Here is a 540,260-nt window from a genome sequence, read left to right as displayed (position 1 = left end):
ACCACAGAAAATAATCTGAAAGATTATGACTCAAACCATTAACAGTGTACGTGACTGCCAATATTTGAGTGTTTTATACAATGGGTATGTGCTATATGTGTAATTAGAAAAAAATTCCTTCCTAAAGGATAATCGTATTGGCATGCAACTGCAGAATCATTTCCCAATTTATCTCCTCAACTTTACCTCCCACTGATCTCTGCTCAGGCTACATCCCTATATTTCCCGAATACACCAGATTCTTTTATACCTCTGTACCTTTGCTCTTGTTTTTTAAATTTTTATTGGAGTATAATTGATTTACATGTTATATTAGTTTTTGCTGCACAGCAAAGTGAATCGGTTGTATATACACATTCATCCACTCTTTTTTAGATTCTTCAATGTTCCCTTTGCCTAGAATGGAAATGAATGGACAACCTTTGTTTACTCATTTTCCTGGCCTAAATGAATGACCTCTTCAGTGAAACCTTGCATGATGCCCTCGGGAAGTTAAGTATCCCTGCTTCAGGATTCCAGCTGCATTTATGTCATAATTACCATAGTCTCATTTCCTCTTCTGTACTGCATTCTGACCCTTTTTGATGGCAGCCACTACCTTTTTGACCCTTTTTGATGGCAGCTGTTGGGACAGTGCTTGTCACATCATAGACATTCAATAACTGTTTACTGAAGACATTCATAAGTGAAAAGTCAAATAGCATAGAAGGATTTAAAGAACACTTTCCAAATAGTCTAAGAGGCATCACAAAGGCAGTACATGATTAATTGCTGAATGAATCATACACCAGTAATTGCAATAGAAGTCAGAGGAGGTGTCTTATCCATCTTTGCATATCCTTCAGAGCACCTAGCACTGCGACTTGCTCATAGTGTAAGCTCAGTGAATGCTCCGTGAATGAATAATCACAGCTCTTGAATCAAGTGATGATGGGCAATTGAAGAATAAGCAGTGTAAGTGCTGAATTAAGATGGATGAGTAGTTTCTTGCTTAACATCCATCACCAGCCTCCACAGATTTGAGGCATTAAGCATTTGCTCCATATTGTCAGGAGCACTAGGTTGGCAATTGCTTGCGGGTGGGGAGAACACAGGGCTTCCCTGGTTGCTCAGACTGTAAAAAATCTGCCCAATAATGCGGGAGACTCAGGTTCAATCTCTGGGTCAGGAAGATCCCCTGGAGAAGGAAATGGCAGCCCACTCCAATATTCTTGCCTGGAGAATTCCATGGACAGAGGACCCTGGGGGGCTACAGTCCATGGGGGTCACAAAGAGTCGGACACAGCTCAGTAAGGGAGGACACAAGAAAAAGTATTCATTTGGGGAGTGTAGACTTAGAACTAGGAAACTTCACACACATAACAGACAACAGGCATAGCAGTGTACAAAAAAGGAATCGCACAAAATGTGACCAACAGTGCAAATGTGCAAAAGGCAATATGAACAATGAGCAAGAAGAGAAAAGCAGACCCGGTTTTGGTGGCATATTTGGGAAAGTTGAATGAGGGAAAGAGCATGAAGGGCCATTAATGCAAGAACATTTATTGAACAACTGTTATGTGCCAGGAACTCTGGTACGTGCAAGGAAATGATAAATAGCTTTAGGTGATAAAAGTCTGATAACGAGTCAGCTTGGGAAGAAAGAATAGGAGATAAAGTAACTAGAGGAAAAGGAATATGGCTTCAAAGATTCTTGGAGCCTGATGACCTCAAGGCTCAAAAATCATTAGTACTGGGCTTCCCCGGTGGTCCAGTGGTTAAGAGTGCAATGCAATGGACACCAGTTCGATCCCTGGTCTAGGAAGATCCCACATGCCACGGGGCAACTAAGCCCACGCACCACGTAATTATCAAGCCTGCGCTCTGGAGCCTGCAGCTACTGAAGCCATGTGCCTGGAGCCTGTGCTCTCCAACAAGAGAAGCCGCCGCAATGAGTGAGTCCACACACAATAACTAGAGAGTATCCCCTACTCTCCACAGCTAGAAGAGGCCCATGCAGAGCAACAGAGACCCAAACAAAGCACAGCAAAATATATAAGTAAATATATTTAAAAAAAAATCATTAGTACTCAAGGGCACCATCAAAATCAGGGTTGTTCTGCCAAACTGGGAAGTGAAAAACATTGATGTCTTATTTCATTAATTTCTTCATCTAGATTAATGACCTCCTTCCCTGACACCAAAAAGATTGAGGGGGGAAAATGCCAGTGAAAGGCAATCGCTCCAAAATGGTTGTAAAACCTCTTTTTTTGTGTTAGTTCTAATAAGACTCAATCAGTTAAGGAGTTTATGACTACCGAATGATCCAGAAAACCACAGTTTCAATCTTTTATTTTTGGTAAACACAACCATCAAAAGTTTGGTCTATAGATGACAAAATATCTTCTGATTTCCATCCTCAGCTACCTTTTCTTTGAAATTCTATTTCTTCTTTCTACTTTGTTATGTTTGCCTTGCTAGTAACCTACTTTTCTATTGCCATTTATCACCTTCTGCCTCTACCTTTTCTGTTCTAGCTGAAATGTTCTAGATACTGAGGAGCTTTAAAATTGTTTTGAATTCTTTCTTTAGGAAGCAATCGCTTAAAACTTTTGGTTCTTAGACCAAAGAACAACTAAGGCTATTATAAGTTATTGTATTATGATACAACGAAGCTCCCATTTTACTGTTTCTCACACATTTCTTTTAGCTGATCTGTCATACCCAACGATAGAGGGCATGGAACAGGAGCTGCCACATAATAAGACCCCTTGCTAACTAGGTGGTCACTCCAGTATGGTTGTCCCCTTCCTTCTTCAGAATGAGTGATTCCTCACCCCTAGCCTTACTCCTAAACTTACAGAGTTGAAGGGACTTAGGTTATTACTAAACACAAAACATTTTATTTTACAGATGATGGGTAGTCAAGATAGGTGAATTCATCAAGTCAGCAGCAGTCCAAAATAAAATCATTTTCCTGACTTCCAAGCCAATGTTCTTTCCCTGCATCATGCTAACTCTTACTGCATGGCTAGCTAAGACACTTTAAATGGGCTTTGGCAGGCTAGCCAGGGAACCCACAATTTATTACAGTTTCTATGAGAAAACTAATTCTGAGTTGTGCTCAGAATTCAGAATACATCTTTCAACCTCCTACTCATCCTCTCACCACTCTGGTGAACATAGTGTCTGGCCACGGGAATGAATGGAGAACACTGTTTTTTATTCTTAATAACTTATTATACTTGGAAATTAATAGAACACAATTTGTTTATCAAACCAAAGCAAATATTTATACAGTCAGAGTCCTCAAAATTGAGGATCGATTTCTAGGATGAATCTTCTAGAGATATCCAAATTAGCTACTTGTCTTTCTTAGAAATAAATCTGTTACTAATGCTTCCTCAGCCAACCAGTTGCAAATCCACACAGTATTCTTTGAAAGACAAGCATAGAAAACCAACTTACTTCCTAGAGCAAATGGGAGAGGGATCTAGAAATCCCAGTAAAGTAGACTAGGATCCCTGTTTTTTAATAACAAAGAAAGACAAAAGGAGGGGGAAGGAGCAGGTAACTTAGCTTGCTGTGAAAAATATTCATTTAAGTCATTTACATACTATTACTTTATCTAATTATGGCAAAGCCTTAGGGATTATTCACATTATTAAATATGTCAAGTTAAATTATTTGACTGTAATACAAACCTCCTGTTTAGAGTCTCTCAGTATTCATACTTTGTTGCTCATATAGTTGGGTTATCTGCTCACAGGTTTTAACATTAGATGAAGGAACAGTGCTGGACTGGGAACTGGAGGACAGTGTACCCTGCACAGTTAGAGGCAAAGGCAATGGCAGTGAATATGACTAACAGCTTCACTGTCTATTGAGCCAGTTTGTAAAATTTTGGGGAAGGAGAGGCATCAGGTAGGGAACTTTTTAATCGTCTCTTTGGATACCTAGTTACAATTTAGTTTCTGATTCTCATTGTACTTAAATTCGTGGTTTTGCTACATACTGTATTCCTAAAAATGTATACTAAGGTTGAGTATGTGGAAATTGAGTAAATTTAAATTAAGTAAATTTAATTTGAGTAAATTTAAATCAAGTAAATTTAAATTGAGTAAATTTAAATGAGTGATTCTGTTTCTGGAGAATGAAAGATTTCACCCCATCATTTAGAAATATTCTTTGATAACATGGTCCCCATGCTTCATACAAATTTTTCATTTTCTTCTTTTACATACAATCATTTTGGATGTTCAATGAGCATTCAATGAGGATTTAAGACTTGCCATTTTTGACTTGGCACTCCTGATCATTTCAGCCCACATCTCGAGTGTACCATATTTATGAAACCCAGATTTCTCATAAGTACTTTCAATTTTATGTTTTCCACTTATTTTCCTGCAAGAATAAAATGCCATAAAATATTCCAATATTACACAGTGATGTGCATACAAAGATGGTAACACCATTGGCTAGCAGTAGGTTTTGCCATGTTACTGATCTAAATGTTTATTTATCAAAGAATCTTAAAAAAATTAAATTTGGCATCCAAAAGGAGGCTTAGAGGCATTAAATATTTTTAAAAGTATAGCTTTATCAAGATCAAGCATGCTTAAAATAGAGACTGTCTATAAATAAGAGGAATACCAGTCTTATACTTCTTGTTCTCCTTTTATCTCATATTTCCTTATTTCTCCCAGATAAGTGACAAGGAGAGTAAAGGGACCATTCCAAAACAGCTACTGTGTGCCAGGAATTGTGGTAGGTAATTTGCACAAATGCTCTCTTCAAGGCCAGTGCCAATAGTGTATTTTATGTCAGAAAAAAAAAAAAAAAGCAGAAAAACAAAAACCCAAGATCCCAGAAGCTATTAACTTCACTCAATCATTGTTTGCTGAACTGAGGAATTTGACTGAAAAAGAACCATTCATCATTAGAAAAGGACTCAATAAAACTGTACTTAAATGGATCTTTAATAGTATAGTTTTTATATCTTTGTGTGGGATGGAGAATAATTTCATGGAGAACCATCAGATTTCTGATAATTTTTAAAGAAATGGGTCTGATACTAATTTTACTGTATATTTAAGCATCAAATTAAAGACCTGTGTTTTCAAGGTAGATTTCTGTGCTAAGAGCTCAAAATTAATGATATACCTAAGGGTCTACATTCTCTGCACAGATTTCCCAAACCTGGTGTTAATAACAAGTGTATAGTAAAACAGAAGACTATTTCTATTTTAAGGTCTTCCTTCTTCTTTTGACCCCTCAGCAGAGTGAAATTCAAGGACCCCCCTATCTCTGATGGTCAGAACTAAGGTCTGTAAAGGATGCAGAGCAATGAGTGGGGCCCCTGGCATGCCAAGCTTCCGGTTCCCAACCATTTTTAGATGTTCCTTGGCAAGCATACTGAATTATAAATGCCCGAAATGCTTGATAGTTCCATACCTGGGAGATATGGAAAAAGGAAACTTCTAGAAGGTCAATAGTCACTGAATACATTTCTGCATCTGGGCATCTTTTGAGGGAGAGAGCTTAGCCATTTGGATATGGGAAGTATGATGACCTGGAATCAGCAGGTCCAGATTCTAGACCCACCTCTTCCTCTAACCAACTGAGTACTCTTGGCTCCAGGCTTCAGTGAAATTAGATTTTCCTTCTATCTAAAAGGAGTTAGGACTAATCCTTCTCTAAAGTCCTTTTGAGTTTGCTGTGTGTGACCAGCCCTGGCATTTAAACACACTCCTGAAGCTATAGAAAAGCTGAAGGAAGAATCATTTAAAGATTAGGATATACTTTCTTGCTTGAATACTGTAAGTTTTAAATCATAACCACAGAAGTTAGATTGGACTAGCAAATAAGTAAGACCTAATATAAGTGCATTTCTGTAAAATCACTTGTACATTTCTGATCAATCTTTCAGGCTCCTGACATCCCAAATTAGTCTAGCTCCAATTAAGTCATCATCCTTTTGGCAAACGAGGATATGGATCAATAGATGATGGTGAATGAAGTTCTTAGTTTTCGATTCTTTGTGCCTTAATAATATCTTCTTCAGGGTAAGCCCAAACCAGCAGGGCTGCAGCAATATCAGTGATGAGAGTGGGTCTTAAGGTCAGTGGTCAGGCCATAAAACTCAGCATGAAGACATCATTAACAGGCTGAAAACTGCAAGTCTCAAAGTCCAGAAGGAGGTAGCCTTAAGGAGGTGGAATCAGCGACCTCTGGGTGGAACAGGTGGAGGAGGATGGAAGGTCTCCCTGGTCGGAGGCCTGAAATGAAAGACAAAGCAATTATGATCAAACAGATTTGATGAACTACTTCTTAGGAATCCATGATTTGTTGCAAACTTGGTATACTATGTAAAGGACACATCCTTCAATCAATAAAACTGGAGACACATACGGACCTTTCAGCGGCATAAATGCTGATCTGTGGATTGCAATCCTAGCCAACATTAGAATCACTTGGGGTGGGGGGCTTTGAAAAATACCAGTTCCCAGGCTCAATCCCAGACCTATTCCATCATAATCTCTGGAGGATAAGGCTCAGGCATGACAACATGCAAATCGTGTTCCTCCTTCAGCCAGTTGCATTAGCCATGTGGTTTGGAAATGGCACCCCACTCCAGGATTCTTGCCTGGAGAATCCCAGGGACGGAGAAGCTTGGTGGGCTACAGTCCACGGGGTTGCAAAGAGTCGGACACGACTGAGCGACTTCACTTTCACTTTCACTTATTTTGTGAAGCTTTGACATCCGAGTCCTGGCTGATCCTGGAAGGCCTGCCCCTCTGAGGGTAAGCTAATTCCTCTAAACAGCCTGCAGTTAGCACACATTTCACATGCAGACTAACCAATCTAGAGTCCATATCCCAATCCCCTCCAGTACTGGGACTCTCAAAGTCCAGGCCTCTATCCAACTGCCCTAATCACCCCAGGGCCAGGTGTCGGACAACTGGAGACAGCCCCTGAGCCCCAAAGCCTGCAGAAATTTCTCAAACTAGCCAATCCTAAATCTGCCTAGCCTGCCTCATTGGTTCCTTCCTGCAGAACCCACAAGAAAAGTTCCTGCCCTTCTTTCTCCCCTACCTGCCCTCTCTCCTGCCTAAACCTGGGGCTTTCCTGTGTGTCCCGCCCCAGCATAATATGCCTGCCTCCTCTTGAGATCTAGAAGTATAACAGACCACCTATTCAATGGTAGTTGTCTCCTGATATGCTCACCTTGCCACACCTAAATAATAATAAAATCTATATTTTAAAACTCCAGTGATTCAAATATGCAGCCAGGCAGCAGACACACTGCAGTAGGGAGATCCCTTGAGAGAGGACTTAAGAATTTCTGAAGTCAGCTTCTCACAACTACTTCTACTTGGGATCACTCAGTGTTGTCTCAACTCCACATCCACTTACCTAGAAGCCTCCCTCCACATTAGCCTAGTTGGTTTTTGAACAGTGCTAAATGACACTCCAGATAGACCTGGGGGAATGTATTTACAAGAGGTTCAACAATCGAGACGGTATTTCCATATGTGTGCTGTAAAACCAATATTTAATTCTCTTGGAAGCAAGTCAATAAGTCAAGAAAGAGCACTTTGTCAAGTGCTGTAATTGAACTGTGCTACCCTGGAACTGCATACTTGATTGAATGAATCGATGAGTAAATATTTATTAAATGTCTCTTGAATGCAAGTTTTGTGTAGGTCAAGGAAACGATAAAGGAGCTGGGAAAAGACCGGCCATCTCAGAAGGCAGAGAGGGAGGCAGAAATAGAAAAGAATAAAACAGATATCCTCAAGAGGTCCTACAGTGGCACCTGGGAGTAGAAGGTTTTGTGTGGTTGTCTCTTTATCCAGAGAAAACAGTCTCCTTCCATTGCCCCAACTTGCCCTATGAACCATGAGCTTAGAGGAGAAAGCTGAACAACCCTCGGTGTTAGCAGTCATCACCTAAATGAGCTGAGGCTGGCTTGATGGTTTCCTTCCTTCCTCTCAACAAACATATATCTACTATGCATTAACCTCTGATGTGGGATATAACAGTAAGTAAAGTGGGCATTGATCCCACCCTCAAAGTGCTGAGACTATAATGGATGAGGCAGACATTAGGGAAAGTCAGTGCGCTGTACCGAATGTTTTGTAAGGGGACGTTCGTAACCTACGAATGCATGGCAGAGGCATTCATGCACACATCTGAAGGACAAGTTCAACAAGTTCAAACCTCTCTGTTTCTCATCTGCCAGACAGAGGTAAAGATGCCCACACTGGAGTAATGTGTGCTGCCTGGAGATGACAGGTGGAAGATGGAGAGCACTTTCTGGCTTAGGGTAGGCACTCAAGAGGTAAAGCTAATAATTTTATTATTTGTGGTGAAAGACCTGTTCTTAGACCTTCTCCCCATGTATGCCCCACAAGCCTTACATTTTACCTTCCATCACAAACAGAGGCACGATTCCCTCCTGGTCACTCTTCCTCTGTTGACCCACTCTGCAACTGAGCAGGTCTGCAAGCAAACCTGGAGAAGGAAATGGCACCCCGCTCCAGCACTCTTGCCTGGAGAGTTCTGTGGACAGAGGAGCCTGGTGGGCTGCTGTCCATGGGGTCGCACAGAGTCAGACACGACTGAAGCGACTTAGCATGCTTGCATACATTGGACAAGGGAATGGCAACCCACTCCAGTATTCTTGCCTGGAGAATCCCTGGGACAGAGGAGCCTGGTGGGCTGCCATCTATGGGGTCTCACAGAGTCAGACACGACTGAAGCGACTTAGCAGCAGCAGCAGCAGCAAACAAACCATCTCCATGTTTCTTTCTGGTGAACAGCCCAGCTGAAGGTTGGAAGCCCTGTCTTTGGGAATGGATTTGTGATTATAGACATATCAGAACCACAGAAGTAAAATGTATCAAATCAGAATTGAGGGGTGGTCGGTGGGGAAACGGCCTCCAAGGACGCTGGGAAGCTGGAGCTGGACACAGGATTGTCCAGTCCAGAGACCTGGGCACTGGCTGCTTTCTCCTCGGTGTTGAGGAGATAACTTTGGTTCAAGAACCCAGCAGTTCTAATGTTGGTTAACATTCTTTTAAAGCAGGTCTGTTATTTAAATAGTATCCTTTTGTATGATCACAACATTGTTAAAAAATATTTTTAAGCTTCCCTATTAGTAAATAGCCTCAGGTCCAAGTCCCCTTACTTTCTGACCACTCCCCCTGCTCCTGCCTAGGGATTTAACAGATATCTTTACAAGTGAAAGTTGCTCAGTCGTGCTTGACTCTTTGCAACCCCATGGACTATACAGTCCATGGAATTCTCCAGGCCAGAATACTGGAGTGGGTAGCCTTTCCCTTCTCCAGGGGATCTTCCCAACCCGGAGATCGAACCCAGGTCTCCCACATTGCAGGCTGACTCTTTACCAGCTGAGCCACCAGGGAAGTCCATGCAGCTAAAAGGTTAACTCTTGGTACTCCAGGAGGCCTTCAGAAATATGCTCTGATTTGTCAGTACCTAGGCTGTGCCTTAAAGGGGAGTGCACAGATTGTTGTGCTGAGCTCATTGTGCTCAATCATGTCTGACTCTTTGCAACTCCATGGACTATAGCCTACCAGGCTCCTCTGTCCATGGAATTTTCTAGGCAAGAATACTGGAGTGGGTTGCCATTTCCTTCTCCAGGGGATCTTCCTCACCCAGGGATCGAACCTGCGTCTCTTGCTTCTCCTGCATTGGCAGGAGGATTTTTTTACCACTGCACCACCTGGGAAGCCCATCGTGATTGGCAAAATCACTAGTAAACAGCAAAACATATTCAAAAACAAAGGGGCAATGTCTCAGCAAGACATTGGCTTTTTTTCTCTACTGGCAGGACTTTATACCTATGAAGAATGTGACACTGTCAGCTGCCCACTCTGTGGGAACTGCAAGGGAAACACCATACAAGGATATAATGCATCTGCTCCTGTTCATGTCACCATCTGCCTTCCCTAACTTTGAAGTCTTTGGGAACTTATAGCCTGTGGGAATGTGAAACTTCTTTCTTCTAATGTGTAACCCACCTGCACTGCGGTACATGACTTGATGGCTAGCTGTCAACCCAATCAGTACCAATCTATCATCTGCCCATTCACTTACTTGCATGATAAATATTTGCTAAGTTCCTAGCATGTGCCAACTACTGAGTTAACTCCATATTGCACTGGGGAGAGTAGAAAAAACTTTTAAAATCAAAACAGCCTTTATCATTTTGAGGTTTACCATCTACTTGGGGAGATAGATATGCAAACAAGGGCCACGATGTGGAGTGAGTTCAGTTCAGTTCAGTTCAGTTGCGCAGTCGTGTCCAACTCTGCGACCCCATGAATCGCAGCACGCCAGGCCTCCCTGTGGTATTTGGGGAACACAGAAGGTTCACGCTGCAGAGGAACATCAGGGGAGGCTTCAAAGAAGAGGTGAAGTTTCGACAGAGTCCTAAAGGATGTGTAGGAATCTTCTAAGCAGAGATTGGAAAGGAGTAGGAAGACAGCATTCTAGGCAAAAGGAACAGATTGGGCAAAGACCATACAAAATGGCACAGCTCACTAGCAATGCTTAAGGAGTGAAACATCAGTGAATACAGGAGAGAGACGGGACTTAGGGCTACAGTATGCTAAAAAAAATACAGAAGTAAATGCAAGGCTTTTATGCCAGGAAGTGACATCATCAGCTATTTCTGTTCTAGAATGTGCACTCTTGTGCAATGTGGAGGAGGGACTGACTCGAGGCAGGGAAGTAAATGCAGGGATGAACTTAGGCATGGGCAGATGGAGAGGAGGAGGTGGATCTGAGAGTTGCAAGGGCAGCAGAGTGAACAGAGCCTGGGGAGCTGCAAAGGAGCAAGAATGGAGGCTGTCTTCGGGATTAGGGACTTGGGGAAGAAAGAAAATAGTGTCATGTCCCTGGCTGGGAAGTCATGAGAAGAAGGTAGTTCGGGGCAGAAGAAGGCAGGTGGGATGATGAGTTCCATTTTTGCACTCACGAGATATCAAAACATGAGTGCAAAACCTGAACTCATCATCCCACCTGCCTTCCTCTGCCCCGAACTGCCTTCTTCTCATGACTTCCCAGCCAGAAAAGCTCAACATTCAGAAAACTAAGATATGGCATCCGGTCCCATCACTTCATGGCAAAGAGATGGGGAAACAGTGGAAACAGTGGCTGACTTTATTTTTCTGGGCTCCAAAATCACTGCGGATGGTGACTGCAGCCATGAAATTAAAAGACGCTTACTCCTTGGAAGGAAAGTTATGACCAACCTAGACAGCATATTAAAAAGCAGAGACATTACTTTGTCAACAAAGGTCCGTCTAGTCGAGACTGTGGTTTTTCCAGTGGTCATGTATGGATGTGAGAGTCGGACTTTGAAGAAAGCTGAGCACCGAAGAATTGATGCTTTTGAACTGTGATGTTGGAGAAGACTCTTGAGAGTCCCTTGGACTGCAAGGAGATCCAACCAGTTCATCCTAAAGGAGATCAGTCCTGGCTGTTCATTGGAGGGACTGATGTTGAAGTTGTAACTCCAACACTTTGGCCACCTGATGCGGAGAGCTGACTCATTTGAAAAGACCCTGATGCCGGGAAAGATTGAGGGCAGAAGGAGAAGGGGACGACAGAGGATGAGATGGTTGGATGGCATCACCAACACAATGGACATGGGTTTGGGTGGACTCCAGGAGTTGGTGATGAACAGGGAGGCCTGGCATGCTGTGGTTCATGGGATCGCAAAGAGTCAGACACGACTGAGTGACTGAACTGAACTGAACTTGAGATCTCTGGGACCCCTAGTGAGGTCCCCAGTGAAGAGCAGGAAATAGAAAGCCAAGGTAGAGATGGATTTGGACTTGGAGCTGACAGTTCAAGCTCTGGGGACAGCATGCAGAGTGAGGAGAGGAAGGGACCAGGACTGGAGAGAGTGATGAGTGGGATGTGTTGTTTGGGGAGGGAAGTTCAGGAGAACATAAAGGAGAAAGAGTTGCCAGTTCCCAGATCTGGAAGTGAAGTGGAGAATATCCAGTCAGCCTCCCCTCTTATCCATCAGTGGGTCAAGCATTCAGGACAAAGGCCCATGTTATTCGTCGCTCAAACATCTCCTCATTTCATTATGAACATTATATACAGTTTCAGAAAAACTGCATCTTTTCCAATCTTCACACCAAAAATGGGCCCAAACCCTTTTTCTATCAATTACAGATTTCTTTGTAAACACCATTTCTTTAGTCAAATGTGTTTTCCTCCTTTTCCTCTCCCCATGTTTATCACAACATGCTTCCAGAATCTCCCAAACAATTCAACTGCCATCTCTCTTTACACATTAAATGCATCCCCATTTCCAGTCTTTAATTTCTGGAATCCACTTCCCTAGTTGTTCTCTCTCCTGCAGACAAGGTTCCACAGAGTCTTTGAAGCTCTACATTCAAGACTGACATTCTTTTTAATCTTGGAACAATTAGATTACTCCCTCCTTCACCTTCAAGAATAAAAGGTCTTAGATCTTCTCCCAGGACACCTGGACCTCCTTGGACAGGTATAACACAGCGACTAAATGACTGGACCCTGGAGTCAGGCACACCTAGGTTTATCACACAGATTAAGTCTCCATCCAGTCTCAATCCCAGTTTCTGTCTCTGCAAAGTGGGATAACTCTAAACATCTAACACTTGAAGTTGTGGAGATAATTAAATGAGTTAATGCATTTAGCGAGTTTACCAGAATACCCAGCACATAGTAAGTGCCAATAAATACAAGCATTTATTACCATAACTGCTCTCCATAAACATCCCTCCCTAATCACCTAATCACTATATATAATTTTCAAGTAACAGAACATAATGCAAATTCAGCAGACAGGACTAGATTATCACTGAAGTTCCTTCTAGGGCTAATGCTCTAGTATGTGACCTCTAGTCTACAACAGGGAAACATGTTTGGTGAGTGTGAAGCATTTTGGGACTGTGGGAGGTTTTGGTAGCAAGTGTCAGTACGTGAATGTTGCCAGGAACACACAGAAAAGTGGTAACAGCAAAGACAGAAATGGAGAGATCCTCAGTGCAGAGTCAGCTGCTCTTTCCAGAGAAACAGAAGAAAAACCTCCCTGTGGCACTTTCTCAACAAATTTCATGATGAGGTTCATTTGAGTTAAAAGATTCAAAATGTAAAAAAAAACAAAAACAAAAACCTAGTTAATCACCCCTTACCCACACACTATATTTTAGACATCAAAGAATTAAACTCCTAAGACAAGCCTGGGCTTTTATTCCCAAAGGTTCCTTTCTGCCTTAGCAGACAGTTACACAAGCTAGCTTTGACCACCTTTTCAGTAGGTCCATAAGACCTCAAAAAGGTTCCTGCCAGAAGCCAGAACGCAAACATACATCAGAGCCCCGTAAGTCAGTCACACTCTTTTGTCTAATGCCCAGCCTCCAATCTCCACAGGCTCATCCTTCTGTATAAAGAACCACACAGACAGTTGTGCTCTTATTTGGGGCCAGAAACTCAATCCTTACAACTCTGTGAGGAAGTCCATTTATTATCTCCATTTGTTGGACACCGAAATAAAGTCTCATGAAAGTTAAACAATTCATCCATGTACACAAAAGGCTGCCGGGGTCTTCCCAGGAGGTGTTTTCCCACTACCACACCACACTGCCTCTCACCTGCATTTTCATCCCCAATTCATTCTTGTCTCCTGGTCCTCCAGAAGCACTGTCCCCACAATACAACCAAGGGGATTAATTATTCAGGTGTTGAATTCTAGCCAAACAGATTTTAAAAATATGCAAAATGTTGACCTTTCCCAGTGTATTTCACTGACAAAATATTGAATTTGTTACTTAGAGTCTGCAACTGAATAAAGCATCACTTAAGTGAATGAAGAGTCCACGTTGAAATGTGTCCAAAGTACGCATTCAGCGAGTTTAGCTCTGTACTCACTCCTAGGTCACCTTAGATGTCCCCAGACCCTACTCTGCCCTGAGACTCAATGAGCAAGGAAAAAAACGTTCTGTCAGCTTCCTTGTTACCTCTGTGAGGCGGCGCGGGGTGGCACCCTGGGGGGCCTCTCAAGGGGCACGGTGGGCATGCTGTCCACTTGTGGAGGGCCCGGACTACGACTCCTGGTAACCTCGGGAGCTTCATTATCCTACAGCAAAGAAAAAAAAAGATGAGAGAGAAGGCTGAAGATGACATTAAGCAGCAACACAGCGGGACAGTGCCATCCCACAAGCTCCTCAGCTCTCCCCAGGCTTTGGTGGAAGGTTACTCACTGACTGAGAATCAACAACCCAGCAACCCTGGGGACAGTTTCCCACTGACTCTGACAACCGGAGTCACTGAAGAGATGCTGGGACCTGAGTTATTGATACTGTTAGTGACCTAAGCTCTGATTCCTTGCTGCTCAGCGTGATTTGTGGGCCACCAACAGCAAGCGTCACCTGGCAGCTTATGAGAACCTCACACCTGCATCTTCACAAGATCCTAAGTAATCCTTATGCATAGTAAAGTTCGAGGAGCATTGCTCTAGGGTAACCAGGTAGGGCTGGAGAAATTTTCTTTTTAAGCAGAAGTCCCTTTTGGGGACTGTGATTGGTCCTCTGTCGCAGGATAATATAAGCTGTGTGCTGGTGGGTGGCCCACCCTAGCACCCTACTTCAGGGAGTCTCCCGGGTTGGCAGTGACTCATGTGACCCCCACCCGTGGAGAAGCAGAAAAGCGTGGTGAGAGAAAAAGCAGACACCCACAGGAAAAAGGAGACCAAAGAGTGTGTGGCCTGGGGGTGGTGGTGGGGGGACACAAACCGCCAGCCCCGCCTCTGCATGCCTGCCGCTCCTGAGCCAGGCCCAGAAAGGTGACCGCCACCCCTGGATTCCCGGACACTCACCCAGCTCCCCCTCAGACACCCCTTTTGGTTTAACCCGAGACCTCCCTTCTTCCCTCCCTTTCTTCTCCTCTTTTTATCAATGGGAAATTAATATAACATAAAGCGATCATTTTAAAGTGAACAATCAGTGCCATTCAGCACGTTCACAATATCGTGCAACCACCATTTCTGTCTAGTCCCCGGACATTTTCCTGACACCCCCTGAAGGAAACACTGCATCCCTCAGGCAGTTTCTCCCCGTTTCCCCTATCCCCAGCCCTGGTAACAACCAACTTTCTATCTCAATGGATCGACCTATTCTGGACGTCTCATATAAATGGAGTCCCACAGTGGATGACCTTTTGTGTCTGGCTTCTTTCTCTTGGATTTCTCTTTCCTGCAGTGAAATGACCCCTGAGACAAAGACCTATGAGGGTGGGGGTGCCCCAGTTCTCACCTCGTTGTCCCCCTCCATCCCGCTGCTCACACTGAGGAGGCTCCGGGTGCTGGACCGGTTACTTGCGCTGCCTAAAGGGTGCAAACAGAGTCAGCTGGACTGTGCAGGCTCTCGAGATGAAGCAAAAGGCAAAAATCTAGCACTTACTGATAGAAATAGTACATAAGCTGCGACTACGGGATTCTTCAAAATGCTTCTGTCTAATAACATACCATGTTATTAGAGTTCAGTTTTTCTTTCAGCATAAAGACGGGTCATCTTTTTATGACCGCTTTTTGCTTTATAGCTACCATTTCCCGAGAGCTCACCCCACGTTCTATGCTTTAAAAGCACGACCGCATTTAATCCCTAGGAAAACCTTATCTGATACTAGTGCTTCGATTTGACAGACTAGGAAGCAGAGATGCTCTATTTCTCACCTGTTCAGTGGTGTTTCTTAAATCTGCAAACAAACTTTGTTACTAATGTTTTTTACCTATTTAGGAATTACAGCAAGCACGTGCAAGTATCACACATGTATACATACCTTCTAAAAGGGGGCCAGTGTGACACAAAACACAGAGCACAAATTCAAAAGTATAATTTACACTCCAGATAGGAACTATGACTGTGTGAGGTCAGCTGCTTAGAGATGTAAGTAGAGGATTTATCACCTAAATCACTGAAACAGCATTATCTAATTGAGTTTTCCGGAAATGTTCTGTTGTGTGCTCTTCGGTTTGGTAGCTAATGTGACACAGTGCAACTGAGGAACTGAATTTTAAATTTTATTTAGTTTTAATGAACAGATTTACATAATCACATGCAGTCATGAGCCACTGTACTGGACAAGACAGCATTAGAACGAGCTCAAGGACATGCTGGTTTGGCAGTGAAGAAGGAAGATTAACAGTTAATCAACTAAAACTTGACTTTAATTTTCCCAATATATGCTGTTAACAGTACTGCCAGCACTTAGGTTTAGCTGAATTTTCACTCAAAGTAGCTACTTATACTAGTTTATAGGTAAATCGTCTTAGTTTTGACTTCATTATGTCATCAACTTTGACCTAATTAATTTAGATACCAGCTGGACAAAAGCAGGTTGAGATTACAACTTTGGATTATTTTTTGGAGGCAGATTTTTAAATTTAAGATAATGTGTCAAAATATTTCCATAAACCAGGGGATTCAGAGTTTGTTTCAGAGTTAAGGACCACACGACCCTGTCTTTTTATCCAGTTGCCCACATATAACACTGTTCACTCAGCTAGAACGTCCTATCCTTCCCACTCCCCCAGCCCATTCCATCCACAAATTTGAAACCTCCTCAGGCTCTAATGCTCAGGACAAATGCTATCAAAACCTTTCCTGATTCCCCCAAATGGAAGTAACCCCTCCTGTGCACGGGCTTCCATCCCTGTGAGGCCAAGCCTCCCATGTCATTCATCATTGTTTATCTTATTCCTTTACAATGAACCAGACTCCTTCCAGAGATTATCTGCTGGGAGGGAGCAAAAAGGTGTCCAGGAGTTGATTCTAGGATCCTGGAAATTCATACCCACCAGCTCTCACTATTCTTTCTCTTGGTGTTGTTGAATTTTTAACCCCCAGTGCTTGACTTTGAACCCTTACTCCTGGTTTATCTGCCCTGGCCCTCTCCCTTCTCCAAAGCCGATGACCTGGTTGGTCCACCTGGATGGCACCATTGGTAGGAGGTTCTGGCCCTGTCCCCCCATCACATTCACTCTTGTTGGGGGAAAGGGGCAGCACCCACACCTTGCCAGGCTTCTGTCACCAGGGAAGAAGGATCAAACAAGCCTATAACTTACACTCTTTTTATACTTTTTCTCCTCCATTATAAGCTCCCAGAGGACAGACCCTGTTTCTTTTTCAGCTTTATGTCTCCAGTGCACAGTCTAGCTCCACATGCACAGAGCAGTCCTCAATATTGATAGAGAATGAATGAGAGAAAAAAATGATCATGTATATGACTGTTAAGGAACTTAAATCACGCAAACTAGAAGCAGCTCGATGGTCTTTCTTTAATGAAACTTTTGTTCTCTTAAACATAACACTAATACCTTGTGCTTAAAATTTTAGATATAACTAGATTTAACCTGAAACTGTTTTCCTACAGTTTCCAAGAGATGGCAGCTGCAGCACAATAAAATGGTGCTGTTTTTAGGGCATGATTTTTAGGGCATGATGCTGGGGGTTGAAGGGCTGTTGGTGGCTCAGAGCTGGACTATCCTCATTTCTCTCCTTGCCCTGTGAACTCTCTCTCTTTGGAAGGAAATATGTCCCCAGGGTTGAGTACACAGAAAGATCTGTATGTGAGTCCCAGATCCTCTGCTTAATTGTCAAGTGACCCAGGATTAGATGCTTAACCTCTGTCTCTGTTTCCTGATCTCAGAACACTGCTGTATAGAATGAGATCGTATGGTAACATGCTTGGCACAGAGTCTGTAAGAGCAAGCATTTAATTAATTACAGCAGCTATCATCATCACCATCATCAATTTCAAGATGGCAGATTATCCATTAGTGACTCAAGGACGCCACCTCCAGTATCCACACCTGTGTATGGCCTCCTCCTCACACCCCTCTTGGCTTAGCCACAGGACTCACTTTGGCCAATACGACATTATCAAGTGTGGTGTAAGGCAAAGCTTGATAAGCACGCGCGCACCGGGGCTTGTTTTTCTGGAATGCTCCCTTCATGGATCTTGTTATCACACAAGAAGTTCAGGCTATTGAATTAGAGGCCATATACGAGAGGCCCTGAAGAATGAGAGGCCATCATGGATGCGCCAGTTCATGCCAAGCTTACAGCTGAGTACAGTTGCACAAGTGACCCCAGCTGACTGCACGGGCAGAGGTGGACCATCCCCACTGGCTCCTGGCCAAGTTTAGAATCAGGCATAAATAAATGATTATGTTTAAAGCCTTTGCATTTTTGGATAGTTTGCTACACAGCAATAGATGACTGAGTAACAGGGACCGGATGCAATCTACAGCCACAGAGTAAAATAAAACCCTCTGGTCTGTCATTTAACAACATTTTCTTGCCCAGTAAGCTAGCGATCCCCGGACAGTGAACCACCACACAAGGTAAAAAGCAGAGTTTATGCTTTCCATTCTATTCTCACTCCAAGGTAACTCAAAGTAAAACATACAGATAAAATAGTTTAAATGAATCCAAACCTGAAATGAGTATTCTACGTTTATCTTGTTAAATTTCCCCTTCCCTTACCCCAGAAAGTCCTGCCTTCACCCCTAGAGTATCTACACCACTTCCCCTCCTCCACAATACATCTGAGATGGGTTGCCTGACCCTTGATTCCTCTGCCATCTGTGATCACTGGGAAAATCTCTCCCATTTCTGAACTTGTCAGAATTCTCTAATTTGCCTCAAAGGGGGGGTAGTATATATTATCACCCTCATTATGTAAGGGGAGATTTTCGTCTCTATCAAGGCTAGACTTAACATGGCTGTGTGATACACTTTGGGTATGTTTCAACAGGTAACAGTGGCAGAGGGAAGGGCTGGGTTCTACCTCTATTGCCATTGACTGGTTGTGGGACCTTGGGCAAAATTCCTTCCCTTTCTGGGTTACAAATACTCTGCTAACAAAGTAAGGAGGAGGAACAGTTCAGAGGCTCTTGACCTCAGTCCATGGATGGGCATAATTGTGTGTGTGTTAAAACACGTGCAAGTGTATTTTTATAAGAAGGACATTCAGAGCATATGTCAGATTTTCAAAGGGGTTTGTGATTCAGAAAAGATAAAGAAGCCCTGGGTTAGATGAGCTTCCAGTTCCTACCTCCACATGGCAGTCTTCCACCTGATATTTAAGGAGACTTGGAGTCCTGAAATTCAGCTTGACTCTTGCTCTTTTATTTTTTCCCCTAGCCACTTTTGTTAACACTGAAATGTATGAAAGCAGGGAAACTCAGTCTATTTGGCTTGTGAAGCTGGTGTGTCTGAAGTCAGTTAACATTGCCCTGGATCCGGAAACAAAGCCCCAGCTCCTGCCTGCACATCAGCGGGTATTGTCTATTGCAATCAGACTCCTATTCAAGCTTTCAAGCCAAAAGGAAGACATTTCCTAATCAGATCCTCAATTGCCTATACAGTTGGAATTCTCAAATCTGAATCCACTGTTACCTAATGTTTTTGACTTTGTGCCTTTTCCTTTCCCTGACCACAGTGGAAGCAAAAAGAACAGTAAGCAAGAGTCTTGACCCTGATCTAGTCTGCCTGAGCTCAAATCCAAGCGCTACCCCTTGTTGGCTATTTAACCTAGAGGAAGGCCCTAAGCTGCCTGTTTCCTCCTCAGTAAATAGAGGTGATAGTACCTATCCTGCAGAGTGATTATGGGAATTAAATCAGAGAATCTGTGGGAGAGGCTTAGCAGATAGTAAATGCTCCATAAATATTAACCAGTACTATTACTAGCATTTTTCATTTATAAAAGTGATAGAGTAATAATTATCACACAATCTGCCTTCCGGGGATATTTGTGTAAAGAGTCTTCTGTGCCCTGAAAAAGAGGCAAACCTCACAGGCTAAATGTCCCTCATTTCTTACACCTCCTAGGCCCAAACCAGGCTCCAGTTAAGATCTTCTGGGCTCATCACAGAGCGTGTTTCGCCTGCTGGAGTCCAGCTGTGAAGGCACCTGGGGCCACCTGCTTACTTGCTGTGCTGGAGGTACTGTCTGTTTTCCAGTCTCCTCGTCTTAGCTCTGTCCTTGCGGGGAAGACGCTTTTCCTGGGGCCACTCTCATAGACTCCATACTCCACTTTCCCAGGCAGGTGCTGTGAGTGCCGAATTGGGACCGTGATCTCCAAGTCTGGAATTAGAGAGAAAGGGATCAGCTTTAAGGAACCAGGATGCCAGTTACCAAACTGCAAAACTGCTTCCTCTCTACCCGCCTCCTTCCCCTGAACCTGGAGGGGAGGGGAAGGAGAGCAGAGGAGGAGGGGAAGAGAAGGGGGGGAAGGAGAAGGAAAGGAGTAGAGGGGAAGGAGGGGGAGGAGGGTGGGGACCCTGCCCAATCAGCACTGAAGCTCCACAGAACCATGCATGGCAATCACTGACAGAAGGTTGGGTGGAGGGATGTTGGAAAGGGCAGAGAAGTGCTTTTGCATGAGGTGACAGAAAGAATGTTCAATTAGGGAAAGGTTGGTGGCTCAGACTGTAAAGAATTCACCTGCAATGCACCAGACTGGGGTTCAATCCCTGGGTCAGGAAGGTGCCCTGGAGAAGGGAATGGCTACCCACTCCAGTATTCTTGCCTGGAGAATTTAATGGACAGAGGAGCCTGGCGGGCTATAGTCCATGGGGTTGCAAGGAGTTGGACATGATTGAGCGACTAACATGTTCATGGGTGCCCCAGCTCTGCCACTCACCAACTGTGGAACTTGAGTTAGTCAGCCAACCCCTCTGATTTCTTCCTTTTCTAAGGAGGGGTTACGAATGCCATTGCTTGTAACACTGGGTTACCCTGTACATCATGAATAGTTCCAGGAGCCTCCATATTCTTAGCTTCTTCAATCCTCCAACACCCATGAAATAAATACTATTGTCAGCATGCTCAATAGAAACTAAAGTATAGAGATGTGAAGTAGCATGTCCCAAGTCCCCGTCAAGCAGCTGGTAAGTGGGATAGCTGGGATGTGAACCCAGGCTCCAAAGTCCAGGCCCTTAAGGACTCAGTTGCCTCCCATAGGGAGGGTGGGTGGTCCAAAATGATAGTAATGATCTAGAGAATTCATGGAAAGAGGTTCATAAGGTCCATGAAAGATTTTGTGACTTGCAAGGCTGATCAGTGATTTGAGACCCCACAGATTCAGCAAGACAATTCCTTTGTCCTGCAAAGCATTAACCTGGCCTCTTCACTGGCTTAGCCGGATCAGAGACTGCTCTTTCCTCCGCGTGCCCCGGGGATTTCCACCCCTGGTTGCTATGACCAGAAAACAGCCCCAGCTGACAAGTGGAACAGAATCTCTGCGGGTGCCCAGCCCAGCTTCCTCCCCAGGGAAGTGTGAAAGCCAGGTGAGCTCCTGTCACAGGGCTCCCCTTGAGGCCCCAGACCTTCCCAAGTCTTGGGACAGAGACTCTAGGAAGAGGTGTAAGCGTGGGTGGGCTTTCGGGGATGTGTGCCCATAATCTCAAGGAACTACTTCCTCCTCTGCCTCTCCTCTGCCTCCCCTCTGCTAGGGAGCAGGTGTGGCAGGAAGTCTAGGGAGTGTGGCACCTGCCAAAGCCAGAGGTCTGCCAAGAAGGGTGAATGTGTAAACTAGCACAGCAGGGACGAGCAGGGGTGAGGATGGGGTGGATGGAGTGTGTGCTCAACGTTCTGCGTGGAGAGTATTAAAACAGCGGATTGCTGGCTCGCACGGGCTCGAGCTTGCCTCATTCCAGAGACCCTGATCCCAAGGGCAGTGTGTGGTCCTAGCTTTCCAGACCTCTGTGTAACACAGATCTTTTTCACATCCTCAGCCTCTTTTGGCTATAACTGAGCAGTGGAAGCACCCACCCACTTGGGTGCCCAAGCTTGGAAGTGCGTGGGCAGAAACTAGTCAGTGAACCCACACATGGGTGTGAACCCACAGGGTCTCAGAGCCCAAACAGGTAACACATTTCTCCCCCTCAGCTTTGACTGAGGTTTTTAATGACAATCTTTTCAAGGTAAATTCATGACTGCTTCATTCACTTCAATGAAGCAGTTTTCAGCTCACAAACAGTTCAAGGAAAGGTAAGTAGAATACACAGGAAAAAAAATTGGGAGTCAAAGTTCAAAAAAATCAAGTAGAACTAGGCTAAATGTCCACAAAAGCCTGATATTCTTTGAACAGAGGAACAGTGCCAGGACAAATAATTATCATCACTATACTGGGAAGCACTTTTCCCAAAGTGCATTCACATTTGCTAATATTCCTCCTCTGAACTTTGCTACTCTGGTAAGTGGGCTTTTCTGGTGGTTCAGTGGTAAAGAACTCTCCTGCCAATGTAGGAGATGCGGGTTTGACCCCTGGGTCAGGAAGATCCCTTGGAGAAGGAAACGGCAAACCCACCCCAATATTCTTGCCTGGGAAATCCCATGGACAGAGGAGCCTGGCAAGCTATTGTCCATGGGGTCACAAAAAGTTGGACACAATTTAGTGACTAAACAACAACTCTATTAAGCAGATAAACCGGGTGTGACCACAGATGGAGAAACTGAGGCATGAAGTGGTTAATGGAAAAGTCTTGGATCATGAAATGATTTGGAGACAGAGCTGGGATCAGAATGCAGGCTTCCTGGGACCCCAGCTTGCTCCTCCAGGTCCCGCCCTGCACTGACCACAGACACACCCAGAACACAAATATTGGTATTCTTCTCTGTGGGGCCAGGGCATCCAGTAAGTCCTGAGCCAGCCAGCCCTCTTCTGACTTCCTACACTATCAGTGCTCTGCACTGTCTCAGTGAGAGTAAGCCAGCTCCCAGGGCTGAGAACAGACTGGCAAGTTATTATGAACAGACTGTTACTTCTTAATCGTTCTTGGTCTTTTAACCCAAATTAAAGAAAAATCATCATTGTTTTTCTTTTCTAAGGCAAATGAGGTTTCCAAATGAATAGAGTCAGTCCTTGAGTGGGATGGCCTTCATTCCTGGAAAAGATTGTTCAAGCAGAAATGTCATTCATCTGCCCTACTTCTCCTATAGGAGAAGTTATCCTGTATGGATGATTTTCAAATTTTGTTTTGTTTTGTTTTTTGTAAAGCAGAATTCTTTCCTCTGAAGAAAACAGAAGCTCAAAATAGAAACAGATTCTTTTGTAAAGGAGTTGCAATGGTTGAAGCAGAGTAAGGGGCCCCAAGTCCTGTCCCATTCTTAATCTACCCCCTACCGCATCCCTAACTGCCACCCTGCTCCTACCTGCTATCCCTACAAGCATGGATGCACCAGTGCTGGGGCACCTGAATGTGAAAACCCTGGCAATTTTAAGTTAGTATGTCACTAAATATACAATTGAGCTTTATGCAATTAACCAATACATCACATTCACTCAGCCGCAAATGACGCCTTTGCTTTGGCAGATGCTCTGATGCCCAGGGGCCTGGACAGGTAGCGCAGGGTCCAGCTTCCACCTGCATGAGCTTTCTCTGGGAGCCAGATTCCAAGCGCCCATCTCCCAGCAGGCCTCACCCAAACACACAGGAGCTGGTGTCTAAATGCCCCATGGGAGCGATAACCTTTCCGGAGTGTTCTCCATTGACTCCTAGCGTCTTTGTGGAGAGGAAGCTGCAGTCATGGTGCTAACTGCAGGCTGCTGGCCACCTTTTCTTCCTCTCTCACTGCCCCACCCCCTATCGTGCTCCCCAGGATCACCTCCCAAATCAGCTGTGGGTGTGTGTACTTAGTCACTCAGTTGTGTCCCACTCTTTGCAACCCCATGGACTGCGGCCCACCAGGCTCCTCTGTCCTTGGGGATTCTCCAGGCAAGAATACTGGAGTGGGTTGCCATGCCCTCCTCCAGGGGATCTTCCCAATGGAGGGACAGAATCCAGGTCTCCCACATTGCAGGTGGTCTCTTTACTCACTGAGCCACCAAGGATGCCCCCCATGCCCCGCCAAATCACAGCTTTCTTCACGCTACGCATATTTAAAAGCTTGGAATGTTTAATTCAATCAAGTCTTCTTCTTCTTTTTTAGCCATATTGTGCAGATTGTGGGATCTTAGTCCCCCAACCAGGGTTCAAACCCATGACCTTCAGTGGAAGCATGGAGTCCTAACCCCTGGACCACCAGGGATGTCCCATGGGTCACATGCTGTAGTTTTAGAAAGCAGCGCCGCCCTCTACCACTGGGTGCCCTGCTGTCTGACCCCAGGATGAGCACAGCTCTTGAGCTAGATTTTCTTCCTCCTCTCCTTTGTCCTCTTCCCAACCAGAAGGTGGACAAGTGTGCGTGTGGCTAGAGGCAGCACACATTTAAAACCTCGTCACCCAAGCAGCAGTCTGAGGATAACCGCTCTGACCTTCTGCCCACTCCTTGCCCAGGGATGATGGTGCCACATGGGTAGCACCTGGAGGAGGGAGGGTCAAGGGGAGCAGAGGGTTCTCAGTGTGCATAACTGGAATCCACGGCCCTGCTATTGGACCTCCACTACACATGGCGGGAGCTCTGCTACAGATGAGATCCGGGCTTCCAAAGCAGCTTGTGGTGTGGACACCGATGACACAGTAGGCCTGCTGGGACCAGACACTGACACTATGCAATGGGACTTTCTCCTTTCTCTGCTCAGAGAGACTTGTCTTCCTACATGCCAAGGGCAGAGTCAGGTGCCTAGGAGAAAGCCTTATCGTCCTCTCTCATGGGAGGAGAGCGGGGTACAGAGTTCAAGCCTTCCTTTCTTTCATTTGCTGACATGCCTTATGTGCCAGCCAGGTACTAGATTTACAGAATTAACAAGACAAAGTCGTTGTTCCAAAGGACCTTCCAGCCTACTGGGGGACCCAGATCTGTAAAGAGGGTGACAGGTGCTGGGCAAGTGGTCTGCCCATTCAGGCCCCAGCAGAAAAGAGAGTCAAGGAAAACAGACCAGAGCAAAGTCCCCCAGCGTGCAGGAGCCCCAGGAAGCCACATACCTGTCTGCTTTCCTGATTTTTGCTTCTCTCTCTGTCTTCGGGTGATGCTGTCTCTTAGTCGTTTAAGATTTTCCTGGAAAATTTTAGTTTGTTTTTTAAAATATACACCAGAATTATACCCTCAAGGCATTAGAGGTTTTTTTCTGATTTTATGACATTTGCAAGATATATCACATTGCAATAACATTCCCAACATGCAAATGAGGCTGAGTGCATTTGCAATCAGCTCCCAGAGAAATTCAAGTCCTCTTAAAAGCTATGCCTGAAGAGAAGAAGTCTTGTCCGCAACAAAGGGTCTCCCCTCCTCTCTGGTTCCCAGTTCCTTCCCAGCCTTATGACCCACCCCGACCTTGCACGCCCCTTAGACAGGCCAGTCTCCTACCTGCTTACAAGCTCTCCACCCTCATTCCCACCTCTGAGACTGTGTTCTCGCACATTCCCCTGACCTCGAGGGACACTGATTCCATGACTCTGTTCCAAGGCGGGGTCAAGGCCCACCTGCTAAACCACCTCCCCCCACACCAGACTGTCCCAGTCTTTAGTGATTCCCATGCCATGTGGCACTGGGTTATGCTGGCTTGTGTGTGTGCCCTGTGCGTGTGCGCGCACGTGCGTGTGTGTGCATGTGTGTGTGTAGGCTCTTCAGAGGCACTGTGAGCTCTTAAAGGGCAAGAGACCAGGTCTTGCACCTTCCTGTAATCCTGCTGTTTGGGCTATCACAGTCATTCAATAAATGTTAAACAGACATGTGAGGAGCAATATTTGTTGCTATTTTAGTTCATAAAAAACAATCACCTTGAAGTGAAGTGTCTGAGCATTCTAGGGAAATGTCCCAGGGACTAACACTCAGACCCTCTGGCTGGAGCAAAACGTTCCTGTGAGGGAGCCACAGAGGCAGGACAGAAGGACTGGTTGGGTTGTGACTGCAGCTGAGTGACTGAGCTTGGGCCAGGAAGCAGCTGGGAGACACTGGAAGTTGGGGGCTGGCCATAGCTGTAAGGTCGGGCAGAGAGGAGGGGGAAGGAGTTGGAGGCAAGCAGACCCCCCTGAAAATGATGTGATAGGGCAGATGCAGGTGATATGGGTCAGCACGAGGACGTGGCAGAGGGAGCGCAAAGATAGGAGCAGAGGCAAGAGGAAGAACGCACGGAGCAAGACCAACCAGACACACAGCTGGCTGGACGTGGGCGAGTGTGGAAAAGAGCCCAGGAGAGTCTGAAGTCCGGACATCAGCCTCTGGAAGATCACAGGAAGTGAAGAGACACAGGGAGTCAGGACAGGGAAGAGGCCTCACAGGCCTGTGTGTTGTTGGATGCGCTGCAGGTCTAGGATACCTCGGGGGACATGCCCAGCTGGTGGCTGAAAAGATGTTATTAGAGCCTCAAATGCAAGAGTCACCTGAAGAGAGAAGGAGCTGAAGCGAAGGCGCCTGCTCACGAGAGGGGAAGTAGGGAGAGAGACAGAGGAAAATGGGGCACCATGGGGCAGCCCCTGGTATGGTCTTCACACTGTCAAGTCCTTGGACTCCTTGGCTTTGCAAGAGCCAGGAGGCAGTCAGAGCATGGAGTACTCTCAGCATTTACTATGTGCCAGGCATGCCAAGGGCACAAGGTTGACATCGTCTAGCCCTCTCCCTTCACACTTCAGGGATGGAAAAGCAGAAGTACAGAGAGGCTGTGGTCGTCCAGTCCAAAGAGGCAGAGTAAGGCTGGACTCAGGCTGCCTGGCACTGGAGCCCTGGCTACTCCTGGCGACCATGCTGCGTGGCACCAACTTGGCAAGGACTCAGAAGATCAGTGTTTGGCCAAGACCAGCCTGTTCCCAGCAGTACTGCAGCCTCCCTGGGTCTCCTGGATGAGGAGGGCCCTGGGTTCCTACATCCAGACCCCTAGGGGGAGGGAGACAGGCTGGGAGAGAGGGTGACCCTGCTTTAGGAGCACTCAGAGGGCGGACACAGCATTGCGAAGGGAGCGCAGGCTCTGAAATGAGAAAGGTTTCCTTTGAATCCCGACTCTGCCTCCCTACCTCTCTGAGCCTCAGTTTTCTGTAAAGTGAAGTGAAAGTGTTAGTCGCTCAGCTGTGTCTGACTCTTTGCAGCCTTACAGACAGTAGCCGACCAGGTTCCTCAGTCCATGGAATTCTCCAGGCAAGAATGGGTAGCCATTCTTTTTTCCAGGGGATCTTCCCTACCCAGGAACTGAACCCAGGTCTCCTCCATTGCAGGCAGATTATTGTCTGAGCCACCAGGGAAGCCCAGTGACACTTATGTCCATGCCTGCTGTGAGGGGTGGAAGAGATTGGGTCCACTTAGCACTTAGCACAGTGCCACAGACTGTTGTCAGAGCTGGACAAATGCAGCTTTAGGACTCACATCCCCATGTGTCACTGTGTGGAGTTACATGTCCTCATGTAACAGCAGGAGTCTCCTGACAGCCCAGCCCTCTGATCCCAGTTTCCTCTTGAGTGGTAACCACTGGGGTGGTGTAGGGTCATCCTTTCCAGATCTTTGCATTTGCAAACATGCCTACAGTTTGTGTGTGTGCATCTGTGTGTGTGTCGGGGGGTGGAGGGTGGGGGCGGGAGGTGGGTGTGTATATACGAGAGTGTGTTTTAACTTGAGTGGTTTTATGTCAGTGACTTGCTTTGTTCACTTAAGCATAATTCTTGGGAGCCATCCAAGTTCTCTTTGAGTTCTACAGCGATAGTTCTGTGGGAGTGTCGGCACCTAGGAGTAGAGAGAAGGCCTCTGAAAAGCGAAAAGCTAGAAAGCAAAAGTATAGGGCCACGTGCAGAGGGAAGGGGCAGGTGCAGAACTGGGGGTTATAACTGAGTCTCGGTTCCTGATCTGGAGCCTTATGACAAGAAAGGCCAACCAGCTCTCGGCCAGGGAGCCATATGGTTACAGACAACAGGTCACGAATGAAAGTATGCAGTGACTCACCGCGGCGCTCAAGCAAGCGTTCTCAGGCCCAGCCCCCGGCGTGCAGCCACAGCAGCGCACAGCACAGCCGTGGACTTGGCCCTTCTCTACCGCCTAGGGGAGAGACCGACACGAAGCAAAGTCCACGCAGAGCCAGTTACCTGCTGGAAGCGGAAGGACTCTGACCGCCTCTTCTGGTTGAGCTGCCACTCTTTGAAGTGCAGCACGGCCTCATCCACATTGACGATGCCCAGCTTCACCTGCTCCTGGAGGGTAATGAGTTGCCGCTGGCCTGGTGTTTTCATCCCAGCAAAGGGATCATATATGCTCGACTGAGGCCTGTCCCTCCACGGTCTGACAGGTGGCTCTGGAAAGGAAAGAGAAACTCAGTTTCCAGGCTCCTCCACCGGAGAGAGCTGACCGGGTGAGTGGGGTTCATGATGCTGGCCGTGGGCTCAAGAGGACATGCCTCAGAACAATCACATGTGGAATCAAGACAAGGGAGATGCTAGGTGAAATCAGAGAGAGGGAAGCAGCTAATAATTTCAAAGCCTATGACACTGAAGTAGAAAAGGTCACAACATTTTAGAAAGGTATAGCAACCAGGGGGGGCTTCCCAGCTGGCGCTGGTGGCGAAGAACCCGCCTGCCAATCCAGAGGCATAAGAGATGCAGGTCCAATGCCTGGGTGGGGAAGAGCCTCTGGAGGAGGGCATGGAGATCCACTCCAGTATTCTTGCCTGGAGAATCCCATGGACAGAGGAGCCTGGTGGGCTACCGTCCATGGGGTCGTAAAAAGCTGGCCACAATGAATGACTTAGCACACATGCATCCGCACAGCACCCAGTAGCCAAGTCAACATGAGTTACTGAGAAGCCTTTAGACCAGCGTTTCTCAGCCTTGGCACTATTGACATTTTGGACGAGGTAATTCTTGGTTGGGGTTGGCTGGCTGTCTTGTACACTGTAGGATGTTTAACCTTATCCCGGGCCTCTACCCACTTGATGATAATAGCATCTCCTTCCTCAGCTGCCACAACAAAAAAATGTCCCAGGGCTTCCCTGGTGATCCAGTGGTTAAGAATCTGCCTGCCAATGCAGGGGACACAGGTTCTATCCCTGATCTGGGAAGATTCCACATGCCATGGGACAATTAAGTCTATGCATCATGACTACTGAGCCTGCGCTCTAGAACCCAACAGATGCAGCTACTGAGCCCACATGCCTGAGAGCCCATGATTTGCAACAAGAGGAACCACCACCAACGAGAAACCCACACACAAGTAGAGAGTAGCCCTGCTCACCACAACTGGAGAAAGCCTGGCCACAGCAAGAAGACCCAGTGCAGCCAAAATAAATAATATATTTTTTAAATGTCCCAGATGTTGCCAAATGGCAGGGTGGGGCAGTGCTGGAGAGTGGAGGAGAAATCACCCCCAGTTGAGAACCACTGATTCAGACTCTTCTCCACTCCCAGAAGAGAATATACAGGAAAGGCTAACCGGGATGCTTCTTCCAGCACTTCCAGCCCTCCCCATCCTGCCTGCCTCCAAGCAGCATAGGGCACAGTGATTGTGAACCTACAGGCGTGAAATGCCTGAGGAGACTGGAAGGCTAATGGAATCATGACCCAGGTCCAAAGTCACCAGGTAAAAATTAGGTGCTGGGTCCCAAGTGACTCTCCTTGGGTTGTTCATGCTTTAAATGTTCTAGGGAAGGAAGTATGACACCAACTCCTCTCTCTCCAGGCTGCGTGGCTCCTCTAAGTTCTGTGGGGAGCAAGCTAGACTTGCAGAAGTGATGGAGCCACTGAGCACATGGGAACAGCGTAACATTTCACTGCTCATTTCCCGTAGGGCTATCTTTGATTCTAAATTTCTCCAGGAGGGCCTCATTTGGACATTGTGATTCAAGGAGGTGGCATAAAGAAAAAAGAGAGATGACTTTACCCAGTGGGTACTGAAAAAGCTTCAGAGAAAACTTATCCATCATTCTTACCACCGTTCTCTCTGTCCACACACACTCACATGCCTTTCTCCCAGGTTTGCCCTACAATCTTTAATTATATTGGGAGATGGAGTGTGGGGACAAAATAAAAATGCACAAGTCAGTCAGTTCCAGTCTCCTACTACCAAAGTCTTTAGGGATGCTTTCCAGTGTTTAGATGGTGTCATGGCTCCTTTTCAAAAGAATCATCTTTGGGATACTACTGAAGGCCTCTGTTTAGCACAAGGAAATGTATCGAGAACAAAAGAGCACTTATCTCTTCAAACTTCCTTTAAAAAGCTTTCCAAAAAAATGTCACCCGGTGACAAACAAAATGTCTCAAGTAAAAGTTGAATTAAAGTATACTTTAGCTAATACAGATAGCCTAGGTAAATAGCATGGTAGGGCTGGATCAGTAGGTAAAGACTGGGTGCGGGGCTGCCCACTTTCATCCTGTTGGTATCGTTTCAATGTCTAAATAGTATTTTAGTGTGCTGTTACAGACACTTTCTCAGGTATTAAAGTCAGTGGCATGATCAATTGGTACAATGTTCTAAGGCACCCCAATCTCTTCTCCTCTCCTTTCACCTTTGGTACAGTTCCACTTCAGGTATTTCTTGAACCTCTGTTTTTCAAGGTTAAGGAGGGATTACACCTGGAAATCTCTGAAACATGATCACTGCCACCACCAAGAAGTCCAGGTCCTGCAAAAGAAAGCTGAGGACATCTGCTTACCTTTCCTCATGCTCTCTGAGGTAACATAGAAATTCCCAGGCTTCTCTTGACTTTTTTCTGCAAAAACTGTGAGATAAAGAGCACTCTAAGTAAAGCCAAATAGTACCTCTTTCTAAGAAGCTTTATAATATTTTATACACTTAGCAGAAAAATTACCAAAATCTTGTCCAAAATAAATAATAATGAATCACAGCTTGGACCACTGTATGTAGTTATATAAATCAAGATTCTAGAAAGTGAAGAGTTAGTTGCTCAGTTGGGTCTGACTCTTTGCAACCCCATGGACTGTAGCCCACCAGGCTCCTCAAATACTGGAATGAGTTGCCATTCCCTTCTCCAGGAGATCTTCCCGACCCAGGGATTGAACCTGGGTCTCCTGCACTGCAGGCAGATTCTTTACCACTGAGCCACCAGACAAGCCCCTTTAAAGGAGGCAACCAATGAATGGAAGCTCTAGGGATTACAACATGGAGACAGGTCAAACAGACAAGGTCTCAAACCAGAAAGACAAAGCCGGGCAGAGGACATAATCGGCATTTATGAGATCATTAAGGAAAAGCGTAATGTGAACCAAGACGTGTGCTGGATCCTTGAATATTTGAAGCAAGGCATGGAACATGCCGAAGTTTGAGAATAAAAGGAAGTGCCACTTAACATGTCAACAAGTGCTGTAAGACAGAACTGAGAGCAGCGGGACATGAGAAATGTGTGCAAGGCTCCAAAGTGACTTCGATGATGTCACTCATGCACTAGGAATCGATAAAGGCTCATAGGGAACCCTGAGAAGTGACAGACATTCACTCAGTCATAGGACTAACAAGTGGTTAAGGCTCCTTGGGCTCTGCACATGACTCCCTGCATTTAAACCCTGTTGCTACCATTTACGAGCCACGTGATCTAAGACAAGAGGCTTGAACTCTTCTTGCCTCAGTTTTCTGATCTGTAGAATGAGGATGATATTGTACCCTTGGCTATGGGTTGTTGTGAGGATTATATGAGTTAATATATGGAAAGTGCTCAGAACAGTGCCTGGCATGTGCAAGCACTTCATGTTAGCCTTTATTATCATTGCATGAGTGCTCAGTCACATCAGTTGTGTCTGACTCTTTGCAGCCCCATGGACTATAGCCCGCCGGGCTCCTCTGTCCATGGAATTCTCTAGGCAAGAATACTGGAGTGGGCTGGCATTTCCTTCTCTAGGAAATCTTTCCAACCCAGGGATCAAGGCTGCATCTGCTGTGTCTCCTGCACTGCAGGCAGAATCTTTACCCTCTGAGCTACCTGGGAAGCCCTTTATATCATTATTCATTTCTAAACCTTGAGATTGATGCCAATAGGACAGAAATCCCAATAGAAAGGATGTCTATATAGTGCTTTATTTGAAAAGACCCTGATGCTGGGAAAGATTGAGGGCAGGAGGAGAAGGGGACGACAGAGGATGAGATGGTTGGATGGCATCACCGACTCAATGGACATGGGTTTGGGTGAACTCTGGCAGTTGGTGATGGATAGGGAGGCCTGGCATGCTGTGGTTCATGAAGCCACAAAGAGTCGGACATGACTGAGCAACTGAACTGAATTCCCACGTATTATCTCATCTGACCTTCATAATAAGGTTCTGACAGAGTATTACTAGGCATCAATTTATACATATATTATTATGATACATATTTCATAGGGGAGGAAACGAAAACTAAAGAGGGTGAAATGACTTACCCAATGTCTCATTCTGTAGAGTTGAAAATGCAAGAGCTGAGACTTGAACCCAGATGTTCTGGCCTCCTAACCATTGCCCTTTTGTCATCTCCTGCCTCTCTCCTGTCCTTTGCTCTCCACAGTTTCACAGCAAGTCCTTCAGGGCTCTTTAGGAATTGCCTGTGCCCCTTCTAACTGAACTCCCCACAATGAGCCAGAAGATCACGGCAAACCACGAGGACTGAGGGCACTAGACAATATGTAAATATCCTTCCACTGCATCTCCACCCAATCAGGATCGCTAGACTTAACAAACCAAAATATAAACTGAAAACAAGGGTGCCATATTTGGGACACACTTACACTAAGGAATTATTTGTTGTTTTTCTGGAATTCATACTTAATGAGATACAGTTGTATTTTTATTTGTCAACCGCAGCCCAGTTACCTGGGGCTCTGGTTGAGGGCTATCTTCCTAGTTTATAATCTTTTGCCATACCTTCCACAACCTGTCATACTATTAAACATGAAATGGAGGTCAAGTGCACAGATCTAGCAATTCTTACACCCATATAGTACTTGTAATCATATTAATAAAATCAAGTCTTGAAAGATAGTGAAACTTACAATGCTATGAGCATCTAATGTCCCAGGGGTCATTGTGAAGAACTCAAAACTCAATTATCATCAGCTTTTATCAATGTAGGTAGGTAGGTAGATGGAGAAGGCAATGGCACCCCTCTCCAGTACTCTTGCCTGGAAAATCCCATGGACGGAGGAGCCTGGTGGGCCGCAGTCCATGAGGTCGCTAAGAGTCTGACACAACTCAGCGACTTCACTTTCACTTTTCACTTTTCACTTTCATGCATTGGAGAAGGAAATGGCAACCCACTCCAGTGTTCTTGCCTGGAGAATCCCAGGGACAGGGGAGCCTGGTGGGCTGCCGTCTATGGGGTCGCACAGAGTTGGACACGACTAAAGCAACTTAGCAGCAGCAGCAGCAGCAGCAGATAGGTAGATAGCCTAGCATTGTGGTTGCAAACCAAGGTTGTATAAAGAGAGACTCCCTGAATTCAAATCCTAGCTCTGCTACATGGTTATCAACCAACCTCTGTAAGCCTCCATTTTTCTCATCTGTAAAATGGAAATGATAACGGCCCATACCTAATAGATTATTATGACATATTTCAAATAAAGCACTCAGTAGGTTTTAATAAATGTTAAATATTTAAAATTAATAATAATAGTAACAGTTTCAGGAGATAACAATTACCAGGGATCTTGCTATTTGGAGTAGAGAGACATCTTATTTATCTCTACCTTCCCATTATGCACCAATTCCTGCAGGAAGGCCAGAACTGAATCTGACCACTGCCCCTAGTCTAGTTTCAGAATCTGCCCCAAACACTGACCCTGTCTCCGGGGACTGGTTGGAGACCATTCAGGAGGGAATACTTGCTAAGCAATAATTCAGGAGGTAGAGGATCCAGGGAATTCCTGCTAAGAGGCCCTGAAGACCCCACTGGGCATCATTCCCTGCCACACTTGCCTTTAGAAATGTATGATTCATTGTCAGATAGCTGGTGAGTGGCAGATGCGCTGGCCTCTGGTCTGGGCACTGGGACAGGGGGCCTGTTGGTCAAGTCCACTGACAAGGCCTCGTCATCATCCACTGTGTGATATACATCTTCTTCCTGACCAAGATGGTCTCTCTCCAAACTGGACATTCCCGTGCTGTTGCCTAGAAGCAGAGAGAAAGGTGACTAAAACAGTTGACTAAAGGAGTTGGGACGCCCAGCTCCTGCAACCAGCTGCCCTGGATCCCAGCCCTGCCCATCAGTAAGCTGATAGCCTCTGCATTAGGTAGGGCCTGGCAGCCAACCAGGCCAGGGACCAGCCTCACCTACCAGCACCTCCACAGCAGTTGGCCCTGCCACAATAGAAAGGTTCATATAGCCCAAGTAGAAGGCACAACTAGAATATATAGCTCTGGTGACCAGAAGGGCGTATGCTACTGGGCCCCATAAATATCTGCTATATAAGGCCACTTCTCTAAGATTGGGAAACATTTCCAAGTTGCCAAATGCACAAAAATTAAAAGAGACAATTATTCAAAATGAAGGGCAGAGAAATACATGCCAAACAAAGGAACAAGAAAACCCCCAGAAAAAGATTAGACAAAGTAGATTTTAAAACAAAGACTGTAACAATAGACAAATACAGACAGTACCTAATGATAAAGAGAACAATCCAATAAGAAGATATAACAATTAAAAGTATATATGCATCTAACATAGGAGCACTAAATACATACAGAAAATATTACCAGCATAAATGGAAAGATTGACAGTAATACAATAATATAATACAATAATAGGAGGCTTTAACATATCACTTACATTAACAGATACATCATCTAGTCAAAAATTCAGTAAGGAAACACTGGCTGTAAATGACATATTAGACCAGATAGACTTAATATATATATAAAGGTCCATATAGTTAAATCTATGGTTTTTCCAGTAGTCATGTATTGACGTGAGAGTTGGACTATAAAGAAAGCTGAGCACCAAAAACAGAAATATAGATCAATGGAACAAAATAGAAAGCCCAGAGATAAATCCATGTACCTATGGACACCTTATCTTTGACAAAGGAGGCAAGAATATACAATGGAGAAAAGACGATCTCTTTAATAAGTGGTGCTGGGAAAACTGGTCAATCACCTGTAAAAGAATGAAACTAGAGCACTTTCTAACACCATGCACAAAAATAACCTCAAAATGGATTACAGTAAGACCAGAAACTATGAAACTCCTAGTGGAAAACATAGGCAAAATACTCTCTGACATAAATCAAAGCAGGATCCTCTATGAGCCACCTTCTAGTATATTGGAAATAAAAGCAAACATAAACAAATGAGACCTAATTAAACTTAAAAGCTTCTGTACAACAAAGAAAACTATAAGCAAGGTGAAAAGACAGCCTTCAGAATGGGAGAAAATAATAGCAAATTAAACAACTGACAAAGAATTAATCTCAAAAATATACAAGCAACTCCTGAAGCTCAATTCCAGAAAAACAAATGACACAATCAAAAAATGGGCCAAAGAACTAAACAGACATTTCTCCAAAGAAAACACACAGAGAGCTAACAAACACATGAAAAGATGCTCAACACCGCTCATTATCAGAGAAATGCAAATCAAAACCACAATGAGGTACCATTTCACATCAGTCAGAATGGCTGCTATCCAAAAGTATACAAGCAATAAATGCTGGAGAGGTTTGCATTCCCACTATTGGTGGGAATGCAAACTAGTACAGCCACTATGGAGAACAGTGTGGAGATTCCTTAAAAAGCTGGAAATAGAACTGCCATATGACCCAGCAATCCTACTGCTGGGCATACGCACCGAGGACACCAGAATTGAAAGAGACATGTGTACCCCAATGTTCATCACAGCACTGTTTATAATAGCCAGGACATGGAAGAAACCTAGATGTCTATCAGCAGATGAATGGATAAGAAAGCTGTGGTACATATACACAATGGAGTATTACTTAGCCATTAAAAAGAATACATTTGAATCAGTTCTGATGAGGTGGATGAAACTGGAGCCTATTATACAAAGTGAAGTAAGTCAGGAAGAAAAACACCAATACAATATAGTAACACATATATATGAAATTTAGAAAGATGGTAACGATAACCCTATATGCGAGACAGCAAAAGAGACACAGATATATAGAACTGTCTTTTGGACTCTGTGGGAGAAGGCGAGGGTGGGAAGATCTGAGAGAATAGCATTGAAACATGTATATTATATCATGTATATCTGTTTATCATGTATATCTGTATATCTGTATATTATATCATGTATATTATACATGTAAACATGTATATCTGTTTCATATATGAAACAGATCGCCAGTTCAGGTTCAATGCATGAGACAGAGTGCTCAGGGCTGGTGCACTGGGATGATCCAGAGGGATGGGGTGGGGAGGGAGGTGGGAGGGGGGTTCAGGATGGGGAACACATGTAAACCCATGGCTGATTCATATCAATGTATGGCAAAAACCACTACAATATTGTAAAGTAATTAACCACCAACTAAAATAAATAAATTAAAACAAAAAAAGAAAGCTGAGTGCTGAAGAAATGATGCTTTTGAACTGTGGTGTTGGAGAAGACTCTTGAGAGTCCCTTGGACTCTCAAGGAGATCCAACCAGTCCATCCTAAAGGAGATTAGTCCTGAATATTCATTGGAAGGACTGATGCTGAAGCTGAAGCTCTGATACTTGGGCCACCTGATGCAAAGAACTGACTTATTAGAAAAGAACTTGATGCTAGGAAAGATCGAAAAGCAGGAGAAAGGGACGGCAGAGAATGAGATGGTTAGATAGCAGCACTGACTCAATGGACATGAGTTCGAGCAAGCTCCGGAAGTTGGTGATGGACAGGGAAGCCTAGCGTGCTGCAGTCCGTGGGGTCACAAAGAGTCGGACGTGACTGAGCAACTGAACTAACTGACTGACTGACTGATAGAACATTGAATCCAAAAGGAGAAGAAGACACACTTTGAAGTACACACGGACTATTCCCCAGGGTAGATCACATGATAGGCTACAAAACTCGCCTCAATAAATTCATAAAGATTTAAATTGTATCAAGTATCTTCCAAAGTACAACAGGATGAAAGCAGAAATCAACTACAAGAAACACTGCAAAAAAAAAAAAAAAGGAAGCTAAACAATATTCTACTAAACAACCAATGGATCACCGAAGAAATCAGAGAGGAAATAAAAAATACCTAGAGACAAATGAAAATGGAAACACAATAATCCAAAATCTAGGCAACATACCAAAAGCAGTTCTAAGAGGGAGCTTCAGGCCTACCTCAGGAAGCAAGAAAAGTCTCCAATAAACAACTTAACCTTACACCTAAAGGAATTAGAACAAGAACGACAAAACCTAAAGTTAGTAGAGGGAGAGAAACAATAAAGATAAGAGCAAAAATAAATAAAATAGAGACTGGTAAGTATTTAGCCAGACTCATCAAGAAACAAAGAAAGAAGTCCCAAATAAATAATATCAGAAATGAAACCAGAGAAGTTACAACTGATATCACAGAAATACAAAGGATCACAAGAGATTACTACAAACAATTATACATCAATAAAATGGACAATCTAGAAGAAATTGATAAATTCCTAGAAACATACAATCTTCCCAGACTTAATCAGGAAAAATTGAAAATATGAACAGACCAATTATCAAGAATGAAACTGACTATAATATCATATATGAAATGAATCGCCAGTCCAGGTTCGATGCATGATACTGGATGCTTGGGGCTAGTGCACTGAGATGACCCAGAGGGATGGTATGGGGAGGGAGGAGGGTGGGGGGTTCAGGATGGGGAACACGTGTATACCTGTGGCAGATTCATGTTGATGTATGGCAAAACCAATACAATATTGTAAAGTAATTAATCTCCAATTAAAATAAATAAATTTATTTTTTAAAAAAAGAATGAAACTGAAGCAGTAACTTTACAAATTTGTAACAAACAAAAGTCCAGGACCAGACAGATTATAAGTAAATTCTAGAAAACATTTAAAGAAGAGTTCACATCAAAAATTTGCAGAGGAACGAATGCTTCTGAATTCATCTATGAGGCCAGCATCACACTGACACCTAAAGCAGACAAAGACACCACGAAAAAGAAAATTATGGTCAATATCCTTGATGAACATAGATGCAAAATTGTCCTCAGCAAAAATTAGCAAATGGAATTCAACAATGCACTAAAAGGATCATGCATCATGATGAAGAGGGGTTTAATCCAAGGGAGGCAAAAAGATTCAGTATCTGCAAATCAATGAATGTGATAAGTCATATTAACAACTTAAAGAATAAAACTGTGTAATCATTTCAATGGATGCATAGAAAGCTTTTGACAGAATCTGACATCCATTTATAATTTTTAAAAACTCTTAACAGAATGGGTATGGAAGAAACATAATTCAGCATAATAAAGGCCATATCATATGGCTAACATCATACAAATGGTGAAAAGCTGAAATAATTTCTACTAAGATCAGGAACAAGACAATTTCATACAACATAGTATTGGAAGTCCCAGTCATAGTAATCACATAAGAAAAAGAAATAAAAGGAATCCAAATCAGAAAAGAAAAAGAAAAACTGTCACTGATTGCAGATAACATGAGACTGTATATAGGAAATCCTAAAGATGCCATAAAAAAGCTATTAGAACTAGTAAATGAGTTCAGTAAGGTTACAAAATTCAAAATTAATATACAGAAATCTGTTGCATTCACTAATAATGAACTGTGAGAAAGGGAAATTAAAACAATCCCATTAAAAGCTGCATCAAAAAGAATAAAATACCTAGGAATAAATCTAACCAAGGAGGTAAAAGATCTGTACTCTGAACATTATGATGTTTATGAAACTAATTGAAGACAACACAAACAAATGGAAAGATATACCACATTCATGGATTATAAGAATCAATATAGCTAAAATGACCATATTCCCCAAGGCAATCTATAGACTCAATGCAACCTCTATCAAAATACCAATGGCATTTTTCACAGAATTTGGACAAATAATTCTAAAATGTGTACAGAAACATAAAAGACCCCAAATAACCAAAGTAATCTCGAAAAAGAAGAAGAAAGCTGAAAGTATCATACTCCCTGATTTCAAACTATACTACAAAGCTACAGTAATCAAAACAGTATGAAATGAAGTGAAGTCGCTCAGTCGTGTCTGACTCTTAGCGACCCCATGGACTGTAGCCTACCAGGCTCCTCAGTCCATGGGATTTTCCAGGCAAGAGTCCTGGAGTGGGTTGCCATTTCCTTCTCCAGGGGATCTTCCCGACCCAGGGATCGAACCTGGGTCTCCCGCATTGTAGGCAGATGCTTAACAGACCACTGTAGACCAATGGAAAAGAATCAAAAGTCAAAAATAAACTCATGCTTATATGATCAATTATTTATGACAAAGGAGCCAAGAATACAAAGGGAGGCAAAGACAATTTCTTCATAAATAGTGGGAAAACTGGCATATATATATATATATATATATATAATCACTATACAATACAGCCTTGATTTAATGCAACCTTTAACCTATGTATGTCCCCCATGCTCTCCTCCTTCACCAGAAAGCAAAGTCTCTTGAGGGTATTGATCATATCTTATTTTCCTTTGTGACCCTAGCCCAGTATCTAAAATAGTTCTTTGCTTATAGTAGGTACTCATGAAATTTTGGTCAAATAAAAATGAACCTGTGTATTTCAAAAGAGGTCTTGCTAAAGGCAACTTGTTTACCTAAAGCAATGGTTCCACTGGTGGGAACTTCTGGCTTACTTGTAACAGGCTGATGGGGGAGCTCATGGATCTCCTATCACACCACGTGCCATGTACATTTGTTGAGTGGAGCAACCCTCATAGGTACCCAGGCAATGTCTACATTTGTTTCTTTTTCCTTCTTTTTGCTTTCCTGTTCACTGATGCAACTTACCTTCTAAAAACTTGCGAATCATAGAGTCTTTAGTAGTCCGAGAGAAACCATCCCTGGGGATTGGATTAGATGTACTGGCCTGAAGCATCTCAACATCTAGAAGGAAAAGGAGACTAAGAATTTATATGTTGTTCTTCCACACATGCAAAGACATTTTATAAATGGATACATTGTTTGGCCAAAAAAGTTTGTTCCAGTTTTTTGTGTAACATCTTATGGAAAATGAACAAACTTTTTAGCCAGCCCAATACAAGTTTTGACAAATTAAGAGATTCAAGAATTGATTAAACCATCCATCTATTCATCCATCCATCTAATCATCCATGCATCCATGGATCCATGCAATCATGCATCCATTTAATTTACCTACTCTGTAAGGCTACCTGGTAAGTATTGGGTATAAACGAAAACAATATTTACAATCTTCAGGGCCTTTCCTGGACTACAGGACTCAAAAGGTATAGATACGCTCATTTGCATTGGAAAGAATAGGCTTAATTTTTAAATATATAATTGTAGTCTTTTGCATGACAGAAAAAAAAATTAGAAGCAAAAACAACAAAGAATAGATAAATTGTAATTTATTTAAACTATGAACCATTTTGTTACAGTTAAAAGCATGTATTGGAGCTACTCTAGTACCATCTCATAAACAAACTCTTTTTAGGTCATCCATGTAATTGGTCATTTTTAAGGAGGAAGTTCACAGACCTTTGATTTTTCACTATTAAGCATAAACCCATGGAGACCAAAACTATGTGAAAACTATTCAATTACTGTAGCAGATTCTACTTAAACCTGAGTAACCAGCTGTAGCTGTTACTTTATGACTCTGAAGTATGCATTTTGGGAGCAAAATTACAGCCTTGTGTTTGAAAGTAGAGCTTTGATATTATCAAGAGTTTGCATTCAGTAAGTCATATCATACAATTACTGGGGATTTGTTTCCTTAGGCAAAATATGTAATTTGAATACTATGCTTTGAGAAAAAACATCATTTGAATTTAATCACTATACATAGATATACTGTTTCCTACTACTTTAATCTTTGGGGACCTGTTAAATACAATCTGGTGAATCTGTATGAAAAATTTATATTTATATCACATTTCCCAAGAATGTTCACTGAAAAGAGGCCTCATGTTCATAAAATCATGTTAAGGATAATGAACTTCAGATGACATAATTCTAGTTTTGAAACAAAATATTTGTATGTACACAGAAGAAAGCCTGGAAAAAAAAATACATCAAAATGCATATAGTGACTATTTCTGAATTAGTATATGGAGATCATGGACAATTCAGACTGTGGACATTTGATTTTCTATTTTACTCTTTTCTTTGTCTTCCAGATTATCCACAGAGGCTTGTGTTGCATTCATATATGAGAAGAACCCTATCAACACTTTAAGGTCTAGGCAACTATGATCAAGTCTGTACAATTAGATTCCCAAAGCAAAAATAATTTTAGGTTATTAAAAAATAAATTATGGCTCATCTGTCAATTACCAGGTTATTGATATAATTATAAAAATACTGATTTTTAAACTTTCCAGTGAGCAGATATGGCATTATTACATAGCATAGCTTTTTACTCGACCTTATTTCAAACTTTGACGATCTTTTGATAATCAAAATATAAACTTTGTGACCATAAAACAAGACACAATATTGAGTGAAAAAGTTGCAAACTGGTGTTCGTAGTATATAAATGCATTTTATATAAAGTATTTTATGTAAGGCACTTTGCTGTATATATAGTAGTTTATATAAATTTTAAGACCTGTAAAATGATACTACATGTGGTTTATGAATTCACAAATATCTAATAAACATATGAAAACTTGCTGACATGCTGGAAAGGATAAATGCTAAATTCATGGTAGTGGTTACCTCTGGGAGGGAGGACAATTAGGTTCTAGAAGAGGCTCATAGGGGGATATAATATGTAGTTTAAAAAAAAAAAGATCTGAGACAAAAAAAAAAAAAGAAATATATACTCTTGATGAATCTTTTTTCCAATTCCTTTCCTTTTTTTTACTTTTTCAGTTTAATATTTCTTGAAATAAATGTAGTAAAGACATTACATTGAATATAATCTACCTTGATACCCTTTAATCCAAAGCCCTGTGATTCCAAATGTGAAAACTATTAACTCAGTGAACATTTCTGGTGAACACTGCATTCTATAAAATAAACTGTAGAGACTGAGATAACTGTACTGATCCTGAAACATACCTTAAAGTATTTTAAAAATAAATTTCAGATAAGAACTCAGAATCCATTTCATAAAAACTGAAGACAAGAGAAATTCCGCTTATTTGAGATTTCTATTTAAATTGCTTAACTGTGGTTTTATGGAACACTTTCCCCATGAAGCGGAGAAGGCAATGGCACCCCACTCCAGTACTCTTGCCTGGAGAATCCCACGGATGGAGGAGCCTGTGGCTGCAGTCAATGGGGTCACAAAGAGTCGGACACGACTGAGCGACTTCACTTTCACTTTTCACTTTCATGCATTGGAGAAGGAAATGGCAACCCACTCCAGTGTTCTTGCCTGGAAAATCCCAGGGACGGGGGAGCCTGGTGGGCTGCCATCTATGCAGTCGCACAGAGTCGGACACGACTGAAGTGACTTAGCAGCAGTAGTTCCCCATGAAGTTAGAAAGACATACCATACAGATGTGCCCTGCTGGTCACCCGGCCCTCCTGTACCCTCCCCACTCCTATCCCTACACCCCTTCACCCCTCAGCTGCCTGACCCTGACCCAGCCAACTTTTGAAACTCCTAATTCACAAAGCAATAAAATATAGAGGAAAAGACCCTGTAGGAAAGACTTGCTTGCATCAGACACTCCTAGAGATGAGGATGGGCTTATCACTGGGCTCTGTTACACCCAGTGCTGCATCCTCCAGGAACCACAGCCCCCTCAGGCTCCAGCATCTCTAAGAATCTGGTGAGGGTAGAGCAGCATCAGGACAGTTTCGATCACCAATAATCAAACCTCCCAGGCTGGCAACACCAGAGTGCAAACCTCACACGTATAATCGGTCGCCCCCACTGACAGTAGTAAAAGAGTCACGCGTGGCCTGGCTATTTCACTAACAAAGTTCAGTTTGACAGAACTGATTTCCATATTCAAGACACAGCTGAAAAACTGAAGGAGCTACAAAGAGTTAGAAACACAAAATGTAGAAGAAAAATGAAGGCATCCAGAGCATCCCTGGCTGGATCTCTCACACTTCTAGAATAAGGATGAGGGCTTCTGTCCTGGCACTATGACCCCATCTTAATGTGCTGAGTTTTTGTGAGTTAAAGAAAGAAGCTAAGAAAGGAAAGAGAGAAGAAAAGAATGAGCCCAGTAATAAGACATATCAACATCATGATCCCTTAATACAATGCATGGAGGAGGACGCTATGGTATTCGTGCTCAAAACTTATAACCTCACCCAGTCCACTCATAGAAAGCATCTGACAAACCCAACTAAAGGGCATTCTACAAAATAACTGATTGGTGTTCTTCCAAAGTATCCAAGAGGAGGAGACTGAGGAACTGTCGTTATGAACAACAGCAGACACTGCGGCTTCCTTTCTAGGATCAGCATCTAGTCCCACCTACGAACAGAAAAAGAGCCTTGGGGAAAAACTGGTGAAATTTGAACAAGGTCTAGAGTTTAGTTGGTGGTATTGCACCAATGTTCATTGCACAGCTTTAGTAACTGTGGTTATGTAAGATGTTACTATCTGAGAAATCTGGATGAAAGGCATACAGGAAGGGTAACATTTTTGTAACTTTTCTCAAAATCTAAAAGTAGTTCAAAAGTTCGTTTTGTTTTGTTTTTTAAAAGGAGAAGAACAGAGAGGAGGGAAATAGATGAGAAAAGGAGAGGAAGAAATGCAAGCTCACGCTCTGGGAATGACCTACACTGACCCCTTCTTGTCCGCCTACACTATCAAGTCACCTTCCGGGAAGTCTCGTGAGCCATGCCTCCATGGGTTCGATGAACGAGGCAGGGTTACCTGTGACAAACACATCTTTTTATTCTATAATCACGCCTTCATTGGTGGTTAAGAGCATAGTTTTGCAAGTAGACAAACTAGGATCAGATAAACATCAGTCTTGAGACATTTGTAGAATTATTTCTCCTCCTTGAGGCACCGTAGTTGGATGGTGACAGATATGGGCATTTGGGTCAGAATGCATAGGTTCCAATTTTGATTGTTCCTCTTCTGACTGCAGGACTGCAACACCCTGGGCCAATTCACTTCTAGATCCAACTTTGAGATCCAGCTGATCACTGGGACTTAGAAATGACCATGAGCTATGCTGGCGCCAACCTACTCAGAAGGTTGGAGGATACAGATCAGCAGGACAGTACCAAGTAGCCTTCCTCATTCAGGGAGTCTCTGGCCTAGTCTTGCAACTCTCATGCAAGGAAACCAGAGCCATATCAGGCAGGTGGAGGAGATGTCCTGGTGTCTCAGAGGAGCAGCATCTCGCAACTCCTGAGTTACATCAGCACCTCCTGAGGCACAGCTTCCAAGGTCCCCTTAAGAGGCATCCAGAGACACTGCCTTCAGGGAAGCCCACAGTATGGTGCCCTTTTCAAGCATTTATAGTTTACATACAACTCCTCCTAGTTCCAGAGGCAATTTGCCAACCAATTAGGGGTCATTTTTAATCATAGGCAATGTTGCCTAGAGACATAATTGACATATGGCTCTTATCAGGTTACCAGGGTAACAGAGTGGAAGTCCATGAAGGTCAAATTCTCCTGGAGAAGGGAAATGAAAGCTGTTACATTAACTCTTTGCCCAGATTATCTTGGGCCAAGTTGTTTACTTCCTCTCAGGTTCGTTTTCCTGTCTCTAAAATGGTGATAATAATAATACCTTGCAGGGCCCTGTGGGGCTCCTGGCACAGAGCCTTTCTGTGCCCCAGTTTCATTGATTACAGGAAACAGCCTTCATTCAGCCTCCATGACCTTCCTGGAGTTCCAAATGGCAGATTCAAGCAGTTGTTAATCAGGGAAGGGCGGAGATGTGAGACCAGGGAGAAACAGTCAAGAGAGCCTTGGGACAAGGTCCTGTTTCCCCATCAATGGATACATACAACATTATCTTTGAGCTCTTCTGCAGATACTGAAACTCCTTCCAGGTGGGAGAAGTGCTGCCCATAAGCATGTAGACCCCAGGCCAGTTGACTCTGAAGGTTGACAATGCTGACTTTTACTTAGCTCATCACCAACCTATCAGAAGAGTGTTCACAAGCTGGTCACTCCCACTTTTACTATAAAACTTCTATCTTTCCCAAGTTGGGAAACTTGGTTTTGAGGGCATCAACCCACTAGGTCCTCTTTCGCCTGGCAAAGCAATAAAGCTATCCTTTTCTACTTCACCCAAAACTCTGTCTCTGAGATCTGATTTAGTACTGGTGTACAGAGAAACTAAGCTTTCTGCATCAATAATAGTACATATCACATAGGTTTGTCATGAGTACTTTTTTCTTTTGCCACACGGTGGGGCACACAGGATCTCATTTCCCTGACCTGGGATCATATCCACGCCACTTGCAGTGAAAACATGAAGTGTTAACTGCTGAACTGCATCAGTATCTTTGAATTGGCTATTCTGGTGGCTCAACGGTAAAGAATCCGCCTGCCAATTCAAGAGATGCGGGTTTGATCCCTGAGTCGGGAAGATCCCCTGGAGAAGGAAATGGCAACCCACTCCAGTATTCTTGCTTGGAAAATTCCATGGACAGAATAGCCTGGTGGGCTATAGTCCATGGGGTCACAAAAGAGTCAGACATGATTTAGAGAATAAACAACAACAGAACAAAACAATTTTAAATTAGACAAGGAACAGCAGATACACACTGGCCTCCACACCACTACTCTATATTCAAGGTAAATATCTTTATTCAATCACTACCTTCTTTGTGGCCTCAGGATCCTTCTCAACACAGCTTCCCAGGACCTCAACACCAGCTACCTGATGTGTAAATTATTTTTAAAACACTATTTGCCATAGCTGTATTAGGCAGTAAGTCCCCGTAGTAGCAGATACTACCTTCGTAAGAACAAAGAAAAGAAAAAGCTCCTGGTTGTTTCAAGTTAATGACAGTTCAAACCCTCAGACTCTAAATTTGACAACCCATGTGTGCACACAACCCAAGCATACAGTAACACATGAGTAACTGAAATACATAGGAAATTCTAGAGGTGAATGGAGTCAGTTTCCAAAGGACAGTTTGAAAAGGACAGCAACAGCAACAGATCCTGCATCCCTGGATGCTCAGGGCTTGTACTTCAGATTCTAAGCATTTAACCTTCACCACTGGTCAGTTAAACTGAAATGTGCTGAAACCTGCTGATCTAAGGAAAAAATGCAGAGTTCTTTCATTTCATTAGGGGAAAAAAAAATCAACCCAAAACAATAACAAGGAGATTCTGGGGCCACAGTCTCCTTCTGGGAAAGCCAGCTGCAGAGTTACACTATAGTTTTTTACAGGAGTCGATCCCAGAGAAACCATTCCTGGGAAGAAAGATGCTGAACAGATGAGTGAAGGCAGGCAGGCACTTAATTAAGGAACGAGTCAAGAGCAATAATGAATTTTCAAAGACGCTCATGTGATACTCTTCCTGGGACATAAATCTAGATTGTTTAGCCGTGGTGGAAACTCCATCCAGATTACGTGTTACTAATTTAATAGAAAACCTAATCTGAGTATATAATACAGTAAAATATCAGATACTGAGTGACTGTTCTTCTGGAAAGCCTCTCAAACCCTGAAAGCTGGCCAAAGGCTCCCCCCACCACCGCCCCCCCCCCCCGCAAGTGCTATTATGAATAGAAAAGAGGCTTAGAGCAAGGAGCTGCATGGTGAAACAGTTGAAAACTAACAAATAAATTTGAAACCTGATTGGTTCTATTTGCACACAGGTAGAAGGATGGCTATGATTGACCACGTCAACAGGAAAGTCCAACCTTCCTATACCCTCACGGAGAAGTGAGGGGAAGGTGAGAGAGAGACAGTGACAGAGAGGCAGAAATAGGGACAGAGAGAAAGAGAGTCACACACAGGCAGATGTGGGAGTCAGAGGAGGGGAGAAGGAGAGAGACAATGAGAGAGGAAGGGGGAGTTGTAGAGGGGAGACACAGAGATGGAGACACACGGACAGAGAGAGGCGAACTGTAGCTGAAATTAGAGAGACTGAGAGGTGATTTGCAATGACAAAGAAGAGGCTAACATGAAAGGGTTAGGAGAAGCAGTGTGTCAAGTTCTGTGAATTCCTTAGCAGACAAGCAGGGCCTCAATGCGGTGCTCCTGGTGAGCACACATACCCTCTGCCTTGCAGGAAGGAGTTCACAGGTCAGTTTGCTGGTGGGGTGCAGTGGGTACTATGACTTGCTAAGATCCATTCTCTACTAGCTACCCTCTAGAGGGCATCATGTCGTTTTCCTCTGCGGCACTGTCACAGTTTGTAGTTATATGTTCAGTTAGGCAGTGTTCTCGCCTGGAGAATCCCAGGGACGGGGGAGCCTGGTAGGCTGCCGTCTATGGGGTCGCACAGAGTCAGACATGACTGAAGCGACTTAGCAGCAGCAGCAGCAGCAGGCAGTCTCTTTGTTTAATAACCAGCTCTCCCACAAGAAGGGAAGTGTTAGAAGGCAGGGACCATACCGGCTTATTTGCTGACTCCTTGTCACCTGGTGTGGTGACTTAAACACTTGAGTGGATTGATAAATGTTGTTGAATGAATGTGAAAGTGAACAGACTAACGAGGAAGAAGCAAATGAATACATGGCTGTGGAGGGATCTGGGCATTTTCCAAGCTGAGAAAAGAGAAGGGCAATGCAGGCAGCCGGACCAGCACGGGCGGATGGATGGAGACAAAGCAAAAAAAAATGGGCAGCCAGGAGCGGCCACGGATGTCCCACCTTGGGGGCATCTCACAGATATCTCACTACCACCTGTTGGAGAAGTGAAGTCCTTGTGTTGTAATGTTGACAAATAATTTCACACCACAATATCTACGATGACTTCTTATTTTCTGGCAACCCTCAATGTCAAGAAATAATCAAATGTCTGTGGTGTAGGGCCTGCGGATGATACTTGCTAATGTTAGTAGGAGCAGGTAGCCAGAGAAGCAAGTACATGTCCAGTTATAAACTGACTTGTGGGCAGTGCCCGGAGGAAGGCCTGCCCACAGCTGTGCAGCTGCAGAGGCGGGCAAGGTCGCTGCTGGTGGTGAGGAGTTTAACTTAATTAACCTGAAATCATTCAATCCAGTGCTCTTTCACTAAGTGCCTATATTTGCAACAGTTCTTGTACATCTAAAGGAGGGAAAAGCTACAGAGGTCAGAAGTGTCTTGAGGCTCCCTTGGCTTCACTAGGTCAGTTTCAGCCGCAGACAAGACAAGAAGGGCCAGCCCTGCCTCAGAGTGAGTTCCCTGCGGGTAAGAACTCATGCCGCTGCAGGAAGGAAGATCCTGAGAGAAAAGTGCGCAGGTGGGCAAGGCAGCATGTTTCAGTAACTTAATGATCTGCTTACAAATGGTCCTTCAGGGGGGCTCAGATCTTACACGGCAGGGCTGTGAGGACCTTCACTGGGCCCAGCTATGCCCCACCTCAGAGGGGACCCAGCTGGCAGAGAGAGACTGTAACCAGAGAGCTCAGGTCAAGAAAACACTACTGGAGATGATCTGTTACAAAGACGCCAGTTACCAAGGAGGCTGCTAAGAGAAGTCAGCGTGTTAGTTAGCTTGGGCCATTAGCTTGGGCTGAGTTGGCTCTCCCAACTGAAGGCAAACTTGATCCACAGAACCAGGTGGAGCGAGCAGGGGCGCAAGAGGAAGGTTCAAAGCAGGAGTCCCAGAAGCGGAGCAGCCTTCTAGGATGGATTAGAGTGACATGTGTGAGTTTAGTTTCCAGTAGCAAGACACCGCATCTTTCTCCTTTCCTTCCTTTCTCCTGATGGAGGAGGACAATCCTCTGAGATATTCAAGCAGCGCTAACTCCGCAAGTGGATTACCTGGGAAACAGCTGGACCCAGAAGAGGCTCCTGAGGCCTTAGCACTCAGAACCTCAACAAAGTGACCTAAATGTATTACCTAAGTCAAAGGACAGACAGGACCACTGTACCATTCTCTGAAGGCAAAGACAGAAGCAAAAGAAGTAAATGAGAAAAAGATCAACACATAGTGAAGTCACCCAGAGAGAGCTGTGCCATAACTTTCGTTTAGTGTTTCCATAAGCTTACCCTAAAAACACTAATTTATTATATAGTATGGTGTGGAACATGATGGTGTAAATCTGTGGGGCTCTTGAACACAAACTTTTCAAGAGAATTGGGAGCAAAGCTGAAAAGTCTGATAACAAACACATGTAGCTACCACTTGGTGGCAGCATATCTAAACTAAAGACAGCGATGGTGAGAAGTGTGTGCGTGTGTGTGTGTGTGTGTGTGTGTGTACACATGCACGCACATGCACAAGTCCAGGGGAAGGGCCCCCAAATCTCAGGATCAGAACTCAACACCCCACCTCCTTTCATTCAACACTGGGAGCCTCTCTGACAACCTTCCTACTTAGTAGTTATTTGGCTTCCCTTTGGGGACCTTATTACTATCCCCTTTCCAAAACTTAAGTCAGAAAGGGGAAGATTTAAAATAGATAACCAACAAAAACCTATTGTATAGCACATGGAACTCTGCTCAACGTTCTGTGCCAGCCTGGATGGGAGAAGGGGTTGGGGGAGAATAGACATATGTATGGCTGAGTCCCTTCACTGTTCACTTGAAATTATCACAGCATTGTTAACTGGCTATACCCCAATACAAAATGTTTTTGCTGTTAAAAAATAAAAATAAAAAAAGAGAAAGGGGCAGATTTGTCCCAACACAGTTAGGTGAACTCTGGAGCAATGGTATGAGCTGGCCTAGCTGCACCCATCATGTTGTCCTGTGAGCGGATGAGTGAATGAGCCAGTGAGTCAGTTAGTGAATAAACACAGCCTAGTTTCCTTAATATATTTATTTTCAGTTTCTAGGGTTGAATTGTAACAAGGCAAGACGCTGATAACTTCTGCTATTCCATTTAGAAATAACTCTCCTGTAAGAATCTGTCCCAGGGCGGGCAAGTGTAGATGTGAGAGGAAGGGCAGGCCAGGAGGGTCCTCCAACCCAGTGGGCAGCTGAGAGCCTGGATCCCTGGGAGTCTGCAGACCCAGCTTCCTGACCCAGTTCTCTCTCGACGGGACTTAAAGTTACTTAGTTTTGGCACCTTAGCGCCCATTTCTCTTTAAAATGAAGATGATTATCCGCCAAGCCCCAGGATGATCACAGATTTTATCGCAGAGATAAAAGCAGTGCACTGACATGAAAGGCAGATGTTCCCAGTGATAACTGTGCTGGTTGCTGTTATAAACATACGTCTTAGATTGATCGGCTTACCTTGCTTGTTTATAACCTAACCTGCCTTCTCTCCTAGAGTTGCTGGCCACCAGTAGTAAAATGAGTGGTTCCTCCCCAGGTACCAGTGACTGCTGCTTCCGGGCCAGTAGTCATTCTCAAGGTTAAACCACAGACAGAAACACAAATCATATCTAGATTCAGAAAATTCAGAGTTTATATGATCTGGAAAGTGAAAAATGCACTGGCTTTCCTTTGCCCATTCCCCAAACAGCCAAATCTTATAGCCTGCCTGTCTGTGGCCTCCTGCTAGCTCCAAGGCAACCAGAATCTCCCCTCACCCTATCCTGGCCCCATGTAACTTTACAAGTTGCCAACTGGCCGCAGACCAGACAAGCTCCCTAGCACTCTGCTGCCTTGGAAAGTGCTGCAGAGGCTCAGGGCTCCCGCTGTGAGAGGCCTGGTAGATCAGGAGGAGTGGGATGGCTGCCCTTAGTGTCCCCGCCAGCTCAGCACCGATGTGGTAGGCGGATTAGTGTGCTGGAGCATCTAGAGGCATAACGGGGTTTAAGGCTCTCTGTCAACACTAAATCAACTGCCAGTCAAGCGGGGGCTTCTCTCATTGTCCAACTGCTCCACCATAGGGACCCAGGGCAGAAATGTTGATGCGTGGTCTCTGGCTTCCCACAGGGGTACTTCTTGTTCTCCAAATGTTCTTTCGTGAATGGGCCTGTGTTCCAGATTGCAAAGGACCGTGTCTCCCCTGCACCCCGTTTTCTCACAAACAATGGCGAGTGGTAAGTGGCTGAAACACCAACGCTCCAGAATTGCTTGCTGGGTCCATGGAGAGAGGGATGGGTGTGCCAGGGCCAGAGGGCACCAGAGGCTGTTTCATGAGCCAACATCTGGGCCACAGAAACAGGAAGCCTGGCTGGAGCTGCTGGATGGTTTTTCTGAAAAGAAACCAGGACTACAAATTTGTGATTTTAGATGAAAATTTCTGGCACGGAGTAAGGAATGTAGTCCTAGAGACAGAGAGACCTGGGTTCAAACCTGAGCTGTATCACTTATTAGCTGTGAGACCTTGGGAGAGCTGCTTAACTTCTCTGTGCCTCAGCTTCCCCATTTGTAAAGTGCAGGTAATTAAGAGTACCCCTGTCTGGCTGCTTAGAGGTTTCAGGGAGGGAGAGGATGCGGGTGGTGGGGATGATGCCTTCTCTCCTCACCTCCCTGCTGGGTCACGGCTCATTTGGGAAGCGCTTCCATCAGCACCTCAGTCCTCCCAGTCAGGTGCTGGGAGAGAGTTTCTACCACTCTTTCCCTCTTTCTTCCCCTCCCCCAGAGCAGCAGCCAGTCTGACGGGCAGGCACTTAACAACCACAGGACCACACCTTCCAGGTGTTGGGGTTGCAGCGTCAAAGGCCCTGCAGTATCGGGTTCACTTCTGGCCACCCAACCTGCCCACATTTGTGGCTCCAAAACACCCTCTCTATGTCTGTTTCTCTGCCCATAGGTGGGAAAATCAGGCTCCACTCCCTATGGGCCAGATCCCTTCTCAGGCTGAAAGTTGGCAATACTCAATCCAGCTCATTCTAGAAAGTCCTCCATCAAAAGAGCTGATAGATGTGTTGATGAGTATTTGTCTTGTCTTTCTTGAATCCACTAATTAGACCAGAGGGAAGGACAGCAAAGATGTAGGCAGTGTTTCAGAGTTCTTAGCATCTCATAGCAAATAATGGTAACATGAAAAGAAGGCTCTTAGAGGGCCGGGTGTGTCATCCTCCTGCTTCAACGCTGATATGTGCTTTGAAATCCAATGTTATTTAGACCCGTGGTTCTCCAGGGGAGTGGCACTGCCCTCTACAGGGTATTTGGAAAACCTGTGAGGGTATTTTGGGTTGTCACTATGATACAGGGACACGACTGGCACTGAGCAGAAGGCAGAAAGAGGCGACAACACCTTCAGTGCAGGGGGACAGTGCTATTTTGGGCCCTTCATGACTTTAGAATATTTCGCTAGACCCACACATGAGTTTAAAAAATAACTGCTTATGATACGTATTTATACACATGTGTACAGATCTGTTTATACGTATACACATGTGTATATATTTTTTAAATCAATGTCAGCAGGTATAAGGAAAAATATGGGCAAAAAATTCTACCAAACTAAAGTGCTATAGTGGTTGGTGGAGTGGAGTCATAGACTTTTAATAACTTGGTTCTACATTTCTGTTTCCAATTTTTGGAAGAATGTGCTATTTTTGCTATTGAATAAAACAAGATAAACAAAAAAGGGCAAAATGTGTTAAGCAATTTACAAAAAAAATCATGTCCTGGAGATATGATATTTTGGAAATAAGTTTATTATACATTAATCCAGTAAAATTAGGTTAATGGAAAAAAAAAAGGTTTTCATAATTTTCTGAGCCTAGAAGCTAAACTACTTCATTTATAAAATACAACTTTTATTTTTGCATGGTTTTCATATATATTAAACTTTCCAGGAATTCCGTTACTATAAAAATAGGGAGGAGAATGCGAGAAATCACTCACCATTTAGGAAAATCCAGGCATTGATGCCAGCGCTGCTGGCAGGAGCCAAGTCATCAAAACAATGAACATATCAGCCAGCATTTGAGACTGTGACAGTGCCAGTGATTCAGAGAGTAGGTGACTGCATCTGTCTAATACACCATGTCCTCAGGGGCAGGTACCCTGAGCATTCCTCTTCTAGTTCTCGTCTATATTTCAATCAGGGCAATATTTGATTTCGAAAAATTTCATGTGTATTAATAGATAGGTCATATTATACCAGTCTCACGTCAGCGTAGTGGATGGGGAGCACTACAGAATCTGTGCTATAAAAAAGGGGCTGGTGGGACTGATAAGAGTCAAAAGCCACTGATTTCACTTCTGGGATCTGAACGCAACACTTTTCATCAAGTCTGCCTTCCAGGCCCCTGCTTAAACTTTCCCGTAACAAAGCAGGAAGTTTGGAGAACAATTCTGCTTGTTATAGTACATGATGACCTGTCTAACTTTGTGTAAAATGGGATCTTCATCTCTCCAGAGTTGGGGTAAGGGTAAGCAAGGGACTTCCCCCACACATAGCAGAAGGAAGAAATGCTTTTGTCAGCAGAAAGACAGAAGCAGAACTGAGCCAGGCGACTTACAGAGGTCTTCGGTGGCAGCTGGGACGAAGGCCGCCATGGACTCGTACAGGTCCTCATCACAGCCGGGGTTGAGGGAGCATTTCATGAGCAGGTCTGTGGACAGGTGGGCCATGGACTCATACACAGAGTCAGCCTCCTCGCCTTGCATCAGCTCCTCTTTAATGTGAGTCTTCAGCATGTCCACAGTTTCCTGAAAGAGAGGGGGGCCCCACAGGCACGCTGACACAGCTGGGCTCTCTGGGCAGCGTCAGGTGCGCAAGTGGCCTTGTGGCAGTCGGGTAAAGACTCACAAGAATCAGGCTTGCAACTGGGTGTGCAGGGCTGTATTTCCCACCAGACTGAACGCTTCTTGAGGAGCCAGGCTCAAGTCTTTGTTCTGTGTCCTTTGTTTTCACCTTTGTATCTTCCTCCAACACCAAGGAGCAGTTAGGCATTCAGAGGGGACATCTGTTAAATGTCCAATGCCTGAAGGATACAAATCTACCACCTTCTCATGAGTGCCTTTGATGTGTCAGGGAAGGGCTAGGGATGTGCTTATGCAGTGTATCCTGACATCCTTTCCACTGCTGCTTCTGGATCATAGATGAGAAAACCAAAGCTCAGAAAAATCTAATGCCTTACTCAAGGATCCACAATCCTGGCTTCTGACTTTTCTACCATACCTTAGTGGTTCCTCAAATGGGAACAAACGGCACACAAAGGGGGAACCTTTGCTGATTAGCCAGATGGAAATTCAAATGGGCTAAACAGGGCGGCAGCTAAGCTGCATAGTCAGAAGTCCCTTGGGAACTTGGTTCACCTGTCCTTATTCCTTATATTAGGCTGCTCCAAAGTGCCTGACAGCACACTTCTCCAAAGTGCCCACCTCAGTTTTAAATCCTGTGTCCAGAAAGAGAGGCGGTCTTGGGTGAAATGCACTGAAGTCAGAGAGACCCGCCCCCTTTTGTCATTTCGCCTCCAGGTGGTGGTGAAGCCAGAGAGGTGACTTCTCTGAAACCCCTGCACAACTTTTCCTGGTAAGAAACTCTGGTGTTTCACAATCCTTATTTCAGCATCGACCCACAAAAATCCTCACTTTCATCATCACTACCCCAAGGGCACTAATCTGCTCTTGACACCCTGCATTGGTTCCCTGATGAACCCCAAGGAACGGACCAGGTGACAGCTGTGAAGTGTTGGAGACTCAGAGTCTGACTTTTGGTTTTGGTATGGTGGAAAGAGGAAATGGGACGGCTCTTTGGAATCGTGAACAACATGCAGGGGTGACCTTTGCGGGGCAAAGCTGGAGATGCATTGGTTGAAGGGATTATAGTCTGAGAACAAAGATGATACTACAAATGTGAGCCAGATTAACTTCAGTGCAAACTGGACAAGCATCTTTCCACGACCCTATGACACAAAGTAGGATAACAGGCCCCAGCTTTAGCATCAACGAGGTTCACGTCCTATCTCCACCCAGACAAGTGTGGGGCCCTTGGCACAACTACTCTGCCTTTTGAGGTCCTTTTCCCCCTTTGTTGAAGAAAGATAACAATACTGTCAACTTCAAAGAATAGTGGGGAGGACTCAAGGAGACAACACATTTGCCAATCAAATAAATGCAATAAATAGTGATCACTAATATGAACACAGTATGCTGTTAACAAAAACTATTGGCAGGGAAGCCTAACACTGCCTGTTATACATTTTTGACTCCAAAGTGAAGCCAAGTAAATGCTTCTAGACTGTAAGTACCTTTTAGCTTCATTTGTGCCAATGATACACCAAATAAGCACGCATGCTATTCTACTCATTCAATATATTTAATCACTCCCCAAATTTTGGAGGCCTCTCTATGTATCTCAGTGAGTCATTGCCTTGTAGATTGTCAAGTCCAGAGCAGAGAAGTAAGTTTCTGGGGAGGTGTCAGGCTCACTCCTTTCTGGAGGTAGAAAACAAGACTAAATTGTGTTCATTGTTCCTTTTGAGGTCATAGCCTCATATGAGAGTCTGAGCTATTTCCGCATTGCTGCTGTGAATCGTGAAAATGGAAGAAAACCAGAAAAGGGTGGAGTCACAAAGGGCATCTGCCTCCAAAACAATGGAAGGAATTTGGGGGCGTGTATCAAGGCCAAGATACAGGATGAGATTACACTCCAAGAAGGACCCCCAAGTCAATGATCGAGGAGGATCTGTGGATCCTAAACTAGAGGAGCAGTGAAACCTGAAGACAGGCAGAGGCTCAGAAAGTGAGAGAGGTTGTCAGGAGGTGGGGCCTCACGGCTGGCCGTCCTGTAGCCTCAGATGCAGAGTTTTACTGTGGTCAGTGCTAAGAAAGGAACCAAGCTTAACAGTTAACCTGGGCTTGATGGTGGGCGAAGCAGCTGGGAACATCCTGCCAAGTGCCTCGAAGGTGGGTGGAGAGGCAGCTGGAAAGAGGAGTTGGCATCTGCCCTCAGCAGATTCACTCGGCAGATGTCTCTGTAAATTCTTCGAGGGTGGATCTTGGTGCTTTACCTACATTATCTCTTTTTATCCTCAAAACAATCCTAAGAGTAGAACTATTATCATCTTTCTCCTGCATGTTAAGAAACTGAGAGAGAAAGAGTATAGATACATGATTTGCCCAAAGTCATGTGGCTGACAAGCATTAATAAGGAAACTGGACCCGGGTCCATGTGACTCCAGGCTTCCCAGGTGACACTGGTGGTAAAGAACCTGCCTGCCGATGCAGGAGATGCGGGTTTGATCCCACGTTCAGTCCTGCATGAGGAAGATCCCCCGGAGGAGGGCATGGCAACCCACTCCAGTGTTTCCTGGAGAATCCCATGGACAGAGGAACCTGGTGGGCTACGGTCCATGGGTCGCAAAAAGTTGGACATGACTGAAGTGACTTAGAACGCACACGTGCACGACATATGACTCCAGGGCTCATCTCTTCAGCCTGCGTATACTGGCCCTGCCAGCAGAGGCACATGAGGACATGCTAGAGATGAAGTCCACCCAGATGTTTGGTGCAAAGGCAGCCCTGGGGACCACAAGGTGCATTTCCAATTCCTGGGGCCTCTCCTGCCTTGACCTTACCACATACTCGTCGATGAACTGCCGCAGGTCCCGGAAGCCGTGCTTCTCGGCGATGGTGTTAGGATAGTGGCCATGCTTGTTGGCAACACTGTAGGCCTGTAGGGCTCCCGGGCAGGTGAGCAACAAGGCAGTGAGGTTCTTTAGTCCGTACTTGGCAGCAAAGTGCAACAAAGTGGGCAGCTCTTCATCCCTTTGATCTGAAACATTGTCAAGCAAAATGAAATGATCAGAGAAAGCCCAGGGCACCATGCTCATGGAGATGACACTGGAGACCTCGCACCCAGCAGATGCTCCTTGGCTGATGGACCTAACACCTACTGGCTTCCTCTGGGGCACTGCTGAAGACGACAGAAGAAATGGTATGTCAATTAATTAGCAAATCTATCATTAATATCCTGCCTTCTTTCTCTAAAAGGATTGGAGGATCCTGAGAAATAACACCAGTTCAAAATATGTGGATATTCTAATTTTTTTTTAAAAAAGCAGCCATGAAGAGCAACAGGGATCGTGTTTTGAACATCTCTTCAAATTTCAGAACACTTTAAAATAACCGCTTTATGTATGCTGATTAAACGAAAGAAATCCTGGGACTTCCCTGGTGGTCCAGGGGTTAGGACTCGGTGCTTTCACTACTGTGGGCACATGTTCAATTTCTAGTCAGGGAACTAAGATCCTGCAAACTGTGTGGCGTGGTGGGCCGGGGGGGCAAGGGGTGGGAAATCCATCTTCTTAGCTCTTATGCCCAGTTTCATAACATGCGCCAAGTAATACTGAGGCTGTTACTTAGACATTCCATGACCTTTAGTTTTGAACTAGAAAATATTTCCATACTATCGCAAAGGGACCTGGGAGGATTAACAAGGTGGTTTTCAGTGAGCTCTTTGTTGAGGACAGGCTTTGAGTGATGTTATTAACATATACGAACCCCAGGATGTCCATTAACCTTCTGATTTTTGAGAAACAAAGTGCTCCGGAGAGTCACTGGTCCCCATGAGCCCCTCCACCTACTAATATGTGATACAGCAAGTCAAACTCAACCAAGGAAACAGACATGTTTGTGTTGGGAAGTTGGGGACAAATCTCTTTTTTAAATTTTTATAAAAGTTGATTTCTAAGCCCAAAGTAAAAGTGAAAATGAGGGGCACTCAGTCATATCCAACTCTTTGTGACCCCATGGATTATACAGTCCATGGAATTCTCCAGGCCAGAATACTAGAGTGGGTAGCCGTTCCCTTCTCCAGGGGATCTTCCCGACCCAGGAATCGAATCGGGGTCTCCTGCATTGCAGGCAGATTCTTTACCAATGGAGCTATGAGGGAAGCCCCAAAGTGGTAGATAAATAGACAGATAAATATATGTATATATGCATATGTCTTATATATATATATGTGTGTATGTATACATAAATATGTATATGTATTTTTTAAATAAGACAAACCCAGGGACATCCTGGTGGTCCAGGGGTTAAGACTTTGCCTTACAATGCCGGGGGTTTGGGCTCTCTGGTCAGGGAGCTAACATCCCACATGCCTTGCAACAAAAAAAACAGAACATAAACAACAAAAACAATACTGCAATAAATTCAATAAAAACTTTAAAAATGGTCCATGTTTAAAAAAAATCTAAAAAAAAAAAAAAAATGAAAAGACAAGCCCAGCATCCTATTCACCAGGATATAATCTTTGGAATGAAGGTCTGAAAACGTCCCCAGGATCGCCCATGATTGTCAAGCTATGAAATATTCTCTCCTGAGCCTGAATAGGGAATATTAACACCTGCTCAAAGTGATGCAAGAACATTCCACAGTAGGAAAATGGGGAGAGGCAACAAGAAAATGCCCCCAGGAGATGGACTTGAAGGTAATATAACCTCATCCTTATGGTTCTCAGAGGCTGTGAAAGGATAAAATGCAGGCAGTGAGTAACCAGAGACTTGGGTTCCTCCTGGGCAGTGCAGCTGTGGCGTGAAGGAAAAACAGCATCCACAAAAGTGCCATAACAAGCATCCAGTCCACCGTGCAGGGCACCATCCCCATGCAAGTGGTTCTCCCAGCTCCCAGCAAGGCACACATGCCCACAAGACTGCTCGTCCCTCGTCAAACAAATGATTGTTTTGTGCCTACTGTGAGCCACGAGGCACGGTCCCTGTGTTCATCCAACTGACAGACCAGCAAAAAAGACAAAGCTGAAGAGTACAAGAACCCCACATGCTAGGGGAGCCTACCGCATGTCGGTGGGACCTACCTGAGGAAGTGCTTCCTAAGCTGCTGCAGGAGGAGGGGAGAAAGAAGCTGTACTCTCATAGGTTGAGGTAGCAAGAGGCAGGGTGGAACTTTCATTGGGTAAAAGAAGTTTATACCTTCTGTAGAGCAGAGCGTAGAAGCCAAGGGAGAGAACAGAGAGGGGTGAGAGCAGAAAGACTGCAGGAGCCCCTGGGGAAGGGCTTGTGAAAGGTTAAGCAGTTTGGACCTTAGAAGACAAGTGGGAGCCACAGAGGGTATTTAGTAAGGGAGTGAGATATCTGGGCTTATAATTTAGAATCCCAGGCTGCAGAGAAGCATGACTGTTTCTCAGAGGATGAATGGAGGAGCAGGACCCAGTAGAAAGCATGAGCACGGGCTGACTGCATACTGAAACCGACCAACTGAAATTGACCTGTGGCCTTTTCCTTGAGTTTTGACTGTCAACTTACTCGTCATCATGTCTTCTTCCTCCAGCTGGTTGATTCCAAAGAGGTGCAGCCCACTTGCAGGAATGTTGTTCTTCAGGGACTCCGTTAGCAGTTTATCAAGGGTCTCTGTGTTGTAGGGCACAATTTTAAAGGCCTAAATACAAAAGTGAAGACGGTCAGATTTTAAATCCAGCTATCTCCCACCCTTTCCATACTGTTACATCTTTTTGCCTTAATTGATGCTTTCGAACTGTGGTGTTGGAGAAGACTCTTGAGGGTCCCTTGGACAACAAGGAGATCAAATCAGTGCAATCCTAAAGGGAATCAACCCTGAATATTCATTGAAAGGGCTGATGCTGAAGCTGGAACTCCAACACTTTGGGCACCTGATGCAAAGAGCCAACTCATTGGAAAAGACCCTGATGCTGGGAAAGATTGAGGTCAGGAGGAGAAGGGGATGACAGAGGATGAGATGGTTGGATGGCATCACCAACTCAATGGACATGAGTTTGAGCAACTTCTGGGAGATGGTGAAGGACAGGGAAGTCTGGCATGCCACAGTCCAACTGAGCAACTGAACAACAACAACGATCTCCCACCCAACAGATTTCAGATTGTGAACCATGAGCAGAAACCACAGGTACAGAAAATTCTGGGGTCCTTTCATCGTCCTTACCTGACACATGAACTCCACAGGATTTGCAGCATTGGACAATAAATTCCCAATCTCCTCCATGTCAGTATAATAGCTGATAAAGGTGTCACACACCACTAAGTCCCCGGAATATATCTTCAGAGAAACATTCCCAGATGAAAGGTCTGGATGGAAGAAAAGATACTATAAAACTGTGTTTTTTTGTTTTTTTTTTTGAAGAGTACAGGGGAAAGTGTTCCTGGATTACTTGAACAGTGAAGAAATGAATTGGGGATTGGAAGAAAGGGTTTGGAGGTGAATTGCAGGGTTGGGAAGTGAGGGACAGAGCAGAAGAAGCAGTGAGCAGACTGACACACAGGAGAGCTCCTTGTCAGAGGGATTATCCGCACTGGGTCAGCAATTTAACTTTTGGAAGATTTTCATCTGCTTTACTCACTACTGCAGGCCCCGAGTCACAACAGACAGGAAGAAGAGCTGAATTGACAGCACTTTATATAAAGGCCAGTGGTCACCAGAGGCGGGGGAGATGCTGGCCAGTGGTCACCAGAGGCAGGGGCGATGCTGGCGGTGGGACCCCGCGCTTCCGCCCATCGCACCAGCAGAACTGATTCCCCTGCGGTGCTGCAGTCATTGCTGTGTGCGCTCCCTGAGTGTTCTCTCTTCTACACCACAGGAAGGGGTTTTGAGGGGGAAAGAAAAAATTAAAAATACACCAACCACAAAGATTCGATTCACAAAAGAGGAAATGTGACAAGTAGAGAACGTGGAAAAATATTTAACCTCGCTAGTAATCAAAAAAAGGCAAATTAAAATAATGGACTACTTTTTAGAAAGATATTAAACTAGCAAAAATATTCAAAGTGACAAGGCCTAGTGTTGGTGATGAGATAGCAGATAAACTTGACTGTAGTAATATTCTGTAAGGCAACTAAGCATCATCTTTCAGGACCCTTAAAAACGCCCAGTGTTTGAGGAATTCCATCCCTAGGACACTATGCTAAACACAATAGAAACAAAACCTGCATAAAGATGCTCAATACGTCATCATTTAAAATCATAAGAAGATAGTAAGAAATCAAAAATGACATAAATAGGCAATAATGAGGAAATGAAAATTTAAACGATATTTCTATTCAGCTGAGTATTACATAGCTTTAAAAATTATGGTTTTAAGATATAGGTCCAATTCAAGGAACTAGTTTTATAAATTATGGTACATCTACACATTGGATTACCTTGCAACCATTAAGCATCATTTTGTCAAAATAATATTTATTAACATGGGAAAATATTCACAGTGTATTTCCAGGTAACGAAAGTTGGTTGCAAGACAAAATTTTGTACACAGATGTGGGAAAATACAGAAACCAGTGATTTCCTTTGGGGGCATATGGGTAATTTTCCACCTACTTCCTTTCATGGTTACTGTATTCTCCAGGTTTTCTATATTGAGCACACATTACTTTTGTAATAGAAAAAAATATATGTAAAATTGAGAGTTTCAAAGTCCATGTAATAGTACAGTGGTAAAAGGATGGAGACAGGATAAATTAAGGTTACATATAGAAAACCAGAATATAAGATAATAGATTCTATTGGAACAACTATGTTTTTAAAAATTAGGAACAAAGGCAAAGAAGACTTAGTGGTAGGGTGTCAGATGACTTTATCCCTACTTTTCCTATTTTTCTCTAATTTTAAAAAATGTTAAAACATTAACTTTGTAAACGTTGTGCTATGTCCATTTCCTCCCCATCACACATGTATGCTTCTACAGCTTCTTTTTCCTTTCAAGAGAATACGACCACCAATCCAAATCTTGCTTGTCACTTTTCCCAATGACTGATAAAGACAGCTGTCAACAAGGCAAAGAAAAAAGGGGCCTCTTCACATGAGGCCTAATTTCTGGAGGTCCATGGGGCTACTTACTGGGAGCTTTCACGGAAACAGTGTACTCATTCTCCAGCTTGGCTTCCACCCTTATCGAGGGAGAATCCTCACGAGAAAATTCGGCTTCTGTTGTCACCTTCTCATCCAACTTACATCTCACGATGACGTAGACAGTGGTTTCTGCCTGGAATGGGAGACCAGTCATTGTTCCTTCTCCCTGGTTTTTGGAGCCCCAGCTCTCCCGAGTGAAATTGCTCCAGGCAGGGTGGGGTCTGCAGTCCAGTGCCAGGCAGTGACTGCTTGCCACAGGCCCCAAAAGACCAGTTACAAAGCCCAAGATTGAACATTTATAACCCTTAGTAGCAATTTGATCATCTTATGTCTGTCAAACCTAATAATAATTTTAAAACCTGGGGCTGGTATTTTATATGTCTGTTTATTTACTTTTTCGTGGCATTTCTTTTTTGTTGTACATTATGAAAGTATTGGTCCATGGCAGAATTGGAAACTTGAAAGAACATTTTTAAAAAGTTCTTCACCACAGATAGTTTGAGAAGCAGTATTCTAGATCAGGGCCTTTTCCATGAGTCGGTTCTTTGCATCAGGTGGCCAAAATATTGGAGTTTCAGCTTCAGCATCAGTCCTTCCAAAGAATATTCAGGACTGATTTCCTTTAGGATGGACTGGTTGGATCTCCCTGCAGTCCAAGGGACTCTCAAGAATCTTCTCCAACACAACAGTTCAAAAGCATCAATTTTTGGCACTCAGCTTTCTTTATAGTCCAACTCTCACATCCATACACAACTACTAGAAAAGACCCTGATGCTGGGAAAGACTGAAGGTGGGAGGAGAAGGGGACGACAGAGGATGAGATGGTTTGATGGCATCGCCGACGTGATAGACACGCGTTTGAACAAGCTCTGGGAGTTGGTGATGGACAGGGAAGCCTGGCGTGCTCCAGTCCATGGGATGGCAAAGACTCAGACACGACTGAGCAACTGAACTGAACTGATTCTAGATCAACCTTGGTATCCAAAGTGAGGCCAAGGGATCAGCAGCATTGGTATCTATGGAAGCTTGTTAGATACGCAGAATCTCAAGCCCTGCCTGGACCCACCAGACACCACACCAGAGTCTGCATTTTACCAAGACCCTTGGATGACTCAGCCTTACAGAGCAAGAGGCACTGATTCACAGAAGACTTCTTGAATTTTGGAATTTATGCTCTTCTCAGATGGACAAAGATGGGGAAGCTCTATACAGTCACCAAAAACAAGACTGGGAGCTGACTGTGGCTCAGATCATGAACTCCTTATTGCCAAATTCAGACTCAAATTGAAGAAAGCAGGGAAAACCACTTGACCATTCAGGTATGACTTAAATCAAATCCCTTATGATTATACAGTGGAAGTGAGAAATAGATTTAAGGGACTAGATCTGACAGATAGAGTGCCTGATGAACTATGGACGGAGGTTCGTGACATTGTACAGGAGATAGGGATCAAGACCATCCCCATGAAAAAGAAATGCAAAAAAGCAAAATGGCTGTCTGGGGAGGCCTTACAAATAGCTGTGAAAGAAGAGAAGCAAAAAGCAAAGGAGAAAAGGAAAGATATAAGCATCTGAATGCAGAGTTCCAAAGAAAAACAAGGAGAGATAAAAAGCCTTCCTCAGCGATCAACGCAAAGAATAGAGGAAAACAACAGAATGGGAAAGACTAGAGATCTCTTCAAGAAAATTAGAGACACCAAGGAAACATTTCATGCAAAGATGGGCTCGATAAAGGACAGAAATGGTATGGACCTAAAAGAAGCAGAAGATATTAAGAAGAGGTGGCAAGAATACACAGAAGAACTGTACAAAAAAGATCTTCACAACCAAGATAATCATAATGGTGTGATCACTCACATACAGCCAGACATCCTAGAATGTGAAGTCAAGTGGGCCTTAGAAAGCATCACTACGAACAAAGCTAGTGGAGGTGATGGAATTCGAGTGGAGCTATTTCAAATCCTGGAAGATGATGCTGTGAAAGTGCTGCACTCAATATGCCAACAAATTTGGAAAACTCAGCAGTGGCCACAGGACTGGAAAAGGTCAGTTTTCATTCCAATCCCAAAGAAAGGTAATGCCAAAGAACGCCTAAACTACCACACAATTGCACTCATCTCACATGCTAGTAAAGTGATGCTCAAAATTCTCCAAGCCAGGCTTCAGCAATACATGAACCATGAACTTCCAGATGTTCAAGCTGGTTTTAGAAAAGGCAGAGGAACCAGAGATCAAGTTGCCAACATCCGCTGGATCGTAGAAAAAGCAACAGAGTTCCAGAAAAACATCTATTTCTGCTTTATTGACCATGCCAAAGTCTTTGATTGTGTGGATCACAATAAACTGTGGAAAATTCTTCAAGGGATGGGAATACCAGACCACCTGACCTGCCTCTGAGAAACCTCTTTGCAGGTCAGGAAGCAACAGTTAGAACTGGACATGGAACAACAGACTGGTTCCAAACAGGAAAAGGAGTACGTCAAGGCTGTATATTGTGACCCTGTTTATTTAACTTATATGCAGAGTACATCATGAGAAACGCTGGGCTCAAAGAAGCACAAGCTAGAATCAAGATTGCTGGGAAAGTGAAAGAGGAGAGTGAAAAAGGTGGCTTACAGCTCAACATTCAGAAAACGAAGATCATGGCATCTGGTCCCATCACTTCATGGGAAATAGATGGGGAAACAGTGTCGACTTTTTTTTTTTTTTTTTTTTTTTGGCTCCAAAATCACTGCAGATGGTGATTGCAGCCATGAAATTTAAAGACACTTACTCCTTGGAAGGAAAGTTATGACCAACCTAGATCCATACTGGAAAGCAGAGACATTACTTTGCCAACAAAGGTCCATCTGGTCAAGGCTATGGTTTTTCCTGTGGTTATGTATGGATGTGAGAGTTGGACTGTGAAGAAAGCTGAGCACCGAAGAATTGGTGCTTTTGAACTATGGTGTTGGAGAAGACTTTTGAGAGTCCCTTGGACTGCAAGGAGATCCAACCAGTCCATTCTAAAGGAGATCAGTCCTGGGTGTTCACTGGAGGGACTGATGCTAAAGCTGAAACTCCAGTACTGTGGCCACCTCATGTGAAGAGTTGACTCATTGGAAAAGACTCTGATGCTGGGAGAGATTGGGGGCAGGAGAAGGGGACGACAGAGGATGAGATGGCTGGATGGCATCGCCGACTCAATAGACATGAGTTTGGGTAAACTCCGGGAGTTGGTGATCGTCAAGGAGGCCTGGTGTGCTGTGATTCATGGTGTTGCAAAGAGTTGGACATGACTGAGCGACTGAAATGAACAGATGAACAAAAACAACTGATTGGAGGATTAATTTTCCCAAGGCATTGAGCACCCTGAGTGCAGTTTTATATTGTTTTGAGATCTCTTGTCAAACCTGCCAAATGGAATTATCTATTTTACTGTGATGGTTATGCTGGTTAAGTTCTTAAGACATTGAACCAGAAAGGACAGGCTGTTCAAAAAACAAGCGAAAAGGAGAAATTTCTGGCCATAGCTATTCCCCAGATGTTCATTGTAAAATTCTGCTCTCAAGCCTTTAGTGGAGGCCTTTGTGACGACAGCCACTCTTGATTCCAGAGCAGGTTGGGGGCAGGGGGGGGGGGAGGGGGCGGGGGGCGGCTGTGGCCCTGGCTCACAGAGGCTGCTGAGGGTGAATGTGAGTGTGTTTGTGGTGGACCTGTCTCCCACTGTGGGTCCAGCCCTGTCCAACCTGCTCCTTCTCCCAAGGAGCCGGGGGGGAGCCACTGAAAATGAATGTGTCTCCCCCTTGACAGTCATGACCCAACCAACGCCAGCACAGCTGCCCCAGGATCCAGAGACCTGGAGCAGGCAGCAGAGAGAATCCTGGGTCAGTGGGAGCCAGCACAAGATAAGGAGCCAAAGCCCGGAAAATCAGGGAGGTGTGGGTGGGGCATAATCCTTCAGTTCCAAACCCTCCTCACAGTCTCCCGTCTGATGTCAGGATGAGAGGGGCATGGGGAAGGCAGGAAAGAGTATAGGAAGACTAGAAACTGCATGCCCACCACAATGCCTGGCTGGTCAGGAAAAGGAGTGAAGTGGGTGCAAAGAAAAGGGGCTGATGAGAACCAGGGATGCATTTAATGGCCCAGCTGCTCATCTCAGACCTGGTTATTACCAGATTCTGGTCCAAAGGAAGCTGGAAACTGATTTTCATGCCTAATTTTTAAAACACTGAGCAGCTCAAACCAAACACATCTGTGAGTTCAATCCAGTCCGAAGAAGCAGCTTGCAACCCCCATGGAGGACGTCCTTGCCCAATGCCTTGTGGTCTCAGACTGCACAGAAAGCCACTCACAAGTGTAGAGAAGCTAAGACTTCCCATTTCCATGGCCCTTCCGCCCTCTTGCCTCCAGGAGCCCACAGTGGCAAACCTGACACAGGCTCCTACCCACAAGAAAGTGTTTCACTGCTCTGAACGAATATTACACATTTTTTTTAATCAGAAAAGGAAAGATAATGAAAAACTATCAATACTGTGGTAGTATTCAAATAACAGTGGCTCATCACTTGGTTATCACATTCAAATCATCTCTTAACGTGGGTCCTACCCCTGAAAATGTTAGTCATGTTATGCTCAGGCATTACGGAGAAGGCAATGGCACCCCACTCCAGTACTCTTGCCTGGAAAATCCCATGGACGGAGGAGCCTGGTAGGCTGCAGTCCATGGGGTCGCAAAGAGTCAGACACGACTGAGCGACTTCACTTTCACTTTTCACTTTCATGCATTGGAGAAGGAAATGGCAACCCACTCCAGTGTTCTTGCCTGGAGAATCCCAGGGACAGGGGAGCCTGGTGAGCTGCTGTCTATGGGGTCGCACAGAGTCAGACATGACTGAAGTGACTTAGCAGCAGCAGCAGCTCAGGCATTAAGCTGAGCTTATCACTTATCATTTTCTTTTGCAAGTGATACTGGCCAGCAAGTTTCAGCCATCAAGCTTTGAGGCACTTTTGGGCCATACAAGGAGCCAGGTGACAGAGAAGCAAGCTGTCAAAATGCCCAGCACTGGGCTGGAAGGACCAGACCCAGGCCTCTAACTCCAAGGCTGGCATACAGTGTATTGTAATGTTCATATCTGCTGGTCTTCAACACATTCTAAGTTTTTGTCTCATGAACTTAATGTCTTGGGTTGATGACACATACATTCCTGGGCTCTTCTCCCTTGACTTAAAGGAGTGAGGAATGTCCAGGGCCCAGGCACTGGGGACCCCAGGGGGGCTAATGTATATGGAAGCCCTACAAGAAAGCTGGGATTACACAAAGGTGTGACAGGGGAACACAGCCCCCTTTACTACATCCACTAAGAAGCCCTGAAGCCCGTGCTCCACCATCCATCCACCAGCCCCAGAGGTGCTTACCCCACAGCGGATGCGCCCCGGCTGCACCACCATCAGGGTCCCAGGCGGAGTCTCCAGCGGCGGCAGGCTCTGCTGCTTTGAGTAGGGAAGGACCTTCTCGTCCTCAGTCTCGGGGTCAGTGACGGAGTCGCAGCCAGAATCTACGGCACAGAGAACACAGCTGAATGGAAAGGAAAGGAGGTGGAGCCAGGCATGTCCCAGCCTCATTAAAACCCCAAACGTTACCAAATAGGAAATGGCTCCGAATGTCAAACAAATACAAGCTGAAGGGAGTGACTCAGGAAATCACGAAAGAGGACCTCCTGGGGAAAAGTCAACCCCCACGGAAGCCACGAGGATCGGGTGACAGCAAGAAGATGATGGTGGAGAGAAAGGCAAAGACGTCTGGGGTGGGCTGCTGTCTGAGGCTAGCAGGTCTGGTCACAAACAACAGACCTCTGCAGGCTTTACCTCTGGACTTCTTGCAGGGCCAGCTCTGGTGACTGTGAGGAAAGAGGCCCCTTCTCCTCAAGGGGAGGGGTGTCAAGAATAGGCTGTCCACTTAAAGGCCATCTTTTGAACATCAGGTAAAACCTGTGCTTTCCAGGAAGTCATTGTTCCTCAAGGTCATGGCCACCCAGCCTACTCCCTCCAGGGCAGTGGTAAAAGGCAATCACTTTCAACAAACCTTAGAGTGTCACTGGGTCCCAAATCAGTATCACAGCCAACACCTCTGCCATGGGAAGACTGGAGCGTGCTTGGGTTTGGAGCAGGTGAGCAGGGGTATGCAGATAGAGCATGGCATGGAATGAGGTGATGCTGAGATGGGGGTAGATGCAACCTACCAGAGCTCTAAAGCAGGGACTCTTAACCAGGGCTCAACAACTGATAGGGTGCCTGTGTGGAAGATTCTGTGTGTCTGTGTGTGTGCATGTGTGTGTGTGTTTGCCTAAACTTCCCTGGAGATAGTCCAGGGCTTCATCAGATCCTCAAAGAGGAACAAAATGGTTAAGAACGGCTGCGAGGAACTGGAGGGTCCATCTAGTCCCTTCCTCAGGCTTGTTCTTCTCCATTTCTAAACCACCGACAGAGCCAGACAACTGTGCTAGGAGCTGTGAGAACACAAGCGTGAACCAAACACCCATCCTGCCTTCAGAGAGCCCATCTTCCAGAAGGGCTGGAGAGGGGTTAATTTGGCTGATTCTGGCAAGCTGGCCTTCCATGGAAGGAGTGACATCCATCCTGGGAGAAAGCTGGGATGGCAGATCAGGCCACCAATATATCCCTAAAGAAAGCTGTAATACAGGCTTGCTCTCTAGATCCCAGGTCATGCCAGGGGAGGGCTGTGCTCCCAACACCATGAAGGCTGAGGTGCCAGAGCAGGTGTGGGGAACCCATCACCACCTTGTCCTAGGGCTATAACTGTGAGGCAAGGGTCTCCGGAACCCACCCAGGCAAGAGGAGGGCCCAAGACCTCCCAGATATGCAACTTAAAAGCTCCATAGCCTTGGGCAGGGGTCTGGTCCTGGACCCTGACATGGGTTCTGACAGATGTCTACACACAGGTCCAGAGTGTGACAGACAGTAAGGCAGGTCCTCCCGCCGCTTGGTCCCTCTCTGTGATTTCACCCAAGACGCACTAGTCCAGAAGGCGGGGCTGAGTGCAGCCTGGTCTCTGACCTTGTTAGCACAATGGGAATCCAGGCAGAAGTTAGTGCTGAGTCCTAAGGAGACAGGTACTGTTTCTCACCCTGTGCCAGAGCCATAATCTCCTCTATCTCTCCTTTCCTTTCAGGCCTACTGACTCCCCTCTCACTCAGTGCTAATGACCAATGCCCCTCGACCCCTTCACAAAGGCTAAGTGCAGTAGTCTTTCCACCTCCGTGCCATCCGAGCCAAATTAATGGAAGGCTGACATTTTCTCTGCCAGATCTGCCCTTCTCCACAACATTTTCTCCTTGAAAGTGAAAAGTGAAAGTCGCTCAGTTGTGTCTGACTCTTTGCAACCCCATGAACTATATGATCCATGGAATTCTCGAGGCCAGAGTACTGGAGTGGGTAGCCTTTCCCTTCTCCACGGGATCTTCCCAACCCAGAGATCGAACCCAGGTCTCCTGCACTGCAGGCAGATTCTTTACCAGCTGAGCCACAAGGGAAGTGCAAGAATACTGGCGTGGGTGGCCTGTCCCAGCTCCAGCGGATCTTCCTGACCCAGAAATTGAACTGGGGTCTCCTGCATTGCAGGCAGATTCTTTACCAACTGAACTATGAGGGAAGCCCTTCTTGACTGGTCACTATTAAAATGGCCAGGGCCCATCTCCATGAACAGAGCTACACAAGCTACTCAGACACACTCCCACCCACCACGGAACTTGTGAAAGAGAGCCAAAAAGTCAGGGACAATTAATATTCTTCCTGCTAAGAACTATATAACACCACACCAAGCTGTAGTTTTGTATCATTCGATGACTAAACGTCAGGTTTCCATTTCTACGGTTCTTCCTGGATGAGAAAATAACCTCATTGACTTACAACATTCATCAGTCACTTAAAACTGCAAGAAACTCCCTGGATCTACTTATAGATCTAGAATTGTTTAGATACTACCCTGAGTGGGTACAAACTTTTGCCAACCACCTATTCTAATTTTTTGTACAGATATAATTGACTTAGGATAGACTCACAGTACGGTCTATTGCTTCAAAAAAGAAAATCTCTTCATTTCTCCCAAATTACTGACCCAGTTAGTTGGCTAGCCAAGGAATTAAGGCTCTGATAAATACAATCAAGAAAAGAATAGAGAAATAGAAATAAGCCAAACAAGAAAGAGATGATAACAAATACGGAGAAAATTTTAGAAACATATTAATGTGAAAACTTGTTGCTAATAGTTTTTTTTTTAATTTTAATACAATTTTTACAGAAAATATATAAACTATTAAAAATGTTTCAAAATAAGTAGAAAATTTGACTAAAACAATAATCACAAATTTTTCTGACATTCAAATAAAATGTAAAGTACAGGCCACAAGCCCTTCCTGCACTGAATTTTAAATTGTAGTTGCCACAGTATTTCCTATCTAGAAAAATTCCATTTATATAAGTTTTCTGTCTCCTACTATAGTTTACAAAAACAATAAAGGATAGTCTTATTTTATATTAAATGTATAAAAAAATTTAGCAGAGCAATTAAATACAATAGACAACACCCAAACCAAGTTTCATTCTCACAAAAACTTAATAAGTGACAATCCCTTGCACTTTCTTTCCAACCCCACCCCTGCAGGATGGCTCCCACAAAGAAGGGTGGCGAGAAGAAAAAGGGCCAACCTGCCATCAACGGAGTGACAAAAGAATACACTATCAACATTCACAAGCTCATCCTTGGAGTGGGTTTCAAGAAGTGTGCCCCTCGGGCACTCAAAGAAATCTAGAAATTTGCCACGAAGGAGATGGGAACCCTAGGTGTGCACATTGACACAAGGCTCAACAACCCTGTCTGGGCCAACGGAATAAGGAATGCCCCATACCCTATTTGTGCGCACTTGTCAGAAAACATTCACCAGATAGACCATACTTCGGTTACCTATGTGCCTGTCACAGCTTTCAAAAATCTACAGTTAATGTGGATGAAAATTAACTGCTAATTGTCCAAAAGTTATTGAACTGCCAAAAAAAAATAAAAAACAAAAACACCGAAATATGTGATAAAGAAAGCACTAAAAATCAGTACAGAATAAAGAAAATGGTTGGTGAAAAGGATGACTCAGCAGGTGGTACTGAAAAAATTCAGCTATATGGGATGGACATAGAGGGACAGAGAGACTGTTTCGAATCTTAATTCTTATATACTCCTTTATAGATGGAAATGAACAGTAAAACAAATTTTAAAAAGATAAAAGTATATCAAAACACGGGCAAAAATTTTATCGTTGTTTTGAGAAAACATTTGTCTATCTTAAAAACAACTGTAAAATACAATGGAAACAAGGAATAGCATTGATGACATTAATTTAAAACTTAGGTAAAAAAATTTAATAAAAAATAAAATTGTAATGCTTTAGCAGCATTAGTCATAATAGTCAAAGGTGGAAACAACCCAAATTACCCATTCTTTGATGAATGGGTGGACAAATTATTCACCACAAGAAGGAATAATAAAATACTAATACATGTTACAACATAGATGAATGTTGAAAACATTATTCTGAGTGAAAGAAGCCAGCCACAAAAGATCACATATTACATGATTTCAAACATACGATATGTCCAGAATCATCACATCCATAAAAACAGAAAATAGACTAGTAATTGCCTAGGGCTGGGGATTCTTGGGAAGGGGTGGGGAGGTTGGGAGATAACAGCTAAAGGGTGTGAAGTTTCTTTTTGATGTGATGAAAATATTTTAGAATTGATCATAGTGACAGCTGAACTGGTCTGTGAAGATACAAAGAAGATCACAGAATTGTATACTATAAATGGGTAAATTGTTTGCTATGTGAATTATATATCAATAAAGCTGTTACCAAAAATTCAATGGCAAACCACAAGCTGGTTGAAAATTTGAAATAAATAGACCAAGGGGACAATCTCCTTAATATATGAAGAGATCATAGAAATCTCTTTAAAAATATCCAAAGCCAAATAAGTAGATAATTCACAAAGGAAGAAGCAAAACTTACCTCCCCATTCAGAAAAATTAAATCATTCATTATCACTAATCATCATGGAAATGCAAATAAAAATAATATACTGTTATTTCACCTTTTTCCAATTAGGAAATATTCAAAGGACAGGTAGGACAGGTACTCTTACTGGTTGCCAAAGAAAGTATAAACTGGCACACTCTTTCTGAAAAGCCATGTGACCATATACAGAGAGAGAGAGCAAGTCTTCACAATGTTCATGTCTTTGGCCACACAATTCTACTTCTAGAAATCTCTCTTAAGGTAGGAAAATAAATGTTCAAAATGTAGACAAAGATAATGAACCAAGATGTTTGCTAAATCATTCTTTGCATCTCTGAGAAACAAAGAACAACCTATCTGATAAAAGAATATTAAAAGTATATTTCACTTTAAATATTATTTTAAGTAAAAGTTTATGACATGTTAAGCAAAAAAAGCAGAATGTATAATCATACATCTCAGAGTATAAGATACTAGTTATATAAAGGAAAATGCATTTTAAAAGGTCAGAAGAGGACTTCCCCCGTGGCACAGTGCGTGGGAATCTGCCTGCCATTGCAGGGGACGCAGATTCAATCCCTGGTCCAGGAAGATTGATCCTCTGTCCATGGGATTTTCCAGGCAAGAGTTCTGGTGTAGGTTGCCATTTCCTTCCCCAGGGGATCTTCCCGACCCAGGGAAGGAACCCGGGTTTCCGGCATTGTAGGCAGACGCTTTTTACCGTCTGAGATACCAGGGAAACCCCCAACTGAGACGCTGTGCCCCAGCCACTGAGTCTGGCTGCAGCGACTGGAGCCTGCATGCTGCAGAGCCGATGCGCGGCAGCAGGAGAGGCCACCGCAAGGATAAGCCCGCACGCTGCGACCAGAGAGGCAAGGATAAGCCCGCACGCTGCGACCAGAGAGTAGCCTCTGCTCTCCGCGACTAGAGAAAGCTCTCGCACAGCAACAAAGGCCCGGCGCAACCAAATATTGAAAAAGAAAAAAAAAGGTGTGGATACCGTGGCTGATTCATGCCGATGTATGGCAAAAACCACCACAATATTGTAATCACCCTCCACTTAAAATAAATTAATTTTTTTAAAAAAGAAAATGTGTGGATAAACTGTGCATGACCCTTCCCTCCATCTTTTCTACCTTCCAGCCCTTCATACATTTTCACATTCTCCACAGTGAGAAAGCACTTTCATAATGGGGAGAGGTGAAGATGGGCAAAGAGAAAAATAGCAGCTAAGTCTTTTGACTAATCACTTCATCAGCTTGGCGTCATTTATGATGAGATTGGTCCTAATAGTACAGCATGTGGCAGACATTCTCCAGTGTTCAGGTCGGCCCTAGAAACAACTCCTTCTAGTAGGTCTATTCATTTAGTCACCTGAAATGAACAAGCTACTGGAGGCTAATTCATTTCAAGAAGTCAGGCAGGATGCCATTCACTCTGCAGGGCAGTTCTGGTGGCGCCAACTTTCATTTCTTCAGCCACATTGGCCTCTTCCCAGCCCACTGTGGACTGGGTCAGGGTCCAACCACTTCAGCAGATTCAGTTTCCTTTGAAGGAAATACCAACCCAGACAAAAGCACCATCGAAACCCACCTGAAAGAGTGAGATGGCACCAAAGTTTCCCACTTACACATGTAAATTCCTCTTACTCCCTCCCCACATTGACGATAATACTATCCTTACTGTCCTGAGACTCAAATAAATGTTTGAGTGAAAACAAAACACTGAAAACCCCAGGGATCCTCCCCAGTTAAAATATTATCAAGACACCAGTAGTATCCTTGTTCAATCGCTAAGTCATATCTGACTCTTTGCGACCGCATGGACTGCAGCCTGCCAGGCTTCCCTGTCCTTCACTGTCTCCTGGAGTTTATGAACATCAACATTTTGGGAATCAGTGAAGTAAAATGGGTGAGACTAGGCGAATTTAATTCAGATGACCTTTGTATCTACTACTGTGGGCAAGAATCCCTTAGAAGAAAATAGACTACCCTTTATAGTCAACAAAAGAGTCTGAAATGCAGTACTTTGATGCAGTCTCAAAAATGACAGAATTGATCTTGGTTCATTTCCAAGGCAAATCATTCAACACACAGTAATCCAAGTCTATGCCCCAACCATTAATGCCAAAGAAGCTGAAGTTGAACAGTTCTATGAAGACCACAAGACCTTCCAGAACTAACACCAACAATAGTGTCCTTATTGCTTTAAAATTTAACAATATTCCTCTCAGCTTTTATGAGGCCTGGAGAAACCACGGAAAAAGTATAGAAAAAGACTTTGTGTATCTAGCTCATCCATAAAGGACCCATGTGGCAAAACACTTCCCAAATTCAGTGGCAGAAAGTCTGTCTCTCCAAAGAACTTGCCTGCTTTCTCTCATCAGCACAAGCTAACATGGTGTGTTTCATTTTCCGCCCTTGCTGCCAGGTAGCTCAGTTTCCATTCTGGTTCTTAACCACTGTTGACACTTTCATCCAGGTCTTGCTCTTGCCATTTTTCTTTTTTATATTGTGTTTAATTTTGGAGGTTGCTTCAAACATTTTGGGGATCTAGGTAGGGTGTGAATCAATGCTTCACAAAACTGGTACCTGCCAAAAGTCCTCAGATACAGTCCTTACGAGAATTAGTGCTTGGACTTTTCATCTAGATGACAGTGCCTTTAAACTGTGATGCAGACATTCCAGATTATCCAGGTGACCATATTATAAATGGTTCCCTGGTAGTCCAGTGGCTAAGATTCTGCTCCCTCGTCAGGGAACTAGGTACCTCAAGCCACAGCTAAAGATCCTGCATGCCACAATGAAGGTCAAAGATCCCACATGCTGTAACTAGGATCTGGTACAAGCAATAAACAAACATTAAAATACTACTAATAATAATTGGGCCCAGCCACAGGACTGTGGTGCCCATGTGTGCATGCACGCGTGTGTGTGTAATCATTTTGCAGCTAGGTCATGCTAAGGTGACTGTCAGGGGCTAATGAGGAAAGAAGACAGGGGGCAGGGTGACATGTACATGAGGCATTTGTGCCAAGTGAACACAAGAAGGTTTCCCCACACACCACTTCACATGGAGTAATGCGGAGGGAGATAAATCCCCCAGTAACACAGGGGAGCTGTGCAAGGCCCTTTGACAGAATCAGCAAGCACCAGAGCCCCGTGTCACGTTCATGATGCTCTTTCAGAAAATGATCATGATCTATGACAAGACAAATGTAATCAGTTTGCCCTGTATTTATTTCACACATGTACTGTGTAAATCTGGTTCATTTGTTTTGCTTTTGGAGTTGGGAAAGAATAATAAGCATTAGGAGTTGAATATGTTTATACATATTTGAACAACATCAAAATAACTTATCACACTAAAGGTTCATAATTGTTTTTGTCCTTTATAAGGGAGTCTAAACAGTTATTTAACATTATTTTAGTCTAAAAAAACTATTATTTTGAAATGAATTGAGTATGTGTATGTATTTGGATCTGGGGCTTTCCTGGTGGCTCAGATGGTAAAGAATCTGCCTGCAATGCAGGAGACGTGGTTTCAAACCCTGGGTCGGGAAGATCCCCTAGAGAAGGGAATAGCTCCCCACTCCAGCATTCTTGCCTGGAGAATTCCATAGACAGAGGAGCCTGGCAGGCTGCAGTTCAAAGGATTGCGAAGAGTTGGACATGACTGAGCGACTAACACTTTCACTTTCACTTTATGTACTTGGAGTCACACCAAGCCACCTGGACAAGCTCATACTAGGTAAGAAGGCTGGTGACTATTACTAATATTGATAACAATAAAAGTTACCATTTATTCAATATTTTAATAAGAGGGCTGGGTGGCAGACTCAATATTACTAACAATGATAACAATGAAAGTTATCATTCATTGAATATTGTGGTGACTGCCTTCCTAGACAATCTCATTTAATTCTTACATCCACCCTGTGAGATAGAAATCAACAACCTATTCCTATTTTATAGATGGAAACACTGTGCCTGAAGGATTGAAGTAACCCAGCCCAGGCTGTGCCACAGGCAAGCAAGGGGCAGTGTGGGAATTTGCCCCGAGGCGACTGTGCCCTGCCTTCTCTGTGGATGTGGACGAGGGCAGGAAGGAGCATTACTCATTATTCCCGGTCTGAGGTTCTGACTGTAGCTCAAGAGACATGACATGGGCTTTTGTTCACCAACAGCTGGTGGTCTGGCCTTGTTCTGAATGATGCTGCCTTGGTTAGGTGTGTCATGACCCACCACCAGGGCCAACAGGCACATCCCAAGGATAGAGTGTAAGTCAGAAGACACTGAATTCCAGCTGGACCAGTCAGAGTTCCGTGTGCTCCAGGGGCCTCTGCCCGAAGCTGCACGGTCTCAGTTTCCAAACAAGTTTTCAGACCACAGGGCTGAATGCCTCTTTCTTGTACATTGTCTAGCACCCCATCGGGATAATTTTTTAATAGTCTGAGGGACAGGAAGGGTAAAGATGGCCAGAGAATGATGTTTGCTGATCTTGAAACATTTTCTCCCTACCCCCCTCCCAGAATATACAAACTCACTTCTCTTGTACGGTAAAGCTAGGCTTTGGGGAAAGTACCATAGACAGGTGGTGGTTGTTTGGTCAATAAGTGTGTATGACTCTTTGCAACCCCATGGCCTGTTGCTGCCAGACTCCTCTGTCCATGGGATTTCCGAGGCAAGAATATTGGAGTAGGTTGCCATTTCCTTCTCCAGGGGGTCTTCCTGACCCAGGGATCAAACCTATGTCTCCTGCATTGGCAGGCAGGTTTATTTACCACTGAGCCACCAGAGAAACCCCACCATAAACAAGTATCATTCTTCAAAACGACCACAAATGCCATTGTTGAGCATTTGCTATAGGCCAGGAACCAGGCAAAACCCTTGACACAGATGATTCTATTTGATCAAAACTAATAGATTAGAATAATACTGCCCATTTCACAGATGAAAAAACTAGGGCACCAAAATTGAAATAAACTGTCCAAGTCACACAGTGCATGCTGTATAGAAAGTTAACCCCCAGATCCATGCTCTCACACACTCTGATCATGCTTCCCACACTGGGGACCATGTCACCAGTACACAGGAGATGATTTCAAAGTGTACAGCAAACATGCGCTGACAGTGAGCCACGTGTAAGAAAGCAGTCCCCTTTCAACCCTTTCAGTCTCACTTATATCAGGAAGAAAGGCTCAGTTTGGTAAGAGGGTGCCTTTAACTTCTCTTTAACATGCTTACCTCCCTCTGAACCACGGACAGAACAAGGCACTAAGCCCTCAGGCTTCTGCAGACATTAGTATCTAGTAGAATCTAATATCACTGTTCTGTTTTTATTGCCTTTATTTTTATAGTTACCTTGTTTCTATCCAGAGCTATTGGTTTTTAATTTACAGCAGCAAACTTTCCTTTTAAAATAAATTTATTTACATGAAAAAATAGGAATTGACTTAAAGAAAGTATTGTTGAAAGTACCATGGAAAAATCTGGAAATGTATACTAGTAGTGGTTGCACATTGAGAATGTAATTAATGCTGCCAAATTGCAATTTAAAATTGGTTAAAATGGCAAATATTATGTTACATATATTGTCACAATTAAAAAAAATTGATAATGCAATATACCCCCAAATCACTGAATTGCATACTCTATATGGATAAATTTGGAGAAGACAATGGCACCCCACTCCAGTACTCTTGCCTGGAAAATCCCATGGATGGGGGAGCCTGGTAGGCTACAGTCCATGGGGTTGAGAAGAATCGGACACAACTGAGCGACTTCACTTTCACTTTTCACTTTTATGCATTGGAGAAGGAAATGGCAACCCACTCCAGGGTTCTTGCCTGGAGAATCCCAGGGATGGTGGAGCCTGGTGGGCTGCCGTCTATGGGGTCGCACAGAGTCGGACACAACTAAAGCGACCTAGCAGCAGCAGCAGCATATGGATAAATTATATGGCATATAAATTATATCTCAAAAAAGTGTTAAAAAAAAAAACCAAAACCAAGCTGAGGATTCTCAAATGACCAAAGTTTGGGAAAAGCTGAATTATGCTATACTGCTTTCATTTTGTCAAATTAAATTTAGTGATTTTTAGAACAAGGTAAAGCAAAGCTGGGAAAGCAGGGGAAAGGCCTGTAGTATTAACATGCCAAATTATTTTCTCCAAGTTTTAGATGACAAGAAAATAGAAAGTGAACAAAGAAGGAAACTAAGGAGAAAAATTTCAACTGAGAATTAAGAGCTTTCTACCAATCAAGCTGAAAATGGGATGAAATAGAAGTAGTCATCGGGGCCAGTCAGAGGGTCATGGGTGTCTCTAGGCTGATTTGAAGTAGGACACCATCACTTTGCGCTCAGGATTCCACTGTGTCTGATGAAAGAAAGAGTGAAGAAGATTCAAAGTTTCTTCAGTTCAGCTCAGTTCAGTAGCTCAGTTGTGTCCGATTCTTTGCGACCCCATGAACTGCAGCACGCCAGGCCACCCTGTCCATCACCAACTCCTGGAGTCCACCGAAACCCATGTCCACTGAGTCAGTGATGCCATCCAACCATCTCATCCTCTGTCGTCCCCTTCTCCTCCTGCCCTCAATCTTTCCCAGCATCACGGTCTTTTCAAATGAGTCAGCTCTTTGCATCATGTGGCCAAAGTATTGGAGCTTCCGCTTCAAAATCAGTCCTACCAATGAACACCCAGGACTGACCTCCTTTAGGATGGACTGGATGGATCTCCTTGCTGTCCAAGGGACTCTTAAGAGTCTTCTCCAACACCACAGTTCAAAAGCATCACATCTTCGGCGCTCAGCTTTCCTTATAGCCAACTCTCACATCCGTATATGACCACTGGAAAAACCATAGCCTTGACTAGGCAAGACAAAGGTTCTTGGAAAAAAGCAAAAATGAATAGTCAAACAACCTAGGCAGCGTGGCTCACAAAGGAAAAGGAGCCATGTTCCCTTTGCATTTGTATCCCGGGTCAGGGCCCAAATTTAACCACCACACAGATGGGACAGAGGTCTAGAGAGTTATCTGAGGTCTGGACAAACTTCCAGAGACTTCTCCACTCAGGATGAAATTTCTCAGCTGTTCTGAAAGGCATCCATCCTATCTAAACCACGATGATGAAATCACAAAACAACTATTTCTCAAAGTCCAACATACAATGTTCTGAAGCCTGAACTTCCTAATCACCAAGCAAGTATCCACTGAATATGCATGACAAGGATGCCACAGGGGTTCCCAAGAGCACACCTGGAGAGCATCAGCCTTAAGGAGATGGCAGCTGAACTGGGAAGATAAGGCTCCACACGAAAGAAGTGAGATGACTATGGGACACCAGGAAGCATTACGTATTATTACTATAAATACAACTAAATAAAGTGAGCTGTGTTTCCAGCTGTTTATAAAAGTGCTGGCACATGCAAAAACATAACAGAAAGTTTAGAGAAGTTGCGAAAAACCTCCTGAAGAATGAAGAAGTTAATTTACTTTAACCAAAGCAAATAGCATTTGGGTGTGGGTGCTGGGATTACCCTTTTGATGAAAAAAGCCTATTTTCCATTTAAATTAATAAAATAACTAGTAATTCATTCCTTTATTCCTTCAACAAACATCCAGTGCCTTTCAATGAATCCAAATATTCAAACCCTAGCCTAGGCCTCCCAGGAAATGTCACAGTGAGAACATTTCAGCTTCACTGAAAGTGGAGAGACCACAGAGGAGAGAAACAGGTTCTCTCCACCTTCCAGAGACAGAAGAGAACAGGAGTCACTTCAAATGGACAAGCAGGGATTCATGAAACAGTTTATGGCCACTAGAGGATCAAAGAAGGGTCTCCCCAAAGATGTGACAAGTAGGGCCTTGAAGGGCACAGGGAATGCGGACATGGGGCTGGAAAGACTATCCTGGCAGAGGCAAAGGCAAGCGTAAGGACACAAAGGCATGCGAGCTAATGATGTGCGTGGACCACAGGAAGCAAGGGGGAGAGGCACCTTCTGTGTGACGCGGGGAGGGAGGGTGATGGCAGAGAGGAGGACAGGAAAGGAATCCCAAATGCCGTGCTAGGAGTTTGGTCTGCACAATGAAGACCTGTCAGCACACAGTATTCATGAGAGAAGGAAATTCTGTAAAATATAGATTAACACCATAGGTTTTTTTGTGTTTTTTGTTTGTTGGTTTGTTTTAGGATTTTAGGTCCCCAACCAGGAATGAACCCAGGCCCACTGCAGCGGAAGTGCAGAGCTCTAACCATTGCACGGTTAGGGAATTCCCAAACCCAAAGTTTTAAGAATTTTCTTTGCTTGTTTTTGAAAAAATTCCAGACACACAAGAAGAGCATGTCAGCTCTTTTCTAAATCTTATTCAGAATGGAGAAGTCGAGCAGCTGACCACCCATCACACCTTGAGCAAGCAGTGCCTTTAAATCTGTGAACTAACATGAACCAGTGGCTAACAAAGTGTTACCAAGCCAACATCCTGCTCTACCTGCTTTTGTGAGCAAATAAGATGCTATAATTAACCCAGTGTCTGAAAGCATACCACAAGCACGGTTCACAAAATGCTTAGAAAAATGGTTCTTAAGTAGAGAAAACACTTCTCCTACTGTTTATCTTGTTTACACTAGCTATAAGCTTAAAAAACCAGTGTCCTTGCTAGTGCTATGTCCTTAGTACAAAGGGGGACCTCAATCCTGGCCTTGTCCCCAGATTCCAAATGTGTGAATCCCAATGAAGGAGCTTCTGTTCCACTGCAGAAGCATGTGGGTTCTCGGGGGGAGGTGAGACGGACTCAGATCTTGAGTTTCAATAACCCCACCTCTTCGCAGCTTCCTGACAAACATCAAGACCGCTTTTTCATTTTAGTCATCACCCATGGGTCTTTCTTCCCCACTTTTCACCCACCTCGGTTAATAGGTATCAAATTTCCCGTCCAACTAACCGTTTTCACTTAAAAAGCCCCAAACATAGTAAGTATACCCAGCCAGCAAGTCACCAGCTACCCCCTTAAGTCATATACAGTTCATGAATCAGAACGATGTTAAGAGGACTTAGTGGAATGCCAGGCTCCCACCCACCACAGGTCTTACTGGCTCTGGTCGGGGTGTGGGGAGGAGGTGATGATTATTTAGTGGTGCTAGTGTGAATTCATCACAGTGACATCCGTCGTTGTCCTCGTCACCTTCATCATCATCATCCTCATGATGCCAAAAAAGTAAGGCAGAGAGAGCCCTACGGACAGAGCCCTGACCCAGACTTTAAACGAACTCATGGCGGCCTCTCTACCTCCCTGGAGATAAGGAGAAAGAAGTAGAAAGGAGAAGGAAGGATGGATCTGTTCCTCCTGTAAGTCCACACTGACTTCCGGAGGCAGTCGATGCTGCTGATCTTCCCCGCACAGGCTGGCTCACCTGTCACATCCGACCTGCTCCGCCATCCAGTGGTCCGTGCTAGCTGCAGAGTCCCTAGGCTGCCGGGTTTCACCACACATCGACGGCTTCCCAGCACTTGGCAGAGGGTTCTGGATCAGCAATCTACTGTACATCAACCCCAGTCTTTTCCAGCTCACACAGACAAGCAACCATTTTTCTTTCATTCACCAGGCAATTCCCCGGGCCCTCCTCAAGGTCCTCGAAGTTCAGGATAAGAGGACGGGGCTAAGACCTTTATGCAGCCCCACCTAGCTGCTCTAAATGAGCTATTCAAAGTGTCAGTTTAGTTGAGCTTTAAAGCAAAGGATGATGGTTCTTCCCGTCCCCTCCCCAACTCACCCCACTTGCTCTTCAGCTTGAACAAAAATAGCCCCACAGCTGAGGCTGCCATGACAACCGATGAAAGTGTGGGCTCACCCTTGTCCACTGATGATAAAAACCTGCCTGCAGCCTTCCCACCCACCCAGCTGGGGTTGGGGCCCTCCAGCCCTCTCCCGAGTTCAACCTTCAGGAAAAACTTCTGTGAGTACCGGAGCCAAGCCGCTTCATACTCAACTGAGAAGCCGAGGGATATTTGGAGCTCTTGCACCACCCAGTGCCTCAGAACTTTTTAATGTGTTTTCATTTGTTTCTTTCAGTATCCCCAGGCACATATGACAGATATGACCACCTCCCTTTTGCAGATGGATAACTGGGGGCACAAGGACATGAACTGGTCAATGCCCTCGGTCATTAGCTTCTGGATTAACGGCAGAACCCCATTAAGAACTCAAGGCTCCCATCTCCTCTCCAGTTCCGAGATCAAAGAACAGCTGCTCTTGGGAAACACAGTGCCAGTGGGGAAATCATTTCCTTGTATGAGCTGCTTCTTGGCCACAGGTTGAAGTGCCCTCAACCAGTCTCTGGGATAAATCTGGAAAGGGTTGGGGGAAAAAAATCTGCTGCCTCATCGTCGGAACCAGGTTCCATAGAAACCCATTCTATCCTGAATCCATGATCTTTGGGGCTGCTTCAGTCAGTGGGGGCTGCTCACTGGCCAAGTTTATCAAGAGCCTTAAGATGCACTGTCCGTAACTACATTTCAAAGGCCACCACTGGGGAGAAAGTTCTCCACCAGGGCTCTCAGGGCTGGAGGCCAGCAGGCCCCTGTTTCATCGTTCAGGAAACCCCAGTGTTGCTAACAAAGCAGGGGCTACCACAGCCCCCCACGAAAGCTTCCTCTTTCTTCATCTCTTTTCAACACTTATAAATGTGCTTCCTTTCTCTATGTAAATTTCGTTCAAATGGCATGACACAGGTTTGGAATGAGGCCATTAATAACCAGCTTTTAAACAGCTTCTTCTTGGTTTCCTGGTTCAGGAATCAATTCTAATCTAAGCAGACACTGATATCTGGATTTGCTGGTATGAGGACAGACAAATGGGCTTTGTTTGGGGCAGACTACGACAATGCAATTCATTTTCCCCCAGCCAAGAACTGAGGCTGAAGGCAGCTCTTGATAGCAGAACCAAGCTTAAGAAATTGTAGAGAAAATTCCTCTTTCGTCTGTCTGCCACTCAGTCATCACAGTTCCAGGAAAGGCCAAGTGGGCATTTACCTTCCCCCACTCTTGCAGATCTTTAGCATTCTGACCAGCTGAAACTATGAAACTGGACTGGTCAGTTTCACTTTCCATTTCTGGAATGGGTAACTTTCTGTCACTCTTCACCCTGAGACGTTATATCTGGGTTTCGAGTATGGTCAAGCTGGGATGGGAGCATTCTCTCTTTGGTGATTGGCTTAAAAAATACAGAACAAGATGGCAGCCAAATCAGCTTAAATAACTGTGGGCCAAAACAAAAATTTCTTTAATGCAGGAGCTGCTGACTGCTCCCAATAATTAAAATCTGGGCTGTGAGGGGCAAAGTTCTAAAGATATGGTGTAATATCTTCTAGCAACATAAAATGCAATTACTAAGGAGCTCTGGAAGAGATAAGAGTCAAAGAGCGGGGCCTGGATTCAAGTTCCCTCTCCCAAGTCACAGGGTATCATAACTTTTCAAAGCTTAAATATCATTTCCTTTAAAATGGGAATATTCACACCTGCCTGGTCTGCTGAACAGGCTTACTGGGATGAAGTGATAAACGAAGCCCTTTGAAAACTGAAAAGTACTAGACAAAGTTAAGTACCTGTTATTTTTGTTATTAGTCATTTAACAAGTGGCAGTTCCTATGAAATGATTCTCTGTGTGGAAGTGAGCATACAGTAGTGCAGGGCTAGCCAGTCATATGTGACCCAGGAAGTGACTGTCAGGCAACCCAAGGATGCTCTGGGTAACCATGGCGACAGACACCAGCAGAGATCCTCCTACCTCCAGGCAGGCAGGAACAGCAAGGCTTGATTATCCACAATGAGCAGGCGTCTGCACCCACCAGACTGCTCAACAGATCACTGTGGCAGCTGATATGGATTTTTAAAGGGGAAACTGAGCTGCCATGGGCTTAGAGTTCTGTCACAATAGAAGCCTGCCTTCCCCGGGCACAATCACACTCTCTAAGAGGTGGCATGGCGAGGGGTAGCGTGGCACAGCAGTGAGTGAGAGGACTCTATGCATTCAAACTCTAACTCTGTCACTTAATTCCCTGTGCCTCAGGTTCCCCCATGTGCAAATGGCGACGATAATATCACCAGCCTCACTCAATAGTGTGCAGTGAGCTGATTCATATGCAACACTTAAAGGAATACCTGAGGAAGGTAAGTACTGAAGAGTGATCAGCAATCAGAGCCGTTTGTTTGTCAACCAAATTGTTCTTCCACTAGACTGTGATTTCTTTGAGGGCAAATTCCTTGACATTTATCTCTGGATGCCCAGGGTCTAGAAATCACAGTGAGAGATCAATAAATGTTTCTTGTGTGAATGGATGAATTCATGAAAGACATGAGACCAACCACCTCAGTTGCCAGAGCGGGGAAAATACAAACAGGGAGGACCACTGCAAGGCCTCAAGCCTTTTAGTGTGGAATTTAAAGACAAACAGGAAACTGTCTAATCCCCAGTTTACGCTGGCAGGCTGAACCAAGCTGTCCTCGACGTTTGGTGTGGTACACTGTCTCAGTACCGGTCTTCTGAGAAACAAACACTTAAATGGGATTAAATATGCAAGGATTTTACTAGAGAAAGTGCCTGCAGCAGAAAATGAGGAGAGAGGCTGGGAGAAACACCAGATGGCCTGAGCCTGAATGAAGAACAGCGGGAAAGAAGGATGGGTGGAAGCATTCTAGAACGTTCCACAAGCTGAGGCTGGCTATTGGAGGAATCCTGTGCTGTCTGGGAGCCTGTCTGCTGCGGCATCCCCATCATGTGGTCATTGGCTGGGAACAGCCAGTGGGAAGCAGGGCCTTGGTCAAACGCCGTGATGGATTCAGAGCGCAGGCCTGAGGCCCCTGGTCAGCTGCACTCCTAGAGTTGGAGGTCTGCCAGGTGGATTCTCATGGCCATGACGTGGTAGTCCTTAAGAGCATGGGGATTTGGTGATCTTACCAATCTAAGGTGAATCCTTGCTCTCCACTGGCCGGCTACCTTAAACGAGTAACTCAACCCCTCCATGCCTCATTTTCCTTATTTGTAAAATGAAAATTACAATTTCAACTTCTTAGGATTGTTATTATTGAGCACTGTGCCTACACATATTAAGTGCTCAATAAAAAGGCAGCTGTCCTATCCTTGACCATTATTGTTACTAATCATGAAATACTTCTATTAGCAATTAGAATATGAGAACAGCATGCTTGAATTTGAGTTTCATGAGTCTACGTAAGCCTCAAAACTATGGTTTGGCGTGATCACAATTCAAACAAGCAAACCAGTTTGTCTACAAATGAAAGGTCATAGGGACTTTTCTAGTTTGGCTATTTCCTAAAGGGGAAGGGTAGGTCTTGTGCCGGAATCCACCTACAGCCACAAATCCCTCCGCTTTCTTCCACTGGCTGCACTTCGCCTGCAGTGTCCTTGGCCCATCCCCTGCCAGCCATCCACCTTTGAAGGAAACCGTCATTCACACACCTTCCCCCCAAGACCAGGCTCTGAGAGGCATGATCCTGCTATGCCGTATGTTCTGAGCACCTGTGCGGGACTCCTTGCTTGCCTTTGTAACCTTAATTCTTTCTTTAAAACCTTGGCTGACTCTCTGGCAGTGGTCACTGCTGGCCGCTGCTGGCTTTTGGCCACTCCATCTGACTGGAGTCCACAGTGTCCCCTTGCTGCACTGGCTCTGACCCGAAGCAGTCACAGTGTTCATGGCCTCAGTTCAGCGGGCTTGGGCCTCTCCCCGGCCTGGCAGACTCTGTGACATGTGGCAGTAACAACTAAGAACCCACAAAAAGGAGCCCCCAAACTGGAAACCACACTCTGATACCTTCCACTACCACCTCACAGGCTTTTTCTCTAACCTCCACTTCCCAGAGGGTCACCAAAAACATGCTGGGCTTTCTGGGTTTTGCTTGTTTTTCTTTTTTTAATCTTTGAAGGAATGACCTTCAGTTGTTTTTTTTAACTGAAAAGAGTCAAAATCAAACTAAAGATTATTGATTTTGTTTAATAATTAACCTCTTAACAGAGCTGATCAAACTGTTTCTTCCAGAATGATATTCTCCATTTTACAGGGACTTTTTCAGGGAATTTTAAGCTTCCGTGTTGGAGCTGGAATCCAATGCTTGAGCTGCTATGTGTCAGCCTGAGGTCAGAGTTGAGGGCAGGAAGTTAAGAAATTGGTTGAGTGCCCCCAACCAGGCTGAGCAGGCTTTCCCATCTGAGAGAATATGAGGTTTCTCAGAAGTGGAGGTAAAGCCTCAGAGCAGTAACCATGCTGCCCACTTGTACATACAACCAACAAAAGCACCAAGCCCATCCCTGAACTTGGCTTCTTTTTCTCCTCTGGTTATACAATCAGAGCTAGGAAAGCACTGGCCACCCGACACCAGACATGCCCAGTGCCCAAGACAGAGAACTGCCACCACCAGGGAGGCAACACTGGTTGGACAGTCTTCTGGCCCCATTACACATGAAAATATCCACAAGCTTAGTAATTAGCCTCTTCATACCACCTTGGCCTCTTGTTCGCATTGATCCCGCTCACTAACTGGAAAATCAATCAGATTTGGTTTCCCTGCAAATCCAAATTCTTACAAATGATCCCCTGAAGTAAAACCTGGACATTCTCACACTCCCACCTTCAGATTAGCGATTCATTAACCACCGGGCCCCCAGGGAGTCACATCCCTGCTCACAGAGTGCCTCCTCTGTGCTAAGGTAGAGTGGACAACACAGTGGTATTTCAGGTTTCCTGTCCAGCCCTGACCTCTGTGAGTGACACCACACCAGCCTCACCAACTACGTTCTCAGCTTCTGTAAAACTTCTCCCCAACAAGCCCAGTCTGATTATGTGTCATACAAGATACACAGCGTGCGATCACACTTTCTGTCAGAGTCATGAGCGTGAGGGCAAATATAGTTTTCACTACTATTTTATGTTTAATTACAGAAACCACTAGAAACCTAATCAACATTGGGACCACTATTAAGAAAAATCTATTTCAGTGATTCACATCTTCTCAGAGGGGAGAGAGGAGCGTTTGCAAATGTGATGGATTAGGGTGGAGAAGCTGTGTAGCTTGTAAAGCACAGTCAATATTCTATCATGTTCAAAATTTTTTAACTATAATTTTATAATATGAACTATGGAAGGGGGATGTTTATCGAAAGAGACCATGAGTTATTATAAAATGGGAGGAAAACTGCATCCCTGTAAACCTGGCAATGTTTTGTCTACTTCTTCCCCTCCCCCAGCCTCTGGGCCCCTCCCACTAAGAGCCCACAGTTTACAGAACCTTGTCTTGCTCACTTTTCCTCTCCATATTGCAGCCCTTTGCATGCTGTGTTTTGCAAACCCAGCAGTCACAATATGGTTTATTTCCCTTTTGGTTAGGGTTCAGCAACCTTCCAAAAGTGGAGAGCCCAGACACAGACTCCTATAGGCAAAGAGGACCATGACTCACTCACATGACGCAGCCAAGGAGCACCTGGAAGGCTCTCATGCACAAAACCTCCCCCACCTCCACATTCGACTAATAAAAGTTTCATCTGAGCTACCCTGGAGATAATGCAAATGCCCTGGGGAAAAGTTCAGCTTCGTGGCCACTCACACCTTGGTAAGAATTATTTTTGAATCTTAGACCATCAGAGTTTGAACGACACTTGAGAATCATTTAGAGCAAAATTCCACTCAATAAAGGCTTTTTTAAGAAAATCATAGTCAATCTCTATTTGAGTAGTTAACAGTAACAAAAGTTCCCTTCTTGAAAGGGTCTAACTCCACTGATGGGCATTTGGAATTTTGTGTGAAAACTCATCCTTATCTTCAGCCCAACTCTGTAGAATCTATTAAGATGGTTCTGCTGCAAGTAAAGGGAATTCCAACTCAAGATGCCTTAAACAATAAGGACATTTATCTCTCAGAATAGCAAGTCCAACAGTTGGGGAGTTTGGGGGTGACAGACATAGGGATTCAGTAACATCCTCAAAATTTCATGCAAAGATGGGCACAATAAAGGACAGAAATGGTATGGACCTAACAGAAGCAGAAGATTTTAAGAAGAGGTATAGTCATGTATGGGTGTGAGAGTTGGACCATAAAGAAGGCTGAGCGCTGAAGAAGTGATGCTTTTGAACTGTGGTATTGGAAAAGACTCCTGAGAGTCCCTTGGATTGCAAGGAGATCAACTCAGCCAATCCTAAAGGAAATTAGTCCTGAATAATCATTGGAAGGACGGACGCTAAAGCTGAAGCTCTAATACTTTGGCCACCTGATGCAAAGAACGGACTCATTGGAAAAGACCCTGATGCTGGGAAAGATTGAAGGCAGGAGGAGAAGGGGACGACAAAGAATGAGATGGTTGGATGGCATCACCGACTCAATGGACATGAGTTTGAGCAAGCTCCAGGAGATGGTGATGGACAGGGAAGCCTGGCGTGCTGCAGTCCAAGGGTTGTAAAGAGTCAGACACAACTGAGCAACTGAACAACAGCAACATCCTCAAGGCCCCAGGTCCTTCCATTTCTCTAGTCTATCATCTTCAGCTTGAGCTTCATTCTCAGGTTGGTAGCAAGAGGGCTGTGGCAGCTGCAGATCCACTTGCACCAGAAGAAAAAGAGACAAGTATTCCCCCAAGCATGGAATATGGAGATGGCGCCCTACTCCAGTCCTCTTGCCTGGAAAACCCATGAGCGGAGGAGCCTGGTAGGCTGCAGTCCATGGGGTTGCAAAGAGTCGGACATGACTGAGCGACTTCACTTTCACTTTTCACTTTCATGCATTGGAGGAGGAAATGGCAACCCACTCCAGTGTTCTTGCCTGGAGAATCCCAGGGACCAGGGAGCCTGGTGGGCTGCCGTCTGTGGGGTCGCCCAGAGTTGGACATGACTGAAGCGACTTAGCAGCAGTAGCAGCAGCAAGCATGGAATATAAACTCTTCTTGTCACTCTGTTTTAGCTTCTATTATATGCACAATAACTGTCGCCAAGGGGATGCCATGTACTCACTGGCTCCACTCACCATCCAGCATGGAAAGAATGTTAGAACTTCCACTGTAACTCCACCATCCCTACCTCCTAGGAACCTCCACCTCAAATAGAGTGTTCCTTTCCCCTACAATTCAGAACACAGCCTCAGCCCTTTCCACAAAACCGTGGTTCATACATATTTCTAAACTCCCTGGTTGTCCTTCTCTGGACATAATCTAGTTGGTCAGTTTCCTCCTAAACAGGTGTCATCCAGAATGAAACACCATTCTAGGTAGAATAGAGTGAAATTACCATATTTCACAACTGGGAGCTATCTTTTTATTAATGTAGCTTAGTTTCCTTATCAATCAAGTAGTCAACCTTAACCTACACTTCATCTTTACAAGTTGAATGCCACACTGGATTTCTAATTTGTTGCACAAACTGAGTTGCTTTTACGACATCAGAATAGAACATAGGATCATCCCCACTGAACTAGATCAAGATAATTTTGAATGATGCTTCTGCCACTCAAGTGGCACTAGTGGTAAAGAACCCACCTGCCAGTGTAGACATAGATATGTGGGTCTGATCCTTGGGTCAGGAAGACTCCCTGGAGGAGGACATGGCAACCCACTCCAGTATTGTTGCCTAGAAAATCTCATGGACAGAGGAGCCTGGAGAGCTACAGTCCCTAGGGTTGCAAAGAGTTGGACACGACTGAAGTAACTTAGCATGTATGTGCTCAATGTAATAACTATCCAGCCACCTATAAATGTTATCCATCTATTAATAGAAATCCGTATTAGTTTGCTAGCATTGCCATAACAAAATAATACAGACTAGGTGGCTTAAACAAGAGAAATCTATTTCCTCACAGTTCTGGAGGCTAAGTCCAAAATCAATATATCAGCAGGTCTGCTTTCTGGAAAGGAAATCTAAGACCAGAGTCTGGTTCTCCACTAGATAATCCTTTAAAGAGGGCCATTAATGGACAGCCTAATCTAATTACCTTCTCTGGTTCAGCTGACATCAGTCACTTTGGAGAGGACATCTGGACTATATCGAGGAGAGTTTTAGAGAGAAAGATTGTTCTGGAACCTGGGGCATTTCTACTAGAGTGTTTCCATAGTCGAGTGCATGACTTTGGACATGAAGGTGCTGAATCAAGGGCCTGCTGAGCAGTGAGTTGTATGGAGATTGGAGGAAAAAAGCTACAAGGTTATCAAAAGGCAAGTTCAGTTACTTCCCAGTTTTACTTAGGACATGAGTGGTGGCAAATGAAACTGAGACACCGACAATTACCCTGAGTGTGCATAGCATGGGCTTCCCTGGCGGCTCAGTGGTAAAGAATCTGCCTGGGCAGGAGGTGAGGATTCAGTAACTGGTCCAGGAAGTTCCCCTGGAGAAGGAAATGACAACCCACTCCAGTATTCTTGCTGGGACAATCCCGTGGACAGAGGAGTCTGCCGGGCTATAGTCCATGGGGTCACAAAGAGTTGGACACGACTTAGCAACTGAATTTGAGCTTTTTTTGAGCTTTTTGTCCATAGCATAGATTGGCCATGCCCGTCTTCACTACTCTGGTCTGTAATTAGTCAGGTGGGGGTATTCTGCCCAGGGACTTGAAGACCCCTGTCTCTATAGACATGATGAATAGAAAGCAATTGCTAGGCTTTCTCACTGTAACCTTCTTTAAAAAAACATACACACAAATAGGAATAATAAATAAGTATATATTTATTATATATTTAGTATATTTATTCTACTTAATAAGTATACTTATTATTGTGTGTACTATTAGAGCAAGTACACATAAATACAAAAGAATCAAGTAGATAGCAATAAAGAATAAGAGTAAACAATTACCTGTTTGTATAATAATTAGCTCAGTTACTCACTGATCCTTAACTATTCCTTCTTAGATTAAATCCATTAATTTAAGAGGCAAAAGCCTACTCTCCAGGTAGATTTACAGCTCTAGTGCCTGAAGCTGTAGGGTAACATAATGTTATTAACCCCTCTGGCCAGGTGTTTGCTTGTTTTTCCTTCCTGTTGATTTGAGCAAGCACTCAAAAGATGGGGAGTAGAGACTAGAGGGTCTGCAGAGGACATTCAGCCCAGCTCCTACATCCAATGCTTGAATTGCTTTCCTACAACCAAACGCCTATTTCAAACTAATGAACCTGGCACATGGGAGCTCATCTCTGCAAGAGCTGCCTCTTCTCTGAGGAAGCACTCTTGTCTTCAGTCTCCTCCAGGAAGAAATTGTCAAGGTAGAAAAGCACCATTTTTCATTCCCTGCTCTAACTTGTACTGCCTTAGTCACCATACATGGTTAGTATGTGCTGACATGATACCTGGGTGGGGAGAGAGCTGTGTGACCCCATTTTTCTTTTTTCCCTTTTGCCTCATTACTAAATGCTTTTTAGCCACTTCACCAACTGACACCAAGTCTTGCCTCTGGTCTCTAATCAAAACCTTAGCAGGGTTTTATATAAACTGAAATTTACATTCAACCATCACCATAGCAACCACCACAGAGAATTAAATACAACTTTCCCCACTCTGATATCATCTACTTTTTTTAAGAGCTGTTTTTCTTTTCAGTTGCAAATCCAAGCTATTCAGAAGATAACCATTAAAAATCTATTTTGAAAACTGCATTTAAAAAGATTGTAACAAGGTTCTAAAAACAGGCATTTGAAGTGGATTTTAAACACTTAGCACCATACACTTTCTCCCTCAACTGGTGGCTGTACATTGCTGAAGTCTCAAGGGTTTGCCTCTGCACTGAGAACTGCTAAAATCAACACAAGGCTTCATTTATAACTGTGACAACCATCTCATAAAAAGTGCCCAAATATGATGACCCTGAGCTAAGGCAGAAGATTTTGCTAATTTCAAAATGGATTTGCATCATGTTAAAAAAAAATTTTTTTTAATAAAACAAGGTTTTGGTTTGAATATTCAATGTGCAGTCAGCAAATCTGAAATTTTCAGGATTCACCTGTTGACCGAAGAGGAGATGTTTAATTGTGGGTGTGGCTCACGGCCATGTGGAAATATGCAAAGGTAATGGAGAGTAAACTAGAAATAAAAAAAGGATAAAAAAAATATCCCCACCGAAGAGATCTACTTTTTTCTTAGTTTAGAGTACAATGCCGCAAGAGACCTGAGTATTTGCAGCTGTTGGAAATATATTTCAGATTTAGACAAAGGTAAGAAGAGATATCTTTCTAAATTTTACTGAGACAAAAAAAATCTCCTTATGACACTAACCTCAATAACAAATGAATACACACCCATCTCATCACTTCCTCTCATTCCCTTGCTACTTAAAGTCCCAGAAATTGGCAATTCAGATGTACTGAAAATTTAGACAACAAAATTGTCATTTTTCATAAGCCAAATAATTTGATCTTGCTTATTTCCTGAAAACCAAACTATAATGCGGTACTCCAATTGTTCATTTATTCATTCATCAAATATTTATCGAGCACTAGATGCTACCATATGCTGAGACCTACATCTCACAAAGATGAGTGAGACTTCATCCAAGACCTTGAGAGCTTTACTTTTATAATTCTATCAGATGGCAGATGTTTTACACCAAAATGTCAGTAAAATCTTAACACCTTTTCTCTAAATGAATTCTCTCAAGGTTCTATCTGTACACAGGATGTGATGCCCATTGCTTGGCTGTACCCATGACCTCAGTATGGACACCAGAGACTAGACCAATGGCTCAGTTTTACTACTAAGACCTAGTCAAGCTCACCAGAGGACTTTGATTTTGAAGTTTCTGAAAATGTCCTGACTTGTTCCCAGTGAAACTCTGCTACTCAGGAAATATGGATGAATTCTACCCTAAATGATAAATGATAAAGGAGCCTCCCCAAACACTTCTAACAGTCAGGTGCTGTGGGAATCAAGGCAGCTCTTAAAGGAATTCAGTCATCCTTTTCCACTTAAGTGTTGACATAGCTAGTTAGGCAACATAAGCAAACGGTAGGGGTATTTACAGATAATGGCCAAAATACCTTACATGCCCAGAAGTAAGAAATCTTACATAGTAAGAGAGTGTTATCTCACTTAATAAATGTGGAAAGTGCAAGACCAGGAATGGGATGCCGGTTTCACATCAAGTGCCAACTCCAGTGGATGGGGTTGGATGTCCAGACCCCTGAGTGAGACCAATGCTGAAGCCCATCCCAGATCACTGAGAAAAGATGGCTTGATGTATGATCTGAGAGCAGGCAGGCAGTACTGTACAATATACGCTGCTCTATAAGACCATGGTGGGGGAGCCTGGGTAGTGCTGGAGGAGGAGTGAGGAGATACATGCCTCTGAGTTACCTAGGGCAGTGTAGAGGAATACTCAAAAAGAAGACCCCCCAATGCACTCAAAGACCAATGAACTGGTGTCAATGATCTTAAGAAAAAAGGCTGAGGCAGAATCAGCAGAATTTAAGACAGAATGGGTACCTTCCAACTGACCAGAAAAGATGGACCAACTGAACACATTCCATATTAGAAAAAAAATGGACCAAGAAGGGTATGAAATGTAAAACATAAATATGATCACAGAATTCAGAGGTCAGAACATTTGAGATGACACCCTTTGATGAATATGCCAGTTGCCAATTAATAAGATAGGGTGAGGATAAAGTTCAATCCTTTTCTAACAGTTGAAGAGCCCATCCAATACATGCATTGCAACCAACAGAGGGGTTCTTGGCTTTTCATTTGCTTTTGCTTTTTTAAAGATAAGTATGAAGATTTCAATCTCCCCCAACATAGCCTCCTAGTAATAAAACAGATGTGTGGCTTTTGAGGTCAAAAGAAGCAAAGAATGTCATTTTGAGTATCTTAAGGCTGTAGGTTTACTGCTTTTGAAAAATATAAATAAATAGATCCACAAAAGCCACAAAATTCAGCTTGAGTTATTTATGTCTGGATTTTTTTTTCAGACTTTCTTATGACTGGTGTTGAATCTAAAATAATCCCAGCATGGTTTTTGGGTGGTCATTCAGTGGTCATCAAACTCAAGGTGCACAAGCCAGCCTATCACTGGTGTGAATTAAGCAAAGAGAGAGCACCTCAAGTTTCTCCTTTCTGTTACGGTCCATGCAGCTGGGAGATGCAGAGGAAGCCTGGCTGTGGTTTGGCAAGAAGAGATGCTGACCAGCCTCACCTGCTACAGTCCTGGGGGCCATTTCCAAAGCTATATCAACAGCAAACTATGGGCCTCACACACCTGGCGATAGGAACGACTGTATCTCTTCCTCCGTGTTGCCAAGGGAACTGTCATACCCAACGTACTTTCTGGGGTTGAAAAGATTATTGAACATTTATTATGTGCCAGGCACTGAGTCAGATACTGGGACTACTCAGCTGGATTCATTTTGTTTTGCAGCTCTCTTTCTTAGTTCATGGACAGCTGTTCTCTAATAGATCTTCTTGTTTCAATCCTAAAGGATCTCACAGTCTTCGGATCATAAAGATCAAAACATAATACAATAGCTACTGCAGAACAAAGAGAAAGGTCAATAATAGGAGAATGCCTAATGCGACAAGAATGAGTCCCCAAAAATGGCTTTCTAAATCTCCATGTCTAAGTTTGGACATCTTAGAATCTTCAAGGAATCATTCAGGACATGTCACAAAAAGTTAACACATATGCAATTCATTTTTTCCCAGTAACAAGGTTAACAAAAAGCTTCCAAATTTATTGCGGGTTTTTTGGCCATGAATTGCGTGACTTGCCGAATCTTAGTTCCCTGACCAGGGATTGAACCCAGGGCCATGGCAGTGAAAGCAATGAATCCTAACCTCCAAACCACCAGGGAACTCCCCTAAATTTTCTTCTTTATTGAGCTGCAGTCCTGTAATGAATAAAGAGAAACTGGGAAAGTTTGTATACGTCTCTAATCTTTTTAGACTGATTTCAGAAGGACCAACAAGCCATAAGAGAATATAAAGCAAGATAGAGAATTGTGCTTAGGGTACAGGGAAGGGTCCCTGAGCAGCTGGGGTCTGTAGGCCCCACCAATGGACACATTAACCCCAAGAGCTCCGTGTTTACCTGTTTTAAGCACTGTGGGTATACACAGGTTTTGTACAGAGAACTAAAAGTTTCTGCTGCTAACAACAACAAATCTAATACTGCAATAAAATTACAGAAGTCAGCAGGGGGACAGATGGTACGGAGCTTTGAACTCTTCATATTAAGACGTCTAGACTTTATCCTGTAGTCAGTGGTTCCCCATCTGGATTTAGGAAAGTCTTCTGGCAGCTTAGTGGAGGATGGGCTGGAGAGGTATGAAATGGAAACATGAAGACCAATTAAAAGACAGTTGTCCATGCTGCTGCTGCTAAGTCACTTCAGTCATGTCCGACTCTGTGTGACCCCAGAGATGGCAGCCTACCAGGCTCCCCCGTCCCTGGGATTCTCCAGGCAAGAACACTGGAGTGGGTTGCCATTTCCTTCTCCAGTGCATGAAAGTGAAAAGTGAAAGTGAAGTCGCTCAGTCATGTCCGACTCTTTGTGACCCCATGGACTGCAGCCTACCAGGCTCCTCCGTCCATGGGATTTTCCAGGCAGGAGTACTGGAGTGGGGTGCCATTGCCTTCTCCATGAGGTCAGATAAAAAGCAAACTGCAAAACAATGTATATAATAATCTACTTTGTTAAAAAAAAGAGTTTATGTGTATATATGTTATAAATTCACAAGAGAAGATCAATTAATTGAAAGAAAATCAAGAATAATATGTATACAATGATTCTATTTATAGAGAAAAAAGTCTGTGTGGATTTTATAAATTTATAAGGATGATCTGGAAAGGCACACCAAACTGTTTATGGTTGTTACCTCTGAGAGAATGAGGATTTAGGGATGCAGACAAATATTTTCACTTTTTCCTCTACAGATTTCTAATGGTTAAATATTTTTTTATGACAAGCATGTATTACCTTTATAATTTTTGAGATTTCTAAAACTTAAAAAAAAAATTAAAAATTACCATAAAATAAAAGAAACAGTTTCTGTGACAAGAAATGATCAGGGCTTAAAACCAAACCAGTCGTCATGAAGACAGAAAGAGGGGAACAAACTCATCAGACAAATGCTGATCAAAGAGCAGATATGAACCCGGGGGAAGGAGGAGGCTGTGGGGGAGTGGGGGGCCGTGTGTTTCCATCATCTGCCCTTGTGAGGTGGGCATTTTCACCGCATTTTACAGATAATGAAATGGAGTCTCGGAGAATCTTGCCCCCAACCCCAGAACTGGATACCAAAGCCAGGACTAGAACCCTGGCCCTCCTGCCTCCAGGTCTTAGACTTAACCTTGGCCAACTGATTTCTTCCTCCCCAGGGTCCTCTTCTGTGCTCAAGCTCTGAGCTAGTTCTGACAACACAGGTGGGACAAGCGGAGAACGGCAAGGCCGAAACCTATTCCCACCCCCACGTTGGGGAGTGAGTCGTAGACACTGAAACTGTTCTTTGACAGAGAAATGCCCACATACCAGCTTCGTTCATGAGGATTCTTGGGAGCACAGCCTGTGTTTCCTACAGAATCTGTAATGCCTCCAGAGCATCTAATAGAGCACCAAGTCCTCACTGCATTCGCTGAGTGGGTGTGTAATAAATACATATTAATGGAAGGGCAGCAAGATCGCCTGAAGCCAATGTGAAACTGCATTTGATTCCTTATTTAGATCATGAGTGTCTGAAAGCATTTTTTTTCCTGAACAATTCAGGATATAGGCAGTCAACGCACATTTGTGGTGGATAATGACTGTGCCCCTCCTGAGTGACTTAATCACTCTGTCCAAGCGGCTTCAGCTGCAAAGTAACTATACTATCTGTCCTCCAAGACTTCAACCAAGCAGCCAACCAACTCAGTAGCATTTACTAAGATCTCCGTGTTCCCACACTGTGCTAGGCACAGTGGAGAATCCCATGGAATAATACACAGGCCCCACTCCTACAGAATTTAAACTCTTACCTGGAGAACCCATTCGAAATTTGGGAAACGACTAGATAAATGAGTATTACCTGTGGATGTCCTGCAAATGAGTCCTCAAGTCCAGAGAGAGGAGAAACATGGATATCAGAGCCTAAAGAAGATGGACAGCGGTGCTCAGTTGCTCAGTTGTGTCCGCCTCTACGATCCCATGGACTGTAGCCCACCAGGCTCCTCTGTCCATGAGACTTTCCAGGCAAGAATACTGGAGTGGGTTGCCATGTTCTCCTCCAGGGGATCTACCCGACTCGGATAGAACCCGGTCTCCTGCCTTGCAGGTGGATTCCTTACTGTCTGAGCCACCAGGAAAGCCACTGAAGTACAGGATAGAGAGAAAAACCAGGGCTTTCCTTAGCCTCTTAGAAGCATAATGGCATTTCACAGTATCCATTAAAACGCCCACAGCTCTCAGGTAATTCACCCTCTGTATGGTATGGCTGCTTGGTCACAACTATTTAATGCTCTCACCACCCTTGGTTTCCCTGATAGCTCAGATGGTAAAGAATCTGCCTGCCATGTGGGAGCCCTGGGTTCAACCCCTGGGTCAGGAAGATCCCTGGGGAAGAGAATGGCAACCCAATCCAGTATTCTTGCCTGGAGAATTCCATGGACAGAGGAGTCTGGCAGGGTGCTGTCTATGGGGCTGCAAAGAGTCGGCCACGATTGAGTGACTAACACTACTAACCCTTGGTTATGTACAGATTTAGGGACAAACAACCCTACCCCACCCCAACACACCATGGTGTTTCCCTTGTTTATTCAATAGGCTATACTAGGTCTCTGCTCCTTCGAGCCAACCATCACTCCCCACCCACCGGAGATGAGGCCTTGCACAAACACACCGCCTGCGCTCTCGAGGGTATTACCACTGATAGTAAAGGGGGGGGGCTGGTGATAAGAATCAAAGGGCAAGAATATGATGTCAGAGGAACTTGGCATTTGATGCTATCTCAAGAAAATATTCACACGAGCCTTTGGAAATTGACTGCAATATTTCATCGGAAAATCTGCATGTAACCTGGGTTCCATTTCTCATTTCAGCAGGATCTGTTTACAATTAGCTCTACACCGAACCTCTGCCGTGAAGGATACAGGAGCCTCCGGAAGTCTCTGGCCTCCAGCCATGCCCACACAGCCACCAGACTGAACTTACTGAAAATCAGTCTAGAGCATGTCAGATTCGACTTTTAGCTCTTCAAGGTCTCCCCATGGCCTTCAGAAGATAGTCTAAGCTGTTTAGAGAATTATGGGGCTTTTCAGGATCTGGTCTACCCTCTAGCTTTCCCTAGAAAGATCTAGACCAGTGGTTCTCAAATTTTACTGTCCATCGGAATCATACTGAGTACTTGGATGTATTGGAAATACATATGTATTTCCAAATTGAAATACATATTTCCAATCCATTCCACACAAATATTCTGGTTCCTTGGGTAACAGGTAGGGCTCAGGAACATAAACATTTACCAAAAATGCAGGGTTCAAATACATGGGGAATGTGGATATTTACAAAAATATGAGTTTCAAAAATATTTGGTTCTCCAACAAACCCCAAAATATACGGTTCTCAGGTGGGTGTTTTCAGGATCACACTTTGAGGACACCTGATAGAGACACTGTAAAAATGGAACTGGAAGCAAGTAGTTTTGAGACGTCATTGAATGCAGTGGTTAAGTCTAGGGGCACTGGAGCAAGAACAAAGTTTTTACGTGCCATTGGGAAAGCGACTTTATGTTTCTGTGCCTCAGATGTGAAATAGAGATGATACGGTGAAGATTCAGTGAGATAATCATTAAAACGGTCAGCTCAGCATCTCACACTGTAAACACGATGCAACTGGAGGAAGCTGTAGGAAAAAAGTAAAAAGCAACACCACCCAGGTTTGTAATTGACAGTGTCTCTGGGTTGGAAGGGGTTTGAGGGACTCCTTCTTTAGCACCGCTGGCAGACGTTTGGATAAACGTCTTTGTCTGGGGGCTTGAGGTGACCATGTGCTCACTATGGCTCAGCAAGGTAGCATGACTGCTCTAAGATGTAGTCTTTAGCCTGAAGGCTTCTGACAACAGGACTTCTGGCCACCACCTTCTGAGGAAGCGGGCTCCACTGCTTAGCCACTTCAGGTGTTGACATTCTTCCTTAAATCTAGCAGAATTCTGCTTTTCGGTTACCACTGCCCATGAATTCTCACCTGACCTTTGAAGCATCATCAGACAACACCATTCTTATTTCCACACATCAGTCCTTCAAATGTTTGAAGGTAATTTTCTTGTCTTCCCTTGATTTCTTCTTAGGAAGACAATCAAGTATACTGGATGAAACTCCAAGTTCAGAGTTAGAGGCCTGGGCTTTTGTCTCCACCCAGCTAAGCATCCTTGGGCAAGTCCTTTGACAAAAGTGAGCCTCCCTTTTACTATAGCCCCAAATTCTATAATTCTATAACACCTCAGTTAGTTCCTCTGTTTCCTTAGGCACAGGCAAGTTTCCAGATCCCTCATTGAGACAACTGTCTTTAAAGAAAAAACAAAAAACAAACTTTTCATTTTGTACTGGAGTATAGCCAATTAGCGGCTTCCCTGGCAGCTCAGTGGTAAAGAATCTGCCTGTCAGTTCGAAGACACAGGTCTGCTCCCTGGGTTGGGAAGAACCCGTGGAGGAGGCCATGGCAACCCACTCCAGTATTTCGCCTGGGAAATCCCATAGACAGAGAAGCCTGGAGGGTTACAGTCCATGGGGTCACAAAGAGTCAGACACAACTTAGCAACTAAACAACAATAGCCAATTAACAATGTTGTGATAGTCAGGCAGACAGCAAAAAGACTCAGCCATACATATACATGTATCCATTCTCCCCCAAACTCCACTTCCATCCAGGCTATGTGGCAATTGTCTTTTGCATCCATTGATAAGGACAGAATATCAGATCCTTTCTGGGAAAATTCCCTATCCCTCCACTCTCACCAAGTGGTTTGAGTGGAAGCTGCCAAGTTTTTTAGAAATTCCACTCCCTGGGCTATCAAATGGGCCATTCATAGTCCTCCAATCTCCCTGGCCTAGAGTTAGGCACCTGACCCAATCAACTAGCTTGATCCTACCCTGGAATTTTTAAATTGTGGACCTGAGAGAATAAGTGTCAATCCCTCTCTGGAGCTGGAATTGGGAGGACTGAGGAGTGGCAGCTCCTGGGAGCTTTAATTCTCCTTCTTGGAGATGCCTCATCAGAGAATGATTCTAGTTTGCAAAGAGACACAGGAAGAGAGGTGGAGAGGTAACTCTGGAGTTCAAGTCTTTAGTTTCACGTTATCTCTGAGGACTAACACTCCTACGCTTCCCACAGCTTAACTAATTCCTCTTGGGCCCAGGTCAGGGCTCTCTCTTTACAAGCAAAAAAGTCCAGAGTAATACACTCAGCTTTCTAAGTAGGCCCCCCAAAGAGACAGCTTTGGCTTATAGGTCTCCTCATCCCCCTAACCTAACTTTCCACTCCCTCACCTTCTGCCAACAGCTACTGCAGATGGGTAGCTACAGTCTGGATGTAATACAAGAAGGGCCATCATTTCTTCCAGTCTGGCTGTTGTTCAGAAGGGAAGCTCAAGACTGCATCTTAGAGCAGGTGTGCCACCTTGCTGATTCATAATGAGCATGTGGTTACCTCAAATCCCCACCTCTCCTTCATGTAAACCATGGAAGCCAGGATTTTTCCTCCACCATGCTTTAATTCTATAGTTTAGTTTTGTTTGGGGGTGGGGGACGAGGTTTGAGATCTAATTGTAAATAAACACCTAGCCTTGTAAAATGTTGTATTTTGGATTGGAGCCAGGTTCAGCCTGTCAAGATTGTTTTGACTCAAGGTTCCATCATCAGTGGCAAAGCTTCCCAACTGGTCACTCCCAGTTGGAGGCAACAGTGCTCTGTTGAACATGCTCAGCTTGCCTTCAACTAAAACCACCAGACTTAATGCACAACTCTTACATATATATTCCTTCATCCTGCTCTTGTACAACTGCTTAATTATTTTCTTGAATGCTGAATAGGTTTTTATATTGATTCTTATTCATTTTCAACTTATCTTTAGCCTGTCCTTCCAACCAACTCACATTTAGGTAAATAAGAACGTAAAAGTTCCAAACTGTGGGAACATAGTAATAAATACCTCTCAACGTCACTGCTGTCTATAAACTTAAAGAAATGATAAAAATGCTCATTTTAAAATTAAGTAAAACTATGTAAAATTTTAGACAGTCCTAATCCAACCAGTCCATTCTAAAGGAGATCAGCCCTGGGATTTCTTTGGAAGGAATGATGCTAAAGCTGAAGCTCCAGTACTTTGGCCACCTCATGTGAAGAGTTGACTCATTGGAAAAGACTCTGATGCTGGGAGGGATTGGGGGCAGGAGGAGAAGGGGACGACCGAGGATGAGATGGCTGGATGGCATCACTGACTCGATGGATATAAGTCTGAGTGAACTCCAGAAGTTGGTGATGGACAGGGAGGCCTGGCGTGCTGCGATTCATGGGGTCGCAAAGAGTCGGACACGACTGAGCGACTGAACTAACTAACTAATCACTACTTGCAGAACATGAAAGCCCTGCCTGAAAGCCATGGTTAACTTGGGCAATTCATTACCATTAGATAAGCAGGTGTATAATATTTGCCACATCTACAGCCATGCCTTTTCTTCTTCTTTCCAAGATGGATGCTCAGGAAACTCATTCTTTCCTTAATGGATGAGAGTAAGGAACTATCAACAGGGCTCTTAGAAAACCACAGATCCCCTTTATTATTCATAGGGAGCTCCCTGACTTCTGCTTCATAATGCTGTACCCTCTTGGCATTAAGTAGTTAAAAGAACAACTGGCTGTTTAGTCACCCTCTACCTCCAGGACACATAATCTCTTGAAGAGCAGGACTTGAGTATGACTTTTCCATCAGGTCTTCCCAGTACCTTGCAGAGTGCCACCACTATGGCAGGCACTCCATTAGCTCAATAAATGTTTGTTGACTAGAAACATAAATTAACATGCTCATCTCTGCCATTAACTGTGTAACACTGGGCAATTCTTCTACCTCTCTGAGTCCTACTTTGTTCCTTTCAAACTAGAGAGACTGAGCCAGATGATCCCAAAGTTGCCTTTTCTCATGTTAATATTCTATTTTTCCATCTTGTTGACTGCATGGCTCCCTGTCCCTCTTTTGCCAGTAGAGACTCTAAAGCTAGACTGGTTCCAGAGCATGGGCAAGTTTTAATCAAATGAACACCCTGTACCATGGAAGAGATTGGAGTGAAACAATATCAAAGGATTTCTATAGTCTATAGGGCTTTGAATTCAAAATAAAAATAAACATTTAGGCTGCCCAACTACTGTACGATTATTTCAACATTACATTTTGCCCGAAAACTTCTCCTATAAAAATGCTTTATAATCAGAGCTGGAGACCTTCTCTAGCAACAAACCAAGGCTTTAAGAGATGATATTCAGACAGTTTTAGAAAATGAAAAGGGGAGCTCTGTTTTAGAAAAAGTAACAGGCTGACTCTGTAAGCAAATGGGTCAGAGGGTCCCTGGAAAGAAAACCAGGAATGACTTTCTTGACTTTAGAGAAGCCCTTTCGGCCTAAGTCATTTTGTGATCTCAGCCTGGCCACAATGCTTGCCCTTGAACAGTAATCCATGATCTTTTTGTTTCCCTTTTTCTTTTTTGGCTGCGCCATGTGGAGTATGGGATCTTCGTTTCCCAACCGGAGATTGAACTCCAGGCCCCAGCAATGAAAGCAGGACCACTGGAACGGCAGGTAATTTCCAGTAATCTATGATCTTAGAGAAACAAAGAGAAGGCAGTCAAACAATAGTGCGTGATAAAGCAGAGTCCTAGTTCCTCCTCAAGCGCTATGCATGATAATATATCTCTGAGTTCTCCAGGAACTAAGGCCCCAACCCAGGTGGAGGATGGAATGATGAAGCTGACCCTCTTGAATTCAATCAACTAAAGCCTGGACTCCACCTTTGCCCCAATTCTATGCTGAATTGTCCTCTGCTCCAGCCCCTTCATGAATATGCATGTATTCTAAGCTTCCCTAGTTTTGCTGTTCAGGGAGACACTGCTTCCGGAAAGTTTTCCCCAGAGTTCTCCTTACTTGCTACAAGTAATAATAAATCGTTCTCTTGCGCTTTGGCTGCTGCTGCTGCTAAATCGCTTCAGTCGTGTCCAACTCTGTGTGACTCCATAGACGGCAGCCCACCAGGCTTCCCCGTCCCTGGGATTCTCCAGGCAAGAACCCTGGAGTGGGTTGCCATTTCCTTCTCCAATGCATGAAAGTGAAAGTGAAGTCGCTCAGTCATGTCCGACTCGTATCGACCCCATGAACTGTATCCTGCCAGGCTCCTCCATCCATGGGATTTTCCAGGCAAGAGTACTGGAGTGGGTTGCCATTGCCTAGGTTGTGTCTTTTGGCTCAGCACCAACAAAAGAATCCAGTTTTCTTTTCCGGTTACAACTCCACTTGTGATGCTGAATGCCATATCCTGCAGCAAAAAATGTTTCCCCGCATTTTATACACTCAGAAAAAAACACTGATATTCTATCTGCTAGTTCTGATGAATGTCAATTCCACCGCAAGCTTTAAATTTAGCTACAGCCTCAAACATTAGCCGATATATATAAAAGGAAACTTGTTTTAGTCCAGTTTAAAAGTAGAGCATTTTCATTTCTTCATCAGCTTCCCCTCTATTTCCTGTGTTATCAGATGTTAGAGAGCAAGCCAGCAATCTGTTTATGATACTGGCAACATGGCAGACAAAATACACACGTTCAACCAGCATTCTTTTAAATGAAAGGTGAGTATGGGTCTAATCTTGAAAGAGTGATAAGGAAGATACACAAATGTAGAAGGTACAAACCCAGGGGAAAAAAGAAATCAAGGAATTCCCAAAACCACTAAGCCAGTTCTAGAGGTTTCTGCTGAACACTTCAGATTTCTTCACTTCGATGCTCTCCTTCAAAAGGACTCACTCAATTTAATTTCTGCTACTAATGACCCATGCACACCCCCATGGAGTTAACAATTCAACTTACTAGCTGGCCTCGATAATAGCATACCTGGTTCTTTTCTGGGATAGGCTGTCATATCTGATATACGTTTAAGTATGGACACAGCAAAAAAAAAGATGCATTCAGTAGATGCTGTCTTGCTATGAATCAGTTTGACGAGTTTCTGTTCAGACACACCCTATGTGACCACAAGACCAATCTGCTCCATGGAAACAGCTGATGATCCGCACGGCACCAGCAGCACAGGCTCCTTAAGAAGGAAGCTCACAGGAAGGACATCTTTTTCTCCAACTAGGGCCTTCAATATGGGCTCAAGAATAACGAAAATGGCAACAATCCGTGGATGCACCCACAAGGCCACTCATCCATCCGCTACCATTTACTGAGCACACAACATCTGTCAGTGGAGACAAGTATTTTCTTTAAAAACATAAATACAGCGAAAGTAAAACAGTCTCCAAACGGCTTTTTCCCCTACAGAAAAGGCAACTTTATCGATTATTAATTTTGTTCATTTTTCTGTGTCTTAGAGAATCAACTGATCACTGTCCACGTCTAAATTTTACCAAACTGGCTAAATTAGCAAGTTTTCTGCCCAGAAGTCTATATGACAAGGCTGCCATGGTTTCAATAATTTCTCCAATGGGCAGATAAAAAGAGTCATTTACAGCATGAATCATCCTATTTCCTCAGCCATCTCAGACACACTCTCAGTCATGTGAATGGCAATGGAAATTAAATTGAAAAACTGAGAAAACATCCTGCAAAAATAGGGAAGTTAACAGAGCCATTCTGTCATGCCCATCTGCCCCCATTTCCCTTGCCCCCATTATCTTCCTGTGAGCCACAGCCATGTAGCTACACATCCACAATAAACAATATATACAAAGTGGGAAATACATGCATTTTTCCATCCCCACACAGATAATGGCAGACTGCTGTGTTCTTCTAAGGCTGAATTTAGGCTAATGTCCATAAACAGGAAGCTATTTTCAGGTCATTTAAAGTTCGATTTAAATTCTGTTGGAAAGGATAACTTGTTAGCTGAAATAATATATAATACCTTGATGGGATTTTGAAAAATATTAGGTTGAGAACAATGAAGATTACAGTGAAATGTAAGATATCGGAAACATGGGATTTCATGACTTTAAAGGTCTGAGATGTCAATCTGTGCACCTCCTGGCATTTTAACGAGGACAAAAACAGGTCCAGGGCGGTCAGGTGACTTGCCCAAGGTGGCACAGCCAGTTGGTGTCAAAGTCTGTGAAATATACACCCACATTCTCTTACTTCTTGTCACAAAGACTGAAGTAACCTAAGGAGACATCAATCTGAATTCCACAAGAGTTAAATTCCATTTGAGAAGAGTAAAACTATGACTCAGTGGTAAGTGGCTGTTCCCTCTTTTCAAGCAGAGCCCACACGGAGTGACTGATGGGACAGTCATCACAGCAATAAGCAAGCCAGTGTCACTTCCCCTTACCCAGAAGATCAACCTAACGAAGCTGAGAAACAGGCCCAGGAGTCTGCACAAAGGAATTGAACCTGAAACTCTACCTGCTTGGAGTAGTTGGGTATTAGTCCAACTCGTTCCTCTAGGTTCATACAATCCCCATGACCCCATCAGTTTTCTCTTTTAAAATCTCAAAGGGTAAAAATTAGCATTGCAGAAAAATTAAAACACTGGAGAAATGTCTAGACTAAAAAGTTCAAAATGTCCTCCATCCACCAAAAGGCAACCACTATCAACAATTCCTTGTGTATCCTTGCAACGAAAAAGGTAATAAACCAGTATAAAATACATAGATACATATACACTGGCATAAATATATATAAATGCTGCTCTATACATACTTGCAAAATTTAGATAGATGAATAGGTAAATAGGTAGGTAAACAGATAGAAGCCCCCTGTTTAGTTTCTGCCTTCACATAGGTTGCCAGAAGTCCAGTCTCACTAGCATATATGATAAACTGGTCATTCCAAGGACAGAAACGCTGTTGTTAATCAAAGTTAATTTTGTCTTACCCAATGTATATTTGCAGAGCCTGGGAACATAGCCAAATAGCTGACAAAATATAGAAAGAGACAAAGAAAGGGGAGGAATGAGGAAGAAAAGCCAGAAAGAGGAGATGAGAAAGGAAAGAAAGCAATGAATAGATGTTCCTTACAGACTAGCACATGACAGATACTCATTCAATACTTGCTGAATGACTGATTTAATAAATTAATAAAAAAACCAGGACAAACATTTCTAAAAACATATATGACATTTCATGTATTAAAATATTAGCAGATATGGCCCCCGGTTCTCTAAGAAGCATCATTTTTGACCTACACTGTCCGATATGATAGCTACTGGCCACATGTGGCTATTGAACAGTTAAAATGTGTGCTCTATGTGTAAAACACACACCAGATTTCAAAGATTTAGTATGAGGAAAAGAATAGATAGAAAACATTTCATTAATAATTTTACATTGGTTCTAGGTTGAAATTTTAGATATATTGGGCTAAGTAAACCACATTATTGAAATTTACTCACTTGTTTCTTTTTATTCTAGTATTTACTTTTTTTTTTTACTATGACAACTAGAAAACTTGAAATTTCACATGTAGCTTGTGTTATACATTTTTTGAATAATGCTGGTCTAGAACACAGAGACTATTAAAGCAATGACTATATCTGGCTTCCCTGCTCTATTTCAGCACCTAGCACAGGGCCTTGAGAATGGAAGGCTCCCTGTAATGTCTGGATAAGAAAATACTTAGGCCTGGGACTACAAGGCAGGAGGGCTTAACCTGATCCTGTTCTAATGGAACAATAGCTGTGTGAACCTTCCAGGCCTTGTTTTCCTCATCTTTAAAATGGTGATGATAATAATGTGTGACTTATAAGAAAATGCAACGCAGGAGACCCAGGTTCAATCCCTGGGTTGGGAATGGAGAAGGAAATAACAACCCCTTCCAGTATTCTTGTCTGGAGAATCCCATGGACAGAGGAGCCTGGCAGGCTACAGTCCATGCGGTCGAAATGAGTTGGACACGACTGAGCTACTAACACTACAAGAAAATAGCATGGACCAAATGAGATAATGTTTACAAAAGGGCTCTGAAGGGGTAAAACAGATGTCAGATCGCTCCTCCATTCTAGTATTCTCCTTTAGCAATAATCGCAGGAGAAGTGAGTTGCAAAAACTACAGAAAGAACAGGGTAAGAAACCAACCGAAAAAATTCCTACATCTGATATTTCCATTCTGGCCTGCATTAGACAATTTACGCAAAAACAGGTGCAAGCTTGAGATTCTCACACTAGTGGAAACTTCAGCATTCATCACTCCCTTTTCACTGCACCTCACCAACCACAGTCGACAAAGTGACTTGCAGATATTTTCCTTGAGGGACCACAGAAAGTCTAACTGGGAGCAGAAGGCGGTCTCTGGGTGGCTTTCGAAGCAACAGGGTGGCCAATCCCACAACGCCACCTGGGCCCACAGCTCTGTGGGAAATTCGTACAGATCCATGGGTACAAAAATCTGTCCTGGGCATTAGTCCTCACTGATTGTTTTTAGGTGTAGCTAGGAGGAAGCATCTCATTCTATGGGGTGGTCAGGGCACCTGGCAAGGGAAATCCAAAGGACCTTTGGACATGTTGCAGCTTTTTCGTGACACTGGGACAGATTTTACCATCCCAGCTGGGCATCTTCTCTCCAAATCAAAGATTATTTCAAAAGGGAAGACTGTGCGAAGGAAACATATTTCTGCAAGGGTCATTTAAGGAGGAAGCTTAAGTGTGGACTAAACCACAGCAGAGAGAGAGCAAACTGAACAACCCAAGGCCACGAGGTGGGAGGACAGCAGAACAAAAATTGACTATTTCAAGAGGCCCCAGATTAGATTCTCCCCTCAGTCTCTGCAAGGCAGCACAGGAGCCCCAGAAGCCAGCACGGACTTACCATCAGTGAGGCTGCCACACCAAGGAGAGCAAGGAGGGTGCAGTCACTTCCCCTTTGCTGGGAGGGTCTGTCTCTCTTCCCCTGTCTAAAAGCTGCCGCCTGTGACGTGGAAGTGAGCTGTGACCTGGCCAGGCTCTAAGCCCCTGGGAACACTGCCCCGTGACCTGCCCTGTGACAGCCCACAAGGCCTGAGTTGCTGCCAGCTCCTCCAACCAGAAAACCAATGGACAGGGCTGCAGGCATGGAGCAGAGTCTCCAGAGCATGGCTGCAGAGCATAACCCGCTGCAGAGTCTTTTCGAAATTCATTTTGTCTGAACCAACCTCTGAGATTCTTGTTCAGTCGGTCTAGGGTAAGGCAGGGATACCAGCATGTTAAACAAAGTTGGGGGCAATGCCAATATCAAGTCTGACTTGGGATCCTGTGGTCTACAGAACTCAGGGAAGCCTCACTGTCCTTAATCGTTTCTCTTTCCCAGGCTTTTTTCCTGCTTCTTGTCTCCATGACGAAGAGGAGGGTCCGGGGGAGAGGCTTAGAAGTAAGCAAGACAAAGCAGAGTATGAGTCTGAAGACCCTGTGTTTCCATGTGAGCTGCTCCAAGTCCTCACGCAAGTTATTGAACCTTGCTGAACCTCAGTTTTCTCATCTGTGAACTGGTGGTAAAACCATCTACCCACTCAGGGTTGTGGGGGGCGGGGAATAAACACCCATGAAGTGACCAGCGTATTACACACAGCAACTGTCACAGCATCACCTTAGTGTTAGCTCTTTCCATGAGGAGGAGGGGTGGTTCAGGGCAGTTCTCCATATGAGTATCTTTGCAAGAGAAACTGCAAGCATAAATCACTGATTTAGGCATAAAGGGAAAGAAAAATAAGTAGGTAAATTGCAACAACAAAAAACCACAGTAAGGGGCCATGAATTCAGGTCACATGGGAGAGTGGGGAGATGCGCAGAGCAGGTGAGCACCATCTCTAGGAGCTCTATGGAGACTGGCTAGGAGGAAATCCACAGAGATTGACAAAGATTTAGGCATAAAGCTGTGTGGAGATTTATTGCAACATTATCATTTTTTTAACTGGAAATAGCCTACAGATGTATTTTTCATTTTCTTTTTTTCAACATTATGATAAACATACATTACAGTTGACCTCTGAACAACATGGGTTTAACTGCACTGACAAGTTATGCGCATATTTCATTTTCAATAAAAATGATCAACTACATGATTCCCTGTTGGTTCAATCCATAAATGCAGAACCACGGATACCAAGGGCCTGTGTGGGACTTGAGCATCCGTGGATTTTGGCGTCCTACATGGGTCCTGGCAACAATCCCCCACCAATACCAAAGGATGACTCAAAGATTTTTGCCTACATGGGTGGGGACCGGGGAGTCAGTGCCCCTAAGCCACATGTTGTTCCAGGGTCAATTGTATCTTATCTCAGAAAAGAAAATGTTCCTTTTTAAATCTGGGAGAAGACTTTGGAATCCATCTGATTAGCTAAAAGTATTTGTATCTCAATTGTTTTCCTTTTAAACTCCAGTTTAACAATCAGATTAGAATACTAATATCAAAAAAGGAAGGCCAGATGTGGACACATCCCTCTAAATTTTCCCTATGTGAAAAAGGCAAAATTCATTTTGATTCTGGGCATGAGAAGCACAAAGGGCATGAGAAAAGATAGGGGAGGTAAAGAGAAAATACATACCAGAAAGCAGACAAGATCTCCAATGTAATACTGAATAATACTGGAAGAATTGGTTCGGCGCTTCCCTTCCCCCACAACACACACACACACAAATATGGACACACTAAATTATGAGAACTTTTGAAATAAAACTCAGTGTTACCCATCAAGACCTCTCCCACACAGACTAACAGAATCTATTTTTACATTCCAATGAGATTTGCAGTAAAGAATAGAGCGCCTGAAAAAAAAAAAAGAGCGCCTATAAAAAGAGGAAATAATTTCTGCACTGTACCTGGGTTTTTCTCACTTCCTTATTTTAAAATAATCACCTAACAAATCCAAACAATTCAGAACAATAGTACAGTCGTTTATGCCCTGGGTATATAACCCTGCAAACATTTTGGAACTGGACTGAACTGGTTAAAAGGTTCTGGGTAATTTGCCATCTATTTAGAAAACTTACGATGATATCTTACAGTGCTGGGGTACTGGAAGAAACCTTCCAAATCACCTGGTCCAACCCCATCATTTTACAGATGAAGGCCTTGGGAAATAAACTGGCTGTTACAACACGCTGAAGACTCTATAATTTAAACATCTGCTCAGTTTTAAGGTGACTGACAAATTTGGAGAGAGGGGGTAGGGAATAAAACCTCCCAAACATTTTTAGTGGCACAGTAATTATGATCAACACGCCTGTTAAATGAAGAAGCAGTTAAGGACTGTGATGGAGGTATACCCCCACTCCGATGTCAGGACCATTTACATCTGGAAAACTGAGAGGTTGAAAGCTGTCAGAGCTAACATATTGAATCTGTGAGTCAAGGACCAGGAAGAGAACTCAAGAGCTCTATCTGAAGTCTACGGGCCTAAGCACCAAACACTGGGCTTATTTTATACATAAACACTGCTCCAGGAGTCAACCTTATGAGACAGTGCCTTCATTTCCAGAAAAGTAGAGAGCTGAGAAAATGATCCAGGCATAACAGAAGTACAAGACAACTGACTTGACAGAGGAAGGGTGACTTAGACCTTAGCTCAGTTTTCAGCAGACCCCTAACCAGCAGCATCAGCATCATCTGGTTGCTTGTAAGAAATGCAGAATCTTGGGTCCCATCCAGACTCAAGAATCTGTATATTGACAAGAATCCCAGGTCCTCCCACCCTCATTAAAGTTTGAGAAGTACTTATTTAGATAACACAGCAGCAAGAGAAAGTATAATTAACTACTTGTAACCTCACTCAGGGCTTCCCTGGCAGCTCAGTGGTAAAGAACCGGCCTGCTAATGCAGAAGATGCGGGTTCATTCCCTGGGCTGGGAAGATCCCCTGGAGGAGGGCATGGAAACCCATTCCAGTGTTCTTGCCTGGGAAATCCCATGGACAGAATCTAGTGGGTTACAGTAAATGGGGTGGCAAAAGAATTAGACACGAACTACAACCACCACAATCGATCCAAGTTTCTGGAATTATTACCTCTATTACCAGCTCTATTCTCTAAAGCTTTTGATCTTTAAGCCTTATTTTAAATTTTAAGTGGTCTAAAATTTAGCCTAAATTTTAAATGGTCTCAATGAATATCTTACTAAATAGTAACATTTGTTGACAAAAATTCAACTAATTATCAAGTTAAGACAAAAAGAATTTTATTTGAGCTATACTGAGGATTATAACCTAGCAAGTAGATTCTCAGAAAGCTCTAAGAACTCTCCTACCTGCTAGAAGTCAAAGGCACAGTCACAAACATTTTTGAGACAAAGGACTGTACATCAAAATGACATACTGATGTTTTACATAAAGTTCATCAAGGATACATGGTCCAGGTAGGCACAGACAAAGCGAGCAACTAGTCATCATGACCCTGTACAAAGCTGGGAAACAACACTATTATTTTAAGTTACATTGTTAGTGTCAGAAGAGAGAAAAAATTGATCTTTACGGTTGAGCAGGCACTCCCATTCCTGAGAAGCTCAGGCTAACGTGGGTCAATGTGCAATGTGGATGCGTACTGCACATGGGGGAGGGGAGGAGAGGTCCAAACACACAGAGAGATTTTGATGGTTAATTTTTTCTTGCCCTGCCTTAAAATAAAAATTTTATTTCATCACCTTTTCTCACAAAAGACCTTAAAATTCTTTTTAAAAAATGTATATAAATATTCTTGGAGCTTTACTGTTTCCCAAGGTTATATAGACTATGAACTGAAATCTTTTTCCCTGCTATTTTCTGCTAGGGTTACAGTAGGAATATGACCAATATTTCTTAAGTTGGGAATTAGAAACCCCAGGGAGATCTGGTGAAGGAGGAAGACTGGATTCAGTATAGACATGTTTCCCTACCAAAAAAAAAAAAAAAAATCCAGAAACTTGAGGTAAGAGAATTTTATGATCAAAACATTGTGAAGGTCACATGGTCTAACCATGGTTCCAAAGATGAATTCCTTTTACACCATACATGCAGTCTCTGCTTGGACACTCCTGGTGCTGTGGAACTCACCACCTCCAAAAGCCACCCATCCCATCTTTGCACACTTCAGTTGTTAGAAAGATGCCTGAAATGTGTTTCCCTGTGGCTTTCAATAGCTCTACAATCAGTAACCCCACAATTACCATTAGTGCATCCCCATTATCAATTTTCCATTATGTTTCCCACTGGAATTGTTTTAACAGAGAAAGTCAAAGAAACAGGTTTCATGTATTTATTTCTCATAGGACTGGGGCAGCTTGTACTAGTGGGGTGAATGAAAATTTTATTTTTGACTTTTATTTTGAAGTACCTTAGGATAACCTCATGTGTACAAGAGGGATATTAAAATAAATTATCACAAGTTATAGAGATTATAACTAAGGACATACTCATACCAGAAACATAGTATAGGGATAATATGATCCTTAAACACTGTTTTAGCTCTAAGCTTCTGGGGAATCAAAGCAGGTATGAAATAGGACAAGACGGTGTTGCTTCAGAAGTATTTGAGACTCTCTGGCCTAAGGAACTCATAGCTTTCAGCCCTGGAAAGTGTCTTAGATCAAGTGTAAGCCCGCCTCTTAAAGAGAAGGAAGTGTTAGTGTTAGACGCTCGGTCGTGTCTGACTCTTTGTGACCCCATGGACTATAGCCTGCCAGGCTCCTCTGTCCATGAAATTCTCCAGGCAAGAATACTGGAGTGGATAGCTAATTCCCTTCTCCAGAGGATCTTCCTAACCCAGGGATCAAACTCAGGCCTCCTGCATTGCAGAGATTCTTTACTGTCTCAGCCACCAGGGAAGTCCCACAAAAAAGGAAACTGAAACCCAAAGAGGCTACATAAATTGCCCAATATTGGGCATCCAGTTAGCATCAGAGCCAGGCAATAGAGTGTCGTCACTCATTTTTGCTACAACGTTAGACTTTAAGTCTTCCATTTGTTAAGGAAGCTTATTCAGCACAAAAATCAGAGATATAGCACCCCCCCCTCCATCACTGGGCCAACTGAGGGTGATGGCTATGGACATTCCCAAAGCAAACCTAAGCCATTCTAGCCTCCCCACACAGAGACCTCAAATCCCTACATTCACAAATCTAATATCAGATAAGAAAGTGACATTGGAGGCACAAGCCATCCTCCTTCATACCGTTTTCTATGATTCCATTTGTCCCTACATTTCCATTGATTCTGAACCACCCAGATTTTCCACTAAGCAGCTGGTTTTAATCTCGCATTTAAAATACCTCTTTCTGATGAGAGGTTATTTGCTTTCAGAACAGAAGTACCACTGTGAAACATGTCATTCCTCCTGAAACACTTGAAGCTAAGGGCTCATAGTACACTGAGTGAGAGTCATTAGTGAAAAGTAAAATATTATAAGCGATCAATTTATCTAGGCATCTGAACATCAGACACAGCCAAGCAGTAGTCAGAGAATCCCTTTTACCATCTATTTTCAAAAACAATAGTATTTGAAAGAACAGTCTGTTAGTGCACACGCCATGAGGCCAGTACAGTGACATCACAGCCATGGTGTGCAGAATGATGGACAGGTGGGTCACAGCAGCCTGCCCCCCAGATCATAAGCTCACGCTAAGCAGTGACAGAAGCTCATCCTCTGCAACAACCAGTTGCATCTCACTCCTCTGTAAGTTTCAGCAGACCCCTCAAACCAATGAAGTACACTCGTGCAAGTATGAATTATGCATTTTTTCCTATCCTTGTGTCCTTCTGAGGTAAAGATAAGCAAACTCTGGAAAACTCCTGGTCCCAGGAGTTTCAAGTGAGACATCTTCCACACTCACATTTGTCATTTATATTACAGAATGGCCTGGGATCCTACTGTGTTAGGTCACCTGGTCATATTTATTGGTTTGGAGCAGGCCATTCCTGGGACAAAAGCATCTAGGAACTCTACTAGCTTTTTAAGGTCACTAAGAATTTGTGAATTCTTGATTCATAAATCAAACGACATGGGGTGGATGAGTAAAATTTTGATGCCCAAGGCACACCAGGGATAATTGAGCATAGTTACATCGCTCCATTATTTTCCAGGTTTCTTTGCTGGCATCAGGTGTATAAGAGCTCAAATGGCAAGAGAATAGTAGATAAACACATAGCTTGCTCATAGCCCACAGTGAAGCAAAAACAGAAATCAAAAGAGGAAGAAAAGCTGTGACATGCATCCATCCCAGAGCACATCTTCCGGTACTGCTAATCGGAGCATTTGTCACCCTTCCTGGGGCCACTGAAGTCATTAGTCCCGGCAGAGAGGCTCGGAATTCTCCCATTTTAAAAGGAGAAACAGGCAAAGGACAGAAACTAGACTGGTGGAAAGTAGAGAAGGGAGGTGTTTCTCTATAATCATGTTACCCAAAAGTGTCACCTTTTCAACCAAAATCTTAAGGTCACCTGATGATAAAAAATGGAAGTGGCTTGCAACAGGAAGGTTGGAAGTCATAGTCTTCATATCCCCACCAAACTAAGTCACAAACTCCCACCCCCATTGCCCTCTAGGCTGGAGTCTCTGTCCAATGTCTTCTGAGGTGTAGACAATTCTAAAAAGAGGGCTTGTCATAGCACAGAACCCAAGGAAAAGTGCCATCTTTCTTTCCTGTGGTCCAAGAGACCTACCCTATCCTACCCTATCCAGGAGACCTAACCTACCCTATTCTGGGATGGGACAATCCCATCCCAGATATAGGCTGCTCTAAACCAGTAAATACGACTGGGGCTCTTTGCATAGTGAGGTCTAGATTCAGTCTGTAATAGGAATGATGACCATTAACACCACAATGTCTCGCCTGAAATGCCTGAGGCCTGGATGGGTCGCTTTATCCAGGGGGTGCATATCTGTACTCCAGAAGAGACCCTTACCTTCAGAAATGGCCTTCTTCACAGCTGCTACGTAAGTCTCAGGCTCATCGTCACAGGTGAGCTCCTGCCAGTGGGCCCAGTCTGGAAAGAAGTCCAGGAACTCCTCGCTGTCCTGTACCCCGCAGAGCAGCCGCACTACGCGGTGTGGAGGATGAAAGGCTCTCTGCAGCAGGGGCAGCAAGCTCGGCTGGCAGAAGCACTGCACCAGCTCGGCAGAGAGCAGCACCACAATGCAGCGCACGTGGAGAAAGAAGCTCAGGTCCTCGGCGGAGAAGGACGTCTTGGGGTTCAGCCTGTAAGTCAGTGTCTTCTGGCTGCGGACCTGCCGACTGGAAAGGAAAAGGTCCTGGAGGTACTGGCACCACTCCTCAGCATCTCGGCTGTAAACGATAAGGATATCGCATCCTCCCAGCATCCCTGAGCAAGAAGGAGACACAGAAGCACGTTAACATGCCTGCTCCCACTAGGGCTTCCCATGACCTGCGAGAGTCACCATCCAGACGAGGGGCCTGGCACCCATAATCTCTCATGCTCCACCCCTAGCATACCTGCCCAACTTCTTTCCCACACACAGCCTGTGTTCCTACCATTCCAGACTCCCTGCCATTGTCCAAACACCCCATGCTGTTTCAGATCTTGCTATTGCTTCTGCTGGTATCCTCTCCTGCCAATGGCTGATGTAGTATAGGATGACAATGATGAAAGAAACTGCAAGCACTTACTTAGAGCTTACTACATTCCAGCTTGTCCAAGCTTGTTGCCTAGAAAATTCATTAGATCATCACAGCAACCTTCCAAGGTACCACTACTAGCCAGGTTCTAAAGCTGAGAAAATTGAGGTATGGCAGAATGAGTAATTTACCCAAGAGCCCCAGTGGCAGAGTTAGAATTTGAACTGAGGCAGTTTGATCCCTGGTGGCTCAGATGGTAAAGGTTTGATTCCTGGGTTGGGAAGATCCCCTGGAGAAAGGAATGGCTATCCATTCCAGTATTCTTGCCTGGAGAATTCCATAGACAGAGGAGCCTGGTGGGCTACAGTCCATGGGGTCACAAAGAGTCAGATACGACTGAGCGCCTAACACTTTCACTTTCAGTTTGATCCCAGAACACAGTGGTTACAAGCACAGATCTGGAATCAGGCAGCCAGACTTAGTATCTTGGCTCTCTGAAGTAGTAGCCGTGAAACCCTGGGCAAGTTGCTTACATTTTCTAAACCTCATTTACTTATCTGTAAATGGAAATATAAAGGCAATATTTATCAGTGTTTTGTGAGAATTAAATTACATATGTTATGTAAATTGCTGAGCATAGTGGTTGGCATGGAGTAAACCCTCAGTGATTGGTAGCCAGTGTCATTATCCTCACAGTAATATAAACAATGCATTAATGTAAAGGTAACCACGGTTGCACTAACACATTGACCTATACAGTGCCTTTTATAAGGTGCCCCTCACCATACATGGTTGGTCACACAGGCTTTCTTCTTCTGGTAATAAAGCACAAATGCCAGAAACAGAGTCCAAAGCCTCAGAGAAGTGTTGAATCTTTGGGGGATCACAAAGTGATCCCAAACTCCTTATTTACAGATAAAAGATATACTTCATCTGAGAAGATAAAGGAATATATTTAAATTTACATTCAGCAAATTCATTCAGAGTCTGGACTGAAAATCTCAGGTTGCCCCCTGGTTTCCTATCCCGTCCTCTTGCCAACTTCACCTGCCACCTCCCATCAGGAATTCTGTCAAGAATCTGATGAGCAATAACTCTTGTTTTCCCTTATGGAAGTTCAAAGAAGCTTGGCTCTTAACATAACACTTGTGAGTCCTCATCTCCCATTAATTTGATGAACTAGTCTAAGGGATTTGGAAGGGGTGAGCAGAGAAGTATCTATGAATCTACAAGGCAATAGGGAGCCTTCCTTCCACTCAGAGATGGAAGCTGGGAATTTTGTAAAACAGGATTCATCTAAGTTGTGGATTAGCACAATTAAATGCCATCCTTGGGCCACATTTATCTGAATGTCAGAGGCAGGACTGGGGCAAGACCTAAGCTCCTCAGTTCTGAAAACATCATGGAAGGAAGTCCCGTTCCTGGTCCCATCCATACCCATATTCAAAATAAAAATAATGACATATAAAATGTAAACCCAACACAGTTCTGATATCCCCCCAGGATGATAGTACCAAATCTCTTAAAACAGTAAATAAAACAAAAATGTGATGTTTCTTTTTGGAGCCCATCATTCAGTACTAATATAAAAACCAATAGGCTTCCAGTAGGAACAAATGCCTCAGCCTGTGAGTCCTTTTGAAGGGAAGGTGCGCAAATTTTAAAAGAAGGCAATTTGAGACTAGAATAAAAGTCAGCAATTCTGAAGACACCATGAACATCTGTAGCTCTGTAGCGAACTCAATTCTGAACATGGTCTGTTTCCTCAGTTTTGAATAAAACAGTCCCTTTTAGGAATCCTTACTCTGGTCCCAGAGTTAAGTAGATCAAGGACAAAATTTAAATGTATCAATGGTGCAGCCGTCCATAAAATGAAATCTTTGCCAATTGAATCTTTTTTCTTCTGTATATAATATTTCTTTGGAACCTCGATGGAAAAATAACTTCTGCACTACAAAAAGAATAAAATTGGCAAAGCTACATAACTATGGAGCTCATACTGAGAAAAAGCAGAGTTAACACCCAAATATATCTGTCTTCTTTATGCTCCTCCTCCCTACGTGGCTGTTTTATACTAAGAAGCAAATGTTCTTCTAAATGTAAAGGATAATTGCATATGAATGGGCATGAATATGGCCCATCCAGTAGGCAGCATGCAAGACTACATTTCATTACAATATTAAGGATGCAAAGTTAGTGATGCTGGGCTCAAGATTTATTTAAAAGTATAAAAGTAAGAAGCTGTAATCACATACCCTGCCTCCACATACACACAGAGACAAATACACTAGCAAATATCATGTCAATAGTTGATACAAAATAACTAAAAGGAGAGTAAGGTCTCAGAAGAGGCTGGCTGTGGTCCCATACATTAGTGATGGAGAAACCATGGGTAATGTTTTCAACAGGGTTGACAAGTGATGGCTAAAGAGTGAGGAAGAAGGAAGAAAGTGATTTCTGAGAGCACCCTTAAAGGGTACGAAGGAAATACCCTTAAGAAGGAAACTTGGGTCTCAGATCATTGATTGTCTTAGCAGGAAAGCAGCAATGGTACATTGCCTGACTATGTAGATATAAGTGATTTATACCACTTTTCTAAGGAGTCTGCTCAGTTGCAGACTCTTTGTGACCATGTGGATTACAGCATGCCAGGCTTCCCTGCCTTCACTATCTCCTGGAGCTTGCTCAAACTCATGTCCATTGAGTCGGTGATGACATCCAACCATCTCATCCTCTGTTGTCCCCGTCTTTTCCTGGCCTCAATCTTTGCCAGCATCTGGGTCTTTTCCAATGAGTCAGCTCTTTGCATCAGGTGGCCAAAGCATTGGAGCTTCAGCTTCAGCATCAGTCCTTCCAAAGAGTATTCAGGGTTGATTTCCTTTAGGGTTGACTGGTTTGATTTCCTTGCTGTCCAAGGGACTCTCAAGAGTCTTTTCCAGCACCACAGTTCAGAAGCATCAATTCAGTGACTCAAAAGCAAAACAACATTTTTAAGACAAGTTCTGGGGCCATGGAGGAGGGAGTACTCGGTTCACCCTGGATCCTGCCTCACCACTTCCTGCTCCTCTGTTAACAGCACATCACAATACCTCCTACTTATTAAAGACTTCTAGCCATCAAGAAAACTTTAAATGTTAATAATAGGGGAAACCAGGTGTGCAACATATGAGAATTCTCTGTACTATCATCCCAATTTTTCTTTAAATCTAAAACTTCAAAAATAAAAGTTTTAAAATAGAATTTAAATAAAAAGCACTTAAGGAGTTCAGTTCAGTTCAGTTGCTCAGTCATGTCTGACTCTTGGCAACCCCATGAATCCCAGCATGGCCAGGCCTCCCTGTCCATCACCAACTCTCAGAGTTCACCCAAACTCATGTCCATCAAGTCGGTGATGCCATCCAGCCATCTCATCCTTGGTTGTCCCCTTCTCCTGTCCCTAATCCCTCTCAGCATCAGTCTTTCCAATGAGTCAACTCTTCACATGATGTGGCCAAAGTACTGGAGTTTCAGCTTTAGCATCAGTCCTTCCAAAGAAATCCCAGGACTGATCTCCTTTAGAATGGACTGGTTGGATCTCCTTGCAGTCCAAGGGACTCTCAAGAGTCTTCTCCAACACCACAGTTCAAAAGCATCAATTCTTCGGCACTCAGCCTTCTTCACAGTCCAACTCTCACATCCATACATGACCACTGGAAAAACCATAGCCTTGACTAGATGGACCTTTGTTGGCAAAGTAATGTCTCTGCTTTTCAATGTGCTATCTAGGTTGGTCATAACTTTCCTTCCAAGGAGTAAGCGTCTTTTAATTTCATGGCTGCAATCACCATCTGCAGTGATTTTGGAGCCCCAAAAAATAAAGTCTGACACTGTTTCCACTGTTTCCCCATCTATTTCCCATGATGTGATGGGACCAGATGCCATGATCTTCATTTTCTGAATGCTGAGCTGTAAGCCAACTTTTTCACTCTCCTCTTTCACTTTCATCAAGAGGCTTTTTAGTTCCTCTTCACTTTCTGCCATAAGGGTGGTGTCATCTGCATATCTGAGGTTATTGATATCTCTTCTGGCAATCTTGATTCCAGCTTGTGTTTCTTCCAGCCCAGCGTTTCTCATGATGTACTCTGCATAGAAGTTAAATAAGCAGGGTCACAAAATACAGCCTTGACGGACTCCTTTTCCTATTTGGAACCAGTCTGTTGTTCCATGTCCAGTTCTAACTGTTGCTTCCTGACCTGCATATAGGTTTCTTAAGAGGCAGGTCAGGTGGTCTGGTATTCCCATCTCTTGAAGAATTTTCCACGGTTTCTTGTGATCCACACAGTCAAAGGCTTTGGCATAGTCAATAAAGCAGAAATAGATGTTTTTCTGGAACTCTCTTGCTTTTTTCATGATCCAGCAGATGTTGGCAATTTGATCTCTGGCTCCTCTGCCTTTTCTAAAACCAGCTTGAACATCTGGAAGTTCATGGTTCACGTATTGCTGAAGCCTGGCTTGGAGAATTTTGAGCATCACTTTTCTAGTGTGTGAGATGAGTGCAATTGTGTGGTAGTCTGAGCATTCTTTGGCATTGCCTTTCTTTGGGATTGGAATGAAAACTGACCTTTTCCAGTCCTGTGGCCACTGCTGAGTTTTCCAAATGTGCTGGCATATTGAGTACAGCACTTTCACAGCATCATCTTTCAGGATTTGAAATAGCTCAACTGGAATTCCATCACCTCCACCAGCTTTGTTCGTAGTGATGCTTCCTAAGGCCCACTTGACTTCACATTCCAGGATGTCTGGCTCTATGTGAGTGATCACACCATCGTGATTATCTGGGTCGTGAAGATCTTTTTTGTACAGTTCTTCTGTGTATTCTTGCCACCTCTTCTTAATATCTTCTGCTTCTGTTAGGTCCAGACCATTTCTGTCCTTTATCGAGCCCATCTTTGCATGAAATGTTCCTTTGGTATCTCTAATTTTCTTGAAGAAAATTAGTCTTGCCCAGAGTTAGACTCTTCTAAACAGAAACCTACTTAAAATGTCTCATTCCCGAGGTTTGGTGCTAAATTTCACTCACCCCCTTTGAGTGAAAGTATAGGCATCCTTCAGAGTTATTGCAGGTTTGGTTCTTTGGCTGCTGCTCCTAACTCGCTTCAGTCGTGTCCGTTTCTGTGCGACCCCATAGACGGCAGCCCACCAGGCTCCCCAGTCCCTGGGATTCTCCAGGCAAGAACACTGGAGTGGGTTGCCATTTCCTTCTCCAGTGCATGAAAGTGAAAAGTGAAAGTGAAGTCACTCAGTCGTGTCCGACTCTTCGCGACCCCATGGAAGGTTTGGTTCTAGACCACCATAATAAGGTGAATACTGCAAAATCAAGTCTCCCAAATTTGAGGGTTTCCCAGTGCATATAAAACTTATAGTATAATGTGTATTCTGTTAACTGTGTGAAAGCATTAAGTCTAAAAAAAAAAAATGTACATACCTTAATTTAAAAATGCTTTATTGCTAAAAAATGCTACCATCTGAGCCTTAACCATGTTTTGCAATAGTAAAATCAAAGGTCACTGATCACAAATCATCATAACAAATATATTAATAATGGAAAAGCTTGAAATATTGTAAGAATTACCAAAATGTGACAGAAAGACAAGAAGTGAGCAAATGCTGTTGGAAAAAAAATAACGCCAATACTATTGGTTGATGCAGGGTTGCCACAAACCTTCAATTTGTAAAAAATAAAACTCAATATCTGCAAAGTGCAATAAAGCCACGTGCAATAAAATGAGGTATGCCAGTACTTGAGAAGGAAGTGGTTAGTACCTCAGGCTAGTTAATATCACAGCCTACTTGGTCACCAACTCCTGGTGTGACTTCAGACCAATATACTCTGTCTAAGCAATTTTGCCTCAATGTAAATGAAGACAACGAGATCTATCACCTTCCTGAACTTTACTCTGCTGCTGAAACTGAAACTTGAGGAAATTCTAGAAAAGTCCAAAGTGGAAGTCAAAGTCCTTCCACAACCTGCTGGGACTAAACGTTTTGTCGGGGACTCTCTCTCATACGTAGGGACACCCTTTTCTTCAATGAGTCCCTTCCTTTAATCATAAGTCACTTCTTCACACGTGCCAAATCCTTCCTCCATTTTTGTTTGTTTGCTTATTTAGAAAAATGAAATACATGAGCCAATAAGGAGTCCAAAAATTCCAGACAGAAATAAGGAAAGGTCTTTATCCTTGAGGAGCTTAGAGACCAGGACTGGCTATCAAAGGAGAAAGGAGTGGATAACAGCAGAGGCAGGGCTGGCTGGTGGCGACAGGGAGTGACAGTTTGAAAGACCCAGAATCCACCCCAGAAAAGACCCGAGAAGAGCTTGGCAGCTTCGCAAACTACCCAGCCCAGACCACTCCATTCATCCAACCTGGAGTCCAAGTCTGACTCTGGGCACCATATTGAAGTGGGGTGTGACACAGGAAGGAGACTGGAATAGGGAGAGATCTGGAAACAACACGAGGAGCTTCCAGACTCTGAAAGTGTCAAGTTTAGAGACTTCGCAGGAGTACTGAGGGCCTTCAAGGATCAGACAGAGGGTAATGTGACAAAAAAAGCTTAGGTCCCTTCAAGCTCGTTTGTCCTATAAGTCCAGGAATGGAAGAAGGATCTAGAGGTAAGAGAAGCCTACTGGGGGTAGAAAAAGGTATGAGAGCTTTCTTCAAATACCTGGAGGCTGATACACAGAGGAACGGATTCTAGTTTTCACTCAACCAGGCTTGGCCACTTGGGAAAATCACTTATGGCTTCTGCCTCCTCTCTCTCAAGAGTAAATACAACAGACATCATCAGGAGCCTACAGAATATGCCAGGGTAGGCTGACTCCATTTCATTTCACCTCATTTTCCAAGTTTTTTTCAGATAGAGAGTCAAGATTCTCCTCAATTTCAATAAGCAAATATGCATTTTCAAAAAAAAAAAGAAACTAATGCTCACCCTTCAGTGGAAGGGAATTGAAGACCGCATGATTGGATCATAAGAAGAAACAAAGTACTGATGCATGCTACAACTTGGATGAACCTTGAAAACGTTATACAACGTGAAAGAAGTTAGTCACAAAAGGCCACATAATATATGATCCCATTTATATGAAAGTCCAGAGTAGGGAAATCTAATCTACACAGATAGTAGAACTTAGGGCTAGAGAGGAAGAGGGAACAATGGAGTGATGGCCAAAGCGTATGGAATTTCTTTTTGAGGTGATGAAAATGTTCTAAAATTGACTGTGATGACGTTTGTACAATTGTGTCTGATTCCTTGCAGTCCCATGGAGTGTAGCCCACCAGGCTCCTCTGTCCATGGATTTTTTTCAGGCAAGAATCCTGGAGTGGGTTGCCATTTCCTACTCCAGAGTATCCTCCCAACCCAGGGATCGAACCCACGATTCTTTAACCCTGCGAAGAGGCAAAGGAAGAGGAGAAAATGAGGAAGACATGTAAAAGAGTGGCCTGGATGGCTCCAGAGACTACAGCATTCTGGCAAAGAGACAGTCTCACCACTCTCACCAGTGTGCCATCCACATGGGACCTGGTACTTCCAGACCTCAGAAAGTCTTCCACTTGCAGAAACTGGAGTGGTGACTCACCACAGAGGATGCTTATGGCAAGCAGATTTGACAGCTTTAACCATTACAGACATACAGAGATTACAGACACTACAGAGCCCATAAATGGGTCCAGGTTTGGCCACTGGGTTTGAGTCCCAGTATGAATAGAAGCACACAATTCTAGCCCCTTTGGCCACGCCTACTGGACAGTGGTCGGGGGTGGTTTTCTCCACCCAAAGTATGCTGTTTCCTGGACTAAGCAGCCCAGGACCTGTTTCCAGCAATAGACGGAGGTGGGGGCATCACTGATCTTATCTCCTACTTCTCCCCAATCACCCACCTACTGTGGCCACTCTGGCCTGCTCCCTGTTCCAGAAATATATCATATCCACCCATTTATTGTTCCCCTGCCTACAGCCCTCTTCCCCCACATGCCTCCTCTCCTGTGCTCCTTCAGGTCTTTGCTCAGATGCCCCTTTCTCCATGAGACCTAACCTGGCAGCCTCCTTTAAAAACGTATCTCCACCCCCCTTTACCCCTCTACTGTTTTTCCGCCACACTTATCACATAATGTACTTTCCTTGGGCTTCCCAGGGGGTTCAGTGGTAAAGAAGCTGCCTGCCAGCGCAGGAGACCCCGGAGGTACAGGTGGGATCCCTGGGTTGGGAGGATCCCCTGGAGGAGGAAATGGCAACCCACTCCAGTATTCTTGCCTGGAAAATCCCACGGACAGAGGAGCCTGGAGGGCTATGGTCCCTGGGGTCACAAAGAGTCGGACACGACTAAGCACGCAGGCACATCGCACTTTCCTTACTCAGTGTTTTGCCTGCCTTCCCTCGCTGTTCCATAAGCTTCAAGGAGTCACGGCTTATGTCTGTTTTATTAAATATACACCTGACACCTAGAACTGTGCCTGCAATAAATATACGTTGAATAAATTGATTCCCTCTAGTTAACTCTGCATGGGCTTTCAAATGGAATGTATGGACTATGAACCTACTATTACCTTATTCATAGCACAAGTTCTTCTAACCTCTATCTAGTGCCCAGCTGGAGAGCCAGGAGGCTAAGTTTAGCTACCTTCCCAATTCCCTTAAATACAAAGTCTGCATTACCAAATCTAAGGGAACTGTCACCGTTGATTGGCCTTTTCTTTCAAGTCACAATTAGAAGACTGTATCTCAGGGGACATGGGGAGAGCTGGTTTTTCATTCTAGCATCTGCCCACAATTTCTCCAAAAACAGCATGTCCTCCCAGCCAACTAGATAGTATTCTTCAAGAAGATTTTACATCCTGTTTTCACATGTTATCTCTACTAAAACATCATAAGATGGGATGGAAAAATACTAGTAAACGCACTTGCAAACATGGTAACTCTAATCTTCTCATTTAATAATTCCCTGTTTTACTTATGGCTTGCCTTCACAGACTATAAACTCCTTGAGAGCAGAGATTAGGGTGTCCGGGTCACCAGTGAGGACATATTTAGGCGCACAATAGCCACTACATTGCATAGTTAGTGCTCATTGGTTGTCTCTGTTCTCATCATTACTGCGCTTGTTCTGGATCTCAGTGAGTGAGAGGCTTGCCAAGTGTACACGCCACGGACCAGAAGGGAGCCCAGGGCTAATTAGAAGAGACTCCTGGCACCTTTTGATGGGTAGATTACCCAGTTACCCTCACCTCTCCCCAGTCCCCAAAGTTCTGACAAAGACATAAGAAAAGTAAAGCTAAAGGAGTGGTGTTCCTAGAGTCCTACTGAAATTCTAGACACACACACAAAAAAAAACCCCAGGAGGGAAGAGGAAGCGGGTTAAGGAAGGCGGCCCAAAGCCCATCTCCAAACTCGGACTGTCTGAGCGCCCCCTATTGGCCCGATGGGATCCGAAGAGAAGCATTTCGCAGGCGGAGAGACCAGTGGGCTCTCTACATTCTTTAAACTTGACTCTCGGCTCACAGAGTTAGTTCCACAGAGAGATCGACCCTCAGAAGCTCAAGGGCCAGTGCTGGGGGGAGAAAAGGAGACTCAGAAGATGAGGGACAGGGGAAGGCCGGGAATCGCGCAACAGCCTGGGAAGCGGAACGTGAGAAAGTTGGGGAGGGCAGTCTGCGACAAGAGAGGAAAGAAGAGAAAGAACACAGATCCCGCGCCGAGCCGAGGGAGCAGCCGGGGACAGCGAGAGGGGACAGCGGGCGGCGGGCGGCGGCGGCGAGAGGGTGCGCGGAAGGGAGGCGGGGGGGGGGGGGACCGGGGTCCGGCCTACGCACCTGAGGCTGCCATGCCGCCGGCCGCGGTCCTCCGTGCCCGGCTCGCTGCGCGCGGGGCCCGGGGCCGGAGCGGGCTCGGCGGCGGCCCTGGCGCAGGACGGGAGCGGCGCCCGGCTCCGCGCAGCACCAGCCGCGGCTCTGGCGCTTCCTCCTCGCGGGCAGCGAGGACTCGCCGCGAGGGCGTGTCCACAAGGCCCGCCTCGCCGGCGGGGCTCGGCCCCCGGCACCTGCTCCCCAGGCGGTTGGGGAGGGGAAGTGAGAACTGCCCCCCACCGGCCCGCAGCCGGCCAGCTCCCCTCGTTCCCCTCATCGCTCACTCAGCGTAGGGGGGAGGCAGAGGGGCTTCGTGCGCCCCGCTCCCCGTGAAATCAGTCAAGTCGGCCACCAAAAGGGCAGCCCGAGTTGGGGGAGCGTTGAGAGAAGAGGGAGGCAGAAGTGTTAGCTTCACGGCCTTTGCCATCTGGGGCGGGGGCTGTCAATGTGCACAGGTGGCCCAGCCATCTCCCCATTCCCTGGGGCTTTCTCCCTGAGCGCTGCCCGGGCAGGAAGGGGAGGGGGCAAGAAGGGGAAGAGGCATCTTCTCTGGCACCTGGCCCTGGTGCTTGGTGTTGCCCTTGATTACCCTCCAGTGACCTTCTTGTAATTCCTGATCTCCAGACGGCACAAGAGCGTTAATGATAACCTCATACGTCAGATGCACGGTATCGTCGTCATTGCCTTTTGTGCCTTTGAGGTAGCACCTACCGTGGCCTTCAGGTTAGCGCTGAAGAAAGAAGCCAGATCTCTTGCTCAGACTCCCACAGAGAGCAGATGCTCCCCGAGGTTCTATACCACGCCTGTTTGAGACCAGAGCTAGCGCTCTCCCTTAACCCTCGCACTCGCCTGCCACATCTTATCCTCCCCTTTGCCGCTCCTGTAGTGGATTTGAACGGAGCTGTGCCCCTTGCAGTCCTCAGCGATGTCCAGAGAGCAGAGATGACAGAGAGAGAGGTTTTCTGTGCAAGTGGAAAGATATGAAAGACATTTTAAAATGGAAATATCAGGGTTCAGTCCAAGAACTAGTTTCCTACTGTTGCCATAACAGATTACTACAAATTCAATGGCCTAAAATAAAATGTTTTATCTCACACGAATAAGATATGAAATTAAAAGATGCAGTCGTGAAATCAGAAGATGCTTGCTCCTTGGAAGAAAAGCTATGACAAACCTAGACAGTGTATTAAAAAGCAGAGACATTACTTTGCCAACAAATGTCGGTCTAGTCAAAGCTATGGTTTTTCCAGTAGCCATGTACAGATGTGAGAGTTGGGCTATAAAGAAAGCTGAGCGCCGAAGAATTGATGCTTTTGAACTGTGGTGTTGGAGAAGACTCTTGAGAGTCCCTTGGATTGCTAGGAGATCCAACTAAAGGAAATCAATCCTGAATATTCATTGGAAGGACTGATGCTGAAGCTGAAACTCCAATACTTTGGCCACCTGATTTGAAGAACTGAATCACTGGAGAAAACCCTGATGCTGGGAAAGATTGAAGGCAGGAGAAAGGAACAACAGAGGATGAGATGGTTGGATGGCATGACCAACTCATGCCATCCAACTCATGGACATGAGTTTGAGCAAGCTTCAGGAGTTGGTGATGGACAGAGAAGCCTGGCATCCTGCTGTCCATGGGATCACAGAGTTAGACATGACTGAGTGACTGAGCTGACTGATTATCTTGCTCTTCTATATTTCAGAAGTCCAACATGAGCCACACCAGGCTAAAATCAAGGTGTTGGCAGGTTTTGGTTCCTTTCTGGAGTCTCTAGAAGAGAATGCATTTCTTTGCCTTTTTCAGCTTCTAGAGGAAATTACACACATTTCTTGATTCATGCCCCCTTCAATCTTCAAATCCAGTAACATAACATCTTTCTGACCCTGCTTCCCTCATCACATATTTCTGTGTTTCCTCTGCCCTTCACGTTTAAGGGCCTAGCAGTTACATTGGTCCCACACAGATAATCCAGGAAAATCTCCCTCTTTTAAGGTCAGCAGACTAGCAACCTCATTATCATCTACATCTATCATCTACCTTAATTCTTCTTTGCCGTGTAACAGTATATTCACAGGTTCTAGGGGTTAGGATGTGGACATCTTTGGGGAACAGGGGCATTATTCTGCCTACCACAGACCTGGAATTCTGAAAGAGGAGATAAGCTTACTACCTGCTATACGTGATAGCTATTCCTCATGTTCAGGATTTCTCTGGCCTCCACAGCCTGTCAGCCATACCTCCTACCCACCCCAGCCTCCTATCAATGCACTGTCACAACTCTACAGTTCATTTGGAGAACTTACATAGATTGTTTTCTGCAATTACAAGCAGCTTTTCAGACAAAGCCTAAGAACCTAGCCCTCTTTTGAGCTTCCTTCCTTACCTACCAAAATGGCCACTCCCCATGCAGTTTCTGCCACTTGTCTCCTTGGGGCATTTTGAGCAATGGCAGAGGCCATTTCCAGGTTGGACCTCCAGTTCAGAGAAACAAATTGTTGGTCATCCGCTATGTGGCCAGCTCTGCTCAGAGTGCTTGTATGAATCTTTACCTGAAACCTGTGAGGTAGGCATGTTATTATCATCCTATTTCACAGGGGAAGAAACTAAGGCTCCAAAAAGGTAATCTGCCTGATCCATGGTCATGTATTTAGAAGGATCAAAACTAGATTTTGAATTCAAATCCATGTGCTATGCAAGAGCTGACTCTCTTGTCATGAATTGTGACTCAGAAGCCACACCAGCTATTCCATGTCAGTTCCACGATCTCCAAACCCAAAGTGACTGTAATAACAGGAAAAAGGAGTGCTGTGGAGATCGCTGACTGCATACCCAATATCTATTGTCCTTAGTAACACAATCACCCCTTTATTTGGAGACAGTAATGTGCCCCACTAAAAGACTTCATTCCCCAACTTGGAGGAGGCTAAGAAGTAAGTGGAAATCATTAGCTGGGGGATCCAAAAAGTTCTCTATTGTGTGCTTAACCCTGCTGCCAGATACTCCTTTTGCCTTTTTCTCTCCTTTAGTGCCTACTTGGAATGTGAATGGATGGCTGGAGAGCTGACAGCCCTGTTAGATTTCACGGTGACCATGTGAATGGAAGTCACACACTAAGGAGAGCAGAGAACAAAGGTGGACAGAATCTGGTTCCTTACTGATCGTGGAGCTCTCATACAAACTCCAGCCTTCCCACCTTCGAATTCTTTTACATGAAAGAGAAATAAACACATCTCTGTCTTGCTAGAGCCATGATATTTTGTATTCTGCTATACGTAACCAAACAATTCTTTATTGAAATGGGAATGGAAGCTAACATTTATTGAGCATCAACTATAATTCATGAATTTTCTTATACTATCTTATAATTATCCCTCAAAATAATTCTGAATCACAAGTTTTATCTCCACTTCAGAGATAAAGAAACCAAGATTCAGAGATGCTGGTTTTTCCAGGGTCACTCAGTAGTTAACATAACTGTGATTCAAATCCAACTGATTCTAAACCCAAAGTCCATGGTCTTTTCCATGGCATAAAGACATACCGGATGACTTTAGAGAGTAAATTAAAACTACTTCCTGAGGACACACGAGTGCTCTCAAGTGAGGGGTCCCCCTTGAGTCTTCGGCACTTCAAGTCTCACACAGATGGCGTCTTCATTTGTGCATGAAAGCAAGTCTTGCACGTTTTCTACTTCTTCCTTCTGAGGTGCTGAAGCAGGAAGTTTAAGCAGCTGTGAGAAAAAGTTTAGGACTTGGCCTCATGTGCTCTTAGAATATTAAAGTGGGACAGGCCCTAAGAGGTCATTATTGGACACGTGTGGAAACTAAGACCAAGAGAGGCAAAGTGACCTTTCTAACATACTCTGAGTTGGAAGCACAACCAGGATTAAAATCCTACTCTTGATTCTTAGTCTGGTGTTTTTAGCTATATCTGACCACTTTCCCGCCTTATTAGTAAAAGAGAGCAATTATAGAAAAATGTTTTCCTTAATCTGATGTTTCATCTTTGTCTGCCACAAGTTCCTAGAGGGTTAAACCAATCTTGAATGTTTGGAATAAACCCCACTTGGTCATGATGTATCATCCTTTTTACATGTTGTCAACTTACTAATATTTTGTTAAGGATTTTTCTATCTATGTTCATAGGGGATGTTGGTCTATAATTTTCTTTTTGGTAACACCTTTTGTTAGTTTTTGTATCCAGGTTAATCTGGCCTCATAAAAAAATTTTTGAAGTATTCTTTTCTCCTCTATTTTCTAACAGAGAACACTTGACATTATAAATGTTTAATAGACTTAACCGCTAAAACTAGCCATGTCTAAAATGTCTCTTGCGAGGTTTCGCTAGCCAGTTCTATAGCCCCCTCAAAAGACAGGGTTCTTGGGGTGTGCCGATATTGATAAATTGTATTCTTCAAGGAATTTGTCTATTTAATCAGTTTCAAAAATTTGTTGCTATGAAATCAATCTTAATATTTCATTATCCTTTTAATGTTGGCAGGATTCATAATGATAGCCCCTGTATTTTTTCTGTTATTGGTCATTTGTGCCTTCTGTCTTTCTCTCTCAATCTTACTCTATCAATCTCTATCATTCTAAATAGCTGTTTATCAATTTTATTAATCTTTCCAAAGAATCAATTTTGGTTTTGCTAAGTTTTCTATTTTTGTTTCCTACTTCTTTGATTTGGGCTCTTTATTATTTCCTTCTGCCTATTTACTTTGAGTTCACTTTTCACTTATCTAGCTTCCTAAGGTTTAATATGTGGCTACTGCTTTTATTCCATTAGTTTTTTATAATATAAACATTTAAAGCTATAAGTCATACCTGAATGGTCTAGTGGTTTTCCCTACTTTCTTCAATTTCAGTCTGAATTTGGCAATAAGGAGTTCATGATCTGAGTCACAGTCAGCTCCTGGTCTTGTTTTTATTGACTGTATAGAGCTTCTCCATCTTTGGCTGCAAAGAATGTAATCAATCTGATTTCGGTTTTGACCATCTGGTGATGTCCATGTGTAGAGTCTTCTCTTGTGTTGTTGGAAGAGGGTGTTTGCTATGAACAGTGCATTTTCTTGGCAAAACTCTATTAGTCTTTGCCCTGCTTCATTCCGTATTCCAAGGCCAAATTGGCCTGTTACTCCAGGTGTTTCTTGACTTCCTATTTTTGCATTCCAGTCCTCTATAATGAAAAGGACATCTTTTCTGGGTGTTAGTTTAAAAGGTCTTCATAGAACCGTTCAGCTTCAGTTTCCTCAGCCAGGCTTCAGCAATGCGTGAACTGTGAAATTCCAGATGTTCAAGCTGGTTTTAGAAAAGGCAGAGGAACCAGAGATCAAATTGCCAACATCCGCTGGATCATCGAAAAACCAAGAGAGTTCCAGAAAAACATCTATTTCTGCTTTGTTGACTATGCCAAAGCCTTTGACTGTGTGGATCACAAGAAACTGTGGAAAATTCTGAAAGAGATGGGAATACCAGACCACCTGACCTGCCTCTTGAGAAATCTGTATGCAGGTCAGGAAGCAACAGTTAGAGCTGGACATGGAACAACATACCAGTTCCAAATAGGAAAAGGAGTACGTCAAGGCTGTAGATTGTCACCCTGCTTATTTAACTTCTATGCAGAGTACATCATGAGAAATGCTGGGCTGGAAGAAGCACAAGCTGGAATCAAGATTGCTGGGAGAAATATCAATAACCTCAGATATGCAGATGACACCACCCTTATGGCAAAAGTGAAGAGGAACTAAAAAGCCTCTTGATGAAAGTGAAAGTGGAGAGTGAAAAAGTTGGCTTAAAGCTCAACATTCAGAAAACAAAGATCATGGCATCTGGTCCTATCACTTCATGGGAAATAGATGTGAAACAGTGGAAAGTGTCAGACTTTATTTTTGGGGGCTCCAAAATCACTGCAGATGGTGATTGCAGCCATGAAATTAAAAGACACTTACTCCTTGGAAGAAAAGTTATGACCAACCTAGATAGCATATTCAAAAGCAGAGACATTACTTTGCCAAAAAAGGTCCGTCTAGTTGAGGCTATGGTTTTTCCAGTGGTTATGTATGGATGTGAGAGTTGGACTGTGAAGAAAGCTGAGCACTGAAGAATTGATGCTTTTGAACTGTGGTGTTGGAGGAGACTCTTGAGAGTGCCTTGGACTGCAAGGAGATCCAACCAGTCTATTCTGAAGGAGATCAGCCCTGGGATTTCTTTGGAGGGAATGATGCTGAAGCTGAAACTCCAATACTTTGGCCACCTCATGTGAAGAGTTGACTCATTGGAAAAGACTTTGATGATGGGAGGGATTGGGGGCGGGAGGAAGAGGGGACAACAGAGGATGAGATGGCTGGATGGCATCACTGACTCGATGGATGTGAGTCTGTGTGAACTCCGGGAGTTGGTGATGGACAGGGAGGCCTGGCGTGCTGCGGTTCATGGGGTCGCAAAGAGTCGGACACGACTGAGCGACTGAACTGAACTGAACTGAAAGCTATACGTCTACCCCCATTCAATGCTTTGGCTGCATCCCCCGGATTTTATATGTTCTATTTTTATTATGATTTAGTAAAAAATTTTTTCTAACGTCCCCTGTAATTCCTTTGAGTGATGAGTAATTTAAAAGTGAGATCTCCAAATACTTGTGGTTTTTTTTTTTAAGATAGCTTAATGTTGATTTCTTGTTTAGATTCATTATGGTCTGAATGCAGATTCTGCTTGCAGATATGCATATTATAAACATAGAGATGTTATCTATATGACATCTGTAGCATAAAGTAGGGCTTCCCTGGTGGCTCCGTGGTAAAGAATCTACCTGCCAATGCAGGAGACATGGGTTCAATCCCTGGGTCTGAGAGACTCCCCTGGAGAAGGAAATGGGAACCCACTCCAGTACTCTTGCCTGGAAAATCCCATGGACAGAGGAGCCTGGCAGGCTACAGTCCATGGGGTTGCAGAAGAGTCGGACATGACTTAGTAACTGAGCAACACCAGCATAAAGTAAGGGGCTGAGGAGAGACTAAACCGTTTTCAGTTCAGTTCAGTTGCTCAGTCGTGTCCAACTTTTTGCGACCCCATGAACCGCAGCACACCAGGCCTCCCGGTCCATCACCAACTCCTGAAGTTCACACAAACCCATGTCCATTGAGTCGGTGATGCCATCCAACCATCTCATCCTCTGTCATCCCCTTCTCCTGCCCTCAATCTTTCCTAGCATCAGGGTCTTTTCAAATGAGTCAGCTCTTTGCATCAGGTGGCCAAAGTATTGGAATTTCAGCTTCAACATCAGTCCTACCAATGAACACCCAGGACTGATCTCCTTTAGGATGGACTGGTTGGATCTCCTTGCAGTCCAAGGGACTCTCAAGAGTCTTCTCCAATGTCACAGTTCAAAAGCATCAATTCTTCGGTGCTCAGCTTTCTTTATAGTCCAACTCTCACATCCATACATGACCACTGGAAATACCATAGCCTTGACTAGAGTGTCTAATTTCTTAAATTTTATGAGAAGCATTAAAATATTAATTCTAAGTGGACTGTAAAAAATTAAGAATGTGCAGTAGATTTTCATCCCTAGGACAGCCACTGAAAGTTAATTTTAAAATGTATGGCTAAATAGTCAATAAATAAATTAAAATGGAATTCTTACATATAGCCAATAAATGTAAGTAGTCAGGAAAAGAGGATCAGAAGAGCAAAATTCAGAAGGGACCAATAGTAAATAAATAGTAAAGTGGTAGAATGACATATTAATCACTATGTTAATATTAATTATTTTAAATGTATATTAATATTATGTATAATAATTACATTAAATAATTACATTAAATTACATATTGGATTGGCCAAAAAGTTTGTTCAAGTTCTTCCATAAGATGGTATGGAAAAATATAGAATGAACTTTTTGGCCAGTCTGATTTTTTTTTGTCTTTGATTTTCAGCAGTTTGAGTATAATAAGCTCAGATGTGATTTTTCTCTGTATTATTCTGTATGAGGTCAACTAAGTTTCCTGAGTCTGTAATTTTATGTCTCTTACCATATATGGGGAAGCTTCAGACATTTTTTCTTTAAATATTTTTTCTGCATAATTCTTTTTATTCATCTCTTCTCAGATTTCATTAACACATGTGTTAGACTGGTTATATTATGTTTCTGTTCATTTTTTTTCAGTCTTTTTTTTCTTCTCTGTTCTTCAGATTGAACAATTCCTATATATCTGTAGTCAGTTCACTGATTCTTTCTGCTGTTGTCTCTAAAATGCTTTTAAGCCTGACCAATGGATTTTTCAGTTCTACAATTTCTATTTGGTTCTTTATTAAAATTTCTATTTCTCTGCTGATAGTTTCTCTTTGTTCAATCACTCTGAATACATCTTTCTTTACATCCTTGAATATAGTTATAATAGATCTTTGAAAACTCTTATCTGCTCATTGCAACATGTAGTACATCTTAGGGTCAACCTTCACTGATTGCCTTTTCCCTTGAGGTGAATCCCATTTTCTTATTTCTTCATGTACCTAGTAATACTGGATGGTGGCCTGGATATTGTAAGTGATATTTGGTGAGACTGATTTCTACTTTGCCTTTGAAAAGTGTTCTTCTAGAGGAGGTAGTGATTCTGGCTGCACTCAAACTTCCAACTCTGTCTTCTCCACTGCGTGAGCAACAGCAGATCTGTCCAGTTCTTTCACCCTTAACTGGGGTGCACAGAGTCTACCATATATAGCATAGTATAGTTCAAGGGTTAGCAGACCATATCATCCTTCCTGAAATACTCAAGGCTGCTAGGTGACTGAGAAAACTCATACCATGGATAGAAAGTGACTGAGCAATGCATCCAAATTTTGTGTTTTCTGGATAAGTACAATTTCTTAATTTCTAACTTTTTAATTTTGCTAAGCAAAGACATTAAAAAACAAAATCTATCCATATTATCACTATCATTTCACAAGAAAGGAAAGGGATTTTAACACCAAAAAAAGTAGAAACAGTATGATTTCAGAAAAAAGGAAATATTTTAAACTGAATGTATTCTGTGTTAGTAAAAATTCACCACATTGCATTGCTTTTCTCCCTTGATGACTTGATGAAAATTCTATCCCAGCTGAGTTCCCAACCTAGGAAGGGAAGCTGAGAATTTTTGTGATGAAAGTACTAAAGATCTCAATGTTTGCCAAAACCGTTGCTTTAAAGGAAGTTTTAAAACAGAAAAATCAGTACAGTGTTTCCCAAACTTCAATCATGTGAAAATCCCATCACAAATATTGTCATGGCTGCATTTCACCTGCTTTATTTACTTTCAATGTTTTATTTCAGTCATTTGTTTACTTAAGTATATTTTATTTTATTTTATTTTTACATACTTAAGTTTATTTTAAAATGAAAGTCTTACATGAATACCATAAATGGAAAGCCATATCCCTTGCCATAAAATCAAGAAAACACACAATGCTGGAAGGCCCTCAGCCTGCAGCCACCTCTGTTGAAAAGGGAGATTAGCAGAGATTAGGGGTTCAAGTCATACCTGCACCAGAATGAAACTTTCTGTTTGATTTAAATATAAGGACAAAAGAATTAAAAAGAACAATTTTCTCATTGTGTAATTAAATGTCATTCAATGCCATGTTCATGTACCATCTAAAATCACCTCCTAGGGAACTTATGGATAGGGGAAGGGATAGTTAGGGAGTTGGGGATCAGCATGTACACACTGCTATATTTTAAATGGATAACCAATCAATATAGTGAAAATGAGTATACTACCCAAAGCAATCTACAGATTCAATGCAATCCCTATCAAGCTACCAGTGGTATTTTTTACAGAACTAGAACAAATAACTTCAAGATTTGTATGGAAATACAAAAAACCTCAAATAGCCAAAGCAATCTTGAGAAAGAAGAATGGAACTGGAGGAATCAACTTGCCTGACTTCAGGCTCTACTACAAAGCCACAGTCATCAAGACAGTGTGGTACTGGCACAAAGACAGAAATATAGATCAATGAAACAAAACAGAAAGCCCAGAGATAAATCCACACACCTATGGACACCTTATCTTTGACAAAGGAGGCAAGAATATACAATGGAGTAAAGACAATTTCTTTAACAAGTGGTGCTGGGAAAACTGGTCAACCACTTGTAAAAGAATGAAACTAGATCACTTTCTAACACCACACACAAAAATAAACTCAAAATGGATTAAAGATCTAAACATAAGACCAGAAACTATAAAACTCCTAGAAGAGAACATAGGCAAAACACTCTCCGACATAAATTACAGCAGGATCCTCTATGATCCACCTCCCAGAATACTGGAAATAAAAGCAAAAATAAACAAATGGGATCTAATTAAAATTAAAAGCTTCTGCACAACAAAGGAAACTATAAGCAAGGTGAAAAGACAGCCTTCTGAACGGGAGAAAATAATAGCAAATGAAGCAACTGACAAACAACTAATCTCAAAAGTATACAAGCAACTTATGCAGCTCAATTCCAGAAAAATAAATGACCTAATCAAAAAATGGGCCAAAGAACTAAACAGACAGTTCTCCAAAGAAGACATACAGATGGCTAACAAACACATGAAAAGATGCTCAACATCACTCATTATCAGAGAAATGCAAATCAAAACCACAATGAGGTACCATTTCACACCAGTCAGAATGGCCACGATCCAAAAGTCTGCAAGCAATAAATGCTGGAGATAGTGTGGAGAAAAGGGAACCCTCTTACACTGTTAGTGGGAATGCAAACTAGTACAGTCACTATGGAGAACAGTGTGGAGATTCCTTTAAAAATTGCAAATAGAACTGCCTTATGACCCAGCAATCCCACTGCTGGGCATACGCACCGAGGAAACCAGGATAGAAAGAGACACATGTACCCCAATGTACTTTGCAGCACTGTTTATAATAGCCAGGACATGGAAACAACCTAGATGTCCATCAGCAGATGAATGGATAAGAAAGCTGTGGTACATATACCCAATGGAGTATTACTCAGCCATTAAAAAGAATACATTTGAATCAATACTAATGAGATGGATGAAACTGGAGCCGATTATACAGAGTGAAGTAAGCCAGAAAGAAAAACATCAATACAGTATCAGTTCAGTTCAGTTCAGTTCAGTCGCTCAATCATGTCCAACTCTTTGCGACCCCATGAATTGCAGCACGCCAGGCCTCCCTGTTCATCACCATCTCCCAGAGTTCACTCAGACTCATGTCCATCGAGTCAGTGATGCCATCCAGCCATCTCATCCTCGGTCGTCCCCTTCTCCTCCTGCCCCCAATCCCTCCTAGCATCAAAATCTTTTCCAATGAGTCAACTCTTTGCATGAGGTGGCCAAAGTACTGGAGTTTCAGCTTCAGCATCATTCCTTCCAAAGAAATCCCAGGGTTGATCTCCTTCAGAATGGACTGGTTGAGTCTCCTTGCAGTCCAAGGGACTCTCAAGAGTCTTCTCCAACACCACAGTTCAAAACCATCAATTCTTCGGCGCTCAGCCTTTTTCACAGTCCAACTCTCACATCCATACATGACCACAGAAAAGACCATAGCCTTGACTAGATGGACCTTAGTCGGCAAAGTAATGTCTCTGCTTTTGAATATGCTATCTAGGTTGGTCATAACTTTTCTTCCAAGGAGTAAGCGTCTTTTAATTTCATGGCTGAAATCACCATCTGCAGTGATTTTGGAGCCCAAAAAAATAGTCTGCCACTGTTTCCACTGTTTCCCCATCTATTTCCCATGAAGTGATGGGACCAGATGCCATGATCTTCGTTTTCTGAATGTTGAGCTTTAAGCCAACTTTTTCACAGCCTCTTTCACTTCCATCAACTTTTTCACTCTCCTCTTTCACTTTCATCAAGAGGTTTTTTAGCTCCTCTCCACTTTCTGCCATAAGGGTGGTATCATCTGCATATCTGAGGTTGTTGATATTTCTCCTGGCAATCTTGATTCCAGCTTGTGTTTCTTCCAGTCCAGCGTTTCTCATGATGTACTCTGCATATAAGTTAAATAAGCAGGGTGAGAATCTACAGCCTTGACGTACTCCTTTTCCTATTGGGAACCAGTCTGTTGTTCCATGTCCAGTTCTAACTGTTGCTTCCTGACCTGCATACAGATTTCTCAAGAGGCAGGTTAGGTGGTCTGGTATCCCCATCTCTTTCAGTATACTAACACATATATATGAAATTTAGAAAGATGATAATGATAACCCTGTATGTGAGACAGGAAAAGAGACACAGATGTATAGAACTGTGACTTTGAGGGAGAGGGAGAGGGTGGGATGATTTGGGAGAATGGCACTGAAACATGTATACTATCATGTAAGAAATGAATCACCAGTCTATGTTTGATGCAGGGTACAGGATGCTTGGGGCTGGTGCACAGGGATGATCCAGAGAGATGATATGGGGTGGGAGGTGGGAGGGGGGTTCAGGATTGGGAACTCATGTACACCTGTGGCGGATTCATGTCAATGTATGGCAAAACCAATACAGTATTGTAAAGTAAAATAAAGTAAAAATAAAACTTTAAAAAAATAATAAAATGGATAACCAACAAGATTCTTCTATATAGCACAGGAAACCCTGTTCAATGTTATATGGCAGCCTGGATGGGAGAGGGGTTTGCCAGAGAATGGATACATGTATATGCATGGCTAAGCCCCTTTGCTGTCCACCTGAAACTATCACAACATTGTTAATTGGCTATATTCCAATATAAAAATAAAAAGTTAAAAAACAAGGAAGTATATAAAGGGGAATGGAACTTCAACTATTTATTATATTAAATATTATAATTGTATTACATATATTGGGCTTCCCTCATAGCTCAATTGGTAAAGAATCCACCTGCAATGCCAGGAGACCCTGGTTCGATTCCTCGGTCAAGAATCTGCTGGAGAAGGGATAGGCTATCCACTCCAGTATTCTTGCCTTTTCCCTGTGGCTCAGCTGGTAAAGAATCTGCCTGCAATGCTGGAGACCTGGGTTCAATCTCTGGGTTGGGGAGATCCCCTGGAGAAGGGAAAGGCTACCCATTCCAGTATTCTGGCCTGGAGAATTCCATGGACTACAGTCCATAGGGTCACAAAGAATCGGACATGACTGAGTGACTTTCACTTTTCACTTTCACATTATATATATTATAATTATATATTATATATAAAAATATATTAAAAATTATATATCATATCAAAGCCTTCTTTGAAAGAGATATTATAATGAGATGGGAGTTATTTCATAAAAAATTTAAAATACATATAGAAAGTTGCAATAGTACAAGAAACTCCTTCCCCCAGTATTGAAAAATAAAATAAAAGAATCTCTTATGACAAATAATAGTATCTTGGTAGATAGTCTATTGAATCAGAGGCACTATCACACTGTAATTAAAAGCATTGGCTAAATTTTAAAAAAAATTCATCAGAGGTTTGGGCAGTTTAGAGCTCCCTTCTCCTGCTCTCTCCTTTTGAGATAACCCCTCTTCTCGGCTTTCCTGGTGGCTCAGAGGATAAAGCATCTGCCTGCAATGCAGGAGACCCAGGTTCAACCCCTGGGTCAGGAAGATCCCCTGGAGAAGGAAGTGGCAACCCACTCCAGTATTCTTGCCTGGAGAATCCCACGGATGGAAGAGCCTTATAGGCTACAGTCCACGGGGTCGCAGAGTCAGACACGAATGAGCAACTTCCCTTTCGCTTTGTTTTCTCTCCCTTACAGCTGCTGTATCCTCTGAGTCTTCAAAACAGTTAGATTGTACTTCTACTACCAAATATCAATGAGCCCTATTACATGGATGTTGTTTATTAATAAGTAATTGAAATTGTTGGTATATATTGTAGCTACTTATAGAAAAATTTGGGCTTTTATTTAACAGCAATCTGCCTGCAGTTTAATCCATTTCACATACATGCATAATTTGTGACTCTATCCTTAAATATGAAAGCTCTATTTTAATACACTTTTCTAAATATTTAATATTCTATATAAAATTATATCATGACATTTCTGTTTCCTGATATTTTTTATTCTTGATCAGTGGCAGATAGCAAAATATTTGCTATCTCTTTGATTCTTCTAATAACAAAGTCCAGAACTATTCATGACTCCTTTATAAACAGTTGCTTCTCATAAACAAACAACTGCTGCATAACAGGTAAATCAATGTATGCTTGCATCCACCAGAAAGAAGCTGACAGATGAAATAAAACTGTGGGTACAGAGCAAGAGTGAAAAGCTGCAAATTTAGTAGCTGAGCTTGTTGATTTGGGAGAAAATTAAAGTCACTTATGCCTATTAAATTAAGCTTCCTTGTAATCCTATTTATTATAATTTTTCCAACTTTATTTCACTTTATAAGAAAACCAGCTTGACGGTGTATAGAAAGAAAAAAGAAGTGAAAGTCGCTCAGTTGTGTCCAACTCTTTGTGACCTGGAGTGGGTAACTTTTCCCTCTCCAGGGGATCTTCCCAATCCAGGGATCAAACCCAGGTCTCCCACATTACAGGTGGATTCTTTACCAGCTGAGCCACAAGGGAAGCCCAAGAATACTGGAGTGGGTAGCCTCTTCCTTCTCCAGGAGATCTTCCTGACCCAGGAATCGAACCGGGGTCTCCTGCATTGGAGGCGGATCCTGCATTGCAGACGGATTCTTTACCAACTGAGCTATCAGGGAAGCACTTCAGGGAAACTTCCCAGTCAGGGAAGCACCTGTTATGCAGCAGTTGTTTGTTTATGATGGTGTATGATCCACCTGAAGTTAACTTCCTCACAGGATACGGATTGAAGCCAGACCTGCGGCAAAAAGCCGTCGCACTGCGAAACCCCGTGCTATTCCCTTCTAAATATTGACTCGACTCAGTGTCTGCCTGCTTCTTATTACTCTCTATAGCACTTAGGTACTGGTTGTTTCTGGGTTTTTCTCCAGTTTATCATGGGATAATTGGTCTAATCGAGTTATCCCCCTATTGTCAGATCTAAAATCACTAGCATTTGGGGCCCAATAAAGAGACAGATCAGCGGGACAGTCTCCTGAGGTGCTGCTCTCTAAGGAATGCTGAAGCATCACAGGAATAAATCAGAAATATGGTAGAAGAATGAAATAACACCATATGCAGCAATATGAATGGGCCTGGAGATTATCATATTAAGTGAAGTAAGCCAGGCAGAGAAAGACCAATATCACATATCACTTATGTGTGGAATCTTAAAAAATGATACAGATGAACTTATTCACTAAACAGAAATAGGCTCACAGACATAGAAAACCAACTACGGTTACCAAAGAGAACAGTGGGGGTCGGAGGGGGAGAGATAAATTAGGAGTTTGGGATTAACATACGTATACAACTATATATAAAATAGGGCTTCCCAGGTGGTTCAGTGGTAAAGAATCTGCCTGCCAATACAGAAAATGTGATTTGATCCCTGGGTCAGGAAGATCCCTTAGAGAAAGTACTGGCAACCCACTCCAGTATTCTAGCCTAGGAAATCCCACGGACAGAGGAGCCTAGTGGGCTGTAGACCAAGGGGTCATGAAAGAGCTGGATAGACTTAGCAACTAAACAGCAATATGTAAAATAGGTCAACATGGGCCTACTGTATAGCACAGGGAGCTATACTCAATATTTTGTAATAACCAATAATGGAAAAGAATCTAAAATATATATATACATATAACTAAATCATTTTTCTGTACACTTGAAATTAGCACAATGTTATAAATTAACTATACTTCAATTTGGATGTGGGTATCTCTTCACCGAAATCAGATTGATTGTATTCTTTGCAGCCAAAGATGGAGAAGCTCTATACAGTCAACAAAAACAAGACCGGGAGCTGACTGTGGCTCAGATCATGATCTCCTTATTGCCAAATTCAGACTGAAATTAAAGAAAGTAGGGAAAACCACTAGACCATTCAGGTATGGCCTAAATCATATCCCTTATGATTATACAGTGGAAGTGAGGAATAGATTTAAGGGCCTAGATCTGATAGATAGAGTGCCGGATGAACTATGGAATGAGGTTCGTGACATTGTACAGGAGACAGGGATCAAGACCATCCCCATGGAAAAGAAATGCAAAAAAGCAAAATGGCTGTCTGGGGAGGCCTTACAAATAGCTGTGAAAAGAAGAGAGGTGAAAGCAAAGGAGAAAAGGAAAGATAAAAGCATCAGAATTCAGAGTTCCAAAGAATAGCAAGAAGAGATAAGAAAGCCTTCCTCAGTGATCAGTGCAAAGAAATAGAGGAAAACAACAGAATGGGAAAGACTAGAGATCTCTTCAAGAAAATTAGAGATACCAAGGGAACATTTCATGCAAAGATGGGCTCCATAAAGGACAGAAATGGTATGGACCTAACAGAAGCAGAAGATATTAAGAAGAGGTGGCAAGAATACACAGAAGAACTGTACAAAAAAGATCTTCACAACCCAGATAATCACGATGGTGTGATCACTCACCTAGAGCCAGACATCCTGGAATGTGAAGTCAAGTGGGCCTTAGGAAGCATCACTACAAACAAAGCTGGTGGAGGTGATGGAATTCCAGTTGAGCTATTCCAAACCCTGAAAGATGATGCTGTGAAAGTGCTGTACTCAATATGCCAGCAAATTTGGAAAACTCAGCAGTGGCCACAGGACTGGAAAAGGTCAGTTTTCATTCCAATCCCAAAGAAAGGCAATGCCAAAGAATGCTCAAGCTACCGCACAATTGCACTCATCTCACAGGCTAGTAAAGCAATGCTCAAAATTCTCCAAGCCAGGCTTCAGCCATACGTGAACCATGAACTTCCAGATGTTTAAGCTGGTTTTAGAAAAGGCAGAGGAACCAGAGATCAAATTGCCAACATCCGCTGGATCATTGAAAAACCAAGAGAGTTCCAGAAAAACATCTGTTTTATTGACTATGCCAAAGCCTTTGACTGTGTGGATCACAAGAAACTGTGGAAAATTCTGAAACAGATGGAAATACCAGACCACCTGACCTGCCTCTTGAGAAATCTGTATGCAGGTCAGGAAGCAACAGTTAGAACTGGACATGCAACAACAGACTGGTTCCAAATAGGAAAAGGAGTACATCAAGGCTGTATATTGTCACCCCGCTTATTTAACTTCTATGCAGAGTACATCATGAGAAACGCTGGACTGGAAGAAGCCCAAGCTGGAATCAAGAGTGCCGGGAGAAATATCAATAACCTCAGAGATGCAGATGACACCACCCTTATGGCAGAAAGTGAAGAGGAACTAAAAAGCCTCTTGATGAAAGTGAAAGAGGAGAGTGAAAATGTTGGCTTAAAGCTCAACATTCAGAAAACGAAGATCATGGCATCTGGTCCCATCACTTCATGGGAAATAGATGGGGAAACAGTGGAAACAGTGTCAGACTTTATATTTTGGGGGCTCCAAAGTCACTGCAGATGGTGATTGCAGCCATGAAATTAAAAGACGCTTACTCCTTGGAAGGAAAGTTATGACCAACCTAGATAGCATATTCAAAAGCAGAGACATTACTTTGCCAACAAAGGTCCATCTAGTCAAGGCTATGGTTTTTCCAGTGGTCATGTATGGATGTGAGAGTTTTACTGTGAAGAAAGCTGAGCACTGAAGAATTGATGCTTTTGAACTGTGGTGTTAGTGAAGATCTTGAGAGTCCTTTGGACTGCAAGGAGATCAACCAGTTCATTCTGAAGGAGATCAACCCTGGGATTTCTTTGGAAGGAATGATGCTAAAGCTGAAACTCCAGTACTTTGGCCACCTCACGCGAAGAGTTGACTCATTGGAAAAGACCCTGATGCTAGGAGGGATTGGGGGCAGGAGGAGAAGGGGACGACCGAGGATGAGATGGCTGGATGGCATCACTGACTCAATGGACATGAGTCTGAGTGAACTCCGGGAGTTGGTGATGGACAGGGAGGCCTGGCTCGCTGCAGTTCATGGGGTCACAAAGAGTCAGTTCAATGTAAAAAAAAACTGAAAAAAAAGAAATATGGTGACATTTTGCTCAATTTTCTTCAGGTTACTCCTTCCATAATAGATGAAATACAAGTTGTTTCTTCTGTGCTTAAGTAAACACAGTTCTCAGATAGACATTGGAGAACTTTAAAAGTTCATTGATACAGACATGACTGTAGGTCAATACATATCTAAGTCATTCTTTTAAAGGTTGTATACTACTCCATGGTCACCATAATATATCAGTTCTTTTCTACTGGTGAAATTCAAAGTAAGTTATTTTTCTTCAACTTTTATCTTTTGATTTTGTTTATAGTTTCTTTTGTTATGTAAAAATGCATTTACTTTTAAGAGATAATGTGTGACTATTATTTTCAGGTACTCAATCACTCAGTCGTGTCTGAATCTTTGTGACCACATGGGCTGAAGTCCTCCAGGCTCCTTCGTCCACGGGATTTCCCAGGCAAGAATACTGGAGTGAGTTGCCATTTCCTCCTCCAGGGATCTTTTGGACCCAGAGATTGAACCCACATCCCCTGTACTGGCAAGCAGGTTCTTTACCACCAAGCCACCTGGGAAGCCCATTATTTTCAGGTGGCAACTCTTAGTTTCCGCATTTTATCTTTTCCTTCAGAAGCTCTTCTTTACTTTAAGATCTTATAAATAATTCCTCACATTTGTATCTAATATTTTTATATTTCACATTTAGGTTTTTAATCCATCTGGAGTTTATTTTTGCATGTGATGTGGGGTAGAAGTGTAACCACATTTTCTTCCAGATGGATCGTCAGTTCTGCCAGCACCATATATTAAGTAAACCATCTTTCCCCTCTAAACAAAATGTCATCTTTATTTATATTAAGTCCCCACTTGAATTTGTTTCTGGACTCTTTATTATGTTCCACTTGTCTTATTTATTCTTAAGCTTTGCCTGGTTTTATTATAATAGTATTACAATAAATTTTATTATCTTGGATGTAACGTAGGAATTGTGTTTAGCTAGATACATAGTTAGTAGCATAGATACAAATAACAGAAGCTTAACCAAGAAATAAGTTTATTTCTTTCATGTAAAAGAAGTCTGGTACAGTAGGCTAGAGTTGGCATGGTGGCACCCTGTCCATCAAGAATCCAATCTCCTTCTATTGCTCTGCTCAGCCATCCTTTAGCAGTGGCTTTCACTCTCAGGATTGCCTCATGCTCCAAGATGGCTATTGAAACTCCAACCATGTATCCCTTATCCCAGCTATGAAGCAAGCAGAGCAGGGAAGGGCAAGAAAAAGTACACGCGGCTGTCCGACATCCCTATCTGAAAGTGAAGCATTTTAGTCTTTTAGTAGCTGGATATTGACTGTGAACCTAGCTAGTCTCAGCCTTCTCCCCTCCCATATCCTTTTTAATTTTTAAAAAATTGTTCTCAGACATTTATGTTGCTTAGTTAATACTTTATTTTTTAGAACAGTTTTAGATTTACAGAAAAACTAGGGATATGGTGCAGAGACTTTGCATCTACCCTTTTCCCATATACTCTCCCACCCTCCCACCACACACACTCACACACACACACAGAATTTGTTATTAACATCTTGCATTAATATGGTACATTTTTTAACAATTGATGAACCATTATTGATAGTGTTACTATTAACTGAAGTACATAGCTTGCATTAAGGTTCTCTGTGTTGTACGTCTGTGAGTTTTGGTAAATGCATAGTGCCCTGTGTCCACCATTACAATGTCACATAGAATTGTTTTACCATACTAAAAATTTACTGTGCTCCATTTAGTCATCCTGCTCCCAATGCCTTTGAACTCACGCTAATCACTTGCCTTTTTACAGTCTCTATAGTTGCCTTTTTCTAAATGTCATGCCGTATATAGCCCTTTCAGCTTCTTTAACAGAAATATACATTTAACTTTCCATCATGTCATTTTGTGGTTGAGAACTCATTTCTTTCTATCACTAAGTAATATTATATTTTATTATATGGATATATCACAGTTTATCCATTCACATATTAAAGGATGTCTTGGTTGCTTCCAGTCTTTAGCAATTATGACTTAAACTACTATAAATGCTTGTGTGTAGGTTTTTATCTGGACATACGCTCAATTCATTTGGGGCAATATTAATTCCTAGGAGCACAACTGTATGGCAAGATTATGTTCAGCTTTGTGAGAAACTGCCCAACTGTCTCCTAAAGGGCTGTACCAGTTTGCATTCCTATCAGCAGTGAATGAGAGTTCCTGTTGCCCAGCATCCTCTCCGACATTTAGTGTTGTCAGTGTTTTGAATTCTAGCTATTCTCACAGTTTTGTAATGTATTTCATTGTTGTTTTAATTTACAGTTCCCTAATGATATAGGTATGATGTTCAGTATCACTTCATATGTTTGTCATCTGTGTGAAGTGTCTGCTCAGATCTTTTGCCCATTTTGTCACTCAGGTTGTTTTCTTATTGTTGAGTTTTAAGAGTTGTTTTTGTATTTTATATTTTGTATACAAGCCTTATCAGATACGTGTTTTAAAACATTTCCTCTCAAACTGTGCCTTGTCTCTCTATTCTCTGAAATGTCTTTTGTAAATTTTTTTGTTTTAATAAAGACTGTTTAATCAATTTTTTCTTTTATGTATTATGCTTTTAGTGTTGTATCAAAAAAGTAATAGCTAATCCTGTGGGGACCTAGATTCTCCCCTATATTATTGTCTAGAAATTTTAGGTTTTTTGGTTTACAGTTATATCTGTGATTCATTTTGAGTTAATTTCTGTGAAATGTGTAAGATCTGTGTCTAAATTCATTTTCTTGCATATGAATGTCCAATTTTCCATTACAATTTGTTGAAAAGACTGTTCTTTCTCTGTTGAATTGCCTGTTCCCCTTTGTGAAAGATCAATTAACTGTATTTGTGCTAGTCTATGTTTGGACTATCTATTCTGTTCTATTGATCTATTTGTCTATTCTTTTGTCAATACCACCTCATCTTGATTCTTGTAACATTAAAGTAAGTCTTGTCAGTTCTCCAACTCTGGTCTTTTTTCGGCACTGAACTGCCTATTCTCAGGCTTTTACCGTTCTATATAAACTTTAAAATAAATCTGTTGATACACACACACACACACACACACAACTTGCTGGGATTTTTACTGGGATTAAATTGAATCAGTTTAGGAAGAACTGATATCTTAACAGTATTGAGTCTTCCTATTAATGAACATGAAATATTTCTCCATTTTTTAAGCTCTTCTTTGATTTCTTTCCTGGTAGCTCAACTGGTAAAGAATCTGCCTGCAATGTAGGATACCCCAGTTCTATCCCTGGGTCAGGAAGATCCCCTGGAGAAGGGATAGGCTACCCACTCCAGTATTCTTGGGCTTCCCAGGTGGCTCAGACAGTAAAGAATCCACCTGCAATGTGGGAGACCTAGGTTCAATCTCTGGGTTGGGAAGATCTCCTGGAGGAGGGCATGGCAACCCACTCCAATATTCTTGCCTGAAGAATTCTATGGACAGAGGCATCTGGTGGGCTACAGTCCATGGAGTCACAAAGAGTCGGACACGACTGAGAGACACATTCACTTGATTTCTTTCATTGAGTTTTGTAGTTTTCCTCATATAGATTATGTATATTTTTGTTAGGTTTACATCTAAAAATTTCTCTTTCTTTCAGTGGTAAGGTAAATGATACTGTGTTTTTAATTTCAAATTCCAATTGTTCATTGCTGATATATAGTAAAGCAATGGACTTTTTATCTTGGAATTTTGCTATTATTATAGCTTATTAGTTCTAGGGGTTTTTGTGTCAGTTCTTTGGGACTTTCTACATAGTCAAGCATGTCATCTGTGAGCAAAAACAGTTTTATTTCTTCCTTAGCAATCTGTATACCTTTTACTTCCTTTTGTTATCTTTTTGTATTATCTAGGAGTTTCAGTAAAATATTTAATAAGAGTGGTAAGAGGGAACATCTTTGCTTTGTTCCTAGTCATAGGGGGAAAACATCTATTTTCTCATCATTAGAGTGAGGCTAGCTTGAGAATTCCCTGGCAATTCAGTGGTTAGAACTCTACACTCTAACTGCTGTGGTCCCAGGTTCAATCCCTGGTCTGGGTACTAAGATCCTGCAAGCCACATAGCAGGGCAAAAAAAAAAAAAGAAAATGCTGTAAATTTTTGTAGATGTTCTTTATTAACTTGAGAAAGTTCTCTTCTGGTCTTAGTCTTCTGAGGATTTTTACAATGAATGAGAATTAGATTTTGTCAAATGCTGTTCCTTCACCTACTGACATACTCATACATTTTTTTCTTTTTAGCCTGTTGATGTGATGTGTTACATTAATTGATTTGTTTAATGTTGAGCCAACCTGGTACACTTGGAATAAATCCCACTGTGTTGTGATGTATACTTTTGTATACATTGTTGAGTTTGATTTGCTAATATCTTGTTGAAGACTTTTACATCTACATTCATAAGAGATACTGGTTCATAGTTTTCCTTTCTTATATTTATCTGGCTTTGGCATTAGGGTTATGCTGGAATCTTACAATGAGTTAAGGTGTGTCCCCTCTACTTCTATTTTCTGGAGGAGATTATATAGAATGGGTATCATTTATTTATTAAATGTTTGGTAGAGTTCACCAGTGAACCCACATGGGTCTGGAGCTTTCTGTTTTAGAAGGTTACTAGTTATTGATCCAATTTCTTTAATAGCTATAGGTCTATTTATATTATCTATTTCTCCTTGTATGAGTTTTAGTAGTTTCTGTCTTTCAGTGAATTTGTCTGTTTCATCTAAGATAGCAAATTTGTGGGTACCAAGTTTGTTCTTTTTTAATAATATTCTTTTATTCTTTCAATGTCTAGTAGAGATGACTCCTTTTCCATTTCTGATATTCATTTTTTGTGTCCTCTCTAGATTTTTTTTTTTAAACTTTACCTGGTGAGCGGTTTATCATTTTTATTGATTTTTTTCAAAAGACAGGGTTTTTTTTTCATTAATTTTTCACTATTGCTTTTCTGTCTTCAAGAGCATTAATGTTTGCTTTTACATTTTTTCTTTTTTTCTGGTTGCTTTAGGCTAATATTTCTTTACTTCCTCTAATTTTATAAGGTGGAATATCTTGCTTCTTTTCTAATATATACACATAATGCTATAATTTGCCTTTAAGTCCTCTTTTTGCTACAACACACAAATTTTGGTAAGACGTATTTTTGTTTTCATTTAGTTCAGCATGTTTTTTAAATTTCTCTTGACATTTCTTTTTTAACCCAGGCATCATTTAGAAGTACATTATTTAATCTCCAAATATATTGGAATTATCCAACTATCTTTCTGTATTGATTTCTAGCTTAAATCCACTGTGGTCTGAGGGCATACTTCTATATGATTTCTATTTTTTTTAATTTGTTAAAATGTATTTTATGGCCCAGAAATATATTTTTGTATAAACTTTCCAATCCTTTGGTCCTGTTTATTTATTTATTAGAGGAAACAAGATTGGCAAAATGTTAACATTTGTTAGGCCTGTGATTGTGAAAATCTCCATCATGGAAAGATTTCTAAAATTACTTACAAACATAACAAATTTTCTGACACATAGTCAGGGATAGAACATTGGGATAAGCCATCATCATCATCATCAAACAAGATGGTTGTGGGTCTTTGTGTCTCCTCCATCTTCAAATTCTTCCTCTCAGACACGCTGTCCTTCTTTTTCTTTGACCATGCTGCGTGACTTTCAGGATCTTAGTGTTCTGACCAGGGATTGAACCCTAACCCTTGGTAGTGAAAGTGTACTGAATTGCCAGGGAATTTCAGCTCTTTCCCATTATTATTTAAACATGTTTGTCTCCCTCCCTCTCTCTTCCACTTCACAGTTTAGTCATATTTGACTTTCTTGATTGATAACTTTCAATGTCTTTGAAGTTTGTGCCGCGACTTGCCTAATCAAAAGCTCCATTTCTATTAGACTTTCTGCAGGTGTTTTGCATCCCTCTTCTGTGATTTCCATTGGCATAGGGTCACTTCCTTTTTCAAGGCTGCCCATCCTTCTGGCAAAAGTCCCTCTACAATCAGCAATCCAATCTTATCATATATATTATATAGAAACACAACATATTATTTAAAATCTTATACATATATTTTCACATTCCTGGTTTTTCACTCTAAGAAATTCTCAGCCACTAGAAAATTCTACATACGCTCATTGAAATTTCCTCTTGATTTTGTAATTTCCGTCCTCAAATTGTTCAAGCGCCCAAGTAGCTGGGCAGGAAAGGGCCCCAGTTCCACTGCCTGTAGGACCCAGCAGGGCCTCCGCAGACCTTCTAACATGAACACTTCCCCTTGGGGCCCTGCCGTCTCCTCAGCTGCAAAGTCAGCCTCCAGCAGCAACCTCACCCCGCTTCGCTGGACCACAGCTTTGCTCAACTACCTACACCTCCTTCCTGGCTCTTGACACAGTTCACTCTCTTCTGCTTCTCACTCACTGTCCCTCTACCTGCTTCCTTGCTCCACTGAAACCCCTCCTATCCCTTCCTCAGAAGTCAGGGAAGAGAACTCTGCCTCACCTGCTCCTTTTTCCTTTATTCCTTTGACACTGTCCACACAGACTTCCCTCTTCCCTCCCACATTCTCATGATTCTCTTCCAGTCTGTTGTTGCTTTTACCTTTTAATATAAAACAAGTACATACTTAACAGCAGACATTTGGTAAGCCTTGGTTAAATTAAGATTCCTGGGGGCTTGATCTTCTAGGATATTGACTGTTGGCTGGGATTGGCTTAAAGGCCCAAGAAAAGGATTTGAAAACTCCACTCCATCTACTTAAGTGTTCCACTTTCACCAGAAAAATATTTTCTTAAGGGCAAAAATGAGAATAGTGAGCCTGGTATTGACTAAGATCCTTTTGAGGTCCATGCATGATTCCTCCTGTGTTATGTTTATCAAAATAGATTAAAAATCAGGAAACTATATCAATGTAATAATAATAAATTCTAATTGCAGAAAAATTTAAAACATGACTAAGTGAAAAGTGAAAATAAAAACAGTCTGTAATTCCATCAACCAGCAACAGCATTTGGTTTCTTGATGCCCATGTGGAACACAGGCTTACAACCCCTCAGCTATGATTCAGAAAGTAAAACCTTTTTGCTTTTGTGTTTTAAGTTTGCAGCAAATCTGTTTGGCTGTGCAGCCTAATCCAAACTAAAGTAGTGCTGTTTACAGTCTTTAGTTATCCCAATTAGTATGAATAGTTATGCTTCACTGCAGAAAGATTAATGGGTTTGGTTGCTGCCTCAAATAGACTGAATGTGTTCCATAATTGGGCACCTTTGTAAAATCTGAAAAACTCTAAATTCCAAAACACCCCCAGAGGTCAGAATTATGGACCTGAATACTAGAAAGAAGTGATGTAGTAATCATAACTGTCATGATGTATGACATCTACAAGTTCCAGGTACTACTCAGCCCATTACATATAGTAATTAAATTCTTATAGCACCCCCACAAGGCAGGTACTGTTATCTTCACATGAGAAGAGGATATATTGTACCTATTGTTTTATCGCTTGCTTTCTGCACTTAATATGTCTTGAACATCTTTCATTTGAATGACTATTAGTCAGAAGCCTTATCTTTAGTGACTGCATTGTGTCCCATTGTGTGGCCATGCTGTCACTTAGCTAGCCCTCTGGCGTTGGACATTTAGATTGTTTTCACACCCTTTCTCTCTGATGCATTTCTCCACAAGATCTTTCTCTAGAGGTCAGTCGGTTGCTCCTCTCACACCTTTGACTTTGAGGAAAGCACGTGAGCCAAGCGTTGGCTCCTTGAAAGGAAACCCTTCCTGCTTCTTGAACATCTCCTATTATACATATATATTGTTTATCCTAACAGGAACATGGTCACATCTCTATACGCCCTTATCGGATTTCCCAGTGTTTGGAGAATCCATTCTGCTGTTATTGGGTCAGGATCTGAAATGATGTGACTCTCACTTCATGAAACACGGCCTCTTCTGTTTCCTGCCCTTAACTCCTGGCGGTTCCGCCAGTCTACTTCCTTCTTCATCTGACTTAGTTTCAGAGGGTCAACATGTCATCTAGATGATATCTGATTCTTACTCCTTAACCCTAAATATTTAGTCAAATAGGTCCTGTTGGGGATGTCTTTTAACCTTGATTCTTTTCCCAGATTTGGCACTAAAAGCTTCTTTTGCATTTGGATTTGTTTCCTGTGGCTGCTGTGATAAATTACCCCAATCTGAGGAGCTTAAAACAACAGAAATTCATCCTTACAGTTCAGGAGTCCAAAAGTCCAAAATCAAGGTTTGAGCAGGGTCTGGAGTCTAGGTGTTCTCAGAGTCAAGACCCCTTGAAGGGCTGGGGGGCAATCCTGCCTCTTCCATCTCCTGATGGTTCAAGGAGTTGCATGTAGGCTGCATAACCCAAATCTCATCTCCATCTTCACATGGACTTTTTGTCCCTTTGTCTCTCTTCCACATCTCTCATGAGGACAGTTGAGATTGGATTTAGGGTCCACTGGGTAATTCAGGATGATCTCACCTTGACATCACATCTGCATACACCTTTTTGCCAAAGTAGGTCACATTCACAGGCTTCAGGGGTCATGACATGGGCATACCTTTCAGGGGCACCATTGAATCCACAACAGCACCACTCTCCCCAAATCTAGGGATAGAGTTTCCTCCCTTCACACTTTCCAAGTGGAATCTCTTGCCCTCCTGGTTCCCATCCAAGGTAGCCCATCACCCTCAGAGATGTTTCACTCCTGTGGAGCTTATGAGGTTAAACAATGGTCATAAGAAAAATGATTCCTTTGTTTGGCTAATCTACAAAAGAATCCCAAACCAGTTCTCTCACATACATTAAATATATTTTCTTTACCAAACCAAGTGTTGGTACTTATGCTAAATCTACGGACGATTTTTTTTCTTTTCTGTAAGGACTAAAGGTTACATTCCAAGGAGGAGGAAATTCTTTCTTGAGTATCTGCAATGTATTAAGTGCTGTTACATTACCTTGTTTAACTCTCATAACAACCCTGAGACTTACAGACCATTTTCTCTGCTTTAGAGAATCAAAAACTGAGGCTCAGAAAGGTTAAATAACTTGTTAAAAATCACACAGTAACTAGCAGGACTCAGCTCTGTCAAACCCCATGGCCCTTAGATTTCTTCTCTACACCAAACTGCCTTTCGAGTTTTTATAAATAAGTGCAGCATAGAGACAGTAAATGACTCAGAGGTCACTAATGATAGTGACAGGACCGAAGCTTGACTCAACTGCCAGTTCGTTGTTCCTTCCATCACACCACACTGTCCACATAGAAGAGAGGTTATCATTTGAACTGACAGAAGGACACGCACCCTGACTGAGCTCAGAAAGTACCTGAAATTTGATAGGTGAGCCTGAGTCTATTCTGTCTCCACTACTGGGTGAGAGATGCTCCTGGACCACTCATTTGGCACCTTTGAAGTCCAGCTTCCTCCTCTGTAAAATGGCATGATAATGAAACTCACCTCCTCACATCACTGAGAGGATTAAAGAATGCATGCTAATGTATAGGGAGTGAAGGTGTTCCCCAAATGGTAGCTGTGACAACTCTGTATATTGCAATCCAATGTCTCCTTAAAATTAAAGATTTTTTAAATTATATAAGAAAAAGAAATTCATGCTTATAGTAAAGAGTAAAAGTAAAACCTTTCCGCTCCCCAAAGATCTTAGCCCTTGTCTGTGGAGGTAGGTACTGTTAACAGTATTTTCAATATGATTCCACAAATTTTTTGCACATTTGTAAGTATGTATTCACTGATTCAATGGACATGGGTTTGGGTAGACTCTGGCGGTTGGTGATGGACAGGGAGGCCTGGCGTGCTGCGGTTCAGGGGTAGCAAAGAGTCGGACACGACTGAGCGATTGAACTGAAATGAACTGAACTGAAGTATATATTCATTCATTGCACACATAGGTTCATACAAATTCACAGCTTACTTTTTACTAAATCATTGCTCCAGGTGTGTTTTCAGGAAGCAGACTCTGAGACAGACTTTAGGGTGCCAAATGCTTACTAGGAAGTGCTCTTGGAAGTAACATCTGTGGAAAGGAAGGAAGGCAGGAGCAAGAGTGGACAGAAGAAGTCAAGATCTTGGACAGCCTTGGACTTCCCTCATGGTCCAGTGGTTAAGAATCTACCTCCCAGTGCAGGGGACAGAGACTTGATCCCTTCTCTGAGAAGATTCCACCTGCCGCAGGGTAACTAAGCCAATGTCCCACAGCTACTGAGCCCAAGATCTGCAGCTACTGAGCCCACGTGCTGCAACTACTGAAGCCCAAGCACCTTGAAGCCCCTGCTCTGCAACAAGAGAAGCCATCACAATAAGAAGCCCATGCACCACCACTAGAGAAAGCCCACATGTAGCAACGAAGACCCAGGCCAGTCAATGAATAAATAAAGTATTAAAGAAAAGAAAAAGATTTTGGATAGCCTCAGCCAACCCCACTGGAGATCCAGAGTTAACCAGACCATCAGAATTGCCCCATGCCTTGTTGGTCCCAAAGACCTGGGCTTCAGCAACCTCCGCACCCCCACTATCAGTGGGCCAGCCTGGGAAGGCATACCCTGAGACAAGGCAACTCTCTGCAGCTGAGGCCATCTGTGCCGGAGTGACAGCTAAGCTGCCGCTGCAGTTGGACAAGTCCTTCTGATTGGGTATCCATCAGTGCATTCTGTGCCCACTTAACATCTCAGTAACATTGGGATGACTTAGCAAGACACAGCCTGCAGCTGCCCACAATGCCACCAGAAAACTCGGATGAAATAATGGTACACAACCACCATGGCCTATTTGTCTAATGACTGGAAGACCTATGTCCTGCAGACCTAGCGACTGAAGCTGCTTGGGGCTGTGTAAACTTAAAATTAGTTTTATGTGAGTTTTTACTGTCTGGGGACAGTCACTATATCTTGTCTTCCCCTTTCGACAGCAGAACTTTTGGTTCCTCTTTGGCTGGGAATATGGTGAAGGGCTGGGGGAGGGGATGCAATTAAGCAAGCACATTTCTCTGAAGGCAAAAAAGAAAAAGGCTGAGGATTCCCATTCTGTAAAAAACAAGCACAAAGGGTCATTCACGTACATGACAGTGGGCCCTTTCTATCGACTTCCTCTTCCCTTGTAGTATTTATCTTTGTCCAGCACTTGATGAATCAAGCCCCAGGGTGAGAATCTGGAGTCATTGCCACATTGTCTGAGAAGATAGATGCCCAGGCAATGCCCACCAAGGGGGCTACTGTGCAACTCAGCATGCCCATGCTGTGACCCCACACCTTCCCCACCCTTCCTTCTTCTTTCCTCCCTCAAATTTAGGCATCCACTTATCCACAGAATGACAAAGATTGGGAGAGGGTAGACCTGCTTGAAAGCAAGAATTAGGCTCTAATCAGTACTGTGCGTGCGTGTGCTGTGTGCTTAGTAGCGGCCAACTCTTTGCTACTCCATGGACTATAACCCACCAGGCTCCTCTGTCCATGAAAATTTTCAGGCAAGAATACTGGAGTGGATTTCCATTTCCTTCTCCATTGATCAATATTACTGATGGGAATATAGCATTTCAAACCATTTCGAAAAGCAGTTTGGCAGATTCTTATAGAGTTAAACACCATAGGAGCCAGTCATTCCAGCCATAGATAAAGGAAAACCCACGTTCACATGGTGATTTGTACACGAATGTTTGTGTGTGTACTCAGTTGTGTCTGCCTCTTTGTGACCTCATGGACTGTAGCCATCCAGGCTCCTCTGTCCATGGGATTTCCCAGACAAGAATATTAGAGTGGATTGCCATTTCCTAGTCCAGGGGATCTTCCTGACCCAGGGATCAAACCTAAGTCTCCTGCATTGCAGGCAGATTTTTTACTGCTGAGCCACTGGGGAAACCTTCACATGAATGTTTATAGCAGCTTTATTTATAATAGCTCAAGCTGGAGACAATCCAAATGTTAATCAGATAAAATGATAGAATATTAATCAGTAAAAAGGAATAAACTATTCCTGTTTGAAAGGAGATACACAAAACTATAAAAGGATATACACAAAGTATGAATGAACCTCAGAAACCTGATGAATGAAAGAAGTCAGACATAGGGGTACATGCTGTATGATTCCATTTATGTGAAACTCTAAGAAATCAATTTAATCTATATTGACAGAAAGCAATCCGTAGATGCCTGGGGTTAAAGGTAGAAGGGAACTGACTATAGAAGGACATAAGAAAAATGATGAAAATATTTTATATCTAAACTATGGTGGTGATTTCATAGGTATATAAATTTGTCAAAATCCATTAAACTGTATACTTTAAATAAATGGATTTCATTGTATGCAAATTATTTCTCCAAAAGTTGATTGAAAAACAAAGTGTGTAGGCAAGTATTTTAAAGAACAATATAAAAGCAAATGAAACCCAGGAGTTTTAACTTTCTAGCTATTGTAATTTATATTAAAACTATGAGACAGATAATAGAAAAGCTGTTAATATAAATCATTCTATTCATAAGGGAGTATGACCCCAAGACCACCTCTGCTGCTGCTGCTGCTAAGTCGCTTCAGTCGTGTCTGACTCTGTGCAACCCTATAGATGGTAGCCCACCAGGCTCCCCCGTCCCTGGGATTCTCCAGGCAAGAACACTGGAGTGGGGTGACATTGCCCACGCCAATGCATGAAAGTGAAAAGTGAAAGTGAAGTCGCTCAGTCGTGTACAACTCCTAGTGACCCCATGGACTGCAGCCTACCAGGTTCCTCCGTCCATGGGATTTTCCAGGCAAGAGTACTGGAGTGGGGTGCCATTGCCTTCTCCACAAGACCACCTCAATAAGCACTAAATAAGTATTTAATACAAGTTAAAACTCACATTCCAGAAACAAAAAGCAAGTAGAAACTAGTAATAGAAAACTTCCTTGACGGGATAAAGATTATTCATCTGACGAAGAAAGTATTTTAATTACAAGTGCCATTGCATTGGAGGATCTTTCTAAAGTCATCACTGGGACTCATCCTAGGAGAGCCATATACATCCTAGGAAATGTGAGGGAAGAGTGAGGAAGCATATTTGGTTAACATAATGATGGGGGTGGGGGGATATGATAACGGTAAACATTGGGTAGGAACCCAAGATACTAGATATTTGCAATACAAGAACAGTTCTACAGATCAAAAAACTGCCCCACATCCAGACAACTTTCTCATGGCCTACTACTTTGTTTCATACATATGTATATATAAACACAAGGCATTTTTTTTTCAAGGACTGAACATATAATGAGGAGCTTCTCTGGTGGCTCATTGGTAAAGAATCCGCCTGCCAATGCAGGAGATGCAGGTTCTATCCTTGAGTTGGGAAGATCCCTTGGAGAAGGAAATGGCAACCTACTACAGTATTCTTGCCTGGGAAATCCCACAGACAGAGGAGCCTGGTAGGCTACAGTCCACGGCGTTGCCAAGAGTAGGACATGACTTAGTGATTAAACAACAACAACATGTAATGAAAATTTCCCAGGAATAAAGCTACAACATAATTTGATGGAGTATTATACTTTGGTTTTTTTTCAAGTTTTTCTGAGTTGTTGACTATTTAGAAAAACCTTGTCACCACTATAGGCATCTGAATACGCCACGTCTGTGTTTCTATAAATGTGTAGTTGTTACATTCCCAGTAATAATGGTCATAGATAGAGGCATCTGCAACTTTGTTAGGACTGTTGGTGTATTTGTGTGCCAAACTTTTACATATTGAAATACTACTATCTTATTATAAACTAATTATGCTTTCTTTCTCCTTTACATTATGACATATATTGATGCTTAGAAATCATGAGATTAAGTAGTTTATAACCCATGAATTCAGATGTTTACTAATTTCAGATTAGTAAAGATGTTGGTGTATAATTTTTGTTACAAGTATGATGGAATAGAGAACCATCGTTCTGGTGTAACAGCAAAGTGAGGGAAAATGTAGGAAAAGAAGAATAGAAGCTGTTTGTCAGAGATATAATTGTATTCTTAGAAAATCCAAGAGTCAACTAAAATCTATTAGGATTGGTGAGAGAGATGACAGATAACTGTAAAGGGTCTTATTACTGCAATATAATAAATATGCAATGGTTTTGTTTTTCTTGATAAATATCAACTGTGCTTTGCAAGCCCCCACTCCCCACCTTAACCTGACACTAGCAGGGACAGGGCGGATGGTGATGAAGATTAAGAACTGCCCATGAGTACGTCTTCTGCTATATGCAATGATTTCACTCTGAGCAATGGTTATTTCCTATGGAGGTACAGAGAGGGGCTGTTGAGTAGGGGGAGAGTGAGGCTCACGTTCTCAATAATGGACAGCCTGCATGGAGGGCTTTGCACTGGTTATTCCTCTATTAAGTCCTTTCCCATTCTTGTTAAAGAGAGGGAGCGGGGAGGAAGAGGAAAGGAGAAAGAAAATTTTAAAAAAGAAAAGAAAGTAAACGAAGTATATTAAAACAAGGAAGAAAAGGGGGTACATACACTTAGAAAAAGATATATGATACCAAATGTTAAAGCACTTGGTTCATTTGGAGGGTGGAGGAGGTTGGGAGGATATCAGATGACTTTCACCTCATACAATTTTATATTATAAAAACTACAATATGAACCAGCAACTCTACTCTTAGGTATCTTCTCAAGACAAATGAAGGCAAATGTCCACACACAAAAAATCCACACATGTTCAGGCAGCATTGTTTATAATACCCCAGAAGGAAGTCAGATGGAGAAACACAAATACCATGTGATACTGTTAATATGTGGAAACTAAAAAAAAAAAAAAGAAAAGGTGCAAATGGACCTATTTACAAAACAGATTGCAATTAACCTATTTACAAAACAATGAACCTTATTTCATTTCAATGACAATGAAAACAATTGTCACGGATATAGGAAACAAGTTTATAGTGACCAATGAGGGAAGTAGGAAAGGGATAAATTGGGAGATTGGGACTGACATACACACACTCCTAATATAAAATAAATAACTAATAAGAACCTACTGTATAACACAGGGAACTGTGCTACTCAATACTCCCTGGTGACCTATATGGGAATAGAATCTAAAAAAGAGTGGATATATAGAGGGCTTCCCAGACGGCATAGTGGTGAAAACCCACCTGTCAATGCACGAGATGTAAGGATGTAAGAGGTTCAACTTCGATTCCTGGCTGGGGAAGATACCCTGGAGAAGCGCATGGCACACCGCTCCAGTATTCTTGCCTGGAGAATCCCATGGATTGAGTAGCGTGGTGGGCTGTAGTCCATAGTGTCACACAGAGTCAGACACGCCTGAAGCAGCTTAACACAGCACACACATACGTATATATACAACCGATTCACTTTGCTGCACAGCAGAATTTAGCACAAGTTTATAAATCAACAGGACTTCAATAATAATTAATTTTAAAAATATAATAGCCAAAAGGTAGAAATAAACCAAATGTTCACCAACTGATGAGTAAATGAATAAAATGTATTATACCCCGTATAGTAGATTACTATTAGTCAATAAAAATAAATGAAATATTGACATGTGTTTCAATACAAATGATCTCTGAAATCCAGTCACATATTATATGATTCCATTTGTATGGAAAGTTCAGATGACAGAAAATAGATTGGTAATGCCCAGGTTGGGGGAAATGGAGGGCAGGATGGGAAGCAACAGCTAATGGATATGAGGTTTCTTTGGGGGATAATAAAAATGTTCTAGAACTGATTGCGGAGGTGGATGCACATATCTGTGAATATACTAAAAGTCATTAAACAGGTCGACTGTATGACATCCGAATTATATCTCAATAAAATTTTAATAAAAACTTTACAAAGGATATGTACTATTTTATACTAATAAAAATCAGTGATTTGATCTGCTAAATGTACATATTATTAATATTATATAGATATGTTATATATTAAATATTCACCCCCCAAATATCCAAACTTTTATAACAGGATTCAGTCTTGAGTCCCCTGGATAATTACTTTTATAAGTAGGTAGGTTATCTAACAAAAGCAAGAAGGAATATAATATATTACTGGCAAAAAGAAAAGAAAAAGAAAATCAACATACAGCAGTGAACAAAAATGAGAGTCTGGAAATCGACTCAGCTAAACATAAAGACATTATATGATACTGTAAGCTTTTTAAAACTCCAGGGTGAGGACTCTTCTTTAATGAATCAGTTCAGTTCAGTACAGTCGTTCAGTCATGTTCGACTCTTTATGACCCCATGGACTGCAGCACACCAGGCCTCCCTGTCCATCACCAGCTCTCAGAGTTTACTCAGACTCATGTCCATTGAGTCAGTGATGCCATCCAACCACCTCATCTTCTGTCGTCCCCTTCTCCTCCCACCTTCAATCTTTCCCAGCATCAGGGTTTTTTCAAATGAGTCAGCTCTTCGTATCAGGTGGCCAAAATATTGGAGGTTCAGCTTCAACATCAGTCCTTCCAGTGAATATTCAGGACTGATTTCCTTTAAGACTGACTGGTTGGATCTCCTTGCAGTCCAAGGGACTCTCAAGAGTCTTTTCCAACACCATAGTTAAAAAGAATCAGTTCTTTGGTGCTCAGTTTCTTTATAGTCCAACTCTCACATCCATACATGACTAGTGGAAAAACCATAGCCTTGACTAGACAGACCTTTTCTGGCAAAGTAACGTCTCTGCTTTTTAATATGCTGTCAAGGTTGGTCATAACTTTCCTGCCAAGGTGTAAGCTTCTTTTAATTTCATGGCTGCAATCACCATCTGCAGTGATTTTGGAGCCCTCAAAATATAAAGTCTTCCACTGTTTCCCCATCTATCTCCCATGAAGTGATGGGACCAGATGCCATGATCTTCGTTTTCTGAATGTTGAGCTTTAGGCCAACTTTTTCACTCTCCTCTTTCACTTTCATCAAGAGGCTTTTTAGTTCCTCTTCACTTTCTGCCATAAGAGTGGTGTCATCTGCATATCTGAAGTGATTGATATTTCTCCTGGCAATCTTGATTCCAGACTGTGCTTCTTCCAGCCCAGCGTTTCTCATGATGTACTCTGTATAGAAGTTAAATGAGCAGGGTGACAATATACAGCCTTGACGTACTCCTTTTCCTATTTGGAACCAGTGTGTTGTTCCATATCCAGTTCTAACTGTTGCTTCCTGACCTGCATACAGATCTCTCAAGAGGCAGGTCAGGTGGTCTGGTATTCCCATCTCTTGAAGAATTTTCCACAATTTCTTGTGATCCACACAGTCAAAGGCTTTGGCATAGTCAGTAAAGCAGAAGTAGATGTTTTTCGGGAACTCTCTTGCTTTTTCTATGATCCAGCAGATGTTGGCAATTTGATCTCTGGTTCCTCTGCCTTTTCTAAAACCCGCTTAAACATCTGGAAGTTCATGGTTCACGTATGGCTGAAGCCTGGCTTGGAGAATTTTGAGCATTACTTTACTAGCATGTGAGATGAGTGCAATTGTGCAGTAGTTTGAGCATTCTTTGGTGTTGCCGTTCTTTGGGATTGGAATGAAAACTGACCTTTTCCAGTTCTGTGGCCACTGATGAGTTTTCCAAATTTGCTGGCATATTGAGTGCAGCACTTTCACAGCATCATCTTTCAGGATTTGAAATAGCTCAACTGGGATTCTATCACCTCCACTAGCTTTGTTTGTAGTGATGCTTTCTAAGGCCCACTTGACTTCACATTCTAGTATGTCTGGCTCTAGGTGAGTGATCACACCATCGTGATTATCTGGGTCGTGAAGATCTCTTTTGTACAGTTCTTCTGTGTATTCTTGCCACCTCTTCTTAATATCTTCTGCTTCTGTTAGGTCCACACCATGTCTGTCCTTTATCGAGCCCATCTTTGCATGAAATGTTCCCTTGGTATCTCTAATTTTCTTGAAGAGATCTCTAGTCTTTCTCATTCTTTTCTTTTCCTCTATTTCTTTGCATTGATCACTGAGGAAGGCTTTCTTATCTCTTCTTGCTATTCTTTGGAACTCTGCATTCAGATGCTTATATCTTTCCTTTTGTCCTTTACTTTTCGCTTCTCTTCTTTTCACATCTATTCGTAAGACCTCCTCAGACAGCCATTTTGCTTTTTGGCACTTCTTTTCCATGGGGATGGTCTTGATCCCTGTCTCCTGTACAATGTCACAAACCTCCATCCATAGTTCATCAGGCACTCTATCAGATCTAGTCCCTTAAATCTATTTCTCACTTCCAGTGTATAATCATAAGGGATTTGATTTAGGTCATACCTGAATGGTCAAGTGGTTTTCCCTGCTTTCTTCAGTTTCAGTCTGAATTTGGTAATAAGGAGTTCATGATCTGAGCCACAGTCAGCTCCTGGTCTTGTTTTTATTGACTGTATAGAGCTTCTCCATCTTTGGCTGCAAAGAGTATAATCAATCTGATTTCAGTGTCGACCATCTGGTCATGTCCATGTGTAGAGTCTTCTCTTGTGTTGTTGGAAGAGGGTGTTTGCTATGACCAGTGCATTTTCTTGGCAAAACTCTATTAGTCTTTGCCCTGCTTCATTCTGTATTCCAAGGCCAAATTTGCCTGTTACTCCAGGTGTTTCTTGACTTCCTACTTTTGCATTCCAGTCCCCTATAATAAAAAGGACATCTTTTTTGGGTGTTAGTTCTACAAGGTCTTGTAGGTCTTCATAGAACCGTTCAACTTCAGCTTCTTCAGCATTACTGGTTGGGGCATAGGCTTGGATTACTGTGATATTGAATGGTTTGCCTTGGAAACGAACAGAGATCATTCTGTCATTTTTGAGATTGCATCCAAGTACTGCATTTTGGACTCTTTTGTTGACCGTGATGGCTACTCCATTTCTTCTGAGGGATTCTTGCCCGCAATAGTAGATATAATGGTCATCTGAGTTAAATTCACCCATTCCAGTCCATTTTAGTTTGCTGATTCCTAGAATGTCAATGTTCACTCTTGCCATCTGTTTGACCACTTCCAATTTGCCTGGATTCATGGACCTGACATTCCAGGTTCCTATGAAATATTGCTCTTTACAGCATCAGACCTTGTTTCTATCACCAGTCCCATCCACAACTGGGTATTGTTTTGCTTTGGCTCCATCCCTGCATTCCTTCTGGAGTTATTTCTCCACGGATCTCCAGTAGCATATTGGGCACCTACTGACCTGGGGAGTTCCTCTTTCAGTATCCTATCATTTTACCTTTTCATACTGTTCATGGGGTTCTCAAGGCAAGAATACTGAAGTGGTTTGCCATTCCCTTCTCCAGTGGACCACATTCTGTCAGACCTCTCCAGCATGACCCACCCATCTTGGGTGGCCCCATGGGCATGACTTAGTTTCATTGAGTTAGACAAGACTGTGGTCCTAGTGTGATTAGATTGACTAGTTTTCTGTGATTATGGTTTCAAAATCACTGCTGATGGTGACTGCAGCCATGAAATTAAAAGATGCTTACTCCTTGGAAGAAAAGTTATGACCAACCTAGATAGCATATTCAAAAGCAGAGACATCACTTTGCCAACAAAGGTCCATCTAGTCAAGGCTATGGTTTTTCCAGTGGTCATGTATGGATGTGAGAGTTGGACTGTGAAGAAAGCTGAGTGCTGAAGAATTGATGCTTTTGAACTATGGTATCGGAGAAGACTCTTGAGAGTCCCTTGGGCTGCAGGGAGATCCAACCAGTCCATTCTAAAGGAGATCAGCCCTGGGACTTCTTTGGAAGGAATGATGCTAAAGCTGAAACTCCAGTACTTTGGCCACCTCATGCAAAGAGTTGACTCATTGGAAAAACTCGACTCATTGGAAAAGACTCTGATGCTGGGAGGGGTTGGCGGCAGGAGGAGAAGGGGACGACCGAGGATAAGATGGCTGGATGGCATCACTGACTCGATGGATGTGAGTCTGAGTGAACTCTGGGAGTTGGTGATGGACAGGGAGGCCTGGCATGCTGCGATTCATGGGGTTGCAAAGAGTCAGACACAACTGAGCGACAGAACTGAACTGAAAGCCAGATATTCAAATACATAATTTTTTTCATTTTAAAATCTTGACAATAAACAAAATTAAGATTAAAAAGCCATTAGATTTATTTATATGCTTTTTTGTTGTTCAGTTGCTCAGTTGTGTCGGACTGTTTGTGACCTCATGTACTGTAGCACACCAGGCTTCCCTGTCCTTCACCATCTTCCAGAGATTGCTCAAACTTATGTCCATTGAGACAATAATGCCATCCACCCATCTTATCTCCTGTCTTGCATTCTTTCCAAGATCCCTGCTCAACATCACTCCATGAACCCTTTCTCCTTCCTTCAACTATGTGCTTTTCACAAATTTGCTTCTCACAACACAGGCAGTGCCTCTCTGAAATGAACTTCTCATCTGACTCACTGTGAGTCCCCCCCCTTTTATTAATAAAACAACATATTCTTGTTTCATTTTTTAAATGACACAGTTAACTAGGAAGCAAAAATAATTTAATTATAATATTTGATGCTAGCTCTCTGGTATAATGTCATATTTCTAATGGGAGTAGAAAATGATACACAGCCATAAAATTATGCATTATTTTTTGTCCTTTGAACCTGCATGTCTGTGTGAAGATACGCATGTGTGTATGTCTGAAGATATTCATTATTAGTAACATCTATAATGGCAAAAAAATTGTACTTTTCAAATGTACAGTAACAGAGTAAGCATTACACTGTAAGCCTGACCCCTCTCAAAGATTGATTGGAGTAAGGACAGATGCCTGACACAATCCATCAACCAGACAGTGACCTATCATTTGTGTGACATGGTTTAAAAAAAAAAAAGAAAGATAAACTGAGCCTATTAAGAGTCTCTCTTTTTTACATTAAGCAACATCTATTGCCCATTGAGTTTAGGGCTTAGAGGTGAAACATCAGCTAGACCAGTGGTTCTCTAATTTTAATGTGCCTGACAATCACCCAAAGGGCTTGTTAAAATACAGACTGCAGAGCTTGCCATTGGCTAGGTCTGGATTGGGGCACAAGAATTGGTATTTCTAACAAGCTTCAAGAAATTCTGATGCTGGTGGACCAAGGACCACACTATTGAGGACCACTGATGAAGACATTGCCAAAGTGCAACTATTTTTGGACAATGGACAAGCATGTGTGCGAAGGGAGGAGGATGGAGAAGACCACAGAGAGAAGCAGAGACCAGACGTGGTTCCTGACTACTTTCCAATTCCCATGAGCCCGGCTGTACTTGAGTTCCTGATTTTAGATTCTATCGGACCTTTCTGTAATCCTTACATTAAAGTTCCTTTCATTTCACTGGAGTCTCCTTGCAACCTGAAACCTTCTCTAGAACACAGTAGAAAGAATTTTGTGTCCTCCCATAGAGACGAAGTGCATTATCCCCAACTCTATTCCAAACCATTTTCTCTGTTAACAAGGTAAAAGGTTGCTATGCATCTTTTCATATCTTTCTCTAAGCTCCACATTTACATATATGCAAGGGTTTTACTATTTTTTTTTACAGAAGTTAAATTATTTGGGGCTAGGATTCCAATTCTGCTCCTATAATATAGATCAACTTATCTGCAGCTTAAACAAGATGGGAATTTGCTTCTCTTTTGAGTATCAGGCCCAAGGTGGGTGGTCCAAAACTGGTGAGGCGGTTCTGTTCTGGGAAGTCATCTTGGAATCCAAGCTTCTTCCATCTTGCAGCTCCACCATCCTTGGGGGTTGTTTCAACCACATTTTCCAGGGTGGTTCACACCATGTCTGTATTCCAGGCAACAGGAAGGGGAAAGGGTGGTGGCAGGGAAGGTCTTCCTTTCCTGTTAAGAGCAGGTTCTCAAAGAAGGAAAGATCACTTCTAATCATTCTCCCTTGGCCATAATTTAAAATCAACTAACTGCAAAGGAGGCTTAGAAAGACAGTATTTAGCTGATTAAGCATGCCTGGTTAAAATTTAGAGATTCTGTTACCAAAGGAAAAGAATGGGGAAGAACGGATCTTGGGTGTTGGTGGGGAGGAGACATTTAATAATCTCTACCACACAGACTGGTGGCTCAGATGGTAAAGAATCCACCTGCAACTCAGGAGACCCAAGTTCTATCCCTGGGTCAGGAAGATTCCCCTGGAGAAGGGAATGGCTATCTACTCAATATTCTTTCCTAGAGAAATCTGTGGACAGAAGAGCCTGGCGGGCTATAGTTCATGGGGTCACAAAGAGTCAGATATCACTGACAGAATAACACTTTCACTTCCCCACCCAGACTATAGACAGTGTTCAACTGAAGCAACTTAGCATGCAGGCACTGCAACTTGTTTATTTCATGATGTCCTTTCAAGTCAATAAATTTATATCCAGTTTGCTTTAATAGCAGCCAATTTAATATCTGATTGTACAGTTATAATGTACTATGTTCAATACTCCTATATTGGTGAGTCAAGTCCACCTTTTTATACTCAGAAAGTTTCTTCAGTAAACATGCTTGTTGATAGATTCCTGGCTTCCTACAGCTTTTGTTTCTGAGGATGAATTGCCCAAAATGAATCAAAGGATATGTGAGATTTTATGGGTAGCCATTCCCTTCTCCAGGGATTTTCCTGACCCAGGGATCAAACCCAGGTCTCTTGCATTGCAGGCGGATTCTTTACTGTCTTGAGCCACTAGGGAAGCCCTTTAATCTTAATGTATATTGCCAAATTATGCCCCCCCAAATAATGTAATGCTAAGTTGTACATTCATCAGCAATAAATGAGAGTCCTCATTCTGTCATGTTATCATTAATGATCTTATTTTTTGCCCATGTCACTTAAATTTGAATTTCTCTGAGTATAAGTGAGGTTGAGGCTATTATCATATCTTTATTGATGATTTTAATTTCCTATTCTGTGTATTCCTGATACACCTATGTATCTGTCAGGATCCCAGCAGAAAATCGAATTCATCCAGGATGGTTCAAATACAGGAATTGTAATGAAGGCCCTACTAACAGAGCTGAGGGCAGAACTAAGAGGGTAAATGAAAGATGAAGAGCTGGTGAGACACCCAGAAATGAAACAGAGGGACTCTGTTGCTTCCTCCCGAAGCTGTAAGGACAAGACAAGGAGCTAGTGTTACCCACTAAGCCCGGTGAGTAGTTACCATGAAGGAAAAGATGTCCTGTAGGAGCTCCTGGGGTGGAAGCATTTCACTCATGCCAGAAACATATCACCAGAAAGGAGGAACATCCTGACTTTTTCCTCTTTCAGCCCTGAAGTCTCTTACTGGTTTTGCCCATTGGTCAAACCTAATGAACAAGACAGCCAGCAAGGATCCCCAGTGATCCAGATCCACAGAGCATCCTCTCAGGGTGGAGAACAGATCTGAGGACCAGACCAAAAGGCTAGCATAGCATCCTGTAACCCTTCTACTGGGTGTGTATTCACTCTCTATCGGTTGATGTTGTTATTGCTTAGTTGCTAAGCTGTGTTTGACTCTTTGCGACCCCAGGGACTGTAGCTTGCCAGGCTCCTCTGTCCATGGGATTTCCCAGGCAAGAATACTGGAGGGGGTTGCCATTTCCTTTTTCAGGGGATCTTCCCAACCCAGGGATCGAACTCACATCTCAGTTCTTTACCAAGAATGGTAAAGTGGCAGGCAGATTCTTTACCATTGAGCCACCCAAGAACTTGTCAAACATTAGGGATATTAATCCTTTGCTTCTGATACGTGTGCAAATGATTTCCCCCATGCATCACCATCTGTTGACTCTTGTCTATAGTTTATTTTTTCATAGAAACCATTTTTATAGGTTTGGATTCTATTTTGCTTAACACAATCTCTACCATCATCCACAAGGTTTGATAAATTGTCTTCTACGCTATTTTCAAAAGTTTTCTTTTTTTTTGACTTTTGCGTCTTTACTTGCTTTGAATTTACTTTAGTATAGAGCATGATGTAGAAAGTCTCTTTGTTTTCTCCAGATGAAGGGTCAATTATGCTAGCCACAATTATACTTTCTCCACTGATATAAAATGACAACTTCGCTATATTAGCTTGGAATATATACTTTAAATTCATTTCTGAGCTTCCTGTACCATTCCATTACTGGTTTGAGTCAGTGGTGTGCTGGGGTAGTGAGGAATAAAAGCAAATAAGAACATGTAAGAAAGAATCAAGGTCTGCAAAGTGGAGAATGGCTAAGAGATTCATGAAAAAAAATATTTTTAGTAGACTTGACATATTGAAAGTTAAAATTTTCTGTAATGCTGTTCTTTTCATCAGAGTATGTTATATTCTCAAAAGAGTGCATAAAAACAGTTGAAAGTGTAGGTCTATTCTAGTACTTTATCTTATCAGAAGTACTAGACCATTTCATCAGTGTAACCCAAAGGTCAACCTCTTGATTAACTCAAATTTATCTGCTTTCTGCAGACACTTTTCTTGTTCTGTTTGTTCGCCTCTCCCTAGCTGCCTCTTGCACTCCTGTGTCATGATTGTTCCTAGAACAGTTTCATGGGCCATTTTTCCTCCTGAAGTCTGCACGCTCCCATGCTTTTGTCTGTTTTCTTTCTCTGATCTTAGTCTTCATCTCTACCAGCGTCTACCCACTCCTCCCGTTCCCCCTTCACTCGTCCCAGAAAATGAAAAATTCATATTTATTTATTGCTAAACACAACACTATATTACTCATCTCACTATAATCCAGGCCGCCTTGAAGTCCTAGATGACTACAACCATGAGGGTCTACTAAAGCATCTGGCAAAGCAAGATATCTCACATTCTGAAGATTTCTGTCTCCAGCTTAAAAAATTTTTTTTATTCTGATTTGTTTTTCTTAATTTTTGGCTGTGCTGGGTCTTCATTGTAGCAAGCAGTTTCTTCATTTCAGTGCTTCGGCTTTCTCTAGTTGCGGCACTCTGGCTTACTTGCCCTTCATCACCTGGGATCCTAGTTCCCTGACTAGGATGGAACCCATGTCCCCTAGATTCTTAACCACTGGACCATCAAGGAAGCCCCAGTCTCCAGCTCTTTAGACGGACAACTTTTCTTCCTGCTCCATATGCATGGTTCTCCCAGAGCTGTAATCACAATTTTTGTGCATAAGAGTTTGTGTTCTACTTCATTTGATGAAATAACATCATTTGTATATGCATACAAATTTGTGTTTACTTTTTCATCTGATTTTTCAAAAGTAGTCTTCTCATCATGAGTCTTATCTTTGAAATCTGTATAATTCCATCATGTAGAAATGACATAATCGACACCCATTTCTCAGTGTTGACATCGAAGACATTTCCTCTCTTTTGCTTGGTAAAATTTGTCATAAAACATTTTTAAACAATTGAACTCTTCTTCCTATCAAATTATTTTCTCAAAGCAAACCCCTGGGAATATGTGAAATGTGGAATGGGAAGTTGACACGTTTATTACCCTCAGTGTATACTGTTAAATTTTACACCATACACGCCTACCAATTTACAATGCATGAGTTATGAAAATTCCTCCATAGCTTCATTTATGTCAGATTTTGTTTTTAAAAAAAGTCAAGTTTACTGATGCAAATTACACTTAGCGATCATTTCTATTTTCATGTTCATGATTACCAGCACTGTTGAAAAGTGTACCACTTATTTAAAACTTTTGCTTTCTCATCTGTATATTGTCTATGTCCTTGTCCAGTTGTAACTGACTTCCTGATACTCTCATTCACATGCAGTTGTTAATACTTCATATCTGCTGGAACTGTTTCTTCCAATTTTTTCTATTTTGTACGTAGGTATTCTTCACTCTTACTATGTCCTAATAGTTCGACTTTTTCCTTATTATTTGTTCATTTATCTATGTTAGAAGGTAGAAAAGGATAGCTAAAAGTGTATGAATTCAAATTCCACCATTCCTATTCTTGCTCTGCCACTCTGAGTGACTGGACAGATTACTTAGTCTCTCAAATACCTCTTCCCGTCTGCAGGGACCAGATACCACTGGCAACGGCACTGAGCTCACAGAGTCTTATGAGCATTAGAGAAGATAATGCAAAAAAAAAAAAGTTTACTGCATAGCAATTAATTAAAGTAGTTCATCACTGTTACTATCATAATCTTTTTATTCCTTCAATAGTTCAAAAACCGGTTGTTTTCCCCTAGTTGTGATAAAAGACCAACACTTTTTTATTGGTTTTCTTGTTAATCTCAACAGTTTATATATAGCCTATGTTGATGTGTATATGACGGGTGAATAAGAAGCAGGAGAAGGAAGTAAAATCCAAGCACTTGGCCACATCCATCAGGGATTCTAACGGGGCAGTCACGAGGGTAATGGGGGCATTCCCGTGGGAAAGGGGGGCTAACACATAAAGTCAAAGAGGTTAGTTAGTAAATAGGTTGTCCAGAGTGACACCTGCCAGTGAACAGGAGCCAGAATGGCAGGCAAGGAGCCGCAGACGGCAATGTACTTACAAACCCAAATGGATGACGGCTCAGCATCTGACAAAATGAAGAAGTGTAGCACCAACACAGAGCGAGCTGACGCCCGCAGGCGCAGTGAAATAGGCCAATATTTAGCCAGTATGCATCGCAGTGGTGTACAGTGACACGCTGATATACGTTCGTTCTGCTAGAATGCATACTTCTGGAAGGGCACCAGCTCACTAACAGAGGAAAATTACAACCATCATCAGGCAAGCAGGAAGCCCCTGGCTCAATCGCTACAATGAACTCCATGAGCCTCTCAGCTGTACTTTAGGAAAATTAAAACTGAGCCCCTTTCCCCAGCTCTGGGCCAGGTTGTGCTGCCTCCTGGATCCAGGTGAACAGCACTCAGAGCCCACTGCCATCTGCACTGTTTCTGCAGCTACTGGGCCAGCTCTAAGTACAGTATTGCCAGCATTTTTCCACTCTAACATATTGTGCATTAGAAATTATCCATTGTGACAGCCTCCAGCCACACCAAGATGCATGTCTTGGTATCCAGGTTATCTCCTTATATGCAAACTAGTATTTTTATTAGCATTCCATTTAAACATTTGAAGTGATCTGCCTCTAACCTCGTTTTGCCCATAAGCCCTATTATTCGTACAGTTCAGTTTAGCAGAAAATAAGATTTTTCAGAGGAATGAATAAGCGTTGGGCCCCTGTGTACATGAGTGTCCTCATATCCTCTTGGTCTTGCCTTCAACCCCAGCTATTGTTCACGGACACGATTCCACATTGGCTTCAGCCTGCCTCCTTGGCCGTGCCTCGGCCCAAGTATGCACTGCCCATCTCCCCTGACTCCTGAAGTGCTTCTCCGATGTGGTGGTATGGGATGCCTACATGAGCATACTTGATACTTGCTGTGTACAACCCAGAGGTACAAAGGGCATTATGACCCTTTGTGGCAACCAACCCTCTGCCAATGCTGAATGAGAGTCAATGGAGGAAGACTTAAAAACACTTCTCCATTGGCTGGTCAGTTGCAGGCACATTCAGAAGTTCCTGCTGAAATCAGGACACAGTTGCCCACAGCAGTGACCAATGCAAGTGGCTTGGCTTTCCCTCCTCACCCAGCCAGTCTCCCTGGTCCCTCACTCCTGCTCTCTGGAATCACCTTCTACAGTAACCACCTGCACACATGTCCTTAGTCTCAGAATTTTCTTTCTAGGGGAACTAAGGCAGTACATGGAAGTGAAAACACCTTTACTTAACAGTTCATCAATAATCACCACCCAGTCCTTCCAAGGGCCTTTGCCATCCCTTCTTCAGGAACCCCTGGACCTTTCTGTGATGTTCCACCTACAGGACTGATGTCTGGCGGGGCGAGGGGCTGCCAGCATCCCACTCCAACACTGAAACAGCACCTATTCTGATGGTTGTACTGATCTATCAAATCAGTGTTAAATATTTTAGAATCACCCTGCCAGTGAGATATTGGTATAGATGAATGGCAATCAAGTCCCTATGTTCAGCGAAGTGGGGACTGTTCATAAAAACTAGGTTAGAACACTAGGTAATTTGGACTACATGTCCACTAAGGACGAACAGAAAAACCTGGGTACAATGTTAAAAGTAACAAGAAGCTTAGTAAGAAAGTAAAAAATTATGAAGCCACTTAATTGGCCCACAAAAAAGATCTTCACAAACCAGATAATCACAAGGATGTGATCACTCACACTCACCAAGAGCCAGACATCTTGGAAAGTGAAATCAAGTGGGCCTTAGGAAGCATCACTACGAACAAAGCTGGTGGAGGTGATGGAATTCCAGTTGAGCTATTTCAAATCCTAAAAGATGATGCTGTGAAAGTGCTGCACTCAATATGCCAGCAAATTTGGAAAGCTCAGCAGTGGCCACAGGACTGGAAAAGGTCAGTTTTCATTCCAATCCCAAAGAAAGGTAATGCCAAAGAATGCTCTAACTACCACATAATTGCACTCATCTCACAAGCTAGAAAAGTGATGCTCAAAATTCTGCAAGCCAGGCTTCAGCAATATGTGAACTGTGAACTTCCAGATGTTCAAGCTGGTTTTAGAAAAGGCAGAGGAACCAGAGATCAAATTGCCAACATCCGCTGGATCATGGAAAAAGCAATAGAGTTCCAGAAAAACATCTATTTCTGCTTTATTGACTATGCCAAAGCCTTTGACTGTGTGGATCACAAGAAATCGTGGAAAATTCTGAAAGAGATGGGAATACCAGACCACCTGACCTGCTTCTCGAGAAACCTGTATGCAAGTCAGGAAGCAACAGTTAGAACTGGATATGGAACAACACACTGGTTCCCAATAGGAAAAGGAGTATGTCAAGGCTGTATATTGTCACCCTGCTCATTTAACTTCTATGCAGAGTACATCATGAGAAACACTGGGCTGGAAGAAGCACAAGCTGGAATCAAGATTGCCAGGAGAAATATCAATAACCTCAGATATGCAGATGACACCACCCTTATGGCAGAAAGTGAAGAGGAACTAAAGAGCCTCTTGATGAAAGTGAAAGAGGAGAGTGAAAAGTTGGCTTAAAGCTCAACATTCAGAAAATGAAGATCATGGCATCTGGTCCCATCACTTCATGGCAAATAGACGGGGAAACAGTAGAAACAGTGTCAGACTTTATTTTTGGGGGCTCCAAAATCACTGCAGATGGTGACTGCAGCCACAAAATTAAAAGACGCTTACTCCTTGGAAGGAAAGTTATGACCAACCTAGACAGCATATTCAAAAGCGGAGACATTACTTTGTCAACAAAGATCCGTCTAGTCAAGGCTATGGTTTCTCCAGTAGTCAGGTATGTATGTGAGAGTTGGACTGTGAAGAAAGCTGAGCACCGAAGAATTGATTGTTTTGAACTATGGTGTTGGAAAAGACTCTTGAGAGTCCCTTGGACTGCAAGGAGATCCAACCAGTCCATCCTAAAGGAGATCAGTCCTGGGTGTTCACTGGAAGGACTGATGTTGAGGCTGAAACTCCAATACTTTGGCCACCTGATGCAGGGAGCTGACTCATTGGAAAAGACCCTGATGCTGGGAAAGATTGAGGGCAGGAGAAGGGGACGTCAGAAGATGAGATGGTTGGATGGCATCACGGACTAAATGGACATGGGTTTGGGTAGACTCTGGGAGCTGATGATGGACAGGGAGGCCTGGTGTGCTGTGGTTCATGGGGTCGCAAAGAGTCGGACAAGATTGAGCGACTGAACTGGAACTGGAACTAGCTCACTCTCCAGGCCTCTGTGTTCAGAGTTCAGAAGCACAACGAATAGGGGCAGAGAAAGGAAAACAACACAATTCCCTCCAATGCCTCTTCTTCTTCTCTGACTTGTTTTGTTGTTAACAAGTTTAAAATTCAATATAATTTAAAATTCAGTAACCTCATTGGATGTAAAATAAATAAATAAACACCCTTTTATTTATCAAAGAAAGAGATGAAGAAACTGTGACATTTCTGCCACAAAAGCGAAGACTGAATAGGCTTCTTTGCCTTGTGAGTTAGTGCTACTTAAAATTGTACTGTATACCAAGTTTTGAAGCAAAAAGAAGAAATTAAAGAGACTGTCTAATATAATAAATATTGCATATATAAACAGGTTTATGTAATCCTGTTTGCATTTTCTCTGTAACACTTGGGTGCAAGAAATATCACATTTCTTTATTTTTTACAATCATATTAAAACTAATTTAATCCCTCAAACCCACCCATGATTGGTCAAAATTCACCCTTCCCAAGTTGGAAGACCTCTCCCAATGGGCTTATCAGTTCCACCAAAGACATTTCCCTGTCTGTATCACAGATCACAGCCCAGACAACTGTGGTCTAATCAAGAATGATCCACTTCCACAGGTAATATCCATTATCTGCCAAATAAACTTAACTGTAGTCCCGAAAGTTGCCCAAGCAGCTCCATTTATCTGTTTAACTGTGTTATTTATCTACTGCTGTACCTATCACAGAACACCCCCAAAAGTAATGGCTTAGAACAACCATTGTACTGTTCACATTTCCTATCCTTTCATGGCTGAGTATGATGTTAGCTGTGAATTTTCCATATTTTGATTTTATTATGTTGAAGTACTTTCCTTCCATTCCCACACTCCTAGTTTGTTGAAAGTTTTTTTTTTAACTATGAAACAGTATTGAATTTTATCAAATGCCTTTTCTGTATCTATTGTGATGACCATGTGATTTTTATCTTTTATTATATTTAACGTGGTATATCATATATTAATTTATTTTCATATGTTGAACCATTCTTGCATCTCATCCTTGCTTCCCACTTGGTCATGGTGTATGAGTTGTTAGATTCAGTGTGCTAATATTTTGTTGAGGACTTTTACATCTGTATTTATCAGAGCTATTGGCCTATAGTTTTCTAGTGGTATCTTTGTGTGGCTTTGGTATCAAAGTAAAACTGACTTCATAAAATGAGTTTAGAAGTGTTCCGTCCTCTTCTAGCCTGTGGAAGGGATTGAGAACAACTGGTGTTAATTCTTCTTTAAGCACTTGGTAGGATTCATCAGTGAAATCATCTGATATTGGACTTTTCTCTGTTGGGAGGGTTTTAGCTACTAATGCAATCTCTATGCTTATTACAGACCTACTCAGATTTCCTGTTTCTTCATGATTCAGTTTTGTATGTTTCTAGGAGTGTATCCATTGCTTCTAGGTTATCCACTTTGTTGCAATTGGTCGTAGTCCTCTCTTACGATCTTTTCATTTCTATGGCATCATTTGTAACTTCTCCCCTTTCATTTCTTATTTTATTTATTTGAGTCTTCCACCTCTCCTAGTTAGCCTAGCTAAGGGTTTGACAATTTTGACTTCCTTTTTTAAAAAACCAACTCTTGGTTTCACTGATTTTTTTTTTTTCTAAAGTGGTATGTTTATTTTAAACTTAAGTAGTTTTTGGTGAGCTTGTTTTCCAAGAGGACTGGGGCAATTTGTACTCTGTCTGAAAAAGGTGGGGCGGTGGTGATATGGTTCTCTATCTGGAAGAAATTTAAGTTAGAAACTTGCTTTGCACTATAACAATAAATTCCATAGAAATTAAAGATGCAAATTAAAAAAGAACAATTAATATAGGAGAAAATAAAAGATAATATTCATTTAACCTTAGAATGGAGTTGGTCCTTTTAAGAAAGACTGAAAGCTTACACACCATGAAAAGAAAATTTATGGATTCAACCACATGAACATTTAAAACACCATAAACAAAGCCCAAAGATAAATGAAGAGACTGGGAAAGAAATTGGTAACATACAAAAAAGTGTAAACATTACTATGAATAATTCTTTCCAATTAATAAGAACCAAATATGTAAATAAGCTAATTGAAAAATGGACAAAGATAGGAACAAACATTTTTAAAAAGAGGACTATAGTCAATTTACAAAATGTTCGTCCTCAGAGGTAGTACAAGAGAAGACACACTCAGCCACCACACTTGCCCTCTGAGATGGAGCACACTGTCTGTGGAGTGTGCTTCTCTCTGAATAAATGCACTTCTTACCTAAAAAAAAAAAAAAGAAAGACACACTGATATACCTAGTCATCACTATAGCCCGTAAGATGGGCAAAATGGAAAATATTGCTAATGTCTAATGCTGTTGAGTAATAGACACTTTTGGTCACTCTGACAAAGAAATCATTTTAAGTAATCAATTAGGCAATTGTACTTTCACACCTTACTTTTTTTTTGTTCATTGACTGTATTTCCAAGCAAATGGTATTAATCATATCACCAGCTGCTGAATGAAGGTGTGAAACAACATGAATCAGACGCCGAGCACTGAAGCCTGCTCATAGTACTAAGTGACAGAAGTGAAGCTCCTTCTTCCACTTTGCAAAATTTTAATGCGGTTTTCACAATTCAAGGAAAAAAAAATTAGCAAGAAAAAAATCAATGTTCTCATATTCTTTGCTGATTCTGCTGCTTGTTTTGGAACCTAATTATGCAATCTGTATTGCAGTTCACTCCTGCCGAATGAATCTTATAACTAAGCACTCCACAATAGCATGAACTCTCGTTTCAAAATAAAGCCTTTCATTTTATTTCCTTCTTTATTTGCAAGTAAGAGAAGAGGAAGTCTCACAGGAAATTTAGGAGGAGATTTTGATCCACATAAAGAAAGAAGGCAACACAGTCCAGAAAGGGAATACAGATCCACCGCGTTGTCCTACGGTGCAGACCAGTACAGTGTCAGCTAAGGGAGGCAAGACCTCAAAAACCAGAAAGGATGTACATGTGTGCCAGTCGCCACTGGACTTTGTTACAGATCATTCCTAAGAGGTTTTGTCCTTTTGTCCAGCCCCTTTTCCGAGGTCACAGATCTCGCAGAAGAAAGATCGGTCTGGTGGAGGCTGACCACTAGGTGGCACTGTGCGCTGTTGGATGAACCATCCCCTTCCCATCTGAGACAGGGCTCCCATTTCTACAGATAAGATCTTCTCAGGCTTACCAAATCACAACTCTCCTTCAAAACCCATAAACTCAGTTAACTTTAAGAACCATATCATTTTTATCAGAAAAGAAAGAATTTTGGTTTGTGGCATGGAAGGGACTTCCACTCTAAATACTTTTTGGAGTAAGTTCTTCCCTATTTAGTTAATGTAACTAATGAGCCCGCACTCTGGATCCCAAGAGCGTCAACTGCTGAGCCCACGTGCCATGACTACTGAGGCCTGTGCACCCTGGAGCCCGTACTCTGCAGCAAGAGAGGCCGCTGCAGCGGAAAAGCCCGCACACTGCAGCGAGAGGAGCCCCCATCTTTGCAACTAGAGAAAGTCCATGCACAGCAGTGAAGACCCAGCACAGCCAAAAATAAATAAACATTAAAAAAAATCTGAAAAAGAAATACAGTGGGGACCTAAACCATAAAGCCACTATAATTAAAGCAATTGGTACAAATAGATTGACAGCAGAATTGAACAGAAATTCCAGAAAGAAATTCTAGTAGATATGAAAACTTTTTTGTATACAACAGAAGTGGTATCTGAAATCACGGATAAATAAATGGTATGAGGAAATCCAGGAACCTTTTGGAAAAATAAAATTCCATACCTCACTGATGGATAAGAAAAAACTTCAACCTGATCAAATATCTAAATGAGAAAAAGAAACACTTTACCTACTAGAAAAAAATATGGTTAAATTTCTTTTTAACCTGAGTATGGGAGAAAGCTATCAAACTGATTCACGATCCAAGAACAATAAAAGAAAAGATTAATAAATTCAACTACATAAACTTTTGAATGGAAAAAATAAAAGAATACCATAAACAAAATAAAAAGATAATTGATTAACTGGGAGAAAATATTTGCAACATGCGTTACAGATAAAGGACTAAACTCTTAAATTGAGGAATAAAGGACCAAAAACTTGATTAAAAAAAAAAAAAAGAGGGAAAGTGATATGAACTGATAGTTCACAAAATGATCTACAAATGGTCTTTAAAGTATGCAAAGATATTCAAGCTCACTTATAATTAGGGAAGTGCAAATTGAAGCTACAATGATACATCATTTGTCACCTATTAGATTGGGAAAATTGGGGGAAAAAGTGGAAAATGACACCACATTCTGTTGATAAGGCTGTGGGGAAACTGGTACTCTCATACATCACTGATAGAAATCAAAATTGGTACAATCCTTTTATAGGGGAATTTGCCAATATCTGACAAAATATATATGTATTTACCTTTTGTCCTAGCAATGCCACTCTAGGAATCTACCCTGAATTTATGCCTCCGTCAATATGAAAAGGTTGTTCACTGCAGAATTGTTTGCAATTGCAAGAGATTGGAAACAACCTAAACTCCCCTACATAAGCGAGTGTTTGAATAAATTATGGCATATTCACACAGTGAAGTACTTTGCTACTGTAAAAAGAATGAGGAAGAACTGATATAAAATGATTTCCAGGATATTTCACTAAATGAAATAAGCAAAATGTAAAGGAACATTTCCTGAGAAACACTTTTATCATGGTGACATGAAGACCTCTGAGGAACTTCCTATAAAACAATCTTAACTCGTAAAAATTATCAAAAACATACGAACACATTTAAACTCTCTGAAAGTCACCCTAAGGTCACCCTTATATATCCTACCTTCCTTGGGATGGATTTGCCAAGCAAAAGAGTAATGGAAAGTCTCACCACTGAAGCAGTGAATAGATCTGATTACATAAAAAAATTTAAATCATATATGTTAAAAGGATCTTAAAACCATAACATTATTTTAAAAATAAAGATAAACAACCAAATGTGAAAAGAATTTGCTATGTAGAAATAAATGTAATGTGGAAATAAAAACCTATTCAGATGAGGACTCAGAGCTTTACTGAGCAAAGAAGTCATCACCACCACATGCTTTTGGCACAGATTCTGTCTCAGGAGTGGGGAAAGCCTTATGGTGAAAAAATAAAAAGCTTAAGGTGTGCTTTGAAGAGCCTTTCGGACAGAGAAGCTGGAGGCGGACTAACTAGAAGCAGGGTGTCTTACGAGACTAGCATGGGGAGTATATTTGGCTTTCTCTGGTTGGTCCTGAGTTGGAAATTGGGGAGAAGAAACAAAAAGGAAAACTAATAGTCCTTATTCAACTCTTGATGGTCCTGGGTCAATTTCTACAGAGGTTCTGGTTTGGTGGCCTGGACTGGCCACCACAGAGGATGTGAAACAGAATTCTATTGTCATCCCCGGTCTGGCTATTGTCTGTTTTTTGTTTGTTTGTTTGTTTTATAGTCCGTTTGTATACTCAGTCTCTCAGGAGTTATGGTGTGTAATAGGAGAAGCTTATAAAATAGGAACAAGAAAAATTTAGAAGTCCTCAAAGATTAAACGGTCAAAATACATAAAAATACAATTTAATCTAAATTTGGAATTAGAATTAACAAATTCCGTAGGTTCAAATCATGGTTAAGTTTGAAATCTGATTGATTGTCAATGCTCAAGAAAAAAGGAGGAAGATGATTCGATTCTATTATTCCCTGTTATGAGTGTATGTCATAGGCAATGCAGACCTTTATTCAGATGGTCTTATAAAGTGGGTTAGGATGACTTTGTCTTCAAGGAACAAACAGCGGAATAAATTATGACCCACAGAGAAACACTGATAAAGAGTTAGAGAAACTGATAGTATCAGCTACAGAAGATACTATTAATATTTTATGGATGAGTTAAGACGGTGTTTTCAAACTATGGGTTATGATCCATTAGTAGGTTGTAAGATCAATTTACAGGGTAATCAGTATTTTTTTTTTTAATTAATGGTAGAGAAAGAAATATTGTTTTTTTTTTTTTGCATTAGCAGTTAACTTTAGAACCCAAATTTTGGGTAAAATGTGACTTCAGTGTAAGCATTAAAATAATTCAACCTCACAGTGGAAGTAAATAGAGATAATTCAAGATACTGTTTGTCTAAATGCTACTACATCAAATTGAAAACTTCAGTGCATCAAAGTGCTAGGTAGGTAGAGTAGGGAAAAGGAGTCCAAAATGGCGGTGGCTAAAAGACAAGGAAGGGAAAAGCCCGCGAAAATAGGACAAAAGAAGGTCCGAGGACCAGAGTGAAGACCTCAGGTAGAACAAAGAGCACTCCTGACTAAGCCCAATTTGCACAGGGCAGGCCCAGGGGGAAGAAAACATAGAAAAGGAGGAGCCGAAACGCTTTCTCTCTTCTCCCCCTCTCCCTCCCCCATGCACTTCTCCACTCTCTTCTCTTCAAGTCTTTGGGTTGGCATGCCCTCACCCTTCGAGGATGGATTCTCCTGCTATCTTCTAAATAAAATAGAGCTGTAACACTGATTTACTGAGAGCTATAACACGGTTTGTCCAAGACCCGAGAGCTGTGACGCACCGAGGGCTTTAATGTCCGTCGCTCCAAATCTTTGTTGTGATGAGACAAAGAACCAAGGAACATACACTTGCGTGACATCTATGGTGCTGTGACTCACATATAACCTGGCTGAAACAACCTCCACGCGGGAGAGGCCAGGCACAGCAGGAGCCCAACTCAGCGAAGCTCCCTCAGTAGAGGCGGAACGTGAAGAAAATCCAGCGCAGGGGAAGGCCCATCGTGCTGGAAACCGGAACAGCGGAAAACAAACTCAGCGGAAAGCTCACGTGGCCCAGTCTCAGATCCCAGAAGACCTCTGGTTAAGGTAAGAGGTCCTCACTGGAGGGACACGCCTACTGAAATCTTAATTCCTTTACAGTCTCTCCTTTCTTGTTCCCTCAAACCTCCTGCGAACAGGCGGGCGGCAGGGGGCACAACTGAGGGACTCTGGAGAGGCTGCTCCTCAGCATGTCTCAAAGGCACTATCTGCTGAGCCCCAGTAGCTGTTACACAAGCCAGTGGGGGTTCTTCTGTCCTTTCTCTTCTCTGTGCCAAGGATCAGACCAATGAAACTGTGAGCACCGGTCAGATATTTAGCAAATTTTCCGGCGGGCTATGAAGGGGATTCCTTGGCACGTTTTCCCACTGCTTTTTCCTCCTGTCCTTCAGCTCTCTCCCGGGACTCAAGCTCGGCCAAAACTAGTGAAACTCAGGCCCTGATGTCTCATTGCAAAAATTCATTGAGAGACAAAGAGATAAGAGGTGGATTTGTTAGGATCCAGAGAGAAGCCACTCTTCAGGGTGTGAACCATTGCCAAGGGCAAGGGCTGGGGCCATGGAATTAGGCCTGGCTAGGTTTTGTGACGGGGTGGAATTCATATGCTAATGAGTGGGAGGACCATCCCTACCATTGGGGAACCACCCACTCCCTCTTTTGCCTTGGAGCTGTCCTGCAACCTCTGGGTGTGTCTGTTGGCTTATAGATTGGGGATTAAGTACTTGAATTTCACTTTTCATCTTGGACCCAGTTGGTTTTAATTGGTTTACATTATCCCCTTGTGCTGTGTCATTCTTTCAAAGGTTGTGCTCTGCCCCCTTCCCTCCTGTTTCATGCTCTTTGCCTAAGCCCCATCCAGACCCACAAGGTTGCCTCTACAATCTTCTGGAGAGACAACCAGAAAATAGCTGGCCTTGGGAGCAAAATACTGTATAATATCCAACCCCCTAATCCTACCCAGTACTGGTCACACTGGAGATCTTGGGGACGCCCAACTCCAGTCCGGGGGTCCCAGGAGGTCATCACGCCTTGACCTGCCTAGGATCTGGTCCTTGAAATGTTGTCACACCTCAACCTGCTCGGGGATCCGCCAGTCCCAGGGGTCCCAGGAGGTCGTCACACCTCAACCTGCCCAGGGACCCAATTCTCGGGAGGCTGTCATGCCTTGACCTGCCCGGGGATTCGATCTCTAGGAGGCTGTCACGCCTCAGCCTGCCTGGGGATCTGCACCCCTGACCCGGGGACGCCTGGCTCTCAGGTTGCAACAGTTCTGGGTAGGATAAGCTTCAGAAAAACTCACCCCTAAGGAAGTCCACCCATGGAAACAGAAAGAAGCCTATTACTTGTGGGACTGTGCCCAGTCTCAGCAATAACTCAGGAGCCCAATGAGAACCCCACTGCCTTTTTGGAAAGGCTAAAAGAGGCCCTCCAAAAGTTTACCAATCTGGACTTAGACTCTTACGAGGGACAGGTGATTTTAAAGGACAAATTCCCGTCCCAATGTGCATCAGATATCAGAATTAAGTTACAACAACTACAACAGCAGGACCCTGCTGCCTCTTTAGATGAGATGGTCCAGACAGCCACCAATACCTTTTATAACAGAGAACAGGATAAGGAGCCAAGGCCCAGGAGAAGGAGGGAAAGAAAGAGACAAGGCATGCCCAGATGCTGGCTGCCCTCCAGAGAAGCCCTATGGCAAACCCCGAGTCCTTGAAGGACAAGGCACGAGACAAATGCCTGATCTGTAGACAGGCGGGACATTGGGCCAGAGTGTCCAAACCATGACAAGTCTCCTAGAACGGCTTGCCACAAATGGCATCAACTGGGACATTGGGCGGCACTCCGCCCTCAGGACCCAAGAGCCTCAAGGTCAAGTGCCAAGCCTACCCTCATGATGGTTCAACAGGGCTGAAGCGGCCCGCTCCAGCCAGCCCGCCTGTCACAGATAACCATCACGGGGCTGGAGCAAAGGGTGCAACTGGATGTGGCAGGTAGGTCTGAGAATTTCTTGGTTGACACAGGGGCTACCTGTTCTGTCTTGATCTCCTACTCCGGAGACTTCTCCTCCCAAACCTGTACCATTTTGGGTGCTACAAGGAAAGCAACTACTAAAAGATTCACCTGAGCACTTCTTTGTTGCTGGGATGGACAAATATTTCCCCACCAGTTTCTGGTGGTCCCTGAGTATCCTACTCCCTTACTGGGAAGATATATACTCACTAAACTGGGGACCACCCTTGTGATGGGAAGTTTTTCAGCCCCTAGGCCTCTATAGCTCCTGGTTACTACTGAGGAACCCATTACACTTTCAATAGAGAGGGACCAAAAACCATGGGAAGACAAAATTAACCCCCAGGTGTGGGACCAGGGGATTCCCGGACGAGCTTACCAAGCCGAACCGGTCATCATTGTCCTCCGAGATCCCACTTGGTTTCCTAACTGGAAACAATACCCTCTCAAAAGAGAGGCTCGGAAGGGACAACAGCCTTTAATAAATAAATTCCTTGCTTATGGGCTATTGGTCCCCACCAGCTCGCCATGTAACACTCCAATCCTCTCAGTAAAGAAAAAAGACGGAATCTGGCGAATAGTTCAAGATCTCTGGATCATAAATGAAGCTGTAGTCCCCCTCCATCCCACAGCACCCAATCCCTATGTAATCTTGGGAGAAATCCCACCCAGTGCCAAGTGGCTTACAGTCTTGGATCTCAAAGATGGATGTTTTTGCATACCACTGGCTAAAGAATCCCAATATCTTTTTGCCTTTGAGTGGGAGGCCCCAGGAGAAAAACGCCAACAGATGACTTGGACAGTATTACCTCAGGGGTTCAGAGATAGCGCCCACCTGTTTGGACAGGCCCTTAGCCGGGATCTCCTAGATCTGGACCTGGGACCTAATGGAAAAATATTACAATATGTAGATGACCTACTAATCTGCTCTCCAGATGAGAAAAGTGCCCAACAACATGCAATTCAGGTTCTAAACTTCTTGGCAGAAAGGGGATATAAAGTCTCCCGTGCTAAGGCACAGATGGTCGAGACAAAGGTCACTTACCTGGGAGTTCAGATTACACATGGGTCCAGGAGGCTGTCCTCTGATCGGATACAAGGAATTGTTGCTCTCCCCCACAACTCGAAAACAATTGCGAGCTTTCCTGGGACTAACTGGGTATTATAGAATCTGGATACCCAACTATGGTCTAATTGCCCAGCCCTTATATGAAAGCTTAAAGGGACAAGATGATTCAATCCCACTGATGTGGGGAACTCCTCCAAAGAAGGCAGAGGCTACACTAAAACAGGCCTTAACTTGAGCACCTGCCTTGAGGTTGCCAGACCCAGAAAAAGCATTCCAACCTTATGTCCATGAAAGAGAGGGAATAGCTTTGGGAGTGTTAACTCAAAGGTTGGGATCTGAGCCCCAGCCTGTAGCTTACTTATCCAAAAAGCTTGATCCAACTACCCGAGGCTGGCCCCCCTGCCTTCAAAATCTTGCAGCTATTGCAATCATGATAGAAGATGCTTTAAAACTCTCCTTTGGGGGCAAACTAACTATTTTTACCAGCCACCAAATAAAACAACTCCTAAATGGAAGAGGCCATTTATGGATGTCTGGGTCACTAAGAGCTGGGCATGACTGAGTGACTTTACTTTCACTTTTCACTTTCACGCATTGGAGGAGGAAATGGCAACCCACTCCAGTATTCTTGCCTGGAGAATCCCAGGGACAAAGGAGCCTAGTGGGCTGCCGTCTATGGGGTAGCACAGAGTCGGACACGACTGAAGCGAATTAGCAGCAACAGCAGCAGATCAAAGAATCCTCAGATATCAAGTAATGCTGATGGAAAATCCAGGCCTCACTATATCCCCTTGTGAGGGTCTTAACCCAGCCACCCTCATGCCTACCCCCGAGGGCTCTCTCCCCTTTCACTCTTGTCTAGAAACCTTGGACCACTGGACAAAACCCCGAGAGGGATTGTCAGAAGATCCTCTGACCAATCCTGAGGAAATCTGGTACACTGATGGAAGCAGCTTTGTCTTGGATGGAAAAAGAAGAGCCGGGTATGCAGTGGTCTCCAATTTTGAGACTATAGAGGCTAAGCCTCTGCCACCAGGTACTTCAGCCCAGTTAGCTAATCTCATAGCCCTGACTCAAGCTCTAGAGCTGGGAAAAGGAAAAAGAATAGCCATTTACACCAATCCCAAGTATGCTTTCCTGGTGCTACACGCACATGCGGCTATTTGGAAAGAAAGGGGCCACTTGACCACCCGAGGGTCCCCAATCAAATATGGTGATCAGATTCTTCGACTCTTGGAGGCAGTCCATCTGCCCACTGAGGTTTCAGTCTCCCACTGTAAAGGACACCAAAAAGGGAGCACAGAAGTGGCACGAGGGAACCAAGCAGCTGATCAGGCAGCTAGGAGAGCAGCATTACAGAACCATGACCTAATAGGGGTTGCCACCTTAGTTCCACAGACTAATTTGCCAGAAACTCCTTCCTATACTGAAGGTGAGACCCTTAAAGCTAAGAGCAAGGGCTTTCAAGAAGATCATATGAAGTGGCTCCAAAAGGAGGGACTCCTTTTTCTGCCTGGGAACCTCCAATGGAAGTTGGTTAACTCCTTACATGCCACTACTCATTTAGGAGAAAAGGCCCTCTAAAGAGTACTAGAAAGGTCCTTCAGAGGAACAGGCTTCCAAACAACTATAAGACAGGTGGTCTCCTGTTGTCCCACTTGCCAATTAAACAACCCCCAAGGAGCTCAAAGACCCCAGCTGGCCCAGCCCGTCCAACGACGTGGGGCCTAACCAGGAGAGGACTGGCAGATGGACTTCACCCAGATGCCAGTTTCTCAAGGGTATAAATACCTATTAGTCATGATAGATACGTTTGCAGGATGGATTGAAGCTTTCCCACCCGGACTGAGAAGGCTGAGGAGGTGATATAAAAACTGCTCCATGAAATCATTCCAAGATTTGGTCTGCCCAGGTCATTACAAAGTGACAATGGGACATTATTTACTTCCAAGGTCACCCAAGGGGTCTCAAAAGCATTGGGCATTACTTATCATCTCCATTGTGCCTAGCCAATCAATTCTTAAAATCAGCTATAAAAAAGATAACCCAGGAGACCTCCCTGGGGTGGAAGGAGGCTTTACTGATAGCGCTCCTCTGCACCCGCATTGCCCCTAAGGAACAGGCTGGTCTTGGTCCTTATGAGATGCTATATGGGAGACCTTTTGTTTATGTCAATGACCTCTTCCTAGATCCAGAGGCTCAGACCCTCCAGTCTTATACCATGGCCATTGGGCAATTCCAACAGGATATACACTTGTGGGGTATGAACCAGCACCCAAAAGATTGTAAGGAGTCACCACTATATGCCCCAGGGACTCAAGTCCTAATTGAAGTCTGGAAAGATGGGTCCCCAAAAGCTCAACTCCAGCCCACATGGAAGGGCCCCTACCCTGTAATACTTTCTACCCCCACAGAAGTCAGGGTACCAGGACATGACTCCTGGATTCACTACCATGAGTCAAGCCATGGAAGAAGACAGAAGAGGACAGTCAATACACCTGTGAGCCCCTCGGAGATCTCAGATACCTATTCAGGACTACCAATGAGTGCTATTCTAATGCACACCCCCCAAGTCTGGTTTCTGGGGATAAGATTTCTCAGGATAACTCTAAACAGCCAACATAGCTTGACAGAGATTGTACTCCAAAACAGACAAGAGATAGATCTTCTGATCCCTGAACAAGGAGGGACTTGAGTCATCCTGGCGATGTGAATTTAAAACTGACTTTCATGTTTGGGAACGCACGTAAGAATTAAAGATTTAAAAATTTAAAATAAATAAATAAATATATCAACAAAGATATAAAACTACAGCCGACCATGAAAAATATCACAGCCTTAGATGGACACCACTATAAGGACTCTGAGGCTTGAGACTAACAAGAGGGGGAAGCCCAATACCCCTCACCACCCCAGTTCAGCAGGAAGTAGCCAGAAAGACCTCGACGCCCCTATTCCCAAAGAATTGGGCCTCCCATCTCTTGAGGGGGGAATGTTAGGTAGGTAGAATAGGGAAAAGGAGTCCAAAATGGCGGTGGCTAAAAGACAAGGAAGGGAAAAGCCCGCGAAAATAGAACAAAAGAAGGTCCGAGGACCAGAGTGAAGACTTCAGGTAGAACAAAGAGCACTCCTGGCTAAGCCCAGTTTGCACAGGGCAGGCCCAGGTGGAGGAAAACATAAAAGGAGGAGCCAAAGCGCTTTCTCTCTCTTTCTCTCCTGCATGCATGTGCTCTTTCTTTCTCTCTCCCTCCCTCTCTCCCTCCCCCATGCACTTCTCCACTCTCTTCTCTTCAAGTCTTTGGGTTGGCATGCCCTCACCCTTCAAGGATGGATTCTCCTGCTATCTTCTAAATAAAATACAGCTGTAACACTGATGTACCAGAGCTATAACACGGTTTGTCCAAGACCCGAGAGCTGTGATGCACCAAGGGCTTTAATGTCCGTTGCTCCAAATCTTTGTTGCAACGAGACAAAGAACCGAGGAACATACACTCGGGTGACAAAAGGATACATTCAACAGAGTTATCTACAGATGGGGAGAAAATATTTGTAAATCATACTTCTGACAAACCCTTAGTATCCAGAATATAAACAGAACTCCTATAACTCGACCTCAGCAACACCAAAAACTAAAAACTCAATATTAAAAATGGGAAAAGGACTTGAATAGACATTTCTCCAAAGATGATATACATATTGTCAACAAGCATATAAAAAACACTCAACATCACTAATCATTAGAGAAATGCAACTCAAAATCACTCCACCCGCCAAAAAAAAAAACAAACAAATTAACAAGCATTGGCAGGGATGTGAAGAAACTGTTGTACTTTGTGTAACTTGTGTTATTAACTTCTCAAAAGTTTTAAATGATAATGAAAGAAGAGGAAAGTGGGCAAGGCACAACCTTTAAAAGAATGACATAGCCCAAGGACATGATGTAAACTGATTAGAACAGAGTAGGTCCAAGATGGCAGACAAATCAACTTCCACTAGACCTTGAGCCTTAGTAAGCTGCTCATTGTAACACATCAGCAAGCTAAATGACATACTCACAGGCACCATGGCAGTTTCAAGGCTGACCATAAATTCAAAAAGTGGGCAGTACCACAATTACTAGAAATCCCCACCCCTTCCCTGAAATAGTGGGAAGCTCTTCCCACTCATTCAGTTCAGTTCAGTTCAGTCGCTCAATCATGTCCAACTCTTTGCGACCCCATGAATCACAACACGCCAGGCCTCCCTGTCCATCACCAACTCCCGGAGCTCACTCAGACTCACATCCATCGAGTCTGTGATGCCATCCAGCCATCTCATCCTCTGTCGTCCCCTTCTCCTCCTGCCCCTAATCCCTCCCAGCATCAGAGTCTTCTCCAATGAGTCAACTCTTCGCATGACATGGCCAAAGTACTGGAGTTTCAGCTTTAGCATCATTCCTTCCAAAGAAATCCCAGGACTGATCTCCTTCAGAATGGACTGGTTGGATCTCCTTGCAGTTCAAGGGACTCTCAAGAGTCTTCTCCAACACCACAGTTGAAAAGCATCAATTTGGCACTCAGCTTTCTTCACAGTCCAACTCTCACATCCATACATGACCATAGGAAAAACCATAGCTTGACTAGACAGACCTTTGTTGGCAAAGTAATGTCTCTGCTTTTGAATATGCTATCTAGGTTGGTCATAACTTTTCTTCCAAGGAGTAAGCATCTTTTAATTTCATGGCTGCAGTCACCATCTGCAGTGATTTTGGAGCCCCCCAAAATAAAGTCTGACACTGTTTCTACTGTTTCCCCATCTATTTCCTATGAAATGATGGAACCGGATGCCATGATCTTTGTTTTCTGAATGTTGAGCTTTAAGCCAACTTTTTCACTCTCCTCTTTTACTTTCATCAAGAGGCTTTTTAGCTCCTCTTCACTTTCTGCGATAAGGGTGGTGTCATCTACATATCTGAAGTGATTGATATTTCTCCAGGCAATCTTGATTCCAGCTTGTGCTTCTTCCAGTCCAGCGTTTCTCATGATGTACTCTGCATATGAGTTAAATAAGCAGGGTGACAATATACAGCCTTGACGCACTCCTTTTCCTATTTGGAACCAGTCTGTTGTTCCATGTCCAGTTCTAACTGTTGCTTCCTGACCTGCATACAGATTTCTCAAGAGGCAGGTCAGGTGGTCTGGTATTCCCATCTCTTGAAGAATTTTCCACAGTTTATTGTGATCCACACAGTCAAAGGCTTTGGCATAGTCAATAAAGTAGAAATAGATGTTTTTCTGGAACTCTCTTGCTTTTTCCACAATCCAGCAGATGTTGGCAATTTGATCTCTGGTTCCTCTGCCTTTTCTAAAATCAGCTTGAACATCTGATTCAAGCCCACTCATTAGCCTATAAGATTTTTTGTTGTTGTTCAGTCACTGTCAAGTCCAATTCTTTGCGACCCCAAGGACTGCAGAACGCCAGGCCTCCCTGGTCTTCACTATCTCTCAGGGTCTTTTCCAGTGAATAGGCTCTTCACATCAATTGGCCAAAATATTGGACTTTCAGCTTCAGCATCAATCCTTCCAATGAATAGTCAGGATTGATTTCCTTTAGGATTGACTGATTTGATCCCTTTGCTGTCCAACGGACTCTCAAGAGTCTTCTCCCACACCCCAAAAACTCACAATCCCTGTCTTGGGGCCACTCTCACTTTTTGAGATGGCCCACGTCAAGGCTGTATATTGTCACCCTGCTTATTTAACTTAAATGCAGAGTACATCATGAGAAACGCTGGGCTGGAAGAAACACAAGCTGGAATCAAGATTACCGGGAGAAATATCAATAACCTCAGATATGCAGATGACACCACCCTTAGGGCAGAAAGTGAAGAGGAACTAAAAAGCCTCTTGAAGAAAGTGAAAGTGGAGAGTGAAAAAATTGGCTTAAAGCTCAACATTCAGAAAACGAAGATCATGGCATCTGGTCCCATCACTTCCTGGGAAATAGATGGGGAAACAGTGGAAACAGTGGCAGACTTTATTTTTTTGGGCTCCAAAATCACTGCAGATGGTGATTGCAGCCATGAAATTAAAAGACGCCTACTTCTTAGAAGAAAAGTTATGAGCAACCTAGATCGCATATTGAAAAGCAGAGACAATACTTTGCTGACAAACATCCATCTAGTCAAGCTATGGTTTTTCCTGTGGTCATGTATGGATGTGAGAGTTGGACTGTGAAGAAGAATGAGTGCCGAAGAATTGATGCTTTTGAACTGTGGTGTTGGAGAAGACTCTTGAGAGTCCCTTGGACTGCAAGGAGATCCAACCAGTCCATTCTGAAGGAGATCAGCCCAGGGTGTTCTTTGGAAGGAATTATGCCAAAGCTGAAGTACTTTGGCCATGTCATGCGAAGAGTTGACTCATTGGAGAAGACTCTGATGCTGGGAGGGATTAGGGGCAGGAGGCGAAGGGGACGACAGAGGATGAGATGGCTGGATGGCATCATGGACTCAATGGACGTGAGTCTGAGTGAGCTCCGGGAGTTGGTGATGGACAAGGAGGCCTGGCGTGCTGCGATTCATGGGGTTGCAAAGAGTCGGACATGACTGAGCGACTGAACTGAACTGAACAGTCCTTGTCTGTGGAGTGTGTTTCTCTCTTAATAAATCCACTCCTTACCTATCTCTTTGTCTCTCAGTGAATTTTTTCTGTGATGAGATATTAAGAACCTGAACTTCATTAAGTCCTGAAGCCACGTGCGTCCTTCTCAGTTAAAAGACCAAGTATTCAAGTCTCAGTCTTGGTTTTGGCTGGGTTTGAGTCATGGCACATGAGTTTAAATCCCAATCTGAATTATACAGTTTCACTAATGGTAAGTGTTGGTGAGAGTTTAATGAAGAGTAATCTTACCACCATTGCTGATAGAAGCATCTCTCACCAGAAAGCAGTTTGGCAGCATCTTTCAAGAGACTTTAACACCCATCAAGAGTTTAATTCAACTTATTAATTAATGAGAAAACAGTAAGTTATAATCAGTTCCAAAGAGAATTCAAAGAATCCCACAGGAATAGGTCAATCAGGAATACTGTAAAGAATTTACAAATAGATAACAAAGCTGACTGTATCTACTTGGGAATTTTGGAGTCCTTTGTCCCTCCACCCAACAGAAATTATTTGCATATCTATGGACCAGAATCCTTTGTCTTGTTACTGGTTAGCAGAGACTTGGGATAAACAGGACATTAAGTCATCATTTTTTTCTTTTCTCTTTCTCCCCCCATTTCAAAGTCTTACAACTTTTCCTGACAGTTGAACCAATCAGAATATAAAATTAAACATTTAGCATTGTTTCAAGGAGAAAAAAAAAAGAGAAATATACCCCAAAATATATATTAAATGTTCCTTTGTTCTTAATGGTAGATTTAGTGGTTTACTTGGCTCCTCTGGTGGCTCAGCTGGTAAAGAATCCACCTGTAATGCAGGAGCTGCTGCTGCTGCTGCTAAGTCACTTCAGTCGTGTCCGACTCTGTGCGACCCCATAGACGGCAGCCCACCAGGCTCCTCCGTCCCTGGGATTCTCCAGGCAAGAACACTGGAGTGGGTTGCCATTTCCTCCTCCAATGCATGAAAGTGAAAAGTGAAAGTGAAGTCGCTCAGTCGTGCCTGACTCTTAGCGACCCCATGGACTGCAGCCTACCAGGCTCCTCCGTCCATGGGATTTCCCAGGCAAGAGTACTGGAGTGGGGTGCCATTGCCTTCTCCATAATGCAGGAGAGTTGGGTTTAATCCCTGGGTTGGGAAGATCCCCTGGAGAAGGGAACAGCTACCCACTCCAGTATTCTGGCCTGGAGAATTCCATGGACTGTATAGTCCATTGGGTCTCAGAAAGTCGGACAAGACTGAGCAACTTTCACTTTTTTTCACTTTTCTTTCTTCAACTTTTCTATCTTTTTCTAAACTGTCTACGATCAAAACATAGTCCTTTTAGAATAAAAACTAATTTTTTAAAAAATATTTTAATTAATAATTAGCATTTACATAATTATTTTATTATAATTAATTTAATGATTTCAATATAATTAAAAATTAATAATATTTTTATTTATTTATTTTTAATTTTTATTTTTACTTTATTTTACTTTACAATACTGTATTGGTTTTGCCATACATTGACATGAATCCACCACGGGTGTACATGAGTTCCCAAACATGAAACCACCCTCCCACCTCCCACCCCATATCATCTCTCTGGATCATCCCCGTGCACCAGCCCCAAGCATCCTGTATCCTGCATCAAACATAGACTGGCAATTCGTTTCTTACATGATAGTATACATGTTTCAATGCCATTCTCCCAAATCATCCCACCCTCTCCCTCTCCCTCAGAGTCCAAAAGTCCGCTCTACACATTTGCGTCTCTTTTGCTGTCTCGCATACAGGGTCATCATTACCATCTTTCTAAATTCCATATATATGTGTTAGTGTACTGTATTGGTGTTTTTCTTTCTGGCTTACTTCACTCTGTATAATCGGCTCCAGTTTCATCCATCTCATTAGAACTGATTCAAATGTATTCTTTTTAATGGCTGAGTAATACTCCATTGTGTATATGTACCACAGTTTCTTATCCATTCATCTGCTGATGGACATCTAGGTTGTTTCCATGTCCTGGCTATTATAAACAGTGCTGCGATAAACATTGGGGTACACGTGTCTCTTTCAGTTCTGGTTTCCTTGGTGTGTATGCCCAGCAGTGGGATTGCTGGGTCATAAGGCAGTTCTATTTGCAATTTTTTAACTGTAATTTTAGGTAAACACAGTTTACAGGAGGCAAAAAAACACAAATAAATGTACCCCTAAAATTCAATTATAAGCAGGAAATTTTATATCTAGAAATCTAAAGTTAAGAGAACCAATATAAAACGTCTGGAATTAGCTACCTATGGAAATAGTCCTAAAAGCGATCCTCCTCTTGTGAATGTTTTTGAGGAATTAAAATGTTTTCAAATTCCCTAGGGAAATCACAGTCTAGATTTAAAATTAAAATAATCAAGGTAAGTATTTTTTATTAATTGTAACATGAATTAATACTAAGGATGAGATTTAGTAAAGTTAGATTTTGGTCTGCACAAATAATGAAGAAAAGATCTAGACATAAATGATTTGCCATTGTTTCCTCAGTAGTCCTTAGAGGAAAGAATATACTGACTTGAAATGGCTGGTCCTAAATACTTCAATTAAAAATTTTTTTAGTCAAGAGGGACAATTTATTGTTACGTTTAAGAGAAATACTTCTAAAAGAACATACTAGAAATACTTCTAAATACTAGAAATACTTACAAAAGAACATTTCTTTTCTTCTGTTAAAGTACAATACAACATGGAAGCCAAACTTGAAAATTTCCTGAGCCATGTAAGAAAATCTAAATCATGAACATAAGTGAAATGTGGGTTATTTCTTGTAAATGTCTTTGATAATCATAATAGAAACTTAAGTCATCTTCCTCAAAGTGGTATGAAGTAATTACTTTTAACCAATCCCCTACCACCTGGAAACTCCCTGATTGCAGTAACCAATCAGGGCAAAGCTTAAGGTACTTCCTCATTTTCACTTTATAAAGCATCCTATAAGGTCATGCTTCTGAGCTTCTTCTTTTTTTTTTTTTTTGTATCAGCTTTCATTTATTTTATTATTTTATTTTAATTGGAAGTTAATTATTTTACAGCTTCTGAGCTTCATATCAGTTTTGTATTTGAAAGATCCTGGTTTGCAAACTGTTGTTATATGCACACTAAACTTATCAAATACTATCTTACTGATCTGGTGGTTTTAATTTTACTATTTCTGGGTTTTCGACAGTTCTTAATCTATCTTTACCTCTACGATTTGATCTCATGTAATCATATCCACTAGAATGATAAGACTTATACACATGTAATCTCCTATTATAAATAGCAACGATGGACCCCAGGTATGTTGGTTGGTGGAGTCCACCTTAGAAATTCATCCTGAACTTGCAGTGTCTTTACAAAGAAGTTCAATATCCTTGGCAGCACCTACAACAGTGAGATTCTGAAAAGTCAGTGCTCAATTGTGCTAATTTCACATGTTAGCAAGGTAATACTCAAAATCCTTCAGGCTAGGCTTCAACAGTACGTGAACTGAGAACTTCTAAATGTACAAGCTGGATTTAGAAAAGGCAGAGGAATCCGAAATCAAATTGCCAACATCCGTTGGATCATAGAAAAAGCAAGAGAGTTCCAGAAAAACATCTACTTCTGTTTCATTGACTACACTAAAGCCTTTGACTGTGTGGATCACAACAAACTGTGGAAAATCCTTAAAGAGATTGGAATACCAGACCACCTTACCTGCCTCCTGAGAAACCTGTATGTAAGTCAAGAAACAATAGTTAGAACTGGACACGGAACAGTGGACTGGTTCAAAATTGGGAAAGGAGTACGTCAAGGCTGTGTGTTGTCACCCTGCTTATTTAACTTATATTATATGCAGAATACATCATGTGAAATGCCAGGCTGAAGGAATCAAAAGCTAGAATCAAGATTGCCAGGAGAAATATCAACAGCCTCAGATATGCAGATGATACTACCTTGATGGCAGAAAAGGAAAAAGAACTAAAGAGCCTCTTGATGAAAGTGAAAGAGGAGAATGAAAAAGCTGGCTTCAAACTCAACATTCAAAAAACTAAGATCATGGCATCTGGTCCCATGACTTAATAGTAAATAGATGGGGGAAAATGAAAACAGTGGAAGATTTTATTATCTTGGCTCCAAAATCCCTGCAGATGGTGACTGCAGCCATGAAATTAAAAGATGCTTGCTCTTTGGAAGAAAAGATATGACCAACCTAGACAGTGTGTTAAAAAACAGACATCACTTTGCTCACAAAGGTCTGAATAGTCAAAGCTGTGGTTTTTTCCAGCAGTCATGTGTGGATGTGAGAGTTGGACTATAAAGAAGGCTGAGCACTGAAGAACTAATGTTTTTGAACTGTGGTGCTGGAGAAGACTCTTGGGAGTCCCTTGGACAGCAAGGAGATCAAACTTATAAATCCTGGAGGAAATCAACCCTCAATATTCACTGGAAGGACTGATGCTGAAGCAGAAGCTCCAATACTTTGGCCACCTGATGCGAAGAGTGGACTCACTGGAAAAGACCCTGATGCTGGGAAAGGTTGAGGGCAGGAGGAGAAGTGGGGCAACAGAGGATGAGATGGTTGGATGGCATCATCGACTCAATGAACATGAGTTTGAGAAAGCTCTGGGAGTCGGTGATGGACAGGGAAGCCTGGCGTGCTGCAGTCCATGGAAGTTGCAAAGAGTTGGACACAACTTAGCAACTGAACAAAAACAGTGTTCAGAAAACACCTGGAGATAAAGGTGGTCCCGTCTGAGAGAATCGCTTTCTCATTTATTGGCCTCAGGGTTCCTATCAGATAGCCAAGTCTTCAAGAGGCAGCAATTCCTATTAGAACCCAAAGATACGTCTTGGGCAAATTAACCAGGAAAGAAAAACAAAGTAGCAGTAAAAGATGAGAATCAGAGAATCATAGGCAGACATAAAGTTCTTAAGTCTTGGTGATCATTTTCATCTATGACTAGGAAAATCCCATGGATGGAGGAGCCTGGTGGGCTGCAGTCCATGCTAAGGGTCGGACACGACTGAGCGACTTCCCTTTCCCTTTTCACTTTCATGCATTGGAGAAGGAAATGGCAACCCACTCCAGGGTTCTTGCCTGGAGAATCCCAGGGACAGGGGAGCCTGGTGGGCTGCCGTCTATGGGGTCGCACAGAGTCAGACATGACTGAAGTGACTTAGCAGCAGCAGACTTTAATTGATCTACCATCAGACAAACAGCACTGTAAAATAGTTTCTTTTCTTGGATGTGTGAGATTATGCTGTTATTTGCATTATTTACATAGTGAAGATTCTTCTTCAAAACACTCTCGCTTTGTCTCAGGGACAATCAAAGGAAACAGGTATCTCTGACTGGCCCACCCTTCAACATTTTTGAATGAAAAGAAGGACATTGTGTTCCTCTGGCACAATATGGTTCTCCACTTCTATGACTTTAAGGATCTACTGTGTTTATAAACCTTGTCCCCCCAAATACATATATGCTCAGAATAATTACATATACTCTTGGCAAGCATACCCCTGAAGTCCATTCATGAATCTCCTAGGGGTTCATAGACCCCAGGGTTAAGAACTCCTGTTCTAATGACAGCTTTGGAAGTTGATCCAAGGGGACTTCCCAGTGAGAAGCAGGAGTGACCCAACTTCTGGATTATCCCCTTTCCTTCCCATTACCCAGTCCCACTACGTACCCTCTCCTCACCCTTGGTCCATTGTTTCCCGGTCTAGAGAGCACCGGGCCTCATTTACCTTTCTATTCCCCTCCCCTAAAACCTCTGAAGCTTTCTGCCTTCCTCCTTCGGACTTCCATTCTAGTCTGCACTTATGACCAAGATTGGGAGGTATGGAATAAAAAGAGTTTATTTATTTAAAAAATATACAACATGGATGAACCTTGAAGACATCAAGTGAAATAAGCCAGAAGCAAAAGGACAAATGTTGTATGGTTTCACTTGTATGGGGTACCTAGAATAGTCAAGTTCATAGAGGCAGAAAATAGAATGGTAGTTATTCGGGACTGGGGAAGGGAAGAATAGGAAGTTATATTATAATGTGTTTAGAGTTTCATCTTGGGATCATGCAAAATTTGTGGAGATGAATAGAGGTGATGATGTTCAAGCTGGTTTTAGAAAAGACAGAGGAACCAGAGATCAAATTGCCAACATCCGCTGGATCATGGAAAAAGCAAGAGAGTTCCAGAAAAACATCTATTTCTACTTTATTGACTATGCCAAAGCCTTTGACTGTGCCGATCACAATAAATTGTGGAAAATTCTGAGAGAGATGGGACTACCAGACCACCCGACCTGCCTCTTGAGAAACCTGTATGCAGGCCAGGAAGCAACAGTTAGAACTGGATGTGGAACAATAGACTGGTTCCAAATAGGAAAAGGAGTGCGTCAAGGCTGTATATTGTGACCCTGCTTATTTAACTTCTATGCATAGTACATCATGAGAAATGCTGGACTGGAAGAAACACAAGCTGGAATCAAGATTGCCAGGAGAAATATCAATCACCTCAGAGATGCAGATGACATCACCCTTATCACAGAAAGTGAAGAGGAACTAAAAAGCCTCTTGATGAAAGTAAAAGAGGAGAATGAAAAAGTTGGCTTAAAGTTCAACATTCAGAAAACGAAGATCATGGCATCCGGTTCCATCACTTTATGGGAAATAGATGGGGAAACAGTGGAAACAGTGTCAGACTTTATTTTTTGGGGCTTCAAAATCACTGCAGATGGTGACTGCAGCCATGAAATTAAAGACGCTTACTCCTTGGAAGAAAAGTTATGACCAACCTAGATAGCATATTCAAAAGCAGAGACATTACTTTGCCGACTAAGGTCTGTCTACTCAAGGCTATGGTTTTTCCAGTGGTCATGTATGGATGTGAGAGTTGGACTGTGAAGAAGGCTGAGTGCCGAAGAATTGATGCTTTTGAACTGTGGTGTTGAAGAAGACTCTTGAGAGTGCCTTCGACTGCAAGATCCAACCAGTCCATTCTGAAGGAGATAAACCCTGGGATTTCTTTGGAAGGAATGATGTTAAAGCTGAAACTCCAGTACTTTGGCCACCTCATGCAAAGAGTTGACTCATTGGAAAAGACTTTGATGCTGGGAGAGATTAGGGGCAGGAGGAGAAGGGGACGACCGAGGATGAGATGGCTGGATGGCATCACTGACTCGATGGACGTGAGTCTGAGTGAACTCCGGGAGATGGTGATGAACAGGGAGGCCTGGCGTGCTGCGATTCATGGGGTCGCAAAGAGTCGGACACAACTGAGCGACTGAACTGAACTGAACCGATGAGCACTCAATAATGTGAATACACTTAATGCTATTGAACAGTATGCTTAAAAGCGGTTCAAATGGTAAATTTTATGTTATGTATATTTTACCATAATAAATAAAAATGGTGTACATTTACTAAAACAGTCTTCTGTTAGTGTGATAGGTGGTTGATTAAAGAGGTAAATAGGGGAACAAGATAAGACATGCAAGCTCAAAGAGCTCATAGTCTAACTGGAAGATAATCCATATATCAGAAGATTGAAATAATGCTTTGCTGCTCACTCCAGATTGGAAGAACTGTCCCTGACACTTTCTTATTTCAGGTCTCTGAGATTGGCAAGGGCAGGACTATCCCCAGCCCTCCCTCACCGCATCTTTACCCTTCTTCTAGTCCAAGATCGATAACTGATAGGATAGCCAACTAAGTTCAACTTTATAAATGACTGGTGAAAATTTTTTTTTCAGATATTTACATTTCTGAGCAAAAGTGAATAGATGAGCAGCAATAACCTGAGATTTCCTACTGCTACCCCAAATTTCCTTATTGAAAAGACCCTGATGCTGGGAAAGATTGAAGGCAGGAGGAGAAGGGGACAGCAGAGGATGAGATGGCTGGATGGCATCACTGACTCAATTGTGCAAGTTCCGGGAGATGCTGAAGGACAGGGAAGCCTGGCATGCTGTAGTCCACGTGGTTGCAAAGAGTGGGACAGGACTGAGTGGCTGAACAACAACAGAACTTTGAGCCAAGCCTGTTGACTTTTACTGAGTCTGAAAGATGCTTTTCAATAACTTGTTTAACAAGTTGTGATTGTTTGGACTGCATCAGCTCTTGAAATTCCTTGGGATGTAAAATATATAAATATATATCTTTTCCAACTCAGTCTTTATTGACCCTTTCACCTTGGTATCACCAGTGCTTCAGATGGAAGGGGAGTGTCCCTTCTGCATGTCATGAACCCTAGAGCGTCCCTCTCAGAAAGAGAATAAATCCAGTTACAGAACCTATATGGCAGCTGGGAGGGGTGGAAAAGGAGCACAGTAGTAAGCACAGAGACCGAGGTGGATGCTGGAGAAAGTTCTTCAGCAGCAGGGCAAGGTGATCCTGAAGAGAGAAAACACAAAATTGTAGTCAGCTAATGTCCTAGAGCCAGTTGCTCAGCCACTCACAGATTGAACTTTTTTATATCTAAAATGAAAGTCTTAACAACACCTACTCAATGGTCTGTCAAGAGCGTCAAATAAAAATCTGTATATGAAAGTTCTTTGTAAAGTGCAAAAAACTACTTTAAGATTAGCTGGGTGTTTACTTATATGTGCTTTTGTATGTACATATTTCATGAGAGTAATGGGATTTCAGATGATCTTTGTACAATGGGTAGGAGTTAAATTGCCAGAGAAGAGATGAGTCAGTATGTGGGGGAAAATGGTAATGCAATGAAAAAGACCAATTAACCCAAAGGAAATACAATTAAAAGAGTAACATGAGAGGCTCTCTTTCCAAAACAATGATACCTAATATTAATATTATCATTACCTACTGCTTCAAAAATCCTTCCTAATGCAGTAAGATATGAAATAGAAATGAGAGGAATGAACAACAAAAGGAGGAAACAAAAATTATTATTTGTAGGAACTTCCCTAGTTGTCCAGTGGCTAAGACTCCATGCTCCCAATGCAAGGGGGGCCCAGGATCAGTCCCTGGTCAGAGAACTAGATCCCATGGGCCACAGTTAAGAGTTCTCATGCCAAAACAAAGAACTGGTACAGCAAAATAAATAAGTTAAAATAAATATATATTAGAAAAGAATGTAGTATTTTTTAAAAAAATCATTCTTTGTAAATGAAGAAGTTTCAGTGCTAGAAAACTAAAAAGAATTGATCAAGAGTTTTGAAATCAATAAATGTGTTAGCTAAAATAACTAGAAAGAAATTAATATGTAAAGAAGCAATAGGGAATCCCCTGGCAGTGCAGTCCACTCTGCACTTTCACTTCCAAGGGTGCCGGTAGGGCACAGTTTCAGTGCCTAATCCAGGAACTAAGATCCTGTATCCTGTGGCAAAAAAAAAAAAAAAAAGGCAGTAGCATTTCTCTAACCAGCTGGAAAAGATTAGTGAAATTATTTTGCAAGCCAGGTCTTTTCATTGTCCTGTCCTTTCTTCCCACCCCATTGCCACTACCCTGAGGACAATCTCATGCATTACATATATTCACGTTAATTAGGATCAATGAAATTAAAAATTTATCCCGAAGATTCTGTGTTAACGATGTGGGTGGATCAGGATTCTCTAATAAGACAAGTGTTTAAGAGAGGCCCTTCATGTAATGCTTTTGTTGTTTTTATTAAGGTTTATCTCCCTTTCAGTTTCTCTTAGGTCTTGCTTTCCTTTCGTCCCTCCAATAACTGTTTGCTGTGAAATATAATAACTTGTAGACTTTTGTGATAAGCTGGCAATAAATGCCAGTGTCTGTCTGAACATGGAAGAGAGTGGTTATTCCTCTCTTGTCTCCACCCACTTATTATCTAGACAAAGGCTGTGGGGAGGGTTAGCAGAGTTATATACTCACAGCTTCCCTCAGCCAGAACATTCCTCTCCCAATCTATCTGCCTTGTCCACCAACACCTGCTGAGGATTTTATGGCCACAATCTGACTGCCTGCAGCACTCTGCAGTATTGAGCACGCTCAAGTCCTTGGTCTGAAGAAATTTACCCTCTCTGGCCCCAAGGGGACTTTGGCCCTGATTTTAGTTCAAAGTTGAAGAATGTTGAAGGGGCTAGGCTGTGACTGGGAGGGCTGAGTAGCTAGAACAGAATGTAGAAGAGGGTGAAAAATGCCCATTTCTTCACTGCTACCTGGGTCTTCTTCCTGGGCTGAGTTTGGTACCAGGAAAGGTACATGGATCTCATTGAGGGTTTAGTGAGGAACATGAGTCCTCTTTCTTAGCTTAGCCTTTGTACTCTGATGCTGAGCTCTGTGAGACCAGGCAACGGAGTGAGTAGGGAATGTTACCAGACTTGCTGGTAAAACTAAGTCACTAGTATTAACTAAAATCCCAATTAGACTTCACTAGTCTTTTCCAACTAATGCCCTTTTTCTGTTCAGCATCCAATCCAGGATAGCACATTGCATTTAGGGCTAACGTGCTTTTGACTACTGTATAAACATTCTTAAATGACCGTTTCTAGCTCCATTCCTGTACTTTCTCCTAAGACTTTCTATCAAACAAAGAGGACCCAAAATGCTAAAATGGTCAAGTTTAATAGAACTGTCTCAGAATTTCTCATAAACATTTCTTGAAGTGAAATTTCCAGAACCTAAGTGTAACAAGAGGTTAGTTTAAAGAAAAGAAGGTTTCTATAGTCAAATGAGTTAAAGAAATGCTAAATGCCAGTTCCCTTCTTGAAGAGGCAAAATTTCTATCAACATGCTAAAATCTCTGCAAAGTCCCGAAACAAGTAAACCAATTTTATCTGATTTGACAGAACTTTTCTCAAATTTCAGTCATTTGTGTACCACCTTCACAGTCTTTGCCATACCTACAATTTATACTATTATTACTTTAATCTTTTTCTTTAAATCCACTCACATTTTAAAAGGAACATTCTAAAGCACTTCTATATCATTATTACAAGTGGAAAATTAGGATCATTTGCCAAAATTAATTAGAAAAAAGAATGTTAATTTCAACCAAGTGAAAGTGAAAGTGAAATTAGCTCCGTTGTGTCCAACTCTTTGTGACCTCATGGAGTTCCAGAGGAGCCCTTCTGTCCATGGAGTTCTCCAGGCAAGAATACTGGAGTAGGTTGCCATTCCCTTCTCCAGGGAATCTTTCTGACCCAGGGATGGAACCCAGGTCTATTGCATTGCAGGCAGGTTCTTTACCATCTGAGCCACCAGGGAAGCCTCCTGAAGTCAACTCATCTAACTCCAGTGGTTCACAGGACAGTTTGGAAAGTACTGGTTAACAGAACTGCTTTTTCCCTATCCCCTGTTAACATCCTAGGAGATACTTTGGGAAATTATGATCTAGTTGTTCTATCTCCAAGACCCAGAAGATCAGAAAACACGCACAGGAAGCTAGTGGTAAAGCCCAAATTAAAACTGAAGGCCCCTACATCCCTCGAGTGGTCCCCTCACAACCCTACTCAACCTCTGAGTTTCAGGTATTTCCTGGGCATGGCCAAAAGAGGTTCCTTGGGGGTCAATGTAACACAAGAAATTCTGATTCTATGTGATCAGGTTGTGATCACACATTTGGGGTTTTAAACAGATTCCCAAACCCAGGTCTAAAGGCTCCCTGTTTTTCTCCAAATTTCCTACAGGGAGAGAACTTGGATCTGATTCTTTGTCAAAGTAAGCAGGTACAAAGTGTTTTCTGATTCCCGACTACACCCAACCAATTCTCATTCATAGACCAGGTAACTGCACTTTGAACAGTTCTTCCTAAAGTCATGTTATTTTAAAATTTAATTGTGTTTGAGCAAAAGGGTGTGGCAAGAGGGGAAGCTACTGTTAATCAGTAACAGAGAGTGGCAGATAAACAAGGTGCTTTCGGCTGGGCCAGGCACTGTTTGGTCCTCAGTTCTTCCTAAAGTGGCCCCTGAAATGTGAGTTCAAGTCAGAGTGTTCTCGGCTGTCTTCTCATCCCAAGGGGCTAGACCACAGGTGCTCCTCTCTCCTTCTCCACTTGGCCAGTTGCTCAATGCTATGAGTGGATTTGACAGTTAATGCTCACTAATCCTACCCCAGCTGGTTTGCAACATTCAGACCAGACATGAGTGCCATTGGACTTGATAGCCCTTTCTCATTCATACTATTAGACACCTAAACTAATCCAGTCTGTGCTGCACAGTGAGTAATGATAGGTAAGTGTTGCTCTTAGCCCTTACCCTTACAGAGCTCTTGTTTCTGTGTTAGCTTCTCCTGGTACATTATCCCACTTTCCCAGCCGGTGCTAGTGGTGAAGAACCCTTGCCAATGTAGGAAACAGAAGTGACGTGGGTTTAATCCCTGGGTTGGGAAGATCCCCTGGAAAAGGATATGGCAACCCATTCCAGTATTCTGGACTGGAGAATCCCATGGTCAGAGGAGCCTGGTGGGCTACAGTCCAAAGAGTGAGACATGACTGAAGCAACTTAACACGAAAGTACATTATTTCACTTAATCGTAGGATAATTCTGTAAGGAAGATGTTCTTTTTCCCATTTTAAGATTAAATAAACTAGGGCTTAGACAACTTAAATACCTTTCCAAATTTTCTGTAGTTAACACATGTCAGATATGAGGTTTGAACCCAGGCATATACTTAACAGAAGAGCATATACTCTTAGCCCTTACCCTCTCATGCCTTGAGAGAAGGGATGGTTTTTATCCTCAAGGAATTCACTTATTTATGATAGCTATTTTGAAGTCTTTTAAAAATCTCTGCCATCTCTGGATATGTTTCTATTTTTTGTCTGTCTCTCTTAAAGGTTTATCATATTCTCCTCTTTCTCATAACATGCAGAGTTTATTGAATGTTGCACATTAGGGATGTTACATTGTAGAGCAGCTGAATATTGTTGTCTCCCTTTAGAAAAATGTACTTTTTTTTTTTTTTTTTCCTGAAAGTAAGTTAATTTACTTGGGGTTAGCTTGATTTGATCACAACTTTGTTTTTGACCCTTTTAGAGACAGTCTAGAATTCCTTTATCCTACAGGTGAAAAAGCCCTGTGCATAAGGCATGTGTTTAGAAATCCAATCTTAAGGCCAGAGTTTACATTCAAGTCTCTCTACTTTCTCTGATCAGAACTCTAATTACTCTCCCAGCATGCTGCAACTCCAGGGATCTTTGTTCTTACCACCCACTGGTAGCTGTTTTCTTGCAGGCCTTGAGGATGCTTTCCTGGGTACATGCATTCAAACGAAGACTCGATTTCCAATAAGGGAATCCTTTTGCATATTTTTGAACTACCTTTTAAATGCAGATCTCTCCTGCCTTCCACTTGCCTCACAAATTATAGCCGCTACAATGGCCTGGAATTCTGATCCCTGCCTCCTCAGCTCTGCAAAATCTCTGTGCTCTGTTTGGCTCCGCTTTGGCTCTGCTTCCCCGCACCACAGTTTGGAAAGTGTGCCCAGACTGAAAGTTGGGTTGAATATGGCTCCCACCTCCTGTATTTCTATTTTCTTGAAAGTCACACATAAGCACTGCTTGTTGTTCAGTACCTAAAAACAGTTGTTTCCGGTATTTTGACAATTTGATAGTTGTATATGGTGGGAGAGTAAGTCTAATATCTGTTGCTCCATTATAATCCGACCTGGAAAACTTGAACATTTCTTTTTTTTTTTCAATCTGACTATCTCTGAATTTTAACTGGAATTTTAGTCTGATTACATTTATTGCACTTATTGATAGATCTATTTTTTTTTCTATTGTCTACCTTTTGGTTGAATATGTTTTATGTTTTCAATTATTTTCTTTCCTCAGTTTTTTCCTTTAAAAATCATGAAAGTAGTTTTGTTTGTATTTTTAAAATTTCAAGTTTTTAAGGTCCACATTTTATTTCCATTCTTTTACTAGTTATTCTCGAAAAGTCTAACATTTCTACCTTCTTACATAATAATTCTATAGTTCATATCTGCTCCTCTGCTGACAGTACAAAGTCTTTAGAAGACCTCTAAATCTCCACTCTTATTTCATAATTGTTTTCCACTATTTTCACCGAGTCCTTTAAAAAACACATAAATTGTGTAACAGCTTAACTTCATATAAATGATGTTTATTTAGGTTTCCCTGGTGGCTCAGACGGTAAGGAATCTGCCTGCAATGCCGGAGACCTGGGCTTGATCCTTGAGTTGGGAAGATCCCCTGGAAAACGGAATGGCAGCCCACTCAGGTATTCTTGCCCGGAAATCCCACAGCCTGGTGGGCTACAGTCCATGGGGTCGAAAGGAGTCAGACACGGCTGAGCAACTAACACTTTCACTTTTCACTTGCTCACTGTTACCCTTTCGATCTCAGGTCTTTGTTCTGAGACAATCTTTCTTCTTCCTGAAGTCATTTTTTAGAAGTTCTTTTGGTGAAGGTCCACTGGGGCAGATTCCCTCAGATAACAATCTCAAGATAGTGTACTCTGCCCTCATACTGTTAAAGAAATTTGACTGAGTCAGTTTGAAGGCATAATCGGTTTCATTAGATGATTCATGAATTAAGCAGCATCTCATTCAGCATGTAGAAAAGCATTGTTAGGAGATATACAAAATGGAAGGTTTTCAGAGACAGAAAGAGGTGGGACAAGGATTTAAAAGAGTGGATTATTTCAGACAAGGTTATGGGGAGGCAGGAGGTCTTAGGCAGATTACCTCCTTAGTGCTGACCAGGAAATTCCATACTTCTTGGTTTAAAAGGCTGCTCTGGGAGAGGGTGAAACTACAATTAGAATAGGTCATAAGTCTTAATCTATACACTGAGCACATCATGAGAAATTCGAGGCTGAATTGAGTTACAAGCTGGAATCAAGATAGGCAGGAGAAACATCAACAACCTTAGATATTCTAATGATACCACCCTCATGGCAGAAAGCAAAGAGGAACTAAAGAGCCTCTTGATGAGGGTGAAGGAGAGTGAAAAGAGCCAGCTTAAAACTAAATATTAAAAAAAAAAACCCGAAAACTAAGATCATGGCATCCAGCCCCATTACTTCATGGCAATAGAGGGGAAAATGTAGAAGTAGTGATAGGTTTCCTCTTCTTGGGCTCTAAAATCACTGCAGATGGTGACTGCAGCCATGAAATCAGAAGACGTTGGCTTCTTGGCAGGAAAGCTATGATAAACCTAGACAGTGTTTTTAAAAGCAGAGACATTACTCTGCCAACAAAGGTCCGTAAGTCAAGGCAATGGTCTTCCTAGTGGTCACATAGAGTTGTGAGAGCTGTACTGTAAAGAAGGCAGAGTGCAGAAAAATTGATGCCTTTGAACTGTGGTGCTGCACACGACTCCTGAGAGGCCCTTGGACAGCAAGGAGATCAAACCAGTCAATCTTAAGGGAAATCAATCCTGAACACTCATTAGAAGGACTGATGCTGAAGCTGAAACTCCAGTATTTTGATTATCTGATGTGAACAGCTGACTTATTGGAAAAGCCCCTGATGCTGGGAAGGATTGAGGGCAGAAGGAGAAGAGGGTGTCAGAGGATGAGATGGCTGGATGGCATCATTGAGGCAATGGACATGACATTGGGCAAACTTCAAGAGATGGTGAGAGACAGAGAGGCCTGGCATGCTGCAGTTCACAGGGTCACAAAGAGTCAGATATGACTGGGAAACTGAACAACATTAAGTCTTGAGGTTTAGCACAAGTGACTCTATTTTGGGCTTGTAGTTTCTTTTGTTGAGCATAATTTTGAATGGACAGTTAATTCTAGGTTGACAATTATGTTCTTTCAGCACACTGAAGATATTATCAAAAAATGTTTTCTAACTGGAGTTGTGAAATCTGCAGCCAGTCAAATTATCATTTATAGATAATTTTTTTCTCTTAAGCTATTTATAAATATTTTAACCTTTGTGTTCCAGAGTTTTACATAAAGTGTCTAGGTCCAGATTTCTTTATATCAAGCCTGCTATAAATCATGTTTTGGATATTTATGGATTTACAGCCTTCATCAGAATTGAAAAATTATCCATAAACTCATCAAATATTTATTTCTATTCTCATTAATTTATCTCTTAAAAATCCATAAATTATTATTTTATTTTCTTTGTCTCCCAATCACACTTTAATAATTTCCATCTCCTTGTTTTCCTGTATTACCTTCTGGGTAATTTATTTAGATCCAACTTTCACTATATTTTTTTCATCCATGTCTAAGCTGCTATTTAATCCATGGCTTTCTGAAGTTTTAAAATGTCAACAATTATATTTTTTATTTTCAAATATATTATTTATTTTTATTTCATAAATTCCCAGTCTCTTGTTTCTTGATCAGTTTTATGATTTCATTTTAAACTTCCTTCCAAAATACAAAGTTATTTTATACTTTGCTTTTATAATTCCAATATTTGAAGACCATGGAGGTCCAAATCTTTTGTGTGTTTTTTTTTTCTGGGTCATGATCATAGTAGCTTTTTTTCTCTTATGTTTATTAATCTCTGATTGTCTGATCATATGTATTGATCTTTGGGGATCCTACAGGCCTAAACTGGGAATTTTTTGATGCTTCTACTACAAGCAAACAGGACCTACTGAAACAATTTACCTCAGATTGAGACTTGAACCCATACACTGAATTGAACCCAGCCAAAACCCTTGCTACCTGGTTTCAGGACCTAATGAAATTTGGGTTCTTAATGTCTCATTGTATAAATAATTCAATGAGAGACAAAGTGATAGGTAAGAAATGGGTTTATTCAAATTCAGAGTGTGGGCCATTGCAGAGGGTGAATCTGGTGACCCTGAAATGTGGCATGGTTATAAACTAATGAGCAAGAGGATTATTTCAACTATTTTGAGAAAGGGATGGAGATTTCCAGGAATTGGGCCACCACCCACCCCTTGGTCTTTTGACAGTGCCTTGGAATTGTCATGGTGCCTCTGGTGTGTCATTCAGCTTGCTGATTGAGGATCAAGGTCTAGTTGAAGCTGACTTGTCTGCCACCTTGGACCCAGTTGATTCTAACTGGCTTATGTTGTGTCCTTGGGCTATGTCATTCTTTCAAAAGTCGTGCCCTTCCCCTTTCCCTCCTGTTACACTACCATCCTAGGATAGTACTTAAGCTTTTTTTTTCTTATTTAAGAATCTCAGTTTCAAGAAGCGTATTTGGAACTAGTCCAGGTTTGGTCTCTGATCAGTTGACATAGTGATACATCATATATATGTGTGTGTGTGAAGCGTTGTTCGCTCAGTCGTGTTTGACTCCTTGCAACCACATAGAGTATAGCCTGCTGCTGCTGCTAAGTCACTTCAGTCGTGTCCAATTCTGCCAGGCTCCTATGTCCACGGAATTCTCCAGGCAAGAATACTGGATTGGGTTGCCATTCCCTTCTCCAGGGGACCTTCCAGACTCAGGGATCATACCCGGGTCTCCTGCATTACAGGCAGATTCTTTATCATCTGAGGCTCCAGGGAAGTCATATATGTATGTATGGCAACCCACTCCAGTATTCTTGCTTGGGGAATCCCATGAGCAGAGGAGTCTGGCAGGCTACAGTCCATACAGTTGCAAAAAGTTGGACATGACTGAAGCAACTTAGCACAGAACAGAACACACACACACATATATATACACTTTACCAAGGATAAATGTACATATATATCAACACCAATCTCCTGGCAACTTGCTACTCACATTCCCGTTCTGGTTTTGAAACCCTGGAACAGATTGGGACTTGAACCCATGGTCTTTTAACTGAGATCACACACCTGGTCTCAGGACTGAATGAAGTTCAGGTTCTTGATGTCTCATTGCAAAAGAATTTAGTGAGAGACAAAGTGATAATCACCTTTATTGTCAGCCTTGAAACTGTCATGGTGCAGTGGGTGTGCCATTTAGCTTGCTGATGTGTTACCATGAGCATATACTGAGACTCAAGGTCTAGAGGAAGTCCATGAAAAGCTTAATTTTTAGAACCACATTATTAAAAAAAAGTTTTATTCTAATGTTTATATCCACTAGAACTTTTGTTATAGAAAATTTGAAGTTAGTGTTTATAGCTATGTTGACAATTGCTTGATTTATTTTCCAGATAAAGTTATGAGGTTGGGAAAGACTTTTGATTAAAAAAAAAAATCAAGTGATTAAAAAAAAATTAAGAAGTCTACTGGAAGTCAACTAGTCTGCCATTTTAGACCTGTTTGGTAATAATCAATTTATGTCATGTCCTTGGGGTTCATCATTCTTTTGAAGGTTGTGCTCTGCCCCCTTCCCTCCTGTTAATGTTTCAGGTTACATTTTACTAGGGGTTGCTTGAAGACTTTCTTTATTTATTGAAAGTCCTGTAATACATTTAAAAAAATTAACCTCTTCCAGAATCTCTTTGCTTTGCAGTAACAGGTTTTTTATAGTATCTACCTCCCATATTCACAGGGCTTCCCCGGTGGCTTGGTGAATAACAAATCCGCCTGCAATGCAGGAGACCTGGGTTTGATCCCTGGATTGGGAAGATCCCCTGGAGATGGAATTGGCAGCCCACTCCAGTATTCTTGCCTGGAAAACTCTATGGACAGAGGAGCCCGGTGGGCTACATTTCATGAGGTTGCAGAGAGTCGGATACAATTGAGTGACAAACACTTTTCCATAATGACAGAAGTCAAAGTCCTGAAAACTGCTTCTTTTTTTTTTTTTTTTTGGAAAAATTATGTGCCTTTGGGGATAGTAACAGTAAATAATGTAAAATATGCATCTGAACACTGATGGTATATAATCAACAGTAAAATCACAATAAACAAGGTAAAGTATGCATCTGAGTAATTTTTTTGTATATAAATTTGAAAAGAAAGCACAACACAGTATCCACCAGTAACAGGGGAGTGAAACTACAATGGGTAGGAGTTGAGGGCCTTGGAGGGAGTGCTGAATGACCCTGAGGACCTATAGATATTTTTACCGTGGAGATATTTACTGATTATAGCTGTAAGCTAAGCATCCAGGAATTGATGCTTTTGAACTGTGGTGTTGGAGAAGACTCTTGAGAGTCCCTTGGACAGCAAGGAGATCAAACCAGTCAATCCTAAAGAAAATCAGTCCTGAATATTCATTGGAAGGACTGATGCTGTAGCTGAAGCTCCGATACTTTGGCCACCTGATGTGAAGACCTGACTCATTGGAAAAGACCCTGATTCTGGGAAAGACTGAAGGCAGGAGGAGAAGGGGATGACAGACGATGAGATAATTGGATGGCATCACCGATTCAATGGACATGAGTTTGAGCAAGCTCTGGGAGTTGGTGATGGACAGGGAAATCTGAGGTGCTGCAGTCCACGGGGTTGTAGAGAGCTGGACAGGACTGAACAACTGAACTGAACAGAAGCATCTAGGGTTGGCCCTGGGGCAGAAGGTCCTAGGGCAGGGAACAAGTAAACCAGCAGAGACATAGGTATATATGTGGGGCCTAAGGAGACAACCCTTCACAGATCACTGCCTTCTCATGGCAAAGGGCCTGCATAAGTCAATGAAGCTATGAGCAATGCCATGCAGGGTCACTCAAGACAGATGGGTCATAGCAGAGAGTTCTGACAAAACATGATCCGCTGGAGGAAGGAATGGCAAACCACCCCGGTACACTTGCTGTGAGAACGTCATGAACTGTATGAAAGGCCAAACAGATATGACACCAAAAGATGAGGCTCCCAGGTCTGAAGGTCTTCCCAGCGGCCACAGATGGCTGTGAGAGTTGGACCATAAAGAAGGCAGAACACCAAAGAATTGATGCCCTCAACTGTGGTGCTGGAGAAGACTCCTGAAAGTCCCTTGGACAGCAAGGAGATCAAACCAGTCAATCTTAAGGGATATCTACCCTGAATATTTGAGGGAAGGACTAATGCTAAAGCTGAAACTCCACTATTTTGGTCATTTGATGCCAACAGATAACTGATTGGAGAAGTCCCTGATGTTGAGAAGGATTGACGGCAGAAGGAGAAGAGGGCATCAGAGGATGAGATGGCTGGATGGCATTACTGATGCAATGAGCATGAACTTGGGCAAACTCCAGGAGATGGTGAGGGACAGGGAGGACTGGTGTGCTGCAGTTCGTAGGATCATAAAGAGTTGGACATGACTGGGCGAGTGAACAAGAACAAAGGAGACAAACTGGATATTTCAGGAGTCAAATGGAGATATCTAGTCTCCACATCCCCTTAAGATATGTGCCAAATTTTAAAGTTGCTTGGTGTAGGACACTGAATACCAGAAGCTGAAAATCTTCTAGTGCTTAATAGCTCAGTCATGTCTGACTCTTTGAAACCCCATGGACTGTAGTCTGCCAGGCTCCTCTGTCCATGGGGATTTTCCAGGCAAGAGTACTGGAGTGGGCTGCCAAGCCTTCCTCAAAACCTTTTAGGTCAGAACTTAATCTGTAGAAAACCTCAGAGAAAACAAACTCTTGTTTCTCATTAAAGCTCTGGAAGGTCTTCCCTAGGAAAGAATAAACCAAGATAGGCTGAGTCTAAGTAAAACTGTAATCTATTTTCACTGTACCCTCCCTACTTTCAACACTCAGTCCCAGACTGAAATGAGAGGATCAGCCACCTCGTCTATGAGACCAACAAATGAAAGGATGAATTCCCTATAATGCAAGATAACGTCATTAGAGCACAATAGGGTCATGGTCCTTTATAAACAATATCTAGCAACGATTTCTGGTCATGTGCAAACCAAAACCATAAGACACGTGGATAAATCATAATTATAACTAAAGACTTCAATACTCTTTCAAGGTATCTCCTTCTTAATTCAATAACTGCTGCTGTTCAGTGGCTAAGTCTTGTTCAACTCTTTGAGACCCCATGGTGTCACTTTGCTACTATATGAAAGGAAAGTGAAAGTCACTCAGTCATGTCTGACTCTTTGTGACCCCATGGACTGTAGCCCGCCAGGCTCCTCTGTCCATAGAGTTTTCCTGGCAAGACTACTGAAGTGGCTTGCTATTCCCTTCTTGGGATCTTTCCAGCCCAGGGATCAAACCCAGGTCTCTTGCATTGCAGGCAGACTCTTTACTGTCTTAGCCACAAGGGAAGCTTGCTACTATCTAATTTCATTAAGTAGATTCAATAATTAAGTAAACAGAAAATAAGCAAAAATAGAGCAGACTTCAGCAACACTATGAAACTATTTGACTGCATCCATCCCAGCTTCAGAATATACCTTCTTCTCAGGAGCACACTGAACATTTACTGAGACTAAACATATTCTGGGCCATAAAACAAGTCTCAATAAATTTAAAGGGATGAAATCACACAACATGTTCTCGGGATACTATAGAATTAAGTTGGAAATCAACAACAGAAAGGTACAGACAAACTAATTTTTGGAAACCAAATAACACATTTGTAAATAACCCATTGGAGAAGGCAATGGCAACCCACTCCAGTACTCTTGCCTGGAAAATCCCATGGATGGAGGAGCCTGGTGGGCTGCAGTCCATGGGGTCGCGAAGAGTCGGACACGACTGAGCAACTTCCCTTTGACTTTTCACTTTCACGTATTGGAGAAGGAAATGGCAACCCACTCCAGGGTTCTTGCCTGGAGAATCCCAGGGACGGGGGAGCCTGGTGGGCTGCCGTCTATGGGGTCACACAGAGTCGGACACGACTGAAGCGACTCAGCAGCAGCAGCAGCAGCAGCAGCAGCAGCATGAGAATGAAGAAACAATGCACAGAATGGGGTAAAATATTCAAAATACATATATTTTACAAAAGACTCATAGTCAGAATATATAAAGAACTATATGTAAAAAACAACTTTATAAGTAAAGGGTATATAAAGAAATACAGACAACCTAACAGAAAAATAGCAAAAAATGAATAGATATATTACCCCAAAGGGGGCAGAAATGGCCACTAAATACTATGTGAAAAACTGCTCAATGTTGTTAGTTATCTCCAGAATGGTTACAGTGAAAAAGGGAAAAATGCCAGATGTTGGACCATCCAAAACACTTCTATACTAATGGTGAGAATGTGAATTAATGCAATTATCTTGGGGACACTAGTTGGCAATACCTACTAAAACTAAACATACTCTATAAACCAGCAATTCCATTCATATAGGTATATACCCAATAGAATTGCAGACAGATGTACACCAAAAGATATGTACCAGAATATTCACTGGAATGTGATTTGCAATAGTAAAATACTGGAAACTATCCAAATGCCCCAAACAGTATACACATAAAATTTAATACATTCACACAGTGAACAGTACTTACCAATGAGAATGAAAATCAACACGCTATGCACTTCTACTGATGGAAGAAACAATCCCAGAATTTCAGTATTTTGAGAACAACGTTGGTTCACAGTATGTATTCATTGAAAGTTAGGAGAGTGGTTCAGCTCATTAGAATTACTCAGGGACCCAAGCTGACAAAGAGCTACTACCTAGAATGTTTCCGGTTGTCATCCCACAGAGAAGAAAAGTGCCGGGAGGGTGTTGCATCAACACTCAAATGACCCAGCCTACAATCATATGTAACACTTCTGCTCACAATTAGTTCATTGACTAGGAGGAGTCACACGGTCCCACTCAACCACAAGGGGACAGGACATGCGGTGCTACCGTGTCCAGAAGAGAGGAGAACCTGAAAAGTGTGGTACACATACTGCGCCATGTTGTCAGCCAATATTCTTCTGGAACATAACTTCTAGTAGCTATATGGTACTAGCTACAGGCAGTCTCATTACATACACGACCAGTTCCTTTTGTTGAATATTAACTTGGTTCTATTTTTTTCTGCTAAAATTGAATATATCAATTTTGCTCTTTTTGTCCACTGTCTTGCTTACGAGTCTTCAGATGGGCTCAGATTTCTGCGCTTTTGAGCACCTTGTGAGGATACGGTGTTTTGGTGGTACAGTTCAGTTCAGTCGCTCAGGTGTGTCTGACTCTTTGCGACCCCATGGATTTGGTGGTACAACACCTGCTAACTGGATATAGAAGATTTGTTTCACAATTTGTTTGTTTTGAAATTTATTTTGTTAAGTTTTGTTGCTGTTAATTATTTGGGGTTTCCCTATTGGTGTTACTGATTTAGATGGTTTTTAGCCAAGAGGTAGTCATACATTTCTTATATATATACCTAGAAAACTTCTAGTGCCTTAAACTTTGAATATGTTATACTGTGGAATGAAAACCAAATATTAATTACTAAATATTACATCAAATTGAAATGAATAGGTTCAAACAAAGCTGAGTTTATTTTACTTAATATATCATAGTACATATTACTTCAATTTTGCAATTGTTTTATATGCCTTGGTATTTTGTTAAAATCAACAAATACAAAATTACTTGTTTGAAACTTTCAGGTATTTGACAGTGGTGAATCCTAATAAGTTAGACAATTTAAGCTCTGAAAAAAACTTTAGAATACCTAATCCAACTTTCTTTTATAAATGCAGAAAACAAGGGCCAGAGAATTCAGTGACTGTTGAAGGTCATAAAGCAAATCAATTGCCAAAAGAGATATTCAACAAATTTTAAAGATATACTCATGTCTTTGATCCTCAAATTTCTGAACGGATTATAGATCAAAGAACTGACCAGTAGAGTTTCCCAGAATTAATAGTGTCAGACAATATGAAAGAGCATTTGTGCAGCAACATCTTTTTCTGTTTGGAACACCTAGAGTGTATTGGCATCGTTAATGCTACTTCTAGGAGAATATCTGTCAAGAAGAATTTGACTGAGAGAATAAAAGCTTCAGAGAGATGTACAGAGTAATTTCTGAGAAGAGTTGTAAGGGGGAAATTTTTTGTGCTAAGGTGACATCAACTGCAAGCAACTTGTGGAAATTGTTTTCTTTTTTAAAAAATAAATGTGAGAAAAGGTTGAGATGTCATTCATCAATTTAGTGTACTTATTCTCTTTCTTCTGAATAGGAAATGTCATCCATCCCAAGAATAGATGAACTGTTCTTTGTTTTATGTTTCACTGTGCCTACACCACTTAAAGTCTTCCATAGTGTGTGCCTTGGAATTTGTTACTTCTTTCAGTTGATCTGAGGGAGAACTGTTACTGGGTCAATAAGACAATACTTGAGAAGAAATTATAGATCTGTGTTTCAGGCAAAATAATAAGAGTCATAGCATATGCAACCATAGAAGTCATTCAGTATAACACAGGCTTTAGTGATAATAAATGTAAGTGCTCAAACTTTTGAAAAGGCATTTCAGGGAGGAATCCTAAATAAAAGCATAGTGACCGAAATTTATTTTTGAAAAAGAGTGAAAAGATGCTCAGCATCAGTCATTATCAAAGAAATGCAAATCAAACCACAATGAGGTACCATTTCACACCAGTCAGAATGGCTGTGATCCAAAAATCTACAAGCAATAAATGCTGGAGAGGGTGTGGAGAAAAGGGAACTTCTTACACTGTTGGTGGGAATGCAAACTAGTACAGCCACTATGGAGAACAGTGTGGAGATTCCTTAAAAAATTGCAAATAGAACTGCCTTATGACCCAGCAATTCCACTGCTGGGCATACACACTGAGGAAACCAGAATTGAAAGAGACACGTGCACCCCAATGTTCATCACAGCACTGTTTATAATAGCCAGGACATGGAAGCAACCTAGATGTCCATCAGCAGATGAATGGATAAGAAGAAAGCTGTGGTACATATACACAATGGAGTATTACTCAGCCATTAAAAAGAATACATTTGAATCAGTTCTAATGGGGTGGATGAAACTGGAGCCGATTATACAGAGTAAAGTAAGCCAGAAAGAAAAACACCAATACAGTATACTAATGCATATATATGGAATTTAGAAAGATGGTAACGACAAGCCTGTATGTGAGACAGCACAAGAGACACAGATGTATAGAACAGTCTTTTGGACTCTGTGGGAGAGGGAGAGGGTGGGATGATTTGGGAGAATGGCACTGAAACATGTATACTGTCATATAAGAAACGAATCGCCAGTCTAGGTTCATTGCAGGTTACAGGATGCTTGGGGCTGGTGCACGGGGATGACCCAGAGAGATGGTACTGGGAGGGTGGTGGGAGGGGGGTTCAGGATTGGGAACACGTGTACACCCATGGTGGATGCATGTTGATGCATGGCAAAACCAATACAGTATTGTAAAGTAAAATAAAGTAAAATAAAAATAAATAAAATAAAATGTCATTAAAATTAAAAAAAGAAAAAGAGTGGAAATTGGTTAGCAGACTTATTAGATATATTCTAATGCCTTTGTCATTTTTAAAAAATAACTGCTATTAGTCAGCCCAAGAACTTTAACATTCTGATGACACAGAAATTCCGTAAAATGATGTAAAAACTTCAAAGAGTTAGTGGATAAGTATTTGTAAAATGTCAATAGCACAATGTTTAATGTATAGCAACTAGGTAAAAGGGAAGTTTGACAATCCTCTTTTAATACATACAAAAAGCCAGGCTAGCATTTCCCTTGATCTGTGATGTGCCATAGTGGAAAAAATAACAATGAAATTATTGAATCTCAAGTTTACATTGCTTCATCTACCTGTTTTGTGTGAATTTTGAGTAAGGTTGTTGTTGTTAAGTCACTAAGTCGTGTCCAACTCTTTGTGACCCATGAATGCCAGGCTTCCCTGTCCTTCCCTATCTCCCGGAGTTTGCTCAAACTCATGTCCGTTGAGTTTGTGATGCCATCCAGCCATCTCATCCTGTCACCCCCTTCTCCTCTTGCCCTTAATCTAGCCCAGCATCAGAATCTTTTCCAATGAGTCAGCTCTTCATATCAGTGGCCAAAGTATTGGAGTTTCAGCTTAGCATCAGTCCTTCCAATGAATATTCAGGGCTGATTTCCTTTAGGATGGACTGGTTTGATCTTGCTGTCCAAGGACTCTCCAGAGTCTTCTCCAGCACCACATTTTGAAAGCATCAATTCTTTGATGTTTAGCTTTCTTTATGGTTCAGCTCTCTCATCAGTGTTTTGTTTCCCATTTCTAAATAAGATTAAAAAAAAAAAAATACAGGGAACTGTAGTCAATAGGCTTCCCCGGTGGCTCAGAGGTTAAAGCGTCTGCCTCCAATGCGGGAGACCTGGGTTCGATCTGTGGGTCGGGAAGATCCCCTGGAGAAGGAAATGGCAACCCACTCCAGTATTCTTGCCTGGAGAATCCCATGGACGGAGGAGCCTGGTAGGCTACAGTCCACGGGGTCGCAAAGAGTCGGACACGACTGAGCGACTTCACCTTCACCTTCACCTTCACCTTCGTAGTCAATATCTTGTAAAAACCTACAATGGAAAATAATTTAAAAAATAATACAAGTGTATATGTATAACTGAATCACCTTGCTGTACACCTGAATCATTGCAAGTCAACTATACTTCAGTAAAATATATATATTTTAAAAATATTTAACTTGTAGAATTATTGTAAGTATTAAATGAAATAAGGCAGGTTAAGTGCTTAGCTCAGGACTTAGCTTAGGGTCCTCACTCAATAAATATTGAGGACTATTAGTCTTCTATCATTATTATAATAATTAGCTCCTTTCATTATTCCACAAATTCATGTAAGTTACTCTGACTTTTTTCTCTTAAGTTGATAGGTACTTAAGATCTCTGTATTGTCTTTTTGCAGTAATAATTACTGTATTCCTACACGGAACATAAGAGTCATTCACAATGAAAGTACTCTTTTTTTTGGCCCCACCATGCAGCATTTGGGATCTTAGTTTCCCGACCAGAGATAGAACCCATGTCCCCTGCAGTGGAGGCAAAGAATCTTAATCATTGGACTGCCAGAGAAGTCCCCTGCAGTGGAAGCACAAAGTGTTAGCCATGAGACTGCCAGGGAAGTCTTGAAACTACTCTTTTTGATAATCTAGTTTCAATCACATTATGGGGCTTCCCTGGTGGCTCAGTGGTAAAGAATCCACCTGCAATGGAGGAGACACAGGAGGTGTGGGTTTGGTCCGTGGGTTGGGAAGATCCCTGGAGAAGGAAACATCAACCCACTCCAGTATTCTTGCCTGAAAAAACCCATGGATAGAGGAGCCTGGTGGATTACAGTCCATGGGGTTGCAAAGAGTGGGACATGACTGACATGTGTACATGCATCAATCATAACATATTATATCACACATCATATCATATCACACTCCTACAGGCCAGCACTGAAAGACCATTGTTTAAGGAGTGAGCAGATATAAATTCTATGCCCAGCTCTGTCTATCTGTTCTGCTTCCATCCTTGAAGTTGATTTAAATAAACTTCTAAAGACTCTGGCATCTGCATCTTCAGTTCAGTCATTCAGTCGTGTCCGACTCTTTGTGACCCCATGAATTGCAGCACGCCAGGCCTCCCTGTCCATCACCAACTCCCAGAGTTCACTCAGACTCACATCCATCAAGTCAGTGATGCCATCCAGCCATCTCATCCTCGGTCATCCCCTTCTCCTCCTGCCCCCAATCCCTCCCAGCATCAGAGTCTTTTCCAATGAGTGAACTCTTCGCATGAGGTGGCCAAAGTACTGGAGTTTCAGCTTTAGCATCATTCCTTCCAAAGAAATCCCAGGGCTGATCTCCTTCAGAATGGACTGGTTGGATCTCCTTGCAGTCCAAGGGACTCTCAAGAGTCTTCTCCAACACCACAGTTCAAAAGCATCAATTCTTCAGCACTCAGCTTTCTTCACAGTCCAACTCTCACATCCATACATGACCACTGGAAAAACCATAGCCTTGACTAGACGGACCTTTGTTGGCAAAGTACTGTCTCTGCTTTTCAATATGCTATCTAGGTTGGTCATAACTTTCCTTCCAATGAGTAGGTGTCTTTTAATTTCATGGCTGCAGTCACCATCTGTGGTGATTCTGGAGCCCCAAAAAATAAAGTGTGACACTGTTTCCACTGTTTCCCCATCCATTTCCCATGAAGTGATGGAACCAGATGCCATGATCTTGATCTGAATGTTGAGCTTTAAGCCAACTTTTTCACTCTCCTCTTTGACTTTCATCAAGAGGCTTTTTAGTTCCTCTTCACTTTCTGCCATAAGGGTGGTGTCATCTGTATATCTGAGGTGATTGATATTTCTCCCAGCAATCTTGATTCCAGCTTGTGTTTCTTCCAGTTCAGTGTTTCTCATGATGTACTCTGCATAGAAGTTAAATAAGCAGGGTGACAATATACAGCCTTGATGCACTCCTTTTCCTATTTGGAACCAGTCTGCTGTTGCATGTCCAGTTCTAACTGTTGCTTCCTGACCTGTATATAGGTTTCTCAAGAGACAGGTCAGGTGGTCTGGTATTCCCATCTCTTGAAGAGTTTTCCACAGTTTATTGTGATCCACACAGTCAAAGGCTTTGGCATAGTCAATAAAGCAGAAATAGATGTTTTTCTGGAAGTCTCTTTCTTTTTCCATGATCCAGCTGATATCGGCAATTTGATCTCTGGTTCCTATCCTTTTCTAAAACCAGCTTGAACATCTGGAAGTTCATAGTTCACGTATTGCTGAAGCCTGGCTTGGAGAATTTTGAGCATCACTTTACTAGCATGTGAGATGAGTACAATTGTGCAGTAGTTTGAGCATTCTTTGGCATTGCCTTTCTTTGGGATTGGAATGCAAACTGACCTTTTCCAGTCCTGTGGCCACTGCTGAGTTTTCCAAATTTGTTGGCATATTGAGTGCAGCACTTTCAAGCATCATCTTTCAGGATTTGAAGAGGCTCAACTGGGATTCCATCACCTCCACTAGCTTTGTTCATAATGACGTTTTCTAAGGCCCACTTGACTTCACATTCCAGGATGTCTGGCTCTAGGTGAGTGATCAGACCATCATGATTATCTTGGTTGTGAAGATCTTTTTTGTACAGCTCTTCTGTGTATTCTTGCCACCCCTTCTTAATATCTTCTGCTTCTGTTAGGTCCATACCATTTCTGTCCTTTATTGAGCCCATCTTTGCATGAAATGCATCTTCAGACCCATGAAAATGACCTGGTCTGGGAGTTATTCTCATCACCTCTAATCACAGTTCATTGACCAAAACAAGTCACCCAATTGCTTGGGTAGCTGGTATATAGCCTGCTCTGAATAACCAATCTTTCAAAAAATTAAATAAAATTAAATGAAAACAAACTAGAATGGTTAAATGAAAACAAGTTAGAGTGGTTACTCAGAAATGAGCTGTTTTTGTTAGGTGGGAAAGTTATCACATATAAACTTTGAAATGTATATTTTGCTAAAGTTCAGCAAGGATATTTAAGTAGTTTTTTCTAATTTTACCAAGCTTTATATTTATTTGACCTTTTCTCTGAGAATTTCCTTTGGTTTCATTTAGCCTAATTCCGTTGTATTTTATACCTTTCTAGGCTTTAAAAACTGTAACGAATTTTCCATGGAAACAACCTTCTTGTGCTACTTAGTTACAAATAACTTCTTTCTGGTGATTCTTTTTTCTTACAATTACCTAACAAAGACAATAGTGAACTGTTTCTTTCTTTCTTTCTTTCTTTTTTTTTTTTTTCCTGAAGAGCAGATGAACATAATACTATGTATTTAGGTAACTAAAGGGGGAAGGCAATGGCACCCAACTCCAATACTCTTGCCTGGAAAATCCCATGGACGGAGGAGCCTGGTAGGCTGCAGTCCGTGGGGTGGCGAAGAGTCGGACACGACTGAGTGACTTCACTTTCACTTTCATGCACTGGAGAAGGAAATGGCAACCCACTCCAATGTTCTTGCCTGGAGAATCCCAGGGATGGGGGAGTCTGGTGGGCTGCCATCTATGGGGTCACACGGAGTCGGACGACTGAAGCGACTTAGCAGCAGCAGTAGCAGCAGGTAACTATAGTTCAGCATAGGATGTGATCCCAAGGGCTTAAGGGGAAAAAAAAGAAAGGATCATTCACTTCTTCAAAGAAGTAAAAAACAATGCTAAAGATATTTAAGGTTTATCCCTACATCCTCTTGAAACTGCTTCTATTTAGTCAATTCTATTGTCATTTGGGAAAACACTTCAGAAACTTAAATTTCCACTTGACATCAGTGGCTTCATCACTCATGCCCACATTCTGAGAGCCAGAACGGAGCAGCATTACCTGGGGTAGCAGGTAGTGTTTTAATGCCCTACTCATACGCCCTTGAACCTTTTCATTTTGGTATACAGCTGCTCAAGACTTCCATTTACCAGCACCTGCATTTCTGTATCTGAGGGTGTTCTCTGGCTCCTGGAGCCTGCTCTGCCTATGGACAGTGCAAGCAGAAGTCTGGGAAATTAATCCTTCCCCTGAACTCTGAACAGCTCTCAACCAATGACTGAAGGCTTATGTATAAATAGTCCAGCTCCCTCATCTCATCTTTCAGGTGGTTCATCTGAGGCACTGTCTTAGACTTCCCCAGAGAGATTTATTTCAGTTACCCACAGTAGGAATGTAAGAATGCATCCTTAATTGGTTCCTTCTTCTTGTTTCACTTCCCCACTCCATATTGATGTTTCTTGGAATCTTCTCTGAAACAGACTGTGTGCGTGATTAGTTGCTTCAGTCATGTCTCTTTGCGACCCAATGGACTGTAGCCCACCAGACTCCTCTGTCCATGGGATTCTTCAGGCAAGAACACTGGAGTGGGTTGCCATGTCCTCCTCCAGGGGATCTTCCCTGACCCAGAGATCGAATCTGCATCTCTCGTCTTTTGTGTTGGCAGCCAGGTTCTTTACCACTACCACCATCTGGGAAGCCCCCTGAAATAGACTACTTGAATTTCAATTCTTGTCCCAGGCTTTAAGACCCTGGCTCATGGGATCTACACAGATCTATCTGTACGGCCAGGTTACTCAGGGTAGCTGCACCCATTCACACTCTCACCTAAGGGCTCCTATTTCTCAACAACACTGACAACTTTTAGATTCATCCCATAGTTTCATAGTTTTATTTTGTGTTTCTGTGATTACTAGGGAAACCTGGTATTTCTTCACACACCTGTGGGCCATATGGTGTTCATACCTTTGGATTTCCCATTTAAGCTCTTTTCCATTTTCCATTGGGTTACCTATATTTTTCTTGATTTGAAATAGTTTCCTGTATATTTTAGACATCAATTCCTTGTTGGTTTTAGATGTTGCAAACATCTCCCAGTTTGTCAACTACCTGTTAAATTCTTGGAATAAGTCTGTATATATGATGTCCTTTATAGACTGTTAATTCTGATGTATTATATATATATAATGTTTTTGGCAGGTCTGATTTACAAAGTTATCCCCACACCAAAGCCACATAGACGTTATCCTCCAAGATCTCCCTCTTGCTATGCTAATACCACAGTAATGCCTGCACCACCCTAGCAGAGTGAATCTCTCCTTGTCACACCTCAGATAGTCTGGAAGCAGAAGGTAAGGTGGACTTTGGGATTCAAAAGTTTTATTGAAGATTAGCATCTGTGAAAGGAAAGGAAACAGAATTGGCCAGAGAAAGTAATTGCAGGTTGATAAAGCAAGTTGATAATCACAGGTTGATGCAGCTTTATAAAGCCACAGGCAATCCAGTGAAGCACTTTGGAACAAACACTATGAATCAACAGAGCGTCCTGCATCAGGCTGAAATGGCCAGTCTTTTATAGTCCAATTGCCCTCAGTCACCATATCCTGGCAGCCCTGGAAGGATGTGACCTTGGGCAAGACAGTTCCCAGCAGGTGAGGCTGACGCTGAAGCAGCTGAGAGCTGGAGGCTGTATAGTAGCTGCCCTCTCAGCAGCTGGGCAGTGAGTTCTTCTTCAAAGGAGGATCTATGCTCCACATCTCCACATCTAACAGACTTTTAAAAAAATCGACATCATATTATACATAGATCTTCTTTATTCTTCTTTATAAATGTGGGAAGATTTCTTTGTGCTCCTTCTGGAATTTTGGTTGGAGTGGTAAAGAATGTATGCCATTCAATGTGGGGAGAGTAGTGTACCAGGGAGATGACGTTTGGTTGGTAGCCCAATAGATGAAGCTCTGGATAAGGAGTGGCAGAGGCAGTAGGCCAGAGAGGCAGCCAGTTTGGTCAGGGGATCATTAAATATAGAGGGGATCAAGCAAATAATTATATATATGTTGAAGTCGATATATATATTAAAAATATGGGAACCTAGTTTCACTGTCAAAGGGGGGATTTACAGATCTAGAGCAGGAAAACGCTTACAAGTACTCAGAGATGCTGGATTGGAATCTACTGCATCAGTATAAACTCAGCTTAAAAATATATTTAGTGATAGATGTAGAAACAGATATTTCTTAGCTCTTACAGCTTGAAAGAACCTAGGGGCCGGCATACCCCCATAGCAGGAAACACACTGGGAACCCAGATCTTGATTTCTGATTCCAGAGTGGAGGCAGGTAAAATACAAAATGAACCTACAACAGCTGAGTTGAATCAGAAAGTAAGGAAGTTTTAATAGAATGATGGGGATATGCCATCAGGACAAAATGTCAGCCTGAGGGAACTCCCATTGGCCAAATATGGGGCCTTTGAGCATGAAAACAAATAACTAGAGCAAAACATTACAACCCACTGAATGAGATAGGAATCTATGAATCCATTTTGAAATAAATAAGTAAATGCATGAATGACTGAATGAATGAATAAATAGAAAGGAAAACTCTCCTTTACATTAGAATGTTAACTAGCAAAACAGAGAATGATGGAGGAAGAAAATCACCGTTTGATCATCACTGTGATAAGTGATTCAGGCAGGTTAATGGATGTCAAGACTGGTAGGTGAAGTGAGGAACAGAATATTAGCATAATCTCAGATTATCTCTTTGCAAAATATTTACCATGTATAGAGGAAATAATGTGATTCTTATGGTAGAGAAGACCATTTGACCAGATGAGTAAAGTTCTTATCACAGTTGATATCATGACATCATGACTCCCCAGAAAGGTGCAAAGAAAAGCGCAGCCTCATTTCTGTGGTTCTCTTGTCAAATGTATGGCCTGAGTCTAGTCATGAGAAACCACAAGGGATCTAGTTGATGGTCATCCTATGGAATGAAAAGCCTGTCTTTTTAAAACTGTCAAGATCATGAAAAATAAGGCAAGACTGAGAAATTGTTCCTGATTCAAGGAGACTAAAATACATGACAATTAAATTCAACATAATTTCCTACATGGGATTTTGGATCAGAAAAGGAAAAAAGATATTGTTGGGACAGAGAGTGACATTTTAATGGAGTTTGTGTTTTATCAGTGTTGCTTTCCTGACTTGGAAGGTTATGCAGTGGTTATGAAGGACAGCACCTTTGCTTTGTGGATATACACATTGGATGTTTAGGGCTGATAGGGTATAAAGCCTATAGATTTCCGTTAGATTGTTCCTAAAAAGACTCAACCAAAACAAGAAGACCATACATAAAGATACAGAGAGAAAGAGAGAGAAAGCAGATATGGCAAGATATCAACAATTAAGGAATCTAAGTAAAAAGGATATGGGAGTTCTTACAACTTCTATTTAACTTGAGATTATTTCAAAATCAGTTCAGTTCAGTTGCTCAGTCGCATCCGACCCTTTGCAACCCCATGGACTGCAGCACACCAGGCCTCCCTGTCTGTCACCAACTCCCGGAGTTTACTCAAACTCATGTCATTGAGTTGGTGATGCCATCTAACCATCTCATCCTCTGTTGTCCCCTTCTCCTCCCGCCTTCAGTCTTTCCCAGCATCAGGGTCTTTTCCATTGAGTCAGGTCTTCGCATCAGGTGGCCAAAGTATTGGAATTTCAACATCAGTCCTTCCAATGAACATTCAGGACTAATTTCCTTTAGGATGGACTTGTTGAATCTCCTTGCAGTCCAAGGGATTCTCAAGAGCCTTCTCCAACACCACAGTTCAAAAGCATCAATTCTTCGGTGCTCAGCTCTCTTTATAGTCCAACTTTCACATCCATACATGACTACTGGAAAAACCATGGCCTTGAAGAGATGGACCTTTGTTGGCAAAGTACTGTCTCTGCTTTTTAATATGCTGTCTAGGTTGGTCATAGTCAATAAAGCAGGAATAGATGTTTTTCTGGAACTCTCTTGCTTTTTTGATGATCCAGCAGATGGTGGTAATTTGATCTCTGGTTCCTCTGCCTTTTCTAAAACCAGCTTGAACATCTGGAAGTTCATGGTTCACGTATTGCTGAAGCCTGGCTTGGAGAATTTTGAGCATCACTTTACTAGAGTGTGAGATGAGTGCAATTGTGCAGTAGTTTGAGCATTCTTTGGCATTGCCTTTCTTTGGGATGGGAATGAAAAGTGACCTTTTCCAGTCCTGTGGCCACTGCTAAGTTTTCCAAATTTGTTGGCATATTGAGTACAGCACTTTCACAGCATCATCTTTCAGGATTTGAAATAGCTCAACTAGAATTCCATCACCTCCACTACTTTTGTTCGTAGTGATGCTTTCTAAGGCCCACTTGACTTCACATTCCAGGATGTCTGGTTCTGAGTGATCACACCATCATGATTATCTGGGTCATGAAGATCTTCTTTGTACAGTTCTTCTGTGTATTCTTGCCACTTCTTAATATCTTCTGCTTCTGTTAGGTCCATACCATTTCTGTCCTTTGTCAAGCCCATCTTTGCATGACATGTTCCCTTGGTATCTCTAATTTTCTTGAAGAGATCTCTAGTCTTTCCCATTCTGTTGTTTTCCTCTATTTCTTTGCATTGATCGCTGTGTGGATCACAATAAACTGTGGAAAATTCTTCAAGAGATGGGAATACCAGACCACCTGACCTGTCTCTTGAAAAACCTATATGCAGGTCAGGAAGCAACAGTTAGAAATGGACATGCAACAACACACTGGTTCCAAATAGGAAAAGGAGTGCATCAAGGCTGTATATTGTCGCCCTGCTTATTTAACTTATATGCAGAATACATCATGAGAAACGCTGGGCTGGAAGAAGCACAAGCTGGAATCAAGATTACCGGGAGAAATATCAATAACCTCAGAGATGCAGATGACACCACCCTTATGGCAGAAAGTGAAGAGGAACTAAAAAGCCTCTTGATGAAAGTGAAAGAGGAGAGTGAAAAAGTTGGCTTAAAGCTCAGCATTCAGAAAACTAAGATCATGGCATCTGGTCCCATCATATCAGGGCAAATAGATGGAGAAACAGTGGAAACAGTTTCAGACTTTATTTTTTTGGGCTCCAAAATCACTACAGATGGTGATTGCAGCCATGAAATTAAGACTCTTTGGAAGGAAAGTTATGACCAACCTAGATAGCATATTCGAAAGCAGAGACGGTACTTTGCCAACAAAGGTCTGTCTAGTCAAGGATATGGTTTTTCCACTAGTCATGTATGGATGTGAGAGTTGGACTGTGAAGAAAGCTGAGTGCAGAATTGATGCTTTTGAACTGTGGTGTTGGAGAAGACTCTTGAGAGTCCCTTGGACTGCAAGGAGATTCAACAAGTCCATCCTAAAGGAGATCAGTCTCGGGTATTCATTGGAAGGACTGATGCTAAAGCTGAAACTCCAGTACTTTGGCCAACTCATGTGAAAAGCTGACTCATTGGAAAAGACCCTGATGCTGGGAGGGATTGGGAGCAGGAGGAGAAGGGGACAACAGAGGATGAGATGGCTGGATGGCATCACCGACTCGATGGACATGGGTTTGGGTGGACTCCAGGAGTTGGTGATGGACAGGGAGGCCTGGTGTGCTGCAATTTATGGGGTCGCAAAGAGTCAGACACAACTGAGTGACTGAACTGAACTGAAGGTTGGTCATAACTTTTCTTCCAAGGATTAAGCATCTGTTTATTTCATGGCTGCAGTCACCATCTGCAGTGATTTTGGAGTCCAAGAAAATAAAGTCTGAAACTGTTTCCACTGTTTCTCCATCTATTTGCCCTGATATGATGGGACCGGATGCCATGATCTTAGTTTTCTGAATGCTGAGCTTTAAGCCAACTTTTTCACTCTCCTCTTTCACTTTCACCAAGAGGCTCTTTAGTTCTTCACTTTCTGCCATAACAGTGGTATCATCTGCATATCTGAGGTTATTGATATTTCTCTGAGCAAAATACATATTCTCATTTATTTATGGTCATGCTGTACAATTTGTGGGATCCTAGTTCCCTGACCAGGGATTGAACCCAGATTAAAGCAGTAAAAGCAGCAAGCTCTAACAACTGGACCACCAGGGAATTCCCATACATATTCATATATAAAATAAACATAAAAACATAAGTCTGTACAAAAGTTTGTGCACAAATATTCATAGCAGCATTATCTATAACACCTCCAAAGTGAAAACAATCAAAATATCCATCAACTGGAATGGATAGAAAAAAATAGTATAGCCATAGGATGAAATACTATTTGGCAATAAAAAGGAAATAGATATTGATAACTGTTACATCATGAATGAACCTTGAAAATACTGTGTTCAGTGAAAACAACCAGTCACAGAATACCACAATTTGTATGAGTCCATTTATGTGAAATATCTACAGTAAGAAAATTCATAGAGACAGAAAGTAAATTAGTTGTTGCCAAGGGTTGGGGGGGATTGAGGAGTAACTGTTACTCATTTGTGCTTCCAACTTCATACCTCAAATTATAGAATCTGTATCTCATATTAGAGTTGATCTCTGAAGTCTCTAGGATCCTCTTAAATTTGTATGTCAGGCTCTTAAAGAGATTGTGTTGCGAAAGTAATACCCTTGACTTGATGATTTTTAAACAACTTATATGGGGTAATTGGAAAATATTAATTATTAACTCATTTTAGAATTGCATGTTGTTCATTTATTTGAAACTTTGAAACGTACTTCCAGAAACCATAGAAACTTGGTTAAAAGCGACAGAAGACAAATCCACCACCTAGCGGTGAAGACAGGAAGTTTCAGGTGGGCAATACAAGGTGTCTTGCCATTACACGTTCAAGACGGCTGTCCACAGCTCTTTTATCTTGCATTTGTCTTGTCCCCTCATCACTCAGAGTAGTTTCATGTACGCAGAATACGTCCTGAGGTAATAGCTTGTTCATGTTCTGTTGATGTACTTTTAAGTCAATGAAGTATTCTGGACTTTCGAGAATTGTGGGAAAATCAATGGTTTTAAACTTGAGGGTGCTGAAGGTACCTTTCTATTCATACATTTCAAACCCCTCCTCCTCAAGAGGCCCGCCCAGTCCAGCTCTTTGGACACACCACTCCACAAGTGCCTGGTTCAGAGAATCAGGACCATAGCCTTTGAAAAGGTAAAAATCAATACACCAATGGGATCTTTGATGTCAAGTATTTGACGACTTTGTGTTACCTTCTACAGTAATTAAAATCAAGTCTTCAAACTTAAATTTAAATATCTAAAAGTAGGAATGCAACATCCTTAAATTCCAAAGGTAGGGAAGAGGTCCGAATCCTAGGGTACTGAGCCTATTTTTCCTTTTGGTTTTGCATTCTGCTCCCCCTCCTCCTGCCCCTGCACTTTTCTTTCCCTTTTCATCTTTTTTCTCTTTCTCTCCTAAGTAACAGTCCAGCAATTAAGATCAGCACCGTGTTTAAGTGGAATAGGTTGTGCGCTGAACAGGGTGCTTTAATTATTCCAGGTTTTCACCTGAAAATCCCCTTTGCCATCGAAAATATTTCTCTTCGAGTCCTTTCCTTAAATATTAAGCCATTTCCCAACACTCTGCTTTAATGATCGTTAAGTCGTCTTTCGAAACAGTCTCACTTTAGCGCAATTTTTAAAAATCCTTTCCATACAACACAGGAGAGGTTCTGAATACACCAACTTTAGAATTTTGCCCGTGGCAGCCTTGCTGATAGTTTTCAAAATTTAGGACATTTGATTTCAGTGTTTTACTGGGTTTACGAATGCCGGCTGCTTTTCAATAACCTAATAAAATGCATGCTTCTCACCTTTGGAAACTTTAGAGCTCAGTGCCTCCACGGGCATCCGGGCATTTATTCTTAATTCAGCTTCTAAAACAGGCTCCTCGGAGGAGCGGTTTCGACCTAGAAGTTCAGAGAAGCAGTTACACAGAACTTGCAACAGTTGGTGTCGGGCCACAGGCAGGTTGAAAATGATACACAGGGTTGATTTAAGAAACAAAAAGCACCGGGAAGGGAAAAGCAGGGATAGCCGTGGCCTTGGGGGACAGTGCGGCGGCGGCGCGAGGCCCGTGGGGCCGAGCCCCGGACGTGGGAAGCTAGAGACCGCCGAGAAGCAAGCACCGCAGACACGGCCGCGCGGCGCTGTGTGCGGGAAGGGCGCGCGCCCAAGCCGCCCCCGGGTCCAAGTCGGGGCCACCGCGAGGTGAGGCCGGCCCTGCCCCCGCGCCGCCCCCGGCGGGAGGCGCGACGCCCGGGCCGCGGGTGCGTGCGCGGCCCCGGGCGACGCGGCTGGGCGTGCGCGGGGCCGCGGCGGAGGCAGGGCCGGGCGGGCGGCAGAAGATGGCGAGGGTGTGTAGGCGGCAGCAATGCTCCGTTGAGAGACGCGGCTTTCGGCAAGAACTGGACTCGTGGCGCCACAAGCTCATTCACTGTGTAGGTGAGACCCTCTCCCGGCAGCCTTCGGTCCTTGGGCCGCCCCACTGCCGGCCGCCCCGGAGGAGGGAGGGAGGGAGCCGGGACAGAGCAATTGCTGCTCCGGCCCGCCCGCCCTCTTTGGCTTGGCGTCCCCCTCCCCCACCCCCCGGAGTGCGGGCGCGCGCGACCTCCGGGCGGGCTCTCCCGGCTCGGGCCCGAGCGCGCGCTCCGGCCCCTCCCCTTCGCGCGCCCTTCCCGGGGCGGGCTCTCGGGCGGGAGCGCGTGCCCCTCCTATCCTCTCTCTCCCTGCCTCCCTCCCTCCATCCCTGCCTGGCGGCCCGGCGCCGCCGCCGGCTTATTGTGGAGACTCGCCCCGCGCCGCTGCCACTGGAGCAGGAGCGGCGCAGCCGCTGGTCCCGCAAAGCCGACCGCGGGAGCCAGGGGCGTGCTGGGCCGCGGCTCGGCCTCCCGCTCCGCTCTGGCCGGCGCCTTCCGCGTCCCACGCAGCCCCTCCCCCACGCGCGGCCGCGGCGCGCGCCCCTGTCCCCGCGTGCACGGGCGGCGGGCGGGCGGGCGCCCGGCGCTCGGGCGTGTGCGAAGCGTGAGGTGGAGATGGGGGCGGAGGGAACCGGAGCTGTCACAGGCCCCGGGTCCGCCTGACCGAGCCAAGTGGGGTGTCATGGCCGCGGGGGGCAGCGGCTGCACTTCCTCTGCGGGCGGCGGCGGCGGCAGCGGCCGGGGAGTTAATCCTCGACGCTCGGGTCGGTGTGTGTGTGTATTTCTGTTTGGTGTGTGCGCGGCGGGTGGAAGGGGGATGGAACCGGGTGCGACCGGGAAGCCCGAGCAGTGGTCTTGTCCGCTCCTGGGAGATTTTCCGCAGCCGCCGCTTGGCCGAGCGCCTTGTCCGCCGCCCGCCTCCCGGACCTCGGGCCGCCTCGGGTGGCTTTTTCCCCGCGGGCAGAGGGAGCGTGGACGGGGTCGCCCCGGGAGGGGCCGGGCGGCGGAGCAGCGCCTCTCACACTGTGTGTTTTGTCTGTTTTTCTCTCCCAAGGTCCCGTTTCCCTCTGTGCGGCGGCCGGCGGGACCATAAGGGCTTAACTCATATATTTAACCCCCCTCCAAAAAGTAAGTGGCCCGTGTGGTGTCTCCGCTCCGCCCGCCGCCCCCTAGCCCCAGTGCGTCCAGTGTCTGACTCTCCTGTCCCCCAGCATTGTTATTTCCCCATCTTTGCTTCGGTGCTGCTGATGTGTGGGGAAATGCTGTCTCGTCGTTCTCCGTCCCCCACGCCCAGTCCTCGGGGAGACCCAGAATTCGAACCCCCCACCCCTCCCCACCCCACCGTGGGGAATAATCTTGGTCTTCCCAACAGAATCTAGGAGATTCTGTCCGTTCGCTTGGGCCCCTTATCCCCTCCTTCCCGACAGGGTTTCGTTGGAAGGAATTATGCAAATCCTGCTTTCTGGTGTCCATTCAGCGGCAATTTCATGCGGTGAGAAGTTCTCTTTGTTGTGCGAGGGGGAGAACAGACACTGATTTAATAGACATATCTGTTGGGGGGAAGGGTAGAGGGGGGTGTGGAGAAGCTCAGTTTGGAAGAATTACAGCACTTGGTTAGCTCAGTGTCTTTGTGTTTGAGCTTTCTGGCTTGACAGGAGGGTATGCCCTTTACAACGTCCCGCAAGGGATATTTTCTGTAATAGATTGAAAAACAAAACTGAAACTTTAAACAAGTGAAAAATAAGGTAACTTTTAGTTAGAGAATATAAACCTTTCCATTTTTACGGTGTTTCATTATGAAAATGTATGTGAATTTTGTTTAGGATTTAGACTGTAATCAAAATTAATATAGGCAACAATGCTCTAAGGTATCTGGTATCACTTTGGTTGTCCACAGGTTAAAAGTGACATTTTAAAACCTATACTTGTGTGAGTAGTAAAGGTATAAATCCATTTTTTGGCATAATTTGTGTTGTGGCTGTATTTTAAAATTTCCCTACTACTAATCCAAGCTCTGTCCTTCAGGAATCAGCCTTTTGGTTGTCAGTTATCATTTACTCTGCTCTGTCTCTGCTGGTTTTATTCTTTGAAGTCTATCTTACATTTCCTAAAATGTAACATCAGCTTTAGCACTTTGAAAATTATGTATCATTTGTAACTGTCTTATGAGAGACCTTATAAGGCATGTAGAGGTTTTGAGAAACATGAAATTAATGAGTTTTCAGAATTGTGAGTTAATACAGAATCCTGACATTATTTTGAAGAATTTTTAGTTCTTTTATGTCTTTCACTTTTTTAATGATTTTTTCGAGGGACTTTTTAGTTTTTAAAAGATTATGAAATTGATAATTATAACCCTATAGATTTCTTAAATTACTGTTGCTTTGGTTTAGATGGTTGTTTATCTTGTTTGCTTAGAGTTCTTCCCTCTTGCTTCAGCTCCCCCCTTTTTTAAATCAGTCATTGCTTAGTCTTAGTGGTGAGTTACTGCTGCTTGACAGAATGTTTTTATTTTTCTCTCTACTAAAATCCTTCTGTAAATACCTGAGTTGAATATCAAATTTTAGATTCATTTTTTGAGGGAGGATTTTAATCTGGTTATCAGTTTTCCTTAAAAGCATTTTTTTTTAACTCTAAATCTCCACTTTCAAGGTAGTAAAGTTCAGGAGATTATGGAGTCCAGAGTGCAGATCAGTATTTTAATCTGAGGAGTAATACATAGTTGATAGTATCCCAATTAAAATCAGTTGGGTCTCATATTTTCTCTTTTATTGTATGTAATTTTGTTCTCTCAGAAGACAGTTCTATATCAATTGTAGTGTTAACTTTCTACATGCAAGAGAGGTGGCAATGATCCTTATTTATATACAATCCCAAAGGCAACTCTGTCACTAGCAAATGTAATAATTCCTCTTTTATTTTAATGGGATTGGTTCTGAACAGTTAATCCTCTATTTGATTCTCTTGACTGGTTATCTTAATACTTTAGGGTCATTGCTTTCTAAATGATATTTAATTTATAGCAGTCTTTGGATTACAAGTGAATTCTCACTCATTTCCAAAATTTAATACTCCACCCCCCGCCCTTTTGTTTTTTGGAAAGAGGTGAGGGTCATGACTGTGGAGGTGGAAGTGGAGGTGTTGGTGTTCCCATTATTAAGTTTTAGTTGAATTGGAGTTAGCAGGTTCAGACAGTGATGATGATCAAGATGGATATTTGGTAGCCGGTTGATTATGGAGTCCTCAGGGACTAGAATGAGCTTCCATTCTGGGAAGATCAAGGTTCTCTCTGCTGTGTGATATGATGTAACTTATTGCTTGGCTGTTCCTCATCCTTGCTATATTCTCAAAAAACTCTTACCAATCTAGGGGAAGTTGTGATGATTTCAGCTTAGCTCTAGCTTGCTGGAAAAAGGATAGCTGGATGAGTCTCTGACTAACAGTTATTGCTCCGATTGCCTCAAATGTGCTTATAGCTGGAGCAGTCTAGGAAGCATCTGAATAATGCCATTTCTTTAGCCTTATGGAATCTCTTCTAGCGTGAAAATTAGGTATTTAATGTCTGTGGGGACTTGCCACTTATGAGTATTTGCCTAATTGCTTAGCTACTTGTACTAGTGCTGTTTTTAGGAGCAGAAGGCAGTTAGTTGAGTACAAACTTTATTTAAATATTTATTAAGCATATGTCTTATATATCAGGCACTGTGAGGAAACAAAGATATTGGGGAAGTTGCCTTAACCTTGAAGAACTATTTAAAATATAGTGTATTCAGTGCAAGGCAAAATGTGCCATAGGATAGATGCAAGCAAGTTCTGGGGGCATTTAGAAGTGAAAAAAATTGCCTGAGATGATGAAGGAAGACTTCATGAAGAAGGTGGTGGATTTTTGCTTCATTTTGATGAAAGTGGAAAAAGGTGTTCCTGTCATGTGAAACAAGCAGAAATATGAAAGGACTAGAATGAGTTATCTGTTTAAACTTCAGTCTGTGTTTCGTGTAGGGGGTGTATAGGTTACAGGTTTGCAGATATAAATTGTTGGATTTTCTAGTACAGGTTAAAAAGTGATCTCTTTGTTAGGCTAGTTGGAGTGTGCAACACACCTCTCTCCTTAGCTCAGGGGAGGATTGTTTGCTTTATTTAAGGATTCCATTGTAAAACTGTACAATAATATTAGCTGTTTTTTAACTCAGCTTGGCAGAGACAGTATTGTCATTCACAGCAGTGCCCCTTCTAAGTAAACTCACTCATTTGGAAGCTGTGCTTTGCACAAAACTCATTTTTGGCTTTCCCTAAAATCAGTGGTGCATTCATTCTTAAAATACACTTAGTATTGGCAAATTTTCATCCGTTAGAGGTTGTATTTGGTATTTGGAAACAGTAAAAGAATATTTTCTGTAGCAAATAAAGGTATATATAAAATAATGAGATTGTTTTTTTCCTCTGCTTTGCAGACTGGCTCAGAAAGCTCAGCAGAGAGGCTTTGGTGTGCTTCTGAACTTCTGTTTTGATTCTTATTTCCTTTGTGTCCACCCTTCTGCTGAATGGAATCTGGGTATTGGGTAGATGTGAATAAACATAGCTGTTACTTTTTGTAGTTTCAAGTTAAAGACTTATTAGTCACTACCCTCCAAATGATCTTTACTTCATTTGCAAATACTTTAAAAAATCGTTTTCATGTTTCTTACACTTGCACATTGTTTTTGGTATAATCCCAGTGTGAACCGTTCGTTAACTTTATTGACTCTTGTTTGCAGGAAGTATCCCAAGTCCAGTGGTCCATACCCTGAATTTAATTTTTTTGTTTTTAAAATTGAGGTATAACTTATGTACTGTAAAAATTCACTCTTAATGTATACAGGTCAGTGGTTTTTAGTTTTTTGAGAAGGTTGTGCACATATCACTATCTAATTGTCTTAATACTTTCATATCCAAAAAAAGAAACTGAAACTCTATACTGGTTAGAAATCATTTCACATTTCTACTATGATACAGTCCTTGGCAATCTATTTGCCTATTCTAGACAATTCATATAAATGTAGTATTATAACGTGACCTTTTTGTGTCTGGCTTCTTGTTTTCAGAATGCATCCATGTAGTAGCATACGTCAGCACTTCATTGCTTTTTACAGTTAAATATTATTGCATTGTATGAACATACTATATTTTGTATATCCATCAGTTGTGAGACAGTTGTTTCTACTTTTTGCCTCTTATGAATAAGCTGCTGTGAACGTTAGCAGCATTCTTTGTGTGGACATTTGTTTTCACTTCTTTTCCTTATGTACTTCAGAGTGAACTTGCTGGGTCATATACGTAACTGTTGTAACTTTGAGGAAGTGCCAAACTATTTTCTTAAGCAACTGAAGTATTTTACATTCCCGTGAGGAATGTAGGATGATTTCAGTTTCTCCATAATCTTGCCAACATTTGTTAGTCTTTTTGGTTATAGTCATCCTAGTGGGTAGGTATGCAGTGGTATCTATTTGTGGTTTTGATTTGCGTTTCCCTAATGACAGTTGATGTTGAATGTCTTTTCATGTGCTTGTTAGCCATTTGTATGTTTTCTCTGGAGAAGTGTCTGTTCAGATCCTTGTTTAGTGGCTCAGTTGTGTCTGGTTCTTTGCTATCACATGGACTGTAGCCCTCCAGGCTCCCCTGTCTGTGGAGTTTTCCAGGCAAGAATACTGAAGTGGCTTGCCATTCCCCTCTCTTTGGGATCTTCCCAGCTCAGGGATCAAACCCAGGTCTCTTGCATTGCAGGCAGATTCTTTACCATCTTAGCCACCAGGGAAGCTTGCTACTATCTAATTTCATAAAATTAAGTAAACAGAAAATAAGCAAAAATTTAGCAGACTTCAGCAACACTATGAAACTGACTCCATCCATCCCAACTTCAGAATATACCTTCTTCTCAGGAGCACACATTTACTGAGACTAATCATATTCTGGGCGATAAAACAAGTCTCAATAAATTTAAAGGGCTGAAATCATACAACATATTCTCTGACTACTGTAGAATTAAGTTGGAAATCAACAACAGAAAGGTCTTTGCTGCTGCTGCTGAGTCGCTTCAGTCGGGTCTATAGAAAAGCTAATTTTTGAAAACCAAATAACATGCTTCTAAATAACCCATGGTCAAAGAAATTGAAAGAGAATTTAGAAAACACTTTGAACTTAATCAAAATGAAAATGCAACATAATAATCTTTGTGGGCAAACCTCCACAACTATAAGATAATAAGTTTGTGTTGTTTAAGCCACCTAGTCTTGTGGTATTTTGTTATGGCAAACCTAGCAAACTAATAACAAGTCCCAAATTGGAAATAACCTGAATGTCCATGCCGGGCCATGCTGCTTTCCAGGCAGGAATACTGGAGTGGGCTGCCAGTTTCTGCTCCAGGGGATCTTCCCAGCCCAGGAATCAAACATGAGTCTCCTGCATCGGCAGGCAGATTCTTTTTACCACTGAGCCACCAAGTTGAGTTATTTGTCTTTATATTGTTGAGTTGTAAGGGTATATTCTGGATACGAGACCCATATCAGTATATGATTTACAAGCTTTTTTTCTCATTGTACCCTCAATTTGATAATTAGAAGATAATCTGCAGCATCCCTTGTGAAGCAAATGATGGATACAGTAGCAATGATCAGAACGAACCACAGTTTCTCAGGAAAGGCTTCCTTAAACATCCTCTTCTAGGAACTATTAAAATTGTTCTTTGATGTTTTGTGTAATGCAGATATACTTTGCTATCCAGATCATCTATGCTTTTGCCTTTTTTAGTGAGGGTTCATATTTCAAGTTCAGATGATGTGGTAAACCATGTTATTTGAATCTGTTGTGTGCCTGAGTTTTGGATAGTACATAACCAAGCTTTGGGTGGAGAAGGATATCTTTTCTTTATATACACGTTTTGTCTGACTCTGTTTCTATGTCTAGTGTTCATAGGGTTACTGTCTTATATCTGCCTCGCACATTTTATATATATATTTTTAGACAACTTCTACTTTAATATTGTCTTAATTTAGAAACTTAAAGTGCTAAAGATGGGCATTAAAAAACTTGGTCAGTTGGGAAACACTGAGTAATAACTTCCAAGTAATAAGGGGGATTTCCCTTAGCGTAAATGCTTCCCTCTTATCCACAGAAATAATTTTATGATATTTTAATTTTTGAAATAGTTACCTAACTTCCCACTTAAAAGTAAAACACAGAACTGAACTTTTTCACAGGCAAATTTTTTAACTTAATTTGCTGCAATTACTGTATGAAATTATATAGTAGTTTTCTACCTCTGTTAATGGTGATACACATCATGACGACTGACTTTTTGGGTTAGAAGATGTGAACACCAATATTATTTCCCATGAGAATTATTATTGGAAAGACTGCTGTATGATGCTGCATTTTCAGTCTTAATTTTAAGATAATCTGTTGACTGTTGTTTGGTTTTATGATTAGTTTATTTTATCATTATTAATAAATGATTATTATATACTTTTATTAGTTGACTTTTTAGAGATTTCCAGAGGGTACAGTCATGTTTTCCCTCTTCTAAACTCCCCATATAAAGGGTAAGAACAACTAATTTTAAAAGGGTCGACAGGTTGTGTCTTGCTTGATAAAAGAAAACCCCACATCTGAAAATGTGAATTTACTGTAAAAAATGTTGTTTCACATTACAACGTAATTCATGTAGGCTTGGAAGAGGAAAGACAACAGAGGATATCCAGGTGACCCCCAGTCTTAAGCTCGGTGAGCCTTTCATATGGACCAGCTTAGTTCACAGGGCAATTTGAAGTATGTAACAAAAACCTTACATAAACAGGGTGTGTATGTTAACAGGGTGTTGGTACCTGGCCTTTTCTTCTGTTCATATCCTTCCCACAGACCTCAGATGGGGACAGAGTGGTGAACGGGGTAAAGATGATTGAGGTCAAGATTCAGGATTCTTAGATTTTAGTCAGATGCTCTTCAGTTCTAACTTTTTGACTGTGGCTTAGACTTTGTACTTGGCAGTAAGTGTTTCAGAATGTGTGATGGAAGGGGAAGTTCCTGAGTAGTGGATAATTGCTGAGACGGGGAAGGAGCAATTTGACAGGTTTTTAAATGTACACTATTTTGGTAATTCAAGCATCACCTTAGACTATATAACAAAGGTAAATGAGAGAAATTCCCATCAAAATAAAATGGAAAGCTCCTTGCCTTCACTAAGAATAAAAAGCAGGAAGAGCTTAAATGTTTGTGAATATGTGCCCATGTTGAAATGCAGCTTTTTAATTGCATGATTAATGATATAAATATTTACTAATCTCATCATATGTGTTAAGTGAATTTTCATTCAGCTAGTAAGGAAGCTGACAAAGTTTATCTTGTATAAATGGGCGTTGATTTAACTTATTTGATCACAATAAAATGATAACTTTGATTAGGGTGGGCTAAGTCCATAAATCTTTGGGAGGAGTAATTGAGAAAACCTTTAAGCTGGTGATTTTTCCATGAGTGTTTAATGTAATTAATATATCTTTAAAAATGGTTTAGTTAATACATGCCCTGTGTTCAGTGATCAGTGTGTTAAAATTTTCCTTATCGTTTACCTATTGGAAACCTTACGTTTATCTTTAGCGACATTTTTATCATACCTAATATGTTAGATACTCTATCTAGATTGTGTTTTTATTCTGGGAAGAGAATACAACAGGGTAAAAACAATGAGATAATATGGATTAGTTTTCTAACAGTTTTTTTAGAGGTACTGAAATTTTGCTGTATACCTTTTTCAAAAGAAAAGCAAGTATGATTAAAGTGGTGGGGCTGTGTTCCATGTCAGACTTGTACAATCAATATTTATGTGTACATACATATATTTTCTATGGATAGCTTTTTACTGTGCAGTATTTACTGAAATAGATTTTGGCATGTTAAAATAGATATATATAGAGAGTCAGATCCATATAGCCTCTTGATAGCCGTTTTAAGACCCATGGCTTATGGCTACCAGTATACATACATTCTTATCTAAAAGATAACAGTTCCCTTTGACCCCTTTCTCCTTAGACAAAGAACTTCCGTTTAATTTTTATAGAACATATACAAATCAAAGATTGTTATATTTTATTGGTGATAGACAAGGGTGAATTCATAAATAAAGATAGGAGCAACTAGAATTTTCCACATTAAGTGAGAATAAGTAGGAATTATCAGTAGCTGTAAATCTGTGTGGGATTTAATTTTTCTAAAAATACTTAGCCCACATAAATGACATTCCAACTTGAACAAGATTGTTAAACTATTAAGAAGATTGAATTATCCATAGATTTTGATTTTTTTTTTAAAGCAAGAGAATGTAAATTAATGGAGAATTCTGATATAATAACACTGATAAAAAGTAAGCTGATATTGTGGCAAAGACAGGGAACCAGAGATGTTCATGACCCAGACAGTTTTTGCTATTTTTTTTTCCTTTTCCTGAGGACTTAAACTTCATTTAGGAAAAAGTGAGAGGTTCGTTTTTGTTAATTGATTAATAAATATTTATATATTTATGAAACTACTCGATAGGACTTATTTCTTAAAACTATATAGAAATGTCTGGGGCTTCCCAGATGACTCAGTGAATAAAGAATCTGCCTGCAATGTAGGAGAGGCAGGAGATGTGGGTTCGATTCCTGGATCAGGAAGATACCCTGGAGGAGGGCATGGCAACCTACTCCAGTATTCTTGCCTGGAGAATCACATGGACAGAGGGTCCTGGTGGGCTACAGTTCATAGCATTGCAAAGAGTTGAACATGACTGTGGTGACTGAGCATGCATGCATGCAAGTAATATCTAACATTTTGTGAGATATTCTTTAGATATGAGAAATCTGTATGCAGGTCAAGAAGCAACAGTTAGAACTGGACATGGAACAGCAGACTGGTTCCAAATTGGGAAAGGAGTACATCAAGACTGTATATTGTCACCCTGCTTATTTAACCTGTATGCAGAGTACATCATGCAAAATGCCAGACTGGATGAAGCATAAGCTGGAATCAAGATTGCCAGGAGAAATATCAGTAACCTCAGATATGCAGATGACACCACCCTTATGGCAGAAAGTGAAGAAGAGCTAAAGAGCCTTTTGATGAAAGTGAAAGAGGAGAATGAAAAAGGGGCTTAAAACTCAACATTCATAAAACTAGTATCATGGCATCTGGTCCCATCACTTCATGGGAAATAGATGGGGAAACAATGGAAACAGTGAGAGACTGTTTTTTTGGGTTCCAAAATCACTGCAGATGGTGACTGCAGCCATGAAATTAAAAGGCTTGCTTCTTGGAAGAAAAGCTATGACCAGTCTATACAGCATATTAAAAAGCAGAGACATTGCCAACAAAGGTCCAACTAGTGAAAGCTGTGATTTTTCCAGTAGTCATATATGGATGTGAGAGTTGGACTCTAAAGAAAGCTGAGCACCAAAAAATTGATGCTTTTGAACTGTGGTGTTGGAGAAGACTCTTGAGAGTCCCTTGGACTGCATGGAGTTCCAACCAGTCCATCCTAAAGGAAATCAGTCCTGAATATTCATTGGAAGGACTGATGCTGAGGCTGAAATTCCAATACTTTGGCCACCTGATGCAAAGAACTGACTCTTCCAATATTGATTGGAAAAGACCCTGATGCTGGGAAAGATTGAAGGCGGGAGGAGAAGGGGACAACAGATTAGATGGGTGGATGGCGTCACCGACTTGATGGACATGAGTTTGAGTAGGCTTTGGGAGTTGGTGATGGACAGGGAAGCCTGGCGTGCTGCAGTCCATGGGGTGGCAAAGAATTGGACACGACTGAGGGACTGATATGAACTGAGATATTTTTTATGCAGAGAAAATCAGCTGATTTGAAGAATATGAGTATATATCCAGTTAGAAGCAGAAAAGGTAAAAAGTAAAGGCTATATGAATAAACAGAAGGATCTGTTAAATCATGCTGCCACTAATGTCTAGTTTCTGTGACTTGAGAAGTATAAGCAGTGATAGTAATGATATTGTTGCTGTTATATGTAATTGGATTATGATATAAGCCGCACACTATAAAACTTGATGTTAAAAGGATACTTGCTCTCAGATGACAGAATACTCAGGAATTTCAAGTGTTTGGTACAATAATATAGCCTAGGATTCTGCCAAGAATGTTCTTTTAGGAGTGAGTAACTTGCTTTTGCATGATGTAGCTTTTCATTCATTTTTCTTCCCTTCTGTATATATCTTCATTTTCTTATACACGTTTTTTTCTTTTTGTGCACATAACATAAATCGATCTGTGTTTGGAATACATCAAATGAGAAGTAAACTGAACTAATTTAAAAAATAAATGTGTGTGTATTTTAGTCTCAGGAAACAGACATCTTCAGAAGCCCATGGAGATTAAAGATGACTTTAGAAGTAGAAAAATGTTGGTCATAGTTAAGGGAATGAAATTAACTAGACAGAGATTAGTGATAAAATATATTCATTAAGCTTTTTTTTTTCGGTAAATATTTTTGGTTCTATTTGCATCATTGTTAATTAAGTTCATAAAACAATTTTATTTAGAGGTACTGCAGGGAAATAGTTTTGTGTCTTCTCTGGGTTTTATCTCTTTATGAATTTTTTAAAAAGGTGCAGCCTTTCTTGAAGTTAAGCAAGTAATTCTTCCCTGTTTTTGAAGGTAATTTTTTAGTTTAAGTTGAATGATTCTTTAAATTCTTTAGTGCTTTACAAGTTTCAAAAGTTTCAGGTACATAAATTCATATAATCCCATAGTGGCTTTTTTAAATTCCCCTAGTCCTGTATTATCTCTTTGCTCTCCACTGCTAACTGCTAGTTTGTCCTCTTTATCTGTGAATCTGCTTCTTCCTGTTTTATTTACTAGTTTGCTGTATTTTTAGATTCCACATATAAGTTGTATCATATGATATTTGTATTTCTCTGTCTGACTTATTTCACTTGCACTCCAAGTCCATCCATGTTACTGCAAATGACAACATTTCATTCTTTTTTATGGCTGAGTAATATTCTTTTGTAGATGTATACTACTTCTTCTTTATCCATTTATCTGTTGATGGACTATTTTTTTACACCAGGTCATATGAAGACTATTTGAACTTTTTAATAGATAAGACACATGATGTTAAAAAATAATTTTTGGCATGAATTTAAATGCATTTCAAATATTACCCATATCTAGCTAACCCCTTAAAGATTGTATCTTGATAAATGGAAGAGATAATTAAATGTGCTCTGCATTCAGAAGTTTAATTCCTCTCAGTTCTCCAACTGTTAACCACATTCACAGGCCCGTTTTGAAAATACTTGGATATAATAAGAATAACAGGCCCATTTTGGAAGCATATATTAAAGCAATACTGAAACATGGCTTTGAGTCAGAGTCAGGCAGACTTGGGTACAAATTTATCTTCACACTTTACCAGCTAAGAGATGAGAGAAATTTCAGTTTATTCCTGTAGTAAATACTGTGTAGGAAGGTTGCGACGATTGAGAAGGAGGCAAAGAGCTTTGTCTTTGCTTAATAAATAATAGATGGCCTTAAAATAAACTTTCTGATCCATAAAATATGCTCTTTGGATATATTCTGAAAATAATACAGTTTAATTTCTTTTAAATGTTTTTTGTATTAGAGAGCAGTGATCTCTCTGGATTTTAAGTTGCACTCTGTTTGGTCTCTCCAAGACGTTTGCATATTTACAATTTGTTTGTAATGGTAGTAACATGTGTCATTAACATTATTACATCTGTTGGTATATCCTACAGGATAGAATAGCAAAAACAGTCTCAATTTTTGGTTTTTGCCAGCTAAGAGAGCTTCTACATGTTTTTTCCCTAAGTTAAAAAAACGTAAAATATTGTATTAGGTTAAACAGTAGTTGCATCTTGGACAGTGGAATGAAGTGGGTAAAACCTCATGGCAGGAGCACTGGGTTCTGGCATAAGTATGACTACGACTGTATGATTTTTAAGCAAATACATCACTTAATCTCTCTGTATCTTGGTTTCCTTATTTGTAAAATGAGAAGGTCTTGGAGAGCCTAATTATAGTATTTTAAGAAAAATTACTGTGTTGATTTTTACTGTTGAATAGTTTGGAGACAGTTGACATGAAGTCCATTAGGAAATAGAATATTCATATTGTGTATAGCAGGGTAAGAGAGCTAAGCTAAATTATGTACTCAAAGCTGTTTGTCTTATGAAATGGTAAATAATGTACTCAAAGATGTTTGTCTTTGTACTGTTTATCTTTAAGGACAAAGCAAGATGTGTAAGGAATGGGCAATAGCACCTAAAACTCATGCAAAATAATTTAATTGCTAACTTTTCTCACTAAGAATATTAGCTAAACACAAGGTGAGAGAAACTTGGCTTCATTTAACTAATAATAGCTATAATCTGCATTTCATATAAAATAATGTAAATGAATTTTCTTTTGTTCTGTTAATTTTTTTAAGACTTTGTCCGTTTCTCCCACCCACCACCCTACCCTCTACTCCATCCCCACTCTTCACAATCACCAATCTTTTCTCTCTGTGAGCTTGGTTAGTTGTCTTTCTGCTTGTTTGTTTAATTATTTCAAATCTAACAGAGCCTATAGGGTATTTTTCTTTTCTCTGACTTATTTCATGTAGCATGATGCCATGAGTCCATCCATGTTTTCACAAATGGCAAGATTTCATTCTTTTTTTTTTTAATTGTAATTGATTTTTGGTTGCACCGAGTCTTCGTTGCACGTGGGCTTTCTCTAGCTGTGGAGAGCAGGGTCTACTCTCTAGTTGAGGGGCATGGGCTTCTCATTGCAGTGGCTTCCCTTACTGTGGAGCACAGGCTCTAGGGCATGCAGGCTTCAGTAGTTGTGCCTCGAGGGTTCAATAGTTGCAGCTCATGGGCATAATTTTTTTGCCTTTTTGTGTGGCTGTGGGATCTTAGTTTCCTGACCAGGGATCGAACCTGGGTCCTCAGCAGTGAAAGCACAGAGTCCTACTCATTGGACTGCCAGGGAATTTCTGACATACATCTTTTTGAATTAGCATTTTTATTTTCTTTGGAAAATACCCAGAAGTGGAATTGCTGGATCATATGGTAATTCTCTTTTTAAATTTTTTGAGGAAGCTTCATACTATTTTCCACAGTGGCTGTACCAGTTTACTTTCTTACCAGTGGTACAGAAAGGCTCCTTTTTTTTTTTTTTTTTTTTTACATCCTTACTGACGTCTGTTACTTCTTGTTTTTTTGCTAATAGCCCTTCTAACAGATGTGGGGTGCTATCTTATTGTGATTTTGATTTGCATTTCCCTGATGCTTAATGATATAGAACATCTTTTGATGTCCAGCTGGCCATCTGTAATGTCTCGTTTGGAAAGATGTCTAATCATATCTTCTGCCCATTCTTTAATCAGATTGTGGGGATTTTGTTGTTGGTTTTTTTTGCTTTTGAGTTGTATGAGTTCCTTATAAATTTTGCATATTAGCTCTTATCAGATATATCATTTGCAAATATTTTCTCCCATCTTTTGATACATGTTTCTACTTTTATGCCAATACCGTACTGTTTTAATTGCTCTAGCTTTGTACTATAACTAGAAATCAGGAAATGTGATGCCTCCAGCTTTGTTCTTCCTCAAGATTGCTTTGGCTCTTCAGGGTCTTTTTTGATTCAAATTTAGGATTGTTTGTTTTGTGCCTATGAAAAATACTATTGAAACTTTTAAAAGGGATTGCATTGAATCTGTATATTGGTAATTTCTCGTCCATAGAGTTTATCATTAATGTATAGAAACAGCAGATTTTTGTGTATTGATTTTGTATCCTGTAACTTTACTGAATTTGTTTATTCTAACAGTCTTTTGATAGTCTTTAGGGTTTTCGGTATCATGTTATCTGCAAATGGTGACAGTTTTATTTCCTCCTTTGCCATTTGGATGCCTTTTATTGCTTTTTCTTGCCTAATTTCTCTAACTAGGACATCCTGTGTTGAATAAAAGTGATGAGAGTGGGCATCTTTGTCTTGTTTCTGATCGTAGAAGCTTTCACCTTTCCCTTGTTGAGTATGATGTTACCTTTGGGCTTGTCGTATATGGTCTCTTATGTTGAAGTACATTTCAGCTATACTTGTTTTTTTTTTTTCTTGCTTTTTATCATATATGGATGTTAGATTTTTGTCAGATGATTTTTTTCTGCATTTGCCGAGATGATCAGTTCAGTCAGTTCAGTTGCTCAGTCGTGTCCAACTCTTTGCGACCCCATGGACTGCAGCACGCTGGGCTTCCCTGTCCAACACAGACAGTTGAGATGATCATATGATTTTTATCCTTCATTTTGTTGATACTGGTGTATCGCATTAACCGATTGGTAGATGATGAACCATTATCCCTGGAATAAACCCTACTTGATCTTGGTGTGTATTTTTCTATATTGTTGTATTTTAATGTATTGTTGAATTCATGCTGACATTTCGTTTAGGATTTTTGCATCTTTGTTCATCAGAAATATTGACCTATAATTTCTTTCCTTGTGGAGTTCTTGTTTGCTTTTGGTATCGGAGTACTAATTTTACAAGATGAGTTCAGCAGAGTTCCCTCCTCTTCTGTTTTTGACATTTCAGAAGGATTGTTACTTATTCTTTGAATGTTTGGTAGAATTCACTTGTGAAGGTGTCTGGTCCTAAACTTTTGTTTGTTGAAAGGTTTTTTTTTTTGTTTTAATTACTGATTCAGTTCCTTGTAGTATCCAGTCTGTGCAGATTTTATTTTTCATCACGGTTTCAGTGTTGGTAGGTTATGCTTTTCTTGGATTTATCTGTCTTTTATAGGTTGTCCAATTTGTTGGTATATATTTGTTCATAGTAGTCTCTTAGAATCCTTTGTATTTCTGTAGTATTGGTTGTAATATCTCCTCTTTGATTTCTGATTTTATTTATTTGAGTCCTCTCATCTTCTTTTGGTGTGTCTAGCTAGAGGTTTGTCAATTTTGAAAGATTACCTTTTGATCCACCTGTTGGTTTTGTTGATCTTTTTTGTTGTCTTTTTAAAAGTCTGATATATTTACCTTACTTCTCCTGTAATCTTTCTTATTTCCTTTCTTCTGCTTGTTTTGAGCTTTGTTTGTTCTTTTTCTAGTTCTTTGCGTGTCAAGTTGGATGTTGTGAGAGTTTTGTTTTTTGACGTTGGCATTTATTGCTATGAACTTCCCTCTTGAAACTGCTTTTATAGCCAATTATTGTAATCTTAATGTTTTTCTTTTTTTGTTTTTCAGCCTTCTTGATAGCTTTGTAAGTAATTAATCCACTACTATTTCTAATGTATATTTACCTTTTCAGTGAGGTTTATTCTTTCATGTGTGTTCCTATTACTAATTAGCAGCCTTTCTTTTCAGCATAAAGAAGTCCCTTTAACGTTTCTTGTAGGGCCAGTTTAGTGGTGATGACGAATTTAACTTTTGCTTGTCTGGAAAATTCTTTCTCTCTCCTTCACTCTGAATAATAACTTTTCGTTATGGGGAGGGAGGTGGGAGGGGGGTTCATGTTTGGGAACGCATGTACACCCGTGGTGGATTCATGTCAATGTATGGCAAAACCAATACAGTATTGTAAAGTAAAATAAAGTAAAAATAAAAATTTAAAAAGTTAATTAATAATAACTTTTCTGGGTAGAGTTTATTATTAATTGGAAGTTTTTTTCTTTTAGCACTTCGAATATATTGTTCCACTCCCTTCTGGCCTGCAGAGTTTTTGCTGAAACATCTGCTGATAGGCTTATCGAGGTTTCCTTATTTGTAACAAGTTGTTTTTGTCTTGTTGCTTTTAATAGTCTCTTGGCGTTTTGGTTATAATGTGTCTAGGTGTGGGTCTTTTTGGACCCCTTGCGTGGAAGTCTCTGGCCTTTCTAGATCTGGATGTTTGTTTCCTTCCCTGTTAAGGATGTTTTCAGCCTTTATTTTTTCAAATAAGGCGTTTACCCATCTCTGTTCTTTTTCTGGGGTCGGTATGATGTGAATATTAGTCCATTTAATGCTATCCCATAAATTCTTTAAGCTATTTTCACTTTTTTTCATTCGTTTCCCTTTTTGTTGCTCTGATTGGGTGAATTCCACTATCTTGTCTTTGAGTTAACTGATCTTTTATTCTGCTTCATTTAGTGTGCTTTTGAACTCTTCTAGTATATTTTTCACTTCTGTTATTATGTTTTTCAGCTCCATGACTTCTCTTTGCTATGCTTATATTTTTCATTTCTTTGTTGAAGTTCTCCCTGTGTTCATATCTTATTCTTCCCAGTTCAGTGAACGTCTTTATGGCCATTACTTTTAACTTTTTACCAGGTAAATTACTTATCTCTGATTCATTAAAGTTTTTTTTTAATACCTATTTTAGCTTCTTTTTTCATACAATCAACTCTGGATTGTCTAGGTAGCTTGAGTGAATTTGCTTCATGTCTGGGGATGAGCTGACTGATGTAGGTTGACGTAAGTTAGGATGACAACAGTAACTAGACTGTTCACCTTTCTTATTAGTCTTGAGCAGGCCACTTTGGATCTGCTGTGGCATGGCAGAAGTACACAAAGCAGGCAGAGATAATGAAGCAATTTTAAAAGCCCCTGGTTGTGTACTTTCTGCTAGTATGTTCATGGACTAAAACAGATCACATGATTGAGCCTAGGGAGATGGGAGGGGAGAATTATAAACTTACATAGCATAGGGCCTAGATATATGAAGGGATGAATAATTGGGTCCATTGGCAATCTACCTTAGGAAACGTCAGTTTGACTTCTTCATGTAAGTGTTCATGACAGTAGATATTCATCAAGCACACAGTATATACTTAACATGTTTCATTTAATCTGTACAGTCAACCTGCAAATAGTGTGATAGCTTTTTTTTTTTTAACCATGAAGAACAGAGAATTAGAATGATTAAAAAATAAATGTGATAGAACTGGTAATTTGAATCTGGGAGTATCTGATATCAGAGCCTATAGGCTTTTAGATAATTGTAGTCATGTAAATTAGATTTTTAGTTTTTCCCCTAAGTTTTTTCTCTCTTATTTTGGTGAATAAGGATGTATTTGTTTTATCAAGTATTCTGTACTGCATATCTTGTTTTTGTCCTTTCAAAATCTTTCCCTTTCTTTTTTGGCAGCAGTACCTTGGCTTACCTTTAGGGAGCCACTTCTCCTAACAAATATTTTTGAGTTCAGTGAGGGTGAATCTGATTCACTGACTTCTGTGACTTATGCCTGGCTATTGGTCACAGTGAGTGGGGATCAGCCTTGAGACTGGCCGGTGGCATTCTTGGGAAAGATCTTTTTTCTGGGGTAGCTAAGCTACTAGCCTTTGAGCAGGAAGGAGCTACCATGAGGGGATATCCTGCCTGCAAGCGAAGTGGTGTGCTTCTGTGCAAGACAGACACAGCGATGGATGGGGAGAGAAATATATCTTTGCATTTGGATCCAATTGTTCATGAAGGGAGTTCTAAAAACCCTACTTGAGAGTCAGTAACTATCCTTTTTAGCTCAGACCTATTTAGTTTGGCGGAGAAGGCAATGGCAACCCACTCCAGTACTCTTGCCTGGGAAATCCTGTGGACGGAGGAGCCTGTTAGGCTGCAGTCCATGGGGTCGCAAAGAGTTGGACAGGACTGAGCAACTTCACTTTCACTTTCATGCACGGGAGAAGGAAATGGCAACCCACTCCAGTGTTCTTGCCTGGAGAATCCCAGGGACAGGGGAGCCTGGTGGGCTGCCGTCTATGGGGTCACACAGAGTTGGACACGACTGACGTGACTTAGCAGCATTTAGTTTGGGTTTTTATCACTTACAGCCAGAAATCCTTACTAAAGTAACACTTTTTTTTTTTTTTTAAGTTCTAGAAACACTGTATTTTTCTAAGGGGAACAGAATATTAGTAGCTTGCTGTGGGTAAGCAGATTAAAAGCTAGATTCTCTAGCCCTATGGAAATGGGGAGGGATGATTTGACCGGGAAGATACTGTACAGAAAGAAACATAACAAAGTCTAGCATGGGTAGGATTTAGTAAGTTGAGAAAATAGACTCACTACTATAAGGCATTCACTCCTTTCATTCTTTCTTAGTCAGTGAGTGGGGATCAGCCTTGAGACTGGCCGGTGGCATTCTTGGGAAAGATTACTGGATTCTTCAGTAACCTTCTTGAGTACCAAGTACAGTATTAATATAGAGTGCCCATCTGGGTGTTAAAGAGTTCATTTTATTTTGCATTTTTGGCTCTTTCTATTTGACATTTTTCACCAAGAAACAGCATTATAATTATTGGTTCATGATACCAGGTCAGCCCCAAAACATGATTGAAGTAGACCGAAGGACTTAATATATTCTTGAAATAAAAAGAACAGACATTTGTTTCCAACACCATCTCCTATACCTTATTATCTGAAAATTTTGAGATCTTGAATTCCAATATACCATAATCCCTGAGTGTTTTTACATCTGTTATCACATGTAATTTAATCTTCATAATAACTTCAATAGGTGGGTATTGTTTTAATTTTACAAGTGGAAAAACAACTGTGCAGATTGATGCTACTACAGATTTCTGCTGCCCAGCCTTAGCTGGACTCAGCACTGGGAATTCTTCTGTGTGTTCTTGGTCAGTTTCTGTAGTTTAATCACCATGGTTCTCTTTTAGCCCCTGTGCACTCTGGTTTCTCACTCAGCTAATGATAGTGTCATCTATAGAGCAATGAAGTTTGAAGCTACAAATGTGAATGTTTCCCCAACATTCTCCTCACTCCTAGGAATACTTGGGAAACTTGAGACAAATACCTATCTAAAGCTTTGTTTCAAAATATTGACTTTGAATGAGATATCTGTAAAATTTGAAAATGTGGAATCCTGCCTCAGATTTGCTGAATCATAGTCTTCTTAGATGGGGCATAGGAATCTATTTTTAACAGGCATCTCAAGTGAGTCTTCTTGTACTCACTGGAGTTGAAAAACCACAGGCATTTAGAATAAAGTTACTATAAGGAGCATGTAAGACCCTTATTAATTATCCTAGTCTGCTTAACGTTTCTCTGTATATGCTGCCCCGTCCCTGCTGTCTGATTTCTCAAGTCCTCTGACCACAAAATACAGGTCACTCTTTGTCTAGCGTGCAAACATTGTACTGCTCTATTTACCTTATCTTTCTTTCTCTAATTCTGCTGCTTCTGGCTTGCAAAACTCTTGAAGTCAACAACCATGTCACATTTTTCTTTGTATTTTAAGTACTTGGCAAGTGACTGGCACACAGTGGATGCCCAGTAAATATTTGTGAAAAGGTAGAAAACTGTACTTTGAATTAATACAATGAAATTGAGGAGGAGATAGTGTTCTATTTGAGTGACTCGAATTATTTAAGGAAAAACAAAATTAGTATGAGAAGGAAGGCGTGCAGACATTTTGAACACAATTTATGGTACCTTCAATAGCTTTAACACAGTGATTTTTAAGGGTAGTTGGGTGGGTCAAGAACCACTTTATTACTAGCTACTAGAGACTAATTTTCTGTGCATGTGAATTTTGTGGCAACACAAGTACGACCCAACAGGTGAAACATTATTTCTGTATTTTGTCTTTTTCACTTCAAAATGTAATCTTCTCCTTTGTATTCAGAATGTATGTATGTATTTGAGTTTTCTGAAGTATCAGCAAAAGGAATAGGAAAGGGCTGGGCACTTTCCAGAGACAAATGGGTAAAAGTTGGAGGTGTGCAACAGGTGGAATAAGAAGAGTATTTAGCGTAAAAAATACTTGTTTTTTCAAAAAGTCCAGAAACATTTTTTTTTTTAATAATGTGTGTGTGTGAGACACAGTTTGCTTGAGATAGAAACAAATGAATCATGAACAATGATAGCCATATTAAAAGGCAGGACTATTATGAATGTTCTCGAAGTGGTGATATGGCAAGAAAGAGATATTTCAGTATGATTTTGTTCCACTCTGGCCAGCATATAGTGATGATGGGCATGTGGAGTGTCTTTGGATAGGAAAAGATTTTGTGAATGCTTTATTTTTAAATATTGATACTTAGGTTTTTATAACTCTGAGAGTTCCCTAATATTGTTTATATTTTGCTGTGAGGAGTTCACAGAGTCATACTTTAACAAGCATGAATGAATTTATAACATTTAGATTTAAAAACCCTCATGGTACATGGTGTGATGGACAGAGAATGGACATGAATATAAACTATTCTTTGTCTACTGACTCTTCCAGTCTGTTTGACAAGTTTGAGAAAATGACTGAAAAAAGTGAGGCCTTGTTTTCAGTTATATGGCAGTATTTTGCCAGTAACTATCAGAGCTCATTTCTCTTGCAAGTTCAGAAACCCAGTTCAAATTAATTAAAGTCAAAAAGGTCATTTAAAAAGAAAAAATCATTTTGTAGGTTTATAAACAGGACGTTAACAGAGTAAAGCCAAAGCCAGGTTCTGATATGACTGGATCCAGAAGTCTTACTTATGTCATCAAAAATATCTCCTTATCTCCATCTCTAAGCATTCCTTTCTTCTCTGGCTTCCTTTTTGGGCGGGTATGATGGTAAAGATAATCAATGGCAAGTTTAGAGTTAAATAATTTTAAAAATCCACATTGTCTCTTTCTGTATAGCACTAGCTAAATTGGGAGGATGGAAGGATTCATGGCCAGGCTTGGGTTATGTGGCCTATCCCTGAACCAGTCACTGAGGCCCGTGCCATGGAGTGTGATTCTCTGACCCAACCAGTGACAGATCCCTGACTTTGGAAAGAGGCTTTAATTGAGCCCTATGTTACGGCTTGAAGGAGAAGGCAGTGGCAGCCCACTCCAGTACTCTTGTCTGGAAAGTCCCATGGACTTAGGAACCTGGTAGGCTGTAGTCCATGGGGTCACGAAGAGTCAGACGTGACCGAGAGACTTCACTTTCACATTTGACTTTCATGCATTGGAGAAGGAAATGGCAACCCACTCCAGTGTTCTTGGCTGGAGAATCCCAGGGATGGCGGAGCCTGGTGGGCTGCCGTCTATGGGGTCGCACAGAGCTGGACATGACTGAGTGACTTAGCAGCAGCAGCAGCAGCAGCATGGCTTGAAGGAGGAGCAGATTGACTCTTCAAAAGAAACTTGGATGCTATTACCTAAGAAAGGGAAATGGATACTGGTTAAGCAAAATCTGTAAATATTCCACACATAATTCTAGGTGGTCTACTTTTGAAGAAATTGACTAATTTGGACCTTGTTATAAGTTGAATTGTGTCTCCCAGAAAGATATAAGTCCTAACTCCTAGTATCTGTTAATGTGCCTTTATCTGGAAATACAGTGTTTGCAGTTGTAATCAAGTTAAGATGAGATCATTCTAGATTAGGGTGAGCCCTAATCAAGTAACTGGTATTCTTGTAGGAAGAGGGAAAGTTGGATACAGACAGGGAGGTTGGCCATGTGAAGACAGAGGCACAGGTTGGAGTTATAGTTTGATAAGCCAAGGAACACCATGGGATTGCTGGCAACCACCGGACTCTGAAGAGGCAAGGAAGGATTCGTCCTTAGAGCTTTTGGAGGGAACTTATGGCAACCCACTCCAGTATTCTTGCCTGGAGAATCCCATGGACAGAGGAGCTTGGTGGGCTACAGTCCACAGGTCACACAGAGTTGGACACGACTGAGCGACTTCACTTTTCCTTTCACTTTCACTTTAGACCTGCCAGCACCTTCTAGTCTCCAGAACTATGAGGGAGTACATTTCAGCTATTTTAAGCCACCTAGTTTGTGGTAATGTTATAGCAACTCTAGGAAACTAATACAGGCTGTATTTGCTACAGCTAAAATTTTTTATTTAGCCCATCCTCTTAAAATGCTGATCATAGTTTTCCCAGTAAATGTCTTTTACATTAAAATGGACTTTATGGGGATTTGGGATATCGCTGGAATTTATGGGCTTGGCATTTAAAAGTATATATTAATAATATTATTGTGACATGATAGTTTGTGATTGATTGTATTTATTGAACTCTGCATTTTTCAGAGTCTAGTATAGTTGAAGCCATGATCCTTGTTGATGAACAACTAAACGGTTATTTTGGTGTGCTTGACTCCCAAATAGCCCAATGGCATGTGACAACCAGTAGCAGAAATAATTACAGTGAAAAACCATGTTCCTGTGTCCATATGTTGCAGTAGCCTAAATAAGAAAGAATATGTCTAGGGCAACTGGCTATTGAAGTGGTAACCTTAAGCAAACTTTAAGAGTATCTCTTGCAGTATTTCTGGGCTCTTGCTCATTTTTTGCAGACAGTACCTTCAGGGTTTGGTTAAACTTTGAAAAAAATATGGCCTTATGAATATCCTTCTATGTTCTAATATAAGGAAGTTGAATATTCTCTTTGGGTACTGTAGTTCTTACTCAAAACCTTTGTGGTATGAAAATTCATTTTTAAGGAACATAAAATAATTGATTGGAAAAATAGTTAGAGGAATCTGTGTAAGCACTTCTAAATATATATTCCTCCCTATATTCACTAAAATAAAATAGAAGTAATAAATTAATATTTTACATTATATATGATAAGCACAGTACAGGTTTCATTATGAATATTTTTGAAGTGTTATGTACATTTTTAAGTTTAATAATTTCTCAATTTAAAGCTCAAAAATTTATTTTTAGAGTGTAGCAACGAGAAGTCTTGCCTCCACTCATTTCCCATGTATTCTAGTTTTACTTTTTTCCTGTAACCGTTTTTATTGTGTATTCTTTTAGTGTTTTTGTATAAAAATGAAAACAGATGTTAGTATTTTTCTTTTTTCCCCCATCTTAGCTGTAATGATACATACCGAATACCTTGTTTTGTACCTTGCTTTTTTCACTTAATGTGTCCTAGCTATCTTTCCGTATAGGTATTTAAAGAGCACCTTCATTCTTTTTCACAGCTTCACTGTATTCCATTGTGTGGATGTGACTATAATATATTAAACTAGGTGGTGGTTAAACAGTTGGATTTTCGCTTTTCACTTATCACTAACTGTGCTGCAGTGAAAAATGTTGAATGTGTACTGTCAGCGCGGAACGGTTCACAATGGCCGAGACACGGCTGGGTGATGGATAAAGAATACGTGGCACATACATCCAATGGAGTGTTACTCAGCCGTTTAAAAAACTGGCCTGTACCTAGCAGAAGCAGAAGACACTAAGAAGAGATGGCAAGAATACACACAAGAGCTGTGTAGGACACACTCCCAGAAATGGTATTACTGGGTTAAAGGTAAAATGTATTTGTAAATTTGCTAGATATTGCCAACTTGCCCTCTACACAGGTGATATAATTTTGTATCTGTCCATCATTGTAGGAGAGTGCTGTTAGGAGAAGGTCCGTATCCCCACAACCGTACCAATATGGTATTGTATTTGACTTGTGGATTTTTGCAAATCTGATAAGAAATATTCTCAGTGTATTTTTCATTAGCTTTCTCTTTGTCAGTGAAGTTGATCCTCTTTTTAAGGGCATTTGCACTTATATTTGATCCTGAATCACCTCTTGCATAGATGGCTGTGATGCATTGCCATGGTGAAAGTAGTAGTGATATTTTAATAGGCGAGGAAAAGGAGGTGAGGATTGCTATTGGAAAAAAGACTTCTGGGTCCTCTCCCTTCAACTCATGAGTTTTTATATAATTCAGGATTGGTTCTGGAAGCTCAGATGCTTTGCCACTCCCGCTTCAGGAGGCCCACAGTGTGTGATTGGCACAGCAGAGCCATTCAGGTTTTCCTGAGCGTTCCTTCTGTATGCTTTCAAGAAAACATAGATTGTTGTCGTGCAGTCTCTCTAACCTGCCTCACAGGATTGTAGAAAATTGTTCAAATCTTGCTGGAGGTCTGCTCTTATGTTCAGTCTAGGTGTTTGCAAAGCAGACTCTTACCTAGTTGGAGTAAGTTGCTCTCTCTCAATGTTTTTGCTTTTATTTGGTGAGTTCTACAAAATGCTAGATGCCTTCTTCTATGGTGGTGTTTGTCTCTAGCTTGCCTATTTTATCTGTTGTTTTTGGCACTTTAATTCTCTCAGAGTCAGTTAGCATTCTGTTTACTGAATGTTGGGAGAACAGCTTTGAGCTTTTTGGTAGCCATGTCACTGCTGCACTCTGAAACCCTTTCCCTAAGCAGTTATGTTTCTGTAGCTGTTAATGCTGGTAAATACTGTCTTGGCATTAGTTTATGAATATTATTATTTAATTTCTTAAAATCTGTTATCTTACAAATTACAGAAGTATATAATAGAGCATACAACAGATTAAGGGTAATATGAATAAATGTGCCCAGTTATGAAGGAAGCAACAGGCAGAATAAGGGTAGAAACTGGTGACTCACAGAACAATCCTGTACTCTTTAAGAAGCAAGTTGATAAGAAAGTAGATATTCAGTGACTCAGATACTGATTCAAAATGTCGCCTGTCAAATAAAGGTATATTGACTTATAATGGACTTCTCAAGTAAGGACAGCCTCTTTGCTTTGTGAGCAGTCTTCGTTTAGATGGTTGAATTGCATTTTTAATTTATTCATTGAGCTAAATGTTCTGTGAACATTTATGCTAACGCCTAAGCACAATGCTAGATGGAGGAACACAGTGGTGTACATAGGAGACTGTTCTTGTTCACATGTAACTTAGAGTCTGTTGGGAGAAATCGGGCTGTTAACCAATAAGAAACCTGTTACTAACTGCCCAGTGAGAGAAGAGCTCTGCAGGAGACATTGTTCTCATTGTATGTGTAATTGTGTTTGTGGAGGGGGACAAATGGAAGAATCAGAAATTCAGAAGAATTTCCAAGAAACTTTTATTTAAGAAGTGAAAAATGAGTTAACGAATGAGTTAACTAATCGGGGGAAGGAAGAGGAGAAGAGTAGTAGGTTGAGAGAATTCTTTCAGACAGGGTATCAGAGGGTGTTTTCAAGAAGACAAAAAGAAGATAGACCATGGTTTCCATGTTAGGATTCTGATTTTATATAAACATATTTCCTTTTCCCCACTTGGTGACACTTAAACGTGCTTTGTGTGTATGTGTGCTTAATCGCTCAGTCATGTCCAGCTCTTTGCAACCCCGTGGACTGTAGACTCCTTTGTTCATGGGATTCTCTAGGCAAGAATACTGGAGTTGGGTAGCCATTCCCTTCTCCAGGAGATCTTCCTGACTCAAGAATTGAACCGCAACCCCATGCATTAACTAGGCTCAATTTTGGTTGTGGAGTGTTCTTTGACTGTTTTTTTAAATTAGAGAAACTGGGGCCTTCCTTGGTGGTGCAGTGGTTAGGGATCCACTTGCAGTGCAGGGACACAGGCTCCGTGCCTTTTGGGGAACTAAGATTCCACATGCTGAGGGGTAACTAAGCCTGCGCGCCGCTACCACTGAGTCCGTGCACCACCGCTTGAGAGCCTGTGTGCTGCAATGATAAGATCCCACAGGGTGCAGGGAAGGTCCTGTGTGCTGCAACTGAGACCCACTCCCACCAAATAAATAATAAATAAATATAATCAGGAAACTGGAAAGGGGGGAGCACTGGATGTGAAGAAGAAAATATGTTGTGTACTCAGGCACTGAATATTTCTGTAAATGGACAGTTGTACAGTCACTTCCCTTAGAGAAGCTTGAAGACATTACTTAATTTGTCAAGTACTCTTGTCTTACCATTTTCTCTTTCCAAGTTCAAATAGGAATGATTTTTTTTAAAACCCACCATTTTAAATTGAGATACAATTAAAATGCACAGTTCTTAAGTTTTGACAGTTGTGTATACCCCCTGTGACCTCCATCCAAAACAAGATAAAGAACTTCCTGAAAAGTTTACTTCTGTCCTTTTCTGGCCAGTTGTTCACCACCGTAATAACTGATTTCTGTCACATTAATTAGTTTTGCCTACACCCTAGATTTCATATAAAAGAATCATATAGTATGTATTCTTTTGTGTCTGGCTTCTTTTGCTTAAGCAGATATTTGTGTGTGTTGTTATATTCATTTCTTTTTAAAGTGAATTTATTGAGATATAATTCATGTAGCAAATAATTCACCTGTTTACTGTGTACAAGTCAATGATTTTTAGTATATTCATAGAGTTGTGTAACGATCATCACATTCAGATTTTAGAACATTTTTGTTGCAGTAAGGGGCATCACTGTATGCCGTCTACAGAATAGAACCCGTACCCAGTTAGCAGTCACTCCTTGTCTTGTCCCCTGCCTTTGTAATCCTCCAGCCATAGACAGTTACTTATTTACTGTGTCTCTGTAGATTTGCATGTTCCGGACATTATTAGTTCATTTTTTATTGGTAAGTGGTATTCCATTGTATAGACTTACCAAAATTTATCTTACTGATGGACATTTGGGTTTTGTTTCCAGTTTGGGGTTACTATAAATAAAGCTACTCCATAAGCACTTTTGTATAAGTGTTTTGTTTCTGTTGAGTGAATCTCTACAGGGATCGCCATGATAGTTGGTTCATTGTTGGATTATGAAATGACTCCCTGCAGGCATAGGCAGGGAAGAATAACTGCTTTTAAGGAGACATAACTTTAAAAAACAACAGTAGCAGCAACCAAATTTAGTAACTTTCAAAAGTCACAATACCTGCCATTTCATAGAGTTCAAGATAGAATCGTGGTTCTCTCAAGTCTCTTCCTCCCCCAAGTTTTGTTGCTTTTGATAGTCTTTAATGGACCCAAGAAAGCTGAGCACCTAAAAATTGATGCTTCTGAACTGTGGTGCTGGAGAAGACTCTTGAGAGTCCCTTAGACTGCAAGGAGATCCAGCCAGTCCATTTTAAAGGAGATCAGCCCTGGGTGTTCATTGGAAGGACTAATGCTAAAGCTGAAACTCCAATACTCTGGCCACCTCATGTGAAGAGTTGACTCACTGGAAAAGACCCGGATGCTGGGAGGGATTGGGGACAGGAGGAGAAGAGGACGACCGAGGATGAGATCGCTGGATGGCATCACCGACTTGATGGACATGAGTTTGAGTGAACTCCCGAGAGTTGGTGATGGACAGGGAGGCCTGGCGTGCTGCAATTCATGGGGTTGCAAAGAGTCCGACACGACTGAGCGACTGAACTGAACTGAGTGGACTCATGTAGTCTATGCCACACAGAATCCGACCTTCTCACCGGTAGAGTCCAGCTCTCACATCCATACATGACTACTGGAAAAACCATATCCTTGACTAGACGGACCTTTGCTGGCGGACCTTTTTAATATGCTATCTAGGTTGGTCATAGCTTTCCTTCCATGGAGTAAGTGTCTTTTAATTTCATGGCTGTAATCACCATCTGCAGTGACCTTGAAGCCCCCAAAAATAAAGTCTGACACTGTTTCCACTGTTTCCCCATCTATTTCCCATGAAGTGATGGGACCGGATGCCATGATCTTCGTTTTCTGAATGTTGAGCTTTAAGCCAACTTTTTCACTCTACTCTAACTTTCATCAGGAGGCTTTTTAGTTCCTCTTCACTTTCTGCCATAAGGGTGGTGTCATCTGCGTATCTGAGGTGATTGATATTTCTCCCGGCAATCTTGATTCCAGCTTGTGCTTCTTCCAGCCCAGCGTTTCTCATGATGTACTCTGCATAGAAGTTAAATAAGCAGGGTGACAATATACAGCCTTGATGGACTCCTTTTCCTATTTGGAACCAGTGTGTTGTTGCATGTCCAGTTCTAACTGTTGCTTCCTGACCTGCATATAGGTTTCTCAAGAAGTAGGTCAGGTGGTCTGGTATTCCCATCTTTTGAAGAATTTTCCACGGTTTATTGTGATCCACACAGTCAAAGGCTTAGGCATAGTCAGTAAAGCAGAAATAGATGTTTTTTCTGGCACTCTCTTGCTTTTTCGATGATCCAGCAGATGTTGGCACATGTGAAATAAGAACTGCCCCTAAGCCTGCCCTGTCATTTGCCCTCCAAAAGTGGTCTCACAGTCTGTAGCTAACTCACATTCTGCATCTGATAGTCCAGATAGCTGGAATTAGTGTGAACTCTGCTGTTCAGACACATGTGGCTTATATCATAACTTCAGTGTCAGTACACTGAACTTGTCTGAACAAGTTTTGCCAAACCTGCAGAAATTTCAGAGAGAGTGGGACAGTGTACCATCAGCATCAGCAGCCATGATTTAGGTTTTGTTACATCATGGAGTCTTTAGAAAACCAGCTTTTCGATTGACTGGGAGACGTTCATGAGCTTTCATGAACCTCTCTTGCCTGTGGAAAAGACAGCATGGGGCATTTCATGACCCTGAAGGAATTTTGTTGGAAATTTACTGAGTGTGAGTCTTTACTAAAACAGAAAACTTTCCAGATAGTCTAGGAATATTTGTTGCTAAGCATATCTGTATTTCCCATGTGATAAAACTGTTAGGCAGTTGGTCCCTTTTAGTAGCAGTTAGTATGCTGACATCTCAAACCTTGCAAGAGGCTTGCAAATTTTCCTCACTTTATAAAAGTTCTTATCACTTCTATATACTCCATCATTGAAGATTCTTTATGATTCTTGCCGATCTGTATTGCATCCAATCTTTGACTCACACTGCCAGTGTAATTTTTCTGAAACATGCCATTATCCTGTCAGAAATCCTTCAGTGGGTCCCCATCTTCTTCAGGATAAAATCCAGACTTTTATAACGTGGCTTTCCAGAAGCATTTTAACCTACTGCTTACAATTTTACCTGATTTATCTCCATATCCCAGTGATCAACATGGTAATAGCTAACGTTTATATAGTACTTACTTTATATGCCGAGCACTGGCCTAGGCCATGATAATAAACTGTCTGTAATTCTACAGCTAGATCATGTACTCCCATGTCATACCTTTTGCTCACTCTGTACCCTGGAGTACTATTTTCCAGTCTCTTCATCTGTATAATAAATAATGCCTGCTTGTTCTTTCAGATTCCATTCAGACATCACTTCTTAGAAGCTCAATTCCAAAATTCATTTTCTTCATCCCACCTCCACTCCTCACCTCTTAAAATTGTTCTGAGGTGTCTGGGCAATGCATGTATAGTATCTAGAACTGAGCAGAAGGCAGTTTTTCCTCCCTGTGCTGCATCCTTTTAGTGAGTATGGTTCGGTAGGAGTGACCTGCCCTAGTTTAAGGGCAGAGAGAACAAGATTTATGACTATTCATAATCAACATCACCTTCTCAAACTCTGTGTTTGAAAACACTTGGGTCCAGAGGCAAAATTCTTAGTCTGATAATATAGTAAGATAGTCCTTGCCTTTGAAGATCCCAGATTCTAGTGGGAATAGATGGACTTACAAACGGCTAATTATATGTAGCTGGATCAGAGATTTAAACATTAAAAGAAAAACCATAAAAGAATGAGAAGAAGCCTAGGCAACTTTTTTCTGTCATTGGATTTGGAAAGGCTGAAGGATCTAAGCTGTGAACTTTAAAGGAAATGATTGCTTTATTTAAAAATGAAGTATTTTACATGATAAAAAAATCCCATAAAATAAAGCAAATAGAAGAATAGGATTGTAGCTTTTATTAATACATAACCTCTAACCTCTGCCATGTATTAAAATGAACTTGTAACATTCAGAAAGCAAAAAGGATTAACAATCCACTAGAAAAATGGATGAGAAAATGAATAGAGAAGAAAATGAAAATGATTTCACAGAGAAGTCAGAGACATCAGTAAACCTGAAAATTGTTCAAGATAAATTCTAATCGAGGAATTGCAAGTTATTTTTAAAATAATTCTATTTATTTATTATTTTTGGCTGTGCTGGGTCTCTTGCTGCACAGGCTCTTCTCCAGTGTGGCGAGCAGGCGCTGCACTCTGGCTGGGGCTTCTCGTTGCTGGGGCTTCTTTCGTGGAACGCGGGCTCTAGGGTGCCTGGGCTTCAGTAGCTGTGGCTCTGGGGCTCTTGAGCACAAGCTGTATAGTTTGTGGCGCATAAACTTTTAATTCCTCTATGACATGTAGAATCTTTCTGGAACAGGGTTTGAACCATGTCTCCTGCGCTGGCAGGCGGAGCCTTTACGACTGAGCCACCAGGGAAGCCCGTGAATTGCAAATTAAAATCTTTTGACTATCATGTTGGGGTGAGTTGTGTCCAAAGTTCACAAAGCCATCTTAAAGGTGCTCATACTGGCCTAACAAGAAAAATGTGAATATAAGGAAAAAGTAAGGACTGCAGTAGATTGAACTGTATTAAATAAGTAAAATTCCAGGAGTTCATAATGATATTTTTAAGATAAAAAAGGACAAATAACTATTGATCATGTTTGGATATTTCAAAGGTGTCAACTCATTATTATAAAAATTTATACATGGAAAGAAGCATGTATTTTGTTACAAAGTGTATTTCAGAGTAACCAAAGAGTCAATAGTGAAAAGCTCTTTATCAAAGAAGTTCAGTTAATAAATGAGGAAGGTATGAAAGTATTGGAAAAGTCACCATTTTGTGCCCATAATACAATAATAGGTCTAGACAGATTATTGGTGTATGCTAAAAGTATTAGGTAAAGGTGTTAGGTAACTAATGGTGGGTTCAAGTTAATATTCTAAATTCACTGATCAATCTTAGCATGACTAAAGGTAGAAAAGACAGACGTTATATGTCTCTTGATTGGATAATATTGGGAAGACACAGGACTTCTTGTGACGTATTCTACCCTAAAAAAACTAACCTGAATCTAATCATATAATGTAACAGAGGACAGATCATCTAAGGTTTATTAGGTTGTTGTGAGGACTTTGGCTTTCTGGTGTGGGGTGAGATAGTTGCTAATAGCCGGTTTCCCCCATAGCTCCCTTAGTCCTTCGAGTAAAGTTCGGCTACATTTTATACAGTCAAACCTGATTTTATTTTCTTTATTTTTTACAGCAGTTTAAGGTTCACAGCGAAATAGAAGGGAAGATAGAACTTTGGCTTTTACTATTAATAGTAAAGTCAGGTGCATTCCAGGCTTTTGAGCAGAATGATCTGGTTTAGTTTTAACAGACTACCTGACTGCTATGTCCAAAGTAGGCCGGGAGAAAAGGGAGCAGGAGTATTAGCACAGATGCCAAGTTGGGAGATTTTGTGTTAGTCCAGGTGAGATGTGAAGGTTGCTTGTACTGCATATTATCAGAGGAAGGGAGAAGCGCTTAGAACTGTAAACATATTAAGTTGGCAGAAGATTGGTTAGGATTAGTAGAGACAACATGATTTCTGATTTAAGGAGGGACATGAGAGAAAGGAGATAAGGAGGACCGTAAAGGTTTTGGTTCAGGCAATTCAAAGTGCATTATTACCTTGAGAAAGGGATGACAGAGGATGAGATGGTTGGATGGCATCACTGACTCGATGGACATGAGTTTGAGCAAGCTCTGGGAGTTCTTGATAGACAGGGAGCCCTGGTGTACTGCAGGCCATGGGGTCACAAAGAGTCAGACATGACTGAGTGACTGAACTGAACTGGACATTTAACCAGGGTGGGAGAGATTGTGAGTGGGCAGATTTGGAAGAGAAGATAAAGAATTCAGTTTTGAGTATCTTCCACTAAATAACTATCCATTGTGAATATAGTACTGCCGAATGTTGAGAACCAAGGGTATGAGACAGTTGCCATGAGAAGGCCTTTCACTGTCAGGCTCACATTACGCCTTAACTATGAGTTCTCACTCATGAGCTTGATATTGCTTCTGTATTTTTTTGTTTGTTTTATTTTTCCATTTAAGATTTATGCATATAATACCTACTTTGTGCCAGGTACTATTCTCTCAAGTTCAAGTACTAATTTTTTTTTTAATTCTCATAAAAACCTTGTGAGGTAACTGTATTGCCTATTTTACAGATGAGGCACTGAGAAATTAAGGAACTTGCCAGAGGCCACACAGCTAGAAAAGGTAGAGTTATAATCTCATTTAAGTCCTAGGTTTGGTTCCAGAGTAAATGTGAGTCAAATAAAGTGAGCCTGTGAGGCTGCAAAACAAGCAGGTATGCTCCGTTGTGTCTGACTCTTCATGACCCCATGGATGTAGCCTGCCAGGGTCCTCCTTCCGGGGAGTTTTTCCAGGCAAGAATACTGCAGCGTGTTGCCATTTCCTTCTCCAGGGATCATCCAGACCCAGGGATCAAACCTGCATTTCCGGCATTGGCAGGCAGATTCTTTACCACAGTGCCACCTGGGAAGCCACTTGAGGCTACAGATGCTCATACAAAAAGCCCTAGAAATTACGTCTCAAGGTGCTTTTAACCGAGGCAGGTTTTTACGTGAATCCTTTTAAATCAGAAAAGGATTTATTTATTTGGCTGCATCAGGCCTGAGTTGTGGCACTCAGGGTTTTGTTGTATATGCAGGGTTTTTCATTGTGGCACGTGGACTCTAGTTGCGGTGTGCACGCTCAGCAGTTGCAGCACGAGGGCTTAGTTGCTCCCTGACGTGTGGGATCTTCATTCCTCAACCAGGCATCAAACCTGGGTCACCTGCAATGCAAGGTGGATCGTTTCCCGTTGGACCACCAGGGAAATTCCTGTGTGAGACCTTCTTGAATGTAATCGTTATCTAAGTAGGAAAATATCAATACTGCGTTCTTATCCATTCCTTAACATAATAAAGGCCATATATGACAGTCTCACAGCTAACATCATACTCACGAAGGAAAAGCTGGAAGCATTTCTTTTAAGATCAGAAACAAGACAGGGATGCTTATTCTCACCACTTTTATTCCGTATGTATTGGAAGTCCTTGCCACAGCAATCAGACGAGAAAAGGAAAAGAATTTCAAATTGGAAAGAAGTAAAACTGTCACTGTTTGCAGATGGTATGATACTATACATAGAAAATCCTAAAGATGCCACCAGAAAGGCACTAGAGCTCATCTATGAATTTGGTAAAGTTGCAAGATACAAAATTAACATACAGAAATCTGTTGCATTCCTATACAATAACAATGAGATATCAGAAAGAGAAATTAATGAAACAATCCTATTAACCAGTCACATCAAAAAGAATAAAATAAACCTCAACCTAAAGAGGTTAGGAATAAACCTCTACCTAAAGAGGTTAAAGACATGTGCTTGAAAAACAGTGACACTGCTGAAAGAAATTGAAGATGAGACAAACAGATGGAAGGATACACCATATTAATGGATTGGAAGAATTAGAATTGTTAAAATGGCCATACTACCCAAGGCAATCTACAGTTTCAGTGCAGTCTCCATCAAAATACCAAGGATATTTTTAATTTAAAATTTTGTATGGAAACAGAAAAGATTGCAAATACAACAGTCTTGAGAAAGAAGAGCAGCACTGAAGGAATCATGCTCCCTGACTTCAGACTGCATGACAAAGCTGCAGTAATCAGACGTATGATACTGACACAGAACAGACACATAGACCTGTGGAACAAAATAGAGAGCCCGGAAATAAATCCACGTACCTTTAGTCAGTTAACCTATTGGCACTGGAAGCAAGAATATGCAATGTAAAAAGTCTCTTCAGTAAGTGATGCTCGGAAAAGTGGACAGCTCCATGTAAAAAGAATGAAATTAGAATATTCTCTAAACCATACATAGACCCCATGGATTAAAGACCTAAATGAAGTCTGGAAACCATAGAATTCCTAGAAGAAAACATAGGCAGAACATTCTTTGACATAATTCATAGCAGTGTGTGTGTGTGTGTGTGTGTGTAATTTTGATCTGTCTCCTAAGTCAAGGAAACAAAAGCAAAAATAAAAAATTTCCCTGGTGGCTCAAATGGTAAAGGATCTGCCTGCACTCTTGGAGACCCAGTTTTGATTCCTGCATTGAGAAGATCCCACGTAGAAGGGCTTGGTTACCCATACCAGTATTCTTGCCTGAAGAACTCCATGGGCAGAGAAGCCTGGCGGGCTATACAGCCTGTGGGGTCACAGAGTTGGATGCAGCTGACACTTTCAGATGAGACTTAATTAAACTTAGAAGCTCTGTTGCACAGCAAAGAAGACTATTAACAAAGCAAAAAGACAGCCTATTGAACAGGAGAAAATACTTGCAGATGATGAAACAATAAGGTTTATATCCAAAATATATGAACAGCTCATATAACTCAACATCAAAAAAAATTTGATTTAAAAATGGGCAGAAGACCAGAATAGACATTTTTCCAAAGAAGACATACCATTATCCAAAAGACAATGAAAAGATGTTCAACATTGTTAAGCATTCAGTTCAGTTGAGTTGCTCAGTCGTGTCCGACTCTTTGTGACCCTGTGAATCGCAGCACACCAGGCCTCCCTGTCCATCACCAACTCCCAGAGTTCACTCAAAGACACGTGATGCCATCCAGCCATCTCATCCTCTGTCATCCCCTTCCCCTCCTGCCCCCAATCCCTCCCAGCGTCAGAGTCTTTTCCAATGAGTGAACTCTTCGCATGAGGTGGCCAAAGTACTGGAGTTTCAGCTTTAGCATCATTCCTTCCAAAGAAATCCCAGGGCTGATCTCCTTCAGAATGGACTGGTTGGATCTCCTTGCAGTCCAAGGGACTCTCAAGAGTTTTCTCCAGCACCACAGCTCAAAAGCATCAATTCTTCTGCACTCAGCTTTCCTCACAGTCCAACTCTCACATCCATACATGACCACTGGAAAAACCTTAGAGAAATGTAAATCAAAGCCATAGTGAAATATTACCTCACAACTGTCAGAATGGCTGTCATCAAAAAGACCACAAAAAAAAAATGTTGCTAAAGATTTGAAAAAAAGGGAACCTTTGTACACTATTGGTGGGAAGATAAATTGGTGTAGCCACTATGGAAAACAATATGGAGGTTTCTCAAAAAAGTAAGACTAGAATAACTGTGTGACCAAGCAGTTCCACTCCTGGGTGTATTAATTGGAAAAAAAGAAAATGCTAACTCAGAAAGACACACTCACTCTGATGTTCATAGTAGCATTATTTACAGTTGCCAAGATATGGAAGCAACCTAAGTTGTGTTCATCAACAAATGAATGAATAGAAAATATGTGTGTGTGTGTGTGTGTGTGTGTGTGTGTACACAGTGGAATATTAACCAGCCATTAAAAAACTGAAGTTCTGCCATTTGCAGCAATATGGATGGACTCAGAAGGTATGCTAAGTGAAGTGAGAGAAATACAAATACCGTATGATGTCACTTACATGTGGAAGCTAATGTATTTATCAGAAAAGAAACACTCAGAGATAAAAAGAACTAATTAGTAGTTACAAGTGGAAAGAGAGAAGGGGTCAGGAGCAAGACAGAGGTAGGGAATTAAGAACAAACTGCTATGTATAAAAATAAAGCTACAAGGAGGTATAGTATGACATGAGGAACATAGCCAGAATTTTATAATAAATACAGATAGAATGTAACCTTTAAAAATTATGAATCACTATTTTATACACCTGAAACATATAGTATTATACATCAATAACTATGCCTCAGTTTTTAAACCAGAGAAATTTACTGCATCTTTGTCGTTCGTTTATATGATGTGTTTCTGGCATGTTGCAAGTGTTGTTTTGGAATTTGTGAACTGATGTTATTCTGTGTGCTTCATATATTCTCCTATTTAGTATTGCGTCAGTTACTTGACTGATTAATGGTGAAAATCCTTAAGGACTTGGCTGTCCTATTTGCATTTAGTTATTGATTTTACCCCTTTTTTCTTTTTTGGCTGCACCATGAGGCTTGTAGGATCTATGTTCCCTGACCAGGGATTGAGCCTGGTCTGGGCCCCTGAAGTGAAAGCTCCAAGCCCTAACCACTGGACCATCAGAGAATTCCTTTGTTTACTCCTTTTGGCTCAAAACTCCATTGCCCCAAAAGGCAGTGTAGCTTTTTAGTTCAGATTTCTTTTTAATAGTCACAGTGACCTTTACAGCTGTCAGTTTGAAACGGTATAATTTTGCAAAGTGGTTTATATTACTTGTTTTTCCTTGAAGGTTAATCAGTTTTTACAAGGTGATGATGATGGTTACTGGCTTTTTTAGGTTAATGTTCCTGTAAGGACCGCATAATAAGTATAAAATAGTAATAATAGCTGTTTCAGAATTGTTGGGAAGATTACATAAAATAATGAACGTCAAGTTTTAGAATACAGCCTTAATGTTAGCTGGCATTATAATTTTGTAATATGTGATATAAAATGATAAGGATGTTTATATATTCCATTTATGAACATGGTGTATAGCAAATATCAAGCCTGTTCCTTTTTTGGGATGTGAAGCAATAGTAATTTAAGAATATCAGCCAGTATTTTTGGTATTGTGATACTTTATAGATTTTCATAGTGGGACTGTCCTCTTAAAAACGATTAAGTCTGTTGCCTGCTAAACTTAACCACATTTTGGTGTTTGTAATTCAGTATTTTTCAAGATATTTCTCTCTTCTTTGGAGAGCACTAATTTAGTTATTTTTTATTTGATAATAGCTTCCTTTTAAGGGCATTTTGATACCCTAGAAACTGTTCTCAAACCTTTTTGGTCTTGAGACCCCTTAAAAATTATTGAGCTATTTGAAAAGCTATTGTGTTAATAATTTATTTGAAAATAACAATCATCAACCTATTATATGTTAACACTTTAGTGAAAATTGTAGTTTTCCAAAACAAAATAGTTAAGTGGGAAGAGGGGTGTTGTTTTTACATATTGCAAAATTCTTTGAAGTCTGTGTTAATAGAAGATAACTGGATCCTTATCTACTTTTTCATTCTGTTACTATGTTTATTATTTTGGTTGAAGTATTTGAAGAAAGTCTAGCCTCACACGGGAATAATATCAGAAAAGGGAGGAATATTTTAATAGTCTTTCAGATAACTGGATATTTTTCTTGGATACAGCACCAAAACTTCATGAGTAAGTTTCTTTTTATTTTCCTTTTAATTAATAAACTATTTTTTAGAGCAGTTTTAGGTTCACAGCAAACTGTAAAAAGTATTGTGTTCTCATATATGCATAAACCCCCCACTGTCAGCATTTATCAGACTTGATGAGCCTACATTGACCTATCACTATCACCCAAAGTCCATAGTTTACATTAGTGTTCACTCTTGGTGTTGTACGTTCTGTGAGTTTTGACACAGGTATCCATCACTGCAGTATCATGCAAAATAGTTTCACTGCCCTAAAAATCTCGTGTTCTGCGTATTAATCCCCCCTGCCCCCACTTCATCCCAGTCTCTGCAACCACTGAGTACTCTTTTCCTGGCTTGTACTGGCCTGGCTTCTCACTGTGGTCTTACATGGCCCTTTCTCTGTATTCAAGTGAAAGTGGGGAGCTCTCTCTGGTATCTGTTCTTTTTTATTTTTATTTTCTTTTGATTGAAGTATAGTTGACTTACAGTGTTTCAGGTATACAGCAAAGTGATTCATTATGTGTGTATGTATATATATATTTTTTCAGATCCTTTTCCATTTGGGTTATTACAAGATATGTAATTCCCTGTGTTATATAATAGATCCTGGTTTATTTCTTTGGTTTAGTTTTTAGTTGTCAAAGATTATAATTGTATAATATTGAGAAGTATAGAACAAAATACAGTTACTGGAAGATAATTACTCTACAATATTGTATTGGCCTCTGCCACACATCCGCACAAATCAGCCACAGATACACATAGGTCCCCTCCCTCCTGAACCCCTCTCCCATCTCCCACCCCATCCCACCCCTCTAGGTTGTCACAGAACACGGGATTGAGCTCCCTGTTTAGTAGTGTGTATCTGTTTTATTTGATTTGTAGAAAACTTTATAACTTTAATAAAGTTTAGTATTAGTGTTGCTTGTGCTGTTGGTGTGTAAGAATCCGTTGCTACATCTAAAGTCACAACATTTTACCCCCCTTTTTTTTTAAGAGTTTGATTTTCTTCCTTATGTTTAGATCTTTGATACATTTTGGGTTAATTTTTTTATATGGTGTGAGGTCAGAAATCCAACTTAACCTTTTGCGTGTGGCTCTTCAGTTGTCCCAACATCATTTTTTATTTATTTATTTTTTAATTGAAGGATAATTGCTTGGCAGAATTTTGTTGCTTTCTGTCACACAGCATCATTTGTTGAAAAGGCAGTTCTTTCCCACTGAGTAGTGCTGACAGTCTTGATAAAAACCAGTTGACCATTGATGTATGGGTTTACTTCTGGATTCTCAGTTCTGTTGGTCTGTATGCCTATCCTTGTGTCAGTGCCACACTCTTTTTTAAAGTTTGTTTATGTATTTATTTATTTTTACGTGCGCTGGGTCTGCGTTGCTTTGCGCAGGCAAAGTGAAGGCTGCTCCTTGTTGCGGTACATGGGCTTCTCATCGTGGCGGCTTCTCCTGTTGTGGAGCACAGCCTTCTAGGGTGTGCAGGCCTCAGTAGTTGCAGCTCACCAGCTTCGTAATCGTTCTGACCGTATGAAATTTTCCCAGACAGGGACTGCACCCATGTCCTCTGCATGAGCAGGCAGAGTCTTACCCACTGCATCACCAGGGAAGTCTAGTACTACCCTCTGATTATCGTGGCTTGTAATAATTTTTGAAATCAGGATATGGAACTCCTTCAGCTTTGTTCAGCTGTCTTTAAAACATGATTGTTCTGGCTGTTTGGGCTCCCTTGCAGTTCCATATGAATTTTAGGGTTAGTCTTTCCCTTTCTGCCAAAAAGAAATTTTGGTAGGGATTGCATTGAATATGTACATCAGTTTGGGGAGTATTGACATCTTAACAATATTAAGTATTCTGATCTAGGAACGTAAGATGTTTTTCCATTTATTTAGGTCTTTAATTTCTTTCAGCATAGTTTTGTACTTTTTACTATGCAGTCTGCCACCTCCTTAGTTAAATTTATTCCTAAGTATTTTACTCACTTTGTTACTATTGTAAATGGAATTGTTTCCTTCACTTAAGATTACCCATTGCTAGTGTATAGATGTGCACTGCTAATGTATAGAAACAGAAACAAATTTTGCATGGTTCTTGTATCTGGCAACCTTGATGAATTTGTTTATTAGGTCTACTAGTTTTTCTTCAGGATTTCCTATGTATAAGATCATGATATCTCTGAGGAGAGGTAGTTATTCTTCTTCCTTTTCAATCTGGATGCCTTTTATTTCTTTTTCTCTTACCAGTTGCCCTGGCTAGAACTTCCAGAGTGTCCAACAGAGTGAATATCCTTATCTTGTTCCTCTTCTTAGTGAGAAGCTTTAAATCTTTCACCACTGAGTATGTTAGTCCTGAATTTTTCATAGATGCTCACAGTCAGGTTGTAGAGGCTTCTTTCTGTTCCTAGATTCTTGAGTGTTTTTTATCATGAAAGGGTGTTGGAAGAGGTCAAATGTCGTTTTTGTGTCAGTTGAGATGATTGTATTATTTTTTCCCATTTCACTCTATTAATATGTGTTTGATTTTTTTCAATTGATTTTTATATGTTGAACCATGGGGTAAATCCGTGGTGCACAGTCCTCTTAGTACACTGCTGAATTTGGTTTGCTAATTTTTTTTTTTGAGGATTCTTGCATCTGTCTTCATAAGGAGATTGATCTGTAGTTCTCTTGATGTTTTTGTCTTTGGCAGGGTAAAACCAGCCTCATGTAATGAGTCAGGGGAGTATTCATTCCTTTATTTTTAGAAGAGTTCGAGAAGAACTGATGGTATTTTTCTTTTTTCTTTAAATGTCTGGCAGGGTTCATCAGTAGAACCATGTGACCCTTGACTTTTCTTTGTCAGAAGTTTTAAAAATTACTGTTTTTATATCTTTATTTTTATTGTCTATCTTTTTTTTTTTTTTTTTTTTGAGTACATTTTAGTAGTTTATTTCTAAGAATTTGTCCATTTCATCTGTGTTATCTACTTACTGGCATACTCTTGTTCATTTTATTTTTTTGTAACACTTTCTATTTCTGTCAAGTCAGTAGTGATGCTTTCATTTCTGATTTTGGTAAATTGAGTCTTCTTTCTGTGACTTCTTGGTCAGTCTGTCTAAAGGTTTTTCATTATTGTTAATCTTTTCAAAGAGGTTTTAGTTTCTCTGATTTTTCTCTATTTTTCTATTCTCTTGCTTCAAAAACTCCTTACCTACATCTTTATTTCCTTTCTTCTGCTTTATTATCATTTTGGTTCTTCTTTTTCTAGTTCCTTAAGGGTGGTAGGTTAGGTTATTGATTAGTGATAATTCTTTTTTTTAGTCTAAGTGTTTACAGCTATGAAATTTCCTCTGAACACTGCTTTTGCTGCATCTTATATATTTTGGTGTGTTGGGTTCATTCTCTTATTGTTATTCTCAAAATATTTTATAATTTTCTGTCTTTATTTTTATTTTGGCCATACTGTGTGACTTGCAGGATCTTAGTACCTTGACCAGGGATCAAACCTATGCCCCCTGCAATGAAAGTGTGGAGTCCTAACCGCTGGACCACCAGGGAATTCCTTATGGTTGTCTAACTTATATCTCTTAGTTGTTTCATCTATTATTGAAAGTAGAGTGTTGAAGTCTACAACTATTACTTTTCCTCCCTTCCACTCTGTCAGTTTTGCTTCATATTTTCGGGGGCTCTGTTGTTAGGTGCTTGTAAGTTTTTAATCGTTAAGTCTTTTTTTTTTTAATAGTGGTGTAGTTGATGTAGGGACTTCGTAGGTGATGCCATGGTAAAGAACCACCCTCCCAATGTAGGAGACCATCCCTGAGTGGGAAATGCTGGTTCGATCCCTGAGTCAGGAAGATCCCTGGCAGGTGGAAACGGCAGCCCACTCAGTATTCTTGTTGTGGAGTGGCTAAGATGTGTCTGACTCTTTGCAACCCCATGAACTGCATCATGCCAGGCTTGCCTGTCCTTCACTATATCCTGGAGTTTGCTCGGACTCACGTCCATTGTGTTGATGATGCCATCCAACGATATCATTATCACCCCCTTCTCTTCCTGTCCTCAGTCTTTCCCAGCATCAGGGTCTTTTCCAGTGAGTCAGCTCTTTGTACCTGGTGGCCAGAATATTGGAATTTTGAACAGTATTCTTACCTGGAAAATTGCACAGACAAAGGCGCCTGGTGCACTGGAGTCCATAGCATCACAAAAGAGTTGGACAGCTGACTGACCAAGCACCCACATAGTTGATATACTTCGTTATATAATAGAGGTTAAGGTGTACAACATAGTAATTCATAATTTTTAAAAGTTACATTTCACTTACAGTTACTGTTAAATCTTCTTGGTAGATTGACTTACAGTGTCCTTTGTCTACTATAACAAGCTTTATCTTAACATCTATTTTGTCTCATGTTAGTACATTCACCCCATTTTTCTTTCATTTGCTCTTTTCATGGGCTTTTTCTTTCATTTTTAACTTCTTCATGTCTTTGAATCTAATGTTGAGTTTCTTATACATAGCATATAGTTGGATCATGGTGGTTTTTTTTTTTATCCATTCTGGCTTTTATTGGAGAGTATAATCCATTTACATATAATGTAATTACTGATACGGAAGGATCTTTGCCATTTTGCTATTTGTTTTCTAACATATCCCATTTACTGAACTGTTAAGTCTTCCTTACTGCCTTTTATATCATATAAGTATTTCCTAGTGTACTACTTTGATTCCTTTTCCATTTTTACTATGCAATTTTTAGTTATTTTCTTAGTGTCTGTCTTGGGGATATATAGTTAACTTCTTAATTAATGATGACTTAGTTTCAATAGCATTACACAATACTTGGCGCATATGTAACTGTGTCCCTCAACTTTAGATTGGCATTGTACTGTCACAGATTTCATCTTTATACATTGTATGCTCATCAACATAGACTTACGATTATTTTTGTATTAGCTATCTTTTAATCACATAAGGGAAAAAAGAAATTACAAACCAAAACGCAACCCTTCTCCCTTCCTTCCTTTATCAAACATTTTATATGTGCTAAGTTGCTTCCATCCTGTCCGACTCTGCGACCCTGTGGACTACAGCCCACCAGGCTCCTCTGTCCATGGAATTCTCCAGCCCACTGGAGTGGGTTGCTGTGTCCTTCTCCAGGGGATCATCCCAACCCAGGGATCGAACGCACATCTCTTAACATCTGCTGCATTGGCAGGCGGGTTCTTTACCACTGGTGCCACCTGGGAAGTTCATTTTATGATAAAGTGGTTCGGTTATGCTTTCAGATACTATTCTAAATAGTTTGCAGATATTATCTTAATTTTTTGAGGTAAAAACAATTTTATAGCCCAGGAAGATGAGGCATAAAGAAGACAACTTACCCAAGGCCGTAGAAGCATTATAACACATAGTCAGAAATCTAAACCCAGGTAATCTGACTCCAGAATCCATGTTCTTAACTACCCATCTCTCACTTCCTAGAGTACTAGTATTCCTTCTATTACATTACAACATGGAGTGTAAAATTCAATTGGATACATAAAACGGATGCATTCATGTTGAAAATTCAGGATAGATAAAGCAAAGGGTACTGGGAGTCAGCTGGGAGGAAGACCTATGTCATTGAAGACCAAGCAAGATCACGACTTGAAATTTGAGAGAAGGCCTCTTTAAGCAAAGGAACAGGATGAGGCAAGGGATCAGACAAACAAAAACAAGGTGAATTTGAGAAACAATACTGTTGGGTTGAGTGTGCTTGAAGAACATTGGGAGAGTATATTGAAAAGGTCCACTTTAGGAAGAATGTAAAAGCTAGACCTCAGAGTTTGAAATTTACTCTACATGCATTAGATAATCACTGAACACTTTTGATCAGAGAAACTTACAAGAATTTACTTTACATGTACGTATATACGTGAATCTGAAGGCAAGCTCAAAATTTAGTGTCATTTTAAAATTTCTAAAATATGGTGAAGCTTATTTCAGTGGGGTCCAGATTAAAGTTTGATCTTTCGTACTGCTGTATATTAAAATGTTTTGGAGATGTGTTATAAAGTGATGATTTTGTAAATTTGCAAATTAGATACGTTTAAGTAAATGGGTTTGATTATATCAAAAGGGAGATGCTTCCTTTCAAAATCTTCTCTTGTGTGAGAGGTGGGGTGGTGTAATGTGCATTTAATTACATGCCATATACAGTAGTTCAGATCAGCAGTGTTTTTTGAGTCCTTCTGAAACCAGTGTGTTTGCCAAATACTGAATGTATAACCATAAATAAGACTTAATCATATTTTCTCAGTCTCTTTTTCTTCCTAACTGGTAAACATTGGAATGCTCTAGTATTCATTCTTCTTCCTTTCCTCTTTCTTTTGTTTATATTCTTTACCATTATAGTTTATCACAAGATATTGAATATAGTTCCCTGTGCTGTACAGTAAGACCTTGTTTATTTTATAGATATTAGTTTGTATCTGCTAATCCCAAACTCCTAAGTTATGTCTCCCTCACTCCCTTTCCCCTTTGGTAATCATGGGTTTGTTTTCAATGTCTGTGAGCCTATTTCTGTTGTTTTTCTTCTTTTAGATTTCACATATAAGCAATGTCATATGGTACTTGTCTTTGTCTTACTTAATATGATAATCTCCAGGTCCAACCATGTTGCTGCAAGTTTCATTGTTGTTTTTTTAAAAAAAGCAAATAGAACTCGGTATTATTTATTGTTTGCAGCATATGGGATTTTAGTTCCCTAACCAGGGATTGAACCTGTGCCCTCTGAAGTGGAAGTGTGAAGTCCTAACCACTGGACCACAAGGGAATTCCCCAAATTTCATTCTTTTTTATGGCTGAGTAGATGCCTCTAGTCAAAGCTATCGTTTCTCCAGTAGTCATGTACGGATGGGAGAGTTGGACTTTAAAGAAGGCTAACCAATGAAGAATTGATGCTTTTGAACTGTGGTGTTGGAGAAGACTCTTGAAAGTCCCTTGGACTGCAGGGAGATCCAACCAGTCCATCCTAAGGGAAATCAGTCCTGAATATTCATTGGAAGGACTGATGCTGCAGCTGAAACTCCAGTACTTCGGCCACCTGATGCAAAGAGCTGACTCATTTGAAAAGACCCTGATGCTGGGAAAGATTGAAGGCAGGAGGAGAAAAGAACGACAGAGGATGAGATGGTTGGATGGCATCACCGACTCAGTGGATACGAGTTTGAGCAAACGCCGGGAGTTGATGATGGACGGGGAGGCCTGGCGTGCTGCAGTCCATGGGGTTGCAAAGAGTCAGACACGACTGAGCAACTGAGCTGAACTGATACATATATCTGATATGCGTATCTTCTTTGTTCATTCATCTTTTAATGAACATTTAGGTTGCTCCCATGTCTTGGCTGTTGTAAATAGTGCTGCTGTGAACATTGGGGAGTGCACGTATCATCTTGAAGTAGCGTTTTATCCAGATGGATGTTCAGGAGTCGGATTGCTTGATCATATGGCAACTCTCATTTTTTAGAGTTTTTACAGGAATCTCCATACTGTGTTCCTGTCATAGTGGCTGCATCAGTTTACACTCCTGTCAACTAATGTAGGAGGATACTCTTTTCTCCACATTCTCGTCAGCATTTATTACTTCAGAACTTTCTGATGATGGCCATGCTGATCAGGGTGAGGTGATGCTTCGTTGTAGGTTTTATTTACATTTCTGTAATAAATAGTAATGGTGAGCATCATTTCATGTGCTTATTAGCCATCTGTATGTCTTTTCTGGAGAAATGTCTGTTTATGTCTTCTGCCCATTTTTTGATTTGGTTTCTTTTCCTTTTTAAATACCCTTATTGAGTGGATAAGATCTTGTTCATGCATGCCAAGTCACTTCGCTCATGTCTGACTCTTCAACCCTATGGACTGTAGCCCACCAGGCTTTGTCCATGGGATTCTCTAGGCAAGAATACTGGGGTGGGTTGCCATGCCCTCCTCCAGATCACTTCAACCCAGGAATCAAACCCATATCTCTTACGTCTCCTTAATTGGCAGGTGGGTTCTTTACCACTTGTACCACCTGGGGAGCCCAGATAAGATTTCATGTATTTCTAAAGCTTTAAGTTCTGTCTGTACTTAGATGATTTCCAGTTTTATTTCCCTGGTCCCATTGTCTCCTATTTCAAAATCACCCGTCCAGTTGTTTTCTGCACACACTCACTTTGATTTCCAAGAGACAAGTCAGATTTAACGTGTCCAAAACTGAACTAAATTTCTCTGTTCCACTTGTTTCTCCTCCAGTCTTCTCTTAGAAAGTTACATTACCATTTACCCAGTTCTCAGAGGGGTCACGAAGAGTCGGACATGACTGAGCGACTTCACTTTCCCTTTTCACTTTCATGCATTGGAGAAGGAAATGGCACCCCACTCCAGTGTTCTTGCCTGGAGAATCCCAGGGATGGGGAAGCCTGGTGGGCTGCCATCTCTGGGGTCGCACAGAGTTGGACACGACTGGAACGACTTAGCAGCAGCAGCAGTCCTCTCCCGCATTCTGCTAGTGCGTCATCAAAGCAAGTTGGTTCAATCCTCAGGTTATACTCTGTATCCATTCACTGATTTCTGCCTCCACCACTGCCACTCTGGTTTGTCACCATTATTTCTTATGAAGGCTGTTGTAATAGTCTCATTACAATACTTTACTCATTATCAGTTATCTTTGCAGCCACCTGGTAAACTTAAACAATATAAATCTGATCATATTACTTCTGCCACTACCCAGATATAAAATTAGTGGATTTCTGTTAAATTCAGATCCCAATCGTCTCACATAGCCTCTGTGATCTTGCCTCTAGATATCTGTCTCATCTCCTACTTTTACTTTGCCCAGACCACACCAGTTTTCTTGCTGTTTCTCAGATATACCATACTTCATACCCTTCACTGCTTCAGTACTGTTCCCTCTGTCTAGAACGTTCCTTTGTCTTGAATATCTAGATGACTTGCTCACTCAGTTCATTCAGTGCTCAAAAATTCAGCCTCTTAAAGAGTCTTTTCCGGACCTAAGAATTCTCTGCCCTACTCAGTTTTTCCTCAGCATTTCTCAGTGTTACCAGTAATAGTTTTTCAGGGTTTAGTTATTGCCCACCCCGCACCCCCACCACCAGTCTGCTATATTCTTCGACCAGTTCTCTTGCTTATCTTTACCACATGTTATTCATTGTCATTGTCATCATTATTTATGTATTTTTATCTCCTCTGCCAGAATTAGAGTTCCGGATATGAACTTTTGTCTGTGGTGTTCACAGCTGCATCGGTAGTGACTGACTCATAGTAGGTGCTCAGTAAATATAAGTAAATAAATATCTGTAGTCCACCAAAGACAAGAGCCTCAGAAACAACAGAACTTAGAAAAAAGAAATGACTGAACTCTCAAACAATATTTTTAGTATCTTTGAGAAAATATGTAATACCAGGGCTATTATGAATTCAGTAGTGCTTTTTAAAGAAATAATGCATTTTGTTCACAGCAAAAAATGCATTTAGAAAAGTAGTGGCTGTATGTGCAAGCACATTTTTATTTAATTTGCAAACAGTGCTCATGTGGATGTACTGACCTTCTAATGACTGAGTTTCTCTAAGGAATTGTGGCCCACAGATTGTGAACTCCTGATGTAATTGACTCATTCCTAATCAACTTCAGATTTGCATTTAAATGGCTTCTTTTTAGCATAATTACTGTACCCAAGACAGTTTGATAGAAAAAATGAACCAAAACTGCCCTTGAATTTTCAAAGAACTAAATCCAACTGACCTAGTTACTTTCTACCTTTGCAATTTTGGCTACTTAATATCACGAAATCTCATTTATGGCATAATGTATGTAAATATAATTATATGAAATTATTTTGGTAATGTTCCAGCTACTCAAGATGTATTTTCCCTCCTTAATGTATTAATACCACTGTTTTTCAGGACTTCATCTCTCTCAATTGATTTCTGTCTTTGCTGTGATTACAGCTTTGCACACCAAAGTGTGTCCTGTCATCTCTGTTCATGGGCCGGCAAAGCAAGCCATTAATTACGTTCTGGTTTTAGTTCATAGATACAGAAACCTTTTCCCATTAGATATCGGTTGCTCTTCTGTTTCATTTATTTCTATTTCTTTGGGTCTTCAACATGCTAGACTCACAAAATGAATCATTTTAAAATCTTAAACCCGTGAGGTAAATAGAAGGGTATATTTGTATTTATCCAAGTAACACTTACTGACTGCAGTTTGGGAACAGGCAGGCTGATGTTAAGAAAAAGAAGAATAGGTTCCTGTTTATTGCTCAAAAATCTAGTAGGTAAAATCCACCCCCCCCCAATTTTTTTTTTTTTTAATGAAAGTATAGTTTTCTAGCAGTGCAACTTCAGCACTGATGGGGATGTTCCTAACTTTGCCTGAGATTTTGGACTGAGATGAAGGATGCCTTAAAATTAACTAGATTACGGGTTGCAGGGGAACATTCTGGGCAGAAGGCTTGCTGTGCTTAAAAGGCATGGAAGCATTGACATGTGTGCAATGATCAATCAGTCTGCCCAGAGCATAGAACATGGAGAAAGAAAATGGCAGGGCAGACAGAAAAGTAGTTTGGAACTAGACAGACCCTCAGTGATCTTGCATACCAGCCAGGAATTTGAAGTCTTCAGTATTGTCAGTAGAAAGCTATCAGAGATTTTTAAAACTGAGAAAAGATGGAAGAGGTTTGGTGGCAGTCTGAAGGATGGTTTTTGGTAGATTTGGTGATGTAGGGAATATTATTAAGTAGTCAGATGAACTAAAAATCAAGAGATGTTATTAGTAGGTTGTGTGAAGAAGTGAAAAGCCTGGACTTGATAGAGTCACTGGCTTGGTTTTAAACCGAGGGTCTGTGTCTTTATAGTTATATGAAAAAAAAATGGCTGCTTTGATTTTCTATTTTCTTACATATATTAGGTAATAGCAATAATATCTGTTTCACAGTGTTCCCCTGACGATATTATCATAATGGGTATGAAGTACCTGATACAGTACTTAGCTTGTTTGATACCAGCTAAGGGCTCAATTATTATCTATTATTATCAACATGAGTGACATGTACGGTAATTACCAAGGTACAAAATGGTGAAGGCCTGAATTTAGGAGTGGAAAAGAGAACAGATATGAGTGGACCTTTTCTCATTCAAGTGAATAGGATCGACTGATCTAGGGAGAGAATGGAATCATGAACCAACTGAGATCTGTAACCGGAATGACTTGGGAAGGGATTAGTGGTGCCGTTTTCTTGGTAAGGAGTACAAGAGTCATCGTTGGTTGAAGTGAGGGGAGAGGCGTAGGATGATTTTGATTTTGGGAGGTATTTGGGATATCTTGGTGATGATATGAAGCAGGCAATTAGAAATAAGGTCTGGAGCAAGAGATAAGAGATTGGAGTTGTCGGTATATGCATGGTACCAGAAATGTGTGTAAATCTTAACGGCAGGGTATGTATTTTAAACATTTGCTCTATATCCCCACACTGCTGAGTTCTGTATTACACGCTTGATTGGTTCTTATTATTAAGTGTGAGATATAGGGTGACTTTGTATGTAGAAAAGATAATAACATAGTTACTTTGATTTCTAATTTAAATGTTTATTTAAATTTATAAATTTAACCGTATTCTCTTAAAATACAGATCTTACTCCAAATATTTTAGTTAACTTTAAACATTTCTATCTATAAACTTAAAATGTTATATTTTGCCTTTAAATACTGATTTAACAAAACCTTCTTAGATGCTTTTAAGTGTTGTTATTCTTAAATTGCATACATATTGTAACAAAGTATGTAAACTTAGTAAGGTTTCAGCCTGCAATCAGACCTAAATCACCTATTCAATTCTGCATTTCAAATTAAAGTTCTCAACACAGGTTAACAGGCCAGATTTTCTTAAAACGTTGTAAATATTTACTAAATATGCATACTTATTTTAAAAGCTTCATTGACATATAATTTATGTACCTTACAAGTCACTGATTTTTATTATATTTAGAGTTATGTAGCCATCACCAAAATCTAATGTATTAGAATAAGTCTATCATCTCGGAAAAAAAAACATGTCTTTCACAGTTATTCCCATTTTCACTCCCAGCCCTAGGAAAACCACTACTTTTAATCTCTACGAATTTGGTTTTTTTGGACGTTTCATGTAAATAGAACCATATAGTATGTGATATGTTATTTGTGGCCTTTTTCACTTAGCATAATGTTTTGAAGTTTGTTCATCCTGATTGTAAAGTATTCCATGGTACTGACGTTTTGGCTTCCCAGGTGGCTCAGTGGTAAAGAATCCGCCTGCCAGTGCAGGAGATGCGGGCTTGATCCCTGGGTTGGGAAGATCCCCTGGGGGAGGACATGACAACCCTCCATGTTCTTGCCGAGGGGGCCCATGGACAGCGGAGCCTGGTGGACGGGCTATAGCCTGTGGGGTTGCAAAAGAGTCTGATATGACTTAGCGACTAAACAACAACAAAATGGATATGCTGCATTTTATTTATCCTGGATTACTTCTTAATGTAAAATAGTTACGGTTTAATTCTCTTAAATCACTCCTATGCTTTTTTTTTAAGGGAAAAACTTGAAAATAAGTGAACTAAGCTACTGCCCTAAGTTAGAAACTTAATAACAGCAGAATAAACCCACAGAAAATAGAAAGATAATGAAACTTAGAGTAAAAATTGATGAACCAGAGAACAAAGAGAAGATCAAGAGAAGTCAAAAGGGAGTTGGGAGGGGGGACTAAGAAAACAGACCTGTTAAGATTAATCAAGGAAAGAAAGAAATAATATTGTGAAAATGAAGATTACTGATAAAGAAGAGATAAGGGATTTACAGCAACATTATTTTACAATAGCCAAAAGGTAGAAGTAACTACGGTGTTCGTTGATGTATGAATGGAGAAATATGATCTGTGTATTAACGGAATATTATTTAGCCTTAAAAGGGACAAAAATCCTGTCACATGCTGCAGGACGGATGAAGCATGAGGATATTATGCCAGTAACTAAATGAAGTAAGCTAGTAACTAAATGACAAATACGTACTCTATTATTCCACTTAAGAAGCGCTTGCAATAGTTGCAGTTGTACAAAGTAGAATGGTAGCTGGCAAGACTGGGAGTAGACGCAAATAGACAATTACCCTTCCACTGCATAGTATATAGTTCCAGTTTTCTTCTTCAGCAAAATGAAAGAATCACTGGAGATGGATGATGGTGCCAACAATCTAAAATTTTATGCAGCAGTAAATGTAAAAATAATTAAAATGATAAATTTTATATTATGTATATTTTGCCACTGCTTTCAAAAAGATAAGGGAAAATACTATATACCAGTAATTTTTAAATTAAAGAAAAATATAACTTCCCAAAAACTGACTCAAGAAATAAAAAGCTTGAATAGTTCTATAACTATTAAATAAACTTAATAGTTAAAACAAAGAGAATAACCCCAGAATGCTTTACATGTGAGTTCCTCCCTACTTTTTTTAAGGAAGAAAGCTTCCCACTTTTCTGTCACCTCCTACAGAAAGTAGGAAAAAAGGAAATATATCTCAGTTCTTTCTAGAAGGATATTTGTCAAACCAGACATAAAAGAAAGAAAATCATAGGTCAGTTTTACTCATGAAATAGATTAGCCCTTTAGTAATAGAAAAATTCTTCACTTTTTGGTTATATGCTTTTTTTCTTTTTTAAATTCTTATTGAACTGTTATGTTGTGTTAGTTTCACGTGTACAGCAAAGTGAATCAGTTATACATATCCATATATTCACTCTTTAAAAATTATTTTCCCATGTAGGCCATTACCGAGCATTGAGTAGAGTTCCCTGTTGTATCAGTTCAGTTCAGTTCAGTCGCTCAGTCGTGTCCGACTCTTTGCGACCCCATGAATCGCAGCACGCCAGGCCTCCCTGTCCATCACCAACTGTAGGAGTTCACTCAGATTCATGTCCATCGAGTCAGTGATGCCATCCAGCCATCTCATCCTTTGTCGTCCCCTTCTTCTCCTGTCCCCAATCCCTCCCAGCATCAAAGTCTTTTGCAATGAGTCAGCTCTTCACATGTATAGTAGGTTCTTATTAGTTATCTACGTTTCATACTTTATCCTTGAGTAGTTCTTTTTCTGATTGTTATTGCCATCTCTGTTGCTTTTTTTCTTCGTACCTTTTTACATTTGTCTCACAGCTGGGCCTCCCTCTTTAGTTCAACATGCCTGTGTCACTTTGCGTCTGTTAGGAACGTGTGTTACTGTGCCCTGTTATTTAGGCACTCAGTCGTGTCCCATCATTAGCAGCCCCATGGTTCACCAGGCTCCTCTGTCTGTGGGATTTCCCAGGCAAGAATACTGGAGTGGCTTGCCATTCCGTTCTCCAGATCTTCCCAACCCAGGGATCGAACTTGTGTCTGCTGCATTGAAAGGTAGATTCTTTACCAGAGACAGGGAAGCTCATGCTATGCCCTGTCACTTTTTTCTCTTTTGCTTAGTTAGTTTAATTGATTAATATTTATTGTAACATGTACATGTTTGATATTTTTCCTGAAATTGTTTTTTTGTTTCTTGTTTAGCATGCTTACTTTTAGTTTAGTTTTAAATTTTACTTCCTTTTATAGTTGTTGCTTGTTCTTTATTTCCTCCCGTGATTGGAAATTCTTCAGCCTTATCCAATAAATAAAACAAATTTATTTTAAACCTACATTTTCTTATTAACATCAAAGAGTAATGACTATTACAAACTGTTCCCTCATCCTGCATGCACACTTGATCTAAGCATACTTTGTTTATTCTTCTTCACCTAAGATTTTTTGTAACAGTTTGGGATGTTATTCCTACATCATTAATTTAAAAAATTATACTGTGTTTATTTAAAGAATTCTTTATCTCTTGTATTAAACTGAATCTCCTCATATTAGTAACAGGTGTTTATACTTAACTGTTAGTTTTGCTGGTACATTGCTTGCCATTTTTTGTTTTTAACTTTTTATTTTGTATTGGGATATAGCCCATTAACAAACAGTGTTGTGAGTTTCAGGTGAACAGCAAAGGAACTCAGCCATACACTGTTATTCTTCATATAAAGTGTCATTTTTAGGAGGTTTTTGTTCTGAACTTTTTATTTTAGCTCAACTACTTTATCTGTTACTAGTACCCAGAGTAAATGGATGTCTTACTTTTTAAATCAGAGCATATCTAGTATTTTTATTTTATCCATATCTGTGAATAATAGATTGGCTTTATAAATTTGTTTTTTATTTTTAACCTTCAGAATTTTGTAAACATAGCTCCATTGGCTTTTAGCATTTACTTTTACTGATGAAATGACTGTCATTCTGAATCTCTTTCCTCTTATTTTGTGTAAATTAAGTAAAATTTTCCCCTTATTTTGGAGTTTTTAAACTTTTATTTTTGAAATTCAAGTATTCTGCCAGGAGAGTTACATGTATGAATACACTTTTTTCCCCGGAGTATTCTGCCCAGTACTTCTCAAAACACATTAACTGTGAAGATGCATAACAGTATTCAACATTAGGAAGTTTTCTTTTTGTTCTCATCTTCCCCCTTCATCCCACCCCCATTTCTTAAATTTAATTTTTGAAAATTTTTATTATTTGCTCTCTCTTGTTCTGGAAATCCTCTTTCACAGATAATGAATATCCTGCCCTCCTCCTCATCTCTAATCTTTTTCACATGATTTCTTTGACTTCAGATTTACAATGCATTATGAGGACATTTCTTTAATTTTTAAAATCACTAATTGGTTGTATCTTTTTCTGTTTAATACTTTTATTTGGTTATTTTGGCAGTTTGGGTTTTCTTTTTTTTCCTCCGCAAACACATATTCTGCACTCCTGGCAGCTTGCTTTTTGCTTTAAATGCTGTTCTTCCCTGGCTTCAATAGAAACACTGTAATTTTTTTCAATCTCTAGTGTTTTTCTTCATTAATTCTGTTTCAGTTTGGGCTGTTAGTTTTGACTGGGTTATTGTTTGTCCTCAGTGTGTCTTATCAGGTTCTTTCATCAGTGTTTGTGCTGGGTGATTCTCAGGATGGTAAGTGAGCCTGCAGATGTGCTCCTCACAGAGTGTGGGCTGGGAGCAGATGCTCAGGGAGAGAGGAAGAAGTCTTAATGAGTGTAATTGTCCAGCAGGGGTGGATTGCCTAGAGTAATGAGAAGACAAGCCTGGGTTTTGCTCTTTACGCGTAGTTCATCCAGACTGCTTTGGTTGTATGATAGATACCTTAAAGTAGATGAAACATCGATTAAAAGGGTTTAATTACCTCTCTTCCTTTGGATTGAGTATAAAAAATTGTGTAATCTGGTGCTTTTTAATTATTCATTTTGGTGCTTACTTTAGTTAAAACCCTGAGTTTTAAGCAAAAAACTCCAGATACTATCAGTCTCTTTTTTTGTGTATTAAGATACTAGTTGATGATTGTTACCAGCAAGCACCTTTGAACTGATATTTTATAAAATAATGATACTGTATTGAAGATTGAGCTCTTTTTTTTTTTTTTTTTATACCAGGCATATCCAAGGGACCTTGATGTGAAAATTGTCTCTCAGACTGATAATCACTGTACTGTTCTCTCAGGAAAGGTTCCCAAGACGTGTGAACCATTTTTTCATTCCATCTATGATATTTTTCTTATTTCAGAAGTACAGGCTGTTGCTTAACTTAAGTTGTCTGTGTATTTGATATATTCCTCTCATTACTTTTCATAATCTGCTTTTCCCATTTTGGTTAGAAATAGAGTAGAGATTATGATTTAGATTGAAGAGGGTAATATGTGAGAAATTTTAATCTTCTGTCTTTTGTTTTTGAGAGGTAGGTTATTAAAATCAAACTAAAAACCAGAGAGCCCTAGTGTAAGAGGAACACTGCGGGAAACAGGAAGGCCTTCCTTCCTAGCCTTCATGGCGTATTAAATCTCCTAGAGGACCTACACATATGGAAAGAAAGACAGAAGCCGGGTTTTGATAGCCTATGACAAATCTTATATTACAGAATACTTACATAGACAGTGCTTTGCATGTGATATTAATAGAAAAGAGAAAACATAGGGCAATTAACATTTATTTAAAAGAGAGGGAGTGATAGTGTGAATTCTGAGGATGAGGAAACTGGAAACCCAGGCTCCTTCCTTGAGGGCGGGTACCATGTGTGATCATCATTGCCTACCTATTCAGTGCTTGTCACTGTCCCTGATAGCTGGTAGGCTTTTGGTTAATGTATGTTAGATAAGCAAATATCTATTTGTTGAATAAGCTGAAGAATGCCTTGACGGAGATAATATATTTGGGCAGAAGTGAAATGAAAAAGGCTTCAGAAAATATGAGGACATAGATAGATGATTGAACACATTAGGATACCAGCCTGGTTGGAGCTGTGATAATGAGCAGGAAAGTTTTGAGAAATAAGGCTGTCAGTGGTAGGTTAGGGTCAAATTATTAACTATAAATAGTTTTGATTGCTAGACTTAGGAATTTGGGATTTGTTTTTAAAAACAAAGTGTGGTTTTGGTGAACAGTTGGTCACATTGTTAAAGTAGTGTTTTAGGAAGACAGTCTGAAGACACAGTGATTGTCTTCAGGTTGCAGTAAGAAGAGATTGGAGACCAGCTTTCATTCCAGTTGCAGTGTTGGATAGGGATTCTTTGGCCAGTAGTCATGCTTAATAAAATTATTAATATTTCTTTACATGTAATATGTTACATACAGGTGAGTTTTAAGCCCTGGTGATTGAACAGAATGACATAGCTGTCTTTTTCATTATGTATTTAATTTTCCTTGGCATTTTGTTGTTGATCTTCATGGCTTTTCTATGAGATCATGGTATAAATTTTGAATACATTTATTCTTTTCTTATTTGACTTTTGTTAATGTCAAGCATAGCACATGAGACATTCCTTGTTGCTATGCAACTGCTAAATTCAATATTTAGTATTAATAAAACTGAGTGGCATTAAATTCAGTTAAGCAGAGTCGGCAAAACATGACTTAACGGTGTCTCATCAGTATTTGTATGGTTTAATGTATTGTTGCAGACATGCACAAAAGAGTAGTGACTTGTTTACAGTTGCTGTTTTGATCAAAATTAATTGTGGTTAAATCTTTGCTTTTATGGCCCGATTTTTTTTTTCTTGTTTGATTATTTTTGGTCTTTCCCTTTTCCTGCTCTTTGATAATGTGATTCAATTTTTGTTAGTGTTTTTATGTTATTGATGTTTTTACTATTCTTTCTAATTCTGTTATCTTTTGTAATTTTTAAAATTTTACCCACCAAGGCTTTTATTTGATTTTTTTCTTTCTTAGTATTATTTTTTGCTATATTTACATTTTCCCTTTCAAGAATTTATGCTAAGCATACACATTTAAAATTTGTCATTATTTCATATAAATCCAGGTGAAAGGATATTAGATTTGCTCTTCAGAATAAGAGCCACCCATAATCCCCTTTAGTTATTTGCAGTGTGTACTTGGTACTTGCCAGATATTCAAACACTTTTCATTAATATTTGTGAAGTTAGAAATCCATTTTGGGAGTAAGAGGGCTCTAGAGGCAGGCTACAGGATTTTTTTTTTTTTTTCTTTGTAAGCTAGTGTTGGAAATATCTAGTTTGCAGACCCAGGATAGGCAGTACCTAGCATTTCCTTCTCATTCCCTCACCACCACCTCCCCACCCTCAAAAACTTTAGCCCAACACTTAACCTCCCTAGTGTAGAGAAAAGAGGACATAGTGATTTAGTGAACAGTGTTTTAATTATAGTAGGCAAATAATAAACAGGGTAGATATTTCCCATTTGTTTGAATGGGTAGTTTGGTTTTGCTAATGTCCTTGGAATAATTTTGATGGGAAGAACAAAAGAGAGTTGAAAAACGATTGTTAATAATAAATGAAAAACTTAGAATCTAGAAATCATGAAAATAGTACAAGAAAGTCAAGTAACTACAGTGTAGATGGTACAGACTCTAGGGTTTACCCTATTGAATATGATGACTTAATATTAAGGACAAAGGAATCCTTTACAGTACAGTGTTACTCTTATAAGGAGATAAGATACTGTTTCTTGGGACCATCTTTCTTACACCCTTGTTTTCCAAAGTCTTCCTGGTGATTGTGGTTAGGAAACGTCCCTGTTTGTGGGCTCATGTGCCCACCAGGCTATAGGGTTTTAAATTAGTGGTTCCCTCACTTTTGAACATGGGGGTACTTTTTAACAATTGAAAAAAAATTGTAAACCCTTAGGTGATAATCAGATTATGTGACAAAATGCATAGTGACCCAAACTACTAGGAATTCAGTAACACTTACATATTTTCTTAATTACAATAATATTTCTGTACATTTGAGAAGTTGTGTGTACATGGAATGCACAAGACCATTTATTTCTTTCTTAAGGTCATGCTTAAAGGATGTGGATTTATAGACCTCTTGTTTTACTTACTTGAGCTCCAAATGAGGTCATGATACATAGAGTTTGGGAACTGCTGTACTAACCCATTATTTGTTGTGTTGTATGAAGGTACAGTTGTCTTCTCTTTTGCATTTTCCTCCTTACTCTTAATACCCATAGATGACAGCAAAGATATTTTTTAACTTGTTTTTCATTGAGTTAATCAGTGGTATTTGAGGTAATATATTAGAAAAGTTTATTTTTTGTTTTCATTTTCTAAACATCTCTGTATAGGTATCTTTGGATTCTCTTTCTCTCTCTTTTTGTGTGTATAATCAGTGGTTCATAAAGGAACCCAGTAGTTACTGTGGCAGTGTGAACTAATGACAAAGGTCTTTTTCTTTTTGTGATACAAATGTTGTTTTCAGTGAGGCTTTTCCTTCTTAAAAAACTGTTAGATTGAAGAATCTATTAACTCAGTTCATATTCAGAAATACACTGTTTAGATTAACCCAGAAGACTGAAAATTTTGAAGCAGTTTGACTCTTCATTGGGAAAGGTGCCTCTTAAAATGAAGTTTGAAAGTTTATGTAAAGAGGTATTTGGAATTTTGTAAGATGGTAAGAGACCTCATGAATTTACATTCCTTCATTGGTTATTTCTCCTGTTGTTTTGTATTGTCCTTGAATGGGTTGTGAATTTGTATTGAGTGTTAATCACTGACAGAAATGCAAATACTCCTTTTAGATTCGTCATTGACACTCTCCTCAGCATCCTTTGAATAATAATCTGGAGGTCCTGAGAATGGAAAGAAAGCACCATCATTTTTTCATGCAACTAGGTTAAAATTACTGTAGGGAATGTTATTGTAATAATGAATTTTTTTCATCCTTTCAGGGTTTGAAAGTATTCTTGAAGGGCTGTTTGGACCTGCATTATTAAAAGATCTCAGTTTATTTAAAGGTATTCAAAATCTTTCTTTGGTATTTCAAATTCTTCCTGGTGACATAAATGATATCTTGGTGACTTAAGCCCCAGTCTCCTCCTTTTTATTCACAGTTTTATGTGGGATGACGGTATACCCATGTAAGCATCTTTTTGTATGTAGTTATCTGTGATAATGCAAATATATTTATGAATAAGGTATATTAACTAGTGAACAATTATTGCAGATAAGGAGCCTGTATTTTTGGTGTAGTTAAACCAGATAATATTTTTGAAATTAGTTCTCATTTGTTTCCTGAAAAATCCTCTTTTGTGACTATTAATTTGTTATTCCTACTATTTTTGCAGACTGTGAACCTGAAAGCATTTCTGATTGGACTTTTGATGAAAATTGTCTGTTCTGTTGCTTGAGAAGAGATAAAGTAAAGGTAACCAAGAAACTTGTGAAACTTGTCTAGTGTGGTATTTTATAGATTTTATTTTCCAAAAACTTGGTTAGTTTGTTGGAGGATTTGTAGGAGTACGGATTCCATGTTCATTTATAAAGGACTTGATAGTAACTTGGTTTAGCAATTTAGACTGTTTCTAGTCTGTTGTTCAGTCTGTTGAGAAATCTGTATCCCAACATGCAATGCTCTATTTATGTAGTTCACTAGACAGAATAATTAACTAGGTCTCAAACTGTTGTGTTATTTTAAATATGAAATGTAATGGGAGTCATTTATACAGTAACAAGGACCTAGATCAAATAGTAACTAATTCATGTAGACTTACGATGGACTGTGATTTAGGCCGTCTCATGTTTCTTCATAATATTTGAGCATGGATGCTGTTTGTATTCAGTGTAGAAACTGGCTGTACCTTAGGGTTTCTCTTGCTTTATTGCTTTGTGTTAAACATAAAAAGAATTTTGGTTTAGACGCTTCAGTTGTTGGAAATTATTTATAATGATTTACAGTCTTATGTTCCTTTTCATGGTATTTCTACTCCATGGAAATGTTTAAAACGTTGGAAAGATTTTTACTTCCTTCCTTTTCCTTGTACACTTCTGACTTCAAATCATTGACCAGGTTGTATCAGTTCTTCTTTGTATTGAATATCATTCTTTCTCTTTTCACAGTCATCACCGTAGTTCAGACCATTAGCATTTTTCTGGGCTACTGAAATAATGATTCCTCTCTCTATTTTTGTCAGTGTGTTAAACACTGGTACAGGGTTATGGAAATGTTAACCTTCACTCAGTCTGGTGACTTTACAGCTGTCTTTGGGATTCATTAGCCTAATGCTCAGAGTCTCAGTACCCTCCCAGTTCCGTCCACTTCTCTTACCAATACTACTAGTCTTCTACACAAAATCGGTCTGATCATTTATAGTAAACAACATACTTTTACCATTTGGAGTAGGCCATTGCACTTGTTTTTTAAAGCTTGAAATTCTGCTTGCTCTTACTCTTACCTTAACTCCCCTTTCTTATAAATGGTATACCTCTGCTCTTACTGCTGGTTCAACACTTCACACTGTTGTAGTAAATATTACACCAGTTATTTGTCAATTAATATTCTGCTTTCTGTTATTTATCCTTTTCTGTGTTTGAATCTTGTGTTCCTGACTACATTGTCGACTTCTGAAGACCACAGACCATGACTTACGCTTTTTTGTACCCTTGCATATAGCCGCTCTACCATTATTTACTAATGTTGGCAAGTTGCTTTAAAATCAAAGCTAATTTAAGAGCATTTTAATGTTCTTTTTTTATGGCATCTTTTTCTTGCTTAAGTACGTGAAAAAATTATTGCTGTGACTATCCAGGATGGTCTGTTTTTATTGAATTAATGAGTAAAGTGTTTTGAAATTTATTGTGGTTTGGAAAAGACCGGAAAATTAAACAGCTACCGATGAAGTTTAAGTTCATCATTTTAAGCTGTGTCTTTGTGTGTACATTCATATATGTTGTGACCAATTATTGAGCAAGTTATTTAATAGGCATTTTGGACAGAAGGAGCCAATGATTGATTCCCCCTTTTTTTCAGAAGAGGATTGGGAGGAAAGCTCTTCTGTGGTCAATAATAGAGTACAGTATATTCTTGTAATATGGTTGAGTTTCCCATTGCTATATGAGGATAAAATATTTCATGCATATTTTAAGAAGAAGATACAGAAATAGCAAGGCGTGGAACCACGTAGCATTTAACCATGTAGCAGTTGTTCTTACTGTTTGTAATTCTATAATTTTTAGTTAGTATTCTAGTTAGAAAGAATATTTGTTTGAAAGGCCAGCTAGATCTGGGGAAGCTAGTTTTCTCCATTAGACATGTCACTAACTGTCTTTGGCATTTGTTTTTATCAGAGACAGCCATAGTGTCTGTGTATTTGAAAATAGAGCCTGGAAAACATAACTTGTCAGATACATAGCTTTAGTTGTGTTCGATTGAAAGTGATTGTGTTGAAACTCTTCCAGACATTTGTGCATCTTATCTGAGGAGTAGATCCGGAAGTTAATTTTACCTACGTTGGGTTGAGACTTGGCTGACTTTGGTGGTGGTGGTTTTAGTCGCTAAGCTGTGTCCTACTCTTATGACCCCATGGGCTGTAGCCTGCCAGGCTCCTCTGTTCATGGAATTTTTCAGGCAAGAATACTGGAATGAATTGCCATTTCCTTCGCCAGGGGAATCTTCGGGACCCGGGTATCGAACCCAGGTCTCCTGCATTGAAGGCAGATTCTTTACTGACTGAGCTATGAGGGAAGCCCGTAAGATTCCAAAAATGAAAGAAGTACGGGAGAGAGTGGTTAACAGCCAAGAGGTGGCAGCATAGAGCACAATATTGGAATTTTGATTTTGAGGTTGGCCTGGTGAGATGTCAGATAATGTTTGAAAAAGCTGTTAGAAATACTAGTCTGATATTTAAGAATGAGATGCAGGTTATTCCTAATTGTTTTTAGTTAATTTGATTTTCATTGGATACTATTAGAATGGATAAAATAAATACCTGCCCTTTCCTGGTGACTCAGTTGGTCAAAGAATCTGCCTGCAGTGCAGGAGATCTGGGTTTGATCTCTGGGTCGGTCAGGGAAATCCCCTGGAGAAGGGAAAGGCAACCCACTGTAGTGTTCTTGCCTGGAGAATTCATGGACAGAGGAGCATGGTGGGGGTACTGTCCATGAGGTTGCAAAGAGTTGGACACGACTGAGCAACTACTAACACTTTAAAAATATCTAGTGAAAAATATGAAAGTTGCCTTTTTGGAAAGTATAACAGGGACTTACCTAGAAATTAGTAAAATGATTGTTCATCTACACTTCAGCAGTTAGAAAATATATTTTGTATGGGGAAGACAAGTAACATTTTTTTTGAGCACCTACTATGTGCCAGTTACTTTTATTTGTTCCCATTTAATTCTCACAACAACATCCCTATAAAGTTAGTTATAAAGTTGGTTAAAGTCATCCCAGTTTTACAGATAAAGAAATGGCAAGGATCAGAGTCTGAGTTATGGGCAAAGTCACATAACTGGGATTGGATCCATGTTTTTAGAGTACATGGATTTTGATTACAAAGCTAGAAACATGAATATGGAAAGTGGTAGAGTAAGAATTAAATAGTATTTGAAGTTACTCAGTTTGGAAGAGGAAGAGAATAAGAGTGTAAATGGGCATGAGTATATTTGAAATAGCCAGTCTCAGTTGTGGTAGGAGTCTGTTCATGAGTGACTGTCTACCTGCCTGCCTTACTTGGTTTCTCCCTTCTTTCCTTCCTTTCCTGTTTGTTCAGCATGTAGTAGATACTCTAAAATATGTACTAAATGAATAACTAAGAAGAAGTCAGTGTACATAATAAAGTTGGAGAATTATATTATAGCTGTTTTGACTGCTTACGTATGCCAAGTATATACACAAAAAGCTTTCTGTGTACTGTACACTTAAGAGACTTTTATACTTTTCCTTAGCTTCTTTTTGAAATAATTTTAGATATATAAAACACTTGCAAAAATAATAAATTCCTCTATACCTTGATTTCCCAAATGATAATGTCTTATGTAACCACAATACAATGATAAAAATCAGGAGATAAACACTGATAAAGTACTGTAATCTGCATGCCTTTCAGAATTCACCAGTTACCCCAGTAAAGTCATGTTTCTGGCCCGGGAGTCCATCTAGGACCACTCTTTGCTATATGGCTGTCATGTCTGCTTTGTCTCCTTTAGTCTAATAGTTCTGTTTCTTTGCCCAAATTTCATCATGTTGACACTTTGAAGAATGCTAGCAAATTGTTTTGTCTGATGGTTCCTTATAATTGAATTCAGGTTATGCATATTTGGCAAGAATTGCACAGAATCGACGCGGTGTCACCCTTAGTGCACCATGTCAGGAAACACATGGTGATGTTTAATTTGATCACGTGGTTAAGACTGTGTCTGCCAAGTTTCCTCTACTGCGGGGTTTCTGTTTTTTTCCCTTTTGTGCTTGATAGGTATCTTGTGGAGACATACTTTGAGATTTTGTAAATATTTTTTTCCCATCATAATTTTAGTGTCAATTGATTAATCTTGTCTGAAAAAAATACTAGCATGGTGTTTACCAAATGATGCTTTCCTAGTTCTATTATTTCTTTGAACTCTATTTGTCGAAATCTTTCTCTAAGGAAGATGTTTCCCTTCTCTGTGTTTTTGTTGTTTACCTGTCAGTATTGACTCATGAATTCTTATTTTGTTCTTTGGATTATAATTTATTGCAATCATTATTTATTTTGTAGTTTGAGTTGTTTTCCATTTGTCCATTGAAAGCCCATTCTGGTTGGCTTTTCATCTTTTTTTTTTTTTTTTTTTAGCATGTTTCTATCAATCTTTACCTTTTGGCCCCAAAAACTGTTCCACACTTATCTTTCCTTTCTCTATCAGAACCCGCCAAAGAATCCTCATTTCTTTTTTTTCTTTTAAACACCAAAAACATTTTGCCTTGGGGTATAGCTAATTAACAGTGTTTTGATAGTTTCAGATGACCAGTGAAGAGACTCAGCCATAAATATACATGTATCCTGATGCTAGGAAAGATTGGGGCGGGAGGAGAAGGGGACGACAGAGGATGAGATGGTTGGATGGCATCACCGACGTGATGGACATGAGTTTGGGTAGACTCCAGGAGTTGGTGATGGACAGGGAGGCCCAGCGTAATGTGGTCCATGGGGTCGCAAAGAGTTGGACACGACTGAGCAACTGAACTGATCCATTCTTCCTTGGTTTTGTTTTTTTTTTAATTTGGAAAATTGTGTAAGAAAGCAAAGTACTCGGTATACTCATTGGTACTGGAACATTATTGCTTTTAGACCTCCTTAGTTGTCTGAGCTAGAAAATTAATACTTAAATATATGTACACATACGCCTGTATTTCTATATCAGAAGCTACATTGTGAGGCTTTTATTAATTGTAGGATTGTGTTGATAGCATGAAAAGCTGATCCAATAGTAGTGAAGGAGTACTGGAGAGAGAGAAAGAATTAAAAATTACTTTCAGTATTTCATATCCTTAAAAATGGACTAATTTCAAGTGATGAATCAGTGTATGATAATGGATGTTCTTGTACTTGGCTGAGATGGAGATAGCTATTATAAAGAGTTACAGATGTTTTAATAACTAAGGGTAATGTGAGATGGGATTTCGTATAAAAATATGAATTGTTTATGTTAAGTTTATTATAAGGCTATTATTAGTAAGTTTAGTATTTGACAATCAGGAGAATGTTTTAAGAAGTTAGGACTTGTGGTACATGTTTGATGAATATATAGGTCTGGATAGACAGATACAGGAGAGGCAGAGAATTTATTTTTGTAAGTAACCAGCAATAAGATTGGAGTAAGTCAGGAAGATCCCCTGGAGAAGGAAATGGCACCCACTCCAGTATCCTTGCCCAGAAAGTCCTGTGGATGGAGGAACCTGGTGGGCTACAGCCCATGAGGTCACACAGGGGTGGACTAGACTGAGCGGCCTCACTCTGGCTTTTCACTTCCACGATCATACCTCTCTCAGGCCCATCTGTTCTTGGGACTCGTGTAACTAGGTGCTCCCCATGCCTGTCACTAGTCTGCCATGCTGTGCTTACTTTGAACATTCCATCATTTCCTCTTTTGTGAGTATGCACTAATTAGAAGTTTTAGAGATATCCTTCTTATATTTTAATTTTTATTTCAATTTTAGCACATTGAAACTTATAGTAAGAGCAGATGCTAAATCTAAGTTATTATTTTCTCATTGTATTCTGCAGCATGTATTCATGTTGAATGTATCTGTTTGGGCATATTCAGCACTGCTGATAATGACTTCTCTGTCATCTTATCCTAGAGAACCACAACTCAATAAGTATTCACAGTACCTATTATGTAAATGGGACTATGGAAGAAAAATGTATGAATATAGTGCCTGTCTGTTAGGACTGAGAAAGAAGAAACAAATCTGAGAAGTTTAAGAGTTATTTACTTAGGAGACGACTTAAATACAGAATAAGTTGAATGAATCCCACACATTAGTACATAATTAATTACTTATGAAGTTAAGTGTACAAATCTAAATTGCAAGACCTAACCTTGTTGTATTTCCAGAGGCTTTTATATAGATTATTTTAAAAGATTAAGGAAAACCACTTGACACGGTAAATCAGTGCTCATCCAAGATTCAGTATCAGACAGTTTTTTTTCTGGCGGGGAGGAGGGTGATTTGTGTATGCATGTGTGTGTGTGTGTGTGTGTTGTGTTTTTTTAATATATACTCCCAGTCTGTGGACTTTTTTCCCCTAAGACAAACATACAGATTCAGAGAAACCATTATTGGAGATCAGTTCTATCCAATATTATGTGGTTAGAATTAAGCAGATACACTAGTTATTTGGCAAATTTGTTAAACGTCTGATTCTTGGTAAATCAGAGAGTATACCAGAGAAGTAAAAAATGGATCCCTCCTTGCATATGGAATATTGGTGGCTGATGAAATTAAAGGAGATTTAAATCCTCCAACCTGCTTTGTTGCTGTTGCTTGGTCGCTTCAGTCGTGTCCGACTCTGTGTGACCCTATGGATTGTACCCTGCCAGGCTCCTCTGTCCATGGGATTTTCAAGGCAAGAATACTGGAGTGGGTTGCCATTTCCTCCTCCAGGGGATCTTCCCAACCCAGGGATCAAACCCTGGCCTCCTGCATTGCAGGCAGATTCTTTACCACTGAGACACCAGGGAATACTGACAACCTGCTTGCCCAGAACCAAAGCTCTGTCATTGAGACTAAAGTTCCCTGCTTCATTCTCATGTAATGTTTAAAAGATAGTGGTTAGCAAAAGAAAATAGTTTTTAAAACTATACATGTCTAACGGAAGAAAAACTAACAGCAAGTGCTGATTATAGATACTGGTGAATTAAATAAAATAGTAGTAAAAGACGCTTACTCCTTGGAAGGAAAGTTATGACCAACCTAGATGGCATATTCAAAAGCAAAGACATTACTTTGCCAACAAATGTCCGTCTAGTCAAGGCTATGGTTTTTCCAGTAGTCATGTATGGATGTGAGAGTTGGGCTGTGAAGAAAGCTGAATGCCAAAGAATTGATGCTTTTGAACTGTGGTGTTGGAGAAGACTCTTGAGAGTCCCTTGGACTGCAAGGAGATCCAACCTCTCCATTCTGAAGGAGATCAGTCCTGGGTGTTCCTTGGAAGGAATGATGCTAAAGCTGAAACTCCAGTACTTTGGCCATCTCATGTGAAGAGTTGACTCATTGGAAAAGACCCTGATGCTGGGAGGGATTGGAGAAGGGGATGACAGAGGATGAGATGGCTGGATGGCATCACTGACTTGATGGACGTGAGTTTGGGTGAACTCCAGGAGTTGGTGATGGACAGGGAGGCCTGGCGTGCTGCGATTCATGGGGTCACAAAGAGTTGGACACGACTGAGCAACTGAACTGAATAGTCATTTGCTACTACTTGCACTTTAGGCTTAATTTCCGTGTACAGTAATAACAATTAGATATACTGATAAGAATCATTTGTGGTACGTTTATTGGACGTTTTTAATACTGTATTTAACTCTTGATATGTAGGCAGGCTTCAAACTTCATCATTTGCCTATTCTTTAACCTATTGGTCTGCTTAACAAAATTGAAAATAATGTTGAAAGTGAAAGTCACTCGGTTGTGTCCAACTCTTTGTGGCTCCATGGTCTATACAGTCCGTGAAATTCTGGGCAGAATACTGGAGTGGGTAGTCATTCCCTTCTCCAAGGGATCTTCCCAACCCAGGTCTCCCGCGTTGTTGGCGGATTCTTTAGCAACTGAGCCACCAGAGAGCCCCAAAGATAACATTGACATACAGTAAACATTGTGTTAGGACTTCCCTGGTGGCTCAGCCCAGCAATTCCTATTTAGTCGATGTAAAAAGCAGTAATTTACACAAAATAAGAAGCTTTCTTTTCAGATAAGTGACCTTAAAAAAAACAGGCATGTAAAATGGTGGAGTCATTTTCCCTAAGACTTGATGGCATTTAAAATAATAAGACATAGGAGAGTGGCATTTAAATCAATGAGTTGCATCTTGTCAGCTCTTATTAGCTTATTGCTTGAAATGTCAGTAAGCCATTGGTAGCAGACATGGCTATAGCTGTAGACCCATGTTCTACTTGCATAGGTCTTTTTAAAATAATTATTACAAAACCTGCATGCATACATATACTTCTGTTTCCTAGATTTACTATGTGGTATGGATTTTTTTTTTAAATACTATTTAAATTTGGAGAAAGTGAAGAGGGACTAAAAAGCCTCTTGATGAAAGTAAAAGAGGAGAGTGAAAAAGTTGGCTTAAAGCTCAACATTCAGAAAACGAAGATCATGGCATTCGGTCCCATCACTTCATGGGAAATAGATGGGGAAACACTGGAAGCAGTGTCAGACTTTATTTTGGGGGGCTCCAAAATCACTGCAGATGGTGACTGCAGCCATGAAATTAAAGATGCTTACTCCTTGGAAGAAAAGCTATGACCAACCTAGATAGCATATTCAAAAGCAGAGACGTTACTTTGCCAACAAAGGGCCGTCTAGTCAAGGCTATGGTTTTTCTAGTGGTCATGTATGGATGTGAGAGTTGGACTGTGAAGAAAGCTGAGCACCAAAGAATTGATGCTTTTGAAGTGTGGTGTTGGAGGACTCTTGAGAGTGCCTTGGACTGCAAGGAGATCCAACCAGTCCATTCCTGAAGGAGGTCAGCCCTGGGTGTTCTTTGGAAGGAATGATGCTAAAGCTGAAACTCCAGTACTTTGGCCACCTCATGCGAAGAGTTGACTCATTGGAAAAGACTGATGCTGAGGGGGATTGGGGGCAGGAGGAAAAGGGGACGACCGAGGATGAGATGGCTGGATGGCATCACCGACTCGATGGACGTGAGTCTGAGTGAACTCCGGGAGTTGGTGGACAGGAATGCCTGGCATGCTGCGATTCATGGCGTCGCAAAGAGTCGGACACAACTGAGTGACTGAACTGAACTGAACTGAAATTTGGAGAACTCCATTATAGCATGGGAATGATCTTGAATTTTGACAGGAACAGCTCTAAAATGTCACCCCATCAGTTTTGTATCACACTTCTTAAGTCTAGGCCTTCTTAATCTTTCCCAAGTGAAACTTGTTATTTTTTCTTTCATTACTTTTCCTAAGATGTTATGTCTTGAAAATAAGCAGCTGTGTAAGTGACCTCCCCCATTCTTATTCCCCCCACGCAAACTCAAAGGTGACAAACTTTAGAGTTACAAAAGAAACTTTAAGAAATGTTAAATCTTTAATTTTTGTTTAAAGTTTAACTTTATTAACTATTTATTGCCCTGACAACTAACTACCATGCTGATACAGTTTTGTTGCTTCATTTATTCAGTAATGTCCTTGCTGTTTCAGGGATCAGTAGAGCTACTTTTGTATAGTTCTTAGAGAACTTTAATATTCTGTCAGGGATCAGAAAATCCAGCCCACAGTTGGTTTTTGTAATGCTTACAAGCTTAAAGAAGTAGTTTTGGAGGGGGAAGAACGAGATGTTACAGAGACTGTATGTGACTTGCAAAGCCTCAAGTATTTACTCTCTGGCCCTTGCCAAAATGTTTCATTCTATTTTGAGTATCTTCCATCAGGTTGTTGGAATTAAGAGAATGCTGAAATTTATTAATTTCCATATCCTATTTACTGCTCTCTGTGTTTTTCTTCCTCTGTGTATCAGAGCAACAACACAAGCAAATATAATTTAATGGCAAGAGAGCTAGGATTATAGAGAAGCGGGTAGGAGAGAAACAAAGAAGACTTGGCTTGTGGAAGGAAAGTAGGGTTCAACATTTGTCCACCTGACTTTTTTAAACTTTTAACTTTCAATAATTGCACATTTATAAAAAAGTTAAAAGAATGGCACAACAATTTGCGTGTGCCCTGTACCTAGATTTGCCACTTACTTTGCCATATTTGCCTTGTTAACTCATTCTTTCTCTTTCACAAATATTGCATATCACACACACCCACATCTTCCTGAACCATGTGAAAATAAGTTGTAGACATCATATCCCTCATACCCCTTTCCTCCTAAGTATTTTCATGTTTATTTCTCTATTTCCTAAGACTAAGGATATCTACTCACTTAACTACACAGTACAGTTACCAAAAGTTAGGAAAGTTAGCTTAGGTATACTGTCTAATCTACGAATCTCATTTAATTTTTCCCAGTTGTCCCGGTGACTTAATAGTTTTTTGCCCACTCCTTTAACCCAGAACCCAATTCAAGATTGCTCATTGACTTTGAGATTCATTATCCTTAGTCTCCTTTGATCTAGAATGGTTCCTGAGCCTTTTATTTCTGTATTTTTAATGACATTTACATTTTTGAAGAGTATAGGTCATTCATTTTCTAGAATGTCTCTTAATTTAGGTTTTCGGTTTTTTTTTAATCATTAAATTCAGGTCATGATCTTTTATCAGGAATATCCAGTGATATCCTTATCAGTCCATCACATCATGAAATACACACAGTGTCAGTTTAGTAAGTGATTTTAACTTTGACAAGGTTTATGCCCATTGGGTTTCTCCACTGAAATGTTAACTGTTTTCCCCCTTATAATTAATAAGTAATTTGTACATAGGTACTTTGAGTGACTGTAAATAGTTTTTCCTCACCAAACTTTTATCATTTCAGTTTTAGTATTGATGGTAGTTTCTTGCTGGATTAAGTTATTTTTCCAGTGATTTGAAAATAGTGATCTTTCTGACTCAATTATTTCTTCTATTAATAAATTGTTTAATTGGCTTTAAAAGCTGGCTTAAAACTCAACAGTCAAAAAACTAAGATCCAATCCCATCACCTCATGGCAAATAGATGGAAAAAGTGGAAACAGTAACAAATTTTATTTTCTTGGGCTCCAAAATCACTGCAGATGGTGACTGCAGCCAAGAAATTAAGATGCTTACTCTTTGGAAGAGAAGCTATGACAAACCTAGATAGCGTATTAAAAAAGCAGAAATGTCACTTTGCCAACAAAAGTCTATATGGTCAAAACTATGGTTTTTCCAGTACTGTACCAATGTGAGCGCCAAAAAATTGATGCTTTCAAACTGTGGTGCTGGAGAAGACTCTTGAGAGTCCCTTGGACTGCAAGATAAACCAGTCAATCCTAAAGGAAATCGACCTTGAATATTCATTGGAAGGATTGATGCTGAAGCTGAAGCTCCAATACTTTGACCACCTGATGCAAAGAGCTAAGTCATTGGTAAAAACACTGATACTGGGAAAGATTGAGGACAGAAAGAGAAGGTGGCAACAGAGGATAAAATGGTTGGATGGCATCACCAACTCAATGGACAAGTTTGAGTAAACTCCAGGAGACAGTGCAGGACAGGGAAGCCTGGTGTGCTGCAGTTCAAGAGATTGCAAAGAGTTGGACACTGCTTGGCGACGGAACAACACTGTGAGGAAGAGTTTTCTCTTTCCCTCTGCCAGTTTGGAGTCCAGATTCTTTCTCTATTCAGTAGGTTATCATGTAGTGTCCTAGATCTGGTTAGTCAGGGCCTCTTCAAACTAACCTCCCATGTCTTTTTGACATGTCCGCGTCATTTTTTTAATCTCTTTTTTATCTACTTTCTAGTACAGGATATTTGGTCTTTTCTGTGTTCCAAAACTGGTTTCTGTTTTTGTAGGGGGGATCTGGTTTCTTTGGTAAGGAATTGTTAATGTTTATGTCGTCTATGGGGTCACACAGAGTTGGACACGACTGAAGCAACTTAGCAGCAGTAGCAGCAGCAGCATACCTCCTTTTTAGTCCAAATAATATAGCTTTATTGGCAAAGACCAAGTGTTGTGCAGTAATCAGCCTTATCTTCATTTATATCTAAGGATATAGAAAAAAGTATCAAAATGCCACCGTTTCTTGGCCATTGACATACCTAGTCAGAATACTATGCAAAGAAGTGGATGGCAAGTAAAAGATAACTGTTTTTTTTTTTTTTACCTCCAAGTATGCTTGCTTGAAGAGAAAGATGCATGAGTTTTTGGAAATGTGTCACATTTCTTTATGACTCTGAAAATGTAAGTAAAGGTCATTTCTTTGATTTCAAGTGGTAGTTCAGAAGTCACAATTCAGTGATACATTCAGTATCTAGCATTTTTAATACCCTGAATCTATTTTGAATGATTTTTACTGAGGTAATATTTATACACAATGAAATAAAAATTCATTTTAGAGTACAGATTAATGGATTTCGATATGTGTATACAAATTGATAACTGCCAGCACAATCAAGGTACAAGACAGTTTCTTCACCTTAAAATGTTTCCTCCTGCCCTTTTGAAATCAGTCACTGTATTGGACCCACAGACGCAAGCAATCTTTATAATTTTATCTTTCCTAGAATTTTATGTTTTAAGAATTATAGGTATATAGTCTTTTATTTTTGACTTCTTTCACTTAGCATAACTTTTAAATATTTATTCCTGATTTTGTCTATGACATTTCGTTTCTTTTTATTGCTGAATAAGTCTCTGGGGGCGTGATATGCTGTTATTTATCCATTTTTTCTTTTTAAGTAGAATTTGAATTGTTTTCAGATGTTGACTATTAGGCTTATTCACATGTAAGTCTTTGGGCATATATTTTCATTTCTCAGGGATACAATACCTAGAATTGGAATTGCTGGGTAATATTGTAATTGCACATTTAACCTTATAAAATACTGTCATATATTTCACCAAAGTGACTGAAACGTTTTTGTGTTTCTATCAGCAATGTATGGGAATTCCACTGTTGCACATTTTGCCAACATTTTTATATAATTGATCTTTGAAACGTCACCTATTCTGGTAGGTCTGTAGTGGTACCTCATTGTGATTTTCATTTTCATTTCCCTGACGACTAGTGTGTTGAGTGTCTTTCTTTGTACCTATCTCTGTGAAACACAGTATAAATCTCTTGCTTTTTAAAAATACTTGCTAAGCTGTAATAGTTCTTTATATATCCTGTGTAAAACTCTCATCAGCTTTTTCTCTTAAAACTCAGGATTTATGTCCTTTCCAAGAAATGTTTGCCTAATCCAGTGTCAAGCACAAGAAAATTTCATATTTTCTTCTGAAGGTTTAGTGATGTTAACTCTTACATTTTGATTTACTGTTCATTTCTAGTAAATTTTTGAATATGTTGTATGAGGTAAACATTGAGGTTTATTGTATTCTGTAAGGTGATCCAGTTCCAGCATCATTTGTTGAAAAAATTTCCTCCCCTGCTCCAGATTGAATTATTTTGACATCTCTAAGTCAGTTGATGACTACATGGTATACCATGTAGGCGTATTTTTGAACTTTGTCCTGTGCCATTGAACTGTATACGTCTATCCTTACATCAATACTACAGTGTCTTTATTGCTAATCTTTATATCTTGAAATCAAGTAGTACGAATCCTGTTTGTTTTCTTTTTCAAATTTGCTCTAGATCCTATATGTTTTTAAATTAATTTATCAATTCTTAAAAAAGACCTATTAAGATTTTATTGTTGCACCAAATCTGTGGATCAGTGTGGAGAGAATTAGCAGTGTTAAACCTTCCAATTTATGGTTACGGTTTATCTCATTTTTATGCACATCATGTCTTACTTCCCTTAGCAGTGTTTTGTAGTGTCGGTTTAGCCTGAAGAATTTTATGTGGCATTTCTAGTAGTGCAGAAAGATAGCGCTTTTTAGTTGTAGAGAAATGTCACAGAGTAAACCTATTTGGAAACATTTTTAGATGTTTATTTCTTTGTCATTCCCCCAAATGTAATAAAGATAAAAATAAATTATATGGCTTATATATTTTTAGATAACCAGAAGCTTAATACAGAATTTGAGGGCTTTTCTGTTGAAGAAGATCCCGACCTGTTCAGCATATCTTTTTTTCTGCTTTTCGTGATGAGTCATAAGACCACAAAGTGTTGACAGCTTACTGCAGCTCCCTTTCCCTCTACCTCTCCCTACCACTCTCACAGCTCCCTTAAAAGGAATTGCCTTAGAAGGAGGTTGGAAAAGTGATGTAAACTGGTGAAGCTACCAGAGAGCATAGCAGCTGAAATTGATGACGTAGTTTTCCCTGAAAGCTGTATACAGAATTAAGTTTTACACGCACATACATGCACATTGTTCATTTTGCCAACACTAGCACTTAGAAAATAAACATTTCATAATACTAAAATGTAAAATAATAAATATGTGGGAACTACGTGAGTAAACAACAGAATTTTCAGTTCGGTTCAGTCGCTCAGTCGTGTCTGCTCTTTGCAACCCCATGGACTGCAGCATGCCAGGCCTCCCTTTCCTTCACCATCTCCCAGAGCTTGCTCAAACTCACGTCCATCGAGTTGGTGATGCCATCCAACCATCTCATCTTCTGTTGTCCCCTTCTTTTCCCGCCTTCAATCTTTCCCAGCATCAGGGTCTTTTCCAAGCAGTCAATTCTTTGCATCAGATGACCCAAAAGATTGGAGCTTCAGCTTCAGCATCAGTCTTTCCAGTGAATATTCAGGACTGATTTCCTTTAGGATTGACTGGTTTGATCTCCTGTAGTCCAGTAGAATTTTGAGACCCATTAAATTTTGAGATAAATGTAAAGCAGTTCCTGAAAAAGATGACTGGACATCTTTAAGGATATTGCTTCTTTCTGAATTACCTTCTAAATATAGTACTAATCAGATCAAAACATGTCTTCTTTGGAGAAGTGGTGGTAGTGGGAACAGAATTGACTGAGTGATTTTAAATGCAGTCTGATGGAATAAAGGTTGAATAGCCAGGACATTTCGGAAAATATAAGTGACAAATGGAATTTGCCTTCCCAAATACAAAGACGTACTATAAATATGTAATAGTTTTTAAAGTATGAACTGATGATGCTTTTTTACAGGTCCTTATTAAGGAGAGAGCTTTTAAAAAACATAATGACTACTCCCTACTCCAGATTTACAGAATCAAAAGCTCTGGGAGTATGTTCTAGGCATGTATGCCTTTAAGAAGCTCATAGTAGGTTCTGGTAGGACAGAATTACCTCTGACTATGAACCAACCAGTCTGCGTAGACTAATTCTTGAGTTCTGAGGGAAGCAACTCATAGGTGATATAAATTCCAGTTCTGATCTCGTTTTATTCCTGTTTAGTTCTGGGCCAAGAATTTGTTTGGTAAAGAATGATAATAAATGCAAAGAACAGTGGGTTTTTTGTTTATAGAAGAGTGTGTCATATCATTTTGTTGTTTTTGCCACACAATGCATAATGTTTCCTGTTAGAATTCATGTATGGGGGGGGGGGACATCACATGAGTTAACCTCCTGTCTCCTGACTATTTTGTTAGCTGTTTCAGCTCTGTGTCATAGAAACATTCTTGCTCTCGTTGGTCCGTTTAATTTTGGCACGCTTAGCTACAGTGAGGGAGGATGAACTACGCTTTGTTTATACGTCGCTGTGTAAATTTTTAGCTTCATGGCCAGATGCACTTGAAAAAGATACATGATTTTGTGCTGTGTCTTTCATCTTTGGTTGTAATATGGTTAGGATTGTTTTAATTAAAGCAACTATTTGGTGAAAATTATTTTAAAAGAACATATAAACTTGGAAAATAGTTATCGTAAGGGCACAAAGCAAATGGAGAATCATTTGTTCCCCCAAAAAAATTAAACTATTTAATCTCTGTAAGAACAAGAGTAAGACATTTGAGCTATGACCCACTCCTACTCACTTCCCTGAGCTCAATCTGAGAGAAGCTCTACTCTGAACAGGAGGGGAAAACTGTGGGCATCTTTTATACATTCGGGATTCTTATTGCAGAAACTTTCATCCAGACAGATCAAGTGAAAGGGACCAGGGCCCCCTTTCCTCACTCAGCCTTTATTGTGAGTGAAGTCTGCTGTAGACATAGCAGGCTAAGAATACTAGGCCTCAGTTGCTGGGCCAGGCCTCATCCAAGAAGGGCAAGTTATCTGGCACCCCCACTCACAAAGCACAGATGTCACTCTGAGAGAAGTGAGTCACTCTCCCAGCCCCCAGTTCCTGTGCAGAGTGTCAGAAAGGTTATTCCTAAGGGAGAGGCAGGCCTTAAGAATAGAGACCTCTGTAGCTCTCCTAAGGAGACTAACTTTATTTGAAACAAAGCTTGTGACAAGTTGTTGAAAATTATGATCTTTGTGGTGGACAGTTAAAAGGAGGCTCATAGTTCCTTGTGCTAATAGCAACAAGTGAAATGGCAGACAAGTTAGAAGTTTAAAGAGAGAACCAGAAAAACAGCAAGAAAGTGCCCTCCTGGGGTTCAAACAAGCCTTAAAGACTGGCAACACCCTGCCCCTGCCACGAGGCTCCACTTTTATTGGATCAGACTGAGGTGCAGTTATTCTCCAGGGTGTGGCAAAAATAGAAGAACGGTTAGTAGAGACTGTTATCTGGGTTTGGGATGCCACTATAGGCAGATCAACCAGAATCTTATAACGGAGAGATTCAAGAATAAAACTGCATAAGGGAGCCAAGCTAAACCCATAGTTATTCCTGGTGGACAGAGACTCTGCATGCTTAAGACAGCATCCTCTGAGAAGTGGTATCAGAGGCTACACACTGCTGGGGAATTAGAGATAAAGATGGACATTTTGAGAAAACAACAAAAGGGTCAATCTATAACTATATTCTCTCCTAACAGTAAACCCCCAGAATGCATGAAGCAAAATGCTACAGAATTGAAGGGAGAAATAGACAATTCAAAATAATAGATGGATACATCAGTAGTCCACTTTCAGTAATGGATAGAGTATCTAGGCAGAAGATCAACAAACCTGGAAGACTTGAACAACTCTATGAATCAACTAAATTTAGTAGATATCTATAGAACACTCCACCAAACAAGAGCAAAATACTCATTCTTCTCAAGTGCACATGAAACATTCTCTAGGAGAGTATATCCTGGGCCATTAAAAAAAATAATAAATTTTAAAGAATTGCAATCATACAAAGTATGTTTTCCAGTCACAGTGGAATGAAATTGGAAATCAGTTACAGAGTAATGTAAGGAATTCACAAGTCTGTGGAAATTAAAGCACTTCTAAGTAACCAGTGGATCACAGAAGAAATCACAAAGGAGTAGAAAATAGTTTGAGATAAATAAAAGCGAAACCAAAACATACCAAAACTTATGAGATACAGCTGTCAGTACTTAGAAGGTAATTCATAGCTACGAATGCCTACATTAAATGAAAAAGCTTTCAAATCATTATACTAACTGTCCACTTTGGGACTAGAAAAAGAAGAGCAAATTAAACCATAAGTAAGCAGAAATAAGGGCATGAGTAGAGCAAAAATAAATAGTAAAATAGAGAATATCGTCATAACTAAAATTGGTTCTATGAAAATGTCGATAGTTGAGAAACCCTTATTTAACGCCGATCAGAGTAAAAAGAAGATTCAAATTACTAAATCACAAGTTGATACGGGGAAATCGCCACTGACCTTACAGCAATAAAAAGGATTATAAGAGGAGTACAATTGATAATATGTGTGCCAGAAGATTAGATAATTTAGATAAAATAGGTACATGCTTACAAAGACACAGACTACTGAAACTGGCACGAGAAGAAATAGAAAATCTGAGCGGACATATGTTGCAGATTGAATTGTGTCCCCCTTCCCCCAAAAAGAAAATGCTGAAGTTCCAATCCCTGGTACCTGTGGGTGTTAGTCGCTCAGTCTTGTCCAACTCTTTGTGACTCCATGGACTATAGAGCCCGCCAGGCTCCTCTATCCATGAAATTCTCCAGGCAGAAATACTGGAGTGGGTAAGCTATTCCCTTCTCCGAGGCATCTTCCTGACCCAGGGATTGAACCTGGGTTTCCTGTATTGCAGGCGGATTCTTTACCATCTGAGCAACCAGGGAAGCCTTAAGACATTTGGAAATGAGGTCTTTGCAGATGTAATGAAGTCAAGATGAAATTTTACTGGATTTGGTTGGGCCATAAATCCAGTGACTGATATCCTTATAAAGAGAGTTGGAAAGACAGACACACATAACATAGGGAAGAAGACGATGTAAAGATGGAGGAAGAAATTGGAGTTACGCTGTCACAAGCCAGGAAACACCAAGGATTGCTAGAAACTAACAGAAGCTAGAAAGAGGCAAGAAAGGATTCTCCTCTTGAGCCTTCAGAAGGAGCAGGCCCTGGGGACACCTTGATTTTAGACTTCTAGACTCCAGAGCTCTGAGACAAGTACCTTTCTACTGTTTTTAAGCCACCCAGTTTGTGATAGTAGTTACATTAATAATGTGTATAATTAATAATATGTGTGTTAGTCACTCGGTTGTATTTGAATCTTGGCAACCCCTGGACTGTAGCCCTCTAGGCTCCTTTGTCCATGGGATTCTTCAGGCAAGAATACTGGAGTGGGTTGCCATTCCCTTTTCCAGGAGATCTTCCCAACCCAAGGATTGAACATGGTATTCCCGCATTGCAGGCAGATTCTTTACCATCTGAGCTACCAGGGAAGCCCATATTAATAGTAGCTCTAGGAAATTAATATGACCCAGAACAAGTAGAGATTGAATTAGTAATTTTAAAATATTCAGGGAAAAAAAAGCATATGGCTAGTTCACTGATGATTTCTACCAGATATTTTTTTAAAAGAATTAATACCAATTCTTCACAAACTTGTCTAAGATATAAAGAAGGAACATTTCTTTATTCTGTGAGGCCAGTATTATTTGAAAACCAAAACCAGGCAAAGACATCATACAAAAAAAAAACTACAGACCAGTAGCACTAGTGTGTAAAACTACACACTAGTATAATCACAAAAAATCCTTAACAAAATATTAGCAAACCAAATCTAACAGTGTATAAAAACTGTTATACACCACCATTAAGTGAGATTTGTCTTAGGAATGCAAGATTGGTGTAACACCACAAAATCAATTAATTTGTAATACAGTGTATTATTAAAATAAGTGACAGGAATCACATGGTCATCTCAGTAGATGCCTCCCAAATCCAATACCTGTTCATCATAAAAATGCCCTGCAAACTGGAATAGCAGGGCACTTCATCAGCCCTACCTACAGAATGTACAGCTAATATATCTGTTGTTATTGTTTAGTCACTAGGTCATATCTGACGCTTTTGCAGCCCTATGGACTGTAGCCTGTCAGGCTCCTCTATCCATGATTTCCCAGGCAGGAATACTGGAGTGGGTTGCCATTTCCTTTCCAAGGGGATCTTCCTGATCCAGGGATTGAACCCACATCTCTTTCATTGGCAGACAAATTCTTTACAACCGAGCCCCCGGGGAAGCACAGCTCACATCACACCTAATAGTAAAAGACTGAACAGTTTCCCCTAAAATCAGGTGACCACTTCTCTGTTTGGTGTTTTACAACAGGTTCTAGCTTTGGAAGTTAAGTGATAAGAAGAAATGAAAATTATCCCGATTATTAAAGAGGAAATAAAAGTGTGTTTGCAAATGACATGATATTATATGTAGAAGATCCTAAGGAATCTATAAAACACTATTAGATTTAACCAGAATCAAGAGTTGCAGAATACAGCTTTTTTTTTTTAATAGTTGAATTTCTATACATTATCAGTGAACAGTCTAAACATGAAATTAAGAAAATTCCACTTACAATAGCATTAAAAATAAATATTAGAAATTTTAACAAGTGTAAGACTCATACACTGTAAATGACAAAATATTGTTGAAAGAAAGATGTAGATTAATGAAAAGACATGCCGTGTTCATGGATAGGAAGTCTTAGTATTGTGAAGATGGCATTTCGCCCCAGATGATCTGCATGTTCCCTGTCAAGACCCTAGCTGGTTTCTTTGCAGGAATTGCCAAGTTAATGATAAATTTCATATGAAGATCCAAGGGACTCTGAATAGCCAAAACAATCTTAGAGCAAATTGACAGGTCTTGCACTACCCAGTTTCAAAACTTACCACAAAACTGTAATGATAAACACAGTGTGTACTGGCATAAGAACAGGTATATAGAGATTGATGGTACAGAATTGAGATGCAGAAGTTAACTTTGTTGCTGGTGATTTTTCACAAAGGAAGTTGGACCCCTTCCTTACACCATACAGAAAAATTTAGTCGAAATGGATTTTGGACCCAAAAGTAAGTCCTAAAATGGTAAAGCGACCCCATGGAGTAGCCCGCCAGACCCGTCCATTCTTTGGAGAACGTCCATGGAATTCTCCAGGCAAGAGTACTAGAGTGAGTAGCCATTCTCTTCTCCAGGGGATCTTCTGAACCCAGGGAATGAACCCGTGTCTCCCGCATTGCAGGCAGATTATTTACTGTGTGAGCCACCAGGGAAGCCCTTTTAGAAGAAAATGTAGGAGTAAATATTCACAGTCTTGGGTTAACCGCTAGTTTTTTTAGATACAATAGCAAAAGCACAAATGGCCAAAAAGAAAAAAGACAAATTGGGATTCATTAAAATTAAAAAAGTTTTGTATTGTTAAAATAGTATCAGTGAAGGGTTGAGAAAGCGCATGGATGGGAGAAAATATTTGCAAATTATATATCTGATAATGAACTTGTATCCAGAATATCAAAAATTCTTAGCTCAGCAAAAGATAAATGTGGTGGTGGTTTAGTTGCTAAGTTTTGTCCAACTCTTTGCAATCCCATGGACTGTAACCCTCCAGGATCCTCTGTCCATGGCATTTCCCAGGCAAGAGTACTGGAGTGGGTTGCCATTTTCTTCTCCAGGGGATCTTGCTGACCCAAGGATCAAACCCACAGACCTGTGTATTCTACATCGCAGGCAGATTCTTTACCCCTGAGCCACCAGAGAAACCCCAAAAGATAAATAGCCCAGTTGAAAACCAAGCAAACTGTATGAGTATATATTTCTCTGAAGGAGATATTTGAATGGCCAGTGGGCTTCCCTGGTGCCTCAGATAGTAAAGAGTCCACCTACAGTGCAGGAGACCCAGGTTCAGTCCCTGGGTGGGGAACATCCCTCGGAGAAGGTGTGGCAGTGCACTCCAGTATTCTTGCCTGGAGGATTCCACAGACAGAAGCCTGGTGGGCTCCAGTCCAGGGAGTCACATAGAGTTGGACACAAGTGAGTGACTATCACTTTAATTTTCAAGCAAACAAAAAGATGCTTAACACCAGTAGTCATTAGGAAAATGCAAGTCTAAATCATGAGATATCACTTGTTACATATTAGGATGGGTGTAATCAAAAAATTACAAATATCCATGAGTATGTGGAGTGGAAACCCTCATTACTGTTGGAAATGTCAAGTGGTACACAACTTCAGACATGGTTTGACACTTTTTTAAAATGGTAAGATAGTTAACCACGTGATCCAGAAACTCCACTCCTACCAAGAGAAATTAAAATATACATCCACACAAAATTTGTACATGGATATTAAAGGCAGCATTGTTCATATCACAGTAGGCGAGAGTAGAAGCAACATAAAAGTTCATCAGGTGATGGATGGTTAGAATGCTTAGCCTTACAGTGGAATGTTATTTGGCAGTGAAAGGAAGTAGATATTGATACCTGTTACAACTTGAATGAACCTTGAAAACATTATTCTAGGGAAAAGAAGTCAGTCACCAAAACCCAAATATTGTTGAACTGTGTGAAATTTCCAGAACAGATAAGTCTGTTAGTGGTTGACTAAGGTTGGGAAAATGGAGAGTGACTGTTACTGAATATAGGGTTTCCTGTGGGGGTACAGAAATGTTCTAAAGTTAGATTATGGTGATGGTTCTGCTATGGATATACTGAAACATTGAATTTTACTTTAAATGAGTGAATTGTATGGTGTGTGAATTACAAACAGTGAAACTATTTACAAAACAAAATGAATAGATATGACTATAATTATTATGAACCAACTAAAAAGTAAGCTGTATATTTCAGAGTACAAATTGATAAAATTTGTAAATGTTTGAATCAAGAAAGGACATGTAGCAGTTGCCTTACTGAATTCTAAGATTAGTTGCTCTGTGTTGATTTAGGTTAGAAAGTAGCCTAAATGCTACATTAAACATAAAGTGTAAATAATTCTGTTCAAAGTCAATTATACTGACTAAATATAGGGCTAAGGACACTTAAATAGTTACTCCATGTAATGTCTGATTTTTAAAAATCAATAAACAATGAATGGCATTGAAGTGTAATAATGCAAATAAGGATTTTATCAAACTCTCTAATACCTGTTCCTGATACATTTTAAATGTTAAATTTATATCAAAATTAGATTGTAATTCATTTTTAAAAGTTACTTTCTTGATAATTTCCTTCATCCATCGAGAATGTTGGCAAAGAGAACTGTAATAAAGGTTTTTATAATGATTTGTAACACTTAAAATATTTTAAGAAATTTTAAACTAATGTGGCAAACATACAATGTCATACGGAAAATGTTAAGAAATCATTGTTTTAGTTTGAGTGTGCAAGAGAGTTCTTCATAGTGAACTATTTGTTTACGATGTATAATGTCCTTCCAAAAAACATAGTTTGAATTGCACTGTTGACACAGTTGAGTCATGGGGAAATCATGGAAAGTAGATGGCATATATAATTGGGTGTGTTTAAAATTTTTGAGGAAATCACTTGTGAATTGCAATGTGCCTTGAACGTTTACTTCCTTTTCACTGTGCCAAGGTATGTCCCGTTTTCTTTTAGTATTTAGAGCACTTTAAAGTTTTTCATGATGCAAGTAAGTGCATGTGTTGATGCATTGCAGTGAAGTAAATTATAAGCACTGGAACTCAAAATATGTACTTTGTTTTTCTTTATACTCTCTGTTTTCTGTCATCATAGTTTACTATTTATTTATTAACTGCAAAGGTGGAAGTGAGTACAAAGTATTGTCAGCCTAGACCAGGTCTTCTGCCATCTGAGAACATATTCTGAGAGGCATCTAGAATGGCATTTTGAAAGTTTGATCAGGACCCACATTTTTATATTACAAACATTCAAGCATATATATAGATATATATAATGTTGAAATGTTTACCCTTAAGATGGTGAAGTGTTTAACTCTTTTAATACAATGCATTCTATTTTTCAATTTTTTTTCCTAGTGCTAGTTTTGACCCATTAATTTCACGGCCCCCTAAAGATTTGAAAGCTACCATTTGTAAAATAGTACTCTAGGGACAGAATTATGAAGTCAAGTACCTTATTTTTGAGTTTCTCTCGTAATGGCCCTTAAAAAAAGTGTTTTGTGTCTGGAGAAAACAGGTTATGCTGGTAGGGCGAACATGATTCTCAAATGAGATTTGGTGTTTAAGATACCTTTTCATGTGAGTTAGATACCTTTTCGTGTGAGTTGGGTTGTCTGTAAACTGTTGCTATAAATGTAACAAGAACCAATGCATTTGAATGCTCAAAGAAATTTTCCTTTTGGTAATTATAGTTTAATTAGAGTTAACCTACAAAATTAAGCAAAATTCATAATCAGAAAACACCCCAAATAATCTTTTATATTCATTTTGCTTTTATACTTTTGTGGCGATAAATACTATCCTGACTTGAAGTTCTAAAATATTTGAATTGTATTAAACTGATTAATCTGTTATTAACATTTGTCTTTGATTTTGGATCTCTGCTTTTGATATTGAATGGGGAAGGATTTTTGTGCAAACATTTCATCAAATATTTTTGCAGGGACACTTAGTCGGTCTGGATGAGCCAGCTTCGGGAGCTGGGCAAGAAGCTCTGCTTAAACAAGAGCAAGCAAAAATCATTCGATTCGAGAGACAAGCAGAAGAGTTCCTCAATGCAGTCTTTTGTAGAAAAGGTTGGTTCCAGTGAAGAATGACATTTAGTATCTGCTTGTCTTATCTTAGTCTCCTTAATTTCAATGTCCATTTTTAAAAGAGTTAATTTTAAACACATTTTTCTTTATTGATAGTATACTTTATAATTTTCTATATTCCTTTGGTCAAGGTAAATTGGAATGGGTAATGCCACCCTCTCCCTCCTTTTAGCTGTGCAGTGATGGTGCCATGTAAGATTTAGTTAAATAATTCTTAAAATTATTATGAATGTGTGAAAATTGTAAGCTCTCAGTAGTTCTGTATTTGTTAGACAAATTTTCTTAGCTAAACAGTCACTGTTGGGAGTTCCTTGATAGTCTAGTGGTTAGGATTCCAGGCTTCCATTGCCATGGCCCAGGTTCATTCCCTAGTCAGAGAACTAAGAATCCCACAAGCTCACAATATGGCCCCCCCCCAAAAAAATAGAAGAAGTCACTATTTTAGTCACTGATAACCATAAAACTATAGAATTTTAATAATTCCTCATTGAAATTTCATTTGGAGGAAAAAGTTTTATCTTAAAATTAGATCTGCAAACTTTTTTTTCTCCTTGATACAGCCTTGTTCTACTAAAAAATTTAAGTATTAAAATTAAAGAAATTCTTTCTAAATGAATTTGTTTTCCTTATTTATGCCATGTCTCTAGTTCCTGCCATGTCTCTAGTTCCACAATGGTGATTACTATGATAGGCTCTAAAGTTTTTTTTTATGTAATCTTCAGCAGACTCAATGATTCTATTTTCTTTAATATTTCTCCATATGTTCTGGTTTACACCTCTCATTCCTTTGAAAGTAGCGTTCTCTTTTCCAAAATCTGAAGGGTAATGTTTGTCTATACAGTAGTTATAAGTCTGATAAGTGCAGATTCCAACGGGTTAGTTACATACACTTGGAGACTAGCTGAGCTTCTGTTTAATGTGATCGATATTTTCAAAAGGGAGTGTGAAGTAAAGTGACATACGAAATTAAGGAGTACAGAAGGGTTTTGTTTTCAGAGGCACTTTTTCCCCTTCTTTTTCCATCAGATCTCCAGATAAAATTAAATCTTTTACTACATCCTCACTTCCTTTAATATCCTCTAGTACCCTCTGACCTCAAGCTCCCAACCAAGGCCTCCATGCTCACCATTTCATTTCCATAAAATACCCTGATTCCAAAGCTATGTTCAAAACGTTAGGTTTATGAACATTTGAGTGTTTTATTAAAGTAACTCACATTTAAAGTATAAATGACTGATATATCAGTTGTGCGTTTATTAACTAAATAAAATATCTTTCCAGCTTCTCTGCTGTTCCTCTCCTTTAGGAAGTGTACATGGGTCTAATGCTGTAGGAAACTTCATTAACTGAAAAGAGGAACTCCTTCCTAATTTACATGGAGGAACCAACCACTTTCCACTCTGCTTAGGGGGAGTTAGTGAGGTTAATGACAAGCAGATTCTTGAAGAGATTTCTAGCCTGCTTCTCTACTAGTCCCATCCCTTTGTTGTATAGGAATAATGTACGTTAAAGTTCTTGTGTTTTTACCCAAAAATTAAATTTAGGGGTACATACCCTTTAGAGGAGGAATTCTCACCTTGGAATAGGTCTTGAGAGATGAGAATCCTCTGAAATTGTAAAATTGTTTGTATATTTGTCTGTATACTGGCATATGATGCTTAGAAAAAGAAATACTGCTTTGCAGTTGGAAGTTTCCTCTTTATGTATTAATATTGTTACTTTCAGATTTTTTATTAATCCTCTTGGGAGTGTCTCAAAAATGGGCATTTGTAGGCTTAAAATTGATACCAAAAAATGTTCCAGAGATGTAACAGGCAATTTAATCTAAGGAGAATATTTTGTTTTTAATGAATAGGATATTTGGATTTAGTAATTTGTTTCCAGAGTATTACAAATTGTTTAAATAATTGAGTATGAACAGGTTATCTGTAGCTAGGTAGGAACATTAGTTTAAATAAAAGTAGGTTTTTGTGGTATGGACTCTATATAATAAATTCCAATTTAAGGACAGTACAGCTGTCATAATCATTTCTTTTCATCTGGCTTTGTCACTTGTCTTAGAAAATTTCACACTTTCCTAAAAGTTAGATTTGCATTTTAAAAACATAACAGGTGGCTATGATGTAGCATTCGCGTGCTTTTCTGTAGTTTTAACTTTGACCTGATATGTTGTTTTTATTTGACTCAGTTGTGCATGTTTCCCTGAGGGTGGCTAGGTTTATAGATGTTGTGTTTTAAGTAAATTAAAGAATGAAAAATTTTCAAGAGACATAGCAGGAAATGATCTTTGATCATAATCATGAACTGTTTCATGATTATAGTAGTTCTTCAACAGAGAGGCAGAATATGCTACAGACATTTAAAGATCAAAAGTAGCAATTTATGGTTTGTATCCTAAAATCTTTGACTCTTTGCAAGTCTGTTTAATATTTATTAATCTAGTTAAACATAGAGATATCTCATAAATTCATTTTGCTTCCTGTTTGGAAGCTTTCTTCTTCACGTATTATTCTCCAGCTTTTCAGAGGATAAAAAGATATAGTAACATATTAAAACTTAAAATTATATACATTCAGAGGATTTTATGTTATGGAAGGAAAAAAAGTTAAATGACTTTCTGCTTAATAAGAAATTCTAATAAGAAAACCCAGAGTAGAGGTTGAAAAAAGCAATACATGGCTAAAATGGTCATTAGAGCATTTAAGGAACCACTGTCAGTGATGGTAGTAACTTCTGAACCTTAATTACCTAGTTGAATATGTTTATTCTTTAACCATCTAGCATACCCATAGTCTTTTTTATAGAGAGGAAACTTAAGATTGAAAATACTTTATAGTAGAACAGAAATGTTATTATTGATAGAACAAACCTTATTAAACTCCAGAGAATTAAATATTCTGACTTTGGGATATGACTGTCTTCTGATACTGAATATTGTCCTTCAGGAAAAAAATTTGTTCTTGGGAGTCCTATTTGATTTTAATGATGTGTTTGGTTTTTAGATTTTAGTGATAAATTAATAGCAATTAGTCAGTTTTTCTGACTAATCGAGGTTCCTTACAGCTCCAAAATACTATAGGTAAAGTAACTGACCTTCTGTGGTTAATCTTTAAAAGAGTAAGGAAACTCAGGTTTTCTGAGGCCCATCTTCTAAAGCCTAGGAAGTGTAGGAAGGAAGTATAAAATATGGCTGGAACATTTTAATCAAGGGTCTATCACTAGCCGTCTGTACAAAACTGAACAGGCCATTTACTCTTTAGATCACAGTTATCGCATTTGTTGCTTTTTTTTTTTTAAGAACTGTTTGTTGACTGATTTGATATTGATCCATTTATTAGTCAACTAAATACAAATGCATACTTCGCACCAAGGTTAGGTGCTGAGAGTACAGGAGTAAACAGACATTATCTCTGCTTTTCTCAAACAACGTTTAATCTCCCTGATAGTGTGTTAGTGACAGAGACGTGATGATAATATATTTATGCAAAATGTTTTCCCTTTTATTTTACTTTCAGGGTCCCTTCCAGTCCTGAAGGTTTTATAAGTTAGTGAATTCATATGGTCTTTATTTTAAAATTAACATTGATTAGAAATTGATAACTTAGATGTTTATTACTTCCTTTTCTATTGTGTTCAGTGGTTGGTAGAGCATAAAGAACTTACCGAAAGTAACTTGGTCTTAAAGTTTTGAGGTTTGACATTTAAACTCCTAGCCTAGAGATTCTAGAAGTGTAGTCCCCAGACCAGCAGCATCTAGAAACTTGTTGGAAACACCAATTCCTGAACTTACTCTACAACTGCTAAATCAGTAACTCTGGAGAAAGGACCCAGCAATCTCTTTTTACAAACTCTCAAAGTGGTTGTGATGAGTATTAAAATGTGAGATCTGTTGCCCTGGCCTATCATGAATCTTAAGTACCTCCTTTTATAATGTTGATATACCTGCAGTCTTTTAGCAGAAAGTGTTCATTCTTCAGTAATATAGGAAGATAATAGTTGAAGGATCTAGGGGAAACCAGATGTGATCGATAGGTGGTAAAGAGGGGAGTAATCATTTCATTAAAAAGGGGTTTTGGGATTTCTGTATCAGGTAAGTGATTCTTACCCATATGATATACTATTTGTTATCCCTTTATTTGACTTCATATTCGGGGGCGGGGGTGGTATGTAGAAATAATTTTATTAAAAGTTTATTTTTAAAAATCAACTTTTATAAGCCTGCAGATTAAAAATATAGCTCTGAGGGAATACTATTTTTAGGATATTGCATTTTAAGAAAGAAAAATAAAATGAAATTTTGTTTGCTTGAAAGCTGTCTCTTTTTAGTACATTGTCCCACTTTAAAAGTAAATAAATCTTTGTTTACAGACAGTCCCTGGGTCTCCGACCCCAATATTCCCCTAGTGGCCCGTGAGATCATGCAGCGAATGATCCAACAATTTGCTGCTGAATATACCTCAAAAAATAGCTCTACTCAGGACCCCAGCCAGCCCAATAGCACAAAGAACCAAAGCCTGCCGAAAGCATCTCCAGTCACCACCTCTCCCACGGCTGCAACTGCTCAGAACCCTGTGCTCAGCAAGCTTCTCATGGCTGACCAAGACTCACCTCTGGACCTTACTGTCAGAAAGTCTCAGTCAGAACCTAGCGAACAAGGTACGGTTTGATGTCAAGATCTCCTCTGTCCAATAGAATACTTCTAGTTTGGGGAGAAAAAAAGGTATTGGCATGTAGAGCATCACTAATGTGATTTTTAAATTATTCTGGACTCTGCAGTGATAGAGAAGAAGTGGCTACCTTACCCATCAGTAGTTCATAGTCATGATTGATGTACCACCTGGGAACGTTAGGTGGTTATATTGTTACTTGGTATTTATATAAGTATTGCATACTTTACAAAGCGTTGTCATATCCATTGTTTTTAAAATCCTTTTGAAAAATTAACTTTCCCCTCTTTCCATCAATGTTTAGGATTAGCACCTACCTGAGAAATAAATACATCTTGTTAGGTAGTAGTTAAACTCTGCATGTGAGATCATGAGGCAAAAATACATATTACTTGCATTTTTAAAAAACTCAGGGGATTAGAAATATTGAGAAGATAGTAGAAACACTTTGGGTTGTTAAAATATATTCAGTATTTTATAAATACACATACATACACTGTGTTATGAACTAGTTAGAATATTTTCAAAAGGTAGTCTGTTGGTGAGGGTGCCAATTAAGAGATTGAGAGGGTATCAGTTTTGCAGAGCAGCTATTTCTTGAGTCTTTGGAAAGGTACTCTCTCAAGTATATCTTTGTTGCTTTGTGATCTCATTTTACCTTTACTTTCACAAAGATGAAGTAAGCATTTCAACTTGGCCACTGTTTGAACCGCTACAAGTTATAAATTAGTGATATCTGTATTACTGAGATTTTATTGCCATAGATGTCTCATAAAAGTGTAAATTTAATGGTGAGAAATAGATTTATTTTTCAAAGTAAGTTTAATTCATGTAGGAATCTCTTTGAAAGAACTTTATTTTGCTCGTTTTAAGTAGTTTATGAAGTAATGACATTTAATGGGCTGGCTTTAGTTGCTTATTAAAGAATATTTTTTTGAATAGTTTTCCTTTGCCTTCTTTCTCTCTCTGTGAGTGAACAGCAGTCAAAATCTCTGAAATTTCCTAGCAGGAGACCTTCTAGACCTCCTTTGGTTACGATGTTGTTTATAAAGTTATTCTTTCCCATTTTATAGAGAATTTTCTTTACCACAGATTGGTAGTTTTCATTAACAGTCTATTTACTCTAAACGTTGCATTTCAAACTTCAGGTTTACACTAGGAGAATGATGGCATAGAGGTTGTGTCTAAAATATTAATAATGGAGATAACATACAAAGATACACATTAGCCTGATTTAACTTCTTATAGCAAGTGTTATACTTGAAAGGTATGTTGTGTTGACAGCAGGAGAAATTTGCACTAGATGATAGGATTATAGTACATCAACTTCAAATGAAACCTTTCTAAAATTATTTTTCCTAACGAATTTTAATGTATTTTCAACTTAAATCACAATTTTTCAGTGGTAGATTTGAAGTATGTTGCCTATAATATGATTAGACTATGAAAATAATACTGTCTTTGGTTGGAAATATTTTACGTAGTGCATTTTCTTGTTAGGAATCTAATTGGATTAGATCTCTAATGGAATACTTGGTTCTATAAGATTTCAGTTTATGTTTTTAGAAATATTAATGGCTCTAAGAGACAACACGGTGTCCTTACTTTGTATGAGTTGTGGGCTTTTTTTGGTTTATAAACTGAGTTGCAGTGAAATAGGGAGTTACACTGTCCTCAGACACAAGTCCCAAGAGAGTTCTGTATTGGCGTGGTCTTTAATATAGCCAGATAGCAGGCCTCTCTGCCTACCAACTGAAAATCAGAGGCATTGAGTATTCCAGTTTGGAACAGAACAGCAGCCTTAAAAGTTATCCAGACTATGAGTTTTCTTTTCTAGACATGTCTACAGGGGAAAAAATGGCTTTTGGATAGAGTTAAAGTCTTCTATTTTATGTTCTAATAACATGAATTTGTGATTTTTATAGTAAAAGAAAGAAATGATTATTCCCCCAAGGCTCCCATCAGTATCGAGGCCGTGTTATTCTTCTTTCTTTCCTTAAACTTTGCCATCAATTTATAGTAGCTTATTAATTGAAAAACCTTGCCTTTGTAAATATGAGCAAGTAAATTTTGAATCTCTGCTGATTTTCCCCAAAAGCTTGAATCCAAATATACAGACTTTTGCAGATATGTCCCAAATAGTAATTTGAATATGTGCAAATTATAAACAGTTAACAACTGATTCATCTTGCATATTATCTTATACAGTATATGTTTACTATAACCATATAAACTTGTTTTTTAAATGAGTTTTGCATTTAAATTTTTCTAAATCTAACTTTTATGTACCCCTGATACTTCAGGTAGCCTTAGTTCTTGAGAAATTTGGTTTTATAATTTGTATGACGTTATCTCATTAATCTCATATACTTAGATCAAGGTAATTTAAAAAATGGCATGTCATAGTTCCATCACGGAGCCTCATATGATGTAAACTGCTGTTTCTAATATCTCACTGTATCTTAACATCTCTAGTGTTATGCTCTAACTTTTCTTTTGTCCTATTAATAAAATATTTAACCCTTGGAGATAGTAGATACAACAGACTTTGATAAGCTTATGTCTCTTTGGGAGAAAAAATATCCTGATTCTATTAATGAATTGGTTTTGTAACTGAAAACATATGGCTAGTTTTATCTGTTTAGTTGAGTAAGCCTACTGCTTTGACACTTTTAGCCGATTCAGTTCACATTGCTCCCAGTTTTTAATATTCTCAGGTGTTTCTTTGTGTCTCTGCAGACGGTGTACTTGATCTGTCCACTAAGAAAAGTCCGTGTGCTGGCAGCACTTCCCTGAGCCATTCTCCAGGCTGCTCCAGTACTCAAGGGAACGGGTAAGGGAAAATATTTGTGGCCTTCCACAGTCTTATAGGGGACAGTTTATCAGAGACTGATGCCAGTCTCCCTTGTCTGCTTTGAAACAGTCCATTAGAGTAACACTCCCGTGGTGGGTTACAGTCCATGGGGTCACAAAGAGTCGGACACAACTAAGCGACTAACACTTACAGGTGGACCGTTAGTAACATTACTTTTAGTCTGTCGGTCAAGTAAAGGCACAATCTGTGAAATCTAGAATTGGCAAGTATAGTCAATTTTGCCCGTTTAGTACAAATAGTAAAGAATTAGGAATATGGCAAGAATGTCTTTGAGTTTTTTGTTGTTGAGTGTTGAGGAATATGAACCCAACCTAAATAATTCCAGAGTTCACATGTAAAGGCAGTGTTTTGTATGCTGAAGTTGTTGAATGAAAATTGGGTTCCAATCTTTAACTTGGTATTGCTAACGGAGTATAGGGGCTATTCGTTTTTTCCTTGCTTGGTTTGGTTTGGTTTGGTTTATTGATTTGAACTGCAGTTTTAACTCTTGTGTGGCAGTTCAGAAAATAATTGTGTGTATTTTTTGTTTTTGATTAGATAAGACTGGTTGTCGGTGTTGATAGATAACCTTCTTATGCTTCCAAGACAGTATTACATGATCAGTTTTGAGAACTATTACCAGACTAAAGAGGATTTTCTAACCACCCAATTTTATAGTGTAAGATTATCTAATTCTCTCTGTATGTGTATATAGTAGCCATTTTTAAAAGTCCTATATTAATGCAGATGCTTAGATGCCATATTGGGAAGGCATTTCATAAAACTGTGTTGTGACCAAAAATGAGCTTCATCTAGATATGAAACATAGTTAATTATTTAGGTTTATTTAACTCCTAGAATGTCAACATGGGGAAGATATTTAGATATCAAAGGAGTAAGTAGGCACTAAAGGGACTAACCTGTTCCAACTTACTCTTAATTACCTTCAAATTGAAGGATTCCTTTACTGACTTCTAAAATGCTCCCTTTATTTTCTCTAAAATTACATCATCTTCCTTTTTCTCTCCTCCTTTATTCAGTCTAAAAGTAACATTAATTTAATTCATTTTGCATAGTTTATTAATCATTTTTTTCTTAAGCCCCTTTTTCACTATAGTTCATACTATATATATATATCTAAGTCATCATGGTCCCAAATCATTTGGTTCCATTTATATATCAGAAAACTTGAGTTGTGTAAACAAGGACACGTGTAGAAGCCTAAGTGCTGTTTGCATAAATACATCCCTTGTATAAGATTTTCTTTAAACTTGGCCACCAGATCTGTGTACTGTACGGTTGAAATTGCTGTGTTTGTCCCTCTGAATGGAAAGTAAATGCACTCATTGTGGTAGAGTTTTCTGGAAGACGAAAGCACCAACAGTACTGCCCACCTTTTAGTTGAATTGTCATCCCTACTATATTATTTACTGCTAACAGCAGAGTCCCTGTAGACTTTCGGAAAACATATCTGATTTACCATTATTTCTGCAAAGTTCTGCTTTTGTGCCTAGTTAATGTAATTACTCCCCTTGGGCATGCCTTAGCAGTTACCAGTTTTATCACTGATAAATCCTTCTCTACTGTAAAAATGAAAACCTTACGAACTAACTTTATGTCAGTAGCTGATTTTTTTTAAGCATTATTTGAAAGTTACCCACTTAAAATTTGAAGATTAATGCTTGGTATTTTAAGAAGAAGGTTTCCTTCAACTAAGAAAATGCTAAAAAATTGTTTCTATAACTCTGACAATAATTACTTTGAATAGAACTTAAGGAAAAAAGTTTTTGGGAAAATAAAGGACAGTTTCTTTAAAACTTGGATTATTTCAAATGGAAAAATGAGTGGTATTCGTGTATCTGCAACAAATAGTGTTTTAAATGAAGAAATGTGGTAAGTTATAATTTGATGGGTAAAAATTTCATTGTTTTGGTTTGGGGTTTCCCCCCACCATGGGGCTGGTAGCCATATTTTTTTTTCCCAAGCAAAATAAGAAATGTCATTTGGAGTTACCTGATTTTTGATAAGAACATCAACTTGTTTGTGGGAATAAATGAGCAGTTATCTGTGGGTTCCACCAATGTAAATTGTTCAAGTTTTATAGCTGGTTGTCATGAATGTTGAATATGTTGCATTAAAATAAATAATCTGGCTTACTCTTTTATTACTGTACTTGTTTAGTGGTAACGTCACATTGGTAACACAATTCTTTGTAGTATGGAGACTTGATGATTACTTTGTAATTAGTAATTAAGGTGCTATTTTCAGACAGTTGCGCGAAACTTTTTCTCCGAATATTTGTGAACCCAACCAGAGACTAGCTGACAGGTTTAATTTTTCTTTGCCCAAAAGCTCCTGGTTTTTTTTTCTTTTTCTTTTTTTGTTTTTTGCTTTTGTTTTTGTTTTTTGTGAACAAGTTTAAAACTAACTGCTGAGACCATTTTTTTTTTTTAATTTTAGAGAAAATAAATAAATAACACAAAGTGATGTTACCCAAGCAAGGCGTTCTAATAAAGGAGTGGTCCCCTCACCCATCCCTCCCTACCTGTGCAAGTCCTGCTCACATCAGTTTCCTTCCATCCAATTAGGCGACCTGGGAGACCCAGCCAGTACCGCCCAGACGGACTTCGGAGTGGTGATGGGGTACCTCCAAGAAGCTTACAGGATGGAACCAGGGAAGGTTTTGGACACTCCACATCACTCAAAGTTCCACTGGCTCGATCCCTGCAGATTAGTGAAGAACTACTGAGCAGAAACCAATTGTCCACAGCTGCCAGCCTTGGGCCGTCTGGATTACAGAATCATGGACAGCACTTAATATTATCCAGGGAAGCCTCTTGGGCAAAACCACATTATGAGTTCAACCTCAGCCGTATGAAGTTCAGGGGAAATGGTGCACTCAACAACATCAGTGACCTTCCTTTTCTTGCAGAAAACTCTGCCTTTCCAAAAATGGCACTTCAAGCAAAACAAGATGGGAAAAAGGATGTGAGCCATTCATCTCCTGTAGATTTAAAGATACCACAAGTTCGAGGAATGGATCTTTCTTGGGAATCTCGCACTGGTGATCAGTACAGCTATAGCTCTTTGGTAATGGGTTCACAAACGGAGAGCGCGCTTAGTAAAAAATTAAGGGCTATTCTTCCAAAACAAAATAGAAAAAGCATGTTAGATGCTGGACCCGATTCTTGGGGCTCAGATGCTGAGCAGTCTACCTCTGGACAGCCATATCCCACATCGGATCAAGAAGGAGATCCTGGCTCCAAGCAGCCTCGGAAGAAAAGAGGGCGTTACAGACAGTACAACAGTGAGATACTGGAGGAAGCAATCTCAGTGGTTATGAGTGGAAAAATGAGTGTTTCCAAAGCTCAGAGTATTTATGGGATTCCCCACAGTACACTGGAGTACAAAGTAAAGGAGAGGCTGGGCACTTTGAAAAACCCTCCAAAGAAAAAGATGAAGTTAATGAGGTCGGAGGGGCCAGATGTTTCTGTAAAGATTGAATTAGATCCCCAGGGAGAGGCAGCACAAAGTGCAAATGAATCAAAAACTGAGTAGGAATACTGTAGAGTGCCAATTACTGTACAAACTGGGTGAGCACTACTGCATTGTTCAGCTATCATTGCTGCACCTAACTTCATTTACTGTGACACTTGTTTCTTTGCAGACTTTGCATTGACCTGTGTGTGCAGAGATGAAGGGTGCATTCTGAATGTTGCATATTTTAAATTTTTCATGTGCAGTATGGCTCGAGATATTGTTTGGCCTTTTTGCATGTTTCTCTACAAAAGAGAATTGAGTTACCTCACAGAGAACAGATACATGAAAGTGGACTCCTTGCCTGTAGAGCCTGCATGCGTTTCTTTCTTTTTTTTCCTTAAGTTATATTTGCCTTTATTTAAAAAGAAAAGAAAAAAGCCCCCTTTTAGAAACCACCTGTCGTTTTGGGAGCTTTATCACTGCAAATTGGAAAGCCATCTTATAAAATTATTCACTTTTTTTTCTTCAGAGATTCAACTCATTTAAGGGTTAAACTAAAGAAACTAAGGACAATGAACCTTTGAATTTAAGAAATTTGACTGTTCACTGATAAATATTCTTTGGCTCAATTAACATTTTTATGGTTTCCCTTCTCACTGTTAAGTTTACTTAACAAATTAGCAATCTGTTTAGTGCTCACCCAGAGGGGAAGGAGGTGGAAAATGTGCACACGCTACCTTCAGAAACGCTTCGGTTGATTACGTTGTGACACTACCTTTGCTGTAATTTCATTTGGGATTTTCTAAGGGTAGAATTTGGTCTCACCCAACAAGTGAGGATATAGCCTTATCTCATGGAGGACGAGCTCCGTTCTTACTCAGGAGCAGTCAGGGTACATTACAGGAAACGATAGAGGATGCCTCATTTTAGCAAACTGAGTTTCTTTGTATTCTTAAATCTTTTTACAGATTTGATCATGTGCTAACTAATGACTGAATGTCAGTTGCAGCAACTATTTAAAAATTTTTAAGATCTGTTTGTTGGGGGGATGGGAGAAATAGGGGGGAAATGTGTGTGAGTAATTATAATAATGCGAAAGTGGTATCTAGATTTTACAGCCTTGGTAATCTGCTCAAATAGCCACACAAGTGAAGAATCTGTGTTTGTGGTGAGAGAAAAAAACACAACCCCAAAGTAACCTAATGTGATTTAGGTTGCATTTCAGTTCTAACAATAATTCAATCAGAAATCAAGCTCCTTAGCAATTCTTTTTTAACTAATTCAAATACTAGTAGAAGGCGGGCAGGGATTTTTAGTTTTTAATTTAATTTGTTGTTTTGACTTTCTTTGGCATCCTACATACTGTCCCTTTCTCAACCTTTCTGCTATTTGGCCGATTTTTATGGTTGTTTGGCACACTGTTAGCACAGGACCTTTCAGATTATGTTCTGTATAAGCACTCCTTAAAGAACATCTAAGCTTTTTTTTTTTTTGAGATGGGCTTTTAAAATCACACTGATAAGGCTTGTGACATTTATTTTCTACAATTTCTTTTGCAAGAATAATAGGTAAATAAAGCCCATGAAATTTAATTCTGCATCATGACCAAATTAAAAATACTCTTTCTTCAAAATAAAATCTACCATACATGACCCTATATTCTTACCTACTGAAAAAGGTGATCAGGCCCTTCTAAATGCTTAACCAAAAACAAACCCCAAAAAAACATTGGATTTTTTTTTTTGGTGAAATAAAATCAAACTGGGAGCGTTAAGTTGAGATTAATGATTTCTGATGGATACTAACAGTTTGAGGAGTAGGTCCAGATATTCCCAAGGCATAAATTCTTGCCTGGGCACTTTGGAGCAGTTAATTAGGTTAACGATAGTTTTTCCTTGGCACCCTGTGTGTTCAAAGGTTAGGCACACCATTGCTGTTATTAAAATACACACATTCTTGGCATAGCCTGGGCTTGGGTTCCTCTTTTGGTTTGGTTATTATGTGTAGCAGTTTGATCAGTGGATGACTGAGCCTGTTTCCTCTTAGTTTGCTAGTCTTCTCAGCAGAAAAAGCAGTTTGGGTTCAGAGCAGTGTATGACTCTGCGGTATTTTCTAGCCTAGCTGGAAGTTGCAATAAAAATACTTACTGAAATGTATGGTTTTCATCTGCAGTTGAAGGAAGTAGTAGAAGTTTTGCTAAAAGCAAAGGACTAAGCTTATGAAGGAACGCCTCCTTTGTTCCACACTCGATTTGTCACACACAATTAATTGTAACCATGGTGCCTTTTTGCATGATGTTTGGGGGCATTCTATAGCCCAGCATTGCTGCAAAAAGGTCCTTTGAGCAATTAATTTGTGCTTCTTTTTAATCCCCTCAGAAAGGCATCAATAAGGCCCATTAAAAAATCTGGCCCTAAAAGTTCAACTTTTGTAGAGTTTTACTGTTCAGAGAGGTTTTAATCCCATGTGGTAGTCTCTAAAGTGACGTATGAGTTGAGTTATGTAAATTTTGTCATTGTAGTGTAATGGAGTGATCATTTTACTAACATAAATATTTTCTATGTGTGTTTCAGTGGATGACAATCGAGCAGCAGAAGAATGGTGTGCCTACCCTTTAATGCTGCAGTTTAAATAAGAGAACTTGTATTGTGTCATTTCAGATTGTAGGCTGAGAGTTGTAAATAGTGAAAATCTGAGTACTTCTATTATTTGTTTTGGTTAGAAAGTGAATTTAAAAAACAAACCAAACTCTAAACTTTCTCAGATTAAAAGTCCTGAGACCTGAAGATTGTAATATTCATGTCTGTGAAGCTTTTAAACATTACACTTGAGATCAGTCATGACTTGATATTCAGGTAAATTTTCTTTTCCAAGAAGCTTTTGAATAAGCATATTTCCTCCAAAGGTCGGTTGGTCTCTCTTTTTCTTTTTGAGTGTAGATTATTTTAAAGCACTAATTGCATTACATTGGTAACTGCAATATAAAATAGCCATTATTGTTTTGTGAAGCATGGTTGAAATTAGATAGTGGTCCCTTTTAAATTTCATGAGCCTCTCAAAAAAAAAAAAACTTTAAAAAAAATACAGAAAGCTGCTGAATATTTCAAAAGATATATATTTTACCTTATTGTAGGTTTTGTAAAGTTAGTTTGTAATATTCAGGTGCACTTTTAATGTTAAATTTTGTGTTCAGAGTTCCATTATACCATGTGTTCCTTGGATGTGGCTCATCACATGGCTGGCTATCTGTCTTGGTGCCGCAGTGATCCCGTAATATTTGATTTCCCTCTTGATTTGCCACTATTCTGTATTGGCACTTTCAGTGTAGATATTCTAGTTTGGGGACATCCTCATAAATGTGTAATAGCGATTGGTCCATTCGCATGCTTAATTTCTGCTAATCAGAGTTTTGCATGGCCCAAACAACAGTTGACCATTTTTATGGTATGGGAAAGTATAGTTCACAACTATCTTTGTCACAAAAGCCTTTTCTCCTTTCATTTTCCAGTAGGCAGATGATGACATTACTTCAACTGTATGTTGTTCAAACTAATGTTAGAAAGAGAGAGTGTATTTAAAATCAATTCCTACATTTTTTATGAGAAAACGTAGATATAGAGTAGATAAGCTATAGCACTATAAAGTCAAAAAACACTAATTCTGTGGAAGGATTTCTAGGTGGTATTTTTATCATTAGCATTCTCACTTCTGAAACAGAGTCATGAAGCTTGACAGTAATGTATTTATCACTTGTTCAGAAGGCTTACAAGTGACTGAACTGTTGGTGATGAGCTATACACTTTTTTCTGTTCCCCAGATACCATGAAGGACAAGGTCTCTCTTTCAGGAAAAATAATTTATATTTGTGTATAATACTTTTTAATGTTAAGTTTGTTGTTACTCTGAAGTTTAGGTGTTGCTTGACAAACCTTTGCTGCAGCAGATCTTGGATGTGAGTAAGGCTTTGTGTGATAATAGGGGTCCTTATGTGAAGTTAATTACTGTTCAGTTCTGGTGAGCAAGCTCAACAAGTGTAAAGTGTATATTAGCTTTATTTGGTACACTTTTACTTTACAATATTGAAGTGCTTTTAGAACTCTGGTTATCTTATATAAACCATTACCTCAATCAATTGGCATTTCCATTCCCCAGCATTTTACCTGAGCTATTTATAAGATGAGCTGTATGGGATCAGATAGTAAAATAGTAAGGCACAATGAGAAGTTTAGTTCCCAATTTTCTGGAGAGAACTCTAAATCAGACTAAAAATGACTACCTGCAAAGGCTCATACCATAACTGCCTTTTGTCACTAGGCAGTACGTAGCAAGCTTGGCGCTGCTAGTGAGCCGTGTGTTCTCCCCCTGCCCCAAGGAAGCACATGGTGCGAGGCTTGGCTAAGCCTTTGTGACTCTTTATATTTCATTGACCCATAATAGTGACACTTGGATTCAGTCAGTTATTTTTATAAAACAAATTATTGAGTCAGCCCAGTGTCAGAACCTGAAATTATTTTGAGTACTTACAGCTGATATGACAGCTCAGTGTCATTTTCTAAGAGCTGTTATCTCTGTAGATTTAGTTTTGAAACTACACATCTTTCTTTTGTAATTATTCTTTCTTTAACTAAATGCCAGAGTTTGTTTTTATGTGAACCACCCTTCTGTATGTATTCAGGTTGCTGTCGTTGGTGATGGAATATGGCAATAGACTGAATTGCTCTACTTAGTCTTTTATAGGAGACATTAAAAGTTATAGGTTAAATTTTGACCTTCATGAAGATATCAAAGATTGTTTTCCTTGTTACTTTCCATTATAATTAGGTCTTCATTAATACTGTGGTCAGGCCAGTGTTATTAAACTTAATGGCTTTAACCAAACAGCCCATTTGGAAACTTGATTAAGCTATATAAGGATTTTTTTTTTTTAATCTAATTGCTTTCAAGCACTACTGAAAAGGAAAAAAGTATAATTGTGGTACAAGGAATGCAGACCTCCAAAGTCGTCTTAGTTTTTTTCTGGATACATTCTGTCCTTGAGACTTGAGTAGGATTTGTGAACACGGTGACTGAAGGGAAAATAGAGGAAATTCTTTTCATATTCTCTGTCTCCCATTCCCAAATAAACTCTCAGTTGCTTTTTAAAGAAGCAGACATTGGTCCTGTAGCTGTGTGCCCTGTGAAGGAGATTGGAAGAGGGAGTTGGGAAGTCGGGTAGGGGGAAGTAAGTGAAGTTGAAGGAAGGATTCCGCCCTACAACTAACGAAAGCTGAGTTGCGGGATAGAGCACATGGTACAGTTGGGCCGCCTTCATTTTAGATTATTTGAAAAGTGAGAATCAAGACAAATTAATGTTGGCTTGACAGATAACAAAATTTGAGTTAATTCTGCAACTATTGGGGGGGTAATTTTAAGGTTTCCAGTTCACGTAGAGCTATATCAAAAGCTGAAAAGCAAGCACTTTTAGTTAATCGTAGATTTATTGGATGTAGCAAATATTATAATCATAATATTTAATCTTTATTGTTTGAATATGAAAATAAACTCTTTACCCCATCTTGAACTGTCGCTGAGCAGGTTCAAGATGGTGTTTTCAACACTGGAAATGACCCTACACACATACCAAAAAAATCTAAAGCAGTAAGACATATTTTAAGATCCATACCTCTTAGACTTTTTAGATTTGTCTTGGGAAAGAATTTATGAACCTGTAACCAGTATTAGTGCAGTCTTGGGTTCCTTGTTCTGCATAATTGCACCCTTTCTCAGGTATGTCCTGAAAACATAAATCTTAAAATAATCTCTTCAGAGATTAGATTCTCAGTGGATAGTGTGTAAGGGGGCTGGGTGGGGGGTGGGAGGGTTGGACACAGGACACTGACACGGTGGAGCAGGGATCTTTAACATACAGTCGCCAAATAGAATTTCAGCCTGGACTAGTTCACCCCCTCAGAAGGAGCTGAATAACGTCTGTTATTTGGTAACTACTCGGTGCTACACTCCTGAAAGTCTTTTCTTTCAATCCAGGTGACTTTTTTTCCTGCTTGGTGGAAGGGTATATAGTGAACTTTACCGTCACTTAGGAAAGCACTTGTCTGAAATGTTTAAAGTACTAGAAAAGGGATAATTCAGCACTTTTTCTGTTACAACACTAAAGTCTTAATTTATCTTCAGAGTCTTAGGTACTGTAAGTTTTAGGGTGATTATTTAAAAATATAAAACATACTACATATTATGGGATCAGATCACATTTATATAAATAATTCTTGTCTTAAAGATTTTTAAAAAGACAATAACATTTTGTACCTTTCAAGCAATTCCAAGTGATTGCCTCATTTTCCCCATTTCATTAAGCATTTCAGGCTGAGAATTTGGAATTTGAGAGGAGGTGAGGGGGAAATTCCCCAAAATGAAAAATTGTGTCAGACAGTTTTAGAAAAATAAATCACTAGGAAAATGGGTAGGGATTCTCTCTCCCTTTAAGTCTTCAGGGAATGAGCAGTATTTAGAATCTTTGGCTGAAATTCAAGCCTTTTTACTGTGTAAATTTTTAATATTAATTCACTGACATGCTTTTTACATCAGAGGACTGAAAATGGATCTTAATGTTTTTAAGTTGTGGAAGGGTATATTTCTAAAATGAGGGGGGGATAATTAACTAGGTTAGTATACCAGCATTAGTAAGTTTAAGGAATTTTAGTATGTAATAGCAAAGTGTTTGATTAAAAGTCTAATCCTATATTGCTAGTCGAAATTAGTTACATTCTGATCTAGGAAAGATATAGTCATTGGATATTGATATGCTGTGCTGTCAGAAAACCAGACTAAGATAGAAACCTTTATCTGACTCCCACATGTTGCTTGTTCTGATGGGATGTATACTTTACAGCAGCTTATTGCTGCTTTGAGAAGAAATGTATAAACTATACATTTGGAGTGTTTGCATATAATTCTTTATAACCTCCACTTTAAACTGTCAGACATTGGTATTTTACCAGTCCACACTGTTAAATAAAGCTAATGTTCTTAGGAATCCAACTTGTACACACTGTTTAAAAACCCTCAGGGACAGTTTACACACTATTCTCACTCAATTCAGGTACTTTGATGCTATTCTTAAACCTAACAGTGACTTGTATTTTTCTGTTTTGCTTTTATTTTGACGTGCTGGTAGCACATCCTTGATGAATGTCAACTTAAAAAACTCAGTTCAGGTATCCAGGTATAACTCAGCCAAACAGATTTTAAAGCTGCATAGAACTCTCCAGCACACGGTGCCTCACACTCTTATAGTGGCATTCTATATATTCAGTTATTACTACTGAGCAGATAATATGGGGGTTCCTGTTAACAGTGTATTTAAAAAAACAAAACGTGCATAAATGTATAGCCAGCACATGCAACACACGTATACACAGTTAAACTGTCTATTTTTAAATGCCACTAATAGCCAGCACAATTAAATGACATTCCTTGCTGCTTCTGTAAAATATGACAGATGCAGTCCTTCCTCAATGTGGCTCTTGCTTCTTCACCATACTACTACTAAATTCAAGCACTGGTCCTTGGGTGTCTGACCTCTACATTCTAGTTTATGCAATGTCTTTAGAGAATTCTGTGCACTGGCCACTGTGATGGAACCGTTGGGCCAGGAGTGCTCTGAGTTTATTAGTAGTGATTCTGCCAAAGTTGGTGTTGTAACATGAGTATGTAAATGTCAAAAAATTAGCAGAGGTCTAGGACTACATATCAGCAGACAATTTTGTCAGTATATTTTGTAGCCTAGAAGCCCTCAATGACAAGTTTCTGATGTGAAGTTCTAATTCCAGCTTTAGCCCTTTGCATCTTTTAATGTTAAGACTTGTCTGCTAGAGCTGTTTATTCTTTAAAACTACCTTTGTTTTCTGCAGTACTATCTGTGGTTAACAAAACAGATTATTCCTCTGCTTTAATATTTGATATCTTACATCTAAAAGGCATTCTCCACATATAAAACCTATAACCTTGAAGATACAGAAAACGGCATCTTTCAGATTTCTAGAAGTTTGAGTGTCATGCAACAAAACAGGAACCCCCTTTACTCTTATGGACCTCATTTCAATATACTGTTTACAGTTTGACGGAATTGTATAATTTAATATTTCTCTTGTACTGTAGTTTATATTTATTTACAGATTTTTTTGTACGGTGTGATTTGAACTTTTTGTTCCTTGCTATGATCAATGTTTATGTAGTAGAGCACTTATGATCACAAATTAAGTTCTTTGGTTTGATTGCACTACATTAAATTTTTTTAATGCAGTTCTGATTTTTGACTGGACTAAAATAAGCTGTGTCTTAATGTATGTGATGAGTACTTAAAATTTTAATCCATGTGGTTCCCCCCCCCCCTTTTTTTTTTGCATTGTATGTCAGACGCGCTAGTTCTTTCGTGCATGTGTAAGAGTTAATGGTTCCATTGTATTATTTGACCATGACATTTTGGAGAAACATTCCCAGCTGTAATGTTGTGTATGGTAGTTCTCACTGGATGCTAGACTTTTCAAAACCACTATTCTTCTAATAAATTTTGTTGTGAAAACTGTTTAAAAGCTTGGTTTCTACTTCTTAAGGGTATAATGCTCTTAAAAAAAAAAATCCACAAAGGGGGTAAGATTTCGAGGTGCACTATAAATGCACGTGGTAAACAAAGTTTGTATTTTTTTTTTCCCTTGGTGATAATTTATTTCCATGAAATCTCTTAGATAACCAGAAATTGCTGCTTCAGTATTTGGATTCGGTACTGCCTTGTAACTGTCTTTACTAATTTGATACTCCCCTATCTCAGTTCTCTGAATTGGATTATTCACTAACTATTATTGATAATTTTCATAATACCTGCTTGCTGAACTTAATTTTTCATAATTTTCTTACAGTAAAACTCTAATCTGGAATTACTTACCAAGAATAATGATTTACTCATTTTTGTTTGCTCTTTTCTAGAGGCATAAGTATGAAAGCACTGTCAGTCAATTAAGGTTATTTTAGCAGTTCTGATTCTTGGGAGAATGCTGGTATTTTCTTTTATCAGCATGTAGTTGTTCAACATTTACATTGTGGTTTTAGAAACCAGGGATATTTAAAAGTTTTTTTATTACAGAATGATTTCCATTGTCAGATGGTTAAAGAACAGCTGAATTATAATGATAAAGATAGAAATGGTACACCAAATGTTTTAGAAAGCTGCTTTTTCAAGCTTGTGATATTCATGTTGTATAAGCTGGTTGAAGTGATTTTCAGTCACTTCTAATGGCATTTTCTATTTTTTAATAATGTTATTGTTGGTCTAGGTTATTTTTTTGTCTCATTTCTTTGGCTGCCTCACTAGCACTTTCCTGCCTTTTGGCTTGATGTTTATAAAATTGGAAACTTGGCTGGCACTACAGGCTTGTTCGTTGGCTTCACTTGGTCCCCTTACTCAGTTATGTCATGTGTCTATAGAATGCTTTTCTGAAAACCTAAGTATTATTTCTTTGTACAAAACTGTACCTACATGTTTCTTGTCATTATCCATTTTTAACTGGTGACCAGGTCAGTTGTGGTAGGATTTTAATCTGGCATCTCATCAATGAACTTATCCTAGTGATCCTATCTTCATGTTGATAGCTCTTCATTTATGACCTGATTTTTAAAAAGGACTTATTTCATCTAACGCAAAATTTTCTCCTCTGATTTTGCTGATACTTTCGAATTAATTCAAGAACTCTTAGGAATCAGAAGTCACATAAGGGAAATGGAGTGCAAAATGGTCTCTGCTTTCTGAGTTGTGGAGTTATTTTTTCCTCAAGGACTATGAATTTCTCTCCCCAGACATGTGTATTCAAATGTAAAAACATAACCCAAGTCATAAGATGTTAGATTTTGTAGCTGAAATGAGTGAAAATCCTTTTCTTAGCAATGTATAAAGTCACATAAGAGATAGCTGTTCTTATACTCGATTATCACTTAGTCATTATTTGCTTCTAAGTGGTAAGCATTTAACACAGAATTTCATTCATCATATTCACCTTATAAGTTGGATGTTTTGCTGTTTAGGGAGAAGTGGTAGTGTTGGTATCAAGCTGTGTTTGTAACTAGAGTAGACAGGCTTGTTTTCAGAGGTTAGTGGAAAAGAAGTGTTCTCAAAACAATTTTTATTTTGTTTATCTTTTTTCAAAAAATACTTTATTTATTTACTTATCGGGCACATGGAACGTGGAATCTTAGTTCCACAACCAGGGATCGAACCCTTGCCCCCTGCATTGGGAGCTCGGAGTCTTAACCACTGGGCCACCAGGGAAGTCCCCTGGAAACATTGTAAAAGATACATGAATATGTAATGAGTGGTTTAAGTCATAGTTTGGTTAGAGTTCAGCTTGGAAAGTAAGCTAAAGTGTATTAAAATCTATAGGTATGAAATCTTTATAGGCATGTTGTTGTCGACTGGTAGTTTTAAAATGTTAATTGTAGTGTTCTTGCCAGTTTTATTTGATCAGCAGTATGGAGTGATACAGAATTATTTGGTAATATAAATCCTTGCAACTTGGTATATTAGAAAGATCACTTGCTTTTACATCTGTAAAGTTATGCTGTCCTGAATGCCTTTTAGGCCCTATTTAAAACTCTGTGCCTATTAAAACTGCAATTGAATGTGAGGCAGATACACCAATTGTATCTGTTCAAATATTGAATAATACAGTAGCTACCCTTTATTTAATACTAGGGTCTTGTAAACCTTAGGTCTTATCTTTGCGTTTGCAGCATTTTCAAAAAGAAAAAGAATAGGTCTGAATATCATTTTAGATGACTTTCATTTAAAATAAGCCTGTTTTGTTACATTTTTGTTATGAACTGTATGAATGTGATGATCTTTTTGCAAAAATTAAGCAGTTACTTTTTATTCTGATTAATTTTAAAGTATTGATATGTTCATAATTTTTGTTTCTATTGTGTGCAGGCTAGTTCTGCTTTGAATGTTAGAACACAGAGAGTTCTGGGGCTCATTGGATATAATTTGTCTCAATCAAAATCAGTCTTTTAACAGTACAGATGCCTGAATCAGTTTATAAGAGTGAGACGAACATGTTACATATTTTCAAGTTGTAACACAGGTTTTTTTGGGGAGGTGTTGCATTTTTAAGTTCATTTATTCAGCAAATCTTTTTTTTTTTTCTAATTCTGTCAAAAGACATAAAATTAGTTTTAACCATTTTTAAGCATATAATTTAGTAGTGTTGTGTATATTCACATTGCTGTGACCACAGGAGGTATTTTATTAACCCACTGATTAAACACTGTTGGTTCCACCCTAATCTCTTATTTTTAAAGAAAAACATGGAACTTGGGTTCTTTGGGAGACTTGCCCGCTCTCCTAACATGTAATGAGTTGCCCTTAATATGATTGAAAACCATTATACTTACCTTTATACCATTTTGGCACCCTTAACCTAGAATTAAAGTGAAGGATTTTATAATTTCCTTTTAGATTCACTTTTAACTAATTAAATCAGCTATTCATTGTTGAATAAATAAATTACATTGCCTTTTAGGAAGAGAATTTAATCTGTGTTATGAAATTGCCAGTAAAGAAATGTGAGGTATTTAAAACTTCTTTGTTAAATAGAAATTAGCATTATTGACTCTGTGATGGACGAGGTGAATCTTGAGTAGGTAGAGCATAGCAGAGTGGAGACCACCTCAAGTTTAAGAGAGAGAATCTGATGAGCCTGGCTTAAAACCCTAGCCTTTGTACTTTCCCAGAACATGGTCTTGAAAAGTTTCTGAGCCTTTCTGAACCTCAGTTTTCATTTGAGTAATAGGGGTTTATACCACCCACCTCAGAGATTTGCTTTGAGGCTGAAATAAAATTCTCTATGTACAATACTTAGCACTATGCCAGGCTCTTTGCAAGTGCTCAATAAATGAGAGTTAGAGAAATCACCTGGTAGGAGTTAATTTAGTGTGAGGGGTAAAAAGAGAAAATCAGTTTGAAAATTGTGGAGGAAGTTGTTTAATTAAAACTTTGAATGTGAGGCAGGTAAGTTTGTATTAGACCAGGACATTGTTCGGCCAATCTTGTTTTAACTTAGAGACATAGAAATGGTAGAACTACAGTTGAAACATGAAATGCTGCTTTTCTGATTGCTTCGTCCTATTTCAGAGGAATGTTATCAAACTATCAATAATTTTTTGTTTCTTTTCAAAGATTAAGTGGAATAAAAGTTGTTTGGAAAGTAGATGTTTAAAAAGTATAAAGTTACGTAGAATTTATCTTCCTTTCCATTATATGTCTTTTTTTTTATTTTCAAGGTTGAAATTTTACATGCTTTGAATTTGTAGATTTTTCTTTTTTCATGATGGTGGTTTGGAAAACACAGTGTAAGAGCTAGGTGGGATGGTGGAGATGTGTGTGTGCTTGTGTGTTTAATCATCAGACCTTTAGTTTCCCTGTAAAAGAATTCGGGGACTACACTGCCTTTTCAATGAGATTCTAATTACACTCTTACTGAATGGGAGTTCTGTGCATTTCAAACAGATCATAGCTAGCACAGTTTAGAAATGTTCATTTCAGCGTCTCTTAAAATGACTTGAGATGTTTTCCCCAGGATAACCTAGTAGTGTAATTTTAGCTAGATAGAAATGGACTAAGAAGAAAATCAGGATAGCAGACTCTTGTGAGGTGCTAGGAATCGGTGAGTCTGTGTAAACCAGCTTTTCGAACTTTAATCAACTGGTTATAGCTTACTAGTAAATTATAAGATCAGGGAGTTATAAACATTTTAAAAATACATTAAAAAGAAGAAAAGCCAGTCAGAGAATATAGCATAATACACATAAATACTATTTTGTTGAATCTTACGTGTTACCATACACATCCAAACTAGAACGTGTGTATTGAGTCATTTATTTCTTGTCCTTGGCTTCAGTCGGAAAGTCTAATTCTTCTGAAAGCCATTATGTAAACCATACCTTTCCATCTTTTTTTTTTTTTCTCCTTTTGGTACTAGCAATCTGCATGCCTACCAGTAGGAGCCTATCCTCTTGCTGTCTGGCATTCAAAATTCCCTTCCATTCCCTGCCTCATCAATTAGATTTGAACTCATTTTCTTTGAAAACTTTTTCTTTTCCTTTCTGATTGTCAAAATATTTCCTCTTCCCTTTTTAGTTTCTTTGAAAAGGGAAAGAAGGAAAAAGGCCTTTGAAAAAGGTCTTAGGAAAACTATTTTCACTACATAGTAATTTATTCCGTTAGCTTATTCATCACTTGTGCCTGAGATGAGCTAAGCCCCTGTTTGTAGGCAGCGAAACCACCATGTTAAAAAGGCCAAAGTCCTGGACCTGTAGAAAGATCTACAGTCTAGTGGAAGATGTAGCCATGTCAGCTACCGTGCTACATAAATGCTATTTAGGAAAGAGAGACAAACTGTGAGAGCAGAGTTAGGAATAACACAGCCCACGGGGAGAAGGTGCTGAAGGAGAATGGACTGAGCAGTGGGAAGTTGACTGAAATTTTATGCAGAAAAAGTGACAGGATCAGATTTGGGCTTTAAGAAGACAGCAATTCTGGGTGATGTACAGCAAACTCTAAAATGAGGAGAATTAGTTGCAGGGAGCTTACAATGTAGAGTTTTCCAAAGGAAGTCGAATCAGTATAGGTGAAGTGGATTGTATATTGGAAGCAAGAGGAGCGACAAAACTAGGGATAAACACTGAATAAACATTGAGATAGTGTTAAGTACCTAAGTTGAGTATACGTGTGTGAAAATGTGTATATGTTTGCTTATATTTTGTCTCCCAACCTTCCTAAATAAAACCTTGAATATACAGATGATTCTGCACAGTTCCCCTCACTCCAGTGTATCTCCAACAGTATCCTTGAGTGTTTCCCAAGAAACATGGGGTAAGGGATGGTTATAAAGCACTATTTATTCCAAGAGCACACTCCAGAGAATGGCAGCTGAAAATAGTTTTCTTATGATACTTTAAATTCTAAAGTATATATACCTCCTCTAACAGTCATGAAGTGAACAAATAAGAAATAACACTAAAGTTTGTATAAGGTACCTTAGGAATCGTTTTAAATCTCAAATCCTTTTACATTTTGCAGAGTTGTCTAGGTCCTTCGCATAATTGGTTAATACTTAGGAGTGCCATCATTGTGTCAATTTTAAGTGGTTTATTATATGACACCAAAAGTAGAACTTGCCACTTTTAAGGATTATACCACAGATTTATATGGTTTGAGGCGTGGAAACTTAAGAACTGCAAGTGAAGATATAGACGATCCCATAAAAATCACAAAAATACGAGACGACTGCTTATTCGGATATTTATGTAATCTGCTACTTCCTCTCTTCCTTTCACTCAAAAAGAAACCAGGAATATATGTTGAAAACTCACCATTTCATTTCTTGAGAGGGAAAAGCATTTGTGCTGCAGGACTCTGTCTTGTCCTTCTGGTTTTTGTGTGTGCCAGCTCCCCATGCCTCCTTTAGTCCTTTCTCTGCATACACGCCGCCCTGCATAGTGATCATTTGGGGATTTGTTAGAGGTTATTGGTATTAAAAAGAAAGACATTGCAACAGTACTGGAAATCTTGTCTAGACTCACTCCTCTCGGCTCCACTCCAGGGAAACTGTACAGGGTTCTTGGTCACTGTTGGGTCTTGACAGATGTTTCTTTCCCCTCACCCCCCTTGAACAGAGCGTCGTGACACAGTGCCTTTTCTCTCACTTGGGGAGTGAGCATCTCTGTATTCTGCCTAAACAATGGTACTTTTTTAGTCTGTCATCATCCTAGTCATTTTAAGGGAGTTGAAGAGCAGTTTCCCCCAAAGAACAACATAGATTTTAATCCCCTACCTGACAGATACAAAGACAAAAAAAAAAAAAAAAAAAGAAATAGACCAGACTTGCTGACTTGTCATGAGCTCTCATGTATCCTGACCTAAAATGTCAAGTATGCCTTTCAGATCAGATCTCTCTTTAATCTGGTTTCAGTAACTCCGTGAGTCTAGGGACAGACCCTTTTTCAGTTCAAATCAGCCCTGGGCAGAGATCTGCCTTCTTTGTCTGTAATTACTGTATTATTTTCTGAAGTCTATTTTAAAGTGTCTTCTAAGAATTTGTAGTTATAATACCCATAATTTAGGTGTGTGTTCTCATCAAATGAGTAGGTATATCATTTAGGGATATTTCTTCCCCTATGTCCAGAAACTATCATTTTTAGAATATATGCCATCTAGTCCAAAGTCCCCTGTCTTTCACTGCCACTGAGCCCTGCCTTCTTTTGTTTATATTAATTAACAAAAGTTGGAGAAGGAAATGGCAACCCACTCCAGTATTCTTGCCTGGAGAATCCCATGGTTGGAGGAGCCTGGTGGGCTACAGTTCACGGGGTTGCAAAGAGTCAGACACGACTGAGCAACTTCACTCACTAACAAAAGTAATGTATTTAGTAATATATTTAGTTTTGCATGCAGGGCCTTACCTAGGATTATAGAAACAAAAATTAATATGATGGAGGGGGATGGCGGATAAAAATTTTTCAGAAGTAAGGAGATTGGTAGAACTGTTTATTTTTTGAGCCTGTTACATTCCTAGAGAGGAGATGGAGGCCGTGGACTATTGTGGCTAATGACACCGTGTTCTGACTTCTGACTCACCAGTGTAACTTTCTGATTATATTTTGGCTTCCCAGGTACATTTGCCTCTAGGGTGAAATATGTTAGAGTGAACATGAGGGTCTTGATAATTTTATTTTTATTGTAATTTAATAAAGTTGACAATCTAGCTGAATTCACAGGACATAAAAGATACAATATATAAGCCTTTCATTCATTCTTTCAGTCGCTCAGTCGTGTCCCACTCTTTGCAACCCCATGAATCGCAGCATGCCAGGCCTCCCTGTCCATCACCAACTCCCGGAGTTCACTCAGACTCACATCCATCGAGTCAGTGATGCCATCCAGCCATCTCATCCTCTGTCGTCCCCTTCTCCTCCTGCCCCTAATCCCTCCCAGCATCAGTCTTTTTCAATGAGTCAACTCTTCCCATGAGGTGGCCAGAGTACTGGAGTTTCAGCTTCAGCATCATTCCTTCCAAAGAAATCCCAGGGCTGATCTCCTTCAGAATGGACTGGTTGGATCTCCTTGCAGTCCAAGGGACTCTCAAGAGTCCTCTCCAACTGCTCCTAGTAATATCATATATGTAGTCCAAATAATAGCCTTTTATTAACCCCTGAGATACAGAAAAACTAGCAAACTGTCCAGTAACCACTCTCTGAATCGCCTCTTTTCCCTAGTTTAGAATATTCATAGTGTTTTGAGCCTCTGTTCTGCCCTGTTTTTAGTAAACTTGGTTAAGAACACAGTAAACTTAGCTATCAGAAAGGGATTGGATGTCTTTCGTTTTAAATCAGTAATTCTCAACTATTTGTCCACTCCACACCTGAGCAAGATGCCTCATTGCCATCAGCAAGAATGACTCTCTGAGCACTCCTACAGGGTGAAGAGACACAGATACATCTTGGATTTGACCCCTCACCCAACACACACACCATCCCCCACAATTCTGATCTCTCTTTAATGCCAATTTTGAAATCATTTTGTCTAAATCCATCTAAATTCTAAGTCCAAATTTAGATAATTAGGATTTCATTTCAGTCACTCAGTTGTGTCCAACTCTTTGCAGCACGCCAGGCTTCCTTGTCCATCACCAACTCCCTGAGTCCACTCAGACTCATGTCCATTGAGTCAGTGATGCCATCCAACCATCTCATCCTCTGTCGTCCCCTTCTCCTCCCGTTTTCAATCTTTCCCAGCATCAGGGTATTTTCAAGTGAGTCAGCTCTTCGCATCAGGTGGCTAAAGTATTGGAGTTTCAGCGTCAACATCAGTCCTTCTAATGAATAGTCAGGACTGATCTCCTTTAGGATGGACTGGTTGGATCTCCTTGCAATCCAGACAACTCTCAAGAGTCTTCTCCAACAGCACAGGTCAAAAGCATCAATTCTTCGGTGCTCAGCTTTCTTTCTAGTCCAACTCTCACATCCATACATGATTACTGGAAAAACCATAACCTTGGCTAGATGGACCTTCGTTGGCTAAGTAATGTCTCTGCTTTTTAATATGCTGTCTAGGCTGGTCATAACTTTCCTTCCAAGGAGTAAGTGTCTTTTAATTTCATAGGATTTCACCCACCTGGAAATCAGGTATTAAGCTGCCTGATTTTAAGAGGCCACTTTCTATGATCTTAAGAACTTTATTTCTCACTTAGCACTTTTACTGTTTCTTGCTTCAGTTCAATCGCTTAGTCATGTCCGACTCTTTGCAACCCCAAGGACTGCAGCACACCAGGCTTATTAATTACCCTTTTACTTTTTATCCTAGTTCAGTTCTGGGAAAGAAAATTTGATTATTGTTTACACATACAACTGTACATGGCCTTTTAAATAGTGAAAAAGACCTCCATACCCCATGTTTTATCTTCTCCACTACACACAGAAGCACCCACAATTTTGTCATAAACCTTAGTGTATTCCTGTATCCAGGTATGGAAGATACACAGGTGTGAAATAGCCAGAGGTAGATGCACTTCCCAGTAAAGGATGAGTACTTGTCAGCAGACTTATCCAGGCCTTTGAACATACTTATATTTTCAGTGCTTGAAGGACTAGAAGTAAGGAATGAGGAAACATAATTTCAGACTATGGTCTGGCAAACATTACAACTCTTTCAGTAGGGCTAACAGTGCATTTTGGTGTTTTCTTGTATTTAAAGAGAAAAATCAAGCCAACTTTACTTACAGCTCTTGACTGTTGGGTCACTCAGTCTAAACTGTTGTCTCAAGCTTTCTCTCCCCTTCTGGTTTCCTGGGATTATCTTTTTCTCCTTCTAAGATTAGTTCCCATCCAGACATCATTCTCTCTCCCTCTTGGTCTTTTTTTTTTCAGTCGAAAAGAACATATTTTGGTCATCAGTGATGTTGCATTTGCCATTGGTAGTTCTAGAGCAGATACTGAGAGGCTACCTGAATCCCTCAGTTCCACATTCTAGACTCTTAAAACTGTCATTTCAGCTCTCGGCCACATCTCTTGTTTATTTGACCTTTTACCCCAAGAGAACCTAGGCCTGGACCATCCACCATTTATATTAACTGCTGGAATGTTATCCTTTGTAAATTTAAGTGTGGTGGTATTGACAAAGGAGGCAAATTCAGCTCTGTCTAATCTCTGATCTAGAAAAATATCATTGAGTAAATCATTAAAGATAAGATTGTGAAACAACACATCATTCTTAAACTGTGCCTTTCAAAGTTTTTATGAATATTATCTTATCCTTCTGCCACGCCCTTAAGAATTAGGCACTGAATTGGGCGTAGAAAGACAAAGTGTTCGAGGTCACACAGGCCATCTCTCAGCAGGTAGAGAAACTCGGCACTAATCGGTCGTCGTCGTCTTCTGCAGCCCTTCTTTCCATTTACCAGTCCCTAGGATCTCACTGCTCTTTCGTGGTGGTGGTGAAGTGTTTCTGACTGATGAAAAATTGACTTAACTATTAGTATCCTGTTGTTGAACAGAAGAAATGTGAAATCAAGCAAGTGATTTCAAAATCTGTGATGACTTAAACTGTTATTTTAAAACTCTAATATAGTCAGATGTGATGAGCATACTATGATGTCAACTATAATCACTGAACTAATAATAAAACATAGTGCTTCTGCTTAGGTCGGGTTCGCATGAGTAGTCTGTAGGACAGAAGCTCAGCCCTCTCTGATTTCCTTATTTCCTCTTTAAAAAGTAATCAAGGCAAATGCTGTATTTAGGCTCTGTTGAAGGCCTGGGACTATGGGAAGCATTGAATAGAAGCAAAGGGAGAGACCAGCTATTTGCTGCCAGGCAAAGCTGGCCAGCATCCATTTCTTTAAAATATGAAAAAAGAATAATAGAATTAAACTTCAGAAAGTTGATGTTAATTTTTAAAACAAAGTAGTTGAATGATATGAAAAGAAAAATCATCTAAACATAGATTTTATTGAAGAAGTTTCCAGAGAAAGTCAAATAAGGTAGGAAGCTGGGTAATTTAGAGGCACAGTCAAAAGTAATTTTATTACTATAGTTGTAAAGTTAGGTATTATAACAGGGCCCATTTAATGACACTTGGACAAAGGTTGGTATTAATGTGAAGGTTCTCAGATTCAGGTGAAGCTCCGTGGGCATGTACCTGTGTGTCCCTGGTTGCCTACCAGACAGATTCAGAATCTTATAAACATTTCAACTCAGTGTGTACAGAACAGAACTCTTCAGACACATAAACCCCTACAGTCAGCAGTTGCCAGCTTTGTTGTTTGTGTTCCTATCTCAGTAAACGGTGCTGCCCAGGATGAAAACCCAGGAAGCATCCTTGACGCTCCCTTTCCCTCCCCTTCTTGTTTTGCTAAGAGGAAACAGAAAAACATGAAATGTGACCCCTGCCTACACTCAAGTAGTTTACATCTTCTTGGAAAGCTAAGACAAAAAGAAGACTTAAGTCAGTAACAGATACAAATTGCGGGGTAAATATACAAGACCGCTATCATTGCCAAAGAATTTTACAAACCACTGTAGCTTCGAATTTCAGGAAAGGACACAGTCACTCTAGGATGATACTTTCGAGGTGGCCAAGGATCCTCCTGCTTACTCTGGTGACCTGTGCTTTGCCAGTACATTGTCCCTGGTCCTTTTTACCAGGAATGTACACACAACACGACCCTTTGTTGACGTCTCTTTCTCACAAGCAAGGCTGCCATTTACAGTTTTAATGTTTGCATCGTCTCCTGAGCGTCCCCAAACCACTGTTGTAAATGCCTGTCAAGGTTGGGATGGTCTGTGTCCACCTCGCTGATGCTGTTTTTCAGCCTCCACATGCTGTTCTGCATTGTTCCAGGTTAGAGTTGAGTGAGTACTAACCATGTGTCTCCAGTATGCCTTAGTTGTGAAGGCACCACTTCCACCTGCCATAATGCTGAGAAATAGCTAACACCAACAGGGAGTAGCCACATTGCCATGGTCATTGCTTCAGAGCTGATTTGGAAGATCTTACATTAGTCAGGGGTAAATAAAATATTAAATCACTATTAAATTATTGAGACATGTGGGATAGCAGGAGATCCAAGTTTCACAACCATAAAGGAAGTTAAGTATCATCTGAAGATTAATCATTATTCAGTTTTTTATTCTCTCTGAGCATCGCTTTAGAAGAAAGTGCCTCCTCAGTTTTTCTTGAGAGCACTCTGTACTTTTATTGGGCACACACTCCTTGATTTCAAGAATCTCAAGGCATATTGTTAACTCCGAACACAAATCCTGCTTCCAGAGCACTGCCGCAGGCATGAAGCAGTTCCAGAAGATTTTCACAGACTTTACCATTTATCTCTTCATTCTTTTCGACAATAAGATGCCAAGATATTTCTTAATCCTTCTCATAGATCTTTGTCAACTTTCCCCCCCTTTCTTGTATTGCTAAAATGTACTTAGGATATATTCTTTGATGCATTGAAAAGACAGTTAATATCTCACTCATTTGTAGCCACCTATCTCAGAAATATCAGGAACGCATCCTTGAAGTTGTCAAGAAATCTATGTGGCTTACTTACAAAACTCTTCCTGTAGCCTTCATTCAGAGATTATTTGTTTTCACTTAAGGTACCAGTCTAGCACTTGAGATTTGAATTCTCAGCTAGTGAGCAGAAGTACTCAACTAAAGGTGAAAATGAGACTCCTAAACATAGCTGCTCTTTTGGAAGCCAGTCAGAAGAAAGCTTTTTAATAAAATACAGACTGCCACCTGACTTTTTTGCATTTAAGCAGTAGATTTACCTACTTGAGTGGCTCCCAGAGCTATCAATATATTTCAGTTCAGCATAATAAAAATAATAGCCAAGCTTCAATATTAGTGTACATGGTAATGACCCTTGAATCATTAAGAAAGAATAAATTACATTCACAGGAAGAGACCATTTTTTAAAGACTTCCACCAAAAATACTTAAAATTTTTAATGTTTTTTGCTTGAAGGATAAACTTTGATTATCTAGAAAATCCACTTTGTGGGGTTGTAAGAAAGTATTAATGTACATTTCTGGTCTCTGAGTTATTTTCACTGAAGCATGTTTAATGTGATTGGCTAACAATAATGGTGACTGGTATTTGTATAAACTTTGTAGGTTTTCTTTTGCACCTGTCTTAAGTGATCGATGGGGCAGGTACTCTACTAAGATCTAAAATGGTTCAGTGTTTTGGCCAAAGTCACACAACTAGCAACGGGTAGACTGCTGTCCAGTGTCTCCCAGTCTACATCCTATAACACATAGTAACAGTAGTTGGTAACACTAGGTGGGCCTGGACACCAGGTACCTCCTGGGGGAGTCCTTCAGCAGGGACCTCCTGACTTCCCCATGAGCTGCAGAGTCTGCAGCTTGCCGGAGGAGTTTGTCAAGTCCTCGTGTGTATCTCTTTGAGCCCGAGAGTTGAAAATGATTTTGCAGTCACTTACCCAAGGGTGTCACAGGTGTCTCCCCTGCTCTAAAGGAAGGGAGGAGCTTATGTTTTCATTGAGTAGATGCTCCTACTCTATTGAATAAAAAGCATATGGGCCCTGAGAAGCAGTTTTGGACAGAGAATAAAACATAAGTGACACTGATGAATTTCATAATGTAAAAATGGCTCTTTGGAGAATGATCATACTGATTTCTGCTTTCTCTTTGTCTGTCTAGTGAGAACTCAGCAGAGGCAATAGCAGTACATTCTAACCATCAGTCGAAGTCCCCACTGGAGAAGTTTATGGTCAAACTGTGCACACATCATCAGAAGCAGTTCATTCGTGTTCTGAACGATCTGTACACTGAGTCTCAGCCCGGCTCCGAGGACCTGCAGTCTTCTGATTCTGGAGCCATGGACACCTCCACCTGCGATGCTGGCTGTGCCCAGCTCGGCACCAGACATACAGAAAAGGATGCTCTGTGTCTCAACATGAAGTCTTCTACTTCTGTAGACATGCCCATAGACTCTGGAGGCTCCCACAGCCCTCCACATTTGACAGAGCAGGCCCTAAAGGAGCCTCCGCCTGAGACAAATTCTGTAGATGGAAGAGAGAAGACTCTGACTATTGTCCAAAAAGATTCCTCTGAACTTCCAACCACTAAACCTAATTCAATGGATAATTCCACTCTGGGATACCTCACTGCACCGAATTCTTCCTCATTAAACTTCCACCGCATCTCTAAGAACTCGGAGGGGCAGACCACTGAACAGGAGCCAGACACAGGTGTCAAAATATGTGAAGACGGTAAAGACCACGTGCAGAGCGCAGCTTTAGTAGAAAACCTAATTGCAGTAAAAGCGGCAGCTGAAAATAATGAGGAGAGCGACAGCTGTATTGTTTCTCAAAGAAATTCATTCAAAGCTTTATCAGAAGAGGCTTGGGACTCAGGGTTTATGGGGAATTCACCTAGAACTGCTGACAAAGAGAATGCTTTACAGTGTAGCTCAAAAACACCTTTACGCCAGGACTTAGAGGCATGTGAACAAGATTCAAGGCCAAAGCAAGAGAACCATCTTCACTCCCTAGGAAGAAATAAAATGGGTTACCATTTACAGCCCAATGATAAGAGCCAGTTTGATCATTCCAAAGATGGTTGGTTAGCCCCCAGCCCCATGCCACCTGTACACAAAGCATCAAATGGACACTCACGAACCAAGATGATATCCACCTCCATTAAGACAGCTCGGAAAAGTAAAAGGGCATCAGGGTTGAGGATAAATGATTATGATAACCAATGTGATGTCGTTTATATCAGCCAGCCAATCACAGAATGCCACTTTGAGAATCAAAGATCGATATTATCTTCTCGGAAAACAGCCAGGAAGAGTACTCGAGGATACTTTTTCAATGGCGATTGTTGTGAGCTGCCAACCGTTCGCACGCTGGCCAAGAATTTACACTCCCAAGAAAAAGCAAGCTGCTCAACTGTGGCATCAGAGGCAGTGGTCACTCCCAAGCAGACCCTTGTCACGTCAGCACCTCAACCTACAGTAGAAGTAGAGCATCCCAGAGAAGACAAACCCGAAGAACCTAACAAAGAAACAGCCCCTCTCACAGAAGGAGACAGAGGTGCATCACCTGAAAAGGAATCTCAAGAGCCAGAGGCTTGCCTCGTGACGAGTAACGCAAACCCAAGTGGCTCCCCCACATCAAAAGAAACAGCAGCCTCCAGCCCGGTGTGTCCCCTCCCTGCTCATCTTCCTGAAGAGGACCCACCAGAAGGCAGCTCCATGGCCTCAGCTCCCCCGGGAAGTGAGATGTCTTCCCCTGAACGAGACCAGCAGCCAGTTGAACTGCTGAGTACAGAGGAGATGAGTGTACCCCAGGACTGTTCCCTACTTCCCTCCGCAGAGAGCATTTCTGAGGGAGACAGTGACGATGTTGCCCCCAGGCCTGTTTCCCCTCCTGAAACAGCAGAGAGAGAGGAAAGCCCTCTGTGTTCAGAAAGTCAAAGTCCCTCCGCGGGCTTGGATCCTCCCATGAGCCCAGGAAAGGCCGAGGAAGAGCCAAGTGTCGCTACTGAGGCTGAGACCGAAGACACTCAGGAGCTAGATACCGACCCACTCTCGAAGGAAAGCAGCACTTTGACAAATGAAAACCCCAGTGAAATTGAGGAAAGTGAGGCAGCAGGTGGTACAGAAAAATTAGAGGAAGAGGACAGTGATGTAAAACATCCTTCAGAAAAAGATGCATGCGATCAAAACACCGAGTCACCTGAAGAAAATCTGGACAAGAAGAAGAAAGGTAGAAAATTCCCAGAGGCCTCCGATAGGTGTCTCCGAAGTCAACTTGCAGATTCTTCCTCTGCCGAGAGGTGCCTAAAAAATCAAAGTTCAGATTCTTCCTCTCCTAGTGCTGACATCAAGGTTTCTAAAAGTTCTGGTTCAAAACGCTCTAAAAAAGAAGGGCACCCTGTTGGGACAACACCCGAGAGCTTCCTTACTGAAGGCTGCCATACAAAAGCTCCGGAAGACACTGAAAACCCAATCGTCAACGAAAAGACCCCTGAGAAAGACATTGAGCAGGAGGTTGAAGGGGGTCGGGTGATCACCAGGCAGACTTTTAAAAACATGCTGGTGAAAGAAGTCAAGGGGGAAGAAGGAAGTGTTTTCCCCAGCAGTGATCCCTTAGCCACAGTTGGCCAGCCCCAGCCTGGAGAGAAACTGGAAATCTATGTTCAGTCTAAATTAGATGAGAACAGTACTCAAGAGCCCTCTGAAAGCATTCCTTGTACTTTCCCAGAACAATCACAGGGGAAGCCAGGACCTGTTCCTGCACAGGAGACGGAGGAGGCCGTGAATGAAATAGACAGTGCCGATAGCCAGCATAAAGATGGCGATAGTGATGACGTGCCGCCTAGCACGTTGGGATCATCAAGTAGTGGAAATGATGACACAGCCGTGCCCCCAAAATGGGCCCCGAGGCTTACAAGACTGACCTCCTCCACCTACAACCTAAGACACACTCATTCTCTGGACTCTTTGGATACTATAAAAGTGACTTCCGAAAAGGAAGCAGCACAAGGAAGCCCAGTCCCAAAGGAAAATGCAGCTTCCGAGAGTGGAGACCCCATAGATGAGGGTGACGTGGACACCGTGGTGGACGAGCCGCCGAAGTTTGTGGAATGGTGTGCTGAGGAGGAGAACCAAGAGCTCATTGCCAACTTCAATGCCCAGTACATGAAAGTTCAGAAGGGCTGGATCCAGCTGGAGAAAGAAGCCCAGCCAACGCCAAGGGCAAGGAACAAGTCCGATAAGCTGAAGGAGATTTGGAAAAGCAAGAAAAGGTCACGGAAATGTCGGGGTTCACTGGAGGTTCAGAAGTTTTCTCCTGTTCAGATGCTGTTTATGACAAACTTTAAATTATCTAATGTTTGTAAGTGGTTCCTAGAGACGACTGAAACCCGCTCTCTGGTCATTGTGAAGAAGCTCAATACTCGTCTCCCAGGCGACATCCCACCCGTCAAGCACCCTCTTCAGAAGTACCCTCCTTCCAGCCTGTACCCCAGTTCACTACAGGCCGAACGCTTGAAAAAACACTTGAAGAAATTTCCCGGAGCTACTCCTGCCAAGAACAATTGGAAAACACAGAAGCTCTGGGCTAAATTTCGAGAGAATCCCGACCAAGTGGAGCCAGAGGATGGCAGTGACATGAGCCTCAGCTCCAGTCCTGAAGAGAGTGTAGAGGAGACCAAGGAAGGTAGAAGCAGCCATCCTCCCACCAGCTCACCGACCCCAGCCAGTACCCGCATCCTTAGGAAATACTCCAACATTCGAGGAAAGCTCCGAGCCCAGCAGCGTTTGATCAAGAACGAGAAAGTCGAAAGCCCACTTGGTCCGGCTGTGGAAAGCAAACAGAGTTGCAAGAGTGTGTGCATCAACCCTCTGATGTCCCCCAAGCTCGCGCTGCAAGTCGGTGCAGATGGGTTTCCCATTAAGCCCAAGAGCACCGATGGAATGAAGGCAAGGAAAGGGAGGCAGGTGCCTGAGGTCTTGCCCAAAGCCGAGGTTCAGAATAAACGCAAGAGGACAGAAGGCGGCAGCACTCAGGACAGGAAGGACAAAGGGCCTGCGATGAAGGCCAGCAAAGAAAAGCATGTTGATGGGTCCACCAGAATCTCCACTGCCAAGAAGCCAGCCGCAAGGGACAGAAGCAGCCAGCTGCCCAAAAAGACATCTTCAAAAGAGAATAAAGTGAAGATCCCTAAAAAATCACCTGGGAAGAGCTGCCTGCCCTCCAGGAAAGAAAAAGAGAATGCAAACAAAAGGCCTACCCAGCCCTCTGCCTCCGATCCGGTGACAAAATCTGCCAAGCAAAAAGGGGCAGGTGAGTCCTCTTCCAGGCCACAGAAAACCACAAACAGAAAGCAGAGCAGTGGAAAGACTCGGGCCAGACCCTCAACAAAATCCCTAGAGAACAGTGCGGCCCAGAGAAAGCGAAAGCTGAAGGCGAAGCTGGACTCTTGCCACAGCAAACGGAGGCGGTTGGATGCAAAGTGATTCGCGGGGCGGTAGCCCAGAGTTAAAACTGTTCTATAGAAGTAACCCTTTATTTTGCATTAACTAAATCTGCTTTTATAAGCTTATCAAGCCTTTCAAATCTGCAGTTAATGGAGAACACCACAATTTAAGATGTCAGAAAGTGCGTCTCAGATGGAGAAGGGAACTTGCAGAGTCTTTCTCTGAGGCTGAGTAAGGGAAGTTATATATTATATTCTGGTTGTTCCTTGGGTTTTAAACTTGGAACCAAGCAGTTTTAGTTTTTAAAAGTACAGTGCCTTATTTATCCTTTTTGTTTTTAAATTTACAAAAGCTAAAAAGCTGATCTATGTGATTAAAGGCTTGTATTTTATACTTGATGCACAAGCACTTGTACTGTAGCCAAGAAGACCACCATCATGCACATAAAAGTAGCTTTTCAGCAGCCACCCTGCAGTGTCAGTACACGAACAGATGCTCCTCTGCAAACCCCAGCAGTGAACTTCCCTCTGTCTTGTTTGTTTAAACGATATTTGAAAGCTAAACCAAATCATTTTTACAGTATGTGGAGAATGCAGAGGGAATTTATAATTATTATAAAAGATTAATACTTCTGTTACCCCTTTTTAAAAATTCATATTCGTTGTTGGTCACTCATCTCTGATCTTTTGTCATTTGAGGAAATATATTCTAAAGTATGTGCTCATGGGACAAAAGGTGTGTCACAAGGTGTTAATATTGATATATGAGCTCTGAAAATTATTCACATCCCCCAAACTATTTGCATTACTGATTCTTCCCATCCTTTTCATTTTTGATCTTGCACGCTTGCTAGCACACTAATGAGGTTTTCATCTTACTTTGGGAGAAAAAAAAAAAAGCTAATGTCTTTTTGCTGTAGTTTGACAATTGGGATAAGAGTGACCATTCTAATTATTTTTCTTGTCTTGAGTACTTCTGTATTCAAAGAAAGCCAAAACGTTTTTTTCAGTAATAGGAAAGTTTAAGAGAGTGTGTGTGTGTTTGGGGGTATTTGCATGTGGTTATAAAGCCACAAATGCCTCCCATTCCCCCAGTTAAATTCTTTCTTCTCCATGCAGCGTGATAGGGTGTTCATGAGCTGAGTAATTAGCATAGGCCAGATGGCTTAAATGAAGCCTAGGGTCTCTATGAGCATTCCCCAGATCACTATGGCACCAGACTCAGAATTATAAAAAGGTCAGAGCAGCCTTTCAGTTGGAGAAAATCTCATTGTGTGCCCACACACATCCCAGTACCAGGAGCTGATGCTCTGCTGGTATTCCAGTGTGAAATGTACATGTTTAGAGTGGATGCCCTTTCTGATAGATTAACATCATACTAGTAGTTAATGCTTATAGAATCACAATGGCCTCTATCACATCGGGCTCTGTTCCATGGCTCAAAAGCGAGAGCTGCAATATTTGTAACTGATGTTGTTTGAGACCTGAAATAAGTGTATTGGCTTTACCTTGGTGCCTATAACATTGCTCCATTATAACAGTGTGTACTCGGCATCTCCATTGGGCCACTCTGCCAATAAGTCTTGGTTGCTAAAGCTTCAGCCAGCTTCTCTGACATGCTCTGTCCCCAAAATAGGCTCGTATGGACAGCTGCTATTCCGTCCTTTTTATTAAAAGATTTTCCATCCCTATTGCTTGAAATCTGTTTGGATAAATCCAGATGTACCTGTTTTCATGCATTAGTTCATTCAGATCGTGATAAAACAAGTTTTCTACCCATTCTGTTAAAGTTTTGCTATATATAATGAAAACTTCTGGGATAGGATTAGAAAACAGTGTTTGATTCATGGGAAACTGAGCACGGTGTTGAATTTTGCAGATAGTGAAGCTTACTATCTTCAAAGAAGCCTCCCCACCCACCCCCCGCCCCCATCCACCCAGTATCTCCTCTATCCCATGAGTCTTTTTCTCTTTTCTGTATCTTTGACCTTGGCCATTCCAGAGCTACCTATATTAATGAAACTGCTGAGTGTGTGTGTGTTGGCAACCTTCCTCAGCATTAAGTTGCACAGAAGCATTAACATGTTTTAAGTAGGTTCATTTAATCTATGTAAGTGGTTTTTAAGTTTTTTTAAAAATCTTCTCATAGAGTCGTCACTGGATATTGTTTTTGTGGTGACTTTAACAGTGGAGGCTTGCCCACATCAGGTGTGCTGTTCTCGGTACATACGTTCAAGGCGCCCCTTAGCTGCATACAGACTACCTTGTAAGGGTGCTTGGGTTAGGTTAGGGAGAGATGCCAGGCTGGAGGTAGGTGGCACTTTTCCAGTTGCAGGTTATAATCCATTCCATTCCTTTTCTCATTTCTTTTTCATTTTTGAAAGCTTATCACTTCAGGATCATAGCCTTCTCTCCCATTCTAGACAGCATTGGGGAAAAGGTATCAATGTGCATCTATTTATTTTATATACCTACCGATGCAATGGCTCATCTTTAAAATCAGCTTACGGTTTATAACAGACTACACTTAAATAGACTGGGATCCTACATAAGTATGACACTTAAAAGGTTAGAATTATATTTGTTGAATCTCACTTTTGCTGATTCAGTTAACTTTACTAATAGAAGAAAGGGAAAAGGCAGACTTGAGGTCCAGCTCTGGAAGGCCCATTTACACTTACAGCAGATGCTGGCAAGCCTGTCTCTCAGACATTTCCAAGCCTAGACTTGGTTCTGACTCAAGACTCCCCTTGATCTCCCCTCCTTGCCAGACCTTCCTGTAGCCGTCGTCCCAGTGTGGCTTGCACTGGATGCAAAGGCAGTCTGTCCCACCTTCTGGATTCCAAATTTAAAAGGAATACAGCTCCTGTGCCTGTACTCAGAGAAGTGACTTTTGGAGCTGACGCTGATGACGAGAGAACATCAGTGTTCCCTCTGAGCTTCTGGGGGAGCTGGAAGACGCCTGGAAAGCAGTCACTGAAGCCCCACCGTAGCTCCCCAGAGCTGGGCCCTCTTTAGGAGGCCCTTTTCCATATCCCATTTTCTACCTTCTGAGGCTCCCTGGGTTTGGAGGAACCACCTGGAATCTGCGCCCTTGGTCAGGGTCCAGAACCTTGCCCCTGGCACTGGCACAGATATGTTAACAGTCTTGCAGCACAGCAGGAAGGCCATGAACCTTTGTTCTGCTTGTGAGGCTACGTATATAAAAATGTTAGTCATGTCTGTTAACCTGAAGTTGCTAGTCCCTTGGCTCCCTTTGGTAGACCAGTTCTGTTGTGTCTGCACTTCATTAAAGACTTCTACACAAGCGTTACTTTTAAAATAATCTTAGGCCATTTCATGCCTCCTTGCTCCTGTGTAGTATAGATGGAAGAGGTGTAGTTAGTCATCACTTCGTAAATGTGGTTCTTCTAATGGGGTCCTCTGTGCATCACAAGACTGTGCAGGTGAATTCCTCACAGTTCAGATAGGTCATCAGTAAACACATCACTTGATGACGGTCATTTTGAATTGAAGTTTAGACTTTTCTCCCTTGGGATGAATTCTGTAGTGAAGACTGAAGCTGTCACTGTCATTTGTGGGCAGCTTGCCTATTGGGCAGTGAGCCTAGGAGCCAAGAAGGGAAGGCCAACGTGCCATGTGAGGCGAGCTGGAGATGCTGTAGTGTCACCATCGGTGAGTCTGGTATCCAGTCGCTTTCCCTGGGGCAGAACTGGAATTTCCCCAGGTGCTGGCCGAGGGTACCCCAACCGCCTGCTCCTTATGGTTTCAGGTCAGCCCATGCAGGCCTTCATTTGGCCTACAGATGATCCTTCACTGCTCTGCAAACTGTGGGCTGGTCATGCTTTTGTAAATATAAGTGTATTGGAACACAGCCATACCCATTCATTTAGGTATTATCAGTGGCTGTATGTATTTACAGCAGAGTTGAATATCTGTAGCAGAGAACACATGCCCCACAAAGCCTAAAATATTTACTACTTGGATCTTTGAGAAAAAGTTTGTTGACCCATGCTTGAGAGAAGAATCTTTTTTCAGGAGGAAAAAAAAAAAAAAAAACTTCACTGGTTTATCTTCTCCTTTCTTCTGCCTCTTTCTGTCCTCTTCTTCTTCCTCCTTATCTTACTTCAATTTTGTTCCTTTTATATCTTTATTTTTTCTTGCTACGAAAGAGACATGTTGCCATAGCACATCAAATACCATCTCCTGAAACCTGAACTGCCTTAGCCTCACATCCTATTAGAATCGCCCATCACCTTTAGCCTCTAGAGTCAGAATCCATGAGCAAATAGGAATTTGGAGTTGTAGAAGTATGTGGCCTTGACCTCTCCTTTCATTCAGTTTTTATCATAGACTTGACTCTGGCTTCACTTCGTGTTTATTACTAATCAAGTAAGCCAAGATTTTATTTCTTTCAAAGTTAATTGAGACTTCGTTAGGTGGATGTTCAGTTTTCTGAACCTTACATTTAGATATGCAAAGCCTTTTCACAAAGGAGAAAAAAAAGTCCAATCACAAACCCAAATTGTTGTTTATTATATCATAGTTCTGGCCAGCTTCTAGGAAAATGTATTGACCCTGATATTTTTTTCAGTCACACACTCTTCTTTCAAAATAATTATATTAAAAGCAAACCAACAACTGAAACACATAAGCTTAAAGTGCTTTAGAAAGACTAATAGAAAATTGGAGCATATTATAACCTGAATGTGACTGAGAAGTTATGGATGATATCTTTAGATTAAATCCAGTTAACTTCCAAGGTGGTGTCTTTTCCCTCCCCAAAACTCAAGGATCCGTTTCTGTGCTTTTTATCAAAATGAAGGATTGATAAAATTTTGTCAGTGGCTCTAAAACAATGACTGTTTTGTATGTTTTGAAACATAATTATCATTTGAATTGTTTACTATGAGTTTTTATCTTCTTATGGCTTGATATCCACTGAAATACTGAAATTTTTCCAAGTATGAAGTCATGTCTGTGTCAGGCATCCGCAAGGCAGTCCTCACATCCCAGCATTGTGTACTTTGCCACAGGCTTGCTCCCTAGTCCTTTTCAGAGAAAAAAGAACAAAAAGATTACTGTAGTTAAAACTAGCAGAATTTTGGGAAGCCTGTTGAGACAGCCTTTGATACAGCTCATCTCTTGAAACATGAAAGCCAAGTGCTGTCATCTACAGTGGATGGGCTGGAAGACACAAAGTTCTGACCTTCCCTTAAAGATGTTAAGTCATGCTGAGGCAAAACCCCAGAGCTCTCTGATGCTGCTCCCAGCTCAGGCCTCACCATGCTGTACTGAGGACCCAGGGAATCACCTGGGGCACTTTGCAGGCATCCTTGCTCATGCTTTTTTGCCTCTGGTTTGAGCCAAAGCTTGCTATTCCTTGCAATACCTTCCCTTTGATCCTTTTCCCAGAGCCCTGGTGGTTTACGTCATTGCTCAGAGGGGCCGGTGAGCATGGTGACAGAGGCTCTTTGACCTGTGTGGGACCATTCCTTTTAACACGAAGTGCTCAGTAGGCAAGCCACATGGAAGTAGCTTTTTTCTCATTAAAAGCTACTCATTTTTTGCTCATTAAAAAAGATCCAACTTGCCCATGGTTGTATAATCTACCAGAGATTGGAGGAATGCATTAAACAAGGTTATGTTTTAAAGAAAAAGAGACCCTATGTGGCCCACATAGCCTAAAATGTAAACTACTTAATACCTGACCCTTTTCGGAAAAGGTTTACTGATCCTTGCCCAATCCTTGCAATATGTCATTCAAGATCAAATTGTGTGGTCAGTTAGGCACAAATATATTTTTTTCATGTAGTCCAGCACTGCAACATTTCTTTCCTTTTAGATTTTACCATTTCTTGCCTGTTTGTCTTGGCACACAGCTGCTATCCCGCATTATTCCTAAATAATGTTCGTGTGTTAAAGAACACATCTCCCTTTGTGGATTGAATGTGTGTTGAATTGTGGACATTGAATCTGATCTACCAGAATACCAAGTTAAAGTGAAAAGTACAAAGTCTTTTAAACTAAAAGTACTACAGTTGTCTTCATGTTTATGAGTTAAGGTGAACTTGACTCTCATAGAACAACATTCCTCCACAGCAGTGCTCAACACAAACGGATTTACTCATGAACTCAAAAGCCTAGAGTACAGCCCCTCCCAGCAGGTACAGGGCATACTGGTTTCACCCCCCAGAAACCATATGGTGTATTTGTGTACAGTATGTTTGCAAGTTTATCACTTCCCAAGCTTTGGTCATTACTTGTGAACATACATGGCTGGTCTTTGCCTGTTTGAACCTCATTCCAGATCCCCCATTCTCAACTCTCTTAAAAATACCAGCATGTCAATGGCACCTTGTCAGCACACCAGCAGCTTTAGACCGAAGTTCAGGGCTCTCCAGCCTGGGCAGCGAAACCCACTCCTGCCTGGTCAGGCCTAGCTCACCTCATTTTAAGGCCCCACCTTTAGCATCTTGCCTCTTCCCTCTTCTGCCCCCAGCCCCCTTCCAGGAGGCACCTTCTCCAGGAAGCCACCTACCTTTCGAGTGCTTCACTGAGCATGTGTATGTCATATTAGAAGCATTTCATGACTGTTTTTCTTCTCATACTTAGCCATTGGGTCCAAATGCTATTCAGCTTAACTTTCTCACTCAAGTTGTTTTCTATAATCTACACTTCATGTCATCTTATAGCTAACGCTGTAGAATTTGGGAGCTAGTTTGTGGAAGAGAGTCTGTACAAACAAGATTTGCATAATTTTGTATATTTATACCACAGGTAGGGATGAGTTAGAGCCCTATAGCTTAAGGTTGTTAGTTTCACCAGTGATTTCTTCATTCTTAATAGCTCTAGGAGAGTGTGTGACTATGATTTCAAATATATATATAATACATATTTATACATACCACTGTGAAATTTATTTCACTGTGTAGATAGTGGTATTTTCCTGTTCAAATGCTTCTATAGAAAGTATTTATTTTAACAAACAAAAACTGTCAAAAGGGCTTTCCAAAAAAGTGTTCTTTCTAGAAAACCCATCCTCCCCAGCTCCCATGCTCAGCCACTGAACCCCCAAACTATATCATGAAGGCAGAAGGGTGAAACCTTGAAGCCCTCACTGTATTGGGGCAGACACAACTGCATCGGGAACCTGAACACATTCCCCACTGTCACCCCATCCCAGAACAAAGTGGGTCTCCCATGATGGGCTCAGCTGTGCCAGCCATGGCCTTGGGACTTGTCTCAAGCCACCCACTCCTTACATACGCAGTTGGCCCATTCTACTGTACATTTCAACAGCCTGTGCAGGGAGACGAGCAACCCCAAGGAAATCCCAACCTATACCTGTGGGATATGGAGAGACCACTGGTTGCCTAAAGAAAGCATTAAGATGTATTTGAGTCTTTCTCACCTTCAGGAAAGACACCTGTTCCCACTCTCTTAAACCAGGGGAGATAAGCTTGTTTCCTCCCTCACCTTGACAGTGCTGAGCACCTTAGCTCACAGCCGTTGCCTCCTCCTCCCCCACCCCCTATCTGTCTCACAAGCCTCGGCACAGATGTGGGTCAGCCCCACCTATAACCGATGGTACAGGATGAGGCCGTCTGCTCTAAGATGTATGCAGCGTTACTTCTCAGGAGTCCTGATCTGCAATTCAGTCCCCGTAGATGTAACGGAACCGATGCTTTCCCATCGTGTTCCTCTTCCCTGTGCCCCATTCCTGGGCACCCCTGTCTGAGCCACAATTCTCTTTCTGTCCAGCTGGCTGGCTGGCCTGAGAACTGTAGCTCCATGCCTGCGGAGAGCTTGGGACTGGACACAGGGATTCGTGTCATCCATTTGAACCATAATTTGCCTATTTACTTATGGCCTCCCTTTGTCTTTTCTAAACAAATGAGGAAGACACTTGAACAGTAATGCTGGAGAATGTTTTTTTCTAAGATACTGTTTGTAAGCAAATCTGATTTTAAGATGAAATGTGAATGGGTAACTAGGTGCCAGGGAATTTAGCACTGAACTAGACAGTTGAATCTTTTTTAACCTTTGCAGGAAAAAATAAACTGCTCTCATCTAAATGTTCACAAGAAATAATGTTGTAAATAGTTTTTTAAAAAAATATTTATTACATGTGCTGTATACAGATTCATGTTCTGAGTGATGTGGGTTTGCATTGTAGTATTGTAGAAGAATATATTTTGAGCAGTGGACTTCCTTTCATAACACAGTACACACATGGAGAAAGAACAAAAATGAGCAGGTTGAGAGCTGTTCGGGGCATTTGATCTGTAATGTTACATCAAATCCAAGCTTTAATTGCCCCCTCTTCTCATCTGGTTATGGTATATATTATATATATATACACACATGTATGTATGATGAACTGGTCAGTGGTCAGTCCCCAGAGCAGATTTCCAGGTGTTCTTTCTGATGTGTTGCCCGTAAGCAATAAGATTCTAGGTAATAACATTTATTCCGGGCTCTGCGTTAGCCCTTGTCTCAGAGGATAGGGTGGGGGGTAGAACAGCTCTTGCTAAGACCTCTTGCCTTTGCTGGAGAGGTTGCTGTACTTGAATTTTCGCTTCTGTTTGTCTGCACGCTCCTTCACATTATACAGTGCTAGCAATGGGTGAGAAATCTGCCAGGACCAGACACCTCAAAAATTGGACGTAGAGACTGAAAAATTACCAATTTTCCATGAATTTTTAGGGTTTACAGAATCTAGTTGAGGCAAAGCTCATTTGGTTATAGCCTAAAAGTAAGAACTTTTTGCATTAAAAATGTAAATGGTCAATACAAAGTCCCTTGACTATATGTCTGACCTACCTTTAAGAGCTAGCCCATTTCCTGTATTCCTCTGTGCCTGGGTTTGAAATGTCCAAAGCCCCAGTGCATGTCTGGGGTTAAACCCATTTAGGTTCGTGCAAAGAGGGCAGTTGCTCCTCCAAGTATCCCAGCGTGTCCAGTCCAACAGGTTTCTAAGCTGTTTAGCAACCTCTCCTTGTGACCGTCCTGAACTTTATGAAAAATACCCCACACCCAGAAAACCATGAATAGAATAATGTAGTTTTTTAGGCTTTTTGAAATATGTCTTCTCTTTTGTATTTATGATGGTGTTTGGAATTTTTCACTAGTGTTTTTTTAGATCAAAGTGGGTGCATTAGGATAAAACTTTCCATTGCTGCACCTGAAAGCAAGCAAGAGGAAAGAAATGGACCTATGTGTGTCATTGGGAAGGTGACTACTTCTTGTGGTGGGGGGAGGGGGGAGGGAGCATGGTAGATTATGTGGGGGTAAAATAGAATTCCGGCCTGAGGCTCCTCGAGTCTTATTACCTTGTAATAAATAATCCCTTTATTAGCCTCACTTAATCTCAATAGAAGCCTGCTGTTTACCCTCAGGGAACAAGTAGTTTTCAAAATTGAGCTCCTCCAAGGTCACTGGCCAATGCCTGCATGCAGGCATGGGTCCTCTTTGTGAACTCATGGCATTATTTTCCCATATGCATTATGATAGTATGAAATTCAACCCCAACCTGTATGAAAAGCACAGCCCAGGGTCCTCCTTTCAGGCTAGAGTTAATGCCTTTGAGAGGCCAGAGCGTTCTAGGAGGCCCATGCAATTTAACTGAAGCTCAGGTGCCGTGTTGGGATTTTTATTCTTTTTAGGCCACAACCTTCAGAATGAGTTTAGGGCAGGGCTGCTGATCCAGCTGTGGATCCAGGGAGCTCTCAGATGAATCTCTGCCGTTCCTGTAAAGGTCTTTCTGGTTCTTCCCAGTGTTGTCCTTGCCGAGGTCAGTCTCGTAGCTGTTCAGGTGTGCTGTCTCGTGAGTCGTAGCCAGCGATCCAGATGCCCAAGGACAGTCTCCAGAGGGCCTTGCTCCTTCCCGGTACCATGTGTGTGCTCCTGACCTGTGTGAAGATGCTCTTGTCAAAAGTAGTGACATGAGAAATCCTGCAAATGGTAATCCGGTGATCAGCATGTTTCCCTTGGGCCTGGATTTCCACTATGTTAGTGAGTGTAGGAAAATACTGTGTCTGTTATGGATGAAAATTCAATGTATGCTGTGAATTTGTTGGTTTGAAACATTGAAAAATTTTCATTAGACAATGTTTACATACCTCACCTGAAGAACCTTTGAGAGTGTATATATGAAATTTAAAATATATTAAGTTGCTTTAAAAACAATATGTATAGCTATAAAAGTTGGAGTTATTTTAACTTTGAATATGTACCAAGTCTCAAATATTGAAATCTTGTGGACTCTGTGCTTCTGTGTTTTGCTTTCCTATTAGACTGTGTAGGAACCTGTGTTCTTGTTACTGGTAAAGGGGCCCTCAATGAAATCCAAGCTTGGAAGAATTTCCTAGGTTGTTTCAGATTTTCTTGTTTGGTTTTGAGGGATGGGGTATGGAGCTGGAGGCTGTGTGGGAGGGATTTCTCTAACATTGACATCTATTCCATGAGCTTTTCCTAGGCGCTTATTTTATTGCAGTGTATTAAACTTCTTTGATATTAAAATGTGTTTGTGTAGTTACTGGAGAGGGTGCAGAACACATGGAAACCCAGCATTCAACGCGTACTCTGTGGCAAGTGTGTTAAGCTGCCAGAGGGAACCAGAAAGCAGGACTTCCCGGGGCCTCTCTCGTGGCCCGCTGGTTAAGGCTTCCGTCTTCCAGTGCAGAGAGTGCAGATTTGACCCCTGGTCGGGAAGCTGAGCTCCCACATGCCTCGCAAGCAAGAAACCAGAACATAGAATGGAAACGATATTGTAACAAATTCAATAAAGATGATAAAAATGATCCACATTTAAAAAATCTTTAAACAACTCCAGAATACTTAATATGACTTTGGCCTGGGCCACCGATATTGGGACTTAAATCTGTTTGCTAGATCTCTGGCCATTTTGTGAGTTATGCCTGACTTCAAGGAATAGGAAACCCAATGAATGGTCCTTGGGAATTCCCATGGCAGGACTGAGAAGGCACTGGTGCTCCACCTTGAGGTGCAGGGAGCACCTGAATCGGTGCTCCTGGCCGCATTGCTAAATCTAGGGGGTGAAGTGCACAGCATCCCAGCTCCCTAGCCCATGCTCAGTTGTGGCAGAAAGGTGGCAGGAAATCCTTCCATCTACTTGCCTCATGACCTGTTCCATTATATTCTTTCAACTCTCCTGCGTGCGTGCTAAGTTGCTTCAGTCGTGTCCATCTCTGTGCGACCCTATGAACCATGGCCTGCCAGGTTCCTCTGTCCATGGGATTCTCCAGGCAAGAACACTGGAGTGGGTTGCAATGCCATCCTCCAGGGGATCTTCCCAACCCAGGGATTGAACCCACATCTCTTACCAGCTCCTGCATTGGCAGGTGGGTTATTTACCACTAGGGCCACCTGGGAAGTCCTTCAACTCTCCTGGAGATGGGCATGTGGATGGATCCAGTAGGCCAGTGATTCATGGAATCAACCATGATTTCATTGACAGATTCATCTGACAGTGGCCACTGACGCAGAAACCAGCGGAAACAATCCGGCAGCTGGCAGTCAGCCTGGAGACTTACCTTGGAGAATTACCTTGTTCAAGATTAGAACTTTCTATTGTTAAAATAGTTCTCTTTTCCTCCAGTATTCATCCTGTGGTAGAAGAACTGAAGTCTGACCTGAGAGGTGCAGACTAGCTTGGGATGAGGGGTCATCTCTAACTCTGAGGGCTCAGGACATAGGGAGATTCATTATCACCAACAGCAGGGAAACTTGGCAACTCTGGGGCTTCCCTAGTGGCTCAGTTGGTAAAGAATCTGCCTGCAATGCAGGAGACCCAGGTTCAATACCTAGGTTGGGAAGATCCCCTGGAGAAGGGAATAGCAACCCACTCCAGTATTCTTGCCTGGTGAATTCCATGGGCAGAGAAGCCTGGTGGGCTACTGTCCATGGGGTTGCAAAGAGGCAGACACAACTGAGCAGCTAACACACTTTGGCAACTCTAGTTGAAAGCCTGGGCATTCCTTTGACTGCCTCCACCCTCCAACCAAGCACTGCTGTGCCCGTTCCTCTAGCTGGGCATTTCCTTAAAACTGTGAAATCTGCCGCTGGAACTCAGAGGTTGCGGACTGGTGACTGACAGTTGTGTTTTATTTAGCCCAGTGTTTAAAAAGCAACATCTAAAAACTGAGTGTTTACATAAAAATTAATTCCTGGCTTCTCTTTTTGAAAAAAAAGATCATGAAGACCTAACAATTAGCACATGGTAGGATCCGCTGAAGCTGGGTAGGTTGGAAAGCGTGCCTTTCGGGTCATTACAATCTCCATCAGTTACCGTTTGTCCCTTGCTCTTTATAGGAGGGAACGAGGTCCCTGCCCCGCTGCTGTAGCAGAAGTGGCAGTACAGTTGATGGGCAGGGGGCTCAGGTAACCTGCTGGCCTCTCCAAACTCTGGAGCTGGCAACGCTATTTGAACACACTTTATCCCCTGAACCTGGTTCATTACATTTCCTCCCAAATCCTTGATTACTTTGAAGGCACTGCAGCTACCATCACCATGCACATCCAGGGTGACAGTGTGCTGTTTCCGTGCCTTAAATGAACATCACCACGAATGGGAGATTGGTTAATGCATCAGGGGAGGGCCAGCCGGGTCCCCTTGGTGTCAGGGGCCTTGTCCAGCCTGACTGCCTGACTCAGCGGGCCCAATTGCCAGGGCCTGTCTCCCCCTAGACACACAGGTCATACATCCTACATAGTGCAATTCTGTGGTCTGAAATCATAGTAGAACCACTGCAGAAGAACGTTTGCCTCCTTTAGCCACCGATGCCTAAGAACCGCTGTTCTGGCGCCTGACAGGTCAACCTTATGGGACAGTTTGAGAGGTCACACTGCTCTAATCTGTTGCCCTGATGCTCTGAAACCTTCAGAGACAGGTTAAATATGGGTGTGGCTCAGTGCACAAACTTAACAGAATGTGGGTGTGACACTTGAAGAGAGGATGGACAGTGTCCCCAGATTCATGTGTGCTGTGTCGTGTAGGGCCCTGACGCTGCCATCTCCAGGGAGCCGTGACCAAGCCACCCCCCAGACCTCCCCTCCCTTCTTCATGACAAACAGACCTTCTCTGCCACTTCAGGCAAACCAGAGAGTTACCAGGGCAGATGCCCCACGTGTGCTGCTTCTGGGCTCCATCTCTCGATTGTGGCTGGGGGGTGGGCAGCCCAGAAACTCTTGCCTGTGTGAGAGCGTGTGTCAGCAGCCCTGGCCTCACCCGTGATGCAGAAAAAGACATCAACAAGGCAGAACCCGTGTGAATCCATGTCATGTTCACATGAAGACAACAGACAATATCCAACATGTTCCAAAACAGCTTCTCAGGAAAGGGCAGGTGGCTCCCCATGGGCTTGTTCTAAACCAGTCTCTTTAAGGAGTGATAGAAACAAGACTACAGAAACCCCCCCACCCCAAAACAGAACATCACAACTACGTAGCATCTGAAAATCAAAACAAGACACTGGATGTTGACTTTAACATATAAAAATACTATAACAAAATGAAATACAAATATATATTAGAATCTGTTAAGTATTCTGTATAAAGAGATACTTTCATGGTTAGGCTAACAGCAGGCAAAGAGGAGATAAAGTCCAGCCTTTTCCGTTTCCGACACCTGCAGGGGAAGCCCAGGCCACTGCCACTGACATTGCTGACCAAAAGCAGCAGCACCCACGGGACTGGCCCTGCTTGTGTCTCTTCAGTGGAATCAGCCAATGGCAACATCAGAGTGAACTGGAGGTCTTTACCAAAGGGGTGACAAGGCTTGGAAATGATTTCTCAGGTGATTTCGCAGGAGCTTTCTCCCGGGACTCTGGGCCCAAATGCAAATAGGCCAGATGTGTGGTGGTCCAGATCCTTAGCAACTTTTGGGTTGGTGGTTCAGTTGATGAAAAGTTGATCCTGGGGCACACAGGTCTCTTGGGCCCCCTTGCTGTACTCACTCTGTGATGGATCCCAATCTTCCAGCTTGACAGAGGGTGAAAGTGGAGCTGGGCTGGGGTGGGGTGTGGTGGAGGGTTGGATGGGGACAGCAGCCAGCTCACAGAGTGCTCCCTAACACTCCAAACACTCCGTCCTCTGCCCTCCCAACCCCAGGACTGCAGGACTCCTGACAGCCAGCACCTATCTGCAGATGTCCTTTCCACCTTCTGCAGAGTGAAAAGGCCGTGCCTGTCAGTGCCCCTCAAGCCCAGGGAGTGCCTTCTGCAAGTCAGTGGGCAATGGTGGTGGCTAGGGGAAGGTATGTGTCTCAGGGTTGGTGGGTTCCATGGAAAGGGGCAAGTTAGCTACACTTGAGCTTTCATGCTGACCCAGCCTGGTGCTGGCTGCTGTCCAGGGTCCCACAGTGGCCCAGAAAGTCTAGGTAAGACAGGGATACTATGCAGTCTTAGGAGAGGCCCAGGCTGCTGCCTATGGGTGTGAAGGGCGCTGTGTCCTTGTTCAGCATTTCAAGAAAATAGAGCCTGGCCCCTTTTGAGGGGCAGATCCAGCCATGAGGACACCTCCCCAAGTAGGCAGGGCAGGGTTCTTTTCCCATTGCAGGGCTCCCAGGACACAAACTCACTGGCCTGAGTCCCAGGGGAGTGGAATGTGCCAAGTTCAGTCAGTTGTAGGAGGCCCTGGAATACCCAATATCAAGGACTTTGCCCACTGCCCACGGGCACAAGGCCCACCTCAACACAACCCCCTAACCCTGCCTTCTGTTTGCAGATAGAAGGAGCCAGGAAAGGGACATGCTTACCCTCCTTGCCCATCAGGGGCCCCCAGGGGCACACACTCTTGGGGAGATACTGGGATGGGAGAGCATGACCTTTCCTCCTTCCAGCCAGCTTGCTGTTGAGGTGAAAAGACCATTTTTCTGCATCTTCATTATGCACGGAAGAGAAACACTTGTAGTCACACGGCCATTTATTCGATGGCTCTTCAGATACTGAGTCCTTCCGTGCAAACACCTAGAGTGAGCAGCTCTGGCCGGGGCCGGGGTCTGTGGGTTGGAGCCCTCACTCAGCTCAGCTCTCTTCCCAGGCATCCTGGTCACTCCTATGATGCTCAGTTCACGTCCGTCTGTGAGGGCAGAACACCCACAGTCCCCAGCCCTGGTTAGGCACATAAATACTTGCTGATGTGATTAATGAAAATAGATCTTCCAACTCCTCCAGTTTCTCTCCTGGAGCCACAGTGGGTCTACCTTGTCGCTCAGTCATCCCACCTCCCCATCAGCTGAGCAGACTGAGGCCCACGGGGAAGGAGTTTGCCTGGGGTGAGAGAGCCAGCAGAGGTTTCCTGATGTCTGAGCCACTGCTCCCAACAGGTCTGCAGTACAAGGAGCTCTGAGGCCAGTTTACACAGGAGGAGACCTCTCCCTGGGCCTTCAGCCTGGCCCAATCCCCCTACACCCCCAAGGACCCCGCCAAGGGCTAGCCAGCAGCTGATGGCTGGCTCGTGGCTGGAGAAGCCCAGGACCAATGCTTCCTTGGTGGCTAATGTCTGGAGGTGGTGATGTTTATTCAGCTGGAACCAAGAACCCCTCTGTCCTCTTTGGTGGGGTCCACACCCTAAGCCATCCCAGCGGTCATTTTCCTCCACACGAGCACCCTCCTTGAAATTGTTAAGTCATTCCATAACTTTAGGATTCAGAGGTCTGGTCCTAAGATCTACCGCCACCCCGAGGCCCATTCCCAAGCAAGCTGTGGCTTCCATTCAGCCCCAGGGGACAGGGGTTGGTCCCGTCCTGGCCAGCAGGAGGACGCCCTTCCCCTCCGCAGCCCGGCCTACCACCGGCAGACGCACAGCAAAAGCTAAGAGCCAGGCTGGCTGTCCCAGGGGAGGTTGGGAGTACTTCAAGGTTATCTGCAGTGGGCAAGGGGGCTTCTGGGGCCTGCCTGGGCCACAGGCAAGAGGGGACGTCTGGTTTGGGAAGGGGCAGTCCCTTCCTGAGACCCAGGAAGCAAGCAAAGAGGAGGTGTCACCATTCTGCACTTCTTGGCCTGACCTCACGCACACATTCATTCAACAAATATTTATTCAGCGCCTATTTGTGCAAGGCACTTCCGGAGAGGGCGGACTGCAGCCCGGGCCACTCCCACCCGCCCCGCCCCGCCCCGCCCCGCCAGTTGCGGCACCCTCGGCTTTAGAAAGGTGGTTCTGGCCCGACCTGACACCGGAAGGCCGGGTGCCTAGGTCTCTGCGTGGTGATGACCAGCACCCCGGCCAGATGCCGGCCACTCGGTCTCTGCTGCGGCCGCGCCCCCTCTCCCGCCCTCTCCCCTCCCCGTGCACTTCAGGCGCTACGCGCAGAGGGCACAGCCACACTTGGAGGGCTTCTCCACCTCCTCGGCAAAAGAGGTCCCGTCGCTGCACTCAAAGGTGAACTTCCTCCGCTTCAGCCGCAGGCCCTGGCAGCAGCCCTGGCCCGGACATGAACCCCGGCACTCCACCCACGACAGAGGGCGCGTGGTCCGGCAGATGGCATAGCCCCTCTGGACCTGGTGAAAGTCCCGGACAGGGTACCCCCGGCATTCGGACTCTGGATGGGACAGACACCAAGAGAAATCCTCAGGGCACACCCGAGAGGCGGCACTGCCCTGGGGAGGCAGGAGGAGGAGGAGGAGGAGGAAAACGAGCAGGAGTCGGGACAGCATCCTTGGACACAGCCCTCCAGCTCTCAGACCCCACCTCCATCCCCGCAGCCTCGCTACCCGGCAAGCACATGCACATGCCTCCTCCTGGGCCCACAGTGAAGTCAGCGGAAAGGAGGAATATTCTAGCCACCAAGAACCTCCAGGACAGATTGGGCTGCGCCAGTAAGGTGGGTTCAAGAAGTGGCTAGAAGCCTCGGAGGCAATGATGTCAGAGACGGAATTGGAGCCAGAGGGTCTGGTCTAGGGGACCTGAGGGTGCCTGAGTTCTGGATTTCTCAGGCTCCTCCCTCCCCCTTCAGTGGAAGCCCCTTGACCATCTTGGTCATATGGGCCAGAAGGGCCTGGGAAGGAGTCCCCAACTCTCAGACCTCCTGCTGCTCTCTAGGTCCCAAAGTGATGGGCTAAGATGCTATTACCCTGATGGTCTCTTCTATAAGGAGAGACCCCAGCCAGAAGGGGCACTGAACCCAGATAAAGGGGCTGCAACACAAGCTGGGCCAGAGAGAGACAGAGCATTGGTCTGGGGGTGGGGCTCAGAGCCCAGAAGGTTGGGGGCACTACTGCCCAGAAGGAGGGGAGACAGGCACAGAGGGGCAGCTGAGGTTGGGAAAAAGAAAAGTCAAGTTGCTAAAGCCAGCTGTGGGGAGGGACCCTGGAGAGGGCATGTCAGGAGGGGGGCCCCTGACCTTGCTCACACAGCTCGCCCGAAAAGCCAGGGTCACACACACAGTGTGCCCCCTTGGTGGCTGAGGCCTGGCAGTGGCCACGCAGGCACCGCAGGCCCCCACAGGGGTCTGCAGGTGCCCCGGCCTGGTTGCACAGGGCCCCCGAGTACCCATCCTGGCACTGGCAGCTGTAGGAAAGAGCATCCAGAGGCACGCACTTCCCATGGACACACCTGGAGGGACAGAGAAGAAGCACTGTGAGGACAGGCCGGAGCCAATCCAAGCCCGCCCGAGGGGAGCCCTCCCCACACCCCGAACAGCCCCCCAGCCCTGGGCTTCATGGGATGTTGTTCTGTTCCCAAAACTGAAACAAAGGGAGCAAAATGTCCTTCTGTGTTTGTCCCTAGGGTCCTATGCCTGTTAATTAAAAACTGAAAACCAAGAAAAATGAATAAAACCCTGTGTTAGGCTACATGTTCCAATCTGGGGTTTAAATGCACAGTCTTTCCTTACCATGGGGGCTTCCCTTGTGGCTCAGACAGTAAAGAATCTGCCTGCTATGCAGGAGACCCGGGTTTGATCCCTGGGGTCAGGAAGATCCCCTGGAGAAGGGAATGGCAACCCACTCCAGTGTTCTTGCCTGGAGAATTCCATGAACAGAGGAGCCTGGTGGGCCCCAGTCCATGGGGTCGCAAAGAGTCAGACACAAGTGAGTGACTAACACTTCCTCACCATGGGGAAGTGGAACTTTCGGGGGAGGGAAGGGAACCCACAGGTGGGCAGGGCTCACTTGTGGCCATGGCAGGGGCCGTCGGCTGGCTGGTCACAGTGCAGGCCCCCCCAGCCAGCCTCGCAGTGGCACACGGGCCCCGGGGTGGCATTGGGCTGACAGATGCCGTGCAGGCAGTAGAGTTTCCGGCAGGGCTCGCAGCCTGGCACCACGCCTGGCTTCATCCGTGTCTTGGTGAAGTCCTGCAACTCGTTGTTGATGTACAGGTTTCGGATGCAGCCGTGGAAGCTGGTGCCATTCAGGATCTGCCACAGGCGGAAGGCAGCCGAATTCACATCCACCGGCATCCCTGGGATGGAGGGGAGGGGTCAGAGCTGGGCTGAGCTGGGCTCAGACCATGCCCGGCACCCCACTCTGAGATCTGCTAGGCATCTCTACAGTGTTCCCTAGTGCCCTCAGCATGTGTCCCCCAGTCTGTGCAACCCAGAGCCAATGTTTCTTTTGCCACCTTAGAGGGGCCAGACTTCCTTCCCAGGAGAAATGGAAAAGCTCTTTTCCTTGTGATCAGGTGACAAGAGATGCTCTGGGTGCCTAAGCCTGGCCACCCTCATCCAAGGCTCCTGCCCAGAAGCTCAGCATCTACCTCCCAGCAGCGAAGGACTCGGGCCTCACACTCATGCCCACAGCACTTTTTCACCCACTATCATGGTCATCACCTCACAGCAACCCTCTGACTTCAGAGCTGCTGAAACCCCTTTGATTTCTGTGCTCAGTGAAACTGTATGACTAGTAAACAGCAGAGCTGGGTTTAGCATCCAAGACCCCATCCCTCATACCTGCCCAGAGTCTCAGCAAGGCCCTGCACAGCACTGAGATGGCCCCGCTGCAGCTAGAAACCTGTCTCGTCTAGACCTAGAAACGTTCTCAGGTGCTGGGTGGGGTCATCTACCCCTGAAGCCTGTAAGCCCCGTTGGGAGGCCCCCAGCTGATGCAAGGAGTCTATGCATGGGACTCCCAAGGGCCCCGAGAATGGACCCTGAATGACCACCAAGCCCCCTTCTGGCCTAAAGGCAAGAGGAGAGGTGGCTACCATGCAAAAGGTGGCTGGGAAAGGCCAAGCCTCCTCCCAGGCCAGGCTTCAGGTCCAACCTACACTTCCATCCTTCTTGGTCAGTCTGGGGGGGCGGGGTAGTGAGCAGAGTGGGCTCCAGGCAAGGAGGACAATCCACCTGCAGCTTGGCCATTCACTAGGGCCTCCCCACCCCTACTGCCACCTTGGAATGTCCCCCACAGGAGAGTCCTGATCTGGGCAAGAGAGGCCCCACCTGGAATAACCACCACACAATGGAGAGGCCGGGGAGGGCCAGCTGCAGCCCCACCCAGGCCTGCAGGTCCTCACCTCCCACATAGAGGGGGGCGTCGCTGTTCAGCGTGTAGTGTTTGCCGAAGTTGTCCATGGTCATGGGGCTGCCGCCATCAATGGAGAGATTCACCATCTGGTCAAAGGTGACCAGCTCAACTGTGTGGAACTGCCCATCGTTGATCGTCTCGGTGCTGGAAGGAGACGAGGTGTTCCCACCCCAGGAATGGCCTTCAGTTTGACCCGTCCCTGCCCAGGCACTTCCCCAGAAAGGCCACTGGTGCAGCACCTGCTTCCCAAGAAACCAAATCTCTGAGAGAAAGGATTGTGGGAACTCGGTAGCCTCTGACCTGGTCCCACCTGTTCCCCTTCGGGGGACTCTCTTAGGAAAGCTGAGGGGTTTGGGGCAGGGCTTTCCAACTAATCAGCCTCCCCTCCCCACTATGGAGCCCCCGGTGAGGTGGTGGTGGGATGGGGAAGCTTGGGACCACAGCTCAGGCCCCAGATCCTCAGACCCAGTGTGGGACTGCACTCAGCGGTTTGAATGCCATTTCCACTTGGGCAGCCCAGATCTCTGGGGATCCTGATAACCACCTGCTCTTGACCCAGAAGACCTCTCTGTGGCAGCAACGACTCCCCCGCCCGCCCCCGCCACCAGCCCTTGAGGGCAGCTGGTGGGCAGGAGGAAGCACTACCTGTAGATGGCGGAGCTGGGGTAGCTGCCCGGGTCGTAACTGACACGCACATGGCCCTGGTAGAGCTCCACTGCAATGTGATCGTTGTCCCCATTGTACAGCAGGATTCCGTTGTCTTCTGCCGTGGAGACCTATGGCAATGGCACTTTCTCTCCCACCCCACCCCACACAGCAGCAGCACAGGCTGGCGGGTGGGGCAGAAGGAGGACCCACCATTAAAAGAGAAATGCGGGCAGAACTGTCCTCCCCTGCCTGTGTGAGTGACATAGCCTTCAGCGGGTGCTGACCCAGGCTGGAGTCCTCTCTCCCACTCCCCCTTCCCCCAACCCCACTAGAATCCCATCCACTGCCAGTCGGCCATGGCCAGGCAGGGAGGACAGATGGGCCAGCTGAGGCCTGGAGACTCTGTGCTGGGGGTATGTAAGAGCTTGGGACCACGTGCCCAGAGAGAACAGTTAGAGTAGCTGTGGGGTATCCTATTGTGTGCGCCTCAGGAAGCTGCCTTGGGACCAGGATGGAACCTATAGAAAGGACAGATTCAGAAAGAGTCTCAAATAGCTAGAACAACCGTGGAAGCAAGCGCTCGTCACTGGGGCCGCGCAAGCAAAAGCTGGCGTTGTGCCTCGGGAGAGAGATTCTGCTGTGATGATGCTGCAGGAGCGGTGATGGTTTCCTCCTGCTCTGTCCCTCTTCTGGGAAAGATGCTGACCCCCTGGTCTGTAGAGCCTACACGTGGGCCGGTCTGGTCCAATCCTAGTACCCCGTCCCCCGTGGACTCAGTGATTGGTCCAGGGATGGGCAAGTAGCCTGAGACAGGCCAATCAGCGATCTTCCCTGAGGTTGCTGACTGTGGTCCAACTAGAGTCGGCAGGGGAGAGCCAGCAGCGGGAGAGCAGGCTAGCTAAACCGAGCCTCTCCAAGGATGTGCCTGAGGCAACGGCTGAGCCGGGTTTCCATGAGCTTTATTTTGTTGAGCAGTTAAGTTAGTTGTGATCTTGCATGTGGACAATGTGAGTGGACAGGATTTTGGAGAGGAGATCAGGGGATGGAGGGCAGAGTGAGCATGTTTGAAAGGCTAAAAGGTTCTGAGGAAAAGGAAAGAAAAGAGGACAAATAAAAGAGAGAAGAAAGGTGTGGAGGTTGGGATGTGTGTGTATGTTTAGCCGTGCAGTCATGTCTGACTCTGTGACACCACGGACTGTAGCGTGGCAGTAGGGACAGGGAATGAAATTTGGGGGAAAGCGATGACTAAAGAGGGGTTCATTTTTTTATCATGTGATATGCAATGCTCTCCCTCCTCCAAGAAATGTTTAGCAAATGGAAGTGGGACTTGCTTTTCTTTCCCTCAAATAATGATGTACTGAGTGGAATTTAAGACATAGAATGGCAAAATAAGGGAACACAGGGCTAGCTGTGGTCGTATTCCAGCCACATGGAGAAAGCATGTCTGCAGCACTGGAGGCTGAAGCTGAGGAGTCATTGAGACAAGAGATGGTGGGAGGGGATCCTGTTTGATTTTCTGGATCCAGTCACCCATGAGACCACCTCCACCCCTGCCCTTCTCTAAAACTGGTTTTGTGACCCAATAACCTTTCCAACTGTGCTTAAACTAGTTGAAGCTGAGATCTTGGTACCCACATCCAAAGAATTCTGGCTAACAGAGTCCTCCCCACTGTCCTGACGATGCTCTGACCTGAGACCAGGGTCCCCTGCTGCTCTCTGACCACCCTCTATGGCTGGGTGCCCTGGGCACGCACCTGCAGTGTGATGTTGGCCCGCGGCCAGTTCTGCAGGTCAGTGAACTGCAAGTAGGTGTCCCGATCCACGAAGTTGACACTGAGCAGCTTCTCACATTCAGGGCCGCCAAAGCCTGGGAGGCACTGGCACACGGGCCCGTTGCCCTGGTCCACACAGTTGGCCCCATTCTGGCACTCAGTCCCTTCACAGGGGCTCCTGGGGGCAGGTGGTCTGGGAGGGGTCTCACAGAGCTGACCACTGAGAGGGAAAGGACTCAGATCAGAGAGGGCAGGAGCAAGGGGGCATCTTCCTTTCCCACAGTGCTGGAGAGAAACTCATTAAACATCTTGGGACACTTGCTTTAAAGCAATGGAAGATGCTCCTAATTGAACACTCCCTATGAGAACTAAGAGCCGGAAGGATGCTGGGAAATGAGGTGAGAAACAAGTGTGGTCCCTGGACCAGCAGCATCAACATCACCTGAGCACTTGCCAGGGATGGAAAGCCTATTGAATCTGGTTTTTAACAAGATCCCAGTTGACTTGTGTGCACATTAGCTTTAAGAAGCACTCAGTGCTCATATTAGCAAACTTTGGTAGCAGGTTTTACTATACCAACTTTGCAGAAAAGAAAACTGAGACTTAAGACACAAACAAAAGAGAGAAGACTTTGTAGCATCAAATATGCACAATAGCAAAAAAATAAAAGTAGAAACAACTCAAATGTCTATCAACAATGAATGGATAAACAAATGTGGTATATCCATACAGTGAAATATTACTCAGCCATGAAAAGAAATGACATTCTGATACATGATTCCACATGGAGAACCTCTAAAACATGATGCTAAGTGAAAGTCAATCACAAAGGACCACAGATTGTTGATTCCATTTATATGAAATATTCAAAATAAACAAATCTATGGACACAGACATTAGTAGGTTGGTGGTGGCCTAAAGGTGAGATGGAAGAGGGTTGTGGTAACAGATAAGTGTGGAGTTTCTTTGGGGTAATGAAAATCTTCTAAAATTGACTGTGGCAATGGATGCCTAACTCGGAGATTATACAAAAAAGCACTGAATTCTACACTTTAACTGGGTGAATTATATGGTATATAAGATATATCTCAATAAAACGGTTTTTTAAAAGAAGATACAAGCAGAACATGGGAGGTGGGTGACCAGAAGGGAGGCAGGTACCCTTCCCTCCCAACCTCCCAGAGAGGCCAAGATGCTAAAGTAAGTGACCTTTAGTGACCTTTAATGTCTTCAGGGATTCACTGGTCAGGTAAGTGATGGAGCGCTGCCAGTCATCTGTGCCCACCTCCTGCCCCCTCCGTCAGTCAGGGCAGGCACCCTCTGCCCGTGCTCTGAGCCACTGAGTAACTCTCCCCAGGCCACACAGATGGTGACTGGCATAGCGACAGTTAACTCTCCCAGGCTCTGCCGTTCCTCATGCCTGGGGGCTCCTGCCAGCCCCTGCGCTGACAGCTAGGAGAAATCAGTCACTCCTGGTGCCTCCAGAGGCCGCTCACCTGTAGCCCTGGGTACAGAGGCAGGAGTAGCCATTGACTTCGTCCACACACTGGGCCCCATTCCGGCAGCGGTGGTCCCTGCAGTCATCCTGGTTCTCAGTGCAGTTGCCACCCACGTAACCTGGTGCACACTCACACCTGGGGTGGGCACAGGTGACGGACATCAGCCCCACACGCAGCCAGGCCTCAGCCAGGAGTCTGTGGGACCCCGGGGCTGTACACGTGACAGAGAACCTCACGGGCCTGTGGGTCTGTGGGGGTCCCCCAGGAGGTCACACAGAGCCCTAGAAGTCAAGATGCCACCATCCAGCATGGGACCCTTTACTCGTACAGGATGAGAGCTTGTGGGGGCTGCAGGCAGGATGGGGGTGCTCTGGGCTGGGAGAGTGGACACCCCATGGCTGGAGGAGATAGACACTTGTGGAGGACCCACCCTCAGCACCAACAGCACACCCAAGGTCAACCTTCAGCCCCTTCTCAACCTGCCCAGCAGCCTGTCCCTCGCCTCCCAGTACATGGCTCTGAGTCACATATGGCTCATCCATCCCCCTTCCCCAGCCTCCCAGCTGCACAGGCCCCGCCTCCTGGGCCTCAGTTGGGCTAGTGCTTGCCTCCCCGTGACCTTCTGGCTCCAGGCCAGTTCCCAGCTTCCCAGCTCACACTGCGGCTCACTCCTCTCCTGAGTCAGTCCACAGGTGCCAACTATTTGCCTATCAGACAGAGAGCATACCCTCCACCCTGTTCAAACATGACCTTGCCTGATGCTCCCCATCCTGCTTTCCCCATAACAAGCCACTCCGTGCTCATACCTGTCTCCACGGGCAGCAATCCGCACCCTGCTACACTTCTCTGCCTTCACACCTGTTGACTCTGGAATACCCTCCTCTCTCCCTGCCTCGATCCAGCCAGGCCAAGAGCTCACCTCCTCCAGGAAGCCGCCAGTAAGCAACCCTTACCAGAAACCCTTCCAAACTACAGACTCCACAGCTCAACTACACAACCTGGCAAGTAAGTGCGCCTGTGTGATTTTTTTAAATCTCATTTCCAGTGTTTTTCAAGCAGTAAGAAATACCTTTTACCCAGTAAACACACACACACACACACTCCTCTGAAACCAGTTTTATGCCACAATGCACTCCTTACTATATAAAAGGGTATGATGCTGTCTGATGTTTTCTATTTTTTTTTTTAGATTAATCTTGGTCCACCCAACTGATCATAGTCCATTACTGGGTGGGTCTTGAGCTGCATTCTGAAAAGTGTGACGGTAGCTATGCTCCCAACCAACTAATTCATTGACATTTCACTTATCCATTCATTCAATGAATGAATGCATACTGAATACTTGGTAGGTTCCAGGCGGAGCTGAGTGTCTGGCAGTTCCCACCTTCCTCCAAGACAGGAGGTTGAGTAAATATGCACTGTACACCCACTGAGTGCTCTGTTTCTGTGCTGTGAAGGACTGTCTCAGCAGTATCTGACTGACGACGCGCAGTCCTGCTTCAGTCCCCCCTCTGCGGTCCAGTCTCTCCGAGGAGCAGGCATGCCACTTGCTCGGCCACTGCTGCTTGGTCTGCTCTGCCAAGCCCACCTGGTGGCTCCACGAGGAGTGGAGCATCTGTCCACTTTCTGGATAGAGGCTCCTGTGCAGCCCCTACATCTAATATCTGGGCCTCAGTGTCCCCCAGTTCTCACTTCCTGCCCATGAGGCTCTGGCAGCTCCTACTTGGCTAAGTTCCTGGGGGACTCCAGCCCCTGCCCTGGCCCGAGTGGCTGGGGTTTGGTCCCTCAGCCACAGACCTGAAGAAGCCCTCCCACTGTCCTGTCCTGACAGGTGGAACAGGGTCCCAGAATTGAGACCTGCTTGCAAGACTGCAGATGGGAGCAACATCTGAAAAACCCATGATCTTCACATTGCAGTCTGCCGGTGACAAGTACTTCTACATAGGCCAGTAATAATGATGGTGACAACAGTCAAGGACCCCTTAGCCAACCCTCCTGAGGCCAGACAGGTTTTGAAATTTGGGACTTTTTGGATTGGGGAATGGTTATACAATGTCGTGTCTGACTCTTTGCGACTGCATGGACTGTAGCCCACCAGGCTCCTCTGTCTGTGGAATTCTCCAGGCAAAAACACTAGAGTGGGTTGCCACTCCCTTCTCCAGGGGATCTTCCTGACCCAGGAATTGAACCCCGGTCTCCTGCATTGCAGACGGATTGTTTTTTCTTTTTACCATCTGAGCCACCAGGGAAGCCCCGGTACAATGTCTGTAACTGTGTATTACGACACATGCCAGTTGAATCTGGGGTGGTCCCTTAATTAAACATGCAAACTCTGCACATAGTCCCTCTATATGGGATGAATGGTGACTGTAAGCAGCCTCCTATCAGTGCAGGTCGGTTTTTAATACCAAATACATTGATTGGATCAAATTTTGCTACCAAACGGACATTTGGTTTTCAGAGTTTTGTGCATTTTGCAATTGGCAATGAGAAATTGTGGGCCTTGACCAGCTATTTATTGAGAACTTTTCAAATGCCATGCATTCGCTTACATAATCCTGCCAACCACCCAGGAGGAAGCTACTGGTGCACCCAGTCAGCAGATGAGACCACCCCGAGTGGTCAAGCCACCCATTCCAGGTCACGATGTAAACTCAGGTCTGTCGGACCACAAATACCACCACCCTGCCCCTGGCTCTGACTGTACAGCCGAAACCAACCCACCTGACAGGTAAGGAAACAGGCTGGGGAGGGCAGAGGGGAGGTGACGTGGTGGCCCATGCCCTTCCCTGGCCCCAGAAATGGGCAACACTGACCTGGGCCCATCGGGGGTGCCCACACACTGAGCCTCATGCTGACACGGGTTCAGATCTGGAGCGCAGAAGTCCACCAGCAGCTCACAGGCCCTTCCTGGGGAAAAGATGGGGGGAGCAGGAGCGAAGCTGCCCCCCGAGTCCCACCAGGTGGCCAGCCCAGCAGAAAGCTCCTGCAGGCACCGAGGCAGGGCCCCAGCCTTCTGCCCATAGGACCAGGCCTCAGGGCACTGGGTCTCAGCTTCCCTTGATCCTTGAGCCCTGCCACGCTTACCCGAGTACTGCAGGGGGCACTGGCAGGTGTAGCTGCCCACGCCGTCCACACAGGTGCCCCCATTGGCACAGGAGTGCCCCATACAGTCATCCGTGTCTACCTCGCAGGTTGGCCCTTCAAAGCCGGTGGGGCAGGAGCACCTGTGGGGAGCAGGGAGAGGTGGGTGGGCCCACAGCCAGGGTGGCAGCCTTCCTGAGGCACTGGTGTAAGCCTGTAGCCAGTAGTCAGGAGCATCAACCCAGAGTTTCGGTCCCTACTCTGGATCAGGCCCTTGTTAGGTGCTGAGAGTTAGAGGTGACCAAGACCAGCCCTGTGCTCACGAGATCACTCAGTCTAGTGGGGGTGAGGACAGGGAGACTGGCGACCAAAGGAGAGACTGAGGACCAGGGTGGTGCAAAACTGATGCTGGAGAAGGTGGACAAAGGGGCAGAGGTCACCTAGCTCCTCCCTGGGGGGAGTGGTCAGGGCAGGCTTCCTGGAGGAGATGGTGAGTTAGCTAAGGACTCTGACAGGGGAGAACAGGAAGGAGAGGGAAAGGCAGTGCGGGTAAAAGCCTAGGGGAGAGAGAGCCTTACAGTCCACCCCACAGTTTCCTCTATATAGTTCAGGACTTAAGGAGCACATATTTCAGGGATGGGGTAAGAAGACGGCTGGGGGGTAAGCAGGAGTCAGGTCCTGGATATCAGTCATCTTCAAACTGGGGTACACTCCCTCCTAGGGCAACTGTGGTTTTCCAAAGGATTTGTAGGTCACAGAGGTCTGAGCACTTAATTTCCACATTTTCAAGTTCTGCATGAACTCCTCCCTTAACTGACCTGCCCCAGAGCTCCCGAAAGGTGCACAGGTACCTATCCCAGCCTGAAGTCAAGGTGCGCCATGCCTGGGACCTAAGATCCTCTGGTACCAAATAAAGGGACAATTAGGAATATTGATGTTTCCCAAATGAAGGAACAAATGCTTTTGCAAGTCAAGAGGTTTCCAGTTCTGTGCATTAAAAAGTAATTGAAGGAAGACCTCAGGGAACTATCAGCTGATAGAGCATTAAAAATAATTTTTGATAACCGATCACTCTGGGTTTTTGATGTATTAACTTGGAAGTGTTTCAAGTAATTGAGAGACATGGCTATAATAAAACTCCTAATCCCATTGGTTTACTTATGTGAACAAACATTCTCAGCATTTATATATATATATATATATATAGAGAGAGAGAGAGAGAGAGAGAGAGTGGGGGGCTATATATGTATTTTTAAAAGGAATAGATTGGCTGCTAAGCCCTCTGATATTCCATAATATTCATGCCTGGACATAGGAACCAATTAGGAGGAAAAAAGGAAGCACATCCACACACAAAGCTCCATCTATCTCATTAAGAGATACAGTCTAATAAAATGTTACTTTTATGTGTAATAATTAGCAATCAAAATTTGGAAAACAGTTATGTTGTTCTAATCAACTGTATATTATTGATCATTGTAATAATAATGCAAAAGAAACTTTCATCAGAGGTTTCTGGGGACAAGAAAGGAGTGAAAAAACTTCCCATTTAAACTTAGATACCCATGTTGAGGCAGGAAGGTACGACAGGGTGCTCAAGAAAAGCCTCTCTAACATGAAAACATATTATAGTAGGAGAAAAAGTCAGGGAGGGTGGTGGTGAGGGGAATAAAATAGAAATACTAGTTTGAGAAAAAACACAAATGACATGAGATGTTGCAGCTTGTTCAAGAGGAGCTCCTTCGTGTGATTTTAAAATGATTTTTCGCTGAATGAGAAAAGAGTGATTTAAAGAATGATAGCTTTATGTTTAAGTGTTAATAATATGTGCAGTATCCTGGAAATGACCTTCTTTGCAATGAAAAATTAAATTTACCATGAAAAATTTTAGCTGTCACTTAAGAATGCATGAAGCAGTTTGTAATTTAAAAAAAAAAATCTGTTTGGGGGAGCAGGTATGTGAACAAAAAGGTGTGAAGCCTGTTGCAGGGAGTGTCCTGGAATTTCATTCCCCCTGCGAGACTGCGTGGGACACCAGAGAGGTCTGAAGCGGGTTAAGGGGATCTCAGCTAAGTCCCCTCCAGTAGGGCTGGGGGTGGATAACATAAGAGACCCTTGTAAGTCTCAGGGTTGGGAGGTAACTCAGGGAGGCACCCCTTTCTGCCAAAAGAACCCTTCCCACAGCTCCCCCTAGTCTGCAGGAATGCCAAGTGTGAGGGGCTACCCCCAGCTGCACCCCCTCCTCCATAGACATGCCCCCCAGTAGCCTAGACAATGAAGTGGGGCCTTTGATGGAGCTGCTGCCAAGCCCAGAGGAGGTCAGAGCCTATTGTAAGGATGCTGTTTCCAAGGCGACACCTGCCATGAGGTCATTTAGTGTTTTCTTTTTTACATCTGGTAATTTGGATTTGCAGAGACACGTTGACCATTTCTACCAGTAGACTTGACATCATTTTCTGAAGAGTCAGTTTGCTCAGCTGGCAATTTATTTTCAGCAAATAAATTGTGCTCCTTAGAAAAGCTCTGGGTACAGGAGAACTCTGGGAAGATGAGGGGCTCGAGAGACTCTGGGGGAGCAGGGTGAGTGGGGGGCTCACGTGGCGATGTCAGCACCGGGAGAACTTGCAGGATGAGCTGTGGAGGATCTCGGTGAGGTCCAGCCCTTCACTGAGCAGTGGGGAACCCGTGCCCATGGTGCGACCAGAGTGACCCACGAGCTGGTGGGGGAGACCCCGGAGGGCAGGACCAGGACTTGCTCCCACCTGTGGGCAGGCTTCCCCAGCCCTTCCCAGGGGCTCAGGTGGAGGTTTGATCCTGAGGAGCTGGCTCAGGGCCCTCCCTTCAGACAACATTGGCCCAACAAGCAGGTGTTTGGCTTCAACTGGAGGTTAATAGAAACGACAGGCGTTTAAAACATCCCCAAACTGCCTCTTGGCGCTGCCTTTGCATACGCCCCGGGCGACAGTTCCCAGTGCCATCGGAGGACTTGCCTGGTGCCTGGCAAGAGCAGGGAGAAGCCTGGAGCAGGAGCTCTAAGCCCAACCCCAACCCAGCCTGCTGGGTGACCTGGTCATCCCCCAGAGTCTCTGTGCTTCCACTGTCTGTGAGCATCGGGGGCTTGGCCTGTGAGGGCGAGGGGATGGTGTGTGGAGAGGCCTCTGGCTGTGATCTGGAGTGAATGACTGCTCCTCCTGAGCCTGTCCCCACCATCTCCCAGAGCGCAAGGGCCCTGGGCCATCCCATTCAGAGGAAGAAGGCTCCGAGGTCGGACCGATCAACACCCTGCCCACCAGGGTCCAGCCCTGGACCCCAAGTAACTCACGTGAAGCCAGCATCCTCGCCCTCCTGTGAGTGGCAGGTCCCACCATTTCCACAGGGGCTGCTGGAACAGCTGTCCAGGGACACCTCACAGTCTCGGCCCTGGGGAGGAAGTCAGTGATTGGGGGGGCACCCCAAGGAGAACCAGGGGCTGGTGACTCAGCAGAGCCAGCCAGCCCCCTCAGCGACTCAGCCTGCCTGTCCCAGGAGTTGACTTGTCTACCCATCCACGTGTCAGGTCATGATGACACACCCACTTGGGCTCCCGCTCTGGGCCAGGAGCTGCCCTGGCCCCCGTGGGCTGAGTGACCAACAGGACAGCCCCAAGCCTGCCATACCGTGCCCTCGAGCAGGCCCCCAGCCTCCTACTTCAGCCCCCACGCACCTTGTAACCACTGGGGCAGGCACACTTGTACACCTCAAGGGGGTCGTTGCGGCAGGTGCCCTGGTTCTGGCACGGGCTGGACAAGCAGGGATCACACTTGGCTTGGACAGTCAGGGTGGGGGGACCTAAGGCAAAGGGGAGCGTTAGTGCAGTGGGGAGGCAGGGGGAACAGGGCTGGGCAGAACCCCACGCCCCTACCCCGGCATCCTGGCATGCGGGGACGCATGGTAGCAGCCCTCTCCCCAAGGTTCTTGCCCCTTCCTGTATTTCCTCTGGATCACGCTCACCCTCCCTCACATCCACCTCTCCAGCCTCCGGACCCTCCTCTGTAAAAACAGAGTTAAAAACAGCCCCTGCCTCATGGGGCTGGAAGGACTAAATGAGATAATCCCAAAAAAGAGCTTCGCAGGCGGGTGTTGGATAGTAAGGAGCTCCCACGTGGCGGGCAGAGCAGGGGCATCGGTGTGAGAAAGTCACGGTCGCTATCATAGAAATCAGCTGAGGTTTTCTCCACCCCTTCACACCCTTCCACAGCAGCCACCTCAGCCTGGTCACTTGCTGGCCTGGACAGCAAAGGTGGCCACTCCAGCAGAGAAGAGATCCGGCTCTGAGAGGAGGCCATGCTTAGGAGAGAAAAGGTCCATCACCCAGAACTTGTTTCCAAGGCTGAATGGGGAAAGACCCTTTCCTGTCTCCTCTCTGGCCACAGGCATGACCTTCTCCAGCCCCTTCAGGACTCACTGGTGGCTCTTCCTTGAAATGGAAGGTGGGTGAGGAGCCGGCAGCCAGACAGCCTGGGGCGACCCCCTGTGAAGAGCATGAGGACCTCACAGGAATAAATAGTAAGACCAGCCAGTTAAGTTAGGTTTCCACTTCAGAGGGGCTTCCCTCATAGCTCCATTGGTAAAGAATCCGCCTGCAGTGCAGGAGACATGGGTTCGATCCCTGGGTTGGGAAGATCCCCTGGAGAAGGGAAAGGCTACCCACTCCAGTATTCTGGACTGGAGAATTCCATGGACTGTATACTCAATGGGGTCACAAAGAGCTGGACATGACTGAGAAACTTTCACTCACTCACTCACTCCACTTCAGACTCTTTCTAGAAGTAGAGAAACATGAGTTCCACTGAAAATGCATGAGTTTGACTAGAAGGAGAAACACTTTCTAGTAATAACTGCAGGGGAATCCTCACGAGTTACAGGTGGGGCTCTGTTTCTTGATCCGGGTGCTGGATACCTCAGTCAGTCAGTCTAGTCGCTCAGTCGTGTCCGACTCTTTGTGACCCCATGGACTGCAGCACACCAGGCTTCCCTGTCCATCACCAACTCCCAGAGCTTGCTCAAACTCATGTCCATTGAGTCAGTGATGTCATCCAACCATCTCATCCTCTGTCGTCCCCTTCTTGTCCTGCCTTCAATCTTTCCCAGCATCAGGGTCTTTTCTAATGACTCAGTTCTTCGCATCAAGTGGCCAAAGGATTGGAGTTTCTGCTTCAGCATGTCGTTCCAATGAATATTCAGGACTGAGTTCCTTTAGGTTGGATGTCCTTGCAGTCCAAGGGACTCTCAAGAGTCTTCTCCAACACCACAGTTCAAAAGCATCAATTCTTCAGCGATCAGCTTTCTTTATAGTCCAACTCTCACATCCATACATGACTACTGGAAAAACCATAGCTTTGACTATACGGATCTTTGTTGGTAAAGTAATGTCTCTGCTTTTTAATATACTGTCTAGACTGGTCATAGCTTTTCTTCCAAGGAGCAAGCATCTTTTAATTTCATGGCTGCAGTCACCATCTGCAGTGGTTCTGGAGCCCAGAAAATAAAGTCTGTCACTGTTTCCATTGTTTCCCCATCTATTTGCCATGAAGTGATGGGACTGGATGCCATGATCTTAGTTTTCTGAATGTTGAGTTTTAAGCCAACTTTTTCACTCTCCTCTTTCACTTTCATCAAGAGACTCTTTAGTTCTTCTTTGCTTTCTGCCATAAGGGTGGTATCATCTGCGTATCTGAGGTTATTGATTTTTCTCTCAGCAGTCTTGATTCCAGCTTGTGCTTCATCCAGCCTGGCATTTTGCATGATGTACTCTGCATAGAAGTTAAATAAGCAGGGTGACAATATACAGCCTTGACGTACTCCTTTCCCGATTTGGAACCAGACTGTTGTTCCATGTCCAGTTCTAACTCTTACTTCTTGACCTGGATGGGTTCAATTTGTGAAAATTCACTGGGCCTTTCATTAACTACCTGTGTAACTTTCTGTGATGCATGTTGTATTCCAATAAAAAAATTTTTAAGGAGCTTTCTTTTTATATACTATTTATTTACTTTTGGCTCTGTTTTGTCTTCGTTGCTCTGCGGGTTTTTCTCCTGTTGCGGCAGCTGAGGGCCACTCTTCCTTGCTGTGCCCAGCTTCCTGCTGTAGTGGCGTCTCTTGTTGGGGAGCAGGGCTCTGGGGCACGCAGGCTTCAGTAGCTGCGGCACGTGGGCTCAGTAGTCGTGGCTCTAGAGCACAGGCTCAGTAGTTGTGGTGCACGGGCTTAGTTGCTTCGCGGCACGTGGGATCTTCCCAGATCAAGGATCAAACCTGTGTCTCCTACATTCGCAGCTGGATTCTTTACCACTGAGCCACCAGGGAAGCCCCCAGTTAAATTTAAACACACACACACACACACACACACACACACACACACACACACACACACACACACACACAAACCTCTCATCAAGTACCAGTCCCACCCCATTAAATAAATACTGAGCAAATATTTCAACATAAATTGGCCTGCTCCCAACAGCTGCCAGCCAAGCCACAGACCGGACCCTTCTGAAGTGTTGCTCCTGTGATAGCATCCTGCACACAGGGTGGCCTGGGGCTTCCTCATTAACCTCTGGCTGTCAGCTTCATTTGCACTGGGGTCTGTGAGCTTGTGGAGGGCAGGAGCCGTGCCCCACGGCCTCCAGGGCCCTTCTGCAGCTGTACCCCTGCAGACAAGCCAAGCCTGGAGCAGCCGCTCGGCCACTGCCTTCTGCTCGGCTGGGTTCCCTTGGCCTTCAGTCAATCAGTCAATCAATCTCCGAGCCTGTGTTTACAAACGCCCAGGGTGAGACGCCACCAATCACACCAAGCCCTGGATTTCTAGAGATGTCAGGAGGGTAGCAGCTGGGTCCAGTGCTCAGGGGTTTAAGCTAATTGCTGAGCACAGCTCCTACCAAAGGGAGGCCTGAGTGCCTGTACTGCTGGGAGGCTTGGAGCTTCCAGAAACACTGCTGCTATTTTTATTTTCCTTACATAACCCCAGGGAGGGATTAGAGCCCTTATGGCCTGAGATTTTCCGCCTGGCTTTTTTTATTTTTTTGCTTGCTGTATATCAGGACAAGAGGGCAGTCATGCTAACAAGCAGCAGGGGCCACATTCTTGCCATCTTTCCCCCCCCCCCCCGACCCCAGCCAGTCACCACAGGGACACAGAAATGTCTGGAAGGCCCTGCCAGGGTTGATGGGGAAGCACGAAGTGGGGGATGCACCTGGTACCCGCCATCCCTCCTTGCGCTCCTGGGCTCACCTTGGCATTCAAACTTCTTGGCAGGCGTGGTGAGGAGCAGTTTGCCATCCATGTCCGGAGGCCCAGCGCAGCGGGCAATGCCGGGTTCCTTGTAGCCTGTCTTCACCCAGCTGGACAACCAGCGCAGGTGGCAGTCACAGTACAGGGGGTTGGCACCGATGGCCCTGGGTGAGAGAGGAGAGAGGACAGACGTTACAGCTTCATGGAGTTCCTCACCCATTGGGTACCAGGTATCAGACATTATGCCCGGAGCTGGCAGAACCCTAACAATCCCCATCAGTGAGCACTAACCATGCAGCCAGGATAGATTTAAGTACTTTGCACCTGTTATCTCACTTAGTCCTCATCACACCCTACTAACCCCGTTTTACATGTTGAAACTGAAACTCGAAAGGTGAAGACACTTGCCCAAGATGCGCAGAGAAAGGGGGGAGGTAGGATTTGAACTCAGGCTGTTGAGGCCAGAGCTTCTGTCGGCACCGCCTCCAGGGTGTACCCAGGAGAGAGGAACCAACATTCGCTGCTGTGATGAACCAGCTTCTCCTACGTTAGTGCATCTAATCCCCTCATCAGCCCCACAGTATAAGCTTTCTCTTCTCCATCTCAAAGATGTGGGAACTGAGCCTCTCATGGAATAAGTCATTTTCCTGTGGTCACACAATCAGTGAAGGACAGCCCCCTGATCCAGACCTAGAGCTGTCTGACTTCAAAGCCTGTGTTATTTTTTTAAATATTAATTAAATAATTATTTGACTCCGTCAGGTCTTAGTTGCAGCACGTGGAATCTAGATCCCTGACGAGGGATGGAACCCTGGCCCCTGGCATGAGGAGCAGAATGTTAGCCACTGGACAACCAGGGAGGTCCCCTCTTTTTTTTATATAAGCCTATACTCTTTAATTTTTCTCTTCATTTTCAATTAAACAAGAAGCACATAAGCACATTCTCACTGTAAATCATTTTCAGACATGGCACACAAGTCTCACTTTAAACGACATTGTGAGAGTCCTCAATACCACTAAATTGTATTCATTAAAATGGTTAATTTTCTATTCCTTGAATTTCACCTCGGTTTTTTTAAAAAGGCACATTCCTATGTTACTGATGGGAATGCAAGATGGTAGAACTCCAACAGAGGGGTATTGCCTGTTATCTATCTAGTCAGCAATGCAGTTGCCTTTTGACCCAGTAACTCTGTTTCTGGCACACCTCACAGATCTGTGCCTGCATACGTGTGTAAAGGCATCTGTGCAACAGTATTGATCCCAGCATTGTTTGCAATAGAAAGACTGGAAGCCTCCCGTGTTCATCAGTGGGGGAGTGGTTAAGTAAACCACAATACATCCACATTACAAAAAAGCCCACTGTCCCTGCCAAGCACAGGACCCATGGTCACGTGGTCATCATACTCATGTGTAGCCCTCCAATCCTTTCCCATATTTACACATACGGTTGGTTCTTCATGAGAAAGAGATTATATCCATCCAGCACATAGTCACTGAGCAGCCTGCTTCTTGTCACAAAGCGGCATGCCTCGGAGACCTCTCCCAGTCAGCTACATGGATCCATCTCATTTTACCAAACTGCTTCAGAGCATCCCAAAGAATGGACACTTCATAGCTTTCACTGCCAGACACCCCAGTTGTTTCCAGAGGCAGTGAACACTTTGTCCACGCCTCTCTGCAAGGAGAGGCCACTTCTCTAGAACAGATGCCTAGAAGCAGGATTCATGCCGCAGAGGAAGTGCGTGTAAAATGTTCACAGTGAAGTGAAAGTTGCTCAGTCGTGTCCAAATCTTTGGGACCCCATGGACTATACTGCTGCTGCTGCTGAGTCGCTTCAGTCGTGTCCGACTCCGTGTGACCCCATAGACGGCAGCCCACCAGGCTCCCCCGTCCCTGGGATTCTCCAGGCAAGCACACTGGAGTGGGTTGCCATTTCCTTCTCCAATGCGTGAAAGTGAAAAGTGAAAGGGAAGTCGCTCAGTCGTGTCCGACTCTTCATGACCCCATGCACTGCAGCCTACCAGGCTCCTCCATCCATGGGATTTGCCAGGCAAGAGGACTGGAGTGGGATGCCATTGCCTTCTCCGATGGACTATACAGTCAATGGAATTCTCCAGGCCAGAATACTGGAGTGGGTAGCCTTTCCCTTCTCCAGGGCATCTTCCCAACCCAGGGATCAAACCCAGGTCTCCTTCATTGTAGGCAGATTTTTTACCAGCTGAGCCACAAGGGAAGCCCAAGAATACTGGAGTGGGTAGCTTATCCCTTCTCCAGGGGATCTTCCCACCCCAGGAATTGAACCAGGGTCTCCTGCATTGCAGGCAGATTCTTTACCAACTGAGCTAACAGGGAAGCCCACAATGTTCACACCCAGCCTCCAAAAAAGGTTGTAACGACTTAAACTTGCCGGCAGGGTGAGGGTGTGCCCATTCCCTCGCATCCCCACACTAACACTGACACGGTGCACTGCCAACCTCTTAGGCTTTGGCCAGGCTGGTGGGCAAGCTCCTAACCCTCTCACTAAACCACAGTGAGAGATTCAGAGATGAACAAGACATGGATTTGGGGGAACGGAGGTTGCCAGTAGTCTTTGAGCCAGCAAATAGAAAAACCAGAGCCTCGTATCTGAAGCTCATTTATATTGACATTATTGTGAAAACATAAGGCTATATACTGTTCAGGAGAATGAGCACATTTATTAAGCACCAAATGGATGCATTGTCGTTTTCCGCCTGTGTCTGGGCAACACAGAGGAAGCGGTTCCCCTGGCAATGTGTTGGGTCTGATAAAAGCAGCAGTGACTCTGAGCAGGAATTCCCCCAAATAGCACAGCTGATGACGGCCCATCTTATAAAGCAGGCTCAACACTCTTGGACTCCGGCCCCTGGCGCAGCTGCTCACTGCCCGGGTGACCTTGAGCGGCTCACTTAACATCTCTGGGGCTCACTTTATGATTCGATAAAGAGCCTGCAATCTGGAAGGGGGAGAAAGACAAGCACATCAAGCCTGAAATGGGTGCCAAGGGAATAACGCAGCTTGGAAAAAGAAAGCCAGTTCAGCCTTGACGTGTATTTCACTTTTTCTGTCCTGATTTGCTGACAGCATCCATCCTGGCTAATGGGACAAGGCAACACCTTCCTCTTTTCCCTGAACACTGCCAGGGCTTCTCAGAGGTAGAGGCAGTTCAGACACTTCGATCTTCTGAAGCTCCATTGCGTTAAAAAAATAATAATAAAGACTTAGAAAAATAACAGGACTACAAAACAGTGGTATATTTAAAACATCTATATTCACCAGACTGATATTTTTAACGTAGTATGAGGCAATGTAATTATGCTATTCAAAAGATAAATATAGAATTTATTGAAAGTATTTTTGTACCACACTGCAGAAGTGTGTTCTGCTAATGAGCCACGAGTAAGTAGAGAGTTTATTCTGAAGGGCTTCTTCGCTCAGTCTTGTAACTCATTTAGAGAAAAAGTCCAAAAGACTAAATCTAAAGCTGTTGTGAATGTGGGGGCTCCTGACACATCTTAGGATGTCACAGTTCCTAATTCCTGCATAAAGCCTCCCCATAAATGGCAACAAAGTCATGCCCTTTTCAATTTTTCATATATATTATATAATATATATGTTATTCTCTATTTTTATATATCTTATTCTCTATTATATATATATACAATATAGAAATAATAAAAGCAACCAAAGTCACACACAAAGCTATTGAAGATTAGGCATTCTGGCTTGACCAACACGTTTTACTTGGTATACAGAGCAGATGGCGAGCAACTCCTGATTTCAACATTTCAAGCTTTTATTTCTCCAAACATTATTTCTTTTCTGACTACTTTATTAGTTTGAGTAGTTCACTTTCACCTGGAGTCCATTTCTCCCGATAAAATGACTGTGAACTCCCAGTGCATGGACGGCCACAGGCCCTGCTGAGACCAGTGATGAGGACAGCCAGGCCACTCATCAATCCAAAAGGACTGTGGAGTCAAGTTCATCCCCCAACAAAAGTATAAATAATCCTGTGTTGTTGATATTTGGTATAACTTGGAAATAGATGAAACAGTAGCTATTTCATCTGCTTGTGCCAAGGCCCGCTGGGCTTCTTCTACTAACATAACCAAGCCAGAAATAGACCTCCTATGACAGAAGTGCCAACTATAGAGTTTAGCATATACTAAAACTTCAAAATCTCTTCACCTGAGCTATTCCTCCTCCCAGGCAATTTATTCATGTGCATCCCTGCCTCCTTCTACTGGAATGAAGCTCCCTGAGAGCACGTGTCACCAATCCCACATGGTGCCTGAACCAGCAGAACCCCCCCATTTGCCAAATGAACCCCTGCCTACAAGCAGGAGAAATGCACAAACCTCAGTATGAAATCAAAAGAAACTAAAAAATAGAGGAATCCTCTACCACTCCATAAATGTGACTAATTTAATTCTCATCTATTCCTTTCTAGCTCTTGTGCTCATGTGTATATATACACATCACTGAAATCAGAGTATACCATCTTCTTTATTCTGCGTTTTCATCAAATAATAAAGTACAGTGTCATAAATGTTATAACTAACTACTTTTTATTTTGTCATATGGGCATCCCATGATTTACCTAATCATTTCATATTCACTTTTCACAATGAATTTTTAATGAACACAGAAGTCTAGTGTTCCCGCAGGCAACAGATTAGGGGCAACAAAATGCCAGATTATAGACATGAAGGATGACCCTGGGGAGCCTTGCCACAGGATCTGGCACATAGCAAATACTGGCTGATGGAAGGATGGATGGATAGACAAACGGAGGAAAGACGAGTTAACTCTAAATACCCAAGTGGACAGCAGCGGAGATGTGCAGGCAGTGAGCAGTGCTCATACTCATGATGGCCTGATTATGGCATGTAGTTAGAACTCTAGTGGATATGAGAAATAACCTGTGCACAGACAAGGAAAGAACCCGAAGAGCTGAATGAATTGTCTGAGGTCCTGCTACAAGTTGATGGCAAGACAAACACCTAAGGCCACATCCTGATTCCTACTCTAGAGTTCAAGGGGTTTAAATATGGTGGACCTCACCCCCCCACACACACCCTCAGCCCACCCACCCACTTCACATGTTGCCAGTGACGAGGAGAGGCCCAGGTCAGAGTCACACCAAGAACAGGGGCACGTCTGGGAGCCAGGAACACTGGGCGCTCACTCTCGGGCAACCCCTGACTTGGGACAGAGCCATGGGCACCTCCTTCCCTTCAGACGGCCTGTGGCCTCCGTGAAGCCCGGGAAGAATGCAGTGAGTCTGCACTATCGTTTCCCATTCCTTGACCCCTTGTACTTGCTCAGGGAATACTTAAGAAATAGGTGCGGCTTCTCATGCAGAAGAAATAATAGCTACATGTGTGCACAGGCACATACATCCCATTAGCATTAGATGGGCACACACCTGAATACACACATATGCACACTTCTCAGGCTGCTGCCTCGTTCCATCTGAAACCCTGGGTATAAAGGGAAGAATGTATTCACACGGTTGCTTCATAATAATGGAAGATTTCTTGCACATAGATGCTATTTTAGGGAGAAACAGGGCAACTAGCAAACATATCTAATTGGCAGTGCTAATGCCCTGCTCTGCAATTAGCACCTCCACTGAGCTCTACCAATTACCACTGAGCTCTGCTTACTGTTTTTTGTTTTGTTTTGTTTTTTCTAACAAGTCAGATCTGGATCTGGCTTCTAGCCTGATATCACTGTTCTCCTAACGTCTGAATTTATAGATAGGCATGGGCTCAAAATCTGGCTTTGCAGCTTCAGGTTTTTTTTCACACGAAACATATGTGGTCTTCCTCTTGAACACCCCTTCCACCTCCCTCCTCACCCCACCCCTCCAGGTTGTCACAAAGCACTGGCACTGGGTGTCTTGCATCCACATCAAACTCCCACTGGCTATCTCTATTACATATGGTCATGTGTATGTGTTAAAAAGCAGAGACATTACTTTGCCAACAAAGGTGCATCTAGTCGAGGCTATGGTTTTTCCAGTAGTCATTATGGATGTGAGAGCTGGACTGTGAAGAAAGCTGAGCACTGAAGAACTGATGCTTTTGAAATGTGGTGTTGGAGAAGAGTTTTGAGAGTCCCTTGGACTGCAAGGAGGTCCACCAGTCCATCCTAAAGATCAGTCCTGAGTGTTCACTGGAAGGACTGATGTTGAAGCTGAAACTCCAGTACTTTGGCCACCTGATGTAAAGAACCGACTCATTTGAAAAGACCCTGATGCTGGGAAAGATTGAAGGTGGGAGGAGAAGGGGGCAACAGAGGATGAGATGGTTGGATGGCATCACCAACTCAATGGACATGAGTTTGAGTAAACTCCAGGAGTCAATGATGGACAGGGAGGCCTGGTGTGCTGCAGTCCATGGGGTTGCAAAGAGTCAGACACGACTGAGTGACTGAACTGAACTGAACTGATGTTTCAATGCTATTCTCTCAAAGATTGTTTGAATCAGTAAATTTCAGTTGAAAATGGAATTGAGAGTTTGATATATCATTTCAAAAGACACATTTTGTTCTTTCTCTATCCATAAATATGTCACAATGTCTGAATGTTCTTTTTCAACAGGAGAGAGGGGACATATGTACACCTCCGGCCAATTCATGTTGATGGATGCAAAAACCATCACAGTACTATAAAGTAATTACCCTCCAATTAAAATAAATAAACTTTAAAGAGGAAAAACAATGTTGTTTATTTCCCTTTTGAAAAGCAAAGCCTCTAGATTTTGAGCTGAGGGCAAGATCAGAACATCCTTGGGCATCATGCAGTTTTCACAGCAAAGGAGGAGAGGTAAAGCCCAGGCTAAAGAGATGGGGTTCCCAGGTGGTGCTAGCAGTAAAGAACCAGCCTGCCAAAGCAGGAGACAAGAGACGCAGGTTTGATCCCTGGGTCGGAAGGTCCCTTGGAGGACAGCATGGCAACCCGCCCCACTATTCTTCCCTGGAAAATCCCATGGACAGAGGAGCTTGGCAGGTTACAGTCCATAGAGTCACACAGAGTCGGGCTTGGCCGAAGTGACCTAGCACACACACATGCAAGCAGGCGAGACACACGGAGGAGGAAGAGATGGGTCAGATGCTTGGAAAGGCCCTTCCTAGCAAGGGGGAGAGCTGGAGCAGACGGTCAGCACAGCCCAGGGGTAAGCAAGGGAGGAGAGCAGCGTCGGCCCAGAGCAGCAGCAGAGCTGGCCCGGCAAGACACACACGTGAACTCACTAGAGAGAAGCATTACCAGTTCAGGTCCTCAGAATTCCTAACATCAGCAAACAATGAGCTCACAACCAAAAATTACTAAACTTAGATAGAATCAAGGCGCTGTGAGTGGCAGTCGTCAAGAACAATGAGCAACACAACCCCTGCCTGGTCTTCGCCCAGAGCCACCGTCTCCAGCCAGGCTCCCTCCTGACTCTTCCCATCCCATCCAGCTTCCGTATGTCACCATGGCTTTCCAGGAGTTTCCACAACTTAATTCTTCCTTGATTCCCTTCTATCTACAGACCAAAACTCAAACTTCTCAGCAGAGAGACCTTTTACAACAGAATGGCAGTGTCCGTTTCTACACTCCTGTCTTCCTACCCCAAATTTCTTACCTAACCCAACTCCCTCTATCCACATATTACACGCACAGTAAGCGTGTGTGCGTGTGTTCATTCAGTCATGTCTGAGTCTTTGTGATTCTATGGACTGTAGTCCACCAGGCTCCTCTGTCCACGGGATTCTCCAGGTAAGAATACTGGAGTGGGTTGCCATGCCCTCCTCCAGGGGATCTTCCCGACCCAATAACTGAACCTGCTCCTCCTACACTGCAGGTGGATTCTTCACCCCCACTCAGCCGCCTGGGAAGCACGCTGGACAGTATAGCCGCCCTGAATATGTCATTTACACTTTCTCGCCTCCGTGCCTTTGCACAAGCTATTCCCTCTTCGTAGAATGTCCTTCCCTGTCTTCTCCAAATGGCAAATTCCTCGTGCCTTTTCGAAGGCAGTAAAGACGGCACCGCCTCTCTGAAGGTCATCTGACTTCCCCAGAGTTAGTCACTGCTTTCTTTGAATGTGTTTTGTAATATTCCAGATGGTCACAGAAGGCAGCAACCTTGTGTTAGTAAATTCTTCAGCATTTGACTCACTGTGGTTCCTCGGGACATATTTATTGAGGCAATAAAGAATAAATAAAGAGCTTTGGAATCACACACACCTATGTTCAAATCCTGTCTCTGTCATTCCCTAGCTTTACGACCTAGGGAATCTGTTTGACTGAACCTGAGACTATAAAATGGATATAATAAACCCTGCCACAGAGGACAGAACCTCTTATCCCTTCCACTCCCACGGCAGACATCACTAATCAATCATTGCACTCTGCCCACCAAGTCCTAGAACCTTCAGTGTGGATTCAAGGCAGCCCCTGTCTTTATGAAGCTGGCACAAAAGCTGCTTCCCATCTGGAAGTAAAGTCCTTGTCCCAAGCAAACTCACAACTAGTGGCACTTATTGCTATTTTATTTCCTCAAGTCTAAGGTTGTTGGATGCCTGCTATGGGAAAAGTAGAGAAATGTTACCATATTAAGTACCCACAGATCATCTGTCTGATCTCACAGATTAAAATGTGGAAATGATGAGTCTTAAAGTTGAGAAAATCCAGGGAGGTTGTTGAGAGAATGAACATCAAGCAGAGATGCTGGGGACCCCAAAAGGCTCTCTGATCTGGATTTGCCTGCCTACTTGGGCCCTGGCTGCTTGGCTGTGAGGCAGAGAGCATGAGGATGTGGTAATGCCCAGGGTCCCAGCTGCATCCGTCTGGCTGAACATGACCTTGACCTATAGATGAGACGATAGGAAAGGACATATTTGCTTTGTGCCTGGCCCCACCTTCAGAATTAGAATGACCCTAATTAATCATAATTCATGGCCCACTGCTTTTATACTCCCTCATTTTAAAATTATGGTAAAATACCTATCACATAAAATTTGCCATTTTGACCATTTTAAGTGTACATCTCGGTGGCATCAATTACACTCACAATATTATGTAACCATCACCACTATCTGGAGAAGGAAATGGCAACCCACTCCAGTTTTTCATGGACAGGGGGATTTCATGGACAGGGAGGGTTTCATGGACAGGGGGGATTTCATGGACAGAGGGATTTCATGGACAGGGAGGATTTCATGGACAGGGGGGATTTCATGGACAGGGAGGATTTCATGGACAGGGGGGATTTCATGGACAGGGGAGATTTCATGCACAGGGGGTATTTCACGGATAGGGGAGATTTCATGGACAGGGGGGATTTCATGGACAGGGAGGATTTCATGGATGGGGGGGATTTCATGGACAGGGGAGATTTCATGGGCGGGGGGATTTCATGGACAGGGGAGCTCGGTGGGCTACGGTCCATGGAATCACAAAGAGTTGGACATGACTGAGTACACAGCAAGACTATCTGGTTCCAAAACTTTTTTTATCACCTTGAAAGGAAACTGTTTACCCATTAAACACAAATTCCCTTTTCCTCTTCCTTCTAGCTCATGGCAACCACCATTCTTCATTCTGTAGCTACAAATTTGACTAGTCTGGGTCCCTCATTTCAGTGGAATCACACAATATTTGTCCTTTTATGTCTTAGCTATTTCACATATTTTAAAGGTCTGCTCACATGTCAGAACTTCATTCCTTTTTATGGCTGAATAATATCCCACTGTCCCATATTTTTATCCATTCATCTGTCAGTGGATACTTGGGTTGTTTCTGCTGTATAGTTATTGTGTGAACAATGCTGCTATAAACAGGGTGTACAGGTATCTCGTTGAGTCTTTGCTTTCAATTCTTTGGGATTCATATTTAGGAGTGGAATTGCTGGGTTATATGATACTACATTCAGCCTTTTGAGGAATTGAGCATACTGGTTTTTAAGAATGCTCTTGGTGTTGCCAGCTAAATGGTTTTGGAAGCCCTTCTGCATTCAATGAAAGTGAAAGTCGCTCAGTTGGATCCGCCTGCAATGCAGGAGACCTGGGTTCAATCCCTGGGTTGGGAAGATCCCTGGAGAAGAGAACAGCTACCCACTCCAGTATTCTGGCCTGGAGAATTCCATGGACTGTAGAGTCCATGGGTCACAAAGAGTCGGACATGATTGAGCAACTTGCACTTTCTTTTGCATTTCATTTCAGCATCCAATTACACCAACTACACTCCTTGGCAGAACTAAATTTCCAGAGCTTATCACCTACCATGTGAAGTCAGGGACACAATACTGGCATCGTGCTTCAGAGAACAGGCTTTGAGACTGAAGACTCAGCCCCTATTGTTGCCCTGTGCAACTTTGGGTGAGCGTGTCAAGTTTCTGGACCTGCCTCCTCATGTGGAAGATGAGAATAATGGTAGCTATGTTGTAGGAGTGCTGGGGGGTTGCATTAGCTGATGGAGGTGCAGGGCTCGGCAGTCAACACAAGGTCATGACTACTTTTATTATTGTTCGTGAGGAACTGTTCTCAATCCCATTGTTACAACTGATGGTGCACTGAATGTGTAAGAGTCTGAAACAGGAAGCATTTGAAGCTCACGAGCTAAATTAAAAGTAATAATCTCAAGAGGCAACATCTTTCTTGGAATCCAAGTTCCATTTAAATACAAAGAGGTGCTGAGGACTGGGTCAGAGTTACTTACAGGTGAGACAGGGAAGTCACGTCTGCAAAGATGCCTTCTTGGAGGGTGGAGATGTCATTGCCATGCAAGGACCTGAAGAGAGAAGAGGCCGTCAGGACTCAGCCTGAGACAGGGACTCAGGAACTGATGGAGAGACGCCCTTTGCTGAGAGGGGTGTGTTTGGGGGAGAGGGCCCCTGAGTGAGAGATTCTGCGAGGATGGCCACAGGCAAGGAGAGGCTAGCACAGACTCTGCGACTATCACAGACCACGCCGACCCTCAGCCCCTCTGGAGGCCCCGGCTTGTGCTGTCACAACTAACCCACGCACCACGCTGTTCACAGGACAAATGGGCACGCGCCCTCCCGAGCTCAGCCAGGGAGCCCGGGGGGGACAGGCTTCTTCCCGATAGGGAAGCTGCTAGTGGGCCCTGGTTGAGGGTAAAGAATGCCCCCCTGCCCCAGGTGGCTGCCAGAGGACTTGGGGCAGGGATATTCCAGAGGCTGTGCTGTGAGCATGGGGCTGTGAGCACAGGCCACACCTTGCAGTGGGAATTCCTTAGAGCAGGTTCAACATTCACCATTTGACAGGAGGCTCACATGCCAGCGAGGGGCTACCTATCTTGAAAGCCTAGGAACCTGCTCCCGCACACATACGGCAAACACAGCTTGGGGCCGCAGGGCAAACACAGCTTGGGGCCGGCAGCAGCCCCTGTTTGCTGGATTCTCTGAGACAGAAGACTAAGCCCCTACTGTCTATGCAACTTTGGGTGAGCGTTCCCCAAAGTTTCCCATGTATTCCTGGGCCTCCGTTAGGGGCTCTAACGAGAGAGGACTGGCCTTCCACTTCAGACACAGTTGGCCCTGCTGGGGCCCTGGACGTGGGGATATTCCTGCCCAGCAGGGGGGTGAGGAGGGACGCAGGGACATTCCTGTCCACCAGGGGATGAGGAGGCCCCTCGTGGGGCAGATTTCCCCGGAGGAATGGAGAATGGGAAGACTCACAGCAGGCGCAGGGAGCGAAGCCCCTGGAAGGCCAGAGGAGGGATACACTGCAGGGCGTTGTAGCTGAGGATCCTGGGGGAAGGAAGAGCGAGGAAGGGTGGGGGGAAGGGGGAAGAGTTATCAAGGGTGCACTTCCGGTGCTGATGCAGATGGTCACCATCTTGACCGTGGTGACGATTCCATGGGCATGAACGTAAATCAAAATGTGTCGACTTTTACACTTTGAGAATATACTATTAGATATTAATTATACTTCACTAGAGCTATTTTAAAAATAATAACAAGAGAAATGAGACATTTTTATCACAGGAAAGGGCTGTTCCTCCTTGCAGCTGCCAGGATCGCCTGGCCCAGGCTTTCTCAGCCTCAGCACTGTTGACAACTCCTTGTTGGCAGGGAGGGGGGCTGCCCTGCGTGCTGCAGGGGTGCTGAGCAGCATCTCTGGCCTCTGAAGATGAAATGCCAGGGGTTTCCCCTGCCCTCTGCCAGCTGTGACAGCCAAAAATTCTCAACTATTCCCAAGTGCCCCCTGGGGGGGAGAGCCGCCCCTGGTTGAGAGCCACAGGCCAGGGCAGCTTCACACACAGGCTCATAAAGAAAAAAAAATTGCCTGCTAATCCAGTTCCACAAGGATCAAACCATTACTGACAGTGCACCCTGAGGGGAATTCAGAGAGGAGAGACAGAAAACATTCTGTGCTTTGAATATACTGGCCTTTAGAGAGTTAACATGCAAATCTAAAGAAAAAAATTCAAATGACCCCAGACTCTTAGATCTTCGCATAGGTAGAAAAGCACTAAAGTCATTCACTTGAGATATGTTCTTGGTGACTAGCAGTAACCTTTTGATGTGTGACTCCATGTTTTTCTGAGAAAAAACGGTCCTCTGTATCCTGACCCCTCCCTTACCTCTTCAGAGCAGTTCCTCAGACCTATCTGAGAGGCTCTCTCTGGGCTTAACTCAACTTTTACGTTATGTATTTTGCTTTCAGTCAATAGGCTCATGAAGACTTTGAAGTGGGAACCCAGGGCAGGAAAGTGCAGCGTTTCATGGCCTCAGGCCCACATTTTGTTCCTGGGAGCCTGCTTGGGTCAGGAACCTGTCTTTTTGAGATACTGGCTCTGCCATTTGACCACAGTAGGGCCTAAGGGAAAGTTCTTAAGTTCTCGGCACATCATCTGTAAAATGAGGTGTTGGGAAGGTGAGCAAAATACATTCTTAAGCAGGCAAATAAAAGCGATGCTCATTACTATTTTCCAACGAATTGCTTGGAATATAAGTAAAGCAATCATTAAAATATCTTAGAACATAGGCACAGAAATGTTCAGAGTCACCAGTCACAACAGTCCAAACTGGAAACAATCCAAATATCCATCAATAGTAGAATGGATGAGGACAGTGTGGCATATTCCTGCAAAGGAATACTATACAGCGATGCAAATGAAGACACAACGGTAAATAAAAGAAGACAGACATAAAAGACTATATCCTATGTGATTCAATTTATATAAGGCTCACAAATGGGCAAAATTAACTTCATTATGTAGAAATACCTATGTAGATGGCACTATGAGACCAAAGAAGAGATCACTGTGGAAGTCTGAGTAGGGACTGCCTCAGGTGCAGGGAGAGAGAAGAAGAAGAACCAGGAAGCCACAGGGGGACTCTTGGGGTGATAGCGGTGTTCTGGTTTTTGCCTTAGGTATTTATACATGTGCTAGTTTTATGACTATTTGTTAAACTATATGTTTATGTTTTTTGCACCTTTCCATATATATGCTGCATTTCACAATTTAAAAAAAAATGTTTCTGAAAAGTCTTTTTGGCCGGCAGGCCCTGGCACCCTCCCTGGAGGCTGAGGAGGCTGCGTGGGGACACCTGCTCATGACCGAGGCTTGGGGAGAGTCCCAGTAACCAGGAGCGCCCCACCTCCGCCCACCGCGGGACTCACAGAGTGGTCAGCTGGCTCATGTTGGTGAAGGACGAATTGCTTAAGGAACTGATCTTGTTGTTACTCAGGTCCCTGGAAGAGACAAAAGAAAAAAAAAGTATCATCATTTAGAAAGAAAGGACTCCTTCCCTTCCCCACTCTGGCCACAGCCATCCCCCAGCCAGGTGGGCAAGTGGTTCTAACCACTGGCAGCCGGGAGCTGATGGAAGAGGCACTGGGTTCACAACCAGTTACAGCTCCCCAGCTCTGATCCCTGCACTCCCTCTCTGTCCCCAGGGTTCCGGGTCTCCATTTCTTCATCCTGTACCCTGGCGTCGCCCCTGCCCACCATGGAAATACTCCCACCAAGGGCATCCGGGTCTCTCAACTGCCAGGTGTGAGGGGCTCTCTTCCTCTCTCTCTCACTAGCACCTCACGTGGGTTTGTTCACTCCCCCTCCCTATAATCCTGCGGGAGAGGTAGTAAACCCATTCTACAAAAGAAGGGGCAGGGTCTCGGGGTGATGAGGTGACCCACCCAGGGTCACACAGCTGGGAGGAGGTTCAGCCAGAGTCAGACCCTCGTCCATTGGCCCCGAAGGCCCTGGTCACTAAATGTGCTCTGAGTGACCCTGCAGTGCTGACCTTATTGACCACCCTCTTCTCAAGTCTCTTCTCCGACTCCAGTCTTCACGCACTCCCCCTTACCGCTCAGCTGCACTGCTTTCTCACCCACCCCCAAGGGATGGCCGTCACTAAGCCCTGTTCTTGCTCTTCCTCTTCCTTTAGTCCTTCAGCCAGGCCGGGTGCTCCTGGATTCCCTCCCCATCGGGCACAGACGGTGTCCTCCTCTGTGGTCCCAGCCAGACCTCTGTTTCCCCGTGATAAGGACGTGCTGGTATTTCAGACCCAACAGGCAGTTTCATAGTACTAACTGCCTTGACATTAGTCCCCTCTCCCTCCCTTCCTCTTCAAACATATCCACATCACTAGTGAAGCTGCCTCAAATTAGACCAAAAAGTGCTGTCTCTCTCTGTCAGCCACTGCTGCTGCTGCTGCTAAATAGCTTCAGTTGTATCCGACTCTGGGCAACCCCACGGATGGCAGCCCACCAGGCTCCCCCGTCCCTGGGATTCTCCAGGCAAGAACACTGGAGTGGGTTGCCATTTCCTTCTCCAATGCATGAAAGTGAAAAGTGAAAGTGAAGTCGCTCAGTTGTGTCCGACTCTTCACAACCCCACGGACGGCAGCCTATCAGGCTCCTCCATCCCTGGGATTTTCCAGGCAAGAGTACTGGAGTGGGGTGCCATCGCCTTCTCTGTTGTCAGCCACAAAGCACTCTACCTACCATCTTCACCTCGCCACTGGAACAATCACTCAAAACACAATGGCTAGGTCATTAGCAAAGACAGAAAAACGGGAGTGTCAAAATTCTGTTAAGCCAGTGCTACTCCATGTGAACTGAATGTCCCCAAACAAGGGGCCTGTGCCAAAATGCAATCACCTGTGGGCCTTCCTCGTGGCTCACATGGTAAAGAATTGGCCTGCAATGCGGGAGACCTGGGTTCGACCCCTGGGTTGGGAAGATTCCCTGGAGGAGGGCATGGCAATCCACTCCAGTACTCTTGCCTGGAGAATCCCCAAGGACAGAGGAGCCTGGCAGGCTACAGTTCATGGGGTTGTAAAGACTCGGATGTGACTAAGCACAACACGGTACTAAACACACAATTTAGCTAACATTTTTTCCATAGCAATACTTTCCCAATGAAGGAAGAAACTGTGTTGATAAAAATGCTGATGCAAGTTCTTTATCTAATTGCAGGCACATTACAAAGAGCTCTCAAGCTGCCACTGACCCACAGACAACACTTTGAGTAGCAGTGCTCCAAGGCACTTAAGATGAAATATTCTCTGGGCTTCTTTTTGACGGAATCTGGCCAATGGGCAGACAAAGACAATCGAAGTGAGCTGTTAATCAAGCTGGAAGGCTAAGAGGAGCTAAACTTATTCTGAGGCTTACTTTGTACATTTTCATGAAGTAGAAAGGTCAAAGGTGGAAATAACAGAATAGTAGATGTTAGCCTAAAGAAAAAGTTAGTTACAGATGCGTATTTGAGGCTGCTGTATCTCATATTTGGTTTGGAAGCCAAGGTTGGATCAAGAAGTTTTCCATAACTCTCTACTTCTGCTCTGGCTCCTACCTTTGCAAGGATAACCCTCATTAATAGTAATTATCAGCCTCAAGGGGCACTTCGGGGGATGGTGTGGGCAGAAGCAGACCCAGTCCAACCCCAGCCAGGAACAATGCAATTCCCAAGAATGGCCACTAGGTGGCAAAACAGGTCTATGCACAGATGTTCCCAACAGGATGCTGAGAAATTAAAAAATGGATCAGTACCAGACAGGGAACATAGCCAAGATTTATAATAACTATAAATAGTGTATATTCTTTAAAAATTGTGAATCACTATATTGTACACCTGTAACATATACTATTGTACATAAACTATGTGAAGTGAAGTGAAAGTCATTCAGTCGTATTCGACTCTTTGCAGCCCCATGGCCTATACAGTCCATGGAATTCTCCAGGCCAGAACCCTGGAGTGGGTAGGATTTCTCTTCTCCAGGGGATCTTCCCAACCCAGGTTTGGGAGATCAAACCCAGGTCTCCCACATGGCAAGCGGGTTCTTTACCAGCTGAGCCACAAGGAAAGCCAAGAATACATAAACTATACTTCAATTAAAAAAAAAAGAAAGAAAGAAAGAAAAAATGGGTCAACCAGAGTGGGGTCTGTAGGGAATTCCAGGAAAGCTGGAGCAATAATAGCTAGATTCCAATGGCCCTCCTGTCCTCTGAGACGGGCCAGGATACTCACACAAGCTGTAGGTACTTGAAGGTGGACAGCTGAGCTGGAACCAGCGTGAACTGGTTCCCGTCCAGGTAGCTACAGGAGAGAACAGCCCAGTTAGTGCAGCCGCCTCAGCCTCAAGCAGAGTCCAGCACTGCAAGAACCTTCCCCTGCAGCCACGGCCTTCTCACCCATGTCCTTTCCTACACAATTGGCCCTGAATCATTAACTGGAGGAGAAAATACAGGCCATCTGGGAAGGTGCCACCAAAATCTTGGTAAAAGCCACAGACACATGAAGGCTCCTGTGGCTTCCCTCCTGAGCCCCTGCCTGGCCCCCTCAGCATCCTCCCTGTCAGTCGGCACCACAGGCTCAACCTGGGACCCTCTCCCTTTCGCTCTCTCCTCTCCAATCTTTCCAGCCAAATAGGTCTGACTGGCATGTTAATACCCACCTGCCAGCCCGCAGCAGCACGCAGGTCCCTCCCTCTGTCTGCTGATGAGGTGCCTGAGGCTGGTCCCAGACCCCAACACTCCCAGACCTGAGTTCTGTGTTTTCACAACCACCGGGGCTTCCCCTGACTCCATCAGCATCACACTGCATGTTCCTATACCATCCAGGTGCAGGACGCTGACGGGAATCTCCACCTCCCTCTGCAGCCAGTTCTGTGACTGACTGAGCTTCTCCCACCCCCTGGTCTCTCATCGTTCCCTTTTGTTCCATTTTCACATCCCCCTCCCTGACTGCACCAGCCCCCAGGCCTGGGCTCCTGCAGCAGCTTTCTTCTGTTCTCCACATCTGGGCCTCCACTCTACTTCTTACTACATACACCACCACCCAATCACTGTCCTTAAAGCCCAGGCGCTAAACTCCTTGTCAAGTTTCCCAGGGCTCCCCTTATCTACAGGGCAGAGCTTGGGATTCAAGATGCTGTGACCTGCCCTCCCACCCCCATGACCACCAGCCATTGAAAAGCTGACCTGAGCTCCTGGAGCTGCAGCCCCACCAAGAGCAGCCCTTAGGATGCCTTGTCTACCCTCCAGAGGTCCTGGTCACCCTCTCCTCCTGCCAGCAGGCGGGGGCTACTCACAGCTCTGTGACATTCTTGGGGATGCCCTTGGGCAGGGTCTGGAGGTGCTTGTTGCTGCATCGAACCACAGTGTCCAGGCAGGCGCACTCCTGGGGGCACTGGGGGCGGGGCAGGCAGCCCCCCTCCTCCTGGCCTGGGGAGGAAGGTGAGAAGCCACGTCAGGGAGGGGACAGGCCTCCTCAGGGCCTCACGCAGCCAGCGCCCCGCTTCAGGGCGCCTCGGAACAGAGGCCTCTTGCTGATACTGCGTTGTGCACCAGTCAGTCCTCTCTTGGCTGCAGCCCTCCTCCACCACGGCCAAAGCCCCTTGGATCTGTTTTGAGGTTGGAATTGGTCTTGGGTTCACCGCTTCCACCTCAGACCTAAGATGGGCCCGGGCACAGCAGCGAAGGGGGATGGTGGCCACATCATTTCTTGAGCACCTACTGTGTGCCAGACACTGTACCAATGTAATTTCTTTAATGATGTGGTAAACGGGGACCACCATTGCTCCTAGAATGTGAGCATTGTGGGGACGGAGACCTGTGTCCCTTTCTTCTTCTCTAGTCGCTGAAGGGGCCCAGCACTGAGAGCAGGGCCTGGCCCATATCAGCCTCCAGACAGGTCAGTTGAATGAAGGAATGAAGGACTTTCTACCTTACTGAGATTGGGAGAGGTTAAATAGCTTGCTCAGGTCAGGAGGTTGATCAGAGGCAACATGGAGTCTGTACCCAGATCTGGCTGGCCCAGAATCTCAGCCCCTTCTATCCCAACATCCTTCACAGATTCATTCATGTATTGAATAAACAGTACTGAGCACCCTCTGTGTTCCTTCCTTCCTTCTGCTTGAGTGTAGGACGGGCGATAAGGGCACCAGGGTCCCAGGAAGCAGACTGGAAAGGGGATAGGAGGTGCTGAGAAAGGTGGGGAGAAGCCAGGAGGCTGAAGCTGAAGGCAGGCGGAGAAATCCCCAGGGCCGGGGCTCCTGAACACAGACAGCTGGGCCAAGACAAGACCTTGCCTTGTCACTTTTGGTAAAAATCTGCTTCCTACAGTTGCCTCTGTATATGGTGCTCTGGAGGGGGAGGCGGGGGATGGAGGGATAGGCTGGATTCTGTGCGTGTAGGGAAAGAAGGACATGACCCCGGGAGAGAGATCGAGGACTCAGGGAAAAGAGAATACTGACACAGGAAGTGACCCAAGGATGGAGGGTGGGGCCCCTAAGAGAGCCCGGGTGGGTGCTGCACAAGCTGAAGCCGCGGTCTGGAGCCCTCAGGAACAGCTAGGACGCAGGTCTCTGGGTTAAACTTACTTAAAGAAATCACACTAAGATGTTAACTATGATTTTGTCTGAGTGACCAGCTAATAGGTAACATTTATGCCCTTCCTTTGTCTGTATTTCCCCATTTTTTAAAAACAGCAAGCCCACCATTGTTCTTACAATCACACCGGAGACCCCACCAGGCTGAGGCAGGCGCAGGACTGAGTGGGTGTCCATGCTCCTCGCCCCTCCCCTCCCCAGGGGACCCCTCCTCTCTGGGGCACGACCACGCCCTATCCCCCGACCACCCGCGGGGGGGGGTGCCCACGCATTACCTTCTTCACACCTGAAGTCGGGGGAGGCCACGTCCTGCAGGGGAATCTGCCGCAAGAAGTCTGGGTTCTGGCACCGCGGGTTCCCCGTCACGATCTTCCTCTTGCGCAGCCAGTCGCCCAGCCACGCCAGTTGGCAGTTGCAGTTGAAAGGGTTGGCCAGAAGGTTTCTGGAAGAGGCGAGTGATGTGACCACAAAAGCCCCCCCGCGAGACTCAGTTGTCCCAGCAAAGCCGGCTCCCGCCTGCCACTTGCTGGCCACACAGTCGCCCACCACTCCCGGACCACCAGCAGCGACTAGGAGGTGGCACGTTAACGCGTAAAGACCCAAACGCCTGAGTCCTTCACCGTAACGACAGAAGACCGTCCATGCCCTGCAGACAGGACGAGTGGCCGGGGCTCCAGGGTTCAGCCCCGCCCGCGCCAGCCCTGCGCCCTCCGAGCCGCACTTACAGCGTGGAGAGGGCCTGGAGCGTGTCGAAGGCTCCCGGGGAGATGGTGGCGATCTGGTTGTCGTAGAGCGAGAGGAGGCGCACGTTGCGCAGGCCCGTGAAGCTGTCGTTGTGGATGCAGCTGATGCGGTTGTTCCTTAGCATCCTAGGGCGGGGAGAGGTGCGGGAGCCTGCGCTGTGCCGCACGGCCATCCGCCTAACCTGTGCTTGGGCCACCAACGGCCAATTCACAAGTTCCCTTCCGGGGACGCTGAGCCACAGACAGGAGAGCCCGGCGCCACGCCAGCGCTCCTCTCCTGGCCTGCCTGCCTCTGAGATGCCTGCCTCTCCACCCTGCCCACACAGGCCCCCTATGCTGACGACCATCACCTTCATCCCCGGGTGCCCACAGCCTCCCCAACCTCCAGGCCACGCACCACAGTCAACACCTGAGACTTGCCTGAAACTTAAACCCGGCCATGTCACTCTGCAGCCTAAAGCCCACAGCAGCCTCTAAACTGTGCACAGAATCCTGTTTAAACTCTTTACTACCCAGCCCCAGACCAGCACCTGCCCACCTCCCCAGGGATGGTCACACTCTCCACCTCTCTGTCCTCCAGGCTTGCTGCCCAGGCCGGCATCCCCACATCTTTCCCCAGCTATGCTCTCCTTCCAGAACAACCTTCTTCCTCATTTATAGCTGCAAAAGTCTCTGTTTGTCCTTGAACACCTGACTCTATTCCCTTTCCCACACAAAAACTAAAATCAAGCCTGACATAAAATAGGCAATTCACAAAAGAAGTTGAATGGTTTAAATTAAAGTGGATGTACTAGGTGAGGGAGATTGAAAGGCACAAACTTCTGCTATAAAATAAATGAATCATGAGCATGAATGGACAGAAATAAAGTTTATGAACATTCATTGAAAAATGTTCAAACTTACTAGTAATCAAGGACATTTAACTGATATTGCATCTTTGCCTGCCAAATTATAAAATCATTAAAAACATAATAATAATAACAATAAGGCCCAGGTTGGCAAGAGGGTACGAGGATGGGCACCTTCATGACAGCTGGCAGGAGAACTACTGGGCACCTCCTGGAAGTGTGCCTGGTGAGATGTACCAGGAACCCTAGCCCGGCCCTCTGTGCTTTCACCCAGCAGGTCTAGCTTTAGGGGTTTATCTCTAAGGTAATAATTCCTAATGGGCATAGAATTTCATGACGAAGACATTAATCACAGCATTGCTTGTAATAAAGTTAGAATTAGCTTTAATCTCTAATAATTATGTAGCTCCTTTGTCCATGGGGATTCTCCAGGAAAGAAAACTGGAGTGGATTGCCATGCTTTTCTCCAGGGGATCTTCCAGACCCAGGGATCGAACCCAGGTCTCCCACATTGCAGGCAGAGTCTTTACCGTCTGAGCCACCAGGGAAGCCCTATGTGATATATATAATCATTCAGAAGAAATCACAACGATGCTCACATTATGTTTAAGGGAAAAAAAAGATTACGAAATAAAATGTATTCAAGGATTTCATTAAGATTTATCTGTATGTTTACATGCATGTATGTGGGTGTATATGTGTATGCATGTACGTACACGTGTGTGTGTGTCAATAATTACCCGTGACCAGCGGAGGGGTTATGGGCACTCCTTTTCCTGTGCCTGCACCATTCCTGCAGGCTCTGTCCAGCACCAGCCCTTCCTCTCTCCTCTGTCTACTCCAAGTCTTCCTCGGAAAGAACTCAAGTGATAGTTGAATGCCCACGGCACCCTCTCTCAAGGAATACTGCATACGTGTTCAGTTGTTCAGTCGTGTCCAACTCTTTGCGACCCCATGGACTGTGGCCCACCAGGCTCCTCTGCCCATAGGATTTCCCAGGCCAGAGTACATTTCCTACTCCGGGGGATATTCCTGACCCATGTATTGAACCTGTGTCTCCAGGACCTGCATTAGCAGGCAGATTCCTTACCACTGAGCCATGTGGGCCCTTTAAGAATTTGTAGGCACGTATAAAAAAGAACGAGGCAGCCCTCTAAGAAGAACCTGCCACACCACTGGGAAAACAAAAAAGCTGCAAAACACAGTGCAGAATAAAACCTTTTGTAAAACAGACAAATAAAAATCCACAGGGAATCCTCTCATGTATTTGTTTACCTTACATAAACTCCAGGACACGTGCTCAGAAAACAAATCTATAGCCTTACTGCCGTCTGAGATTTAAATCCAGGCAGGTGGCTTCTAGAGGTGTTGTCCACATGGTAGACATTACCCACATGCGACCATTTAGATTTAAATTAATTAAAATGAAATGAAATTCAAAAGTCAGTGCCTCTATAGCCGTGTCCACGTGTCAAGTGCTCCCCAGACACGTGTGGCTCCCAGACTGGACGGCGCAGATATAGCACATGTCTGTCCCTGTGGCAAGTCTGACAAGACAGCACTGTCTCTCGGACACGCTAAAGGGCTACACGATCCCCTGAAGAGCTGGTGCTGCCTGGACCGAGAGAGGCGCTCCCTGCAGAGTCGCGGGGGAATGGCTGGTTCCCGACGTCTGGAGAGCTCTGCCTGGGCTCTGAGTCACGGGGTCCCAGACTCCCACCTACACCCGCTTGAGTCACCTCTGTGCCATGTCCCTGCCTCTGTAGCACCGGCCACTCCTGAACTAAACAGATGTGCTGTGATATCGCAGCCTGACCGCAGGGCAATGACAGGACGTCCCCATTCCCTCACCTGCCATGAACCCCACACCCCAGGGAACAAGAAGACAGGCCTCGTGCCACAGCGACCGGCATCTGATGACTTGGTACGCTTCAGCCAGGGTCCTGGCCACAGCCCCTCAACTGCTGCAACCTGGGGCTAGGGTAGAGACACCCCCTCGCTCTTCCCTGCCCTTGAACGCAGGTGCCCACGCTGTGACTTGGCCTCTGATCCTGCTCCCCTGCTCCCTGGCTGCACACTCACAGCGTTCTCAGGCCGTCCAAGCCCCGGAACATGCCGCTCCGGATGGACTCCAGTTGGTTGGCGGTCAGGTGCAGCTCGCTCACTGAGGCTGCACCCTCAAAGGTCCCGTCTTCAATCTCCGACACCTTGTTGTTGCTCAGATTACTGGGAGAGGATTGTGGAGTTCAGGACTCCCCTCCTTGCACCCAGTCCCCATGCATAGAGCCCTGACCCCCACGAGGTCTAAGGATTTCCCTTCCCCATCCTGCCCAGCCTCCTGACTGCACCTTCCCGCCAAAGGGTAACTCACATTTTCTTCAGATGGGTGAGTTTTTTAAACATCCCGGTGGCCTCCAGGATGGAAATCTCATTGTTGTTTAATCGTCTGTAAGAGGCAACAAAGGGAACTTATACATCCATAAAGGACAGACATTAAAGTATCTTCCAAACTGAGATTATTTGGGACTCAAACAAAGGGGACTCCTGGAAGAATTTCTCTGGCCGAGCGAATTGATCCTATTTCAAAGGAAGTTTGGGCCAAGTGCTGGGGGGGTACAAGGGGGATAATTTTAACATGAAGAATGCCACGAAATGTACATATGTAAATAACAGGCGTGTATAGGTATCCGCACACATGCATAGACATGTGCACAGATCTATATTTTTAGAGAAAGAACAACAAAAGAATGGCTTAGACTACAACTTGAGCTAATGGAATCAGGTCCCCACAAAGAAAGCAAAAGCATGACTGAGAGAAGCTGCCCTGGTTCAGGCTGGTGACCTGCTCTGGGGCCCAGAGACTGCCCTGGGCGGGGGTGGGGGGAGTGTGTAGGACTGGGAGTCAGGGCACAGGGGCCACCCCCTGCCGGAGCCAGCAGCTGGCATGCTCCTGGGGTGGGGTCTCCGGTGGTCCCCAAATAAAGCTGCAGCAGAGGAAAACCCAGAAAAGGCCCAGGAGGGTCAGTGGGAGCTGGGGGGCAGCTGAGGGTGTGGGGCGGCTGGAGACCCTCACAGCTCAGCCGTGGCCTGGGGTACACGCTCAGGGATCTTGGTGAGCTTCAGGCTGGAGCACTCCACCATGCTGGCCTCGCAGCGGCACTTGTGGGGACAGACCACGTCGCTATTGCACTCGCTGTTCAGCTGGTAATCCTCAGTGCCTGCGGTGAGAGGGCGGAGGCCGGGGGCACAGGGGCTGCCAGCAGCCCTGCCCTGCCCACCCTGGCCTGCCCGCCCCAGCCCCCTGCCCACCCACTGGCACCATCCCACCCGGGCTGGCCTTGGTGCCCTCTCCTACCTGGAATGAAGTACTGCTCTTTGGCTGAAGAGAGAAGGAGAAACACTATGATCCTGGGATTGTCCAGGACATGCAGGAACAGCCCAGGCTCCCACCCTGCTGCCCAGCAGAAGCCACCCCAGGAACCAGGCTAGGGTCGCAAATCAAGGCCCTGGAGCCCACCCACCCAGCTCCTGTGTGCAGGTCTTGCTGCTGAGCACGGATGTTCCTTGCCCAGACTGATGGGAATGGGGATGGTACCGCCCCCAAGTAAACCACCCCCAGGGAGCCCCAAAACCACGACAATGTTCACAGGTGCAAATGGATAGCATTTGGGCTCAGAGGCTGACCCCCTGCCACCCCAGAGCCTGGAGGAGGCAGCCATCTCTCTGAGGAGAGTTCCCAGGCCTCCTGGGTGTTTCCTAAATCTTGAAAGAGCCCTGTCCTGGGAGTAGAGAAACCTAGGTTCTTGCCAGTCCTCCCTGGGGGACCTGCAGCCAGCTCTACCTCCTCCCCCGGCCTCAGTAAGACAAGGGCTGGGAACCCGTAGATCCAAGTCTACAATGTGGGTCCTACACCCTCCAGCATGGGTCCAGAGAGGTCCAGTCACCCTTGTTGGAACCACCCAGGAAACACCGCAGGGTCCCTGAGCAGACTGAAGGCGGGTGGGCGACTACCTGAGCACCGGAACTTCTTGCTTTTGATCTGGCCGATGCGCTTGTTGGCGAGGCGTCGGGGGCTGGCACAGCGGGCCCCACTGGTCTCGATGGGGTTGGAGCGTAGGAAGTCTGCCAGCCACTTGAGGTTACAGTCACAGATGAAGGGGTTCTGGGCCAGATGCCTGTCCAGAGGGGGCAGATTGGGGATGAAAGACAAAGCTGTTCACTTGTGTTGGTGGCCACCTGGATGGGGCCTTGCTAGCTCATGGCGGGGCCCACCTGGCCCGATGGAGAAGTGCACCTCCTGGGGATACCACCTGGGGGCGCCCACCCTCTGCCAGAGCCTCACAGTGGGGCCAGACCTCCATCCCCCTGGACCTTCCAGCTGTCCCTTCAAGCCCCACTCTGTCCGCTCTCCTTCTACTCACGTGTCCCTCCCTCTGTCCTGTGACAGGAGTGGAGGCAGGAGTAACCTAGAGACCGGCCAGGGTACCCCTGTCCTTGCAAGAGCGAGATGATGGAATGGGCATTAGAACCCAAGACAGTCAGCATTCAAGGGCCTTTGGGCCCCCGGAGCTATGCATCCTGGACTGTCCCCTCCCGGTGGCCCCAGGCAGCAGCAGTGTCTCCCCCACAGCCTCGGTCAGGAGGGGGTGGTGACCGGGCTGGCAAGGCTGCGCCTGCGGCTGGGATGGGAGGTCTCCAAGTACCTGCTGCAGGTCCCTCAGCTTTCAGTGGAATCTCCTTTCCCAGCCCAGGCCATGGGGCTGCCTCCCCTTGACTGTTTTACAGGACATCTCTTGACACAGGAAACTCAGAAAGCATTGCTGAGTAGCTACTTACTGGGGAGCCACTCACATCTTCTCACTGGCTCCCTGTGTTACCAGCAGGATACATGTGGGGAGGGGGCAGCTGACAGGTGACACCAGCTAAGAGTACCCGGGTCACTGTAAGTGACCACAGGGGGGCCTTTCCCTTTGGCCCTAAAGACTCTGCAGGGCTTCCCTGGTGGCTCAGAGGGTAAAGAATCCACCTGCAGTGTGGGAGACCTGGGTCTGATCCCTGTGTGGGAAGATCCCCTGGAGGAGGACATGGCAACCCACTCCAGTATTTTTGCCTGGAGAATCACCATGGACAGAGGAGCCCGGCTGGCGACAGCCCATGGTGTTACAGAGAATCGGACATGGCTGAGCACACATCCTGCAGGCTCAGATCAGCCACTTCTGAACCTCCCAGCAGCCGGCTTGCCCACCTGTGTCAGGGCCAGTGGAGCAGTGCAGGCCCTGCTATCTACACTGAGACAGCCAGGGGGAAAGAAGCCAGCACTTGTCCTGGCTCCTGTGCCCAAGAGCCAATGCCTCTGTAGTGACCAGCTCAGAGGACGCACCACGCCGCGGCCACTCTCCCTCCATGCATTGCCATCAGTTCCAGTCGTCTACGTATTGGTCCCTGCTGGGGTGCAGAGCTTTCCAAGCAGAGAGGCGAGCCCTTGCCTAGAACCTGCACCCAACTCAGCTCAGACCTTGGCCACTCTCCACCCATCCCTTCCCGGACTCCAGCCTCTGGTCACTGGTCGGGATGCCTGGTGACAGCCTTCCCTGCCAGGTTGTCCGTTCACTCCTCTTTGCAGTGCCCGCCCCCCTTTCCTGCCTGAGTCCTGCCAGACCCCTCCCACGCCTTCTGCCTTCTGCTGGATAGTTTGTTTCCTGATTTGAACTGCCAATTTACCCAGAGATGTGCTTGCTGACTCCCCGGGGCAGAACTTGTAGTTAATCTGAAACACACTAGGATTCCGGGGTTACTCTAGGATTGTTCCTGCTGCCCGTCACATCTGTCTGTACCTTAGTACCCAGCCTCTGCCTGAAAGAATTGCTTGCCTCTATCACAATCTTGGCAGAAAAGTCTGTTTAAAATCAACTCAATTATGTTATTCAAGCATGTATTAAAAATGTCCAAGGGGTGCAGAGCAGAATACATACTTTTTAAAAGACAGGCTATTTGTGTCAAAGGCAGCCTATAAAAATGCAACCACCCACCAAGGCAAGTGACTTCTGTATAAAGCTAAGTATTTGACATAAAGTCAAAGTTTTAGCAGGTGTAAAGAGAGGGCAGCTGGGGAAAGAAAATGCTCAAGAGGATAAAAGCGTGTTTGGGAAAAAACAATCTCGTTAAAGGCACACCCAGAAATAGGCTGCACAAGCTACCCAACAGTTCTTTTCATGGACATTTCTGAAAGTGGAAGATAAAGGGGAAAACTGATTCCCGGTCTCTTTCTTGGATTATGCATTAAGGTGTCACAACTAAAAACCTTTGGGGCAGACACTCAATATCATTAGTCAAATTAAACCCACAATGAACTACCATTTCACACCTACTAGAATGGCTATAATCATAAAGAAAATCAATACCAAGTGAGGGCAAGGATGTAGAGAAATGGGAACCTTCATAACATTGCTGGTGGGAATGGAAAATATGTATAGCCACTTTGGAAAACAGTGGCAGTTTCTTCAAAAGTTAAAGATAAATTTCCCACGCCATCCAGAAATTCCAAGAGAAATGAAACCTTCTGTCTTCACAAAGATGTGTGAGCAAATATTCACAGCAGCATTATTCAAAATGGCCCCAAAGTGGAAATGACCCAGATGTCCATAAACTGGGAAGGAAAAACAGAATGTGCATAAATGGAAAATTATTTGGCAACAAAAAGGAACAAGTACTGATACACGCTTAAAATATGGAGGAACCTGCAGGTCAGGAAGCAACAGTTAGAACTGGACATGGAACAACAGGCTGGTTCCAAATAGGAAAAGGAGTACGTCAAGGCTGTATATTGTCACCCGCTTATTTAACTTATATGCAGAGTACATCATGAGAAACGCTGGACTGGAAGAAGCACAAGCTGGAATCAAGATTGCCGGGAGAAATATCAATAACCTCAGATATGCAGATGACACCACCCTTATGGCAGAAAGTGAAGAAGAACTAAAAAGCCTCTTGATGAAAGTGAAAGAGGAGAGTGAAAAAGTTGGCTTAAAGCTCAACATTCAGAAAACTAAGATCATGGCATCTGGTCCCATCACTTCATGGCAAATAGATGGGGAAACAGTGGAAAGAGTGTCAGACTTTATTTTTGTGACTGCAGCCATGAAATTAAAAGATGCTTACTCTTTGGAAGGAAAGTTATGACCAACCTAGACAGCATATTCACAGCAGCATTGTTCAAAATGGCCTGGTTTTTCCAGTGGCTATGGTTTTCCCAGTGATCATGTATGGATGTGAGAGTTGGACTGTGAAGAAAGCTGAGCACCAAAGAATTGACGCTTTTGAACTGTGATGTTGGAGAAGACTCTTGCGAGTCCCTTAGACTGCAAGGAGATCCAACCAGTCCATCCTAAAGGAGATCAGTTCTGGGTGTTCTTTGGAAGGAATGATGCTGAAGCTGAAACTCCAGTACTTTGGCCACCTGATGCGAAGAGTTGACTCATTGGAAAAGACTCTGATGCTGGGAGGGATTGGGGGCAGGAGGAGAAGAGGACGACAGAGGATGAGATGGCTGGATGGCGTCACTCTCTTGATGGACGTGAGTTTGAGTGAACTCCGGGAGTTGGTGATGGACAGGGAGGCCTGGCGTGCTGCGATTCATGGGGTTGCAAGGAGTCAGACATGACTGAGCGACTGAACTGAACTGAAGCAAAAGAATCCAATCACAAAAGATGATATATCATATGAGTCCATTTTTGTGAACTATCCAGAAAAGGCAAATCTATGAGACAGAAATTAGATTAGTGATTGCCTGGGGATGGGCTGGAAATAGGAATTGATTGCAAATGGGCACAAGGGATTTTGGGGGGTAATGGAAATGTTTTAAAATTGAATTGTAGTGATAGTTGAACTACTGTAAATTTACTAAAAAATCATTAGACTGTACACCCAGAACAGGTCAATTTTATGGTATGTAAGTTATACCTCATCCAAGCTTAAAAAAAAAATTTTTTTTTAATCTCTTGGGGCAAGTAAAACTACAAAGTCAATACTGTGACACAGGGCCCTCAGCCGCAGATATCAGCACTATCAACAAATCCAGCAAGATTTGGTGAGCTTAAATCTGCTTGGTTCTGACATAAGACTCGGCCAAGGGTTTAACTAACCAAGGCTATAATAAGACTATCTGATTGTACCTTGGCTTTGCATTTCTTTCACTCTTGTTCTGAACTGTACTTCGGTTGTTAATATGTAATAGTTGTTCGTGGAAGTTCAGTTTTGTTTTACAGCCTTGAATAATGAGACGGTAAAGAATCTGCTTGCAATGCAGGAGATACGGGTTCGATCCCTGGGTTGGGAAGATCCTCTGGAGAAGAGAATGGCTACCCACTCCAGTATTCTTGCCTAGAGAACTCCATGGACAGAGGAGCCTGGGGGGCTACAGTCCACGGGGTCACAAAGAGTCAGACATGATTGAGCGACTAACACACACATTCTTAGGGAAAAAGCACCATCTGGGGGCAAGCTACCTAATTTCTCAGTGCTGGTGAAGAGATACCCAAAGACAAATGCCTGCTCTACTAGGTGTTAGGTGACCTTGGGTCGGTCTATCTCTGCCTCAGTTTCTTAGAAGTAAGGCACCTACTCCATAGGTTATTGTGTTAAGATAATACACACAAAGAATAGTGGCCTGGGGTGGCCAGGGGTGATTAATAAACAGTGATTAATTATCAGTAATGCGATCAATATTAATACTACTATCACCTCTACCTATGGGAAACCTTCCTCTTCTAACACGCAGCTCCAGCTCTGTGCCTTCGTGGCAGTGGCCAAGATCTCAGGTACGGTGTCCAGGAGGGCAGAAGCCCCCTTGAAATCCAGCCAGGTAAATGGACACAGATAGAATCCACTTCCCGTGAGCACAATCTATTTGATGGAACACTTCCACCTTGAAAGCGAGACAGCACTTCACAGGAGATCCTCAGCCCCATTCCCTATCTGCAAGCCTTTCCCGTGCGTGGGTCCCCAGCCCTGAAATCTCCTTACTGCATTGCTCTCGGATGTTCTGCCAGCTTTGTAAAATAACCCGTCGTGCCCATGTCTCTCCATGACCTCTAATTTCACGTGCCTGGCAAGATTTCCTCATGGTGTTCCTTCCATCTCTCCCTGGCTATACATAAGTTAATTAGCAGGAGTGGGCTGCAGGCGGGTGCCTGGGCTCTAATGAGTCTGTCTTTGTGGCTGACATCCCTGCTGACATGCAGGGTCTCCAGGGAGCAGGAGCTGTGTCTTCTGCTTGGTCTGTTTCCCAGCCTCCATGCAGATCTTAGCTGATGGAGAGCACTGCCCAGGGCGTGAACAGTGGCGGGGGTGAGAACAGCGGCTGTGGTAATATGAATAAGTGCCCAGCAGGCACACATCAAGGACCCATGGGTCAGCACGCCAAGTCAAGCTGCAGGCTCACAGCTAAAGACGTGGAAGGCAGTGCCTGAGTCTAACCAAAGAGTAGAAGTTTCCCTGTACAGAAGCGTTCCACCTAAAAGATAAGGACTTTTTGTAAAGACGCAACTGCACTGGCATTATCAAATGGAGAAAGAATGTTAAAATTATCATATCACCACTTCAGGACCCCTAATAAAAGAGTGGGTCTAGAAACTGAAATCAGTGGCGGTGTTTATTAAAAAAGAAAGAAAATCAGATATCGTGAGCCTCCTGATGAAAGTACACAATACAATGAGGTCATCTTGCCAGAAAAAGAAAAAGCAGCCGAGCCTGATGCAAGCTCCGAGATGAAACTTTCTATTTGCAGACATAGAACAGAGAAACATGTGAAATGACACCGTAAGGGATGAAGTCAGCAAGTCCAGACTGTGGGGAACTCTACAAATCCAGAAAGGCCGTGTCTTCAAAAAACAAGTGCAAGGGAAAAGGAGATGGAGAGGATACCTATAGGTTAGAAACAATTTAAGTGGTACAACAACAAATATCAGTCAACTATATCGCATAGACCTTATTTATTTATTTATAAGGGAGAGGATTTTAAAATGCTCTTTATTTAAAATTTTATTTTTATATAGTTCTTAAATGTTACTTTCCATAGTTACCACAAAATATTGGCTATATTCCCTGTGTTGGCATCCTCAGTTTGTGCCTCCCTCTCCCCTATCCCTGCGTTTCCCCTCCCCTCTGCCCCCAGTGGTAACCATTAGTTTGTTCTCTGTATCTGTGAGCCTGCTTCTTGTTCATTATAACCACTAATTTGTTGTGTTCTTTAGTCTCCACATGTACGTGATATCACAAAATATTTGTCTTTCTCTGACTTATTTCACTTAGGATAGTGCTCTTTAAGTCCACCTGTGGTTGCTGCAAAGGGTAAAATTTCATTCTTTTTTGTGGCTGAGTAGTATTCCATTGTGTGTTTATAGCATATCTTCTTTAGCCATTCATGTACTCTTGGACACTTAGGTTGCTTCCACATCTTGGGTATTATAAATAGTGCTGCTATGAACATCGGGGTGTAACGTATTGCATTAGTGTTTTTGGTTCTTTTGGATATACACCCAGCGTCGAACTGCTGAGTGATATGGTAGTTCTATTTTTAGCTTTTTGAGAAACCTCCATACTGTTCTCCACCATGGACATACCCATTTACCCTTCCACCAACGGGGCATGTATAGGCCTTATATACATCCTGACACAAACAAATTATTTTTAAAATTGTATAATATGTAGGAGACATTTGGAAATTTGAACATTAATTAGATAGTTGATGATTTTAAAGAATTGTTGTCGTTTTAGATATAACAAGAGTGTTGTGTGTTTTTAGAGTTCTTGACTTTTATAAATATGTATGAATTTTGTGTTGATGATAAATGATGTCTGGGAGGCATGAAAGGAGAGACATATAGATGAAGCAAGATTGACTGGCTGTGAGTTAAAGCTGGGAGACAAGCACTGGGAGGTCTGCTGTGCTACTTTTAAATACTTTTAATTTTCTATAATAAAAGATTAAAGCTAACTCTTAGAATTTCTGCTCTCTAACTTTAATTTATAATTATCACTGCTGCCACTGTCTTTCACTTAAGACATTATCAATTGCAAGATGTACTAATATTAATATTTTACATATCATCAAGAAAGAACAAAATGCTGTCAATTAAATAAGCCATCAAGTATAATACGCAATCCAATTCCACAGCTGTTACTGTGGAGACGACGCATGTCTTAGAATCAATGGGTAGTAATAATAATAAAAATTGTAGCCAACATTTAAGAAGCATTTGCAATGAGCTAAGCTCTGTACAAACATCCCTTTTTATCTCATAACATCCCTGTGAAGATGATGTTCTCATTTTATGAATGAGTAAACTGAGCCCCAGAGAAGCTAACTAACTTGCTTAGGGCCACACAGCCAATAAGAGGCATAGCTGGAATTTGAATACCTGCCTGGACCTAGAGGCTGTTATCTCCCTGAGATCCACCTGCTGGGGTGCGGGAGGGGCAAGAGGGCACTCACAGGGTCTGGATGGCCCGCAGGGAGGTGAAGGTGCCCTTAGCAAGGCTCTGGATCTTGTTGTCATACAGGGAGAGCAGTGAGAGGTTCTGCAGATCCTGGAAGGCGTCAAGCCGGATGCAGTTGATCTTGTTGGCATTCAGGAGCCTGTGGGCAGAGCCAGGCAGGTGGTGAGGGGAGGGCCACAGAAGTGGACACCTCACGTCTTGGGCTCCTTCCTAGGCACCGACCATGCGTTAGGTCAGGAAGGAGTCCGCGGCAGCAGGCGCAGGGGATCTGGCCCTCTGGATGTCCACTCCACACAGAGGAGCTGAGGACTCCGGCTGCCTTCTCTATGCACAGGGACCATTCAGTCCCATGTGTCTCTCTTTCAAGGAACTGCTAGAGGTGCCTGCCCCATGGGATTCTGGGACAGCTGCGAGCACAGTGGCCAGGCCACCTCCCAAAGGCATTTGGGGGATCCTCCGCCTTCCCTTCTGCTGGGTTTCCCAGGCAGCTTAGAGGGAGTGTCTGGCTTCTGTGCGTCTCGGGTCCTGGGAGAGAACCTTGCCTGAACGTTCATGGTTCAAAGAGCCTGGCCAGGGTCTGGGTGTCCCCCACAGGAGACAACTCCATCCCCAGCAACAGTGAGCATTCAGGAACGCAGGCTGCATCTCAGGGACCTCTCCACTCAGGCATCCTGCAATCAGCTCTGAATCCACCTCTCTGGCCCCTTACAGCCCTGCCAGGCCTGCCGTCCCCCAAGCTCCTTGCCTCCAGTGAGTCCCACACCCCAAAGAGGCTGAAAGGGCCAGGCTGAGAGGCTGGAGGAATACCGCACCCCTCTATCGGTCCCACCCAAGGTCACTCGCATTTAGGTCCTTACAGGAGCTGTAGGGTGAACAGGCCTCCAAACACGCCCCGGGGGAGGTCTGTGATCTTGTTCCCATAGAGGACCCTGGAAAGAAGGCAGTGGAAAGGGAGAGTTAGAGGACTGCCCCGCACAGCTCTCCAAGCCCTGCCCGCACGATGGTACCATCCCTAAGCCTTTCACACTACTGGTCCCGCCGGTGTAGGCTTGTCCTAACAGCGGGCAGTAGATGGCAGTAAAGTGCACTGGGAAGGGGCCATGTCCCTAATCAGCACAAAGGTGACCTGTGGCAGCCGTGACCCCCATTTCGAGAGCACTCTCTCACTCACTCTCTGCCTTCACGCACGGATCCCATGGAAGCCTGCAAAAGGGCCCTTCCAGGGACATTCATGGGAAATTAACCTGGTTAGGGATCCGAAAGGAGATTTTTCAGAGAGAAGAAAATCCCAAGGGCAGGAAATAGCATCTTTTCAGAGAATTACAGGCAAAAACTGGGATCCCAGACAGCACATGCGGTATGAGCTCCAGAACATCAAGCGGCACTTTCCAGCGCAGATGAAATATTATCACAAGAAGGAAACAGACCAAAGTGTTAGCTGGGCTTTGAATTGGTGGCAGAATTGCAAGTGGGTTGTTTTATGCTTTAGAATTTACAAAGTTTCCTTCATGGAACATGAATTACACATATACTCAGGAAGAAATGCAAATGTTCAAAAAAGCCACACAGGCAGGAATGCGGTCAGACAGGCGGTGGAAGTGTCCTGGAGACCTGCGGGCACCCTCCCACCCCTCCAGGCACTCCTGGATACACTCCATCTGAGTAGAAGCAGTGCGCTCTCTCTTTGAGATCTGTCTTGGAGGAGGGCACAGTGGGAGCTAAGCAGGTTCCAGGCTGGCCCGAGTGGACAGCTTCAGTATGGTTTGGGTGGAGGAAACAAAGCGCACTGTAGCTCGAATCTTAGCCAGCCAGTACCAGGAGGCCTCTGAGACATGATCTGATTTGGAAAGCTCCCTCCATCTGCTGTGTGGGGAATGGAATGGGTGGGAAATGAGGCAGGGAGACAGGTCAGGGCCTGCAAGGTGGACATTATCAAGGGGATCTTTTTGCGTGACCTCAGCGTGAAAGTTCCTATATAGTGAGGAGGCGTGAGAGGAATCCACTTAGATGGGTTAGATGTCATGTTCCAATTTAGGAGGAGATTTATTCACTTTTCTGAAGAAGACCCTGCATTTGAGCAGCCATCTTCAGGATCTGATCTCAGCCAGTGATAGTGACCCATCACCAGGCTGTCAAGTGCAGCTGTGCAGGCTGCACACTGCACCACTTTGTGTGACTCACAATGGCCCCACCCACTACCTTGGATTCTATTCCAAGAGAAGAGGGTGCACAGGGAAGGCACTGAGCCGACAGCCTCCTGTAGTACCCTGGACGGAGTTCCATTCTGTTCCACTTCCCAGGCCCCAAATCAATGCCAAGCATGTGTCCAGTTTTGCCAAGGAACAGGTTAAAATACTCATTTCCAAGAGTGATGAACAACCCCCATCAACAGGGAGCTTGCTTCACTACAGGGCACCCTGAGTTCACTCTCTGGAGACAATGTACCATGGGACCTCAGGGAGCGAGAGGCTAGGTGAACCGGGGAGAGCAAGCAAGGGTTCTTGGAAGAAGAAAGATGAAGCAACATTTCCTAGACTAATTTTCAATGCCACACAGTGTTTTGTAGATTGATGGGTCCCCAATAAACTGTTGAGGGAAGGGAAATACTGGACAGGGTTAGGGAATAGGTAGGCAGGAAACACGGTCTTCACCATCACCCACCACAGCCTGAGATCAGAGAACGTCTGGGACAAAAGTTATAAGCTGTGGCAGATTTCACAACTAGAGCTGGTGTTTGCTGCCATTCCCTAACCCAGGGAATGCTTAGGAGAACAGAGTGCTGGGCCTCTGTGTGGAGGCAGGGCCAACAGGAAGGTTGGACTGAGTCAGATGACTACCACAAAGAATGCTGGGAAAATCCCCACTGCAAAAGGAAGAGCATCACCGTTGCCAGGGGCAACAGCTCTGCCTAGCTTTTCCATGCACTCAGCCCTTGATTCCCTCCTCCCCCTCCCAGCTGCAGATGGTCCACAAAGAGGAAGGGAAAGCTGAGCACAACAACCCTGGGCACTGCAGCCAGAGGGAGACCCACTGAGGCTGGGTGGGTGGCGACATGTTCCTTCTCTCACATCCACCAGAGGTGCCCTGGGGCGATGCCCTGGACCACTGCAGAGCCTTGGCACTGCTACTCACAGTGAGTTCAGGGACCGGAGGCCCTGGAAGGCATCAGGCGCAATCTCCGAGATCTGGTTGTTGCTCAAGTCTCTGCAAGGTAAGCAAAGGACAGAGGGTGGCTGAATCCCTCAGTGGCCACTGAGCCCTGCCTGCCCTCTGCCTCCCAGATACTATGGGAGGGCAGAAGTTTCTTTGACATTAGGAAAGAGAAGGGCCATATCCATCACAGGGGCAACCCAACACACACCCCTCACAGCCTCAATTGCTCCTATTGGTGCCCAAGCTGAAATGGGAGCATGACAGTCAGCTCTGGTCATGTGCCAGACTCGGACTCAGCATCCTCTTTAGGCCTCACGACAACCCTTCAAGCAGGTGGCACCACCACCATCCCTACATAACAGATGAGCCTGGGAGGAAGGCCAGGTGATGGCTTGGCCCTGGGCACAGCCATGCGAGGCAGAATCAGCACCTGCCCCACCAGCAGTGGCATGCTTGGTCTGGGCTCTGCCCTATGCTGACCCCCAGGAAACAGCAGAAGGCACTCACATCCTCCGCAGCTTTCTGTAGGGAGAGAAGGCCCCCGGGGGGATGGACTTGATCCCATTGAGCTCCAGCCGGCTGCAGAGAGAAAACACAGAAGAAGGACAAGGGCAGGTCGCCCCATCCAAGTTGTTGTTGAAACCAGGCCCTTTACCCATCAGTCCCTGCTCCCATCCTCATCTGGAGTAGGGGGGCTATAGCAGAGAAAAGGAGCTGGTTTTGAGTGCCATTATCCCAAGCTGGTGTGGCTGAAAGGGGCTCATGTGTGATGTTAATACTAAGAAACCAATTCTACAGACTGGCCCAGCTAGACTGGACAGATGAACCACAGAGGGACACCCCTCCCCAACCTTCCAGAGTGCCAGCCTTGGGCAGAGAGCTCAGCCCAACTGAGGCAAAGTGTAGAGGGGCCTTGGGGTAGTGCCTGCTCTGGCTCCTCCCTGGACCACCAGAGCCTGGCCGGCCCTGCCTGTACTCACATCTCTGTCATGGCCTCGGGCAGATTGGCAGGGATGGCGGTCAGGCCTTTGCCACGACAATCCACGATGCCGTTGCTGCAGGCGCACATGGCCGGACAGGAGCCGGAGGAGAGGGTGCAGGAGGGCGTGCGCCCCGCCTCCCCCTGGCCTGCGGAAACAGCGCCCGATGTTTGCTGAACTTGACTCTGAACCTAACTCTGCTGCGTGAGGGTGTGAATTGCACACTAAGAAATCCTAGCCTCAGTTCTGAAGCTCTGGGCTCTAGTCCAAGTCAGTGGACACTTCTGGCTTGAATATAAGAAGGACCATATTTTTCCAGTGCATACTCTGCGCCACATGTTGTGATAAGGGTTGTGCGTGTAACATCTCATTGACTCCTACTGCACAACCCTGCAAAGAGCATGATATCATCGTGGCCACTTTCCAGGTGAGAAAATGGAGTCCTCGATATCAATCTGTGCAAGTGAGACCGCTAATGAGTGGCACATTCAGGGTGAAGCCCAGTGTCTGATGTAAGGGCCCATGTCTTTTAATACTGCTATATCACTTATACCGAGTGTACCGTCTTTAGTGTAGAACTGATCCAATTCCCGCATATGGATACAGTCACAGAACCACCCCCTCAACATGGAATATTTCTATCACTCAAGAAGTTTCCCTCATGTGCCTTCCCCAAGGTAGCTAGTGTTCTGAGATCTCTCACCAAAGATTTGTTCTGCTTGTCTGTGGACCTGAGCAAAACCAGACCGCAGGCTCTCTTACATCTGGTTTCTTTTCACTTAAGGTAAAATTTTTGAGATTCGCCGATTATACTGTATGAGTACACAGTTGTTTCGTCTTCATTGCTAAGTCGTGGTCTATTGTATGGCTCTGCCACCACTGGCTAATCCAGTCTCTTGCTGGTGGACGTGCGGGTGATCTCCAACTTTGGGATATCAGGAAAGAAACTGCTTGGCTATTCTCAGCCCTGTGTTTTGCATAACACACGCACATCCCCAGCCCGGAGCTGCAGGGTCGTGTCTCACACACACAGCAGCCCTGAGCACAGGGGCACCGGTGCTGAGGAGGAGGAGACAGCCACCCCACCCCATCCCCAGCTTCATGCTGAGGACAGGACGCCAACCTCTGTGTGACTGGTGGGCTCGGGTCCACAGGCTCGGGAGAAATGGGCAGCATCTGATCCCCTGTCATGAATCTGTGAGCTGGTCACTTACTCAGTGAACATTCCCTGAGCATCTATCTCTGTGTCGAGCGTGAGCAAAGCACTAAGAAATGACCAGAGAATATCCGCAGGCACCCATGTGCTCATGGACCTTGCAACCAGCCCACAGAAGTCCCATCTGGGGCTCTGCAGGGTGAGGACCAGGCGAGGCAGCAAGGCGGGGAGGGAGTACCCAGCAGGGGAGCAGCCTGCCAGGAGGCCAAGGTGGGAGGCACCTGCTCCCGGGAAGGGCGGAGATGAGCCCACGGGGACGGAAGAGTGAGGAGGCCACTAGATGGAGGAGTGAGAGATGGCCTGGCCCAGCCTCGAGGAGCCAGAGGCCAGCTTGGACTCTACCAGGAGCACCGGGAGGCCGGGTTAGGACGAAGCAACAGTAACCAGTCCAGATTTGTCCATCCCTTTAGGTTTTTCTGGTTGCAGTGTGGAGACTGGAAGGACCAGACAGGAGGCGAGGTGGCCGGAAAGGAGGCCCTCACAGGACCCCCGGTGGAAGATGGAGGTACAGGCTCTGGAGTCTGCTGCTGCTGCTAAATCGCTTCAGTCGTGTCCGACTCTGTGCGACCCCGTAGATGGCAGCCCACCAGGCTCCCCCGTCCCTGGGATTCTCCAGGCAAGAACATTGGAGTGGGTTGCCATTTCCTTCTCCAATGCATGAAAGTGAAAAGTGAAAGCGAAGTTGCTCAGTCGTGTCCGACTCTTGGTGACCCCATGGACTGCAGCCCACCAGGCTCCTCTGTCCGTGGGATTTTCCCAGCAATCTCGCCTCAAACCGAGGCTTTAGGTCCAATTCAGTGACTTTTCAAAGTAGCACAATGAGGGAAGAGAGAGGAAGGAATAGGAGGGGGCAAGGAGTGGAGGAAGTGAGGGGTGGGGGTTGATGGGCTGGAGAGGGGGAGGGAGGAAAGGGCTGGCAGCACTGGGCAGAAGCAAAAGCGAGGCATTGAGTTGAAGGGATGGGGCAGAGGGACAAGGGGCAGGCAACAGGAAAGGACTGCTGGTGGGGACCGGAGGGGAAACGCAGTGGAGGCGGGAGGTGATGCGTGGAGACAAAGGCAATGCTTGAGAGCAGGAGGTAATGACTGAGGACAGGAGGCGGTGAGTCTGGACAGGAGAGAGTGGGTGAGTGTAGCAGATGGCGTGTGGTCCAAGAGGCGTCCACGGATGAGGACAGGGGTTCTTGGGTGACCCAGATGGGAATGCATGGTGACAGGAGGCCCTGGGCGGGAACAGGAGGCGGGCAGGAGGCACGGGATGGGGGTCTGAGAGCCCCAGCAGGGCCGGCACCCACCTGAGCAGCTGAACTCACTCTTCTGGACCTCGGCCACGTTGAGGCCGCGCAGGCCAGCGGGGCCCGAGCACTGGGTGAAGAGCCCGATGGTTGGCCGCTGCCTCAGCCACTGGGAGAGCCAGGCCAGGTGGCAGTCACAGAACAGGTGGTTGGAGTGCAGGCGGCTGCAGGGGATGGGCGAGGACAGGGAGGCTCACAACCAACCTGGGTCCCCAGCCCCTGGAAACATTGAGGCGGAGCCCCTCCACTCAGCAGGGGTAGGGGTCAAGCCCCTGGCACTCCACTCGGTCGGGGTACAGCCTACACCCAGCCAGCTTCGCAGCTCAGGCCCCAGCTTGGAGATTATTTGAGCAGGAGGAAGCCTCCCTCCTCTCCCAGCACTGAGGGCAGCCCTTTGGCTAGAGTGTGCCCCGTGAGGACACGCTCACTGAGCTCACAGACACCCTCCCCTCATATCACTTAACTCACCTTCAAACCCCCAAACAAATTATCTGCTGTCCAAGGGAAACATCAAACATAAAAGACATTCAACATCCTTCCCTTTTAGATCACTCCCCCTCCCCCAGCTCCACTCAGCCCCCGCCCTGGGGTGACCTCTGGGGTGGCAGAGGAGGCCGAGCTCTCCCCACCCCCACCCCGAGCCCCAACACCTTCCCAGCTGGGCGCTGCGCTCTCGGGTGCCCCGGGCTGACTCACAAGGTCCGCAGCTTGGGCATGTGGTTGAAGCTGGACACCGGGATGGTGGTGATGTTGTTGTTGTTCAGGGTCCTGAGTGGGGGAGGCGGGAACCAAGGTCACTTATATCAGCCCAGCAGGAAGCTGTGTGGGAATGGGGGAACCTGGCTTCTCTCTCACATTGCGCTCATGGTTCACCCTCAAGGGGGACCAGTGCTGGGCTGGACCCCAGGGGTTATGCCAGAGAGCCACCCTCAGAGGAAAACCCTGAGCTGGGACAGTGACAAGGAGGCAGCTGCGCCATAAACTCTGAGGCTGGTAGGAAAGGGGACGGGGAGCCAGGAGGGGAGGATGGGTGCAGGCTCCGGCTGGCTTGGAAGACAGCATGGGGCTCACACAGACAGAGGGAGAATGAGGAGCCACTCCGGCCTTGTGGGTTAGAAACTCTGGAGAGACACAGCCAGTCACGCTGCGGCTTAATCACAAGCAGTTTAAGCCTGGATCACGCTGCCACAGGCAGGATCCCACGAGCACGAGCCCTTCTGTCCGCGGGCAGCAAGTCCTGGCCTAGAGCCCACCTCCCAGGTACCCCCGCCTTCCGTGCAGCTGCTGGGTCCCTGAGGCCTATGTCAGCTTGCCCTCCTCCCTTTGCCGCTCTTCCTAGGCTTTACTTACAGCACCTCTAACCCCCGCAGAGCCCGGAAAGCTCCTTCCTCAATGCAGCCAATCTGGTTCTTGTCTAGCTGTCTGTGAAGCAAAGGAACGTGGTAGAGGGGACAGCACGTTACCTATGGCAGGGATGACCCAGCATTCCACCCAGCGCTCCACTAGTTCCAAACACAGAGGCCTGACCCCAGTCGTTTGTCCAGTACACACACAGCGATCCAATTGGTAATCATTAATAAAAGCTTAAAGTCTTTCTTATTTTTAAAACAGTAAGTATAAGCAAGAGTTATATTATTTTCCTCTACCCAACCCTGCACATCTCCTGGGGAGCAGGTACCACCTCCACTTTAGAGACCACCTAGAGGGAGCTGGCAGCTGTAAAATGAGAGTCTATCGTAGGGGCCGTCGCAGCCAGAGCTGGCAAACAGATTTCAGCCTGAAGGCTAAGAGAGACCGACTCAAGGCAGCTACCTGGCCTGCTGTGTCCAGGATAAACTTAAGCTGTGATTGGGCTCCTTGGGGAAGAATGCAGTGATCGATCACCAATGTCTACTACAGGCACCAGGAGTAGGAGGAGGGCGACAAGCATGCCAGGCATTTGCTATCACTACAGCAGTCAGACCTGGGCTGGGGTGGAGTTATAAGCTTGGACTAGAATAAACACGAATAATAGGAATAAACCATTACATTCACACAGCATTCAACAGAGTGTATTCATCTCCAGGTCTCATTTCAAACTCAGAGCAAGCTTGTGACATAAATATGATGCCCCCATTTTGCAGAACAATATATAGAGGCTCAGTGAAATTAACTGACTTGCAACAGCTTATACAATTTAGACCTGCCAAAAAAAAAAAAGGGAACAGTCAAACCCAACTCTCCCCACCCACCGAAGGGCAAGGGCACAGAGACTGTTCATTTCAGTGGAACAAGAATCCCACCGTTGATGACACTCCTTTTAACTGGGTCCCCCAAGGCTGATGAAATGCCTTCAATCTGGGCATCTTCCACCCCAGATTGTTCCAGAAAACCATGCTGGCATGAGCCATCTCAGAGCCCAGACCAGCTCCCTGGCTGCCTGGGCTCAGGAAGACCCATCAGGATGCTGCCAGGGGTGGCCCCAAGCCCCAAGCCCCCTTCCCTCTCAGGCTTATACTCACAAATTTTTGAGATCTGTAGCTCCACGGAAAGCCTTTCTGGGGATGGCCTGGATGGTGTTCTCACTTAGGTCCCTGTGAGGACAAAGCCAGAGGGAGAAAAAAATAATCAGAAACATTTCTCCAGAGCACCCTGAAGAGCCAGGGAGGTCAAGCGAGCCAGACGTTACCCGGACCAGACAGAGCTGTGTCCTGGCACGTGAGACAGTGCTCAGCACACAAAGATCACTGGCAAACATTTGTTGAATGAATGAGTGGACGAGTCAGAGCTCAGGCCCCTATCACTGCCTCTTTTCTGGGCAGAGGGTTTGCAGCTGGAGGGTGCAGCCTGGGGCAGTGGTCAGAGATCGGCTCCACCAGCCCCCAACCCTTTACGCCAGATCCGCCGGAGTCAACTTGGCCCCGAGGCATCCTCCAGGGCTGCAAAGGAAAGAGCAGGGGCTTCTCAACAGAGCCCCCAGCTGCCCCAGACCTGTAGAGAGTCTTCTGATAGCTCTCTCTGCATTTTACTGAGCAGGAACGGAAGCACCAGAAGAAGGCACAGCTGGACCCCAGGTAACCCAGCAGTAGGGAGCCCACCTAGGTCCTGAACTCCAGGCTGGAGCTGACTCCAGGTGCTGTGGTCTTGGGGTCTGCGGTGACCAGGGCTGCTACTAAGCCTGGGCCCACCTGGGGACTAAGCATGCCCACCTAGGGAACACAGGCCTGCATCCTAGCCCTGAGGTGTGGAGGGCAGGGACCATCCAGGACTTCATCACCTTCCCCTTATTAACATCCTGAAGTGAGAGAGAAGGCACTGCATAGACTTAGCAAACCAGCCTCCCCTTCCCTGGCAGGACTGGGCCTCAGGCTCCTGTCCACTTGCCTCTCCTCCCTCTCTCAATCCTCACTGCAGACTTTATAAATGCCCCTTTGCTTCCCACAGTGGGGATAACAACCGCCCCCCAACCCCTGCCCTGCCCAGCACATCACAGTGTGGGCCAAATACGATCACCATCCCCATTGCAGGAAGTGGGAAAGGGAGGCTCAGAGAAGTTAGGCAGCTTCTTTAAGGGGAAAAAGCTGATGGAGGTGGGGTGGGAGTAGGGGGAGTGCTGCAGCCAATCTCTGACAATCTCTGGTGGCCTGGGCTGCTGGTCCCAACTCAGGGCTCTATGTTGGACAATTCAGCAGACCTCAGACCCTCCTTTTGGGCTAGATCCATGGGGCTTTGACCATTTCCTTCCTTTCAGCCATTCAACGAATGAGCCTCAGGGTTTACCTTGAGCCCCAAGAACTCAGCCCACAGGGCTCCCCACTGGGAATTCCCTAAGCTGTGGGAACTACTCCCCTTGGCCTGAGTTTTTCTGGCTGAGACAATGAAACAGAAGCACCGAAGCAGAGTGCACGGGGCCCTGACCTCGGAAAGGCTGGTTCAAATCCCATCTCCCCACTTCCTGGCTTTGAATCTGGGTCTACCCTTTTTCCTCCTGAGCCCTAGTTTCCTGTGTGCAAAGTGGGGGAACAGCTGCCCCTAAAACCCTGCCCCCCCAGACAGACATCTCTGAGCCGACATCTCTGAGCTCCCTTCTCTCAAAACCCCAGCCCCTCCTGCCCCCAGCCGCCTAACCCGCCCCAAGCACCTGCGGTCTCAAGGAGCTTTGTCGCCATCACACCCCACGCTCCCTGCTCACTCTCTCCTTGAAGAAGGCATCTCAAGCCTGTGACACAGACTCTCCTCTCCTCCATAACTACATTTCAGTTGTGTCTGGCTTCATCTAACCAGCCTGTCTCTGTCTCAGCTAGCAGTTCGCCCTTCAGCCAAGCCTGGCAGGGAACTCTGGGCTGAACTCCCCACCATTATTCCATTTAATGCTCACTACAGCCCTGCAAGGAAGGTTTTTTATTTGTATTGATCAGTGTATTGATTTAGGCCAACCTTGTTCCAGAAAGGCTGCAGGTGGCTTATAGGGATTTATAAAACAGCAAGAGTGCAGAAGTAAAAGTAGGGCAAAGGGAAGACAAATCAATGGTGGACACCGAGCATGCAACATCACATGACCCATATAGCTGCCGGGTCCGGGACTAAGGGTGAGTGTGAAGCTTTCTGAGAGCCCATGTGTAAAGGGAAAACTGGTCAGTTAATTGCATCCTCGATACATGTATAAACTCAAAAGAATCAATTTCTCAGGAGGATAGCTGTTTGGGGCACTAAGATGCGACAAGAATTTCTCCAGGGGTCTTTGTAAAAAATGACTGAGTGTCCTAATCAATAACATTAGATCCATATAATAAATGGGTTTCATGTGTCTGTTTCTTAGAGTAGCATCGCATCAAAGTATGATTCGGGCAGAGCAATTCTGTAAGGATGCACACCAGGAGCTAAGTGGGGAGAGGAGGGGCAAGAATGGTCTGTCAGAGGCGGGAGGCATGAGCCTGGCTTGATCCAGGAACAGCTGGGAGCAGGAGGGGGTGGGTGGAGGGTGTTGAAAGGAAAAAGCCTTGCTAAGCAGAGGAGGTGACAGTTACACCAGAGAGGGGTGTGATCTGATGGCCTTTTAGACATGGCTCTGGGGCACCAAAGCCTGTAGAGAAAAGATTCTGCCCCCAGTGGAAGCCAAGCGCCCCTTAACGAGGTGAGAGTCCAAGGCTGGCTGTGGGGATGGTGCTCATGCTGTTAGAAAGATTAAAGGAAACTGAATTTGAGACCCTGGGAGAGGCCAACGTCTAGACCTCGGGGAAACAGCTGAGCCTCGGCAAGTCGGCAAGTCGGGGACATGCAGAGCGCTAGCACAAAGGGCGGCGCAGAGACTCCAACCTCGGCAATGGAAGGGTCCAAACGCAGGTCCTGCTTCTGTCATTTACAGCCGTGGGCCCCGGAAGCTACACAGTTGGGAGCTTCAGTTTCCCTATTTGTAGTATGAGAGTTAAACTATCTACTCTACAGGGCTCTGAAGACAATTAAGAGAGTTCATGTATTTACGCTTCTGTTCGAGTCCCTCCATTTGGCAGTTTTTAAGAAATGTTGGCTTTGTCCCAACTGAAGCACGGTCCCATAATCCCTTTGCTAAGGTTCTGTTGTTTCCAATTTTCTCACTAGTCACTAGGGGGCGCCAGAAGCCACCCCTGGACCTGGATGCCTGCTCAGCCATTTGGCAAACCCCAAACCATTCTTTACTTTTTTGCCCCAGCCGATCTCCTACCTGGCCAACAACTATCTTGTCTTTCCCAAGCCTCTGGGAAATAAAGTTCCTCATCTCCATTTTCACACGTTGGCACGCAAACTCCAAAGGTCCCACCTACGACTCTCCTCATCGTATTTCCCCAGGTCCAGAGCCTCCTTCTCCCTGAAAGTTGGTCGTTGTTGCTCCCATTCTCCTCTCTCGGTGACCTTATCAGAGACCCTGAAGTGAGGTGCATGCGTGGCCCCGGGTGTGTCAGAGCAGGATGCGATATACTGAGAGGGGCCATCCTGGAAGAAGAGGGCTCTGAACAGCTGGTGTCCCGATCCTGGCCAAAGGAGGCCCAGGGCACACGGCCACGGGGCAGACAGCAGCTCAGAAGGCAGCCTCAGGCCGGACAGCAAGAATCAGATTACCAGAGCAAGGACGCAGCAACCAGACCAGGGACTGGTCTACACGTGAGAATGAGGTTCTGGATTTCCGACAGGCTCCCAGAGATACAGATGCTGCCGGTCCAGGAAGCACACACTGAGAGGCCAAGGAGTAGCGGCCACTGGCTGAGAGCCACAACCGAGTGTCACCACGGTGACTTGAGGTCAAGGAGCCCTGTCTCACTCACTCAAATCATGTTGTCCTGGGTGAGTCACCTAACCTCTCTGGCCTCAGTTTTCTCATCTGCAAAACGGGGCTAAGAAGTGGCACCTACCTTGTAGGATCTGATGTGACAGACACTGGGTGCTCTCCACATAGGCTGCCGTCCCCTCAAATCCCTTCTGCCACAGGACCTTTGCCCTTCTGTTTCCTCTGCCAAAACTACTCTCCCTCCACTCTTCCCCTGGTAACCCCTATTCATCCTTCATATCTCAGTCTACAGACATCTCCCTGCATAGCTCCCTCTGCTACAGGTTCCCAAAGCCCCTGTGATTTTCCTTCTCAGCACAAATCCAGGCTTATAATGAAATATTTGTGTAATGAATGTAATAAAATATTGATTTTTGTTTTTTTTTATTTAGCCTCCAATCTCTGGCTCCAGACCGTTGTATCCCTCCCTAGATGTAGTGCACGGCAGGGGCTCAGTAACATTTAGCTGAATAAAGTGGTTCCTCCATGAATCTCTTGCAGCAATTCCTCTGCATTTTCCTGACTAAACAAGGAGTTAGGACAGGTCTTGGGGTTGAGAGGGGAAAGCAGGGACGTGGGGCAGGACGGCTGGTTCTGTGTCAGCTTTATGGGACCAAACCTCTTCCCGGACACAGGGTATGGTTGTCCTTTCTCTGCCTGACACCCGGCGGCTACGGAGAGGTCTGAAGGGGGGGGGGGCGTTGCGCTGGAGAAGCACTTGTGGCCACTGGGGTCAGAATCAACTTGCCCTTCCCACATCCTGACATAACTCCAGTCACCACCCTCCATGGCTCTGAGGTGGTCCCAGCTGCATGAGCAGAGGGGTTGAGGAGCCTCTGACGAAGATGACTGAGTAACTCTCATGGGACCCAGAGGAGGAGGGGGAACTGGACCCCTGGAGTCCATGGAGGGGGTGGGTCTCAAACTCAGGGTGCAAATATTCCCTGCCTGAACACCACCCCCCAAGATGAGGGGCCCTGAGAGGCAGGCTGCGGCTAATAGCACCTTCCTGGAGTCTGGGACACCCCAGTGAGCCCAGCTGGGCCCCTTCTCTGCAGGGAGGCCCACACCCTGGCTCAGGCACCCCAGTGAGCCCAGCTGGGTCCCTTCCCTGAAGAGAAGGGGCAGCAGGCCCACACCCTGGCTCAGGCACCCTCTCAGAAGCCCTCGCTCCTGCTGCCCTCTTCCCGCCAATCCCTCCAGCCTCCGCCAGGGCTGGGGAGGCGGGGGCTGGGAAGCAGAGGCTGAGACCCCATGTTCTCACTGCTAATCCCTCTTCACGCTCTAAGTAGATTGGGTCCTGCCGGCAGCCTGGCCTCTGAGGGAATCAGTGGGGGGCCCAGCCAAAGCCAGACTTGGCCTGGGTTCCTGCCCCCACCCAACGGCCCCACTGCAGAGCTCGGGGCCTGCTTGGTCTGCCTCTCAAGACATGCGGAGTCTCTGGGCAAACTGGCCTGTCCTCTCATCTGACTGGTTATCCTGAGCTCACCCAGTGTGGAGCCTGGAGGAAGCCAGCGCAGCCTGACTACTCCAAGCCACCCAGCACGGGGCTCCTTTATCAGATTAAGGACCTAAGCCTTGGAGCAAATGAAGGCAGCTGAGCACCTACCCACTGAGGGACCTCATGCCAGTTTCCAAACCTCTAGAGCCTCTGTCTCCTCCTCTATAAAGCGGGAATAATCATGGGGCCATGGCCTTAACTGAGGCTGTGTGTGTGTGTGGTACTCTTGACTGGGGCGGGCAGTCGACTGCCACTGCTAATTGCCTTTACGGGCCTTGGGGCTGCAGGTGTGGGGAGAGTCAGGGCTGACAATTCTAGGACTTGGAATCAGGGACAGGGGTGAGGCTGGAGGCTGGCCTGCCGCGTGACCTCAGGCACAGCCTTCAGTTAGTTCCCAGCACCTTGGTCTCCACTTCCGAAAGTACCAGCCTTCCCAAGAGGTCAGGAGGATGGAATGACACTTGGGTGGGCCCAGCTCGGAGCAGCTTCCCTCACGCTGCTGCTGCTGGTGTAAGTGCCACCCAAGACCCCTTGGTGGGTGACAGCACCCACGTCTCTGGCACCTGGACCAGCAGCAGCGGAGCCACCTGGGAGATTCAGAAAGATGGACCTTCTGGCCCCACGTACTGAATCCGAATCTGCATGTTAGCCAGACCCCCAGTGATTCACATGTATATGAAAGTTTGAAATGTGCTGCCTCTGACAAGGGAAAAGTTTAAAACTGTCCCTGCACTGTGCGTGCATCCTCAATCGTGTCCAACTCTGTGCGACCCCAGAACCTGCCAGGCTCCTCTGTCCATGGAATTTTCCAGGCGAGAATACTGCAGTGGGTAGCCGTGTCCTTCTCCAGGAGATCTTCCCAACCCAGGGATTGAAGCCAGGTCTCCTGCACTGCAGGCAGATTCTTTACTGTCCGAGCCACCAGAGGTTCCTATCCCAGCTGAGGCTAAAGGCTAGGGGTCATAGCCCCTGTACCTGCCAGCATTTCATAGCCAGGAACAGAAGTGACAACTCCTATTTTTAGGGGTGCTGGGTTGGGGGAGGCTTGGACACAAACACCCCCACTGGGTAGAGAGAGGGAAGAGCAGCCTCATGCCACTGCCCACCTTCACAGGGAACAGAGGAGGCGCTCACCAGCCACGACATTAGTACCACTGTCCTCCTGACACTTGCTAAGAGGGGGCTGGCATGGAGGAAGTAATCCCCTCCTTTGAGAAGGTCAAGAGCCACTGTTCCAGGTCAGGGCTCAGGCAAGGGGCTGGAGACAGAGTCCCAGGGGTCTGCTCAGCACCCCAGGTCCCTGCCGCAGAAGGACTCCAGGGGAAAGGTTCATGGTGCTCCAGGCTCATGACCACATCTAAGGTCACCTGGGACCTGGCAGGACCATCCCTCCTCTGTCTCTGCCTGTCCCTCAAGTCTCCCCTCAAATCCTACCCTTCTTACCCAGGAGGGAAATTAATTCTGCAATTATCCCTCCCTGCCCAGTCTCCCCAGCCTAGGGACAACATTCAGGTGCCCCAGAGTTACCCTTGGTGGGTATGTGGTATGTGTGCACACCTGTCTCCAGGTGACATTCAAAGCAGGTTCTTGAGAGACATTTGCTGATAAAGACAGGTAGAGAGACATTTGCCTGACTCCAGCCTCAAGGCAGGGACTGGAACTTTATCATTCATAAATCTCAGGTGCTCCTAGAAGAGCAAACTGAAAGCTTATCAGAGGCTGATTCTCAACATGGACGGATTTGTTTTGTCTCCAGAAGTCAAGTTTGGGTTGAGGGAAGGGGGAAGAATGCAGAAGAGAGCAGGGAGTGGGATCAAAGGGAACGCTGCTGCTGCTGGTAGCGTGAAGGCGGAACTGGCCCTGCCATCCACGGTCTAGTTTCCTTTGATTTTGGGCCCCACCCCCTCTGCTGTTGTCAAAACAAAGGAAGACACCCCACCCCACCTGGGAGCTACCTGGGCCTCCTCCTAAGGGTCCCGGCTGCACTAAGTGGCCAGTTCCCCTAGCTAATCTCTGTGCTCCCCAGATCCCCTCTCCTCTGCTCCCCTGGGGCCCTGAGTCAGGCCAGCTGGAATAAATGACTGGGCCATTAGCTAAACTCATATCCCCCAAAAAGCCTCACTGGGAGGAGGATGAAGTGCTGGCCAGGCAGTAGCTGGTCTAGGAGAAGAGCCAGGCAAACTGGATTCAAAAGCAAGTTCAGAATCAACCGACTGCCCCTTTGCACCTGTTTCCTCATCTGTAACATAAGCTTATAAGATAAATAGACAAAGGCATTTGAGCATATCCCAAAGACTATCTGGCACACAGTAGGTGATAACTGTGTTGCCAATAAGGCTTCAAAATGACCCCTACTAATTGCTGGTGGTCCAGCTCTGACCCCCTCTCATTCTCCACCTTCTCCTCCTCAGATGCTGATAACATTCATGGAATTAAAGCTCTCACATGCTCTGCGAAGACAAGATTCGTTAAAGCATCGAGCACCCAATATTTTCCCAGGGAACTCCTGATGTCCAAACTCCTGTAGGTGGTTTTGGAGGCTGACGTCATGGATGGCGGGGCTGGACCTTTGCAGAATAAATAGGCAGCTCTGAGTGACCAGTGCGTGCCAGGCACTGCTGGCAGGAGAGACACTTTCCCTCTCATGCCCACAACACCACCCTGAAGTCACACATCCTCCTGTGGCCAGCTGCCCTCTCCCTCCAGCCTCACTGAGTTAATGTTGCAGAAAACTCATTAAGAAGAGACATTAAACAGCCCTGGATCAAGGCACTGTAAAACCAGCCTGGGTAACATTTCTGTGAACTGGGCTGTTTGTTATGCAGCTACCAAGCATCATTGCAATCAATTCCCACAAGAGATATCAGAGAAGAGGCGCACACCCCCAGAAAGCAACCACAGAGCCCTGCCAAGGAAATCTGCTCAGAGGCTAGAGTCCCATTCAGGAGTGAGTGGCTCCAGGACAAGCAGGAAACAAACCAGCGGGCATAGGTCCCAGCCACCATGGCAAGGACACAGTAATGGCAATCGGGCAAATGAAGACAGCCGGCATAATGTAAGCCCCCCTTAATTCTTCCCTGAACTCAACCATTACGCACCAAGCCCCCAGGAAGCCCCAGGCATGCTGCTGAGCCCTAAGCAGGGATGCACTGGGGAGATAATGCTCTTGTTCCAGACATCTTTGAGTAGCTAAGACCAATGACTTCACAGATTCCCAGTCCAGGCACAGGGAACAGTGAGACAGAAGGAGGAAAGAGACAGGGTGGGGCTTCAGCAGGAGAAAAATTTAAGACATAAGGGAAAGAACATGAACTTTGGAGCCAGATTCTAAAACTGGGTTTGATTCCAAGTTTCACCATTTACTATCTGTGTGACCTTTGGAGTTCATCACAGCTCCCTCTTACCAGGTTATAGCAAGGATTAGATACCACATGTGCCTTTCATATAAAGCACAAAAATAGGCAAGATGAGTCTACGCTGTGGGGAGCAGGATCATGGTTACCCCATGCAGGGGGATTAATGACTGGAAGGAGGTACAAGAGGCTCCTGGGTGCTCATGATATTTTCCTTCTTGATCTGTTTGCTGTTGGTTGTGTGAGTGTGTTCAATTTGTGGAAGGTGAAAGTGAAAGTGAAGTTGCTCAGTTGTGTCTGACTCTTTGCGACCCCATGGACTGTAGTCTACCACACTCCTCCGTCCATGGAATTTTCCAGGCAAGGGTACTGGAGTGGGTTGCCATTGCCTTCTCCATCAATTTGTGGAAACTCGGGAGCAAATAAGCTCGTGCACCACGACTATTGAGCCTGCACTCTAGGGCCCAGGAGCGGCAACTACTGAAACCTGTGTGCCCGAGAGCCTGTGCTCCACAACGAGAGAAGCCACCACAATGAGACGCCCAGCACAACTGGAGAGTAACCCCTGCTCCCCACAACTAGAGAAAAACCTGTGCAGCAGTGAAGACCTGGCACAGCCAAAAATAGAAATAAAGAAAATGATTTTTAAAATGAGTAAACATATCAAATGAGAGGGAGAAGCATGCCCTATAAAAGCCTTTGCATGTGTTATACATGGGCCTGGACTTTCTCCAGACTCTGAGGACATGGAGATTGCTATGCATACTGTTTGCCAAGACCAGAGATGAAAGTGAGCTTGGGAGAGGTGTGGCCTTTCCTGGTTCTAAAACCAAGCATAAAGGCCTCGTACGGGTCCCATAAGGCAGCCGAATATTAAAAAAAAAAAAAAAATCGGGACACTTACCGACATCCCCAAAGGAGGCTCGAGGACATTAAGTTGCCCCCTTCTGAGTCACTTGCCTAGAAGCCAAGTCACAGATCAGCCAGTTCTCCAAAGGCAGTTTGCTAAATTTCTTTGTTTCCTTTACCAGTTTCATTTTAGTTGGGTTGTTTCCCATTTGTCTTCACAAAGGCCTTTCAGGGGCTATTGGTTTTTTCCTGCCCCAGCTCCCTGCAGTCAAAGGAAGAGATTCGGGAGGCGTTCACCATAGTTCAAACACCTGGAGTGTGGCCAGGGGCAAATGGATCAGTCCTTAAAGTACCATCATAAATGCAAAATGCAAACCAGTCAACTCACACCAAGGAGTTAAAGAAAGTAAGTCATTTTGATGAATTGGTCATTTGACAAATTGGCCATTCAGTGAATTGGCTTTGGGCAAATTGGCTTTTAGCAAAATGACATTTGGTAAATTGGTCTGCTTCTGACACAGCAATGTGTTTCACAGGGCAATTAGTTAAAGACTGCCAGTCCAGGCTCACAGCCTGAAACCAGACCTCAGGAGAAGTCATTCTGCAGACAGGTCAGCCCCATGGCACGCACTGCCCTCCACTGGCCTGCCTTGAGCCAGGGTGGGTTTTAGAATATTCTGAGGGATGCGTGCGTGTAGGCCATCCTTCATTCATATCACTTTTCTCAGTTAAGTTTATGTAGACTCTGACGGCATATTCTTTGGGTTGTTCCCTCATAAGGACCTGGGGAAGGTATAGGCAGGACCCAGTGAAGTTTGGGGAAAGAGAACCAAGCACAGGGACCACAGAACTGGGCAAGCAGAATCTAAGCTGTGCTCGAGGAGGGGCCTCCACTCAGGACAAGTGATCAAGTTGCTAGTCTGAGCTTCCCCAGGGAGAACCTGGAGGCCCAGCCAATGCAGCAGGGTAGCTAATGCCAGAACAGATGTTTGATTGAAGCCCATGGCAGCACTGGCCCACCAAGGAGGCCAATAGGGCATCACTGAGGCCCTGGGGCATTTCCAGTCTTCTCTCCCCTGGTCCATAAGGAGAAAATGGGGCCCATTTCTTTTACCCAAGACCTCACCCACTATCTCTCTATCTCCTTCACAGCAGCTCAGGCTCTGTCTTAGGAGTTTCTCAGAAGAAAAGGGGAGCTTGGGAGACTGGAATGGCACAAGGCCAGCCTCCCCAGAATATTTGCAGCCCCTCACTTCTTCTCCACATACACTCCACATACACTCCCCTCCACATGCCTCAAGGGCAGGAGACCCTTAACTACCTCCAAGACAGGCAAAAAGACAGAGCTTTGCCATGTTACTGGGCAAGGAAGGGGTCTAATTGGCTGAGTGTGTTCTGCAAGTGGCAAGAGCGAGAAAGCCCAGAAAAGCCAGGATCTGCGGTTGATTGGGGCAGCTGTCCATGGTTCTGAACCCTCACAGCAGCCCTTCCTTTGATCAAGATTAAAGACATACCTTGGTTTCTAGGCACCTTCTACCTAGCCCACACACCAAACCTTGTACAGTAAAGTTTTTTTCATAAGCCCACAGAGAGTCTGGTTCATAGCATACACGCAGAGGGTCGGGAGAGCACTGTTATGAGGATCAAAGGACCCATTCCTAGACTCAGGAGAGGCAAGTGCTGAGCACAGTCCACATCACTAAGCAACTTCTAGACAGAAGTAAAGCTTCTACCCCCACTTCTCCAGAAGTAAAGATCCTGCCCCACTTCCCCAGGAGTAAGACCTCTCACTTCCTGGACACGGAGCAAAGCACAGAGAAGGGCTGAGAAACTGTCTGGCCATGCTGGAAATAACTTCCCCCAGATCCTTTCACAAAAGCCACTCATTTTAATCCCTAGAACCTTAATGATCATCACTGATTCTTGTGGTTAACACACATTTACTATTATTGATGATGATAGCTACATATACTAAGCATTAAGCCTGGCACTGCATTAGGTGTTTTATATGTTTTATATATATTATCTCACATAGTCCTCAAAACAGCTTTCAGAAATCAATACTTTCACCACTCTGGTGTGGATATTGATGGTGGGAGAGGTCAGGGCATGGGATAGGGGAGTGTGGGTAGAGACGATATGCGGACACTCCATGCTTTCTACTCAATTTTTATCTGGACCTAAAATTGCTCTAAAATATAGTCTATTTTTAAAAAAGCAACCTCTCACCATATCTGTTTTCCAGGTAGCATAACTGAGGTGCTGTAACTTTCCCAGGCTGTCTGACTGCAGAGCCCACAAGCTAACCCACTATGCTACACTGGCTCAGCACATTAGAATCGTCAAAGTGACAGACAGGTGGGTGGGGAAGTATCTAGGAGCATACACATGTCAGCAGTGACATTTGATACATGAACTTGGAGGGAAGAGGTGAAAGCCTAGAAAGCAGAGTATGATAATGAACATTCATAATGTTGACAGTGAGCCATCAAGAAAAGGTTAAATTATGTTCAGGACCCTCTGTTTTAGAACTTAGATAATCGTATAATAAATTTCAGATACAAGTCATCAAAAATGACACGAGGTTAGCATATCTTCCCAGAGAAGCCAGGCCCTGGGGAGAGCAGGATGCCAGCCCCTGCTGGGATAAGCATTGCCCAGGGACCTCTCCTTATACCTGGATTCCTACAGATATCTCAGAATCTGTCATTTCTTTCAAACCCCCGTAGGCTTGAAGGACAAAGAGGTGAGCATAGGAATCCTCTGGTGAGGGGCTTCAATCACAAGTCAGTACAGACATGCAGCATCTCTTGGGCCTCTGAGAAGGAAAGAGATCTGGAGCAGGGAAGCCTGGAGAGAGGATCCAAGGCCACCAGCCACTGGCTTCTCACAGAGTCTCTGGCACACTCCCTGGCTCCTGCCCTCCCCCATCTTCACCTAGGTGTGGGAAATGAGGTTAACTGCAAAACCTAGAACTCACAGGGCATCAAGACCTTCTGATGCAGTGGCTATGGCCAGCTTCCAGGAGAGACAGACAGAGGGTGGCAGGCTCTGACCAGCAGTATGAACACTAGAAACTGACGTCTACGCTCAGAAACTATCGTCTCAGCATCCCAGTTTACTCAATTCCCCGTTCTCTAGGAGGGGTGTAAATACCCTCCAACTTTTAGGAGGCTCTTGCAGTCCTGCCCTCCCCCAGGGAATGGCTGGGGCGGCCAGGTACCCTGCTGTCCCGCCTCGTCCACTCCACACCCCAGACCAGGAGTCCCCCACCTGTGGGGCTACAGAGCCTCAAGGGCCCTACAGTTGTTGCAGCATCTGAGCATCCTCACTCACCCCAGCACCACCTGCAGACGGAATGAGAGTTACGTAGGGCCCTGGGCTCCACCTCTCTGAGCCTTCTTTTCCACAACTGTAAAATGGAGAGTAAGAGTGCTTAGCTCAGAGAAGTGCCATGAGGATTTGGTAGGTCAGTTTGCAGCTTAAAACTCAATAAATGGTTATTGCTCTTCTTATTTCTCTCACATAGGTTGTGATAAATAAGATAGATATCCAGTTAAAAGAACTGATGGATTCATAAGATCCTCTTCAAAGACACGATGTATTTTCTCAGCCACCTCTTAACCATATCCATGTTTTTCTTCTTAGCACTTAGCATAGTTTTAATCAATTGATTGTTCATAGTATTATTTAATGTTTATCTCCTCAATTAAATCATGCATTCCATGAGGCAAGGGCCATGTCTGTTTACTGCCTGTCTAGCAGAAAGCTGGGATTCAATAAATATTTGATGATCATTGTGGCTACTCAAAAGATCAGACTAGCATTTGAGTGGTCCATGACATCATGACATTAAAAACAGGTCCCCTCCAGGATGAGGCACGAGGCCCCCCACTGTGATCCCACACATGGCTATAGTTCCTCTGTGGAGCCTGTTGTCCAGCAGAGGGCAAAGGCTCTGAGATGGATTCATACCTCCTTGGTGACAGTTTCAGGTGGGAAGGGCCACAGCCCCTAAGGAGGAAAGCTGAACAGCCTCTCCAGCCCCGATTCTGACCATGGTCCACTCTGTCGGCCCACCTCGCCGTTCCGTCATCCCCCCCACTTACCCACTCCTCCACATCTCACAACACCCTCTGCTCTTTCCATCACTGCACCTGCCACATTGCATGTCTGCGAGTCTCTCGCCTCCTGATAATAATGATGACAGCACAGATGTCGGGAAGGATACATCTGCCCTCTGCCTGCCTCCTGGAGGAAGGCTCACCAAGGCAAGGGGACAGGCTATCACTTGAGTCACATCAACAAGGGGGTACAACCACACCGCGACAGACCAGGTACACAGACACACCCCACCCCCTCACTCCCCACACACCTGCCTAAGTTCGCCTTTCATTGCTTTCACCTCCTGCACCAAGCGCACATCCAGAGGCAGAAGCACTCCAGGTCTGATTTCAGCTTGGGGAGCCCGAGGCCTCTGGTCTAACTCTGTACTCCAACTCCAGATGACCAGAGCTCTGTACGGGGGTGGGGGTGGGGAGTCAACCTGGCCAATAGTCCCCATTTTTCATCTTTTATTGTTTGAGAACAAAGCCAGTTTGGAGAAAGAGAAATGGAAACGAGAGCCTTGCTTTTCAAAGTGGGATCAGAGAGGTGTAGGGTTGGTATTGATAGAAATACAGAATCTCAGGTCCCACACCAGACCTGCAGAAAAAGATCCTACATTTAATAACGTGATTTATTCGCACATTCAAACTGCAAAGCGCTGGATAGAGCCGTGGTTCTCAAATTTGGCTGCCTACTGGAACCATCTGGGGAGGTTTAAAAAATCCTAATACCTGGGCCCCACACCCCAGAGATTCTGATTTCATTAGTTGTGGGTGGAGCCTGGGCACCAGAATATTCCAAAGCTCCCCAGGAGATTCTTAAGTGCAGCCAGTTGCAGAATCCTTTCTACACAAGTGGCCTCTAACACTGTAACCCTCACTCCCTTCACCTGGCCTCCCCGACCCAGGACACCCCTCCCTTACAATGGCACCTCTTTCTCCAGTCCTTTCTCTCCTAGTATTTCCAGTCCCCCTGAATGACTGGTGCCAATCGATACTGACGAAAGTGAGCCTGGTAACGACTGACAGCCTCAGTCCTCGAAGTACGCGCATTTTAAAAAGATTCCTGACTCAGCCTTCATCAGTGGCGACATCCTATGTGTTTGAGGAACATAAAGGAAACACTTTGAACAAAGACAACTTTCCCGGTCACCCTAAAATTATTAGCCTTCTCTGTTCAGCCAAACTTACTACTCAGGAAAAGAGCTATTTATAGCATGGGTGAAAGTTTGCTACTAAATTTAGCTGGTTGAGCAAAGTTACCTGTGTATGTATTTCTCTGTGTGTATGTATCCAACTTTCTATCTCCTTCTGATACTGGGCTGTTCAGGACATTTTTGGTTGGAAGGAGAAAGAAGAAAAGGGAAAAGGAGGGTTATGGAGGGAAGAGAGTTGAGCAGTGTGGGACTGACATGTACATTGCTGTATTTAAAATGAATAACCAACAAGGATCTACTGTATAGCACAGGAACGCTGCTCAATATTCTGTAATAACCTACATGAGAAAAGAATCTGAAAAAGAATAGATATATGCAAAACTGAATCGCTTTGCTGTACATCTGAAGCTATATACACTGTTAATCAACTGTACTCTGATATAAAATAGACATTTTTTTAAAGGGAGAGAGGAAGAGGGCATCTCAGGAGCCAGAAGCAGGTGCTGGGGGCAATGCTGGGGGTGGCAGCATCCAAAGGTGACCACCTCCATGAAAGGAAAGAAGTGCCATATCTTATACTTCAAGGTGGCTCTAGTATTTGTCCCTGCACAAATACACTCCCGTCATCTCATGAGAGGCCATGGGAAGGGTTTAGACACCAAGGGAGGGAGGGGCTGCACCAAGTTTATTTATCAGATGAGCGGTAGAAGCCAGACCAGAAGCTGGAATCCCACAGGCTCCCAGCCTGCCAGTGCACCTTGGGCTGTACCCTGGAAGGAGAAAGTGCAGGAAAGCGATGGGTAGCAACCCTGCGAGAGCAGAGACCAACTCCCAGGCTCAGGTTCCGTGCAGAGACATCTATGGAAAAGCAAGGGCACCAGAGACAGAAAGACAAGAGTTTAATAAAGAAAAATGGGCAAGAAGAGAAAGAAGTGAAAGAAGCTAGATGAGAGAAAAAGACAAGGAGAGAGGCCAAGACCCCCAGACTGGGGATGAGGCTCTGAGGTGGAGATGGAGCCAGTGCTCGGCTCTGCAGAACAGCGAGAAGCGGCACTGAGTCCGCGTTGCGCCTGACAACCAGCTAAGGTGCAAATGAAAAGAGCTCAGTATGAGAGCCTGCTGGGGCTCCTTGCGAGTGCTGGGCTCTGCCACCTGGCCTCTCTCAGGCAGACCTGCGGCCCGGGGATAATTTGCCCATGGCTGGAGGTGTCAGGCTTGGATGATGAGTGTGAAGCCTGCAGGTGACCTGCCCAGGGGGACACATCCTACGTGACTAATCACCAGGCAGAGGTGGGAATGGAGTCCTGGCCACTGCAGCCGTTTCCTGGCAGAATCAGATCTTGAGTGGAGGGCTGAAGGGAAGGGCTGTCCTCACTCATGGCTGGGGAGGGAAGGGTTTTGGAGCGAGAAGGACCTGCAACTTGGATGGCTGCAGGCTAGGGGACAAGACACTTGGCGGTGCAGGCTGCCATCATGGAGGGACAGGGTCACGGGGAATGGTGGTGTACAGGGTGCATAGTTCATGTTCTCTCGTGCACACCACAGATCCAGCAAACTCCACATGTGAGTTAAGAGTAGAAACTCTGCAGCCAGACTGTTTGGCTTTGAAACCTGGCTCTGCCTCTTACTAACTGGGTGGCTCTGAGCTTGCTACCCAACCTCTCTATGCCTTGCTTTCTTCTTCTGTAGAGTGAGAATCATAAACAACTGTTCTATGTAGCTCACAGGCTGTCGTGAAGGCTCGATGAGTAAATACGTGTAGAGAGTTCTAATCAGTCCCTCTGGAACGTGCCAGGTTATGTGAGCTGGCATCACCCTTGCCACTGATGTTCAGGCAGCTGCTGTGGATGCTGGGCTCTGGGCTGGGGGCTCAGGCCACAGTGACTGGGACAAAAGAAGTTCATGCTTCTGTGGGTTTCCATTCTGCTGGGGGAGAGAGAAAATATGTAGCACAACCCCACACCCGCCAAGCTGATTTCAGAGTTGGATGAGGGCTTTTAAGGGGACAGAACAAGGTCCCACACCGGTGAGTGACTGGGAAAGAAGGAGCAGTCTGTGGTCAGGGTGGTCCCGGTTGGCGACGGGTAGCCGGGGGCGGCGGGGGGGGGGGGGGGGGGGGGGGGGAGGGGGGGCTGCCCTGTCTGTCCAAGGAGAAGTCAAATGGCGAGTAGGAGGGAGCCAGGCAGAGTGTTGGGGAAGAGCGCTCCAAGCAGAGGCAGCACTTCCCGTGAAGTGGGAAGGAGTGTGAAATGTCCAGGAACGGAAGGAAGGGCAGCGCGGCCGGCACGCCAAGCAGGAGCAAGAACGCGTGCTGGGAAGGCAGGCAGGGACCAGCGATGAGGGCGTTGAGGGCGTGGCTGGGGGATGGGCTGGGCTCTGCAAGAGGTAAAGAGGGTCAGACAGGAGAGGCGTAAGATCTCATTAGCATTTTTCAAAGAGACCTAGCTGCCAGGTGACTGAATTATGGAGGAGCTGGGTAGAGGCAGTGAAAGCAAGCATTGGGCCCTCTTGACAACTGGGAAGTAGATTCTTCGTGGTGAGGAAACTGAGGCTCAAACAGCCGCTGCAAGGTGAAAGGGGTACAAAGAGGGACCAGAGCGGCTACCGTTTATTGAGTACTCACATCTGGCAGGCTCTGTGCCCAGGTACTTGCCCTGTTGCCATTTACAGAAGAGTTTCAGTTGGGAGTCTGAGACCACGCAAATGGTATTGGAACATGGTTAGGCCCTCAGATCAGGCTGACTTCAAAGCCCATGCCCTTGACCCCTGAAGTTGCCCTCTGCTGTTGCTGGGGGTTGGGAGAAGACCCTCGAGGGGGCCTCAGGTTCTGAACACATCCTCAGGGCTCTGTCCTACTCCAACCCTAGGATGCCTGTCTACTTCACAGATGGAAACTCCCCACTGTGATGAGAGGAGGGTCATTCAATGTCAGAGGTGGGGCTGGAGACAGAAAACCTTTATAGTGTGTTTAGATCATTGACCTAAGTCGAGAAGATATCTACCAAATTGTGCTCCTATCAAAAGTTCACTCTGGCTTGATATAATTCTACCATGTAGCCCCAGAACTCAGAATCTGTCTCTTGCAGAAGGCGAGCACTATAGATTCAAAGCACAACTTTGAGGGTTTTTTTCCTACCTAACATTAACTTTGCAGCTGCGTGAGAAAACCCATCACTGTAGGCCTGTTCAGACATGTTCCCTGAATCATTTCCACTGTCTTCTCCCTGAAAGGGAGCCTTTCCTGATGTCTCTCCATGAAGTTGGCTAGGCCCCCCAGAGACCTTACCTTGGTTTGAGTCATTACTACTGATCAGGGCCTATGCGCTGTGAAGCAGCTCGGGAACCTGTGGATTTTTGTGTGGTAGAGTAGCAAATTACTGCTGTCTGGTAGAAAAGATAACGTCAAGGGTTAGTTACTGCCTGTAAGATGTTAATCAGTTTTCTATCTAACTTTGTAATTTTATTTCAATGCTCTCTGTCTTTCACTGATTATAAGCTCTCAGTGCCTTAAATGCTCCTTGGAACAACTTTACCGTCCTGCTGGTTTTCTCATTAATGAGTTAAATAATCACAATCACTTTCTATTTGTATGAGAGGCGTGTTTCTAACTTTTTTACAGTCATGCTTTGGCAGCAATTTTATCTTCATCTTGCAGATGAGACCCCTGGGGCTGAGAAGAGCTGGTGAATGAGCTCAGTGCACGGAGCCAGCAGGTGTGGAGGCAGGATTTGGATGCCCCTCAGTCTGATGCCAAAACCCCTGCAGGTCTCATAGGGCATCTGAGCTGACAAGTGCCTTCTTAGAATGATCTGATAAAACCCCTGCATTTTACAGGAGACCCTGAGACCAAAGGGAGAGAGAAGACTTGCTGGCAATCAGGCACTGCTAAGGAGAAAGGGCGCCTTCAGCTGAAAAGATGTTTCTCCTTTAACTGCTGCCTCGTCATCTTTCGTGTGCTCCATCCTGGCCACCCACAGGGAGCAAGAAAGAGTGCCTGACCCACAAGGGACTCACCCAGCTGCGGGACTAGTGAGGCATCTCTAGCACAGAGCCAGTCCTCAGAGTGTCAGGCAGGGCTCTGACCCGAGTCCATAAGGGCCCTGAGGACCAGAGAGGGGCTGCCAAGGTTTGTGCACCCCTGGAATTGACAGCAAGTTTCACCTATGTGCACAGTGCATCAGATTCTCAAAGGGATAGGGCTCCAAACAGATTACGAATCCTGCTTTAAGACGATCTGTAGAAGGTCCCTATTGGAGAAGGCAATGGCACCCCACTCCAGTACTCTTGCCTGGAAAATCCCATGGACGGAGGAGCCTGGTAGGCTGCAGTCCATGGGGTCGCGAAGAGTCGGACATGACTAAGCGACTTCCTTTTCCCTTTTCACTTTCATGCATTAGAGAAGGAAATGGCAACCCACTCCAGCGTTCTTGCCTGGAGAATCCCAGGGACGGGGGAGCCTGGTAGGCTGCCGTCTATGGGGTCGCACAGAGTCAGACACGACTGAAGCGACTTAGCAGCAGCAGCAGAAGGTCCCTGTTAGAAGCAACAGAAGTACCCAAAGAAAAACACATTAACCTCTATGCGTGTGTACAGTTGGCCTGCTGAAGTGGACCTGGCGGCCATGAGAACAATGCAGTCCAAAAGTTATTTTTTGGGGGTGGCCATTCTCACAATTCATTTTATTTAATATAAATTTATTTATTTGAATTGGGGCATTTCATAGGTCAAGCGCCTGAAAGGCTCAGAATCTCTACAATCGCGTGTGAGAGTCTCAGGCCTAGAGACACATGGATGCCACTGTGGTGGCTCAAGAGCAGCCAAGGCCCAGAGGGTCTTGCCCAGCACAACGGGACATCAGCTCCCTGAGGTGGGGGTTCTGGTCTGTTTGTTGATCAGTTATCCTGGCGTCCAGAAGAGAGCTGATATATTCTCAGCAAATATGTATTGTTCAATACATATTTGAACAGGCCTTGTGCAAAGCCCCAAAATAACAAGATTAAGCCAGGCCAAGTGCAAGACCCCAAAATAGCAAGATTAAGAGCAACTAATACTTAGTGAGCCCTTTGCTATCTTTCAGGCTTTACCTACCCCCTCTCATTCATTCCCACAATGACTCCCCACGGTTGCTGTTCTACGGGAGCTCTGTTTCACACATGAGGAAAGTGAGGTTCAAAGAGGTTTGGTGATTTTCCCAAGGTCATGTAGTTGGGGAGCCCAACCCACAACCTGAATCAGATGTGTCTTAATCCAGATCTTAACCAACACACAAAGACTACTGCCCTTCCTGGATTCATGGGAGAACTGGCAGAGGAAAGAACCAAAGCAAAGAGAAAGAAAACCATTAATTGGAGACTTCCCTGGGGTAGTCCAGTGGCTAAGACTCTGAGATCCTAATTCAGGGGGTCTAGGTTCGATCCCTAGTCAGGGAACTAGCCCCTGTATGCTGCAACTAAAGGTCCCCCATGCCACAGCTAAGACCCAAAGCAGCCAACTAAATAAAATAAATACTTTTGAAAAACAATATGAACCATAAGATCCCAATTAAAAACAGAAAACTGTTACGTGGAGTGAGGAGAGGGCAGTGCAGCGGTCAGAAGACATGATCTGTTTTGCAAAGCTCCGCTGGGACACAGTTTACAAGACCCGGGAAGGCAGTAGCAGAAAGGGAAGGGGGACTAGCAGCAAGATGTGGCGGAGGCTGCCGTGGTCTCCAGCCAAAACCCATTCTCCCCCTTTTCCTTCTGTTAAAACTGATTTTTGGGGGGCATCAATGTGCCAAGAAAAAAACATAATTTCCTTCTTCCCCTGCAAGCAGGGATGGCCAAGAAGAGGTAAGCAGAAGTTGTTTAATGAAAAAGCTTCCAGAAAATCTCTGTAAAGAAGGCTGACTCATTTGGTAAAGGTTGCTTTTGTATCCTTGCTTCCCCTCTTTTCTCCTTTTCTCTGCCTAGAACCCATATGAGATGAATAGAGCTTTAGCAGCCATACTGAACAATGAGGTAAGCTTAAGGATGGAGGATGAAGCCCAAGAATGTTGGCGCAAAAGATAGAAGGATCCTTGGACCTAGACTCCTAGCTGACTCTGTGCTGCCATAGTTTTATATGAGAAACCTCTATATTTAATTTAATCCATTTTTTCCTTTTCTTTCTTTTTTTTAAAAAAATTTTCTGTTCTGATGAGCCAAACCCTATCCTTCCAACTGGTACAGAAATCCAGTTGACCTTTGAGGAGGTCAGGAGAGGTGTGAAGCACTCGGCATTACATCTGTAGAAAACATCAGATGGAGAGTCTGCCGAGCTGACCACAGCAAAGAAGCCAAGTCCTGAGATGAGGGGAACACGCCTCCTTCCCACCCCAGACTCTCTCAGGGCGGGAAACAAGGGAGGATGGGAACGCACGCGCAAAAGGTGACATTGAAACAGGAGTGATGCCAGAGACTCAGAGACGAAGACTTCCAGAAGGTGACAAAAACCACCCGGGGCAGACTGACCCAGCACCGAGACAGTCAGTCACTGTGCTTCCACAGAAGTGGCAGCTAGGCGGGGCGCGATGCCCCAGAGGGTCCTCTTCTTTCTAGCTGAAAGAAAGACCGAGGCTCCAGGGCACGTTGACCTGTGGGACTATTTCTAAGCAGCAAAGATCTAAGGCTAGTGCTGGCGTCAGAATCTCCAGGACTACAGCCAGGTCAGAATTAGAAAAAGATGCCCCTTCTTCAAGACACTTCCATTTACTTGGAAATTGTCAAGATAAATACACTAATTTACATCTATGATGTGGATGTGTCCCTTAGAGATGGCACCCTTTAGCAGTGTACAGCCTGTACAACTGTGCACAATGATTTTACATACATATCTGTCTGGTCCCACTGCACCTGTACTGACCTGCTGAATGTTATGCTCCTAAGGATGTCCCAGGCTTATTGAGCAATGATTGCATGAGACCATGTGGACCCCAGTTAAGAAAGCAGGAGACATTCCACGCTAAAAAAAGGCATAATGCCAAATTCAGGTGCCTTTGTTAAATGTCATTCGTAAGGAAAACACAGCTGTGTGGAGCTGGTAACAGCTACACTAAGAACCAGAAATCATCATATTTCTTGTCCACGACTGTGATAAAGACCAAGCACAGGCCCTAGGCAGAAATCATAGTCTAATAAAAATTTGTTTGCTGCGTAAATGTATAACAAAATAAATGGGGGTGTGACTACCTCAGAATTTTATTATAATTAATTAAAGCTACTTTGTGTCATTTTATTGGCTTATTTTTTCCCATGGAGGAAGAACTTTTACAATTTATGGAACTATTGTAAATAAACAAATAAATATATTTCCATAAATAAATTATTCAAACCTTAATTCCCTGTCCCACCTGCCAAAAAATAAAACTCCAAATTAAACTGCAACCGGGCTTTCCAGCCAGGGTCCAGCTTACCACACTTTAACGCTGTTCTCACACCAACCACTATTCCCCACAGAAGGTCCCTCTGCTGGAGTCCCCTTGCTCTCCATACCCCGTTGCCCCTTGTGTCGTCTCACACCTTCTGATGCCAACTCTGGGACCAGAGAGGAGAGGTTAGCATGTCCGGGACGGAGGAGAGGCGGGACTGAATCAAGTGCCGCTGAGATTCGTAGCAAGCAGCAGGGTGTCCCCAGACAGTACTAAGTGGCTCCTGACAGCAGCACCCAGGACAGAGGCAAGACACCGTCCCGTGGCAGGAAGAGAAGCTACAGCAGTACTTGGCGAACTGGTGCTTGTTCCGGGTACGATATTGGACGTGAAGCTGAAATGACCCCGATTCGGAGGCCTTTTTTAATAGAGACCACATTAGCTGTGAGACCTGAGGTGAGTCCCTCTGCCGCTCTGGGTCTCAGTGTCCCCACCGGCCAAGTGAGGGTCCTGACTAATCTGTGGGTAATGCTTCTCCAGCCGCAGTTCCCTGGGGTCTTGGTCACAGGCGGCCCCCGTGGGTCTAGGGTGGGCATGAGAGTCTGCATTGCTGACAAGCTCAGACATCTCTCCTGGACCTGGCCTGGAGCTTCTGCTTCATTCCTAGGGGCCAAGCACAGAAAGAACCCCTCACCCTCAGTGAAGCTGGCCGCTGACCCCTCTCCGGTCACTACCCCAGTGCCCATTAGATTTCAGCCAGCAGACAAAACAGCCAGCTGTGGACAGAACCCAGGGACCCAGCCAGCTGCCTTCTGCTTCTTCTTTTCCAAACAAAATTTGATCCGTCAGTGTTTTTTAAAGTCACAGAACAGAAAAGAAGTATTTCCTTCATATCCATCTCTGCTTCCCACTCACCACTTGCCAGAAACTAGCCTTGAAGTCTTCCTGTCGTTTTCCCCCAGCCCCCGCACCTGTCACTCGAGGCTGACAGGGTCCCTCCAGCTCCCCCTGCCCTCCCCACTGCTCTCCAGCTCACCTCTGGCGAGCCAGCTTGCCAGGCTTATTTTTAACAGCTCTGATTGAAGCTGGGATCCCGCTGACATTTACACTCCCTCATCATTATCAGCTCCAAGCTTCCAGCAGCCAAGCTAAAAAGGCTTCGCAGAGCACAGAGCGGGAGGGGCCGAGAATGAAATGTCAGCGGCTCCGCACTGGCACCACCACCTCTTGGGGAGCTGCCCCCCACCTGCCCGCTGCACAGCCCACTCTCCCCAGTTTGACCGTGATGGGCGGGGGAGGGGGTGGGGGTGGAGAGACGGAGAGCCTCTGCCCCACACCAGCCCAGCACAAGGCACCAGAGATCTCTTGTTCTGGTGACCACATTTTCTCTCCCAAGAATCAGGCCACGTGGTGTGACTTAGAAACGCACAGAGGTGAAAAGATGCACAGAGGCAGAAAGATTAAATCCCATTTAGTTGTGTGTTTAATGAGAGCCACCAACAAGCTGGGTGGTTTTATCCTCATTCAGACAAAAGCTGAACTTACAGCCTCTGTGCTTCTCTCTTGAGTTCTGGAATACTCGGAGCTCTGTTTTCTCATCTCCAAAAGGGGATAATCCTTCCCGCTCATAGGGTTCCTGGGAGGATTAAATGAGAACAGGCAGTGGTGGCCGCAGCCAGGCTCCACCCCAGCATCCCACCTCCCACAGCCGGTCCTCTCCCCGAGGAGTCGCCCTCAGCCTACATATCAGACATCAAACACTACAACCACAACTCATCCTTCAAGCTGCTGAACCGCTGAGCCTCAGAAAGAAGAGATGTGAGAGCGGGGAGTGCCTTGATTCTCCCTTGTCTCTGAAGAAATCCATGGTTGTGTTTAATGTCTGCTCAGCAAGGTCAGAGTTCATGGAAACGTGTCTGACTCACCACTAAATAATTTACTCCTGGGTCATAACAGCAATAATTTTTACAGAGAAAGCATTTCCAACTCAATGCACTAAAATGCCAGTTGATTAAGATGGTGGGGGTGGGGAGGGGTTAGGAGGTGAGAACCAGGATCATGCCGATGCGTTCATCGGGAGGAGAAATTAACTGTTAAAAGCCCTGGAAGGACACACACCACTTAGATTTCTTTTCAGTAACGTGAAAAGAAAGACATTATTGTTTGTCAATAATGTCTTGCCCCTGTGGACTAATAAAAAAGCAAACCTGGAAGATTTTGATACTGGATATCTTAAAATACTAAAAAACTTTCTGTCCATCTCAAGGAGCTGCCTCCAGGAAGTCTTCCTAGATTTACCTTACTCTGAGCATTCAAGATAACTTTGCAATCTTGAAGTACTCTGCTGTATGTATGATCTGGCCCGCAATCCACTGCCTCTCAAGCCAAACATTAAACTTCTTATTGTTTCTAGCATTCGAGGAGGGCCTTTGCCAGACACTGTCCATGGGCAGCCACTGGCCTTGTCCCTCTCTGTCATTCCCTTAAAGAGAGCTGGCACGCTGTACTTGGCTTGTTCAAAGCACTGCCTTCCAACCACTTCCAGACACACAGCTGCGATCACCAGCCTAACAATTTTGTTAAATTGTCATTTTAATATTACCATTTCAAGCGAATCAGGCAGCCCAGTTTATAGTTCAATTTGCAAAATTCTCTTCACACTGCCAGCTATCAAGTCTCTGGCAAAGCCAAGAGCCCTGAACTGTCATAGCTAGAACAACTATTCCCGGAGTGCCTTCCACGTGAAAACAGTGATGTTCCCAATACCTAGGAATGCCGGATCTCTCCTGGGTGCCGTACATCATCATGGCGCATCCTCAGGAGAGCCCTACAGTTAATTCAATGCCAGGACTGTCCCACAGAGCTGGTGTGTGATGAGGAGCATGCCTGGTACCCAGGGACCCTCTTGAACACCAGCGTGGGGAACTTGGACTCGAGCCAACAGCAACGAGGAAAGCTGGGGAGTTCTGAAAACGAATGACTGGATGGGAATGATGCCTTTGGAAGGTGATGCCTTGAAAGGATGGCTGTGGGTAGCAAAGGGCCCAAGGGGGAGGGACCACCTGGGAAGCCACAGTGGTCCTTAAAGCACGAGGATGGGGATCCCAGCTTGGAGGACCTGATTTCTCCTGGATGTGAAAGCTTTCTGGGCAACAGACCAACACAGCCATGAGCTCTGGAACTGGCTTCGCTGAGTGGCCCTGGGCAAGCAGTTCATGTCTCCGGTTTCCTAAGCACTGAGACAAGGACTCATGCTACAGCCCCAGGAAGGGGCTGCCAAGGGACTGAATAAGCTCCTGTGTGTGCAGCACGGAGCCCAGCGCCTAGCTCGCAGCACCACTGGCTCACCGCACGTTACCAGAAACAGGCGGGCAGGCGGGCCTGGCAGCGCAGCGACTGCCCCTCCACCAGGCAGCAGGCTATGTGTGACGGGGCTAAGGCGAGGAGTCTGGGTGAGCAGGCCGGATCTGTGGGTGACCGGGGGAAAGGAAAGGCAAACGTCAGGGGAGGCCATGAGATCTCCCAGGAGGACTCACGGAGGGAAGCAGAGTATAGGCATCGCCGCACAAGTTAGGTATTCGGAGTGGGCGCTTCACCTTGTCTTTAACGTCTCCTTTTCAAGCAAATTTGAACACTCCTTGGGCTGCTGCCCTGACCCCGGAGTGGGAAGGCAAGCTCAGAAGGCGAGGGGAACTCTGGCAACCCCTTGCCTGGAGGAAGCAAGACCTCGGGCGGTGGCCCTGCAGCCTCTGGTTGCCAGGAAATGGAATTTATACATGAAAATCAGGAGAGGAGCAGCCCCGGGCACCTCAGTCATGGCTCTGACAGAACTCATAGCTAGTTTGAAAGCTCTATTGGAGTCTTAGGTTGAAAAGCCATTTAATAATTAAATGCCTTATCTGTATTTAAATTCTTCTGACAATGTATACTTAGAGTATGGCCAGAGAACCAATTTTCTCACTTCCATCATCCTATAAGACACAATATTTGAATCCAGGCATCTCCCCCATTGACGATAAGTGAGATTCTGTCACTCGATTTGTATTGGGAGTATTTCAGCATCAGGGGGACTCTTCATCCAGGTTCTTGGATTGGATGCATCACCGAGACCCCGACTCAAAAATAAGGTGATGTGAACACGGCCCTTCACAAATCACTGAGCTGGGGCAGGGCAGGCAGGGAGTGGGGGGAGGAAGCCCTCAGCTTAGTGGGGTGGTCTGGGGAGGGGCAGTGGGATCTGCTCCCCTGAATGGAGCCAGAAGGTGTACAAGGTCTGCAGAGCAAGAATAAAATTCTATAAATAATAAAGTATGTATTTAAATAATAATAAGAGAAAGTGAAAATGAAATGAAAGTTGCTCAGTCGTGTCCGACTCTTTGTGACCCAATGGGCTATACAGTCCATGGAATTCTCCAGGCCAGAACACTGGAGTGGGTAGCCTTTCCCTTCTCCAGGGGATCTTCCCAAACCAAGGATCAAACTCAGGTCTCCCGCATGGCAGGCAGATTTTTTTACCAGCTGAGCCGAAGCCCAAGAATACTGGAGTGGGTAGCCTGTTCCTTCTCCAGCAGATCTTCCTGACCCAGGAATCAACCCGGGGTCTCAGGTGGATTCTTTACCAACTGAGCTATCAGGGAAGCCCAATAATAAGAGAAATCATAATGAAAGATGGTCTGCTTTTCATTTCTGCAATTCTAAAGAATTGCAGTTCCAAAGAATGTCAGTGATAACAGACCTCTCCCCACTAAAGCAGTTCCTGCCGCCACCCCCTCAGCATGCACTGACTTGGCCTTAGGGACCATGAGCCCACGTGGCCTGGAAGCCACAGGGCTCCCGGGCTGCTCAGGGAGGGGAGAGGGGACCACCGGTTTCGAGGGAAGAAGGGAACTGTGCTGCTGTGTGTTTCAAGGATGGACAGACACGGGCTGGGTTTGGTCCTGTGAGTGTGTTCCGCCCGCCCTGCAGGAGCAGGGGACTGTAAAGGAGGTGACCTCGGGGCTCCCCTGGTGGCTCAGATGATAAAGACAGTCCCCAACACTCTTTCCCCAGCAGCAGCTTCCCAGGAGGTCCCACCAGGTAACCAAACAAGGAAGACACCATGGGTCTCCTTAGGAACCACTTCCAAGGCCCCCCCAGTAATCATTCTAACAAGCTTCCAACTCTCCCCTGCAAACTGCTTTATTTTCACAATAATCATGCTCTTCTTTTCTCCTCTAAACCTTCATTTTAGTGCATCTGACCAGAACAGTGTGATCTCCAAAGCAAGTCAGACAGTGATTTCTTCACAACCAACGCCCTCGATTAATGAACCCTCTGGGAATGAAGTTCCTCCTAACAAAGACACCATTAAAATCAAAGCTGACTCACACGGCCCCGATGTGTTTGTCACCCACTCATAACCAGTTAAGGGGTGTGCACAGTGGGGGTGACGTGGGCATCTCAGAGAGGGGCAGGCTCTAGCCACTCCTGGCTGCTGAAGGAAGGAAAGGAGCAAGCTGTGGGTGAATCTGCAAGAGTAAGTATTCCAGGCAGCGGGAACGGCTGGTGCAAGGGCCCTGAGGCAGGAGCACCCTTGCTGTTCAAGGGAAAGCAAGGAGGTGAGGGTGGCGGAAGTGGGAAAGGGGGAGGGTGGTTGGAAGGCAGAGACTTTGGCTATCAGGCTAAAGGAAGTAGGAAGCCCTCAGAGGGTTCTCAACCAAAGAGCAACTTTGATTTAGAAAGTGATGCACTTAAGGTACTACCAACAGTACCTTGCAGAGTTCAGTAAACATCACCCTCTAAATTTCTACCTGGTTACCAAACATCTACAAACATATATACCACTTAAAGCCCTTCAGTGTCACCCCTCTGGCTACTGATGTGTCCCAGATCCTCCTGTCTGGGACTCCAGTCTTCAATAAGGCCCAGTGCACATACCACCCACCACCCCAACACACCTGCCCAGCTGCAAACTCACTCCCCCTAAACCTGCACACCTTTCTTCTTCTTTGCTTTCACCTTTCTATGCCATTTCCTTCCTCCAGGAGGCCCTCTCCTCTCAGCATCTCCTAACACCCTCCTCAATGTCACATCCATCTCAAAGGACACCTCCTCCATGAAGGCTTCCCAGATGAATGTCATGTCCCCAGCATCAGCCAAGCACACCATGCCACTCATGGACCTTTACATCTTTGGTTCTGCTCTCATCCTCCCACTGAAGGCCACCTCCAGCCCCTGCCACCACTCATAAGAAAGTTACCTACTAAGTTCTCTGCAGGGTTCAACCAAGGCACTGAATATACCATTACAGAAGTCAGCAGGTAATACAACAAAAGCCCAGCCCCTATTTGCCCTCCTCTTGACAGAGACACGTCCAAAACTCAGCCAGGCTGTGCAGGGAGCAGAGTTGGCCTCTCCTGGCCTGTCCAAGGGGCTCGTGTAATTTCAAATGGAAATGGGGCAGGTGGGGGCATTCCTCTTTCTTAAGACGCAAACACTCAATAGACAAAATAAATCTAACAACTGCTCAGTTCTGTTTGCCAGTCAAGCCCGAAGGCTTTGGCCCCTCTGTGACCACAGACGCAGGTATGTCACAAGATAAAAACAGCCACAGTAAAGAGGAGGAGATCAAACACCCTGCCCAACACCACGCACACACAAAAGTCGAGCATGGCTACCTGGCCACATTCACGCTCTTGTATCTGGAGAAAGGGCCGCCTTCACACCCAGGGGTCGAGGAGCAGGTCAGAACCCGCTGCTGTCCTTGCAAGGTCAGCAGTGGGAGCCCTTTGGCCACCAGCAGAGGCCTCCAGCGACTGAGGGGTGTGAAAGCGGGGGACATGGCTTGCCGCCCCCACCTTTATCAGACTTAACTGAAGAGCCTTGAACTCCCACATGGTTTGCTGAAGCAGGCGGGAGAGATGTCAGATTAAACAGGGGTCAGAGTCTTCTAGATGACTGCTTACCCAGAGGCAGATAAATCACAGGCCATACAGCAGTCTCTGGAGGGTCTGAAGTAAGGGACTCAGGGTGAGAACAGGGTCAGGACTGCTGAAGTGTCGTCACCCAGGCCTCTCTGGGAGGCTTCCACTCCTCTCTCTCAAGCCATCTCACCAGCTTAGTTTCTGCGGGGACCCAAGAACACAACAGACAACCAGCCAGGGAGGCAAAGAGCACCCAGAATCTGATCCAAGACAAGGGCACACGCAGATGGCTCCCAGCTCCCATAACTGGCAACTATGATGGACACCCAATGGGTTTTCTTCTGCCCTGGATTTGTCCACAGCATCAGCTCACCCTGCTTCCCAGTGATAATCCCAATTTTTTTGCCTGGGCATCCACCTCTCACGGTCAGTCAGAGATGAACCCACTCCCAACTCCAGGGTTGCCCTGTTATTTCTCTGTCAAGGTGGCCAGTTTGAGATGACTATGAAACACTTCACAGCCAACATGATACATTAGATGAGACTTCTGGGACAGAAGCTATCGTTCTCTCTTTGTGGACCTGGAACTAAAGGCAGGAGCTTCTGCAGCCATCTCGGACCATGAATGCAGAAAGTGCTGAGAACGGGGTTAATGTCAAAGAGATTAGGGGAGGGAGGGAGAAAGACAAAGAGTGAATGAAGGGATGGGGCCCCCAGTTCAAACTGAAGTCTTCTGACTCCAAAGGAGGGAAAGAAGTTCAAAGGCATTGAGTGGGACTTCCCTGGGGGTCCAGTTGTTAAGAATCTGCCTGTTAATGCAGGGGTTCGATCCTTAGTCCAGGAAGACTCCACATGCCAAGGGGCAACTAAGCCTGGGCGCCACAAATCCTGAAGTCTGCAGGCTCTAGAGTTCGTGCTCCGCAACAAGAGAAGCCCCTACTACGAGACCCCCTGCACCGCAACTAGAGAGCAGATCCCACGTGTCACAACTAGAGAAATCCCTCGTGAAGCAACAAAGATCCAGAGCAGTCAAATAAATACACAAAATTTTAAAAAGAAAACTTATCACTCAAAAAAAAAAAAAAAGGCATTGAATATTTATTGCTGGGCACAGTGCAAATTTTATTGCATTTAATATCCATAATAACTCTGTGAGGTAAGCCTTATTTCCCTCTTTATTTGTAAACAAGTAAACTTGTAAAGAGGTTTTTAAACTGGCCAAGGTCAGCCAATTCACAAGAAGCAAAACCAGAGGGCACCCTCTCAAGCTTTGTGCTTTGGGTTCCACCTCAGGGCAAACAGGCCAGAGCTCAGAAGCGGCTGCAGTCCCTCGGGAGTTCACATTTTGATAACGGAGCCGGAATAAGGCTGCCACTGAAATGTCTGCTCCAGGGGCTAACAACGGGCAGACAAACGCTCCGGGAGAGAAATGCCAGGTCTGCTGGGATATGCCTCAGAAAGATCTCTCGGGGCTGTGGAAACCTGCAGAAGAGCAGCTGATAAATGTCGCGCGCACAGCCATCCTGGAGAAGCATGCAGAGTGGCAGGAATCTAAACTTTCCAAGCAGCAGTGACTCTGAGCCATCAGTTACCATGCAGAGGGGAGCTCTGAGAGTCCTCCAGGGCGACTGCCAAGGACACAGGTCTAAAGCCGGAAAAGGCTCAAATCAGTGACCCCACCGCGAAGGTGCCAGAAACAAAAGGCACAGCAGGTTACGGAGGGGAGAAAGCATCCCCCTGCTCCAGGGGCACGTGTACCTTCCCCCGGCTGGCACTGAGCTCTGAGGCTGCACAAGGTCCAGCAAGAACAACGTGTCCTAAAGCAGGAAGCCATGGCTGCGTGTCAGCTCCATGCCTACTTTGTGAAGACTAGTTCTCCTTTGTTACATGAGTCCTGGGCTTTCCCCAGGGAGGGCAGGGCAGCTTGTCTAGGATGCCAGCTCCACTCCCTGGCCCTCTTCTCTTGGGCACCTGTATCCTGACTGTACCACGCACACCCCCAGAGGTCTGCTGATTGCTCCAGACTGTTTGGCCACGCACACCCCCAGAGGTCTGCTCATTGCTCCAGACTGTTTGGCCACGAACCAGCTCCTGTCCTCCAAGACATCACTCTTCACCACCCAAAGAGGAATATCTGAAGGGGCAGGAAATACTAAAGAAGAAATTTGTTTTCCTCTTTGGAGATAACCAGGAAACACACCAAGGTCTGGTTAGAAAAGCTCAGTCCCCCCGCCCCGACCACCCTGCTGAGACCCTGCCAAAGGCTGGAAGACCCTGCCCCGCCCCAGGGGCAGACATCCCAGCTAAGAGCAGGGTGAGATGATGGAGGACACAGGGCCCACTGGGGACAGGGAGGTGGCAGGGCACTGCAGAGGGGGCCTGTGTCCCAACTTGGCCCATTTCACCCAGGAAAGAGGAGGAGGGTCACTAGCATGAGGGGAAGGCCAGAGGCCACGATGTGAAGAGAGATCAAAGAGTGAGACTGCGGTTTCTGGGTGAAAACAAAAGTCCTTAATGAGCTATATACATGTGTACCTGGGTCCTTTCAGGCCGGGGCACTGCCATCCCCTCATCTGCCCAGGAGACTCCTCCATCAGGAATTCCTCATGACTCCTCCCCTCCTCTTCTCTCCACCTACTCTGCCCCTTCACAGACCAACCTGGGCACACCCTCCCCTGGGACTACTCAGCACCTTGTAGGTACCTGTGTGAAGAAATTTCTGGAAAATAAAAAGTGGAGGAAGTGAAGTTAAGAGGGTAGGTCTCCATACCTATGTAAACCTATAGCTGCCTGGGTTTACATCCTGGCTCTGGCACTTTGTCACTTTAACCAAGTCACTTAACCTCCCTGTACCTCCATTTCCTCATCTGTAAAATGGGAAGAAAACTACTGTTGAGGGTTAAATAATCCTTGGAAAGCAACTGGCCTGGCCAGCACCTTACTTGTGCAAAAATATGAATTTTCATATCTCTAACTTGTCCTTTTTGTCCACAGAATTAAAAGCTTCTCAGGGGCCCAGGCTCTGTTCACCCCTGTTTGTGTCCCCAGCATCTCCTCAGTGGCAGCAGGAACAGCCATTCCTCGGGGTCATCACCAAGGGTTTGAAATGGAGTGAGGGATGCAGGTGAAGGCTGGCAGCTGTGCTCTGGAGCCAGCAGTCCTGGGTTCAAGTGTGGGGCCAGGGTCAGGGCGCAGTGACAAAGGATTAGTTCAGTTCAGTCGCTCAGTCGTGTCCGACTCTCTGCGACCCCATGGACTGCAGCACGCCAGGCTTCCCTGTCCATTGCCAACTCCCAGAGCTTGCTCAAACTCATGTCCATGGAGCTGGTGATGCCATCCAACCATCTCACCCTCTGTTGTCAAAGGATAGGCCACTTAACTTATCTGAGCCTCTGTTTCCCCATCTGTAAACCCAAGATACAAATGACTCCTCATTATAAAGAGGAAATGAGAAGATATATTTAAGGAGCTTAGCACAGTCCCTGGCCCACGATAAGCCTTAATAAATGTAATGGTTCTATTGTTTTTCATAATAACAGTGCTGGCCTCACTATCAACACTGCACAGTGGGTACCCTGAGGCTGTTTACAGCCATGGCCTCTCTCTCAAGAGATGCTTCAAGGAAGAAAGCAGAGCAGGACTGCTTCTGAGATGCTGGGGGAGGAGAAGTGCCTTCCCACTCATAGGTCTGATCAGAAGAAGGTTTTGGAAACCTCCGGGCAGGGACCCTTCCCAGTGAGAAGCTGCACGCCCCCGCTACTCTCCGCATCTCTCCTCTCTCCGGCTCTGCTGGTTCCCTCCTCACTCAGCCAAGTCAATCAGAGAGAGGACAGCTTGAAAGGATGGAGTCTGCAAATTAACATTTCAAAGTCAGTGTCGGAGGAGGGCCGCCCTGAGCTTCCTGAGTGGTCGTGCTGGAGACCCCCGCCCCCGGCCCCACCCCGCACGGAGGAGGGCGGGCAGCGGTCGGGTGCTGTGATCCCCGCCTGATTAGTCATTTTGAATTTTCCTGCTGCGGCACATGAGAGAGAAACAACGGCAACCAACCTGCCCCAGCCACACTGAACCCGCGTTCAAACACAGCCCTGCGTTCTCTGCTCTGGCAGAAAAAGCCGTTTGCCTCCCCTCCTCTATCAGACCCCCATCAGGCTGGGCGTCTGAGATTCAGAAAGGGCATGCTGGATTCAGCCCGGTTTACTCAGACACCCATTTAAGCAGTGATTAGGCCAGACAGCTACTCACTTCCCAGACGAAGCACAGAAAGGCACCAGTCACTTACCATCGATCCACCATCCATCCAACAACTGCTGAAATTAGATTTTACTTGTGAAGTGTTTTCTGGCTCTTTCTCTGCCTGTCAGGGAATCACGCCTGGGGGTGCGGTAGGGGACGGGGGTAGACACAGAGACAGCCTCATGGCCCAGAAACACACAAAGGTACCAGCAGCCCCTCGCTCAGCACACAGTCAAAACAGCCACGGTGACAGAGATTATCCTGAGAGCCTCCAGAATGACACCAGGGAGAGCGGTGCAACCGTTTTGTAAACCAATTTGCTAACTGTTTTACACATGGCAGCTCACATATGTCAAGCCCAAACTCCCAGTTCATCCCACCACTTGAGGGACAGGATAGGGGAGGGAGCGGATGTATGTATACATATAAGCTGATTCAATTTGTTGCACAGCAGAAACTAACACAACTTTGTAAAGCAACAACGCCCCAACGGAAACAACTATTTGCTAAGAGCCAGCAAAGCTGACAACACAAACGCCCATGACCTAGCCATCATATCCCCTAAGAATTCACCTACAAAACACTCCCAAACGTGGAGTTTGCATAAGGATGTTCTCAGCAGAACTGTCTGAAAAAACAAAATCCAAAACAAGAAAATGGAGACATTGTGGGAATTCCACACAAGAGTGAAAATGCATGAGCCACAGCCACCCACGTCGTCATGGACAAATTTCAGAGACATTCGCTGAATTTAAAAATTTTTTTGCAGAAGGATATATATAGTTTGGTTCCTTTTATATAAAGTTAAAGAATAAGCAAAACTTTACAGCTTATATACACATACGTATATAGCAATACAACGAGAAAATCAAGGAAATTAAAAACAAAAAGCAGCACAGTGGCTCTCTCTGGGGCTGGGGGCTGGGGTGTGGAAGCAGGGGGACTTAGGATAGCACTGCAAGGCTTTTGGCTTAAATTAAAACCACTGACTCCATGGACACTCCTTTTATTATTTTGCTTTGCCACTAACATATACATTATTCATAATATATTGTAAATATGCTTTTGTATTGTCAAAAATTCTCTTTAAAATATTTTCGAAAACAGGGCTGGCAAAAACATTGGTAGGGATATCTGAAGGCAAATAGTGGCTGGAACTCTGAGGAATGCTGAAGTTGAACCAGAAAACCACCAACGTACTGCCTGCTATGAACTGGGGTTATTAAAATCCACAGAGACAAATGAAGAATAATAAAAGCTGCTTTGACTGGGTGCCCATCGCGCCATCAGCACGTGCAAGACTCTAGACATAGATTATCCTAAATCTCATCTGTGCAAGATGGGGGTCACGATGGCCACAGTAAGCGTGGCTCTGAGTGGGGAAGGGACAAGGCCAGGGTCGCCTCACAAGTCCTGCTGCCGAGTGCAAAAACAAACGCAGCCCGTCTGTCTGCGCTTGCAAAGACTGCGTCTTTCCACGATGCCAAGCAGCCTCTCAAATATTTATAGACATAAATGGTGAATGAACCAAAGCGCAATTCAATCCAACACATATTTATAAATATTTATAACCAAATGTTTTGCTTTGATAAGGCCTATTCTCTGAAGTGCCTGGCGTCAGACAAACAGGGCTTTTTCCGTGGGAGCAGTCTGCAGCTCACCTGGGAACATTCGCTTGTTTCCATGAACACACACTTCCGTCTGTGCTCACATCCGCACCCAGATGGCCCACCGTCCCATTACTCATTGTCATCAATTTAACACACCGTGAAAATAAGCCTTGGTGCTCAGGGACCACAGGGTGCTATGTTTGTGAGGGAATTCATGCCTTTCTGATGCCCAAAATCTGCCAGAGGCTCCCCACTGCTTTCGGGATGAAATCCAAACCCCTCGGCAGAATGGCACGTCCTGGCTGAACCCTCCCAGCTCACATCTGCCCTCACACCCACACCCTGACCAGCAGGTTGGGCTCCAGGGCCAGTTCTCAAAGGCATCGTGCTCCCGTGGCTGCCTGCCCTGCACAGGCTCACAGCCTCTCCCCCTCTCCCCCTCTCCCCTCTGCCTCTTCACCTCCCTCCTGGCCTGGCTAATGCCCACTGGCCACTCAGAGCCCAGCGGTGGTGCCTCCTCCTCCAGGGAGATGGGCTGAGCCTCCCTGCTAGCTCTCATCACGCAAACCACCCCCAACATCCACCTCTGCACCAGCGCTGTTTGCTTTTCTGGTCTGTCCTCCCCAGGACCCTGAGCTCCTCTCTCTGTGTCTCTGACCCGTAGGCTGGGGAGACACGAATTCAGAGCTCACTCTACATAAATGCATGTTGTCACCTGCATTTCCTATCCCAGGCTCTCATAAGACAACAGTGGGTGGCGAGAGACTGAGAGATGGTCCATTTGATGTGCGTGTGCCAGCTCTGCTGAGTCTTACCCAGTTTAATCCTCATAACCACACCATGAGGCACTCCTGTACCCATTTCACAGATGAGGAAACTGAGCTTTAGAAAAGCCCAGTGACCAGAACAAAACCGTGCAGCCAGTCACCTGCACCTATCACCTGCACCCAAAGCCAGTCACCTGCACCCAAAGCCCATGATCTTTCATTTTTTGCATAAGCAATTGAATGCCCTCAGAATCCAAAAATCAGAAGACAGTAGGCCTGAACATCATCTTGGGAAGCAGTAACAACTTTTAGTAGTCGTTTCTCTGCCCCTGAGAGATTTTTAATTATCTGCAAAGATGCATTCGTGACAACACCTTAGATTTTTGTACTGCACGTTGTAATGTCAGAGGATTCTCCATGAATCAGCTTTTCTGAAAATTTCCTTTTAGGACTTTAAAGGTGGGTTTAATGGGTGGTCCCAAGGGTATCATGACCTCATATAAAGACCCTACCAGCAAGGAGGCCCTCAGCACTGCCATCTCTCGCTGTGACCTTCTTGGCAAGGTACCAGGTGAAGATGAGTGACCCCCAGAGGAACACCGTCTGCCCGGTTCCTGACCACTTCCCCACGTGGCGGCATTAAAAGCCAGGGGACCCACAGCACAGGCAAGAACAAATTACTCTAAGCCTCAGAGCTAACCCAGGGGCAACCAAGAGGCTTCAAGTCCCCCACAGAATGAACGGCACTGGGCTCAGAGTGCATTAGGGCCAAGGAGGTGATGGGGTATTCTGGGATCTGCCAAGGGGGGCCACCCAGTCTAAAGGGGGGAGCAGTGAGCCCAGAAACAGAAAAAGAGTCGCAATGTACACTCTGAATTCTTTCCAATAAGGATGCAGAAGGCCCTCAGAGTACTATTCCTGGACGCCAGGAGTCAGGCTGCAGCGCAGGCAGAGGCCGGGAGGCTTGTCTCCCCAGCCTCCCGAGCTCTCGTCAGCTACGGGTTTTAATCAACCCCTGGCTACTCTGAGCCTCAGTTTTCTCCTCTATAAAATGGAGATGCTGATAATTTCAACCTCACAAGGCTGTGGAGAGGATTAGACAAGACAGAGCACACAAACGCTTCAGCACAGAGGAGGCACCTGGCATACACATCTCTTGCCATCCGATGCGCAATACTCAGCCTCGTGTTACATGGCGACCGGGACCGTGTCTACCTTGTCACCATCAGAGCCTAGTCACAAAGCGGGTGCTCAGCCAACAGCAGCTCACTGAGTGAACCATGAACCATCCAGGCATCAGAGGCCATTCTGGCGGGACAGAAAGAGATGGACGACAGTGTGGGGCTGCCCAGCTCAGGAGCCCCTTTCCACCTACCCTGACCACCCAGGCTCTGCTTGAACACGCCCAGGGCCAGAGCACTCACGATTGCTGGAGGCCAGCATCAGCTCCCAGGCCGCCCTTCTTCAGAAGTAACCTAACCCGCCTGGCCACCCTGATCCTACTCCTGGAGACCCGCTCCTGCGCACGCTCTCAGCGGCTCTGGCAACAGCATCGCCTCAGCCTTCTCTTCACTGACTGAAGCCTCTCCAGTTCCTTCACTGACCCTCACAGGTCAATGCTGGGTACTCATGGGTTTGGCAAACTTGCTGTCAAGGTGAAGAGTGTGGACGCTGGCACCACATTCCAGGGAAGGTTTCCGCAGCAGCCCTCAGCCCCGCTGCTGGCCCCCTGAACTCCCAGTCACAGGCTGGGAAGACCCTGGGAATCCTGAAACCGGAGTCTCCCCCATCCTTCTGTGATGCGGACGTCATTGCTGAGGCAAGGGTCAATAAACAAGCCTGGGCGTGACGTGCTTCTCCCCAGCAATCCAGTCCCTACTACTCAGGGCACTATGGAACAGCGTTTCTCTGCCCTTCCTAAGGAACCAAGGCTCAGAAAGTAGCCTGTGTCGGATTCCAAGTCTTCTGAAAATTAAGAAAACATATATTCCTCCTACCAGGACTGGGGAAAAGGGTGCTTTCCCACAAGGTCATAGGTCTCTGTCCTTGTCAGGCAGAGTACAAGAGGCATTGGCTGTGTCAACTCGCCTGCTGTGTGACCTTGGGAAAATTGCCTGACCTCTCTGAGCTTCAGTGTGAAAGGAGAATCAATAAGACATACCTCACAGGACTGCCATAAGAATACAATGAAATAATGTATGGAGAATCACTGGCTGGCCTGGGTCAGGGCAGGTATTGAATAATAGTCTTCAGTGATGATGCTGATGATGAACTAAAGGGATTGGGAGAGGAGGAGAATACTGATTCATCACCATCCCACCCCACCTCTTCCTCCCCTCCCCCACCAGAGAGGGGGACCGTTTCCTGAACTGTTGAAAACCCACTGCAAGCTTCCTGGCTCTTCCTTCCTATGAGGGGTCCTGAGGCCTGGGGTCAACAACCCTGTCCCACTTTATAGACCCGGGGAGAGTAGAAACCATTAACAGTGGGGCACCCCCAGCCCACAGGCCTGGCCTGGCCTCCTCACCCTCCCCAGTGCTGATGACCAGGAGCCTGTCCTTGCTCCCCTATGTAAGTGGGAGCAATGAAGTCTCTCTCTGTCCTAGCTTGTTTCTAGAGACAGTGGGGCTGGGGGGTGGGCGCCTGCTCAATTAACACTCAAGAATGCCAGCGGAGCAGCTGTGGTGGCAGCCAGACTCCCCAGGGAGAGGGGCCCAGGTGTTCCTGCCTCCTCTTTGGTGCAGGCTTGGGGAAGGGGGAGGCCCAGGAGCTGCAAAGAGTCAGCAAGGCAGGTGCCTGCCTGCCAAGAGCCTGCCACCAGGCCCAAGCCCCGCCCCACGGTATCTGGGCTTTCTCTGCAGCAGAGGGGTAGGGGGAAGCAGCTGGCAGCCCATGGCCGCTCTGTGACCTCTGCCAAGAGGATGGCAGCCTCTGGAACCAGAGATCCGGGGCTCACTGGTCACCCCCAGCTTATGACAACACACTCTGCCCCACACTGTTGCAAAGTAACATGAGAGCATGTGGCTTGGAACTGGGTCTACAGTTGGAACCCAATAACATGCTGGTTTTCTCTCTTGCCCTCCCACTCCTATGTAGAGTGGGTAGCAAAAAACATGCCAATACCTTGCTTTACAAACAGAGAAGATGGAATCAGAAACACACACACAAAAGCGATTTTATCTGCGTGCTCCTGAGAGACAAACTTGAAAGAAAGATGCTTGATGCAAAAAAAAAAAAAAAAAAATTTAAAAGAGGCTCCGACATCGAGAAACTGTACCCTGGTGATCTGAGAATAAAACACATGAACGATGTATACAAAAAATTAAGTAGATAAAAAGAACCAAATGTTGGGAATAAAGAACTTAGGGATAGTATCTACTTAAAAATCATAAGGAAAGACAGCTTCTTGCCTCTAATAATTTATTTGCTTATAAAACTTGCTCCAAACATATTATTCACTTCAATTTTGATTGATGTTTGCTTGCATTTAGTTAGTTTAATAAAGCTATTTATCTTTGTGCTTTAAAAAAAAAAAAAAAAAGGATGTGACTATTCAAGGTGTAAATCCATGAAGCTGTGGATTTCTAGTAACATAACCCGTAAGGGCCCGTGACACCCTCCTGCCACTTCATTACCGGGCACTTACATCGGAGGGCTCGACTGGTATACGGGTCTCCTTGGTTGCTGAAAAGGACGGTGCGCCTTTGGCCATATCACCCACATGCAGTTTACCCCTCAGTCACCAGCCACTATTTTTAAAAGTCAGAGAACAGAGATTCCCTTCTCAGCCTTCCTTGAAGGCAGTTCATTTCCAAGTTGCAACCTAACCTTTCCCTTCTCTCTAAAATGAAAGTAGGGAGCCTAAAAGTGCTCTGAAGTCACTGCTGACACTGACATTTGAAAGTTCTCTGAATGCATTTCAGAACCCCCAGGCTGTCTGCCAAGGTGCAGATTTCCGGTTCCAGCCTCAGATTCTAAATTAGAGTTCTGGGGAAGGGCTCTGAAATCCACATTTTTAAAAATTAATTAATTTATTTTTTGGCTGAGCCGCATGTGAGGTCTTAGTTCCTCAACCAGGAATGGAACCTGCGCCCGCAGCAGTGGAAGCCTGGAGTCTTAACCAGTGGATCACCAGCAAAGTTTGAAATCCACATTTTGAACAAACAGAATTCCATCTCTAGTTTGAGAATGGCTATCTCAGTCCTTGCATGTAATATTTAAGATGTTGCTTTATTACATCTAGAAGTTTTGAGGTGTCTGGGCCCATGTGGTACCCTAACATTAAAGGCCTGAATATCACATAATAACCAAGGCAGCTTCACAAGGTCCTAGTGGTGCAAGAAGGTTTAAGGCCCATTTTGCTGATGGGGAAATGGAGGCTCAAAGAGGTGACACAAACAGCCCCAGACCACAGGAGGCGTGAGATGGGTCTGAACCTTCAGTTGTGCAATGTCCATCAGCATCTCAAAGACTCTGGAGCATTCCTAACTAAGCAACGGTGCTCTCAAGGGCTTTCTTCAGCCTTGTGGGATACACTTCAAACTCCAGCTCAGGCTAACAGAAGATCAGCGTCCGCGGCATCCATCAAGGTGCTCCTCGAGCTCCAAGGTGGTCATTGTGGGTTCTGACAGTCAACCAAGAAAAACAAGCTGCAGCCACAACCTGTGCTCATCTTGTCTGCCCAGGAGAACACACATTTCTTAAAGAGAAAGAAAAGCTGGCTAGTCTTTCCTACAACTTTAATAAACAAGAAGCAATGATTCAAACCCCAGCTCTGTCACACACTTGCTGTGCAACCTTGACAAACTACTTATCCTCTCTGAGCCAATTTCCTCATCTGAATAATGGGGATTAAAAAAATTCTTACCTCATAGGGTTGCTGTGAGGATCTGTTATTTAGTCGCTCAGTCGTGTCTAACTCTTGGCGACCCCATGGACTGAAGCCCCCAGGCTCCTCTGCCCATGGAATTCTCCAGGCAAGAATACTGGAGTGGGTTGCCATTTCCTACTCCAGGGGATCTTCCCGACTCAGGGATTGAACCTGAGTCTCCTGCTCGGCAGGTGGATTCTTTACCACTGAGTCACCTGAGAAGGCTAAATGAAATAATACATATAAGGTGTTACCATGGTGACTGGGATATAGTGAGTCTTCAATAAATGATAGTTTAGAAAAAGGTATTTAGATACACTGACAACATATGACTTAGAAAGAAAAATAACTCTCTCTCTGACCTGCCTGTTTCACACTGACAGGCCTGCCCAGAGGCTGGCGGGGTGCAGAGGCAATAGTGTATCGTCAAGGACTGCTAGGGGCAGGCGCGGTGCTAGACCCCATCTGCTGTTCTAAAGGGCCAGTCCCCTCCACCGGGAAAGTGTTTCTGGCTAAGTTAAGATTAAAAAGAGTTCCCCTTCCTCACTGCCTCTCCCACCTTGTCGTAAACCTGTAGGAAACTCCTCCGGGAACCACCTTCAATGTGAAGGTCAGGGTGTCAGCTCATCACCTTCCTTATTACTACACAGACGGCAGGCAATCCTGTTTCCGTGATCCTTGGAGGCAGGGGACGGGGGTGTCTATTTATCTTTTAATGGAAGGGGGAGAAGGAAAGTGAGCCTTCCTGGCCAACCTAACCACTGCTTCTGTGTTCTTCAATTACTGGTACAAAATGATTTGATGAGAGGAACCAAGCCGACATCTGGGTTTCAGTTAGCATCTGACATGCGGCCTCGCTAATTAATGTGGAAACATGAATTGACAAAGGCTCAGATCCGAGCGCAGTCAGGGAGAAAGCTGGCTGACGGGCCGTGAACAGAAGGTGGTGCGTGGCGGGCGGCACCGAGGTCACCGGGAGTGTCCAGGAGGACTCGGAGATGGCGCCTTGTGTTCACCCCTCCTTCCCGGCTTTGTCATCTGACCCCCAGAGGACAGGCAGGAGGTGGCCCAGCGGCAGCTGGAAGGGGCACGGCTGACGCCGTCTCTGTGCTGGCAGCCAACTAGAAAGACAAAGGGACCCAGACATTTCAGCCCCAGCAGCCAGAGCAGGCTTGTGTTCACCCTGCCCGGAACTGGCACACTGTTATGGCTTCTCAGCTTCAAACCTTCCCCGTACAATCTTAAGAGTGAAAAACAAACAACATATATATATATACACACACACACACATACGTGTATACATGTATAAATGTATATATATATACACATATATAACACATAGAAATACATACACATTTAACAATCATTTATCAACTGATCACACACTAGGCACCATGCACGAAGTTAAGAGCTTTACACATTACATTATGACATTTAATCCCTATGCCAAACTGGGAAAGCTTTATCTCCACTTTACAGTTGAGCCAAATGAGGCCCAGAGCAGTTAAGCTAGTTGCCAAGGATTGCACAGCAAGCAAGTACAAAGCCAGACTCCAGCCTAGGTTTGGTCAGAGAAGGAACGTGTTCCAGGCCCCCTGTTAGCACAGATCGCTCTCCACACCCTCCTCTTTCCCCTCCCCATCCCTACAATTGTCAGTGTGACTCTTTTGCAGGGAGGGAGTGTTGGAGACACAGAATCTCTGAACATTAAGGCTGAGGAAGCCCCCAGATCATTGGTGGAGGTCCATGTGTATCCACATGGCTTTGGAGGCAGGCCTGAACCCAAGGGGCAGTGAGCAAGTGGATGGGACCCCCACCCTCCCCACAAGATCTTTTTGGTATCACAGAGTTTTCTGTGAGATTTGGCTTTAGTTTTTTTAAAAATCTGTCACCTGTAAATTTTATGGCCTGCTGATTCAAATCCACCACCTACATTCTATAGCTAAAGCAACAAAAACCCAGGCAGGTTTTGTGACTGGAGCCAAAACGCAGGTTTCCAGACTCCAACACTTCCTGCTTCACACTGTATCCAGTGGGCAGCTCCGAATGGAGGAACAGTCCCTTCCTGGCACTGCGCTTTCTCGGGCTCTGCATCCTGCTAAGAGCACGGGCAAGTGCCTCCTGCCTGGGGTGATTGGGCTTGAAAAGCAACAGCACCTAGAGGGTGCTTGGCGCACAGCAAGTGCTCCATCAGTGAGAACTATTATCACCGTTTTGCTTCACTGCTCCACGATGCTCAAATAAAGGCTCCCATCAGCCGCTGGATGCTGGTCCTCCCTCCCCACCTCCCATCCCCACCCAGTGCGGGCAGTTGCCCATCTGAAATGAGAGCTGATTCAGACAAAATGCTTCCTTCATACGGTCCCTGGCTTGCAGAAGAATTCCATCAAGGTTGGTTAGTATTGTGGCTACCATTATTGTATTACCTATGAGTCTTCTCCCTCTCCTCCTTCCCTCCATGACTTATGAGACATCAAGACCCGTTTCACTGGCCTGAAAGTGCCAGCATCTCACACCTTTCTCCCAGTTGACAGTTGGCACTACTCTGCATTCTCTCCTTCTGTAGACCTATTCATCGCTCCCCTGTTTCCTTTGGCTTTTGAAAATTAATTATCAGTGATTTGTTAAGTTCATTAGCTCTGCCTCTCAACAGCATGGAAGGCCTGCCATCTGGACCCGCATATTCATTTTTTATGCAAGTTGTTCCATAATTACACAATAAGTGGTGTAACCCTGCGAAGCCATGCTGAACACACTCAGCTTACCCCGCCTCTCTCCAGACTTACACAGTCTCTCCCCAGGACAAGCAGATCTTCCCGCCCTGCTCTTGGGGCTGCCCTCCCTTCAAACGCAGGGCCCCCTCCATCTTCCTCTTCTTAAACATTTACTGAGCACACATGAGGCCCAGATCTAGTGGAGGTGCTGTCTGAGGTTGCCATCATTAACCCATTAGCAGATGAGGAAACAGAGGCTCAGACAGATGAAGCAACTTGCTCACAATAAAGCATAATTTTCAAGTAGTTGAGCCAAGACCTGAACCCGGGTCCTAAATAAACACCAGAAAAACCATGACTGTAGCATGATCCTGCAAGCTCATCCCCTGCCTTTTGCCAAATCCGGTTTCCCTCCTGCTTTCCACTATAGGACCTCTCTAATGTGTAGCCCTCCCTGACTTCTGTTTCGTCCACCCATTCTTGCCTGATCAGCTATGGTCCAGCTCAGTTCCACTGCTTTATAGAGGCCAGAGTCTTGACACGGTAGACACATGTGAAACCACATGAAGAATGGATTCTACGTATTGAGCACTCACTACATGAAAATATTAAATGCCTGGGTTATCTCATTTAACCCACTCAAGAATCTTATAGGCAAATAACTACAGGAGTTATCATACCCATTTTACAGAAGAGAGACTTAGATCTAGAGAAAGTCAGTGCCCTTGCTGCTGCTGCTGCTGCTAAGTTGCTTCAGTCGTATCCGACTCTTCGCGACCCCATGGACTGTAGCCTACCAGGCTCCTCCATCCATGGGATTTCCCAGGCAAGAGTACTGGAGTAGGCTGCCATTGCCTTCAGAACCAAGATGTGAACCGAGGCACTCTGGCCTCAGAGTCTATCACACCAATCTCCCTCCCAAGGAAAGAGTCAACTACATGTCTGAGAGGCTGCTACATACAGAAGGATGCTGACCATAGGGAAGACAGGTGTAGCATGTCATAGGCGAGTTCAGGCGACTCCCACAACTCCATTTTAGGCAAATTAAAACCCATTTGCATGTACACAATCAGTAGAGAAGACGATTCTTGGAACACTCATTCGACATTTACTAAACACCCACTAGACAGCAAGGGCCACGTCAGGTGCTGGGGACGCTGAGAACACCATAGATGTGTACCCCGTCCTCCCAAGATCCTGCACAGATCATTACAACATGCAAGGGCCAGATGCATGTCACAAAGAGGTAAAGTCAAGGGCATCAGGGAGCACGTGGCAGAGGAACTCCATCCAGTCCACAAGGCATTGAGGGAAGGCTTTGCCAGGGAAGCAGTGTCCAGGCTGAGACCCAGAGGATGGCAGAAATTGTCCCAGTGATGTGTACATGAGCACGAGTGTGAGTGTGCCTGCACACCTGTGTATACAGGTTCACACACCTCTCCAGGGAGGGGCGTGTTCCAGGTAAAGAGGACAGAATATGGGCAAGTCCAGGGTCAAGCATGAGGATGGCACACCCGAGGAATGCTCAGAGGCTGGCACCACCTGGAAAGCAGCAGGTGATTCATCCCTTCCACAAACGTCTATTGCCCGCCAGCCATGCTCCCTGGGATTCCCTTGTCTGGCAGCTGCTTTGCCAGCAAACCTGGTCCAGCTTTGGAAGTCAGCCCTTCTAAAACGAGCTGCCTTGTTTTCTCAGTTTCTTGAACAGTCTTTTAGCTTGGGCTTCACCAACTCTCCTGAAAATCTCCCTAAAGTCAAGCAGGTTCTCCCTAAAAACCTGGCATCTTTTACCAGCATGCCACATTTCAGCAAAACAAATAGATTCCTTCAAAAGTTCCATGGACTATAAGAGAGTGAGCCAGAGTGAGCCACCAGCAGAAGGGAAGGGGAATGATTGCCTTTCGCTTGGCAAAGAATGTAACCCAGGGAGAGACTGGACAATTAGATTTCTCGGGAACATCTGGACTGTGCCCAGACAATCCAGAAAAGGCACCCACCATGTGCCAGGCCCAGTGGCAGGCATGTGTAGACAGAACAGAAATCCAGCGCAGGTCCCTGGAGTGAACCAGGTCATGAGGAGTGAACAGCTAGCATCGGAAATGCAAGGCACACTTAAGTGCCAAAGCAAAGCCCTAAAGCTGGGTTCTCAGCCAGAGCCTTGCCTACCTTTGGGCAGCACAGGGTGTATTTTTCCAAGGAGTCCTGAGAATCCACCATCAGGTACTGTCACCTGAATAAACAGTATGTCTCTCACATGTCTATAGACTCAGGGGGATGAGTGAAAAACAAATGCTCTTAAAAGCAGGCCTGCAGTGGAAGCCTCACAGCTGAGGCCACATGTGATTTCACTTTCTATGTGATACAGTTCCAGGATATTTGAATCTGTATAACAAATATGCGTAACCTTTATAAAACTTAAATAATCTCAGTAAAAATAGCACTGCATTCATGATAGCTATGTCCATGTCTATTTCCTGAAATGATACCTGTTCCAAAGTCCAGTAATGACCTGGCAGGGCAGTGGAGGGTGGCTAGGGCGTCTTTTAACATTCAGAGCGACCACTGGCCTTGGGAAGGTTAGGCCCCAGGGCGGGGGCCTTTCAGCCCTGAGCTCCCCTCACATAGTGCTGCCCTCCCTCGAGCCCTGCTATTCCAAGGCTGAGGCCATTTCATGCCTTATCAATAATTCACGGGGACAAACAATAGTGCCAGCTGGGTAGCCTTGGTGGGTGGAAGAGGGGCCCCTGAGGAGGCTGGTGGAATAAAGCTCTAATCCTCTAGAAGCAAACAGCTTTGGAAACACTCTCAAAGCCCCCCACCCCAACATTCTTCTCAAAGTCAGTGGGATTCCCAGGAATACCCAGCATGATGCCCATTTACCCCTTAGGAGCACTAGGCATGGCCAGTCCAGCCCTCAGGCAGGGAGGCAGCATGGGCACTAGAAGGACCATTAGACCAGGAATCAGAAGGGTAGATTCTAGTCCTAGCTCTGCTATGTGCCTGCTGTGTGACCTTAGGTAAATGGCTTAACCGCTCTGAACTTCAACATCCTCCTGAACAAAACAGAGATGGAACAGAAAAATGGGCAAAGGACTCTAAAAGGTGGTTTAACAACAACAACAAAAAAGAACACAACCTTATAAACTTTAAAAAGGGTGCTCAAGCACACTCATAATTTAAGAAATATTAAGTTTGACCCATTATACTTGTTCAAAAACAACAAACCTCAAAGAAAAAGAGGTCAATCTGTGTACCAGAATCAAGCGGTAGGGGAGTGGGAGCAGGACCCGGATGAAGATAGACAATCACTTCCTGGCAAATAAAAGGGGAAAAAGTGGAAACAGTGGCAGATTTTACTTTCTTGGGTTTCAAAAATCACTGTAGACAGTGACTGCAGCCATGAAATTAAAAGATGCTTGTTCCTTGGAAGGAAAGCTATGACAAACCTAGATAGCATATTAAGAAGCAGAGACATCACTTTGCCCACAAAGGTTCATATTGTCAAAGCTATAGTATTTCCAGTAGTCATGTATGGATATGAGAGTTGGACCACAAAGAAGTCTGAGCACCAAGGAACTGATGCTTTTGAAGTATGGTGTTGGAGAAGACTCTTGAGAGGCCCTTGGACTGCAAGGAGATAAAGCCAGCCAATCCTAAAGGAAATCAACCCTGAATATTCACTGGAAGGACTGATGCTGAAGCTCCAATACTTTAGCCACCTGATGCAAAGAGACAACTCATAGGAAAAGACCCTGATGCTGGGAAAGATTGAAGGCAGGAGAAGAGGGCAGCAAAAGATGAGAGGGGTAGATAGCATCACTGACTCCATGGACATGAATTGAGATATAATGGATGACATGTGAGCCTGGCATGCTGCAGTTCGTGGGGTCACAAAGAGTCGGACATGACTTAGCAACTGAACAACAACAAACCAAAAGGTACAAACTTCCGGTTAAATGAATACTAAGGATGTAATGATACGTATTTGTTGTTCAGTCATTCAGTTATGTCCAATTCTTTGCGACCCCATGGACCGCAGCATGCCAGGCTTCCCTGCCCGGCTTTCCGCAACTAGAGAACAGCCCACGCAGCAACGAAGACCCAGCACAGCCAAAAATACATAAAACTATTTAAAAACTAAAGCGGAAAAAGAAGAAAAATGAATTTGAAAGAAGCAAAAAAAAAAAAAGTTAAAACCAGATGCTTTTTTTACCCCATTAAATTGGGAAAAATTAAAACATTAACATTGCCCAATACTGAAAAAGGTGTAAAAACAGATTTTTATATATTGTAAAGAGGGTATAACCTTTCTGAACAGCAATTTGGCAGAAGCCATCAGAAAAGAAAAGGCATCTCAACTCAGCATTTCCAATTCTAGAAGTTTCTCCTATAGGCTTAAGTGCTGAAACAGAGAGGATACACCTGCGATTTACGTGCAGAAAACATTTCTGTAAGTCTGGATCATATGAAACTGTGTCAGTAGCTGCATCTGGCAAGGTGGCCAGGAGACTTGGAATGGGACATAGATTTCTTTTCACTTTATATGCTTTTGTCTTTTTTCAAATAAGCTATTAAATTTTCAATAACTTTAAGACATTGAGTGAGTGAGTGAAGTCACTCAGTCGTGTCCGACTCTTTGTGACCCCATGGACGAGCCTACCAGGCTCCTCTTTCCATAGGATTTTCCAGGCAAGAGTACTGGAGTGGGTTGCCATTTCCTTCTCCAGGAGCTCTTCCCAAGCCAGGAATCGAACCCAGGTCTCCCACATTGTAGGCAGACGCTTTACCATCTGAGCCACCAGGGATTTTGTTTTGCTTAGATGGAGAACACCAGCATTTTGTAAACTGTAGAAGATCACACACATGCAAATTGCTATTAGTTTGCACACATGTACAAATTTCCACAGGCAACATGGGCATTTCTTTAAAAAGTAAATCACTTTTAGGTCTAGGGGAGCAATGAATTGGGATGGAGTGCTCACTGCTTACTTGGGGTCACATCACATTCATCCCCAGGTTTTAATGGTTTGCCAAGCCATTAAAAGGACAGGGTCCAAAATGGCCTTTACCTAGGAGGTTCAGGGTAGGGTGGAGGTGAGGATAAACCCCTCTTCATGGGCCTATTTCATCTGATGAACCCACTTCAAAGCCAGAGGCTGGCTCTCAAAGACCAGGGCTAAGGGATGCCTGAGGGCTTTGTCTTGTTGTATAGTCACTCAGTTGTATCCGACTTTTTGCAACCCTATGGACTGTAGCTCGCCAGACTCCTCTGTCCATGGGATTTTCCAGACAAGAATATTAGAGTGGATTGCCATTTCCTTCTCCAGGGGATCTTTCCAACTCAGGGATCAAACTCATGTCTCCTACATTGGCAGGCAGATTCTTTACCACTGAACCAGCCACCAGGGAAGCCCATAAGGGCTTCATTTTACCATTTGACAAATGCCAACACCAGGCTGCCTGTGAGTGCCACCTGACAGCTGGAAATGGCCTGATACCCAGTCTCCCCAGCAGCTCGTTTGGTGCCAGGCACTCAGGACCCACTCAGAGAACATGTGTGGAGTTGGGTGGGTGAATGCACATCCATGACTAGGCAACCTGCTGGGAGCTCACACACTGTAGGACCTGGAAGGACTTTCTGGAAGCCTATGAGCCCCTCTCCTGCACAGACGGAACTTGCCTAAGACCCACAGCAAGGAGAGATGGGGGTAGACTCAAACCCAAGACCTGTGAGCTTACTTGGCGCTCCCTGCCCTGCCCTGAGTGTGCATGGAAGCCACACTGCTCTGGGCCCAACAGGCTGCCAAATACTCCTTCCACTGGCACCATGCTCAGGCTTTAAAGGTTTATTAAGTTGGTCTACAGTCTGACAGTCTTGTAAAGCATTCAGACCAGAGCCATCAAGTCAGCCGTATAATTCAAAACAGGAAAGGAAATGCCTGTCCCTACCACGCGCTGCATAATCTATACTGTCCCTACAAGATGCCAGGAGGGCGCAGCTCACTGGCCCCCTAGAAGAGGGACTCAAGGAATCTCCCCAGTGGGGTCAGAGCATTCCAGATGTACAGAAGCAACTCTGCAAGGGCCCCCTCAGCAACCACGGCCTCAGGGTATGAAGACGAGCTCCCTGGGCTCTCCCAGCTCACTCATCTGTATTCGAGCTCCGCTCTACAAAGAACCATGCACCGAAGGGGGGCCTGCCACCAAAGGGGACCTGCTCCCCCCTGCCCCCTGGCTGGGCAGTGAACTCCTGCCACCTCTCTGGGCCTCAGTTTCCTCATCTGTTAAGTCAGGAAGTGCTTTAGCCCCTCTCTCAGCTTCTTTCCAGTTCATATGAGGCTAAAGCAATGATTCCTCGGGGATGAGAGGTGGAAAGACCCCAAAGACTGATTTTCAATGAACTGACAAGCAATAGCCCCAGACTGACCAGCTCCTGCACCAGCCTCCTACACAAGCTGAACAAACACACCCTGGGAAGCCACCACACCGTGTCAGAAAGAGCCGTGCACTCTGGACCCCCTGCCCCTCCGCTCCACCACCTCACTCGAGAAAAGCCAGCCTCAGATTTCGCCGTTTTTTCAGTCCTCGCCATCTCTCAAGCAGATCTCTAGTCTCAGGACTCCATCCTTTCCCTTCCACGCAAAGCCTGAGCCAGAGTCCCCATGGGCTCTTCACGGCTTTTGAGGTGCAAACCTTTTGAACAAACATGTGTAATCGCAAAGATGAGCCCAGCAGGATAAGCAAGAGTGTTCATCTCACCTGGCACAATGCCTGCCTCAGGCAGCCCGGGCCCACTGTGACTACACACACACACATACACAAACACACACACTCCCCAGTCCTGCTCCCCTTCAGCAGCTCACCTCACCTAAAGCTCTTCCCTCGAACTCCCCAGAGCTGGCCCTCCCTCCTCCCCCTGACTCAGGGAGCTGGGGAGCCAGAGGTTAACACAACCCCTCCTCCCCAAAGCCCACAGCCTGCATTGTGTGTGGAGGAGCCACAGAAAGTATTGCAGCAAAGAAAGGCACGCCTGGAGCCAGGAGCCCAGAGCCTGGGGCTGATGGCGGTTGCTAAGAGACAGAGGATGCCCAGCTGGAATCGTGACTGAGGTTTCTTGTTTATGCCAGAGCAACACGAAGAGGGAAGGAGAGGACGTGTTTGCTGTGATGAATTTCAGCCTCTATCGGATCCTGCCAGAAGGAAAAAAAGATCTCACTTAGGATTATACCCAATGACATTCTGTCTCTCCAGGCTTCTGGCAGCAGAAAATGCTATAAGCCCCATTCCTTAAATATATGCCCTGAAAAACTAAGCCTATATATACACACACACACACACACACACACATCCTAGGAGAGGGTGAAAGTGAGGCATTCTGTCTTGTAAGACACAGTGCTGGAAAAGTTCAGCCTCTATCTGTAGACTCAGCCAGTCTCCATTCAATCCTGGCTTCCCTGCTGAGTGTCTTTGGACAAATTGCTTAGCCCATCTGTGCCTCAGTTTTCACAAAGGTAGAATGGAGTTAATATACGTCCCTCATAATGTATTGTGAGCACTAACTCCAGGAGCCCACGTAAAGCCCACGGCACAGTTCCTGTTCCCAGGCCCCGAAGACGCTCATAGTTTACTAAACGCGGATTGCCAGAGCAACACCATCCATGGCTCCTTATTCCAAGATGAGGAATTTGAGGTGCAGAATGGTCAGACCAGGAGTCCTGTGACTGCCTGGAATCCGTGAGGGAAGCGAGGGTCATTTCCCTGCCACTCCGCCATCCCTGTCTTCCGTCCCCTGGGAGAGGCAGCCGCCCATCCCCCCAGTCTCCCAAGAAGGCGACCCTGAGCCCCGGTCACCACAGCCCACTCCTGTCTTCATTCCTCCACTCAACACACGGGTCCTGAGCGCCTCCACCTGCAGAACCCAGTCAGGCCCTGAGCATCGCCTGAAAGAACATGACACCCCCTGCTCCCCAACAGATGCGGACTCAGCCCCTTCCAGGCACCCCTCCGGTCCCTGACTAGGACCAAGGCCCTTCTCTCCTCAAAACCCCAGAACCTCTTCTCCTTACCAGGACCCTGTGGCCGATCCCCATGCCTTGCCTGGCCCTGGCATGGCCTCTAGATCCCAAAGAGGGTGAGGGTAACAAGAAGAGGGAAAGCAAACTCTCCCAGAAGGGCAGGAGGCAGGTTCAGGGAAAGGGGACTTGGGGAAAAAGAGAGAGGTTTTGGAAAGCATCCCCAGAGGGTAGATGAGCAACGTTTCTAAATCCTAAGCCAGGTGTGTGCTCTGGTGCCTGGATTTATTTGTGTAAAAATATGACATTTCCTCAAGAAAAAAAATTAAATACAGAATTACCATTTGATCCAACAACCCCACTTCTGGATACGTTCTTAGCAGCTTTCTTCACAATGGCTGAAAGGCAGAAACAACCCAGATGTCCACTGACAGATGAATGGGTAAACAAATTGTGCCATATCCATGCAATGAAATATTATTCAGTCTTAAAAAGGAAGGAAATCCCGTTGCGTACTACAACACAGAACCTTGAGGACGTTACGCTAAGTGAAATAAGTCAAATACAAAAAGATAAATACTGTATCACTCCCTTTATATGAGGTGGTAAATTCTTGGAGACAGACAAGAGACCGGTGATTGCCAGAAGCTAGGGGTCTGGGGGAAAGAGGGAGTTGTTCTTTAATGGGTACAGGATTTCTATTTGGAAAGAAGAGAAAGTCCTGGTGCTGGATGGTGGTGACAGTCGTACAACTATGTGAATGCATTTAATGCACCCAACCACACACTTAAAACATTCAGATGGTAAGTTTATATTATACGTATTTACCGCATACACACACACGCACAGGTGTCTGACATAATCGCGTTCAGTCGCACACTTAACACAGTGCGTGCGTGTGCGCTAAGTCGCTTCAGTCTGGTCCGACTGTGTGCAACCCTACTGACTGTAGCCCACCAGGCTCCTCTGTCCAGGGAATTCTCCAGGCAAGAATACTGGAGTGGGTTGCCATTTCCTCCTCCAGAGGACCTTCCAGATCCAGGGGTCAAACCCGAGTCTCTTGCGTCTCCGGCATGGGCAGGTGGGTTCTTTGCCACTAGCCCCATCTAGGAAGCTCACTTAGTACAGACCCTCCTTGAAAAAAAACTGAAATAACAGGACATTTGGGAGCAACACAGAAAATCTGAGGGTGAGTTGTCACCTGGGAGGTGGAAACTTCCAGAAAACAGCATTTGAATAAAGCTCACAGAGCGCCAGTCCTGAGACCCACATGCCCCAGAGCAGCTGAGTCCAGGGAACCTACAACCTTGGCTACTGGCGAGCGTGAGATGTGGAAGCAGGGGGAAGTCACAGGTCACTCACTGGGAGAGCAGCGTGGGCGCCGGGGCACAGCTGCCACCATCAGGTCTAATGCAGACGGGGCTCCAAGGGCCCTGCAGAAGGAGTCGGTGCCGAGGCTCACCTCCCACCCGGCCGGTGACCTCACACATCAGCTACCCGTGGGCTCAGTGTCCCCACTAGAAAAACTCGGGCCGATGCTCTCAACTCTACAGAAGTATTAAGATTAAAGAAATAAGGAGAAAAAACACAATGTAACAGAGAAGAGCATGAACTCCAGAGCCAGACTGCCTGGGTTCAGATCCTGGCTCTGTTAGTTTCTAGCTGTATGACCTTGGGCAAGTTACTTAACATCTCTGTGCGACAGTTTCCCCACTTATGAAATACGTGTAACTGCACTGACTTTGGATGGTGCTTGGGAGGATTAAATGAGTTGATATAAGTCGGGTGGCTCCGACGGTAAAGAATCTGTCTGCAGTGCGGGAGATCCCAGTTCGATCCCTGGGTCGTGAAGATTCCCTGGAGAAGGGAACAGCAACCCACTCCAGTGTTTTCACCTGGAGAATCCCATGGACAGAGGAGCCTGGCGGGCTAAGTCCATGGGGTTGAAAAGAGTTGGACACGACTGAGCAACTAACACTCTCACTCATTTTCAAGCATCTGGAACAACGTGCCGCACGTGGAAACAGCACTTCCGCACTGCTGCTGCGACTGCTGGCGATGGTACCGTGTGGCCATCCTGTCCCCAGTTGAGGTGTCTGTCTTCTTTCCCTCTTACTCAGATTTGCTCAAGAAACACCCCCTGTGGTCTGGACCCCCAAGAAGCCCAAGTTCCCTGAGTGGGTAGGACCCGGGCCATGGGAACAAACCTTGTGCTCAAATCATGGGCGGCTGGGACGTTGAGCAGAGTCTGTGGGGCCCAGGCGGACCTGAGGAGTGAGGCGGGCAGCGTGCAGCAGGCTCAGTGAGGCATGCGGACGATCGTGACCTTCGCCATCAGTCGGCACCCGCGCTGGGCACTCCCTCCTGCCCGAGGGACGCCCAGCGTCTCCGTCTCTGTGCAGCTGTCCATCCAGGGCCCAGGAGGAGCCTCCAAACGTCCTTTTCAAATCCTGCCAACCTCTCTTACCACACACGCTCTTGCCACAAACAGACCCACTCAAGCAGCTAATTCAAACAAATTCCGCCTGGGCGCTGGCTGCACGCAAGGCCTCCCTTTCGGGCTGCGCCCACCAGCCCCGTGCTGGTTGGAGGGGTAGGTGGTGGCTCTGGGCACACAGGCCCAGGCCAGCCGGCCAGTCATGGGCCAATGACACCATCACCACATTCCTCGCTACCCCCAAGAGGTGCCAGGCCCTGCAGAACCCTGCCAGCAACAGAGGCTAGTCCTGTGCTCTGGAGCCTGTGCCATGCCCCAAAGGGTTCCACCAAAGTGCCCTAAACGCAGAGTGCAGCCGCATGCACTGAGCTAGGAGGTCTCTTGTTTTATTTGACACATTCTGGTACCTCTTGCATTCTCCTTAACGTCCCAGTTTTGGTTTGACCAACACTCATGATGACGGCCACTATGTTCAGAACTGCACTGTTCAAGCTCTTTATATTCATTGCTTCATTTGTTGTAACAGGCCTCTGAGGCATCAACAGGTCCGATTAGTACCTAAACTAGGGCAAGGAGAGGTCAAGCAACGTTGCCACGGTTACACATCCTATAAATGCAGGACTGAGATCAGAAATCCAGCCTGGACCTCGGCTGCCCTCCACTAACACCATCTAAATGCAGTGTGCCAAACTGTTTTCAAACACTTAACTGTCCATTTCCCCCAAAACTGCAAGTGAATCTGAAGCTCGAGGACAAGAGCCCCATTTAGGCCCAGACTGGCTCATTGACTTGGCCCCTGAGGCAACCAAACTCTTCAAAGTTCAGGTTCCAGGTACTGAAAACTGAAGTACCCCTCTGCCAACCACATCCGCTGCCTCTGGCTCCCCAGACGCTGCCCTCTACAGGCTCAGGTGATCCCAGTTCCCAGACTACGCTGACTTGAGATGCCCCTGCAGTATCTGCCCCCTCTTCCTCCTCACGGTGAAAGAATTTACAGTGATAGCATGCTTTGGTTTGCTGCCCTCTTAGGAGTCCCAGAACTGACCCCTACATTTCTCAGCTGAGACCAGACCCCTGGGAGTCCCCGTGGTTCCCTGAGCCTCAGGCCATATAATAGGCACCTGTGCCACAGATCCATAGCCGAAATCTTGGACCCAAATTCTGTCCATCTGAACTCCACCTTGAGCCTTCTTTGTGGCTCAGCTGGTGAAGAATCTGCCTGCAATGTGGGAGACCTGGGTTTGATCCCTGGGTTGGGAAGATCCCCTGGAGGGGGAAAGGCTACCCTCTCCACCTTGGCTCCCACCCCAGGCTACAAATCCAGGCCACAACCCCTCTCCCCTGTCCCAGTTCCGGGTACTATCTTTAGACTCCAAACTACAACTGGACAGAACCTAAAATGACAACTGCCCACTCACTGTATTTCCAAGGGCCACACACCCCAACTTTTCACCATGCACTCCCCTACTTAACGGGAGTCCAGCTACCACTGGGCTCTCCAGAACCTACCAGAATGTGCTGGAAAGGACCGTGCCTCTGAGATGCTGTACCTTGTCAACCCAACTACATGCCCAGCGTCGACTGGACCAGTACTCCCAGCTCCCAGCCCCCAGCCCACCCCTTCCCTGCCCAAATTAAGATCTTCCTTGTGAAGGAGAAAGGCCATGTTGCTAAGCAGCAGGAAAGATGAGCATCCACAATGGGTATGAAATAAATCACTGACAGTCCCGCTTCCAGAAGGCCTTGAGCGTTTGGATGAGGAGCAAGAAAAACAGTCACCAGTTGATGTCTGCAGGTCATACAGGAAATTGGAATGGAGAGAGGCATGTTCATAGCAGCGTTATTCACAATAGTCAAAAGGTGGAAGCAACCCACCCAGGGATGAATGGATAAACAGAAGGTGGTGCAGACACACAATATGATATTATTCTGCTTGAAAAGGAAGGAGAGTCTGACACAAGCTACAACATGGATGAACCTTGAGGACATTCCACTGAATGAAATACGCTGGTCACAGAAGAATAAATATGGCGCGATTCCACCTACAGGCACCCAGCGTAGTCAGCTTCATAGACAATAAAGCGGTAGTTGCCAGGGAGTGGGGCAGAAGAAAATGGGGAGTTGCCTAAGGGGTACAGGGTTTCCGTTTTGTGAAATGAAAAAATTCTGGAGATGGGCTGCAAAATAATGTGACTATACTTAATATTAGTGAACTGTTCACTTAAAAATGGTCCAGATGGTAAGTTGCGTCTTATACATATTGTACCACAATTAAAAACCTAAAAAATAGCATAAACTGAAAGTGGGGGAGGATGATTTTGAAGTAGATTACACACACTCTATTTCACCTCTATTCAATAAATTGCGTGTATGAGAAGCTGTGCATCAAGGTTTGGGGAAGGAAAGAGCCGGATACATCATGAACCTGCTATACTGTGACACCCCCACTCTGTCCTCAAGGGTCCTGGCTGCTGGGCCCCCTGGGTCATTCTGACTTGCCATCACTTGGGACAGCCTTGTGTCCTCGCTGTGCTCAATGCGGACAGTCTCTTTGCTCTGACCATGCTCTCAGGCTGTCTGGTCTGGAAGCAGACGTCCCTCCAAGTTCACTGAGTACTTCCTGGAACATCATAGCTCCATCAAGCCTGGGAGGCCCCCAGCTCCCAGCAGGCAGCCCTGAACCTTGGTCAGGCCCATCACAGGCCTTCTGACATCCCCAAGAGGCTGTGGTAGCCTCACTTCCTCTCCCCAAAGAGGTGTGTTGGCTCTGCTCTGGTGGGGCGACCATTAGCCAGCCCCGTCGAATGCCCCTTGCCCTGTCCTGTCCACCCAACTCCTCCCTCCAAGGCCCCGCGTCTCCACTGTCACTGGGAGCCACAGTTGTGTGACAAACGACTGAGGAGGTCCTGGGGCTGCCATTTCATTCTGCAGGCGTCATTGTGCCTGACCTAAACCCCAATACCCAGGCCCCAGTCTCCCGGGTGACACCTGAAGGCTTCAGTTTCCTGGCAACCAGGAACAATGGCCCCTGGGAAAAGCACACAGTTAGGGAAAGGGGAGCCTTTCTTCTCTGCGCCCCTGGGTGTGATGGGGAACTCTCCTCCACCACAGGCAGCGTCTGGAGGGAAATTCAAGCCGTGAGGGCGTCGGGGGCCTTCTGTGCCCAGCTCCCCACGATACCCTAGGCTGCAGGAAGTCTCCCAGTGCCCGGGGCTCCCCCACCTGGGGCTTTATGAGCCGCCTCTTAATAGAACAAAAACCCCCTTTAAGCAGACCCGCTGCCCCTCCTTCCCCTCGGCAGCCCTTCACTCCACGTCCCCTACGCTGACTTACAGCGTTCAGACTTCTGTTCTGATGGCCCCAGTGTCACTTTTGCCTGAAGAAGTGACAGTCACTTTCCCCTTTGAGCACCCTCAAAGGTCACTGGGAGGGTTAGCTAGAGCTTATGTGATGTACACAGCAGGTGCTCAATACATAGAAGCTGTTATCAAGGCCGTGTTCTGGGGTGCAGAGTGTCACCTATTTCCTAGTGGAAGCAGAGGAGCTCAGGGACCAGAAAGAGCCTAGGCAGGTCCCTGGGCTGACCTGTGCCCTTCACCATACACCCTGAAATCACAGACATTCAGGAGGCCTGAACTTCCTGGGTGCAGAATCACTGCCTCTGGTTCCCCACAGACACAGCAGGCTCCCAGGAGGATCTCAAACACCTCTCAAAACCAGGAACTCTACAGTGAATTCTCCTGTCGTAGGTTGCTTCTCTGAGATAACTCTTGCCTACGTGCTAGGGAAAGGGGATGGCCCTTTTATAACTCACTCAGGTCCTGCTCATCTAAAAAATTCCTTCTGGCTAAAACCACAAGGCATCTCCAGCAAAATCAAGCAAGTGGATTTTGAAGAAAGGGTGAAGAAATGGCTCTTCTTCTCCAGCCTTTTTGCTTTAGCTCTGGGGACTCCATGTTGTCTCTCATCCCCAGGAGGAGAGGAAGGGAGGAAACAAGTGACTCTGATTTGAAAGATGGGACACCGGAGTCGGGATATTCAAGGTCACAGCATTACCAAGGGGTAACGTCTCCACTGGGACCCATAGACAGCCAGGCGCACAGAACTCAGCCATCATGTTGCCAACCCTGTCCCAGGAGCAGAGGCAGGAGTCCAGAGCACAGGTTAGGGGGCAAAGGCAGCTGGTCCAGAGAAGCGAGCCCCTCTCCAAACCACAGACACAGGCAGAAGGGAGCAACAGAAATGCTCTGGGCTGAAGCCTCCACAACCAAGACAGGAGGGCTGCAGGCTACCTGCAGTGCTGGTGAAGTTGGATGAGACCTCAGGTGTCACAGATGTGATCTTCTGAGGCTGGACGGGCACCAAGTCAGGCAGAGCCACTCCGGCGAGCCGGAGGGCAGAGAGCTGGGCTCCAGCAGCCCGGCGTTGGTGGCCTCCTGACTTTCCCTCCAGCCTTGCCCCACCGGGCGCCAGGGCCTGTGCTGGAGCTCCCGGAGCCGCGTCCTTCCCTTCCTGGTTTGACTGCCCTTCCTGGCACAGGGCAGTGCACCGTCGGGGCCTGAAGTTTCGAATAAACCTCTAACTCGTGATGACTCCCACCCTCAACTGTGACCTACCAACAATGGAAGTTGAGACCACATCTTTCCCTTCTCACCCACAAACTGGACTGAGGTAGGCACAGAAACTTGGTGCTAGCGTTAAGTCGCTTCAGTCATGTCTGACTCTTTGCGACCCTATGGACTACAGCCTGCCAGGCTCCTCTGTTCATGGGATTTCCCAGGCAACAATACTGGAGTGGGTTGCCATTTCCTATGTCAGGGGATCTCTCCAAGCCAGGGATCGAACTCAGGTCTCTTGTATCTCCTGCACTGGCAGACAGGCTCTTTACCATTAGTGCCACCTGGGAAGCCCAGGCTGAAACATGGGATTCCCTTAGGAGGTGGAGACAGAGACGCTGAGAACCACGCCAACCTGGAATCAGCAAGGGGGTGCGGTGAGGTTTATGCCCCGGGAACGGGAGCAACCATGAGGACGCCCAGGTGGCAGTGGTTTCTTGCTGGGCAGCAGTAAGGCCTTGAGAGGCAGAGGCCACAAACCTGAAAGCTGAGGAAGAGTTCAGCCCAGGTGGGATGCAATTAGCACCTTAGCTCAGAAGGGTCTCCAGCCTCTTGGCAGTTCTCGCTGGGTGCTGTGCTCCAGGTCTCACACTGACAGGCTCTTTCCCCAGGGCAGCTGCTCGTCCAAGCAGAGGGAAGACTGCAGAAGGTATTTAAACACCACTGATGTGCCCTGCCTCCTGTTTCCAAAAATGGCGATGGTGTGGGGACCATTTTTCAGCTCAAAATGTTTCCCTTAGGCATTGTAAGATACAATCCTGTTTTGCCTGCCCTTAAGAAAAACAACCACGAGTTGACATGCCAAGCCCTGGAAGAGGCAAGAAGCGATGGTGGCTGGCGAGGCCCCTCCAGACCCGAGTAAGCTCCTGAATTTCTGGGGTTCTTTGGGCGACTACGGAATTTAATATTGGACTGCAATGCTAGGGCTGGCTATCCTAATGTGTCAGCTTCTGCACTTGGCAATGGTGGTGAAGAATGTAGACACACCAATAAAACCATATTTTGAATAAACAACCCTTCTAGTTAAATGAAAATGAGAACCGTTTCTGCCAGGCTTTTTACAGAGTGCTGGCGGGCGTGATTTGCTCACCGTGAAGGGCTGCTAAAACTTCGAAAAGAGCAGAAGGAAAGAAGTGATGCTCCCATGTGAACAAAGCCCTAATCTGAGAGCTTGGAAGATCTAGGGGCCCCATTCTTGGTGTGTAAGAGGCCACACGACCTCCTCAGGGCATGAGGTGACACGCCTGGGGGCAGCAGCTACATCACAGGGAGGCATCTCATCCCCCTCCTTTCTGGGTGTGAAAGTGAAAGTGAAGTTGCTCAGTCGTGTCTAGCTCTTTTCGACCCGTGGACTGTAGCCCACCAAGCTCCTCCATCCATGGGATTCTCCAGGCAAGAATACTGGAGTGGGTTGCCATTCTGGGTGTGAGCTGATACTAATAATGGGGAATGGGCACAGATTGAACAGGGCCAAGTCCTCCCTGTTAGAGTAAAAACAGATGACTATCAATGCCTACACTTCAACAAAGCCGGATGCTCTTGGAGTTAAATGAACTGTGAAGGCCAGCATCCTTCTAACCTGAACCAAGTGGATGCCCAGCAAAGTCAAATAAGAGACAAAGGAATCTTTCTGCCAATTTAGCTCCAGCCCCTTGGTCAGCACTAAAAAAAACCCTGCATTTTTATTTCTTGAAAAATAATGTTTTTCTCTTTCTGAATAATCAAGGAAATCCTCCACAGAGCCTGTCCATCAGAAAACAGTAGGTGTTAATGGATGCACTTTGGAAAGAGGCATCATCTTCACGACTCATTTCTTTCTTGCTGGAGAGAGAATTTTCAGAATCTAGACATAATCTTCAGAATCTCAACTCACATTTGGTTGAGAATCTCAATCAATTATCTTTGTTCAAAACAAACGAAAAAAATTACAAATCATCAAAAAACACCTTTGGAAAATTTTGCTCTCATATACTCTAAGCAGAGAAATGAGGATAAGATGCTGGTTGATTCTTGTGTCCTCTTCATTTCCTACTGTTAGGAAGACTAGGATTTACCTATCAAGAAAAACACAGGCTTAGCATTTCTTGCTGATTTACCACATGCAGAATGTGGGCTGGAATCCCAGACCCTGTCACTGGCATCACTTTCTTTTATCCCTGCTCAACAGTCTTGGCTAGGTCTTTATTATGTTCTTTTTCCAGATGAGAAAACAGTCTAAGCAAGATGAAGCAACTTGCCTGGGTCAACCAGGTAATAAGCAGCAGAGCTGTTGAATTCCTGAGTCCAAACTCCTAACTTCCGTGTTATGCCTAGTCCTCAGCCCTGGTTATTTTGGCAGCATCAGATTATATATGTAGAAAGTTCAAACGGAAAGTGCCCCATGGCTTCCCCAAGTCAGGGTCTCTGGGACACCCGCACCTGCTTGTACCTCCACCACCAACAGATGGCGCTTCTCAGCAAGCGACGCACTCCTGCTGGGAGCCCAGGGCCAGAGCCATTTGCAGTCTGCGGTCAATGTCCAAATGACCAGTTGTCCACAGCTTTCCCTTAGGGACAAGTGAGGTCTCAAGCCATCTTCAGCTGGCTGTGAAAGATGCTATTAAAAATCACTGATAAATGTGTTCCAGCTTTTGCTCACACAGTTTACTGTAAGGACCTGTCAAAAGTGATTTCTGGTCCTCTCTTTCCTACCAATGGAGCTGATGACTTATAGCAAACGGGTTTGTTTTTTCCAGTTGCCTTTAGAAGAATAAGATATTTGGATGCCCAGGTGTGGCAACCACATTTCCATATATCTGACACAGAAGTGTGGAAGTTTATCGTTTGAACACTGTAACTGACACATGTGTGTTTATCCCTGTGAAACTTTTTTTTTCTCATTTCACTGTGAGGGGCTCTGTGAGGGAAAAAGCCAGGCTACCCACAATCCATCAAATTCTTTTGGTTTATACCCGCCACCTACTTATAAAAACAGCAACCACAAGAACACCAGTCAATACTCCTGCCAAGCCCAAGACCATAATCTAATTCATCTGATATTCCCCACACCCCAAATCACAGTAGGCTTGTAATAAGTTGGTTGGGTGAATGAATCTATCCATCCATTCATCCAGAGGGGGAAGCCAAGCCCAAGCTGGGAAAGTGAAAGTTGCTCAGTCGTGTCTCTTTGAGATCCCATGGACGATACAGTCCATGGAATTCTCCAGGCCAGAATGCTGGGGTGGGTTGCCTTTTGCTTCTCCAGGGGATCTTCCCAACCCAGGGATCGAACCCAGGTCTCCTGCATTGCAGGTGGATTCTTTACCAACTGAGCTATCAGGGAAGCTGGGAAAGGGGGCTGCCTATCAGCAAGGCAGCAAGGCGAGGGGCCATCTCCAAAATCACCATGTCCTTCAGGAGGGACACTCACCACGGGAGGGCGTGTCCTGCAAGTCCTCGGGAGCCTGAGACCAGCTGCTGCTTTCCAAACATCGACCAGGAATCACACTAAGGATTCTCACCCACAGCCTGGGCGCAGAGCCTCTCACAGGTGAGGGCCCCATGGTACAGACCCCGGGGATGCTCCCACCTGACGAGGCGCCCTTCAGTAACGCTCCAGACCTGCCACTGTGGACAGATGTGCCCCCTTCCTCTTCTTCCCTAAATGGTCCCTAAAGATTATGAAGAGGAGAGCTGGCCACACACACACAGATAAAAAGTCACTTTGCTGTTCTGTTTTCTAAGGCAAGAGTACTGACATGATCAAAAACAGTTGGTCTGTGACAGAAAACGAAAATCTCTACCCACAAACCACTGTTCTGGACTCCAGGGTACCCCTGGTTGTTTGGGGGAACCTTGTGGAAGTCATGAAAGTCCAAATACCAACTGCTAAGTGGCTTCCTCCAAAAGACTCCAGGTGATAAACACTGTCTCCTTTGAGAGCTGACATGTTCCAGGATTCTCTGAGAAAAGGTGGGCAGAGTTCCCATTGGAATGGTGAGTCAGTATCTGTGTACTTACGGGGCATGAGGCCTTTGGCTCCCACTGGTCAGCTGAGGACTCCCAGGAATCAGCCTGGGTGCCAAGTCTCTCAGAGGTGAGGGCCCCGGGCCTCAGTGCCCTCCACTATGCGACAGTGATGGGAGCCTTCTCTCCCCTCGTTCCTGGCACTCAGCCTCAGGCTCTGGCTCCTGCAAGAAGTGCTCGCCTCTTCCTCTCCACCCCTTCCGGGGCCCTGCAGGGCAACGGAACCCCAGCGTGGCTTTTACCCTTCCAGCCATCCCTCACCCCGGCCTCATTTCTTGGGAGTGGGAACATCTCTGGCGCTGGCTTTGGGGAGGTGATGGAGTGGCCGCTGTCCCCCTGCCAAGGGGAATGTCACGCCTCCGGAATTTATGTGCCAGCTTTCCTTGCACCAGCTTTTCCCAGGTTACCTCCCCACCCATTACTACCCCATCAGTTGCCATGTGTTTTCCCCTAACTGTCACCAGCCCACACTGCCTCTTTGTTACCCCGCGGCTCTGAGGCCAGCCCCTTCCCAAGCAAGGGGCTGAGCTTAAACTCCACATTGTGAAATAGTTCCTCCCTCTCTCCTGTCCCCCCTTGCTGGCCTCCCCTGGGCCCCAGAGCCTTTAGTAAAACAAACCCGCCAAAAGGCATTCTCTGCTGTTTGCACAGCACGAGTGGGCCCCTGAGTTGCCTGGCGCCCCTCATCTTCCACGAACACACTTCCCCTCCTTATTGGTATTCAGTCAATACTTTCCTTTCCTGACCCTTCCCTGCTTGGCCTCTGAAATCTGCCGACAGAAGGGCCTTTGTTGAAGGAGCAGAGGGGTGCAAACACCAGGGTTCCAGAGACGCCGTGTGGACTCCAAAGGGGAAATGAGTCGTTGCTCGGGAGGTCGGCGGGGGCACCCAGGATAGCGGTTCCTCTGAGCATCTCCGGAAGCAGACTCTCCTGAAGACAAACGTTTCGTGTCTTCTTACAGACCCGACACCATCTCCAGAGCTAACTCATTGATTTGTATTGTTCCAAATTTGATTCCAAAACGTGGGCCAGAATCTGGGGTCTGGTAAATATTTTGTTACACAATTCGCTGGAAGCACTTAGCTATAAAGCATGGCTTCCAACACTGAGGTTCAGGCAAGGGGCCTCTCAGGCTCCCACCATCTGCCAATTCCATGCATCTGCAAGCAAACGCCATTAGAACCAGGCCTCTCCCCTGCTCACGAGTCCTTCATGTGTCCCTAGTTAGGTTGCTCTGCATCTAAAAGCACCCCAAGGCCTTCACAGCCAGGCATCCCAGAGTCTCAGGCGTGCTGTCCTGTCCTGGCAGGCGTGGATTCAGCCCCTTCTGGAACTCTCAGGGAATGAGGCAACAGGCCAAGCAGCCCACCCCCTGGCAGCCCACTCTTTAGGAAGGCTGCCTGATACAGAACAAAACCCACTTCTTCATCCTAGGTGTCCTCTTCTGAAAGTCATGCTTCTGGAACAAATCGGTCCCTTGTCCTCATGACCATCTGTCCTGTAGATTTTTAAATGATTCTCAGGGTTCATCTATATTTGTTTTCATCACACCAAACAGCCTCGGTCCCTTGACTCTATCTCATATGAAACAGTTTCCAGATGACCCTTGATGTCAGCCCCCCTCCTCTAGAATATATCTCGTTTTCTCCCTGCAGCCTCCCACAATAAAACACAAATAAATTAATAAATACACAATTTTACACAAGAAAATCCAAATCTTAGTTACGAACACTGTTCTCTGGATGCGCTCAAATCAGCATAGATTAAAACAGGCCTATCCCCTCCCCTGAAGAGGATGTTTTGCCTCTATTAGTTCAACCTAAGACCACTTTCACTCTTGTAGCCACCTTACCGCACTCCTGACTGATGTTCAGCTTGAAATCACAGCCCCTTTTCATAACAAGGGCTGCTAAGTCAGGTCCCCTCACCACCCCTCTTCAATGCTTTAACAGTCATCTTCATATTTATCAGCATTTCATTTCACCTCATTGATTCCCACCTAGTTCATGGAGCTCTTTCTCAGTCTTGCTTCCATCATCTTGGGTATAATGGCCATCCCTTGCAGCTCTGAGTCACTTGTTAATCTGTTGAGCATCCTTTTTGTATGCTCAGCCAATCCATTAATAAGAATGATAGAGCAGGGTCCAGAGAGGCTAATGACTTGTCTAAGGTTGTAGAGCCAGATAAGGACGGGACAGAGCCAGGTCTAGAACACAAGCCTCCTGGCTCCCAGTTCAGTGCTCACTTCTATCACACTCTGCCAAAGTCCCCAGCTGAGGCCCCTCAGACAGCTCTCACCCTGGCTATCTACCAGGCCTATATCCTTACTGGTCCATCCTGATTATAGACAGGAAAGTCTGGTAAAGCTGGGTTCCTTGAAAGAAGATGGGAAGCTGTCCCCTGGCTGAAGGATCCTACTTAGTCAAACCATGCAGCTTCCTGCAGGGAGCCTCTGGAATAGACTCCCCTCTCCTCCACCAACAAACCTGAAGAGGCAAGGGGCTCTCAGGGAACTCCTTCACAAAGATACCCATAAATGAAACAGAACAAGGGAGACCACTGAGCTTCTGGGGATCGTTCTGAACTTTGGAAAGAATCTGTACAATGACAGTCACTTATAGAAAGCTTCAGCCCTCTTACAAACAATTCTCATTGATCTGTCCTAGAAACATGACTGTTCCCTTGAAAAATCTGCCAAAGATAATGGCCAATTAAAGAGCTGACCCTTGGCTCGCATTCTTGCTCTGAGTATAACTCTAGAGAGCACAGAAAGATCACTGGGCAAGCATGCCAGGAAAACAAGCCAAGGTGAGCACAAGGATTCCTAATGAGTCACCAAGACTAGCTGTTTGTGAAATAGAGCACTCCCCTTCACCAATGTGTTTAAGTAAAGGCTGGAGTAGATTACTTTTATCCTACCTGGATCCAAAGATCAAAGCTCCCATTCCCTCTCTTCTACAGTGACAGGTTCCTTGTGATTCCAAGTAAAAAGCCATCACTGGGCCCAAATAGCCAAAACAATTTGGAAAAAGAAGAGCAAAGTTGGAGGACTCACATGCCTTGATTTCAAAACATATTTAAAAGATACAGTAACCACTTCCAGTGACCAAGAGTCCAGTGAGTACACTGGTGTCCACTGATCAAAACACCACCCTTTCACTGCAGGGGATGTGGGTTCGATCCCTAGTTGGGGAACTGGGATCCCACATGCCACAAGGCACAGTCAAAAAACAGAAGAAAAAAAAGATACAGTAATCAAAAGAGTGTGGTACTAAGATAAAGACAGACAAAAGGACCAATAGAATAGAACAGAAAGGTCAAGAATAAACCCTTACTTATGCAGTCAAATGATCTTTGACAAAGGTGCCAAGACCATCCAATGTTATTAATAAAAGGACAGTCTCTTCAACAACTGAGGTCCAGAACACAGGATATCCACATGCAAAAGAATGATATTGAACCCTCATCTCACACCATATTTTAAAATTAGCTCAAAATAGATCAAAGACCTAACATAAGACTCAAAACTATAAAAGTCCTGGAAGAAAACATATGGAGAAAGCTGCATGAAATTGGGCTTGGCAATGATTTCTTGGGTATGACATAGGCAAGAAAAGCAAAAATAGAAAAATGGGACTACACCAAACTTTTAAACTTCTGAGCATCAGAAGACACATCAGGGGCTGCCCTGGTGGTCCAGTGGTTAAGACGGCACACTTCCCCTGCAGGGGCATGGGTTTGATCCCTGACTGGGGAACTAAGATCCCTAGCATGCCAGACTAAGGCAGCAAAAAGAAAAGACAGTCAATAGAATGAAAAGACAAACTGTGGAATGGGAGAAAATATTCAAAATAATATATCTGATAAAGAGTTAATACTTAGAATGTTTAAAGAACTCCTACAACTCAATAACAGCAACAACCCCCCCAAAAAGCAAAAAAAAAAACCTAATTTAAAAATGGACAAAAGAAATTGCCCAAAAGCTTTGGGCATTTCTCCAAAGATGATATATAAATGGCCAAAAAGCATATGAAAAGATGCCTGACATCACTAATCATCAGAAAATGCAATCAAAATCACAGTGACATGTCACCTCACACCCATTAGGATGGCTGTCATCCAAAACAACAGAGAACAGCAAGAGCTGGTGAAATGGTGCAACCACTGTGGAAAAGGGTATGCTGATTCCTCAAAAATTTAAAACTAGAACTACTATACGACCCAACAAGCCCACTTCTGGTCATATAGTCTAAAGAACCGAAAGCAGGCTCTTAAGGAGACATTTGCACACCCATATTCATAGCGGCACTATTCACAATAGCCAAGAGGTAGAAGCAACCCAAATGTCTTTCAATGTCTGAGTGTATAAGCAAAACTGTAGTGCATATACATATGATGGCATATTATTCAATCTTAAAAAGGAAAGAAATTCTTACCCATGCGATAACATAGATAAATCTTGAGGACATTATGCTAAGTGAACTAAGTCAGTCACAAAAAGACAAATACTGTATGATTTCACTTACAAGGCATCTAGTGGTCAAATTCATAGAAACAGAAAGTGGAACAGTGGTTACCAGGAATTGAGGGTAGGGGACCCAGATAATCACGATGGTGTGATCACTCACCTACAGCCAGACATCCTGGAATGTGAAGACAAGTGGGCCTTAGGAAGCATCTCTATGAACAAAGCTAGCGGAGGTGACTGAATTCCAGTAGAGCTATTTCAAATCCTGAAAGATGATGCTGTTAAAGTGCTGCACTCAATATGCCAGCAAATTTGGAAAACTCAGCAGTGGCCACAGGACTGGAAAAGGTCAGTTTTCATGCCAATCCCAATGAAAGGCAATGCCAAAGAATGCTCAAACTACCACACAATTGCACTCATCTCACATGCTAGTAAAGTAATGCTCAAAATTCTCCAAGCCAGGCTTCAGCAATACATGAACTGTGAACTTCCAGATGTTCAAGTTGGTTTTAGAAAAGGCAGAGGAACCAGAGATCAAATTGCCAACATCTGCTGGATCATCGAAAAAGCAAGAGAGTTCCAGAAAAACATCTCTTTCTGCTTTATTGACTATGCCAAAGCCTTTGACTGTGTGGGTCACAAGAAACTGGAAAATTCTGAAAGAGATGGGAATACCAGACCACCTGACCTGCCTCTTGAGAAACCTGTATGGAGGTCAAGAAGCAACATTTAGAACTGGACATGGAACAACAGACTGGTTCCAAATAGGAAAAGGAGTATGTCAAGGCTGTATATTGTCACCCTGTTGATTTAACTTATATGCAGAGTACATCATGAGAAACGCTGGACTGGAAGAAACACAAGCTGGAATCAAGATTGCCAGGAGAAATATCAATAACCTCAGATATGCAGATGACACCACCCTTATGGCAGAAAGTAAAGAGGAACTAAAAAGCCTCTTGAGGAAAGTGAAAGAGGAGAGTGAAACAGTTGGCTTAAAGCTCAACATTCAGAAAACGAAGATCATGGCATCTGGTCCCATCACTTCATGGTAAATAGATGGGAAACAGTGGAAACAGTGTCAGACTTTATTTTTGGGGGCTCCAAAATCACTGCAGATGGTGACTGCAGCCATGAAATTAAAAGATGCTTACTCCTTGGAAGGAAAGTCATGACCAACCTAGACAACATATTCAAAAGCAGAGACATTACTTTGCCAAGAAAGGTCTGTCTAGTCAAGGCTATGGTTTTTCCAGTAGTCACATATGGATGTGAAAGTTGGACTATAAAGAAAGCTGAGCGCAGAAGAATTGATGCTTTTGAACTGTGGTGTTGGAGAAGACTCTTGAGAGTCCCTTGGACCGCAAGGAGATCCAACCAGTCCATCCTAAAGGAGATCAGTCCTGGGTGTTCATTGGAAGGACTGATGTTGAAGCTGAAACGCCAATACTTTGGCCACCTGATGTGAAGAATAACTCATTTGAAAAGACCTGGATGCTGGGAAAGCTTGAAGGTGGGAGGAGAAGGGGACAACAGAGGATGAGATGGTTGGATGGCATCACCGACTTGATGGACATGAGTTTGAGTCAACTCTGGGAGTTGGTGATGGACAGGGAGGTCTGGTGTGCTGTGGTCCATGGGGTTGCAAAGAGTCAGACACAATTGAGGAGCTGAAGTGAAATAAGCCAGTCACAATGGCAAATACTGTATGATTCCACTTCAGTTCAGTCCCTCAGTCGTGTCCGACTCTTTGTGACCCCATGGACCGCAGCATGCCAGGCCTCCCTGTCCATCACCAACTCCCAGAGTTGACTCAAACGCATGTCCATTGAGTCAGTGATGCCATCCAACCTTCTCATCCTCTGTCGTCCCCTTCTCCTCCCGCCTTCAATAATTCCCAGCCTCAGGGTCTTTTCCAATGAGTCAGGTCTTCGCATCAGGTGGCCAAAGTATTGGAGTTTCAGCTTCAGCATCAGTTCTTCCAATGAACACCCAGGACTGATCTCCTTTAAGATGGACTGGTTGGATCTCTTTGCTGTCCAAGTGACTCTCAGGAGTCTTCTCCAATACCACAGTTCAAAAACATCAATTTTTCAGTGCTCAGCTTTCTTTATAGTCCAACTCTCACATCCATACATGACTACTGGAAAAACCAAAGCTTTGACTAGATGGACCTTTGTTGGCAAAGTAATATCTTCACTTACATGAGGCAAATTAGAATAGGCAATTCAAAGAGACAGACGGTAGACTAGAGGTTACCAGGACTAGGGGGAGAGGGAGAAAAGAGGAGCTACTATTTAATAGGTACAGAGTTTCTCTCGGGGATGGTGAGAACTTTTGGGTATAGATAGTGGTGATAGTTACCCAGCATTGTGAATGTAGTTAGTGTCACTAAATTGTGCACTTGCAAGTGGTTAAAATGGTAGCTACTGTATGTGTGCACGTGTGTGCTCAGTCTTGTCCAATTCTCTGCAACCCTGTGGACTATAGCCTGCCAGGCTCCTCTGCCCATGGGATTTCCTAAGCAAGAATACTGGAGTGGATTGCCATTTCCTTCTCCAGGGGATCTTCCTCACCCAGGGATTAAATCTGAGTCTCTTACGTCTGGTGTGTTAACAGGCAGATTCTTTACCACTGGCACCGCCTGGGAAGTACCAAAATGGTAAGTATTAAGTTGTATATATTTTACTGCAAAAAAAAAAAAAATGTTATAAAGGGAAAAAAAGAGGGCATTAAGAGGCAACACTCGGTTTTGCCTGGGGAGGGAAGAACTGTGACAGGGAGGTAGCATTTCAGACAAACTAAGGGAGAAATGTGGGCCCATCTGTCCCTCGTGCTCAGGTGCAGACAGTAGAGGAGAGGAGAATCCTCTATGGTCCTCTGGCTATCATTCATTCCAGACTCCTCATTCTAAAAGACATAGCCCACCCACAACCTCCTCCCAGGCGGACATCCACAAAACACTCTACAATTGCGGGGCCCCTGCTAGGGGGGCAACTGCACCTCCTCCACCCACCTATGTCTGCCACACCCTTCAATACCTGACTTTAAACCTACTTCTCCAAAAGACTCCTGAGTGATCTCTCTCTTCTTTCTGTTTCTCTATTTTCTAAAATTTTCTATTACGAAAGGCAGTACAGCATGGTGGGTAACAACTAGCTATGTGACCAATTTACTTAACTCAACCATGCCTCAATTCTCAACTGTAAAATGGGGATAATCATCGCTTAGGACTGCAACAATTAAAAAAGAGAAAATGCCCAGAAATTATTTGGCACGTAAGTGCTTAACCAATGGTATTCAACTCTCTTTAAAAAAAGATTGGAATGATGGCTCAAGCATTTTTAAATGCCTTGTTTAACTGGAAAAAAAAAAATCTCTTCTCTCTTATCTTTCTTTGCTTTTCTCTATTTTCCAAATGATCAATATCACAGCAGAATTATTCATATAATGCTTGAGATGGTTTTTTAAAACTCCCCACACCCCTAGAAGTTATTCCCAATTGCCCCCTCGTGTGTGCACTCCCCTCTGTTCTGAATCTTCTCGATGCTTATGAATTGTTTATTCCTTACTGATTTTACCAAGCTGTAGGAGAGAACTGATTGCTTTTCATTCCTTTGAGCCCCTCTAAAAGGTCCCCAGCAGGACGTAATCCCTAAGGATGACCTACCCACAGCTCTTGGCTCTAGCTCTGCCCCAGGCCCTGGGTTCCCTGACTACCCTTATTTGTGAAGGCTTACAAAAGTATGGCTGTGAGGCAGTTGGGGGTAGAGAGGGGTGGGGCAGTGAGGGGGGCCAAGGCCGAGGCTGTGCTAAGGACATCCTTCCATGCTGGGCCATGTCAGCCACTCTGGCGTGCTGGTTGCCAATCTCGTGCTGGCCGCCCTCTTCGATAGAGGCTCTGGGGCCGGACCAGTGGGACGTGTGCATTTTCACTTGAGCCTTGACAGCAGGCAGAGATTTAATGATTGGAAAGCACTTTGAGAGCCCAGAGTGCTCCATAATTGTCAACTCATAATCCCCAAATCGCTCTCTGCATGGCAGCAAGAGGTGAAGCGTCTGCCCTTGGGAGGGTCTCTGTTCATGGGGCTCTCACTCTAGGACCAACCCGTGCAGAGGCAGACAGGGGCTCTGCCCAAAGAGCGGTCCCCACCACAGACTCAGCAAGCATGCTGGGGAACAAGGCTTCTCAAAGTGTGGAGCAGACCAGACTTACTAACAATGCAGATCCTTGGGCCCTTCCATACCCGTTAACTTGGGGTCTTTGATGACAGTGCTGATTCCCACACTAATTTAAGTGCTGACGGTTTAGAGATAAGAATGTGGGTCTGGGATCAGGGGGACCTGTTTTCAACTCTCAGCTCTGTCTTTTACAATTATGGTTTTCTCAGGGTATATGCCCAGTAGTGGGTTGCTGGGTCTTATGGTAGTTTTATTCCTAGTTTTTAAAGGAATCTGCATACTGTTCTCCATCACGGCTGCATCAATTTACATTCCCACCAACAGTGCAAGAGGTTTCCCTCTTCTCTACACAGTCTCCAGCATTTACTGTTTGTAGATTTTTTTAGATGGTATAAGGTGATATCTCATTGTATGTTAATGTTCATTGTAGCACTGTTTACAATAGCTAGGACATGGAAGTAACCCAGATGTCCACACACAGATGAATGAATAAAGCTGTGGTACATACAATGGAATATTACCCGGCCATAAAAAGGAACACATTTGAGTCAGTTCTAGTGAGGTGGATGAACCTAGAGCCTGTTATACAGAATGAAGTAAATCAGAAAGAGGAAAACAAAAATCATATATTAACATATATATATATATATATATATATATATATATATATATATGGAATCTGGAAAAATGGTACTGATGAACCTATTTGCGGGGCAGGAGTGGGGACGCAGACCTAGAGAACAAACTTTGGATACAGCAGGGAAAGGAGAAGAGGGAGATGAACTGAGAGATAGCACTGAAACAGAAGCATTACCATATGTAAGACAGACAGCTATTGGGAAGCTGCTGTGTAACCCAGGGAGTTCAACTGAGGTGCTCTGTGACAGCCGGGAGGGGTGGGGAGTTGAAGGGAGGTGCAAGACGGAGGGGACGTATGTACACTTACGGCTGATTCACACTGTTGTAGGGAAGAAGCTGACACAATATTGTACAACAATTATCCTCCAATTAAAAATTAAAAAAAAAATCTCAGCTCTCATCCTTACTGACTGTGGCCTCAGCAAGTTACCTGACACTAGACTCACAGATCTAGTTTTTCCCTAAAAATAAAACTTTGAAGAGTTTTGCAATCAGATCAGTTCAGCAACACCCTATATGTCCCCTACAAGTGGACTAAAGGGGCTGAAAGTAATTCCCAGAGAACCTTATTTGACCCCAAACTTCCCCAAACATTTTTTTTTTACTTTTTTTTTTTTCCCCAAACATTTTTGATGATCCAACAGATGTTGGCAATTTGATCTCTGGTTCCTCTGCCTTTTCTAAATCCAGCTTGAACATTTGGAAGTTCATGGTTTACATACTTTTGAAGCCTGGCTTGGAGAATTTTGAGCATTACTTTGCTAGTGTGTGAGACAAGTGCAATTGTGCGGTAGTTTGAGCATTCTTAGGCATTGCCTTTCTTTGGGATTGGAATGAAAACTGACCTTTTCCAGTCCTGTGGCCACTGCTGAGTTTTCCAAATTTGCTGGCATATTGAGTGCAGCACTTTCAACAAAGCTCCACCTAGTTAAAGCTATGGTTTTTCCAGCGGTCGTGTATGGACGTGAGAGTTGGACTATAAAGAAAGCTGAGCACTGAAGAATTGATGCATTTAAACTGTAGTGTTGGAGAAGACTCTTGAGAGTCCCTTGGACTGCAAGGAGATCCAGTCAGTCCATCCTAAAGCAAATCAGTCCTGAATATTCATTGGAAGGACTGATGCTGAAGCTGAAACTCCAATACTTTGGCCACCTGATACGAAGAACTGACTCATTTGAAAAGACCCTGATGCTGGGAAAGATTGAGGGCAGGAGGAGAAGCGGACAACAGAGGATGAGATGTTTGGATGGCATCACCGACTCAATGGATATGAGTTTGAGTCAACTCTGGGAGTTGGTGATGGACAGGGAGGCCTGGCGTGGGGTCACAAAGAGTCGGACACGACTGAGCAACTGAACTGAACTTCCCCAAACCTTCCTACCTGTGCCAGAAACACCTCACTGACTTAACACCTCACAGACAAAGCTCATGAAATTCCTTTCTGGGAAAGGGAGAGTCTAGGGATGAGGGATGGTGTGTTAAGGCAGGAGGGAGCCCTGTTCCTCGTGTTCAGGGTCTGGGGCCGGTTCAGTCCCACAGATCTGCTGCCTGGAGTGGGCGTGTCACCAAAGCGAGGTCACCTTCCTGCTTCGGGTAATTTCTCAATTTCCCTCGGAGGCAAGACAGATCCATATTTAACAGTTCTTCATTTCAGCAGAGAATGCCCCCTGCCTCTGATGGGGGCTGGCGACCAGGACAGGGAGGGAGGCTTTGTTCTTCTGACCAGTGCTGACAGTTTAATTAAACCCAGCTCGAGACAGGGTCAGCGGGGTCAGGCATTCTTCAACAGGGCTCCAGCAGGACATCACAGAGGCGCCTCGCCAGCCACCACGGCCCTGGTAATGAGTTATCCTGGCCCTCACGGCGGGGATATAAATAAGGGGGAATAAATACCCCAGGCTGCCCTTAATCACCCACCCTTACTGCCTCCAGGCCCAGCAGAGACACAAAAGGTCAATCTTGTCACGGCTAAAAAGAAGCCCAGAGGAGCTGGGTTTCCAGGAGCGGCCTCTGAATGAGGATGGGGATGAAACCGGCAAGAGGAGGGATGGCAAGGCAGCAGGAGCGACTCCTCTCCAAATCCCAGATCTGGGAGTTCACAGGCAGTTGACACACACGGTGCTCCCCCAGCCAAAGTGGGTGAAGACTCAGTTTTGATGCCCTGAGAGAAAGTTATTGTCGTTTAGCCGCTCGGTCCGGTCCGACTCTTTGCAACCCCATGGACTGTAGCCCACCCAGCTCCTCTGTCTATGAGATTTCCCAGGCAGGAATACTGGAGGGGGTCACCATCTCCTTCTCCAGGGGATCTTCCTGACCCAGGGATTGAACCTGAGTCTCCTGTATTGGCAGGCAGATCCTTTACTACTGAGACACCAGGGAAGCCCCATAAGAGAAGGAGGAAGGTTCAAATCTCTCTCTCTAACCCTAACTTTAACCCCTTCATGCATTTGTGAAACAACATCTCCGCATATTCGTGTGGAGGCTGTCAGGTGAGGAAGCTGATCTTAAATCTAGTTAACCTGCCACCAGGGTAGACACAGGTCCAGCCAGTTAAGCATCTGCTCCCTCCATCCAACACTGACACATCAAACTGCTGTCAGGTCAGAGGATGCAGACTGCTTTCAAAGAGACTAGTGAGAAATCCTCACCTCTGGAGACACAGCGCCTACCCGCTCCCAGCTGTCTCACACAGCCGTCAAGTGTTCTCAGCACTGACAACAGTGCCTGGCCCATAAGAGGTCCTCTGTAAATGCTGGGTGAGTGGGTCAGGGGTGGATGGGCCAGAAGATGGAGGGTGAGAGGGAAGTTGGATGTGGTGAAGGGAGGACAAGGGAGGGTGAGGAGGCATGGGGGGGAATAGATGGGTGTGTAGTAGGTTATGGCTATGTTGGCAGACGGGTAAGTGCAGAGTGAATGGGTGGGTCTGGTGGGTAAATGAGTGAAAGACTGGATGGGCAGGCAGATGGATAGGTGAGTGGGGGGGTGTTAGATGTGAGGACCAGTGGAAGGAGATAGAGGATGGAGAGATGGTCGAATTGATGATGGGTTGGTAGATGGGTAAATGGGAGCACAGAGGAGAGGAAGGCTGGAAGGGTTGTGGTAGATGATTAGATGAGAGGGGGGTGGGATATCAGCAGGTGGATGGGTGGATGAGGAGGTGGGTGAGTAGGCAGGTGAGTATAGAAGGCGGTAGAGAGGGTGTAGGTGGGTAATGAGAAAGGATGAGCTTCAGCATCAGACAGAGCAGGGTTCAAATTTGACTCAACCCCTTGAACAAGTCATAAACCCTCTGAGTTTGCACTGCTTCATCAATAAAAGGGAAATTCACTGATTTTCTGAGCACCTACAATGTTCTATGAGCTTACACCTGATATGAGAGGAAGTTACACCTTTCTTTAATCTCCACAACAGCCTGTGAGGCAGACATTATCTGGTAGAAGAACCTCAGGTTCAACGGGGTTCAAGGAAGTGCCCCAACATTATTTATCTAGTGTTGACTTTAATTCAGACAACAGAGGTTTTCCACTGCATACAAAAATGGGAAAATCTCCTATCATAAAAATAATGTACTCTGGGACTTCCCTGGGCATCCAGTGGCTAGGACTTGGTGCTCACCATGCAGGGGGCCAGATTCCACCCCTGGTCGGGGAACTGCCTCAACTAAAGGATCCCAAACACTGCAGCTAGGACCCAGTGCAGCCAAATAAATAAATAAACATTTTTAAAAATATATACTCTTTTTACTGAACACCTGGGAAATATAAATAAGAAAAAGTCACCCAGAGGTAACCCCTGTGGCATTTTGTAGTCATTTTCCTGTGCACCCTTTGGAGTGATTTGTTAAGTGATCTTAGTCAAAACAAGCTTGCATCCTGGCCTCGGTATCACAAACATTCATCTGCATCACTCTACGCCTTTCATAAAGGCCATTTCTGACAAGGATATAAATATTCCACCAAGTAGATATACCAAAGTTTACTTAATCATTTCCCCAGGGTTGGACATTTTGGTTGTTACGTTCTTTTCAATATTCTATATTTCAGCATTCTAAATTATGCTGCAGTGAACATGTCTGTAATCATATTTTATTGACCTTAGGGTCAATCCCCAAACGCTAGATTTCTACATCAAGGTTTAAGCCCATTTTCAGAGATTTCATGGTCCCTTCAAGGCCTGGTGTCTATTTCCAACCCAATTACCAAACTGCTCTTGGTCCAAACCAATCATCTCTCTGGTCCTGAACGTGGAAAGAAATGGGCTGACTAACCCACCAACTGGAGAAATGTTAGTGAGGAATAACCAGCCACAGGATTTTAACTGCTGGAAGCTTCACAGACAAAATCCGTTGTAATGTGGGCCACATACCACTTTGTGACATCACCTTACCCTGCACACCTGGTCTCTCGTTTTCATGCTGATATAGCATAATGACCCCTAAAAAAAAAAATCCATGACTTGTTCCAGTTGAAAAGGATTAGTAACGGATCCCTCAAAGGAGAAGAAACGTCACCAGATGAGAGACCAGAAGCATCAAGCCCTGCCTCCCCTCTTACCCTCCCCCTAAGGGGGGCCCAGAGTGTGACTTCGCCAGACAGTCCCACTGCCCCCAACTCATCCCCTTGGCCCAGGGGTGAATGCCTGACTGAAGATGGGCCAATCGGATTCTTTCCCTAGAAATCTGGGCTGAGACCACTGACACAAGGGGATCTGAGCTCCAAGGTCACAGGAAGTAGGAGAGGAGTGAACATGGTGGTCAACCAAAGTCACAGTGGAACTGAGATGTTGCTGGTAAACTGAGGACACTGGCCTGCCGGGAGAAGTGGGACAATAAAGTAGACGGTCAGAAAGAACTAGAAATACCCCTCACACCTCTGGTCCCCACTGTGCCTCGCTTCCTGTCAAGAGGAGCCCATGAGTCTGCTGCTGATGCCCTTACAATAATACCCCAGCCCACCCTACCCCACCCTACCAGCCTGCAGGTCCTGTTTCTGGAAGCAGGCATGCCCAAGTGCTCCTCAGCCAGACCACTGGGAGAGTAAACAGAGATGTTTGGAATGCCAGATGCTCAAGTCAGTGGATTGGGGATGAGAAGGATAGAAAAGAACATTAGCAAGTAAGTCTTTAGGCACTTGCTCCTGTATCCTTCCCTATAACCATCACCAAGGGAAAAAATACAGGGTCCAGACACCAGGGACAAACATCCAGATCAATAAAAAGTCTTGTTTAATCATTTCCTCTCAGCATGCACCCTTTTTGAGATGACCTGAGCTGGAGGGGCATCAGGAAGTACTGTCCGGGGTCATGAGTTCAAGCTCTAGGCTGATCTACATAGAGAATGCTGCACAGCAGTCCTCCCCAAAGACCCATCGGCCTGCACACCTGTGCTCACAGGTGGGCTTAAGAAATATCAAGAGGAAACAAAAATGACAGTCTACAGACTGGGAGAAAATATTTGCAGATGATGCTACTGAAAGAGATTAATTTCCAAGGTATACAAACAGTTCATCCAGCTTCATATAAAAAAAGTCCAATCAAAAAATGAGCAGAAGCCCTAAATAGACTTTTTTCCAAAGACGATATCCAGATGGCCAACAGGCACATGAAAAGATGTTCAATATTGCTAATTATCAGAGAAATGCAAATCAAAACTACTGTGGGGTATCACTTCACACAGTTAGAATGGCCATCATTAAAGAGTCTATAAATAATAAATGCTGGAGAGGATGTGGAGAAAAAGGAACCCTCCTCCTACCCTGTTGGTGGGAATGTAAATTGGTATAGTCACTATGAAGAAGAGTATGGAGGTTCCTTTAAAAAAAAATACTAAAAATAGTGTTACCATATGATCCAGAGCAAACTCTAATTCAAAAAGATACATGTACCCCAGTGTTCATAGCAGCAGTATATACAGTAGCCAAGACATGGAAGCAACCTAAAATGCCCATCAGTAGATGAACGGATAAAGATGTGCATATATAGTTAGCTAGTGTTAGTCGCTCGGTCTGACTCTTTGTGACCCCATGGACTGTACCCTGCCAGGCTTCTCTGTCCATGGGACTTTTTAAGCAAGAACACTGGAGTGGGTTGCCATTTCCTTCTCCAGGGAATCTTCCTGACCCAGGGGTAGAACTCAGGTGTCCTGCATTGCAGGCAGATGCTTTACCATCTGAGCCACCAGGATATACAACAGACTACTATTCACTTATTAAAAAAGAAATGAAATAATGCCTTTTGCAGCAACACGGATGGACCTAGAGATTATCATATTAGGTGAAGCAAGTCAGAAAGAGAAAGACAAACATGCTATGATATCATTTATATGTGAAATCCAAAGAAAATTATATAAATGAACTTATTTACAAAACAGACTCACAGACACAGAAAACAAGCTTATGGTTAATTACTTAAGAGGATAGCAGGGGGCAGGAGGAGATATAAATTAGGAGTTTAGAATTAACATATACACACTATTATATAAAAACAAACAACAAGGACCTTCTATATTAAATATCCTATGATAAACCATTATGAAAAAGAATGTGTATATATATATATATATGGGTATAACTGAATCACTTGGCTATACAGTAGAAGGTAACATTGTAAATTGACTATACTTCAATTTTTCGATGGTAAAAAAAAAAAAGAGAGCTAGAGAAAACAGTCTCCCTTCATCCAGGCCAGCTATGCTCTGCATAAGGACTGGCTTAGTTAGGGACTAGATAGATAGATAGATCAACATACACAGTATCCACACACACAGTAGAATATAACTCAGCCATGAGAAAGAAGGAAATCCTTCCATGTGTGACAGCATGGGGGGACCCCAAGGGATTATGCTAAGTGAAATAAGCCAAAGACAAACACTGCATGGTATCACTTACGTGTGTGCGTGTAAGTTGCTCAGTGTCTGACTCTTTGCAACCCCACAGACTGTAGCCCACCAGGCTTCTATGTTCATAGGATTTCCCAGGCAGTGGGTTGCCACTTTCTTCTCCAGGGGATCTTCCCAACCTAGGGATTGAATCTGGGTCTCCTAGGCAGATTCTCTGCCATCTGAGCCACCAGGGAAGCCTGCTATCACTTACATGAGGAATCTAAAAAAGTCAAATTCACAGAAGCAAAGTAGAAAAGTGGTTGCCAGAGGCTGTGGGATGGACAAATAGAGAGAGGTTGGTAACAGAGTACAATCTAATGTACGACATGATGACTATTGTTGATAACACAGTCCTAACATAATTGGAATTTACTGAAAAAGTAAAACTTGAATGCCTTCAATAAAAAGATAAATATGTGAGATGATGGATATGTTAAAGAACTAGATGGAAGCAGGGGACCCTTTCATCATGCATGTATATATCAAATTTTCACAGTACACACTTTAAGTAATTTCAAGTTTGTTAATTATACCTTAGCAAAGCTGAGGTATTTATTTAAAAATAAATTTAAAAGTTTTAAAAAATAAAATAAATGATAGAGGATCAAAGCAGTGTCCAGAACTTAACAGCAACAAGGGCCTTGCTCCAGATCCTAGATGGTGAAGGGCATCCATGTGACCGAAGGGGAGAAAGTCAAAGCAGGCGAATAATGCTGGGAGAGGAGGGGCCCATGTGCAAAGGGCTAAGAGGGCTTAAGAGAAGGGGAAAGAAAAGCACAGAAGGAGACCAGGAGAAAAGTTGTTCAGGACGGATTTTTGCAGAGTTAACAGAAGCAGAAGATATTAAGAAGAGGTGGCAAGAATACACAGAAGAACTGTACAAAAAAGATCTTCACGACCCATATAATCACAATGGTGTCATCACTCACCTAGAGTCAGACATCTTGGAATGTGAAGTCAAGTGGGCCTTAGAAAGCATTACTATGAACAAAGCTAGTGGAGGTGATGGAATTCCAGTTGAGCTATTTCAAATCCTGAAAGATGATGCTGTAAAAGTGCTGCACTCAATATGCCAGCAAATTTGGAAAACTCAGCAGTGGCCACAGGACTGGAAAAGGTCAGTTTTCATGCCAATCCCAATGAAAGGCAGTGCCAAAGAATGCTCAAACTACCACACAATTGCACTCATCTCACACACTAGTAAAGTAATGCTCAAAATTCTCCAAGCCAGGCTTCGGCAATATGTGAACCGTGAACTTCCAGATGTTCAAGCTGGTTTTAGAAAAGGCAGAGGAACAAGAGATCAAATTGCCAACATCCACTGGATCACTGAAAAAGCAAGAGAGTTCCAGAAAAACATCTATTTCTGCTTTATTGACTATGCCAAAGCCTTTGACTGTATGGATCACAAGAAACTGTGGAAAATTCTGAAAGAGATGGAAATACCAGACCACCTGACCTGCCTCTTGAGAAACCTGTATGCAGGTCAGGAAGCAACAGTTAGAACTGGACATGGAACAACAGACTGGTTCCAAATAGGAAAAGGAGTACGTCAAGGCTGTATATTGTCACCCTGCTTATTTAACTTATATGCAGAGTACATCATGAGAAATGCTGGGCTGGAAGAAGCACAAGCTGGAATCAAGATTGCTGGGAGAAATATCAATCACCTCAGATATGCAGATGACACCACCCTTATGGCAGAAAGTGAAGAGGAACCAAAAAGCCTCTTGAGGAAAGTGAAAGAGGAGAGTGAAACAGTTGGCTTAAAGCTCAACATTCAGAAAACGAAGATCATGGCATCCAGTCCCATCACTTCATGGCAAATAGATGGGGAAACAGTGGAAACAGTGTCAGACTTTATTTTTTTGGGGCTCCAGAATCACTGCAGATGGTGATTGCAGCCATGAAATTAAAAGACACTTACTCCTTGGAAGGAAAGTTATGACCAACCTAGACAGCATATTAAAAAGCAGAGACAGTACTTTGCCAACAAAGGTCCGTCTAGTAAAGGCTATGGTTTTTCCAGTGGTCATGTATGGATGTGAGAGTTGGACTGCGAAGAAAGCTGAGAGCCGAAGAACTGATGCTTTTGAACTGTGGTGTTGGAGAAGACTCTTGAGAGTCCCTTGGACCGCAAGGAGATCCAACCAGTCCATTCTAAAGGAGATCAGTCCTGGGTATTCATTGGAAGGACTGATGTTGAAGCTGAAACTCCAATACTTTGGCCACCTAATGAGAAGACCTGACTCATTGGAAAAGACCCTGATGCTGGGAGGGATCGGGGGCAGGAGGAGAAGGGGACTACAGAGGATGAAATGGCTGGATGGCATCACTGACTCGATGGACATGAGTTTGGGTAAACTCTGGGAGTTGGTGATGGACAGAGAGGCCTGGCGTGGTGCAATTCATGGGGTCGCAAAGAGTCGGACACGACTGAGTGACTGAACTGAACTGAAAGTTGTGATAACTCCCGTAAGAAGCAGCTCGGAGAAAGGACAGAACAAGAGGAAACGAAAGCTACTGGGGCTCAGTCAGAACAAGGCCAGCTGCCCACCAGGGACCAGTAGCAGCATGGACTTTGTGTGCAAGAGCTGGCCCCCAGGCTAAGGGGTTGCCTAGGCTGCTGGGAAGGATCTTGTGCCTTCAGCCATCAAGGAAAGAAAAGTCAAACCACCCTGTATGTGCCTGGCACCAAAGGGCCAGCCTAGCAGTTATAATGGGGCTGACAGAGAAGGCCTAGCTCAAGCCCAAGGGTGGCAAAGGCCAGCAGAAGAGATCCTCACTGAGAGATCATCTCCATCTCTGTGGAGAGACCTCCAGGTCAGAAGAAGGACACAGGAAGTGACCAGAGAGACAGAACTGAAAGGGACAGTTTTGAAACTGGGGGACAGAACTGAAAGTTAGAGCTCCACCCTAAAACAAAACCTGGAAAGCAGGATCCATGAGAAATTCTGTGCCTGCCTCCAGACCACTGGGCTTACCAAGAAGTGGCAATCGGGACAGAGGTGGAAAGAACCAGCCATATTTAATAAGAGGAGAGAGATCAAGCTCCAGGCTCCCCAGGCACACCTCTCAGCACTCTGCAGCCCCATAGTGCCGACCCCCACCCAGCCCCCACCCCTTGTCTTACCCATTGCATCTCCAGACTTACCAATGGGGTCCTATAAGCTTCTTTAGGGAAGAATCGGCAGCCCAGTATCTCACACAGTGCTCTGCTGGGCATGCAGAAGGTCCAAACCAGTGGTTTTTCAGGTTTGTTAATGATAACTAAACCTCCCAATTCAAAATTAGAAAACCTGAAAACTCCTCAAAATTGAACAAAAGTACTGTACTTGATTGTTCTAGATACTTACAGAAAGCAAAGCTAGAAAAATCAAAAATTACTAAAAACCAATTTAGGGCTCAAAATTAAGAAAATGTTTCTAATATGCAGATGTGTCCAACAATGGAATTGGCTGCCCAAGGAGGTGATGAACTCCCCACTGGAAGTAGCCAAGCAAAGATTAAAAGACTATACATACACTAAGAGGCTGCAGAAGAGATTCCTCAGGTAATCTCTAAGGTCCTGTCCAACCCAAGATCCCACAAGATGACATGTACAGAACAATTACAGACATATCTGGTAAATCATGAAGCCACAGAATTGGCCACTACATTTTAAACTTGAAAGAAGCACATTTACAACAAATAAAAGCATGACTTCGTGCCATGGTTAACAAGCTAGCAGACCTCGTTGCTCTGAGTTGAAAATAGATCCAAGAAGGGCTTATTTGAATGAATAAACATTCCACCCAAGGCAAGTTATCAAAGGCAGCAAGAGACGGATGAGAATGGTCCTCCCTATAAAGTCTGGCATCACGACTGGCAAGCGTGCCCACCCCAAGAACATCACCACACCACACTGTCAGGGGCAGCACACAGAACTGGACAGACTACCAATTCTATCAAGTGCTTGCCATGGAGAAACGTCCCGAAAAGCACTGCAGAAAGATGGCCTTAGATCACCTGGATGATGCCTGCCAGGTGAGGAGTGTGGGGGCCATGGTCATGGGAATGTCCAGGCTCCACTGACCACACACTGCTCGCCCACCCCCAACAGGGCACGGGATAAGACCACAGAGAGAGCTTTCATCCATGGAGCGCCACTCACAGCCTCGACAGAGCCTGGTTATTCTGGAACAGCAGCTCTGGTAACGTGTGGAGCAGGTTCCGGTTGAGTCGTCTGAAAGAGAGAAGAGAGGAGAGGTTGGAAGTGGCCAAGCTGTCCAGGAAACCCAAAGACTTTTCAAAAAGCACGGGATTCAGCAGAGGGCCCAGCGTTCAAATCCTAATGTGTCACTGTGTAACCCCAGGGAGTCACCTTCTCTGAGCCTCAGTTTCTTCATCTGTAAAGTGGGAAATCCACCATCCAACTTTGGGGAGGATAAGAATAGAACATCTGAAAGCCCCTCAGTGGAGGACCTGACATGTCCTGGGCAGTCAGTAAAAGGAGCATCTTTCCTTCCATTATTCCCTCCATGCCCATCATTATCTTCACTTTAAATTTCCAAGTCCCTGTATAATGTATCAGGCACTGATTCAAATGCTATCTGTTTGTGAACTGGATACCTGACTACCCTTGAAATGTGAGATATACCCTAATGGGACAGGACTGACCACAGGGTTCTGATTCTTTATTGCTTTCATCCACATTTGGCTCAAGAATGATTCAACAGTTTTATTGCTTTAGGTATTTTTTTCAAATTGAAAATATCACTATAGATTTTTAAATTATTTATGAAAATGCATGCTTAATATCTTTTAAAAGCCTCAAACAATAGAAGAGAAAACATTAAGCCACCTGAATTTTTCTTACTCAACAATTTGCAGATGTCTTTCCGTGCCCGACAGGCTTCCCTGGTGGCTCAGACTGTAAAGAATCTGCCTGCACAAGAATATACAGTGGAGAAAAGACAAGCTCTTTAACCAGCGGTGCTGGAAAAATTAGTCAACCACTTGTAAAAGAATGAAACTAGAACACTTTCTAACACCATACACAAAAATAAACTCAAAATGGATTAGAGATCTAAACATAAGACCGGAAACTATAAAACTCCTAGAGGAAAACATAGGCAAAACCCTCTCTGACATAAATCACAGCAGGATCCTCTATGACCCACCTCCTAGAGTAATGGAAATAAAAGCAAAAAAAAAAAAAGGGACCTAATTAAACTTAAAAGCTTTTGCACAACGAAGGAAACTATAAGCAAGGTGAAAAGAGAGCCTTCAGAAAGGGAGAAAATAATAGCAAATGAAGCAACTGACAAAGAATTAATCTCAAAAATATACAAGCAACTCCTGTAGCTCAATTCCAGAAAACAAACGACCTAATCAAAAAATGGGCCAAAGAACTAAACAGACATTTCTCCAAAGAAGACATACAGATGGCTAACAAACACATGAAAAGATGCTCAACATCACTCATTATCAGAGAAATGCAAATCAAAACCACAATGAGGTACCATTTCATACCAGTCAGAATGGCTGTGATCCAAAAGTCTACAGGCAATAAATGCTGGAGAGGGTGTGGAGAAAAGGGAACCCTGTTACACTGTTGGTGGGAATGCAAACTAGTACAGCCACTATGGAGAACAGTGTGGAGATTCCTTCAAAAACTGGAAATAGAACTGCCATATGACCCAGCAATCCCACTGCTGGGCATATACACCAAGGAAACCAGAATTGAAAGAGAGACATATATCCCAATGTTAATCACAGCACTATTTACAATAGCCAGGACATGGAAGCAACCTAGATGTCCATTGGCACACAAATGGATAAGAAAGCTGTGGTACATATACACAATGGAATATTACTCAGCCGTTAAAAAGAATGCATTTGAATCAGTTCTAATAAAGTGGATGAAACTGAAGCCTATTATACAGAGTGAAGTAAGTCAGAAAGGAAAACACCAATACAGTATACTAATGTATATATATGGAATTTAGAAAGATGGTAACAATAACCCTGTATGCGAGACAGCAAAAGAGACACAGATGTATACAAGTCTTTTGGACTCTGTGGGAGAAGACGAGGGTGGGATAATTTGAGAGACTAGCACTGAAACATGTATATTATCATATGTGAAAAAGATCGCTAGTCTAGGTTCAATGCATGAGACAGGGTGCTCAGGGCCGGTGCATTGGGATGATCCAGAGGGATGGGATGGGGAGGGAGGTGAGGGGGGTTCAAGATGGGGAACACATGTAAGCCCATGGCTGATTCATGTCAATGTATGGCAAAAACCACTACAATGTTGTAAGGTAATTAGCCTCCAATTAAAATAAATAAATTAATTTTTTAAAAAGAATCTGCAAAATAGGAGACCCAGGTTCGATTCCTCGGTCGGGAAGATCCCTTGGAGAATGAAATGGCTACCCACTCAAGTATTCCTGGAGAATTCCATGGACAGAGGAGCCTGGCTGGCTATAGTCCATGGGGTCGCAGAGAGTTAGACACAACTGAGTGACTTAACACTTTCACACTTTCACTTTCTTTTCCAGGCCAGACAATAGAGAATGACAAATCTATTTTTAATTATGTTACTTTTAGTATGTCCATCATTTCTAATTCTTCTATAGCTGGAAGGTTATTTAGTACTATAGACATAGGCAGGAGTAAGAAGTTTGGTTCTGGAATGTGGCCTTATTCAGACTTGTGTGAGGAAGGCAGTGAAGTTTAACCTGACTCATCTTGACACCTCCGATGACCAATTCTCTAACACTGGAGTGCAGGATTCCTGCCCAACAGCAGGGGCTGTGGGAGGTCGGGGGGATGACACCTATAAAGTATGAACCTTCGGCACTCACACTGTGTCCGTGGACCACCTGCAGGGGCATCACCTAGGAAGCTGGTGAGAGAGGCGTGTCCCAGGCTAGCCCAGACCTGTTGATTCGGGCTCTGCATCTCAGCCAGATCCCCAAGGGATCTGAGTGCGCATCAAGGCTGAGAAGCACTGGTGTCAAATGCAGCCCCCGTCCTCTAGTCTACTGTGTGTGGGCGCTCAGTTGTGTCTGACTCTTTTCAACCCCACGGACTGTAGCCCACCAGGCTCCTCTGTCCATGGGATTTCCAGGCAAGAATACTGGAATGAGTTGACATTCCCTCTTCCAGGGGATCTTCCTGACCCAGGGATCAAGCCAGAGTCTCCTGCCTCTCCTGCATTGGCAGGTGGATTCTTTAGCACTGAGCCACCAGGGAGCCCCTAGTTTACCATCTATTTTGAATTTCCCACAACCATCTCCTTTAATAGCTCTAGAGGATGATAAACCAACTGGGCCAAAGCTTTCTTCTGCTGCGAGGGAGGAGGAAATATAATTTGATGAGTTCAGTCTCATTGGTCTGTGGTTACCTCCTAGGAGGTCACCTTTCATCTGACGCGTGAGAAAGGTACCATTTTCCAACACAGAACAGTTAGAGTTACAATCTTAGACCAGCTGGAAGAAGTTTACTCTAAAGGGCAGGCTCCTAGGGAAACACATCATTGCCTTGGGGGGAATAAAGGACCACCAATGTAATCCTTAAAGCAACAGGAGTAGATATCAGATCGCTCCAATTTCCTTAAGCTCATCCAATAAATTAATCCTATATTTACACTGCCCGGTAATCACTGGGTTTGGTTTTGTTTTGTTTTCCCCCAAGACTTGCTCACTTTCCTGGCTTCAGTTTCTGAAAAACACTTAAAAGGAAAAGACATTCAACTGCTAAAGTGGAAAATCAAAGGACACCAAAGGAGGGACCTAGCATGCGGAGTGACCTGCAGAGAATATGTTCGTAGGCCTGGCTGAGCTGTCTCTTTGATAACTGAGGAAAGTGGGATGTGAATGACTCCCCCAAGTCACCACCAAGTGGGAGAAGTGGGTTCTGAAGCCCACCTTTCCGTGGCCCCCACCCCACGTTACACATGCTCCTCCCCCTCAGCCCACTCGGAGTGACTGAGTGCTCTGCCCCCTTCAACATCAAACAACCAAACCCAGTGACCCATCCATCCTCACGGCCGGCAGCACCACCCGCGTCTGCTTCTGCGCTCAAGTCTGTAACTACTTAAAAGAACCTATCGTGTCTGTTCCCAAACCTGCTTATGCCAGAGGTACTTATAATTATATAAATGAATGATGATTACATAGATGAATGAAACACTAGTGTAAAAAGAGAGTCATCTCTAGAAAAGCTGGTTGGCTGCCTTGGAAAGAATCACTATAACGAAAGATGCTAATTAAAGAGTTGTTGGGTAAAAGACTGGGGGGGATGGAGGAGGAGGTCATAAAAGAAATTCACAATTTTCCAACCAGATTGCTTCCAAGGGCCCTCTAAAAATCTCACTCTTCCTTAGAGAAACTAAAAAGTAAGACATTGGCAAAAATTGAAAATAAAAAGGGAGCCAGGTCACTAAATGCACATTTATAAGTTTTCACATCAAATGGATAGTTTCCATGACTCCCTACTTTGTCCAGCTTTTATGATTAACTGATCTACCACTGGTCTCCAACAAGTCACAGGAGAGGGTGTGGGCCATCCATAGCCGGCACTGGACTCCCCAGGCACAGAGCTGTCACACACCACAGGAAGAGCCCGCCCTGCAGCTGCTGGTGACTCACCCAGGAAAAAAGGATAGGAGAAGGAGAGAAGGGACAAAGGTCTTCAGCTACACGTCATGACTCGAAAAAGAAGCTCCTGCCCACCCTCGGGTGTCAGCCGCAGTGTGGCATGGGCCACCAGTCCTGCCTAGATTCCCGCCCACTCTTCTCCCCCTGCAGGGCATGGCAGCCTCGGAGCCAGAGCTGAAATGGGTAAGGACCAAATCACCCCACACAGAAAGGCCATGAGCATGTCTTTTGCTCTGAGCCTTGGAAAGAAAATAAACCTGGGACGAAATATCTGTTGTAGCTCTGGGTTCCTTATGGCTCGGGTTTAGACCTGGATAAGAAAAAGTTCAGCTTGGTTTTTCTCCAGGCTACAGGAAAGCAATGAGACAATCACCTTCTTTCCATTTACTTAATACCTCATTTTCTTTGAAGTAAAAGAGGAAAGTGAGGTGTTAAATTACAGCCATTAAGAGCTCAGGCTTTGGCGGCAAAATGATCTGGATTCTAATCCCCTCTTCTGCATTTAATCACTTAATAATCATTTAATAAGGCAAGTGCCTTAACTTTTGTGCACCTCCGCTTCTCATCTGAATGACACCGCTGACCACAGTGTTGTTTTAAGGATTAAATGAGCTATTGGAGGACAAAGTATTTATCTTGGTGCCTGGCATAGAGTAAGGCAATCGATAAAAGCTATAATTATCATCATAAACTCATTGGGGGAAAAAAAATCCACAAAAAAGGAAAGCACAAAGAATAAAATTAAAGTTAGCTGTTATCCCACCACTCAAAGTAATGAGAGTTAACAATCTCAATCATTTTCTTCCTCTTGTATTCTGCACACATACAAGTTGATTTCATTTAAATAAAAGTCACTTCCTCCCTTTCCCACTTAACATTATATTAAGTGTGGACACATTCCTATGGCCTTAACAGTTCTTCAAAAATGTGATTTTATACCTTACATCTCCACCAGAATGGCTGCTTCCAACTTTTATTATATTTAAATAATGTGCAGTGAATACCCTGATATACCTATTTTTAGTCCTGTTTCTGATTATTTCCTTAAAATAAAATGGACTCTCTGATTCAAAAGGCATGAACTCTTGACACTTGCCGCCAAACCAAAGAGGAAAAATGAGGCCAGTGGCCAACTCCACCTCATCCATACCACATTCCTTTTTTTTTTCTCATTATTGTCAATCTGAAATGCAAAAATTGATCAAGAACTATTTTCAAACTCAAAAGCCCCCAAAGGAACAAAGGATGCAAATCAGAGAATACCACCTTCAATTCTGTGCTGTGGCCCCAAGCACCCCAGACACTGCTCCTGGGGCGTCCCTGCAGTTGGTCCCCTGGGCACCAGTGCTTCCTTTAAAGCCACACGAATCAATGACTGGTTACGTCTGGGGTATAAGATTATAGGAAGGAATTCTGCTTCCTCTATACTGTGTGGATGTTTTGCCACGATATATTTTCAGGGAAAAACAGCAGAGATCGCTGTGTTTAGAATGTGGGGTGGGGACCTCTCCAGCTGTCTTCACCATCATCTCACAGTGACGCTGCGACCCCTTCCACGCTGCCGCTGCCCCTAGCCCCCATCTGCAGGCAGAAGGCAGGCTGGGTGAGCAGCACTGGCTCCTCCCACCAGGCTCAGCCTGCTGCAGTCCCCTCTGCCAGCCCCCACCACCCTCCTGAGCCAGCACCCATGGATACTCACAGCCGCTCCAGCTCCTTCATGTCATCAAAAGCCCCCCGTTCCACCACTCCAATCTGGTTCTCCATCAGCTGCCTGGGGAAGCAAAGAGACAAGGACAGCTCCAGGGCGGTGGACAAGGACTCCTAGAAATAGCTGGCACGAGGGAGTGAAATAGGAACAGCGCCGGAGACCGCACATTCCTGACCTCTGGCCTGAGTTAACGCTTCTCCCCAGCTCCGCAAATTTCCAACACAGGCTCCTCAGCACACTCAGCAATTTGTGCTTCCAGCCCTGACCAGTACTGACCCTCTGAAGCTGTTAGCATGGCAGAAGGCCATGGGGAACCAGAGCATTAGGCCATTGCTCCAAAGGTAAGCTCAGGGAAGCCGGTGCCCAGACAGCAGGGGCTAGCTCTGCACTCCTGGTGTGTACGCCCTTCTCTGGCCCAGAGGGCACTCGTCCACAGGGCAGAGCAGGGGGAACCAACCAGTAGCGGGGGGAAGGGAACTTGTGCCAACTGGGCACAGCCCACACATGCAGCAAACACACTCTGCAGTTGGCAGACGACACCCCCTCTGCCAGCGCCCCCACTCCGCCTGGCCACATCTGCTGCCAACTGAACCACCTGGCTCGGGGGAACTCTGCCCCTCCTCACCGCCAACGCACCCTGAAACCCAGAGCATCTGGCTGACAGGGCAGCATTTTTCACCAGCAGATCACTTGCTGCACGGTAATTTCTGAGCTCATCGAGTATGTCTTTCTCCCGTGTGTTCCCCTCCCTCCCCTCAAGCAGGTGGCTTATGGGGTCCCACAAGGGCCTCAGATGAGGTTTGGGGCAGGGCAGGGGCAGAAGCTGCTACCAGACACTTCTCTTCCTCTGCTTTGTGTCCAAACACCTGGGCTGTTGAGGAGGTTACGCTGGAGGCTGGGGGCGGGGTGGAGGGGAGGGGTAACACCAAGATGGAAAGGGGGCTTCCCTAGACTCAGAGGAGGTTCCTGGAGCCTGGAAGGTTCCTGGGAAGGGGTCAGAGTCAGGGGTTCTGGAGAATCAGAAACCCTTTCCACAGTGATAGACAGCTATGATCCCAGAGAGGATCAACCGCAGGCTCACCAGCTCCTCCAAAGGTCTTCGAAGCCACAAAGTCAATCGCTCTGAAAGAGCTAGGGCCAGGACCCCTGCATCACCCCGGGAGTAGAGAATGAGGGACCCTAGAGAATGAGGGCCATAATGAATTTCCTTGCCAGCCAGGTGGGATGTTGAAACTGGCTCAAAGCAGAAACTGAGTTGAAGTAGAGAAAATAAAGAACCGCAGTTCTTCCCTGCACACCTGCGTTTGCAGGCTGAGACATTCAGAGCAGGAGAGGTAAAGAGATCCACCCCTTCCCCTCACTCCTCACCCCTGCCCAGCCTGACAAGGCAGATATCATGGATAACTCCTTTGCTGGCTGGTGGCCAAGCCCAACACAGCCATACCTGCCACCTCCAATGTCTGCCACTGCCAGCCACCTGAAGGGGTCACCTCTGTCTTCAGCTGCCCCCCTGTAACTTCCTCCTCAAATCAAGGGGTCTGTGGCCTCGCTGGGAAGTGTTTCTGGGGCACAAGTTCAAAGAGCTGCGGAGACTGTTATAGACTGCATAGGGCCATTCTCCTCCCCAGAATTCACACACGGAAGTTCTTGGGATTCTGTTTAGAGGAAAGGCCTTCAGGTACAGAATGAACGCTTAATGAGGTCCTAAGGGTGAGGGCCTAGTCTGCCAGGACTGGTGTCTTCATGAGAAGAGACATGGAGATGTCTGCGTGCACACACACAGGGAAGACCACTTGAGGACACAGCAAGAAGGTGGCCAGGAGCAGAGGCCTCCCCAAACCAACCCCGATGGCATCCTGGCCTTAGACTTCTAAGCCCCTAGAACTGTGAGAAAATTAATTTCTCTTGTTTAACCACCCAGTCCGTGGCCTTCTGCTATGGCAGCTTGAACAGACGTCTTGCCTCACCCCAGCAGCCAGCCAATGGACAAGGCAGACCCATCTGCACAGGCCCTGCCAGGCAGTAACCACTGGTACCCGCTCCTCAGCCAGCTTTCTCAGTTATGTGTGAGGCAGTGGCCACTCTGGGTCAGGACTTGGCAGCACCTCGACCTCTTGCTCCCGTCACCCCAAGACTGACTCCGCAGGGGCGGGGCCCCGCTGGCCTACAGCCCTTCATCCACAGCCAGGGCTCTACCGTGAGACCACCACGAGCGGGGAGGGCAGGAGGAAGGCTACAAGGGGCGGCGTCTCAGACTCACAGCACCCGCAGCTGCTTGAGTCCCGCGAAGTCGTTCTTGTGGATCCGAGTGATGTTGTTGCCATTGAGTTCCCTGGTGGAGGAGAGGAGAGAAGGGGAGGGTGAGCTGCCCATGGTGGGCCTCAGGCCGGCGCTCAGCTCCAGGCTGCCTCTCCACGTGGCTCAAGTCAGTCATCTCACCAATGAGACTGCGTGCTTTCCTGCCAAGCTCCGGGACCCCAAGTCTATGTTGTCCTAGCAAGCTGGGGGGGCTTCCCTGGTGGTCTAGTGGTTAGGAGTCTGCATTTCCACTGCTGGGGGCATGGGTTCAATCCCTGGTCAGGGAACTAAGGTCCCGCATGTAGAGTAGGGCAGCCAAAAAATAAATAAATAAATAAATAAATTTTAAAAAATAAACTAAGACCTCTTTGAAGCAGGTGTTCAACCAACAGGAACACTCAGGGCCCAGGCTCACTACTGGGAGTGCTCCAGAACCCCAAAACATGGCTTTTGCCTTGAAATAGCTCAGTCTCACTGAAAAGACAAGACAGTCACACAGGAAAGAACTTAGAAATTAGCTAGTTAGAGAGGCTCTTCAGGCAGAATTGCCACTGAGCCTCAGTTTCCTCATCTGTAAACTGGGGATAATAACTGTTTACCTCACAGGATTAAAATAAGGCATAAACAAGTAAAGAGCGTGGCCCACACGTGGAAAGGGCCTCTTTGGGGGTACCACTACCATCACCTGGCGGGCCTGGCCCCCACGAGTCATCCATATTCAGAGCAGGAGACAGCAGAGAGGGCCCTGACACTAAAGGAGCTGAGCAAGTGGGACTCAAGCTGAGGCCCCAAAGACAAGGCAGAGGCGCCGCAAGAGAGACGGAGCGAACATTCCAGGGAAGGCGAAATCCGGAACGGGCGGCTGTCAGGGGAGGAGACGCTGAAGGCTGGGAGCCCTGGGAAGCAGGATGGGGGGAAGGTGGGTCCCGATTGAAGTGGGCCTGAGAAAGCAAGCAGAGGACAGACAGGGAGCCAGCGTGGCTCCGGACAGGAGCTTCTTGAGACCAGTCCTGCAGAGGGGACAGGAGGACAAGGCCCAGGCAGGGGCCCCGATCCCAGAACTACAGCGTCTCCTCCCCTCACACCGTCCTGGCCTCCAGCTCTTCCTCCCTCCCAAGGCCATGCTCCTCCCTCGGCCTCCCAATCACGCCCTGGGCACCCTGGACATGGACCCCACCTCAGAGGCCGGCTGGCCTCACCTCCTTCCCCCTGTCACCCAGCCTCCCAGGAAAGCTCACTCAGCCTCTGCAGGCCATTCCTCTTCACAGGAACCCGGTCCAGCATCGGAAAGGAAGGCCACTCCAGGGGTCAGGCACTCCACTCCTAAGAGACTTCGTCCACGGAGCCACACACGGCAGACTCTCACTCAGGCCCAGCCCCAAACCCAGCTGTCACTTTCTTACCTAACCTGTCTTCCTGTGCAGCTCCGTGCTCCCAGTCACACGGCCTCCTCCTCTTTCTCACCATCATCATGGTCCCTGACACTCTTAACAACAACCCAAGCACACCCATCCCGACGCACGTGCACGCATGTGCGCACAAACACACACACACACACACACACACACACACACACACACACAGAGTTACCCGCAGCTCAGTCTCCCCATTTACCAACTTTGGTCAAAGGTTCTAGCTGTAGCCACTGTCCCAACCCAAGTCCAAGCTACTTTGGAAAACACCAAGTTCCCTTTCCTAAAAGTGTTTTGGAAGTGTGATATTCTAGAGTTGCTTCCACCAAAAAGAAGGTGATATTGGTTTCCACACACTTCAGGAGCTGGGCTTTGTGCGTACCCACACAAGACGCTGGAAGGCAGTCACTGTGTCTTACAGATGAGAAGAGAGAGTCTCAGGTGCGGTACCTTCTCAAGGTCACACCTGGTGATGGAAGAGCAGGGATCCCCACCCGTGGTCATCGGACCCTGGAGCCCGGGCTTCTTCCTCCCACCAGGCCAGGGTCTCTCCCTAGGTTGACAAGCCGGTAATTCATTCAACCCATCGCTCTCTCTGCCCTTCCCCTGAGCCTGACTCCTGATCCTTCAGAGCAGCTGGAAAAACTCGTTCCCTCCTCCTTACCTCTTTTCTAACAGGATCTCTCTGAGGGTCTGGAGGCCTGTCCAAGGTACTCTTCCCGCTGCAAATGCTAGGGATGCCTTCTCCACTCGAGCCGAGTTCTTTTGAAAGTAAAAGACTCTTTTTGTTGAACTAAGCACTCTCCCCTGAAACAGCCACCTCTGAGCCTCTCTTTGCTGCTCCTTCTGTAACATGACTCTGCTTCAAACAATGAGAATGTCTTCTTGAAGCCCTGAAACCTGGTCCCCTCCTTTAAGCAGGGGGAACTGTTGAAACTTTCATCCCTGAACCCCAAACCTCAAGGTTTTTGATTGTAAAGTTATGTTAGCTTTGATTATGAGCACAAAAATATGAAATTTAAGTGAAGGGCGACAGAGCAGCGCTTCGTTAAGTTTCAGTGCCTCTGTGAAACTGAATGCCCTGCAGCCACTGAAAATGGCAGAGACTCCTTTGTGTTGACCAGGGAAGTCCCCTTGATGCGGCACTTGGGAAAAGGGCTTCAATACAGCTTGCACGCCCTGAGCCCGCTTATGTAAAAACTCATAGGCTATAAGTAGAGGTCGATATGAGAGAATGAGTTTGCTGGGGGCGATTTGCCACATTCCTTTTTTCTACATTGTTTGAATTTTTAAGAGATCTATATTTTTTTAAGCCAACAAAACAGGCAAGTTATGGCACTGAAAAATAAGAACAATATGTGTACTTTATTGAATTTTTTCAATTTCCTGAAGAATAAAGAAAAATTCAAATCATACACAAGCTCATCAGCCAGAAAGAACCCCTTGTTAATATTCTGGAATATTTTCCCTCAAGCCTTTGGATATAAGTTTTATATTGTGGAGATAATTTGATAAATATTTTTTTGAAGACTTGCTATTCACAGAGCATTTTGCAAGGTTCTAAAGATACAACAGTGAGACGTAAATGGTATACACATCTTCTACAATGTCATTCCCTGCTCAGTCTCCACTTATGATTTTGATCGAAATGAAGGATCCCCTTCACTGGATATATCAAGTAAAGTACGTGTTACTGGAACACATGGGCTGTTTTGATATTGCTCAATAATAAATAATACCACATAAAGTTCAGTGGGCATTTGGGAGGAATGCGTTCCTGGAAACGGAATTGCTCAGCCAAAGGCCATGAGAAATCTGTTGAATTTTACAATCATTCACTCATTCCTCCTCATGGCAACCATGGTTCATCAGGCAATTGACCACAATAATTATTCAATTCACAGACGGCAAAATGAAGCAGAGACAGATGTTAAGACGTGTCTGAACCAGGCAGAGCCCAAATGGAGCTTAGAATCCCTGAGGACGGAATTCCCACACGCAGGCAGGCTGTGGAGGAGGATCGAAGGGGACTGGTGATGCTGGCATCTGTCTGCCTCTCTGCTCGCCTTCACCACCAGGCTCCACTGAGCAGACTCTGGGGCGCCTTCCTCAGCCATCAGTGGACTCCAGCCTCTCCTCCTCACTTCCTGCACCGCCCCCTCCACTCCCAGTCCAGAAAAGACCTGGGGCAGGCAGAGGACAGCGGTGCAGGCAACAGAGCAGACGGCGCCTCTCTGGAGGCCCTGCTGGGGGCTTCCAGGCAAGAATGTGGACAGAGGTCCGCCCACCCCTCCCGGCCTCCCCCATCAGCCTCGCTCTCTAACCCAGGGTCAAACTGAGCGCCTCTTCTCAAGGGAGAGCCCTCAAGAAGGCAGCCTGCGAGGCAGGCGCGCGGCTCTCATCGGGCTCCAGGTCCCGGGCTGCAGCCTAAGAAGTTATAATGGCCACTTAGCCTGACAGAATGGCCTCCACTGTCCCCATTCTCTGCCCTCAACCGGGCGGCCCACCAGGATTGAGTTTTCAACCTGGCAAGGCCACGTCCCCTGGAACCCTCCGCACAGGCTGCTGGAATGAGGCAAGGAGGTCATTTTTTGCCAGTGCCTGATTCCTATAACAGGTGGTCCTTGAGTGTTGCCATGGAGACCCCTCCCCAGCAAGCCGCCTGGGAAAAAACAGAGAAGCTACTGTGACCTTCAGACCTTTGCATCCAGAGCAGCCAAATGGGGCGAGCCCTCTGGGGGCAATTCCCAGCCTCGCTTCTCAGGAAGAAGTTAGGATGCAGTGGTACCCTGGGCTCCGCAAGGTTCCGGCCACCAGAGCCCACATCCAGAACTTCTCTCTACTGGGCACCTCTGCGTGCAGGCTCTGAGCCACCTCTAAGCATACTTCATTTCATCTCACCACACAGAGTAGCCTACAAGATGAATCATGTTTTCTCCATCTTGCTGATGAGGAAACTGAGGCAGAAATTGGTGATGAAATTTCCCCTGTGCCACGCAGCTCATAAGCAGTGGGGCTGGGACCAAACCACACCTAGGCCACTGCACGTCCAGCTCTTTCCCCTTCATCACAACGTCTTGCGTTGCTGGATTCTGTCTATCCCACTCCTCACCTTGAGCAACCGTGCCTTGGACAGAGCTGAGAACAACTTAGATAGGACATCTTGGGGCCCTATGATAAGACCATGGGCTCTACCCAAGCAACACTGTCAGGTGGCTAAGAGCTCGGGCTTCAAAGCCAGATTATCCAGCTTCAAATTCCTGCTCTACCATCGCTAGCTGTGTGACCCTGGGCACAAAGTTCAACTTTTCTGTGCCTCAGGTTTCCCATTTGTAAAATGAAGACAATGATAACACCCACCTCCTAGAGATGTGGTGAGGTTTAAATGAATGACTCGACTACTTCTAAAGCACTAAGAGCAGTGCCTGGTATACATAAATGCTCTCTCCATCAATATTGCCTGATGTGATTACTCTTACTACTACTGTTGGTGTTGTTTTGTTTCCCACAAAGACCATAGCCCCACTAGAAGGCTGGTGCTGGCCTAGCTGGACCACGCTGAGCAGGGAAGAGCCAGCTGCTCCTGCCCTGCAGACCCCCAGATGCTGCAGATGCCCTGAGACGGTCCTCCCTCTTCCAAAAGTAATGAGTCTGCATCCATCCTCCTCCCCGATCCTTCTCACCAGGAAGAAAGACACTCCAGTGGCAAATGGCCCTAATTCCCATCTGTTCCTGTGTGGTCTCAACCTGAAAGGAAAACCTCGGTGGTAAAAGATTTTGGAGAAAATCCTCTAAAGCAAAATTACCGAGGAAAAAACAAAAACACACCAGGATTTCTTGAATCCTCTCAGGAAACAAGAATCTGATCCCCAGCGTCTGGGTGTTTGTGATAAACCAAAAGAAACCCTTGGATTTCCTAAAGCTGCAGGAATAAACACCCTGGGCCCCTCTTGGGGTGTTCTGGGGGCTCCTCGAACTTCACAAGCATTTCTCACGGCGCCGGGGATGGGGGGTGGGGGTGGGGACAGCCACTCCTGGAGCTGGTTCTCCCACCAAGGGCCAAAATCTACAGTGGTGATGGGGAGGCTCAGCGCCCTCTAAGTTCCCTTCCTGCCAGGTCTCCAAAATCTGAACACACACACTCTGTGAATGAGACAAGCCTCGAGGCTGGGGGACTGTATTCCTTAGTTCCTTTGAAATCCTACCCTGGCCAAATCCATAGCCCTGAGTGTCTGTATAGTCAAATGGGAGAACCCAGGGAAGGAAGAACTTCGCTGCCCAGCTGCTGCCCCCATAGCAGCGGAGGGGCCCCCCACCCCCACCTGCGGGGGGATAGGCTGCATGGAGTGCCCAGGGTCACACAAGCGGGCTCCCCTCATTCCCTCTGGCTCCCTTCCAATCTGTTCTCCAGGCCACAGCCAGAGTGATCTTTTCAAGATGCAAATCTGATCATGTCACTCCCCACTTAAGCCCTTCAATGAACCCCCATTGCTCTTGGAATCAAGACAAAATCTCCTTAACATGGACTTCAAGCTCCCATGTGGCTGCCCCCATGTTCCCTATTCCGACTGGTGCCCTCGGATGGCAGGGCCTTTGAATTTGCTGTTCCCTCTGCCTACACACTCCCTCCTTCCTCTTTGACTAACTAAATCCTCCCAATTGGTCCAGCCTCCCCACACATGCCCACAGGGCACTCCCTCTGCTCTGCAGCCCCCATCAGGGGCAATTTTACATGGATTTGGGGGGTTCCTTGACTGATGTCTCTACCCGCCCCCCAGCCCCGCCATGAGGGTATAAGCTCCCTGAGGACACAGGCAGTCAGTGTTTCCTCATTATTATCTCCAGGGCCTAACACAGTACATGCACCTGATACCTGAGAGATGTCTCAGTAGGTATTTCTTGAATCCAAGAATAAATTTGCATTAAAACAGACATATCCCAATAGCATTGGGTTGGGTGGGTTTTCCATGTTTCTCAACTGCTTGACTCAAAAAAAAAAGAAAAAGAAAACTGACACTAATTATGAAATACTCTCCCCAGATGGGCATCCAGCATGAAAGCTTTACACACAGAGAACACTGCTGTTTCACCAACAACTGTTCCATAGCCCGCAGGTTAAAAGGCTGATTTTCCCTCAGTCCACTTGTTATAAAAATACCAGCCCCCTGGCTTCAGCCACCCTGCTCCTCCACTTTCAATAATCAGCCCTTCTGTCTCAGGGCCTTTGCTCTCCTCCTCCCCACCAACACCCACAGCAAGCTCAGCCCTCATGTCCTACAGGCCTCAATTCAAATGTCCCTTCCTCTCTACCACCTCCTCAAAGACACTCACTTAGCTCCTCTTCCAGATCTAGACATGTGTTTAATACGAGGCTCCTCCCTGACAGGAGCCTCCTCTGACAGGCTATGAGAGGCAGAGGCCACATCTATAAGTCATCACCTCTGAGGGTGCCTGGCACACAGTAGGTGTTCACTAAGTAGAAGCCAGAAGAACAATCCTGCCCAAGGAGCCTGGCTGCTGCCCACACATCGCAGCTAAGGCCTGCCACATACTCCCATCAGCTCCCAGCCTTCCCCATAGTCCTCAGGCCTCAGTGGATCATGACCCAGAGGCTCCTCCACCCCCTCAGTGGAGCCCACGGACCTGGCGCTAACTCCAGGACTGGGGCCGCCCTCCACCGTGTGACGAATCAAGAAATCCCAAAGATGAGAAGTCAGGGGCCCTGCACCGGAGCTGATCTGCTATACATCCTGGTCTGCCCAGACTCCTGGACTCCCATCTTGTTTCCTTGGCTTGAGGACTAGTGATATCTATGCTGTCACAAGCAAGGGGCTCATTTAAGCCTCATAATAGCACCTGGCTGTGACATAAAGCATTTAAGTAACGGCTCAAGATCAGCCAGCTGGTAAGTAGGTTGAGAACGTAAGACTTTGAACCCTAGCATGTCTGACTCCAGGGTCCGGGTTTTGGGTTTGTTTTTTTTTTAACTTTAATTGCTATAAAATACATATAACAAGATTTGTCATTTAACCATTTTTAAGTGCACAGTTCAGTAATGTTAAGTACATTTGCACTGTTGTACGACAGACCTCCAGAACTTTTTCATTCAGTGAAACTGAAACTCTACACCTGTTAAACACGAACTCCCTGCTCCTGACAACCACTTTTGTCTGAGAATTTGACTACTCTGGGTATCTCAGATAAGGAGACCTGGCTTATTTCACAGTGTCCTCGGGGTTCATCCATGGCATAGCATATGTCAGAATTTCCTTCCTTTTTAAGGCTGAATAATATTCCATTGCATGTCTACAGGTTTTGTTTATCTATTCATCCATCAGTGGACACTTGGGTTGCTTCCACTCTATTGTGAATAATCCAGCTATGAACCTGGGTGCACAAATATCTTTGAGACCCTGCTCTCAATTCTTTTGGGTATATACCCAGACACGAACTTGCTGGATTGTATGGTAATTCTATGTTTAACTTCTTGAGGAATCATCATACTGTTATCCACAGCAATTGCCCTGTTTTAAATTCCCAGAAACAACTCAGAAGGGTTCCAGTTTCTCCACGTCCTCGCTGCCACTTGTCATTTCCTGGTTTTTTATAGTAGCTGCCCTAATGGGTGGGAGGTGATCAGGGCTCAGCAATTAATCCCAACTCCATGGTGTATTCTGTTCTGAGGCCCAAAGTGCACCCCAGTGCCTTCACTACTGAGGTCCAATTTTCTTCTTGCCAATGCCATTCTCAGGTCTGCGGCCTGCCCCGAAACCACAACCCTAGAGCCAGGCCCCACTTCCAGCCACCAAGCCTCCACCTCCAGCACCTACAAGCCCTGTCTCCCCCTCTCCCCAGGCCCCTGAGAGGGTACCCACCAGCTAACTCCCTGACCCTGACCTTCACCTGCAGCACCAACTGCTGGCATTCCCCAGCCCCTAAGCTGGACACCCCTCCCTATGCCAGCTTGCAACTTGGCTCAAGCCAGTAAACACATGCAGACAGGAATCAATCTTAGCCCCTTTATGCCTTAGGGCTAAGCCCTGACAGAGGTTTTGTAGGTGCTAAATGAATGTCTGATGAATGAATGAATAAAGCCAGGCTTTATCAAGATGGATTGTCAAATTTAAAAATTAAACACAGGATTTCCCTGATGGCACAGTGGATAAGAATCCGACACCAGCGCAGGAGACACAGGTTCAAAGTCTGATCCAGGAAGATTCCACTTGCAGTGGAATAGCCAAGCCCGTGTGCCACAGCTACTGAGCTCGAGAGCTGCAACAGCTGGAGCCCGTGGACCGCAACAGAAGAAGCCGCCGCAGTGAGAAGCTCACACACCACAGCGAAGAGTAACCCCACTCGCCACAGCTAGAGAAAGCCTGCACCCAGCAACGAAGACCCAACACAACCAAAAAAATAAACAAAGTTCAAAAACACATTAACTACAAGCACATCTCAGAGCCTCAAGTCTCAGAGCACCACTTACCAGCTGGCTGTTTGACCCAGGACAGATGGCTCCACCTCTCTGAACCTTCTCATCTAGCAAGCAGTGGTTAAGTGCAGCCTGCTTTCATCCCCCTTTTCTGGGGGTTCCAACTCCACAAAATCAACCAACTGCAGATCAAAAGTATTCACAACAAAAAAAATTCCAGAAAGTTCCAAAAAGCAAAGTCATTTACATTTTTATTTACAACTATTTATATCGTATTTATCTCACATTAGGTATGATAAGTAATCTAGAGATGATTTAAAGTACAGGAGAGGATGTGAGTAGGTGATATGCAGATAGTACACCATTTTACACAAGGGACTTGAGCGTGGGGGGGTTTGGAACCTTGGTGGTGGTGGGTGGGTGTATGTACTGGAACCAGTCCCTCCGGATACTGAGGGAAAACTGTAATGCCTTCCTCCCAGGACGGTTATGAGGAGTGAGAGTGGATGCTGGGTAAAGCATCTGGGTCGGAGCCTGCTCACAAAGTAAGGGCTGTGGATGGTGACCACCAGCACCATCACAACTCCCCCCCTGATGCCCTCCACCGCTGCGCTCTGGCCTGGCATAGGTCCATCCCGCCCCTCTCCCCAGGGCTCGGCCTCCTTTCCACAGTCGCCTCCCGCTCCCTCTCCCCGCGACGGGACTCCCATCCGCCAGCCTCTCTGCAAACATCTCTGAGCGGCCTCCTGCGGAGCGCCTGTGCTTGTTCTCTCCTCCCGCAGACTCCCTCACCACCTACTCGCTCCCCACCATCTGCTTCCGCCTTCCACTTCTCCCGGGAAACCGTTCTGCCCAGCTTTGCCAGTGACCCCCAGTCCCAGCCCCAGAGCGTTCCTTGGCCCTCGTCCCCAGACAGACTGGCTGCTCTCCACACGGTTAACCCTCTCCCCCGCCCCATCTCCAAACGCCTTCTTCAGCTTTGGCAGTAGCTGCGCCGCCCAGGTGGGAATCACAAACGTTGAGCCAGGACCCCTGCATTAAATCCAGAATGAAAGCTCTTCTTGCTCCTCCCCAGCTCCTCCCTGGTGGCTCTCCCTTCCAGCTGCCCTTTGGGCGGTCCTCCTGCCTTCAAGGGATGCACTTTCTTTACCAGGAAACCCCGTAGTGTTTCACAGCTCCTCCCACCGCCGAATCACCAAAATGGCCTTTGCCTTTAAGACCTGCTGACTCAACACCTCTGGGACGGGCCTGGGAATCTGCATTTACACCAGCTTCCCAGGAGATTCTTCTTCCCTCTGACGTCTCTGTCCCACTGCCCTCATGGACTCCACCACTTCCCCAGGAGACCCTCCCAACTGTCTCTCCATTCTGAACACCCAACAGAGTCACCTTCCCCTGTTCCTACCTCTAGGGTTATTTTTTTCACATAGTTTTTATTGGCAATTCAAACAAAAGAAGAGAAGCCAATTTCACGGCTTCTCCTCAAGGGTCAGTCACCCCCCACCCCCCAACCTTACCCTGCGAGATCATTCTCCCAGGCTTGGGCCATGGGGTCACTCATGATGGTCCCATTTGCTCTTTCTGCACTCTCAGCCTCAGCCCAGGTCTGCCTCCTCTCATTCCCTGGCCTCCACGGTGCCCTCCAGACCCTTTAAGGACTATAGTAGATGCCTGCTGCTGTAGCAAAGTGAAGTGAAGTGAAGTCGCTCAGTCGTGACCGACTCTTTGCGACCCCATGGATTGTAGCCTACCAGGCTTCTCCATCCATGGGATTTTCCAGGCAAGAATACTGGAGTGGGTTGCCTTTTTCTTCTCCAGGAGATCTTCCCGACCCAGGGACTGAACCCGGGTCTCCTGCATTGTAGGCAGACGCTTTACCATCTGAGCCACCAGGGAAGTCCACTTAAACACAAGACAAATGTATTCTCTTACAGTTCTGGGGATTGGAAGTCCAAAATCAATCTCACTGGGTTAAAGTCAAGATGCTCCCAGGGTTGCAGTCCTTTCTGGAGGCTTTAGGGGAAAATCGACCCCCTCTCCTTTCTCATCTAGAGGCCGCCTGCATTCTCGGGCTCGTGGCCCCTTCTTCACATCAGTCCAACCGCTAGCTTCCACCGTCACGTTTCTCCCGCTATTGACTCTGACCCTCCTGCCTCTCTTTAGGAACACTGGCGATTTTGCTGCATGTGTGCTCAGTGGCTCGGTCACGTCTGGCCCTTTGTTTCCCTGTGGACTGCAGCCCTCCAGGCTCCTCTGTCCATAGGATTCTCCAGCTAAGAATACGGCAGTGGGTTGCCATTTCCTCTTCCATGGGGTCTTCCCAACCCAGGGATCAAAAGCACATCTCTTTTGTCTCCAGCATGGGCAGGCAGATTCTTAACTACTGTGCCACCTGGGAAGTCCATGATTTTGTTGAGCCCTCCCAAATAATCTAAAATCATCTCTTATCTCAAGACCTTCAAGTTAATCACATCTGCCCAGTTCCTTTGGCCCAGTAGGGTAACATATTCATAGGTTCCAGTGATTAGAATATGGACATCGTAGAGGATCGTTATTCAGCCTACCACAATGACCACATTTCCTAAAGTAAAGATCAGGATCATGAAATATCCTACCACAGGTTTAAAAAAAAATTCATTAAACACATTTTTTGGAACAACTAAGATGCACCAGGAGATGGAAATACAAAGATACATGAGACACAGTCCCTGCCCTCAGGAAACTCAAAACCCAAGGCACCCATCAAGAAAACCACCTTCTTAAAAAGAAATAAGATTTTTCTTCCCTACAGAAGAATTACAATTAATAAATGTAGAAGGAATGAGGGAAATAGAAAAGCAAAATTGGATAGTAATGGTTGCAGGCAACATCCATTAATGGATGCTAAAATTAGTAGGTGAGAATTTGAGGACAAAAAGGATATTACATACTCTCAAAGTATCTCCTCCCAAGTATTTAATAATCGCAAATGTAAAAATCACGTTATAGTGGTTAAACCTGGCAGACACCATCTTAACCAAAAGATCGAGATTAGCATCACCAGCAATGACACAGCTCGAAGTCACCCACCTCTGACAGGATGCTGTGGGAAGAATACATCACCTTGGTAGCATTCTTGACAAAACAGAAAACACCAAATGCAAACTGAAGAGCAGTCTACAAAATAAATAACTGGTTATTTTTATAAGTGTCAAGATCATAAAGAACAATGAAAGACTTAGGAATTATCACAGGTTGAAGGGGACTAAGGAGAAATGACAATTAGATGCCATGTGGGACCCTGGATTGATCCTGTAATAGAAAAAGACATTGGTGGGGAAACTAACGGAATGCAAATAAAGCCTATACCTGAGCTAACTGTAGTGTACCAATGTCAATTTTTTGGTTTTGATCAGGGAATTATGATTAAGAAAGATGTTAACACGGGAAGCTGGATAAAGGGTGTATGGGAATTCTCTCTACTATTTTTGAAAATTTTCTAACAGTCTAAAATTGCTTTGTTTTCTTCTTTTGTTTTGTTTTATTTTATTATTCAGATGCGCCAGGTCTTAGCTGTGGCAGGCAGGCTCTTTAGTTGCAGCGCTCGGGTCTCGTTCCCTGACCAGGGATCAAACCCAGGCCCCCTGCATTGAGAGCACAGAATCTTAAGCACTGGACCACAAGGAAAGCCCCTAAGATTGTTTTAAAAATAAAAGTGTTTTTTAAAAGAATAAAAACACAACAGTGATAGAAAATCCGCTGTCAGAAATCGCAGTCACCATAACCAACTGGTGGGCTGCTGTCTATGGGGTCGCACAGAGTCGGACATGACTGAAGTGACTTAGCAGCAGCAGTAGCAGCTGAACATCAAAATAATGTACTAACATTATTACAAATTATAACCCAATGAATAAAAGAATAATCTGCAGTCCATACTATTATAAATAAATGACAAACAGATGGAGAAGTTGCAGTTCTTCCTTACAGTAGAATGCCAGGTAATACATAGAGAGAAAATGATGGAGTCAGAAATTTCTCATCAGTGGTACTAACACTAGTGAATGAAAGTTTGATGAGCAGGATATTTACATGGATAAGTATCTGCTGGCAAGTTAATTATTAATAACAAAAGAGAAATAGCAACTTTTGAGCAGAGAAGCCAAGAAGACACAGAATTACCAAGCAATCTAAAGCTAAAATCACCAGTATTGGGACAAATTGACATCATGTATCTTCTGACATGACCCACTGAGAAGGGCACAACGTTGCTTGTTTAGCATTCCCGGCAAAAAATGTGTAACCTGAATGCAGTCATGAGAAAAGAGCAGACGAAGCCAAACTGAGGGGCATTCTGCAAAATAACTGGCCAGTATTCTTCCAAAATGTCAAGGTCGAAAAAAAGAAAGGGTAAGGAACTGGTCCAAATTAAAAGGAAACTAAAGAACCATGACAAGCAGATGCCCTGTGTGATCCTGGACAGGATTCTGAGCCTGGACAACAAAAAAGCTACAAAAGACATTATTAGTACCATTGATGAAATTCTAACATGAGCCAAGGAGTAGATTATAATCTTGTACCAATGTTAAATTTTCTGATTTTCATAGCCTTACTGTCCTTAGAAAAATACACACTGAAATATTTAGAGGAAAAAAGTTATGTCTCCAATCTACTCTTAAATGGTTCAGGAAAAACAGTGTGTGTGTGTGTGTGTCTGTGTGTGTGTGTGTGTGTGTGTCTGTGTGTGTAACATATGATAAAGCAAAGTGGGCAAAGTACAAACAGCTGAGTCTGGATAAGGGATATTCTTTTGTTGCAACTCTTTGGTATTTGAAATTATAACAAAATAAAAAATTACAATGAACCAAGGGATCTTTTTGGGTGATGGAAATATTTTAAAACTGGGCCATGGTGATTTATTAAACATCACTGAATAGTAAAAAAAAATAATAATAACCTCCAATGGCTCCCCATTCCCGTGGCCTGTGCCCACCTGTTACTTCAGTCTCCCCTCTCAGAACTCACCAACACAAACGTTCACCCCATCAGCTGGGTCTGCTCCTCATTCTCCTTCCCAAACGTACGGCACTCACCTCTGGATGCCCCCAGACTCCCTTGCCTGGCTTCACCACTAGCCCACCTAATTCCTGCCCAACCTTCAAGGCCCGGTTCAAATCCCACCTCCCGCAGGGCTTCATCTCCTCTATGTCTCACTTCCATCTCCTCATCTCTAACATCCATGGAGTACTTTCTACATGCCAACATTATTCTAACCATCTTACGTGACTATTTCATCTGAAGTCACAGCCCTACAAGGTAAATGCTCCCATTTTACGGATGAGGAAATTGAGTCACTAGTGAACCGGCTGAGTTTTCTCAAGTGGTAGCTGACGAAGCCAAGATTCAAACCAGACCATTCTCACACCCAAGGCTGCCCTGGTCGCCTGCTGTGCTCTGCGTCCTGCATCCCTGTGAGCATCCTTACACATCTGTTCTTTCACAGACAGACCTTTCTCCAGCCTCCAGGCTGCAAGCTCCCAGAGGAGCGAGTCCGTACCCTGGACCACTCCAGACACTCTGCACACGGCAGGTGCCCAACAGCTGTTTGTCTGCCGCAGGCTGGGATCCAGAAAGAAGAGGAGGGGGTCTCGAGCTCAAAAAGAGGAGCCAATTCTCCACCCCGAGCACATCCCAGCTCCCTGGCTACTGCCCAAAGCCCGGCCGTCATCTGCTCTGGGTAATAAGTATTTGTATAGTGATAATTACAGCATTTGGGAAGAAAATCCCATTAAGCAAGAGCCCTGCCGAGCTGCTAATGCCGGCACAGAACTGAAGGCGGCAACTCTGCCAAGCTCCCGTCTGCTCCCAATAATGTGGGGGCTGCCTGTCCCCGCCTGCCTCCCATCAGCCCGCCCCCAAAGAGCACGGCCACCCCTGCTGGCAGCCTCGGGCAGCCTGGGCCACCACAGCCAGCCTCCTGCCTCAGGGAGGGGACACCACAGAAGGGGCAGCCCGGTCTCCATGTCCATCAGTGTTCCCTGGGGATCCAGAGCCCCTGGAGGATGCCTGGCGAGAGGGTAGGGCTGTGCTGGGATCCAGCATTGAGTGGTGCCCGAGTTCCTTTCACGGCCCTGCAATTCTCTGTCACCCTAATAACAATAATACCACTACCGTTTATTGGGCACTTGCTGTCTGCCAGGCCCAGTGCAAAGTGCTTCTCCCTGCATCACCACATTCAACCCTTGGGACCACCCTCTGAAGCAGGTCCTGTCATCACCCCCATCTTACGGGCGAGGAAATGGGAGTCTCAGAAGTCACACTTATCCCAGTTTGTGATTACGTGATTCTTCTCATATTGTGTCATTCATCTCCATCTCCCCTGCTGGACTAAATTCGGAGAGAAAGGGGTGGTTTCAATTTCCAGCCGGGACTATTCATTCGGCACCATGCAGACACTCGAGAGACAGCTATCTGTTGAGTGAGTGAATTAAACCCCATAACCTGCCCACGGTCCCCACAGCTGCTAAATGGCAGAGAGGGGCTAAACAGCTAAGCAATCTGGCCTCAGAGCTGTCCACCTTGCAGAGAGGCCCTGCAGAACACTGACCTGCACCCCAGATCCTCAGGGACGTGGGGTGGCCCAGGGAAGGAGCACTCTGCGTGCAGCCTGGCCAACACTCAAATGTTTGTCTCCTCCTACACTCCTGCCCCACCTGAACCCTCAAGCCTTCAGCGTGAGCTTCTCCAGTAATAAAAATAACAATCACCTCACCTAATGCTTGAATTACAAAGCATTTGCACACACGTAGAGTAAGAGAAGTCTGGTAAAAACCCAGAGCTAGCAGGTGTCACTCTCCCCAGAGGGAGAAGGACGGCAAGACACCCAACATGCGCCAAGTGAGCCTCCAGGTCCTCCACATGCACGCTCTCACTGAATCCCCACCATCAACCCGCAGCCGTCACCCCTTCTACAGGTGGGGAAAGTGAGTCTCGGGTCTGATGGAGCGGCAACACCAGGCAGCACCACCAGCCACTCGGAGCCCAGCAATAAGCCCAGCACACCTGCTGCTGGAGACACGAGCCTCACCAGAAGCCGACATCCCTGCAGCTCTCTAGTGCAGGAGACCAGAGTCCTGCCCAGACAGCCCAGGCCCCGAGGCAGACATGGCTCCTGTCTGGCCCCCTGAGCCCTCTCACTGCAGCCACCACCCAATCACTATTTGGAATTCCAAATAGGCTCCCAGACAATAAGCCTGAGGGTGCCCTGGGCAGTCTTCCTTAGTCACAACCACCAATCCCCATTGAAGGAGGCTCCAGACACAGGTGGCTAAACTGGGAGAAGGCAAGGGCCTCCCAGGCCTTGGCAACTGGCAGGGAGCTAGGGCAGAGGATGGACTGGCTAGGAGGCAAGGGAACTTATCGAGGAGGTAGGAACGTAGATCCCCAGGGCCCAAAGAGCAGGGAAAAGTGCTGGACCTGGAGGAAAACAGAAGTCAGCAGGCCTTCCCAGGGCCCTCTCACCATCCTCAAGCCTCTCTCTCCTCTCTGCATCCTACACCCACAAGGAGCATCAGTGGCAAGCCTGGAATACAAGTGTCCAGAGTCGAGGGGAGAAGTGGGGTCCATGTGCACTGCACACTGTCTGAGACACTCTAGTCCAAAAGATCCTTTCAATAAAAAAAAAAAAAACCTGAAAGCCAAGGTCCTTGAGTGGAAGAAAAAACAATATTGGCCATGACGGGGTCCCCTGAGTCTGGGCCCTACAAAGAGACGAGCTCCCAGGCCTCCTCCATCACACCCCCAACCTTGCCCTGGATTTCAGTTGTTCCTCTGCAGTGAATTATTCAGCATCCCTTCCCCACCAGCCCAACCAGCCCACAGACCCTCTGGGTGAACCCATTTCCTCAACAGCTCTGGAGCCTGCTCAGCCTCTTCCCAGAAGTCCCTGCAGCAAACCAATGACAATTTCTTCCCACAGGAGGAGACGGGCTGGACCCTGAGGTATGGAATACATGATCATAAAGTTGCTGGGCTGCACAGGCTGCGAGAGAAACTGCCCGGAGGACAAAAGACAAACGAACGCACAGCTGCGGTCTATAAAAATTTCACAGCCTCGGAAGAAGCCACTGTTTCGGGCTCTGATACTGCATGACACCCATATTGATTAGACAGAGCATTTGCCACAGTTATTTTGAGTCTGCCCAAAGCCTCTTTTCAGGATGTGCTTTTCCTCTTCAAATGGCTCTTTCGCGGCCTGTCTGTTGAAAACACAGACTCCCTCGGCTTTCACAGCCTTTCCCACTCTGAGAAGTCATGCACATAGCAAGGTTCAGACCTGACAACTCACTCCTGGGTCCCAACCCTGAAGTCTCTAAAGAAAAAATCCAGATAGAGATAGGCCTTCCTGACCCTTCCCAACCTCAAGTCCCATCACATCCCCCTGGACGCGGCATGTTTCAGCCCTGGAGCAAACTGGTCCATTTGCCCAGCAAGCCGGGCATACTCACATTTGTAGGCCTTTCGCTCATGCATTCCCTGTCCGGGCCACCTGCCCCTCCCCTTGGCAAAATCTGACCCAATCACTGATGGGTCCCAAGGTACCCTCATAAGACAGTCTATTCTCTGAGAACTTCCTTCACCTGAGAAAAGGCCTTCTAATCCCAAAGCTTCCCCCATGACCCCACTCTGCTGCCAGAGTTTACAGTTCCATGTCCCCTGCCCCATCCTCTCAACGGTACATTCCTTGGGAGCGGGGCTTGCTCACCCCCAGCTGGAGCCTCAACACCCAGGGCAGCTACTGGCTCCCTAAATGTTTGCTGACTTCAGTAACAAGACTCTTCTGCTGATCCTATCATAATGAACAAGGTGCTCATTTAGCAGGCCTCACAATGTACTAAGCACTTTCCATACATTATCTTCAGTCCTCACAAGAACCAGAGACCTTATGTATCAACAGCCTCCTTTTCCTAATAGAAAACAACAATGGCTCAGAGAAGTTAAGTAATTTGCCCAAGGTCACACAGCACATGACTGACTTTACACCAGGAAATTTTACTTACATCACATTCTGATTTGCAAGAATTCAAGAGTTCATAAAAGTTAAAACAGACCTTGTCCTCAAATCTAAAGGTGGAGAGAGAGCAAGAAAGGAGATGACTTCAAGACTCAGACCCAAAAGCAAAGGAGAGGAGCTAAAATTCTCAGACCTAGGCTGCTACCAGGGTAACAGCTACAGGAGAAATGCCCGAAGGACAAGGCAAACGAACAGAGAGGAGGTCCAGAGGGAACAGGTATGGAGGGTGACCCTGCAGCCTTGGGGATCCTCTAGACAGATTTCTGACCTTCTGTTCCTCTCCAGGACCACACAGGATCCCCAAGGAATGTCAGTTTGTTCTAGCCTCTGCTGATGCAGCATCTTTCCCCAGCATCACAACACACACACACACACACACACACACACACACACACACACACACACACACACACACTCTTGCCTCGATTCCCATCTAGATTGCATCTAGATTGCAAATTCTCTGAACCCTCCACGGGAATTTCTCAGTCTCAGCCAATGTGCTCATTGCTGACCTTGGTACAGAGTTTGATCCAGGAGACCGTTCTCCCCAGGGTCAGATTTCTGCCTCTGACCAGCTGGGAGTCATGAAAATACGCTCAAAAGTTCTCAAGAACCACTGCAGGGGCCCAGGAGTGTGAGAAGGAGAAGGCGGGTTTCAAAGGGGCTGGCAGCCTCCTCCCAAGTCCAGTTCAAAAATCTCCCAAGGCAGCCACCTCTACAAGCACAAAGGCCCCGCATGAGACCAAAAATCTACACACACAGCCCGTGGACAAGGAGATTCTCCCAGCTTTGTGCGAATGACTTAGGTAACCCCACAGATCCCAGGAATTCACACACACATATTCTGCAAGATAATTGGGGAAAACAAATTATATAGACCTATAAACACACAGGCAAGCTAACCACATACACACATGCTAACCACTCACACGCTACAGAGCTTAGCCAGTCTAGAAAGGGATGAGTTTTCTCAAGAATTTAGAAGTGAGAGACAACAGGCTAAGAGAAATAATGTTTTTTTTAATGACTTGTCATGGTCAATGTCTTTAACCTCGTGTCTCCCACTCCTAGTTCCTGACCTCTCAGCATTATTCACAGACTCCTGGTTCAGGTCACATGTACCCCTCTCTGGGTGCTGAATATAACATATCCCAAGCCTCAAACCCCAGTTCCTCAAGTCCATTGTCTGGGTTGGGGATGGCTGGATGTGTGGTGGGGGACCATGCCTCCCACCTGCAAGGGAAAAATTCTAAAGGATCTGGGGCAAACAATGGGGAGCAACCTGGGTGTGGGGGGAGGAGGACCAGAAACTTCAACTCCATCCCCTCCTGCTGCCCATCAGCAACCTGCAAGCCCTCAGAGCCCAAACGCACACCTTCCACTCAGAACACAGACCGAGCCCCATGTGCCCAGAAGGAGCCACGGTGCCTGGTGAGCAGGAGGCACGTCCCTCCTGGGGCCAGCTAGGCTTTCTGGCACCAAATCATAGACGCCCTGGAGAAACCAAGTGCTGGCCCAGTGGGAAGGCCTGCAATACGGAGCGCAGGGTGCAGGTGTGAGGATGGGAGCTGACAGCCCCCCAAGGGCCCTTCGAATCCCAAGAAAGGGAAAGGGTAGCGCTCCTGGCTCCTGGCCCCTGGCAGGCACTGACTCCTTTATTCGCTGCAGAGCCCAGGCCCCCACGGTCCTGCCCCCATCTTTGGCCCTGAATTGCGTCGGGGTGGGAAGGCAACCTCCGGGCTCCCCGCGGGCTAAGGATGGGGGCCATACTCACAGGCGCTCCGTGTTCCGCGGGATGTTCTTGGGAACGGCCCGCAGCCCGGTGCCGTGGCAATCCACCGTGGTGCCAGCGCAGGTGCAGAGGGCGGGGCACCCCGTGGCACCCAGGCGCCACGAGGCTGCCCACAGCAGCAGCCAGAGCGCGGGCCGGACGAGCAACGCCGAGGGCCCCCTCAGGGGTGTCAGCGCCATGGTGCCCTCACCGCGTCCCGCTTCCGTGCCAGACGGCGGCAGCCGCTCACCATCCCCGTCCGGGGTGGCCTCCAGGTGCAGTCCCGGGGCAGAGCCCCCGAGAGACCGTGAGCTTGTACGCTGCGCCCTTGCGGGCTGGGTGGCACCTTGCTCCTCCAAGCGCCGGCGCCTGTGCGCGGACGGAGGGAGCGCGCCTTGGGCGGAGGGCGCTCGGCTTCTCTCCGTTTCTCTCTGGCTGCGTCTCCCTCCCTCCCTCCAGCTCCCAACTGACTGCTGCGAGGAGGAAAATGGGCAGGCCCCGCGCGCGCACGCACCCCGCGCACACACACATACACACACACACTCACACCCGCACGCTCGCTCCCACCCGGCAGTCATCCATCAATCGAAAAGCACATAACCAGAGCCAGACTCCTCCCCGCCCTCCCCCCACGCCCCCTCCCCGCCCCCGCCTCCCGACGACCACTCGCCCGCCGCTGCCGCTGCGAGCGGGCTTACAGTTTCAAAGGTGGAACATCCGAGAGCGGGCAGGGGCTGCGGGGGAGTGGGGGGGCCCACAGTTCGACCTGTCACGTCCGGACCTTCGCCAGCTGTACACACCCACACACACAAACACATACACACACACACACCGAGGATGCACACACTTGGACGCAGGCACCCGGCACCCACAACCGCAGCTGCTGGTCCAGAGTAGGGGGAGGGGATCTTCTTTTGAAGCCTGGACCCTCTTCCCCAGGCGACAGCCCAGCTTTCCCGAAGGCAGAAACGGCTCTAGGGCCCCACCAGACTTGCTTTTTCAGTTCGTGGTGAAGGGACGCTCCCGAGCCCGGTTACCTCTCTGAGTCACCTACATCACTTAGCCTGGGACTTTAAGGGTGGTAAAGGAGAACCAGGCTCTGTGTGTGTCTGTGGCAGGGGGTGGGGGTGGGGTGGGGACGGGGGGTGGCAGTGCACAAAGGCCAAAGGCCAAGCAAATTTCCCCCCCTCCCTCAACACATTCTCTGACAAGATGGCAGCAACCCCACTTCTCCAAAGGGAGTGCAGAAGTTAACTCCCCCCAGAATGAGAGTGGCTCTGGAAGATGATATTTCTGCCCATTAGGCGATGCTGGCTTCCCAGAATATCAATAGGGGTTGGAAATCCTGCAGATATCCTAGTGGGTTCACACCAGGTTCCTCCACTGTGAAGACGGATGACAATGACCCTGTCATAGAAGCATCGCTGTTAAGACCAATGTGGACCCAGGTGTGAACAGGAAATCCAAGTGGAGAGAGAATTCACCTCAACTCAGAAAAGATAAGGACCTCCCCCAAATCAAGGAGAGCTGTTGATATCCCCTAGAAAACCCAGAAGTTGTTTGTCTGTGAGCTGGGGGCCCTGATTCAAGGTTGCCTGGAGCCCAAGATGAAAAAGTAGTTGAACAGGTCAAGAATCACCTCCCTTCACTGGAGTTGGCTACCCATGTTCATCTGCTTGAGAGAAACCAGAAAGAAAAGGTGAATGATCCAGGAGGTGCCAGGGGTAGGTACAGCAGGGTACAGTTTATCAGAGTGTATTAATAGACTCCACAAGATTAAACCGCATCACTCACTGTGTACCAAGGCTCAAGGGTTTTCTTTTTCTTTTCTATCTTGATGAAAAATGTCCAGTATCTCTACTGTCATAGACAGAACTGGGACCAGTGTGTCACAACCACTGTGACTGATTCTATGGGCTGATTCTGTGAATGATTCTATGTTGACGGTTCTTTTGAGTTTTCGCACAGTCCTGCCCATGACCTCTAACTAGGGCCATGGGTCCTGGAGCACCAATTCGGTGACAGTTCAGGGGGAAGGGATTTTCTCAGGGTCCCTGTGTGGTGTGATCTTAAAGTAGTGAAAGTGAAAGGGTTAGTTGCTCAGTTGTGTCCAACTCTTCGTGACCCCAGGGGCTGTAGCCCGCCAGGCTCCTCTGTCCATGGAATTCTCCAGGCAAGAATTCTGGAGTGAGTTGCCATTACTTTCTCCAGGGGATCGTCCCCATCCAGGGATCGAACCTGAGTCTCCTGCATTACAGGTAGATTCTTCACCTTCTGAGCCACCAGGAAAGCCCTCTTTCTCGAGGGTCCTTGTGTGGTATGATCTTAGAACCTTCCCACAAGTCAGGCCAGAGCTTGCTGTCTGCAAGGGCCTTTTCTCTCTTCTCCCTCACAAAAATTCCTTCTCCTTCACAGGCCCTCAGCCCCTTTCCTCTTCTCAGACCTCCCCCCCTGCCTCAGGCAGAGAGAAATCCTCATTCCTCCGTTTTATCCCCTCAGCTGGATCTCTGTTTACACATGTGGCTCCTCCTCTGACACCCCTCCTGGGACAGAGGCACCCCCCTTCTTCCCCCGCCCCCCTGCAGCTTCCTCATTTACTCGCTTTGGCACTTAACCCAGCACCTGGCACTTAGTAGGCCTTTCACAGACGTCTGGTCTCCAACCTTCTGCTCCAGCGGTGCCTCCCTGGGCCCCTGACTTCAGAAGACTCCTCAGAAGCCAGGACCCATGTGGGGAGGATGAGAGTGTTGATTAACGGGCAACATGCCCTGGGAGCTTCAGAGTGGCAGGGTGGAGAAGCAGGCAGAGGGGTGAGAGCAGGCAGGAGGCTGCAGCATTAGCCCTGCCAGTGGCTCCTGAGAGTCAGCCACAGCCTTAGAAGCTTTCATACCAGCCTGGACAGTGAATCCCAAGCAGGCCTTAAGCCAAACTGTCACTGCCTGGCAAGGCCTGGCCTTTCCTTTAAAGGGAAAAAGGAAAGAGGGCCCCTCAGACCCAGGACAAAGACTCCCCCTGCCAGCCCATCATGGGAGGCCCTGCCCCAGTGGCAAGGCAGCTCCCCAACTTGGCTCCCATCCCCAGTTCCTCCACCCTAGAACCTGGCTGGCTCCCCGATTCTGGAAGCAGCTCACCATGAATGAACGCAGCTCATTAATGTTCCCAGCACATTTACTCCTTAAACAACTGCCTGGCCAGCCGCACACCCCCTACCCCACCCATTTGCTTTTTCAGCTTCCTCTCCCATGCTCCTCCCTCTGTCGGATCTCCCTACCCCCTCCCTACAGTCGGGCCACCTGCTCCCTCTGCACGGCTGGGGAGGAGGCAGGCCTGTCACATTGCTCCTGCCAGGAAGGCTCCTCCAAGCCCCTCTCTGCCCACTGGCCTCCAACAGGGCAAGCCCCCAGGGGATGCTTGGGGCTGGGTCTTTGTAGTCCAGCGGTGTGAGCCTCCTGGGCATCCCCTCAGCCTCACGTGCTCTGGACTTGAGGGCCACCTCCTGCCTGTAACTCTGGGAGAAAGTGCCTCCTTCTGGCTTTCTGCACCACCAGCTCCTCTGAAGCACAAGAAGGTGGGGAGCCTGGATGAGGCTCACTGTGGTTTGGATTTCCAAACTGCAAAAGGCAAGAATGAGACAGAAAGCCTGCTACTTAGGCATTGATTAGACACCATTTATTGACTACGTGTGTACTATGTGCATTGTACTGGAAGTCAGCAATTCAACAAGGAATACAAATGGCCCTGGCCCTCAGGGATCTGACAGTCCAGCAGGAGAATAGAAAGAAAAACCCACTCAGCGTGATAGGTGGCATACTCAGGGGATGTGGAATTGCTAGAGAAGCTAGAGTGTGAGACCTGGGGTAAGGCTGGAAGACTTCCTGGAAGAGGAGGCAATTGAGCTGATTTTTGAAGGATAAATAGGCATTAACTATATATATATATATGGATCTTAAGAATTGTTGTACTATGCTTAGTCCCTCAGTCGTGTCCAACTCTTTGCAACCCCATGGACTGTAGCCCACCAGGCTCCTCTGTCCACGGGATTCTCCAGGCAAGCATATTGGAATGGGTTGTCATTTCCATCTCCAGGGGATCTTCCCAACCCAGGGATCGAACCCAGGTCTCCCACATTGCGGGCAGATTCTTTACCACCTGAGCCACCAGGGAAGCCCGAAAATACTGGAGTGGGTAGCCTATCCTTTCTCCAGGGGAACTTCCCGACCCAGGAATCACAAAAGGGTCTCCTGCCTTGCAAGCAGATTCTTTACCAGCTGAGCTACATTGGTGAACAGCAGAAGAGGAAGGAAGACTTTCTGCCCAAAGAAAACTGCATGAGGTAAGGCACACAGACAGCAGCAGCATCCTCAGTGGCTGAGCTGCGGCAAGTTCCATTAGGCTGGCACCTGCCAGGGGGTTCAGGTGGGGAGTACTGGCAGAGGTCTGGTGCAGCCATTCTCTCTGGTTTATTAGGCTTTCAGAATCTCATGGCCTGTCCCTGTGCCCAAGACATGCCTATATGAGTGTATGCTTTGAATGTCCCTTGAACCAGTGACAGTGGCCTCCAAGGAGGGGACTCAGTGGTGGCAGGAGCAACTTGAGCACATGTTGTTGTCATTTTCCACTGTCTGAATTTGTTTACCTGTGTAAACATCCTCTATTACCACCTAAACATTTTTTTTTTTTTAATTCCCAGGGATGCTTATTACAAATACCTATCCCTAGGACCCACCCAAGACCTTAATCAGAACCTTCACTGTTAGTAAACTGGAGCATGAAGAAGCGCAATTCTGACGCAGGTGGTTCCAGAGACAGTGATCTAAGAATCAAGGCCGAGTGTGCTGAGTTAATGAGTTTGAACTTGGCCCTGAAAACTCCGGGGAGTCATTGAAGGAAGGGGGCCTGGCAGGAACAAAGGGTCTGAGGCCTGCCTGCCTCCCTCCTCTCCAGTTTCTACACGCTTTTAGCCAGGATGAGACACATCAAAGAGAAAGATAGTCACGGGGGAGTGGAAGGGAGGGGCGGGGCAGGAGCCTTGTGACAGTGGTCAGAGTAGCTCGATCACAAGATGTCAGAGCTGGAAAGGGATTCATAAGTGATCAGATCCAAACAGCACTGACCAGTTGGCGGCCCGGAGAAGAGAAGCAGCTGAACCTCACAAAGGAGTTGCAGGGGTGAGCCATGGACAAGGCTGCCTCGTGCTCCACTAGACCCACACCTGGGTGGGACCCAGCATCAGTACTCCATCCCAGACTCTCCTCCTGACCCTGTCACCTTTACTGGGACTGAGAAATCAGGAGTCCCTGGAAGGTTGTGGAGGCAGAACCCAGGATATTTTGGCTTTAATCCCTAACCTCCTTGGCATACTCAAGTTTGAAGGAGGCTGGACCATTTGAGGCTGTCAATGACAAAGCCTGGAGCACACGCCTAAGGTTACTGGCCTTTATAGAAGCCTCCATCGCATCCAGAGCAACTCTGGCAGATGAAGCTGATGTGAACGCCAACTCTTCCCAACTCTGTGGGTGCTTCAGTGATGATTCTGCCCTGGCAGTGGGATGAGGCGCCCCAGGGAAGAACTATTTGGAAATTCCTGGCCGCTCTCTCTGTGTGCAGCAATTTTCTCTCCTCTCTCCCCTGAGACCGCTAGCCCCCTTAGCCTCCCAGACTCTCACCTTTGACTCTGAAACTCAGCTTCACACCAGATTCCGCCTGGGTGCCCCTTTGGCTCTATGGTCTGGAAACTCTCTCCAGGCTACAAGCTGGAGGCAATTACAGTTCTCACCACCTTTGTTTTCCCTCTTAAAGGAATCATTGTCCCATATGACCAGTTGTCCAATGTCCAAAAACGATTGTTTCATATCTTTTTTTTTCTTTTTTCTGGCTTTTTAGTTGTTTAAGACAGGATGGTCAAGTTGGCCCATTGCTCCTTCTTGGCCAGAAACAGAAGTTTGTGAGAGATGTTTTTTAGCAATCCTCTGTACCCTAAAAACACTCCCAGGGTGCTGCGGAGAAAGAAGCAATTACATGATTCCGACAAGTATCCTGAATTTGCCAGAGAGGAAGTGCCTCAGCCTTGCTGGGGGCGGTGGGGGGGAGCTGATTCTCTCAGTTGAAGAAGCTCCTCCCACTCTCTGTGCATGAAGGTCCCCAAGCCAGATCCCCGATCATCCTTATCCTAAACAGCATCTTCTCAGGGCAGCCTTCTCTGACCCGCTTAGGGGTTAAGTCAGCCTCCTGGCCTGTTGCGTGATCTCCTGGCTCACCATGCCTCCCCCAGAGCATGAAATCGTCATTTGTAATTACTTGTTTATCCATCTCTCTTCCCCTCTAAGCTGAAGCGACAGGTTTGCAGCTATCTTGTTCCCTATTGCCTGTTCAGGGCCCTGCACTTGGGAGATGCAGGGAAATAAGTATATTTTCCTGAATTGTAGGGAGGTCATTCTGGAGAGAAGGAATCTTGAGAATAAAGGCACAGAAAAGGCAGGCCTCCAGTCAGAGTGGAAGCAATGAAGAGGCACATTTGGGTAGTGAGAGAATTCCTTGGGGAACAATGAGATTGAATCGGGGTGTGAGAGAGCAGGCTGCTGAGGGACCGGAGGGCAGGCTGAAATCCTCTATGGGAGCCAGGCTGCAGGCCTCCAAAGTCCAAGAAAATGACAAAAACTGGCATCTGGGAGCTCATTAATTCCCTTGTATCTTGAAGTTTTCATCTGTAAAGAATAATCCTGACAGCTAACATTTCCATTGTGCCTGTAAATTCTAAGGGCTTATACTATTTCAAGAGTTTTGCACAAATCATTTAATTCTCCCAATAAGCTTATGAGGTGGATGTTATTTTTACAAATGAGTATGTTCAAAGCACAGAGAGGTTCAGTAACTTCCCCAAGGTCACACAGCACAAAGGTAGCAGAGGTG

The 540,260-nt window shown here is 44.0% G+C and overlaps 3 protein-coding genes and 1 pseudogene across 4 annotated transcripts; 2 read left to right on the top strand and 2 right to left on the bottom strand.

The window, feature by feature from the left end:
* PIK3AP1 (phosphoinositide-3-kinase adaptor protein 1) lies at positions 2,315–125,486 on the bottom strand. Its single transcript, XM_018041577.1, has 17 exons — positions 125,377–125,486; positions 114,858–115,274; positions 67,155–67,294; positions 61,747–61,891; positions 59,839–59,981; positions 59,184–59,316; positions 56,493–56,689; positions 53,430–53,619; positions 39,838–39,933; positions 33,824–34,015; positions 30,580–30,645; positions 28,022–28,227; positions 24,941–25,013; positions 20,001–20,156; positions 15,321–15,391; positions 14,028–14,146; positions 2,315–6,257 (listed from the first exon to the last, which is right to left on the bottom strand). The coding sequence occupies exons 1-17, from the start codon at positions 125,387–125,389 to the stop codon at positions 6,200–6,202; spliced, it is 2,415 nt and encodes an 804-aa protein (XP_017897066.1). The 5' UTR covers positions 125,390–125,486; the 3' UTR covers positions 2,315–6,199.
* Positions 70,420–70,819, top strand: LOC102171214 (annotated as a pseudogene).
* LCOR (ligand dependent nuclear receptor corepressor) lies at positions 228,009–358,228 on the top strand. Of its 2 annotated transcripts, XM_018041311.1 has the most exons (8): positions 228,009–228,148; positions 229,178–229,251; positions 286,273–286,338; positions 286,669–286,748; positions 310,501–310,633; positions 315,020–315,307; positions 318,058–318,151; positions 320,761–330,235. In XM_018041311.1, the coding sequence occupies exons 6-8, from the start codon at positions 315,070–315,072 to the stop codon at positions 321,728–321,730; spliced, it is 1,302 nt and encodes a 433-aa protein (XP_017896800.1). In that variant the 5' UTR covers positions 228,009–228,148; positions 229,178–229,251; positions 286,273–286,338; positions 286,669–286,748; positions 310,501–310,633; positions 315,020–315,069; the 3' UTR covers positions 321,731–330,235. The 2 variants fall into 2 exon arrangements, with proteins under 2 accessions (XP_017896800.1, XP_005698336.2); XM_005698279.2 differs by lacking the exons at positions 228,009–228,148; positions 320,761–330,235 and adding an exon at positions 343,418–358,228 and having other exon boundaries at positions 229,184–229,251.
* Positions 360,992–533,798, bottom strand: SLIT1 (slit guidance ligand 1). The gene is made up of 37 exons (XM_013975176.2): positions 533,355–533,798; positions 513,653–513,724; positions 511,384–511,455; positions 505,190–505,261; positions 422,572–422,643; positions 421,421–421,492; positions 420,767–420,838; positions 420,071–420,234; positions 417,561–417,708; positions 417,088–417,159; positions 416,560–416,631; positions 414,285–414,356; positions 413,423–413,566; positions 405,943–406,106; positions 405,287–405,310; positions 405,005–405,149; positions 404,303–404,377; positions 404,014–404,157; positions 401,066–401,209; positions 400,616–400,782; positions 399,042–399,174; positions 397,979–398,047; positions 395,125–395,196; positions 393,174–393,245; positions 392,192–392,263; positions 381,461–381,624; positions 377,895–378,019; positions 377,514–377,611; positions 374,195–374,334; positions 373,924–374,017; positions 371,105–371,242; positions 369,591–369,828; positions 367,834–367,964; positions 367,178–367,332; positions 365,839–366,127; positions 365,070–365,281; positions 360,992–364,268 (listed from the first exon to the last, which is right to left on the bottom strand). Exons 1-37 carry the CDS (start codon positions 533,549–533,551, stop codon positions 364,030–364,032), a joined length of 4,605 nt encoding a protein of 1,534 aa, XP_013830630.2. The 5' UTR covers positions 533,552–533,798; the 3' UTR covers positions 360,992–364,029.

This window comes from Capra hircus, chromosome 26, assembly GCF_001704415.2.
Source record: "Capra hircus breed San Clemente chromosome 26, ASM170441v1, whole genome shotgun sequence".
Taxonomy (NCBI): Eukaryota; Metazoa; Chordata; class Mammalia; order Artiodactyla; family Bovidae; genus Capra; species Capra hircus.
Note: the sequence above shows the minus strand (reverse complement) of the source record. Positions and strands in the feature narration are given on the sequence as shown.

Coding starts and splice junctions, on each gene's coding strand:
- PIK3AP1 (XM_018041577.1), bottom strand. Junction 61,892..67,154: donor CGGGGCGCATCCGCTGTGGG/GTAAGCACCTCT, acceptor CTCCCATTCCAG/GCAGAAACCACTGTCTACGT. Junction 15,392..20,000: donor CAGTACCTCCAGCACAGCAA/GTAAGCAGGTGG, acceptor TGCACCCTTTAG/GCAGCGCAAGTAACCGGTCC.
- LCOR (XM_005698279.2), top strand. CDS start 315,070: ATGCAGCGAATGATCCAACAATTTGCTGCTGAATATACCTCAAAAAAT. Junction 315,308..318,057: donor GTCAGAACCTAGCGAACAAG/GTACGGTTTGAT, acceptor GTGTCTCTGCAG/ACGGTGTACTTGATCTGTCC. Junction 318,152..343,417: donor TCCAGTACTCAAGGGAACGG/GTAAGGGAAAAT, acceptor TTGTCTGTCTAG/TGAGAACTCAGCAGAGGCAA.
- SLIT1 (XM_013975176.2), bottom strand. CDS start 533,551: ATGGCGCTGACACCCCTGAGGGGGCCCTCGGCGTTGCTCGTCCGGCCC. Junction 417,709..420,070: donor GAGTGAGTTCAGCTGCTCAG/GTGGGTGCCGGC, acceptor CTGTTTCCGCAG/GCCAGGGGGAGGCGGGGCGC. Junction 381,625..392,191: donor GTGACTTCCCTGTCTCACCT/GTAAGTAACTCT, acceptor TCTCTCACCCAG/GGCCATCGGTGCCAACCCCC.